The 576,716-nt window shown below is 42.0% G+C and overlaps 2 protein-coding genes across 2 annotated transcripts; one reads left to right on the forward strand and one right to left on the reverse strand.

The window, feature by feature from the left end:
* Window positions 1-69,048: 69,048 nt before the first annotated feature.
* LOC126249030 (monocarboxylate transporter 3-like) lies at window positions 69,049-474,226 on the reverse strand. Its single transcript, XM_049950639.1, has 9 exons — window positions 474,057-474,226; window positions 175,152-175,429; window positions 173,751-173,894; window positions 160,420-160,605; window positions 159,801-160,171; window positions 109,841-110,057; window positions 92,207-92,446; window positions 87,559-87,684; window positions 69,049-69,691 (listed from the first exon to the last, which is right to left on the reverse strand). Exons 1-9 carry the CDS (start codon window positions 474,095-474,097, stop codon window positions 69,531-69,533), a joined length of 1,764 nt encoding a protein of 587 aa, XP_049806596.1. The 5' UTR covers window positions 474,098-474,226; the 3' UTR covers window positions 69,049-69,530.
* Window positions 474,227-566,910: 92,684 nt separating this feature from the next.
* LOC126249506 (uncharacterized) lies at window positions 566,911-570,460 on the forward strand. Its single transcript, XM_049951158.1, has 2 exons — window positions 566,911-566,922; window positions 569,903-570,460. The coding sequence occupies exons 1-2, from the start codon at window positions 566,911-566,913 to the stop codon at window positions 570,458-570,460; spliced, it is 570 nt and encodes a 189-aa protein (XP_049807115.1).
* The last annotated feature ends 6,256 nt before the right edge of the window (window positions 570,461-576,716 follow it).

Below are 576,716 nucleotides of genomic sequence, written 5' to 3' on the forward strand. Positions count from 1 at the left end.
TGTTTCCTTTACTGCTTGCTCAATATACACATTGAATAACATCGGGGAGAGGCTACAACCCTGTCTTACTCCCTTCCCAACCACTGCTTCCCTTTCATGTCCCTCGACTCTTATGACTGCCATCTGGTTTCTGTACAAATTGTAAATAGCCTTTCGCTCCCTGTATTTTACCCCTGCCACCTTTACAATTTGAAAGAGAGTATTCCAGTGAACATTGTCAAAAGCTTTCTCTAAGTCTACAAATGCTAGAAACGTAGGTTTGCCTTTCCTTAATCTTTCTTCTAAGATAAGTCGTAAGGTCATTATTGCCTCACGTGTCCCAGTATTTCTACGGAATCCAAACTGATCTTCCCCGAGGTCGGCTTCTACTAGTTTTTCCATTCGTCTGTAAAGAATTCGTGTTAGTATTTTGCAGCTGTGGCTTATTAAACTGATTGTTCGGTAATTCTCACATCTGTCAACACCTTTTTTCTTTGGGATTGGAATTATGATATTCTTCTTGAAGTCTGAGGGTATTCTCCTGTTTCATACATTTTGCTCACCAGATGGTAGAGTTTTGTCAGGACTGGCTCTCCCAAGGCCGTCAGTAGTTCCAATGGAATGTTGTCTACTCCGGGGGCCTTGTTTCGACTCAGGTCAAACTGTCAAACTCTTAACTCTTCACGCAGTATCGTATCTCCCATTTCATCTTCATCTACATCCTCTTCCATTTCCATAATATTGTCCTCAAGTACATCGCCCTTGTATAGACCCTCTATATACTCCTTCCACCTTTCTGCTTTCCCTTCTTTGCTTAGAACTGGGTTTCCATCTGAGCTCTTGATGTTCATACAAGTGGTTCTCTTATCTCCAAAGGTCTCTTTAATTTTCCTGTAGGCAGTATCTATCTTACCCCTAGTAAGATAAGCCTCTACATCCTTACATTTGTCCTCTAGCCATCCCTGCTTAGCCATTTTGCACTTCCTGTCGATCTCATTTTTGAGACGTTTGTATTCCTTTTTGCCTGCTTCATTTACTGCATTTTTATATTTTCTCCTTTCATCAATTAAATTCAATATTTCTTCTGTTACCCAAGGATTTCTACTAGCCCTCGTCTTTTTACCTACTTGATCCTCTGCTGCCTTCACTACTTCATCCCTCAAAGCTACCCATTCTTCTTCTACTGTATTTCTTTCCCCCATTCCTGTCAATTGTTTCCTCCATTAACGAATAGAAAACACCATCACAAAGACGGAAATGGCAACGCTGCAGATGAGTAACGCTATTGATCTCCATGACAAACACCATATTTATATTTCCATTATGGCCGCAGATCACATACGATCCGAGGCCTCCAAAAATTGAGAAGTGATTGCTCAACTCAGAAAATTCACTGTCGTAACTTTGCGCCACCATCTACGACCTATAAAAACAATCCTTTACGATACTTAAATGGGTACAATTTTTTTTTCTGCACTCGGTGATAATTATATACGTTCTTAAGGGAGCTGATACGCTTACTAATTTTGATTGTAAGCAATTTCTTATGAGGTAACACATGTAGTTATGCTGCGTAAGCTTGCCGATTTTTATTTTCTGTGTCATAGCTGAGAAGTAATGGTGGCGCTGCACAGCGGTTATACAGCGAAGTACTTTGCCGCCAGCCCGGTTAAAGAGATGGCGTGGCTATAGTCTGGGAGACGAGTCTTTGGTATTGACAGCTCGGTACCGTCTTTCCGTTGCCTAGCGACCTCAGGCAGGCAACCAATGACGGCCTGACTTTGAGCGGGGCTAAAATTGTAAACAGCACTGCAAGTGCCATCAGAGAGGCGGCCAAAACCGAAGGGGTTGTGGAAGAATGCATCGAAAATTTAATTATACATCTGGGAGAGAGCAGTGATAGTTCGAGTAGTGCTGAGGAAGACAATGTCAAATCAGATTCTGACAGTGATGTGAGTGGTGTTTTTCCATTACAGTAACTACAACGTATTCAGGAATGTAAGGAGGGAGTTTGCTATCGATCTACAACCAGATCATCATATTGTGAGTACTTTCTTCAGATTATAACTCTTAATACACTGACCAATTATTCTGTAGCTTGTAATAGAACAAATTAATAATGCTAATACTTAACAATGGAAACCAAAACTGCTAATGTTCAACAACTAGCGAAAATAGTTTTCATTTCAGTTGTGAAGTTTAACAAATAACTTTATTATGTTTCAGCATCTTAGATACTTGTACTAAATAGCTCTTATCAGTTTTCGAGTTAATATATTTCAAGCATCAACTTTAAATAAATTCACGCGTACCCATACGATTTGTATTTTGTCTCGCTTTTATTTCTGCTGCTAGAGAATGCGTGTAGCAGACAGGGCGCCGCGTGCTGTGAGCCACGTTCGGCAACAGCGCCGTCTGCCCGCCGGAACTGTCAGTACCAATCACTCGTCTCACGGACTATAGTTAGGTCCAGACTCCAGTGAGTGCCATCTGCCATGCAAACGTCAGACATGCGCCGAATGGTAGATAGGCGAAAGTTCTTCGTTTCAGTATTCACTTTCGTGGGAACGTACGCAACATCTGTGGGCAACAGACTTTGTTATTAACTTTAATTTCATTTATATTTACCACTTGTTATTATCTCCCATTGAATCTATGACTCTGAAATTACGGTACTGTCATTCATCTGCATCCGATTTTAAGGAGTCGCCGCTTCGGCATTAGCAGTGCAGAAATTTTTCGTCTACTTTAATTGTTGTTGGCACGAGCTGTGTGAGCCCTTCTTTCGTACAAAATCTATTTATGTTCTTGTAATACTGTAATAATTGCAGCCAGCATTTCCATGCACAATTAAATCTTGAAATATACATTAACCTGTTACAAGCACTGAATTATCAAAACATGCCTACAAAAAAGAATTGCTGTGAACTTTGAAATAGAGAGACTAGCCAGAAACCACTTCAGAACACATGGTTTCCACCTAAACAAATGTGGAAAGGAGATTATCTGCAATAGACTGACATTCCTGACAATTATGGGAGACAATAAGAAACCAAAAGTCAGAAACCATAAACAGATGCTTATAAGCAATTGGATCAAGACAAACAAGATGGGAAATAAAAAGAGTAATAGTGGCCATCCAATGCAAACTACACTAGACAAATGGGTCACGAAGTCACAGAGACGACACACAAACTCCCTGACCCCTTAAAAAAGGTCAGGAACCTGAAACGATCCATAATGTGATGGTGAACATTATCGAGACAGCCCTCCAAAATGACAATGTGACGCCTCAGCAGTGTGATATGCATGTGGATAGTTTCCAGGACCACCTGGAAAATGAGCCCTCTGCCAAGGACGACCAACAGAGCCAGCACAACTGCTCGGAAGTCAACATATCTGGAATACAGCACAATTTAAACTGAAGGTCAGTGACACAGTAAATATGACTTCGAGCCCCCTGAGTAAACCCCACACTGACCTGAAAATCTATTGTCACAATGACCAATCCTTAAGCAACAAAACTGATGACTTACACATTTTGCTGTCCAGTAAACTCAGTGATATATCAGTAGTATGCCTAGCAGAGCACTGGCTCTGCACTGATGTAGTTGAGTTAATCTCCTTCTTCTTCTTCAGTAGCACTACAGCCCTTGGTGAGCCTTGGCTTCTTCAACAATCTTCCCCCACACTTCTCGGATATTTGCTGCACTTTTCCACCCCCGGACTCCCATATTGGTGATATCCATTATTACCTCGTCAACCCATCTTCTTCTAGGTCTCCCTTTTCGCCTAACTGAATGGATCATACCTTTAATCATTTTCCTTGGAATTCTATCTTCTGCCATTCTATCCAAGTGTCCTAGCCATCGTATTCTCTGTGATTTGACAAATTTTACTATGTCCCTGCCATGTATTAACTCTTGTAATTCGGCATTGTAGCGTTTTCTCCAGCCTTCTTCCTCCATTATTGGCCCATAGATTTTGCGTAGTATTTTCCGCTCAGTGCTTCTTAGTGCATTTTTTATCATGTTCTGTCAATTTCCATACCTCTGAGCCGTGTGTGATAACTGGACGGACTAGGGAATTGTATATTAGCAGTTTAGTTTTTCTTGTAACAAGGCTGTTTTTGAAAAGCTGCATATTTGCAAAGTAAGTTCTGTTTCCTGCTTGTATTCTTTCCCTTATAGCCTTTCCAATACTGTTATCATTTGTTATTAGGGCTCCCAAGCAGTTAAAAGAGGACACTCCATTGAATCATTTCCCATTGATGTTTAGGTTTTTAGGGGTTCTTCTGGCCTCAGATTGTGACATTACCATATATTTTGTTTTGTTTTCATTTACTATGAGGCCAATTTTTAAGGCTTCTGTTTCCATTGCCTGGTATGTTTCTAGGAGTGTAGGCCTATTGGTATTTCTTCCCACTGTAGCAATGTCATCAGCATATGCACATATCTGCCTAGTTTTCATAAATATGGTGCCTCTTTTGTTGATTTTATGTACCACACTATGCAGGTCTATATTGAATAGCACAGTGGAGAGACTACGCCTTGCTTCACACCTTTATTAAAGTCAAAGCTTTCACTTGTTCTGCTAAGGACTTTACTTTTGCTCTTGTCTCTGTCATTGGCATTGTCATTCTGATTAATCTTATTAATTTAGCACATATACCAACTTCTTTCAGTACTCTGTATAGTTCTTGCCGATTTACTCTGTCAAAGGCTTGTTTGCAATCGATGAATAGGAAATGCAGATCTATATCATATTCATAGAACTTTCCATCATTTGTCTTATCACAAATATTTGATCAGTTGCTCCTCTGCCTGGTCGAAAGCCACACTGATATTCCCCTAGTATGCCTTCTGCACACTTCTGTATCCTTTCCTTTAATATACTTGTGAAGATCTTATAAGTTGTATTTAGGAGAGTTACACCTCTATAGTTTTCATATGCTGTTCGGTCCCCTGTCTTATAAATGGGGACTATTATTCCAATTTTCCAATTATCTGGCATAGTTTCTGTTTCCCATGTATCTGATATTAATGTGTGCAGTTCCTTTATTACAGCTTCACCACCAGTTTTTATTAATTCAGCAATTATGCTGTCTTCCCCAGGGGCTCGATTGTTTTTTGACTTGTGCACAGCCTGGGAGACCTCTTGTAGTGTTGGCTTCCTTGCCTCATTGGTTTCATTGTCTACTTCCAGCTCCACTCTTCCCTCCTGTGTGGCTGTCTCTTCATCTTCTTGGCTGGTGCTTAGTTTATCTTTGAAATACTCTGCCCATCTTCCCAGTATCTATTCTTCCTCCCTTACCATTTTCCCATCTTTACTGGAACAGGCCATTGTTTTTGGTTGGAGTCTATTCGTCATTTTGCCTATGGCATGATAGTACTTTCTTATTTCACCCTGTTCCTTTAGTTCTTCTAGTTCTTGAAATTTCTTCTTATTCCACTCTCTTTCCTTTCCCTTGCACAGTCTGTTAGCTCTTCTCCTTAATTCTCTATATTGTTCCACATTATTTCTGGTTTCTCTCTGTAGTAGTTTTGTTCTTGCCCTGTTGTTTTCCTCTATTGCTGACCTGCAATCTTCATCAAACCATTCCTGGGTTTTTCTGTTCCGTCTTATGCCTATTATTTCCTCTGCAGCATCCTTAATGGCTTTTTCAAACCTGTTCCACGTTTCATCTACTCCTACTGTGGTCTCTTCATTGCTCAACTTTCTGCTTAGTGTTACTTGGTATTTTTTTTACTTCATCAGGGATGTTCAGTTTGTCTGCATTCCATTTCATCATCTTCCCCATTCTGTTGCCATTTGTTAGTGACAGTTTCTCTCTCAAGACTGATTTTATCACAAAGTGGTCTGAATCACAGTTTGGTCCTCAGTTAATCTCACTATCAAATTTCATATTGTGTGAACACTACTCCAGATCAGATGATGGACATGGTAGGGTTGCTATCTTCATAAAACAACACATTGAATACAGCCCACTTCCTACCCTAAAGGAAATAGGAACAGAGATGTTCTTTGAATGTGCAGCCATAAAGCTTACAGATCTAAATCTAATTGTAGCTACAATTTACCGTCCCCCCTCCAGTACTATTAATGATTTTGTGTTACAAATGGTCTTGTTTCTATCCAAAATAAGTCAGTGGAAACAGGATGTAATTATATGTGGTGACTTTAATATAGACTTTCTCACCCACAACAGAAACAGGGAGACATTGATTAACATTGCAAAAACTTATAATCTGCATGGCCTTGTAAATGAGTCCACTAGAATAACACCCACATCCAAGACACCTCTAGATCAAATTTTTGCAAATAGGAATAAACTTAACCCAACATTAGAAGTAGGCCTTTACAATGCAGGATTCAGCGACCACCGAGCTGTCATTCTAAAGGTCGATGTTAGCAAAGATACCTCAAACCCAGTCCCACCTAAAACTTTACGAAGGTTTTTCACTCAAGAAAACTTGAACAAGCTAAATGCCCTCCTTAGTAAAGACAAGTGGACAACGATGTACAAAGCCAATGATGTCAACATGAAATTCAACATATTTCTTGACACAATGATCCACCACTTTGAAGAGGCTTTTCCACAAAAACCAGTAAGAATAAATAATAGTAAGGAAAACAAGACTTGTATTACACCAGCTATAAAAATCTCTTACAAACATAAAAGAATACGCCACATGTTATGTAAACAAAGTAGTGACTACCCTCAACTAACAGAATACTATAAAAACTATGCACGTATCATAAGAAGAGACAGGCAAAAAGGATGCAAAATGATGAGTACATTGACAAATCCAGCAATAAAGTAAAAGCAATGTGGAATATTATAAAAAGGGAAAGAGGGGAAAACAAAGCTACAAACAAGAACATAGAAATCAAACTCAACAATGAATCTATATCTAATCCCTTAGTTGTGGTTAACTCTCAACAAATTCTTAGCAAGCATAGCTGGAAAATTAGTCAAAAATAATCCTAACACAAACTACCGACCAGCAAACCAAAAATATCACACATGTGCAGAGTCAATTTTCATTACCAAAGTCACTGAAAATGATGTTTCAAAAGTCCTCAGAGAGTTAAAAAAGGCATATTTAGCTGGAATTAATGTTATCCCCGTAACGGTCATCAAAAATTGTGTACACACAATTACTGAACCATTAACTCATCTCCGTGACTGTTCTTTCCAGGCAGGTACTTTCCCTGAAGCTCTGAAACTTTCTAAAGTAGGCCTAATTCCTGTCTTCAAAAAAGGTAATAATAACGGTATGAATAACTACAGGCCTATCTCAATCCCATACTGCTTTTGTAAAGTTTTTGAAAAAAATATGTACAAAAAACTGATGGATTTCATTGAAAAGAAAGGTTTACTAAGTTTAGCTCAACATGGGTTCAGAAGCAACAAATCAACTGAAACTGCAGAATATGATTGCATAAATATACTATTAGATCTGTTAGATAAAAACAGGCTATAACAGGCATATTTCTGGATCTGTCAAAGGCTTTTGACACTATTGACCACAAAATATTGCTAAAAAAAATAGAACACTATGGTATCGGAGAAATCCAAAACAATTGGATTGCTTCATTCCTAACCAATCAGATGCAGAGAGTCAGCATGAAATACACTAATAGACAAACCAACTCAATAACCGAAATCCTATTGAGTAATAAAACTGTAAAGCAAGGTGTACCACAGGGCTCAGTATTGGGACCTCTACTTTTCCTCCTGTATATGAATGACTTGAGCCTGAATGTAGATGCACACAAAACAATAATATTTGCTGATGATACAACTGTACTCCTCAAAGGGGAGAATACAGAGACTGTGCAAAAACCTGTGAACTTGGAAACTGGACAACTTAGCAACTGGGCTAAAATCAAGAGATTAACTATCAACACCAAAAAGACAGCTTCCATGAATTTTCGCACAACACAAAATGCAAATTCCTTTCAGCCACATGTCACTGTAAATAACCAGCCAATAGGTACTGACACTATTTTCAAATTCCTGGTTCTTTGGGTTGAAGATAACCTAAATGGAATACACAAACAGGAAAGGTAAATGCCAGAATTAGTACTGGCTGTTATGCACTGAGTGTACTGAAATCATGTGCTAGCCTGAAAACACTAACCAAGGTGTACTATGCTTACATACAAGCCCACCTAAAATATGGTGTGATATTTTGGGGAAATTCTCCAACTGCCCTAAGCACATTCAAAATCCAGAAGAGAGCAAACCCAGAGACTCCTGCAAACACATCTTCGGAAAGTTGGAAATCCTTATACTGCCTTGCCTATACATTCTCGAGACTCTAAAATTTTTCAGAAACCACATAGTGCCAACTGCCTCCAGAGTGGTAAAAAATAATGAAATACATAAACACAACACTAGGAAAAACTCAAATCTGCATGTTTTATGTACAAACACCAACTGTGTAAAAAGGAATCTTTCCACATGGACCTCCAACTGTTCAATAATCTTCACACTAGTATTAATTCCATCGAAGACAACATAAAATTTAGCTAAGCTGTGAAGTCATATTAGTTGTGTAGCTGATTTTACTCTGTAAATGAATACCCAATCTTGCTATTTATGTTAAACTGAAAACATTGAGCACTGGAGTGAAGTAAACTTAACCAATATAATACATTAGGATACTGTAAGCTAATATATGTTAACAATGTTAACTGATATTTTTCGACATCTGTAACACACTGTGTATCATCAGATCAAATGGAATAAATAAATAAATAAAAAGTCATGAACCAACAGTAACAATTAACGGAAAAACACACAATATCAGAATTAGGTATTTTATTGTGATGCAGTTTATTTTATTTTAGAGTAATGTACAACTACCAGTTTTTCCGAATTACCCGCCCCCCCCACCCCACCCCTCCACCCTCCTTACCAGCGCCCCATCCAGACTGGGGTAGCCCTGCTTGTAGAACTGCTGAGCTAGCAATCCCTACACCCACATATTTCCTCAACCTAAAATACATACCATTAGAAAGTTAAGCCTCAACAGTGCCGTCAACCAATGAGAATTGAGCTACCATCAACCAACGATACCGTACAGCGTGAATCGACTGTAAATTAATTTTTTGCGTTAACAAAACTTTTATTGTGTGATCGGAGGCATAAAAGTAATATTAGTTACGAAACGGCTGGGAGTTGCAAAAGGTACAATTCGTACCCGTTCGGCAAATAGTGAAACTTTGTTTGCTGCCTCCTTTTATGCCCAAAAAGCCATGATATTCAGAGCTATTTAATGTTTTGTGTTTGCTTGTTGATATTGTAATGTGGAATTGGTTAAATGCCTGGTGAAAATTAACGTCTGCAGCAGTGTAAACATCATGCGTTAGTGAAAAATATATGAGAATTCATATCCTCACAATCGAATATTCGCCATGAGCTTTAATACAGTATTTTGTATATGTAGGCCTAACTTGATGTTGTATGGTGGAAGGTATTAAAACCTTGTGTATAGTGTGTTTGCAGTGTAGGGTGGGTTTTTTCCATAACTCTTGCAAAAACTTTTGAATTTATGCCCTCTGTAAATCTGGTGAATATCTGAAAGGCTGTTGATATAAAAAAAACATTGATTGATACTTTAATTGTGCATCACTAGTGTATATACAACTGGGGATGAAATGTGTGTCATTAATGCTAGGAATTACCGGGTATGTAGATACATAATATCAGTTTATTAGTTACTGCTATAACAATCATGGGGTGAGAAAACACAGAAAAGCACACACAAAAAAAGAAGAAAAGTTCCAAGTATGATTATTTAACAATCATTACTTCAACACCCCTCACCTCAATTTGATACTTCCATTAAGTATCTGCAAATCTCACTAATCCCATCTTTGGACATGGTCTATTGAACTGTGCACTCATATTAGCTTTTGTTGAATATCTGTGTCTCATTCCTCATAGCTGATGTGTTGAAAATTCAGATGTCTTTCGTGAAGCAGCTGATGTATGAGATCGAATTTAATATTCATATGCCTCAACCCTCCAAGTTCCCATTTCTGTAATAGACATGCATGATACAGTGTTCAGTTTTCATAAATATTTTAAATTCTTCAAGAAGATTCGTCAGCCACAGGGTGTCTGTGTAGCTGTTGCTGAAGCAATATGTTATGCTCCTGCATCCTTTTAGTCCAACAAACAGTATTTCGAAATACCTGGACTATGTATGCTGTTGTAGATATTCAATCGTCTTCACTTGCCCAGTGAGAGATGAACACTTGAATTTCCCTTTTTGTGACACAGATGAATGTCACGTGTTCCTTTAATATATGTAATTTTTACTACTTCTTAGTATCAATGATTTTCCAGCAATTCGAATATAATCTACATACAGTAGCAAATAAGTATTATAACCATCAGTGTTTTTAACAGAGAGACAGCTATCAACTTCAGATTTTCGAATCCTGATTTCCTTCATTAAACTGTCAAATTTAAAGTTCTAAGTTCTTGATTCCTGCTTCTGCCCATATAAAACATTGTTGAGTTTGCATACAAGTCCTTCCTTACTCTTTACAACTTGTGGAACTTTTGTATAAGTTTCTTCAGTCAGTTCTTCATGCAGGAATGCTTTTTGTACAGCCATTTGTTCCATAAATAAATCATTTTCATTCACCAGACTAACAAAAGTTCTCACTGTTGTGAGTCAAGTAACCGGAGCATATGTCTCCTCATTGTCTTGTCTTTTTACCTGAACACAACCTTTAATAACTGAAGGTGCCTTATATTTTTCAGTATTTTCAGATGCATCTCTTTCTACTTTGAACACCCACATACTGTTAATGACTCTCTTATTTGCTGGAAGTGGTGCAGTTCCATTAGATGACAGAGTCCAGGTCTTCCTTTATTGTTTTTGTCCATTCTTCTTTATCATGGTGACACTTCACATCTTCAGACTTCTGAGATAAGTTATTCACAAATGCTTCTGCATTCAATGCTAATACCACATAATCATCAAAGTATCTAGGTTTTCTTGTTGTTCTACTGCTTTTCAGCAGTGGCTCCTACTTTCTTCACCTCTTCTGAAGTGAAGGGCTCTGAGTTATCTTCAACAGTTTGTTCAGATTCCTCAGGGTTAGTTTCATTCTGATGGTATTGTCATCTGCTATATTCTGTGTTATGTTGTCCATTTGAAAAGTCTCCTTAAAGATCCAGTCACCACTACTTTGACCCTCAAATAGAAAATTACCTTCTTCAAAAATTACATCATTACAAATGCAATCTTGTATTGTATGGGACACTATAATCTGTAACCATTTGGACAATATCTCATCATTAAATATTCTAATCACCTGGTGCGAAAGTTACAAGCCCCTAGTTCCTTTGGAATGTGCAAGTATGCATCACACCCAGACACACACAGTTCCTTCAAATTTGGCTTCCTTCCATACCATAGCATTGCTGGAATTTCTCCGTGTATAGCTGAGGTTGGAATGCAGGTAATGATAGAAACAATTGGCAGTACCGTTTATGACCAAAATTGCTTTCCAAGTTTGCATCCAATGAAACTTTTCAATGATAATATGATACGTCATTCTGCCACTCCAGTTTGCTGAGGTGTGTGCCTTATGGTTAACTAGAGCTGCACCTCGATTCCTTCAAAGAATTTCATCATTTCATTTGAAATGTTTTCACAACCACTGTCACATCTAAACCTGCTGATCTTCTTCTTAAAATGAGCAGTAGCCATCCCATAGTATACTTTAAAGTAATGAAACACCTCAGGCTTGGCTGAAGAGAGTAATCTGTTGTAAAGTGAGTACAGTCATCAGTGAAAGTCACTATTTATTTATTTCCATCAAAAGAAACAATCGTTATAGGACCAAGCACATTATTACGTATTCATCCAAATGGTTGTCTGGCTCAAACACGAGACTGAATATGTGGTAATTATGTCTGTTTACCATCCGTGAAGGTCAAACATTTGTTTATGGGTTTATAAAACTTTACGATAATGCTCGGTCCATTCCCAATGCTAGATAATTAAGTTTCTTTAGATTTTCAAGGTTCAAGTGCCCTAAGCACATATGCCACAGCTCTACACCTCGGTCAGAAACACAGCGATGCCAAATAGATCTCTTAGTATGTTTGAACAAAAGGGTATACATGCCTGAAACTCTTCTTTGAGCTACAACTTTATTACCCTTTTGAATTGAATACACTGAATTTTCCAAAGCAATGTAGTGTCCAGTCATCTCTAGTTTACACACTGCCAAATTATTTAGAAAACATGACACTGTAAGAACATCTTTTATTTTTATTTCAAATTTATTTCCAGATAAATGCCTTCACTATCAACTACTACAACATTTCTGGCAAACAAAATTGTATCTGTTTTGGCAACCTTTGTTCTATTGGATTTTCCAGTTCTTTTACATGCATCATAGGAACAGATTCATTAATTAAATGTTCTGTTGCCACAAGTTCAGAAACGACTCTACTTTGCTATCTGCAAAACCACCAGTAACAGCTGAGAAAGAAAAATTATTTTCACTTCCACCTATCTCTTGCACATTTTTTGCTACAATTGCAGAATTGTTATTTTTATGCTTTTGGGACAATTTAACTGAGCATTGTGCACTAACATGACCTGGTTTCCCAAATATGCAACAAATATATTTAGACCGAGCTTTGGTTGAATCATACATACCTTGAGACATGGCTGTCACTTGATACTTCCTTTGATGTTTCTGGGAGACAATATATGTAAAAAGTATGACTGTAATCACTGTTTCACTGTCAATACCACCCTGATTCAAATAATGTTTATCTTTGCTTTGTCATGTTATCCTCAACAGAACAACCTGAATCTTCTGAAGTTTGTGGATTACTATTTCTTGTTGATTACACTACAACCATCACATGTGGGTGGAACAATAAGCAAACAATGGAAACTCCAGGTTGTAATATCAACAATATAAGGTAAAGGACAGACTGCTGCTAACCATAAAGATGACATATTGAGTTGCATATAGGCACAACAAAGCCATCTTCTGAAAAGGAAACACACACAAGCAAATACACCACACACACACATGACAGGCACCTTTTACTGGAGAAGGCTTTGACTGAAAGCTGAAAATGTAAACTCTTTTTGTTGTCCTGGTCCACAGTTCAACATGTTATCTTTACAGTGAGTAGCAATCTATCCTTTTCCTTACATTGTTGGTGGAAGAATAAGGACGTGTTGGTGGCTAGTGCGGTTAGAGGTGACACAAACATGATGCTTGCTTTTGGATACTCGAGGTCATTGTATTTTCTATTGGAAGTGAGGGACCACTTCATAGTAGATTCATATGTAGGACAAAAATTGCCGTGGACTCAAACCTGAAGAAGATTCATGTGTGCCAAAAGGTTTATGCAGTTGCAAGATTTCATGCAGTTGTAGGCTGTCAGCACTTTACTGTTATGTTTCATTGATCCTATGTGCCCCAATGGAAAAATCATTTAACATATAGTAGTTTTGACAGTTGAAAAGGAAATATTGCTAATCGTAGGCCACATATTGCACCAAAAGTCAGAAACTGATGACACATTGTTCTACAGTGGCTGAAGATCGTGTCATTTAAACATTGCTTTAGAAGTAAAAATGAACCTCTACAAGATGCAGTAAGCATCATGAGTGCTGTTTTACACTACAAAGGGTGAACTCTACCATGTTTTATGTTTAGTGTGGTCCTACTGTTGTTCTGAAAGTACAAACCATTGCAGCATCATTTCCTGTCCGTGCTGTATGTCTACCTCTTGCAACTTTTTTTGCCTCTACATGTCTGGAATGTTTTTGGAAATGTGTTGTGCATTTTCAGTATCTGATATTAGAACAGTCTCTCCGCTGTTTTTGATTCCTTTTTTTTTTTCTTCATTCCCCTCCTCCTGCCCTTCCTGTGCTTCAGCATTTGAGGTTCCTCTTCTTCTTCTTCTTCTTCTTCTTCCTCCCTGTGCGCTCCTGAAGGCCAACTCACACATCTGAAACAAAACAGATGACTGGGTAATGCATATTTCCCACCCCATGTTGACAGGTGAGGTTTGCACATACCCCTGGTACAGGCCAAGCCCAGGGAGGGGTGATTGCCTAAGTTGTCACCTTCCCAAATTGCAATTTGGTCCCTCTGTCAGGTGTTCAGGAGGTGTGAACTAAGGTGAGTGAGCCCCCCTCTGTGAGAGAGGGCCCCCTAGTTGGACGGAGCGTGCCATCGGACATGCTGGCAATCGTGGGGGATTCATAGCCAATGTCTACTAATGTAAACTGAATAAGGTCTACAATTCAAAGGCTCTCCTGGCTGTGCATGATGGTTCCTTGTGATTTTACATAGTGAAGACAGTCAGTCCATTGCTGTGGTAAATCCATTGATGCAGTTGCTGGCACTGTGCAATCCTGTTCTCGTTTACGCAATGTCGCTTTGCTTTGGGAGACTATTTCTGATTCTCAAGCACAATAACAGCTTGCAGCTTCACTCATCCATGGCTATCCTGTTCATGTCAAGGCTCATCAAACGGTGAATTCTTTCCATGGTGTTACTTACCTTAGGCTGCTCGATGGCCTGACCAAGGCAGAAATACAGACATAACTCTCTGATCAGAGTGTTGTTGCAGTCCATTGGGCGATGAAAAAGGTAGTTGCATCCTAAGTGCCCACACACAGTCTCTCTGTGACTTCTGATAGAGTGGTGCTTCCATCAAAGATCAAAGCAAGTTTGTACATTTCAAACCAGACACTGCTACCAGTGTCATTGTTACAACCACAGTTGCATGTCCTGACGACAACCGGCCAAATGTGTAACCTGTGGTAGGGATACTCATGAGGGCAATTGTCCACCTTCTTCTCCCCACTGTATCAACTGCAATGGTGATCATGCCACCTCCTCCCAAGATTTTCCCATGTATCTCAATGAGTGGTTTGTCCAGGAGATCCAGGTGAAGGAAAAAGTGCCTTTCCCTGTTGTTTGCAAGTTGTTTGCTAGTTGTAAACTCTATGTTCTACCATCCACCACTTACAGTACTGTTCTTGCTGCTTCTTGCTCCATGAAGGACATGGCCATGCAAACATGTGACACAGTATTCAGCACCACGGTTGTAATATCTCCCAGTGTCATGGTAGCATCCTCGTCTAATCCTCCTCCAGCTGTACATATGGTCATCTACTTCACCATCTCGGAGATCCTCTTTGATGGTGTCACCACATGAAACACTCGCCCAGCCGACCTACGTGTCGCGCACTGCCAACATGTTTTTGCCCTGGACTCTGAATACTGACAGAAGGAGAATACCAACATGTCTATAGACCTCATGGAGCTGGATCCTCTAGTCTCTGTGCCATGTAGCAGTGAGCCATTGAAGGCTGGCACTCGGCAGCAGCCAATATGACACCCCTTCATTTTCTCCCCTCCCCTTTCCTTATCATGACTCTCCTCCAATGGAATGTTTGTGGCCTTCAATCCAATGAAGAGGACTTGTGGCTGCTCTTAGAAATGCAGCATCCATGTGTTCTCTGCCTCCAAGAAGCAAAATGGGGTCATCATGATAGCTTTCACATCCCGCATTTCTTTCTTGTCTACTTTGACTTTCCCCTTGATGGCATTCCAACTCATGGGGAGTCATGCTGCTCATCCGGGATAACATTCATAGTCAACCCATCTCCCTGATTAACCTGCTTCAACTTGTTGCAGTCCACATTTTCCTTCCTCACTTCATGTTTTCCCTTTGTGTCTTTTACATCCCTCCATCATTCAGTGTCATCAGGGCAGACTTCTTCCAACTTATTGGGCAACTCCCTCACCCATTTGTGCTGCTCATTGACTTTAATGTGCACCATCTCCTTTGGGGTAGTCCCAAGTGGCCTGATGACTGACCTTCTCAGTCAACTTCACCTCATCTGCCTTAACATAGGAGCATGCATGTTCCTTTCAGACACCACGCCTACCTATTCCCATTTGGACCTCTCAATCTCCACTGCGCAGCTTCCTGTCATCTCAAATGGTCCATTCTCTCTGACATGTACCTGAGCAACCATTTCCTGTGTGCTGTTGGTGTGTTGAATTCTATCCCACCTATGTCCACACCCAAAAGGCAGCTTTCTAAGGCCGACTGAAGGTTTAACTCCTCCCTGGTGACCTTAAATGAAGTGTATTTCCCCAGTAGTGATGGCCCAGTAGAATATCTTACAAATGTTATCCTTACCACCACAGAACATACCATTCCTTGCACTTCCTCTTTATTGCACCATGTCCAGGTCCCTTGTTGGACTTGGGTGTGCCACAATGCTATTCGTTCATGGAGACATCCTCACCATGTTTTTAAGCATCATCCTATGATGTCATACTCCATTCAATACAAACAGTGGTGTGTGCAGTGTCATTGCATTCTTTGGGATAACAAAAAAGGTAGCTGGATTTCATTAACTAGTTCCTTCAACAGTTCCACTCCCTCTTTCATCATGTGGGCCAACCTCCGACAGTTCTCTGGGACCAGGGTCCATTTCCTGATTTCCAGCATGACAGTAGCAGCCAATGTCATTGTGTACCCTACTGCTATCTCAAACACCTGAGGCCACTAATTTGTGGAGATTTCAACCTCCTCACACTAACACCCTGCCTTCCTCCATCGGAAATGAGTGGAGAAGGCTTGAGGAATACCAGTCTCTTCTCAGAATGGTGAGAGCTACAATGCCACCTTTACTGTGCTGGAGCTATATCATGCTCACTTCATCCTGATCCTCCATCTGAGGGTTGGGTAACATTCAGATTCAGATGTTGCAGAACTTTTCTCTTATGGGCGAGCATTTCCTCCTTCACACATACAATCACATCTGGGCAGAGGTCACGTTTCCCAGACGCTGGAGTAAATCCACTGTCATACCCATACATAAGCCCAGTAAAGACAATCACCTTTCTTCTAGTTGTAGCCCCATTTCTCTCACCAGCTGTGTTTGCAAGCTGATGGAACATACAGTTCGTGCCTGGCAGGTATGATGGCTCCAGTCTCACGATATACTGACCACTGCACAGCGTGGATTATGAGTACGCTGTTCTCCAGTTTACTATCTTGCCATGTCCTCCGCCCATGTCATAAATGTTTTTTTGCTGAAATACCTGACTGTGACTGTGTTTCCTGATTTGGAGAAAGCTTATGACTCCTGCTGGAGGACTGGTATCCTCTGTATTCTCCCCCTGTGGAGCCTCTGTGGCCACATGCCCCATTCCCTTCAGGAATTTTTAACAGACTGTATTTTCAAGGTACGTGTGGGTTCTGCCTTGTCAGATGGTTCAGATGGCTCTGAGTACTATGGGACTTAACAGCGGAGGTCATCAGTCCCCTAGAACTTAGAACTACTTAAACCTAACTAACCTAAGGACACCACACACATCCATGCCCGAGGCAGGATTCGAACCTGCGACCGTAGCAGTCGCGCGGTTCCGGACTGATGCGCTTAGAACCGCTCGGCTACCGCGGCCGGATAAAATGTTCAAATGTGTGTGAAATCTTATGGGACTTAACTACTAAGGTCATCAGTCCCTACGCTTACACACTACTTACCCTAAATTATCCTACGGACAAACACACACCCATGCCCGAGGGAGGACTCGAACCTCTGCTGGGACCAGCCGCACAGTCCATGACTGCAGCGCCATTAGACTGCTCGGCTAATCCTGCACGGCTGCCTTGTCAGACACCTTCATCCAGGAAAATGGTGTGCCTCAGGATTCCATCCTGAGCTTTATAATATTTATTATCGCCATTAACCCTATTATGGTTTGTCTCCTGCCAAGCGTCTCCAGACCTCTTTTAGTTGACGATTTTGCCATCTATTGCAGTTATCCACAGGCTTGCCTCCTTGAGCTGCATCTTCAGCAATGTCTCGATCATCTTTACACATGGAGCATCGACAGTGGCTTTCACTTGTCTGCCAACAAAACCATTTGTATAAATTTCTGGTAGCTCAGTTGGTTTCTTCCACTGTCTTTACATCTTGGGAATGTTGCTCTTCCACACATTGAAACTACAAAATTCCTGCAACTCATGCTCCACAGGAAACTTTCTTGGTCCTCCAACATGTCTTATGTGCCTGCCTGCTGTATGAGGTGTCTCAATATGTCCTGTGTGTTCTCAGCTGTACTTCCTGGGGAACGGATCAGACCACCCTCCTCCATTTGTACTGGTTCCTTGTCCATTCAAAACTAGACTATGGGTCTGCACATCTGCCCATCTTATGCTCATTCAATACAGTCCACCATCTTGGCATCCGTTTGGCCACTGGCGCCTTTTACACTAGCCTGGTCAAGAGTCTGTATGCAGAAGCTGCCAAAATATCACTGTCAAACCACTGTGACTTCCTCCTCAGCAGATACACAAGTCATTTGTCTATCATACCAGGCCACCCATCCTATGCCCCCTTCTCTGATGTCTCCTTTGATCCTCAGTGTGAGGCGCATCCCTCCTCTCTGTTACCTCCTGGACTTCACTTTTGGCACTTGGTCCAGTAGCTTAACTTCATGCTACCTGACACTTTCCTAATGGGTGTGAAACCCCTACCATGCTGGCTTTGTGCAGTGTGTTCACCTTGGCCTTCATTCACTTCAGGAGGCTGAAGCCAGAGATAAATTCTGCCGAAATTTTTACAAAGGTACAGACGGTGTTTAGAAAGGATAGATTGCATGCAACCGGTGGTGGAGTGTTCGTCGCTGTTAGTAGTAGTTTATCCTGTAGTGAAGTAGAAGTGGATAGTTCCTGTGAATTATTATGGGTGGAGGTTACACTCAACAACCGAGCTAGGTTAATAATTGGCTCCTTTTACCGACCTCCCGACTCAGCAGCATTAGTGGCAGAACAACTGAGAGAAAATTTGGAATACATTTCACATAAATTTTCTCAGCATGTTATAGTCTTAGGTGGAGATTTCAATTTACCAGATATAGACTGGGACACTCAGATGTTTAGGACGGGTGGTAGGGACAGAGCATCGAGTGACATTATACTGAGTGCACTATCCAAAAATTACCTCGAGCAATTAAACAGAGAACCGACTCATGGAGATAACATCTTGGACCTACTGATAACAAACAGACCCGAACTTTTCGACTCTGTATGTGCAGAACAGGGAATCAGTGATCACAAGGCCGTTGCAGCATCCCTGAATATGGAAGTTAATAGGAATATAAAAAAAGGGAGGAAGGTTTATCTGTTTAGCAAGAGTAATAGAAGGCAGATTTCAGACTACCTAACAGATCAAAACGAAAATTTCTGTTCCGGCACTGACAATGTTGAGTGTTTATCGAAAAAGTTCAAGGCAATCGTAAAATGTGTTTTAGACAGGTACGTGCCGAGTAAAACTGTGATGGACGGGAAAAACCCACCGTGGTACAACAACAAAGTTAGGAAACTACTGCGAAAGCAAAGAGAGCTTCACACCAAGTTTAAACGCAGCCAAAACCTCTCAGACAAACAGAAGCTAAACGATTTCAAAGTTAGCGTAAGGAGGGCTATGCGTGAAGCGTTCAGTGAATTCGAAAGTAAAATTCTATGTACCGACTTGACAGAAAATCCTAGGAAGTTCTGGTCTTACGTTAAATCAGTAAGTGGCTCGAAACAGCATATCCAGACACTCCGGGATGATGATGGCATTGAAACAGAGGATGACACGCGTAAAGCTGAAATACTAAACACCTTTTTCCAAAGCTGTTTCACAGAGGAAGACCGCACTACAGTTCCTTCTCTAAATCCTCGCACAAACGAAAAAATGGCTGACATCGAAATAAGTGTCCAAGGAATAGAAAAGCAACTGGAATCACTCAACAGAGGAAAGTCCACTGGACCTGACGGGATACCAATTCGATTCTACACAGAGTACGCGAAAGAACTTGCCCCCCTTCTAACAGCCGTGTACCGCAAGTCTCTAGAGGAACGGAGGGTTCCAAATGATTGGAAAAGAGCACAGGTAGTCCCAGTCTTCAAGAAGGGTCGTCGAGCAGATGCGCAAAACTATAGACCTATATCTCTGACGTCGATCTGTTGTAGAATTTTAGAACATGTTTTTTGCTCGAGTATCATGTCGTTTTTGGAAACCCAGAATCTACTGTGTAGGAATCAACATGGATTCCGGAAACAGCGATCGTGTGAGACCCAACTCGCTTTATTTGTTCATGAGACCCAGAAAATATTAGATACAGGCTCCCAGGTAGATGCTATTTTTCTTGACTTCAGGAAGGCGTTCGATACAGTTCCGCACTGTCGCCTGATAAACAAAGTAAGAGCCTACGGAATATCAGACCAGCTGTGTGGCTGGATTGAAGAGTTTTTAGCAAACAGAACACAGCATGTTGTTATCAATGGAGAGACGTCTACAGGCATTAAAGTAACCTCTGGCATGCCACAGGGGAGTGTTATGGGACCATTGCTTGTCACAATATATATAAATGACCTAGTAGATAGTGTCGGAAGTTCCATGCGGCTTTTCGCGGATGATGCTGTAGTATACAGAGAAGTTGCAGCATTAGAAAATTGTAGCGAAATGCAGGAAGATCTGCAGCGGATAGGCACTTGGTGCAGGGAGTGGCAACTGTCCCTTAACATAGACAAATGTAATGTATTGTGAATACATAGAAAGAAGGATCCTTTATTGTATGATTATATGATAGTGGAACAAACACTGGTAGCAGTTACTTCTGTAAAATATCTGGGAGTATGCGTGCGGAACGATTTGAAGTGGAATGATCATATAAAATTAATTGTTGGTAAGGCGGGTACCAGGTTGAGATTCATTGGGAGAGTGCTTAGAAAATGTAGTCCATCAACAAAGGAGGTGGCTTACAAAACACTCGTTCGACCTATACTTGAGTATTGCTCATCAGTGTGGGATCCGTACCAGATCGGCTTGACGGAGGAGATAGAGAAGATCCAGAGAAGAGCGGCGCGTTTCGTCACAGGGTTATTTGGTAACCGTGATAGCGTTACGGAGATGTTTAATAAACTCAAGTGGCAGATTCTGCAAAAGAGGCGCTCTGCATCGCGGTGTAGCTTGCTCGCCAGGTTTCGAGAGGGTGCGTTTCTGGATGAGGTATCGAATATATTGCTTCCCCCTACTTATACCTCCCGAGGAGATCACGAATGTAAAATTAGAGAGATTCGAGCGCGCACGGAGGCTTTCAGACAGTCGTTCTTCCCGCGAACCATACGTGACTGGAACAGGAAAGGGAGGTAATGACAGTGGCACGTAAAGTGCCCTCCACCACACACCGTTGGGTGGCTTGCGGAGTATAAATCTAGATGTAGATGAGGACAATATTCCAGCTTCACTCTATCGCCGTAAGCTTCACGACATTCCCATGGAACTTCGCAATAGTACCTTTCTGTATGCTGATGGCTCTCAGACTGACCACAGTGTTGAGTGTGCCTTTGTCACTGGCACCGACATATTTTGGTATCAGCTTCCAGAACACTGTTCAGTATTTACAGCAGAGCTCTTCACCATGTGTAGGGCCATGCAATACATCCCTCCTCTCTCTGTGCCACTCAGAGCCTCTGTGTGCTGTACATTATACATCCTTTAGTTCAAAGGCCCCAGGAAAGCCACCACTTTCTAACTTTTGATGTTTATGTGGGTTCCAGGACATGTTGATCTGATGGGAAACAAGGCTGCTGCCGATGCTGCCAATGCTACTGTCCTCGTACCCCAGCCTGCTAGTTCTTCCAATCCCTCAAATGGTATCTGCGTTGCCGTCTGTCAGCAGGTAATGGCACATTGGCCTCACCACTGGTCCTCCTTTCATGGGAACAAGCTCCAGTAAATTAAACCTCTCCCAGTGGCTTGGACAACCTCATCTCCTGTCATCAAAAAAGGTGATAATAAAGATATGAATAACTACAGGCCTATCTCAATCTCATACTGCTTTTGTAAAGTTTTTGAAAAAATTATGTACAAAAAACTGATGGATTTCATTGAAAAGAAAGGTTTACTAAGTTTAGCTCATCATGGGTTCAGAAGCAACAAATCTACTGAAACTGCAGAATATGATTGCATAAATATGCTATTAGATCTGTTAGATAAAAACAGGCCATAACAGGCATATTTCTGGATCTGTCAAAGGCTTTTGACACTGTTGACCACAAAATATTGCTGAAAAAAAATAGAACACTATGGTATCAGAGGAACTGAAAACAATTAGATTGCTTCATTCCTAACCAATCAGATGCAGAGAGTCAGCATGAAATACACTAATAGACAAACCAACTCAATAACCGAAATCCTATTGAGTAATAAAACTGTAAAGCAAGGTGTACCACAGAGCTCAGTATTGGGACCTCTACTTTTCCTCCTGTATATGAATGACTTGAGCCTGAATGTAGATGCACACAAAACAATATTATTTGCTGATGATACAACTGTACTCCTCAAAGGGGAGAATACAGAGACTGTGCAAAAACCTGTGAACTTGGAAACTGGACAACTTAGCAACTGGGCTAAAATCAAGAGATTAACTATCAACACCAAAAAGACAGCTTCCATGAACTTTCGCACAACACAAAATGCAAATTCCTTTCAGCCACATGTCACTGTAAATAACCAGCCAATAGGTACTGACACTGTTTTCAAATTCCTGGGTCTGTGGGTTCAAGATAACCTAAATGGAATACACGTACAGGAAAGGTAAATGCCAGAATTGGTACTGGCTGTTATGCATTGAGTGTACTGAAATCATGTGCTAGCCTGAAAACATTGACCAGCGCATACTACGCTTACATACAAGCCCACCTAAAATACGGTGTGGTATTCTGGGGAAATTCTCCAACTGTCCAAAGCACATTCAAAATCCAGAAGACAACAATGAGGATTATTACTGGGAGCAAACCCAGAGACTCCTGCAAACCCATCTTCAGAAAGTTGGAAATCTTTACACTGCCTTGCCTATACATTCTCGAGGCTCTAAAATTTTTCAGGAACCACATAGTGCCAACTGCCTCCAGAGTGGTAAAAAAATAATGAAATACATAAACACATCACTAGGAAAAACTCAAATCTGCATGTTTTATGTACAAACACTCAACTGTGTAAAAAGGGAGCATTCCACATGGGCCTCCAACTGTCCAACAATCTTCCCACTAGTATGAAGTCCATCGAAGACAACATAAAATTTCGCAAAGCTGTGAAGTTGTATTTGTTGTGTCACTGTTTTTACTCTATAAATGAATACTTAGAGCAATAATCTTGCTATACGTATTAAATTGAAAACATTGAGCAATTGGAGTGAAGTAAACTTAACCAATCTTTGCAATATAATACATTAGGATACTATATGTTGACAATGTTAACTGATATTTTCCCACATCTGCAACACACTGTGTACCATCAGATCACATGGAATAAATAAATATATAAATAACCCTTAGACTCATGCTTACTGAGATGAAATTATCTTGCGTCGTATGTTTCAAGGAATTCAACAACAAAAACGGTAGGTACAATACAAACAGAATTTAAGTTATGTCTGCTAAGGAAAGAGCAAATATAACAGCTGTACGACTTTCAAGTCCAACTGTGTCTTTGAAAATGAAATTGTCCCTGTTTATACAACTACAACTAATGTAATCGGAAGTCACACAAATCAGGATAAAAAAATTCTATACCCTCAGATGTTCCCAGAGAAAAAGGATGAAAAGTATTCTTTGAGATGTCCCCCCAAGACAGTTATATCTCGAAATTATATACCTCTGCGATGAAAGTTTCGCTTTGAGCGATAATATGGAATATGTACGGAAATTATGTGTTTTGCAGAAAGCCAGATCAGAAGCTTTTTGTGATCGTGATTTGGATGAGAACGATTATCTTAATGTGATACTACGGTACCTCAGTCAAAGTGCAGAAGATAAGTACATTCAACATGTATAAGTGCCGCTTCAGGTGTTCATGATTTCCTCCGAATAGGTTACTTTGTTCCAACCATATAAGGCGTCTTTTTCATTCTGTGAAATTCCTCGGACTTCTTTCTGATGAAATGTCAACTTCGGCAACTGTTGTTGCAGATATAATGCTATGTTTGCCTTGTTTATCATTGCCGTTGTTCTGCTTTGTATCAAAACCACTAGCACTGTAGCACTTTTGTGTGCTACATGTCTACTAAGCAATTCAACTACGCTCCGTATCCTCATGCCGTGCACACCTTTGGATCATACCTCAAGCCCCATCCCCTGTTGCCATTAGCAGTCAATATTGTTGTTGCATCGTACACAATATGTGGGCTGTCAAGTGCCGTAAACAGCACTGGCCCTCTGCCTCAGCGGATTCCTTGTAGGATTGTAGTTTACTAGAGTAGGACTAATTAATATGCTGTTTTGGAAAAATTTGATCGTGTGAACTTAGAGGTATACTTGGACATTGTATCAGGTATTACCTCTTTTAAGGACCAGTGTTCAGCTACACTCCATGTTTATTTACTCATTTCATGAACATTATACCAGCCCATCTCAAGAAAAAATGGTTTCTGAAACGAAACAAGGAGTTTATTATGGTGGGAATGGCTACAGTGGTTTCTACAAAGTGGCCAGAACTGCTTTGCATTTTTCAACATTTTGTCACTCTTGATGAACAGCACAGTGGCGTCACGTGTGCAGGAATTGGATGTGCTAAATCAGTTTCACACTAATGACCAAAGGCTGCACTGTACAGATGCCCCCAAAAGCAAATCAGGTCATCTTATGCCAGCATCAGCATTGTACGAATGGAGTAGATTTTACTGGCTTTTCAAAATGAAGGTAGAAGAAATAAGAGAACAAATATTTCTGGGAGTTGACACCGCCCAGAATCCTTTTCATCTCGAAGATTTTGTTACGTATACTTTAAGGAGATATGTGCCATTTGTGCCTTTGCGGTTTGGAACTGTTACAGATCTCCTGCCCGCAGAAAGTCGGGCAATTCATAGAGATCATGGAGACTCAAGTACGATCTGTTTTCAGGTACTTTAAAATTAATGATTCCCATTCACTGGAAGAAGTTGCAGGAGAATCAAAAGGAAAGAGAAGACAGAAGAAATTTGAAAATAATGATGGGCCAACTGCACAGAAATTCTGGCAAAAAAAGAAGACAACATTTTCTTATTTTAGATTTAATTTTGATGTCACAGCTGTTCAGTGTTCTGTGAATCGCTACAAAGAAATTGAATGCACGGAAAGCAATAACCTTCCAAACCATGTAACAGTAGGGCCTATGTTTAAATGACAGCTTGCCCAAGTATCTAGCCCACTATTAAAAACCATGTAAGCGGATTTTGTTGCTGCTATTTTCCGTGACATGGTTAAACCACAAAAACAACAATTCTTACTAAGTGAGAATTATAAATCTCTCTTTGGTAACAATTGTCTCCCAAATGTTATTGTAGATTATTGTGGAGAAATTATTTTTCAGGGTCATGAGAAGGATTTCTACATTGGCTCAGACATCCGACAGCATCTGGACACGTAAAAATTGTGGAAATAATCTTACATATCAGAAGAATCTCAATGATTTTGAAAGGCTTTTCGTTCCAGTACATTAAATGGAAATCACAGGTGCCTGTTTGCTGTTTTCTTGCCACAGCAAAATGAGAAAAGTCAATGTTCACAAACTGTTGTAGGTGTGGAATTATTTGTCTTTATTCAATAAAATGACCTGCAGGGACTTGAAATTGGTTGAGGTGGAACATTCAAGCCAAAAAGATGCTTGGAGCTGTGGATTGTTTGTCATTACTGATTTGAATAACATTTCTGTAGGAAAGTCACATACCAAAGGGGTATAGCCCATCCATCTGATACGAGATAGTTTTGGCAACCAAAGCTGTTAGAGATGTCTCTAAATGTACTCGGTAGATGTATTAATTGTGGTTTAGAATCTAATATTCACCAAGGTGTGAAATGCTGAAAAAGCAGGCGACTGCTGCGTGACAAATGGTGTGATGGATTATGCAGTCTCAACGATGCAGAAAACTTTAAGTTCATTTGTAAGGTGGGCAATGCCGCACCTCTTTCTGAGTGAAAAATGTGTTTCTCCATCTGTCTGCAAGCAGTGTGATTAAATGGCTACCGGCAAATCCACCACTTACCAAAAACAGTATGGTAATGCACTGGGCTGCGTAGGCCTACCTCTTGAGTGATGTGGAAGCTGCAGCAATTCTGTTACAGTTACTATGTTTTGAACTACTATTTTCAACAGAGTAGATGCATTGTGAATGATATCAGCCACATAAGCATTTCTAATATCCGTGTAATTAAGTGATCGGATGAAATCTAGTAAGTAAAGTATTGAGTACAGAGATCGATATGTTGGAAAGATTTTGAATACTGCCATTGCTTACACTGACTTCTCATAACAAATTTGGTAAACTCATACTCCTCTACACCAAAGCACCGTATTCCTTGAGTTGTGGCCAGTGGCAGGTTTAGTTTCGTTGAGGTCATGGAACAGCAAAAATTGTGGGACACCTCCTTCCCCCCCCCCCCCCCCCCCCACACACACACACACAAAATATCACAAGAATGCATGATAACAATAACACACAAAATATCACAAGAATGCATGATAACAATATTTCTAAGTACATGAAAATTTTATGTTGTATTAAGATTTGATCTCCATTAAAATTTAAATTTGATATCAGTATAATATTTTTTCTTCTCACCATTTGTCCTACTTTGGAGCAGGATCCACCTGTCTGCATGTCTTCCACTCAATAATGTCTTATGGAATAATTTTCTGGGGTAACTTGCCACTGAGAAAGAAAGTACTGATTGCTCAAAAGTGAGCGGTAAAATAATATGTGATGTCCACGCACATATGTCAAGGAACTAGGCATTTTAACTGTGCAGTCACAGTACATACAGTATACTCGCTAATGAAATTTGTCATAAAGAATCCATCTCAATTTAAGAGGAACGGTTAGGTCCACACCTACAACAGTAGATAGAAAAATGACCTTTATTACCCATTATTAAATCTGTATAATTTAAACTCTCTCTGATAGACACTACAAGACAGGCGTTGTACATGGCAATGTGTTGACTGTTACTTTCCTAGAAGAGTCAACCAGCATATTGCTCCCCCCTAGTCTAGACATTTCTCACACAAGATTGTTACTTAAATTTATAGAGATTAGAGCTCATATACAAACTATCAACAGGCTTTCTTCCTGCACACTGAAACAGGAAAGGGGGGAAACGATATACTGAGTACCCTGCACCTCACACTGTAAGATAGCTTCTGGTAAAAAAAGGTAATATAAGTTCCCAGTTGTTCTGCGACTGTTTCTTAAGAGCACATTTTAGTGAGGCTATAGCTGAGATTGAGATACTAACTGTACATATGTTTGTAGTATGGAAAGGAAATAATGCTGGAGAGCAGTTGCAAATGGACCGAAAAGACACCAAAGGGCCTTCCAGATGGTGAAAGAATATCCTTGAAAGATAATAGGAAAGCACATATAACTTTTACATTAGTGCTCATAAGATATTAATTTTATACTTCATGAAAACTGTAGTAATGGGTTTTAGGGGTTAAATAAGAAATATGAACCACATGTTGTTTGTGTGTTTAAAGCGACCAAATAGCAAAGGTCATTAGACTCCTATTCATCCCCCATGATGGAAGCAGTGTACTCATTCTGTCTACATACAGATCAAATTTTGTTTGCAAGTGTGAGAAAGTGTTTTCAGTGTTTGCGTAGGTTCTATCTGAGGCAAAACATTGGAACAAGTACAGTATTTTCCTAGTGGGGTGTGGAAAACCGCCTAAAACTCACATTCAGCCTGGCCAGCACACCGACGCCAAGCTGCTAAAACCTGGTATTCACCTAGTGGGGTGCGGAAAAGCTCCTGAAACCCACATCCAGGCTATCCAGCCCACCAACCCCACATATTTTTCAGTAACTCACTTTCATGGAAAATTAAAGAAATCTATGTCTTCTGCCTTACAAACATTTCCTATACTGTTATTCAGATTTGTATATCCAAGCCTGTCATTATCAGTTGCCCAAAGTAAACATGTTGTTAGCACTATCAGTTGAGCAAGTGAAATGTTTATTCAAGTTGTTGCCTAATTTCAGTGTTAAATATTGAGTCATTAGCTTTGATCAGGACATCTTCCCCCTTTTCTTTTATATTTGTCCTCCTAGAGTGAACTGAATACCATGTATAGCCTATAGCTGCGATAATTAACATTTTTCAGAGGACCTACACCTCATATTTTCTGCTAAATTTAGTTACAGATATCTCACCCTTGGACAGTCAAGCTGGCTTCATGTTTTCTTACTGAAATAAAGGAGGTATGTTCTTTGTATGCTAAAAGTGGGATATTGCAATGACAAGGATTTATTGCCTTATTGACCTCTGAATTTAGCAACCAAGGGCACCAAGTGTATATTTTCCACCATATCCAGCTGCCCATAGCTGAGGTCACCAGGTCCAAATTTTCTGCTGTATTCAGCTACCCATATCTCCTAATCAGACTGTTAGTCTGGCTTCATGTTTTGTTATTGAACAAAACAGGGAGTGTTCTCTGGATGCTGCAAGTGGGGATGTTGTGACCCATGGGGGGAAATGAAGCTATCTGTTCACCAATTCATATTTTCATTCATGAGAATATATGGGATGTTAATAGCAACCTTTTTAATATGATTTCGAAACTCATTGAGGAGAAGTTGGATAAACAAAGTCAGAAGCTTGAAACTTGAGGGAAAAATTAGACCAAAAAATAGATTGTATGGATAAAATTTTAAAGAGGCAGGGTCAAGCACTATAACGTGTCAGAGAAGATTTAGATGATCTCAAAGTTTAGGTACAGAAAACTGCAGAGATAACTGAGGGAATAGAATTGGAGTTAAAAGTGTCTAAAACATATGTAAACACAGAGCTTAAATAAGTTTAATAATGATGATGATGATAATAATAATAATAATAATAATAATAATAATAATAATAATAATAATAATAGTAGCAGTAGTTATTATTATTCAACATCAAATAAAGAAATACAATCCTTAGAAATAATCCAATTTTGGGACATGATACAGATTATTCTTGTGAATATGTCAGTTTATGAGTTAAAAACTAAAGATTTGTTTGTGTTTATGGGGTACGGGTCATACAATGATCATATTAAAAACCTGAACATCTCTTGGTATATAAACCACATATTTATTAAGAACACTGTACACAACGCACCATCACATGTCAAGCACCAGAATAAGACTAAAGGAAAAACCACAATGGGGGCACACATTTGAAATGTCATAGATTTTGGTAGTTCAAAGATAGCTTGTTGTGTCAACACTCAATTCTGGTGGTACATAAGTGCCATAGAGCCGTCCCCCCTCCCTAGTGCAGAACACGGGGATATGTGGTAATGTAGGTTGGCGTGGTGCTTGGTTTGTGGTTGTGGGGAAAGAGGGCCCATGTGCGTACATTGCATTATTGATGAAGTCGCATTGCCACGTCCATGGGTGGAGCGGGCAGCCATACCAGGAGGAGGAGGAGGATATTGGTGTTTAACGTCCTGTCGACAACGAGGTCATTAGAGACGGAGCACAAGCTCGGATTAGGGAAGGATGGGAAAGGAAGTTGGCCGTGCCCTTTCAAAGGAACCATCCTGGCATTTGCCTGGTGTGATCTAGGGAAATCACGGAAAACCTAAATCAGGATGGCCGGACGCGGGATTGAACCGTCGTCCTCCCGAATGCGAGTCCAGTGTGCTAACCACTGCGCCACCTCGCTCGGTACCCATACCAGGAAATTGGGATCAGGCGGCCCAGTGATGTGGGGTTGTGGTGCACCATGAGTGGTACACGAATAGAGAGATGGCCATTGTCCTCAACTGAGTTGGTGATGGATGTCTCCTCTGCATCTGAAGGGATCACAAACACATGGAGGAGCATGGCGTGGGCAATCGAATCATCCAGTTGTGTGGATGGGCACGCAGGCCGAACAGTATGCCATCACATAGATGCAGAGACAGGTCCTTGATGGGAAAGGATGAAATTTTGACATGGAAGATGGCAACACAGGTGTCGTCAGATGGTCTCAGCCACTCAGTGGAATCACTGTGGTTGGGGGAATGTGAAGGGAATCATTCACACGCAACATCACGTGCAACATTCAAGCTGGGTGGAAGACACAATGCACTAGTGTCACACGCAGTATAGGAGCCAGAAAGAAAACTTGGCTCGTTAGGAACACTGGTACCAAGTAGTCATGTGGAAGTGGGTTTGGGGATGGGAGGGGGGGAGTTGTTCTCCAAATTTCTATCTTCGTCAAGCTGACAAGGTGGTTTGATGCATTAGATAGACACTGTTTGTCTTTTCCCGTTTTCCCCTCATTGATAGAGAGAGGATGTGGATTTCTGTTTAGGTCACTAATAATGTGAAATACATTAATTCTTATAGTACAAAGTCAACTTCATTTACTAGTTCCTTATTTCACCTGCTCTATCTGTCTGTCTCACCAGTATCTGTGACTGGACACCGTAACATTGTCTTCAACAAGGATGAGGAAGTAAATAATTTCAAGGCTCGAAGAGCTATCATCTAATAATCCAGTACTATATGTTACAGTTTTTGCATACATAAAAAGTCATAATCCTAACTGTCTGCAGTATGCGTCACTGTGCATAAACTAGTTGAAGCACATGCTCCCAAGTGAACTAGTTACTATTGTACCTTTTGTGTGATACCAGAAAATTTCCATTTAAATTATGGGGAACAGGTCATACAATTGTCATATTAAAAACCTGACCACCACTTTGTATATAAACTCTATATTTATTGAGAACACTGTACACAACACACAATCACATGCCAAGTGCCGGAATAAGACTAAAGAGCAAACTGCAATGGCGGCACACATTTGAAATGTCAAAGATTTTGGTAGTTCAAAGATAGAATGTTGCATTTTCACTCAATTCTGGTGGTTGATGACTGTCAATGTTAGTAAATTTTACATTTTAATGCATTTTACATTAGGTAATGTACAAATAACAATGTTACAAACGTTGTTATCAACATTAGATCAGTTGTGAGTTACTTAAATCTATGTGCTTGAAACACTTACAAAGCACTTTTTATAAAGATAAAGTACTCATCCATTGAATAAAAATGGTTTTAAAATAGGGTTTGGTCTTTTAATTTGTTAACAGAAAGGGCTGTGAAAATCTTTGGTAAGGCATTGGAATGAAGCGCATTTTTTTTCTGTATAAAGCTGTTCTGTGGTTATTTATATGGTATCTGAATTTTTGTCTTGTATCGTGCTGGTGCAGGTCACAGGTGAAATTTGGGTTTATTGTTTTCACAAGCAATATAACTTTCAGTATGTATATGAGGTGTGACAATAAAGTAATGAGACTGATGTGAAAATAATGTTACTTACCATTTTAGTCAAATTTAGTGTTGCCTCCTTCAAAGTAGTTCCCTTCTGATTGCACAGACTTTTTCCAGCGCTTACGCCATTGATGGTAACATTTATGGAACTCATCTTCTATAATATCCTCCAAGACCCTGCCACAGCTTTTTGGACAACTTGTGTTGTTTGAAAATGGTATCCCTTGACCACTGTTTTGACTCTTGGTAATAGAAAAAAGTTGCACGGAGTGATATCTGGTTAATAAGGTGGCTGTGGTGGTACTGAAGTTTGATTTGAGGTTAAAAATTGCTGTATTGGCAGAGCAGTATGGTGTGGCACTTTATAGTGATGCAGAATCATATTATCAGCAATGTTGGCACGGACACAAAGAACTCTTTTACGAAGTCTTTCTAAAATTTCTTTCTAGTAATATTGGTTAACTGTTTGTGCAGGAGGCACCCACTCTTTATGAACAGTTCCCTTGGAATCAAAGAAGCACAAAAGCATGTATTTCAAAAAAATGGTTAAAATGGCTCTGAGCGCTATGGGACTTAACTTCTGAGGTCATCAGTCCCCTAGAACTTAGAACTACTTAAACCTAACTAACCTAAGGACATCACACACATCCATGCCATCTACTGCGGTCTTCATCTTCAACATTCGTTCTGCCTTCACTAAACATTTTATGCCAATGAAAACCTTGAGCTCTTGACATAACCTCCTCTCTAAAAGCCTTCTGGAGCTTACTGTAAATTGTGGTCGTGTTTTCACCCAATTTAACGCAAAAAGAAATGGCATACTATTGTGCAACATTATGCGGTTCCATTTCCGTGATGAGAGACACAAACACATGTTAATTTATTACAGCACAACCCATGACTGATTAGTTGCATCTATGTGCCGCTAGGACTAGTAGCAGCTTATAGACCAAGGTCAAAGATATTGTACCTATGCAAGCATGCAGGGTTGCCACAGCTTGCAAAGAAAATCATTCTCATTACTTTATTGTCGCATCTCCTACACCTACATGGTAAGCACACCTAATTTTGGGAACTGGTTCTGACAAGATTCTCTAGGTTTGGCATCAGAAATAATTCTGATAACTTGTTTCTGTAGTGTTAATAATGTGCTTAGGTTGGCTTGAGTTGTTGCACCCTATATTTCTACAGCATAGTTTAAATTTGATGAGAATAGTTTGTGATAAGCAGTCTTTAGTACACACATATCTCTACAATATTTGGTAATCATGTTTATGGCAAATACATTCTTTGACAGCTTACAGAGTAAGGAATCTGTATGCATATTCCATTTGAGGTTGGCCTGTATTGTGATTCCCAAGAATTGTATCTATTTTTCCTTTTTTACAATGTCATTTCTTATGGATAGTTTCGTGTCAAATTCTGTTTGTTTCTTTGTGTTAAATTCCATTATTGCAGTCTTTCAAGCACTTACATTTAGATGGCTTTCATTGAAATACTTGACTATGGGTTTCCTGTATCTGAAGTCAAGACTGAAGATGCCACTGAAAAAGTAAAATTTGGTTACCAAATAAGTTCTATTGTTTTTAAAGATAAATGGTATCTTTCTTTTGTGTAGGAAAGTTTACTGATGACCGAGAATTTGAATGAAAGTTTAATACTTGGTATGAATTGTATTGTAAAGGCTAAAGGTGTTTTAATTGAAATGAGACGAAATTGTTATTCACTGATCCTAAGAGGGGAATTTCTGGGAGACTGACATTGTGATGATAAATAAGATTAACTGCAATCAATTTGGGCGTGGAGGGGGGGGGGGAGGGTAGAGGAATTTAATGATAGAGGATACTATGAGGAGGATAAAGGATTTTGTAGTGGGGAAACAATTTTTACAGTGAGCTTGTAGTAAAAACGATAGGGGAAGCTGAAGTTTTGAGTACATAGGATAAAATAGGACTAGAAAATTTTTTATGGGAATGTAATGGTATTTTTGGGGAGAGACCAAATGCAGTGAAGGATTATCAAGGTAAACTAAAGCTAAAACCTCATGGCCACTTTTCATTAAGCTGTTTGGTGTGCCTGTCTGTAAGAGAAAAGTAGTTGAAAAAGGAGTTACAGGAAATGCAAAAGTGGAGGGTAGTGGAAAGTGTGGAAATAAGCTGTAACCAATATAATAACCTGTTGGTTATAGTTTCTAAATGAGATGGTGGAATTAGGTTAGTTCTGGACTCTAGACATCTCAAGAAGTACTTTGAGGAAGAGAGGTTGATCACCCACAAAACATAGATGAGTTACTGAATATTTGAAAATGTAAAATACGTGACTAGTCTTTACTTAACTTCTGGTTTTTATCAAATTGAATTAGAATATGTCTGTAGAAATTATTCTGCATTTTTATATGATGGTAAGTGTTTTCTGTATTGTTTTGTTCTATTTGGGTTGGATGTTTCTGTAACTGAACTGGAATTCATTTTGGGGCAGAAAATTTTAACAAGATTGTCTATTTATGTAGATGACGTTCTATAATCCACTAAGACCTGGGAAGAGCATATGAATACCTTAAGGGAAATTGTGGAGAAACTGAGACAGGGAGGTATGCCTTTGAAGTTAGAGAAATGCAAATCTGCTGTGTTTTTGGCCACAGAATAACAGAGGAGGAAATTTTGTCTGATAATAGAAAAAATCCAAAACATTGCAAAATTTCCAAAGCCTTTGTCCAAGAGGAAACTATAATCATTCTTGAGTCTTGTAGTTTTCTATAGAATATATGTCAAGACTCCCACTTTAAGTGCACCTTGCTTAAACAATCCATTGAAAAAGAATACTGTATGGCAGTGGAGTGAGAAGTGTCAAATTGGAATGGATTGAGATTGTTAGATTGCCCTTGATGAAATAAAAGAGCAGCTTAGTAAGAGTGAAATTCTACACATACCACATTTTTCTTTGCCATTCTGTTTAATAACTGATGATAATGATTCAGGCTTGAGCATTTGTTTTTTCCAGGAAAAATTAGTACATGGTGATGCATACTATGATTCAGTTGAATTTTAAATGAGAAATGTATAGAAACATGAGAAGAATTACATCATCACAGGAAAGAAGCTTTTAGCAATAGTTCGGGGGTTCAAAAACTTCAGGAATTATTTACTTGGTCATAAACTTTATTCAGATAATAAAGTCCTGTTATATTCAGGAATGTAAATTGTATTCAAGGGAGCATTAGTAGATGGGCACATTATTTACACTAATCTGATTACTCAATAGAGGACATTAAAGGAAGGGAGAATGCTATTGCTGATGCTTCGTCTAGACTACCTGAGAGAGGTGGGGTTTGATGATGAACATGGAAATGGAAATCAAGAGAGAAATTTCAAAATTATTTATATGAAGGGAGTGAAAGATAAGAAATATATTAGAAGAATTTGTAGTCAATTCAGGAGAAACCAAAATCATGATGTTCATTGGAAATTAGTTAAAAATTACTTGGGAAAGAAAGGTTATGAGAAAATACAGCTATATTATCGAGTTTTCAAATGTATATTATTCTATAGACACAGCCTAGATAGTTCCAGATTGGAACTTTGTTGGCCTGAGCAGAACAATGAGAGACTTAATAAGGAGACACATGAAAGCTTTGGTCACTGCAATTCACTGAAATTCATGCAGAAAATTCAACAAAGTGTTTACTTCCATGATATTGCTATGAGAGTCAGGAAATGTCTTGCCAGCTATGATAGATATCAGAGTGTCAAAGCTAACAACCAAATATGTTGAGATTATTTGCAAAGTGTAATTCCTAACAAACAGGTGGACCTAGTTGGTACTGATCTGTTAGGCCAATCGCCTAAAGCCAAAGGAGGATACTGTTATGTGTTTGTCATGGTAGATTTATTTTCTAAATTCATTAAACTTTATCCTTTTAAGAAAGATAGTAGTACAAAAATTACAACCAAAATTACTCAAGACTATTTTCACACTTTTGGGATTCCCACTACTATTCTTTCTGACAGTGTGAATCAGTTTAAATCAAAAGTTGGAAGGAGTTTGCTGATGATTTATAACATAAAATACATACTTACTTCTGTTTATTCTCAATTTTGGAATCCTACAAAGACATATATGAGGGAGATAGGTCATCTGCTCAGAACTTGCTGTAGCGAAGATCACTCAAAGTGGATAGTTTATACTGGTTGGTTTAAAGATGTACTTAACAGTTAACAACACACCACAACTGGTTTTTCTTCATATGAAATTTTATATGATAAGAAACCTGGCTACCTATCATTGAATTAGTTGAATTTCAACCATTTAAGAGTATTTCTGCATTAGAGAGAGAAGACGTAGTTAGGAAGACCATGGAATAAAGCTATATGAAAAGAAAACAGTAAAACATCAGCAGAGTGAAACCTATACATTTCAAGAGTGGAGACCTTGTGTTAACTAAGAGCTATTCCAAGTCAAAGTTTATAAACAGTGAGATTAAGAAGTTTTCAACATGTACATTGGACCATTTGATATTTTAAAAAGTCCACATCCAAATGGGTATAGACATATCTATCCAAAATCTAGGAAACAACTTTTTGGGCTTGGGAATGTAACACAACTGAAGTTGTACAGACAAACAAACTGAACTGATGACTGATATATACGAGTATTTTTTACTTGAAATTTCATGACATACTATATTTTGCATTCACTCGGAGAAGGCACACACACGTGAGCATCATGCATGTGGCAAATGCAGGACCACACCTATGTGACATTTTCTTCTACAGGAACACAATTCTGATGTCACATATTTTCTAAGACTATCCTTCATCTGTAACTTCCACACCTATGTACACTGAGGCAACGGCCTTGCCGCAGTGGCTACACCGGTTCCCATCAGATCACCGAAGTTAAGTGCTGTTTGGTGTGGCTGGCAATTGGATGGTTGACTGTCCAGGTCGCCATGCTCTGTTGCCATTTTTTGGGGTCCACTCAGCCTCATGATGCCAATTGAGGAGCTACTTGACCGAACAGTAACAGCTGTGGTCAAAGAAAACAATCATAATGACCGGGAGTGCAGTGTGCTGACAACACACCCCTCCTATCTGCATCCTCAGCTGAGGATAATATGGCAGTTGGATGGGCCTGGTGGGCCACTTGTGGTCTGAAGATGGAGTGCTATGTATACTGAGGCAACAAAAGTGATGGGATACCTCCTAATATCATACCAGACCTCCTTTTGCCCAGTGTAGTTCAGAAGTATGATATGTCATGGACTCAACAAGTTGTTGGGAGTCTCCTGTAGAAATATTGAGCTGTGCTGCCTCTACAGCCAGCCATAATAGTGAAAGTATTGCCAGTGCAGGATTTTGTGCTCAAACTGACCTATTGTTTATGTCCCATAAATGTTTGATGGGATTCATGTGAGGTGATCTGGGTGGCTAGATCATTCACTCAAATTGTCCAGAATGTTCTGACATGGTGCATTGTCATCCATGAAAATTGAATTGTTGTCTGGGAACATGAAGTCCATGAATGGCTGCAAATGGTCTCGAAGTAGCTGAACAGAACCATTTCCAGTCAATGATTCGTTCAGTTGGACCAGAAGCCCCAGTCCATTCCATGTAAAGACAGCCCACATCGTTATGGAGCCACCACCAGCTTGAACAGTGCCTTATTGACAACTTGGGCCCATGGCTTCATGGGCTCTGCACCACATTTGAAGTACCATCGGCTCTTACCAACTGAAATTTGGACTCATTTGACTGGTTCACAGTTTTGCAGTCATGCAGGGTCCACCCAAGTTGGTCAATAGCCCAGGAGAAGTGCTGCAGTTGATCTCATGCAGTTAGCAAAGTCACTTGTGTTGGTCATCTGCTGCCATAGTCCATTAATGCCAAATTTTGCCACACTGTCCTAATGGATACTTCCATTGTATACCTCACAGTGATTTTTGTAGTTACTTCATGTAGCGTTGCTTGTTTGTTAGCAATGACAACTCGAAGCAAACATGGCTGCTCTTGGTCATTAAGTGAAGGTTGTTGGTCACACCGTTGTCCATGGTAAGGGTTCATGCCTGAAATTTGGTATTCTCAGTGCTCTCTTGACACTGTTGATCACAGAGTATTGAATTTCCTAACAATTTACAAAATGGAATGTCCCATGTGTCTAACTCCAATGACCATTTTGCATTCAAAGTCTGTTAATTCCCACTCTGTGACCATAATCACATCAGAAACCTTTTCACATGAATCATCGGAGTATAAATGACAGCTCTGTCAATGCACTGCCCTTTTATACCTTACGTACTACTGCCATCTGTACATGTGCATATCACTGTCCCATAACTTTTGTCACCTCAGTGTATGTACACTTTGATGTTTGGATATAAGTATACTTGGTAGAAGATGGAACTTTGATTACGAAAATGTACTTGGTTTTCCCTACACACGTATACTGCTCTTCTAATATTTGTACCAGGAATAAATCTGCCCTTCAGACCTCAATGTTAAACAGTATTGGATCAGCATTGGATCAAGCCCAGAAAAAAAGCTGTCAGACTCATATGTAATGTACCACCTAGAACTCACTGTAGAGAATTATTTATTAAACTTAGTATTATGACCTTGCCATGTATATACATATTTCAATGTCTCTTGTACATTAAAAAGAACTTGTGTTGTTTTGATCTGAATTCTGATGTACATAGTTATAACACATGACACTGTAATGATGTAAGGAAAGACTACTGCTCATATACCATAACTCTGAACAGCTTCAAACACACATCTGTAAAGCTATTTAATAAACTACCAGAGTCAGTTAAGAGTCTGGAGCTGAAAAAATTTAAGATATTTGTAGGAACTTTATTAATTCAAAATTGTTTTTATAGAATGGAAGATTTCTGTGAGCATAATTTCTAACATAGATTAATTATTTGTGTATTTATTGTCATTGTTGTTTGTACACTTATTGACGTTGCTTATACAAGCTTTACATCCCTGTAAATGTTTTGTTTTTGGGCAATAAAAATCAATCAATCAATCAATCAATCAATCATGAATATTCTCATTGTATTTGTCTTGATAAGCCATGTATTTTCAAATCTTTTGAATAACATACTAAGATAATTAATTATTTACATTGAGATTACTTTAAGTTTAATACATATTGGGTGGATTCTGCATGCATACCTTGAGCACACAGCTACTTATGAGTGGAAGATTAATTTAGCTATGTTGAGCATAGTGATACGCTGTGAATATTATTCATTACACTACACTATGGTGCTTTGTTCATGCAAAGGAAGAGATGCTGCTATGTTTGTTGTTCAGATCAGTATTGCATTCAGTTTTGTATTGTCATGTAAGATGCTCAATGAATAGATACATATACAGATGAAGAATGACGATGAGCACTGAATGTACTTTACATTTTATTTCTGAGATTATGAGTTATGGTTTATGCTATTTGCACACAGGAGAGACATTGGCAATAGATTTGTGAACTATGCTGCTGTACTTTGGGATATGTACCATTATATGGAAGACAAGTTAGGATTTAACAGTTGCAGTAATCACTTAGCAAGGCAAAACTGCACCTGATTTCCTAATGATAGTGATGCAAAATTGTTGAAGTCAACACCTGGCCTGGTCTAAACTGTACCAGAATATGTACTGCTTTACATTTCATTTCTCCACATAGGGAGCGTAGGTGTTGTACGACTGCCTACCCATACAATGTGCTGTGATTTATACACAATTAGAGTGAAGGTTATCCTTCTGTTTTACGAAATGCAATATATGTGATAAACATAGATGACACATTGTAGTTATGGTATGTTCATTGGTCATTTCTCCATAAGAGAGTGGGAGACATAAACTGATATAGACATTTTGGCAGACATTTTAGATAAAAGAAATTACTACTGGTATTTTTTTAGATGTGTCTATAGCTTTTGATGTTACTGACCAAACCATACTCCTTAGAACTTTAGCTAACAAAGGTGTGAGAGGAACTACAAACCAGTGGTTAGAATCATATCTGAGACACGGAGTGCAAAAAGTTGAAATGAAATTTGAAAAAAAAAAAATACTAATTTTCATTAGTGTACTGTGCACTCCTCTGAGAAAGTGCTGGTTAGATATGGTGTTCCACAAGGCTCAATACTAGGACCCATACTGTTTCTGTTATATATTGACCACATTATCACAAAGCTTACTTCAGGGCATGCTACACTACTTGCAGATGACACAAGTATTCTGGTAACAGGTGCAGACAAAGCTGACCAAGATCAAAACATTAAACCACTTATGTCATTACTGAACGAATGGTTCAATGAGCACAACCTCATTATAATTATGCCAAAAACAATCTTTAGCCACAGTGTAAATGAATTAGGTCTTGTGTGATACTGTCATGCCATTAGTAAAAATGTAACTGTTGACACACACACACACACACACACACACACACACACACACACACACACACACACACACACACAAACAAGACAGCTACACTCCACATCAAAATGACCACTAGATACTAGATGTGCAGTCAGCTATTGGGAGAACGGCAATCAGACAAAGCGCCTACATTCAATTGCCGCTGGCATTTGGTAACACACACGGTTTGGTGCAATGTTGCACATGTTCACCAAAATGCCAGTAGTACCAGCACATGACCTACTGTACATCAGGTGATGGTGCAGGCGAGTGGGACACAGCCTTGCTGTGGGAGTGTCTCGTGTATCTTGGCCAGCTGCGATCTCCATGGATGCTGCAACATGCAACCAGCTGGCTAATCTGTTTCATCAGTTGATCAACCTTTGCCGTTAATGCATTGTACTCAGCTTGCGCTACTGTGGTGGCTGTACTCATGTACTGTGTGGCTGATAGCATAATAGGCACTGGTGAGAAGGCATCCAGCACCTTGTTGGTCAATTCTGCCATGACGACTAGCAACATGTCCGACTGTGTCACAGTAATCACCTTGATAGATGGAGATAAGTGACTGCTCAAGATGGTACACAGCAGATGACTGGGTATGATAACAGTGTCAATTTTACTTCTAAGATGTCGCAGATAGTATGATGGTCTTCAGTCTTCAATATCTTCTTAATTACTACCTGATGGATGTGCTCTTCTTGTGATGCAGTACATGGCAGATCAGTTCCATCTTCAACTATTCATATACATTCCCTTCAGGTGGTGCAACGATGATATCTTGCACATCTGCTCCATATTGCTGCTCCAATTGGCTCATCACCAATGGAAATTTAGTTGCATCTTTGGTAATGCTTAAAAATAATTTGCCTCTACCTGGGCAAACCATAGTACTGGATTTTGTGGCCAGAATGGTGACACTTGCCTAGCTGATTACTGACACTGACAATGAGTACACCATGCTATTTTAGGACTTTCCAGCATTAAAAAATCTACCGGGTATACCAGAGGATGTCAGGCACAACACTGTGCACTATATTAAGACAACTGAGGGGTGCTAAACTCCTGCCGATCACAACGACTGGCAGAGAAGTCCCCGATACCTCTGCTCCGTGACTTCAACAACACGTTGAGCGCCACTTGCATGTATAGTGTACTATATTGTGCCAAGGCCTACACACAGGTCTGGTGGCTGATGAAGATATACTGAAGACAGCCATTATTAGGCCATTTGGCTTATTTGAAAGTAAATAAAGTAAATTTGTGCATCTGAGACTCCGAAATGCAGCACAAACGTGGCAAAAGTTCGTCGATTCAAGGTTGGCAGGCCGGTCGTTCTGTTTCGCTTACCTCAATGACGTTTTGCTCTTCTCAGCCTCACCAGAAGAACATCGCCTGCATCTCATAGAGATTTTTCATTGACTAAGTGAGTAAAGAGTTGTGCTGAATGTGGTGAAGTGTATCTTCGGACAGTCGCAAGTTGATTTCCTAGGCCACCACATTACTCCTTCAGGCTCGCTACCCTTGCTGAACAAAACAGAGGCTATCCGCCAGCTGCCCTGGCCGGACCCACGTAAGGAGTTAAAACGCTACCTAGGCATGCTGAAATTCTATTGGTGGCATCTACCGCATGCAGCTGAAGTTAGAGAGAGCCACTGACAGCCTTGCTGGTGGACCTGAAGGCTAAAGGCAATTCGACAATTACCTGGATGGACAACATGATCGCAGCTTTTGGGAAAACAAAACAAGTGATAGTGGATGTACATCCTGAGCCGAATGCACCGTTGGCTGTGGTTGTAGATGGAAGCCAGACATCGATAGGCATCGTGCTTCAACCACACATTCATGGGCACGACCGACTTCCTTCCCCGTCCTTCCCTAATCTGATGAGACCGATGACCTTGCTGTATGGTCTCCTTCCCCAAACCAACCAACCACACATTCATGAGGCCTGGCAGCTGCTAGCTTTCTTCTCAAAAAAACCCACAACCTCACAAAAAAAAATGGAATGCGTACGACCACAAACTGCTGGCAATGTATGAGGCTGTCCAAATACTTTCAACCACATGTCGAGGCACACACCTTCACAATATTTACAGGCAACAAGCCACTGACATTCACCTTCCGGCAAAATAATCTGAACTGCTTGCCGAGGCAACACAATCAACTGCTATATGTTGCCCAATTCACCACAGACGTTCAACACATTTCTGGGATTGACAACATCATGGTGCACGGTCTCTCTTGCATCGGCAGTGTCTCTACACTGGACTGCATGGCACTCACAGAAGCATAGAGGTCAGACCAAGAGCTGCAATACCTTTTACATGATGCACAGGCTCCATTACAACTACAGCCTGTATACATTCCTGGCGCTGGTGTGCAACTGTATTGTGATGTGTCCACAGCCAAACCACATCCATACCTGCCTATGAACTTCCGATGGCAAGCGTTCGAATCCCTACACAGTCTGAGCAACCCAGGTACATGATCTACACTCTGTCTGGTTCTAGATTGCTCTGTGTGGTCAGGAGCAAAGAAGGATTGTGGAGAGCGGACGAAGTGTTGTCTCCAGTGCCAATGAAGTAAAGTCGGCAAACACCTACATGCACCAGTAGGTAATTTCCCTGACGTCACAGTGTGATTCACACATTTTCACATTGATATCATCAGACCAGTGCTGCCTTCAAATGGTGAATGCTACCTGCTCACCATCATAGACAGATTCACTCATTGGCTAGAAGCAGTACCAATTTGTCACATTGGATATCACGGTTTGGCTGCCCAATCCATGTTACAACTGACAGAGGCAGACAATTCAAGTCAGAATTGTTCACAAAATGGTCAGTATTTCACAGTGTGAACCACCTCTGGACAACCAGCTACTACCTGGCAAGCAATGGAATGGTGGAACGATAGCAATGCACCCTAAAAGTAGCCCTGATGTGTCATGCGACTGAGTGGACTGAGGGTTTACCAATTGTCCTACTCAGACTCCAAAAACAAATACAGACCCAACCTGGGTGATTCCTCAGCTGATCTAGTATATGGGGAAGCGCTGAGACTACCCTGTGATTTTATAGAAGCAGCTCCAAGATGAGAAGAGGATCCTTCAATGCTTGTTAGGTGTCTCAGAGAGTACATCCAGAAGATATGCAACCCACAGCCATTCAGGCATGGCACTGGCCCACTGTTCATGCATAAGGACCTCAGTTCGTGCTCTCATGTGATGCTACATAGCGACAGCATAAAACTGGCAGCTCTCCAGCAACCCTACATTGGTCCACATCAGGTTGTCAGCAGAGGAGACCGCGCACTGCACAGTCTCCTGAATGGGAAACGTACCACTGTCACTTTTGACAGAGTCAAACCGGCCTATGTTTTCCATGAGCTAGCCCCAGCAAATAGACAACTGCTGCCTCACCCACTGCCTCTTCCAGCGCCAACCCAAGCAACAGAACAACAGAAATGACCCAGTCACCCGCACTAACTATGCCAGCATCTCCCACCTACATATTGTGTGTGTGTGTGTGTGTGTGTGTGTGTGTGTGTGTGTGTGTGTGTGTGTGGGTGACAGATACCGTGCCAGTCTTTGGTCTCCAATTTCTTCTTGAGTTAATACCTGATGGATGTGCTCTTCTTGTAATGCAGATAGGTGGTGGATCAATTCTGTCTTCAACTATCCGTATGCGTTCCCTTCAGGCCCTGCGACCCCTCACACAAATTAGACAGCTACACTGTGTGACAAAATGCCCATCAGCTGACAGGAGAATGGGAATTGGATGAATTGCCTATGTTCAATTGCCACTGGAATTTGGGAACATGCACGGTATTGATGCAGCATTGTGCACATCCCCCAAAATGCTGATGGTATCAGCACACATCCTCGTGTGTGTCAAGTGACAGTGCAGGTGAGCGGAATGGCCAATTTAGCTGCAGTGTAAATGAATTAGGTCCTAAGACCTCTTCCATGCCATTGGTAAAAATGTACTTGTAGACACACACACACACACACACACACACAATATGTTGGCGGTTGCAGGTTGCTACAAACCTACATAAGTTTCAGCCTTTCATCCAAGAAATGGGAAATCTCCAACTTGCTCCTAAAAAAGGAAGAGCTCTCCAGTGCCATTTCCATTACACTTCTTGGTATATGGCTTGAAGAATATCTTAAATGGAACACACATGTCAGTTACATCTCAAATAAGCTGTCAACTGTGTGTTGTATTCTAAGAGTACTCAGCAAATCAGTCACCAAATTAGTTCTCACACAGGTATATTATTCTTACTTTCACTCTATACTACAGAATGCAATAATGTTCTGGAGGGAACTCACCCTGCAGCAGAGATATCTTTAAAGTGCAAAAAAAAGGTGATATGTATAATTTGCAATCTGAGATATAATAAGCCATGTAGGCAACATTTCAAGAAACTTGCTATTTGACACTGCCATCTGCTTACACTTACAGTGTTATGTCATCTGTTACAACCTAACTATTAAACATTGACAGCCCATTAATATTAAATGGCCACATTCATAGCTACAAAAGAAGACAGCATTCTGACCTACATATGTTTCAGTCCAGAACAAGTCTCCTATCTGTTGGGATATGAATGTATAATAACCAATCAGCTGAGATAAATAAATAAAAAACAAATACCAAGAGTTTTCACATGTAAACTAAAAAAAAATTATTTTGGAGTAAAACTGCCGCACAGTAAATGATTTTTTTGAAAAAGTAATAAATGTTAATAAATCTCTTAATAACTGGTCGCTTAGGCCTGATTACAGCTGATGTTTCCTTCCAGTATGAACAAATGAAAGTACAATGTAATGTCTATTATTTTCTTGTAATATTGAACAAACTTTCATGAAACAATTAAAATTGCAACAATATAATTGTAAAAATTACTTGTAAAAATGCAGGCTGACTTGTCCAAAATTATTCATGCAAATTGTACAATGTTATGATTACATGGATTAGTAAAGTAAAATCAATACTGAAGTCAATCTATAGGGAATATGCACTACTGATGATATGCTACATATTGGAAAGAGAGAACTGATATTTTACTTGAAGTGCCCTGCCATAGAAAGGAAGAGCACTTATACTGACATGCTCTCTGTGGAAAGAAAATATGTATTTGGATGCAAATTATCTGCATTGGGAAATACTGATAGCTTATGTATGTGCTTTTAGCAGATGGGGATGTACTTATGATTGATCATCTGAGATTGGAGTACACAGGGGAAATGATAACTGACTATGAAAACTTGTACAGGGAGATCTATAATACTACCACTATGTGTCATGTTTGAAGTGAAAGACTGAAATGTGAGTTGTGCTTGCCTCAAAAGGAAAGTGAGGATAAATGTTAGATTTATCCGCCTCATTTAAACACTACTAAAATGAGTTATGTTAAAGAAAAAGACTGATCTTGTATTATACGAGGAAAAATTTAAAAAGTTTCATTCTATACATAATATTACTGTTTCACATGACCAATCACTTCTAGAGGATGTGTTGTGTGTGTAGTAATTACTGTCATATGTTTGAATGCAGAAGTTATTGTGCTCTGTTAGCTGTTTTGTGGATTGCCTGCAAAAGTTTTGTTCAAACTGTGGTTGTAAAATATTTCTGGAGTGGGGGTGGGGGGGGGGGCGGGGGGGGGAGGGTTATCAAAATGTAACAGCTCGTTTTTCATAGAATTTCAAAGCTAATTTAGGTTGTTTGTTTAACTGTTACAGGGGGATGTAATGGATTTTGGTCCAAAAAATCAATTTTTCAAAAACTTTATTTTCTTGATCTACACAGCTTAATTTATGTTGTGTGTAAATTTTATCATGATAGCAGCTTTAGAAATGCCTTTAAATTGTTGAACTGTCTAACTCTGCACTGGTGGCCAGTCCCACCTTTTCCAACATTTGGGAAACTGTTTGCTTCAGTGGAATTTTTGTCAGTGTGAAGGCCATTTTCTTTTTATACCTTTGGCTGACATCTATATCTGTGGCTGACATCTATATCTTTGCCTGAAAACTTTCTTGCATGTGGTTTATTTACATTTTGAGAATACTAACAAATATTAGTAGGTGGAAGGTTGGATTCATAAACCTTTATGCCAAAGGCAAGATTTATGCATAATGGGTGGTGGAAAAACTGTGTTTAGGAAACAGAAGTTTCATGAAAATTGTTTTACCAACAAAAAAGAGGAAGCAGCTCAAAATGAATGACATAGGGTCTCAGCTTCAGCATCAAAGCTCAGGACAGGAGAATTGTACAGGTGCTTGAAGAATGTTGATATGGATTCCACTGGATTCAGACTTATTGATGTAGAGCTTCTCTGCCAAGCTATAAAGTTTCCATGTTCATGTGTTAGCTGTAAAAATACAGAATGCATGATTGTTGTTGAAGAAAGAAAGAAGAGTGGGAATAGCTTGTGATTCTAAATTAATTTGTAATTCATGTGGCTATAAATTTTCATTTTCCTCCTCCAAAAAGCTGTATTTTTTTTTAAAGCAATTTTAGGTTAGCATATTCTCTGAGATGCCTTGGACAGGGCAGGGAAGAAGGTAATTTATTGTGTGGTTTTCTGAACATGCCTCCATTTTGTGCAAGGTTTGAAAAAATAAATAAAGAAATGTCTGATGCTGTATGCAATACTGCCAAAATTTCTCTGAAGAAAGCAGTGGAGGAATTGTGGAAATAAACCAAAAAGAAACAGATCCTGAGGCAGATATTCATGACAGTGAATCTCCTGAAATGTTACTGACCTGTGTGTGTCTGTAGGCGGGACCTAGATGAAAAGGGGTCACACATCTCCGTATGGAGTTGCATCTGTTATTGGTATTGACTTAGGTACAGTTTAAATGTAGAAATTATGTCTAAATACTGCCACCAGTGTGCAACAAGGAAAATGTAGAACAATGAGGACAGTGAGAAACAGTGACAAGAAAAGTATGCAGTAGCATAATCTAAAAATTGCAGTGCCTCAAATGGTGGCATGGGGGCTGCTGCAGTTATGAGGATGTTCTCCAGATCTGAGGACCAGAATGGTGTTAGATATACTAAATACCTTGGTGATGGCAACTCCTCTTCATTCAAAGGTGTAACAAATAAAAATCCATACAATAGAACAATAGAAAAGTTGGGATGTGTTGGCCACATCCAAAAGAGGCTTGTGGTAGGCTTTGTCGCTTGCTGAAAAAGAAGAAAGGTGAAGTACTTGAGGATGGAAACCCACTAGAAGGAAAAAGCTGGCTTACTCTGAAAGAGACTGATTCTCTTCAGTTATTGTAGGGGAGAGCTATCAGGAAAAACACACATAATTTTGAGGCAATGAGGCATGCTGTGTGGGCTATTTTTTTCCACAAACTATCCACTGACCAAACACTAATGCACAATCTGTGTCCAAAAGATGACCGGTGTAAATTCAACAACAGAAATGTGACGTATTCACACAAACACTCATTACCAGAAACTGTTATGAATGCAATTAAGCCCACATTCAGGTTTCTTGCAAACCCTGATTTACTGAGGAAGTGCCTTCACAGAAAGACACAAAATGCAAATGAGAGCCTCAATAATTTAATTGGGATTTGATGCTCAAAAAGGACATTCTGTGGACTTGAAGTACTCAAAATAGGTGCCTATGATGCAGTTTTATGTTACAATAACGGAAATAATAGCAAAATTGGAGTGCTGAAGAGAGTTGGTATAGATCCTGCTGGGTTTACAACAAAAGCATTTTACACCATTGATGAGAGCAGGATCAAGGAAGCTAACAAATCAGTTTCTTACTTGTATATACAGGCCAGGCAGATTGAAAGAGGAGAGAAGAGAAACTCTGTTAATGATACAATTTGTACCATAAATTAATAATTGTAGTTCAGTGGTCTTATAACCTTCTCAGGACATTACAATAAAATTTTCAGGTTAATTCCATCATTATAATTTGAGTTATGGCTTTTTATAAAAAAGACAATTAAAAAGTTGAAAATTAAATTTTCTCGCAAAATGTTAATCCTGCATACTTTATTATATTTTTCTATTAAAACACAGCTCTTTTGCTTTACACATGCAAAATTTTAGATTTGTACATTAATAAAGATGGCTGTAATGATTTTTTAAATAAATGTTTATTTTTCCATTACATCCCCCCTTAAGTAATTAGGCTGGACCTATATATGTGTACTGAGGTGACAAAAGCCATGGGATACCTCCTAATATCATGTTGGACATCCTTTTGCATAGCACAGCGCAGCAACTTGGTATGGTATTGACTCAGTAAGTCACTGGAAGTCCCCTTCAGAAATATGGAGCCATGCTGCCTCTATAGCCATCCATAATTGCAAAAGATTTGCTGGTGCATGACCTCTTGACTATGTTCCATAAATGTTTGATGGGATTCATATCGGGTGATGTGAGTGCCCAAATCATTTATTCAAATTATCCAGAATATTTTTCAAACCAATCGCAAACAATTGTAGCCCAATGATATGACATATTGTCGTCCCCAAAAATTACATCATTGAATGGCTGCAAATGGTCTCCAACTAGCCAAACAAAGCCATTTCCAGTTAATTATCATCTCAATAAGATGAGAGAGCAACTCAATTCCATCTACACACAGCCTACACCTTTATGGAGCCACCACCAGCTTTCACAGGAGAAGTGCTGCAGACAGTGTCGTGCCATTAGCGAAAGTACACTTGTCGGTCATCTGCTGCCAGAACCCATTAATGCCAGATTTTGCTGCACTGTCATAATGGATACAGTCATCATACAGCCCACACTGATTTGTGCAATTGTTTCACGCGGTGTTGCTTGTCTGTTAGCACTGGCAACTCTACGCAAATGCCACTGCTCTGTTATTAAGTGAAAGCCATTGGTCACTGCATTGTCCATGGTGAGAGGTAAAGAAATGTGGTATACTCAGCACACTCTTCAATTGGTGGATCTCAGAATATCAGTGATAATATAACCATCTCTATATGTGCACTCACTTCTGTGAAATTCCCCCTTTTGAACTCTGCAGTGTGATTTTCAACAACATCATGAAAAAGTATTGGTTAATACTATGTCCATCCATTTGTAGGAACATGTATAGTCAATTTGTTGATTGCAATTTGGACCTTTCACCTACAAACAATTTGACAACAGAAGAAGCAACAAATGTGCTGTACTTTATAATTTTAGAAACCTGTAACAATGCTGTTTGTCATACTGTCAATATTCTATACTGTTGTTTACCATAACAGCACTTAATTATTTCATAATTACTGTAATTCACAATATGAAACTAACTGATAATGCAAAAAGTGTTATTTCGGCTACTGGATTCTGTATTGAAATTCTGTCTACACTAAAAAATAGAGCACTCATATTTCAAGCAGGAAACAAGGGAAGAATACTTGGGCTAGTTCCGTTTCAGTATAATTACTAAAATGTAATCAGCATTGTTTATTTGAATCATTTCACTTATTTTTCCATGAAAATGACAAATATATATTTTCTGTAATTTTGAACAACTTCTATGATTTTAATTAATAAAATTACTGTGTGAAATGATTTTAAAATAGTTTGTAAGAGTATATAAGACCCTTGAGAGATCATGTAGGAGAGTAAGTACAGTGTGAGATTTTGAGATGCACTATGTGATGTGACGTCAAATAAATCTGTGTACACCTGAATCTTCCTTTGACTTTTTACATTACTAGAAAACTGTGGTGTTGTCTGGACCATTGTCATGTAAGAAATTTACAGGAAGAATCAACTGCAGCTGAGCAACAAATAGGAGCTAAGTTTTCACCTACAATTTTTTTAAACAATCCAAGTTATCTGTGATTTTCAAGATTAACATTCATAATGAATTTTATTTTGATTTACTTTTATTTGATAGTTGTTATCACACTGCATTATAGTAAGCTCTTTAACCAACTGGACATACTGACAACAATCTTTTAGTAGAGTTACTCCACATGAGGCTTATTTTCAACAGCCAACCACAATTTCGAAATAAAAGTTTCATTTGTAAATCTAGTACTAGGAGGAAAAAAGACATACACTGTCTTTCACTCAGCCATAGCATGTAACAGGAATGAGTGATGTATTTAACCATAAGCCTCTTTGAACACTTCTAAGGGAAGTAAAAAAGTGTAATGGACAATAAAATTTAAAATTAGCTCCAAAAACAGACAGAAGTTATATCTGCTTGATCTTATACTCCATAGAAGAATTTTTGAATGTGCAGTGAAAATATTCTCTCTCTCTCTCTCTCTCTCTCTCTCTCTCTCATAGAAATAACTAAGAAGTAATTATGTAAACATAAGATGTAGGGGGGAGGAGGGAGGAGGGGTGGGGAAGAAAGGACAGGAAAGGGAAGGAACTATTGATGTGAGTTGCATCAGGACTTTTTGCAGAACTAGCAGTGACGAGTGAAATTGTGTGTCGGACCAGGATTCGAAACCAGGACCTCCTGCTTACTAGACAGTTGCATTAACCACTGCACCATTCTGCCACAGTATTTATTGCAATTGTGTGGACTATCTTGGTACTCTTCTTGGCGAACCCACATTCCCTCCTAGTGCCACCCATTCACAGTCCTCCTCCATGTCTTCCACATTCAGTGCTTTGAGATTTTTGCGGGAGTTCAAATGTAATTGTGCATCTGCACTGAAGATGGTGTATTCATTGTCCATGAAGGCAAATCAGTTGTATGAAAGTGTGGTGTCTGTTCTTTCTGATATATCCGAAAGAACAGACACCATGTACTCTTACAAGAATTAATTGCTAACTGAATTTAGTTATTAGTACGAGCTGTTGTAATATGTTTAATCTTTCTCTGTTTCATTTCCTTTACTGATATTTTCATCTCTCTGTATAACTATAAATCTTGTGTAAAATGTATTTGGTGGGCACTGTCACTCCTTTCTTAGTCAGAAGTTATGTTGCAATTCTTTCCGATGGACTGGTAACTTTCAGGGTTAATAAAATTAATATGCTTTAGTGATTAATCAGTAAAATCTCTGTCGAATGTTCCATTTGGAGTCTCCATAATGAAGGACCATTCTCTTGTTGATTTTGAGATTTGACTCCATTGTCTTCATCAAGAGCAACAAGCAGTTCTGTGGTTAATGGCATTGCAAGGTTTTCTACAGAGTTACCCTATTTACTTTTAAATAATTTATTCCTTAAATACAGTAAGGAAAGTTCTGGCAGAATTAAAATAATTAAGGATAAAGGCCCCCCCCCCCCCCCGATGAACCATGGACCTTGCCGTTGGTGGGGAAACTTGTGTGCCTCAGCAATACAGATGGCCGTACCGTAGGTGCAACCACAATGGAGGGGTATCCGTTGAGAGGCCAGACAAATGTGTGGTTCCTGAAGAGGGGCAGCAGCCTTTTCAGTAGTTGCAGGGGCAACAGTCTGAATGATTGACTGATCTGTCCTTGTAACACTAACCAAAACGAACTTGCTGTGCTGGTACTGCGAACAGCTGAAAGCAAGCAGAAACTACAGCCGTAATTTTTCCAGAGGGCATGCAGCTTTACTGTATGATTAAATGATGATGGCGTCCTCTTCTGTAAAATATTCTGAAGGTAAAATAGTCCCCCATTCGGATCTCCGGGCGGGGACTACTCAAGAGGACGTCGTTATCAGGAGAAAGAAAACTGGCGTTCTATGGTTCGGAGCGTGGAATGTCAGATCCCTTAATCGGGCAGGTAGGTTAGAAAATTTAAAAAGGGAAATGGATAGGTTAAAGTTAGATATCGTGGGAATTAGTGAAGTTCAGTGGCAGGAGGAACAAGACTTTTGGTCAGGTGAATATAGGGCTATAAACACAAAATCAAATTGGGGTAATGCAGGAGTAGGTTTAATAATGAATAAAAAAAATAGGAGATTGTGTAAGCTACTACAAACAGCATAGTGAATGCATTATTGTGACCAAGATAGACATGAAGCCCATGCCTACTACAGTAGTACAAGTTTATATGCCAACTAGCTCTGCAGATGATGAAGAAATTGATGAAATGTGAGATGAGATAAAAGAAATTATTCAGGTAGTGAAGGGAGACGAAAATTTAATAGTCATGGGTGACTGGAATTCGAGAGTAGAAAAAGGGAGAGAAGGAAACATGGTAGGTGAATATGGATTGGGGGTAAGAAATGAAAGAGGAAGCCGTCTGGTAGAATTTTGCACAAAGCTTAACTTAATCATAGCTAACACTTGGTTCAAGAATCGTGAAAGAAGGTTGTATACATGGAAGAATCCTGGAGATAGTAGAAGGTATCAGATAGATTGTATAATGGTAGGACAGAGATTTAGGAACCAGGTTTTAAATTGAAAGACATTTCCAGGGGCAGATGTGGACTCTGACCACAATCTATTGGTTATGAACTGTAGATTAAAACTGAAAAAACTGCAAAAAGGTGGGAATTTAAGGAGATGGGACCTGGGTAAACTGACTAAACCAGAGGTTGTACAGAGTTTCAGGCAGAGCATAAGTGAATAATTGTCAGGAATGGGGGAAAGAAATACAGTAGAAGAAGAATGGGTAGCTTTGAGGGATGAAATAGTGAAGGCAGCAGAGGATCAAGTAGGTAAAACATGAGGGTTAGTAGAAATCCTTGGGTAACAGAATATATATTGAATTTAGTTGATGAAAGGAGAAAATATAAAAATGCAGTAAATGAAGCAGGCAAAAAGGAATACAAACGTCTCAAAAATGAGATCGACAGGAAGTGCAAATTGCCTAAGAAGGGATGGCTAGAAGACAAATGTAAGGATGTAGAGGCTTATCTCACTAGTGGCAAGATAGATACTGCCTACAGGAAAATTAAAGAGACCTTTGGAGAAAAGAGAGCCTCTTGTATGAATATCAAGAGCTCAGATGGAAACCCAGCTCTAAGCAAAGAAGGGAAAGCAGAAAGGTGGAAGGAGTATATAGAGGGTCTATACAAGGGCGATGTACTTGAGGACAATATTATGGAAATGGAAGAGGATGTAGATGAAGATGAAATGGGAGCAAAGATACTGCGTGAAGAGTTTGTCAGAGCACAGAAAGACCTGAGTCGAAACAAGGCCCCGGGAGTAGACAACATTCCATTAGCCTTGGGAGAGCCAGTCCTGACAAAACTCTAACATCTGGTGAGCAAGATGTATGAGACAGGCGAAATACCCTCAGACTTCAAGAAGAATATAATAATTCCAATCCCAAAGAAAGCAGGTGTTGACAGATGTCAAAATTACTGAACTATCAGTTTAATAAGTCATGGATGCAAAATACCAACGCAAATTCTTTACAGACAAATGGAAAAACAGGTAGAAGCTAACCTCGGAGAGGATCAGTTTGGATTCCGTAGAAATGTTGGAACACGTGAGGTAATACTGACTTACAACTTATCTTAGAAGAAAGATTAATGAAAGGCATACCTATGTTTCTAGCATTTGTAGACTTAGAGAAAGCTTTTGACAATGTTGACTGGAATACTCTCTTCCAAATTCTAAAGGTGGCAGGGGTAAAATACAAGGAGCAAAAGGCTATTTACAATTTGTACAAAAACCAGATAGTAGTTATAAGAGTTGAGGGACATGAAAGGGAAGCAGTGGTTGGGAAGGGAGTGAGACAGGGTTGTAGCCTCTTCCCGATGTTATTCAATCTGTATATTGAGCAAGCAGTAAAGGAAACAAAAGAAAAATTTGGAGTAGGTATTAAAATCCATGGAGAAGAAATAAAAACTTTGAGGTTCGCCTATGACATTGTAATTCTGTCAGAGACAGCAAAGGACTTGGAAGAGCAGTTGTTCGGAATGGACAGTGTCTTGAAAGCCTGATATAAGACGAACATCAACAAAAGCAAAACGAGGATAATGGAATGTAGTCGAATTAAGTCGGGTGATGCTGAGGGAATTAGATTAGGAAATGAGATACTTAAAGTAGTAAAGGAGTTTTGCTATTTGAGGAGCAAAATAACTGATGATGGTTGAAGTAGAGAGGATATAAAATGTAGACTGGCAATGGCAAGGAAAGCATTTAAGAAGAAGAGAAATTTGTTAACATCAAGTATAGATTTAAGTGTCAGGAAGTCGTTTCTGAAAGTATTTGTATGGAGTGTAGCCATGTATGGAAGTGAAACATGGATGATAAATAGTTTGGACAAGAAGAGAATAGAAGGTTTCAAAATATGGTGCTACAGAAGAATGCTGAAGATTAGATGGGTAGATCACATAACTAATGAGGAGGTATTGAATAGAATTGGGGAGAAGAGGAGTTTGTGGCACAACTCGACAAGAAGAAGGGATCGGTTGGTAGGACATGTTCTGAGGCATCAGGGGATCACAAATTTAGCATTGGAGGGCACCGTGGAGGGTAAAAATTGTAGAGGGAGACCAAGAGATGAATACACTAAGCAGATTCAGAAGGATGTGTGTTGCAGTAAGTACTGGGAGATGAAGAAGCTTGCACAGGATAGAGTAGCATGGAGAGCTGCATCAAACCAGTGTCAGGACTGAAGACCACAACAACAACAACAAGGATAAAGGAGACAGCTCACCAGATGCCAGAAGTGTTGAGTTGTTGACAGGTACATGAAAAAGAATAAATGCTAGCTTTCAGATGAAATCCTTTGATGATGTAGAATACAAATATATTTCAACTAGCAAGTGTAAATGTATTCTGAATCTTAGGCAAGGAGGCAAATTCTGTATGAAAATCATTTTATGTCTTCTATTCGGGTCATCTGAAACTGATTTTTACAATACGAAATCATGCAGACCCATATTCAAAAAACTGTCAGTTCTTCCTCTTCCTTGCATTTTTATCTACGAAACATCAGTTTTCATCAAACAATATATCGATAGACACCCAGATATCTTATTAAAAAATGAAGATATACATGCACACAATACATGGCAAAAATCTGACCTTCATATGAAACAGGTGAGAACATCATTGTGCCAAAAAGGCACACTACATACTGGGATTAAGATTTTCAATAATCTACCTAAACATATTAAATCAATAGTTAAACTCTGTAGTTTTAAGGCTGAAGTAAAGGCATATTTAATTGATCATTGTTTTTACAGTCTGACAGAATATGTAAAAGCCAAACAACAAAAATAAAGATGCATTATTAATATTCTACTTTGTATGTTGCCTGTAATGTTTGTTGTATTTATGAATCTTTGCTAAATTACTTCAATATCTACTCCATAGGATTGCAATACAAACTGTATTTTATCTTGTAAATACCTAATCATGTCCAATATATTTGTATATATTCTATACATATAGGATTTGAAGGACTAAATAAATAAATATTACCAGACATAGGTACCATTAAGAATTGTAGGTGTTGGAAAGTCAGTGTTAGTATTCCAGTATCCTTTAAAAGACACCAGTAAGTTTTGCAGTTGTCTACATTACACAATGTTCTTTCTGTCCACTCTTAATAAATAAAGAATTGACTTTCTTAGTTACAGGGCCTCAGAAGAAAATTTTATAAACACCAGGAAGTGAAAATATGCTAAACAAGACAGCTGTTTTGTCTTCAAATAAATGCAGAATAAGATAATTTCAAGTATAAATGAGACTGGACCTAAATTATTTATGTGCTGAATTGGAGCTTCTTATCGAACTGCACAATAAGGAATTTTACGCAAAGTATTCTATTTAATATTCAGTATAGAGATTAAAATCTATTTCTGGTACCAGCAGGTTATGATTCTTTGATTTCACTGCATGATATGATGCTTTGTGAGGTTAACATTTAAGTGGTGTGTAATAAATCAGTTTAAGTTTGTTCAGTAATCATCTCAGCTGTGTGAGGTATGGTTGATTTCAGACCCCCACATTATTGTGTTCTGTTATCAGCAAACAATTATTGACCCTCCTTGCGAGGTCATTTATGTAGACTAAGAGCAGTAGTGGATGTGGTAACAAGTTTGTGGGACTTTGTATTTATCCATTTCCATCCTGAGATTAGATTTATGCATGTGATACAATCTGCCAATGTGTCTCTCTACTTTTTGTCATCATTATTTATCTTAAAGCCGGATTGTTACTTTAGTATTGTGTTGATTATGTAAAGTGCTTTTTAACTCCTTTTTTGCTGTTTTCTAACAGGGCATCACAACCAGCAAAATAAAGAGTTAGTCTCTTTCTTTCTAGTTCTCAGACTTTCTTTATTGCTTACTTTGTGTACTGAGAGAAAAACATGAGAGTCTTTGCAGCATCATTGACAGAAAATATATTTCCAACTATGAAGGCAGATTCATAACTCCAGTTGATCTCTTCAGCATTTAAGTGCCTCGCATAGCAGGCAATAAACATGACTGAAAACATTGCTTACATTACCTGATGCAAATGACTAGGTAGAGAGTTCACATTACTCTCCTGAATACGACTGTTTTGAGACTGCATTCCACTTGACATTCTCAAAGGCTATTTAATACAAAGAAGGCTCTTCATAATAGATTTATTCATCTACAAATATACTGTTATCATTTATACAATCAGTATTGCTTATTTTGTACGAGAATGCCTGTGTTATAAGGTTCCCGCAATTTTTTTAAAGGGATTCAAGTAATTAATTAGGAAACACATTTTTGAGGCTCTGTATTCTGCAATCATCACATTAGAAAGTTATTCTTGGTTTTGGGGATGTGTAACATACGTGTCAAATCGATATATTTAAATATATTACATTTATTGTGCTGTGTACATTATTGCAAGCATTTTTTCAAAATGACTTCAATATTTTTAATTGGATATTGCCTCCAACTAGTGTTCTTTAGCCCTTTTGGCTGTCTTTCGAATTCTGTTACTCAGCATCTATCATCTTCCTGAACATCATTACAATTTTGTACAAGTCTGTTAATTGAATTATTTTCCACTTTAGATATGTATACACATTTTGTCTTATTTTCATAATTCTACTCCCATTTACTAAATTTTCCAATGTTCTCCTTGTATAATTTCTAACTTCTTTACAATTTTATTGGTACTTTTCATGTGTCTCAAAAGTTTCTTTTCCTAAATGATTCATTTCTCCTTTTTTCCATGTTAATTTTTTCCCATGTTCTCCTTACTCAAACGAAACTGGTATTTTCTTTATTTAAATTATGTATTTTCAATAGGCCTTAAGGTGTGGAAAACTACTTGGTATACTGTACTGATATGTCCCCCACAACATGTGTTTAGTTCTTGTTTCCTTATCTGTTTGTTCCTCCAGCACCTTTCTTTTCATTTACTAGATTTTCTTTTTTGTTATTTAATTTTTTTGTGGCTTATGTCTTTGATGAAATTTCATGACATATGCTTCTTCTTTCCTGGATATTATGTCACATCATGAGTTCTATTTTCTGCCTCCCTTCACCTTTCTCTGGCCTGTCAAAATCCTTCTCTCTTTTTCTAACTTTTCAGATCTGTTGCTTGCTACTTTCCACCCTATGACATCATGGCACATTTTCCTCAAACTAGATTCCTAGGTGATTAACCAAATCAATCACTGATTTTTCTATCTATTTATTAGTGCTGACATCTGAAAAATGTCTGTTGTATTGCCTCAAATTAAGAATTGCTTTTGCATCCACAGATTTTATAGTATTTCCTAATACATTTTAAAAAAACATGGTTTTGATGCTTTTATTGTTTTTCAGTGAATTTCTTACATTTCTCATGAACGGAAGTTTTATTCTCAATAAATTTTGGCTCCATGAACATACTTTTAAAGAGCCCTTACCTTTCTTATACTTCACGTCCTTTTTGTTCTTTACAGTCAGCTCTTGAACGCATTTTGTTTGTGATTTGAGTTTACCTTGGATCTTGAATGAGTTCAAATTGCTTGTCTTTGATTCCTGAAGATAAAACACACTGATATATACATTAACAGTTGCCATCACCTGGGATTTTATGTGTCTATCTCCTTCTGCTTCACTTGTTGTACTGGATTGACAGGAATGAAATCACATGTCTGTAAGAATTCTTGAAGTCAAGACCTTAATTCATTTTCCATTTCAACATCACATTATCTCGTTTATTCTCTATCTTTGCCCTCACTAAATATTGCATTCTAATCTCCTAAGTTTACAATACTTTTCCTGTATACCATCTTTTGACATAAGGATAGAATCAACTGGTAAGCATATGTCATCCATATGTTTTGTTCCATAATTGTGTAAACCTTGATAAAACAGTATGTCTTAGATTTGATGTAATTTTCAGGTCCTCTGTGATACTTTTGAATCTTGAAACCCTTCGTAGCTTAGAAGAAACTTTTTCCAGTGTACATTCAAGTGTTCCTTTTGTCATGCCATACTTTGCCCTGACATACATAACTATTACACAACAATTTTCCTTGTCTTTCAGTTTTCTCTGGAAGTGAGTAATGAATGTATGCATGGAGAAAAAAAATAAGATTGTAACATTATTTTTTTTGTTTTTATTTTTACTTACAATATGGAAAATGCAAGGTAGAGCAAGATCTGCATATTTCGATATGAAACAGAGCAAAAGTCACCCTATTTGTTGACAGTATGCAGCTTTGATGCACAGGCAATAAATGGTTCATGTAGTCATGGAACCTGAGACACTAAAAGCTAATGGTGAAATTTTTGAAATACACTCCTGGAAATTGAAATAAGAACACCGTGAATTCATTGTCCCAGGAAGGGGAAACTTTATTGACACATTCCTGGGGTCAGATACATCACATGATCACACTGACAGAACCACAGGCACATAGACACAGGCAACAGAGCATGCACAATGTCGGCACTAGTACAGTGTCTATCACCTTTCGCAGCAATGCAGGCTGCTATTCTCCCATGGAGACGATCGTAGAGATGCTGGATGTAGTCCTGTGGAACGGCTTGCCATGCCATTTCCACCTGGCGCCTCAGTTGGACCAGCGTTCGTGCTGGACGTGCAGACCGCGTGAGACGACGCTTCATCCAGTCCCAAACATGCTCAATGGGGGACAGATCCGGAGATCTTGCTGGCCAGGGTAGTTGACTTACACCTTCTAGAGCACGTTGGGTGGCACGGGATACATGCGGACGTGCATTGTCCTGTTGGAACAGCAAGTTCCCTTGCCGGTCTAGGAATGGTAGAACGATGGGTTCGATGACGGTTTGGATGTACCGTGCACTATTCAGTGTCCCCTCGACGATCACCAGTGGTGTACGGCCAGTGTAGGAGATCGCTCCCCACACCATGATGCCGGGTGTTGGCCCTGTGTGCCTCGGTCGTATGCAGTCCTGATTGTGGCGCTCACCTGTACGGCGCCAAACACGCATACGACCATCATTGGCACCAAGGCAGAAGCGACTCTCATCGCTGAAGACGACACGTCTCCATTCGTCCCTCCATTCACGCCTGTCGCGACACCACTGGAGGCGGGCTGCACGATGTTGGGGCGTGAGCGGAAGACGGCCTAACGGTGTGCGGGACCGTAGCCCAGCTTCATGGAGACGGTTGCGAATGGTCCTCGCCGATACCCCAGGAGCAACAGTGTCCCTAATTTGCTGGGAAGTGGCGGTGCGGTCCCCTACGGCACTGCGTAGGATCCTACGGTCTTGGCGTGCATCCGTGCGTCGCTGCGGTCCGGTCCCAGGTCGACGGGCACGTGCACCTTCCGCCGACCACTGGCGACAACATCGATGTACTGTGGAGACCTCACGCCCCACGTGTTGAGCAATTCGGCGGTACATCCACCCGGCCTCCCGCATGCCCACTATACGCCCTCGCTCAAAGTCCGTCAACTGCACATACGGTTCACGTCCACGCTGTCGCGGCATGCTACCAGTGTTAAAGACTGCGATGGAGCTCCGTATGCCACGGCAAACTGGCTGACACTGACGGCGGCGGTGCACAAATGCTGCGCAGCTAGCGCCATTCGACGGCCAACACCGCGGTTCCTGGTGTGTCCGCTGTGCCGTGCGTGTGATCATTGCTTGTACAGCCCTCTCGCAGTGTCCGGAGCAAGTATGGTGGGTCTGACACACCGGTGTCAATGTGTTCTTTTTTCCATTTCCAGGAGTGTAATCACACAAATTAAAAGAATACCAAGAATTTAAATAAGTGACAATGTGTTATAGGCTGATGTGCAATAACTTTTGTCAGTTATTAAAAGAAGAGAATTGTAAAAAATATAAAACAAGTGACTCTGATGAGCTATTTATGAAAAGTAATATTTAATAGAAAGACTTTGTAGATGAAGTAAAGGTATCATTGTACAGAAACAAGAAAATAATGCATCTTAGCTATGTACAGAAAATCATATCATAACATAATGTAGCCATTTAATACTGGAGAATTTTAATAAAAATGTCAATTTCCATTTGAATATTGGTTTAAATACAAGTATTTATCATCACCGTAGTGGTAAGCAAACTGAAATCTAATCTTTTCTTCCCATTTATAGAATATCTAGCTTAGTGCACTAGTATAAAAATAAATGTTTGTTTCAGCACCCATTTATGGTAAGTTTATGTGGTTGTTGATGAATGTACAATGTAAGTATGAGTGTTGCTGAACTGTGAACTTTGCATTGGTGGGGTGGCTTATGTGCCTCAACGATACAGATAGCCATACCATTGGTACAACCACAATGGAGGAGTGCGAGGCCAGACAAACGTATGGTTCCTGAAGAAGGTTGGTAGCCTTTTCTGTAATTGCAGGGGCAACAATCTGGATGGCTGACTGATCTGCCCTCGTAACACCAATCAACATGTCCTTGCTATGCTGGCACTGTACACAACTGAATTAAAGGGAAACTACAACCATAACATATCTTGAAGAGGTGCAGCTCTGTTGCATGGTTAAATGATTGTGGCATCATCTTGGACGAAATATTCAGGAGGTAAAATAGCCCCCCATTTTGATCTCTGTGTGTGGACTACTCAGGAGGATGCTGTCATCAGGAGAAACAAAACTGCATTCTACGGGTCAGAGGATGGAATGCTAGAGCCCTTAATCAGGCAGGTAGTTCAGGAAATTTGAAAAGGGCAAATAGATAGGTTGAAGTGAGATATAGTGGGTATTAGTGAAGTCTGGTGACAAGAGGAAGTGAACTTCTGGTCAAATGAGTACAGGATTATAAATGCAAAATCAAATACAGATAATGCAGGAGCATTTCTAATAATGAATAAGAAAATAGGAATGGAGATAAGCTATTATGAAGAGCATAGTGAAAACAGTATTGTATCCAAGACAGACACAAAGCACACACACACCACAATAATATAATTCAATATGACAACTAGCTCAGCATTAGCTGAAGAAACTGACAAAACTTACGACAAGATAAAAGAAATAATTTAGATAGTTAAGGGTGATGAAAATTTAATTTTGTTGGTTACTGGAGTTCAATAGTAGGAAAAGGTAGAGAACAAAAATAGTAAGTGGATACAGACTGGAGGAAGGGTATGAAAGAGGAAGCTGCCTGGTAGAATATTACATGGAGCATAATTCAGTCATTGCTAACACTTTGTTTAAAACTCATGACAGAATATTGTATACACGGAAGAGTCCTGGAGGCACTAGAAGGTTTCGTATCGATTATATAGTGGTAAGACTGAGATTCTGGAACCAGATTTTAAACTGTAAGATATTTCCAGAGGTGAATGTGGATTCTGACCACAATTTATTGCTTATGAAATGTAGATTAAAACTGAAGAAGTTGCAAAAATGTAGGAAATGAAGGAGATGGGACCTGGATAAATTGAAACAACAAGAGGTTGCTAAGAGTTTCAGAGGGTAAATTAGGCATTAACTGACTAGAAGAGGGGAAAGGGAGACAGTAGAAAATGAATGGGTAGCTTCAAGAGAAAAAATAGGGAAGGCAGCACAGGATCATATAGGTAAAAAGAAAAGGCCTAGTAAAAATTTTTGGATAGCACTGGAGATATTTAACTTAACTGATGGAAGGAGAAAATATTAAAAGGCAGCAAATGAAACTGACAAAAGGAAATAAAAATGTCTAAAAAAGTGAGATTCACAGTAACCACAGAATAGCTAGAGGACAAATATAAGGATGTACAAGCATATATCACTAGGGGGAAAGGTAGATACTGCATACAAGAAAATTAAAAATTAAAGAGGCCTTTGGGGAAAAGAGAAGCAGCTATATGAAATCAAGAGCTTGAATGGATATCCAGTACTAAGCAAAGAATGGAGATGTGAAAGGTGGAGGGAGTATGTAGAGGGGCTATAAAAAAACTTTGTGTTCTGCTTTACAGCAGGTCTTGTCATGGGGGAAGCCTCATCAGAGAGGTCCACTGTCTGAGCGTCTAGGGAGGTGATTCCAGTGGTGGTTTCCCATTGCCTTCCACTGATGATGATGAAATGATAATGAGGACAACACAACACCCAGTCCCTGAGCAAAGAAAATCTCCAATCCAACCGGGCATCGAACCCGGGCCCCTTGGCATGACAGACTGCTGTGCTGACCACTCAGCTATCGGGGCGGACAGAGGGACTGTACAGGTGAAATGAATTTGAAGGCAAAATTATAGTAAGGGAAGATTACATACAGAGGGATAAGATGGGAGATATGATGTTGTGAGAGGGATTTCACAGAGCACTGAAAAACATAAGTCAAAACAAGGCCCACTGAGTAGACAACATTCTGTCAGAACTACTAATAGACTTTGGAGAGTCATCCACAACAAAGCTATTCCATCTTGTGTGCAAAATGTATGAGAAAGGCTAAATACCCTTTGATTTCAAGAAGAATGTAATAATTTCAATTCCAAAGGATGCAGGTACTGACAGATGTGAATATTAGTGAACTGCCAATTTAACAAGTTATGGTTGCAAAATAAAAACATGAATTATTTGTATAAGGATGGAAGAAACTGGTAGAAGCTCGCCTCAGGGAAGAGCAGTATATATTCTGGAGAAATGTAGGGACATGCAAGGCAGTACTGACCCTATGACTTCTCATAGAGGGTCGGCAAAGGAAAGGCAAATCTACATTTATAGCATTTTTAGACTCTGAGAAAGCTTTTGACTATGTCAACTGGTATATTCTCTTTGAAATTCTGAAAATAGCAGTGGTAGAATACAGGGAGTGAAAGACTATTTACAACTCGTGTAGAAAGCAGATGGCAGTTATAAGAGTCAAGGGACATGAAAGGGAAGCAGTGGTTGAGAAGGGAATGAGACAGGTTTGTAGCCTATCCCCAACATTATTAAGTATGTACCTTGAGCAACCAGTGTATCAAATGAAAGAAAAATTTAGAGAAGGAATTAAAGTTCAGGGAGGAGGAATAAAAACTTTGAGGTTTGAGAATGACATTGTAATTCTGTCAGAGACAGATAAGGACTCAGTTCATACATACAATACCAGGAACAAAAATGATCTGCACAAGGACTTAAAAGCACTTACTTTAGTTCAAAAAGGGGTCCACTACTCAGGAACACTCATCTTCAATAATTTGCAAGCAAACATAAAAAATTTAGTTACAAATAAAGATCAGTTTAAAAGGAGTCTGAAAGACTCACTAGTGGCCAACTCCTTTTACTCCATTGAGGAATTTTTTAATAGAAACAAATGATGTATTGTATATGTTCATACTATTAGTATTGTTATTTCAGCTATATATATATATATATATATATATATATATATATATATATATATATATATATATATATATATATATAGTTATATAGTTATAATAGAGGGAAACATTCCACGTAGGAAAAATATATCTAAAAACAAAGATGATGTGACTTACCAAATGAAAGTGCTGGCAGGTCGACAGACACACAAACGAACACAAACATACACACAAAATTCAAGCTTTCGCAACAAACTGTTGCCTCATCAGGAAAGAGGGAAGGAGAGGGAAAGACGAAAGGATGTGGGTTTTAAGGGAGAGGGTAAGGAGTCATTCCAATCCCGGGAGCGGAAAGACTTACCTTAGAGGGAAAAAAGGACAGGTATACACTGGCACACACACACATATCCATCCACACATACAGACACAAGCAGACATATTTAAAGACGAAGAGTTTGGGCAGAGATGTCAGTCATTACAGAAGGAGGAAATAAGACGACAGAAAAGACTTCGAAATGTAACAGTGACAATAACAAACGTCATTGTTGGGTTCAAATTAATGATATGAATATAACAGAGGGAAACATTCCACGTGGAAAAAATATATCTAAAAAGAAAGATGATGAGACTTACCAAACAAAAGCGCTGGCAGGTCGATAGACACACAAACAAACACAAATATACACACAAAATTCAAGCTTTCGCAACAAACTGTTGCCTCATCAGGAAAGAGGGAAGGAGAGGGAAAGACGAAAGGATGTGGGTTTTAAGGGAGAGGGTAAGGAGTCATTCCAATCCCGGGAGCGGAAAGACTTACCTTAGAGGGAAAAAAGGACAGGTATACACTGGCACACACACACATATCCATCCACACATACAGACACAAGCAGACATATTTAAAGACGAAGAGTTTGGGCAGAGATGTCAGTGACATCTCTGCCCAAACTCTTCGTCTTTAAATATGTCTGCTTGTGTCTGTATGTGTGGATGGATATGTGTGTGTGTGCCAGTGTATACCTGTCCTTTTTTCCCTCTAAGGTAAGTCTTTCCGCTCCCGGGATTGGAATGACTCCTTACCCTCTCCCTTAAAACCCACATCCTTTCGTCTTTCCCTCTCCTTCCCTCTTTCCTGATGAGGCAACAGTTTGTTGCGAAAGCTTGAATTTTGTGTGTATATTTGTGTTTGTTTGTGTGTCTATCGACCTGCCAGCGCTTTTGTTTGGTAAGTCTCATCATCTTTCTTTTTATATATATATATATATATATATATATATATATATATATATATATATATATATATATATATATATATTCTACATCCACGAGGATCTCCACAGCACAGATCTATGGAACGAAAAACTAATCTAATCTAAAGAGCATTTGAATGGAGTGGACAGAGTGTTGAAAGGAGGACATAAGATGAACATCAACAAAAGCAAAACAAGGGCAATGGACTGTAGTTAAATTAAATCATGTGATGGTGAGGGATTTAGATTATGATATGACACACCAAAAATAGTAGATGAGTTTTGCTATTTCGTTGGCAAAAATACTGATGATAGCCAAAGGAGAGAGGATATAAAATGTAGACTGGCAATGGCAAGAAAAAAGTTTCTCAAGAGGAGAAATTTGTTAACATGAAATGTGGATTTAAGTGTTAGGAAGCCTTATCTGAAGGTGTTTGTGTGGAGTGCAGCCATGTATGGAAGTGAAATATGGAGGATAAACAGTTTAGGCAAGAAGAGAACAGAATTTTTTGTAATATGGTGCTACAGAAGATTGCTGAAGATGAGATGGGTAGGTTGTATAACTAATGAGGAGGTACTTTATACAATTGGGGAAAAAAGAAATTCGAGTAAAAGAAGGAATTGGTTCATCATTCATTCATTTCCTTCTCTGGTCAGCATTTCCAGAAGACAGCAACTCCAATGGCCATGTTGTTTCCCTCAATCATGTCCTGTGTTGTGCAGGGTTGTTCAATTTGAGGACAAATTAGCAGGTGGGCCGGGTCTTGTGTTGTTCCACGCTCACAGGATGTATCTCCATCAGCTGGAAGAATGCCCTGTTTTCACATGTTGGTCTTGCAGAGAGGAACACCCACCCTAAGATGATTGAGTGATCTCCAAATAGGGTAGGGCAAGTCATTTCCTGGAGCTAGCTCTTCCTTTACAGGGATATCAGGTGGTAGCTTGCTCTTCCACCTGGTGATGTGGTTAGACTCTGGTGTTCCCTCTAGTGGTTGAGTCCTGGCAATGAAGCTCTTTCTCAATTTCAGTCAACGGACTACAGCCTGATGATCATGTAGTGGATGTCAGGGATCATGAGTTTGCTTAGCCCTCTCTACATCAGCAGCGACAGCCCTTCTACTAATGGGGGAGCTATTCCAACAATCGGGTAGATTTTATCGACTGGAGTTGGCTTCATACATCCCGACAAGATTCAGATAGTCTCACTGATTGCAATACCAGCCTGCTTGGTGTGTGTGGATGCACTCCTCACAGGTGAAGCATACTCTGCAGCACACACACACAAAGCAAGAGCCGAAATTCTCAGGACGTGAGCACTTGCTCCCCAGGCGGTGGATGTGAGCTTTCTCAAGATGTTAATCCATGAACTAACTTTCAGCCTGGTGTTATGGCAATGTTTGTTGAAGGACAGAGTTCAGTCAAGGGTAACACCCAGATATACTGGTGTTGAACAATGCTCCAGTTGTTTGCCTTCTCATGTAACATCCAGTTCCCACTGAGCTGCTCTATTCTTCAAACGAAATGTGCACACCTGGTTGATAGGACACTTTCTTAAACACAAAGGGATCATCAATTTAGTACTGGATGGAACTGTTATGGATAAAAGTTTTAGAAGGAGACTGGTGGATGAGTACAGTAAGCAGATTCAGAAGGCTGTAGGTTGCAGTAGTTACTCAAATGAGAAGAGGCTTCCACAGGATAGAGTAGCATGAAGAGCTGCGTCAAACCATTCTTTGAACTGAAGACCACAACAACAATTTCTTTACAGAATCAGTACTGTCCAGTACAGTGTTGCATCACTGAATGATATGTAGCTGTGAGAGGCAGACTGCTAAAAGTAGTTCAAGGTAGTATGTGACCAAATTATATGTATCTGCTTGCCAGAGTGGCCAAGCGGTTCTAGGCGCTACAGTCTGGAACCGTGTGACCGTTACGGTCGCAGGTTTGAATTCTGCCTTGGGCATGGATGTGTGTGATGTCCTTAGGTTAGTTAGGTTGAAGTAGTTCTAAGTTCTAGGGGACTGATGACCACAGCAGTTAAGTCCCATAGTGCTCAGAGCCAATTTTTGATATGTATCTGTGAGAGGCAGACTGCTAAAAGCAGTGGCAGGTAACACTGTTTTTACCTTCTGATGAAGGTATGCCAATTAATTAATTAACTGTTTTAATTAATTTAAAGTTTTTAATTATTTACCACATGAGGTGTGATACATTCCATTTTCCTCTGGATGTAATATTCCCTGACCTATGGAAAATCAATGAAATTCTGCCAGTGTACAAAAATGGAATAAAAACTGACACAAAAAATTACAAGCCAATATCAGTAAAGCCACAACTCTGCAGATTTCCAGATTAAGTAATCTTCATTTCATGAGCACAAAGTCCTGGACCCTTCTCTCCAAAACTCCCAGCTTGTAATCCCTGCACCTTTCTTTATTTAGTTTAGAAGGTTTCTCCTGATGATCTGTCCATGTTCAGTTTTTATTTTACATATCATTTTTGTGCTCTGCTTTGATAACTATTACATTTTCTGCATTGAGCTGACTACTAATGTAATCCAAATGTGCATTAAATACTCATATCACTGACCTCAATTTGCAGTAGGATTTTGGAGCATATACTGTATTCGAACATTATGAATCACCTTGAAGAAAATGACTTATTGATACATAACCAACATGGATTCAGAAAATATCATTCTTATGCAATGCAGCTAGCTCTTTATTCCCATGAAGTAATGAGTGCTGTCGACAAGGGATCTCAGATCAATTCCATATTCCTTGATTTCCAGAAGGCTTTTGATACCATTCTTCAGTGACTATTAATCAAATAGCATGCATATGGAGCATCATCTCAGTTGTGTGACTGGATTCATGATTTCCTCTCAGAGAGGCCACAGTTCGTAGCGATAGAAGATAAATCATCGAGTAGAACAGAAGTGATATCTGGTGTTCCGCAAGGTAGTGTCATAGGCCCTCTGCTGTTCCTGATTTACATAAATGATCTAGGTGATAATCTGAGCAGCCCCCTCAGATTGTTTGCAGATGACGCTGTAATTTACTGTCTAGTAAAGTCATCAGACAATCAGTTCCAATTACAAAATGATCTAGAGAGAATTTCTGTACGCTGCGAAAAGTGGCATTTGCCTAAACAAAGAAATGTGCAAGGTCATACACATGGGTACTAAAAGAAATCCGATAAATTTAGGGTATATGATAAATTGCAGATATCTAAGGGCTGTCACTTTGACTAAATACCTAGGAATTACAATTACAAGGAACTTAAATTGGAAAGACCACATAGATAATATTGTGGGGATGGCGAAACAAAGACTGTGCTTTGTTGGCAGAACACTTAGAAGATGTGACAAACCCTGTAAAGAGACAGCCTACATTACACTTATCTGGCCTCTGCTGGAATATTGCTGCATGGTGTGGGATCCTTACCAGGTAGGATTGACAGAGGACATCGAAAAAGTGCAAAGAAGGGCAACTTGTTTCCTTTTATTGCCCAATATGGGTGAGAGTGTCACTGATATGATACGCGAGTTGGGGTGGCAGTCACTGAAACAAAGGCAGTTTTCTTTGTGGTGAGATCTATTTACGAAATTTAAATCACCAACTTTCTCTTCCGAATGCGAAAATATTTTGTTGACACCCACCTATGTAGGGAGAAATGATCATCATAATAAAATAATAGATATCAGAGCTCGAACGGAAAGATTTAGGTGTGCCTTTTTCCCACGTGCCATTCGATGGTGGAATGGTAGTGAAGTAGTATGAAAATGGTTCGATGAACCCCCTGCCAGGCACTTAAGTGTGAATTGCAGAGTAATCATGTAGATGTAGATGTAAATTTATAGCCGTCCGGGTGGCCAAGCGGTTCTAGCCGCATCAGTCCGGAACAGTGTTGCTGTTACTGTCGCAGGTTTGAATCCTGCCTCGGGCATGGCTGTGTGTGATGTCCTTAGGTTAGTTAGGTTTAAGTAGTTCTAAGCCTAGGGTACTGATGACCTCAGATGTTAAGTCCCATAGTGTTTAGAGCCATTTGAACCATTTTTTGTAAATTTATACATAATCTTTAACTGTTCATAACATTGTATCACTTTGAGTTATGGAATATCCCATGTTTATTACAATGGTTTCTCATTGCCTTATGAATCCTGTGCCAGTGGGTCAGCTCATGGACCATCTACCTTCGGAAGTGACTTATCAGTTCAATAGCAATCCCTTTCCCATTTGATGTGGACATAGGTCATTGGCACTTGGTATCCAGAAATACTCTAATTAACATGAGTGTGTTAATTCACACTCACACACGCCCGCGTGTGCCCCCCCCCCCTCCCCTCCCCACACACACACGAGAGAGAGAGAGAGAGAGAGAGAGTTGCCAGAAGAATTTCTGTGAGTTTTGCAAGGTCAGTGCAAAAATATTAATAAAACTGAGTTTGTAAAAAATGTTTATTACCCAGTTGTGGTGATGTGCAGGTGATAAATTATAGCCAAATACATTTTCTCTAAATATTGACAAAGTAAATGCTGTACAGTTACATTATGTACACAGAGCACCAATAAATACAAAAATTACATAATTAACAACTCATTTCATCTCTGTACAAGCTTTCAATATTAAAAAGAATCCAGCAGTAATATATTATTGTCAAAGTAGTACATTTTATACACAGTTCAATATCTATATGGCACATATGAAACAGTTTCCATTTAGTACGAAGTACTTTGAAACATCAATATTTGTTGTACTTGATATTTCTTCTTAAACTTGAATATTTTACAGTCATACAATGAGTCCACAACAAAACTCAATGAAATTTTCTGTTTTGACAGAAAAGTCTTCTGTATGTATTTACAGTCGCTCACATACAACATCTGAGTATCAAATAATTATTGAGTATCATGCTATATATCATGTCATATAACACAGTTTGTTTTCTCCCCTTTTCTCTTTTGCCTTGATTTTTCCCAAGCATTGACCTTGCCCAGAGGGTAAAGGATGATTGCTGAAGCCAGTATGAGTCCACCAGAGAGGTAAAATGAAGCATCATAGCTGCCTGTTGCTTCCATGAATGCACCTGTAGTGAATAAATTATGCATAACTCTAAATAGATGAGAAATTTCAATTTTCTTATTGTAGATAGGATGTATAACTAATTGCAGTTGTATCAGTGACTTACAATGCACCATACATGTGATCCAGTTTCAACTAATATTTATTTGCTGTGCATAATGAATTCAAGGTCACTTACTCCATTATGTTTGAGAAAAATTATATAAAGGAACTATTAATTGAGGCCATTGTATGCATTATTAGTTTGTGACAAAAATTGGAGAGATAATCTTATATTTGGCACAAAGAAGTGTTTCTACTCATGAGACTGTGTGTCAAATGATAAATAGACACCAAAAAGTCATTAATATTTTCATCGTAATACAATAATTTTAAATCATGGTTAGAATAAAATAGTTTATGTAAAGACAACTGTTTACCACACAGAGAAAGCACTGAGAAGTCACTAGACAGACAAATGATAAATTGATACTTGTAGTTTATCTTTTGAATTGCATTCTTTTCAGTGCATACTACACATTACTCCGCCTCCCCCTTCCCACAGATACAAATGGTTAAACTTACTGGTACTGTAACCTGGAATAAGTAGTTGGAAACTATCAAGTAATTTGAGTGAGCTTTATAGGGACAAGAGGTAGGGAGAGATGAAAGCTTAGGAGGTAATTCACAGAAAATATTTCTGTCAAAAATAGTGACACTTTAAAGCATTGGCCTCCAAATTTATTGATTACTTCATCACAGTAGCTGCAAATACTGTAGCCAGTAATAAACACCCAAACACATATGCATTAGATTTACATGTGCAGACACTGCAGGTCCACTGATAGACATTAGTTTCAAAAATACAACCCATAAGGATATTATGGAATTTGCCATGTGTCTGAAAAGTAATAATTCTGCTAGTTATGGTGGTGTTTATAACAGAATACTAAAATCTTGTGCTGACTTGTTACAATTACTCTTAAGACACCTGTGTAACCAGTGAATGACTCAGGGCCCATCTCCTGAAAGACTTAAATTTGCTGTAGTAACACCTATCTACAGTATTGGAGATAAGCAAACCACCTCTAATCACAGACCTATATCAGTCATTTCACTATTTTCAAAAGGGTTTGACAATGTGGACATTAACAGGATACTGACTCATTTAACTGAGCAAAGCTTGTTAACTGCTTCTCAGTTTAGTTTTTGTGAAGGATTCTTCAGACTGAAACCAACGTGAGAGCAGCACCTTTTTTAGGATAGGTAAGACAGAAAGATGTGAAGTTCTACGAGAGGTCAGGATTGAAACAAATCTTCAGTTTAGGAAAGAAATTAAACAGCACAATTCTAGCACATTGGATCACCAATCACAGCTATCAATAATAAATTTTCACCAATCACCAGAAATTTTATCTCCACCAAGTTGTATCTCAGTCCTAGGTAATTGCATTGATGAATTAAAGTCACCCAACCCAGTTGACATAATCTGCCTCTCTGAACACCGTGTGACCACTGGTATAGGAACTAGGCCTAAGCACAATGAGAAACTCAGACAGGAGAGTACTGCAAATGTTAGAATAAGGAAAGGTTCTCATAAAAGTATAATTAAAAATAATGTAAGTATATTTCATCAAAATATTGGGAGTTTAAAGAATAAAGTAGATGAGCTTCTGGTTTGTTTAGAAGATTTAGAAGCTGAGAATGAAATAAATATACTATGCCTGTCTGAGCATCACATTGTTACTGATATGGATAAGGTAAATGTAAGTGGATATAAGCTCTCTGCACATGTAATGAGAGAAAATATGGAGAAAGGAGGAGTTGCCATATATCTCAAAAGTTATCATTGTGCAAAAAGTATAGAAACAAAAAAGTTTTGTGTAGAGAAACATATAGAAGCATGTGCCTGTGAGCTTAAATTAAATAAAGGCACATTTATAATTGTAACTGTATATAGGTCCCCATCAGGAAATTTTCATCTATTTCTGAAAAATTTGGACTCCTTGTTGTGCTATCTGTCAGACAGGGGGAAGCAAATTATTAATTGTGGGGACTTCAATGTAGATTCTCTGAAAGAGGGTAATAGGAAAAATGACCTTGAAGTATTACTCGGTTCTTTCAATTTGACACCCGTTATTGATTTTCCTACTCGGGTGGTAAAGGATAGCAGCTCACTGATAGATAACTTCTTTATAGACCAAGATAAGTTTAACCAGATAAATGCTCAGCCTGTTGAGAATGGTCTTTCTGATCATGGTGCACAGCTAGTTACAATATATGACATAGCTCCATTCAGCAATACTAAACAGTCCTCCAAAGTAGTACGTTCAGTCAACGATTTAACAATTGCAAATTTCAGGGAAAGCCTACAGCAGTTAGACTGGGATGAGGTGTACCGTGAACCTGATGCCAATTTAAAATATAATTTATTTCATGATATTTTTGTAAATGCATTTGAAAACTGCTTCCCCAAGAAAATAGTTAAATATACTCGTAAGAAACCTTGTAACGAACCATGGCTTACTAAGGGTATAAAAATATCTTGTAACCGGAAAAGGGAAATGTATCTGACAGCAAGAAAGAGTAGTGACCCAGAAACTATCAAAAATTATAAAAACTACTATGTTATATTAAGAAAAGTTATTAAAAAATCCAGGAGTATGTGTATCATGTCTGAAATCAGCAACTCTGATAGTAAAATTACAACAATTTGGAATATTATTAAAAGAGAAACAGGTCAACCAAGAGCAGTGGAAGACAGTATTACCATCAAATTGAATGAAAACTTTATGAACAAAAAGTCAGAAGTTGAAAATATTTTTAATAATCATTTTCTAAATGTTGTGGATATAGTAGGATCCAGGTGTTCATTAGAAGATGCTAGGCTGTTAATGGAAGAGGCCATACCTATGCAATTTGATACAATTGAAATCTCACCCACTTCTCCCTCTGAAATTAGGAAAATAATAAACTTGCTTAAAAGCAAAAACTCACATGGAATTGATGGCATTTCCAGCAAAATACTAAAAGCTTGTTCTCAACAGATAAGTAAGATTCTCAGCCACCTGTGTAATAGCTCTCTGGAATAGGGCATTTTCCCTGATAGACTGAAATATGCTATTGTTATACCTTTGCATAAAAAGGGGGATAGATCTGATGTCAACAATTACCATCCAATCTCCCTTCTAACAGCTTTATCCAAACTTTTTGAGAAAGTAATGTATTCAAGAGTAGCTTCACATATCTGTAAAAATGAAGTACTAACAAAATGTCAGTTTGGTTTCCAGAAAGGTTTTTCAACAGAAAATGCCATATATGCTTTCACCAGTCAAATTTTGAATGATCTGAATAACCGAACACCACCCATTGGGATTTTTTGTGATCTCTCAAAGGCTTTTGATTGTGTAAATCATGAAATTCTGCTAGACAAGCTCAAGTATTGTGGCATGAGTGGGACAGTGCACAAATGGTTTAATTCGTACCTAACTGGAAGAGTGCAGAAAGTAGAAATAAGTAGTTCTCGTAACATGCAAAGATCAGCACATTCCTCAAACTGGGGAACTATCAAGAATGGGGTTCCACAAGGGTCAGTCTTGGGTCCTTTGTTGTTCTTATTATATATTAATGACTTGCCATTCTATATTCATGAAGAGGCAAAGTTAGTTCTCTTTGCTGATGATACAAGTATAGTAATCACACCTGACAAACAAGAATTAACTGATGAAATTGTCAATACTGTCTTTCAGAAAATTACTAAGTGGTTCCTTGTAAACGGACTCTCACTGAATTTTGGTATGACACAGTACATACAGTTCCGTACAGTGAATGGTATGACGCCATTAATAAATATAGACCTTAATCAGAAGCATATAGCTAAGGTAGAATGTTGCAAATTTTTAGGTGTGTCCATTGATGAGAGATTAAATTGGAAGAAACACATTGATGATCTGCTGAAACGTTTGAGTTCAGCTACTTATGCAATAAGGGTCATTGCAAATTTTGGTGATAAACATCTTAGTAAATTAGCTTACTACGCCTATTTTCACTCATTGCTTTCATATGGCATCATATTTTGGGGTAATTCATCACTGAGGAATAAAGTATTTATTGCACAAAAGCGTGTAATCAGAATAATAGCTGGAGTCCACCCAAGATCATCCTGCAGACATTTATTTAAGGATCTAGGGATATTCACAGTAGCTTCTCAGTATATATACTCTCTTATGAAATTTGTTATTAACAACCAAACCCAATTCAAAAGTAATAGCAGTGTGCATAACTACAATACTAGAAGAAAGGATGATCTTCACTATTCAAGATTAAATCTAACTTTGGCACAGAAAGGGGTGAATTATACTGGCACTAAAGTCTTTGGTCACTTACCAAATAGTATCAAAAGTCTGACAGATAACCAACAAGTATTTAAGAAGAAATTAAAAGAATTTCTGAATGACAACTCCTTCTACTCCATAGAGGAATTTTTAGATATAAATTAAGAAAAAAAAACAAAAAAATATTAAAAAAATTAAAAAAATAAAAATAAAAATAAAGAAAAACAAAAAAACACAATAAAATAAAGTTGTTATATTAACTTAAGTATGTTGTTAAATTAACCTAATTATGTCATGTATTGGAAAATTTGACTCGTTCCACATCATTACGAAATATCGTATTCATGATCCATGGAACTAGTATTAATCTAATCTAATCTAATCTCATAAATGAAGTGCTAGCAAAGCTGAACAAAAATAATGGTCCTGTTGGTATTTCTGTGACCTTACCAAAGTCTCTGACATGAAAATAACCTCAGATTTGAGTAATATAACATGCGAACTGCCACAGAGTTTTGGTACTTGGCCCCCTGTTTCTAATCTACATAAATGATCTTCCGATTACTTTAAAAGGCAGTTCACAAACTGTAGCTGTAATGTTTGCTAGCAACACAACTGTGTTAATCAAGGGTCAAAGTGGTCCACAGCTATAAGCTTAAGTCATAACCTCATGAAGACTCTTCTTATGCAGTTTCAAACAAGCAATAATGACTTTTTAGTGCTAGAAGTAGACATTAATGGTCATTAACTGAATAGAGCACAATGTGTACAATTCCATGGATTCAAGTTGGATAATAATTTGAAATGTAGTAGACATTTTGATAAGCAAATCATGATGTTCACTTCACTATTTTATAATTTTAGAGGCATCTCTTAGTGTGTTAATGGAAAGACAAGAGGGCTGGCTTTTTTGTATATTTTCACTTCCCATTACCTTATGGAACTATCTTCTGAAATAATGCACATAGAGTAAATAAAATATTTATTTGGTGAAAGTGAGCAGAAAGAATATTATGTAAAATAGGTAATCATACATCTTGCAGAAGGATCATGGAATCCTTATGCTCAGTTCCTCCTTAATGATTTTTCTTGTTGATGATAAGAATCAGTTTAAACTGAAATGTGATATACACAGTGACAATTAAAGATGCAAAAATAATGTTCATGTACACTTTAACTTCTTGTCCAGGGGTCAGAAAGGGGTTATGCACTCAGGTGGTAAGATATTGCTACCGTCTAACATAAAGCAAGAAATAGAGAATCCCTTCCAATCCAAAAATAAAATTAAAAACACACCTCCTAAACACCTCTTTCTAAAAATTATCAGGATATCTAGATTGAGGAATGAAAATTTCTGTTAGTTACATGGTCAGTACCAGTATTTGTTATAAATCTACTAATTGACTGAAAATAGGACTCAGTACTTACAGATGTAAAAATATTTTGTTTGAAAAACGCACTAGCTTGAATTGTATAAGCAGTATACTCATAGGTGACTGCTAAAACAGCACACACATTGAACTTCAGTGATGTCCTTGTCTCATGTTCATGTATACTTTGTCTTGTTCCCTATCCCTGAAGGCTCTCCTTCTTGATGGGATCCAAAGAATATGATCGATGAATGAATGAATGAATGGATGGATGGATGGATGAATGGATGAATGAATGAATGAATGAATGTAGTAAGGGGACATGAATACAGACTCATATGGTGTTTGTCTAATGGAAGCAGACATAGTTACATGTAGTGTGTATAGATCCAAGGGGAGGTAACTGGATACAGGGGCAGGATAGAGGGAGGTCACTATAGAAACTTCAAAAGAGGCCTATCAACATTATTACTAAAGTGAGGAGCAGAAAGAAGTATGAGGCTCATGGGATTCCTTGAGGAGGGGAGGGGGAGCATTGTAGTTAGGCTGATAATGGAATGAGAAGGCCATGGAGTAGTGAATACTGGGTTCTGACTGCAGGAAGATTAAAGTCAAGAATGAGGTCATCAGAGATGGAGCATTAGCTCAGTTTATGAAAGGATGCAGAAAGAAATCAGCCATATCCCTTACAAAGGAACCATCCTGGCATTTGTCTGGAGTGATTTAAGAATGGATGAATTCAACCACTGTCTTTTGAAATGTGGGTCCATTGTGCTAACAACTGTGCCACCTTGAGTTCAGCATACAGGAGAAATGTTAGTCCAAATTACTTAGCAGAGGAAATATTCTCATATGTGCAATTCATAAAAACTGATTTTTGCACACAGTACCTTGACTAGCTAATTGCGGGCATGATGTTTAGACAAATACAGTCAATTTGGTATCTTATTCACAACCTGTCCCATTTGGATTTTTCCGTACCAACATCATATGCTCTAAATTGCATAGACTGGACGAATCCTTTTTTGTGATTCTTTTGGGCTCAAGTTCTTCTATTCTCTGTTTTCCAGGGTATGTACTCCTCTTCCCACCCCATTTCCCACCCTCTGAGCACGGGGTTGATATTTATCTACTTGTTCCTCATGTTAGACATGTTTACACACTTACACACCTTCCTCTACACTGTTTTCTCAGCAGCCTATAACCCCCTGCCCCAAGCTCGTTCAATATTTCTCCATTAACAACCTACAGCTGCTGATGTCTCTCTGCACCAGGACATGCTTTTGCTGTTCTAATCCTTGCACATCCTTATCCTTCTCCTCTTCTGAATCAACATCATCCAAGACAACTAACAGTAGTTGAACTAAATGCTGGGAAAATGTGGTTGAGCATGTGTATGTCAGTGGGGGTAAAGGTCTGAAGAGGAATAAAATTTTAAAGATGGAATAAAATGATCAGTAGCTTTTTTATGTGCTTATTGACTACTTGACATTTCCCCTCCATAGTAAGTAGTTACCTCTACTCATCCACAGTTAGAATTTTCAACAAATTTAGACTACTACTTAAAAAATAATTGGACAGAAATATCAAAATGTTCCTCTTTCCATCTAAATTGAAACTTGTAGGTGGAAGTAGCAGAGTATGTAAAACTTTATGGACTGAGATGATACTACATAGGCAGGAACTTTGATTAGAAGCCACCATGTTCTGGAAATTTCAAAATATGGAATGCTTCCATCAATAAGAGTCATTACTTAATGGGAATAAAGAGCCAGTTGTGTTTCAGAAAAACAATCTTTTCTGAATCTGTGTTGATTGTGTGTTAATAGAGTGTGTCCTTTGAGGTAATTCATAATGTCTGAACACATCCTACCATATCTTACCACTAATAAATGTCAGTCATACAGGTCTATCATTCAATGGAATACTTAGAGCTCCTTTCTTGCATATTGGAGTGATCTGTGCAAGTATCTAGTCTTTAGGTATGGATCTTTCATCAACCAAGTGGTTTTATATGAGTGCTAAAAATAGAACTACTTCACCATTATACTCCAAAAGGGACCTAATTGGTACACAGCCTGGACTGGAAGACCAACCTCTAAGTGATTTAAGTTTCTTTAATTCACCTAGGCCATTTACTTCCAAATTATTCATGTTGGTAGCTGATCTTGGTTCAAAGTTTGAAATATTTGGTCTATCTTACTTTATGTATTTAATACAGCTACTTTGGTGTTTCATTATGGAAAGTATTAAAAGCATCTCACACTAAAGTGCATGCCAAGTTTTGAGGATCTGTAAGTCTTGTCCATCTTGTATAATTTATATTCTTTCAAATTTGGTGTGCATTTTTTCCTTTCTCTTTTCCCTTCAACAGTGTCCTGACTTGGTTTGTGTACCATGAGGAATCTGTTTCATCTCTTGTTAATTTACTTGCTACAAAACTCGCAGTTTCCATCAACACTATTTCTTTGAATTTAAGGCACATTTTATCAATACTTACAGAGTTATATGGAATGAATAGAGACAGACTTTTAAGAAGATGTCAAGCAAATTTTGTTATTACTATTTAAGGACAGCATTCAGTATACAGTGTTTTATGAAGGTTTATTTAGAATCACCATTGTTTTATCAATAACATTGAGCGTTTTAAAAATCCTAGCCAGTGTTAAATTTCTGAGTCCAAATGCTCTGTATACTGTAGCAAATCTCCAGGGTCATGGAACGTGTCAGTACGTGAAATTACAACATAAAAGTAATAACAGGTAAAAATAAAATGTTTATGAACCCAAAAAAGTCAAGCCATAAGTTAAGTAAACACAATCAATGATACAACAAGAATCAGCTTAATTTTTCAAGGAACTCCTTGACAGAAAGAAGGTGTGACCCATGAGGAAACTCTTCAGTTTTGATTTGAAAGCAGGTGGAGTACTGCTAGGATTTTTGAATTCTAGTGGTAGCTTATTGCAAATGGATGCAGCACTATATTGCACACCTTTCTGCACAAGAGTTAAGGAAGTCTGATCCAGCTGCAGGTTTGATTTCTGCTGAGTATTAACTGAGTTAAAGCTGCTTATTCTTGGGAATACGTTAATACTGTTTTAACAAGAAATGACAGTAAGGAATATAAATATTGAGAGGCCAATGTCAAAATACCCAGACTCGTGAACAGAGGTTGACGAGTGGTTCGTGAACTTACACCACTTATTGCCCAAAACACCCATTTATGAGCCAAACATATACTTTTAGAATGGGAAGAGTTACCCCAAAATATAATACCATATGACATAAGAGAATGAAAATAAGCAAAGTAGAGAGATTTTCATGTCGAATGATCACTCACTTCAGACACCATTCAAAAAGTAAAAATGGCAGCATTAAGTCTTTGATGTGGGCTTTCCACGACAGTTTACTATCAATCTGAACACCTAGAAATTTGAAGTATTCAGTTTTACTAATCATATACCCATTCTGTGAAATTAAAATGTCAGGTTTTGTTGAATTGGGTGGTTTCTAACACCTGAGTCTTACTGTGATTTAGTGTTAGTTTATTTTCTACAAGCCATGAGCTTATGTCATGAACTGCACTATTTGAACCCAAGACAATGTTGCACACAACATCCTTTACTACCAAGTCAGTGTCATCAGCAAACAGAAATATTTTAGAGTTACTCATAATACAAGAGAGGATATCATCATCATCATCACCATGGATAGTTACCAACCTCTGGCCAGGTCTGTATGGAACATAGGCCTCTCCATCGCCTTCTCTCTTGCCACCATCTCTCTGTCTTCACTCCAAGTTTAAACGCAGCCTGAACCTCTCAGACAAACAGAAGCTAAATGATTTCAAAGTTAGCGTAAGGAGGGCTAAGCGTGAAGCGTTCAGTGAATTCGAAAGTAAAATTCTATGTACCGACTTGACAGAAAATCCTAGGAAGTTCTGGTCTTACGTTAAATCAGTAAGTGGCTCGAAACAGCATATCCAGACACTCCGGGATGATGATGGCATTGAAACAGAGGATGACACGCGTAAAGCTGAAATACTAAACACCTTTTTCCAAAGCTGTTTCACAGAGGAAGATCGCACTGCAGTTCCTTCTCTAAATCCTTGCACAAACGAAAAAATGGCTGACATCGAAATAAGTGTCCAAGGAATAGAAAAGCAACTGGAATCACTCAATAGAGGAAAGTCCACTGGACCTGACGGGATACCAATTCGATTCTACACAGAGTATGCGAAAGAACTTGCCCCCCTTCTAACAGCCGTGTACCGCAAGTCTCTAAAGGAACGGAGGGTACCAAATGATTGGAAAAGAGCACAGGTAGTCCCAGTCTTCAAGAAGGGTCGTTGAGCAGATGCGCAAAACTATAGACCTATATCTCTGACGTCGATCTGTTGTAGAATTTTAGAACATGTTTTTTGCTCGAGTATCATGTCGTTTTTGGAAACCCAGAATCTACTGTGTAGGAATCAACATGGATTCCGGAAACAGCGATCGTGTGAGACCCAACTCGCTTTATTTATTCATGAGACCCAGAAAATATTAGATACAGGCTCCCAGGTAGATGCTATTTTTCTTGACTTCAGGAAGGCGTTCGATACAGTTCCGCACTGTCGCCTGATAAACAAAGTAAGAGCCTACGGAATATCAGACCAGCTGTGTGGCTGGATTGAAGAGTTTTTAGCAAACAGAACACAGCATGTTGTTATCAATGGAGAGACGTCTACAGACGTTAAAGTAACCTCTGGCATGCCATAGGGGAGTGTTATGGGACCATTGCTTGTCACAATATATATAAATGACCTAGTAGATAGTGTCGGAAGTTCCATGCGGCTTTTCGTGGATGATGCTGTAGTATACAGAGAAGTTGCAGCATTAGAAAATTGTAGCGAAATGCAGGAAGATCTGCAGCGGATAGGCACTTGGTGCAGGGAGTGGCAACTGTCCCTTAACATAGACAAATGTAATGTATTGCGAATACATAGAAAGAAGGATCCTTTATTGTATGATTATATGATAGCAGAACAAACACTGGTAGCAGTTACTTCTGTAAAATATCTGGGAGTATGCGTGCGGAACGATTTGACGTGGAATGATCATATAAAATTAATTGTTGGTAAGGCGGGTACCAGGTTGAGATTCACTGGGAGAGTGCTTAGAAAATGTAGTCCATCAACAAAGGAGGTGGCTTACAAAACACTCGTTCGACCTATACTTGAGTATTGCTCATCAGTGTGGGATCCGTACCATATCGGTTTGATGGAGGAGATAGAGAAGATCCAAAGAAGAGTGGCGCATTTCGTCACAGGGTTATTTGGTAACTGTGATAGCGTTACGGAGATGTTTAATAAACTCAAGTGGCAGACTCTGCAAGAGAGGCGCTCTGCATCGCGGTGTAGCTTGATCGCTAGGTTTCGAGAGGGTGCGTTTCTGGATGAGGTATCGAATATATTGCTTCCCCCTACTTATACCTCCCGAGGAGATCACGAATGTAAAATTAGAGAGATTCGAGCGCGCACGGAGGCTTTCAGACAGTCGTTCTTCCCGCGAACCATACGCGACTGGAACAGGAAAGGGAGGTAATGACAGTGGCACGTAAAGTGCCCTCCGCCACACACCGTTGGGTGGCTTGCGGAGTATAACTGTAGATGTAGATGTAGATGGCCTAGTCTTCTCCTTTCTTCCGGATGCATTCCTCTACTCCTTTCAGCCATCTGTCTCTCGGTCTTCCTCTTGGTCTCTTTCCTTCCTGTTTCATCTCGTGTATCCTCCTGGGTATCCTCTTGTCCTCCATTCTCTTAACATGTCCATACCATCTCAGCCTTGATTTCTCTGTCTCTTCTGTAATGGTTCCACCTTCATTAACTCTATGATCCTGTCATTTCTTAACCTGTCTATCTTTGTCAATCCAATACTGTTTCTCAAGAATTTCATCCCATTAGCTTCTACTTTCCTTTTCTCTCTTCCTTTCATAACACAGGTTTCTGATGCATATGTCAGGATTGGGACATATTATGACTGGTATATAACCTTTTTACTGATTTGGAGGTACATCCTTGCTCCATATCAGGTTTCTGACACTCTTCCAAAATGCTTCTGCTATTCTCCCCCGCTCGTTTGTTTCTCTGTCTTTTTTCCATCTCCCTGTATCAGGTTTCCTAGTTACTTGAAACTCTCCATTTTCCTCAATTGCTCCTCACCAGTTGTTATTCCAGTTGTTCCTCTCTCCTTCTTTGTTGTTGTGATAATCATCTCAATCTTACTTATACTAAATATCATCCCATATTCTTGTACTGTTTGTTCCCATATGTCCAACTGCTCTTGTACTTCCTCCTTCTTATTCCCCCAAATCATCAGATCATCTTATTCTCTACATCTTGTCCACTTTTGTTCACCATTCCAGCATAATCTGTCATACCATTCTTCCTCTTACTTTTAATCATCCCATATAACACCTTTTTTGAAGCTTCACTATCCTCCTCCATCATTCTGGCCCACTGTTCCATCCACTTTTTTCTTTCCTCCACCAGCAATCTTTTTTGCTTCTTTCTTTCTTGCCTGATACTCTCCCCTTGTCTCCACTGTTCTCTTCTGGAACAATACCCTAAAGGCTCTATTCTTCTTTTGTATTTTATCCTTTGTTTTATCATTCCAGCAGCATGTTTCCTTCCATCTCTTTTTGTTGCTTGTCCTCCCACATATTGGTTCTGCCACACTTATTAATGTTCCCTTGAATCTACCCCATTCCTATTCCACCATTTTTGGTTCATCCTTTGGGATGCTTTCCTTTACCACTTGTAGGTACTGTAGCCTGCTTTCTTCCTCCTTCAACTTCCATACCCTTATAAGTCTTTCCTGGTTTTCTGTCCCTTTATTATCCTTAGTCCCTCTCAGGTTCATTACCAGCAAATGGTGGTTACCATCCAAGGCCTCTGATGGTAATACCTTAATGTCAAGGATGTTCCTATCCATCTCACTATTGTACAGGAAGTAGTCAACTATCGACTTCCTCTTTAAATCTTGACTGTACCAGATACTCTTGTGGCTCTCCTTTTTCTTGAACCAAGAGTTCCCAACCAGCACATCATTCCTTTGAAAGAACTCCAATAGTCTTTCACCTTCCTCATTTCGGCAGCCCCAACCCTCTGGTCCAAGCACACTTTCGCAGCCTTGTCTTTCTCTTCCAACGTGTGTGTTTAAATCCATTACTATCATATTCTTCCTTCCCATCTGCTTCTGCATTTCCTCTTCAAACTCTTGCCTCTCCTCAGAAGTGCAACCCAACTGCAGGGCATAAACTTGTGTTACCTCTATGGTCATCCCCTTGAGTGATATTTTGGTCTGCATCATCCTATCACTTATTCTCTTCACTTCCTCTTTTAATCCCTATCTTACTACCATTCTGTCTTCAATTCTCCTTCCGTCCTCATTTCCACTCCAGTACAGTTAAACAGTTTATATAAATAAGGAACAGGAGTGGCCCCAACACTGATCCTTGGGGCACCCACCACTTGACCATACCCCACTCAGACCCCACATCACAGCCATTCTCAACACTGTGAATAATGACCTTTTGCTGTCTGTTGCTAAAGTAAGAGGTGAACCAATTGTAAGCTACTCCCTGTATTCGATAATGGTCCAACTTCTGGAGCAATATTTTGCAATCAACACAATCAAATGTTTTAGTTAAATCAAAAAAATATGCCTATTGTTCGAAACCTTTTGTTTAATTCTTCCAGTACCTCACAGAGAAAAGATAATATAGCATTTTCAGTTGTTAAATGACTTCTAAAGCCGAACTGTACATTTGACAGCAAATCGTGTGATATAAAATGATCAATTATCCTTACACACACAGCGTTTTCAGAAATAGGTCTAAAACTGTCTACATTATGCCTTTCTCCCTTTTTATAAAGTGGCTTTACTACTGAGTACTTAAATCATTCAGAAAACTGACCATTCCCAAAGGAAAAATTACTAATATGTGTAAATACAGGGCTAACATATGCAGCACAGTACTTTAATATTCTGCTAGGCACTCCATCATATCCATGAGAGTCCTTAGTCTTCAGTGACTTAATTATTGACACTGTCTCCCTCTTGTCTGTATCACAGAAGAGTATTACAGACATCAATCTTGGAAAGGCATTTGCCAAGAGAGCTATATGATTCCCTGTAGAAACTAAATTTTTATTTAATTCACCAGCTATGCTCAGAAAATGATTGTTGAATACTGTACATATATCTGATTTATCAGTAACAGAAATATTTTTACTACGAACTGCCTTTATATCGTCGACCTTGTGCTGCTCACCAGACACTTCCTTCACAACTGACCATATGGTTTTAATTTTATTCTGTGAATTAGCTATTCTATTTGCATACCACATACTTTTTGCCTTCCTAATAACATTTTAAGCACCTTACAGTACTGTTTGTAATGTGCTACTGTAGCTTGATTGTGACTACTTCTAACATTTTGATATAATTCCTGCTTTGTTCTACATGATATTTTTATCCCACCAGTCAGGCACCCGGGGTGCCTTTCACTGCTAGTACCCCATTTAGAATGTTCTGATGGAAAACAACTCTCAAAGAGCATGAGAAATGTGTTAAGGAAATCATTATATTTGTCATCTGTGTTATCGGTACTATAAACATCTTGTCACTCTTGTTCCTTGATGAGGTTTAAAAAACTCTCTATTGTTGTTGGATTAACTTTCCTACATAGTTTGTAATTATATGTGACATTTGTTTGAGTACAAAAGCCTTTTAGTGTTAAAATTTGCACATCATGGTCTGAAAGGCCATTCACCCTTTTACTAACAGAATGCCCATCTAGTAACGAAGAATGAATAAAAATATTGTCTATGGCTCTGCTACTGTTCCCCTGCACCTTAGTTGAAAAAAAATACAGTCTGCATCAGATCATATGAATTTAGGAGATCTACCAACATCTTTTTTCTTGCTCCATCATATATAAAATTTATATTGAAGTCACCACATATAACTAATGTCTGGTACTTCCTACAAAATGAATCGAGAACCCTCTATAGCTTGAGCAGAAATGCTCTGAAGTCAGAGTTAGGGGACCTATGAACAACAATTAGAAGTTAGGTTTCACTAAACGCAACTGCCCTAGCACAACATTCAAATATCTGTTCAGTGCAGTGCCGTGATATGTCTATGGACTCAAATGGAGTACTGTTCTTTACGCACATGACCACTCCCCCACCCCACAAGGAACTCCTTGAAAAACAGCCAGCTAATCTGTATCCTGGTAAAGGAAGCCTCTGAACTGTCAAATTATTTAAGTGGGGCTCCAATATACCAATAATTATAGAGTCAACTTCTATAAGCAGTTCACTAACTTTATCTCTAATACTTCTTATATTCTGTTGAAATATGCTAATTCCTTCTCTTCTTGGAAACATGATGTCCTCTGAAGGTGAGCCCTTAGAGTGACTTCCTTTAAGTAGGTATGATTATCAGGTCTATCAAAAGGTGCAGCTCTAATACCAACTACTACAGGAATTTTCCATGAGTGATCCCACCACCACCCTCTACACTGTCATCTATAAGGTTTGCCAGCCTCCCCTTCCCATAGCTATTGAGGTGCAGGCCATGCCTAGTGAAACCCGATCTACTGATAGACTCTACTGGCAACACTGAAATGTGACTCATACCCTCTGCCATCAGATCCCTCTCCAGCCCCTTGTTAATGTGCTTAACAGCCGCGTTAAGATGAGACCAATCATGACGCAGAAACAGTTGCATGAAATGCACATTAGTGCCACCAATTTGAGTTGCAATCTTTACCAGGTCACCACCTACATCATATTCCCCATCCCTATCAAGACTGTTCCCTGCTCCACCCACTATCACTACCTGATCCTCCTTCGTAAAATTCCTGCATAACTCCCCTATGCTGTCAGTCACCTGAGCCAACCCTGCACTAGGCTTTACAATGCTGGTGACCTGGTACTCACTCCCAAACAGTTCCTGCAACTGCCGGCCCACACCTCTTTATCTTTCTGTAAGACTTTTCAACTGACCTAGGCCTCCTACCTGCTGAGGACTGTTGTATGTTCCCTTCACCTGCAGCTACAAGAGGCTCCTCTCCACTCAGCTCTGACAGTTGGTCAAATCTGTTGCATATACACGAAGTATAACTTTCTGAATATCTCCTCCTCCTAGCTGCCTTCTTGCTAACTGCCAGTTCCCATTCCCAGCACACTTCACCCTCCTCAACCTATCTAGTCCCTCCTTTGTGTGTTGTAACTGCACCTGAAGGGCACAGATCTTACGTTCCTGGTCCTCTGTCAACTTATTTCTACTACAGATTCTGCATTCCCAGGAGAGGATCTTCCTAGAATGCCCACTGGCTTGCCCACTGCATTCCCCCCTGATGAAAATACCTTGAACAAATTCCACACCGTAACCCACTACTCACAAACCTATGACAGAGACCACACTTCTCACCCATGGTAAAACTTTACAGTTACTAAAAATGACTGTACGTCTATGTTACTTAAGTTCAGTTACACTTGTAGAACTATTTATAGAACTAACAATAGCTGTCTTGAAATTCTCTCTCTACTAAGAAAGCAGCTACTTGTATTAATACTACTAAACCACAACTAACACCAATACCAGCAAAACTTCACAAAATTATTAGCTAAAACCAAAAATTCAAGTGGTCGCTTTAACACTCAACAAAGTTAAAACACTCAATGAAAATTTTACTGAAATATTTCACTAGAAACAGTAAGAAACATGAGCTGAAAACTAAAGCATGAAATTTACCAAATGACTTCAACACACAGCGAGCGAATGTTTCCAAAAGTTTATTAAATTGTTATAGTGCCACAAAGAGCATGAAACACCACTGAAAACTATTAAATTTAATAACTGTATAACAGTTCACAAATAACTTTGTCAGTACTTAGCTTTATAAGTGCTACAGTTGCAACTGCATGATGCAAAAAGTAAACACACTAGTTTGTTAATCTACCTATTTAATGTTCAGCATTTTTTGTAGCATTACATTTCAAAATCTTCTGTTCCTTATTGTCTTCAATGTTATCATTCACATTCCACCACTGTACAAAGCTTAACTTCCATTTAATAAATAAATAAAATAAAATAAGTAGTAAAAAAGACTAGACAAACACTTTCAGAAGAGACTTCCTAACATTTAAATTTATATTCAATATAACAGATTTCTCTTTCTCAGAAATCCTTTTCATGCTACTACCAGTCTACAATTTATGTTGTCTCTACTTTACTTTAGTATCTTCAGTTACTTTGCTGCCCAAGTATCAAAATTCACCAACTACTTCTATTGCCCCATTTGTTAATATAATTCTCTCAGTGTCATCTGATTTAATTTGAATACATTCCATTGTCTTTGGTTCTCTTTTGTTCATATTCATCTTATAAATTCTTTTAAAGACACTATCTGTTCTGTTCATCTTATCTTCCAGGTCCTTTGCCATTTCTGGCAGAATTACAATGACATCAGAAAATCAAAGTTTATTTCTTCTGCCTGATTTTTAATTCATTTTCCTATTTTCTCCTTGGTATCCTTTACTGATTATTCAATATGTAGCTTGAATAACATAGGGGATATGCTGCAGCATCATATCTCCCATTGCATCTTCATCTACTTGCTCTTCTCTTTTCACAATGTTACCTTTAATTTCATTTCCTTTGTATAGCCTTTGTATATACCCCTTTCACCTTTCACCTTTCCCTTCTTAGCTTAGTAATGTCTTCTCATTTGAGCTTTTTGCTGTTCATTTCCTCTTTGCTCCAAACGTTTCTGTTACTTTCTTATAGGTGGCCTTTATCATTCCCCTGATCATGTGCGCTTCTATAGTTTTCCATTCTTTCTTTGGCTTTTCCTGTTTTAAAGTTTTTCAGAAATTATTATTATTATTATTATCATCTTTTACAGTCCTGTTTGCATTTATTTTTTGGAGCACACAGACACAGATATAGTTAATATTAATGAATTTCAATTTTGGCATCAGAAAACAGTTTTTTGCTCCAGGCCTTACTCTCCATCATCAAACTATCTATAATTTTACATTTCTAATTTTGTTGGTGGACTTCTTCAGCAGCTTCAAATACAACAAAAGCAGTGCATAACATGATGCAAAAATCAAAAGAAAATCAACATACCAGCAAGAGGCGATCCAATGGCAGCAGCAACACCTTGAAACATCAATGTTAATCCAAAAGCATTTGTCAAGCGTTCAAGTCCTAGTAGATCCACTATAATTAGGGAACGGAGTGAGGCAAAACATGCTGAAATAAAATATTTAAACTAGTTAATACCCTGCTAATACCTTATTGCAACACAGTAGAAGCTTAATAACACTTAAAATAAAAACACTTAAAATAAATTTCGTAAAAAAATTCATAAATTGCTTAATTTATGTATTTTTTCATGTTCTTTTATGAGATATTATTTACTAGTATATAAAATGTATTTATCTTGTTCAAATTTCATGAAAGTGTTTCATAGCTGAATTTAATATGTAGGTAATTTCATTAAATTTGTTGAGTATTGAACAGTTGATTGAAACTTCTCGTAAATTACTTAATTCTAATTAATCATGTATGAGGGACATTCAATAAGAAACACAACACTTTTTTTAAAATAGTAGTTTCTTTTGTTCAGCATTCCAGTACACCATATTATTCCCCACCCTTTTTGGTAAGTCACATTATTTTTCAACATAATCTCCATTCAGTGAGATGGCCCTACACCACATTACTGGAATGGCCTGTACACCCACATGGTACCATCTTACTGGTTGACATCAGAGCATATGACTTGCTGCATCAATAACATCTTCAGCATCCATGTACTGCTTCCCACAAAGTGTACCCTTCATTGGACCAAACAGAAAGACATCTGAATGTGCAAGATCCAGGCTGTAGGGTGGATGAGGGAGAACACTCCAGTGAAGTTTTGTGAGTTCCTCTCAGATGTGCAGACTTATAAGAGGCTTTGCATTGTCGTGGAGAAGGAGAAGTTCATTTGCATCCATTTATAAGCTTGAGTGAGACTGTCCACATGCTCAAACATTGCAGGAGGCACAGCTGTGTGCAGCCAGCCAGCACCCTGGAGATCGGACAAGTCTGTGCAACCATGTTGCAATGGTGATAGATGCCTTACTAAACAACTCACCATGCTTTTGTTTATTGCATGGTATTTGCAGATATTCTGCAAATGTCTATGAATATCTGTCATGCTCTGGTTTTCCACCAAAAGAAACCCCAATAACAGCTCTCTACAGGGAACACACTTCTGTTGCAGATGCAATATTGAAGAAAATTAGAAGGAAGCTCAGCATTGGCTGTAATTTTGATAATTTATTAACAGCAAAATCAATTTTCACTCAGATAATGATCATCTCCAGTGCTGGAAGTTAAACATTTCACATAGCCATCAGTGAATAAGAAACAAAAGACCACAAATACATCTGAGTATAAACCAACTGTTGGCAAGGACATACCTTTAGTGTACAAATTTAAGCTCGTAGCCACTGGTGTCTAGTTATTAGCAGCAACAGAAGCTATGAAATGATCACAATAATTGAAGCTGCTGTTTACATTCACCTATTCAGCAGACCTCGGTGTGACAGGGGCTTGGAACACCCTCTATGTGATGTGTCACATGAAGACTTATTAATTTATTTGGCAAGAGATTACCACAAAATACCAAATGTGCACTTGCAAATCATTAATTGAATATTTCAAATTTAAAATTGTACATTAAAAATGCATAGCAAAAAGGAAGGGGGAAATGCACATCTTGACAACATACACTGGCATGTTATTTTCCAAAAAACAAAAAAAACAAAAAAAACTTAAAAAAAATAAATCAACATGTAAATTATAAGGTGTCAGATTACAGGAGTAGTAGAAAAGAAAAATATGCAAACGTATCTCATAACTGCATCACAATATGTTTATTATGTTAATATTGTTCTCACCTACTAGGTAATACGTGTGAATCAGATGGCTGAACTGGAGTTACCCACACTTTTCACTAGCCAACATATTTTAATGTACAGCATTTTTTTTTGAGCTTCTTTATAGAGATTGGTAATTGGCTTGTACTTTTAGCATCGGTTTTGTAATAACATTTGTCAACTGGTGGTCAGGCTACATAACTCACAGTCATAATAGGCCTTTAACAAAATTAAATGCACACTACACATTAAGTGTTTGGTTATGAAAATTTACATTTTTTCCCAATAAATAAGAAATTTAAATCCTCATCACTTTCAAGTGATTATTTCATGTTGCTGGTTTGTCACTACATTTTAATTGCTTTAGTAAGTAATTGCGGAAAAAAGTGTATAATCTGGTTCTAATTTGTCTACAGTACGATGTATATTTTGGGAATAATTTGTACTGTTAACTTTCCTAAGTTATGACTTTTCTGAATGTATGATGTATATTACTACTTAACCACACCTTGCATTTTAGATTAATTTTTATGGCCTACTTTGGATATGTGGGTATTTTCAAAATCAGCTTTTATGTTATAAGGGGTCCCACTGCTGCTATTAAGACATGTAATAAAATTATCTCCTTCATATGAGTATTCAAAACTGTTTGCTTGACAGTTTCGTGTCTGTTGTATCAACTGTAAATGCGTGTATGATGGGTTCTGACCCAGTGCTTGTGCAAAAGTGTATAGCCAGTGTGCGATGTATTTTTTGGGACAAAGTTTTTATACTCTAAAGAGAACACTGTTTCCTTATACCCAAGTTCTGTTTTGTATCATATAATAAAATATTTTCTATAAATAATAGGTGTGGTATTGGAGGTTTCAACTAGGCTAGCGTATTTTATACACTTGTGTCTCTAGCCAATGTATCACAAATTCTTTGCAATCTGTAACAGTAGTTCTTACTGATGAGTGTACTAAACAGCCTCTGCAGCCACAATGTGCATTTATGTCATTCTGCTTTTCATAATTATGATGATTTTTTGTAATTAAGCCTCAGAAACAGCTATAATGTGTTAACATGTCCAAATGGGAATAATCAGATGTGTGAATCATCACGTCCTTAAATACGATAAAAAATTGTTAGTCTGCACCCTAAAAAAAATTATAAAGAATATTGTGTTTCATGACATTTTGACCTGTTAAATTGTGGCAGATATTGTACAATCACCACTATTTATGTATTTGACTTCTTGGTTTCAACGTAATATTTTACATAAATTAAGAACCTTGCACCTCTGACTTCCCATGCCAGATAGCGGTTACTGTGTTATAACAGATTCTGTTGTATTTGATGTCATGTTGTTTGTATATTTTTCTTTTTTACTAATCCTGTAATCTGACACCTTATAATTTACCTGTTGATTTTTATTCTAGCATGTTTATTTTTTAAGTTGTTTTGAAAATAACACGCCAGTGTATGTTGGCAAGATGTGCATTTCCCCCTTCCTTTTTGCTGTGTGTTTTTAATATACAATTTTAAATTTGAAATATTCAATTAATGATTTGCAAGTGCACATTTGGTATTTTGTGGTAATCTCTTACCAAATAAAGTAATGTTAAGTCTTCATGTGACACATCACATAGAGGGTGTTCCAAGCCCCTGTCACAATGAGGTCTGCTGTATAGGTGAATGTAAACAGTGGCTTCAGTTATTGTGATCATTTCATAGCTTCTGCTACTGCTAATAACTAGACACCAGTGCCTGTGAGCTTTAATTTGTACACTAAAGGTATGTCCTTACCAACAGTTGGTTTATACTCAGGTGTATTTGTGGTCTTTTCTTATTCACTGATCACCATGTGAAATGTTTAACTTCCAGCACTGAAGATGATCATTATGTGATCGAAAATCGATTTTGCTGTTAAAAATCATCAAAATTATGGCCAATGCTGACCTTCCTTCTAATTTTATCATATGGGCGTTGTGCAACAGCACTCTATGGAGTCGCCAATCAATCAATATTGAAGGGTATGTATAGCACCACCACCTATCTGAACCCCATGAAACTATAACAGCTGAAGTGGGAATACTCCACAATGTCACACAACAAAATTTGCATTTTTTCAACTGAAATTGGCCAAGAAAAAAGTGCTTAATTACTTATGGAGCAGCCCTCATATTTATTACAGAATATATTTCCGAAATAAATGTCATCTGGGTCTCAATCTATAACTTTCTTGTGCTGAATGTAACAAGACAAATTTCCACATATTTTAGTGTCTTAATTTGACTTGTGTTGCATTCTTACAGGTGCAAATGTAAAGGAACAAATCTTGAAAGAGGGCTGCAATCACAGAACACTTTCATGACAGAAGAACTGCCTATATCACATTTAAATTTTGACTTGGACAGTTCTCCCTTTGCATTCTGGCACATGTGTGACAAACTGCTAAGTTTCCTTCATATCTCTTTGCTGGCAATTCACTTTACAATATCAAAAGAGGGAAAGGAAATTGTCACATCTGTTTCTTGTTTATTTTCATTGAAAATGTTCAAAAACTGAAAGATACATTTTTCAAGTTTATTACAACTCAAGGTTTCAGTCTTGACAGCAAGTTCTGCTACTGATCCTCCAAGATGAATAAACATTGAGCTTAAACAGATAGATTAGAAAATGGTAAGTAAAAAGTTATCAATTTTAAAATTTCCGTGAAGAGAAGTTGTAGACTTCATAAGTCAATGAATTCAGAAAGAAAAAATACAAAAAAATCATATTTTACCTTAATAAGCAAATTTGTAACTACTTTTTCCCATGGACACCAATAATTTGTCCATGTTCAGAAGGTATTTCATACTGACCTGTTGCTAAACCAAATACAGCAGAATAGAAGAAAAGATATCCATCGGCTGTTGATATTCCACTTAGCAGTGTAGCAATTCCTCCAATTGATAGTGCTACATTGTTTATAAACAGCGGTTTTGAGCCAGGAAAGCTGCCAAGGACTCCACAACCTATCCTTCCAATTGTGTTTGCAATGCCAATTGTGGAAACCAACCACATTGCAAGAGACTGGTCCATACCATTTATTGTCGCCCTGTCTGCCATAAATTTAATGAATTTATATTACTTTCACAAGTATATATCTTAAGTATATTATTGTGTTACAAAAGTGTGCAGTCAGAACAGAATAGCTTATTCATGAGGTATGTAATGCTGGCAGATGCTAAATGGAAGATAAATAATTGTATGAGGCTTTGGGGCAAATTGACTAGTAATTGATGTCTCTTATTAACCAAATCTCTTCTTTTAGTCAAATTGTGCCATAAATGTCTTATTCCCCCCAATTTGATTCAATATCTCTTCACGAGTTAGTTGATCTACCCATTTAATTTTCTGTATCCTTCTATAGCACAGCATTTTGAAAGTTCCTATTCCTTTTAGTGTGTATTGATTATTGTCCATTTTTCACTTCTGCACGTTCCAGATAAATACCTTCAGAAAAATCCTAATTTTAACAACTTTCTTGTTTTCAGAAATGCTTTTCTTGCTTTTACCAGTGTGCATTTTATACCCCCTGCCCCCAAACTTTGACTATCATCAGTTATTTTGCTGTTCAAATAGGGACATTCAACTGCTACTTTTAGTGTCTCATTTCCTAATCTAATTCTCTCAGCGTTACCTGATGTAATTTGACTACACTCCATTACCTTTGTTTCAGTTTTGTTTGTGTTCATCTCATAATTTCTTTTCAAGGCATTATCCATTCTCTTCAAGTGCTCATCCATGACTTTTGCTGTCTCTGACAGAATTATGTCATCAGCAAAGCTCAAAATTTTTATGTCTTCTTCCTGAACATTAATTCTCTTTTCAAATTTATCCTTGATTTCCTTTACTGCACACCCAAAGTTCAAATTGAAAAACTAGAAGGATAGACTACATCATCATTTCTCTCAGTTCTCAACCAGTTTCCCTCTCATGTCTTTGAACTTTCATAAGTGTAACTGCAGTCTGGATTCTATACATGTTGCAAATAACATTTTCCTCACTATATTTTATTTTTGCTAACTTCAAAATTTCATAGTGTGTAGCCCAGCCAACATCTTTCCTATGTTATAAACACAGGTTTGCCTTTCTTCAACCAATCTTTTAACAAGTAACCCCTTGAGTGTGAGGTCACAAGTTCAATCGGTAGTAAGGCTCATTTGAAAGTATTGTGTCAATAATTATGACATGAAAAATATTAGGTGCTAATGACTCATCATGTGCACCATGAAGGTGACAGAAAATGAGTGTCCCATAGGTGCAAAGATGAACCTTCTATTGTTGTGTTGTTGTGGTCTTCAGTCCTGAGACTGGTTTGATGCAGCTCTCCATGCTACTCTATCCTGTGCAAGCTTCTTCATCTCCCAGTACCTACTGCAGCCTACATCCTTCTGAATCTGCTTAGTGTATTCATCTCTTGGCCTCCCTCTGTGATTTTTACCCTCCACGCTGCCCTCCAATACTAAATTGGTGATCCCTTGATGCCTCAGAACATGTCCTACCAACCGATCCCTTCTTCTAGTCTAGTTGTGCCACAAACTTCTCTTCTCCCAAATCCTATTCAATACTTCCTCATTAGTTATGTGATCTACCCATCTAATCTTCAGCATTCTTCTGTAGCACCACATTTTGAAAGCTTCTATTCTCTTCTTGTCTAAACTATTTATCGTCCATGTTTCACTTCCATACATGGCTACACTCCATACAAATACTTTCAGAAACGACTTCCTGACACTTAAATCTATACTCGATGTTAACAAATTTCTCTTCTTCAGAAACACTTTCCTTGCCATTGCCAGTCTACATTTTATATCCTCTCTACTTCAACCATCATCAGTTATTTTGCTCCCCAAATAGCAAAACTCCTTTACTACTTTAAGTGTCTCATTCCCTAATCTAATTCCCTCAGCATCACCCGACTTAATTCGACTACATTCCATTATCCTCGTTTTGTTTTTATTGATGTTCATCTTATACCCTCTTTTCAAGACACTGTCCATTCCATTCAACTGCTCTTCCAAGTCCTTTGCTGTCTCTGACAGCTGACCTTCTATAGGATGTATGTATTACACTTCACAAAATAGACATTGTCGACATTCGTGCACCATGAACACCAAATGAAAAATGGCACACCATAGTCATCACAAAGGTTCACACCATCAAGATCAAAGGTGAACTCCTTGGGAGTTACAAACTGTGCAGAATGTTCAGCTAGGTATCCATTATTAAAGAATTCATATAGAATTATATTGCTGTAACGGGGTGATGAGAACTGATGGTACGTGATGGCATGCAACTGAATGTGAAACAGTATGTCATGGAGCTTATCACGTAACTGGTTATCACTTAAGGCATAACTGCAGATAGTGCTATAATATGTTTTATAAGCACAATAAAAGCAAACATCCAAAGGCTAAATTTATCCAGTGGTTCTAGGTGGTATGAACTGCAATATCACAAACATTTCAGGAGGGACAGGTTGCCATAAATGAGTATGATTTTTATATACAGACCAGGAAGCAATCAAAAGCAAGTTATTTTGGCCAGTCATTGGCTAAAAGCACCACTCATACAACAGTTGTAGTTCTCTTACACCATTTTCCCACTTGAGCTTATTGTGACTTAAGCATTCCCTACTGCTCTTGCAAGATCACGCACTCAAGAAAGAATCATAGGGGGCAGAGCAACTCCAACTTCTTGCAGTAAAATAGATAACTTTTCTGCTAATTTTCCATTGAGGTTAACAGTTGGTATAATTGTATACAACCGCGTTAAGGCACTGACATTATTTGATCTTGATATAACTCTCTTGGCACCTCTACTCTCCTGGGTTCCTTTCATATGCATTTCCTATTCAAATCTGTCTGTTCATAGGATGGTGTTGCTATTGGGAGCCCCTTGTGCCCAGTTATAGCAAATTTCTTTGTGGAAAAATTTTAGAAGCAGGCATTGGAAACTGCAAATAAGAAACTGAATATTTGTTTGTAGTATGTTTTGTGGCAGAATGGCAGGGAGGACATGGGTAGTTTTCACAAACAGCTCAGTGGGATCAATCCAAAGATTCAGTTTACCATGAAGGAGGAGGCAGATGGGAGATGAAATTTTCTTTGTTTGTTGTTGTGGTCTTCAGTCCAGAGACTGGTTTGATGCAGCTCTCCATGCTACTCTATCCTGTGCAAGCCTCTTCATCTCCCAGTACCTACTGCAAGCTACATCCTTCTGAATCTGTTTAGTGTATTCATCTCTTGGTCTCCCTCTATGATTTTTACCCTCCACGCTGCCCTCCAATACTAAATTGGTGATCCCTTGATACCTCAGAGTATGCCCTACCAACCGATCCCTTCTTCTAGTCAAGTTGTGCCACACATTTCTCTTCTCTCCAATTCTGTTCAATACCTAATCATTAGTTATGTGATCTACCCATCTAATCTTCAGCATTCTTCTGTAGCACCACATTTTGAAAGCTTCTATTCTCTTCTTGTCTAAACTATTTATCGTCCACGTTTCACTTCCATACATGGCTACACCCCATACAAATACTTTCAGAAACGACTTCCTGACACTTAAATCTATACTCGATGTTAACAAATTTCTCTTCTTCAGAAACGCTTTCCTTTCCATTGGCAGTCTACATTTTATATCCTCTCTACTTTGACCATCATCAGTTATTTTGCTCCCCAAGTAGCAAAACACTTTTACTACTTTAAGCGTCTCATTTCTTAATCTAATTCCCGTAGCATCACCTGATTTAATTCGACTACATTCCATTATTCTCATTTTGCTTTTATTGATGTTCATCTTATATGCTACTTTCAAGACACTGTCCATTCCATTCAGCTGCTCTTCTAGGTTCTTTGCTGTCTCTGAGAGAATTACAATGTCATCGCTGAACCTCAAAGTTTTAATTTCTTCTCCATGGATTTAAATTCCTACTCCGAATTTTTCTTTTGTTTCCTTTAATGCTTGCTCATTATGCTTATGTGCTACTTTTCTAAAAAGAAAATGGTAGCTTTAGCCACACAGTTGACCATAAATCAATGCACACAGACCACCACCTATACTGGAATTCGAACCATCACCCATAACAAAAGCAAGACATCATAAAAACACAGGCAGACAGATCAAGGAAAATCTGCAAACTAGAGCTGCTTGACACAGAATTAAAACATCTCACAATACATTGCTCAAGAATGGTTATCCATTTGCTGAGATAAAAAGGGCATTAAGACCACTGTGCAGAAATTATAGCAATACTTAAGCACTGGTGAAATCAAAAGTTTTCCTGCTTTTCATTAAGTATGCTACTGACCATGTAGGAAAAATCTTGAAAAAGCGGAACATTGCGGTACTCCAAAAACCCACCCAGAAGATATAAGCTCACCTAAAATTGGCCAAGGGTGCTCACCAACCACTGCAAAAGCAGGAATTTAGAGGATTTCATGCAGTTGTGGGGAGGTGTATGTGGGCACTGCAAAAAGAACATAAAAATGACTATAAGAGTACAAGGACAATTTCAGAAGAGGGGAGACTGACAGAACAGCTTTTGCGGAACATGGTTTGCAGCCAGGAGACCACCACATTCATTTTGATAGGACTCAAGTACTGGCAGCCACAAACAGATACCATGAAAGACTATACAGAGAGGCCATAGAGATAGTAAAACTACCCAGCAATTTCAGTAGGAATGAGAAGGGTGTGAAATTGAATGACATGTAGATTTCAGTGCTTATACCAAGAGTTGACAGCAACAGTGGACAACGGCAGTTGACAACTGGCAGTTGCACTCGGGTATTCAAAACACATGATGCCATGCCACTGCGTGAAAGTACGTGGAAGCAGTATTTTGATGCAGTCATTAATGAGCCAAGGTGTGAATCAGACTTTCAAAGAAGCTACGATCCCCCTTGAAAATGTCCTCCACAGATGGGGATGAAATGTTGGGTTTTAAGGTGAAATCCATTCAACCACAACATAATAGCCCAGAAAATTTTATTAATAGTAGACAATATACGACACCACACATTCCACTAACTCCTCTTGCAGAAATGCTAATATTTCATCTGCCACTTCTTTCTCATTCTGTGAAATTCCTTGGGTTCCTTTCTGATGAAATGTCAACTTCAGATGGTTTGGTGTCATTCAAGCTGTTCAGCCCCTGCCTTCCTTTGGGACTGGAAGTGTTACATTCTTCTTGATGTCTGAGGGTATATTGCCTGTCTCATAAATGTTGCACACAATGTGGAATAATGTAGCCATGGTTGGCTTTCTCAAGGTTCTCAATATTCTAAAGAAATGTCTACTCCAGGGGTCTTGTTTCGACTTACAGATTTAAGAACTCTATCAAATTCTTCTGACAGTATCATACCTTCCATTTCTTCTTCATTGATTTCCTCTCCTATTTTAATAATACTGTCTTCATGTTGGTTTCCTTTCTGTGTATTCCTTCCATCTTTCAGCTTTCAGTTTTCCCTTCCTTGCCTAGAACTGGATTGTCATCTCCTGATATTCACACAGTTGCTTCTCCTTTCTCCAAAGATCACACAAATTCTCTCCTTTTCTTAGTTATGTATGCTTGTACATTCTTGCAATTTTTTATCTAGTTAACCCTGCTTTGTCACACTGCACTTCCACTCTGTCTCATTTCTTACATGTTTCCATTCCCCTTCACTTGCTTCCTTTGATGCAGTTTTATATTTTATCCTTTTTTCAGGTAAATTCAGTATCTCCTGTGTTACCCAAGGTTTTTTTCTAGGCCTTATCTTTTTACAGATTTGATCATCTGCTGCCATCACTATTTCATTTCTCAAAGCTACTCATTCATCTTTCATTGTATTTCTTTCCCCCGTTTTAGTCAAACTTTGCCTAATGCTCTCTCTGAATCTCTCAACCCCCTTTTGTTCCTTCAATTTATTCATGTCTCATCTCCTTAATTTGTAATGTTTTTTGCAATTTCTTCAGTTTTATTCTTCAGTTCACAACTGATGACTTATGGCAGTGTCTTACAGTTTAAAATTTGGTTTTGAAATCTTTGTCTTAGCATTACACAATCAGGGTGAAACCTTCCAGTATCTCCAGGTCTCTTCAACATACAGCCCACAATTCATGGTCTAGTGGTTAACACTGCTATCTCTAGACCCTGGGGTCCTAGGTTTGATTCCCAGGTGAGTCTGAGACGTTCTTCACTCAGGACTGGGTGTCTGTGTTGTCCTCATCATTTCATCTCATCTTCATTTACGTGCAAGTTGCCAAAGTAGTGTAAAATTGAAAGACTTGCACTATGCAGCCAAACTACCTCAGCTAATAACACTATATGATCATTTCATCCCACATATACAGTCATCTTACATTATTCTTAAACCATGTGTTAGTGATGAACAAATTATGCAAATAATGCAAAATTCTACCAGGTGGTTTTATCTTTCATTACTTCACCCAGTTCATGTTCTCCTGCTATTTCTCCTCCTCTTCCTTTATCTGTTGTTGAGTTCCAATCCCCTATCACAGTTTTTATCTCCCTCAACTATTTGAATAATTTGTTTTATCTCATCACATTTTTTTTTTCAATCTGTACCTTATCTACATCTACATCCATACTCTGCAAGCCACCTGACAGTGTGTGGCAGAGGGTACCTTGAGTACCTCTATCGGTTCTCCCTTCTATTCCAGTCTTGTATTTTTTGTGGAAAGAAAGATTGTTGGTATGCCTCTGTGAGGGCTCTAATCTCTCTGATTTTATCCTCATGGTCTCTTCGTGAGATATGCGTAGGAGGGAGCAATAGGCTGCTTGACTGCTCGGTGAAGATATGTTCTCGAAACTTCAACAAAAGCCTGTACTGAGATACTGAGCATCTCTCTTGCAGAGTCTTCCACTGGAGTTTCTCCATCATCTCCGTAACGCTTTTGCAATTACTAAATGATCCTGTAACGAAGTGCGCTGCTCTCCGTTGGATCTTCTCTATCCCTTCTATCAACCCTATCTGGTACGGATCCCACACTGGTGAGCAGTATTCAAGCAGTGGGAGAACAAGTGTACTGTAACCTACTTCCTTTGTTTTCGGACTGCATTTCCTTAGGATTCTTCCAATGAATCTCAGTCTGGCATCTGCTTTACCAACGATTAATTTTATATGGTCATTTCATTTTAAATCACTCCTAATGCCTACTCCCAGATAATTTATGGAATTAATTGCTTCAGTTGCTGACCTGCTATTTGTAGCTAAATGATAATGGATCTTTCTTTCTAGGTATTCGCAGCACATTACACTTGTCTACATTGAGATTCAATTGCCATTCCCTGCACCATGTGTCAATTCGTTGCAGATCCTCCTGCATTTCAGTGCAATTTGCCATTGTTACAAACTCTCGATATACTACAGTATCATCAGCAAAAAGCCTCAGTGAACTTCCGATGTTATCCACAAGGTCATTTATATACACTCCTGGAAATGGAAAAAAGAACACATTGACACCGGTGTGTCAGACCCACCATACTTGCTCCGGACACTGCGAGAGGGCTGTACAAGCAATGATCACACGCACGGCACAGCGGACACACCAGGAACCGCGGTGTTGGCCGTCGAATGGCGCTAGCTGCGCAGCATTTGTGCACTGCCGCCGTCAGTGTCAGCCAGTTTGCCGTGGCATACGGAGCTCCATCGCAGTCTTTAACACTGGTAGCATGCCGCGACAGCGTGGACGTGAACCGTATGTGCAGTTGACGGACTTTGAGCGAGGGCGTATAGTGGGCATGCGGGAGGCCGGGTGGACGTACCGCCGAATTGCTCAACACGTGGGGCGTGAGGTCTCCACAGTACATCGATGTTGTCACCAGTGGTCGGCGGAAGGTGCACGTGCCCGTCGACCGCAGCGACGCATGGCGCATGGATGCACGCCAAGACCGTAGGATCCTACGCAGTGCTGTAGGGGACCGCACCGCCACTTCCCAGCAAATTAGGGACACTGTTGCTCCTGGGGTATCACTGAGGACCATTCGCAACCGTCTCCATGAAGCTGGGCTACGGTCCCGCACACCGTTAGGCCGTCTTCCGCTCACGCCCCAACATCGTGCAGCCCACCTCCAGTGGTGTCGCAACAGGCGTGAATGGAGGGACGAATGGAGACATGTCGTCTTCAGCGATGAGAGTCGCTTCTGCCTTGGTGCCAATGATGGTCGTATGCGTGTTTGGCGCCGTGCAGGTGAGCGCCACAATCAGGACTGCATACGACCGAGGCACACAGGGCCAACACCCGGCATCATGGTGTGGGGAGCGATCTCCTACACTGGCCGTACACCACTGGTGATCGTCGAGGGGACACTGAATAGTGCACGGTACATCCAAACCGTCATCGAACCCATCGTTCTACCATTCCTAGACCGGCAAGGGAACTTGCTGTTCCAACAGGACAATGCACGTCCGCATGTATCCCGTGCCACCCAACGTGCTCTAGAAGGTGTAAGTCAACTACCCTGGCCAGCAAGATCTCCGGATCTGTCCCCCATTGAGCATGTTTGGGACTGGATGAAGCGTCGTCTCACACGGTCTGCACGTCCAGCACGAACGCTGGTCCAACTGAGGTGCCAGGTGGAAATGGCATGGCAAGCCGTTCCACAGGACTACATCCAGCATCTCTACGATCGTCTCCATGGGAGAATAGCAGCCTGCATTGCTGCGAAAGGTGGATATACACTGTACTAGTGCCGACATTGTGCATGCTCTGTTGCCTGTGTCTATGTGCCTGTGGTTCTGTCAGTGTGATCATGTGATGTATCTGACCCCAGGAATGTGTCAATAAAGTTTCCCCTTCCTGGGACAATGATTTCACGGTGTTCTTATTTCAATTTCCAGGAGTGTATATTGTGCATAGCAACGGTCCTACAACACTCCCCTGTGGCACACGTGAAATCACTCTTACTTCGGAAGACTTCTCTCCATTGAGAATGACATGCTGCATTCTGTTGTCTAGGAACTCTTCAATCCAATCACACAATTGGCCTGATAGACCATATGCTCTTACTTTGTTCATTAAACGACTGTGGGGAACTGTATAAAACACCTTGCAGAAGCCAATAAACACGGCATCTACCTGGGAACCCATGCATATGGCCCTCTGAGTCTCCTGGACGAATAGCATCAGCTGGGTTTCACACAATCGTCTTTTTCTAAACCCATGCTGATTCCCTCAGAGTAGATTTCTAGTCTCCAGAAAAGTCATTATACTCGAACATAACACGTGTTCCAAAATTCTACAACTGATCGACATTAGAGATATAGGTCTATAGTTCCGCACATCTGTTTGATGTCCCTTCTTAAAAATGGGGATGACCTGTGCCCTTTTCCAATCTTTTGGAATGTTACGCTCTTCTAGAGACCTACAGCTGCAAGAAGGGGGGCAAGTTCCTTCACGTACTCTGTGTAAAATCAAATTGGTATCCCATCAGGTCCATTAGCCTTTACTCTTTTGAGTGATTTTAATTGTTTTTCTATCCCTCTGTCATCTATTTGGATATCTACCATTTTGTCATCTGTGCAACAACCTAGAAAAGGAACTATAGTGCAGTCTTCCTCTCTGATACAGCTTTGGAAAAAGACATTTAGTATTTCGGCCTTTAGTCTGTCATCCTCTGTTTCAGTACCATTTTGGTCACAGAGCATCTGGACATTTTGTTTTGATCCACCTACCACTTTGACATAAGACCAAAATTTCTTAGGATCTTCTGCCAAGTCAGTACATAGAACTTTACTTTCGAATTCATTGAACACCTCTAGCATAGCCCTCCTCACACTACATTTCACTTTGTGTAATTTTTGTTTGTCTGCAAGGATTTGGCTATGTTTATGTTTGCTGTGAAGTTCCCTTTGCTTCTGTAGCAGTTTTCTAACTTGGTTGTTGTACCACGGTGGCTCTTTTCCATCTCTTACAATCTTGCTTGGCACATACTCATGTAATGCATATTGTATGATGGTTTTGAACTTTGTCCACTGATCCTCATCACTATCTGTACTTGAGATAAAACTTTTGTGTTGAACTGTCAAGTACTCTGAAATCTGCTTTTTGTCACTTTTGCTAAACAGAAAAATCTTCCTCCCTTTTTTAATATTTCTATTTATGGCTGAAATCATCGATGCTGTAAATGCTTTATGATCGCTGATTCTCTGATCTGTGTTAACTGTTTCAAATATTTCGAGTCTGTTTGTCACCAGAAGGTCTAATATATTATCACCACGAGTCAGTTGTCTGTTTAACTGCTCAAGGTAGTTTTCAGATAATGCACTTATAAATATTTCACTGTATTCTTTGTCCCTGCCACCCGTTGTAAACGTTTGAGTCTCCCAGTCTATATCTGGTAAATTAAAATCTCCACCCAGAACTATAACATCGTCGGGAAATCTACTCGAAATATTTTCCAAATTCTCCTTCAGGTGTTCTGCCACAACAGCTGCTGAGCCAGGGGGCCTATAGAGACATCCAGTTACCATGTCTGAGTCTGCTTTAACCGTGATCTTCACCCAAATTATTTCACATATCGGGTCTCCGTCAATTTCCTTCGATACTATTGCACATTTTATCGCTATAAACATGCCTCCCCCTTCACTGTCCAGCCTTTCCCTGTGGTATACATTCCAATCTGAGTTTAGAATTTCATTACTGTTTACATCTGGTTTAAGCCAACTTTCCGTCCCTAGTACTATGTGGGCATTGTGACCGTTTATTAATGAGAGCAGTTCTGGGACCTTTCTATAGACGCTCCTGCAGTTTACTATTACCACACTAATGTAGTCATTCCATGATGCATTATCTGCTGAGCTAGTTGGCCTGTTATCTTGTACTACTGTGGTCAGTGTTGGCTTTGTGTCTACCCTGGCTATTCTAATGTGATAACTATGCGTTCATAGTATCTTACCTGCACTCTTATTTTCTTATTCATGATTGGACCTACTTCTATGTTACCCCTATTCAATTTCTTATATATAAACCTGTACTTACCTGACCAGAAATCCTTTTCTTCCTGCCATTACACTTCTGTAATTCCCACTACATCTAACTTCAACTTATCCATTTTCCTTTTTAAACTCTCTAACCTACCTATCCAATTAAGGGTTCTAAAGTCCATGCTCTACCCTTTAGAATGTTACTTCAATTTTTTCTGGCGGTGCCATCCTCCTGAGTATTGTCTGCGCAGAGATCTAAATGGGGTGCTATTTTACTTCTGGATCTGAAAGGGATGCCATCATCATTAAGCCATACAGTAGAGTGCATGTCCTTTGGAGAACTAATGACTGTAGTTTCCTGTTACTTTCAGCTGTTTGCAGTACCAGCACAGCAAAGCCATATTGGCTAGTGTTAACAAGGACAGTTTAGTCAGTCATATAGACTGTTGCTCCTGCAACAACTGACAAGCCTGCTGCCTTCTTGAGAAACCACAAATTAGTTTGACCTCTCAACAGATACTCCTCCATTGTGATTGCACATACCATACAGTTGTCTGAAATGCTGAGGCTCACAAGCCACCCAATCTTGGCAAAGTCTATGGTTCACGGGCAGAATAATTTATTATTAGAATTTTACTTAAAACTGTTCACATAAATTTTCAGAATGAATCCATAATTTCACTGCCAAAATTTAACTAAATCAATAACTTAACATACAAAGGATAACTTATTTCCAGACATTATACCCAAACCATCAATGTAAAGACACAATGTTTCTGTCTATTTATTTATTTTTTAATTCATTTATTCATTTCTTTATTGTTTTCAATGCTTTCCTACCATCCACTGCTCCGTATACATAGTGAGTGACACTCAGCCTTCACCTAATTAATTATCCATATTCTAACCTAATGCATACTACTGCTTAAAACTCAGCCATATGGCACTATTAAAAGTATAATTGTGAACATTAGAAACCATTGTATCTGATAATAGTACTAATAAATATTATCCATAAGCATTTTAGGAAAATTTACAATAGAGATAAAATGGAAGGGTCATTTCATTACCACACACACACACACACACACACACACACACACACACACACACACACACACACACAAACACACAGCAACAATATAGCACACTATTACTACATGAAATATTAACTGACAGCAAGAAAATATTAACAGCAGGTAGACTCAAATGCAGAAAATTTCTTTTCCAGGGCAATTTTTTTCCATTTGTCTCTCAGCCAACGTCACTGAACAATTCACAGCTCCCATTCTAAATTATATTAGCATTCTCCTTCAGTCTTGCTACAATCGGCACCTCTGAAATTTGGAATATTTCAGAGAAACTGGTTTTTCCATAACTTCATGCAGGTACATTAATGGATTTAATTTATTTACTGTGGAGCTGAGGATGGAAAGAAAGAGGAGAAGTTGGTCAGTCAATAAAGTATACTCATATGACTCAACTGAAAGAGCTCTGCCATCAAAAGGTACTAATCTCAGTTAAAACCTACATCAAGTTATAATATTAACTTGTCATCAATGTCCAAAAGAGTGAAAAGATATAATATTTCCATCCAAAAGTTTATATTTTTCAAAGATTTAATATAAACCTACAGGTTATTCATAAGCAACATTCAAATTAGCTATGGTGGCATTTAAGACAGATATGAATAACCATGAATAAGTCATGCAATATCTACAGAATTATAAAATTATTTCTGAGCAATAAGAAAATTAATTTTAGGAAAGGAAAAAATGGAAGAGTATGGTTTAAAGTCTCACTGATAGTGAGGTTATTCAATATCAATCAAACAGAGTGAACATGACACTGGCCACAGTACAGGAGTTGAACAAAAATATGGAATCACTGCAATAAATTCATCCTTGAACATAAATTCATATGCTAGACAGGCCTGCAGGTTGTGCTTCTGTATTTTACTATGAATGGCATCTGCGCAACGTCCACATACAGGGAAAGGAGAAAAACATGTATGAAAGTGTGTGTTGAGTGTTGATGATGGGCAGTTGTTGAAGAGGATTGTGTCAAAAAATAAGGGGGCAATTGCTACAAAATTCACTGCAGAACTGAATGTCACTTGTGAACCCTGTCATCACCAAAATAACATAAAGTGAATTCCATAAGAAAGGAATTATAGGGTGAGCCAGAATTCTGAAACCACTCATCAGTGATGCAAATGCCCATATCAGGAAAACATAGTGCTGAAGCCATAAAATCTGGACTATGTGTCCCCTCTGGAAGAATGTAATTTGATGACTCTTGTTTTTCACTGTTTCCCATTTCTGTCTGAGATTACATCTCAAGAGTGGAACACAGTGGGGGTCTGGTGGTGATTCGGACAGCTATATCGAGGTATTCCATGGAGCCCATGGTTACTTTGCGAGGTCACATTACTGTCAAGGATTGTATGACCATTTTAGCTGATGAGATCCATCCTATGGTACATTGTTTGTTCCCTAATGGTGATGCTGTGTTCCAAGAGAACAGAAATCATGGTCATACACCTCATATTGTCCAGAACCATTTTGTGAGCAGGAAGATTAATTGTTGCAACTCCTCTGGCCACTGGTCACCAGATCTCAATATTATTGAGCTTTTGTGGTCTACTTTGGAGAGAAGGGTGTACAATTGCTATCCACCTCCATCATCATTACCTAAACTTGCCACTATTTTGCTGGATGAACTGATGTTACTAAGTGTGCTTCTTTTGATCAACAAATAACAACAGACATGGGAAGATTCCTAAACATTTGTCATATCTACCAACATGCAGAAGAGCTACTCAGTTGCTAGTGGAGCATCAGTTATTCTTGTAGTACTACCTATTCTTTGTGGTTTTGCACTGTTATTCCATCTTTGCATGAGGCATCATACCAAGGTGGTATAACAAGCCACAGTAAAGGAACCATTTAGGTGTTTTTGCACAAGACGCTATATGTGGATTATGCTGACACTATGAAAGGCATTCTTGAAAGGCTAAATTACTACATAGTCATAACTGTGAAGTTATTGACCCATTGGGAAACCAGAAGCAACAATGTAATGGTTGCCGAATGGTCATGCCTTGTGCCTCAGTCCTGTTGTGGCTTGAGGAAAGGAGCACTATCATTTCAGAAACAACAGCAGGCCAGGCATGCCTCTATACAGCCATTTTTAACAAACTTCATGAGTCTTCACCAGTCTACAAGTTGAAATAGTTCAACAATCTGTTGCCGACAGACTCTGTCTACAACAGGCTTGCTGTCCTCACTAAGCCTGAATGTTATTGATTTGGAGCCTTCCAATAGGTGGCAAACCTGCTGGTTGACTTCTGGCTGCCTGCTCTGGTGATCTGCCTTGTGGCCAGCTCTTCCAGCTGCCCAAACATTGATGCCTGTGCAGGTAAACGCTGTCACTGATATCTGATCTGTGTGGCCAGATGCTGTCGCTGTCTGCCATTGCCTGTGGAGGCACATGTAACTACTGTCCACACTGGGTTCCACAGTTTGATTTTGCGTACCCAAGTGTGCCTGCACAGAGTTGCAAATTTGCACCAGTCACCAGGGCAGCCTAGCTGCATGTGCCTCCACCCTCCTACGGATCCTAATCTAGCTCAACCACTGGACCATTGATCACACTACATTGCCAAGCTATCCTCCACTGCCCAGGGGGACATCACACAAGGTCGTAACAAAAGGCCATTGCTGAGCTAAAAACACTTCAGTGACCAAGTACAACCTGCGTGAGGGCAATGGCTGCAGTGTAGTACTTCCACGACTGTTGTATTTTGGCAGGGAATAAAAAGAATATTTAATATTGCTGCTTTTATGATGGGATATCAGACAACAATCTGGTATCTACCCACCACACTATTGTAACCACACCTAGGATGGTGAACTACAAGCCTTCCTGACCACTAGCAACTCAGCTCCACTACCCGTAGTTGAGGTCATCCACCTCAGCCTCTACAGTGTTTTTCCTTTCCTGGTAACATGTACTGTTAAATCAAATATAGCACTATACTCTCCTCTGTTGACTGGCCACATAAAGGCCCTGTTTAAAAATTATGTTTTTGAGAAAGAACAGAAATTTTCCATCAATCCTGGGTGTTGTGTGAAACACATGATGAGTAGTGCTTGTTCAGGCAGAATCAGTTCATCCACTGCATAAATCAAATAACAAATAACTACTAAAGCACAAGAGAAGATGTATCTGAAAACACTAAGGAGGGACATCCAGTATATAATTCCGAAAAGTTTACTGTAACATAAAAGCAAAATTTTATGAAATAGCCAATATTACAGGATAAACTTCAAATAAATCCCAGAATGACAGTGAAAAGAATGCTTATTAACAACTGTAGGTACATTAACATATACAGGGTAATTTTTTCCACTACATACAAACTCTAGGGATTGATTGATGAGAGAATACGGAACAAAGAAGGTCTAATGAACTTAGGTCTGCAAATGCATTGTTTCCATTCTAGAGACCATTTATTCAATCATACGTTGTCACAGAGACTGCAGTCTAATACACACTGTACCATGAAGCCACAGTTACAGTACGTGTTGAAAATGGTTTCCATGTGCCTCAATGCATGCATGTGCATGTCATAGCATGTTCTGTCTTGCACATTCACACAGCCATGCAGCATCTGAACAGCGTCAAAGGCAGCATAAATATCCTTCTGCAATGTCTCCACTTCTGGAATAGGCTCTGCATACACAATAGCCCCGTAACCAGAAATGGCACAGGTTGAGATCCGGTAAATTAGCAGACCATGCAACTGGAACCCCTCATCTGATCCATCAACCAGAGAATACATGACTGACATGTGTTCGGATGTTAACAGGAAAGTGGGCTGGAGCACCATCATGTAGCAGCCACATAATCCTATGAATCATCAATGGCATTTCTTCCAGCAGGGGAGGCAAAGTCACCTGCATGAAATGTTGATAGTTCTTGTTAGGTGATGTGGAAGGAAGACTGGTCCCAAAATATGGTCAGCAATTATCCCAGCCCACACATTCTGGCTGCACCGATGTTGATGATTTGCTGTCACCATACCATGGGGGTTCTGCATACTATGACTGTTATAAAAGTTGGTGGTCTCATGTGGGTAGGTTGGATGACACAAATCCCACAATCGTGGTTGCCTGGTGAAGAAACAAATTGCAAAACTGCTCCTGATTTGGATAGTCTGTCCCTAGTAAGCCCTGCACACACTGTAAGTGAAAATGGTAACAACAGTAGTCATGGGGAATGTTCCACATAGTCATCTGGCTTACACTGTACTGGTGGGCCATCTGCCTGGTACTGACATGGCAGTTGCCTTCCATAGTGTTAATCACATTTTCCTCCAAGTCTGGTGTCCAAACATTTTGGGTATGTCCTTCACAATTTCCTGCTTCCTGAAATGACCATGCCTCAGACAAATGGCAAAACAGTGTTGCAAACACTGAATGCTGTGGCTGTTGTTGGTGGGGACAAGTCTCCTGATACAACCTTGCTGCCTGCCGCCTGTTGCCATTTGCCTTTCCACATGTAAACTCCATGTCAGCAAGCTATCAATTCGAATACAGAACCATTGTGTACAATGCTGTATTACATCCACTACAAAGTGAGTTAGCAATAGAAGTGAATTGGACACTATATTATCAATTACTATGGCAGGAGAGGGTGTTGGGGCATGACATATGAGGAACAGTACCACCCTCTAGGAGGAAACCATGCATACTGTAAATGTGGCTGCATAGTACAGTGCATGTTAGACAGCAGTCTTCATAACAAAGTATGATTGAATAAATTGTCTCCGGCATGGAAACCATGCATTTCTGGACATAAGTTCATTAGACTTTTTTGTTCCATATCCTCTCATCGATCAATCCCTAGAGGTTGTACACAGTGGAAAAAATCACCCCGTATAATACATATGACACAGGCCATTGGCTGATTTTATCCATTCATTGAATGCCATTAAATATCTCATGTGATGGTAAGTCCTTGACATAAAAATGTTCATTGTATGTGAGTGAATATTGCACTATGTTGAGAATTTGAGTTGGAGACAGAAGGCGAGCTAGGGTAGCCTAACCTACATCTACATCTACAACTTGATAGTGTAGAAATACAGGCTTGAGACTGGGTTCTTGAAAAACTGCTTGGTTTTCCTTTTTTATATATAATTATGTATAACATTGTGACTAAAAATTAGGAAAATGATATCCAAAAGGAAAGTGAATGGGAAAAAGAGTAGAGCCAGATAATAACAGCAGTTAATGGGATGTAATGATGATATAAAAGTGGAGGTAACTGTTTCTTATTTGCCATACCTGGAGACAATTTCAGAATTACATTACAGAATGAAAATCAATCTATGTAAGCTCCACTTGAAAATTAATGAAAACGACCTACCCACACATGATTATTTATACATCAGTCCTGGTTAATTAAAAATTTAAAAAATTGAATGCAAGTATATTTAGAGAAAAGTTTTACCTGTAATGTATATGAAGGGCACATAAAAACCCATCATTGTAAGGAAACCAGACACTGAAAGCAACATAAATGATGGGCTCTGAAGCAATGAAAGATCCAGCATAGAACCTAATGCTCTCTGCACAGCCTCTGGGCAAAGTTGACATTCTCTCTCTTCTTCAATATCTTGCTTTGTCGGTAAATGGCTTACAGATACATGATAATCTATAGAATGGGCCTGAAATAAAATAAAGCAAGTATGAGAAAACTGTAGCCATTGCTTTAAAACAGCAAAGGTTAAACTGTATTCCTAATTATAGTTTCTGTTGAAAGAGAGGTTATAACTAAAAAGAAATTTTTGTAAATATTGTTAACAGTTCAGATAATACACTGGCTGCAATATAATAACCAGAATCTAATCACAGAAGTAAATCAGAAGTATAAACTGAATCCACAGTGAAAAGACTGTATTAACTATCTTTTAATTGTGAAATACAGTAATTAATGCTTAAATAAGTATAAAAATCTGAACAATACCATACTGTAGTTTTGTTATAGTTTTAACAAAGTAACTGAAAAATGTAGAATAGTCCTTCCAAGGCAATCTGAGGGATCCTAGGTTTTTTGTCTACCAAAGAAGAAGGAATTTACAGAACATTGATTTGCTTTCCTTTTGATTATTGTTCAATACTGTGTATGGTCATTCCTTCAGAAATTTGATGAGAAACATTTTTATGAAGTTCCAGATTTTCTATTTTGAGTAATAATTATACTGTAATCATAAATGTGTCACTGCCAAACAAATACATGAACTAACAGAACTAAATAATTCATAATTTCCCTGTTCAGTCTGCTGTTTCAGTGTTGGCTTCCTACATTCTCTTAGCTTTCTTTATTCACATTTATTTCAGTGTGTAGTCATAAATTATGACTTCTGCAAATGTCACAAGATTAATACATAACATATGCATCTTACAATTCCTTCAGTGAATACAGACATTAATTTACAAGAAATCTTAATTTGGTTTTAAATGTCACCCCAGTATGTCCTCTTATGGCTTCTAGCAATTTGTTGTAACACATTGAGCCACCGATATATGAACTGTTATCTGTTAGTTTTAATTTTGTTATTTCTTCTTCTTTCGAATAACCCATTTGGAGGTTACGATGAATCAACTCTGGCAACTCTTCATTGTAATACATTTCCATAGTTTCCTAGTTTCCTTCATCCTTTTAGAGTGTTGTTCCCTTTATTCTTGGGTCCACTTTTATCTAGTTGTTTTTCTTTCTCTCCTGAAATTCTGCCTTTTGAACTGCCTTTCTGAAATGTGTTCTGTTTTCTATTGTGTCTATAATTTTTGTTCTTTATGTGTAACAACTATGCTTATTTCTTGTATTGTGTCAACCTGATTCATTTATATACATACAAAGAGTATACAGTTAAATATTTATTTTGTTTAATAACACAATAGCAAGTCTCCCTGTATCACAGATAGTGTATCAGCCTAATAGCTCTTTTGTAGCATCAGCACTCTGTTCAAAGTTAACATGGTGGTATCACATTCAAGTCCAAACAAAAGAATTTACAGTCTCCATTGTCAGTATACAAAATTTCACAAATATTTCCTATATATTTGTGGTATGAGTTATCTGCTTTGAATGTCAGTAGCCCTGATTTTGTAGTACTGAATTTTAGGCCTTGGTTACCAAAATATGTAGTCATTTCTAATGTCTCCTGTGTTGAAAAAGGAGTTATCTTCTTCTCATCATCATCACAAAACAGTAGAGGAGTGCTATCAGCATAAACCATTAAATGGGAATTAGAAGGTTTTACGCTGTTATTTATGTATATGAGAAATAGAAATGGTCTCAGTATTGACCCCTGTGGCACACTCACCACTGACCTCTGCTGCATGCCCAGCATTATTGTTACAGTCATAGACTGAATGCTGAGGTTTCTTACTTCATTTTGGCAGTTTATATTTGTGCATTACTTATGGTTTTTAGGTACAAACTTGGGAGTTAAAAACCTCTGTGTATGATACTGCATACTCCCAGTTTTTGTAAGAACAATGCAAGGCTGGTCAGATCTAATGTCTTTGTGAAATCCAAAAATATGCTGACAACATTATTTTCTTCATTTAGATAGCTACAGACTTTGTGAAAAAAGTCTGTGACAGTTGTTGTGGTGTTGTAATCTTCTTGAAATCCATTTTGGGTTTCTCTTGGGAGAATTTTTTTTAAGTGAAAAAGGAAATAAGCTGCACCAGCATCACTGTATCAAAAAGATCAATAAATATGGGAATCAGTGATACTGGTCTGTAGTTTGATGCTTCCTCCTTTGTTCCGTTTCATATGTGTTGGTCTCACTGTGTTTCTTTTCAGTGCACTGTGAAACACACTTTCTTTGATGCTACAGTTGATGAGATATGTAACTGATGGAACTAAAATGTTTCAACATTTTTGTTAAATTACTGTGCTGGGAAGACCATTCCAACCACTTGAGTGATTGTTTTTTTGGTCATAGAATTGTTATGATCTCTTGTTCTCTTACTTACTCTCATTCAAAACCATTGTCCATTGTGTAGCAGTGTATTGAGTTGCTAAGCAGATTTGTGTCCCGACTTATAGTGCCAGCTGTAGAGAGGAAATGCTTGTTAAGAAGTTTACAGACTTTTTTGGTTTTATATCTATTGACCTTCATGTCTACTATTTATTGCTTCCATTTTGTGTTAGTATGTGTTTTACATTATTCCTTAATGAGGTTCCATGTGACACCACTTGCTTTTGCTAAGCATACTACTAACTGACTGTGGACTTGTTTCCTATGATTTTGGAGTTCTGGTCTGAAACTTTGTTTGGCACTGGTATATTCTTTTTTGAAAATGTACAGCCCAGATGACTTTTACAGTACTTAGAGGTCATGGATATTCAGCCTGAGCTTGACTAATCTTGCTGGTAGTTTTAACCTGATTCTTCTCCAACTGACTAGAAGTCAAGTACCGGTATGTTCTTATTGATTCGACAGCACGTCAGAATGCCTCAACAGAATTGAATAGAATTCATCTCATTTATTAGTCAATCACTGCCCCAGTTCTCTTTAACTGGTCTATTTTTTAATGTGATTGAGTAAGCAGTAGTTAGACTTTGTTTCTGCTGAATTATTGTTGCAATTTCTGGAGGAAGAACAGTGCAAGGTTGATCAGTTCAGATGCCTTTGTGGAATCCAAAAATATTCTAACAGTATTATCTTCTTCATCTTGATGGCTACAGACTTGAAATCTTTTTGAAATCCATTTTGGGTTTCTGTTAGGATTTCCCCCCCCCCCCCCCCCTCAAGTGAAAGAGGAACTATGGTGCTCCAGCATCACAGACTCAAAAACAGAATAAGTGTTGGAATCAGTGATATTGGTCCATAGTTTGATGCTTCCTCCTTTGTTCCTAATTTGCTAGCTATAATGACTAGAGTAGTGGAATTCCAGGTTACTTAACTCATTACTATCTTTATCATATTTCCTAATTACTGTGTAGTCTATCCTACTGGAGGTTAACAATGTTATTCTGGTGTCTGAAGTTACTATGTTTCCCAGATTATATGAATTCAACATATCAGATAATATTAAATTACTAATAGTACATGAATATGCATCAACATTTAAATCACCCAGTACTGTGTGGTCATTGGGTCCAACTCAGCCTACTCTCCTATTGAGCCTGTTAACAGATTTATCCAACTCTTCATTTTGTGGGTAATAGATATCCACCAATTTGTGCTTCTCATGTTGTTCCTGACACTTTCATAATGTATCACAATGCTAGCTAATTCAAGTACCATTACTCTGCAGTGTTGTTCAAGAAACAGAGCTTTCACACAAGACTCAACTATGTGTCAGCTGTTGTGTGTTTACAAAACTGTCATAAACATAAATGCTTCATAATAGTGCATTTATTATGCAACTTATGAATACATTTGAAATGACAATTGTAAAGAGAGTTGCAGTTATTTTTCTTGCATAGAGACAATCCAAAAACTAGTCTCTGCTTTGGTTTTTCATTGTTTGCTCCTATAAATTATTTCAGTAAGAACATCTATATCTACACTGACACAGTATTTTCAGTAATTTTCTACAGATTAAATAAAATTGTGTGAAAATAAAGGCACAATGATAATTCATGTATATGCTTTTAACTTACTTCCAAAAACTTATCATTTTATATAATAAAACATGTGCTGACTACAAATACAATCATTTTAAACAGATTTGTAAACATTTCAAGAATGCTATTTTCACCAAGTTCAGTTGCTGACTGAACAAAAAAATAAATTGACCCCTTTCCATTCTTGTACATCTGCTCTATGATCATTTAAATAAATTACTGCAGTGAGCTTAGAAAACTTTCTTATCAAAGAAAGAGTGTTAAGAGAAAACAGCATGTTTTTAGATAAAGTTACTCAACTTCATCCTCCATATGAGGTTTAACACATACAAGATTACTGAAATTACATTGGTAAAGACTTGTTTGTTCCTGCATATATCATGTGCATTTGATACAGTTTCCCATGAGCAGCTGTTTAATAAATTGAAAAATAACGGTATCAGAGCAACAGCTGAAAGTCTCCTACAGTCATTCTTAAAGGGCAGATAACAGGTTACATAAACTGAACACAGAAAGGCTACCATTATTAAGAAATAATGTGTGGTTTGTCCAAGAGTCATTTCTGGGACTCTCATTGTTCATACTATTTGTTAATGATCTACCTGCAGGGCATAGTAGCAAGATAATAGCTATGCAGATGACACACAACAGGTGATAGCTGGGGACAAAATGAAAATGATCTGGTGCTGAATTATTCTAGTGCCTTAAATGAGTTGACGAAATATTTCAAAAGTAATCACTTAAGCACAAATCTCAGCAAAACAACTTTCAACTAAACCACCAGCTTGATGGAGTTTTATAGGATAGTGTCTCTGATGATGGTACAGACACAATTGCCTCCCTTGATTTGGGAACATCACATTGATTGTTTGTGCCAAAATCTGAGAAAATTGATTTATTCAACAAGAACATTGTCACAGATTCTGAATTATGATCAGTTCTCATATTAGGGCATTCTTGTGTGATCATTACTTCTACTCAGTAGCAGAATTTTTCGAACATCTGAGATACAACAGACTTGAAACAAGACAGTGCAGTTACTGCAACTGGTGCAAGCTCTTTTGCATGTAAAGCTAAAATTTATGTAGCTACTGAAAAAATACTGTATTTTTACTGTTGTGTTGTGTTTGTTCTGTGTCCCACAAGTTAGAAAGACTTTCTGGACGAATAAATAAATGAAATAGTGTATCCCTATTTCCTAATATATGGAAAAATATATTGAGTGGTGTGTCACTCAAGCACTGAAATCGATTATTCGTCCTTCAGAATTCTCAGTTGTAAAATGTCATGTAAAAGTATGTTCAAAAATAAGAAATTACTTAATGTGACTTCTGAAATTTTCCCGGCGTATTTCTTCTTCTAATAATTTCCGGGTATGCAGCCGGATCCCGTCGACATTCTGCCACGATATTCCGGCTGCATACCCGGAAATTATTAGAAGAAGAAATTACTTACACTGCCATCAGTATAACTTCCTAAAATTGTGTAAACTATTGTACTGCCCTCGCTTCTGTGGACTGAAACACTATACGACATTAAAATATATAATGGAATATGGCTTTTATAATTGCCTTAGCAAGCTGACAAAATACATGGTCAAGTATGCACATGAGGTAGAGGAGGAAGGAATTAGAACAAGCTTTAGTAGAACTTCAAGAACATGCTGTTCACTTTTGTAGACCTTTATCTAAATAAAGTAAAATAAATATTAGCTCTACAAGGTACACAAGTAACATTACATTCAGCATGAGGAAACACTGAACACAGATTCCATCAGGATTCATGCTGAAATCATTTCTTTCTTGAGTTACATAAATTATAAGAATGAAGTAAGAACACCAGTACCAGCATATAGTACAAGAAATGTCATAAAGGAACTTCATTCGACAGAGTTAGTCACAACTGAAACTATTACAAAACAGATGTGCAAGGGATGCAAAATCAAAACTGTCCCAGTGCATATCATAAATATGCCTGACACACAAGCAACTGAAATGAAAATGAATGAAACTCTTTGTATAAAAATCATTAGCACTAGATTATAAAACCAAGTTCTATGGAATATGTATAACGTATAACAAACAGGTGTTTCAAAAACTGAGCTCTTTCAATTGTGATGTAAGACTACAGGTCTACAAGCCATGTTTCAACTTGCTGTTGTCCCACACAAAATTTTTCTTGGAAAATAAAATAATAATAAAACAACAGAATAGTAACAGCACTTGTGGAAGAAAGGGTATTGTGGAGATATAGCTGAGCCATAGCCTGCTGATTATTTCCAAAATGAATTTTTCACTCTCCAGCAGAGTGTGCACTGATATCAAACTTCTTGGCAGATTAAAACTGTGAGCCGAACTGGGACTCTCACCCACGACCTTCGCCTTTCACAGGAAACTGCTTTACTGACTGTGCTACCTAAGCACAATTCATGACCCACCCTCACAGCATTACTTCCACCAGTACCTCATCTCCAATATTCCAAACTTCACTGAAGTTCTCCTGTGTAACTTTCAGCCCTTGATAGAGCACTTGGCTACAAAAAGCAAAGGCCCTGCATTCAAGTCCCAGAGTGACACATAGTTTTAACCTGCCAGGAAGTTTCATATCAGAGCATACTTCGCTGCAGAGTGAAAAATTCATTCTGGTGAATAGCAGTTGTCTACCTTAGTAATCAGCTCATGCAAATCAGAATGCTACATTTTTGTGTATTTGGATATGAACTGTTGCACAGCAAGACAGGTTTTTACATTTTTTTCTGTGTCTTATTTCATGCATAAATGTGGGAAATTGAAAATAATGATAGTACAACACCCTCTCACTCTTGGCCAGAATTAAAAAGTTGAAAAGAAGTGGAGACTACCTATGCCCATCACCACCACTTTCCTCCAACATTTTTTATTTCATTTTAAAAATTAAAAACTTAATGTTGAAGAGACTGGTGCTAGATAGTCTCTTTCCCTCCCAGTCTGTAATTCTTGCTCAGAGGTGTAGTGCTTTACTATCAACATTGTCAATTATTTCTTGCATTTTTACATCTGAACCTCCATCTAGTTTGGCTCCCAGTAATCAGTCATATCCTGACAAAAAAGACGGTGCTACTCTTTTAAAGTTCACATTTACATTCAAATGTTTCATAGCTTGAATACCAGGTAAATTTCACTCAAAGATGTCACAACAGAAAACTCTGAGGTAACTGGACAAGAAAATTCTGTGATTTAGTTCAAAACATCCCTTTATTTTACTCTGAATGCCTTATACTATAAGTAGAAACTTTCATACATGAGCATACTTGTGTCCAGGGCTAAATATCAAACATGATTCTTTTCACATAACTACCTTGCTAATATTTTGATTTAGTAATATGCCATACAACTTCTTGTTAAATATACATAGATATATGTGAACTGGAAGATGAAAATTCTACTTCTGATGATGTTAGCCACTTACTTGCCGTCTTCCAAAGTATTCCAGTAAGCAAAGCAGAAGAAAGAGACTTTTTTCATTAAAATTTGTTGCAGATATAATTTAAAGTTAATTATTACTTACAAAATCAAGCTTTATTGTGTAGCTTCATGCATGAAAGTAAAGTGAAATAATGATCAAGTCACATAAAGAAACATGAACTGTACAGTATTTACATTTAGAATAAAGAATTTTGTGGTTTGGCCAATAGAAACAGACAAACAATATATTAAGCTTAGCTTTTGGGACTGCTGATTCATTCTTCAGAAGGAGAAGAAGTTGGTGATGGTAGGGAGAAAAGATGGATGAATACTCAGGATAAAGTAGCTCTTTATTCTCAGAAAATAATGAATGCTATGGGCAGGGGATCTCTATTTGGTTCCACATTTATCGATTTCCTAAAGGATTGTGATACTGTTCCACACAAGTGACTTCTAATGAAATTGCATGCCTATGGTGTATCATCCCACTTGTGTGACTGAATTCATGATTTCCTGCTGGAAAGGTCATGGTTCATAGTAACTGATAGAAAGACATCTAGTGAAACAGAAGTGACATCTAGCATCCCCCCAAGGAAGTGTTACAGACCCTCCGATGGTCCTAGTCTAATGATTTAGGAGATAAGCTGAGCAGCCCTTTTAGATTGTTTCCAGATGATGCTGTCATTTACCAGATAGTAAAGGCATCAGAACCAATTGCAAAATGAATTAGACAAGATATCTGTAGGTGCAAAAAGTGACAAGTGACCCTAAATAGTGAAAACTGTGAGGTCATCCACATGAGTACTAAAAGGAATCCATTAAACTTCATTTACTTGATAAATCACATAAATGTAAGGGCTGAAAATCTATCTAAATACCTAGAAATTACAATTATGAATAACATAAATTGGAATGATCACACAGAGTAATGTTGAGGGGAAGAAAAAGCAAAGAGTGCATTTTATTGGCAGAACACTTAAAAGACACAACAGGACTACTAAAGAGACTGGCCACACAACGCTCCTCTGTCCTCTGCTAGAATTGCTGTGTGATATGGGATCCTTATCAGATAGGACTGCCAGAGGACATCAAAAAAGTTTTAAGTAGGGCAGCTCATTTTCTATTGCTGCAAAATAGTGGAGATAGTGACCTGAGTATGATATCAAGTTTGGGTGGAAATCATTAAAATAAAGGCATTTTTCATTTCAGTGAAATCATTTCATGAAATTCAATTTCCAACATCCTCCTCTGAATCCAAAAATATTTTGTTGATTGCCACATACATACTCAGAAATTATCATTGTAATAAAATAAGAGAAATCAGAACTCCCACAGAAAGATTTAAGAGTTTGTTTTTTCCACATGCTGTTTGAGAGTGGCATAGTAATAAAATAGAGTGAAAGTGGTCCAGCGAATCCTCTGCTAGGCACTTAAGTGTGAATTGCAGAGTGTAAATTTAGGGAAGAGGAAGTTCATGGAGGAATGAAGATGAGCATGAAGGAAATGCTAGCCATTAACAAAATAATAAACACAAAATTATATTTGAACACACTTGGCATGACATTCACACACAAAATGTTACCAGTTATTATTATTATTCTAATATTATAACAGTTTCCATATTAATGCAGTTTTGAAAGTTTCAAGCATGCTGGCTAATTAACATGCTATAGACCCATTAAGCAGTGGCACCATAACAACTTGCAGAACCAGGTTTACATTCCAAAAAGATGCCAACGAATGAAGAAAATAAAATAATCATTTAGCACACAAAAGGCAACAGGTTCTGAAGGATGAAATTTTCATAGTAATGTTGATAATATGTGTGAAACATGTGTAAACATATGAGTTAATAAGCATACAAAGGAGAAGATTTTTTTGTCATAAATGTTCTAAGATTTTGTTGAAATTCACAAATGGAGAGAGAAAAGATAAAATGGAAGAAATATCAGTTTTGTGGCTAACATATAGTTTCCTTTGATACTGTATAATTAACAGCTCCTCCAAGAGATTTGCTAGTAAATGCCACATGTGTCATAAAAAGCACTTACAAGTTATTTTTTTATGATACTTTTGTCACCAGTATTTGGTTTGCTGTGAGGTGGACCAAGCATAATTAATTAGTTCTGAGTGATGAATCAAACCATTTTCTAATTTTATCTGATGAACTGAATTCCTGTTTTAACCTGAGACTCAATTCTAAAATATCGCATCTGTACATAGCATTTTATTTTAGTTACTGTCTAGTATAATAACATTATCCATTTTCCATGAAGTATAGTCTGCATAAAAACTAATTATTAAATATCAGTTATGAAAGTGACTTACGTACATACCAGAAATGTACACTAAAGTGCAAAAGAAACTAGTATAGGCACGCATTTTTAAATACAGAGATATGTAAAGAGGTAAAATATGGCACTGTAGTCGGCAACCCTATATAAGACAACAAGTGTCTGGCGCAGTTGTTAGATCATTTATTTCTGCTACAATGGCAGGTTATCAAGATTTAAGTGAGTGAACATGGTGTTACAGTCGGCGCATGAGCAATGGGATACAGCATCTCTGAGGTAACGATGAAATGGGGAATTTCCCATATGATCATTTCACAAGTGTACCGTGAATATCAGAAATCTGGTAAAACATCAGATCTCTGACATCCCTGTGGCTGGAAAGAGATCTTGCAAGAACGGGACCAACAATGGCTGAAGAGAATCATGCAATGTGACAGAAGTGCAACAACCCTTCCGCAAACTGCTGCAGATTTCAATGCTGGACCATCAATAAGTGTCAGCATGCAAACCATTCAATGAAACATCATCGATATGGGCTTTCAGAGCCCTTGATGACTGCTCAACAGATGCTTCTTGCCTAGGCCCATCAACACCAACATTGGACTGTTGATGACTGGAAAAATGTTGCCTGGTAGGACGAGTCTCATTTCTAGTTGTATCAACGGATGTGTACAGTTATGGAGACAACCTCATCAGTCCATGGACCTTGCATGACAGCTGGGGACTTTTCAAGCTGGTGGAGCCTCTGTAATGGTGTGGGGCATGTACAGTAGGAGTGATATGGGACCCCTGATACGTCTAGATATGACTCTTAGAGGTGACACATATGTAAGCATCTTGTCTGATCACCTGCATCTCTTCATGTTCATTCTACATTCCAATGGACTTGGGCAATACTAGCAGGACAATGTGACACCCCACACATCCAGAATTGCTACAGAGTTGCTCCACGGACACTCTTCTGAGTTTAAACACTTCTGCTGGCCACCAAGCTTCTCAGACGTGAACATTATTGAGCATATGTGGGATGCCTTGCAACAAGCTGTTGAGAAGAGATCTCCACTCCCTCACACTCTTACACATTTGTGGACAGGTCTGCAGGGTTCATGGTGTCAGTTCCCTCCAGCACTACTTCAGACATTACTCAAGTCTATGCCACATTGTGTTGCTGCACTTCTGTGTGCTCATGGGGGCCCAACGCGATATAAGGCAGGTGTACCATTTTCTTTGGCTCTTCAGTGTATTACACACTTAAGGAAAAAATTCTTAGGGGGCCTAATTACTGTCACATTTAGAATCCCTTCTAACATTATAAATTAGTCAACAAGTTGGTAGAAGGCCTTTGGAGAATCATTAAAGATTGCTCAAATTGTGAATTAAAAGAAATATTTTTCAGGCTGAAGACCTGCAGCGATTTTTAGATTTACATCTATACTGGCTACCAAGCACTTAAGTGTGAACTGCAGATTAATCATCTAGATGTACACTCCATAAACCTATGTGTTATGAATGGCAGCAATATTTCTGCAGTACCTTTCTTTCTTTTTATTTAATTGAGAATGGCATATACTGCTGCTATTCATAAAAAAAATGTACCAAAGCGCCTAATTTGCTCTTGCCATAAAATCTAAGTCTGCTGAGTTCTAACATGAAATTAAACTACCCAACTGTAAAGTAAATATGTATGCACTGAATTTAATTACTTTTTTATTTAGTGTTGACAAGATAAACAAAGAAAAAAGGGATGGAAACATTACTTAAATCACTGAATGAAGGAAGTTGTGGAGAAGTTTCATAATCATGGAATATACCAATTAAGCTGAAGATATTTTGAGTACATAATACAACAAAAATTCTAGAAGTGAATGGTTAAATGGTAGGTGTAAATAAATGCATCAAATTGATTACTACAAGAGTGGACCCTTCATTTAGGGTCTTTCATTAGAGACTGTGATGTCATTGGGATAAGCAGTGATTTCTTAGGCAATACTGATCACTGATTGGCTGTCTCCTTAGTTGGGCACTCAAGATCAGAGAACCACAGCCAGGAACAAATGTAGAGAAGCATAATGTCAACTCAGACCAACAGTATACAAACAAAACTAAAGGTTTTATGCTGTATATAACTTCCAAAAAAATTATTTCAGGATGCAGATGCGTATCTATCACATCTGGATTCAAACATGGATCACCACTTTTTGGCAGTATGCTACCAATTATACCGTACAACCCCACCTCACAGACCAATTCAGAGTTTCAAATTGATATAGGTTTCTCCTTTCATCACATGTAAACAATGAAACATATATTTTGTTAACGTAAGAGTAGTAACTGTCAGCAGTAAACCTGATATTACCGATAAAAAAAGTGTCCTCCATGCCAGAGCCCACATTGTCCCTGGCCTTGGAGTCCACATCCACACCTGGGCAGCCGGCTCACACACCTTCAGTTATCTGGCCTCCAGTCATTGACCTTTTTCTGAATGTAGAGGGTCCTCTACTATACCCTGGCAGAAGCAGAAGACCACATCCAGTGACGAGGCGTCCTGGAATACTATTCATGAAGCCTGCTGCTTCCTGAGGCAGAGGAATCTTGATTTCACATTCAAGCATGCTGGTAAAAAGATGCTGTTTGCTTTTCATCGCAGCTGCAGCTGCAAGTCAAGTCCCAACAGATGGCACTGTTTCAACCACCTGTTGACATGCCCAGGGAATCTCTTCCCACATACCTGGTCAACTCTGAGAGCCACAAATGAGAAGAGGTATGTCAGTCATGCCAGTGCTGGGGCAGATGATGCACCACAATCTGGACTATGTTTTGTTGCAGGCACGCACCCTGTTCGCAGCGCTGTCATGCCTCGTGCAGAACCTATGCTTGCAGGTGGCATGCTGCCTGCCAGACACCAGGAGAATTCTTTGTGGGGCTGTGGTGTACATAATATTTGATGTGAAAGTCCTGCAAAGGTTAATGTTACATCTGAAATCAGAGACTAAGGAACAAATGTTGTATTTTTATGTCTTCGTTTTAAGCTGTTTGTTCCATCTTGTTCATGGCATCTGGCTTAAGCTCACAGGCATTGTTTGGTGTCTGGTACTGATGCTAATATAATGGTTTAATTTTGCTACAAAAGTATGTGAGTATTATTGCACCTAATTACCTGCACAGAATTTTTCACACCTGAGACTTGCAACAAGCATATTTAATTATCAATGTGTTGGTAATGCACAGTACTAACCTAAAAATGGACCATGTAACTGGACAAAGGTTTCTAGGACCTTTTGCCCAACCAAATATTGTTTTTAGTGGATTACAAGGTGTGATAAATGATACGGAGCAGATTATTTGCAGATTATTTTGCACATCTGGGTTAGTGCCATTACTATATATGAGCCAAGAATGACCCACAGCAGCGGGGCCAAGAGGCACCTTGTGAAATGATCAGCAGTAGAAGTGAAATGAATGCATTTGGAGGAACATGGCGTGGGCATTGGATGTAAAAAAAGAGCCATATTCCAGGATTCCTCATGATCGGCTGTGTGCGGTGGACTGCCTCCTGCCAGATATCAGTTAGGGTTCCCGCCATAGTCGGCAGACTGCTCGTTGGAGTTCGTTCCATTCGTATGTAGGAGCAGGTGCTTGAAAGTGAATTACACATTACTTGCACTGAAACACTGATTGTGACCTCCAGTAAGCAATACGGTTCACCATAAGACAGCTGTTCTGATTCATATTTTGGGTTCCCTTCTACAACTCTGGGTAGCTAATGACACACCTATTAGGCTATATGGTACAACCAATTGTACAGTCTATTTAGGCCTGAACACCCCATTTACATGAACATTCACTGTGGCATATGTCAATGAACCACTGTTGGGCACTGATTTTCTATGTTACTCCCATCAGTGCCCCAATTTAACAGATGGAATATTTAGCCACAGCAATAAGAGGTGATTCCATATGTGGTATTACTGGCAGGTCATCTGTTCCTACACCTCAGAAATAAACAGATTCCTACGCCTCATCAACAATAGAGCTTCAGGTCTTGTATTGATTGCTAGAGAAACAGTTGGTTATGGCGGAACAGATGTACACAGACAACAAGATTGAACATTCAAATTTAGTAAATGAAAACTTGTTTTTATGCTAAACTTTGAGGAACAAACACAGTGAGCTAGCTAAGGTTAAGTACCAGCTGTCACAGCTAACAATTAGCTGGAGTGCCAACACTAAATGGCCTCCATCTCCAAACTCTCCACTTAACGTGATTCTACAAGATATGAAGAAACTAAAGAGTATGACAACAAACTTAGTGGCTCTTCCAGGGAAGATAGATAATTTATTTACCTAGAGGAGAAACTAACTGAGATCTTGTTGGAATTGGATTCTGTGGACAAAGGGGTTACTGAGGATGTAAAACAGTTATGTAAAGATGTGGTTCAACACATTCACAAATCTATTGGAATCGTTAGTAACTGTCCCTACTCAGCACAACCAAGGACTTCGAGAGATAACTATGTAGCAATTACATGGCAGTGACAGTGAAATTAGAGAATCACCTTTACCTCCCTGTGTGAAAAGCACTTTGCCCCATGTTTCCCATTTTCCTATGCAACATGTCACCAGGTGCAATACTGTCCACAGAATAAAAACTTCACCAAGACCCCTCATCTTTCGTAAAGCCCAACATCTAGCGCCAGCATATTTATGTGTCACTACAGCAGCTATTGAAGGACCATTAAATTCTGGTACTGTGCAACCACCAGACAGTGCATGAACTTCCCCCATCCACTGGGTGCCTATCAGATAGCACATACAGAATGTGCAGTGAACCTGGCACTGAACGTCGAACAGTGCCCGACAGATATCTGATCCCTCGTACTCAACAGTTTCCCCACTTTTTGGTTGGTGTTTCCATATTCAGTGTTGTTGAATGTGAAAAGGCATACCTACATATTCCAATAACACAAGACAACATCCGCAAAACAGCAATCATTACTCCTTCCAGACTGTATGAATTCCTGTACATGTCATTTGCGTTAAAAATGCTGCCGAAACTTGTCACTGTTTCATCGATAGAACCCTCAGTCGCCTCCTGTTCTGCTTCAAATAATTAGACAATATAGTAAATTTTTTCTCTTTGCCAGAACAGCATGAAGAGCGCTTGTGCCAGATCTTCTATGGACTGGAGAAATTAGGAATATCAGTATACAAAGACAAATGCCAGTTACACAAGTAGGCAATTACATTCTTGGGCCACTAGGTGATGCGAGATGGAGTCAGACCAAGTCAAGAACATACCGAACTCATCAGACAGATACTCAGCCAACAATGTTCATCTACATCTACATACATTCTTTGCTAGCCACCATACGGTGCATGGCAGAGGGTACCACATACCACTGCTAGTCATAACCTCCCTCATTCCATTGGCAAATACGGCGAGGGTAAAACGATTGTCTAAAGCAGCCATAACAGACCAGATTTCTGTTATCTTGTCTTCACATTTCTAATGCGGGGTGTGTGTTGGTTGCAGTAGGATCAGTCTGCAGTCAGTCGTAAAAGCAAGTCCTCTAAACTTTCTTAACTGTGTTTCACAAAAAGAATATCCTCTTCCTTCCAGGGATCCCCTTTGCCTTTGAGTCCATGGAGCATTTTTGTAATAACTGTTTGTTGATCATACCTACCGGTAAGAAATTTAGCAGCATGTCTCTGAATTGCTTCGATATCTTTCTTTAATCGAATCTGGTGGACATCATACTACAGTTTACTTTCGTAATACTTGCGCAAAATGTTTGTTAGCGGCAGTAGAATCGATGTGCAGTCGGCCTCAAATGCTGGTTCGCTAAATTATTGCGACATTGCCTCAGGAAAAGTGTGTTGTTTTCTCTCGTGGGATTCCCTTTTGAGTTCACGAAGCATATCCTTAATACTTGCATGCTGATCGAACCAACCGGTAACAAATATAGCAGCACGGCTCTGAAATCAGAGACTAAGGAAAAAGTGTCTTTTAACAGCATTGTTTTAATTTGTTTATTCAGTTCATTGATGGTATCTGCCTTACGTCCATGTGTGTTTTGCATTGTCTGACATTTGTGCCAATAAAGTAATTTTATTACAAAAGCAGGTCTTAATCTCTGTGCCCCTCTCCTGTTTCATCGTTATCCCATTCCGAAGATAACCACTATGTTTATACTCACAGACAATACCATATTTATCCTGTTTTATTGCAGTTCATTGTATATTTTTCATGAATTCTCTGTGTAGAGTCCACCGATTTCACTGATTTTATTTTGAAAAAAATGTGTACCTATCACAGTTATTGGAAAAATGACAGCCGCAAGCAAAATAATCAGCCTGCTGTCTATTCAGGTTAAAAAACGTGTTGCAACACGTGGGAGCACTGAGCATAAAATTCTCAAAGCTAGTCAGCACATTTTCTTTAACAGTGTCTTTCACGAAATCTCATTCCTAAATATGTGTTAACTTATATGAAAATAAAAAAAAAGCACTCTTTCCGCCATTATGAGGAAATGTGTGTCTTAATTAATGATGAGATACGTGAACTATGTAGCAAAAAGAAAGTATCTTTTACATTTAGAAATTAGTAAATTGGCTATTACTTACCACACAATTTTGACATTTTAAAATCAATTGATTAATTGTCGAACAGGAAATGATCATTCAGCAACACCCCAAAAAACTTTCATTTCTCAAATGTGCTTAAATAACGTGTTGTTGTAAAAAGAATCCTATTAATAATATCCCTTCTTTTTCATTCTATGTCATCCTGACACAATATTTCGGCGGACCAGCTGGCCGCCATCTTCAGGTGAGTTAATGCTAGTGCACTGCCTCGCCGGAACTGAATTCCAGCCACAACGACGGAAACGTTTATACATCATGAACAGAGCACCGCGCGTGCGTGAGATGATGGGCAGCACCTCCGGGGTATACGGAACAACAAATATGTCGTGCTCTTCAGTTTGGCCCGTCACGCGAGCCAATAGAGGATACTTTTGAATCTGTTGCTTATTTACCCTTTGCGGGAAGTATATCATCCAAAATTTCAAGAATTTTAAGAAAACATAATATTAAAAGTGTTTTTACGCCGGTGGCCAAGACTGGAGACCTTCTTGGCTCAGTTAAAGATAATTTGGGCTTGAGGAGGCCCGGGGTTTATGAAATTCCGTGTCACTGTGGAAAGAAGTGTATTGGTCAAACTATTCGAACTATTCAGGACCGGTGCGTGGAACATCATCGGCACACTCGGTTGTTCCAGCATGAGAAGTCGGCAGTGGCGGAACATTGCCTTAACGAAGGGCCGTCCACAGTGGCTGAGCGGTTCTAGGCGCTTCAGTCCGGAACCACGCGGCTGCTACGGTCGCAGGTTCGTATCCTGCCTCGCGCATGGATGTGTGTGATGTCTTTAGGTCAGTTAGGTTTACGTAGTTCTACGTCTAGGGGACTGATGACCTCCGATGTTAAGTCCCATAGTGCTGAGAGCCATTTGAACCATTTTGAATCTTAACGAAGGACACAGGATGATGTATGACAAGACGCAATTGATCTCTCCTGCTTCTCGCTATTGGGAATGTATTCTTAAAGAATCCATTGAAATTAGATTATCCAGTAATATTATTAACAGGGATAAAGGTTCTCCTCTATGTAAGATATGGAACCCGATTTTGTCCGACACTAAACAACAACGGTCTTCTTTTCGATCATTGGATTCTTCCAACTAGTGCTGTTGCGATTTATCGATTCTGCCGTCTTCTCCCACCGGCGCGTTGTGTGTCTACTTGCCACCAGGAGGCACTGCCCATCATCTCACGCACGCGCAGTGCTCTGTTTATGGTGTATAAAGGCTTCCGTCGTTGAGGCTGGAATTTTCATCTAGAGGGTTGGATCCCCTCCTTCGAAAGCGTCAGATTGCAAAGCCTGGGCTACTCTCAGGGTGGAATCTCCGACTTCGAAGATTGTGTTTGTCTGTCTGTCTGTCTGCCCGCCGCTTGCTGCTGTCGCTGTTCATCCGTCAGCCTGCCTGCTCGCTGTCCATCGCCGTCGTCGTAACCGCTGCCGCCGCCGCCGCCGCTGTTGCTGCCGCCGCCTGCTGTTCGTCCGTCTGTTCGCCACCGACCATCGCCGCCGCCGCCGCCGCCGCCGCCGCCGCCGCCGCCGCCGCCTGTTGCTGCACGTCCGTCTGTTCGTCCCCGTTCGTCTGCAATGAGTACTCCCACCTCCACCGTCATCTACACCTCCCCCTCCCCCTCTCCCACAGTCACTTTCTGGAGTGCCGCCCCTGGCCTCCCTCCTTACACCTCCCCTTCCCTTCCCCCACTTACCCATCCCCCTATCTCCTCCCCTGCTGTATACCCACACCTCTACACCCTTCCTCCAGCCTCCACACCCTCAACAGCTCCCACTACTACCCCCGCCCTCACGTACGCCTCTGTTGCCGCCTCTGCTGCCGCCCCTCAGGTGGTTGGCTTCCCCTCTCTCATCGACCCCGTTGCTTCGTCATCTGCATCTCCCGCACGCATCACGTCGCGCCGAGCCACCATCGCCACCACTGAACCAGCTGCTTCTCCCGGTGCCTCCACTACGCCACAGGGATCTGCCACCCGCCACCTCCCTCTCCTCCCCGTCCCTCTCCCCTCCTCCCAGCCTCCAGTCTCCAAAAAACCCCAAAAGCGCGTCCTTACCGACTCTGCTCCCGCCACTTCCCACAAAAAATCAACACCACCTCCCCCTCCCCCTGCCGTCACCATGGACACCACCCCTCCTCCTGCCACCCATACCTTGGGCCCCACCCTCCACACCTTTGTCCTGTCAACTCCCGATTCTAAGTTCCTCGACGCTCGTACCCTCACCAAGGAAATACGAAAGTACTTACCTGGTGCTCCCATCTCCCAACTCATTCCCCGCAGGGACTCAGTCCTTACCAAGTCCCTGTCCCCATCCTTTCACACAGACCTCCTGCGAAAACTCCCACGAGTTATGTTTGGCCCCCACACCTCTCTGACACCCTTCCTTTCCGCTTCCACTCCTCGTCAGCCCCAACCTCCCCGTCGCCCCTCCCCCCACCTACACCGCTGTGATCACCAAGCTCATCCCGGTGATCACAGAGGATGAAGTGTTGGTAGAACTGAACTCCCACCTGGACTTGGAAATCCGCTCTGCCTGCCGTATCCACAATGCCTCTGGTCCCACCTACCTCATGCGGGTATTCTCTGAGTCCGCCCCATCCATACACCATCTCCTCACCCAGGGTGCTCTGATATACCACCGTCGCCACCCTGTTGAATCCTCCAAATCCCCTCCCCAATCCTACCGTTGCCAGAGGTGCTTGATGTACAATGACCACCTGACTCCCCACTGCAAAAACCCCCCCCACCTGTCCCCATTGCAAGGCCTCCCACTTTCTAAAGAACTGCCCCAACCTCGCTGCTCCTCCTTCCTGTAATACCTGCAATGGCCCCCATCCCACATACTCCCACAAGTGTAAAGCTAAACGCCCTCCAGCGACCCCTGAACTTACAGTCCCAATTCGTCCCGTCGATCCCCCTGTCCATCCCAACAATTCCCTCCGTCCACCCCCCACGGCCGAGGACATCATCCGGTTCATTACCGTTGTACTCCAAAACATTCACCCTTTTCAGCACCCGCACACCTTCCAACAAATCTCCCTTGCTGCTTGCTCTGTTTTCCACCTGAACACCTTCGCCACTTACTCCCACAACCAAGCCCACTTCACCTTCACCCGCCTCGACACCTTAGTTTAAGTCTCTTCCCTTCCCTCTCTTCCCCCCCTCCTTCCCGTCATGGCATGGCACGAGTCTCGCATCCTCTTCCAGAACATTCGCTCCTTCCGCTCCAACAAATACCTCCTCATGCACACCCTCTCCCACCACCAGGTCGACACCTTCCTCTTGAACGAAACCTTTCTCCAGCCCCACCATTCTATCCACACCTCCCCCTATATCCTCCACCGCACTGACGCTCCTGGTCCCCGTGCGCAGGGTGGAGTCGCGATTGGCCACCTTTAGCATATCCCCGTCCGACCACAACCTCTCCTCAATGACCCCACTGAACACCTTATCCTTAGTGTCTTCTTCCCCTCCCTCACCATTACCTGTGCTACCATCTATGTCCGCTCCACTGCTCCTCTTCCTTATGACTTCATCTCACACATTGACCACACCTTCTCCACCTATGTGATTGCCGCCGACCTCAACATCCATAGCCGCACTCATTTTGCCCTTCGGTGGTGGCATCAGTTCCTCTCCACAATCCAAGGTGACCTTGTTCCCCTTCCCCAGCACACCCGACCCGAAAGTGACACCACCCCCGATGTTGTCATTGCCTCCGCCAACCTCCTTGGGTGTATCGCTGTCGCCGTCCTTGACCCCACAGGTAGCGATCACCTCCCTGTCCTTCTCGCCATAACGTCTGCTCACCGCCCCCCTCCGGCTCCGCACCCTGCACCCCCTCCCAAGGTCGTCCATGACTATCGCCGTGCCAACTGGGATGCCTACCGGGACTCCATCTCCACCCAGGTCGAAAGCCACCCCTTACCTATCGCCATCCTGACGACATCTTCCACGCCTCGTCCTTCCTTCAGAAGGTAATTACTGACGCCGTGGAGGCCCATGTTCCTACGAAAACCATCCACCCACACCGTCCCACTCTCCCTCCGTGGGCTGTTCTCCTCCTCTGTGAATCCCGCCGCCTCTATCGCTCCTTCCTGAGCACTCGTGACAGGGATACACTCCAACGCCACCGGCAAATACAGCGACATGTACAGAATCTTATTACAGCAACGAAACGCCGAGACTGGCGCCAGACCTGCACACGTCTCAACGCCACCCTCCCTATCAACTCCTCCAAGTACTGGTCCGCCTTCCATCGTCTTACTGGTTCCCTTTCCGCTTCCCACTACCCCCTTCTCCATAACGATCGCCCTCTTCCTGACAACCTCAGTAAGGCCAACCACTTCGCTTCCCACCTTTCCGAGGTCTTCTCCATCCCCGATGATCACCACTTTGATTATTCTCTTTTCCCCACCGTCATGGAACGTGCCAATACCTCGGTCACTCCACTTGCTCCTAGTCTCCACTACTTGGGGCAGTTGCCCCCCTCCGACGTAAACACTCCCATCACAGCACAAGACATTAAACTTATCCTCCAGTCCAAACGCAACACGGCCCCTGGTCACGACTGTGTCACCTACCGTCACCTCTGAGAAAGCCCCTATTCCTTCCTGACTGTCCTCGCCCATCTCTATAATGTCGTCCTCTCTACTGGCTTCTACCCTGACCTGTGGAAGACCTCCTGCGTCCTCTTATTCCACAAACCCAACAAACCCCCTTCTGCCGCCTCTTCCTATCATCCCATCTGCCTCACCTCCGTCTTCAGTAAGGTCTTTGAATCCATCCTCTCCCACCGTATCCATCAGCACCTTGGTCAACACCACCTCCTCCCCCTTACCCACTGTGGCTTCCAACCCTCCTTCTCTGCTGAAGACCAACTCCTCAACCTTGTTCACCTACTGTCCCTCCAGCTCAACTCCCGTCGCTCCTCCATTTTTGTTTCCCTTACCTCCAAAATGCCTATGACCGTGTATGGCATCCCGGTCTCCTCTTTAAACTCCAAACCTACGCCCTGCCTATCAATTTTGTCCGTCTGGTCGCTTCCTTCCTCTCGCACCGTCCTTCCTATGTGACCCTCCACAACACCAACTCCTGTATCTTTTATCCCACGGCTGGCGTCCCGCAGGGTTCTGTCCTCTCCCCTCTCCTTTATCTCTTGTATACAGCTGATATGCCCAAGCCACCCCCACCAGTCCACCTTCTCCAGTATGCTGATGACACCGCCTTCCTGGCTCTCTATCCTACCCTTCAATGGTCTCAACGTACCCTCCAAACCCACCTTAACCAGTTCACCACTTGGTGTAACCAGTGGTTCCTCCGTCTCAACCCCTCCAAAACCCAGGCAATCATCATAGGCCGCACCACTCGCTCCTTTCGCCTCCATGATTTCTACCTCATCCTTTATGGTCGTCCTATCCAGCACACCCCCACCCTGAAATACCTTGGCCTCACCCTCGACCGACACCTCACCTGGACCCCTCATCTCCAGACCATCCAGCAGAAAGCCCATTCCCGCCTCTGCCTTCTGAAACTCCTGTCTGGCTGGACATGGGGATTGCATCCTTCTACCATCCTCCACGCCTACAAATCACTCATCCGTCCTATCCTCTGTTATGCCAGCATTGCCTGGATGTCCGCCCCCACCCGCTTTTACAAGGCCCTCGAAATCCTTGAACGCCATGCACTCCGCCTTGCCTTCTGTATCCGCCTTCCTTCCCCCACACGGCTCCTGTATGAACTGATCCCCTTCCCCACCTCCTCCTGTTCCTCCAACATCTCCGCATCCTTTACATTGTCCGCAGGTTTGATCCCCCCCCACCCTCTGGTTTCCTCCTTCCTCTCAACCCCCCGCCCGTTGCCGCGCCTCTATCGCTATATCCCTCCCTCTCTCCACCTCCACACCCTCCATCTCCTTCATCAGGGCAATTTCCAACGCCTCCCCCTCCCAGATGATGAACTTCGCCTTGACATCTACCCTTCCTTCCAACTATAACCTGGCCTTGTTCCCCCCCACTCCCCAGGGCCCCCTTTATCCTCTTCCCTCCTTCTCCCAGAGCGGATTTTCCTCCTCCCCCCCTCCCCTGAGACCCTGCACCCCATACTTGCCTCTTTCCTTCCCACATCCCTCCCTACCTGGCCGTCTTCAGCGCACCCCCCGCTCATCCCCCCCATCTCTTCCCCTACCTCCCTTCTTCAGGTCTCCCTCATCTCCTAGCGCCTGGCAGATCCTCTGTATTGATCATCATCAGTGTGCCACATCAGTGTTGTGTTTAGTGCTGTTTCTCCTGTGCGTCAAGAGGTGTGATTTTAATTGTGTACTGCCTTGAGGTTCACCGTCAGTGTTACGTTATGTGCTATGCCATCCGTCAATACCTTTATGCTCCAGTCATACTGTGCCTTGTGTTCTTTTAATCGTCGCAGTGTGTGGCTTTTTGTGTGTGCTACTTTTAAACACTTTTTTATCTCCATTTTACAGTCACTCCGTTTTTTGTCTATTGCCTTCCATGATGTTCCCCCTTTGTTATGTCTATGTTCACCTTATTCTCTCCTTTGCTGTTTTTAAATGTCTTCTCTTGTTTTTGTTCTATGTCTTTCGGCTGAAGAGCAGCGCATATGCTGCTGCCAGCGCGCCCCGATGGGGAATTGAAATACAATAAAGATAAAAAAAAATGGCTGGAATTCAGTTCCGGGGAGGCAGTGCACTAGCATTAAGTCACCTGAAGATGGCGGCCAGCTGGTCCGCCGAAATATTGTGTCAGGACGACGACATGATCCGGCTGCAAACCCGTGAAGAATATCAGAAGTTATTACGCCGGGAAAGTCTACGAAATCAACACTAATATATTTTTTGATACAGTGGAACTTAAGATTTTAAATAAAGGTCTTCAGTACAACATTGAAACTCCCCTTGACCAGACTATTGCTACTAAACTACAATCTGGTTCACAAAAAGTTGACGACTGTACTGGTGCTTTCAGAAGCAGACAAAATCGGCACTAACTGAAAGATATTGATTTGCCTTCGAGTGCTGACAACTTTAAGCTGTCACTAGATGCGCAGTTTCACTACGCACATTTGAAAGGGTAATGGTGCCAGCACTGTATGAAGCAGCTGGTTCTGCCTCCGCTCACTGCTCCTCTCTCCTCGGCAGGTCCACATCTCCTGCCCTTACAGACAACTACTGAGTTAATCGCCAACTTACCGTGGATAAGCTTTTTTTCAGTTGTTGATGTGAAACCTGCCATTAATACTACCAGGCTCAACAGATGTGAATTTTTTTTATGTAAATAGACTGAAGCGGCGAGTGAAAATTTGTAGCAAGGCCAGGAATTGAACCCGAGTCTCCTGGAGGTTCGATTTCCAGTCTTTGTACACACTTTGACTCGCCGCTTCAATCTACATACGTAAAAATCATATCTGTATGAGACCAGTGACGACTCTGAAATTGTGTCATTTCATTTTTTTAAGATGTGAGAAAGCTGAGATATGTTGCAAAGTTAGTGAGCGCGTTACGAAATAAATTAATAACAGTAATCATAGAAGGAAAATTAATTCTCTCAGTACAGTTGAGGGCATTGATAAGATTCTCAAAGAAGAAAACAGTCTAATTGTTAAAGCAGATAAAGGAAATTCTTGTGTCATCTCACACAAAGATGATTGTGTTAACAAACGATAAAATTAGTTTTTCATAACTGTCATACCTTAAGCAAGCACACCTTAGAAACTACATTACAAAGCTTGAAGAAGCTGTGGATTCCTGCAAATCTCTTTTTCGCACCCAACGGCCATGGTAGAGCGTTAAGTATGAATCGCAGGATACCAACATTGTGATAGAAAATAAAGATACGTAAATACTGTTTGCCCATTCATCCAATCGTATAATGGTACTGGTAGACCTTAGTATTTATTGTCCAAGAAGTTACTGTTTGTTCTCGTATGTCTGGATAAAATCTTCTCGGTTTTCAAGCAGAGAGCGGCAGATTCAAACGTGGCGCCTACCCCTCACGCCACTTGATGTCTCTGGGTCTCGCGGCGGGCCGTAGCTGCTACGAGCTGCCCCAACTCACCTTCCGCGCAAGCATCGTTTCGGTTTTTTATGAATGGTGACAGAGACTGCAGTCGTGCCAATGTAAGCGGAAAACCGTGCCAGCCCCGGCAGTCAGGATTTTACTCCCGACGACGATGTTGGAGATAACGATCGAGAACTCGAGAATTTTATTTGAATTAACATATTGTATCAATCGCACATTTTAGCTTGCCCCTATGAGGTGAATGCAATGAGTGAAAGCTTATGATCTGTTGGCTGCTGAGCCAAGCCACGTCTCTTCCTCCCTAAGCAGTCAGCTTATAGCTCATTAAACAAACGTACATGTAATGGACTACTGCGTCGTAAAAGTTGATGGCGAGTCATTATAAGAACCAGGTACAGCCTTTTCCCTCATTCTTGTAAATAATAATAAGAATCACTGTGCACAACATCGCACATGGATCGACAGTATGCTCACAAATGGTTACTTATTGCTACGGCGCTACGTAGGCAAGTTTAGGAACGAGTGTAAACTTCCCAGAGCGGCACGAGGGCAGCCGACTTGCACCGATCAGACAGGGGCCAAGTTAAAGTGTGTACATATGTAGCATCTTTCTCTATGAAAATAGGGAAAAGTTTGTTAACCCTTTAAAAAAATAGCATCTTTCCTCCTAGCCGGATACTTGCATAGCTTGATATTACTAGTCTTGACACTAACATTCCAACGATTCGTGTCATTGAAGCCAATCTCACTAACAAGTAAGCACATGAAATTTATTTCAGACGAAATTAAAGAAATTATAACACTCTTGCGAATTGTTACGAATTATTCTCTTAATGCGAATTTCATGATACCAGCTGCAATGTGTTACTCACTTATGACATGAAAATTTGTGTCACGATTGGGTAACACATCTGTACCCAGTGCTGCTGATATTATGAAGTTAGCACTCAGTGATTAAGTTGGAATAATATTTCATACACATGTCGATCGTCAGGTCATACAAAAGTATCATAAGCCGAGCCAGGGCATACGAAGACAAAAAGGGTCTCGATTCCTTGTGGCAGTGTCATTCTCCCTGAGCGGGAATCAAGTAATGTTACGAGCTTAAAAGGAGATGTTCATGGTTCAAATGGCTCTGAGCACTATGGGACTCAACTGCTGAGGTCATTAGTACCCTAGAACTTAGAACTAGTTAAACCTAACTAACCTAAGGACATCACAAACATCCATGCCCGAGGCAGGGTTCGAACCTGCGACCGTAGCGGTCTTGCGGTTCCAGACTGCAGCGCCTTTAACCGCACGGCCACTTCGGCCGGCTGAGATGTTCATGATTACTATATAAGGAAATGGACAGTGAAATATGGAGGTTTGGTTTCCGCCAGTGAGCGTGCACCGATAGCCGAATTGATAAGGCGACCGCCCGCGATAAGGGGAAAGGTGGGGTTCGATTCCCGGTACGGCACAAATTTTCATATGTCGCAGTTGGGTAACACATCTATACCTATTGAACTGATGTCATGAAATTAGCAGTCAGCTAATAATTTGGAGTAATATTTCATACAGCTACTGAGCTTCAAATCATATGTACAATGCTAAGTCAATTATTATCCTCAATTTAGTTATATTTTTGTTTAGTTTGATAGTACTGTCGTTTTACGTCGGTGACGTATGCTTTGTTTATTTGTTGTTATATCTTTGCAATTTTCAAACTGCTAGATTAGTTTCGTTGTCACTGCCTTGCTGTTAATCATGGCTGCTCCGCTGTCTATTTGCACGAAAGAAGAGCAACGTTCAGTGATCCGCTTTTTGTGGTCGGAAGGCGTATCAGGGGCCGAAATTCATCAAAGACTTTCGGTATAGTACGGGAACAGTGTCCTGCCACAACGGAGTGTCTACGAATGAACTGAAAAATTCCGAAATGGTCGCACGAGGGTACGCACGATGAGGGAGCCGGACGACCGTTTACCGCCACAAATGAAGAAACCATTGAGCGTTCACGTGAAATGATTCTCTTAGGCAGACGATTAACTATTGACGAAGTGGCACATCGTCTGCAAATTAGTCACAGTTCTGCCTACGAAATCATCCACAAAAGACTTGGGTTTCATAAAGTTCGTGCAAGATGGGTCCCAAAACAACTCACACAGTTGCATAAATAAACGCGTCCGTTCCGATAGCTGAGTGGTCAGCGTGACGGATTGCCGTCCTACGGGCCCGGGTTCGATTCCCGGCTGGGTCGGGGATAGTCTCCGCTCAGGGACTGGGTGTTGTGTTGTCTCCATCATCATTTCATCCCCATCCGGCGCGCAGGTCGCCCAATGTGGCTATTACTCGGCTGCGCTACGCGGAAAATGGTAGTCTTTACACTGTCCTAAGTGTTTCAAAAGCGTAAAATACAAACAGCAATAGAAACCTAGCCCCAGAAAGAATACCCTGAAACTGGAATTCGGGAAGGACAACGAGCGGCCAACTGCTCTCAGAATAAGACATGGCTAACTACCTCCATGAAACTAACAAGCGCCGGTCGTTGTGGCCGAGTAGCCGGCACGGTAGCTCAGCGTGTTCGGTCAGAGGGTAACGTGCCATCTGTAATAAAAAAAAAAACTGAGTTAATCGATCATCAACGAACTTAAACGGATGTCTTACGATGTCCGCCTCGAGCAGACGTAACGAACGACAGCGAACAAAATGAGATTAAAAAAAAAAAAAATCGGTTCTAGGCGCTTCAGTCTGGAACCGCGCGACCGCTACGGTGGCAGGTTCGAATCCTGCCTCGGGCATGGATGTGTGTGATGTCCTTAGGATAGTCAGGTTTAACTAGTTCGAAGTTCTAGGGGACTGATGACCTCAGATGTTAAGTTCCATAGTGCTCAGAGCCATTTGAACCATTTTTTTGAAACTAACAAGAGATCAAGTAGGCAGTGCACAACTTATCACTAACGAGTCAATCTAGTATTTAAAAACTGGTTCTAACGTAGTGTGCGAGTGCGTAAACCGTTTGTAGTGCTCACTTTGAGTTAAGAAACTAAGTTTATCGTTAGTCCAGCCGAAGGCAACCTGAAAAATGTGCGTGTCTTTAACATCCAAACGAAGTAATAAAACTCAAATTGCAGCCTTATGGAAACGTTCTTGCAGTCCGGAACGAGGCCTGGGCAGATTTTTATCCGTTCCCCGTCCCAGATGGAACAAGATCTATCAAAATGGAAGTTAAAGACCCCTAGTCCGTCTGTACTGAGTATCTGGGGCTATTAAGCACGCATTGCGTGCATGGGGCAACTACCAGCATGCTTCAAATGTAATCAAAAAGATCACGTTAAACTGTCCCAGACGAAAATTCCATCTTGAACTCAACTTAACTAAACGTAAACCTATCACAAGCTGCGACATCGTCGCGAAAAAACACAGTGACCTGTATATGTAATAAGTTTCTTTTAATTTACTTCTATGGTCACAATCTTTTTTGTTTAACAGATTACCTGTTTCGGTCTTTAATGACCATCATCAGATCTGTTTCATAAAAACAAAGCCATGTGATGTGATTTATATGTATTTGACGGTGCTGGTGCTGATTCCGCATTTAACATTTGACGAAGCCACAATGGCTGTTTTTAAGAAACAGATCTGATGATGGTCATTAAAGACCGAAACCGGTAATCTGTTAAACAAAAAAAGATTGTGACCAAAGACGTAAATTAAAGGAAACTAAACGTAAACCTTTATTTTCTGACCTCGTAGCAGCAATAAGTAGTGAAATGGTTGCAATCAGAACGACATCAGCTGAAAGTAATTCAGTTGTTGTTAATTACCCCGAGACTGTAAACAATAAGCCTGAACATGGTAGTGATGTTCCAAATGAAACTGTATCTCAGCCTTTAGGCTCACGTGGAAACAGACAGACCGATTTAGGAACGGTTAATACTGACCCATTATCTGACATTCAGGCCCATGCCGTTAGTCTAGCTAAAGATGATAGCATGGGTGATACGTTAGCAATGTCGAGGCAACATATGGTAAAAAATCAAACCCACCAAGAGACACTGCAATCGCGGTCGGACAGTTTACAACACCAACACAGAAGTGTCAACGATGATGGTCGTTCATCGTGATGCGATGGGCAGTGTTCCGGAGCCAAGTCTTTAAACTAAATAGATAGGTGTGCCGACTTATAAAAAATACTGGGGAGGGGGGAGGGTCATACTGGGGGTTTGCCCCGGGAACTTTTTTAAATTTTAGAAACGAAATGATCGTATGGCATTTATTGACCTGGATATCCCCTTCGGGATTCGGCCGCCGTATTGCATGTCTTTTTAATTGACGCCACATCGGGGACTTGCGTGTCAATGATGATGAAGGACACACAACACCCAGTCCCCTGCCGGGAATCGAACGCGGGCTCCCTCGCGTGTTAGGCGGTATCGCTACCGCTGCGCTACGTAGGCGGACTAAATTTTAGATGAAAAATAGTGAGTTTTAAAGAATTTTAAGCATTTTAGAGTCATATGATCAACATTAGAACCCCGAAAACTGGACTCTCGATGACTCGACACTCCGGGAAACTCGACAAGCCTGACACATGTTTTGGCTTTGAAAAAAGAAACAAAACATAAACACGCACGCTATTTTCGGAAAAAGCTAATTTAATTTACAGTAATAATTATGCTTATAGACTATTACAGAGCAGTGAATACATAGCTCTGAAAAGACTGAAATTATATTTAAATAAATCCTAAACTATCATTAAAAAAATAAAACATAAAATATTGCTGTCGCACAGTAATAGCACTTTGATTAATAAGTGAAAGAGCTAATTTAAGCTTACTTTGAATAAGGCTCAGGGTTCATTAAATAAAAACAATATTTCAAAGTTAATGCTTTAATACAGTTTACCGAGCGAGGTGGCGCAGTGGCTAGCACACTGGACTCGCATTCGGGAGGACGACGGTTCAATCCCGCGTCCGGCCATCCTGATTTAGGTTTTCCGTGATTTCCCTAAATAGCTCCAGGCAAATGCCGGGATGGTTCCTTTGAAAGGACACGGCCGACTTCCTTCTCCGTCCTTCCCTAATCCAATGAGACCGATGACCTCGCTGTCTGGTCTCCTTCCCCAAACAACCCAACCCAACTAATACAGTTAATAAAGTTAATATAGTATGCCTAACACTTTCAGTCAAAAAGTATGTAAATAGCGGGTTTTAATTGGGTCTTACACCCTAAAAATATTTAAGTATTTGAAAATAATTAATACAGTACTATAGTAATACAGTACTAAACTAGTACTAATATTTCGAAACTGAAAATTTAACATTATGTATGCAATTCTCTGTTTTATAAAGATTTTTAATATTGCTCCAGGCGGTACAGTCTGGAACCGAGCGATCGCTACGGTCGCATGTTCGAATCCTGCCTCGGGCATGGATGTGTGCGATGTCCTTAGGTTAGTTAGGTTTAATTAGTTCTAAGTTCTAGGCGACTGATGACCTCAGAAGTTAAGTCGCATAGTGCTCAGAGCCATTTGAACCATTTGAACCAATATTGCTCCAAATATCATTATTGGGGGTAGAGTGTCTTTAGAAAGGTGCAAATGCCGACCGTCTGACTGGATTACTGAATATGAAGTCGTTGATGACTGGTTGGATAGCCAACTCATCCAAAACATCTCGGTGGGCATGAAAAGCAGCCAAGTTGTTCAATCGCTTCTGTACCATTGTTGATCGGAGACATAACTTCAGACATCTAAGGGCGCTAAATGACCGTTCTGCTGTTGCTGTCGTGATTGGAACTACTTGGAGAAGCTTAATGCACTTCACTGCTTCACAGAAAATTTCTCTAACTGCAGGCTCTTGTGTAATGTACTTTGTTACAGAACGCATGTTTTTTAAGACCAGTTGCTTTTTATTAGCGATATCGGCTAACATATTCAAGTTTAAGCGCAGTCTCTCAATATCTAGGACATTTTCGAAAAACTCAGTCGATTTTTCCAAATTTGTTTCACCTCTGTTTACTAAAAAAAAATGGTTCAAATGGCTCTGAGCACTATGGGACTTAACATCTGTGGTCATCAGTCCCCTAGAACTTAGAACTACTTAAACCTAACTAACCTAAGAACATCACACACATCCATGCCCGAGGCAGGATTCGAACCTGCGACCGTAGCGGTCACGCGGTTCCAGACTGAAGCGCCTAGAACCGCAGGGCCACACCGACCGGCTCGTTTACTAAAAGAAAGCAATCTTGTTCAACTGCAATGACCTGTGTGAGGCCAGTTGAAGCAAACCGCTCAGTAATGCAAGATTGCACCGTTTCACAAACTTCACTGTAAACAGCTTTGTAGTATTCCTTTGGGGTTTTTAAGTGTGCAGTGAGCTGACTTGGTTTTTTGCATACTTCTTTGGTATATTTCGATTCCGAGGAAGCGTAAGATCATCAACTTGTGAAGGTTTTTCTTTTAAACACAATTCCCAAAAGTGTCCAAAACTATCACGCCTTCCATTCAATATACAAATAAAGCCCTCATATTTTTTCCAGATCAGCAACACATAGATGAGGACATTGAATTTTTTCATTGCCTTCTCTACTGGGTTCACTGCATGGCAATAAAGACGTTAAAATAAAGAACTCTTGAATTGTAACATTAACTCAAGGTAGCCTGCACATTTGTAACCTGCCTCTGTTTTGTCCTCTGCAGAAAATGTTTCAAAAAAACTCTAGAAGTTCTTCAAAGTTTTTCAATATTCTCAAGATACTAGAAGCTTGCATAGTCCATGGAGTTGAGCAAAGGGGTCGTAGACCAGCTTGGTCCTTGATGCTCTCACTGCGTATGCTTCTGAAAAGTCCCATTCTTTTGTTGAATTTCCTTACGGTGTTTATTAAGTCCTTGGCTGAAGCCATAATATCCCTCATAGACGTAATATGGCGGAGACTGTCTACAACTGCCAAGTCTAAACTGTGAGCAGTGCAGTGCATAGAACGTGTTTTTGGTTGTACATCCAAAACTAACTTTTTTAGTCCTTTGAACTTACCTCTCATATTCGAGACGCCATCATAGCACTGTCCTCTTAAGTTATCCATTGAAAAATCAAGACGAGCAAAAACGTCTTTTAAAATACTAAACAGAGATTGTGATTCAGTGTTGAGGGATTAAGGAATCATCAACAGTATGAATACAAAATGACACTTGTTCATGACTCAAAGAATTACTTATTTCCTGAACCATAATAGAAAAATGTCTCAACACAGACTTCCCTTGTAGGTCAATGATCTCGTTTTGAATATCGTGGGACATCCACCTAAACCTCGAAAGCCCTAACCAATCTTTAAACTCAGGTATGTTATTCTTTCTAAGTTCCAACAATTGAAAAAAAATTGAGTTTACATCTTCGTGCCCTCTAATTGCTAGTCTTTGTCGGCATAGAAATTACACGGTAGTAAAAATTGTCTCAAGAGCAAAACGGCCTTTCTTCATATCACTATCTAACTGCTCATTCAATTGGGAGGCCACACTTCGGTTAGTGATAGAATTTAGTTTCAGAACACCTTCTTTATGCATAAACGTACTTTCATGAAGACAGATTTTTTCCAAAGCCCTTTTCCAGTTAGAAAACCCTACGGAAGTAAATGCATCTTCTTTTTTTGAAGAAATTTGTAATAGATTTTTAGCATCTGCCTCTTTGCAGGTTTTGCAGTAACATTTTTCGGTAGATGCTTCATATTCTAGCCATGTATATTTGATCAACCAAGTCTTCTGAAATGATGTTCCCCTACCGGGTTGTCCAGATTTCGACTGTGAACAGTTCTCGCCTGAAGACGACGAAGTAATTGACGACACAATAATTGTTGGAGGTTGAGTTACAGTATCCTCAACTTCCAAGCGCGCCTTTTTTGTAACAGATTTATCCATTGCAAACTTAATTCACAATACATTAAGAGACTAAAGTAAACGAATAAAATATAGTCATATAAAATAGTCCACTAGACACTAAAGTCGGAACACTAAACACGTCTGCAGCATGCACTGAATGAAACTATCCACACTGAATGACTGCGACAGCCGCGGCGTTGTAACGTCTGGAAGCGCCAAGGCGACGCGAGGCGGAGGGTTCCAGGTGCTTCTGTTCCAGTCCTTTGATGTCACCGCGGCCGCAGCGCTGGCCCGTCGGCGCCAGACTTCATCCGAAGGTTCGCGCACTGAGACAAATTCTAAGTGTGCCCGCAGCACCGTAACACTATCATGATTTACGCCACTCGTTTTCAGTTAACCTGCATACTACCGTATTAATTATTTGTTTTAACTCATTACTGAATGTATTTTAAAAGGTAACTATCGTCAAACAAGGAAAATAAAAAATTTCAACATAATTTTGGGATTTTACACAATATAATATAACTAATAATTTTCTTAATTATTGGGGGGGTCTCCATACACCCCCCCCCCCCCGTCCGTCCCATAACGAATTTTTGAGGATAGATGATATATCCAGCGGAAGCATCAGGGGATTCACCATCAGAAACAATAAATTTCTGCTATTAGTAACGAAGGAGGGCGAATCGATGTAAACAAAAAGTCCGCAAAAATTTCAGTTAGTGACCCGGGGGAAAGCGAGATTGAATCTATAAAAATGTCAGACTCAGAAGCGATCCCCCATTCTGGACGTTAATAACTGTCTGCAGACAATCGTAAGGGAGGAAACAAAGGGTGGGATTGTGGGATAAACTAGAGCCAAGCGGAAATGTGGAAAAGAGAGGCAAATCCTAGCCTCTGTTTCAGTCCAAACCAATTACAATACCAGGAACAACAAATATAAACACCGGATACATTAATTCAGATCCACAAAAGACATTTATGACCTCTCAGAATTATAAAAAGTGTACTTCAAATATCAACAGAATATCACATAATTTCCAGCTGAAGCATTGCTGCAGGAAGTCGAAACCAACAGTCTAGATGAAACTGCAGAATGAAACGCAATTTTCAACAGATCCGAAAGTGCGCGTGCTTCGATATTAACAAAAGAAGGCATTCAAGTAGCAGAAACTGGGAAGCTATTAAGCAGTAGAGGAATATCAGCACAAATAGAAGACACCATCTTTCTAATTGTGTATGCTCCGTCTACAAGCAGTCGTAGAGAGGCGAGGGCCGACTTTTTCAAACAGGATATTATGTTTGTTTTACCAGCGACCTGGAGTAGAGCAGAATTTTGTGGTGATTTTAATTCTTTTACTAGCAAAGAAGACCTAAAGTCAAATTTAAACAGATGCCTAGAACTCGAATACATGGTTAGAAATTGAAATATGATTGAAACGTGGGAGGTAACAAAAGCAGACTCAGTAATTCACACCTAAGTCACTATTCATTCGGCGAGCAGAACAGAACGGATTTACGTCGCACAAGTCTTAGTATATAACGTCACTACGTCAGAAATCTAGCATGTAAATTTTTCCGATCATTGTGCGTATATTACCAGAATCAATTTACGGAAGCAAACAACTTCCTTTGAAAAATGGCACTGAAAATTAAATGCTACGTTACTCAGAGACGAGGAATTAAGAATTGTGGTGCTAGAAAATACAGATACAGCACAATGACATTAAGAGTTTTTCGTATCTGGTTGTCTACCTTTGTTACATAGTTTGAGAAAAGCGTATTTATGCCATCAGCTGTACAACTGTATGTTTATTCTCTACCCGTTTCGATTATTACGATCATCTTCCTGTGGAGATGATTGTAATAATCGAAACTGGTAGAGAATAAATATACAACTGTGCAGCTGATGGCACAAATATGCTTTTTTCCAAACAGTAACCATACCTCTTTAAGAAGGTGGGATCGGATTAATAGATGTTGACGCGAAATGCAAAGCATTTTATTACACACCGCCCTTAAAATATCAAAACTCAGCCCTACCAGTGTGATAAGTATATTTCTAAAAGAGGTCTGCCAGAAACCCAAGCAACACCCGTCACTATTGGCAAACTACATTGAAAGCTCAACTTTCTGAGCACCGCCACAGCCAAGATCAGCTACGTAACCCAGTAAGAAGAAATGTGCAACGCACAGAAATACTACGAACATACACTCCAGTCCCATTAATGTTATCACCGCCTATGTTGACGTCAATGTTCAATAATCACTTACAGATGGCAGGTAGCAACACTAGCAGTGAAGCGTATGTAAAGCATGGTGGCGGGACTCGGAAAACAATGCAGTCGGTGCCATAATGTGGAAACGAATCTGTATGTTTGATATCCAAACGGGGACGAACATTGGCTTTTTGGCCAAGGGTAGAAGCATTTACGAAACGGCTAAGCTTGTAAACTGTTCGCGTGTCGCCGTTGCTCACATATATCGTGCGTGACAAAATGGCGCGGCTACGGAGATTTGTACGGACGAATAAACAGGCAACTGTCGAGAAACTGACCGCCCAGATGAACCGAGCGGCCACCAGCAGTGTCTCCTCACTGACCATTTAGCGACCTCCGCAGCAGGCGCCCGGTCCATGCACCCATGCTGACTACTGTTTATCGGAGACGACGGCTGAAATTTGTACGCCTATACCGCAACTGGAGGTCTACCGAGTGCAAACAGGTGGCCTTTCCAGATGAATCACTTTTATTATCCAACTGCGTGAAATGTCTGAAAGAAAACACCTTGCAACAATGTCTTAAGGGTCCCGGCCAGAGGAGAGAGTGTTACGGGCTAGGAAATGTTTTCCTTGTATTACTTGAGTGAACTTGTCATTCTGGAAGGCACAATGCACCAACACAAGGAGAGCATGTCCATCCCTGTTGGAAGTTTGTTTTTCCTCGCACTATAGCATCTACCAGCAGGACAATGCAACGTGTCACATATCTCTCAGTGTACGTGCGTGGGTCGAAGAGCACAAGGATGAGTATACCGTACTCCCCTGGCCACCAACCTCTCCGGATTTAAACCCAATCGAGGGTTTGTGGGAGCACCTCGATCGGGCTGTTTGCGCCACGGATCTTCAGGCGAGCAACCTAGCGCTGGAGTCAGCACTGGAGTCGGCATAGTTCCACATCCCTGTCAGTACCTTCCAGAACCTCTCTGAATATCCTTCTGCACGTCTCGCAGCAGTCCGCGCTGCAAAATATGGTTATTCAGGCTTTTCACGGGTAGTTACATTAATGTGACTGGACAGTGTATTAAGAAATGTTCAAGTCCTAACGGAATAGAAACCAAATACCCTCATGTCAATTGATCTGAGGTGTGGGAGAACGTTTACAACAAACAGCTTATGCCAGAGTTAGGACGGAATGGTACAATGTCGTCAACGAAACAATCCAGTGCGCATAATGTTATACTCTATCCATCTTGCGTTTTCATCAAATTGTGGCAAGTGTAATGAACAGGATACACTTATACACCAGTTCACATGTCATGACACAAGCGGAATCTGGGAATTAACTGAACAAAAACTTGCATGATTACTGCGAACGACACCGGAATATGTAAAGCAAGATACAAGAAATTGTCATCAGGTCAAAAGCGATACCCCGATCAGAAAAACAGTATGGTAATCTGGCTGTCGGGTCAATTCCTACAATACCTGATAACAACAGAAACACCGAGTTTAACGGAATTTTATTTTAAACTGACAACATTGCACCATTAACTGCAGAGGAAACGCCATTATCAAAACAATTTTGCAAACTACGCAAGAGCATTGTAACTCTAATGTGTCATGTTACGACCAGTGTATAAATTGCTGAATCCTCTCTTTTTACTTTGTAATTAAGATAAATACTTTTAGTCATTGTGTTACTTCTATTTTAAGAACACCTTACGATCTCGAAGTAGGATAAATGTAGTAAAAAGAAAATATGCTACAACGAGAGAGAAAAAATTTATTTTATTTATTTTTCTAATTTTCCTGAAAACGAAACAACAACCTCAGTTTGTATAGACGACAATCGATTGGATTTAAACAAAATATCAAATTATTTGCATTTATAAAGAAGGATACATTCAGTTTTTAGAAGGAAGAAAACGTAAAGAATTTAAGAATAAGAAGAAGTTACTTTATATTTCAAGGAGGAAGAAATATACAACCATCAAAAGGGAATTTACTGTTCTATTACTTTTCTTTTTCAGATCCACAGAACCAAAAATATTCATAATTTAATTCACAATTAAGAAGAAACTTAATTTAAGTAAACAATACAAAAAGAAGAAGTTGCCACATCAAATGAAATAGATAACCCTTGATTACTAAACCCTCATAAAATTTACGATTACAATTAGTAGCAATTCGCGGTTCCCGCCAATCTGGTATTGTCAGTATAGGTTTTAAAACAGGACATCTTGTACTTATTTTGTATGTGAGATACCTTGTAATTAACTAGTGCATAAACTCTAAATTATGGCTTCCTTTGAATAAAATATGAAGTAGTAAAATTTACGATGGTTTAGTAACAATGTAACATTTTCCCCTCCTTTACTGTTCTAGCGCTAACTGCTTGCATTTTCCAGGAAAACTGTTATGTTTTCACAAACAATATAAAAGACACAGAAGCCAGGTGGAGGAGGTAACTAAAGGTAAGCGAATGCAAGGGTTATAGATAGAGCGAAGAAGGAAAAAAAGGGCTGGTGAACTCTCCAGTCTGAATGTGGTTTTTAGGTGGTTTTCCAAATCCAACTAGCGGGTTGATAGAGGTTGATTCTTACAAAGAAGAAGACAGCAACCAGCCACTATTAATACTGCTATTTATTTAGGTAAATAGCGCCGTTACCGGTTTCGGACTGGTAAGTTCATCATCAGACGGTTGTTTACATGATTTTCAAGATACACTTTACATTATCGTCCGTGAACAGCCGTCTTATGACGAACTTACCAATCCGAAACCGGTAACGGCGCTATTTACCTAAATAAATAGCAGTACTAATAGTGGCTGGTTGCTGTCTTCTTCTTTGTAAGAATTAACCTACATTAATTGTACACAGCCACGGTCTCACCATGTCAGTTTTAGACAAAATAGCATAGCAACGGGTTGATATCTACCGTCTGCTTCAGATATACTCTACTCAAATATTATGAAACGTCCTCACACTTCAACATGATAATTTTCTTTAGATGCTGACACATGGGGGTATACAGATTGCCAGCCGATGTGGCCGATAGGTTCTAGGCGCTTCAGTCCGGAACCGCGCTGTTGCTACGGTCGCAGGTTCGAATCCTGCCTCGGGCATGGATGTGTGTGATTTCCTAATGTTAGTTAGGTTTAAGTAGTTCTAAGTCTAGGGGACTGATGACCTCAGATGTTAAGTCCCATAGTGCTTAGAGCCATTTGAACCTTTTTGTATACAGATTCTGTCCAAAGGAGAGTAGTGGCGTTAGGAAGGGCATCCGGTCACCAACTGTCGCTAACATTGACAAAACCCGCTTAACAATGCCGACCACATAGAGAAAAGGGAAAAGGCAACGAATAAGGTGAAGACAGGGAGGGCATTTACAGCCCCCTATCGTGAAAACTCGCTCAACAAAGACGGTGAAAGTTAATGCAAGTTCACTTTCGCAGAGCGTCCCGAAGCCGAAAAACACACACTTCCTCCGCCATCTGTGCTTAATATGGAAATTTTGCATGTTGTCGACAATGCCTGCAAAATAAACCTCTTGGAAGAGTTTGCAACGTAGGGGAGAGTTGCCTATGTTGAACCAGCTGCTAATTTAAATCACAACTGTAGAATTCGTACATCTTGTACTGTCCAACATTTAGTGAGGCCAGGGTGAATTACGTGCTTTTTGGTGCCATATTTTCAGCTATGAGATCTGTGTGTTGAGTAAAAGATCTCTTAAAGACAGTGTTGATTTTCTTCTGGTTTTCATCTAATATTTTGTATACGTGGCGAAAAGAAATACTGTTATAAAGTGAGCGGCAACATTATTTTTGGATGGATATCCGTGAAATAACCGTAGTTTTCATGCATTCATGAATCCGTACCCATTGTGGTTCGTTTGTGGGAAATTCACAAATTCACCAGTACAATTTAAGAAACTTGCTCCTATAGGTTTGAAAAAAAGTGTTAAGCGTTATTAGTACAACAGAACATTTCGAAATGATGTGGTGAATTTTCAAATGCGTTTATTATCCAAAGTTTAATTCAATAATTATTTTGTATTACGACATGGCAGCAAAAATGTGTTGTGGAAAGTGGGGCACAGATGATTAGCATAAGCTGTAACAGTGTATCTAAATGGATATCATGAATAAAATGAATGTGAACGTGTATGCAATGTACATAAGCAAAAAACCAAGAGACATGCTGAAAATGAAAACACGCAAACGGGGATATGAAAATTTATGGCAGCATTAAGGAATTGGAAAAGCACATTCATACATTTGAAGAGATGATGTTCGGTTTAAGCATGTCGATCTGAAGAGATTATGTCCACTTTCAGTATGTCGTATGCAAGAACATTTGCGTTCGACATTGAAGGCCTAGCCAAGGAGCCTGTGAGCTGGAGCACCCACGGAAAAAAAAGCTAACCGAAGCAAAGGAGAAGAAATCTGGATCAACAGCTCCACCAGTGAATAGAAAGTGTTTTGGCGACTCTACAGGGAGACCGCAAAAGAAACTCATTTGTAAAAGGGTGAATATGGATTTCCAGCATGTTACGTTGATAACAGGACAGCAACTTGTGTTAACATGTTCAATGTAGAAAACAGCCAAACAACAGCTGTAGGTCTGTCCTTCCATTTGTCAATGAAAATCTTCACTTAGACACAAAGCAGTCAAACACTCCGTCTTCAGGCCACAGGTGGCCCATCGGGACCAACCGACCGCCGAGTCATCCTCAGCTGAGGATGTGGATAGGAGGGGTGTGTGTTCAGCACACCACTCTCCTGGTCGTTAGGATGGTTTTCTTTGACTGGGGCCGCTACTATTCCGTCGAGTAGCTCCACAATTGGCATAACGAGGCTGAGTGCACCTCGAAAAATGGCAACAGCGCATGGCGGCCCGGATGGTCACCCATCCAAGTGCCGGCCACGCCTGACAGCGCTTAACTTCGGTGATCTGACGGCAAGGCCGTTGCCATACTTAGACACAAGGATATACAATATTAACATGGTTTGCGTGCTACCAAAGAATACACCACTTTTTCTGTTTGGATGATTTGAGACTGAGTTCTGATACCTGAATCCCATCATCAGTTGAAGAAAAAGAACTGAATTTCGCAACTTTCACTGTTTTCTGCATCAAACGCGAGAAAGGTATTGTCAGTTGTGCGGGAAAGATCGAATAGAAGAAATGTTGAGGAGCATGAAAGGCTGTTTAGGCTACAATGAATGAAATCTCAAAAGGAGTACAATTTAGTCAGCTCCCCCTCTATATTTTCATGTCTTATACAGTCATGAAAATTAGCCCATTTTAATATAGATACTAGTTTTAGCAACGGATAATGCGGAACTGTGTGGCACACTTTCCATGTTCCACACATCAAAAAAGTTTTGCATCACCCCAGTTCCCAGAACTCTGGAAGACAGACATTGACTGTGGCTATTGTATCACAGACACAGTCCCTTTGACTGTTCAGAGATGTCACTAAACCCGCACAAAGATGTAAAAAAACCATGCATGAGCAGCGCCTATTAGATGGAGGGGGTCCGACAACCGACCAGTTCCAGTCATTCCACCAGGAAGGAGGTACACGGCTCGTGTTGCCTGTAGTTCAACCGTGCCTAGAAGGTCATTACCGCAGTACGATCGCGTCCACACTGTTACCTTGTACCAGAAACGGTTATCAACAAGGGAAGTGTCCAAACGTCTAGGAGTGAACCAAATCGATGATGTTCAGACATGGAAGAGATACAGAGAGACAGGAACTGTCGATGACATGCTTCGCTCAGGCAGCCCAAGGACTACTACTGCACTGGATGACAGTTACCTACGGATTATGGCTCGGAGGAACCCTGACAACAACGACACCATGTTGAATAATTCTTTTCGTGCAGCCACGAAACTCAAACTGTGCGCAATAGGGTGCACGATGCGCAACTTCACTCCCGACGTCCATGGCGAGGTACATCTTTGTAACCATGACACCATGCAGCGCGGTACATATGGGCCCAACAACATGCCGAATGGACCGCTCAGGATTGGCATCACGTTCTCTTCGCCGATGAGTAGCGCATATGTCTTCAACCAGACAATGGAGACGTGTTTGGAGGCAACTCTGTCAAGCTGAACGCCTTAGACACACTGTCCAGTGAGTGCAGCAATATGGAGGTTCCCTACTGTTTTGGGGTGGCATTATGTGGGGCCGACGTACGCGGTTGGTGGTCATGGAAGGCGCCGTAACGGCTGTACGATACCTGAATGCCATCCTCAGACCGATAGTGCAACCATATCGGCAGCATATTGGAGAGGCATTCGTCTTCATGGACGACAATTCGTGCCCCCATCGTGCACATCTTGTGAATGACTTCCTTCAGGATAACAACATTGCTCGACTAGGGTGGCCAGCATATTCTCCAGATATGAACCCTATCGAACATGCCTGGGATAAATTGAAAAGGGCTGTTTATGGACGACGTGACCCACCAACCACTCTAAGGGATCTACGATGAATCGCCGTTGAGGAGTGGGACAATCTGGACTGAAAGTGCCTTGATGAACTTGTGGATAGTATGCCACGACGAATACAGGCATGCATCAATGCAAGAGGACGTTCTACTGGGTATTAGAGGTACTGGTGCGTACAGCAATCTGGCCCACAACCTCTGAAGGTCTCGCTGTGTGGAGGTACAACATGCAATGTGTGGTTTTCATGAGCAATAAAAAGGGCGGAAATATGATGTTTATGTTGATCTCTATTGCAGTTTTCTGTACAGGTTCCGAAACTTTCCGAATCGAGGTGATGCAAAACTTTTTTTGATGTGTGTACATAAAAACTGGCCTGTGTCCCCATTTGTAAGTGGTTCCTTCCGAGTATACCTTAATTGCTTCAATTCAATATGCACTAGTGCCTTTTACTGTATTAACGTATTTTACTCATACTCTACTTTGGCGTCAATTTATAGCCTTGCTCTAGAATATACACGTTAGTTGTAACGCCTTACCAGCTTACATGTATTTTTAAGTTAGGTTTTAATTATCGCTTTTATAAGCCACAGACACGTTCTCCATGTACGAAAACAACTCCTAAACCTGCACTGCGGTCCCTCATACACCTGCAAACTCGCTTCCAGCTGCCAGCCCCGTCTCCAGGATGCTGGGAAGTGCAATGAACTGCCGCCACACCTGCGGCCATTGGACCACCACCAACTTTTAATAATTAAAATTCTGTACCAGCCTTTTGTTAGCCCCCTTCGCTTAAAATTTATATTGACACTTGGTTTAGCGGTTTTGTATAACATACAACTTCCTTTTTACATGCATTAGCCATACTTTTTATATGCAAAATAATGTTCCTTGTTGATAACGCACCTACTTGTCTCTCTATATAAATGAGATTCACTGTAGGTCGGTGGTTACACTTATCGCAAAAACTATGTAAGGTAAACTTGCATAATTCTGTAACTTGTTTAATTTAGTGATGGTCCTTCGTTTGACCAATATGGAGCTATGCGAGCTGCGAACGTGATTCCTTTTCTCCGTCATAGATGGCAGGAACTGTACTTTCTTATAGTGTAGTTATGATTAAGATAACAGTGCCTCTTCCGTGACGTTTAGGAACTTTTAACAAGGAGAGGTCCCAAGCGGTTGCATCGACTTTTTGAAACCAAATATACGGTGATGTAGGTAAAGATCCCAGGTATAACACCCTGCAGCCATTCACTCTGGTGGGTTTTCGTTTGCGAGTAATCGACGAAAAAAATTTCTGAATTTTGCGCGATTGAAAAAAATATGTCACATACACTCGTTTCGTGATGTAATGGATAGGGTAAGGGTGTCACATGTAAGAGATTGTGGGTTCAAGTCTCATTTGGTACATTAAATATACCTATTTTTAAATATTTATCTAAATGATGTCGATCATTATTTTTCTGATAATAGGTTTAAATGTAATTTTTTATTTCTTTTCTTCTGTCGCATCATTTTAATCACCATATGAACTACTTCATTTTTCATTATTTCTTTATATCACTCCTTTTCCACTTGGAATTCTTATGAATGTGAATTTAATTAGACTTATCTATTTTAATAATCAGCTACTGGAAAATTCAGAAGACGAAATAATATATTTACTCGTATATCGACTGTGCAGTGGCGTGAAAAATGTTTTTTTCGTCACAAGACGTGCAGTTTTTTTTCACAGTAATAGTCATAGAAACATTTAAAACGTAAATTCCTATTGCACTATGGAAAAAATAATGAAGATTTAAACAAAAGTAGGGTTTATAAGTGAAATGAAATTCAAGCAAAATGAGGAATAGATTTATGACTGCAATAACCTGGACGAGAAAATAGGATTATCAAAATAAAAGAAGTTACATCGAAATTAATACATAAAATTAATTAAAAACACATGAACGAAGATTTCAAGGGGAGAACGAATGCTAGGAAGAAAAATAAGAGCAAACGATGTTCTGATTAAAATGATGTGACAAAGTATGGAAATAAAAAATTGCGTTTCAGTCAATTAATTGCATAAAAGTGACGATCAAAGACAGTTCTATACACATTTAAAAATAAAAAAAGTAATGCACTTCACAAGAATTGAACCTGTAACCCCATGCATGTATAGCACTTATCCTATCCGTTATACCACAAGGCTATGTGACACACATTTTTTTAAAGCAATTGAGCGTCATGAAAAAATCCGAAATTTTTTTGCGTCAGTTACTTGCAAATGAGGGTCCACCAGGATGAATGGCTGCAGTGTGTGATGCCTGGGATCTTAACCTACGTAACCGTATAGATGCTTTCGAAAAGTCAATACCACTGTTAGGGATCTATCCTTGTAAGGATGGTGTACGCGTCATTGTCAGAAACTCCTCTTGAGAAAACTCGTCTGCAATTGTCGAAGCTTTTCAAGTTGCAGTTGGTAGAATTTTCAACTTGTGCAGCAATGTTGGAACCTCCTCTTGAGAAATCTCGTCTGCAATTGTTGAAGCTTTTTAAGTTGAAGTTGGTCGAATTTTCAACTTTTGCAGCATTATAGGCAGGGTTGCCAGGTTTCAGTGAGGGAAAGTAGGAACACATTTATCGACAGTGACATTTTTTAAAATAATTCCAATTACTGCGCATTTTCTTCATAATACACTGAACACAATGAAGAGGAGTACTTTTCGTTGAGCGTGCAATTCTCAACTTTTTTCATTAGACAGTATTGTCTTATAAAAAAATCACTGCAACTTTCATCATAATTGAAATAAGTGTACAGTTCATTTTTTATTAGATCAACTGAACATCTGTTTCGCTCATCCCTGTTTAATGTTCATAATGGAGAATACTCTCTCCGTGAATGCATTTGAGGAAAGTATACTCAAGGCAAATGTAACTAAAGCTAAAACACTACACAATTTTGATGAGCCAATCATTTCTATACCGTAGACCCTCTTTGTGGTATTGTCATAGTAGCTAACTTTGCTTTTAAATGCTCATTCCTTTTCCCCCAAAACAAATCAGAAACTGTAGCGACTTCATAATACATAATATCTACACTAAGGAAATCAACAACACAAAGTGAGTAGGCTCATTTCAAAATATTTTGAAATTCAGTTTTTTTTAATGATATACAGTCCATTAAGGACAAAACGTTACTCTCATCAGAATCAAACCATTTGTTAAATATTTCAGACAATATATATATATATATATATATATATATATATATATATTCCTGGAAATTGAAATAAGAACACCGTGAATTCATTGTCCCAGGAAGGGGAAACTTTATTGACACATTCCTGGGGTCAGATACATCACATGATCACACTGACAGAACCACAGGCACATAGACACAGGCAACAGAGCATGCACAATGTCGGCACTAGTACAGTGTACATCCACCTTTCGCAGCAATGCAGGCTGCTATTCTCCCATGGAGACGATCGTAGAGATGCTGGATGTAGTCCTGTGGAACGGCTTGCCATGCCATTTCCACCTGGCGCCTCAGTTGGACCAGCGTTCGTGGTGGACGTGCAGACCGCGTGAGACGACGCTTCATCCAGTCCCAAACATGCTCAATGGGGGACAGATCCGGAGATCTTGCTGGCCAGGGTAGTTGACTTACACCTTCTAGAGCACGTTGGGTGGCACGGGATACATGCGGACGTGCATTGTCCTGTTGGAACAGCAAGTTCCCTTGCCGCTATAGCAATGGTAGAACGATGGGTTCGATGACGGTTTGGATGTACCGTGCACTATTCAGTGTCCCCTCGACGATCACCAGTGGTGTACGGCCAGTGTAGGAGATCGCTCCCCACACCATGATGCCGGGTGTTGGCCCTGTGTGCCTCGGTCGTATGCAGTCCTGATTGTGGCGCTCACCTGCACGGCGCCAAACACGCATACGACCATCATTGTCACCAAGGCAGAAGCGACTCTCATCGCTGAAGACGACACGTCTCCATTCGTCCCTCCATTCACGCCTGTCGCGACACCACTGGAGGCGGGCTGCACGATGTTGGGGCGTGAGCGGGTGACGGCCTAACGGTGTGCGGGACCGTAGCCCAGCTTCATGGAGACGGTTGCGAATGGTCCTCGCTGATACCTCAGGAGCAACAGTGTCCCTAATTTGCTGGGAAGTGGCGGTGCGGTCCCCTACGGCACTGCGTAGGATCCTACGGTCTTGGCGTGCATCCGTGCGTCGCTGCGGTCCGGTCCCAGGTCGACGGGCACGTGCACCTTCCGCCGACCACTGGCGACAACATCGATGTACTGTGGAGACCTCACGCCCCACGTGTTGAGCAATTCGGCGGTACGTCCACCCGGCCTCCCGCATGCCCACTATACGCCCTCGCTCAAAGTCCGTCAACTGCACATACGGTTCACGTCCACGCTGTCGCGGCATGCTACCAGTGTTAAAGACTGCGATGGAGCTCCGTATGCCACGGCAAACTGGCTGACACTGACGGCGGCGGTGTACAAATGCTGCGCATCTAGCGCCATTCGACGGCCAACACCGCGGTTCCTGGTGTGTCCGCTGTGCCGTGCGTGTGATCATTGCTTGTACAGCCCTCTCGCAGTGTCCGGAGCAAGTATGGTGGGTCTGACACACCGGTGTCAATATGTTCTTTTTTCCATTTCCAGGAGTGTATATATGTCTGTATTCTTACAGTTATGTTTGTTTTTCACCTGGGATCAGGGCCTCCAATTTATCTAGCAACTATTGCACCTTACAACCAAAAAACAGACTATTTATCCTATGTTCTAACTCCATTTTTATTTTCTCCATCATACGGTACACTTCAGAAATCGTCAGTTCATTTTTTTCTAGGTTGAGTACATCTATATGGTATGGAGAAAGTTCAGTTTAACACTGTGTACACGAAATTTTGTATTAAATTTGTGCATTTTCCATCAGTTATTTAAATTAGAAACATCATTCCTTTCCACATTTCCGCGCTTTCAACATGGATAACTCCATTCACCCTAAAGCCGCCTGTTTGAGTTTGGTTTAACAATGCCATCTATTGGCAAAAAAAGAAAATACACATTAGAATGTAGTTCCGTGTATAATATACCACATGGTGACAAAATCTGAAAGTAGATCAGTGTCTTGTCCGTAGTTACCAGTAAGCTGGGTTCCGTACTTAGAGGGGATTGTTTCCATTTTAGATGCCTGGCGGATCTAGAGGCAACTACAGGACAAAATTTATTTATTTATTTATTTAATGTTCCGTGGGACCAAATTAAGGAGAAATCTCCATGGTCATGGAACGAGTCAATACATGAAATTATAACATGATAGTAGAAACAGATAAAATGAAACATAAAAAACATATTCAGGCGACAAGTCGTAAGTTTAAATAAAGAAAATCAACAAAGTAACACTGGAATTTGCTTAATTTTTTAGCTCTTCCAGGAACTCCTCGACAGAATAAAAGGAGTGAGCCATGAGGAAACTCTTCAGTTTAGACTTAAAAGACTTTGGGCTACTGCTAAGATTTTTGAGTTGTTGTGGTAGCTTATTGAAAATGGATGCAGCAGAATACTGCACTCCTTTCTGCAAAAGAGTCAAGGAAGTGCATTCCACATACAGATTTGATTTCTGCCTAGTATTAACTGAGTGAAAGCTGCTAACTCTTGGGAATAGGCTAATATTGCTAACAACAAACGACATTAAAGAAAATATATACTGTGAGGGCAATGTCAGAATATTCCCCCATGGACATGAAAAATGCTATTTCTTGTGTTTTGGAGAAAGGATAGTCTGCATACAAGCCATCTTAAACTTACACGGCACTTCAAGATCGACTGAAGGTTACACCTTCTGTAGCAGAAATGCCACAAACAAAAAGGGAAGGTCATTTATTCTTTTGGTGGAACAAGATACTAAACTAGCTAGTTACACCATAAGAATGCAAGAGCTTGGCTGTGGGTTAACTGCCACAGAGTTGCGAATTGTCATCCCAAATGTCAACCCTAAATGCTGATAAGCAGAGTTCTTTCAACTCAGGCAAGGGTATTACAGGATGGGATCGGTAGGTTGGCTACAAGGGAAGATACTAGCTTGTAATGCGGCAAACTAAAAACATGTCTATGAGTAGGGCTATTGCGTCCACAAGAGAAAATATGAATGGTTTTAACAACAATATTGAGCAAGGACTAGAGGAGACAGGATTACGAAACAACCCAGAAAGAATCTGAAATCTCGATGAAACTGGGTTCAGTTTTGTTCCAAAAGCCTCAAAAACGGTGAGTCCTTGAGGTGCAAGCAGGGTAATGCAACAGACAACTGCTGAAAGAAGCGAGACGACAACAATTCTTCTCACTATAAATGCTGCTGGAGAAAGTGAACAAAATCTGGTTATTTTTAAGAGGATGCGTTTTGCAGCTGATATCAGAAAATTCTCAACCTAAATGCATCATAACTGTCTCCAAAAACGGGTGGAGTACTTCTGAGACCTTCATGAAGTTCCTTCATCATTTCCCGGCACTTGTTCCTTCCGCGAGACCCATGTTGTTGTTTATGGATTCTCACCATAGTCATCCGTGTGCTGAAGTACTTCAATTCAACGAGGAAAATGGAATTTGTTTTGTTACTTTCCCCAGTCACACTACTCACTTGTTGTAACTCTTCGACGTTGGAATATTTGGACCACTGAAGGGATCATGGAGGTCAAAAGTTCAACGTCACCTCAAGTCGAAGGGCTTTAAACCAATGCGACAGGACCTTTTTTCTTTCCTCAAGGAAGTTCTAAACGAAACATTATTTCCCTTGAAGATCACCTTCGCTTTCGCCAAGGCAGGTATTCATCCTTTGAACAGAAAGGCAATTCCAGACATTGCTTTCAAACTAAGGGAGGTCCATGATGTAGCAGAAAGAGAACTTCCAGCCAATGCAGGACTTCCCCCAACAGTGTCTGCTCCAGCTCCAGTCGCCAATTCTGAAATTCCTGCAAGAAATTCAGCTACAAGTCCAGACGTAAACGCAAGAATTCTTACTCTATTTCACCCTTTCTGTCGCGTGAGGGAAAGAAGAATTGATGCACATACAACACGGCTGTTCTACAAGGAGAACTCCAGAGCTGCTCTTACTACTTGGCACCAGCTACAGAGGGTCTCCCAAAGGAGACGAATGGAAAAAAGTGACTACACACAGGCGTCCGCTTCAGGGGCCAAACCAAAGCCCCAGAAGAGGAGACCAACGACTCGTTTGCGCGTTTCTTGCTCTGGACATTTTAAGGACGACGTTCGGGGAGAACACTGGATAAAATGCCTACAGTGTGACCAGTGGTTTCATTTCAAATGCCAGAACTTGGCAAATATGAATGGGACCCCAAATGCTTAGGGTGTACCGCAGAGAGTGACTCAAATATCCATCCCTACTGTTTTCTGGTGCATCACGAAATTATACGAGTGGCATCACGAAACTATCCGAGTTCACACCGCATTCTAGGGAAAAAATATATTTTTATTCTCATCTTACTAGTTCTAAAATAATAATATGTTTGAAACTCTTTATTTATTTCACGCCTTCCGTAGCCTTGATACTGTACCTTACTTCTTTGGTATCGTAAAAGTCATTAGACCTTATTATCACGAAATTAGCCGAGCTTGCCTTACATTTTGGATATGTCATGATATTATGTTCCATTAACGAGGGTATGCTGTTTTTACGACTCTTAACTATGCACATCATAATTTTAAATAAATATTTTAATAATTTTAAATTTACCGTAGTAATATGTTTCGGACTTCTTAATTGTCCAATCCTAATTTTACGTCTGTTTATCCATGGTGTAAGCCAATACTGAAAGAGTTTTCGATAACATTCATCTTGTACCTTACCTAAATTTATATCCATGTTCCAATTATTTTTATTATTCTAAATTATATAGACTTTCGAAAATGACAGATTAATTTGCCAAAACCGATCAAGTGGAATAAAATATTTGAATTGTGCATCTGACAATTGATTTTATTTTGGGAAAAATTCTTACTATACCCATTTCTTCGAAGTTTTTAGTCTCATAACATTGTGAAAGAGCATCCTCATAGCTTTGAAGTATGGGAGGCATCTCAGATATCGTATTGGTACTGCACATGTTGTACAAAGGCATGTTCCAGGTTAGAATCCCAACCTGGCATATAATTTTAACTTATGACCTTCAGTCAATGCGGTACAGAAGCTGCACAAACCCAAACAATTAATTTTCAGCCTTACAAATAAAGTCAAATGTTGCGTGCATTGCTGGTGGAGCTGCGTAAATGAGAAATATTTCCTTCATTCCCATCCACTGAATACCATTCCAGTAAAAAAATTTTGAAAGTTTTGTCTTATGTCTATGATCTGTATTCATTCATGTAGATTGTAATGTTGTTGTTGTTGTTGTCTTGTATATCAAGTCAAATAGAAAAAATAATGTAAAACTCAGTGAAAATACGTGTCCTTCCCCTTACCAATAACGTCTAAGTGGCTACCAAGACTAATGTTATCATCTGGCTAATGAATCTTCCATCAACATCATTCTTATCACCTACCTCTTGATTGATCACATTGGTCCTAGCATTGATTAAAATCTATCCAACAGATACGAGAATCTGATATATTACGTGACTTAATTACTTCGTTAATTTGTTGAAACAGTTGTGGACTTTGAGTTTAGTACACAGTTTACACAAGAAACATAAGGCAACTGAATGATACTGATCACATTACGATTGATTTTGCGTGCAATTAGCCAATAATTGTATATATAGCTGTATAAATTAGTTAACGGCAATATTAAAAATGTACTGATGCTCGTAAACTCAATTTGCTACATTCTTTCCTCACCTGAGATGTGTATTGAGAGAGACGTGCCAAACTTCCACCAAAAAAGGCATCTTCTTTGTAAAGTGGTCGAAATGCTGTAGGAGTATGACTGCTACGAGCACTGCTTTCTGATGTTGTACGAACACGGTGAGGTTTTTCATCATCATGTGCTACTGAACTTGGTCGCTTGTGGGCTAAAGACCCAACAGACGCTCGCATGTTATTGTTACCTCCTATGCTGTTTGCCGATGTTGTCATGTCTCTAACCATCTTCATGCGAAGCAGAAGTGGTAGTTCTGCTGGTTCTTTTGTTGCTTCTGGCTCCACCTTTACTCTCACGGGTTTCAACGGTCTAAAAAGTGCTCCAAATATTGCACAGTTTAGCACAAGACCTGTTACAAGAGATAATACAATTTATTTATCTGTAGATATAGTAAGAAGCAGAGAAAACTGTTTGAATTTTAGTCACATATTTTATTGCAAATTTTAATAATTTGGCCTCCATATTTATCACACATAATATCATTGCCACTCTACATAAATTAAATCCTAGGAAATTTTCTACTCTAACTCTTACAGTCCTTTCTGTGAGTTAATTGAAATACAGTGTTTTATTAATATATAAATAAAACCTCCTCACCCGCTTGTATAAGAAAGGTTCCTCTCCACCCAAACGTATTTATCAGGGTCGACGATAATGGTGCGATCAGCATTGTTCCAATACCAGATCCACACACAGCTATTCCAGTAGCTAACGCTCGCCACCTTTCAAAATAAAAGCCAACAGCTATCACTGCAGGAACATATACGAGTCCAAATCCAACACCTGTAACAGCAATAGTTGGGTTATTGAAAAGTGTAAACCACCTGTGAATACCAAAGAGTTACAATCCTAAATAAAGAACGATATCCTTAAACTGTAAAACTAGTCACAATTAAACTAGGAATAAGTATGCTCTTCATATTCAAATAATAATTCACACTTTAAAACAAACAAAAAAGATTTGGTATGCAGAAGTGTATATAATAGCAACCTTCTAGTGAAAGAAACAATATTTATGTTATAAATTAATAATCAGAAAAAATGTTATGATCACTGATACAGAATTAATTAATCAATTTCGTACTATTCAATATAAAATCCAGTGGAAATGCATAAATCAGACTTTCAAAATGATGGAGCACAGCAATCAGTCGTCCTAAGCAAATTTAGATTTCTGCTTTGGCCTAGCCATTATCAATGCTAAAAAGTACGAGAAACACATAGTCTATGCACTTCTTATATTTTTAAGCACTGATAATGGCTAGGTACTAGCCGAAATCTGGATTTGCATTAATAAAACCTGAAAGGGAAGGACAACTGATTGCCGTACTCCATCATTTTGAAAGTCATATCACAGTCGTTGAGGGCATTCCACTTTCCTAATGGAAGGTAACTTGCATAAATCATATTAAATTACGTACAGAAAACACAGAAATTGTCACCCAATGATCTTGCCTGAGAAAGCACGGTTTCACTATTCTGGCCACTCTGATGACCTACCCTGTATTTGATATAATCCATTATGGATATTTTCTGGAAATCATACTAAACCTAGAAGCGATGTCATTGAACTAGTGAAATTATATTCAACATCCTCTCTAGTGTATGTATACTGAACCAATAAACATCCTTGAAAATGTATAAGGAGCTTCTGATTGTTTCTTTCCACCACTATCATAAGTATTACAAGTATATTTAAAAGAAGAAAAACATTTGAAACAACAGGGCTAGTCAGCATTATCACCACATTTATGTATACAAAATATATCGCTGATAGAGCATACTGTACAATGCAGCTAGAAATTGTCGAAAAACTGTTATTCTCATGCGGTGACATGAGTCAGTTCTTAATAAATGAAAAGAAAGGTGATGGTTTGGAGACAATGTGACAGAGTTTTTGTGTTAAACTTCTTGCTAACATTTACAAAGGATCCTTTGTGAGGTAATGTAATTGTCTATTAGCACAATATAGACTTAATTTCTTGAAATCTGTTCAGAAGGTAGAGATTGGGAAATAAACGGATGATGGTATCTACAAAACGTATACCACGATCATCATCGTCAACAGTAGGAGTACTGCACAGTTGCTGTATTGGTCACTAAATAAGGAGCCACTAGCTGGTTAACCAATGACTTTATTTGGCGCATTCCGCGTAAAACCCATCACCAGATGAACTTCTTGGCGATCAAGTATATGACGACAGTATGTAACAAACAAGGCAGCTGCTTTTCGACATCACTGTTAACTTTTACTATTTTGTTTTGCGTTTGTTCTTGCACAATATATTAGTCTTGGGATAGATGACTTTCAGGCAAACTTTCATACTTGTCTATTAAGTTACTCCATTTTTCGTTGAAATTCATCTCCACTAGGTACAATCAGTAAAATGTCATAAAGGTGGTTCATATATGTTCTGTTACCCGCACTCCTACTTTGTTTCCCTAGCATAAGGCCTGAAAACTCACTCTAGAACTGCTGAGAATAGTTTTATGGTATGGAATCCCTTTCCTGCTTTTTCCTTCAATTCAGAATTCAATCACCCTCACGGTGTCTATGGGAGTTCTATGATTGACATACGTATTTTTAAACGTGTGCTTGTCTCAGTGGCCCAGTGGTACGAATGGAAAGTTTTTGGGTTCGATACCTGGGCAGTCTTAAAGTTGTTACCTGCCACTTATCATTTTTCGCCTTTGGCAATGTTCGTAAGTGTGAAAAATACCGAGGTGCACTGCTTTAAACTTTAGGCCCCTGGCAGGATAAGTCAGCTCAGAGGTAGGAGGAGAGCCACTGTCTACAGTGTTATGAGTTTCATGACAAAAGACAGCAATTTGGCTTCTAGTGGTATTCGTGCTTCCCACTGGGACCTCGGCTTTCGGAGCAAGCAGGAAAACCACATGTAGGGCGTTTCCCACAAATAGATTGTTAACAAAACGTTTTTAATTGTACGAATTTTAAAGTGTTCGTAACTTAGAACAGTTTTCTTTCCAAGTGTATTCCATCAAGATGAGCAAGTAAGTGAAAAAAAAGAAAAAAAAAAAAAGGTTCTACAACGGATAGTTTGTGAAATGATATGTATGGCCACTGTGCTGCATCATTGCCGCTGACACAGCCACAGGTGAGCGATTCTGCCTTCCAAGCGGAATCTGCTAAACAAGCTGACACAACGTATTATCTCCACAATTTGATTACAAAATAAGGATGTAAAGGACGATTGCCATTACGAACTGTTTGAGGAAGATTTAATATGACCATACCGTGATCGTCTGATGTCGCATCCGTCTCGATGACCGTCAGGTACTGTGTTGAACGTAATGCTATGGGACGCATCATAAAAACAGGTAGATCAGTGGGACTTTCTACATCATGCATAGAATGCAAAAGAGTCTTTTGTACATTTACATTTTTCTGCCGTAAAATGTGTAAGAGAAGAGACGTTTTTAACGTTGCGGGAGGCTTTTTCCCGTAACGCGTTAGCCTCGATGCAAACCATGCATATTTTATCATGTCAATGAATGCATATATCTTATTTTTGGGCAGACAACTCGCTTGTAACTTGCAATCACTTCACGGAATTTTTCATTTGCCGGAAGAAAGGTGCGTGTTACGGTTGATGTAAATACAACGGCATACATTCTGGTGCTGTGGTGATCTTACTTTGTTAAATAACTACTTTACCAAATAAAATATTTACTTTATTAAATAAACTATACATCTTTATGAAGTCTACTTGGAAAGAAGAACGTTTCGAGCGCTTTTAAACTTAACCAATCCTATTCATTTTGTAAACCGACCGTTGCCTACAGTTTTGCAAACACGTTACCTACATGGTCTCCTATGGGTACTTAGTTTCCACTCTTGGAAAGCCGAGACATCAGTCTGAGACATGACCACTGCAGCTTTCCGGTGAATTCTCTAACAAGCACAGGTCCCAGGGACGCTCGGCTGAATGCTCCACACATCGTATTGCCACGTGTATGACCTGCATTCTGCGGCCATTCTCCTGGAAGGCAGTGCATGCTTGATATGGTGTCACATCAAGCGTGAGTCATCTGATTAGTCAACATGTTTCCATTGTTCCCCGATTTGAACGCGACGTTCCCATGCTCTCTGCAGCCGTAACTGACGACGCTATTGCGTCAACAATGGCACATGTACGAGTGCTCAGCTGCGAGGACCAATTACATATCTTAGTATGAGAACGTAATGGAATAAGGAATAAAAATACACTTAGGAGCAACTGAATTACGGACAGCTACTGCACCGATCCTCCGGCATGGGGCGGTGCCGAAACAAGGTGATTCTGCTCCCTTAGCAGAACTGCCCAAGCTGCCACAACTATCCTCACCCCTGCCTTGTAAAATTACCTTTCTGCAAGTTTTTTCTACACAGATTTAGGAAATTTTGGTATTTTGTAAGCAGGTTTAATAAGAATGAATAATTATTGAAAAATATTACTTAAACGAACTGGATTGATTAAAGATATTGCATACAACAAATAATATATGTCATTATAGTAAATAAATTACAAATTATATTAACTCTGCAATTGCGTGGATGCAAAACTAAGTCTATGCCTTATTGTTTATGGCAGATACTGTACATTTGTTTTAGTATAATGTATGATAAAGAACAGAATTTATATGCTCTTTATAAATTCTTAATACTGCATAAGTTATTAATTAGAAATAAAAGTAATAGGTCTACAACTGCGGAATGAGAAAATATACCTTTTCAGGAATTGTGTGTTTCTTAAAATTTTATTTGCCATTTCCTTATTTTGAGCGAAATAAACTCATCAATTATGTCATTGAAGTCATGTTTACCAGCTGTGTCGTAGTCTATCGACTAGATAGCCAAGTTAGACAATTTGCTTTCAGCTGTACTCGAACTTATGTAGTCTTTTGTCACTCTTAATTTTGTGAAACAGCGTTCACAAGATGTCGCAGTTACTGGTATTGGCGGTATTATCCTCAAAGTTATTTCGATGTTTGGATAAACATCTCTTAATCCGTACTCTGGAAAAACTTCAAAATTTCGAAATGGGAGGCCATGTCAATGACCTTCATTAGCCCACTCATCTGGAACTTGAAAACAGTTATTTAATTAACCAGCCCCAAAATGTATCAATAACTTTGCTATAATTGACACCAAAATTGCTGTACTTTTTTCAGTCAGTCCCCAGGGCTGGCAATTCCTTCACCAGATCGTCCATCCAGCGCTACCTTGGTCGTCCTACGGAGCGTCGTTAGGGAATTATAATCAGATCAAACTGTGTGCTTTTCGCTCACTTATTATTCCTCCTCAGTGCAGATGAAGTGTGCCTCGCATTCATCCATATATCCAGCCAACCTCTTCACCCCTGTCAACTTTGTAACAGTAAAACTGCTTTATTTCTGTTCCCCTTTTTCACGTGGTTGCTCAATAATTTTCTCCAAATTAGATAACAAGATCGATGCTAAATCAGGGGTAGCACTCTTACCCTGCTTCCCCCTGAGTCGCATCTCGCTACAGTTCTCAGTAACCAGAACTTGGAGAAAATCAGAAGGCTTCGGTTAAATAGAATAATTGAGTGAGCACCCGCTCGCCGACCATTGAAACCCCAAAATAACGTAGCAAAGTAGCACGAACCCCGTTGCTGAACGTAGCGAGCTGTGTAGTGTATAGGTGGTAGCCGTAGGCCTATATGTTATTTGTTTTTTTATACGTTATATGTTTATTTATTAGCCGTTAAGCATGTTTACCATGCAACTGGCTTCGTCAAAATACATTTTACATATTCATGAAAGTATAGATGTTACTAATTTGTACATTATACATTATGCATATATGTATCCATATCTTGTCCACTGAACTACTGATCTGTTTGTGATTGTGTTTCCAAGTGACTGCTATGTTAGTGTGACAGTTGTTTGACTCTAGCCCCAGAAATAGCTTGGAAATATGTAAAATAAATAGTTCATATCATGACGTGTTCAATAATATTGTTATAGGTGCTCAATTTGTAATGTGTTTCGTCAACCTTCATCTGTAAAACGATAACAAGACGTGCAAAAGACGGGTAAACATCTGACATCACATAGATCGACAAATCGATGTTGTTGTTGTTGTTGTTGTTGTGGTCTTCAGTCCTGAGACTGGTTTGATGCAGCTCTCCATGCTACCCTATCCTGTGCAAGCTTCTTCATCTCCCAGTACTTACTGCAACCTACATCCTACTGAATCTGCTTAGTGGATTCTCTCTTGGTCCCCCTCTACGATTTTTATCCTCCACGCTACCCTCCAATGCTAAATTTGTGATCCCTTGCTGCCTCAGAGCATGTCCTACCAACCGATCCCTTCTTCTAGTCAAGTTGTGCCACAAACTCCTCTTCTCCACAATTCTATTCAATACCTCCTTATTAATTATGTGATCTACCCATCTAATCTTCAGCATTCTTCTGTAGCACCACATTTCGAAAGCTTCTATTCTCTTCTTGTCCAAACTATTTATCGTTCATGTTTCACTTCCATACATGGCTACACTCCAGACAAATACTTTCAGAAACGACTTCCTGACACTTAAATCTATACTCGATGTTTACAAATTTCTCTTCTTCAGAAATGCTTTCCTTGCCATTGCCAGTCTACATTTTATATCTTCTCTACTTCGATCATTATCAGTTATTTTACTCCCCAAATAGCAAAACCCCTTTACTACTTTAAGTGGCTCATTTCCTAATCTAATTCCCTCAGCATCACCCGACTTAATTCAACTACATTCCATTATCCTAGTTTTAATTTTGTTGATGTTCATCTTATATCCTCCTTTCAAAACACTGTCCATTCTGTTCAACTGCTCTTCCAAGTCCTTTGCTGTCTCTGACAGAATTACAATGTCATCGGCGAACCTCAAAGTTTTTATTTCTTCTCCCTGGATTTTAATACCTACTCCAAATTTTTCTGTTGTTTCCTTTACTGCTTGCTCGATATACAGATTGAATAACATCGGGGAGAGGCTACAACCCTGTCTCACTCCATTCCCAACCACTGCTTCCCTTTCATGCCCCTCGACTCTTATAATTGCCAACTGGTTTCTGTACAAATTGTAAATAGCCTTTCGCTCCCTGTATTTTACCCCTGCCACCTTTAGAATTTGAAAGAGAGTATTCCATTCAACATTGTCAAAAGCTTTCTCTAAGTCTACAAATGCTAGAAACGTAGGTTTGCCTTTCCTTAATCTTGCTCCTAAGATAAGTTGTAAGGTCAGTATTGCCTCACGTGTTCCAATATTTCTACGAAATCCAAACTGATCTTCCCCGAGGTCGGCTTCTACCTGTTTTTCCATTCGTCTGTAAAGAATTCGTGTTAGTATTTTGCAGCTGTGACTTATTAAACTGATAGTTCGGTAATTTTCACATCTGTCAACACCTGCTTTCTTTGGGATTGGAATTACTATATTCTTCTTGAAGTGTGAGGGTATTTCGCCTGTCTCATACATCTTGCTCACCAGATGGTAGAGTTTTGTCAGGACGGGCTCTCCCAAGGCCGTCAGTAGTTCTAATGGAATGTTGTCTACTCCCGGGGCCTTGTTTCGACTCAGGTCTTTCAGTGCTCTGTCAAACTCTTCACGCAGTATCGTATCTCCCATTTCATCTTCATCTACATCCTCTTCCATTTCCACAATATTGTCCTCAGGTACATCACCCTTGTATAGATCCTCTATATACTCATTCGACCTTTCTGCTTTCCCTTCTTTGCTTAGAACTGGGTTTCCATCTGAGCTCTTGATATTCATACAAGTTGTTCTCTTTTCTCCAAAGGTCTCTTTAATTTTCCTGTGGGCAGTATCTATCTTACCCCTAGTGAGATATGCATCTACATCCTTACATTTGTCCTCTAGCCATCCCCGCTTAGCCATTTTGCACTTCCTGTCGATATCATTTTTGAGACGTTTGTATTCCTTTTTGCCTGCTTCATTTACTGCATTTTTATATTTTCTCCTTTCATCAATTAAATTCAATATCTCTTCTTTTACCCACGGATTTCTACTAGCCTTCGTCTTTTTACCTACTTGATCCTCTGCTCCTTTCACTACTTCATCCCTCAGAGTTACCCATTCTTCTTCTACTGTACTTCTTTCCCCCATTCCTGTCAATTGTTCACTTATGTTCTCCCAGAAACTCTGTACAACCTCTGGTTTAGTCAATTTATCCAGGTCCCATTTCCTTAAATTCCCAACTTTTTGCAGCTTCTTCAGTTTTAATCTACAGTTCATAACCAACAGATTGTGGTCAGAGTCCACATCTGCCCCTGGAAATGTCTTACAATTTAAAACCTGGTTCCTAAGTCTCTGTCTTACCATTATATAATCTATCCGATACCTTCTAGTATCTCCAGGCTTCTTCCATGTATACAACCTTCTTTCATGATTCTTGAACCAAGTGTTAGCTATGATTAAGTTATGCTCTGTTGAAAATTCTACCAGACGGCTTCCTCTTTCATTTCTTACCCCCAATCCATATTCACCTACTATGTTTCCTTCGCTCCCTTTTCCTACTCTCGAATTCCAGTTACCCATGACTATTAAATTTTCGTCTCCCTTCACTACTTGAGTAATTTCTTTTATCTCATCGTACATTTCATCACTTACTTCATCATCTGCAGAGCTAGTTGGCATATAAACTTGTACTACTGTAGTAGGCATGGGCTTCGTGTGTATCTTGGTCACAATAATGCGTTCACTATGCTGTTTGTAGTAGCTTACCCGATCTCCTATTTTTTTTATTCATTATTAAAGCTACTCCTGCATTACCCCTATTTGATTTTGTATTTATAACCCTGTATTCATCTGACCAAAAGTCTTGATCCTCCTGCCACCGAACTTCACTAATTCCCACTATATCTAACTTTAACCTATCCATTTCCCTTTTTAAATTTTCTAACCTATCTGCCCGATTAAGCGATCTGACATTCCATGCTCCGATCAGTAGAACGCCAGTTTTCTTTCTCCTGATAACGACGTCCTCTTGATTAGTCCCCGCCCGGAGATCCGAATGGGGGACTATTTTACCTCCGGAATATTTTATCCAAGAGGACGCCATCATCATTTAACCATACAGTAAAGCTGCATGTCTTCGGGAAAAATCACGGCTGTAGTTTCCCCTTGCTTTCAGCCGTTCGCAGTACCAGCACAGCAAGGCCGTTTTGATTAGTGTTACAAGTCCAGATCAGTCAATCATCCAGACTGATGCCCCTTCAACTGCTGAAAAGGCTGCTGCCCCTCTTCAGGAACCACACGTTTGGCTGGCCTCTCAACAGATACCCCTCCGTTGTGGTTGCACCTACGGCACGGCCATCTGTATCGCTGAGGCACGCAAGCCTCCTCACCAACGGCAAGGTCCTTGGTTCATGGGGGGAGGGACAGATGGATAGTCAAATCGAAATCAGCTGTATTTTGACCGCCATCTTGGCCACTGCACTACAGAACTGTTTGTGATCGTGTTTCCAAGTTACTGCTATGTTAGTGACAATTTGTGAACAATGACCAGGAGAGGCACGGAAATGGAGGCACCCCAGCGCATCACTACGAGACTGGTACACCAGAAGAAAAAAGTGTGACCGTTACAAAACGTTTTCGTGCAAACATCAGTCCAGCATCCAAAGTGACATCACCCCTTACTAAGTTTTTTCTTCTTCCACAGGATGGCCACAGAATTCACGAAAAGACTATGTAACATCTGTATGGCCTTATTTTAAAGTTTTTTTTGTAATGCCATTTAGCCTGAAGATGAGGTTCACCTCGAAACATGTCGCTAAATAAGTAAGTAATACAATAGTTGACGGTCGAAAAATAATCAAAATGGCTTCAAATTCATGAAAGAAGATATTATTATAGTCGTATATGTTGTAGTATTATATACAGATTCTGGGAGTTTCTTGTTAACGTAATACAATTATATTTTGCATTATTTGAAGTTCTTTACATATAAGAGTGCTCTCTCTCAGGAATGAGTTTCTCCGATTTTATGACATACGTATGATTTAAAAATGGATTATGAAGTTGCTATGGGAATAGCTTGGTTGTATGTTAGCGGAATCAGCAAATGTGGATACGATATCTCATTTGTGGTCTCATATTGATCTGTAGCGTACCCCGAAGACTATGTTAAGCTGAAAGGTGATAGTTTGGCTGTGAGTGGGTAAAGTAGTATGGAAGACCTCAGTTAATTCGTTTATATTTTTAATGATGGAAAATAATAAATATGTGCAAAATATTGCGATAGAGTGTGTAATTAAAGTGTAATAGCATAGAGATAATTTTTATTACTATTTGATCATGTATTTACCATATTTCATTCAGTCAGTTGTCAGATACTAAAATATGTTTGCCTAAACAACTACATCGTGATCATAATTATGCATTTTCCAAAAAAAGTATCCATAATCGGCTCTGAGCTCCACGAAATCGGAGATAATGACAGTACATTCATCAATTTTCTGATTAAACTTATAACCTAGACAACAGTGTGTACTACAAACAGCCTGTCATTGGACTGATAATTAATGGTTACATTCATTGGCTTCAGACTATTACCTTCAAGTCAAATCTGTAACTGTATTACAGACCGGCCTATGACCACACTCGAGATTAATTACACTCGAACCTTGTTTCTTAACAAATTTCAGTTACACGTAGCCGAAGCTCCATGCAGCACAATATTGAATATTGATAGGTCAAACTTTTTACGGGGGTTGAATGAAAAGTAATGCCTCCACCTTCGTTAATTGCGTTTGGATGCAGAAATAATCCTTAGAATGTGATCATTAATTACCAATATTCACTTTTCCACATAATCACCAGCCAATTGGATACATTTCTGCCAACGATGAACGAGTTTTCTTGAAGCCGTCACGGAAGAAATCGACACTCTGTTTCCGCACCCACAGTCTCACGGTTCTCTTAACGTCTTCATCAGAAGCATAATGATGTCCCCGCAGATCATCTTTCATTATTGGGAACAGATGGAAGTCAGACGGTGCGAAATCTGGGCTGTATGGAGGATGCCGTACGGTTGTGAGATTCAGTCTGTGAAGTTCTGGTGTGGTGGCACGTGAAGTGTGTTATCTGGCATTGTCATGCTGCAGGAAAACATTTCCCTTTTCCTTCAGGACACTTGTTAGCAGCCGTTTCAAAGGTCACATCGTTGTGATGTAGCGATCTGAATTTATTGTTGTTCCACGATCAAGGGAATCAACATGGATAACACCATCTGGGTCCCAGAACACTGTGGCCACGATTTTTCCAGCTGAGGGCTGCGTCTTGAATTTCTTTTTCTGGGACGAGTCTTTGTGTCGATATTCCATACGTTTCGTCTCCAGGTCGTAATGGTGAATCCACGTTTCGTCTTCTGTCACAACTAAATGGAGAAACGCATCACCTTCATTCTCGTAACGCGAGAGGAGTTCCGGGCAAATTTCAAGTCTGTGCGCCTTTATTTCAAGATTCAGCATTCGGGTTACCCATCGTGCACAGATCTTCCGATGGCCAAGCAAACCAATAATGTGACCCATACGTTCTTGTGAAATGTCGATTGTGCTTGCATTTTCTCTCTGAGTGATACGACGATCGTCCTGAATCAATCTGTCAACATTTGGCTTGTGAAACTCGGTGGTTGCTGTCACAGGTCGTCAAACTCTTTGTTTGTCAGGCAGATCAGATGTTCCCGCCTCAACATCTTTAAACTTACTCGCCCAAGGACGCACAGTACTCACATCAACACAATCACCAAAAAATGCTTTCATTCTCTGATGAGTCTCCTTTGGGGTGACACCTTCTGCTGTCAAGAATTCAATGACTGGACGTTGCTTAAATTTCATTGTCCGACCGTCTGCGCAGGGTATCATACCTTACACTGTAACACACAACCGTTCAATGCTAAGGCTTCCCGCCAACTGGAGCTGTAGGGAAGAGGCTACGGAACAAGCCAGTACCTGCCATATACCAACGCTGCCAACTGTTGAAGAGTTACGAAGGTGGAGGCATTACTTTTCAGTCAACCCTCGTACAAAGCTTTCTCCAACAGGTGAGTGATATCACTTGCGTCAACAGACAAGTTATGGACGAATGTCATCAGATGGCGTTAGTTACAGACATGAACGTAGCCCAAACAGCGTCACATATGGATGCACATCCTCGCAACGGCGATACACAACTGTTGGCGGGGCCTATGTCGTCACTTAGGCAGTATGGCCCTCGTCTGGGACAATGTCAGACACTGTACATGCGACAGTGGAATGGACGAACAGGCACGTGCACCACATGAACACAACTGATGGCTGTCATATAGTGGGTGCCCTAGGTGCGACAGACCTAATGCCTGAGGTTTTTGTAAGCATCAGTATTATCACATGCCAACGTAATAGGGAGGAGAGATTAGGGCTTTAATTCCCGCAGACGATGAGGTCGTCAGAGATGGAGAAAACGCTCAGATTGCAGTAGGAAGGGGAAAGAAATGGGCTGTACCCTTTCAAAGGAACCATTACGGCATTTGCCTTAAACGGTTTTGGGGAATCCCGAAACAGCTAAAAGTGTATGGCTGAATGGGGATTTGAACCGTATCAAGGGTGTACTGTGAGGGACTCGGTTCGGGGACAATAACTGCCAACAGAGTCAACCGAGATGCCGGTGGCAGGTGTGGTCGTCGACTATCTCGGGCAGTAACAGCAGATAGACGGTCACAGTACAGCAAATCGCTCATTAGTTGACTACTAGACAATCATAGGGTACAGCAGTCACCAGCCCACATGTGCTCCTCTGCTCACAACACAAACCAGGACACAAATGCAGGAACAGAGACACTATATTCTAGGTCACCTGGATGATGTGTCGCGTTGCACTCCGATGTCACCGAAGGAATACGTCAATAGCCATACGCTATGCACTCCAGGGCAGTGGTTAAGTGTGTGCTAGAACTATTCTTGAAATGATGTATCTACATCCTGTCGGCCGGCCGGTGTGGCCGTGCGGTTCTAAGCGCGTCAGTTTGGAACCGCGTGACCGCTACGGTCGCAGGTTCGAATCCTGCCTCGGGCATGGATGTGTGTGATGTCCTTAGGTTAGTTAGGTTTAAGTAGTTCTAAGTTCTAGGGGACTGATGACCTCAGTAGTTAAGTCCCATAGTGCTCAGAGCCATTTGAACCATTTCTACATCCTGTCGAATCAAATGCAATGCCTGCTGGTGTACTGCAACTGCAGCAAGACGATGCACAGCCTCACTGTTCTCAAAATGTCCCATAATTGTTTGGGAAACACTGCAGTGACATGAAGGCGACTTCGTGGCTCCCCAGGTCAGATTAGTGTGAGATGTGTGCAGCACCGTTAGGACGTGTGGAGTGCATGCTATAGGCTACGTGATCGATCTTTCCATTTCTGTTACATTTTGTTCTGTACCTAAGGAACTCCACAAATTGCCATAAAGGAAGGCTTTCTAAACCAAATATCACAGCGGCCATACCAATGGTACTTAAAGTTGCAAAATAAACATAGGCAGTACACGACGCATTGTCTGGAAAATTTTGTTTCTCGCTACTGGAACAATTAAAAAAAAAAGTGTATTGAAACACAAACACAAAACAACGTTTGGCAGAACGCCGAAAACAGGCACTTTCTGTCTTCGTCTTTTTCACCTACCATTTAGAGTATAATTCCATTCTGATTCATTTTCTGTTTCCTACTGCCACAAAAAAGTTCAAAAAATCGCACTTAATAATTAGCTATGTAAATGGTATGGTTAAAAAAATAAGCATCATCTTAGAAGCGTTTATATCAGTAAAATCTGCTTAAGTAACATGCTACAGTACTAGTACTGCTTAAGCTATTATGAGTAGCGATTTTAAAATTCATACATTAACTAACTTTAATTCATTATTTCGGGGACATCGATCTTACCTCCGAGAAATCCGTATCCTATACACAGGTAAATAACACTATTTGCGAAATAACACAAAGCGAATGAAATACATCCCAGAACACTTCCTAGTATTGCAACTACTCGGAAACCATATCGGTTGGCAAGAGCGGACACAAAAGGACCTGTAACAGAAATAATCAAATATGTACAACACTCAATTTTAATAAATGAAATCTGAAATAAAAAATTATTAGTTTTCTTACAAATGCTATGCATCGAGCTCAACAAAAGTTAGAAATAAAAGCAATTTGTTGATAAAATAAATTTAACGTGCATAAGAAAGTACTTGGTCTATTGTTTATGATCGTTCCATTTAAACTTCAGTCATAAAACACGCCTTACATTCTGTACGTCTCTTAAAATAATAGAGAGTGTGAGACGAAATGTTCCATTACTGATCAAAGGAAGTTCAAAGTTTACAAATCAACACTTAATTATATACGACACCATGGCTATGTTTGCAAGGTTTTGGGGATTAATTGCATTTATTTCACATTGTTATGCACATCATAGTTGAAACCTGCAGTATTTAACGTAGATGAAAAATAAAAGCGTTTAATTGGGGTTGTTACAAAATTAATTTAAAGACGATTTTTGAATCTCTCATAGAAAGTAGAAAAGGGAAGGGGATTAGTATTCAACGTCCTGTCGAACCGAAGTCATTAGAGATGGACCTTAGCACTGACTGGGGAAAGGCACGGACGTGTTCTCTTCAGTGGAACCATCCCGGCATTCACCTTCATAGATTTAGGGCAATCTAAATAAGGATGGCTGTACTGGACTTTGGATCCAGTTACTCCTAAATGCGAACTGAGGGCAATGAAGGAGAGAAAGCAGTCATTAAAGGCTCGAGCTCGGACTGAGGAAGGACGGTTAAGGAAATCGGCAGTGTTCTTTTTGTGGAAGCAATTAGGCATTGACCATAAGGGATTCAGAGAAACCACGGAAAACATAGAACTGATTGGCTGGACGGGGATTTATGTCGGTCTCCTCCAGAAATGCTAGTCGAATCCACCGCGCTGGCCACATTTTTCATTGTGTCCGGTTACGGCTGACTTGTTGTTTCTCCCGGGGCAACCAAAATCGGAGAACTAACGTAACAGACAAAGGTCGTGGAGATTACATTTTTAGGTAGCTTGAAAGAGTTAAAATACCAGAGTATTTAAGACAGACTCAGGATCGGTGTAGCGATCTACGTTCAGCCATCCGTGGTTTCCCTAAAACAATTCGAGTGAGTGACTGGAAGTTCTCTTCAAATGAGTCTACGGCCGCATTCCTGTCCCATCTGTTTACATTCGAGCCAGAACTCCGACATCGACGGGAAATAGAACCGCGGTCTTTCCCGCTAAGACGTGGAGCAGTTTAGGCGCCTGACTCACCCGCCATGAGGTAGAAACCGGACAGCAGAGAGCCGACGATGGCGACGCGCGGCTTGGACTCGCCGAGGTCCCGCGAGATGTCGGCGAGGAACATGCCGAACGACGAGATGATGCCGTCGACGATGAGGTTGCAGCAGAAGCCGGCGAGCATGACGACCCAGCCCCAGCCGCCGTCGGGCGGCACCACGGCGTACGCCGCCTCCGCCTCGTCGTCAGCGTCCTCCACTTGCTGCGCCGCCTTCTCGTCCTTCAGCAGCGGCTTCTCGTTGTTCACCGTCCTGCACACCCAAAACCCTTGCTCTGCCATCTGCTAACTGAACTCATTTTTCGAAGACAACTTTACAGCAGATCCTTAATCGCTAATAGTTTGTGGGAAACATTCTTTCGAAACTACGCAATTTCTTTATACATTTGGTCATCAGTTGTTTCGAGGTTGAGGCTTCATTACGAAGCGCTAATGCTCGTTGAAGCCAGCCTCTTTTGTCGTCGTACTGCTTGACATCCTCACGAAAAACGTTTCTTTAGCACTAAAATCCGAATGAAGCTACATTTTTGAAAGCGAGTTCTCAATTTTATCGTAAGAATGTAAATACTTACTGTATGTACTCATGGGTTATATATATATATATATATATATATATATATATATATATATATATATATATATATATACTCCTGGAAATTGAAATAAGAACACCGTGAATTCATTGTCCCAGGAAGGGGAAACTTTATTGACACATTCCTGGGGTCAGATACATCACATGATCACACTGACAGAACCACAGGCACATAGACACAGGCAACAGAGCATGCACAATGTCGGCACTAGTACAGTGTATATCCACCTTTCGCAGCAATGCAGGCTGCTATTCTCCCATGGAGACGATCGTAGAGATACTGGATGTAGTCCTGTGGAACGGCTTGCCATGCCATTTCCACCTGGCGCCTCAGTTGGACCAGCGTTCGTGCTGGACGTGCAGACCGCGTGAGACGACGCTTCATCCAGTCCCAAACATGCTCAATGGGGGACAGATCCGGAGATCTTGCTGGCCAGGGTAGTTGACTTACACCTTCTAGAGCACGTTGGGTGGCACGGGATACATGCGGACGTGCATTGTCCTGTTGGAACAGCAAGTTCCCTTGCCGCTATAGCAATGGTAGAACGATGGGTTCGATGACGGTTTGGATGTACCGTGCACTATTCAGTGTCCCCTCGACGATCACCAGTGGTGTACGGCCAGTGTAGGAGATCGCTCCCCACACCATGATGCCGGGTGTTGGCCCTGTGTGCCTCGGTCGTATGCAGTCCTGATTGTGGCGCTCACCTGCACGGCGCCAAACACGCATACGACCATCATTGTCACCAATGCAGAAGCGACTCTCATCGCTGAAGACGACACGTCTCCATTCGTCCCTCCATTCACGCCTGTCGCCACACCACTGGAGGCGGGCTGCACGATGTTGGGGCGTGAGCGGAAGACGGCCTAACGGTGTGCGGGACCGTAGCCCAGCTTCATGGAGACGGTTGCGAATGGTCCTCGCCGATACCCCAGGAGCAACAGTGTCCCTAATTTGCTGGGAAGTGGCGGTGCGGTCCCCTACGGCACTGCGTAGGATCCTACGGTCTTGGCGTGCATCCGTGCGTCGCTGCGGTCCGGTCCCAGGTCGACGGGCACGTGCACCTTCCGCCGACCACTGGCGACAACATCGATGTACTGTGGAGACCTCACGCCCCACGTGTTGAGCAATTCGGCGGTACGTCCACCCGGCCTCCCGCATGCCCACTATACGCCCTCGCTCAAAGTCCGTCAACTGCACATACGGTTCACGTCCACGCTGTCGCGGCATGCTACCAGTGTTAAAGACTGCGATGGAGCTCCGTATGCCACGGCAAACTGGCTGACACTGACGGCGGCGGTGCACAAATGCTGCGCAGCTAGCGCCATTCGACGGCCAACACCGCGGTTCCTGGTGTGTCCGCTGTGCCGTGCGTGTGATCATTGCTTGTACAGCCCTCTCGCAGTGTCCGGAGCAAGTATGGTGGGTCTGACACACCGGTGTCAATGTGTTCTTTTTTCCATTTCCAGGAGTATATATATATATATATATATATATATATATATATATATATATATATATATATATTTACGTATAATAGATTTTCTGTAGTAAATTTTCTATTCATATTTTATCTCTGGTCAGAGAATGCTCAACAATTACGTTGACATACACACAATTTAGACTCGTTACCAAGTCTGTAATCCGACTCTGAGTCTGTCATGACACTACAAGAAACTCTGACATTAGAGCGTGTATTCTGTAACTGATGGTTAATTATTAAAATAAAGTTACAGCGTTCTTCGAATAAGTTACGGAAATGAATGATTAGCTACGCAGCTCACTATTAGCCCGTAAACGCAATTGGCGATGACCAAAAAATAAAAGAAAAAAGCGCGTTTTGGTCGCAGGGACGTTTCTCTGTACCTTGTCTTCGTTTGACGGAGCAGAAATGTTTTCTCGTGATGGAGGTGGAATAAAGAAGAATACAACTGTTTTGTTTGCGTTGGACAAACTTCTTATGTTTTTCGTCTGAAATGTGAACTATAGCACTGACTTTTTTCCAAGCACCATTTTTCTTCTTATGAAGCACATTTGCAACTGCAAACACTGCGTCACTTAATTTTCACCTTTCACCCCGCAAGTCTCACAAAAAACAGCTTCAGTAGAGGGCATCTGAGACTGACAATCGGTCATCTACGCCCTGTCAGTGCTATTTTATAACAGCAAGATCGCACACTCAACTTCCGTACTAATCCACCACTAGTCTAACACTCCTGCATGCTTCAGTATGAGGGAAGGAGTCGTCGTGTCGGAAACAACTGCAGCGCCACCGTTCTCAGACTGCTGTAGACCCGCACTCGCTTTCTGACATAGTGACGTTACGTGGATAACCAACGCCAACGCAGAATCAAAACAAGTCAATGCATTGGCACCACTCAACTTCGCCAAAACCGGTAAAACTGCTTACTTTAATCGAAAATAGATGACCACTGTTTTCTCGGAAGTAAATAACATTCTTTTGTTTGGTTTCACAGAACGTGGGTCAACAAGTACAGCTGACGTCTGCTGTGAAAAGCACACAAACTAAAATTTGCTTTTCAAAATCGACGGCGGGAGAAGCTGTCATCCTCCACGCTCCGCTGCCTGTATAAAAAATACTAAGTATAAGGTTCAGAATTTTCGTTGGGAGCTGCGTTGTCAGCGCGGCGGATTGCCAAGCGAAGGGGCCTGGGTTCGATTTCCGGCCGAGTCGGAAATTTCTCCGGTGTTATCCGTACGTTCGTGTCGTCATAATTGCAATTCCACAGCTGAGCAGGCTGAATGGGTGCCAACCGAAAGCCAATAAACTGAAAAAAAAAATACTTTTCGAGCAGAAGCACTGTGACAAATATACATGAAAAGGCCGCGTTTTGGGGGAGGTGGGGGGAGGTTTGGTGCTCGGCTCCTATTTGAGAGAGAAAAATGGGGTGAAAAGTTTTTGGTTTAGCCTGGACCCGCGACCATTTGTATAGCCATTCGAACATTTGCCTTACTGCAGATATGCTACAGTACATTAAGAAAGGTTTGAATGACGAACCGGACCTGATGTCCAGGCAAATTGTGCGGATCAATTAATTCTACATCTACATCTAGATGATTACTCTGAAACTCACACCTAAGTGCCCGGCAGAGGGTTCATCGAACCACAATCACACAATCTCTCTACCATTCCACTCCCGAACAGCGCGCGGGAAAAACGAACACGTAAACCTCTCCGTTCGAGCTCTGATTTCTCTTATTTTATTTTGATGATCATTTTTCCTATGTAGGTTGGGCTCAACAAAATATTTTCGCATTCGGAAGAGAAAGTTGGTGACTGAAATTTCGTAAATAGATCCCGCCGCGACGAAAAACGTCTTTGCTTTAATGACTTCCATCCCAACTCGCGTATCATATCTGCCACACTCTCTCCCCTATTACGTGATAATACAGAACGAGCTGCCCTTTTTTGCACCCTTTCGATGTCCTCCGTCAATCCCACCTGGTAAGGATCCCACACCGCGCAGCAATGTTCTAACAGAGGACGAACGAGTGTAGTGTAAGCTGTCTCTTTAGTGGACTTGTAGCATCTTCTAAGTGTCCTGCCAATGAAACGCAACCTTTGGCTCGCCTTCCCCACAATATTATCTATGTGGTCTTTCCAACTGAAGTTGTTCGTAATTTTAACACCCAGGTACTTAGTTGAATTGACAGCCTTGAGAATTGTACTATTTATCGAGTAATCGAATTCCAACAGATTTCTTTTGGAACTCATGTGCATCACCTCACACTTTTCGTTATTTAGCGTCAACTGCCACCTGCCACACCATACAGCAATCTTTTCTAAATCGCTTTGCAACTGATACTGGTCTTCGGATGACCTTACTAGACGGTAAATTACAGCATCATCTGCGAACAACCTAAGAGAACTGCTCAGATTGTCACTCAGGTCATTTATATAGATCAGGAACAGCAGAGGTCCCAGGACGCTTCCCTGGGGAACACCTGATATCACTTCAGTTTTACTCGATGATTTGCCGTCTATTACTACGAACTGCGACCTTCCTGACTGGAAATCAAGAATCCAGTCGCACAACTGAGACGATACCCCATAGGCCCGCAGCTTGATTAGAAGTCGCTTGTGAGGAACGGTGTCAAACGCTTTCCGGAAATCTAGAAATACGGAATCAACTTGAGATCCCCTGTCGATAGCGGCCATTACTTCATGCGAACAAAGAGCTAGCTGCGTTGCACAAGAACGATGTTTTCTGAAACCATGCTGATTACGTATCAATAGATCGTTCCCTTCGAGGTGATTCATAATGTTTGAATACATTATATGCTCCAAAACCCTACTGCAAACCGACGTCAATGATATAGGTCTGTAGTTCGATGGATTACTCCTACTACCCTTCTTAAACACTGGTGCGACCTGCGCAATTTTCCAATTTGTAGGTGCAGATCTATCGGTGAGCGAGCGGTTGTATATGATTGCTAAGTAGGGAGCTATTGTATCAGCGTAATCTGAAAGGAACCTAATCGGTATACAATCTGGACCTGAAGACTTGCCCGTATCAAGCGATTTGAGTTGCTTCGCAACCCCTAAGGTATCCACTTCTAAGAAACTCATGCTAGCAGCTGTTCGTGTTTCAAATTCTGGAATATTCCATTCGTCTTCCCTGGTGAAGGAATTTCGGAAAACTGCGTTCAATAACTCCGCTTTAGCGGCACAGTCGTCGGTAACAGTACCATCGGCACTGCGCAGCGAAGGTAATTGACTGCGTCTTGCCGCTTGTGTACTTTACATACGACCAGAATTTCTTCGGATTTTCTACCAAATGTCGAGACAATGTTTCGTTGTGGAACCTATTAAAGGCATCTCGCATTGAAGTCCGTGCCAAATTTCGCGCGTCTGTAAATTTTAGCCAATCTTCGGGATTTCGCGTTCTTCTGAACTTCGCATGCTTTTTCCGTTGCCTCTGCAACAGCGTTCGGACCTGTTTTGTGTACCATGGGGGATCAGTTCCATCTCTTACCAATTAATGAGGTATGAATCTCTCAATTGCTGTTGCTACCATATCTTTGAATTTGAGCCACATCTCGTCTACATTTGCATAGTTAGTTCGGAAGGAATGGAGATTGTCTCTTAGGAAGGCTTCTAGTGACACTTTATCCGCTTTTTTTAAATAAAATTATTTTGCGTTTGTTTCTGGTGGATTTGGGAGAAACGGTATTGAGCCTAGCTACAACGACCTTGGGATCACTAATCCCTGTATCAGTCATGATGCTCTCTATTAGCTCTGGATTGTTTGTGGCTAAGAGGTCAAGTGTGTTTTCGCAACCATTTACAATTCGCGTGGGTTCGTGGACTAACTGCTCGAAATAATTTTCGGAGAAAGCATTTAGGACAATCTCGGAAGATGTTTTCTGCCTACCACCGGTTTTGAACAAGTATTTTTGCCAACATATCGAGGGAAGGTTGAAGTCTCCACCAACTATAACCGTATGAGTGGGGTATTTATTTGTTACGAGAACTGTTCAGCAACTATATCATCGTAGTCTGGGGGTCGGTAGAAGGAGCCAATTATTAACTTAGTTCGGCTGTTAAGTATAACCTCCACCCATACCAATTCGCACGGAGTATCTACTTCGACTTCACTACAAGACAAACCACTACTGACAGACACAAACACTCCACCACCAATTCTGCCTAATCTATCTTTCCTGAACACCGTCTGAGACTTCGTAAAAATTTCTGCAGAACTTATTTCAGGATTTAGCCAGCTTTCTGTACCTATAACGATTTCGGCTTCTGTGCTTTCTATTAGCGCTTGAAGCTCAGGGACTTTCCCAGCACAACTACAACAATTTACAACTACAATTCCGACTGTTCCTTGATCCAAGCACGTCCTGTATTTGCCATGCACCCTTTGAGATTGCAGCCCATCCCGTACTTTCCCGAGACCTTCTAACCTAAAAAACCGCCCAGTCCACGCCACACAGCCTCCGCTACCCTGTAGCCGCCAGCTGAGTGTAGTGAACTCCTGACCTATTCAGCGGAACCCGAAACCCCACCACCCTATGGCGCAAGTCAAGGAATCTGCAGCCAACACGGTCGCAAAACCGTCTGAGCCTCTGATTCAGACCCTCCACCCGGCTCTGCACCAAAGGTCCGCAGTCGGTTCTGTTAACGATGCTGCAGATGGTGAGCTCTGCCTTCATCTCGTAAGCAAGACCGGCAGCCTTCACCAAATCAGATAGCCGCTGGAATCCAGAGAGAATTTCCTCAGATCCAAAGCGACACACGTCATTAGTGCCGACATGTGCCACCACCTGCAGCTGGCTGCACCCTGTGCTCTTCATGGCATCCGGAAGGACCCTCTCCACATCAGGAATGACTCCACCCGGAATGCACACGGAGTGCACACTGGATTTCTTCCCCTCCTTAGCCGCCATATCCCTAAGGGGCCCCATTACGCACCTAACATTGGAGCTCCCAACTACTTTGCAAAAGATTTTAACTGGACTGAAATTAATGCACAGTTAATGGCACCACTTGTATGTGTACCGCTCGGATTTTACGTCACCGTTTAATAACTCCAGACTGGAGCGAGACTGATGGTTCAAGTTTAGTCCACCGGTGTATGAGACGTTGGTCTAAGATAATCTTTAACCATTTAAAAATATCTTGCTTCGTTTGGATTCTACCTACAAAAAACACGTTTTTCTGAGAGGTTTTGATGCGCGCCACTTCTATACTTTAAACTTGTACGAACCGATTCAAACTCTGCACAAAGGTAGATAAATAGAAAAACTCGAAACTTTTTTTTATCTAGTAGCCTTTATTCGTTGTCGAGATACGACAGTTTAAAGTCGAGCTAAATGCAGCACGTAAAATTCGTTCTTCCGTGAATTCAGGGCGCGGAAAGTCACTCAAATGACGTCACCTGACTGAGGGTCGCTGTGCAGCATACTGGTGAGAGGCGTATCAGCAAACGACGATAACCCCAACATCTTCCTTAATGGTGCCGCGGGAGTAGTCTGCCATTTGCAAGTAATAACGTTTATAAGTCCACAGTGCCCTTTTCCGTGCTTCGTGGGTCCAATGGCGGTGCTCCGAGGCCATAATTTCTCTCTACTCTGGGGCATGATACACGTAGCTTCTGGCTCCATAGTGAAGAGGTAGCATAGCTGCTCATCATTTGTTGTTGACTTGCTCTGAACTGACAGTGATCTACAGCACTTTTGCGCATCTGTCGACAGTTACAATCCGTGGTGGTCCATGGCGACTTAACCCGTTGCCAATCGGCAGCGGCGATTTTCTCTGAATCGAGGCACTCGTGATACACCCCTGACACCTGAGGAGCCCACGGCCTGTACGATCTCCCATTGACGTAGCATGTCTTATCCATCCTACAGCCGGCAGTTACGCCGATGGCCAGTAGATCTTAGACGACATCTCTGTCGCTGAGCACCCTCAGCTAAAAGCGTAAGATCAGCGACGCTACCCACAGAATGAAATGAGTAAGTCGAAGCTGGTCCTTCCTTTCTCCTCCTCCTGTCTACCACCACTGCCGGCTGCATTTTAACTTGGTTGCGTTACTTGCATTTGGAATACGTATAGATGTATTCAGAGTTATTTGCATTTGCAGGGAGAGAAAAGGAGGGTAAACCGATTTAACACACACGATTTAAAAGAAATAGTTCGGGACGACCAGAGACGACAGAGGTCTGAAACGCGTTGTATGAAATAGCAAGGTACGAGGTGCAACGTTGCTGTCGACTACCCAGCTGGCAGGATTCTTGAATGAGTAGCTAGAAAGTTCCGCTTTATGAAACGTCTCTGGGTACTTCTGGCGTAGCCTTTAATATAAGCGACAACAAAACTCGTCTCCTCAGACCTCGAACATCAGACGGAATAATGTAATGCACTGTGTGAGGCACTGGATACGAAGTTGGTACCTGCTAAATATAAAGCCCTATATCGTGGTACGCCTACATCACTTTATGTAAACGCCGAAATGGTTCTATTAATAAGGCCTCGACTAGTTTGCTTCCCTATTCTGGTACGTCTGGTCGTCTGCAATTACTTCATCGTCGACGTGACGTTAAACTTTAATTGTTAGAAACCATTCAAAAGCCAAGATCACATCAAAAATTTCTTAAATTTAAGACGGCCGGTTTCAACCATCATTGCTATCATCTTCAGGTCTTTAACATTTTTTTTTATGTTGTAAAACATGTTCATTTTACGCTGAAAGTCACGCACTGGTTGTCATGTGGATAAAACTCAGCACATTATAAACGTTTGTCATTGCTGCTGAGTTTTATCCACTTGACATCTTGTGCGTGAGGTTCAGCGCAAAATGAACATGGTTTACAACAAAAAGATATTAAAGACCTGAAGATGACAGCAATGACTGCTGAAACCGGTCGTCGTAAGTAAAGAAACTTTTTATACGATCTTGGCTTTTGAATGATTTTTAACAATTAAAACAGATCGCCCTTCAGTATTCTGAAAATGATAAAATTCAGTTGAACTTTAACTTAACTCCATTTTTTCAGTGGTATAAACAAAAGTCACACAACAGAAAATATAAAAGTATGCTCCTGCTTAATATAACAACATTAAACAGGGAATTCCTATAGCGAGTTTGTGATACTGGCTTTGTAGGTACACTGTACGAAATCTGTTACCAAACATCAATAATAATAATCAGAGGCGTCAGTGATACACTGTTTTTTGTGAAATTCGTCAATAGAACCCGTACTAAGCTGTAAATTTTACGAGTAGGAAAGAGAGAAGGTACCGGGTGTATTCGAATAAAATGAGGACATTTGCTCATATTTAAATGTTGGCTGCTCAGAAAAAAATTGCACGAAGTAAGCGACATCTACTAGTGTTTATGAAGCCACAGAAGTAACTGTTCCAATTCAGCAATCGTTTAGGTGTGAGTTAGAAAATTATTGCATCGGCCGTATCTGAAATGCGTGCTCTAATTTGATTTTTGTGCACAGAAGGATCTATGGCTGCTCAAATTTATGAGAAGGTGTTCCTTGTTTTTGTATCTACAATAATGGGCGATAAAACGATTAGATAATGCCCTTGAGATTTTAAAAGCGGCCAAACAAAAGTGTATGAAAGGAAGTGGAGTGGCAGGCACATTATCCAGACCGATGAAATCGTGGACCAAAAATTGTAGTCTGACCGACGATTAACGATTGCTACTCTCGCTGATGAATTTCCTCATTCTGGATGCACCACTTTTTCTACAATTGTCATGGAAACACTCTGCATACTTTTGTTCACATACAAAAACCTGTACCTTAAGCAAGATAATTCACAACAATACTACCGAGTTGTGTCAGAATCGTTTGAAGAACCTTCCACGGACACAAGAGTTCTTGTATGATTTCACACGTTTACTGTCTTAGCTCTGAGACGTCAACAAGCGAGCATTGCGCTCCGTGAGTGGGGAGCGGCAGTTGCTTCCTTAATGCTTTCATCGCGAGGAATCGTGAAACGAGACGTTACCAGGCAAAAGGGAGTGCTACGCGGTATTAGAGTGCTTTCTAATCCAGTTATCCATGAGTATGGGAGGGGGGTTATCGCAGCGTCCACAACTGTGTCCCAAAAAGCTTTGATTTTAATGAATCTGTATTAAGTATGAAATGTACCCACCAGACTCTTATAATTTCAGTTTAGAGGCGCCATCTTCTATCCAAGTTTCAGTGTGAGTACAGCAATTCAGTGGCAGGTGTTTTTTGAAATCGCACTAAACTTTGTCATTGAGAATATAAACAAAAGTGCTGTGTGTACCCACTGCAAGCTACAAATTCTTTAAGTAGCAGTCATACAAAAGGAACATTCTTGCAGTCATGAGAGGTGGGCTGGTTTAAGGAGGGTAGGACGTCAAACGGGCCGACTTGGAGCAGGAGAGGCATCACAGGACATTTTAATTTCCAGTGTCTATACTTTCACAAATAAATTCATAAGACGTTGTCAGCATCACCAGGTTCAAAAATGGTTCAAATGGCTCTGAGCACTATGGGACTTAACATCTGAGGTCATCAGTCCCCTAGAACTTAGAACTACTTAAACCTAACTAACCTAAGTACATCACACACATCCATGCCCGAGGCAGGATTCGAACCTGCGACCGTAGCGGTCACGCGGTTCCAAACTGACGCGCTTAGAACCGCACGGCCACACCGGCCGGCCAGCATCACCAGGAAGGATTCAGGATTCACACTCATTTCAGTGGAAGTTCGAAAACGTAACAAAATATTATTTTTACATGTGAAATTTCACATTTTTTCACTTACTTATAGCTGCCTTTGTTGCTATGGGTACACTTTTCTTCATAAGTTAGAGAGATGCTTCGATGAATTTTGCACAGCATACATACCATACTTACAGGTGTATGAAACTCTACAATTTCTTTAATTTATGAAAAAACGAATGAGCTGTTATATTTTAAACTTCATGTTTAGAAGAAACACAAATTTTACAGTTAATTACCTCAATTTTTACCACAGTTTTTAATAGATGTGGAAAATTCTAGAGTTTCATACACCTTTAAGTATGGTTTGTATGCTGTGCAAAATTCATCGAAGAATCTCTCTTACATATGAAGAAAAGTGTACCTATAGCAACAAATACTGCCATTAGTAAGTGAAAAAAATTATGAAATTTCACATGTAAAGAAAATTATTTCGTTATGTTTTCGAACTTCCACTGCTATGAGTGTGAATTCTGATTCCTTCCTGGTCATACTGACAAAGTTTTATGAATTTATTTGTAAAAGCATAAACAGTGGAAATTAAAATGTGCTCCAAGTCGGCCCGTTTGACGTCCTACCTCCCTTAATCGAGCAGTGTTGGAAAATTCTGTGGTGTGAAAATTCAAACTACATTTCAAAATTTATGAATAGTAAGAGAACTTGGCGATGTACTACAATCTTTCAAAACGAGTGTAGAAAAATTCTTCCGCGTGAATGCTGAAAATCAAAGACTAGCCAAAAATGTGCTCAAACTCATCCGCCGATTCGCCGATCTGGCGTAGTCACTCGGGGATCAGCCGTAGCAGCAGCTCTGCAAATGGAACATGAGCATCTGTCTGCTGTCTACGTCGAGCTGGCTGCATTGTGTAATTGCGCAGGTGTAGGCCTTGCGCGATGTTGGAACTGCTGAACGTGACAACGAATACCTTGTATATCTGGAAGTCTGAGATTGGGCCTCAGCGTCGCTCGACGAACTCCGGTCTGGTTTTCATGTATCTTGAGACATCTCATTGTACAACCGCAACACAACTAGATGACTTCATGACGAATTACTCGCACGCTGGCCCTTAGCATGACTCTCCTAAGCCGTCGCACAACGTCAGCACAGGTTGGAATGGTGACACGCTTGCCGACAACATACTACCAGTCGCCACGTCACTGGGAATCCTGAGTGAAGTGCGACTGCTCACAGCGCTAACACACGACTTTTGGAAAACACCTTCACCTCATAGCATTCAACATGTGTGCAGGGCAATTCTTCAAGCTGTCTGTGACGGAACATGACAGAATATCGTTAGACGCATGTACTAGTTCATTCTGGGACGGTGTTTCTAAGCGACACAACCCACTGTACACAGCAGAAAGTCCATGTACATTTTACATCGTTAAATGAAATTGTAAGCAATTATGTCATTTAATAAATAAACGATATAAAACTACCGCTAGAGGTAACTAAGAACGAGCCGAAGCCCTGAAGGGGAAGATGTTCCTTAGACAACGTTGTTCGTTAAGTGTAATGTGGAATGAGTTTCTGAGGGCACGCTATTTTCGGATACCTGCAACATAAGGATCCTTTTTTTCTAAAATATGGAGATTAATTTGACTGGATGTTTACTACATGATAGGCTCCATTGGTCCTGTGGGGCTGCGAAGGAGAATTTTTCTAGGAGGAATTATTTCGTGTCAGTTATGTAAGTTCTCTGTAACATACTTTGAAAGTACGTCTTGTCAGCCCACGAGCTTAACGCCACTTCATTTCGCAAACGCCTGAGGCAGTGAACTGCGAGTGTGACAAGTCACAGACGCCCTCTTCTTGCATCCCTAATTTTATTCCATTCAATTTGTACGTGTTCTCCCTTGTGTAAATACCTTTGAAGAACAATTTTTTTTCATGTTTAAGCAGATGACACCAAAATTCTTTTGGCAAAATAATAAAAACACTGCTTACGATGATAAGAATAGTACTCAATTTTTCGTCGTCCACTACAACTAGACAGCGTGTCCCAGGTGGAATAGTCAGTATCAAGGGATATGGCAGGAACGATCATTCGAAGGAAAAATATATCGTAAACATGGGTTCGAAAACGCATACCTTAAGGGCTATGAACACATCTTCACCTTCGATATTGTGAGACAAATCTCTTCTAGTGTAAGCACTTTGCCTTCTATATTAGGGAGGAAGCAGTATAGACCAAAGCAAGAAAAAATTGTGTTCTAAAAATTAACTCTAAAATGTATACCTTAATAGCTATTAGCTCTATTAGGTGATGCGCTTATAGTAGCGAAGATGAACAAGTGTTCGTAGCTCTTAACGTATGCATTTTAGAACAGGTGCTTACTTGACAGCTGTGCTTCGAATTATCGTTCCTATTATATCCTAGAATATTGACCATTCCTTCTGGGACACTGTGTATACAGGGTGAGTCACTAACTATTGCCACCTAGAATAAATCCGAAAGTATGATACCAGCTGTAAAGTTTGTGGGACGAAAGTTGCATGGGACAGCGGGGGCCATAATATGACGTTGATTTTTTGTTGCTAGGTGGGGTCGCTTCGGAGATATGGTCAACTTTGTTTTTTTAAATGGGATGCTGCAGTTTGGTACTTATTTTCTGATAGCGGCTATCGAGACGAATCCAGTGATGTGTAACAGTGAGGTCTTAGAAGGTCAACGAATGTCACAAAGGTGGCATGAGCGTCCATTTACAGAAGGTGTTCGATTGACCATTGGTGTCAATGCAGTGCTACAATCTTCTTATCATGGATTGAGTGGTATTCCTTATCACATCGGCACTTATCGAAGCACATGCTCTGTCAATTCTCTCTCGCATATCTTCAGGTATAGTTGGAACGCCTTTATAAACATTGTCTTTTACGAATCTCCACAAGAAAAAGTCCAGAGGCGTCAAGTTTGGCGAACGAGCCGGCCATGGCACATCTCCTCCGCGTCAAATCCAACGATTTGGGAATTGTCTCAGCAGATCATCTCTGGCCATCGGTGAAAAATGTGCCGGACACCCATCGTGTTGATACCAAATTCTGTTCCTTGTTCCTAAAGGCATTTCTTCCAATAACAGACGTAATGTTTCTTGCAGGAATGTGGTGTACTTCCTACCATTAAAATTTCCTTCGATGAAATAGGGGCATGTAATTCTGTGCTCCAGAATCCCACACCATACATTCACCGACCACGGTTTTTGGTGTGCAAATTGCCTCTGCCAATATGGATTTTCAATTGCCCAATAATGCATGTTATGCAAATTCACATTTCCATGGTTCATGAATATAGCATCGTCAGTAAAAAATCAAATCAATAAATGTCATCCCTCTGAATCTGAAGTCGCCTTGGCTCATGCCAGATTCCCTTGCGATTTGACGTGAACTAACACAAGGATCTCGACCCACAGTGGTAAGAGTACCAACTTCCGTTTCCTCGTTAGTAACTTTCCTATGCCGGATATGTTTCCGATGCGTTAAAGATACAGTTGTTCTCAGTTTATCATACGCATATTTAAATGTACGACGTGTAGGGTGAGTACGTCGAGGATATCTTTCAGTGCATAAGTCTCTAGCTCTCACTGAGTTTCGTTGGCATTCTCCGTAAAGAAGAAGCATACGACTTGTTCTTCGAAGAAATACATCATTCACATTCGCTTGATTCGACGATACTAGTCTTACCGTTGTATTGCGAAACAGTCGTATGGAGTTTACATGTCAATGGCACATTAGAGGGATACGCAGTATTCGGTGAATATTTACTATTTGCACCATATATGAGAGAGAATTGTTAGAGCATGTGCTTCGATAAGTGTCGATGTGATAACGAATACCACTCAATCCATGATAAGAAGATTTCAGCACTGCATTGACACCAATGGTCATCACTTCGCAAACCTTCTGTAAATGGACGTTCATGCCACCTTCGTGACCTTCGTTGACCTCCGAAGACCCTACTGTTACACATCATTGGATTCGTCTCGACAGGCGCTATCAGAAAATAAATACCAAACTATAGTATCCCATTTAAAAATACAAAATTGACCTTCATATCTCTGACGCGACCCCACCTAAAAAAAAAAAAAAAAAAAAAAAACTCGTTATCCCATGCAACATTTGTCCCACGAACTTTTCAGCTACTATCGTACATTCCGAGTTATTCTAGGTGGCAATAGTTAGTGACTCGCCCTGTAGGATGCTGAATGATTCTAAATACTTTCATATCATTGTCCATAATACTCCTTTATGTATTATATAAATAGAGTATAAAAGTAAATTCAGTCGAAGTTAGTCCCAATCTTTCGAACTGGGAGAAAATGGAAAATTATGGCGTCACGACAACGGCGAATTCGCCACAGGCGGATCAGGAAGGAAACTGGGTGACTCATTTCCAAAAGAGCCGTCAGTTATTCGCCTTGGTCGATTTACGGAAATTACGAGGAACCAAAATCTTGATGGCCGCACGTGGATTTGAATTCAGGTCTTCCAGAATACAATTGCAGTGCCTTAACCACTCGGCACGTCGAATTCATTATGAGGCGAATGGACTGAGATGGCTGTCACCACGTACTAGCACTGAGTAAGGATGACGGGTAACCAATATGCCGCTCTAAAGAGCTTTCCTGCATCTTTCTGTTTACAGGCGTTTAATCTTAATGAAAGGAATGCGTAACCAGAAGCCTTAGGGACCGTCCGAGTTTTTGTCGTTAATTATGCCAACGAGCGTCGCTCCGGCTGCTTCTCTTCCTAGAGTGGCTCTGTAATTACATAGCCGGTGCTCGCAGCTCGTCCCCGCCGTTTCAACAAACACATCGTGCAAACACTGTGGCACGTGTCGGCTCGACTCAACACCTGCTATCTGATATATTGCCTTTCGCCTTGACAGTTGTTCGACTATACCGGCTGATGTTTCCGAATAAAGGCATACACGCGAAATAGAAGCTGCGTTGTTGCACTAGGGAAAGTCCCAACAACATATGAAAACTTAAAAGCGATTTGTTGATGGATGATCTATATCTAATGTATCACTTTGGATGAACTGTTTTACTGGAGTTTCATTAGCTATATCTTATCTGTTTCGAAGTTAGGGTCATTTAGACCTCACTGTCTACTAGTACCTAACGATTTAATGTGAAACGTCCCCTTAGAAAAATTTATGAATGACTGTGCTGACAAACCTCTTACATATTTGCTTTTCAAACAGCTGAGCAAAACTGAACGTACTCAGACATTTCTCTCTTTACTTATTCTGATCAACACTAAACTGACACACAATATTTTTAGCGCAACGCAATCTGACATTCAATAATCCCTACAAAAGAATGGCCCTGACTAACAATAACCTATACCTTTCATGAATCACTTACCTTACAAAAATCTTCGTTACTCGAACTACTGCAATACAGCGAGCGCCAATACTGCCAGCTAAATAAAAGATTCTAACTACTGAAGTCACTAACTACTGATAGGCATAGTTACATAGTTAGCAAATGAAAGATTTTGATAGAGAACAAACAATGTATTTACCTTAATAATGTTCAAAAGTCATTATATATATATATATATATATATATATATATATATATATATATATATATATATATATATATATCAGTTCATGACATCCAGTCTTACAAATTTACTGTCTCTGATGGACACCCGTCCAGATCATCCACTCTCAAAACTCCGCCATCTCACTCCCCACATCCACCACTGCTGGCGGCTCACCTCCAACTGCGCAACGCTACGCGCTGTTCACATCCAACTGCCCAACACTACAATAGCAAATTCCAACAATGCTAACCAGCCACAGACTGCACTCAGCACAGCCAGTGATTTTCATACAGAGCGCTACGTGGCGTTACCAATATAAAAACCTAAACAGCCTACTTACAAATGATGATAGTCTTTACTGAGGCTTACAACGTAGTCAGCTTGTTATGAAAGATGTCCAGGGGGTGCGCAAAAATGTGGGAGCACTGAAAACATAACACATTACCACACTTAACACGGAGTAGGAATACCGTTGGCATTCAAAACTGCTTACAGACGTCTCAGAATGGATAGATATAGGACAAGTATGGCTTTCAGGAAAATTAAAGAGACCTTTGGAGAGAAGAGAACCACTTGTATGAATATCAAGAGCTCAGATGGCAACCCAGTTCTAAGCAAAGAAGGGAAGGCAGAAAGGTGGAAGGAGTATATAGAGGGTTTATACAAGGGCGATGTACTTGAGGACAATATTATGGAAATGGAAGAGGATGTAGATGAAGACGAAATGGGAGATAAGATACTGCGTAAAGAGTTTGACAGAGCACTGAAAGACCTGAGTCGAAACAAGGCCCCGGGAGTAGACAACATTCCATTAGAACTACTGATGGCCTCGGGAGAGACAGTCCTGACAAAACTCTACCATCTGGTGAGCACGATGTATGAGACAGGCGAAATACCCTCAGACTTCAAGAAGAATATAATAATTCCAATCCCAAAGAAAGCAGGTGTTGACAGATGTGAAAATTACCGAACTATCAGTTTAATAAGTCACAGCTGCAAAATACTAACGCGAATTCTTTACAGACGAATGGAAAAACTGGTAGAAGCCGACCTCGGGGAAGATCAGTTTGGATTCCGTAGAAATGTTGGAACACGTGATGCAATACTGACCTTACGACTTATCTTAGAAGAAAGATTAAGAAAAGGCAAACCTACGTTTCTAGCATTTGTAGACTTAGAGAATGCTTTTGACAATGTTAACTGGAATACTCTCTTTCAAATTCTGAAGGTGGCAGGGGTAAAATACAAGGAGCGAAAGGCTATTTACAATTTGTACAGAAACCAGACGGCAGTTATAAGAGTCGAGGGGCATGAAAGGGAAGCAGTGGTTGGGAAAGGAGTGAGACAGGGTTGTAGCCTCTCCCCGATGTTATTCAATCTGTATATTGAGCAAGCAGTAAAGGAAACAAAAGAAAAATTCGGAGTAGGTATTAAAATTCATGGACAAGAAGTAAAAACTTTGAGGTTCGCCGATGACATTGTAATTCTGTCAGAGACAGCAAAGGACTTGGAAGAGCAGTTGAACGGAATGGACAGTGTCTTGAAAGGAGGATATAAGATGAAAACATCAACAAAAGCAAAACGAGGATAATGGAATGTAGTCAAATTAAGTCGGGTGATGCTGAGGGAATTAGATTAGGAAATGAGACAATTAAAGTAGTAAAGGAGTATTGCTATTTAGGAAGTAAAATAACCGATGATGGTCGAAGTAGAGAGGATATAAAATGTAGACTGGCAATGGCAAGGAAAGCGTTTCTCAAGAAGAGAAATTTGTTAACATCGAGTATAGATTTAAGTGTCAGGAAGTTGTTTCTGAAAGTATTTGTATGGAGTGTAGCCATGTATGGAAGTGAAACATGGACGATAACTAGTTTGGACAAGAAGAGAATAGAAGCTTTCGAAATGTGGTGCTACAGAAGAATGCTGAAGATAAGGTGGGTAGATCACGTAACTACTGAGGAGGTACTGAATAGGATTGGGGAGAAGAGAAGTTTGTGGCACAACTTGACTGGAAGAAGGGATCGGTTGGTAGGACATGTTTTGAGGCATCAAGGGATCACAAATTTAGCATTGGAGGGCAGCGTGGAGGGTAAAAATCGTAGAGGGAGACCAAGAGATGAATACACTAAGCAGATTCAGAAGGATGTAGGTTGCAGTAGGTACTGGGAGATGAAGAAGCTTGCACAGGATACAGTAGCATGGAGAGCTGCATCAAACCAGTCTCAGGACTGAAGACCACAACAACAATGGCTTTCAGGGGAATCTTGTAGCATTCCTTCTGCAAGACAATGGAAAGTTCAGAAAACGGCTATACATCTACATCTACATCCATACTCCGAAAGCCACCTGACAGTGTGTGGCGGAGTGTACTTTGAGTACCTCTATCGGTTCTCCCTTCTAATCCAGTCTCGTATTGTTCGTGGAAAGAAAGATTGTCGGTATACCTCTGTGTGGCCTCTAATCTCTCTGATTTTATCCTCATGGTCTCTTCGCGAGATATACGTAGAAGGGAGCAATATACTGCTTGACTCTTCGGTGAAGGTATGTTCTCGAAACTTCAAAAAAGCCTGTACCGAGCTACTGAGCGTCTCTCTTGCAGTCTTCCACTGGAGTTTGTCTATCATCTCCGTAACGCTTTCGCGATTACTAAATGATCCTGTAACGAAGCGCGCTGCTCTCCGTTGGATCTTCTCTCTCTCTTCTATCAACCCTATATGATACGGATCCCACACTGGTGAGCAATATTCAAGCAGTGGGCGAACAAGTGTACTTAAGCTACTTCCTTTTTTTCGGATTGCATTTCCTTAGGATTCTTCCAATGAATCTCAGTCTGGCATCTGCTTTACCGACGATCAACTTTATATGATCATTCCATTTCAAATCACTCCTAATGCGTACTCCCAGATAATTTATGGAATTAACTGCTTCCAGTTGCTGACCTGCTATATTGTAGCTAAATGATAAGGGATGTTTCTTTCTATGTATTCGCAGCACATTACACTTGACTACGTTGATAGTCAATTGCCATTCCCAGCACCATGCGTCAATTCGTTGCAGATCCTCCTGCATTTCAGTACAGTTTTGCATTGTTACAACCTGTCGATATACTACAGCAACATCCCCAAAAAGCCTCAGTGAACTTCCTATGTTATCCACAAGGTCATTTGTGTATATTGTGAATAGCATCGGTCCTACGACACTCCCCTGCGACACACCTGAAATCACTCTTACTTCGGAAGACTTCTCTCCATTGAGAATGACATGCTGCGTTCTGTTATCTAGGAACTCTTCAATCCAATCATACAATTGGTCTGACAGTCCATAACCGGTCGGAGTGACCGAGCGGATCTAGGCGCTTCAGTCTGGAACGGCGAGACCGCTACGGTCGCAGGTTCAAATCCTGCCTCGGGCATGGGTGTGTGTGCTGTCCTTAGGTTAGTTAGGTTTAAGTAGTTCTAAGTTCTAGGGGACTGGTGACCTCAGAGGTTAAGTCTCATAGTGCTCAGAGCCATTTGAACCATTTGATAGTCCATATGCTCTTACTTTGTTCATTAAACGACAATGGGGAATTGTATCGAACGCCTTGCGGAAGTCAAGAAACACGTCATCTACCTGGGAACCCTTGTCTATGACCCTCTGAGTCTCGTGGACGAATAGCGTGAGCTGGGTTTCACACGATCGTCTTTTTCGAAACCCATGCTGATTGCTACAGAGTAGATTTCTAATCTCCAGAAAAGTCATTATACTCGAACGATAGAGGTGGATAGCGATCACGCACCCTTCTCTCCATACCGCAAGGGCCCAATAATATTGAGATCTGGTGACTGTTGTGGCCAGAGGAGGTACGACAATTCATCCTCGTACTCAGAAATATACCCTGGACGATGTGAGCTGTGTGACCAGGGACCCTGTCTTCTTGAAAGAGAGCATCATTTTAGGGTAACAAACACTGTACCGTGGGATGGACATGGTCAGCCAAAATGGTCACATAATCTTTGACAGTAACGCAACCTTGCAGAGTAACCATGGCGTTCATGGAATACCACGATATGGCTGCCCAGGTCACCACTGAACCCCCAAACTGATCACTCTTGGAGTGAAACTCCACCGTAACGTGAAAACAGCGAACAACAATAGTCATATGACCGAATAACTTTCTCCCATTGCGCCACAGTCAAGGTTTAAGGGCTTCGTATCACGTTGTTCTGTTATGGATATTTGCGTCGCTTATGGGCGGTTTTGGAACTCCTGCTTGCCCTACAGTTCTCTGCATCTGGAACTCTCTTTGTGATGTTTTGATGCTGACAGTGTTCGCGAGTGCAAGGCTGTCAATTCAACTAAGTACCTGGGTGTTAAAATTACGAACAACTTCAGTTGGAAAGACCACATAGCCAAAGGTTGCGTTTCATTGGCAGGACACTTAGAAGATGCAACAAGTCCACTAAAGAGACAGTTTACACTACACTCGTTCGTCCTCTGTTAGAATATTGCTGCGCGGTGTGGGATCCTTACCGATTGACGGAGGACATCGAAAGGGTGCAAAAAAGGGCAGCTCGTTCTGTATTATCACGTAATAGGGGAGAGAGTGTGGCAGATATGATACGCGAGTTGGGATGGAAGTCATTAAAGCAAAGACGTTTTTCGTCGCGGCGAGATCTATTTACGAAATTTCAGTCACCAACTTTCTCTTCCGAATGCGAAAATATTTTGTTGAGCCCAACCTACATAGGTAGGAATGATCATCAAAATAAAATAAGAGAAATCAGAGTTCGAACAGAAAGGTGTAGGTGTTCGTTTTTCCCGCGCGCTGTTCGGGAGTGGAATGGTAGAGAGATGGTGTGATTGTGGTTCGATGAACCCTCTGCCAAGCACTTAAATGTGAATTGCAGAGTAGTCATGTAGATGTAGATGTAGATTGAGTTCTGCAGCGACTTTTGCAGCTATCGTTCTCTTATTTTTCGCCACAACCCTCTTCAATGACCGTCTGTCACGATCATTTAACACAACCTGCAGGCTTGGCTAGCATCTGCGTTGATATTCGAGGGTGCATTTCTCGGATCTGGGCCCGGAGGCGTGTCAAGGGCTTGCCTGCCAGCAGGGGCGTAGGACTACTTCACAGCTTGACTCAGTACAGGTATATTTTTAAAATTATGAATGAAGTTTGGCAGGTGCCGCTGAAGTGTTGTCGAGCTGGGGCGGGGGGTCTTAGAAGAATCCTTTCCCATTTTATTCACGCATGTATAAATTTCGCAACCCCTCTCCCCCGCGAGATCAAGCAACAGGGGAGTGTGGAACAGGAGGGCTGAAAATGCATAAGCACCCTGTGCTGCTTCGATCACGTTCAAATTTCGTCGAATGGTATTGAATGGTCCCTAGTAATTCTGACCTGAACACGAGAGCAAAACTTGCGGTCGCACCCCATTGCAAAGAGGTCTTTTTCGACCGCGAAATGTGTGGGAATCAATCCCTCAAGGGAAGGGGTGGTTTCACTGACGTCCTTTATGCCAACCCCTGAGACTTTTTCGTATCGATTCTGAGCGGCAGACTGAAAAACTTTCCTCGTTTACCCATGACAAAACAGCCACATTTCAACGCTGGACGTTGCTTTTCTGACCTCCACCATCGCAGATGCGTAAAGGCGTCAAAAGAATGGTTGGAATGTGGATACAAGGGGTTTCTCGACCTTCCCATCGTGTGACACGTTCGTGGAGGCGTTGGGCAGAATTGTGGTGAAATTTGGGGCCAATGTGACATTACTAACCCATCTTACACAACACATGGACGTCTGAGGTGTAGCGTATTTTTGCATGTGTCGACACATTGCTGTTTCAAGTGTCGTCGAGCTCGATGGTGACGTCACATCGTATAGTGCTTTTGCACCGTTACAGAGGAAGTTTGAAGGCACCTTTCAGCCGAATTTCAAGCTTATGCGTCCCAATGGGAAACAATTACGGGGTTTCTAACGAGTGATCCTTTAATTATGTTGCACAGTGTAGAAAACTGCAACCAGTAACTTTTTGAAATAATTGTTTATTCTATAAATCGGTTTCCGAACCTTTTGAGGCTCACCTTCAGGTGGTGCACAAGAGAAGTTTACATAACTATATAGTAGCGTAATTATGAGTGCTGGTTCTGTGGCAGGAAGACGGAACATGTTTTAATCTATCGCCTTTAGAATTGTTCATATGGCGATTTGGATCCAAAAATGAATTCTATGCTTACTGTGACGGTACGGGCACCTTTGTTATTATTATCCATGTGTCAGCTTCGATTGTGATCGACAGTTGGTAACACATCACACACTTTTTTGACAAAGTGACAAATACTACGGAAATATGCTTCAACAATAATAAATTAAAGCTGTTAAACAAATGCCTTAAACACAATACTACCCCTACACTAAATAAAAGCAATATTGACGATCTAATAGTGAGTACAAAGATATTATGCACAACTGCTAAATTAAAGCATAATGAACCAAATGCTATAGCCCATAAGACCAACAACATAATTGTGAGCAATACAGACCAGAAAAAAGTGCAATAGGTTGAATAATGAATATAGGACATCACGTGACATAAACAAACTTTCAAGCGAAAATGTCCACATTATCAGAACAGACCAGGACAACACAGATGTTTGTCTTACATGACTCAAATGATATTAAAAAAAAAAACTTATGAATTTTCAGATATAATAACATACAGGAAATAGAATATGACCCGTCTTCCAAGTCCCGAAACAAAATTAACAAGCTACTTAAAAACTGCAGTTTCCTCTTGACACCAATCGAAAAAAGCGTTGTATAGTGATGAACCCATCAGCACCAAAATCAAGGTCACGACCTAAGATCCACAAAATATATTTTTCCATACATCCCACTGTTAATTCCATCAATAGTCCAAGCTATAAAATCACCAGGAAACTTAACGACATTATCCACAAGGCATATGTGTTTGTAAATAAGTTTTCCGTTCAAAAAGATACGAGCTCACCAACAGCATAAAACACATCCGCATCCCAGCCACAGCTAGATTTATATTTCTTGACAAAGTCACCTTATCTACGAGCATACCCGTCAAACAGTTAGTATAATAAAAATAACATATTCAAACATGAAGCAATGGTTACAACTGACATCTACAAACTCTTAGAGATTCTGGAGTTTATATTAACACACAACTACTTCCTATTCAACAACAATTCTTACATTTAGGAAGACAGATTGGCATAGGGTAGTAATCTTGCTGGCTTGTTAGCAGACATATATACACTCCTGGAAATTGAAATAAGAACACCGTGAATTCATTGTCCCAGGAAGGGGAAACTTATTTGACACATTCCTGGGGTCAGATACATCACATGATCACACTGACAGAACCACAGGCACATAGACACAGGCAACAGAGCATGCACAATGTCGGCACTAGTACAGTGTATATCCACCTTTCGCAGCAATGCAGGCTGCTATTCTCCCATGGAGACGATCGTAGAGATGCTGGATGTAGTCCTGTGGAACGGCTTGCCATGCCATTTCCACCTGGCGCCTCAGTTGGACCAGCGTTCGTGCTGGACGTGCAGACCGCGTGAGACGACGCTTCATCCAGTCCCAAACATGCTCAATGGGGGACAGATCCGGAGATCTTGCTGGCCAGGGTAGTTGACTTACACCTTCTAGAGCACGTTGGGTGGCACGGGATACATGCGGACGTGCATTGTCCTGTTGGAACAGCAAGTTCCCTTGCCGGTCTAGGAATGGTAGAACGATGGGTTCGATGACGGTTTGGATGTACCGTGCACTATTCAGTGTCCCCTCGACGATCACCAGTGGTGTACGGCCAGTGTAGGAGATCGCTCCCCACACCATGATGCCGGGTGTTGGCCCTGTGTGCCTCGGTCGTATGCAGTCCTGATTGTGGCGCTCACCTGCACGGCGCCAAACACGCATACGACCATCATTGGCACCAAGGCAGAAGCGACTCTCATCGCTGAAGACGACACGTCTCCATTCGTCCCTCCATTGACGCCTGTCGCCACACCACTGGAGGCGGGCTGCACGATGTTGGGGCGTGAGCGGAAGACGGCCTAACGGTGTGCGGGACCGTAGCCCAGCTTCATGGAGACGGTTGCGAATGGTCCTCGCCGATACCCCAGGAGCAACAGTGTCCCTAATTTGCTGGGAAGTGGCGGTGCGGTCCCCTACGGCACTGCGTAGGATCCTACGGTCTTGGCGTGCATCCGTGCGTCGCTGCGGTCCGGTCCCGGGTCGACGGGCACGTGCACCTTCCGCCGACCACTGGCGACAACATCGATGTACTGTGGAGACCTCACGCCCCACGTGTTGAGCAATTCGGCGGTACGTCCACGCGGCCTCCCGCATGCCCACTATACGCCCTCGCTCAAAGTCCGTCAACTGCACATACGGTTCACGTCCACGCTGTCGCGGCATGCTACCAGTGTTAAAGACTGCGATGGAGCTCCGTATGCCACGGCAAACTGGCTGACACTGACGGCGGCGGTGCACAAATGCTGCGCAGCTAGCGCCATTCGACGGCCAACACCGCGGTTCCTGGTGTGTCCGCTGTGCCGTGCGTGTGATCATTGCTTGTACAGCCCTCTCGCAGTGTCCGGAGCAAGTATGGTGGGTCTGACACACCGGTGTCAATGTGTTCTTTTTTCCATTTCCAGGAGTGTATTAACAATCCTGAAAACAACTTTTTTAGATCTCAAACACAACTGAAAGATAAGCTCCTTTACTACAAACACCATGTTGATGACACTTATGTTATATGGAATAACAAAACAAAAAAATAGAAAATCTAGCCGAAGAACATAATAAATTATACCAAAAAAGCAGTTCACTGTAGGGCATTAACTAATTCGATTTAAAAACCTCAAATAGAAATCAAAAGCTCAACTTTCACATTTTCAGGAAGCCAACAACTTACAATGTTACCATTTATAAATCTTCTTGCCATCCAGACCAACATAAAAAAGCAGACTTCGCAACAATGGTTAAGTGCATGCTTAATATTCCAGTGGATACAAGTGACATATATATACGAGTACAAACAAAAATTATAAAATCATTGCCCCCAACAATGGATACAGTCCAACAATAATAGATAAACTAATCTATACAACAAATTTAAACAAAACAATTGCTGAACAACCACCCAGAAACAGAAAGCCTACTTTTGCAAGCCTACCTTTCCTAGAGAAAATCTAGCCGAAGAACATAATAAATTATACCAAAAAGCAGTTCACTGTAGGGCATTAACTAATTCGATTTAAAAACCTCAAATAGAAATCAAAAGCTCAACTTTCACATTTTCAGGAAGCCAAAAACTAGGCGATTCAGACTGGAACCGCGCGACCGCTACGGTCGCAGGTTCGAATCCTGCCTCGGGCATGGATGTGTGTGATGTCGTTAGGTTAGTTAGGTTTAAATAGTTCTAAGTTCTAGGGGACTGATGACCTCAGAAGTTAAGTCCCATAGTGCTCAGAGCCATTTGAACCATTTGAACCTAGAGAAGACAATGAGATATAAATAAGCTTCTTCACCAACAACAAAATACAGGATAAATCGATCCATAGTGCCAAAACCACTGTGCGTGAGTATCAAGAGCCAGGTGTGTACAAAATCATTTGGAACTCATCTCCAAGCTTCGACATTGGACAAACTAGTTGAAGTTTCACAATAAAATTTAAAGAGCACAGTGATGCACTCCGTCTTCACAACGTGAAAAAAATCCAGATTCCCACACATATTGCCAAACACAGTCATCCTGCAAACAGCACAGAACAGAACCTCCAGTTACTTCTTCTTGCCAACAAAAGCATGTAACTAGAACTTCCTGATGAAATTGAAATCTTCATCAACACAAATACAGCAGCTGACTACGTAATCATTGACAAGACGGAATTGAGAAACAAAAATTTTTCCTTCAGAATTTTGAAGACATTAGCTGAAAACAGTTAGTCAGTCAACCAACATCCCCCCCCCCCCTCCCAAACCCTCCAATGCCCGCTCCATCCCTCTCTTTATATCCTTACTACATTGATGTCAGTATCAATAAACTACCATGGAACAAACCCTTCGTTATATGTCTAAATATCCAAGCATTCTACTGTTAAAATAAATTAATACTCAAAAACATATTACCTTTTAGCTACAGGAAACGGAATGTGCTTTTACTAATATTCCACATCACGTTAATGGAAGAACAGCAATAAGACAGCAGTTTACATGAAGTTTTGTTCCTGTTGTGTTTAAATATAAAGTTCATGTACATATAAACAGATACAATTCTCTGAAAATGTTATAACTTAATTTTATTTTTGGGCTTTCATGTTAACGCTAGTTTTGGTTTAAGTATTGCCCATACGTTGAATGTATTATTTGCAAACAAAAACAAGTAATGCCTCTGAGTGAAGTATGTTATATCTTCGTGTGAAGATCTTAATACAACTGCCAGTTGTACAGCATCCTTTGAAAAGTGAGTCATGTGTCAGCAGCTCTCAACCACCATGGAAACTGATAGATGAATGGTAATACCAAAGGCGCTCATACTGTCGCAGCACGTACAGAATTCATTTTTGGATCCACATCTCCAAATAAACAATACTCACAGAGATAAATTAAAGCGTGTTCCACCCTCTTGCCACAGAGTCAACTCCCAGCATTACGCTATGAAACAATCATGTAACCTCCCGTTCACCTCCTGAAAATGAGCCTGAAAAGGTTCGAAAACCGTATTATGCAATAAATAAGTATTTCAAAAAGTGACTGTTTATATTGAATAAACAGTCACGGGTTCTTAAATATGCATAATGGATAAGCATTAACAAAAGCACTGTGGGTTCAAGGACCACCTAGATGAAAAGAGAGCGACATACATGAAATGTATTGGGTGTTGCTAATATGGACAACCATCTGCTGTATAATAGACTGACCACGGTGAAAATCTGTGTCGTACCGGGATACGAACCCTGGTTTCCCGCTTACCGCAAGCGGTTGCCTTTTCAGTAGGCTGTCAGCACGTTTCATGGCCAGACCCAAACTTCCATATGTCGTCAACCAGCACTCGTACATCCATTAAGTATTTTCCCGTGCCAGAGAGACATTTTAACTGAAAGTCGCTTGTCCGGAGTAGATGTGTAAATACGATTCTGCAGTAGCCTGTGTTGTTCAGACTGAGTAAAGGAATCACCAGCATTCGTGTCCGGAGGAACAATGCATCGTTCTTCTTAAGAACACAGGTACTGTAATATCGCTTTTATCCACCTTTACCAGGCAGTGACTTTCAATTAACGTTATTAACATGTCCTCCCATGTATTGGAATTGCATAACGTGAGTACGAGGACAGGATGTAACGCAGGAACAACGACATATGGAAGTTTGGGAGTGGCCGTGAAACGGGCTGGGATAGCCCAATGGTGCCGGCACGGTAGCTCAGCGTGTTCGGTAAGAGGGCTGCTTGCCCTCTGTAATAAAAAAAACTGAGTAAAGGAATCAACGATGAACTTGAACGGATGTTATCTGACGTCCGCCCCGACCAAACGCAACGAACAGTACCGAACAAAATGGAAATAAACAAGGAAAAAAAGGTAAGGCGATCGCTCACGATAAGCGGGAAATCCGGGTTCGAGTCCTAGTATGGCATAGATTTTAGTTGTTGTCAATCCATTATACAGCTCATGGTTGTCCATATTCGCAACTGTGAATGCATTTCTTGTGCGAGGGTTGGAACAAAAATAGTGGCACTATTTATTAACAACCGATACACAAGAGTTACATGTGTGCACCTGTTACTGTCCTTCAGAGTAGTCACCAGCGTTTTGTAGACCCCGTGCCAGCGATGTGGAAGGCGTAGTATACCGTTAGCAAATCCTTTTCTGTTGATGGTGCGAATGGAGCGGTCTACTGCCTGTAGAATCTCTGGAACAGTTCTGAAGCGAATGCCACGAAATGGTTTCTTCATCTTCGGAATCAAAGTCACAAGGACTTAACTCCGGGGAGTATGGTGGATGGTACAGTACTTCCCAGTCCCATTGACCGAACAGAGTAGCCACAGCTTGCGCTGCATGCACCCGCGCGTTGTCGTGCAAAATGGCTCAAATGGCCCAAATGGCTCTGAGCACTATGGGACTCAACTGCTGTGGTCATAAGTCCCCTAGAACTTAGAACTACTTAAACCTAACTAACCTAAGGACATCACACACATCCACGCCCGAGGCAGGATTCGAACCTGCGACCGCCGGCCGAAGTGGCCGTGCGGTTAAAGGCGCTGCAGTCTGGAACCGCAAGACCGCTACGGTCGCAGGTTCGAATCCTGCCTCGGGCATGGATGTTTGTGATGTCCTTAGGTTAGTTAGGTTTAACTAGTTCTAAGTTCTAGGGGACTAATGACCTCAGCAGTTGAGTCCCATAGTGCTCAGAGCCATTTGAACCATTTTGAACCTGCGACCGTAGCAGTCGCACGGTTCCGGACTGCGCGCCTAGAACCGCAATACCACCGCGGCCGGCGCGTGCAAAATGATGGGTGGGTTGCACAGCCGCTTCTTTCGCAAAGCTGGTCGCAGGCGATGTTCCAAAAACGAACAGTAATACTGTGCATTGACGGCCTGCCGTGGAGGAACGTAATGCATTAGGATAACACCATCACAGTCGTACACGAGAATCGCCATCAACAGAACAGGATCTGCTAACGGTATACAACGCCTTCTACATCGCTGGCAACGTGTTCTACACAACGCTGGTGACTACTTTAAAAAACAGTAACAGGTGCAAACATGTAATTCTTTTGTATCGGTTGTGAAAAAATCGTTGCCACTATTTAAGCTCCAACCCTCGTATTTTATAACGGTTGTAGTCGCCGCAGTGCCTGTTCCTTAGGACATGCATGCATGACCGTAGAAACATTGTATTGTACCTCTGAACAACACAGGAACTGTAACATCGCAACTATAAAGAATAGAGAACCATAATTTGCGACTGATTGCAAAACGATCCTACTGCCGCAAACATACACTTCGCGTAAGAACCGCGAAGACACGGTAAGAGAAATCAGGGCTCGTACGGAAGCGTATAGACAATCGTTTTCCCTTCGCATCAGTTGCGAATGGAACAGGAAAGGGAATGACTAATAGTGGTACAGGGACCATCCGCCATGCGCCTTATGGTGACTTGCGGAGTATTCATGTAAGCCGGCCGGAGTGGCCGTGCGGTTCTAGGCGCTACAGTCTGGAACCGAGCGACCACTACGTCGCAGGTTCGAATCCTGCCTCGGGCATGGATGTGTGTGATGTCCTTAGGTTAGTTAGGTTTAATTAGTTCTAAGTTTTAGGTGACTGATGACCTCAGAAGTTAAGTCGCATAGTGCTCAGAGCCATTTGAACCATTTATTCATGTAAATGTAGACACGACTTCCAAAAAGTCGCTGGAAATAGTGAAATCCTTTATATATCTGGGAGTATGTACACTGATCTATCTAAAATGGAACGATCACAGAAAATCAAATGTAGGAAAGACAGAATTATTGAGAGAATCCTCCGAAAGTGTAGCTCACCCACGAAGGACGTAGCTTACAAAACCCACGTTCGATCGGTACCTGAATACTGCTCATTAGTCTGGAGTCGTTACCGGACAGGACTGATAGGGAGAACAGAGAAGATCCAAAGAAGAACAGCGCTTTTTATCACAGGTTCGTGTAGCGTCACGTAGCTGCTCATCCATTTCCAGTGGCAGACAATATAAGAGAGGTATATACGATATTTCAGTGTCTGTGTTGTTCCTTCGGAGGCCGGCCGAAGTGGCCGTGCGGTTAAAGGCGCTGCAGTCTGGAACCGCAAGACCGCTACGGTCGCAGGTTCGAATCCTGCCTCGGGCATGGATGTTTGTGATGTCCTTAGGTTAGTTAGGTTTAAGTAGTTCTAAGTTCTAGGGGACTAATGACCTCAGCAGTTGAGTCCCATAGTGCTCAGAGCCATTTGAACCATTTTTTTTGTTCCTTCGGATATGCATGCATGTCAGAAAGAACATGGCATCGCACGTCTGAACAACACAGACACTGCAATTTTGTATTTATGCGCCGAAGCCGGGCAAGCGACTTTCAATTAAAATGTCTTCCCCGTACGAGAATATACATAATGGATGTACGAGTGCCAGTTGTAGACACATGATTAATGACATATGGAAGTTTCGCTTTGGCCGTGAAGCATGCACGGACAGTTTAATAGTAAGGCGACCGCACGCGATAAGAGGGAAATCCGGGTTCGAGTCCCGGTCCGGCATAGACTTTCATTGTCGTCATTCCATTATGCAGCTGAGGGTTGTCCATTTTTGCTGCTGCGAATACATTTCACGAACTACAGTAGATAAGTGTGCATCACGGTGTGATTATTATTAAAATTCCGGGAGCGTACGTTCCTAGAAATATCTTGTTTCCTACTACATATGTATCACGAAAGGCCAATTAGGGTATCAGAGAAAACCACTCTAACTTGGAGGTTCACCAATAATAGTTGTTCCTGCGCATCATTCGCGACTCGGAAAGGAAAGGGCATAAATGAAATCGGTGTTCATACCCTTCACTACACACTACATGAATGGAAATGCAGCTGTAGGTATGCAAACAGTCTTGTTGCTTTTTATTGTGGCAGTATATACTTGAGATACAATTTCCTCTACAGTATTACACGCATCAAAAAAAGTTTTGCACCACCCCAGTTCCCAGAACTCCTGAAGACAGACGTTGACCGTGGATATTTTACCGCAGACGCAGTTCCTTTGACTGTTCAGAGATGTCACTAAAAACGCCCAAAGATGTAAACAACCATGCATGAGCAGCGCCTATTAGACGGAGGGGGGTCCGACAGCCGATCAAAACCAGTTATTCCACCAGGAAGGAAGTACACGGCTCGTGTTGTCTGTAGTTCAATCTTGCCTAGAAGGTCAATATCGCGGTTCGATCACGTCCGCATTGTTACTTTGTGCCAGGAATGGCTCTCAACCAGGGAAGTGTCCAGCCGTCTCGGAATGAACCAAAGCGATGAACCAAAGCTGACATGGAGGAGATACAGAGAGGCAGGAACTGTCGATGACATGCCTCGCTTAGGTCGCCCGAGGGCTACTACTGCACTGGATGACGGCTACCTACGGATTATGGCTTGGAGGAACCCTGACAGCAACGCCACCATGATAAATAATGCTTTTCGTGCAGCCACAGGGCGTCGTATTTCGACTCAAACTGTGCTCATGATGCGCAACTTCATCCCGACGTCCACGGCGAGGTCCATCTTTGCAACCGCGACACCATGCAGCACGGTACAGATGGGCCCAACAACATGCCGAATGGACCGCTTAGGACTGTCTTCACGTTCTCTTCACCAATGAGTGTCGCATATGCCTTCAACCAGACAATCGTCGGAGTCGTGTTTGGTGGCAACCCTGTCAGGCTGAACGTCTTAGACACACTGCCCAGCGAGTGCAGCAAGCTGGAGGTTCTCTGCTGTTTTGGGGTGATACTATGAGGGACCGACGTACGCTGCTGGTGGTCATGGAAGGCGCCATAACGGCTGTACGATACGTGAATGCCTTCAAATGGTTCAAGTGGCTCTGAGCACTATGGGACTTAACTGCTGTGGTCATCAGTCCCCTAGAACTTAGAACTACTTAAACCTAACTAACCTAAGGACATCACACACATCCATGCCCGAGGCAGGATTCGAACCTGCGACCGTAGCAGTCACGCGGTTCCAGACTGTAGCGCCCAGAACCGCCTCGGCCAATCTGGCCGGCGTGAATGCCATCCTCCGACCGATAGTGCAACCATGTCGGCAGCATAATGGCGAGGCGTTCGTCTTCATGTACGACAATTCGCGCCCCCATCGTGAATATCTTGTGAATGACTTCCTTCAGATAACGACATCGCTCGACTAGAGTGGCCAGCATGTTCTCCAGACATGAACCCTATCGAACATGCCTGGGATAGATTGAAAAGGGCTGTTTATGGACATGACCCACCAACCACTCTGAGGGGTCTACGCCGAATCGCCGTTGAGGAGTGGAACAATCTGGACCAACAGTGGCTTGATGACCTTGTGGATAGTATGCCACGGCGAATACAGGCATGCATCAGTGCAAGGGGACGTGCTACTGCGTATTAGAGTTACCGGTGTGTACAGCAGTCTGGACCACAACCTCTGAAGGTCTCGCTGTGTGGTGGTACAACATGCAATGTGTGGTTTTCATGAACAATAAAAAGGGCGGAAATGATGTTTACGTTTATCTCTAGTCCAATTTTCTGTACAGGTTCCGGAACTCTGGGAACCTAAGTGTTCAAATGTGTGTGAAATCTTATGGGACTTAACTGCTGACATCATCAGTCCCTAACTTACACACTACTTAACCTAAATTATCCTAAGGACAAACAGATACACCCATGCTCGAGGGAGGACTCGAACCTCCGCCCGGACCAGCCGCACAGTCCATGAGTGCAGCGCCCTGACCGCTCGGCTAATCCCGCGCGGCGAACCGAAGTGATGCAAACCTTTTTTGATATGTGTATTTCGGCGACCTACCGATAAAGGGCTAGAGCTGACGTCGTGTAGCTTTTTCCACGTCGGTAGTAAGGAATGTTTAACCACAGCCCATGACACAACCTGCAGTTCCCATCCGCCATGGCCATGGTCTTCCGGGTCGGATTTGTTGTAGACTGGGCCGTTTGTCACTGCGGATGCGTCAGCAACAGACTACACGACGAGTTCTTGCTATGCTGTTCAGTCCCAAGACTGATTTTATTAATCGAACATCGGAAGTGCATACGAATAGGCACATATTTAAAATGCTAGATAAAATGGCTTTGGGTATAAACTGATTATTTCCCTGCATATCCGATTTTCCGAAAGTCACTCCCGCTTAGACTGTTTGGAAGGTGTGATGATCGTACTTACATAGGTCAGGACATGGAAATTCATTTGTATAAGTTTTAGGCAGGCTTAGTTATTTGTTTCGCTTGTAGAATTTTCTCGCTTATTCAGTTACCACTTATCCAAGCTCAATATAGTACCTTTATTACACCAGGTGACTAAATCTTTGGTCAATGAGGTAATACTTCCGATTTCTGGAGATTTTAAAAAAAGAAAGCGAACTGACAATCGTCGCAAACGTACTCAGATACCAGAGAGAAGGTAACCCGTAGAGCGACTTAAATATGACAGCTCACTGCAACTGCTGACGAAAGTCCGGACAAGCAGCATGGAATACTGTTTGTAATGGGACGCAGGTGAGAGACGGCGCAATGCAAAGCAAGGCAGGCGCCTGTTGCGCCATCGCCAGCTGGCGGCTGCGGCTGCGGCTGCGGCACGGGGGCGAAAACAACGCCGACACGTAGGACGCGACGCTCCGCCTCCTGACTTTTGTACAACGCCATGACCAGCACAACCTGACAGCGTCAGCAGCTGCCTTCAACGTCCCGTCGTCGACGACGAGGTTATTAGAGACGGAGCACACGCTCGAAACTGGAGTAAGATGAGAAAGCAAATCGGCGACGCCCTTTTCAAAACCACTTTAAGCGATTTAGAGAAACCCCAAAAATCTAAATCGTGATGGCCAGACGGGGATTTGAACGCTTCTCCTACCGAACACGAGTCTGCTATGTGACACACGCTCGATCAGCGTCAGAAACAGGAGTGTTCACTGGTGATTATTTTTTAAGATATAACTTGACAGTTTATCTTCATTTGCTGTTAAGCGATGTTAAAACTGAGTTCTTCTTCTTTTATTTATTGGCTTGGCATACCAACTGAAACAACGTATACCTTCTCTCTTTTATTTTTTCTGTCTTTTCATTAATTTTTCATTCTTTTCCGATGTTGTTCTATTATTTCTTGTCCGCAGCTCGTGGTCGTGCGGTAGCATTCTCGCTTCCCACGCCCGGGTTCCCTGGTTCGATTCCCGGCGGGGTCAGGGATTTTCTCTGCCTCGTGATGACTGGGTGTTGTGTGCTGTCCTTAGGTTAGTTAGGTTTAAGTAGTTCTAAGTTCCAGGGGACTGATGACCATAGATGTTAAGTCCCATAGTGCTCAGAGCCATTTGTACCATTTTCTATTATTTCTTTTGTCCATATTGCGCCTTTCTTTTTCTTAGTTTCCTCTTGGAAGCCCATGAAACTATGCATTTTTGCTCTCCAATTTTCTCTTTATCCTCTTTCTTACTCGGTAATTTCTTTTCTCTCAGGACTGATTTAACTTCTTTCATTCATATCATTGAAATTTTCTGGTTTCTGTTTAAAAAAATTAGATATCTTTTGTTACTCTTATCCATCTATCCTTTTTATGTGTCCATAAAATACAACTGTGTCTAATATCCGTTCTATTCGTTCATAAATTTCTTGATTACTTCTTATTTTCCATTTCCCGTTGTCATATATTTTGGTCCCATGATTTTCCTGATTATTTTCCTTTCCTTCATTTCTGCTTCATCTAATTGGCTCTGAGCACTATGGGACTTAACTTCTATGGTCATCAGTCCCCTAGAACTTAGAACTACTTAAACCTAACTAACCTAAGGACATCACACACATCGATGCCCGAGGCAGGATTCGAACCTGCGACCGCAGCGGTCGCGCGGTTCCAGACTATAGCGCCTTTAACCGCTTGGCCACCCCGGCCGGCTCATCTAATTGTCTAGCTGTACTTAACGAAAGGCATTCTGAAGCATGAAAGCATTTTGGTCTTATGACTTTGTTGTAGTGTCGGAGTATTGCATTTATGGAACACTTTCTTGTTATATAGGTTTTTTATTAATTGAAAAGCCACTTCTATCATCCTTGCCCTAGCTAAGTTAGTTTCTTTGTCCAAAGCATCAGGTTGTATTATTTCACATAGACACTTAAATTTTGAAGCGTTTTTTAGTCTCCCTCAATCAGTGTCCATGTATTTCGGTGCCTCCTTCGAAACTGTGACAAACTCTGTTCTTTCTTTTAATGATATACATAGGCGTACTTTTGAAGCTGTCTCTTGTAGGAAATTTATCTGAATTGTTGCATCTTCTTTTTTATTTATAATATGTAGTAAAGCTGGTGCAGTGTTAATCTGATGGACGTACTAGAACAGAAGACGGTCGGTCGAAGGGTTTCGCGACGGCAACTCTTTTGAGATGCGTGCGGCCGAACAGTTCATGTGCTACGAAAAAAAGTAATTTTTAATAATAAAGGTCAAGATTTAAGTGTTTAAACAGAAACATTATTGAAATATGATATGATGAAGAAACTGAAGTCCGCAGACAATCCGAAGTGAAAATGTACAGGACCATTCCGTGACGATGTTACAAAGTTTCAGGAGATTAGTGTTTAACGTCCAGTCAACAATTAGATATCTTTGAGACGGAGCACAAGCTCGGATTAGGGAAGGATGGAAAAAGAAAGCGGCGAAAGAAGTATCACGGTATTTGCCTTAAACCATTTAGGGAAATCACGGAAAACCTAAATCAGGATGGCCGGGGGCGGTGGAGAAAGGTAACTGTATCAGTTTGAGATAAGAGCTCGTTCGAAAAAGACCGGGTCGACATTTAAAAGCGAAATTCTTTTTGATACCTCTGACGATGGACATCTACTGCAAATTCTTTTGGGAGGAGCTAGCTGGTATTGACCAAAAGGAGAAAAAATGTCCAGTAAACATGGGCTCTAATGCGCATACCTTAAGAGCGATGACCACTTGTACATTTCTGCTACTGCGAGACACATCTCTTCTAATGAAGAAGTGCTAATAACCCTTAAAGTATGCATTTTAGAGTCCATGCTCAGCAGACAATTTTTTTTTATTGTTTTCGTCCATAGTATCTCCTCCCAAAATATCGAAAGCAAACAGTTTGCAGTAGAAGGGGCACACTGTCAGAGGTATCAGAATGATTTTCCTTTCTAACTTTCGATTCAGTCGTTTCCGAACGACGGGCCCTTACCTCAAAATGATACATATAGCCTTCTCCACCCTCCATGAAAGTTTGTAACATCGTTACGGTTTCACCCTGTATGTGAATGCAGCGAACGCGCTTGCTGAGAACATCCGACGTGAGTGAGCTGCATAGAGAATGTTTTGATAGCAAAACAGTAGTCCACGATGGCTGCATCGCAATTACTCTTCGATCAGCAGCCGCAACACGGAGTGAACTCGTGCACTGTTTGAGATTGTACGCTCGTATTCGTGAGGAAAGAAATTAAAATTCCCTCCAGGTCATTCTGATTTTCGTTTCTCACGGCTTGTGTAAATAATGAGTGAAGGCATGACCTCTTAGGAAAGTTCTTATTCTGGTGATATAACGAAAGAAAAACCATCCGGACCGCTAACTATGTTTATTATTTTGATTTCCTTTTTCGATGTGAAGATGATCTGAGTGCCAGATCGAAAACCAATAATGAAAATAACGAAACGTAGCAAGTGATCCATACATTACTCCATACTTGATGCCAGGGTGCTGAGACCCGGCTCAGTCTCAGCGTTTCCTCCGTTTCTATTTTACTCGTCGTAAATAACACATTAAACTTCAATGGCTCTGAGCACTATGGGACTTAACTTCTGAGGTCATCAGTCCCCTAGAACTTAGAGCTACTTAAACCTAACTAACCTAAGGACATCACACACATCCATTCCCGATGCAGGATTCGAACCTGCGACCGTAGCGGTCTCGCGGTTCCAGACTGTAGCGCCTAGAACCGCTCGGCCACACCGGCCGGCAATAAACTTCAACCGTAAGTCTATTTAATATGGCGCTCCAAGTTTTTACAATTTCTTTTTTTTTTTATTTAATGCTCTTAACATTCGTTAACAGCCGTTTGTTATCCATCTTCTTAATACAGCCTTCCGTTTGATGGTTTTCTCTTTTGTAATTTTTCACAAGTCACTAAATGATGTCAGTTCGTAATGGTGCCTGCCACATTTGGGCGTTGAATGCTCAAAAAATGGTTTAAAATGGCTCTGAGCACTATGGGACTCAACTTCTGAGGTCATTAGTCCCCTAGAGCTTAGAACTAGTTAAACCTAACTAACCTAAGGACATCACACACATCCATGCCCGAGGCAGGATTCGAACCTGCGACCGTAGCGGTCTCGCGATTCCAGACTGAAGCGCCTAGAACCCCGCGGCCACTTCGGCCGGTTTGAATGCTCACAGTTCCTTGCAAGGGCTCAGAAAGGCAATCAGTCAAGACCTGGAATTAGGGGCACTGTTGTGACTGCTTAGTTCCCTGGCCGTGATAGACTATATTTTGTATTATGTGACAGATCTTTTCTCTTCTCGTTCTCACCCTACATTGTAAGACACGTCACATGACAGCACCGAACATTTTCACTTACTTGTTTTTTATACAGTAGTATGACAGTGTTATACGTCTAGTTTGTTCTACTTATGGTCAAAATTCAAAAGAACTGTATAATACACCTTAGGCCGCTGCGTGTCCAGAAAGGTTATGAGGAATGGGAAGCATCCGCCGTGATCGAAGAACGCCGTTAGAAAGTTGCTGCGAACGCAGAGAAAACTTCATCACAGATTTAAGCGAAGTCAAAGTTAAATGAATCCAAGTGAGCTTCGGTAGAGCATTGTTCAATGGTTCGAAGGTAAAATTTTGTCAACCGCTCTGACAAACTCTAGGAATTCATAAGCGGGAATCGCATCTATTCAACGACCCAGTGAAGACACTGACACCGAAACTGAAGATGACAGTCATTAGGCCGGAATACTGAATTCAGCCTTTCGAAATTGTTTCATTGGGAAATATCATAGTACGGTACCTCTTTTCAATCATCACACGAGCACCTAAATGGCAGATACTACGATAAATGATCGCGGTAAAGAAATTCAATTAAAATCGCTCATACTGAAAAGGCCTCTGCACCGGATAAGCTAGAGACTCTACATAGATTATGTGAAAGAACTTACTCCCCTGCTGGTAGCAGTTTGTCGCAGATCGCTGCAGCAACAAAAGCTGTCAAGCAACTGGAAGAAAGCGCAGGTCATTCCCGTATTAAAGAAGGGTTGTCGGACAGATGAATGTAATTATAGACCTATATCGCTGACGTCAATCTGTAACAGAGTTCTGGCACGAGTTGTACGTTTACGTATTGTGAAATCTTTGGAGAATGAAACTCTTCTCTATTAATCGACGCGAATTCTGCAGAGACCTTGCGAAACTCAGCTCTCTCTGTTCGTCCATGAGATCCAGAGTACCGTAGGTAACAGTGCCCGGGTTAATACCGTGTTTCTTCACTTTCGAAAAATTCTACTTACAGATGATAGGATCAGATTTGTGACTGGATTCATGACTTCCTAACTGATAGAACCGAATACGTCGTTCATAATGGGGCGAAATCGTCAGAGGTAAAAGTAAATTCAGGAGCGAGACCGATGTATTGTTAGAGGGCCGTTAGTGTTTACAATACACAGAAATATCTAGTGGATAATTCGGAAGCTCCTTGACGCTGGTTGCGAATGATGCTGTTGTCTACACGCAGGCTGTAACGCCAGAAAGCTGTATCGAAATGTAGGAACACCTGCAGAGGGTCGATGATTGCTGGATCGGCAATTGACACTGAATGTTAACAAATATAGCTTATTATAAATTAACAGCAATAGCACCCCTCGGTCGCAAAAAAGGAGTCTTTTCACCCAGGTTTCGGCACTGCTAGGAGTGCCTTCATAGAAAGAAAACTCCCAGGTTTACGTATGGCACACTTACAAAATTACGGGAAAGAAAAAACATTATGTGTGAGTACTAGCTGGTAGTATAAATTTTTTAAGTGTAAGTACTAGCTAGTAATACAAATTTTTTTCTTTTCCGTAATTTTGTAATTATGTTATAGGCCAGTTTGAGAGTTTTATTTCTGATGAAGGCACCCATAGCAGTGTCGAAACCTGGGTCAAAAGACTCCTTTTTATCGCCCGAGGGCTGCTATTGCTGTAAATTTTACTTTGTAAACGGTCGCTGACCAAGCAGCCATATTAAAAACTAATAACATAGCGTATTGTGCATATATAGGTAAATATCACTGATCACTGGAAAGAGTAGCAACCATAAAATACCTAGATCTAACCGTATGGGGCGACCTAAAGCGGAATGGCCGCATAGCAACCTGTAGGACAACCAAATACGAGGGTGAAATTTTATGGGGGTGGGGGAAGGGAAGTAATTCATCGACGAAAGAAGTGGCTTATGAAACATATACACACATCAAAAAAAGTTTTGCATCTCCCCAGTTCCCAGAACTCCTGAAGATAGACGTTGACTGTGGATACGTTATCACAGACACAGTCCCTTTGACTGTTCAGAGTTGTCACTAAATCCGCCTAAAGATGTAAACAACCATGCATGAGCAGCGCCTATTAGACGGAGGCGGTCCAACAGCCGATCAGATTCAGTGATTCCACCAGGAATGAGGTACACGGCTCGTGTTGTCTGTAGTTCAACCATACCTAGACGGGCAATACCGCGGTTCGATCGAGTCCGCATTGTCACTTTGTGCCAGGAAAGGCTCTCTAAATCTACATCTACATATATACTCCGCTAGCCACCAAGCGATGTGTGGCGGAGGGCACTATTCACGCCAAAGTCATATTTCCTCCCCTCTGTTCCACTCGCGGATAGCGCGAGGGAAAAACGACTGTCTGAACGCCTCAGTACGAGCTCTAATTTTCCTTATCTTTGAATGGTCATCATTGGGTGATTTGAAAGTTAGTGGTAATAATATATGCTCTACATCCTCGGCGAAGATCGGATTTTGGAATTTAGTGAGCAGCCCCTTCCGGTTAGCGCGTCGTCTGTCTGCAAGTGTGTCCCACTTCAAACTTTCTATGAGATCTGTAACAGTCTCGCGATAGCTAAATGTACCAGTCACGAATCTTGCCGCTCTTCATTCGACCTTCTCAATCTCTTGAATCAGACCTAACTGGTAAGGGTCCCATACAGACAAACAATACTCTAAGACGGGATGAACTAAGGTATTGTAAGCAATTTCCTTTGTTGAAGGACTGCATTGCTTCAGGATTCTACCAATAAACCGCAATCTAGAGTTCGCCTTACCCTTTACTTGTGTAATCTGATCGTTCCATTTGAGATCATTTCGAATAGTCACATCTAGATACTTGACGGATGTTACCGCTTCCAAAGACTGGGCATTTATTTTGTACTCGTACATTAATGGGTATTTTCGCTTTGTTATACGCAGTAGGTTACATTTACTAATATTGAGAGATAACTGCCAGTCATTACACCACGTATTTACTTTCTGCAAATCTTCATTGATTTGCTCACAACTCTACTGCACATCTAGTACAGCAGAGGCTGCCCCAGACACCCCATCCTCACGGCGCATCAAGGTGGCACTCTGGAGCCGTTGACTGTGGCCAACAAAGCTTCCAGCTGCGTTTGGACTGTGGCCAACTCCTCCTGCATCTGCATGCAACAGACAGTCCCTATCCATCTAGCTAATATGTGATTTGCTATAAGAAAAGTAAGTAAAACTACTACCACGCAAGTTTAACAGCTACACTGTAGTTGGCAGAAAGGACACTCAATAATGAAAAACAATATAAATGTATGGTAGAGCCGGCCGGAGTGGCCGTGCGGAGCCGAGCGACCGCTACGGTCGCAGGTTCGAATCGTGCCTCGGGCATGGACGTGTGTGATGTTCTTAGGTTAGTTAGGTTTAATTAGTTCAAAGTTTTAGGCGACTGATGACCTCAGTAGTTAAGTCGCATAGTGCTCAGAGCCATTTGAACCATTTTGTATGGTAGAAGCTAGATCTGGTGCTTATTTTCCTGCTTGGGGCTATCTAGTAAATACTAAAGAAAAAAAAAAAACAGTGACCTACAGTAAACTGCTAGGGGCTATCTTATGAATATTATTATAGAATTAACCAGTAACCTAATATTGAGAGATAACATCCACTGATTATCCCTCGTCTATATATAATGTAAACAAACGTTTACGTACACGCGAAAATGGCCTAATAAAACTGCTACCTTCAATGTTTCGAGCCTAAATGACACTAATGAACGTAAAAACTGAGTATTGTACACTGACAGATGTAGGTACAAAACAAAACCTTTACCTAACAATAAGAGTCTAGAATGCAAAGCACAAATACGAACTCTACTATATAGGACTCGATGGGCTTACAGTACACGATGACCAAAGCCCACAACAAGCTAAGGAATTCAAGCAGACGGCGAGATGAGTTTTACCTTTCTGCTAACTAAACCGTATGTAAGAAGGGCACAGATTCACTCACATATTGTAGTATAATACTAATTTACCACTTATTTTACGTTTGCTTAACTGTTAACGCTCGCAGGTTGCGCTAGTCAAACGAATACACTATCAGTATCACTTTTCCTAATAAAACGTATAAAAACTGCTACCTTCAATGTATCGAGTCTAAATGACACTAATAAACGTGAATACTGAGTAATGTACACTAACTTAATTTATAATCCCGCGTATTTAACTTCAGTTAAAAATGTAAACAAACGTTTGCGAACACGCGAGACTGTCCTCAACAGAAAAAATAATGGTTCAAATGGCTCTGAGCACTCTGGGACTTAACATCAGAGGTCGTTAGTCCCCTAGCACTTAGAACTGCTTAAACCTAACTAACCTAAGGACATCACACACATTCATGCCCGAGGCAGGATTCGAACCTGCGACCGTAGCGGTCACGCGGTTCCAGACTGTAGTGCCTAGAACCGCTCGGCCACCCCGGCCGGCCTAACAAGAAACTTCGCTTTTCCTATTCAGACACAAATCAAAACTGAAACCCTCAATTTAACAAGTCTATCTGACATTAATGCACGTAAATACTATAGAATATGCAGCAAGCAGAATTAATTACTAGTTATGAAACTTCCTGGTAGATTGAAACTTCGTGCCCGACCGAGACTCGAACTCGGGACCTTTGCCTTTTGCGGGCAAGTGCTCTACCATCTGAGCTACCGAAGCACGACTCACAGCTTTACTTCTGCCAGTATCTCGTCTCCTACCTTCCAAACTTTACAGAAGCTATCCCGCGAAACTTGCAGAACTAGCACTCCTGAAAGAAAGGATATTGCGGAGACATGGCTTAGCCACAGCCTGGGGGATGTTTCCAGAATGAGAATTACTAGTTAAATTACTTATCTCGTAACACAGCAAGCAAATAGCGCTCGTGGCCGGCGTCAGGGCTGCCAACTTACCAGGCGTCTCGGAGTGAACCAAAGCGATGTTATTCGGACATGGAGGAAATATAGAGAGACAGGAACTGTCGCTGACATGCCTCACTCAGGCACCCCAAGGGATACTACTGCAGTGGATAACCGCTACCTACGGATTATGGCTAGGAGAAACCCTGACAGCAACGCCACCATGTTGAATAATGCTTTTCGTGCAGCCACAGGACATCGTGTTACAACTCAAACTGTGCGTAATAGGCTGCATGATGCGCACTTCACTCCCGACGTCCATGGCGAGGTCCATCTTTGCAACCAGGACACCCTGCAGCGCGGCACAGATGGACCCAACAACATGCCGAATGGACCGCTCAAGATTGGCATCACGTTCTCTTCACCAGTGAGTGTCGCATATGCATTCAACCAAACAATCGACGGATACGTGTTTGGAGGGAACCCGGTTAGGCTGAACGCTTTAGACACACTGTCCAGCGAATGCAGCAAGGTGGAGATTCCCTAATGTTTTGGGGTGGCATTATGTGGGGCCGACATACGCTGCTGGAGGTCATGAAAGGCGCCGCAACGGCTGTACGATACGTGAATGCCATCCTCCGACCATAGTGCAACAATATCAGCAGCATATTGGCAAGGAATTCGTCTTCAAGGACAACAATTCGCGCCCCCATCGTGCACATCTTGTGAATGACTTCCATCATCGCTCGACTAGGGTTGTCAGCATGTTATCCAGACATGAACCCATCGAGCATGCCTGGGATAGATTGAAAAGGGCTGTTTATGGACGACGTGACCCACCAACCACTCTGAGAAATCTACGCTGAATCGCCGTTGAGGAGTGGGATAATCTGGACCAACAGTGCCTTGATGAACTTGTGGATAGTATACAGTCTTGCATCAATGCAAGAGGATGTGCTACTGGGTATTAGAGGTACCGGTGTGTACAGCAATCTGGACCACCACCTCTGAAGGTCTCGATATTTGGTGGTATAACATGCAATGTGTGGTTTTCATGAGCAATAAAAAGGGCGGAAATGATGTTCATGCTGATCTCTATTTCAATTTTCTGTACAGGTTCCGGAACTCTCGGAACCGAGGTGATGCAAAACTTTTTTTGATATGTGTATTTGACCGAGTCTCTAGTGTTGCACCTCAGTCTGAGACCCTGTCGGACTAAAAGAAGAGAGAGAAAGAGAAAGTATCCAACGAAGAGTGGCGAGTTTATCACCGTATAGTTTATCAGGCGCTAGAGCGTTCGGAGGTGCTCAACAAACCCCAGTGCCAGACACGTCTAGAGAGGAGTCGTGTATCTCGGAGAACTGTACTGTTATAACTCAGAAAGCGTCAGGTAACGTCCACATACGTCTCGCAAAATGGCCGCGAGAAGAAAATCTGTAAATTTAGGACTGATACGGAGGCTTATCGATCGTTGTTCTTTTCACGCGCCATTCGCGAATGCGGAAGAGGGATCACAAATGCTCCCTGCAATTTACCATAACGTGGCTTACAGTGTACAGATGTGAATTTACCCGTCTCGGGTAGCTGGACAACCACCTCATTACCTTGAATACCATCAGGGGATGGTCTCCACTGAAAGCTTACTTCTTTTTCTTCTTCTAAATATAAGTGTACACTAGATATAATTTTAACGACAGCTAATAATAATAATGGCGTGTGACGAGGGCCTCCCGTCGGGTAGACCACCCGCCTAGTGCAAGTCTTTCGATGTGACACCAATTCGGCGACTTGCGCGTCGATGGGGATGAAATGATGATGATTAGGACAACAAAACACCCAGTCCCTGAGCGGAGAAAATCTCCGACCCAGCCGGGAATCGAACCCGGGCCCTTAGGATTGACAGTCTGTCGCGCTGACCACTTTTTTTTTCGTTATTGATCGTTGTGTTTGGTCGTTGCGGACGTCGCAACACATCCTGTTCAAGTTCGGTGGTTGATCCTTCCACTCAGTTTTTTATTACAAAGGCCAACCGGCTCTCTGACCGAACACGCTGAGCTACCGTGCCTTCATTTTTTTTTAAAAAAACTCATTTTATTCGCTTTTGATCGTTGCATCTGCTATGGGCGGACGTCGTAAAACATGCGTTTAAGTTCGTTGTTGATCGATTAACTCAGTTTTTTTTATTACAGAGGGCTGCTAACCCTCTGACCGAATACGCTGAGCTACCATACCGGCAACCACTGAGCTACCGGGGGCGGACAACGAGAGCTGATCTTAATGAATATCGGTATGAAGATCTTGCTTGAACGGTTGATGATGAGTCACTCAGTATCACTATTTCCTGAAACACGTTGTCCGAATCCAAAATTATTGCAATGCAACATTCATGTCCTAAACTTTAGCATCAAAGTTTATGTAGCACTTATTTGAGATTGTGGTAGTTTTCCTATTACAGAATTATATGCATGAACATAGAGCCGATCTTTTGATGAGAACCGTGTGGCAATTGTATCTATAGAAGACCTCGTGGTGATGCTTGTCGATGATAAAAATGGTGAATAGTAACATTCACTACAGTCACTTGTAATGCATTTATAGCAATCAGTATAATCGAAATAAAACCCAGACTTGTTCGACAACATGACAAATTCCGAATCGACACACAAATATCTGTAGTTTCTCGCCAATTTATGACTTTTTGATGCTGTTGCAATTATTATTAACCAAAGTGTACCTTCGCACGTGTAGTATTTGGGTGGTGGGAGAAGTTCCGGTGCCATGTCGTTGACCGCGAGATCAAACGTTATCTCCTCCCGTCGGCCTACTTGTGCGTAGGATCTTGCCACCTTCAATGGCGTCGATGAACACTTGGCAACTAATCTCGGCCTATTTCCAGACAACTGTAGTGTTTGTACCGAAGGAAGGGGAATTTAAAGAAGCAATATCTAGCGTTGTTTTAGAAGAAGAAACCCAGCGTAAAGTTGTAGTGCCCACCAGCCGAGTGCAGTAGCTAGATTTAGCACTAAAACAATCAATTAACTGCACATGTGTCCCTTGAACTGCTGCAAAGCCGAAACTTAAATGAATATTTCGCCCTTTTTGAGAGACGAATGTGTTCTTTTATGTACGTTGGAATGAGCATCGGTCTTTACCTTTCGCAAAGGCAGCTCTTAGCAGGGGACTAAGTATCACACTCCACTATTTATGATACTTGAAACACCGTGAAGGAAATGAAATACATCTAGTCCACGTGTGACCTACGATTACACAAAAAACCGATTGTATGTAAAACGCGATGAAAGTTCGTCCTATGTTCAGCAATGAATGTTGGCAGCAATATGAGAAACCTACGTTGTGTACCTTGACATATTGTTGAGAATCGACACGCAACTGCATGTCTAAAGGAAAGGTGTGTTCGGCTTAGCGTGAGGCCCATCCTACGCAAAGCAGTGCGTGCATGTAGTGGGCCAGACAACAGCACACTTGTAACAAGGCTGCGACACTTCAAACGAAATACTGACGTCTCATTTTGCGGTCCATCGCTGTGTTCAGGACTGTTCTCTTTTTCTTCGGTCCACGTTTAACCCACGTGCAACTGAGAGTTGAAATTGTACAATAAAGGAAATTGCATTTACAGAGACAGACCTCTCATTCTCCCTGAAGCCATAAACTTGACCGCAATTATCGTCACGGACAACGACAAACAGCGGCCAACACGCTTCTGCAGCCGTTTGTCCAGGATGTACCAGAAATAGTCTTACAAACTCTGGAGTTGGATTACTCACACTGAAAAAGTAAAATAAGTTCATACAAACATATTTCCGAAATGTTTAAGCTGACAATGTACGAACATTTAGGAAATTACGTCAGTTATAAACTGATTAGACATGTTTAAATTGTCCCTCGCTTACTTCTACAAAGAACCACACCGTTTGAAACACTCTCGATCAATGTGGAATGGTTTCACAGGCTTTCATGAGGAAGGGAGCCATATCATTAACCATGACACCATTTGCCCTAAGGGAATTAGGGGTACACGGCAAGCCTAAATCTGGATGGCCAGACGAGGATTTGAACTGCAAGCTACCCGGATACGTGTTCAGTGTCTTACAACTGCGCTCTGTTCCTTTTTCTGTGAGGAATCCGCTCCTGAAGTTTGTTAAACTATTTCTGTTGTATCTTGTGTCAATGAGAATCACCTGAAACTACCACCACAGATATTTCCCTAATGAGAAGAAAAACTTTTGCGCTGTTTTCACAGAATAGAGTTCCATACAGTGAATGACAAAATTAGCCTATGTAATATTTACAAAAATCGTTTACTAACAAAGCCCGCATATTTATTTTACTACGAAACTGATAATATAAGTGGCTTGGTTCACAATAAAGCTTGTCGTAGAGTTCTAGTAAACATAGTACTTGATATCTCGTCATTATAATCTTCGAACGTTCTCTGCCTCATTAGAACAAATACTAATATGGTATCTGTCGCTACCCTACGTTCGCCCCATGTTCCAAATATTGGTTGTTAGCAGCAGTACTAGCCTACAGCACTCAAGAATCCCCACATATTACGTGAAATTTTCAGTTAAACATCGTGGAAACAAATTAAGAGTGGAAATGTGAAAGGTTCTAAGTGCCAAATCTCACATTTATCAGGAGAAACCCAGCGTAAACAATATATCTCTATTTGTAACTATCTTATTTTTATCCAAAAATTTAAGGAAGTACTGTAACACAACAGAATTATGCTACTCACCTCTCATCACTGCAAACAATAGTGAGACAAATTAAATAATACATAATTTATTATGAACGATCTAAGCGCCATACCAGGAAACTGACTGCATCTAAGTGTCAATAACAAAGTTTTGGTTTCGGGTGCCATTAATACCAGCGCTTTGTTTTATTTGTGATAATACAAGTACAGTTTTAGCTAGTAGGATTGAAGAAAACAAAAATCATATCTCGTTTACCTGTATTTTAAATTTTTTTACAGGAGAATAACAAAATTAAATTAGAGAAAAAATCTCTCATTATTGACACCTGTTTCTTAAACCACCCCATGCCTGAGATCAGATGTCGCAAAGTTTACAGTGGGAGCTAACATCCCAAAGATGTTCGGGCTCACATGTGGTTCCTCTTCGCCGTAATCTCTTGACTCAAACTCGTGTAGCGGTTTAACCGCACATGTCGCATTACACGCCCTAAATTAGACACTTATGACCCTATGGTTAAATTGTCTGGCTGATGACAAGTTTGCGAAATACAAAGCTAATATAACATATGATAACAGTAATAATAATATCGGGAACTAAATTAACGACCCATAAATGATGCAGGCCACACAGTTGCGATTTTGTTAGAATAAAGTTTATTCAGAAAGAAAACTAATAGCGAAAGTGATCGTATTTAGAATTACTATTACAATCGAGTGCATATCCATTTGACAACAGTTTCACCATTCACAATCTCATCGCGAAACACAATACTCCACCTCGATATTCCAGGCGCGGCTGCTCACCGCTCAGAGACTAAGTCCCGCGATACCACACAGCGCGAAATTTTCTAGGTCGTTTCACTTCCTAGCTCCCTAAAGGCCGACTGTCCGCTTTCGCGTCTCAATCCGAGCTGTGCCCTTTGGTGTCTCCTGCCAAACTGCCCTCTGTCCGTCTCCGACCGCGTTTCCCGCGCGCCGAACGTATTCGCTCAACTGACTAGCGCAGTTCCCTTTCCTGATGCCGTCCATCTGATTGGCTACAGCTTATTCTACATTACTTTACATTTTAACATGTTTAAATAATAAAAGCTTGACCACTTTCGCGTTCTAAATAAACAATAATATCCATTACATAATAAACGTTAAATTCTTTTACAGAGAACCAATACAATTTCCTTCTTAACTTTGAATGTCACGACCAGAGGCATTGCACCAATATGCTTTCTGATAAATAAATAAAGAACAAAAGTAACTACTATGCACTAAACTTTAGAAAAAATGTTCTATTACCTAATGATTCAATACAGTGTCATGCTGTCATCGTTCAAGGTGTTTTGTGTGGAGGAAATGATGATCTGATGCTTAACTGAAAATGATGATAATTTAAATTTACTATATCTTTTAAACAAATAAAGTTACAGATGTGATACTTACAACGTTTGTCATTTTAATGATGCACTTCTATATGAAATGTTGATCGTTAAAATCGACCAAAGCGTTCAGATTTTAGCATTCAGGTCTTTATTACAAAACTTGTTAATTTCACTTTAACTGTAAATCCTAAACTATTATAGATATGATCAATATTCAAGTTTTATTGGGATCACCATGAAATTTTATGGAGAATGGCAGATTAAAATTACTGTGGTTTGATTCCCTGCATTACTAAAGAATTAAATAGTTTCCATAAATGTTTAGCCGGCCGCGGTGGTCTCGCGGTTCTAGGCGCGCAGTCCGGAACCGTGAGACTGCTACGGTCGCAGGTTCGAATCCTGCCTCGGGCATGGATGTGTGTGATGTCCTTAGGTTAGTTAGGTTTAAGTAGTTCTAAGTTCTAGGGGACTAATGACCACAGCAGTTGAGTCCCATAGTGCTCAGAGCCATTTGAACCAACCATAAATGTTTACCTTTATGGCCGATCTTAGGTTCGCCATATTTAACACTGCTACGTCTCCTTGGCCACAAAGGGCTTCTACTGCGTTTCCCTATGACGTAGGTTCTCGTTTGTCTCACTCACACACTACAGCGCTTAGGCCTCAATAGACAATAGACGCCTGTGAATTTCCCCATCTCGGGTTGAATCTGCGCCCTTTGTGGCATGCGGTCCTGGACGACAGGGTTCTGTTCACAATTCCTGTAGGCTGACTCTTTCGGCCATATATTTCAATTGGCACGCCACACTCGTTAACTCACAGCTGTATAACTCTTTGTGGCAGCAGCGTTAACGGGTCTTTGTGTTTTGCAACTAATGAACATTGCTGGTCTTTCAGATGAAGTACGACACGATATACACCAGGCATGGACTTATGGTCTTTTCTCTTTTGAATACATTGACATTTCTCGATTTTTCTGTTTCAGAATAGGAATTTTTAATGGCTTTTTAAGATGAAAGAGTGTGACACACTTTGATCATATTGCATTTGGAGATGTTACTCGCCTGCATTGACAACAATATTTTATCAGCATCTTTGAAATCAAAGAAGTCGTTGCATGCATTACTTTTACGTGGAATGGGTTCATAGCTTTAGGTGACTCAACAGCTTCTGTAAACCTTGCGGAACAAAGGCCTTTCTTGCCTTTCTTCGTTTCTATATAATTGGAAAATCCTGTCGCAGGTCAAAGAGCTGTACCCATTCACCAAAATGATTTGTGTGTTATCTCCTCAAACCATCACAGGCCAGATGGAGGAGACCTTGACCCATGGCACTTGGAACCGCAGAGGAAAGCACTGCTTGGCAGAAAGATCACACGCCACCCAGTAACGAGTGTTTGAAAAATTTTCTCCATTATTTGACACTTGATAAGTCTAGAGACATATGACAGAGTACTGAGAACATAATGACACTGAAAACCTTTTTTAAGAAAAAATGGCACACTGAAGTTTGACATTTCAACTCTGCAATTGTTCAAGACAAGCTGTAGAATGTTTTGTGCTATGAGCTATTCAGCTATCGTATGGTGCACCTCATTTATAAATGAATTGTCGGTAAGCTAACACACTTGGCTTTCGCTCATCTTTATAAGAGAACCGTTCTGAAAAACATTTCTTTGGGACAATCGGCCACTGTTCTGCGATGCATTTTTACATCTCAGTTTTGCAAGCGCATTCGACCGTTTAGCTGTAAGTAGGCACAGATACAGCACTACTGATGGTTCGACTTTAATGCTGACATCTTGTTGAATTTTTGTACTACAACTCTTCAAGGTTCTTCAATGTGATTCATATCATCTCTACTGACGACATCGTAAAAATAAATATTGTTTTGTTTACGAATTGCACGCACGATGCTGACAACCATTTTTGAAGTTACTATACAATTTAATATTGTGAAATTCTACGTGTGCTTCCATTCTGTGAAAATATTAGATTAATTGAACATCCCATTTCGGAAATATTCGCAACGGTACTTTTGTTTGTTCATCTTCTATAGGACTAACACTGTCGTTCAGAATTCGCCATCCAATCCACGGACACGTTCTGTAGCTTTAATTAGTTGGATGCTTTCTGAGCGGAGTGATTTGTACGTTTCACACTGTTTCCATACTTCCTTCATAAGATTGCGGTGTTTCCAATCAGTAGCGTAAGGACTGTTGAGAACCGGAAATGAGACCACCGATAGCCCACCGACTTATAGTAAATAAACGATCAAAGAAATTTTGGGCATGGGGTAGAATGTGGCTACGTGGAGTACAATTAGTGTGAAAAGAGACGCGGAGCATGTGTTACATGGCATACAGAATCAGGTTGTTACCAATAACGCACGAGCCACGAGCATGGCAAGGCTACAAATACAGTTAGTTGATCACTGTTCACTGTCTTTGACTGGATATTGTCTTAATAGCCAGTGATAAGGAATTAATGTCAGTTTCATCAGTGTCTATTAGAGGAATGTGATGTTAAGTAATCTCCTTGGTTGCCAAAAGACTATATTATTTCCGTGGTTGCTTAAACTAGTTAGAGTGCCTACTGTGGATAAAAATGCGCAAACATCAACTGCCACGAATAACTGAGAAATGAGTCTGCGAGCAAACAGTGTTAATGGCGCAGATTTCTCATTCTTGGTTGACCTTGTGGGATTACGCAGACTGTTGGCATGTTCCTGGATCCTACACACAACACTTCGACAGCCACCAGAAGGGGACGGGATCGTGCGATAGAATAGTTCAAATGGCTCTGAGCACTATGGGACTTAACATCTGAGGTCATCAGTCCCTTAGAACTTAGAACTACTTAAACCTAACTAACCTAAGGACATCACACTCATCCATGCCCGAGGCAGGATTCGAATCTGCGACCGTAGCGGTTCCAGACTGAAGCGCCTAGCACCACTCGGCCACAGTGGTCGGCCCTATAGGAAAGTAACGTTGCTGGACGATGGTAAGGATACATTGAATGACTTAGTACTTCCACTTTGTATACTGAATTACCATTCTCGTTAAACACAGATAAATAAAGGGTGTACATAAAGTCCAGGACACTTTCAATTATTTATTGCACAAGAACCAAACATTGTGCAGATATCATACATATGTCGTTTTGAAGAGAAGCCCTGAAAGTTTTTTTTCATGTATACTGCCACAGCGTAGTTTAGTAATTTGCCGATAGTCAGCGCTTGTCGCAAACATGGCGAGTTCAGGTGTCGAGCGAGCTTTCTGTGTGTTGGAGTTCGACAAAAACAAGTGTGCTACAGCTGTTCAGCGGATGTTTAGAGCCAAGTAGGGTAAGAAGCCACCAACAAGGAAGGACATTTACCACTGGCACAGCAAATTCGTCACGACGGGTTGCTTGTACCCGGCAAAGAGAAGCGGACGTCCCAGTGTAAGTGACGTGAATGCGGAACGCGTACGATAGACATTCATAAGGAGTCCAAGAAAATCAGTGCGTCGTGCATCCCGTGAACTCGAAATGGCTCCAGTGACAGTGTGGAAAGTCCTGCGACAGAAACTGTCTATGAAACCATTCAAATTGGAGCTAGTGCAGGAGCTCAATGAAGACGGGTTGGGCAAGAATTCTATTACCTTATTGACGGCTGCCGGGTCATTCATGATTCGCATATCGAATGTTTGTAAAAAAAAAAAAAAAAAAAAAAAAAAACTTTCAGAGTTTCTCTTCAAAATGCAATATGTATGAGATCTGTACAATGTTTAGTTCTTGTGCAATAAATAATTGAAAATGTTCCCGGACTTTATGTACACCCTGCACAGGACATAGCTCATAAACAAGGGAAATAACTCGAAAGTATCAGACTATACATAAATAACTGGATTGAAAGGAAACGGGATGGGAAAGAGATAGGAAGGAAGTAATGACTTCCAGCCGCACACGGGACTACACATGTCGGTATAGACATTAAGGAAGTCCAGGGAACTTAATTTAAAACCCCTGCAAGCCGGTTCAGTAAATTTACACAATTGGTGTTCGACGCACTCTGCGAAAAAAAATCTTCTGCCTCCAGCTTCTATTTTACGTAGGGTTTATGAAAATGAGAAACAGGAGACCTGCCTATAGCAGTCTTTCCCTCGATCTGTAGGCAAATGGAATGACTAATATTAGTACAAAGTACCCTCCTCCATACACTGTACAATGGCTTGCGGATTATACAGCATCAGATGCAAAGTATCTAGAGGCCTATTAGTAGACACTGATATGGGATGTGTCCACCCTACTCCTACATGACGTCTTTAACTCTGCTGAGAACACTTTCGAAGTCTGAATGTCTGTGGAGGATTGCCAGTCCATTCTTCCTCAACAAGCGAAACAAAATATGGTAGTGATGGTGGACGCTGGGGTCTCAAGCGAAGTCGACATTCGGTTCAGTCTGGGACTGTGGGTAGATCAGTCCATTTCAGGAACGTTATTGTCCACAAACGACTGCCTCACAGATGCTGCTTTATGGCAGGGTGCATTGTCATGCTGATACAATCATCGTCTCCGAAATGTTCCTCTATTTTACGCATTACATAATGCTGTACAATATGTTAATATCCTTCAGGATTTAGAGTTTTCTTAAGCACAACAGGAGGCTCACATCCTAACCACAGAAGATACCCCGATATCTTAACATCGCATCTTCCGCACTTCACGTCTGGAACTACACATGATGACAGGTGACGTTCTCCAGGCATTCGACAACTCCAAACCCTTCCACTGGATTGCCACAGAGTACAGCGTGTTTCATCACTCTAAATCACTCGTTTCCAGTCATCTGCGTTTCAGTAGCAATGCTCTTTGCTTCACCTCAAGCGTCGCTTAGCACTGACCACATAATGACCTAGTAGATAGTGTCGGAAGTTCCATGCGGCTTTTCGCGGATGATGCTGTAGTATACAGAGAAGTTGCAGCATTAGAAAATTGTAGCGAAATGCAGGAAGATCTGCAGCGGATAGGCACTTGGTGCAGGGAGTGGCAACTGTCCCTTAACATAGACAAATGTAATGTATTGCGAATACATAGAAAGAAGGATCCTTTATTGTATGATTATATGATAGCGGAACAAACATTGGTAGCAGTTACTTCTGTAAAATATCTGGGAGTATGCGTGCGGAACGATTTGAAGTGGAATGATCATATAAAATTAATTGTTGGTAAGGCGGGTACCAGGTTGAGATTCATTGGGAGAGTGCTTAGAAAATGTAGTCCATCAACAAAGGAGGTGGCTTACAAAACACTCGTTCGACCTATACTTGAGTATTGCTATCAGTGTGGGATCCGTACCAGATCGGCTTGACGGAGGAGATAGAGAAGATCCAGAGAAGAGCGGCGCGCTTCGTCACAGGGTTATTTGGTAACCGTGATAGCGTTACGGAGATGTTTAATAAACTCAAGTGGCAGACTCTGCAAGAGAGGCGCTCTGCATCGCGGTGTAGCTTGCTCGCCAGGTTTCGAGAGGGTGCGTTTCTGGATGAGGTATCGAATATATTGCTTCCCCCTACTTATACCTCCCGAGGAGATCACGAATGTAAAATTAGAGAAATTAGAGCGCGCACGGAGGCTTTCAGACAGTCGTTCTTCCCGCGAACCATACGCGACTGGAACAGGAAAGGGAGGTAATGACAGTGGCACGTAAAGTGCCCTCCGCCACACACCGTTGGGTGGCTTGCGGAGTATAAATGTAGATGTAGATGTAGATGAAATTTGTGACTTATGAGGTGCTGATTGACCATTGTATCCCAGCTTTTTTTAAACTCACTACGCACCGTCATTGTGCTAACTGAACTGATTGTAGCACTTTGGAACTCACGAGTGATTCCATCCGCTGATTTCGTGCGACTGTTTACAGCCACCTTCCGCAATGATCGACGGTCCCTGAGGTCTGCCTGGTCTAGGTTTAGCTGTAGTTATTCTTTCGCCTTCCCGCTTCATAGTAGTATCACCAACGGTCGTCTTGGGCAGCTTTAGAAGGGTTGAGATGTTCCAAATGGATTTATTACTCAGGTGACATCACTTTCGAGGTCACTGTGCTCTCCTGGCGGGCGCATCCTCCCGTTACTGCTTCTCTTCTGACAGAACAATATCCCCGCCGCCTTTCATATTGGCGGATCGGCCTCTCGTGACATCTAGTGAGCGACACTGTATTACATAGGGGCGTGCGGATACTCTTCTTCAGTTAGTGTACATGTATATGTAGAGCTCCCACTGTCTACCCCATGTCAGTACCCACTATCATCTCAACATCATCGATACAATCGCTCTTAACGTTTTCGGTTTCCTAAGGTAGGCTAACGACTTTTACAAATCGAAGCCAAGCACTACCTCTTGTATTGTGACGTTAGCGAAAGCGTTTCGTGGCTTACATTTTTGATTATGTATTTCTTACAAACTGTCGATGACTGTGATGCTATCAGAACCCATTATTATGACTTTTCATACTCGCATTGCCATAAACAGTCTTACATGTCGTCACTGGATTTGAAGAAACAATAGCATATTCGCAAGCGGTAGCGTCACTATCACTGCTCTTTGACGCTTGTCTGAAACCACAAGCCACAAGTCTTACAGAGTACTTCGCACGGACAGCTATACAAGTGTACGACGAAGCGGCTGGAAAGATAAGAAGGCGTCCTCCAAGCTGCGGCCTTTGGTGTGAGTAGCAGTCACGTCGAGGCGGCCGAATGACCGACATTATCTCGGAGGGAACTTTGTGCCAGTATCACAGACCCGCGACGGCTCGTGTCGATAGCAGCACAAGTAGTGCTGAACGCGATGGCGAGCACGGCGCCGTAAGCGGCGATACACGCTGATTCATCTTTCGTCTTCTGCGCCAAATAAATACTTCCTTTACGCCCGGGTTCCCGGGTTCGATTCCCGGCGGGGTCAGGGATTTTCTCTGCCTCGTGATGGCTGGGTGTTGTGTGCTGTCCTTAGGTTAGTTAGGTTTAAGTAGTTCTAAGTTCTAGGGGACTTATGACCACAGCAGTTGAGTCCCATAGTGCTCAGAGCCATTTTTTAAATACTTCCTTTTTCCTTTTTGACCATCTGCTTTGCAACCGAGTTCATAAATCTTGGCTCTGTTAGCTTTTTTGGTCTTTGTGGTAAACCCTTTGCCCCCCGCCCCCCCCCCCCCCAGGCTTTAATGAGATCTGCCGGCCGGTGTGGTCGAGCGGTTCTAGGCGCTTCAGTCTGGAACCGTGCGACCGCTACGGTCGCAGGTTCGAATCCTGCGTCGGGCATGGATGTGTGTGATTTCCTTAGGTGAGTTAGGTTTAAGTAGTTCTAAGTTCTAGGGACTGATGACCTCATCTGTTAAGTCCCATAGTGCTCAGAGCCATTTGAACCATTTTTAATGAGATCTCCCTTGTAACCGAGTAGCAGGTATGCCTGCCTTCGACAAGGATATTGTAGGTTCTGTCCCTGGTACTGCCACTCACTGAGCACTATAAAAGGATCGAATCCGCTTCGCTCACGATGAGTGAGGAAGTAGTTGAGACGCAACAAGCAGATCCGGTTTTGATAGCCGATATTAACGGCCACGAGAGTGGTTTGCTCGTTGACGCATTATACAGAGGATGAAGAGAGACTAGGGTTTAACGTCAAGTCGACGGCGGGTTCATTGAAGATAGTAAGTGGAGTTGTATGGCATGAATAGCTGGGAGACCCCGAAGGGCATGTTTAGCCGAGTAATTGGAAAGGTTTTACCCTATCCTTCGCGACCGCAGGTGCCTTCCGTCGCGAACTATGAGCTGTGTGTGTAAGTGTAACTGTTAAATGTAGGTGAGGGTGACTGAAAGGTTGTGTGTGTGTGTGTGTGTGTGTGTGTGTTTGTGTAGTGTATAGTGTAGTGTCGTATTCGTGTCAGAGATGATGAGAGAAGGAAGAAGCTGAAACCTGATGGCGGCTCACAGTTTGCGCGTCACGAATAGCAGCAAAGGCGCCGCCGAGCTTAATTTCCCCGTCCGACGGACGGATCACGGCCAACAGTGTCACATGCCCTCGCTTCATGAAACGCTGCGGAGAGATTTGGAATTTTATAATGGAAATTTCCGTAAACACTGGTGATCCAGAACTTTACGCCACCATCACTCCTCCACTTGCCGGCCACGTACTGGCAGTAAAAATTTCTTCCACCACCAGGATTCGAAACGGCTTACCCTAAGGGACGGGTGCGGGCAAAGTGGGCAGGGGTCACACCCCGAGGCCTGGCCACCGTGTCCCGTTCCCACCCTCCAGGAACCAGTGAAAACGCAGGGAACGTGGAGTAGAGGTATTATTAACATGAATGGTTTATTTATATATTTATTTTCCTTTTGTTTAATTAACATTAATACCACCGAGAATAGCAGGAAACATGTGTCGCGAGGAGGAGGGCGCATCAAGACGTAAGACTCAATGAGACTATCGAAGCATAGGTTTTCGGAGTAGGACATTCCTATGACCAGAGAATATATCGATTCTAAGGGCGGAAGAGGCGGCGATCAACTCTTCATGGCAGGATCACCCAAGCTCCGGGGTGGGTTAAGGAAAACACTGCAAGGGAAATTGGAGAAAAATTGTCTGTATTTGGGATTGCAGACAACTGTATAATGGCGTTCATGAAGTGCATGCGTTAGTAATCTCGGCCACGGGGGCGGGTTTTATTGGGGATCAAGTACAGGCTCGAATTAGAGCAAGAAAATCAGCTGTCTCGTACAAATGAACCATCCTGTGATTCAGCTTAAGCGATTTAGGGAAATCACGGGAAACCGAAATCTGGATGTTAGGGAGAGAATTTGAACCGCCGCCCTCACGAATATGGTTTTAGTGTCTATCACAGCGCCACCTCGTTCCGTCTTCCATTACACATTTTCTACTTATTTCCTTTCATCATTTCACAACAACACAGCTAGTCTTCTTATTATTATAAAATTCAAAATCTAATTGATTTTTATAGGTAAGATCCTAATTTATATGTCAGGATTTACATTCCTCGCTTTTACTTAGCTTAGCATCTCAGTAAGTCTATACTGTATACACCTGTGCTATGTTATTGTAGGGCAGACGAAGGAGGAATCACTTAAAAGATGTTGTGGCGTAACAAGCTAGTCACGCCACACTGAGGAGGAAGCCGAAAGGCACGCGTACACACACGCCGACTGGCGTCAAGTCTGGAACAGGATAAGTTATGACTGCTATAAAGAAAATACGTAGCTTTGGAATATACTTAACTTTTAATGCTTCCTTTGGTACATCTCTCTTGACTATACAAATGAGACTCGTAAGATACATGCACTGATACAATTGGCGCCTTGCTAAGTCGTAGCCATTAACTTAGCTGAAGGCTATTCTAACTGTCTCTCGGCAAATGAGAGCAAAGGCTTCGTCAGTATAGTCGCTAGCAACGTCGTCGTACAACTGGGGCGAGTTCTCGTACGTCTCTCGAGACCTGCCGTGTGGTGGCGCTCGGTCTGCGATCACACAGTGGCGACACGCGGGTCCGACATGTACTAATGGACCGCGGCCGATTTAATCTACCACCTAGCAAGTGTGGTGTCTGGCAGTGACACCACAAAAGACATCGAAACATGTTCTAAGCTATGGTGAAATCAGATGAAGCAATTCTGTAAGAAGTAACTGGACAGAGAGATCACCATAAAAGAACAACGAAAATTCGTTGCTCTTAAGACGCATGCAAAGACATAATCACACATTTCCAAACAAATGTTGGTGACACTCGTGGAAAGAATGGAAAGAAAGGACCCACAGATAAATCCATGGGGAGGCTGATGCACCAGTTATGAAGGAAATAAAATGAAATTGAATGTGCGTATGATATTACTGGCTGGAAGACACCATTTTGCATTTTCGGGCCGGCCGGGGTGGCCGAGCGGTTCTGGGCGCTTCAGTCTGGAACCGCGCGACCGCTACGGTCGCAGGTTCGAATCCTGCCTCGGGCATGGATGTGTGTGATGTCCTTAGGTTAGTTAGGTTTAAGTAGTTCTAAGTTCTAGGTGACTGATGACCTCAGATGTTAAGTCCCATAGTGTTCAGAGCCATTTTTGCATTTTCGGCCGCCTGGTGTAAGTTCAAAAATGGTTCAAATGGCTCTGAGCACTATGGGACTTAACATCTCAGATCACCAGTCCCCTAGAACTTAGAACTACTTAAACCTAACTAACCTAACGATATCACACACAGCCATGCCCGAGGCCGGATTCGAACCTGCGGCCGTAGCGGTCGCACGGTTCCAGACTGAAGCGCCAAGAACCGCTCGGCCACCAGCTTCCGGCCTGGTGTAAGTATTTCCTCTTGACGCCCCATCGGCGACTTTCAAAAATGGTTCAAATGGCTCTGAGCACTATGGGACTTGTGATTTCCCTAAATCACTCCAGGCAAATGCCGGGATGGTTCCTCTGAAAGGGCACGGCCGACTTCCTTCCCCATCCTTCCCTAATCCGATGAGACCGATGACCACGCTGTCTGGTCTCCTTCCCCAAACCAACCAACCAACCAACCACTATGGGACTTAACTACTGAGGTCATCAGTCCCCTAGAACTTAGAACTACTTAAACCTAACTAACCTAAGGACATCACACACATCCATGCCCGAGGCAGGATTCGAACCTGCGACCGTAGCGGTCACGCGGTTCCAAACTGAAGCGCTTAGAACCGCACGGCCACACCGGCCGGCTGGCGACTTTCACGTCAATGATGATAATGAAATGATGATTAGGACAACACACTTACCCAGCCCCGAGCGCAGAAAATCGCTGACTTGGCCCGAAACGAGCACAATGCCAAGAAATCGAAATTCAGCAACGCTAGCCACAAGACCACACGCTGCTGACTGTGAAAATGAAGATAAAAGACGGTAATGGTGGCAGCTAAAAGTATAAGTCGCCAGTAACTGATGACGATGGAAAAAATGGAAATGAGCGTTTGGCGTCATTGGCCGGGAAGCCCCTTCCGGGGCAAGTCCGGCCGCCTTTGTGCAGGTCTTATTACATCCGACGCCACATTGGGCGACCTACGAGCCGGATGGGGATGAAAATGATGATGAAGACAGCACAACACCCAGTCCTTGAGCAGAGAAAACCCCCACCCAGCCGGGAATCGAACGTGGGCCCGTAGGACGACAATCCGTCACGCTGACCACTCAGCTATCAGGGTGGACGCTCAGGAACTGTAGCTGAAAATCTGATTAGTCTAATCGCAAAACGGTGCAACTTCTGTGAACGAAGATGCGAAGTAGTAGAGCTGACTGTAGCAGAAAACCTATCTTGCAGGAAGCTGTTTGTGGTTTATAAACGTAAAAAGCGATAGCAGTGCAGTCAGGGAGGTAATAAAAACAGTGAGTGGAAACAAGTAACCTTATCACGCGCGTGCGTCCTGTAACAGATAGTGGGAACAAAGAAGAGGAGTACACTGTGTTTAAAGTTCGCACCATTCTCTTATTCGCCTTCCTGGTCGCTTGTCCTGGGGCTCAGGGCAGTATCGCACTAGTTTGACACCGGTTACCGCATAATATAGTTCCGCGGAATTCTTTCATATTTGAGCAGGCAGTGCAATGTTAACTATGACCCTTACGGTAGTGGGCTAGCTTGACAGACCCGGCAGCTTTGGTGTAGTACACGGCCTAATCTAAATCCATTTTACACGAGCGATTTTATTGTTTCAGTGTACTATTTGTGGCAAATGTACTGCAGCGCTCCTGGCGTATTATTCATGTATTGAGACTAGCTTGTCGTGTGTGTTCATTTGTGTTTACACATGACGGTCCTAAGATTTCGCGCCGTGACTGCTGTGCAGTTTGGCAGCAACGTTTTTAGCGATGGACGATTCACAACGGACGTCAACAGAATCTCACTGAACGGAGACAGAACAACATATCATCATATAGCTAATACCTCTTCAAAAGTGAGGTTATGAGGGACCGACCTTGTGTCTTATAAAAAGTCGAAATATAATATCAATATTAAAGAATTAGCAGTAATCGTAGAGTTTATTGATGACACTACAAAATTCACAACTGATGTTCCTGACAAACATGACTGGTAAATTTTCCAAACAATTGAGTCCTGAAAGAATAGGAAAAGCATCGACCAAACATTTCAGAACATCAACATTTATTTGGCCGAGAAAATATGTAAAGTCATACACATCAACCAATATTTATGAGACAGAACTTGGCGCCTTTTTCTTATCTTTTGTGTCTTATTTTCTTTCTAAATGGCAAATAATGTCAGAAACTGTATTTATTTCCTTTAGTAGAGCTGAATTTTTCACTGTTGAAACAATTTTAATTAAAAAAACTTTTTTCTATTTATATTGTTAATTATGCACATTGTAGGCTTTTTCTTTATGTCAGTGTTGTAAAATATAATTGAACTTTTCTTCCAGATATTTGGGTGCTGTTGTGGTAGAGCTCTCGTAGAACAAATATCAAGTCCTTATGAAACCTTCTAAATGTGTCAGTAACACAAAACAAACAATAAAATAAAGATTAAGAAGACACAAAGCATGAAATCCAACTCTGTAATACTGGTGAGTGCAGTGAGAAATGGGTAACGTCCGATGTTAGTGCACGACGGCACCCTTCCCCGTTTCTGTGCAAGCGCAATCTTTAGCTTACTCAGGATTCTAGAACTCTACAGTCGACACTATCAGTCGTTCATTGACGTCATCCACGCACTCGCGACGTGGTTGCGGCAGTTTTACACGGCGGCCTGTGATACGCAGTCACCACAAGCAGTCGAAGTGGCAACTACACTCCTGGAAATTGAAATAAGAACACCGTGAATTCATTGTCCCAGGAAGGGGAAACTTTATTGACACATTCCTGGGGTCAGATACATCACATGATCACACTGACAGAACCACAGGCACATAGACACAGGCAACAGAGCATGCACAATGTCGGCACTAGTACAGTGTATATCCACCTTTCGCAGCAATGCAGGCTGCTATTCTCCCATGGAGACGATCGTAGAGATGCTGGATGTAGTCCTGTGGAACGGCTTGCCATGCCATTTCCACCTGGCGCCTCAGTTGGACCAGCGTTCGTGCTGGACGTGCAGACCGCGTGAGACGACGCTTCATCCAGTCCCAAACATGCTCAATGGGGGACAGATCCGGAGATCTTACTGGCCAGGGTAGTTGACTTACACCTTCTAGAGCACGTTGGGTGGCACGGGATACATGCGGACGTGCATTGTCCTGTTGGAACAGCAAGTTCCCTTGCCGGTCTAGGAATGGTAGAACGATGGGTTCGATGACGGTTTGGATGTACCGTGCACTATTCAGTGTCCCCTCGACGATCACCAGTGGTGTACGGCCAGTGTAGGAGATCGCTCCCCACACCATGATGCCGGGTGTTGGCCCTGTGTGCCTCGGTCGTATGCAGTCCTGATTGTGGCGCTCACCTGCACGGCGCCAAACACGCATACGACCATCATTGGCACCAAGGCAGAAGCGACTCTCATCGCTGAAGACGACACGTCTCCATTCGTCCCTCCATTCACGCCTGTCGCGACACCACTGGAGGCGGGCTGCACGATGTTGGGGCGTGAGCGGAAGACGGCCTAACGGTGTGCGGGACCGTAGCCCAGCTTCATGGAGACGGTTGCGAATGGTCCTCGCCGATACCCCAGGAGCAACAGTGTCCGTAATTTGCTGGGAAGTGGCGGTGCGGTCCCCTACGGCACTGCGTAGGATCCTACGGTCTTGGCGTGCATCCGTGCGTCGCTGCGGTCCGGTCCCAGGTCGACGGGCACGTGCACCTTCCGCCGACCACTGGCGACAACATCGATGTACTGTGGAGACCTCAAGCCCCACGTGTTGAGCAATTCGGCGGTACGTCCACCCGGCCTCCCGCATGCCCACTATACGCCCTCGCTCAAAGTCCGTCAACTGCACATACGGTTCACGTCCACGCTGTCGCGGCATGCTACCAGTGTTAAAGACTGCGATGGAGCTCCGTATGCCACGGCAAACTGGCTGACACTGACGGCGGCGGTGCACAAATGCTGCGCAGCTAGCGCCATTCGACGGCCAACACCGCGGTTCCTGGTGTGTCCGCTGTGCCGTGCGTGTGATCATTGCTTGTACAGCCCTCTCGCAGTGTCCGAAGCAAGTATGGTGGGTCTGACACACCGGTGTCAATGTGTTCTTTTTTCCATTTCCAGGAGTGTATTTATTTACAGCTCGTACAAAATAGATACCTGTTTCAAAGTTTTACTGGCCTTCAAAATAGTCACCAGCATTGTGTATAACCCGTTGCCAGCGATGTGGAAGTCTCGTAAAATACTCTTAGCAGTGCCAGTTGTGTTGACAGTTCGAGCGGCGCGGTCTAATTCCCGACGAATTTGTAGCAGTTCTGAAGCGAATGCCGTGAAGTGTTTCCTTCAGTTTAGAAATCGAGTTGAACTCACGAGGGCTTAAGTCAGGGGAGTGCAGTAGGTGGTATAGCACTTAGCAGCCCCATCAGTCAAACAGATCATGTCTTTAGGCTGGTCGTAGGTTGTGTTCCAAAAATAAACAGTATAGAGACAGAAGTGATGACACTTTCTGCAGGACCTGACCATCATTTTGCAGGACAATGCTCAAGCACTTACAGTGCAAACTGTTACTGATTTGTTTGACTGATGGGGCTGCTAAGTGCTAACCACCTACTGCACTCCCTTGACTTAAGACATCCTGAGTTCAACTTGATTTCTAAACTGAAGGAAACACTCCACGGCATTCGCTTCAGAACTGCTACAAATTCGTCGGCCAATAGACCGCGTCGCTCGAACTGTCAACACAACTGGCATTGCTAAGAGTATCCTACGACTTCCACATCGCTGGTAACTGGCTATACACAATGCTGGTGACTACTTTGAAGGTCAGTAAAGCTTTGAAACACGTATCTATTTTGTACGAGCTGTAAATAAATAGTTGCTATTATTAAAGTTCCAACTCTCGGATACAAGAAAGCCCCTTGAGTAAAGTCGGCTTTTTTACATGGCTTTTACGCGGCGTTCTGCTCTGGTTTGAGAGAATGAAGAATTGATTTTCAGATTCCACTCCAGACGTATGGATGTGAAGCAATTTGTGTGACGATGAGTATGAAAGGTAAACGGATGCTTATATAGACCGCATGCCTCAGGAGGTTGTAGTGGCAGATCATTTTAGAGAAAACGTAGAGAAGGTTGTGCCTAAACGTTTTAGGGGGAGTTTTCAACTTAGCAGTTATAGGCTGCGTGACTGAAATGATTAGTGCGGGTAGTAGGGTCAGAGAATCGTGTGGAACTGGTGTAAGTGCCTCCTCCGAAATGTACCTTGAGCAGTTAAGCAGAGAACTAATTCAACAGGTTTACATCTTGTTAGATTTCCTGGTTACGAACAGGCCCGAACTTTTCGATTCAGTGTAGAGTAGAGAATCATGATTGTAAGGTCGTTATAATATAATTGACTACGGATGTCAGTGGGAATGTGAAGGTAGGTAGAATGATATTTCTGCGGAGTAAGTGCGGGAAGAAACAGCTTTCAGAATACCTTATCAGCTAACATCAAACATTCATCTCTGAAGCTGAAAATGAGGAGTATAAATTGTCGGAAATGAAGAATATTATACACATCTTAGACAGGCAAGCACCGAGAAAAATTGTGAGGGATTGGAAAGGCTTTTCGTGCTTCGACAGCCACGTTAGATAGTTGTTCCGGAAGTAAAGAGAGTTTCACTGCAGATTTAAAAGTAGCCAAAATCTCATAGACAATCAAAAACTGAACGAATCCAACAAGTTCTGTCTGCCGATTTAACAGCAAACCCTAAAAAGTTTTGTTTTATGTCAAATCAGCAAACGAATCAAAGCAATCTGTCCAGACGCTCAGTAACTATCGAAACGATGGATGACAGGGTGAAAACCGAGTTACTAAATTTCTTTTTTGTGAAATTGTTTCATCGAGGAAGATCATCGCGCGGATGTCAAAATGATAGATATCAAAGAAAGTGTCCGCGGGACTGAAACGCAGCTGTATCACTCAATGGAAGAAAGGTGAATAGATCCGATGCGACACATACACTAGTCTACATACAGTATGCAAAAGAACTTGTCGCCCCTGTAGTAGCAGTTAACCCTAAGTCGGTGTAGGAGCGAAACATTCCTAGTGATTCCTATTGATTGGAAGAAAACACAGCTCATTCCCGTTTTCATGAACGGTACCGAGCGAGGTGGCGCAGTGGATAGCTCAATGGACTCGCGTTCGAGAGGACGACGGTTCAAACCCACGTCCGGCCATCCTGATTTAGGTTTTCATCCTGAGGAACAACGGTTTTAATGTATTTTAGCTCTGATAAGTGTTTTACTAAAACTGTAGACTTATTTGAGGTATGAGTTATCTCACTCTTTGTACCCTATCTGCTAGGTATGATGGTAGCCATTCATTGGTTACCCCTCTTATTCCTAAAGCTTCTATCTTATTTAGTTGAATCTTATGATCAACAGAACAGCCTTGGACAGATCTAAAAATATGCCTGTGAAATACTCATCTTTATCAAGAGCATCAAGTACCACTTTTGTTAATTCTACTATATCCGATTCTGTACTTCTATCACTTCGTAAACCAAAGTGTAATTCACTTAAAAAGGTTGTATTTATTCAAGTAACTCATTAATTTGTCTTTCATAATTGATTCTATAATTTCTGAGAATAGTGCACGTAGACCTTTCTGTTTGTTACAATGTTTCCAGCTCTGCGCTCTCATTTTAGAAATATGAATACATATTTGGAAAGAAGAAGACAAAATGTGGACGTCACAAATTTATTATTCGTGAAAGATGCACACAGAAAGAAGTTGTGATTCTTATTTTAAGACATTCTTGTTCTGTCAGCAGTAGATAGACTTTAATTGGACCCAAAAACTGGGAATACATTAGTGCATAATCAGACCTCATGGAGGTGAAGTCACAAAACTGAGAATAATACAACACGGTGCTGAGACCGCCTGATACGGGACCTGAAGGAAGTATGGACTCTTAGCCAAAGTCCAGCAGCAGCAAACAGACAGTCCCGATAGTCAGAGTCTATAGCCGACGTCCAAGCATACGAAGGGAGTTGAGGGGGCACCTGGCAGAAACAGCGCATCAGCAACGCGGCCTTGTTGTGGTGACCACATTACTCCGTTCACAACTGCAGTCCGTATCTATTCCATTGGATATTACAATTTGTTTAATCTAAGTTGTTAATTTAAATAATTCGGTAATAAATATTAAAATTCTTTTCAGTTATGCACTACAAGACTGTTTCTCTGCCGCATTGGTATAATTTTTTTATGAAGGTGTATTGCCGTAACAGTGGCACAGCTGCATTTAATATTATATCTGTGTATGTTCCAGTATAGCTCTGGAATACCTGGAGCAATTACTTTGTACCAGGAGACAGTTACCATGAGAGCGGACATCTAGAACTCATTTGTTTATGGGGCTGGGTGTGACAAAATGGTGATGTATAAAGCTCCCGATTGTAATCATGTTACTAGCTATCTGAAAAAAATTACTGTTGGGGCATTAGTGGCGGCGTGAGGGTATGATGGGAATAATATGTAAAAATAATAGAAAACGAATCGTATTAGAGTCGAATCCATTGTTTTTGGGCTCGCTAGTAGTATTTATGGAAGTCCCGATGAGATTTAAACCCTAGTGGTGGGTGTAGGGATTGCAGTAAGAAAGTGTGACACTTAAAGCATAATTCCAGAACGCCTGGAGAAAGTCCAGCTCAACGTGATACACATATGTCTTCTTGTTGTTGTGGCCATCTGTCCGAAGATTGGTTCCATGCAACTCTCCACACTAATCTATCCTGTGAAATTCTTTTCAGCCGCGATTAACTATTACATTTACTTGAACCTGCTTGTTGTATTCATCCCTTGGTGTCACTCTACAATTCTCCCCCCCCCCCTTCCCCACTTTCCTGAAATACCAAACTGACAATACCCTGATGCCTCAGAACGCGCCCTATCAACTGATCCCTTCTTTTAATCAAGTTATGCCATAAGTTTCTTTTCTCCCCAATTTGTTTTAGAATCTCCTTATTAGTTAGGTCATCTACCATCTACTTCTTGGCATTCTTTCATAGCACTGTATTTCAAAAGCTTCCATACTCTTGTTGTCAGAAATGTTTACTGTCCATGTTTCACTTTCACACGTAGCTACACAAGAAAAAAAAATCTTCAGAAAATTCTTCCTAACGCTTAAATTTATATTCAACGAACCGAGTACCTGGCGTTGCCTGGGTGTTATTTGTTCCAATGTTGTATTAGTCTATTTCCTCCTTCCCCCACTCTGTCTACCTCCTGCCCCTCTCTCTGTGCATCTCCTCTGCTGTCCCCTATCTCTGTCCATCTCCTCCATCCCCTCTCTCTGACCATCTGCTCCACCCCCTCTCTCTGTCCATCTGCTCACCTCCCTGTATCCATTTGCTTCTTTCCCCTCTGTCTATCTCGTCCTTCACCCTCTGCCTATTTCCTCCTCCACCTCTGTCCATTTGCTCCTACCAATCTAACTCCATCTCCTTCTCTGCTCTCTCTTTGTCCATCAGCTCCTGCCCCTCTCACTGTTTATCTCATCCTTCCTCCTCTGTCTGTCCATCATCACTTCTTTCTTTTCTCTGTCCATCTCCTCCTCTCTCCTCTCCCCTCTCTCTGCATACCTCCTCTTCCCTCTCTGTGTACATTTCCTCCCCTCCCCCCTACTCTCTGCAGATCACTTCCTCCACTTGCCTCTGCCCATCTCCACTTCTTTCCTGTCCCTGTCCATCTCATCCTATCCTCTCTCTCTGTCCATTTCCCCTCCCCCTCTCTCTGTCCACTTCTTCCTCCACCCTATCTGTAACCATCTCCTCCTTCCACCTCTCTGACTCTCCATCTCCTCCTCCCCCTTTCTCTCTCCATGTTATCACCACCACCCCAAATTTGGGCGAGCGGTTCCCCCATTGAATTTCTTTCCCGATCGTAACTAATACGTGTACTAAATTTGACTGAAATCGTGCCAGGAGTTTAGGATGAACTTTTCATCCGTGTCTTTGCCCACATTCACAAGTGTCAAATATACACTGACAGAAAAAAATTGCAACACCTAACAAAAATTGGAAAAATGAAATTTCGGGAATACATTTGTCTAGGTAACATATTTAAGTGATTAAGACTTCAAGATCACAGGTTAATGTAAGCGTGAGAAAAGCCATTGCAAATGTGAAATGCTGGCACATTAATGATCGGTGTAACCGTCAGTATGTTGAATAAAAGCATGCAAACGTGCGTGCGTCGTGTTGTGCAGGTGCCGAACGTCCGTTTGTGGAATGGGGTTACATGCATGTTGTACTTGGTCAGTCGATGCAGAGATGGTTAATGCTGCTTGTGGATGACGCGGGAGTTGTCGTCCGATGATGTCCCATCTGTGGTCTAAAGGAGACAGATCTGGTGATCCAGCAGGCCAAGGCGACATGTCAACACACTGCAGAACATGTTGGTTTACAACAGCGGCATGAGGGTGAGCGTTATCCTGTCGGAAAACACCCCCTGGAATACTGTCTATGAATGGCAGCACAACAGGTCGAATCACCAGACTGGAAGACAAATTTGCACTCAGGGTGCGCGGGATAATCATGAGAGTGCTCCTGCTGTCATACGAAATTGTGGCCCCAAAACCGTAACTCCAGGTGCTTAAGTCCAGTGTGTCTTGCACGCAGGGAGGTCGGCTGCAGGCCCTCAGCTATCCTCCTTCTAACCAACACACAGCTATCACTGGCATCGAGGCAGTTCCAGCTTTCATCAGAACACACAGCAGACCTCCGCCCTGTCCTAAAATGAGCTCACGCTTCACACCATTGAAGTCGCAAATGGTTTTGTTTTGGCGTCAGTGGAGTGCACGCTACAGGGCATGTGGCTCGGCGCTGTCCTTGAAGCAAATAATTTGTAACAGTTCGTTGTGTGACTGTGGTACCAACTGCTCCTCAGATTGCTGATGCAGATGCAGCAAGATGCGCCGGAGCCATACACCGAACACGATGCCACGTGGCCGTCCGGAGCTCGGTGTTCTTGCGACCGTACATTCTGGTGGCAGAAGTCATGTACAGTGGCTACATTCCTGCCAAGTCCTTCTGCGATACTACAGAAGGAGCTTCCAGCTTTCGTAGCCCTATTACACAAGCCAATTCAAACTCAGTGACGTGTTTATAATGGCGTTTTTGTCGTCTTAAAGCCATTCTTGACTAACATCAACTCATCACGTGCAATCTCAATGGCAACTAACGCTGACGGCCGTTGCAGTGTTTGTTTATAGTAAACCCGACTTGCACCCTCATAGTGGGGCTACTAGAGTCACTCTAATGTCACTGGCGTGAAATTGGAATATACGTTATCTTTCAGATGTAGGAAAACGCCTACAAACTTTCGTGTATGTCGTACCACTCCTTCGTGTTTCCTTCAGTGTGTTTCACATATATTTACAATATTTCACACGCATTTGTAGACATATTTCCCTGTATCTCTAGCAAATTTCACCCTGCAGTTTCATTTTCACATAGTTCAATGTTTATGACATCGTATCTCCAGAACTATGTGCCATACAGTGATACAGGTTTGCAGGTACTTCCGGTGGTGTATGTGTCTACTATCTGCAAAATGTGTTGAGAATAGAGTTAGTAGTAAAGAAGTAATAAATTAAAGCGTCATGATGTTGCAGCAGTTTTTCACATATCTCAGTATTTGACGTTATCTCTCCTGAACTACGAGTCGCACAATGATAAAGTTTTGTAGGTACATTCTTTGGTGTATATGAATAGTGTCTGCAATATATGTCACAAATGTAGTTGGTACTAAAGAAGTAATAAATTAAGCGTCATACTTCATGCAGCAATTTTACTGCCTGAAGAACGAAAATGTTGTAAGCGATAAACGTTTTGTCTTTCATCATTTCTTTTCGTGTCTGCTATATAGATAGGAGTAAATAAACAAACGGGCAAAGCCAGGTGATCAGCTGGTCTACAGTAAAATAGTTCTGTTAGCATGTCAAGTTTAATTCAAACAAAATGAGAAGAAATAGATATGTAACCTCATGTACACCATCTGAAGATGGACCGGAAAAGGTTCGAAAACTGGTTGATGGAATAAATAACTATTTCAAAATAATAGATGGCTCCAGTTTTACGTATTTATATTAAATAAAGATTCACGTGTTTATTGCTTCTGAACTAACCAATTACACCTACTCATTACTTTTCGGAATATTTCTAACGATTTTTCACCACTTTGTGTTATATTAAATGTTTAAAAAAGGTCGCGCTACCGAATACAATTTCTTGATGGAGTTTCAAATATTGTTACAATTTTTCGAGAGTTTTGTGTATAAGTTTTAAAACTCCTTATCGTCTAATATTTTTATGCACGTCAATTGTTATAAGTGTTTCAATATAAAATGTCATTATAATCTAAAATTTGTAATAACCATAACTTATAGCGCCACTTTGGCGTCAGTTTGTGTACACACAATGCTTTCTATGAAACATCTACTTTCGTTCTCAGTACACAATGTTAATAAGTAATGTTTCATTCACAAAAATATCTCTAATGAATTCTATTTTCTCGGAGCGAGTTGGTGAAGTGGTAAAATACTGAACCCCTATTCAAGAGAACAGAGCTTCGATTTCCGTGTAAACATTCACATTTAGGTTTTCCTTAAATCGTTTAAACCGAAGGCAGGACTATTCCTTTGGAAAAGACATGGGCAACTTCATTTCCAAATCCGAGCTTGTGCTCCGTCTCTAACTGACGTAAAATCTTAATCTCCCTCTGTTTTCTATCTGAATTTTCAATTTAGTAGCTATATAGCATCCACTTAATTTTAACATGCAACTTTAAGACACTAAGTGACAGTGTACTATTCAAAAAAGATATGAACACACAAACATGAAAGGAGGGGTCCTTGTAATCTAACATCAGAGACGGAATACAAAATCGGAATTGATAAGAATGGTCTAGAAAATCGGCTGTGCACTTGTTTAAATATTTCTCTCGACATTCGCTTCAAGTAATTCAGGGAAATCATCGGAAACATAAATTTAGATGGTTGGTCGTCGATGTAAACGCCTTTCCTTCCAAATATGAAGACAGTATCCTAATCACTGCCTCACTTTAATCACTAGACCAAAAATCAAGTTCAGCCAGGAACTCACTCGACATAACCAATAATGATGAAGCAACTAGCGAAGAACCATACGAGTCACAATGGAAGACATTAAATATGGATCATCAAAAGGAAATAGAAATGCATATAATAATTCAAAATAAAATTTGAAAAATAAATTATAACCCATATATCTAAACGGCATTGGCAGTCATAAAAATTCAATATAAAGAGAAATTCTTGGAAGAATAAAGAATAAATTAATACGGATTCCGTAACTAAAGTAACAAAAATTGCTAAAATCAGCTCTCTACAAAGTTGAAATTGGTAAATTTGTAATTCTATATGGATGCGATATATGTCATATTATACTGAAATAGTAGATGCACTATTAATATTCGTTGCTTGAGAACCAACCTGCTAGCTTTCGAAATCAAGAGCTGTAGATGAAGGTGGGAAACGAATGGCGAATGCAGGCGTGGCCGAAACAGGTACCGTATTCAACTCTGGTAAGATCACACTAGAAATTTCATACAGAGACACTTTTTCTGAGAATCTGTTAGAGAGAACAGAGAATTAAGCATCCAGTTTTGGAGGTAATTATTTTTTAGTCTAATGGTGCAATACCGTTCGTTCATAAAAAATGGTTCAAATGGCTCTGAGCACTATGGGACTTAACTTCTGAGGTCATCAGTCCCCTAGAACTTAGAACTACTTAAACCTAACTAACCTAAGGACATCACACACATCAATGCCCGAGGCAGGATTCGAACCTGCGACCGTAGCGGTCGCGCGGTTCCAGACTGTAGCGCCTAGAACCGCTCGGCCACCCCGGCCGGCTCGTTCGTTCAAACCTTCGTCAAACTGTGTTAAGTAAGTAATGCTCTAGTAATATCCTTTTGTTGCAAAAGTGACGCAAACTGTCAGCTACCTTCCATAATTATGGCACATTGTGTAATGTAAAAACATGGGCGGCTGCTGGAAAGTTGCAGCAGCTGTCTGCCTCTCGAATACACGCCGCCCGCTGATAGGGCCTGTTGACACTCGACTTTATCTGCTGGGCCAAAATGTTGACATCCGTGGCTTGTATTTGTGCAGCCGACACGGCGACACACTGTTTCTCTTCTTTCTGTAAATGTGATGCAAAATCTGTTCGTGTTAAATTCGTCAGTTAACGCGCAAGGACGACACGTTTCATCAAAACCTCGAATCTGATCAATTTAAGGTGACAAAAAACCACAGAATAGAGAGAAATGTGGCGTCGTTACCTAGTAGAAGCTGCAAGAAAGACAGACGCGGACTTGCAAATATTACTAAAATTTGGTCCCTCGACGAAAATCCATTCGTGACTATAGCTGCACTTCAACGATTGAACTGAAGTTTGTACAGGACGAGTTTCACAATTAACTGCGACAGTTAATCTTGTGGAATGTGTATTGGTCTCTTGTACACCATGCTGATCATATCTCTACATAGAGAGAAATCCATAGAGAGAATCCATAGAGAGAAATCCACGAAGAAATACGAGATAAATTTCTCCAAGTAACGTATTGGGTAGAAAATAATGCCTTAACAGATGAATATTTTCAAGAAACTCGAGCAGATAAAATGACGTATCTGACGGATTTTTGCCAAATAAAAAAGGATCTGTTGACTTATATTCATTAAAATGAAAGAAGTGGGGATGACATGTTTTCTATACAATGGCACGGAACAGTATCACGATTTAATTCTATGCTTTCGGGAGGGGAAGCCACGATGTCTCCCCCACTCTTATCTGTTCTTCTGGTAGTACTGTTCCCGAAGGCAGACCATCTGACTATTTGTTATGAAAAAATGGGAGGAATGAAAAAGTGTCATTGAATGTGTGGGTCGGTCCTAGAGCAGGAGGAATTTGAGGCAATGTGCAAAAGTACCTGTAATTAAATTTCGTAATTCCGGATGGGTGCAACATTGTATGAAATAATAACGAACGTTAACACCAAAGGTGAATGGTTAAATGAAATAAAATGAAGCCTTTATAATTTATACCAAATTTTTCAATTCACAGGCATAGCAGAACCTTGATTTGTATGTAAAGAGCAAATGCAGATTTGGAAACGTGTCCAAAAACGTTTTTCATGACGATAAGCTCAAGCGAAACCTAAATGAATGTTGGAGAGGTCGTCTCCGTTTATTAGACATGGAACTAAGTGCAAATAATAATAATTTCAGGTGATTGTTGGAACACAGTTATAATTACTAAACTACTGCACTTCCTGAACTTTATCCTGTGCTAGATTTGGAATATTGCGAAAGGAGAACTCGCCTAAAATATCAGCAAAAAGGTGTAAAATAATTTATTTTCATTCGAAACCAGCAAAAAGGAGTAAAACTCTTATTTTAGTGGCAGAATAACTTTTATTTATACTTCATATCTTAGTATTAAAAAAGTTTTTCCTTGCTTCCTGATTTACAGATGAGACGTAATGGAGGAGGAGCCAAGCCAAGAAGCAATCTACAGCGAGGGAAACAGTGAATGTATAATGGAATAAAGGAAGCATTTTAAAATATAAGGATTAGTTAACGCAGAAGATCACTGACTCCGAGCTCGAAACACCGTCTGACTCCAATTTTTACTTCTCATAACATATTAACTAAACTGCAAGTCGGAACTACAGGAAAAATTCCGCGGATATCATTTCATTTAAAGCCAGAATTTATATATTTCAGACCCACTGATACCGTTAATTTTATGTTAGCTAGTTGAAATCTGTTGTGGCATATCACTATGGCTGGCAATGCCATGGTCCTCCTTCAAATCAGTTCTGCCAGTGGTGCTACTGCTACATACTCCGTGCGAAAATTTGTGTTTGAAGTATTCGGCAGTAATAGGAGGGAATTATCAGTAACAAAGGCCTCACGGCGCATTCCAATGGTCTAAACGATTAAGGCGACTGATTGCGGAAAGGTGCAGATCTGCGCTTGCATCCCAGTCGGTATATTCACAGCAAATATCAGCTTACCTCCTCTGTCAAACATGAAGCTTCGTATAAAAGCGTTCCTCACAGGCAACGTTGTCGCTATATTCTTATAGGATGGTGTGACATAGTTTCATGTGAAGACGATAGTTTTGTGGATAGCTGGTGCCTCTGCTATATACGAGGGTATCGATGGCACATTAGTGATACGAGGTGCATGGAATCTCATTATTTTTCTTCAGAGGTGAATACTTAGCTGTTTCACTCGTCTACTATAAATACAGCTTCTAGAAACACAAAATACCATTATAAAATGTATTTACGAAAGATGTTTAAGTTAGTATTATGTTGCAACATTCCCTGCGTGAAGGAGTGATTTAGGCGAAGATAGAGTGCCAATTTTGAAGCTGTATGTTTCGACTCTGGATTAATATAAGTAATAATAATATACAATTTGTTTTAAAGACGGAAATCATAAGTTAGGATCAAACAACGAAGATGGTTGTGAAATATTAGCTAATATTTTTGACATACAATTAAAGTGTTCCGTCCGAAAGCGAAATTACCGTTTGTGGAGTGCCAGAATATCCTCAGGAATATTTCCCACTAACAGAGCTAGTAATTCATGAAGCTATCAAAGCACTCAAAAGCAACAAAGTAAAGAGTGAAGATTCAATTACAGCTGATTTATTGAAATGGTTCAAGCATGGATTGTAAAAGACCCCCTTTTTTCACTTTTCTTTTTTTTTTGAGAACATCTGGATAACAGAACCGATCCCAGACCAATGAAAAATAGTAACCACTACATAAACAAGTGGATGAACAAAATGTCAGTAATTATAGAAAAGTATTACTTCTGCCAGTGGCATAATAAATATTGTCAAAAATTATCATGGCTCGGAGGAACCCTGACAGCAACGCCACCATGTTGAATAATGCTTTTCGTGCAGCCACAGGACATCGTGTTACAACTCAAACTGTGCGCAATAGGCTGCATGATGCGCAACTTCACTCCCGACGTCCATGGCAAGATCCATCTTTGCAACCACGACACCCTGCAGCGCGGCACAGATGGGCCCAACAACATGCCGAATGGATCGCTCAGGATTGGCATCAGGTTCTCTTCACCAATGGGTGTCACATATGCCTTCAACTAGACAATCGTCGGAGTCGTGTTTGGAGGCAACCCGGTCAGGCTGAACGCCTTAGACACACTGTCCAGGGAGTGCAGCAACGTGGAAGTTCCCTGCTGTTTTTTGGTGGCATTATGTGGGGCCGACGTACGCCGCTCGTGGTCATCGAAGACGTCGTAACGGTTGTACGATACGTAAATGCCATCCTCCGATCGACAGTGCAAGCATATCGGCAGTATATTGGAGAGGCATTCGTCTTCATGTACGACAATTTGCGCCCCCATCTTGCACATCTTGTGAATGACTTCCTTCAGGATAACGACATCGCTCGACTACATTGGCCACCATGTTCTCCAGACATGAACCCTATCGAGCATGCCTGGGATAGATTGAAAAGGGCTGTTTATGGACGACGTGACCCACCAGCCACTCTGAGGGTTCTACGCCGAATCGCCGTTGAGGTGTGGGACAATCTGGACCAACAGTGGCTTGATGAACTTGTGGGAAGTATGCCACGACGAATACAGGCATGCATCAATGAAAGAGGTGGTGCTACTGGGTATTAGATGTACCGATGTGTACAGAAATCTGAACCACAACCTCTAAACGTCTCGTTTATTGTGGTAAATACGCAATGTGTGGTTTTCATGAGCAATAAAAAGGGCTGAAAAGGTGTTTATGTTGATCTGTATTCCAATTTTCTGTACAGGTTCCAGAACTCTCGGAACCGAGGTGATGTAAAACTTTTTTTGGTGTGTATGCTATTCATGACATTCTCAACGAAATGCTTCGTGCCCACCAAAATAGCCACAGATTGCGATATCTTTCACACTTAAAAAGTTCACAAAATCATTACTGTTATCAATAAGATGACGCTTTCTTTCTAAGGAGCTAAATCAACAGAAGAGTTCAGCATATAAATAGGTATTCATCATTTTCTCAACATTATGCTTCCTACCATCCAACGTGACGACCTACTGCAACACTTTATCACAACAGAGATCTAAAATGAATATCTCCGACACCATTAGCGTTATCGTATCCTTTTTACGAGAAAAATTAATACTTTTAGGGGAAAAATCCAAATCATCGAAACGAATACACTCATCATCTTCTGGGAATATGTACCACAGTTCAGAGGTTACCGTCTCTTCATCGGTGACATCTCCTAAGTGCCAAATATCGGCGGGTCAACAACAGAAGCCTTCAAACAAAGACGGTGACTTCGCGTAAGTATTCGGTCCAAGAATTTTCTCTTAAAACCAACTAAATAACGCAATAATTTCTTAAACACAATGTAGAATCTCTTATGTCACGACATAAACAATTCATGTATTGACCTAGTCTGCTCATACGCTGTACGTCGGCAATAAAGATAACGTTCAAAGTCGTGTGACTCATTAAGTCGTTATCGTTAATCACTCAAATTACTGAAAGTTCATGAAAGTGACCTCTTCAAGAGGTTCAAACCTGTTACTTTGACTGGGGAGGTAAAAAAGCATAAATCTCAAGAATTATTTAAGTAAACCACGAAGACTGCGTCATTATATATTTTTTTATATTTTACTGCATAAATAACAACACACTCAAATCCTAGCACATGTGATCTGCTAAACGTGCATTAACTGTGTGAGAAATTGAAAATGATCCTCCTGAAGTTATTAAAAATATAGCGATAGTTCCAACAAACGGAAATCCGTCGAATGAAAAGAGAGATAACAGCTAATGCTGAACTGCTACCTTTAGATCATCTGCTGCTAAGTCTGAGCCAAATGCGCCGCTCCTCATAGAAAAATAATTTTATATTTACTGTCTGTTATAACAAACAAAGATTGCTTCCAATAAATTGCTCTATTTCAACTGGTCTAAATCTCAGCTGCGTCTTACACATTGCTTATTTCAGTTTAATTAAACGTTTTTTGCGGTAATTGATTCAGAACTTGCGTGAAGTAGTCGTGTGCTAGCTGTTCTCTTCATGGGCCTAAGAAATGATTGAATAAATTAACCATAATCTGCCTGACTCCACGTTGCCGCACGATTCGGAGGTAAGTCGCTTCGAATCGTGGTGGCTAATGATATTCTCACTGTCAGTACTGGGCCGACAAGGGGAGAACAAGTGTTGGCGTAAGGTTTCTAATCACTAGATTTCACGCCAGTGTTCTGGATTAAATTCCAAATGTCTCAGCTGGGTCTCATGAAGTGAGGGCATGTGACACTGTTGAAGGTGATCGGATAGCGACGTTGAGCTCGACGGCCACCTTTGGTGCTATTCGAGAGGAGTAAGCTACGTGTCGGTACCGTGTTTCAACCTTCACCCTTCTCTCATCATCATCATCATCATCATCATAAAACACAGACATGACAAACGCATCCTTTCCACTCAAGTACATTCCACAAGTAACACATCCGCAATAAAAGGGGCCAATGTGCGTGGAGGAAGAACATCCTTTCCTCTGGACGTCTTAACGCACCCCGTGAGACTTCCCAGGTACCAACCCCATACGACGTTTACATTTGCTTTAAATTAAGCAAACGTAATTTTTTGTTCAACTCCGTGTGAATTTCTAAGGGACCAAACTGCTGAGGTCATCGGTCCCTAGACTTACACACTACTTAAACTAACTTATGCTAAGGACAACACACACACCCGTGCCCGAGGGAGGACTCGAACCGAACCTCCGGCGGGAGTGGCCGCGCAATCCGTGACATGGCGCCTCAAACCACGCGGCCACTCCGCGCGGCTAATTTTTTGGTTTCCCACCACTAAGCGAGTGAAACACATTGCAAGAACAACGTTTTATGGTCTTAGTGGAAGTGGGATATCCATGTCATCCGACACAAAGCACTGATTCAAGTAAAAGTAAGATAACAGCTGAAAACGAAACCACTGCTACCAATCGAAAAATGGACTAAGAGACTGACAGATTTTTCGCTAACACCCTAACCAGCAAAGAAATCAAATGACATATGCCTGCAGCATAATGATTATTGTACTTAAAACGTGCCTATAATATTTACCAACTACTGCTTGCAAAGTGATAGTTCGAAGAACTCACGCTCCTACAAGCATAGAGTACGAAGCTGAGGATATACAGGTATGATTTCTACGCCGATGGTTTTGAGTGTCAAGCGTGTTAGTCAAAGCCGAATTGCTTACTCGGGCGGCAGTTCAAGGGGATGAGAGTGATAGAATCTGCCAGGTTTGAATCGAGCACCTTGCAGCCCGAGAAACGATAAGAGAAAGTGATATTTTCGATATCCCTGTCCCCTGTATGTATTTGTCCGCAGCTCGTGGTCGTGCGGTAGCGCTCTCGCTTCCCACGCCCGGGTTCCCGGGTTCGATTCCCGGCGGGGTCAGGGATTTTCTCTGCCTCGTGATGACTGGGTGTTGTGTGCTGTCCTTAGGTTAGTTAGGTTTAAGTAGTTCTAAGTTCTAGGGGATTGATGACCATAGATGTTAAGTCCCATAGTGCTCAGAGCCATTTTGTATGTATTTTTTAGTAGGAAAAGGAGAAGGGGTGCATGAAAAAAATGTACTCTACCTTTGAGACTCAATATCTTTGGAACAAAACGAAATGAGGTTACACGTCTTGCACAGTAGCGTAATGTAACATCTTGTCATCCAATGTTGGCCGATGGCATTCAGATTATAACTGAACGCTCAGTCGAGTACTGGCAGCTGGAATCAGCACAGATCGTGCTCTCGTAGATTTTTGCTTATACACAGGGACAGTGGCGTCGGCTCCGGGTTATCCGGAATACAGTAAATTATTCGATATGTTGTTGGCTGAATTCCAAACGTATTCAGCCTAATGAATCCCATGAATAGAGTAAACTGAGTTTCACACGATCAGTGATTGTGGTGACCACATTGATTCCTCCATAGCAGTTGTCTCATGTTCAGAACAGTAATCATACTCGAGAGAAGTAACAAAATGGCACCAGTGAGATAAGTCTATAATTGTGCGTATCGTTCTTGAAAATCCTCTGTAGCTTTTTCCAGTCACGGGGCGAAGTTCATTGTCCCACTATAGAATGTAAAGATCCTGTGGCCTTTCCTCTGTCGACGGATTCGAGCTTTTTTTCAACTCAGCACATATGTATTTCTATATCTGTCATTTACACCTTTGTATGATTGTCAAACGCAGGAACAACGTTGTGATCTTCTTCGGTGGAGCAGTTTTAGAAAACAGAAGTCGTTATATCGGCCTTTATTTCATCATCTTCCATTTTAGTGCTATCACGGTCATCGCCCATTTAGAAGGACGACTTTGTTCCATGGACTTAGATGACGTAGAGTTTTATGACCAATGACAGTAAAAGTAATGGTATGGGAGAGTCCCGTGTTCTTACAACCTTCGATTAAAAAAAGGGGCAGCTTTCAAAACGAATAAGATCTCTTACCCACCCGTTAACCACATTTGGGGAAAACAGTAAGATGGGTGACTATATAAGGGCATCTGCAACCGTTTGTGCTTTCTCGAGATGTAATTGAAAGAGAGAATCCAGATACTCTTTTTAATATGAAATTCTTTCTATAACAATATAAATTTCTGACGGGCAATCACAAAACACAACTCATTCTACTGGAGAACTTCATGATGAATATGATTCACAACACATTCTTTTTCAGTCTTATCCCGACGACATAGGAAGTCTGTGCGCCAAAGCGCTGTCTCGGAAACTGTTAATTGTACTACCAAGTTAATAAAAATTTGTTTTTAGTCTGAGCAGAATGTCCTTAGGCGAACACGCTCAGTATTCGAAACTTTTAGACAGTCTACACTACTCGATCTTTCGATACGAGAGAGCAGTTTTCCTCCTAATGATCAGACATTCGCTAAAAGAAATATATCAGGCAGTTGTAATTCTTATGAGGAACGATGTGTGACCTCTTGTGGGTCACTAGATTAGGAACTGAGGCGTAACGTTATGAAAGAGTGGGAATTTTCCACATAGGCGTTCAGCACTTCGACCAGTGCAGTACTTTAGACAAATTGATTTTCAGCTACTGAGTGAATTGTGTTTGCTTTTATTGCATAAACACATCCCTCACCAAGTTCTGGCTATGTTCCAGTAAAAAAGAAATGTAACTGATTGTCTGTGGTGAACAGCGTAAATTCGGATTTGCTTCGAAGAGAACCTGGACAGATCTGAAAAACTGCATTCTAGATATCAGGTCTTCGCTTTTGTAATTAACGCCAACAGATGTGATCCATCAGTGTATGTGTGTCTGTGAGATAGTGTTTGTCTGCAGATACAGAACGATTCCTAATATGCAGGACTTATTGCAACACAGATCAAAACGAACAGAAACGTCTCCACCGGTGCAAATGTCATTTGATTCAGTACATATTACAATTAATGTCTACTTGTGAACAAGATTTTGAGACTTACTTTCTCAATTCGATGCAGAGTTAGGATTTATTATTACGAAAACAGGCGTTGTCTGACTTCTTTCGACACATTTTAACTACGCACGACTGGTCATTACACACTAGGCACAACCTGAGTTGTCGACTAGGTAGTATGTGTGCCGTAGTATTCTAATTTCTACTCTTAACTGGATCAGTTGGCGGTGCGGTACGCACCAGCTGTGGAAAGAGAAATTATTAAAACTAAACAACGGCACATTTACGGTTAATACAAGTGTTCGAAGCACTTGTATAGCTAGCTAAGAACTTGAGGACAGTAGACGTCTTGTTTGATTCAACAAAAACAATAAAATTAACAATAAAAAACACTCAACATCCCTTCAAATTACCATAAAAATTATAACAATTAAAAAGCCAAGAATGATGAGGTGTTTCCAAAAGCCGCAAAGCTGTAGGAAAGTTCTTTATTTGCAATAACTGGTTTCACGTCAGTATAGACGCACCTTCAGGTTTATAATAGTTACATTTTCATAATGTAGTTGGACAATCACGGAGCCTCAGCATTCGGGAAGTTCTCCACGTTAAGAGTCAAACCACGCTGGTCGATTTTCATAATCAAATTGAGTACAGCCAAAAGAAGCTCGTCAAAATGTGTAAAGCATGACTGCTGTATGAAAACATCCTGAATGCTGGGGCTCCGTAATTGTCCATCTACACTACGCAAATAAAATCATTATAAACTGAAGATACGTCTATACTGAAATTAAACCGGTAGTTTCGAACGAAACACCTTCATACAGCTATGCGGCTTTTGGAAACGCAGCATCATTCTTGACTTTTTCATTGTTATAATTTTTATAATAATTTGAATGGTTATTAAATGTTTTTATTGTTAATTCACAACGTCTCTGAGCTGTGGTTTCCCTCCCAGAAAGTGTTTGAATTAATAAAAACACTTGATTGTGTGAATAATTGCGGAATAACCAATGGTTAATTTCATGTCAAACTAGAAGGAACCATAAAGTTGTTAGGATAGGGCTGGCAGCTTGCGAACTGTGCTTAAGCTCCTCAGGATATTAACTCTGTGGTCATGTCTACATACTCCCTCACAGGATTTTTAATTAATACTACGAACTCATTGGAAAGGAACTACAGTATTCCATCAGTGAACACTGTAAAAAATTACGTCTTGTACCTGGATAAGGCTTCTTTAACCACCGTACGGGACATTGTGCCCGGTTCTGCAGATTCCTTCAGTAACGAAAGATCTAGACGCAAGAATAAAATGCAATGCTATAAGCTCTATTAAAGGACAGACAACAAACTACATACTGGCAGAAAGAAAAACAGCAAGGAAAACATCTGGCAATATATGACAGCACAGCACCACAATTTAACGAAAACCAAAAAATACAAGGCATAGTTCGCTAACTTCTGAAAATTTATAATTACGTAATAAACAAGAGACTAACAGAAAACGACTAGAAGAGACTAACAGAAAACGACAAGAAGAAAGGAAAATTTCAGTTAAAGTTTATTGTAACAAGTTTCAACAGTTTTCCACAGAATCAAAAAAATATTATTTATTGTCATTTTGTTTTATGGAAAATGACAGTTAACCTGGAATGCCAGGCTACCATTAATTGTTTTTTATTTTGGACAGTTTATTGCTAACGCATATTCACTCAAAGCTGATAACCATGTATAAGCACTCCGCTCCTTCATCCTCAAATGGTAACATGTGAGTTGCTGAATTCACATGTGGTCGACCTTAGAACTACTTAAACCTAACTAACCTAAGGACATCACACGCATCCATGTCCGAGGCAGGATTCGAACCTGCGACCGTAGCTGTCGCGCGGTTCCAGACTGAAGCGCCTAGAACCGCTCGGCCACAACGGCCGGCGCACAGTAAGGTATTAGACTAATGAGACTAAAGCTCTATGAGATATCTGTCAACCTCAGCGCCACAGCCGAAAGGAAACGATACAAACAGATGCTACAAAGGAACCTCGTTTACAGACCGCTATTTGGAAAAAAAGTAAAAAGACTGCTCCAACCATTTTCCATACTTAAGACTGAAGTGTGCGTGTCTTACAATGTGCACAAAAATTCTTAAGTTGATGTTGTTTTCTGTTACTGTGAAGTGTTTGTGCAGTGTTAAATTTGTTCGCTAAAAAATCACAAAAAAGAAAAAGCGACAAAACGCGTTCATGGAAGTCGAGAGTTAGTGAGATCGAATCCTTGTCGGGTCAGGGAAATTTTTAGTTTGCCGTTAATCTACTTTCACCTCGCAGGGATGTGAGGTGTCGCCAGGAATTACACATGGCTCATTACACGTTGAACTGCTCAAATAATATTTTTTTTAAGATACGGCCGAAAAGCTTGCACTAAAAGCAGCAGCAGGTGATGTCTCACAAATCATAAACGAAGACGTGAAAAATTCCTTCAGAAACAACAATTTTAACCATGCCAGATTGCACGGGTAATTAAGAAGGACAATCTTCTTCTAGAGGCAAGCACTTAAACCGCGATATTACTAATGCCTCTCAAGATACCAATGTTATAATAAGCGTATTATATACACTCGAAACTGGATTCCTCAGTGATGAAGAATTCAGTTTGATTTATCAGAAGCACAATAACTAAGCGTCAGTATGCAGTTATTCCACTGGTTCTCACACATGCATAACATCTCATTAAAGCCGGCCGAGGTGGCCGAGCGGTTCTGGGCGCTACAGTCTGGAACCGCGCGACCGCTACGGTCGCAGGTTCGAATCCTGCCTCGGGCATTGATGTGTGTGATGTCCTTAGGTTAGTTAGGTTTAAGTAGTTCTAAGTTCTAGGGGACTGATGACCTCAGAAGTTAAGTCCCATAGTGGTCAGAGCCATTTGAACCATTTGAACCATCTCATTAAATTAGGAAAAAACCCTAAGGACAGAGAAGTCGTGATTTCTCACAAATCCCTTGATTTGTGAGCTCTTCTTCGGATGTATCTGAGGAATTTCAGAGTGAACCACGTCAATATGCAAACACGTCTTTTTTATTGCATGCATACAGAACATATAGAGGTGTTAGTTTTTCTCACACGGGTCCTTCTCGAGGTGCACCCTAACAGTGTCTCTGTCAGTAATCAAGTGGTGCAGGTCCGTCCCTATATTTGTATCGGAACTGCTTCACTTGTCCAGATGTAAGACACTTTTAGTATAAGGTGAAACTTTCAAAGAATGATTAATAGCGTTCATCGTCTACCAAATTACAATGTGAAATTTGGATGTGCCCAAACACAACCATGTAACTGTGTTTTGCTACAAGACGAATGCCATTACTCATATTTTATGGCCGGCCGCGGTGGCCTCGCTGTTAAGGCGCTCAGTCCGGAACCGCGCGACTGCTACGGTCGCAGGTTCGAATCCTGCCTCGGGCATGGATGTGTGTGATGTCCTTAGGTTAGTTAGGTTTAAGTAGTTCTAAGTTCTAGGGGACTAATGACCACAGAAGTTAAGTCCCATAGTGCTCAGAGCCATTTGAACCATATTTTATGCAAACACGGGCACAGTCACTGGTCTGTTGCAAGTACTGCCTGCTAGCGGCTTTCGTGAAATAAACTTCTCAACATGTTTCAGAAGAAGAAATCACATTATCATCTGTGCACGATACCTGAATAATGAAACCGAGCAAATGCGGCAGTGGTTGAGACGAAGAACTCGCAGGACGGATGTTCAAATGCAGATTTAGGTTTTCCATTATTTCCCTAAAATACGCAAGGCAAATTTTGAGATGATTCCTTTGAAAAAGATAAGGCCTATTCCCTGCTTGTGATCTGTCTCTAACGATCTCGTCAACGACTAGACGTAAGCTCGTAATATTACTTTTTCCATTCATCAACACTTTGATCCGATTCTTCCACACTTCATTATTTACCTATGGTTCTAAAGAAGACGCGGGTTTAACATTCAATCGAGTACGAGGTCATTAGAGACGGAGCACAAGCTGATTTTTGAAGGATGTGGGAGGAAATCCACCCTATCCTTTCTAATGACCTTAATCGATTTAGTAAAATCACGGACTACCTAAATCTGGATGGCCGGAAGGGCATTTGAACCATCATCTTCCAAATTACCCGTTGGTTGTCTTGCCGCTGCCTTAGTGCTTCGCTCGGAACCTACGGTCCTGGAATTATAGAATCACTGTACTTTAATATTGTGTTGAAAGCATAACACGATTAACGGAGACTAGCCTAACAAGAGAATCTCAAGGTTCCTTCGTACACTATTAGAGTAGTGGTTGAATTGGTCGCGTGGAAAAGTGAGTGTAGTAGCTATCCATCCAAAGAGCTAGTCCTGTTACGTTTGTCTTGTTTCTGTCGCGCTGTGAGATTAGGGCGGCACAGCTGCATTACGTCCGCCTGGCGACCAGCGCAGCCGGGAAGACCACAGTGTTCGCTTTAATTATAGAACGCCGTCTAGACGTTAATTGTCGTCAGAGGCGATGAAGCCATGCACTGGTTCCCATTGAGCTTCCGAGATGCCCTCCAAGTGGCCACTGCGGCTTTACCACTTAGCCTATACTGCTATAAAACGCTCGTTAATTGGCCAAGCACCTAATAGGTACGAGACAAGTCTTTTCTTTGAATGTGTTGGTTCAGAATTACCAGAAATGAAAGCACGTCTAAAAACAAACAAACAAAAATATTGACAAGGGAAAAATTTTAGCACAATCATCATACACTACAGAAGATACTCAGCAGAATGCTTCACAGTTCCTACTTCTGGCTTCTAGGGGTTGTAGAGGGGACTCAGTAGATACTGTTTTGAAGGGAAACCCACGTCTAGAAATATACAGTCTGGATGTAAAATAACTTTGAAGATCAGATCACTTTCAAATCTCACCCTTCACGGTACAAACACAGAAGAGACGATGAGATCTGACCTGCGTGCTATACGGGAACCTATGTCGTGGGCAGTGTTCCAAATTCTCGTCGTCGGGTCTCTTCTACGTGACGAAGGACGTCCTCTTCAAAATCGAGAGTGCGGCGCGCCCGTTGAGCACAACAATCAACCCTCCTAGTAGTGAGCGTATCAATTTCATGCAGCTGTTGAAACGAAAGTGGCATGTGAAATCAAATATTATAATAAATCATAATTACAACAGGGACTGTCGACGGTGTCGTCTTCTCAGTTTGTGTATGAATCGTGAAGGGGGATTTGAAAGTGATCCGATCTTCAAACTTGTTTTGCGTAAAAACGATACATTTCCGGTCACGGGTTCCCTGTCAAAAAATTTATCTACGGTCTCCTCTCTACAACTCCTACAAGCCTGTAACGATAATTGTCAAACAGTCGTTATAGTCTAGACTGAGGTGACAAATGTCTTGGGATACCTCCTAATATCGTGTCGGATCTGCTTTTGCCCGGCGTAGCACAGCAAGTCGACATGGCATGGACTCCACAAGTCGTTCGGAATCTCCTACAGAAATACTGAGCCACGCTGCCTCTATGGCCGTCCATAATTGCGAAAGTGTTGCCGATGCAGGACTTTGTGCATGAACTCTCCTTTCGATTATGTGCCATAAACTTTAGATGGGATTCATGTCGGGCGATCTGGATGGCCAAATCATTCTCTCGTTTGGTCCAGAATGTTCTCAAAACCAGTCGCGAACAACTGTGGCCCGGTAAAAGACGCAGTGTCAACCATAAAAAGTTCATCTTTGTTTGGGAACATGAAGTCCATGAATGGCTGCAAATGGTCTCCAAGCAGCCGAACATAACCATTTCCAGTCAATGATCGATTCAGTTGGACCAGAACAGCCAAAGCATTCCATGTAAACACAGCCCATGCCATTATGGAGCCACCATCAGCTTTCACAGTACCACGGCTTGGTGAGGTCTCCGCTACACTCGAACCCTACCACCAGGTCTTACCAACTGAAATCGAGACTGATCTGAAGAAGCCACAGTTTTCCAGTCGTCTAGGGTCCAACCGATACAGTCACGAACCCAGCGGAGGCGCTGCACCTGTCAAGGGCGTAGCCTATAAAACCCTAAGTACACCGATTTTTGAATATTTTCATCAACCTGAGACAGTAACAAAAAGACCGTACGAACTCCCAGCCCCAGATTTGTTTCATATTGACAGGATGTGTGGGGCACGACAAGGACGTCGACATATGTAAACAGGAAGACACAGCTCTCAACCGTATTCCAGAATATCGAGTTTGAAAATTTTAGGTGTGATTCCCTACTTTGTATGGTCAATGGTACTAAAACGATTACGTAGCCGCGCCAGTAAGCGATAAGCCGTCGGCACACGGACCGTGCATACGAACGTTGAGCGTTTAAGCTTCCCGAGTTTCCGCCGCCGTTGCTTGGAAAAAGCATGTTGGGGAATCTTTCCGAACGTGCAAAGCAATATCTAGCGCGACGGATATTCTGAACGCGTGCGTCTGAACGTTGAGTAATGAGATGGAAGAACACCACCTACGTCACATGCACGCCATCTGTTTTCAGTACAGACTCGCCAGACGTCATATTTGTTTTGCGTTGAAGCCTGTATGTACACATGCCGTTTCTAAGCATCAGCAAATTGAGATCTCCCCAAAATCCGTTGTTAATTGTATGATTTGTTGTAGTAAAATGACAAGAAACGTCATATTGATGGTTACAGAATTATTGTAACTTGCGTATTACAAAAGTATGCTGTTTCAAGGCAATGACGCACTGAGGATCAATAATAAATGCTGTGTTCTTAGTGCAATTTATCATAGTTAAATGTCAGTTAATAACATACCAACGATTAATGCTTTCAGGAGATGGTAAGATGCAATGTATGGTTATACAACACTTATAGTCGATATAACGCAGCCGGCCGGGTGGCCGAGCGGTTCTAGGCGCTACAGTCTGGAACCGCGCGACCTCTACGGTCGCAGGTTCGAATCCTGCCTCGGGCATGGATGTGTGTGATGTCCTTATGTTAGTTAGGTTTAAGTAGTTCTAAGTTCTAGGGGACTGATAACCTTAGAAGTTAAGTCCCATAGTGCTCAGAGCCATTTTTGATATAACGCAATGAGAAGATTTGCAGCACTGCAATATATTGGTTGATATGTTACAGCTTCGCGTCTGCCTGGAGCCACCAATTTTCTTATAGCCTTCACGTTTTCTATAGGCTCTCGTATTTTCTTATTAAATTAGTAAAGGTATATTCTGTAATAATCTATGTTATGTAAATACAAATGCGTTGTTTCCGCGGAGTCAATTTGTTTGAGTGGCTGAATATACAGACAGCTTGCACAACTTGCAGTAACATATTTTGTACTTTCTTGTTTTAACGTTTAGTATTTCACGTTTTAACGATTGTGCTGCTGAATAAGAACAGTGATCAAGTAAGAATGACCTCAGAATTTTACTCGAAAATGAGAATGATGAAATGGACAAGGGAGCACGTTTTAATAAAGCTAACATAGGAATTTTTCACATATCCATCTCGTAAACAGTGTGCTGTGGGAGTCAGATATAGCCGACAACTTCGACCGGAGCGCGCTACGATCGCGTGTACCACGTTGAGAACACGTACCGTTTGCACATGTCGCATCGTTTCTGAGTCCAGAAGCACGTTGAGCTCGGCACGCTCAACGTTCATGTTCGAAAGCACATTCTGTGTGCCGACGACTTTAGTTTCATAAGCGCGAGGTTTGTGGATCGAATCTCACTTACGGTACTCTTTTTCCATTCCCGCGTAATTCTAACGAAAGACATGGGTAATAAGCCACGAAACTGTGTGATGACTGAGGACCGTTTGTGAATGTCTGTTTTGCAATAGACACATTGAAAAAAATTCGGCGTTCATTACATGTGCTGTTTTCATTCGTGAAGCGATCCATAGGTTACAAATTATACTTGTCAAGAATGAAGATACAGTAACATAGATAAGATGATGAAAATAATAAACGAATATTTTCATAATTTGAACTGTCATAATAAATCTGTTGTTAGGATTATGTGGGAAGGAAGAAGATTAGATTCAGTGACCCCACGATTAAGACACTAAGCGCTTACACGCTCGGCTGAGGACCCCGTGAATACTAGCAACTACTTAAAGTATATAAGCAGACTTAAAATTTTCAAACTATATTTTCTCGGAAACGATTGAGAGTTATGTCTTCCTGTTCACATATGGTGCAGTCCTAGTTGTCCGCCTCGGTAGCTGTGCGGTCAGAGCAACGGATTGTTAAGGGAAGGGGCCTGGGTTTGATTCCCGACTGGGTCAGAGATTTTCCCCGCTTAGAAAGTGGGTGTTGTGTTGTCCTTACGTTCGCATCGACATAATTGACATCCCACTTTTGAGATAGTTGCATTGGCACGTCCCGAAAACCAATAAATTGAAAACAAAGAAAGTCCCGGTCTTGCCCTGCACACGCTGCCAATATGACTCAAATCGGCGAGGGAAAGTTCGTACGGTCCTAATGCAACTAGCATACGCACAGGAAAAGCTGATGATTCGAAGGAGAGCAGCACGTTCCGTAAGCTGTACGTATAACAAGCTCTTCCATCTCGAATGGCAAACGATGCAATAACGGCAGCTTGCATCACGGAGAGATTTGCTATTAAAATTATGAGAGTGCAAGTTCCAGTAATATCAGGCAAGCCGGCCGTTGTGGCGGAGCGGTTCTAGGCGCTTCAGTCCGGAACCGCGATGCTGCTACTGTCGCAGGTTCGAATCCTGCCTCGGGCAAGGATGTGTGATGTCTTTAGGTTAGTTAGGTTTAAGTCGTTCTAAGTCTAGGGAACTGATGACCTCAGATATTAAGTTCCACAGTGCTTAGAGCCATTTGAACCATTTGATCAGGCAACATATAACGTCCTCCCACATATATATCGCAAAATTATTGTGACAATAAAGATCAGAGATTTTCGAGTTCATACTCTCGCTTAGGTCCGCAGCTCGTGGTTTCGCGGTAGCGTTCTCGCTTGCCGAGCACGGGGTCCCGGGTTCAATTCCCGACGGGGTCAGGGATTTTCTCCTGCCTCGAGATGACTGGGTGTTGTTGTGTCGTCTTCATCATCACCATTCATCGCCATTACGGTCGGAGCAAGGCCACGGCAAACTACCTCCACTAGGACCTTACCTAGTACGGCGGTGCGGGTCTCTCGCATCGTTCCCCTACGCTCTGTCAAGAAGCATGCGACTTCATTTCCATTCCACTCTCGCTTAGTGTCAGTTGTTCTTCGCGCGTCGTTCACAAATGGGAGATGCAAGGGATAAATGATAACGGTACCCGTTACCACACACTGTGCAGTGGCTTACGGGTTATAGACTAGGAACAAACAAAATAATATCTCTTTAAGGAGTAAACCATCGAAAGTGGTTGGTACGAATAAGAAAATACAAAAATCCTAGGTAACAGAGGTTCCTTGTTCATTATAAAATGCGTTTAAGCAAAACCTAATTATACATAAGTTCAAGACATTTTTTCGAAACTAATTCGTAGAAACTGCAGAAAACAGAAACTAGACTATAGGGTTTCGCATATTTTTACGGATAATCTCAAACACCGCGAGTTGTGTTCTGTTAGTAACTGAAAAGTAGGATGCCAATAGCCGGCCGGTGTAGCCGTGCGGTTAACGGCGCTTCAGTCTGGAACCGCGTGACCGCTACGGTCGCAGGTTCGAATCCTGCCTTGGCCATGGATGTGTGTGATGTCCTTAGGTTAGTTAGGTTTAATTAGTTCTAAGTTCTAGGCGACTGATGACCTCAGAAGTTAAGTAGCATAGTGCTCAGAGCCATTTGGACCATTTTTAAGATGCAAATAAACAAATAAACGCTACGTTAATCTTACCCACTTTTTGAACTGAACCTCTTGTGTAAATAGTACATAGCAGAAAACAGCAAACAGAGATAAATGAAATGAAATTGAGGTTCAGCATTCGTAATTCAACTAACGTACACACAGAAATTGTAAGAAAGATCAGATGAGTCTCAGGGCTTACGTCACAGTTTCACTTCAAAGAAACATTCCAGATGTCAAACGTACGGGTAATTCTTCCACCTGGTATTGCAGGCCCGGCGCATGTGAAACAAAAGCGTTTGTATTATAAGACCATAAAGCATCCTTCCGTGATATCTGAGATTTGCGTTAATAACATTGTAAAGCATCTTCTTGTGATACATGATATTTAACTCAGAAAAGAAATTTCGGGGTGTCTCGGTAGAGCCCAGGCAACAAACCCAGGATCATCGCTCTCAACATCTCACGAATACCAGTCAGACCCTCGTCGAAATATACAGGATATTCCGGGAGGAACGGTCAGGATTCAGGGATAGGACAGGAACGATCATTCAAAGCAAAAAAGTCTAGTAAACATGGGCTCTAAATGCATACTTTAAGAGCTGCGAGCACTTCATCTTCGACACTGTGAAAAAATCTATTCTGCTGCAAGCTATTTCCTTTTCATATTTCGAGAGGTGGTAGTACGGCACAAAAAGAAAAAAAAAGTGACTATTAAACATAGGCTCTAACGTGCAAACCTTAAGAGCCCTGAGCACTTGTTCATCTTCACTACTGTGTATTTTAATGCCAATGTTTACTAGAATATATTTTTCTTGTTTTGGTCCGTACTACCTCTTCCCAAAGTATGAAAAGCAAACAGCTTGTAGTAGAAGACATTTGTTTCACAGTATCGAAGACGAAGAAGTTCAAAATGGTTCAAATGGCTCTGAGCACTATGGGACTCAACTGCTGAGGTCATAAGTCCCCTAGAACTTAGAACTACTTAAACCGAACTAACCTAAGGACAACACACACATCGATGCCCGAGGCAGGATTCGAACCTGCGACCGTAGCGGTCGCGCGGTTCCAGACTGTAGCGCCAGAACCGCTCGGCCACCAGCGGCCGGCGACGAAGAAGTGCTCATTGTTCTTAAGGTATGCCTTTTAGAGCCCATGTTTATTAGATGATTTTGCTTCGAATGATCGTTCCTGTCATGTCCCCGAATACTGCCTATTCCTCCTGGAATACTCTATATATGGAAAATATTAACCGTCTGCCTATTTGACCATCTTTCAAATATCGTTTTGGTTGAGGTAAACTGAAATTCCAAACTCTTAGTTAACAGATTTCTTGTATTCAAATGTGACTGATTAACTCTTTAGGAGACATCTATGAGTTTAGAAATATTTCGACTAATGTGTGTTGGTCCTACCCCTTACGGTTTTCTTTTTATCATGAACTGAGGCAAGGAAACTTTCCTGGATGAGTTAAACGACCAGCCTGGTCGTGTAGCAACTGGGCTACTTCATCTTCCTACCAGTGTGACCTTGAGCAATTCGTGCTCCGAACGTATATTACCGAATAACATAACTTTCATTAATGATAAATTATATCTTTGCCTGTCCGCAAAAACATGATGACAAGGACACGCTGCTCATTGTTATATTTTTTCCCAAGTCCAGGCTGCATTTATCGAGAGTTTGAAGGCATGCGGAGCGATAAATCATTTGAAGTGTTTTTCCGCTGACAGAAACAGGTGATCAGACACGTACCACCGTTAAATCACGGACGGTCTTGGACTATGCTGTCAGAGATAAACTCCGGGTTGCAGATGTTGCTATGCGGTAACCTACATTATGAAGAAATTAGAACATCTCTGCGTCTCTTGGTTCACTTCGAAGACGGACGCAAGATACGTAGCCAAAATAGCAGTCAAAGAACTGAAATTTCCGATTACCCTAAACTTTAAGGTTTTTGTTTCTGGGTTGATTCGTTTCCTCTTTCCCGTAAGCAGAAACTTACCCGAATACACTTTCGAAGATGAGTCACGATATTAGTCTCGATGATATTGAAAAAGTTAGTGATTCATTTAATTAACAATTTTTTGGAGCAGGAAACAGTCTCAGAGGTACTCAGCGGGTTAAGTTAGTAATTTTTTATAAAATATTTGGAACTGTTTGGGAATGCAGGATTTTTCGGTGAATTTCGATGATGAAGTCTTTTCGGGAGAGTCTACCCACCGAGTGCCAGTGACAGAGTCTGAGGGAAATCTTTCGCAAGAACTATTAGGACACAGAAAGAACTCGCTCTCCAGCGAGCAAGGAGAAGAAAGAAGACATTCCAGAAGAAGACGTAAGGCGTCTGGCGTTTATCTACATGCTGGGCGGCCTACGGCAAAGATTTCCAGGAAGAACAATATTAAAACCATTTTCGGCTCATCGACTAAACTGAAAAATATGCTTGGCTCAGTGAAAGACGAACTTGGACTATGGACACCTGGCGTCCACAGCATCAGTTGCGCATGTGGTAAGCAATGTATCTGCCAGACGCAACAGTGTATTTCACAGCGCCTCTCAGAACATGCGAGAAGCGTTCACCTTGACCAAACGGACAAATATGCAGTAGCATAGCACAGCCTCAACGAAGGTCATATGGTTGATTTTGAACAGACAGAGGTGTTGAGCCAGACGAATGGGTTCTGTGAGTCGATCATCAAAGACGCAGTGGATATACGGGTCTATGATCATCTTGTCAACAGGGCTATCGGTTTCCAACTGAGCTCTGCATGACATGTAGCACTAGCAAGAATACGTCAAGAACGCTAAGATGTGGAAGCGGCGAACGCAACAGGTGTAACAGAAAGGTAGCACGAGGACGCCGACGCCAGCACCCACCAACACGCCAGGATTTCCCACCCACCCACCACCGTCCGCGATTCTGCTCCACCACCATCCGCGACACCCCTTCTGGAGGCACGCTATTGGTCCAGCCGTTGCAGACGAGGCTGCGGTTCAGCGTCTATAAAGATACAACCTGGACATGAACCAGCTGCCGCAGAGTCAGGCTCTGGCTCTGGGCCAGGACCTGGAAGCCGGCTGCGGAACCAAAGACAAGGTTTCCGCCGCCGCGGTCCAGACCTCCACGTCCACCAGTTCAATAGGGCCAGCAATGCAGCCAGATACCCTAACGGTGCCAACGATGGCTGTAACTGGCAATCCCCTGGCAGCAGCCCCCTTTTCCACTCCGGATATTGCTTCAAACACACCTAACGCTGTAATACACAGAACACCAACGGCAACATACGTAGTCAGTACTTGCGATCCCATCCCTCTTCCCCTTCTCCTAAGTCCACTCCTGCTTGCCAGTGCCACTAACAATCTCCCAAACTACATAGCATCCCTGAATAAAGGCAAGCAGACGACCTGTCAGTCGATCGAAACCCTTCCCAAACCCACCACCTCGACCCAACCCTCCACCATATCCAAATATCTAAACTCTCCTCCCTCCCCCCCCCCCCCCCCACACACACACAGACAAGTCAACTTCATCCAAACAGCGGCGTGCAAAGAAGGACTGCAAGGATAAGAACTCCTCCAAGAGCAAGAAAATGTCCACCACACCTACACCAACCACTCCCACACTCTCTGAGGAGACCGTGTCCCCGACAGCACCTGTTGTCGCCCTGGGAGGGAATCAGGAAACCATCGCCCTGGAAGGGAACTGGACAACTGGGCAGGACTCGGATGGTTTCGTGTTGACGAGGGAAACATTTCGCCAGCCGAATCTTCCGGCGACCTGGGCAGTAGAACCCGCACCGAACAGGTTTCAGGCAGTGGCTGATGAACCAGAGGCAACACAAAAAACACAACAGAAACACAAACGCAGAAAACGTCGCCCACCATCTCCCTCCGATTGTTGCGGAGTTTCCTCGAAATTACGAGGAATTCTTCGAACTGTTGAAAACGGAAGTCGGTGGAGACAGTTTTAAGGCAAAACCTGCTGGAGATGACAAAATAAAAGTTACCCTACACACATTGGAAGACTACAACACAGACAAAACAATTTTCACCAACAAAACCATACCCCACTACACGTTCCCTACAACAAAAGCACGAAACAAAAATATTGTCATCAGAGACCTCAGAAGATGACTGTCCCCTCAGGCTATTAAAACAGACCTGACTGTTCAGGGATTCGTCGTCAAGGGTGTTCAACGCAAAGCAAATGGTCTTTATTCCAGGACACACTGCCAGATATCCCCCAAAACAAAAGGGAGATAAAAGTGGTTCTGGCTCTGCCTGTCACCGCCAAGCTACTGTGCCACATAAACAAGACGGTGCATTACTTTATGTGTCAGGAACTGAACCATATCACTGCACACTGCACCATGGCAGTAAGATGCAGGAAGTGCGCCGAGGCCCATGACACGAGGTCCTGTACACTTAAACCCATGGACCCACAAATAAGGTGCGTGCTGTGTGGCAAAAACCACACAGTGGGTTACCGAGGTTGTGAGGTCCATAAAAGACACACACAGCAGACAAAAGACGCAAAGAAAGCCCTCCACACACAAGAACAAAACACCACCACCACCTCCAGACACACAAAGAAATCAAACACATCAACACATGCAGACAAGACTTGGGTTAAACCAAGACCCGACACACCAAGGGCAACATATGCCCAAGTGGTTTCACCACAAACAAGCCATGAAAGCGTAGTCCTGTCACCACAACATCAACCAAAAACACAAAAACATCACCAGGTAAGACAAAACAACAACGACCAGGTCCCCAACAGAGAAAGCTCTAGGGAACCTGTAACACAAACTACAATGGAGAGTGCAAACATCTCTGCAGCTGTTCCCCAACCCCCCCCCCCCCCCCGATCAGCTGTTAGGCATGTTGGCCCAGACCATGAGCCTCGTCATGGAAATGATGAAGGAGTTAGGGAGGTCCAGAAGCAAAACACGCAGATCCTCGTTGCCCTTCAGGCAGCAGTCCAGCAGTCACTCCCCTCTGTGACTTCACCAGTAGCAGCAAAACCCCATCACGGATAGACGACCAAATATCCAAGACCTGAAAATGTGCGTCTTTAACGCAGACGGCATTGTTAATCAAGTGGTCGAATTCAGAGAATTCATGAAGGAATTCTCAGTCGACATATGCATGGTTGCGAAAACCCACCTCAAGCTGGGAATCAAAGTGACATTTCCCAATTACAATAGTTACCATGTAGACAGGCCAACCCAAGGCGGAGGAGTGGCCATATATATATGAAAAGAGGGATCCCCCACCACCAAGTATACATACTAGCTACCAATAAAATCGAAGCAGTGGCTATAGAAGTAACCACTGCCACCGGACCCCTAACAGTAGCTGCAATCTACCGACCCCCAATTGACGAGATCGATGAGGTAGATATAGAGCTTTAGGCCAAACTGAGGGCAAACTCCTAATCGGAGGCGACTTCAATGCCAAGCACCCAAAGCACCCAGACTGGAACTCTAGTATAACCTCCAGAGCAGGCGCCAAACTGCAACAGCTAGCGCGCAACCACCATTTGAAATATGGGGTCCAGTCGAGCCCTCAGACTTTACTAAAAATGGAGGCAGGCCCGACGTATTAGACGTAGCTCTGACTAGGAGGATCACAGGGTTTGTGGCTGCGAGGACGGTCAACAGAATGTCCTCCCACCAAAAACCCTGTCATCCTCGAGGTCGATGTGGGAGAATGGGTAGCACTCCCGCGGTACCAGTCATCCCACAAACGCACAGACTGGGAGCGATACCGAGAAACTGCCACCTCGGATATCGCTCGCGCTCCGCCCCCTACTGCCGAAACTGTAGAACAAGCGCTACAAGACCTAACAGGCACCATTCTTCAGGCAGCAGAAGAGGCCACCCCTCCACAAAAGGACGGGCCGCCCCCGCAAATACAGCTCCCGGAACATTTGCTAGCTCAAATACGACAGAAGAGCAGAGTGACAAAAGAGTGGAAGATCACCATAAATCAGGCCACCAGGAGGCTGCTCCATTGTCTACAGAGAGAGCTGAAGGTAGCGCTCAATGAGTACAGAAACCAGCAATGGCAAAACCGCCTCACAGTTCCCAAAGTAGGAGGTCACACACTATGGCAAGCTTCACTGTAGGTTCCCTCAAACGCCTCCATTTTACTGCATTTATTTATTTCCGTTTATCTTATTGATATTGCTTAAGTTCCTTATGTATTCTGTAGTTACATTGATAACTGTCTCTTCTTTTAATTGGTTTGTGTATCACTTTCCATGTTTCATACCTCCTGATGTAGCCTTGTCTAGTACTAATTTTATTTTATTTTATTAGTTTTGTTTATTAATAGAAACTGTTATGTAGGCATGTTATTCCTATTTTGTGTTAAAGGTTTTCCTGTCTACTCCATTGTTATTTATGTACTGTTCAAATTTTACTTTTTCATTGCATTACCACCACACTGTCGAAGATTACTATATGTTTCTACTTCAGTCTAGACGTTTTACTGCTCTTCCAATGTAACGTCTTTGGTGATAATACTCAGTAAATGTCTGAAGATGGCCTGGTAAGCCTAAAACCAGTTAACAATAAAAGTAATATTGTAGAACAAAAGCAAACTGGCGCTTTTCGTTTACTAGCAACAAAACAATTCACAAAAAGACGCGCTAGGATGCCGCCATTACACGCCGAGCGGGGTCTGGCCTACAGCCATGCTAAAAGCCAACACCGTCGCCGACTTCTTCGAGAAGCAGTTTCAAGCGACAGAACCCCAGGATGAGGAACATGAAGAGGTAGTCCGTCGTCAACTGGCTGTCTTCCTCAATGCTGAGGAGGACTCAGAAGATGAACCCCTACTTTTCGCCCCCGAAGACGTGGCAAAAGTAATTAGGTCTCTCCCCACAAAAAAGGCGCCAGGACACGACAGTGTCACCAGTCAGTTAGTTAAAAACCTCGCACCCTCGACGATCACACACCTCGCGAACGTCTTCAACGAGGTTACTCGTTCCCACGAGTTCCCAGCGTGCTAGAAACACGCGGAAGGGATCACGATACACAAACCAGGGAAAGATCCTCTATTCCCGCAGCACTCCAGGCCGATTAGCCTCTTGCTAACTCTCACCAAGATCTATGAGCATCTCCTACTAATACCCATACAGGAACATACTACCAGAGAGCAACTTATGCCGGATTTCCAATTCGGATTCCGGAAGAATCACTCTGTCCCACAACAGATCATGTGAGTGGTTGAAGCAGCCACAGAGGGCTTCAACCACAGAGGCTACGCTGGGATAGTGCTACTAGACGTAGCCAAAGCCTTCGACTCAGTATGGCATAGACGGCTACTCTACAAGTTGTACGCACAGGGATTCCCCGGGAGCAAAGTTAAGCAGATCGAAAGCTATCTCACGGATAGAACTTTGTCTGTCAAAGTAGAAACCGCCACCTCCACCAAAAGGCGTATTCGTGCTGGGGCCCGTTTTGTACAGTCTGTACACTGCGGACATACCAACGGCCCGACTGGTGCACACCGCACAATATGCAAATGACATAGCCTTCTACACACGTAATGCGAACAAGGACCTGGTCATCTGTAGGCTACAAAGAGTTTTAGATGACACAGAAACTTGGGTCTGTCGCTGGCGCATCACCATAAACTGTGAAAAGACGCAGGCTATGCTGATCACCCGAAGGCTCGGAAGGCGCGGGCGGACCTCGTCAGCGCCCCCCCCCCCCCTCCACCATCACCTAAACGGAACCCACCTCCACTGGCGCAGAACCGCTAAGTATCTTGGTGTAACCTTGGACTCTCGTCACCCCACAAAGAAGTAGTCCACAGGAAGGTCTGTGCCAGAATGTCCATCCTTTACCCAGTCCTCAACACTACCAGCTCCCTTCCCTGCTTTGTAGGAGTGAATGTTTATCAGGCCCTTATACGGCCAGTAATGGAGTATGCATGCCCTGTCTGAGGATGCATGGCGAAGCAGCACCTGGACAAGCTCCAGAGGCTGCAGAACCACGCCCTCAGGAGAGCGTTGCATCTACCCCTGGCATTCCCAACCGAAGATCTGCACGCCGCAGCTGAAATCCCACTCCTGAAAGAGCGTTTCCAAGATCTGGCAAGGGCCATCTACGAAAGCTCTTCCAGATCAGGAAACGACCTCATCCACTCCCCAGGTCGGTATGACATGTCCCGCGACAAGCACAAACGCCCAATGACGATCTTTGACGATTAAGTCGAAGAGAAAGTCCCTATATGCAATCTCTAATCCTCCTCCCTCCCCCATAATATCATTCATCACGCCAACCTCAGGCAAGTACCAGACACACAGAACATTCATCACATTACACAAACACCCAAAAATCATAGAAATAATCACACACACAAGTAAACAAGTGGAGTATAAGCCGAAAGGCTAAAAACTCCCCTATACACTTCCCCAAAGAGGGTAAAGTATTAGATGAGAGTGAGGCCCATGAATCTGACACTTCGCCTGAAGATGACAAGTAGGAAACTTGCCGAAACGTTGCTGCAGAACGACACCTTGTCTCTGTTGATAGCCTGAGAAGACATTATTTGGAACTGATTTCTAGCAAATTCTATTGACTGTTTCTTATCCCAGTGATTACAAAATATGGGAAGTAATTTTATCGTCGTCTGTGCCTCTCATTAACATAATCAACCGTGATTTCCTCAGAAAATAGTATTAAGATATCCTTTACTTGGAGAGCCGTGCAACCAGAGCCACAAGGTTTCTCGTAGTATTATATGGCGGAAAGAGCAACAGTTCAATTCAAATGGTTCAAATGGCTCTGAGCACTATGGGACTTAACTTCTGAGGTCATCAGTCCCCTAGAACTTAGAACTACTTAAACCTAACTAACCTAAGGACATCACACACATCCATGCCCGAGGCAGGATTCGAACCTGCGACCGTAGCGGTCGCGCGGTTCCAGATTGTAGCGCCTAGAACCGCTAGGCCAATCCGGCCGGCTGCAGTTCAGTTCTAAATGTAAGAGCAAACTGTTTAAATATTTTTTTTTCTACGGGACTATGCATTCTTTAATAAAAGACACTGAGCCACAGAAATTAAATATCTATATTCCAATTAACATAATTTTGCCTGTGCATCTACTGACCCTTGTGGGGATTTGGTAAATTCATAAGATCGAATACTGCCTCAATAAAAAGCAAACTTACGGTAACTTTAAATGCCAGATTAGCACCAAGAAACAGTTTTAGTATTACCTTATAAGTAGTTTTTTTCCTTCTCTGGAGGGGATTGAAGATTAAACAAAAAGAGTCATAATTTTAATCTCATACGGACATGAAGATAATGGCAGAATAGTAGCGGGGCAAGTCTCGTTCCTGTGAGGATAATTATTATAATACTGATTCATCATCTTGATTTCTTTTCTTGCCTCGCTCCTGCTGAAGAAGCCACTTCTCTTTAACCGAGACCACTGCTACGCACTGAGTAAGCTATCTGTCCTAATATCGTACTGAAGACGGGAAAAATAAAGAAGAGAAACAGAATTGTAATAGAGGACGAAGTAAAGAGGAAGAAAAGAGGCACAATGGAGGACGTAAGGAGGAAGAAAAGACAACTAAAAGGGGAAAGAAAAAATCAATAAAAAAGGAGAAAAGAAGAAGAGAACGATAGAAGAAGAAATAAATAAGGAAGAGGTGAAGGAAGGAAAAGATCTGAATAAAGGGAGAAAATGGGAAGAAGAGAAGGAGCAAAAAAAGCCCAAAGAAAAAAAATAGAGCAAGAATTAAAGAATAAAGTAAGGAGAAACGAGGAAGAAAAGAGGATGACAAGGGGGAAAAAGTTGAGAAAAGAGAAAAACGGACACCAGTATTGATTTTATTTCCTTTATGAGATGAATACATCTAGTCGTCTCTCAGGAGGGTTCCATTGTTTTCATAGCAGGGGCTGCTGCAACGGCCTGGGAAATTTCTGCCCATGAGCAACCACGTATAACACACAAAATAATCATGTAAAAATCTTGTCTCCGTCAAATAAGAATTTCAGACGAGAAGAATTCGTCCGTCGACGTAACTCTAGATCTAGGTTTCGTGAGTTGTTTTCTGCACTCCAAGTTCTATTCCACTTACACGTCAAGGCTACCTCCCACTATTCATTTGCTAGTGTAATTCATTTTTAACCACACTGCTCATCACAGGTTATCTAAGCTTACCTTAAAAGGGAATAATTGTAGATATGGACGCTGATACTTCATACAAAGGCCATAGACAGCGCGAGAATAGATAAAGTGTAGCCGATGAGTGCCCTGAAAACATCCTTTCGCAAACTGATAAGCTTGTCGTTTGTGCAAAGAGGCTGCGCGAATTGCCGCTGATAAAGCACCGTAATCTGCTGCTGCTGTTCGCTGTGGTTGCCTCTGACACCACAGCAGAAAGGATTTACGATTATATCCCAGACATGGTCTCCGAGTAGCGTCGCTGGCGAATCAAGAGACTTGCTGCCAGCCTGTATGTGGGTTTTAATATGTGGAAATGCCCATACGCGTGTATGTGAATATATAACATAAATCTATAATGTACAAGAGAGATGTGACTGCGATTTGTGAAAATTGTAAAACCATGTGACTGAAATTAAGTACACGACTGAGCACAAAGTTATTAGGATTACGGAACTGTCCATCGTCTCTGAGTTTGAGAATTCAGTATTTTGCAATCAAAGCCTCTAAATCTCGTGGCATGGTGCCAAGGAGACCCTGAATATATTGCTGGGACATCTCCATCCATGTGGTTTGTATGGGAGCCCAAAAAACGTGATCTGTCGTTGCGATACGAACAAGTGCCCACCAACAATACCCCAGACATGTCTGATGAGAGAACGTGTAAGACACGAAAGCTATGCTGATCGTAGGCCTTGTAACAGCCTTCCACTTACTTCTCCTGCTGGAACATATTGTGTACAATTACACGAAGGAGGGCAGCATTGCAACGCATACAATACCTGTGATGTATAGGTGGCTGAACCAATTGCCTCAACTCGTAGCAGTTGACTGGCATTTTATATCCAATGGCTCTCCAAACCCTCACACTTGATGTTTGTCTGGTACACCGCTACCAAGCTGCGGCATCATCTAACACGTCTCTGTAGAACAGTTTAAAGCGAAACTTCCAACAGACCAGCGTGTACATTGGCATCTAAGGCGTTTGTCGTTTGGTGGCTGATAGAATGGCTCACGTCCACACCGAACCTTCGACATCGTCCGCCTCGGTAGCTGCGAGGTCAGCGCGTTGGTTTGCTAAGTCAAGGGCCCGGTTTCGATTCCCGGCAAGGACGGAAGTTTCTCCACTCGGGCACTGGGTGTTGTGTTATCCTTGCGTTCGTATCGTCGTAACTGACATTCCAATATTGAACATGGCTGAATGGTTAGGGCTCGGTAGCCAATGAAGTGGGAAAAAAAACCGTCGATGTAAACAGGCCTACACTCATGGTGGCACACTAACGTCAGCGTTGTGCCAACACTGTGAACCAAACTGAACATTATGGTAGTCACACAGTGCTGTGGCCACACTGTGCGAACCACTACCCGCTGCAGACAGTCCTCTTCTATCAAAATGGCTCTGAGCACTATGGGACTTAACATCTGAGGTCATCAGTCCCCTAGAACTTAGAACTACTTAAACCTAACTAACCTAAAGACATCACACACATCCATGTCCGAGGCAGGATTCGAACTTGCGACCGTAGCGGTCGCGCGGTTCCAGACTGAAGCGCCTAGAACCGCTCGGCCACACAATCCGGCCCTCTTCTATCCATTGGTTCTCTGTCGCAGCGGTATGCATTTGACTCAACGTACACAGGGTGGTTAGAACAGTCTGAAAAGCTTGTAAGGGTGTTGCAGAACAGACTGTGGTGAGAAATAACTGTTCGGAACAAATTCGTTTCCGGGTTAATTAGCATTGAAGTTAGCCAATCAGGCCGTTGCACTCAAATTCAAGCGTCCCGCCAGAGACTGTGTAGTCAAACGTTTCTTTCGTTTGGTTTCCTAAAAGTGAACAAGAGAGCGATATGAAAATCGGTGCGGCCGGAGTGGCCGAGCGGTTCTAGGCGCTACAGACTGGAACTGCGTGACCGCTACGGTCGCAGGTTCGAATCCTGCCTCAGGCATGGATGTGTGTGATATCCTTAGGTTAGTTAGGTTTAAGTAGTTCTAAGTTCTAGGGGACTGACGACCTCAGAAGTTAAGTCCCATAGTGCTCAGAGCCATTTGAACCATTTGAAAATCGGTCATGGGACGGTAGTAAGGGTCGAACCCGAACCAAAGGCCGCGCAGTGTGATGCGCTATCATCTGCTCTGTGAGAATTGACACTAACTGTATCCGGCGGGCTGCATGAATTTGGGCCCGCAGCGGTCTGACTGACTAACTTCAATACTAATTACCGCTAAAACGGCCCAACGTATCAAATTTTTTCTTAACAATTATTTCTCAGCACAACCTACCCTGCAACACGCTTACAAGCTTTTCAGACTATTTCTGACTACCCTGTATATATGATTTAATGGATAACGTGGGAATCTTCGCGGGGCTGTTCGTGGGTGATGCTGTTGTCTACAGGAAAGGTGGTGGAAGATCTGCAGAAGATCGACGATTAGTGCGGGGGGCCTCCCATTACCACGGAATGTAAATAAATATAGCGTAATGCGCATAAATAAGAGAAGAGGTCGGTTATTGTTCTGTTGCACTATTGGGGGTAAATTGCTAGAAATAGTAACAGCATTAAAATATCTGGTAGTAAACGTACGGAGCGCTCTAAGATCTAATGGTGGTCTAAAACTAGTTGTAGGGAATACAGATGTGAAGTTGAGATTGGTTGGAAGATAAGAAATATAATGCATCACCACAGAAGTGGCTTACAGAATACTCTCATGACCGATGTTTGAATATTGCTCGTTAGTCTGGGAAGTGTGTATTATAAAAGAGATGCAGAAAAATCTCCAAAGAAGAGCGAGGCCTTCCGTCACGGTTCGCTTAGTAACCGAATGTTGTGGAGATGCAAAACCTGAAAAACGGTGGTGCACAACCAGAAACATCCCCACCACACAACGTCATGTTACTTGCAGCGTGTATGTGGATATACGAGCGAAATATTGTGGTTTGACAAACTTATTTCCGGGGGGCTACTTCTGGAGCTCAGTAGTATGCTGATATTGCTGCAGTTTACGCTGGTAAGACATATCGGTACTTGCTTTCGCATTGCCACTCCGTCAAAAGATTTTTTTCTGACTAATATACTCGCATCACCGACTTCAAAAGTCTCTCCAGAAAGAGCACTGTTAGAGCTATTCCATCTCTTCGGAATCTTGATCACTTATAGGCGATACGCTATTCGACAGACATATCGCGTTCAGATTCATTCTCACTATTGTTTCCAAGTGAGTCCATCTTACGAAACGTTGGTGTCGTGTATCTGAGTCCAGTGTAGTATCGGTCTGATACGAAACGTACAGGAGTCTTGTTACTCTCCATTTCCATTCAGAATATGTCATACTGAATATTCAACAACTGTTATTTACTGCCACTGTACACCAGTCAACATGTAACCTTGTCTTCCTTCGTTTATGGGAAGAGTATTTGTAAATATAATGTTATTACAAACTTCTGAGACGTTTTGCCACAGTTTATTTTATAAAGTTAGATTGTCGGGACCGAGTGAAAAGGATTGGAGGAAGGTACCCATTCTCGTTCATATTTCCTTTGGTTTCAAAATCACTACTGGTGTGTCCTTCGTTCATTCATTCGCAGCTAAGTTAACTCTCTGCCGCTACTTTCTGGACGTCATTGATTATTTTCCCTTCATTCTTGTATTCTGCTTACAAAGACTTTCTCAGTTTACGAGTATCAATCCAATGTGAAACACAGTACTGCGAACTTTTTGTGGAACGACAGATGTTGCGACGAAAATTTGTGTTCGTACGCACAGAAGAATAACGGTAACATTTTTACACGGAAGCACATACAGAAAGTAAATAAGAACGAGATTCGTGCTAGACAACAGAAGTTCCCTTAAATAATGTTTATCAATCACAGATCTCAATGCCGCTCGTAAGTTATCTGTTTTAGTGACACTGATCGACCGCAACATTATGACCACCGACCTACTATCGATATAAACTCATCCAGGAGATAGTAGCGTCAGCTGGCGACGAATGACTGCTAGTCAGACACAAGCACGGTACATATATTATCAACGACCGTGTTGTCCGTGTAGAATGGGGAAGGAGCGCGGTCTATTTGAGTTTGACCAAGGGTAGGTCGTAACAGCCTGGAGGCTCGGCACGAGCATTTCGGAAGCTGCACGACTTCTCGGGTGTTCGAGGAGTACTCTTTTGAGTGTCTTCAACACGTGGCGAAACCAAAATGAAACCAAGTCCAGACGTCTAGGGGTTGGGCGGCCACTACTCATTATAGATGTCGGACGTCGTAGGCTGGGCAGGCTCGTAAAACAGGACAGGCGGCGAACTGTGGGGGAACTAACAAAAGATTTTAATGCTGGGCAGAGTACAACTGTTTCTGAATACACAGTGTACCGAACACTCCTAACGACGGGCCTGCGCAGCCCACGAGCCATGCATGTGCCAATGTTAACACCACGACATCTTCATCTACGACTGAATTGGCACGTAACCATCGGCACAGGACGTTGGCGCAGTGGCAGAACGTTGCATGATCTGATAAATCCCGATACCTTCTTCATCAACCAATGGGAGGGCGAGAATCTGTCGTCTTCCGGGGGAATAGCCCCTTGGCATATGTACTGCGCGACGGATACAAGCTGGCCGCGGCTGCATTATGCTCTGGGTAATATCCACGTGGGCATCCATGTGTCCAGTGGTGCTCGTACAAGGCACCATGACGGCCAAGGAGTATCGCACACTGGTTGCAGACCACGTACACCCCTTCATGACGATCATGTTTCCCGACAGCAGTGGCATTTTTCAACAGGATAATGCGCCATGTTATAAGGTCAGGGGTGTGATGGAGTGGTTCGAGGATCACAGTGGCAAGTTACAGTTGATGTGCTGCCCCCCCCCCCCCCCCCAACTCACTAGATCTGATCCCAATCGAACGCCTCTAGGATGTGATGGGATGTGGCGTCAGAGCTCATCGCCTCCCCTCTCCGGAATTTACGGAAATTAGGAGATATGTATGTGTAGATATCGTACCAACTTCCTCCAGCTACCTACCAGGGCCTAACTGCTTCCATTCCACGACCCGTCGCCGCTGTTATCCGTGCCAACGGTGTACATACCGGCTCATTATGTTCTGGCTGATCAGTGTATATTATGTTTCATGTCATAAGGGTGTTTCAAAAATACAAAGGTCAGTCTAACAGAAACGCACGATGCACTGCACTGCAGGCATCTTTGTTTCCATAACCCGAGCGCGCCATCGTAAAACTCTTGAGGCTGGTCATTTATCACTTTTTAAGGCATGTAATGAGTTCATTGTCATCTTGAAACTGTTTTCCAAGTACATAAGTTTTCAACCAAACAAAGAAATAGACGTTAGCAGGGGACAAGTCCGAAATGTCCATCCCAGGCGGTCAGTCTTCTGAAGAGTCAAGTGTACAGTATGCAGGCTTTCGTTATCGTGATGGCCCCAGCAGTGTAACTCTGGACACACTGTTCGTCTAAAACGCTAAAGCCTCTAAAGATATATCTTCTAGAGCAGATCCAGTTATTTTGCAGGAGTTCATCAACGACTGATACGTTTTCGTCTTTTATGACCGTTGAAGATTTACCTGAAAGTAGCTGCTGCCGGAAGCTGCCGAAGACACCCAAGCCATTTAAACGTATTATTTGAATTCTTTGTGTTGTCTCCGTGGGCTGAAAGAGGTTACTGTGAATCGATGTTGCTGAGTCATCTGCGGATATGTAGAGGAATCCGACCACTGCACGTGTCACGTTGACCAGCCATGGTAGCTTACCTGAAACAACAGAGGAATAAAATAGGTGGTGAAGGACAATTGCTTGTGTCTACAATTTTTCTTTGTCCAATTATTTACTATTTCCTAGCTGTCGTTGGAGTGTGTTACTTTTCGGCTGAACAGATTGGCTTTGACTACTATAACCAGTTCTCAGCTGAAGATGGATTTTTAAGACGAAGGCTTGGAAAGATGGTCGCAACTAAGCCCTCTTGTGCGAATGCCGTGACCAGCTACAGGTGCACGTTGTGTGGACATCCTTGCAAACCATGTGCATACCTTTCCGTCAACACAATAAGCTGACGGAGATGCCCTTTCGATAGGACAATGCGGCATATAACCGCTCTTTGGTCGCATGCAGGTGGCTTGATGAACACTCCAGTGAATTCACGACCATTACTTGGTACCCTTTATGAGATGCTGTCGACTCGCGTGTACCCCCAATGAAACCACCGCCAGCTACCAAAGAACAGTTGTGGGTACCTCTGAAATATGCGTGGACCAATATCACTCGATCACCTCGTGTTGTGAGTGCTCGCAAAGGAAAGACACGCTACCTACATCACAATCAGAGCTTCCTATAGCTTTTAATCCCTCAGTCTAATTGTACCGTTATGTCAACCGTAATGTATTAGATCTTGTAATCTCAAAAGTATGTTAGCCACAGAGTCGTAAGTAGCATAGTCTTATAGCAGTATTTGTATCTTACATACAGTAGATAGCACGGACGTGCATAGATACTAAAGACAAGAATCTTGCCAATATTATGGCTAAACTATGTCAAGACACAATTTTCTTTCTGAGTCGGTTACTTAACCAGCGGCGCATAAACATAGCGGAAGTATTTTCTGTTTCTCGAAGTTTTATACTGTTCTTTTAATTTATAAATTCTTCAAATTAATGTACAACATCACTTACCTTAAACTATTTTTGCTGTGGAGTATTTTAATTTGTGTAGGATATTCTTTGTTTCCTTCAAATATCACTCTTTACTTTTTATTTCTTTAGTATTTCTCCTTTATTTTTTGTCAGACAGTTTCAAATTGCTGTAAATACTTCTTACTTTTGCAACAATATGATATATGTTCCAAACAAACGTAGTAGAACTTGACAATCCGCTATTGTAACGAAGACGACGGATCACAACATTATGCGGCAAATAATGTTTTTACTTTTTTCACATTTTATCTGGCTTGTTTCTCTTCAAGATATCAATTAGCGTTGCTAAGGTACCTTCAGTCAATGAAGAAGAAGGGCAGCTTCCTAGAAGTCTAGCAGTCCGTGCTGCGATAACACGGCGATTGACGTTTAAAACAATCACTTTTACATAAAGGACAATTTTACCTAATGAAATCGCAATGTTGTTTTTTTTTTTTTTTTTCAGTGAAAACCCTCAGCACAGGATTCCTGAATGAGCGCTCCATATGTGCCGGTAGAGTCCACGCTCTCGCTCTATTGAACTATACTGTGTAACAAAATAAAAAGTGACTGTTCTCTCACGTAATGAATAGTGTTTACTTAGAAGTTTCCAAGCGAAATAACTCACTGCACTCATTTATATGAACTAGAAGAAGAATCATTCGTTTCACTACAAATTTTCACTCGCTCTTTTCATTGTAATATTTTTTGTGTGGGAAACAGTTTCAACATTGAATTAATTTAAGTATCAACAATTGAAAACAAAATGTTTCCGATCTATAGATGTTTCGAGACGTATACTGAATAAAGAGAAATTTTTGATGTGGTGTCATTCTAATTTTCTGTGCATTTGCTAAAATATTACTGCTACACATCGTTTGTGCACGTTGTGTGAATATTTAGCTCACGCTCTACAGCTGAAGGTCGTTCCCGAGACAACATGTAGTTAAGATTATATGCAACTCATTATGCAACAATTATAAAGTCACTCAGTGTTACGGGCTCATTCCTCTTTTGAAAGTCAGAGACAGAGCTAATAAATATTTTTGACCGATAACCATTCTTTCCACGCGCCATTCGCGATTGGAACAGGGAATATGTGGAGGTATGCTCCTGCACCCATAGTAAGGAAGCTTGTGAAGTATAAATGTAGGTATTTTGGAAATTAGAATGCACGAAGAAGATGCAATGAAAAGAGGAAGAAACAACCATCACAAAAGCCTAACTTCAGTATAAGAACGTAATATAATAAAGGACTGTAGTAAAAGAGTGTAGTTCCATTATGTAGAAAATTAAATTGTCAATCACGTAAAATAACTATTCAGTTTACATTTACAAACTTCATCAGATTATATCTTCACTATAGAGAAGTTCATCGGTAGAACATTCTACCAGAACCACTCAATAGTACAGCCCTCAAATTTACCTGAGACCTTCATCAACGTCGTTCTGCTCGTGAGCGGAACAGTGCACAAGACGAAAGAGACTGTTTTTGTGATTCATATTCGTCGGTAGTGCAGTGAACTTTTACGAGGGGACTTCAAAAACTAACTAATTGCTACGGCAGGCCAAGTAACTTTTATCGATTACTGCACTATACTTAAAGAACGCAGACACATGACACTATTATTCAGTATAGTCACCAAATCTCTGTCAACAACGGTCGGAACGTTCTAGCACTTGTTCACTTCGTAGAGGATACAAATCCGCTTCTTGGTCATGGAGCCGTTCCAGAACTGCTGTGTTGTGAACATCCTCATCCCTGGAAAATTGCCCCCCCCCCCCCTCCCCCCATAAGTTCTGCTTCGGTTGCCTGAACATTGTCCTCTGTGGCCGACGTCAATGACCTTCCCTTTCGACCATCATTGTGCGGCATTGGCCAAATTCCAGAATGAGATTTTCACTCTGCAGCGGAGTGTGCGCTGATATGAAACTTCCTGGCAGATTAAAACTGTGTGCCAGACCGAGACTCGAGCTCGGGACCTTTGCCTTTCGTGGGCAAGTGCTCTACCGACTGAGCTACCCAAGCACGATTCACGCCCCGTCCTCAGCGCACACTCCGCTACAGAGTGAAAATCTCATTCTGGAAACATCCCCCAGGCTGGGGCTAAGCCATGTCTCTGCAATATCCTTTCTTTCAGGAGTGCTAGTTCTGCAAGTTTCGCAGGAGAGCTTCTGTTAAGTTTGGAAGGTAGGAAACGAGATACTGGCAGAAGTAAAGCTGTGAGGAGGGGGCGTGAGTCGTATTTGGGTAGCTCAATCGGTAGAGCACTTGCCCGCGAAAGGCAAAGGTCCCGAGTTCGAGTCTCGGTCCGGCACACAGTTTTAATCTGCCAGGAAGTTTCATTGGTCAAATTGTTGGCACCATTTCATTACTGCTGCACACGACACTGCATTTGTTCCAGAATGTCGCGATGGATCTATGCGCAATTTACAAGTTTTGCCTACAATAATCGTGCTGTTACATGTACTTCAACTTAGAGATACCTTTCCAGTTGCCGCGCCATTTCACTCCCACACTGTAATGCACTCAGCAGGAAACCCAGAACATTTACTCTCTTCCGAAATTTGCCACTCTTGTTGCGCAATGGTCGTAGAGTAGGACGACATGTCTAACTTACTTTCTGAAGTCGCTACGCATAATATGCGTGAGTAAATAATAAATGCAATAATTTTACTCCTACTTGATGTTCTAGAACTACTTGAGTATAGGTGGCTGCTGATAGAATATACCAGTTAGCTACCGACCCGTTTATCAAATACATGGCTGCTGTGACCAGATGGCACTGTCTGTGGGAATATCTTTAAATTTTATCAGTGATTTAGCAAACGAGTTTCTGCAAATGTGCTGAATAACGTAGTGTAATAGACAGGTTATCTATTTAATGAATGTCTTTAGGGTTATTTCCAATTTCAGTAACAGGACTGTGATATTATTATAGTAATAAAATACGGCTTGTTCTTTTGATTACGCGTTGCTGTACACAGAGCAAGTGTTCGCTATCATTTGCACCTCTGCATTTATATATAATCATGCTGTAATATTTCTGCCTGTTCGGAATAAATAAAAATATAAGTTCTTCAGTATTTAAGCACTCTTACTCATTACGCTGTCACATCAAATAAAAATAACTAGTCATTTGTAACTTAATGTAATTGAATTTGCAATCAAAACGAAGGTATTCACTTTATCCGCTTCTTCGCCTCTAGCATTTCAAGCCATCAGTTATCTCCAGACACGTTGATAATGTAATTACTAAGTCGTGGTCATCTAGAAACTGCCACACTGAGCACCCCGTTGCTAGCCGCACAGGTAAATTAGAACTCCGTGAGCCCTTCAACACCCGTATTCTTTTCTAAAAGTAGAAAACTCAGATCTTCTGATCTCAGTTCTCGGATCAAGCACGCGGTTCACAAACACAGAGAACATTATAATCATCATGAGAAGTTCATGTTGCTTCCGAAGGAGTGACACCACTATTCGCCTTTAGCTCTTGCAATAGGCATGGTTCTGTGGCTAAGTGGGTTATAGCAGGCAATCCAAAAATTCGGGTGACAATACTCATTATACCCTAAGATTCTGTTTTCTGCTACTCGTCGTTCCCTTCGCCTCTGGCGATGACTTATACACGTGGAAACTGCCAAATTTTGCGTGTTTCGGAGTTTATGTGAATCACTAGGTTCTCCCTAGTATCTCTCCCGGGGTAAGTCAAGGTCGGAGTAAGAACAAAGTATTCCACCTCCACTAGCACAGTGCCCAGTAAAGTATCTGCATCTTCTCCATCAATGTTCAGCAAACCACTGGGAGAGGGTACTTCCCACTGTAGCGCACGCTTGGGTTACATTCCGTTCGAAACGTGTAGGCCTAAGCTGTGCGGGATGAATGATGCCGGCCGAAGTGGCCGTGCGGTTAAAGGCGCTGCAGTCTGGAACCGCAAGACCGCTACGGTCGCAGGTTCGAATCCTGCCTCGGGCATGGTTGTTTGTGATGTCCTTAGGTTAGTTAGGTTTAACTAGTTCTAAGTTCTAGGGGACTAATAACCACAGCAGTTGAGTCCCATAGTACTCAGAGCCATTTTTGGATGAATGATTCCTTAAATGCCTCTGTGAACTTTGTAATTAATCTAAACTTGTCTTCGCGGTCCCTACAGGAACCCTGTGTGAGGAGTTAGGTGTTTAAACTAACCTTCGGGTTGAGATTACCACAGTGCAAGGAGACAAAACCTCGCCGCACGTTCCGAACAAGGTGGCGCAGTTTTAAGACACAGGACGCGTATTCGCTAGGACAGTTGTTCAAATCTCCATCCGGTCATCTACATTAAAGCTGTGAGGACGGGGCGTGAATCGTGCTTGGGTAGCTCAGATGGTAGAGCACTTGCCTGCGAAAGGCAAAGGTCCCGAGTTCGAGTCTCGGTCCGGCACACAGTTTTAATCTGCCAGGAAGTTTCATATCAGCGCACACTCCACTGCAGAGTGAAAATCTCATTCTGGAAATATCCCACAGGCTGTGGCTAAGCCATGTCTCTGCAATATCCTTTCTTTCAGGAGTGCTAGTTCTGCAAGGTTCGCAGGAGAGCTTCTGTAAAGTTTGGAAGGTAGGAGACGAGGAACTGGCAGAAATAAAGCTGTGAGGACGGGGCGTGAGTCGTGCTTGGGTAGCTCAGATGGTAGAGTACTTGCCCGCGAAAGGCAAAGGTGCCGACTTCGAGTCTCGGTCCGGCACACAATCTGCCAGGAAGTTTCATATCAGCGCACACTCCGCTGCGGAGTGAAAATCTCATTCTGGCATCTACATTAAAGTTTCCTGTGATTCTTCTAAATCGCTTAAGGCAGTTACCAAGATGGTTCCTCTGTAATGACTTGGCCGATTTCCTGCCCCAATCCGATCTTGAGTTCCCTCTCTAATGAAGGGTAGTTACATTCAAATCACCTTGATCATACGTGCTACGTATTCATCTAGCCAAGTGCATACAGCACAAAAACGAATAAATCGTTTGCAGTTATGATGAGTCCGAAGGACGTGTTGATTAGAGCCTTCCCAGTTACTTATGAAGGTTCTTTATAGAAATGATCATAGTGATCCAAGGCCCCTTTCATTTACTTTGTGAACCTACCAGAGCTACTGCTATCCTTATGATTCGGACTACAGGACGTAAAACAAGTACTTGGTACTCCAGAGCCAATCGGACATGTGGATATTGTCAGCGTTGGCTTTCCCAGGGCACTGTGCCTCGGGTTGTCGCGCCAGCGCTCTTTCTTCCAGCTTCAGCAGCTTTCACCGCTCACAAGTTGACCGGTTATTGACCTCTAGCGCACAGCCTCACATCGTCCATGTGTGCGCCCTCCACCAAAGTTGTCTCTGTTAATAACAGACTGCGTAACACTGTGTTCAGCATCAGCTTACGTACTGCAAAGCTTTCCTTTTTTGTGAAGACCAGATGCTCTTATCTTCAGATGGTAAATTAGTTCATCCATACTTCACACAGCTACATGTTGCCTGTGTCTGTGTGGACGGTGGGGTGAGGGGGAGGGGGGAAGGTATTAAAACAGTTGTCGAGAGGAGAGATGTGTTCTGAATGCTTACACCTTATTACCATCACAACAGAATACAGCAGTTTCACAAGAATGAAACAAGGTTATGTGCGAGACATCGGTGCTTATAATCGACCTACGACTATTGCCAGCAATCTATGGAAGTATCATAAGCCGAAAAGTGATTTCGCTTGCAATACTACAGAAGATCAACATTATGGCTGCGAATGCACAACTTTTTGCATAAACATGGGAGAGAACTAGGTTGGAACGGCTCTGCTTGAATGTGGTTCATCAGGAACAGACACATCCAGGAACTGAATTAGCCATGGTAGCGAATCTTACCGTATTGAACCGTAAAATAAGAGCTCTGGTTCGGCTGTGATCTTCTAGCAGTTGTGATAGAAATGCTACCCCGAACGTAGATATCTTTGGAGAAATAACGGTCTCTTGCAACTAAGAATCTGTAGCTTTTTATCTATCCAAACTTATTACGCCTGCCCACACGATGCTTCTTCAACTGCTTGTGCAATGTTCAGAAAGGGGAGTTTTACATTATACTTGTTATTGTTACGTTTGTAATGTTCATAAGCATTAAACACGTTAGGCTCACTAACCTAGTAAGAGTTTTAAAAGAACCATAATTTTGAGTGAGCGTTTGCTGGTTTTTACTTTATGGGTTAACGAATGTTATTTACAGCAGCAATCTTTTCTATGGAATAATGTTACTACACTCCACTGTATACATCAAATAGGTTGTAACAAATGTTTGCGGGATCCGTGCTGTAACGTCTCAGCAACTTTTTGTGCAATAGTGTGGTGAAGGGCCTCTACGTAAGGAATCATAACTAAGATAATAAAATGACGAAATTAAAGTAAGTAGTCCTGGACAGAGAACTTGCTTCTCTTTCAGGAGCTGTTAAGACCAATATTCGAAGAGAAACATTTGTTGAGAGTTGATAATTTTTATATTGGCTGTAGCCACAGTCATGGTAAATTTTTTGAATGATGCTGCCGCCATTTGACTGAATAATTTTTATTTTATTGTTATGTGATGCAGGCTTAGGCCTTAGGCCATTTTCAAGTACAAAATCTTATTTGTATGCCAAAAGACATCAGACTAGTATGAAATACAAGCCTTTGTGAAAAAACCATATCTGGTCATATGGGTCACACCTGTCATTAGTAAAAGTGAGAATATCTCTAAAATGCCTAAATCTATTGAACACTTTCATTTATGGACCCTACAGCACAACTTTTAAATTAAACTGCAAACCAACAAATTGGTTGGAAGTTTCGTATGACAACTGCACATCACCGACATCTTGGGTCTTCATGTGTTTCTCTCATGCAACAATACCGGGGTGCCACTTTTCAAAATAGCAGTGCTCGTCCACTCGTGGCACGTGTTTCTATGAACTGGCCGCGTGATGCTGAGATACTGCCCTGGCCACATCCCCAGATCCTTCCCCATAGAGTTTGTGTGGGGTCAGCTCGGACGTCAATTCTGTCCCAGTGCCCGCATCCCGGATATCGAGGACCAGTTACAACAGTTGTTGGTCATCTTGCCTCAGGAGAGGATAAAAGGGCTCTTTGACACCCTTCCCAACCGAATCAGTGCTTGCATCCATGCCAGAGGGGTAAGTGCGCTAATACTGCTAAATTATTTGTAAATTTGACTCTATTTTGTAATCACCGAAATAACATCGCATACCCTCTCAACTCTTGAAGTTTCATTTCATTTCCTCCACTGCTTGACTTTGTCAGGCAGTGTAGATAAAGCAAGTGACCAATCATTGTATTAATTAGTTCTAAGTTCTAGGCGACTGATGACCTCAGAAGTTAAGTCGCATAGTGCTCAGAGCCATTTGAACCATTTGAACCAATCATTGTACAGTCTGCTTCATTCTGACTGCAGTACATCTTTCATTTTATCTCACTGCAAGCCGAACGCCCTGGTTAATTCTCGATTCACTTCAATAGTGTACATAAGTTCCACATACTCTTCTGAAATGTCAAATTTCTACATGCCAATGAACTATGAAACTGCAAAGGAGATTAATTCGTGGCTGTATGAAATGTTTGTGAGTTTTTGATCTATATCAAATGCTTAACAAGTAGAGAGCAAAAAGAATGCTGGATATCCTTGAAACAGAGAACAATTAAGACATCATCCTTGGTGGAGAAAAAATGGGAATACAAGAATGCAGATTAACTAGAAAGAAAGAAGAGGAGGAGAACTAATAAATAGAAAGAAGATGTACGCCCATCATTATGCATATTTAACGGCAAAAACTGTATCTATATTGTTTCCTATTAAGGTCTTTGATGATTTGTGTAACGCTCGAGGGGTAACTAAACAAATCAGTGCTGAATCGTAAGTTCTTCTAAAACTCTCCCATGCGTGTGACTTGATACGGGTTCCAAATGAACAAACAACACTCATATTGTGTCAAACATTTCTAGAAGTCAACAAACCTGAGCTCTGCTGTCTTTAACTTCATCGATCCCCTGAAAAAAATAAAATAAAAAAGCACGCTAGGTGCTACGTCCTTTCTGGTTCTGATCTTTAAAGACATTCAATCAATCAATTATGGATCGGTTCAAAGAACTTGGTCGTTCTCACAAATAATAAGCATTGTCGGAGACCACGTTCACGACGAGTGTTACAAAAATACTTCATAAAGAGCCGAAGATAGAATACCAACTTTTATTTCCGGTTTTTTCCCACCTTCCCTCCCTCCCCCCTCGTAATTATAACAGACTATGGTTGAAAATAGTAATCACATTGCAGACAGACCGGAGAACGAAACAACTGCAGAGCCCACCCTTGTTCTAGTTCTTCTGGTTTGATCTAGGTACTCTGTAGAAGCAAAGAAGAAGAATTAGGATTCAGCATCACTTCGATTGCGAGGTCATTAATAACGGAGCACAGGCACAGATAGCAAAGGAAATGGGCTGCAAGGAACCACCTCGCTATTCACTTTAAACGATCATGGAAAAACTAACTCTGGATGGCTGGAAAGAGATTTGAAGCCCGGCTCTCTCGAATGTAAACACTGCCCCATTCCGCTCGAATTTTCCGTACAGTCTCAATATACCTCAGGACTTTTAGCATTAAAAAGTTGGAATAAACTTCTTCTCATATTTTGTTGGACATCACAATCTAATTGCTGTTATCATGCAATTATTTCTTCGTATCTTCGGGCGTTAACTGTACTTTCTTCTCGTACACTGGCAAGCATTTTTATCAATGTGGCAACAGTGTACCTATATCATTATAAAGTGGAATGTTGGAATTCGCACTGGACTCGCATTCGGGAGGCAACGGTTCAATCCCGCATCCGCCCATCCTGATTTAGGTTTTCCGTGATTTCCCTAAATCGCTTCAGGTAAATGCTGGAATGGTTCCTTTGAAAGGGCACGGCCGACTTCCCTTCCCGTCCTTCCCGAATCCGATGAGACCGATGACCTCGCTGTTTGGTCTCCTCCCCCAAACAACCCAACCCCAACTTCAAACTCTATTTAGCAGCAGCAGCAGCAGCAGTTGGAATTCTTTGTAAAGAAATGATTGAACTGTCAATTCAGAGTGTCTAGTATCACAGGAATCACTATGACTGGTTCCTAACAGTGGTCAAATAAAACATTATTTTCGTTACGACTGAACATAAAAAACAATGTACCCTTAAAAACACGATTGGCAATGTATAACTTGCAGCATTGTTTTGTACTTAGTCTCATCACTCTGACTTAGGAACTTTGAAGCCATTTCAAGCCACATTATATATGCGTGATGATACTTCCTTCGTAAGCATCGCATCCGGCCAATTCGCAGTTGGAGGAATCCAACATCCAGTGAAACAGAAATTTGAGCGTACAGCCTTGGTTTGGAATGACGCGCAGGTTTACAGTATTACAGGTGGCGAAGCAATATTGCATCAGCTCGGAGAGTCGCTTACTGTTTGGTTTTGCTAAAGATAAGGTGGCAACGCTTCTAAATCTATAGCCTCTGGTTTTAAGGGCCGTGTCATTTCTATTTAGCTTACGCTTCATGCAAGCTTGTGTGTAAAAAGTAATTTTAATGAGCCAGTGGTCGAGCTTCCCAATGTGCAATTAAGAATTCGTTCTTGATACCGGAAATATTAAGGTAAAATTTTAAATATTAAAAATTTTGACTATAATTTCGTCTCTTAAATATTAATAGGGTCAAGGATGAATGTAAAGTCTACGAATGCCAACAGATGAAAGATGGATGCACACCCGGATATCTACCGTTGTTGAAACCATGTACGCGATGAAACTAACAGAAATACTTAAAATTAGTGCCTAAATTTATAGAATGTGATATGACCATTCATTCTTGTTTGTTGCGTCATAATACGTTGCGGTCTTCTAATAAGGCACGTGCGTATAGAGTTTCAAATAGAGTCGATTCATTGTGTCCTTTTGCAGATAGTGTATCAGTTAAAAGTACATAAAATACTTATATTTCAGGGACTCCGCAATCAGTTACGCTTGTTTTTTAATATAACTAATTATTTCTGAGACTAGTTCTGAGATCATTTAACTCATGATTACTCATTAGCTGGAATTATTTAACATAAAATAACAAGATTGCCGCAATATTCAGGCGAAAATTGAATTTACAGTTGATTTAGTGTCGGGCTGACTGTTCAGTACATTCTTGGTCTCCGATAGTATAGCATAATCTACTTAAAATAGACGCTAAAACTAAGATTCTTTCGCATTACGCTAAAGTTCTTCAGCAGCTAAACTTAGATGTGTTACAAATTCCACTTCGAGACCCGAAGGTGCGAAGCATCATGAATTAAAAAGCAACAGAGCTTCCACGTCAGTGACTAAACCGTCAATAATATTCATTTATATTACATTAGGATGATTTTTTGTATTTAATTGTTTGATACAAGAAAGTGCACAAATAATTGGGAAATGGAACGAATACCACGATAATGTAAATGTTTTCTTTACAAATTATGTTGGCTGTAAAAGATGATGTAGTGGATTATGTATGAACATCCGCATATATGTGAATGATCTAAAGTTGCATATGCAGTTTTTGACAATGTTACGGCAAGAGAAACTGCGCTAGTGGTACCGATTTCCTTCTAAGAAATAGTGTCATAGGTATTCAAGATAGTTAAAGCATCTACGCATAAACAGCATTTTGAAAGGATAGCAAAGTACTTGTTATAAACCATCAGTTCAAGTCTTACAGCAGCCAGCTTATTCAACTGTACCGCCACAGACGAATGTGCATCCTTCTATTCACTTACTGAGGCAATACATGAATAATTCAGCAGCAGGTAGTCGTGAAAATGTATGCTGATCTAGGATCACTTATTTGAGAACGTCAGTTTGATGGTGTAGTGCTTCCGACAAACAAAATTTCACTTATCAGTCAATTGTGCTGTGGTGGTATTCAGTTTGCTTCAAGTCCTGAAGATCTACGAAAACGTACTTTTTGGAATCATAAAAATACCACGAAAATTGACACTTGACTGGAATTTGTTTGTCTCCAGTCCAGGTTGGGTGACTAGCCAGGCTGTGATTCGAGATCCTATCGCAAGACTTATAGCCGCGTTAGTTGTGACCTTTTTTCCAAACGATGGAGCACCTCCAGGCCCACACCGAAGTGGTCACCATCTCAATAGATCTACTGTCACCTCTGTTTTATTAGTTGCAAATCGAGGAATTCCCAAAGCCTGTTACCTGGCTTTACGCTTTCTGCCGTTCTCGCAAATTGTAGTAATGTAGTATTAAAAGTGGCTTCCTGGGTTTTTTCGATTGTTCAAACACAAAGACTGTAATATATAACATTGGAATTAGACAAATTACATCAACTGGTCATAAGTTAGTTTTGAAATTAGTTTTATGTTTTTGCTTGAACGATTGTATATTCCTCCCTACAGCGCTCCCAAATCTCTAATGATAGTGTTCAAACAGTAAAATCGACCCATTTTGTCGTGTGTCATCGCTATGCCACAAGTTTTTTGTCCTTATTTAATTTTGTTAATACTCTTGTTATAAAGAGAGCGAAGTACGCTACATGTGGTGGCAGACTAGAAGCGCAAGCTACACTCGCGTAATCACTCACCTATCAATGATTATACCCACTATAATTCACCAACAAAGAAATACCAGAAGACGCGGGAAAGCGATAGCAGTCAGTTGGCTTTGCTACGTGCAATCTACCATTATGTCACTCTGGTGAATGCGAAAGGCGCAGGAAAATAAAGTGAATTTTAAAGTTTGATAGTGACCAGTTGCTGAAATTTCTCTCATCAGTCTTCCAAAAATTCTTCGTCACCTCAGAAATTCTTCGGCCTCTGATGACTGATAGGTAGCCTGCACGTTGAATTCATAACATAAAGTTCAAGAAAAACGTTTAGTCTACTCAATCGTAAAAAGGGAAAGCTGGATTCTAATCTCTTTTGACGTCCAGTAAATACTTGTAATAAGTCGCTACATAAGGACTCACATGTTCCAAAAGCAGAATATCCTTTGAGAATGAATATACTTGAGAGAGGAAAGACTGACGTTAAAACTGTGTTTGAACCTGTAGCCCTCCTTGTCAAGGGAGGAATCACGAAATTATTTCCTAAATGAGATATGAAACTAAGTACCTGGAACGGAGGCACTCTAAGTATAAACTCTTCTTTCCATTTGGCCGGCCGATGTGGCCGAGCGGTTCTAGGCGCTACAGTCTGGAACCGCGCGACCGCTACGGTCGCAGGTTCGAATCCTGCCTCGGGCATGGATGTGTGTGATGTCCTTAGGTTAGTTAGGTTTAAGTAGTTCTAAGTTCTAGGGGACTGATGACCTCCGAAGTTAAGTCCCGTAGTGCTCAGAGCCATTTTTTTTTCTTCTTTCCATTTATTCTACTCTCCCATACCTGTTTCGTTAATCCGGATCAATTACACTATCCGTCGCTATATTCTCTTCTGGGTCAAGCTACTCATTACGAAGACAGGATGACACTGTAAGGTTTATTGAAATGCACGATTATGTTAGCATTACTGATGCGTAATCAGTTATCAGTGTTCTTACAGGAAAATGTTTTGCCTAAACTCTATGGAGATCACACTGAAAAATAATTTAGATGTAATTGTTAATATTTTATTTCAGATCGTATCCGTGAACCTGATTATGGATCTGACATCGTATTCTTGCTGACGAGCAACTTAGGTTACAACGGTTGCAGCCTTGCAGAAATAATTAAGCTAGTAGTCTTCATAACTCATTTAAGGAAATATAATTCTATAAAGCCGGCAGTGGTGGCCGAGCGGTTCTAGGCGCTACAGTCTGGAACCGCGCGACCGCTGCGGTCGCAGGTTCGAATCCTGCCTCGGGCATGGATGTGTGTGATGTCCTTAGGTTAGTTAGGTTTAGGTAGTTCTAAGTTCTAGGGGACTGATGACCTCAGAAGTTAAGTCCCATAGTGCTCAGAGCCATTTGAACCATTTTTTTTTAATTCTATAACGATTACTTTAAGTTTAATCTATTGTCTTCGACGATTACATTTCTGTTTTCATCCAGGCCATAAACAGCCCTAGATGCAATAAATGAAAAACACTAGTTTGCTTTTATTATACAGTATTACTTTTATTATGTTAACGTTTTCGGCTTACAATGTCTTCTTCACATATTTACCGACTATTGTCGCCAAAGAAGTTACAAAGTTCGTATGTCGCCCTAGCGAAAATATTATACGAGCTCTCACTTCACTATAGCTCACATTTCACAATCCTGTCTCCTGACCCAGATCTTTCATGTGTTCACTTCATTTGAGTTCTCGCGTGTATTGAACAAACCAGTCACAAAATGACTGACTCATGTTCGCTCGATTTGCTCCGAGACAACTTCTCTCTCTCTCTCTCTCTCTCTCTCTCTCTATCTATCTATCTCTTTCTGTATCTCTCTAATTCACTTTCAACAGGTGCGCCACATGTTATTTCCATTTACACAACAGGAGAGATAAAAATACTGTGCAAGTACCTTCACGCCACAGACAATGTGGATACATAAGTCTGAAGTACGTTCAAAGAGCAATGAGATCAAGAGGAGACACTTCATTAGCTGTGTGAGATAACCAAGCAGCATCCGACAGTTCTTAACGAACGGGCGTCCCTGGACAATCAAACAGGTTTACATGTCTCGTCAGCAGCCAATTTCAAATATGTAAATGTGGGAGAAGGTTCAATGCAGGCTCTTTGGTTGATGCAATGATGCAAATAATGTGTGCTTTTATTGCGAATCTTGTCTGCAGTGAACTCGATACAGTTCGCTAGTGAACCAAACACGAGCTTGTGGTTCATTGGGGTAACTGTGTGATTACATTGCCGACGTCAACGACGCATGCACACACACAAATATCTTCTCGTAACAGAGTGATGTGGCGCAGTGGACACGCATTCAGCCGGCCGGTGTGGCCGAGCGGTTCTAGGCGCTTTAGCCTGGAACCGCAGGTCGCAGGTTCGAATCCTGCCTCGGGTATGGATGAGTGTGATGTCCTTAGGTTAGTTAGGTTTAAGTAGTTCTAAGTTCTAGGGGACTGATGACCTCAGATGTTAAGTCCCACAGTGCTCTGAGCCATTTGAACCATTTTTTTTTTTTTTTGAACACGCATTCAGAAGGACTCTTGTTCAAATCCAACTATCCATACAATAGCGAAACTGTTCCTTTATTTAAAAAGAACAAGGGCAGTTTGCTTCCTAGATTCGTAGCTGTGCTCCCCTACAATGATCTCGCCACCGACAGGAAGTTAAATGCCAATCTTCCGTACATCCTTATCGCCACCAAAAACCTATATTTCTATGGTGTAAATTTGTTAACATCGAGTATAGATTTAAGTGTCAGGAAGTCGTTTCTGAAAGTATTTGTATGGGGTGTAGCCATGTATGGAAGTGAAACATGGACGATAAATAGTTTAGACAAGAAGAGAATAGGAGCTTTCGAAATTTGGTGCTACAGAAGAATGCTGAAGATTAGATGGGTAGATCACATAACTAATGAGGAGGTATTGAATAGGATTGGGGAGAAGAGAAGTTTGTGGCACAACTTGACTAGGAGAAGGAATCGGATGGTAGGACATGTTCTGAGGCATCAAGGGATCACCAATTTAGCATTGGAGGGCAGCGTGGAGGGTAAAAATCGTAGAGGGAGACCAAGCGATGAATACACCAAGCAGATTCAGAAGGATGTAGGTTGCAGTAGGTACTGGGAGATGAAGAAGCTTGCACAGGATAGAGTAGCATGGAGAGCTGCATCAAACCAGTCTCAGGACTGAAGACCACAACAACAACAACAAGAAGATTAACAACTCAGCGATGTAATTCCTTTAATTTTGGCAGAGCAAATGGTACGTTGACATCCGATAAAACTATGTGCGGAACTGGAACTCTAACCAGGCCTTACTTTTCTACAAAACGTACTCCTTGAATAGACCCATTCGAGCGCGTTATAAACAGTGAGTAGTTAAATATGTACGTTAGACACAATTCCATTCCACGGTGCTATCTACTGCACGATTTGTTCGCTTTCCAAAGAGCAACGGCGCGGCGACTGATAGGAATCACTGTTTCAATGTAAGACGAATGGCCTCGGTCAGTACCGACAGCTCTTACGGCACAGCCGACCTAGCCAACCATAATTAGACGACAGTGGGTTCAGAGCGTCTCCCTACTCATAAACAAAAATAGACGTAACACTCGGAGTTCAAGATCAGAGAAATGCTGTACGTGTTTAAACTTGAAATGGTTTAAATTTGATGATATGGTCAATGAAGCTACTCTTTGCTACATAATCCGTAGCAGTTACTGCATAAATTCACCAGGATTAATATTACTAAATTTCATGGTTGCTACTTAGGCTGGCTATGCTTTACGAGTGTAGGAAGCAGTTCGCTTTTTAGACTGAACAAGCGGCTGTAGCAGTGTATTCCGCTGTTTTTGAGTGTCGCAGCATTTTATAACATTTAGTATAATTTTGCGAAATTGACTCTAAATCACTGCTCTTTTTCACGAACAGGAGTGGAAGGAGTTGATGGTATCAAACTCGATGAAGACGCATCAAATTCGTCACTCATTTTCAAAATAAAACAAATTGCAATTCGCATCACCAATCACAACTCAGCACAGTGAAGTTAGCCAGAAAGCAATATGTCTAGCCGGCCGTGGTAGCCGAGCGGTTCTAGGCGCTTCAGTCCGTAACCACGCGACTGCTACGGTCGCAGGTTCGAATCCTGCCTCGGGCATGGACGTGTGTGATGTCCTTAGGTTAGTTAGGTTTAAATAGTTCTAAGTCTAGGGGACTGATGACCTCAGATGTTAAGTCCCATAGTGCTTAGAGCCATTTGAACCACTAAGCAATTTGTCTACAACAATATCGGCATACTAGGGCACATGTTTGGAAGCTAAATTTTATAGCAACCGGAAACAAGTAAATATCGTTCCCAAATCGCACAGTCTTTCGACTTTTACAGAAACAACGACTCCTATCCATCACCGCGTCTTAGCTCTTAGAAAGTGAGCGAGTAGTGTCTGTTTAGTCGGCTACATCATTGTTGCACTTGTACGAAAAAACTCTCTTTAGTTTTCCCGAAAGAGTAGACACACCTTTCACAACCATTATATTCATAAATACAAATCCCCCTCTACGCTTTGGCTTTTCCTTTAGCTTCCCGTTATCATCTGCCTAACTCTCTCCGTCTGGCCGCAAGGCTTGATCACAGTTTCGTTCGCCAAACGTATCCCTTTCCACAAAGTCGCCTAGCCTACTCCCTCTGAGCACAAGAACAAGAACTGACGTCTTACTGCAGTCAGTAGCTCTGTCATCAGACAGTAACGTATCAATCTTAGCAAAATAGTATAGAAGACACTAATTACACAGATATGAACAGCAATATGACTGAAAAATGTTCCATGTTACGCAGGGACCGTTAACTTACTAGGTGTACAGACTTGCGTTTAAAAGAGTGAGTGCAACAACGTGTGTGATTAATATAGGTATTTTTTCTTGGCCCACAGCACAAAGAATGGACCATCTATAAATATACAAGTAAGAAATGTGGTGTCTTATTACACGAATTGCGCGGCTCCCCCCGTCGGAGGTTCGAGTCCTCCCTCGGGCATGGGAGTGTTTGTCGTCGTTAGTTTAAGTTAGATTGAATAGTGTGTAAGCTTACGGACCGATGACCTCAGCAGTTTGGTTCCATAAGACCTTACCACAAATTTCCAAATATTACACGAATTGCACACCTAAAAAAGACATTCATGAGATGACGCAGAGTCACGAAAAAAACTATGGCTAGAAATACCTGGTCAGTGGAGGAGCCAGGTGTCCTCTATTGATTTGTCTAAATGTTGTGATGCGGTCATGTGGCGGCAGAGTTCGATTAGATACTTCGCTAATCTTTTCCTTCCGCAGAAAACATGAGACTAATCAAGGAAGAGACCACAGTTCATACACTAATGATCCGCGACATCAAAAGGTCACAGGTTGTTGTATTCTCAATACCTAACATTTAGCCAAAGTATTTCGATTTCAGTGACCATCAGCGTCCTACGAGAAAGATGCTTTATGTCGTCTGCAATAAATCTTTCATTTTCTGTCAAAGTCTTGCCGACTGCTAATACGGTAGTTCGAATGCACTCTCGGGTTTTTGACATACACTGAGAAGACAAAAGTCGTGGTATAGCGATAGCCACACATACAGATGGCAGTAGTTTCGCGTAAAGAAGGTGTAAAAAGGCAGTGTACGGGCGGAACTGTCATTTGTTCTCAGGTGCTTCGTGTGAAAATGTTTCCGGCATGATTATGGCCGCACGACGGAAATTAATAGACTTTGAACGCGGAATGGTAGTTGGAGCTGGATGCATGGGACATTACATTCGGAAATCGTTAAGAAATTCAACATTCCGAGATCCACAGTGTCAAGAGTGTTCCGAGAATACCATATTTCAGGCATCACCTTTCACCCTGGAGAACACAGTGGCCGACGGCACTCACTTAACGGCAGAGAGCAGCGGCATTTACGTTGAGCTGTCAGTGCTAACAGACAAGCAACACTGCCTGAAATAAACGCAGAAATTAATGTGTGACGTACGACGAACGGATCCATTACGATAGTGAGGCGAAATTTGGCGTTAGTGGGGTGTGGCGGCAGACGACCGGAGCGAGCACCTTAGCTAATAGCAGATCTTCGGCGGCGTCTCCCTGGGCTCGTGACCATATCGGTTGGACCCTAGAGGACTGGAAAACTGTGGCCTGCTCAAATGAGTCCCGATTTCAGTTGGTAAGAGCTGATGGTAGGGTTCGAGTGTAGCGTAGACCCCACAAAGTCGTGGACCCAAATCGTCAACAAGACACTGTGCAAGCTGGCGGTGGCTGCCTGATGGTATGGCCTGTTTTCATGGAAGGAGCTGGTTCCTCTAGATGTTCGACTACTTGGAGACCATTTTCAGCCACTCGTAGACGTCATAATCCCAAACAACAACGGGATGTTTAGGGATAATTATACGCCATGTCACAATGCCACAATTGTTCGTGATTGATTTGAAGAACATTAAGGACAGTTCGAACGAATAGTTTGGCCATCCAGGTCGCCCGACATGAATACTATCGAACATTTATGGGACAGTACCAAGAGGTCAGTTCGTGCACAGAATCCTGTAGCGGTAACACTTTCGCTATTATGTACGGCTATAGAGGCATAATAGGTCAGTATTTCTGCATGGACTTCCGATTAGTTGAGTCCATGCCACTTCGAGTTCCTGCACTATGCCGGGCAAAAGGAGGTCTGACACCATATTAGGAGGTATCCCATGACTTGGGTCACCTCAGTATAAAGGTGCAGTCAATTTCCTCGTATTCTTCCATAGACTTACGACGTAGGCGAGGTCTGAGATATTAGGCAGCCATTCGAGAAGAGTGAATGTTGGAGGGTAGCGTGCGGTATACAGATATCTCCCTTTTGGTACAGTTGCCACAGTCATAGCGCCAAAGCACTTTCCATTAAAAAAGTACGTGGGACAGCTTCAGGCCTGCATTCTACTCTGTGAAACAATCATACTCCACAGGAAAACATCCTCCTCCAAATTGCTACATGTACTCGCTCACTCCAAGTTTACCCACTAATATGTTTACGTTGAAATTGACATTTTACTGTCGAAATACACAAAGGGACCATTTTTCGCTGAGGGGAAAACAGATTTTTAGGGAAATACTACGTACTGCCATTTACAGTTGACATTTGTCTGCTGGCCAGTGTGGCCAAGCGGTTCTAGGCGCTTCAGTCTGGAACCGCGCAACCGCTACGGTCGGAAATTCGAATACTGCCTCGGGCATGGGTGTGTGTGATGTCCTTAGGTTAGTTAGGGTTAAGTAGTTCTAAGTTCTAGGGGACTGATGACCTCAGTTGTTAAGTCCCATTGTGCTCAGAGCCATTTGAACCACTTTTTTGACATTTGTCTTGGCAAACGCTAGTTGCTACAGTTGATATTCTCGAACCTAACGGCCGGCCAGAGTGGCCGATCGGTTCTAGGCGCTAAAGTCTGGAACCGCGCGACCTCTACAGTCGCAGGTTCGAATCCTGCCTCGGGCATGGGTGTGTGTGATGTCCGTAGGTTAGTTAGGTTTAAGTAGTTCTAAGTTCTAGGGGACTGATGACCTCAGCAGTTAAGTCCCATAGTGCTCAGAGCCACTTGAACCTTTTTTTTTCTTTTTTTTCGTACCTGACGGCTACACGTTTGCTGTGTACTCCAGCCTTCGAACCCGGCATCGAGTCGCCGGAGAGTGGCGGTAGTATATTTCAATTGCACCGATCCTAAACACACATTTTCCCGCTCTGTTATTGCCAGTTGCTTATCCTGAGCCGGTGTCGTAGTACACCAGACTCCAGTTTCCTCATTTCTGTTGTAATACGAAGTTTCTGACGCAGTTCTATCCAGCATCTCACGTGTCCTCAGGTACACCATGGCGTGTCCAGATCTCCGACGTGATGAAATTCTCTTCCTCCACAATCCCAACGATACAATTATACAGTCCACAATGGGACCGGACTGAACTTGAGGCAGTGCTGGTATTTGGCAATGAATTGTGCACCATCACTAACAACGCCCTTAAAGACATACACTAAGTTGACAAAAGTCGTGGTATACATCCTAATATCGTATCGGATTTCCTTTTGCCCGGAATAATGCAACAACTCAACTAGGTATGGACTCAAAAAAGTCGTTGCAAGTCCGCTGCGGAAATATTGAGCCCAAAATGGAATATCCCATGCGTCTAGCTGCAACTACCATTCCGTGTTCAAAGTCTGTTAATTCCTGGCATGCAGCCATAAACCATTTCACATGAATCACCTGAGTGCAAATGACAGCTCTTTCAGTTAACTGCTATACTAGCGCCATATGTATATGAGCATGTCGCTATCCTACGACTTTGGTCACCTCAGTGTAACTCACCACCAGAATGCGGCAGAGCGTACGCAGTTGATCTACAATGTTGACAGAACTGTTTTCACGCAGTATTATAGATCTGCTAATGTTATCGCTTCCGATTGTCCGAAATATAAGTCTAAAATAGATATACTGCATTTTATTACTGTTAGTATTGCACAGTACTTCAACTTTACAAGTGATTTTCTCCCAGCAAGTGTTCCTACTGCTAACTCTATTGTTTAGCCACAATGTGTACCAGTGTACAGTTGTAAGTTTTCCACAAAATCTATGCTATACAGGAAGGTATACCAGACACAGGATCATCTGATATTTGATTAAAAGTGTGAACTGTTTCTCCTTGCGTTAATTTAACAACACTTGAGAATAAAGAACAGAGTGGCCGCAGTTAAGGGGACGAAAGAAAAATGTGACGTAGCTGACGAGGCGTTTTATAATATTATCACTATTTAGAGGAAGAAAGGAACTATACAAAATTGAGGTATTATCTGAACGAAACTGAGACAGATAAATCAATATGAAGTATCAATCACTGTTTAGTTACGATTACAATATCCGCAACAAGTCACCTGTTTTGTTGTTGTTGTACTTAAATACAGTAACTAGTTCTAATGGATAACCACACATTTTCAAATGGATGCAGTTTTACAGTGGTGTGTCCCGCAACTTGGGTTATTAGCTGTACCAGTGGTGTTATTTTGGGTAATCATGCAGACAGGCGATGGTAATGCAAGTATTAAGTCCTTTTCGCCAAGAAAAACTTCACAAATATGGAGAAAAAAAATGGTTCAAATGGCTCTGAGAACTATGAGACTGAACTGCTGAGATCATCTGTCCCCTATAAATTAGAACTACTTAAACCTAACTAACCTAAGGGCATCACACACATCCATGCCCGAGACAGGATTCGAACCTGCGACAGTAGCGGTCGCGGGGTTCCAGACTGTAGCGCCTAGAACCGCTCGGCCACTCCGGCCGGCTATCGAGAAAAAACACACTGAAATACATTTTCTCTGCGATACATTAAGCTGACACGTGTATAAGTGCAGCACTAAAAATGAATTTGGAACTCACAGATTGCAGTCCAAATTCATAATGAATATACGAGCACGTGCTGAAAAGTAATGCCTTCGAATTTTTTATGCTGTTCTCAACATCGGTTGAGGAACTGCATGTCATGCATATTACTCGGGCGACTTTAGTTTGATAGTGATGAAGCGGAGCTGAGGCTGGAATAGCCGACCACAATATTATTGCACCTGGGAGAGAGGGCGCTTCGGTTGACTCCTGTTTTTCCCCGTGCGCTTCAAGCCGATCAAGATGTTCTCTACAGTTCTAACGACCAGACAGCTTGCTCTTCAAGCTATTCGGACTTCTACCGTGTATACGACAATCGAAAAAATTGGTGTGGATTTTGTTTACTGTAATGTCACCGCGGGAAGCGAAGTGCAATAGCATTGTATTAGGGTAGTAGCTCCGTCAACAAAGTCAAACATTCTACAGTGACGGTATCAACAAACTGGTCTCTTGTTGGAAGAAATGTGTTCGTCGCCAGGGTGACTATGTTGACAAATAAATAGGTTGAAATGAATAATAAAGATGTAGAATGTTAATAAAGTTTGTTTTATTACAAAGTTTTAAGAGTTTTCGCGTAAAAAAATTCGGAAGCATTCCTTTTCAGCACGATCTAGAAGTTAATGCATTGCTTAATACTCCGTTTCTGAATTAGTTATCTGATAACTACTTCTCTCCAGCGTTTTTACCTCACTCTCAGTCCAATTTGACATCACATATCCAGAAATTCTTGGAATATATTTCTGTATTCTCCACAATACAGAAGACAATTGCTTTCATTTGACTCCGCAACGGATTGCACGCCATTTTGAAACATCCTCATAAATTAAAAATTTATGTGTGGCCGAGACTTGACCCAAGAACTTGCCTTTCCACGGACAAACCTTTTACCCACTGAGCTATCCAGGCACGAGACTCAGCTTCACTTCAGCCAGGATCTCTCGCCTACTTTCCAAACTTCGCAGAAGTTCTAATGTGTACCTTGTTTGACTAACACTTCTGGGAGAAAGGATATCGCAGAGGAATTGCTTAGCTACAGTCTAGGGTTTGTTTGCGTAATTAATCTTTCACTATGTTGCTGAATGTATGTAGGGTTTGGAACTGCGAGGCCGAGTTCCGAATTTATGACCTGGTCAAGAACAAAATTTTAACTAGTCAATAAGGTTTCACAGTTCCCTTATCTCTAAAAACTTTACAAAATCTTAATTATTTAGATGTCGACGGGGCGTTAAATTCCTCTCCTCTATCCCAACCCCTTCAACTTCCAGGTAAAATTGGACAACTATAAAAATTTATAAGATCAAAATGGGTTTTCCAGTACTGTAATTACGACCAGTTTATAAAGGCGCGTCAATTGCCTCGTTTGTGTACCTCGGAGTTCGGCTGTAACGGACTTTTTGGTTCGTTATAATGAAATCACTTATCATTATTTGCGCAGCTGTGAACACTTTGAAGCAGGTTTATTTGTCTCAAAGAATAACTGATAACAGGCAATCAGGCAACATGATATCAGCTAAGAATGTGTTCACACTCTTGAAAAATGAATTGAATTATTCAAACGTGAAATAGCTTCAGTTTTGACGATACGGTAGTCTTCTGGTGTTTTCACCTAACCGAAATCAGACTGCATCTCAGTCTATCCTCTACCCAAGAATATTTTCTAATTAACTTTAATGTCCTTTTACCGTCTTCTTCCTGATAATAAATCGAAAGTTAATGACATTTACAAGATCTACAATAATTCTTTTACGATTATACATACGCAGATTGCTGTCGGGGAACTTTTCTTACTCAGTTGACTACAGAATTTGGAGATAATTTCTTAAGCGAAATTAAATGGTGTTCGCTGAAATCGAAGACTTGAAATTAAGTTTATTTTCACAGTATGAAATATGAAATCTATGGGCGAAAATAGACAGACTCACAGCTTCTAAAACTGTTCATGAATAATATTTGTTTCATACTGTTTCACTTTCCCGCCTGATATTGAATCATAAATCGGACAAAAATCTCGATGTGTATCTCATTACTTTATCCTGAACGTGGCCAAATAGTTACGGGTGAAAATAGATTCAGAGCTTCTAAAACTGTTTGTGTCTGGAGTCTGGTTCATATTGTCTCACAGTTAATGTACTAGAGAATACATTCTGTAAACTGATACAGAATCACAAATGGAACAAAAATACGAATATGTGTAAGAAGCATACCGTATTACTTTATACTAGGCGGGGTCAAATTTGTATGTCACTAGGTCACAACAATTTATGGTCTCAAATTGGGCGTGCTGCGTAATCGTGCTGCTCAACAATGCTGTAGTTTCCCCGGTAACGTGCAACAAAATATTTACAAATTATTTAAACTAGTAACTTGCTGCATTTCCGATGTTAAAAGTATCCTAAATTAACAAAAGCATCAAATTCTGTCAGAATACCGTAAGGACAGTCCAAGTTACTGTTAAAGTAGGCCAACGTCTGCTTAGCGAATTTAATAAAATGCATCATTTTAAAAATATCAAGTCGTCGTTACGTAACGAAATGTTGTTCACTCTGAACTTGCTTAAAGTAAAAATTACCGAAAGCATTGTGACGCAATGATACTTCCCGACATACACGCAACTAACCGCTGCACGATTTTTGTGCGAGCCTTTCTTTAGAGACTTACACTGCTGAAACGAGATGAAATGATTGGATGGCATTGATGACCGAGAGTCCCCGCCTGGGAAAGATCGGGTGCCGACGCAACATGATGAAATGATGATGAAGACAACACAACACCCAGTCCCCGAGCGGATAAGATCTCCGGCCCAGCCGAGAATCGAGTTTTTGCTGATCTCATTATGTTCGTTACTATTCGTTGCATTTGTTCGGGGCGGACGTCCCATGGCACCTGTTCAAGTTCATCTTTGATCGGTTCACTCAGTTTTATATATATATATATATATATATATATATATATATATATATATATATATATATATATATATATATATATATATACACTCCTGGAAATGGAAAAAAGAACACATTGACACCGGTGTGTCAGACCCACCATACTTGCTCCGGACACTGCGAGAGGGCTGTACAAGCAATGATCACACGCACGGCACAGCGGACACACCAGGAACCGCGGTGTTGGCCGTCGAATGGCGCTAGCTGCGCAGCATTTGTGCACCGCCGCCGTCAGTGTCAGCCAGTTTGCCGTGGCATACGGAGCTCCATCGCAGTCTTTAACACTGGTAGCATGCCGCGACAGCGTGGACGTGAACCGTATGTGCAGTTGACGGACTTTGAGCGAGGGCGTATAGTGGGCATGCGGGAGGCCGGGTGGACGTACCGCCGAATTGCTCAACACGTGGGGCGTGAGGTCTCCACAGTACATCGATGTTGTCGCCAGTGGTCGGCGGAAGGTGCACGTGCCCGTCGACCTGGGACCGGACCGCAGCGACGCACGGATGCACGCCAAGACCGTAGGATCCTACGCAGTGCCGTAGGGGACCGCACCGCCACTTCCCAGCAAATTAGGGACACTGTTGCTCCTGGGGTATCGGCGAGGACCATTCGCAACCGTCTCCATGAAGCTGGGCTACGGTCCCGCACACCGTTAGGCCGTCTTCCGCTCACGCCCCAACATCGTGCAGCCCGCCTCCAGTGGTGTCGCGACAGGCGTGAATGGAGGGACGAATGGAGACGTGTCGTCTTCAGCGATGAGAGTCGCTTCCGCCTTGGTGCCAATGATGGTCGTATGTGTGTTTGGCGCCGTGCAGGTGAGCGCAACAATCAGGACTGCATACGACCGAGGCACACAGGGCCAACACCCGGCATCATGGTGTGGGGAGCGATCTCCTACACTGGCCGTACACCACTGGTGATCGTCGAGGGGACACTGAATAGTGCACGGTACATCCAAACCGTCATCGAACCCATCGTTCTACCATTCCTAGACCGGCAAGGGAACTTGCTGTTCCAACAGGACAATGCACGTCCGCATGTATCCCGTGCCACCCAACGTGCTCTAGATGGTGTAAGTCAACTACTCTGGCCAGCAAGATCTCCGGATCTGTCCCCCATTGAGCATGTTTGGGACTGGATGAAGCGTCGTCTCACGCGGTCTGCACGTCCAGCACGAACGCTGGTCCAACTGAGGCGCCAGGTGGAAATGGCATGGCAAGCCGTTCCACAGGACTACATCCAGCATCTCTACGATCGTCTCCATGGGAGAATAGCAGCCTGCATTGCTGCGAAAGGTGGATATACACTGTACTAGTGCCGACATTGTGCATGCTCTGTTGCCTGTGTCTATGTGCCTGTGGTTCTGTCAGTGTGATCATGTGATGTATCTGACCCCAGGAATGTGTCAATAAAGTTTCCCCTTCCTGGGACAATGAATTCACGGTGTTCTTATTTCAATTTCCAGGAGTGTATATATTACAGTGGGCAGGTAACCCTCTGACCGAACAACCACTCAGCTAATGGGGCGGGAACTTACACACCTTACTTGCCGCAATGCATTTCTGTATCATCTGCCCATTTTGAGCCTTTCCAGTTCTGAGACTCTAAATAATTTCACACGCCCAGGTGTTTTGATGCACTGATCTGTCGTAATCACGGACCACGGAGCCGGCCGGGGTGGCCGTGCGGTTCTGGCGCTGCAGTCCGGAACCGCGGGACTGCTACGGTCGCAGGTTCGAATCCTGCCTCGGGCATGGGTGTGTGTGATGTCCTTAGGTTAGTTAGGTTTAAGTAGTTCTAAGTTCTAGGGGACTTATGACCTAAGATGTTGAGTCCCATAGTGCTCAGAGCCATTTGAACCATTTGAACGGACCACGGAACACTGTTAGGAAAACTGTGAATATTACTTGTATCGGGAGGTTTGGGCTCATTTCCTTTCATATCGACAGCTAAGTGAAATTTTGTCGTTTGAAGGCTCTTCGTAGATCCATACAATTTTGTACGAACGGTTTTGAATGATGCATAGCTATGTTTCTGCTGTAGTCTTGGAGCAAAGAAGAATATTGTTATAAACCAATTAACCATTTGTTACGCTATCACCATCATTTAGTTCCAGGTGAATAAATCTTATCATATGCGTAAGTGACTTCATTGGCGTAATTTGCCACTGCTACTACATTGTTACGTGACTGTAGAGCGATCACCCTGCGCTGTAGGTGGAAACACGTGTGGCAGCTATCGTCTTTCTTCAAGTACTTCCTGTGTCTGCACATGTGCTGCACGTAACACACCCGTCGGCAGCACGAGAAACTTCATTCCTCATAGCAAAATGCCTCATTCTGCCGATTACTTATACTACAGTGTACAGAGGCACTGAAGGCTTCAAAAGGATTTGACAATTGGAAGGTTACGATATTCTTTCAAAATAATTAAAAAGACCAAAAAACCCATATCTTTAATTTCCGGCTGGAATCATTTCACTCCTGATATGAGTCACAGATAAAGGTAATCATATGGATTAATCCTTTTTAAACTTTTGTGAAGCTTTAGATTCAGTGGCAAACCAATCCGTAGTAGACAAAGTCCTTTCGCACATGACATGTGGCCAGGTTTCCAGTGTTCCCTAAAGAAGTATGTCAGCATAAATACTGCTTTCTAAATCTTATGGGGCTCTCATTCGAGTGGCTGCGTTGAAAGTCTCTGCATTTCAGTGAGTGTAACTCTCATCATCTTCTGGCGAAGTGTCGAGGTCGCGGTATATCCCATATACATACCTGAGCGACGACCGTCTCTCCCCACCTCCCCATCCCCTCCCCAGGCGTGGGTTTCGGCGACTTGTGATGATGGACGGAGGGGGAGGGGGGGGGCGCCGATCACCATTCGACTCTGGGTGCATTCAGGCTTGCCCAGACTCGCGAAGCGTCAACGTTCATTGTACTGATATCTCAGCTTAAATTACCCTTCCTCCCTGGAAGTTATCCCACTACGTATTCTATAAGTAACTGCCATTTGGTGACTCATCATTTAGCTAGAAGTTGTGAAAACAATGTATAAGTACAGACGAAACGACGAAACCCTTGCGGTTTCAAAAATCCGAGTTCCTTGAAGGAAAAAACTCTTCTGATCTTCCAGTCATGGTCATACACTAGTGAAGGAAACCGACGCCGCTTTTCACTACGTCTCTCTATCATTATTTCTACATCTACATCTACATCCATACTCCGCAAGCCACCTCACGGTGTGTGGCGGAGGGTACCTTGAGTACCTCTATCGGTTCTCCCTTCTATTCCAGTCTCGTATTGTTCGTGGAAAGAAGGATTGTCGGTATGCTTCTGTGTGGGCTCTAATCTCTCTGATTTTACCCCCATGGTCTCTCCGCGAGATATACGTAGGAGGGAGCAATATACTACTTGACTCCTCGGTGAAGGTATGTTCTCGAAACTTCAACAAAAGCCCGTACCGAGCTACTGAGCGTCTCTCCTGCAGAGTCTTCCACTGGAGTTTATCTATCATCTCCGTAACGCTTTCGCGATTACTAAATGATCCTGTAACGAAGCGCGCTGCTCCCCGTTGGATCTTCTCTATCTCTTCTATCAACCCTATCTGGTACGGATCCCACTCTGCTGAGCAGTATTCAAGCAGTGGGCGAACAAGCGTACTGTAACCTACTTCCTTTGTTTTCGGATTGCATTTCCTTAGGATTCTTCCAATGAATCTCAGTCTGGCATCTGCTTAACCGACGATCAACTTTATATGATCATTCCATTTTAAATCACTCCTAATGCGTACTCCCAGATAATTTATGGAATTAACTGCTTCCAGTTGCTGACCTGCTATATTGTAGCTAAATGATAATGGATGTTTCTTTCTATGTATTCGCAGCACATTACACTTGTCTACATTGAGATTCAATTGCCACTTCCTGCGCCATGCGTCAATTCGTTGCAGATCCTCCTGCATTTCAGTACAATTTTCCATTGTTACAACCTCTCGATATACCACATCATCATCCGCAAAAAGCGTCAGTGAACTTCCGATGTCATCCACAAGGTCATTTATGTATATTGTGAATAGCAACGGTCCTTCGACACTCCCCTGCGGCACACCTGAAATCACTCTTACTTCGGAAGACTTCTCTCCATTGAGAATGACATGCTGCGTTCTGTTATCTAGGAACTCTTCAATCCAATCACAAAATCGGTCTGATAGTCCATATGCTCTTACTTTGTTCATTAAACGACTGCGGGGAACAGTATCGAACGCCTTGCGGAAGTCAAGAAACACGGCATCTACCTGGGAACCCGTGTCTATGGCCCTCTGAGTCTCGTGGACCAAAAGCGCGAGCTGGGTTTCACACGATCGTCTTTTTCGAAACCCATGCTGATTCCTACAGAGTAGTTTTCTAGTCTCCAGAACATAATACGTGTTCCAAAATTCCACAACCGATAGACGTTAGAGATATAGGTCTATAGTTCTGCACATCTGTTCGACGTCCCTTCTTGAAAACGGGGATGACCCGTGCCCTTTTCCAAGCCTTTGGAACGCTATGCTCTTCTAGAGACCTACGGTACACCGCTGCAAGAAGGGGGGCAAGTTCCTTCACGGACTCTGTGTAAAATCGAACTGGTATCCCATCAGGTCCAGCGGCCTTTCCTCTTTTGAGCGATTTTAATTGTTTCTCTATCCCTCTGTCGTCTATTTCGATATCTACCATTTTGTCATCTGTGCGACAATCTAGAGAAGAAACTACAGTGCAGCCTTCCTCTGTGAAACAGCTTTGGAAAAAGACATTTAGTATTTCGGCCTTTAGTCTGTCATCCTCTGTTTCAGTACCATTTTGGTCACAGTGTCTGGAGATTTTGTTTTGATCCACCTACCGCTTTGACATAAGACCAAAATTTCTTAGGATTTTCTGCCAAGTCAGTACATAGAACTTTACTTTCGAATTCATTGAACGCCTCTCGCATAGCCCTCCTCACACTACATTTCGCTTCGCGTAATTTTTGTTTGTCTGCAAGGCTTCGGCTATTTTTATGTTTGCTGTGAAGTTCCCTTTGCTTCCGCAGCAGTTTTCTAGCTCGGTTGTTGTACCACGGTGGCTCTTTTCCATCTCTTACGATCTTGTTTGGCACATACTCATCTAACACATATTGTACGATGGTTTTTAACTTTGTCCACTGATCCTCAACACAAAAATCAATAAGGAAATCATTTCAACATTTGACTCCGCAGTCACTTTTATAATGTATTACTGGGCAAAATAAAGCTGTGATAACACTCTGGACTCGCATTCGGAATGTAGCGACGATCGTTTGGTGTACTTCTCTGTCCACCATCGAGTTAAACAATGATCCTCACTGTGATTCTTCAGTTTCTCCCGGCGTATTTCTTGCTCGAACAGTCCACGGGTGTACTGCCGGTCCATGGTGTGCAACGGGCACAATATTTCGGCGATGAGATATGGCGCCATCGTCGGGTGCGCTGAGGAACTGAGTTCCTGAGGGCGGGCGGCCGTCTTAAATCCCCTGCCCCTGCGAGGCGTTCTCTTCGCGGTCGCTGAGACGCTTGCGTCGGCGTCTCTGGTGGCGTCGGCGTAATTGCCTCGTCAGCGACCGCGGAGAGAACGCCTCGCAGGGGGAGGGAATTTAAGACGGCCTCCCGCCCTCAGGAACGCAGTTCGTCAGCGCACCTGACACTATGGACCGGCAGTACACCCGTGGACTATTCGAGCAATGACCTTCATTCTTTCTGTACAGTTTACTCCAATCTATATCAATCGCACAACTTTCACTTACTTAATTCCAGTTACATAACATGATTCGGCATACTGTCAATAGCTTATACACTACATAAAGCGAGAAAAATAAAACGAGAAAAAATAACCAGTACCGTTACAATGTAACGCAAGCGCGTCATACCAGTCTGACAACACTGTTCAATACATATTCTCCGGTCAAAACTACCATCCGTGTAAGAAACGAGAAGTAACTGTCTGCTTTTTCAGCCGACAGTAACAACTTAAATAAATCGTCCGTTAGGCAGCGATTGTCTATTGGCTACACGTCCACTTCATGTATATATATCTTATTTTGTTGTGTTAAACCTAAAACATTAGGACAGCCCACTTATAAAATGTAAGAAACAGCGTAGTTCTAAAAACTTTAAACAACGACACGTATACATTTCCACACTCTGTAAGAACACAAGCGGGAGTAGCGCAGTGCTTAAGATACTCGACTGTCATTTGTGAGAACGACGGTTCGAATCTGTGTCTGACCATCCAGATTCAGATATCTCGTGGTTGCTTATGTCGCATTGGGAAAATGCCAGGATGGCTCCTTTGAGAAGGACATGTTCGATTTGCAGGTTGATTATAATTAAACTTTCGGTACATGCGAGGGCCCCCGTGACAAACGAGTAATCGTAGGACAAGAAACTTTGTGGAAACATTTGCAGCTACAAGAGGAAAAGAAATAACGAATAAATCCTTGAAGGACACACATTTTAATTTCCACATGAGAGTGTAACATTCGTTAATTGCGTACCATGTTTAAGTTCCAAGTTACAAAAGTTGCACAGTATGACGACCACCTGCATCCAAGACAACCTGGGACCGCAGCAGAGATACCATTTCAAAATTATTTGCAGCACATTTCGCACATTGAGTCCAGCATTCTCAGCTACGGCAATAGTAACTTCTTCAACAATTCGTGGCACAACTGGTCGTTGGCACCTCCCAGGAGCAATTCCCAAACCACCAGTTAATTCAGAGTTCCAAATATGTTCCTGAATCCGTGCACGGAAAAAGACCTCTGTATTCTTTTAATGCCTCGATTCTCGCGAAGAGTAGCAGCACTATTGTTGCTGTTTTGATAAAACAGGTTTGTGACTACAGTCATCTTCGGTTGATTGGTAGAATTTTGGGAAGATGTGGTTCATCTGTAAAAGAGACCGATTATAAAACACTAATACGACCTATTCTTGAGTACTGCTCGAGCGTTTGGGATCCCTATCAGGTCGGATTGAGGGAGGACAAAGAAGCAATTCAGAGGCGGGCTGCTAGATTTGCTACTGGTAGGTTTGATCATCAAGCGAGTGTTATGGAAATGCTTCAGGAACTCGGGTGGGAGTCTCTGGAGGAAAGGAGGCGTTCATTTCATGAATCTCTACTGAGGAAATTTAGAGAACCAGCATTTGAGGCTGACTGCAGTACAATTTTACTGCCGCCAACTTATATTTCGCGGAAAGACCACAAAGATAAGATAAGAGAGATTAGCGCTCGTACAGTGGCATATAGGCAGTCATTTTTCCCTCGTTCTGTTAGGGAGTGGAACAGGGAGAGAAGATGCTAGTTGTGGTACGAGGTACCCTCCGCCACGCACCGTACGGTGGATTGGGGAGTATGTATGTAATGCAGATGTAGATTGTCCAGACGCATATTGACTGTCTGCAGTTGTAATCCACACTGCTACTTGTGTTTCAACCCTACGTCGCCGTAACAGTACCGGCTCCTAACGGCAAATCGTGACACTAACACTACTAATAACACTAATCCTGGCTCAAGTAGTGAAAGTTTAATTATAACCAATCCGAGCTTATGTTCCGTCTCTAATGATCTCGTCGTTGACGGGACGCCAAACCACAATATTTCTTCCTTTTTATTCGTGCTGATATGGGGGCAACAATTATACTATATGATGATAAATAAAAGATTCAAAAACATAAAATTTACATACGATTTTCTTATAATATTTTCAGCATTACACGAAAAAGTGGACCCTTCGTAGCAGATAGACGAAGCGGGCCGAGCTGGCCTTCCAGGGAGAGGGCGTGTCGCGAGGCACTTTTCTTTTTCGCTGCCTTTCACTGGGTGTGACTGCGTATGTTGCCTAACTGCCGCAGCAACGTCAGCTTTCGTAGTGGCGGAAGGGCCGGCATAGCATTCTGGTTTCCGCGCTGCCCGGCGAACGCATAATGAGAGGCATGGCTGCGGCCAAAACCGATCATACAGACTGGCCTCGTTACCAAGTGGCACACTAGCCAGTCGTCTCCACGGCGAGAGGCGCAGCCGACTGTGCAACACCTCTCATTCGCGGTGTCCAAGAAGATGAATACTTTGCGCACGTATCTGTCCGCCAGGTTACCACGAAAGTAAACATTTAGAGCAACTAGTACTCAGTAGTGCAACGACCAGGGGCGTTCCTTAAATAATGTTAAAAACACCTACGGCGCCCGAAAACATGCAATTCCAAAACTCTCCCCAAGATCTGAAAACAAACCACTGGCTTTCGAGCCGAAACTAAATTCCTTTCTCCCGGCCAACTCCTATTCCCTGCAGCGATAATGTGGGTCCACCTACTCCAATTTTTATGAGTATTTGTTTTTGTTGAATACGGGGCAATGTCGGAAATTGCATTCGTACGACTGCGACTAAAATGAGGCTGCTCGCGTTACTAATGAACTCGTGGTTTTTTTGAAAACACGACTGGTTTTGATCTCGAACTGTGTCCTCTATGGCAGACATACACATAGTGGCAGTGGACGGCCAGGTTACGATGTATATATTCTTGTGTTCCACAGGAAGCTCCTGTACTCTTATTTGAGGCAGAACACAAGGGTGGGGAACGGAATCAGCCGTTACTTTTTCGAAAATCCATCGAGACATTCGCTTCAAGTGATTTAGGTAAGCAATAGAAAAAGTAAATCTGAACTGCTTGACATATGTCTTGGTTCAAATGGTTCAAATGGCTCTGAGCACTATGGGACTCAACTTCTGAGGTCATCAGTCCCCTAGAACTTAGAACTACCTAAACCTAACTAACCTAAGCACATCACACACATCCATGCCAGGATTCGAACCTGCGACCGTTGCGGTCTCGCGGTTCCAGACTGTTGCGCCTAGAACCGCACGGCCACTCCGGCCGGCTGACATATGTCTGAATGCCGCCACTCCCAAATACTTAGTAAACGAGCCAATAGTTTTGGTACTACGTCTCGACAGTTACAGGGACTTGTTCATCGATCTGGCAACCCAACACGTTCTACAGATGTCTGCGACTTCAAATACATGCATCTATTAAAAGGGAATATGTAATGCCTTGAGAAAACATATCTACTATTTTATTTTAGTAAGTATATACCGTGCCATCCATGGTGATTATAATGACCAGAGTAATTACTTAATTTATAACAGAATGGCATGTATCCGCTTGAGAAGGCATCGTCGAATTCGTAAAGGAAGTTAGGATGTGATGTTTCCCGGGAAATGGTGTCATTAGAGATGGACCATAAGTAAGAGAAGAACGAAGAAATGAATGAACTGTGAGTAGAGGGCATATGCAGTTACTGGCCAAGCCTGTACTGTTGCCAAATTTCCTCTGATCTGTCCCCCCCCCCTCCCCCCAAGACATCATGCAGCATTGTGAGATTCCCCTTTCCACTCCCCCGACCCCCAATCCTATTCCTGGTGTCGCAATCCTAGATTGTGGAACTAGCACACTTGTGTTAATTTAGAATGGAGGAAGATTAAATAGACATTCACAATACCGTGGATACATACAACGAATTTTGCTACAATTTGATGAAATTTTTCTATTTATTTTATAAATAAATTTTGATGTTTTTCCTTTGTAATTGCAATGATATTGTTATGAGTGCGTTTCTACAGTCTTATATAGAAGCCTCTCCGATCTGTCACCAATCTGCATTTGTATGGTCATGAAATGAAAGGTCAATAATAAAGAAAGAATGTCTAAGGGATAGATATTCTGGTAGAGCTTCTTGCACTTTTATCCAACAGCTGAGCATCTTCACTTCCCTCACTGTCCAACTCTTGATATGACAACTGAAATGTTAGCACATGGAGGAGATATCAAACAAAGCCAAACACGATGCAAAATCTTGTCATCACGTGAAATTCCTGGAATGTAAACAGTTTACAACAGCACATGTAACAATGGGGTTATTTCACACACATACGTACATACACAAGCTTCGATATTTATGGACACCATTTGCTGTCTCCACCACCTTATTTAAAGAACTGAAGCATCAAGATTGGGATGTAACAGCCTCAACTTTATTTGAACAGCTGAAGTGACAGCTAGCGTGGAGACTGTCCACAATTTGGAACTGTGTGCCCTATTTCAAGTAATGTAGTGCTTTCACTTAAAACAATTCATAACACACTTTTAGGAATGCTGTCCGTCTATGCAGCTAAATGAAAGGATACTCTTGTTGTGCCATATGTGTTTTGCTTCTTTTTCTTTGTGAAGCATCTTCAATGACCTGTAAAACTTGGTTATTTTGTGTCTATAATAATTGAATCACATGATAATTACTGATATGTTACTATAATACAGTATATTAAAGCTAGCAGTAACAATAATACGTGCTCTTCACCCATGGACATCACGTACGACCTCTTCAAGTAGCTAGGCACTTCGACTGCGAGGTCACAATACATATATTCGCTACTGAAATTCGTCACAAGGGAATGATGACAATGAAAATTTACGCAGCTAGCGGTTGTCCATATTCGGAACTGCGAATACATTTCATGTACTACATAACGGCTGTAGTCGCCTAAGCGCATTTGATTCGTAATCAGAATAACACAGGCACTTCAGTATCGTACTTTATTTAAGTGTTCCAATACATCCCCCCGTAACGACGCTGAACAAGGAGGCGGTGGTAAGCTGGCCTTTGACTAGTTATAAGGAACAGATTTGCTACAAACATGTGTTTTCACTATTGGCGTAGTAATAGTCTTGCACCGTTGTTAGCAGCTGATAGTGACAAACTGATACCACCATCTACGGCTAACATTGACCCTTCGAAGGTTATCTTTGAGTATCAATACTGAAATCGTTAACTTTCATTGGCTGGAAATGATACACAGATAATTTCGTCCTGGAATTGAAGCTGTGTAAATTATCGTATCATATGGGCTTAAGCTGGGATGTATCTACAATTTGTCAAAAATATTGAATCTTTTTGCCGCTAGATTGTTCCATAGCACGTTAGAAATATTGCCTCCAATTTTCAGAGTTTAATTCGCACTACAGATGATGTAAAAGTCATCTCGTTTCGACCAATGCGCAGTGCTACATCCCCTTTTCTAGACGACTGTGTCCTTATTTGAGGTGTTTTATATTTGTTGCAATCACAGAAGACATGGAGTATAGAAGGCTATGAGCAGATTTATAATGCCATTAATTACTATTTATTAAAAAACTGCACACATGCTAGAACACAAAACCCGAATATAAGATTCAATAACCTCGTAAACGTAGGCTTCCGCGGCCATTGTCACAGTCAAAAAAAAATTCTTCTGGGTTTGCGGCAGCATTGTCAACTATAAAATTCCGTCGTTTCGGCGACTATTGCAAGACGCTTTCCTCAGGGTGTACTGCTAACTGTTAGCAGTACACCCTGAGGAAGGCGTCTTGCAATAGTCGCCGGAACGTTGGAATTTTATAGTTGACAATGAGGCCTCAAACCCAGAAGAATTTTATTGGCGTCAGTAACCCCATTTAAAAATAGAGGTCCAAACACAACATTTTGCTTATCTGCTATTGTTAAAATTTCCTCATATGATGCTTGCCTAGTGGAAGAATCAAGCCGCTTATGAGACTATTATTTGATGCAGGTTGCGTCACTGAAAGTATAGGGTGTCCCAAAAAGAATGACCCGATTTTAAATAGAGTTATTTATTAGGAAGAAGGGCTTAACACCAACAGATTAGATACTGAATTATTCATAAAAGACAGAAGTTAATAAAAATCCATCATAAATGAGCAATATGTCCTCCATTGGCTGCACGGACGACATCTAGGCGATAGCCGAATTCTGTCACTGAAGCTACAGCAGCTGATATTCTGATTTTTAGTTCATCAGTGTCACGAGGTAAGGGAGGAACGTAAACACATTGTTTAACATAGCCCCACAAGAAGAAATCATATGGTGTTAAGTCAGGGGACCTAGGAGGTCAAGAGTGTAAAGCCTGGTCTCGCGGTCCTGTACGCCCTATCCAACATTGAGGCACGTTGCATTGACGAAACTGCGCTCGTAGCGACATCTAGCGGATTTTTTTCTGAAACTCTAGACTACGCCGACTACATCTAGCACTGTTTAAGTTACCTAGTGACATTTGTCGCAATATTATTACAAGTTAAAATCGGGTCATTCTTTTTGGGACACCCTGTATATTGAAGGAGATTAATGATATGCGAATTATTAGTTCTGAAATGTCAGTGAAGCATATTATCAAAAGGGCACGCCGGAAGGAGCAAGCAAGAAGAATGAGTCACATGAAGACCAAAAAGCCAAATGTATGTCTATAGCCAACATTAACTTACTTGTTTCTGGCATAAACAGTAATAAAATATTTTTCCTGCATTTCCCACATCTTTCATTTTTCTACCATATTTTAAAAGTGATAAGTGAGAAAATGTTCCTCATGTGATAGTATGTGTTCCAAAAGTATCCATAAAAATCTGATCAAGTTATCTGACAAAAAGTTGAAACACATAAATTACGCTATAGTCAATAATATAATGCCAATATGTGCGAAACTTGTTTCTACTACCTTTCGAACTGTAAAAATTACATTAGCTTAAATGTACCTGTGCATTTTCTCAAACGTCGCCCCCTGAATAGCTAATATCCATTATAGTATCAGTTATTAGAATTTTGAAGTTTATGATTACTGGTATCAGCAAAATATTCGAAAAGATTAGACAAGTAAAACATGGTTTCTTAAGACGTACATGTTTTATCGCTTTACATCTGCTAAATGACAGAGAGGAGACCTGGAACAGACAAGATTTGGAGGACTCCCACTGCCGGGCTCACATTTTTTATACTTCCTGCATTCTACAAGACAAAATCTAAATGGCAGTGCTGTCATACCTTAATGAGGTCAATAAACATTTCCTTTAAATATAAAAAGAAAAGATGTCTGGACTATTTGAAATATCTAGAAGTATTTAGATGGTAACAAAATAAATTATATTACCCAATATATATTTTACGTTGAATATAAAACGAAATTAAACCAATATTATTTCATTTATCATAAGGAATGTAATGAAGAAGTAGCGTAATGTGTAAAACGCATTTTCTACATCTACAGCTACAGGTACATGACTACTCTGCAAATTTCCACTTAAGTGCCTCCCAGAGGGTTCTTTGAACCACCTTCTCTACCGTTCGACTCTCTAACAGCTCATGGGAAAAATGAACACTTAAATCCTCCTGTACGAGCTCTGATTTCTCTTATTTTATTATGACGATCATTTTTCCCTATGTAGGTTGGAGGCAGCAAAATCTTTTTCACATGCAGAGGAGAAAGTTGGTGATCGAAATTTCGTAAAGAGACCTCGCCGCATCGAAAAATGCTTTTGTTTTAATGATTGCCATCCCAACTCGCTTATCATGTCTGTGAAAGTGTCTCCCATATTTCACGATAATACTTTCTCGACGTCCACAGTCAATCCTATCTGATAAGGATCCCATACAGCACAATAGTTCTCTAGCAGAGGACGAACAAGCATAATGTAGACAGTCTCTTTAGTAAACTTGTTGCATCATCGATGTGTTCTACAAATAAAATGTAGTGTTTTGTTTGCCTTCCCCACAACATTATCTATGTGCTCGTCCGAACTTAAATTGTTCCTAATTGTAATTCCTACGTATTTAGTCGGATTGACGACCTATAGATTTGTGTGGTTTATGTTGTAATCGAAATCTGACGCATTGCTTTTTGTACTTATGTGCATGACTTCACACTTTTCATTACTGAGAGACAATTGCCGCTTTTAGCAACATTCAGAAATCGTGTCTACGTCATTTTGCAATAGGTTTGATCTTCCGATGACGTTATCAGACGGTAAATGACTGCATCATTTGGACATCATCTAAGAGGCCAAATCAGATTATCTCCTAAATCGTTTATGTAGATTAGAAACAAGCAGAGGGTCTATAACACTTCCTTGAGGAACGCCATATATCACACCTGTTGTACTCGATGATTTTCCGGTGATTACTACACACTGTAACCTTTCGGAGAGGAAATAACGTATTCAGTCGCACAACTGAAACGATACTCCATAGGCACGCAATCTCATTAGAAATCTCTTGTGAGGAACAGTGTGAAAAACCATCTCAAAATCTAGAAATATAGAAACAATTTCAGATACCCCGTCGATAGCACTCGCTAGTGCCTGCGAATAAAGCGACAGTTATGTTTCAGGAGAATGATATTTTCCGAAACCGTGTTGACTGCGTGTCAACAAACCGTTACCTTAAATGTAATTCATAATGTTCGAACTTAGTATATGTTCCAAAACCTACTGCGATTAGACGTTAGCGTTATGTGTCTGTAATTCAGCGGATTACGCCTACTTCCTTTCTTGTGCGTCGGTGTGACCAGAGAAACTTTCCAATCTTTTGGTATGGATCTTTCGTCGAGCGAGTGGTTGTATATTATTGCTAGGAATGGGGCTATTGCATCAGCATACTCCGAAAGGAATCTTATTGGTATGCTATCTGGACCAGAAAACTTGCCTTTATTAAGTACTTTAAGCTCCTTCGCTACTCTCAGGATATCTACTTTTAAGTTACTCTTGTTGGCAGTTGTTCTCCATTCGAATTGTGAAATATTTACTTCATTTTCTTTGCTGAAGGAATTTCTGAAATAACTCCGCTTTAGTGGCGCTGTCATCGGTAATATTATCACGTGTATCACACAGTGAAGGTATTGGTTGCCTTGCCGCTGGTGTACTTTACATACGACCTGAATCTCTTTGGATATTCTGTCAGATTTCGAGACAGAGTTTCATTGTGGAAGCTATTAGAAGCATATCACATTGAAGTCCGCTCTAAGTTTCGAGCTTCAGTAAAACTTCGCCTATCTTTGATATTTTGTGTTCTTTCAAATTTGTTATCTTTTATTAATTTATCTGGTACAAATTTCGCAATGGCATCAGATATAATTTCTTTTAATTTAAGCCTCATTTCGTCTAGACTTACATAGTTAGTTCGGAGAGAGAGGAGGCTGACCTTCGGAAGGCGTCTAAACAGTTTTTATCTGCTTTTTTAAACAGATAAATTTTGCGTTTACTTTTGATGGATTTAGATGTTGCAGCGGTGATTGGTCTCACTAGAACGATCTTGGGGTGACTAATCCCTGTGTCAGTCGTTATGTCCCCTATTTGCTCAGGATTAAGGATGTTTTTGCAGCCATTTACACTGTTGGATTAATTGCTCAAAATAATTTTTGGAGAAAGCATTTAGTACAATTTATGACGATATTTTGTACCTGCCCCGGGCTTTGAATACATATTTTCGCCAACGAATCGAGGGTAGATTGAAGTAACCACCAACTATAATTGTATGAATGGGATGCTTATTTGTGATAAGACTCAAGTTTTCTTTCAACTGTTCAGCAACTGTGTCATCTGAGTAGGGGGATCGGTAGAAGGAACAAGTATTAATTTATGTCGGATTTCAAGTAAAACCTCTACCCATACTAACTAACACGAACTGTCTACTTCGATTTCGCTGGAAAATAAACTACTTCTAATAATAGCCACGAAGACGCCGCTACTAGCTATATTTAATCTATCTTTTCTAAGTACTGTTAGGCCATTACAAAAATTTCGGGTGAACGTATCGCCGGCTTTAACTAGCTTTCGTTACCTATAACACTTTAAGCGTCAGTGATTTCTGTTAGCACTTGGAGCTTTGGTCCTTCCCAACGCAGCTACGACAGTTTACAGCTACAATATTGATTGTTGCTATGTCTACCCTCTTCCTATACTCGTCCTGCACCATTTGAAACTGAAGTCCTTCTGCACTTTCCAGAGACACTCTAACCTTAAAAAAAAGACCTCCCAATCCATTCCAAAAAGTCTCCACTAACCGCGTAGCCGCCTCCTGCGTGTAGTGGACACCAGACCTATTAAACGGTACCCGAAACCCAACCACCCTATGACACAAGTCGAGAAATCTGCAACCTACACGGTCGCAGAACCGTCGAGTCTCTGATTCAGATCCTCAACTCGGTTTTGTACCAAAGGTGTGCAGCCGGTCGTGTCGACGATACTACAGATGGTGAATTCCGCCTTTATCCTGCAAGCAAGACTGGCAGTCTTTACTACTTCAGCTAGCCGCCGAAAACCTGAGAGAATCTCATCTGATCCAAAGCAACACACATCACCGACATGACCCCCCACCTGAAGTTGGCTGCACCCTGTGCTCTTCATGGTGTCCAGAAGCACTCTTTCCACATCTGGAATGACTCCTTCTGGTATGCACATATAGTTCACACTGGATTCCTTACCCTCCTTGGCAGTCATGTCCCTAAGGGGTCCCTTTACGCGCCGGACACGGGATGTCCCAACTACCCGTAACCCCACCCTCCGAGAGACTTCCTCTGGAACTGGGCGAGCGACTGCATCTGTATCAGGCCTGGAACCTGTTTATCAGATGAACCGGGGAAGTCCTTCAATCGGGTCCCCAGAAAGTGTTTTGCTGCTACCCACACCTTGAAACAACCTCCCTCTCGTCCACGGTTGAGGGGTTGTCTTTATTGCGGGCAGTCCCCGCGGCGGTCAAAGTAGTGGACCAATCGGGGGACATGAGGGACGTGCTGACCGCACCTTGCAGCCCTACGTCCAGCCCCCACAGCGATGCCCATTGGCAACAGCCTCAAGCTGCGCGACCAAGGCCAGCACTGCCTGGAACTGTGAGCGAAGGGTCACCAATTCAGCTCGCACTTGAATACAGCATTCACAGTCCCTATGCAATCTAAAGTCGCAGGAACTATAGAATTAGCTGTGATTAAAACGCGGAGCTCACAAACGAAACTGTGTGCTCTGAAGTGCTCCTGCCTAAACGGGAGCTACTGACGAACAAACGAGTTCTACAGTTGTAACTGTCTACTCACACGAACATAAACGCCTGACGCTAAACAAAGGGCGGAAATACACTATCCAGTAGTTAAAAAGCTAAACTGTGGCTACTATAAACACAGATAGGAAAGAAATTCAAAATATTAGACTGAAATGAACAGACCAAATAACAATATAAGTCGCTTCTTGTTGTTAGAAGCTCGTTACAACTCACAAACCGAACTTTGTGCTCTGAACGCTGTTGACTGGACGAGAGCTGCTGACAATATTATTTTCCAATTTTGAAGCTATCTTTCATGAAGTATATCCTATTTCCATGTATCTAAAAACGTTATCTCGTGAGTAATTAGAAATGGAACCAGACGTGCCTGTGTCCTTTTGGCAAAGTCAAATAACAAAATTACACCTTTACTTACTGACATCATTATTTGCTTTGCTGAGAAGGATTATGCGAAACTCTTAATCAAGATGTCAATATTAATCATTACCTCGAAAAAATCAGACTGCGACTGTGAAACGTGGTGACGGTGTTGGTCCTTCTCTACTTATTCTACTTTCAGTACGACATATGTTTCCTAAAGATGGACTTGGCGGAGAATTTGATTTCAGAAGTCTGCTTCTTGGCTGTTCAGGACACTTTCACCTCGATTATTAGTTCGTCGTCATCCGGGAAAAACTTGCCACTCAATGATTTGTTTATCTGGGGAAACATAAAAAAGTGACTGGGTGCCATTTGAGGAGAATACATGGGACGAAGCAAAATCTGATAGCCCAAAGACTGAGCATGCATGTATGACAATGTTCCGTGCAGCATGAGTTCGGGCGTAGTTATGACGAAACATTCCTTGGGCAGTTTCCTGCGTAATTTTGTCTTCACAGCCACTTGTAATCGAGTGAGGAGATTTCGGTAGTATCCTTCTTTCACGGTTTGCACGTACGAATTTCCTCTGTTAGCACTACGCAACAGCGATGCCAAGAAATACTCGGCGTCATTTTATTTTATTACTGTCGGGGCTTTGCCTTATAAGTAGGTGGTGGATTCACATGTTTACATTGTTTGCTTTGCTACTTTTTTTACGAGTCATAGTGAAGCAACCATGGTGATTAGAGCCCGCATCTCGTGGTAGTGCGGTAGCGTTCTCGCTTCCCACGCCCGGGTTCCCGGGTTCGATTCCCGGCGGGGTCAGGGATTTTCTCTGCCTCGTGATGGCTGGGTGTTGTGTGCTGTCCTTAGGTTAGTTAGGTTTAAGTAGTTCTAAGTTCTAGGGGACTTATGACCACAGCAGTTGAGTCCCATAGTGCTCAGAGCCATTTGAACCATGGTGATTAGAACATCTGCAACATTTACGCTGCTGCCTCGGTTCGGCGGGCTTTTTGAATGGGTGTTAGAAGTCGCGGTGTCGACCATTCCCATGTACAAAATGTCGAAAACTCATCCGTGAGTGATTTTTATTTTTCGCACAATCGCCTGCATTGTAATAGGCCGGTGTTCGAGCACCATGAATTGCACATCTCTTGCAATGATCTGTTCCTAATAAAGAGATGGTATGCCACATCGTTCTTCGTCATCCACACTTGTTTGATGACGCTAGTAATGTCTGCGCCACCTAACCACTGTGTCATATGATACTGAATTGTTTTCATACACTTCCACCAACTTAGCATCTATTGTTGTTGTGCTGTTCAACTTTAAATGTAGAAAACGAATCACCTCACGGTACTGCATTTTGTCAACAGGCTTCACTATTTTGTTTTGGATCCTCTAGTAGCGTGGTAGCTACTGTGGCAAGGGGTTTTTCGTGTGTGCCAGGACTATACAAATTTACCCGATAACATATAAAAATAATTATATAAATTTATTTTGTTGGAGGTATCAAATAAAAGATGATGACTGCTTCTTATAAATCCAATCGTCCAAGCGGGGATTACACGCTAAATACGATGGTTCATCGAAAAGACAGAGAGAGTACAAGGAAGGAAGGAAGGCTAGAATTAAGTGTCTTGTCAGTGTCGCGGTTATTGGCGATGAGCTACTGGGTTAGTTTGACAAGAATCGAAGAATGAATCTTCTGTATTTACAGAATGACCACAACAATCGGATGAAGAAATCTTAGGAAACAATAGAACACTTAAACCATGAAAATCAAGCGGAGGCGAGAACTTCATCCTTCTGTGTCTTCATCTGTGAGCAGCTTCATATGGTGGGCTTTTCCACAACATGTACTGAATTCTCTAAGGGGCATACACGCATAATACAAAACGTTCAGTGCTTTAAAATCACTATTTTACCAACGCCATCATTCCACTCCATATCACCGCATATTTTTACTCCCAGCTATTTCAATTACAAGACTAACTCCAATTGTAGTTGATTAGTTGTGTTGTTAAAGACTGCGACAATTTTGCGAAGTGCATTAAATTCTTCATTTGTGCAGCCTTATTGTCCGTAGTTGCTTTACAGTTTCTGAGGGTATTTTTGCTTTGCCGTTACAACTACAATAAAAAGCGTGTTTTTCTAAGCAGACGCGTTTCGCTTTATTGAAGTAAATCGTCATCAGTGGTCTTTAGTTAAAGATATTTACAATTTGATTTGTTTTTTAGAACGAAAAATATTTCGCTTTCAAATTGTTGGTGTTTGCTTATGGTGATTTCTGCTTGGTTTTTCGCCTACATTAGAAATTCCGTCTGCTAGCACATTTTTGGTTACTTTCTTCGCTAGGCACTGATAACATTGGTCTAATTTTACGCTAAATTTCATAACTATGAATTTTTACGTTTAACATAGGACAGTTTTGTACGCCATTGTTCACTGCTTATTTGTGTACTTCTAAATGTGTTTCGTGTTTTGTAGTGTTACTAACATTGCCACTAGTTTTTCTTTGATCTGCATCTTTTTCTCTCTCTGTAGTCATATGGGTGTTATTCTGCTTAATTATGTTACAGTGTGTTTATAAACTGTGTAGGGGAAATTCAGGAGGAGTAATGGCGTTTAAAATTTTGTGTGGTGTGTGTGGAGGGACGGGAGGGGGGGGGGGAGGAGCAAAGCTGAGTGCACATTATGTGCATGGTGGTGTGATGGAGAGTGAGGAAAAAGGTGAGGGCAACACCTCTCAGTTTCTACCAATAGATCCCAATTCTACTCGTCCATGAATTAAATCTGGCAGTATGACAAAATATCTCATTAAATAAGACGTTTTTTAGGTAACTGCGCGGCATTGCCAGAGTCATTAATGTACACCACCAATAATACAGACACTAACACGTTTTATTGGGTGACTGACAAAACGATTTCTGTGTCTATGGGTGACTCTCCATCCAGGATATCTTAGTGTATTCTGCCTGTCAAAAGCTCATCATCTAGTCGAATATATGGTTGTTGTTGTTGTTGTCGTCTTCAGCCCTGAGACTGGTTTGATGCAGCTCTCCATGCTACTCTATCCTGTGCAAGCTTCTTCATCTCCCAGTACCTACTGCAACCTACATCCTTCTGAATCTGCTTAGTGTATTAATCTCTTGGTCTCCCTCTACGATTTTCACCCTCCACGCTGCCCTCCAGTACTAAATTGGTGATCCCTTGATGCCTCAGAACATGTCCTACCAACCGATCCCTTCTTCTAGTCAAGTTGTGCCACAAACTCCTCTTCTCCCCAATCCTATTCAATACCTCCTCATTAGTTATGTGATCTACCCACCTAATCTTCAGCATTCTTCTGGAGCACCACATTTCGAAAGCTTCTATTCTCTTCTTGTCTAAACGATTTATCGTCCATGTTTCACTTCCATACATGGCTACACTCCATACAAATACTTTCAGAAACGACTTCCTGACACTTAAATCAATACTCGATGTTAACAAATTTCTCTTCTTCAGAAACGCTTTCCTTGCCATTGCCAGTCTAAATTTTATATCCTCTCTACTTCGACCATCATCAGTTATTTTGCTCCCCAAATAGCAAAACTCCTTCACTACTTTAAGTGTCTCATTTCCTAATCTAATTCCCTCAGCATCACCCAACTTAATTCGACTACATACCATTATCCTCGTTTTGCTTTTGTTGATGTTCATCTTATACCCTCCTTTCAAGACACTGTCCATTCCGTTGAATATCTGGTTATATGTGGAAAAAAACGTAGCAAACGGTGGTGCAGTATTGAATGAGAAGATATTCCAAAGGCTGGAAGAAACGAATCTAACTCGTGCTGTTCATTATGACATGACGGTTAGGATACGAATTGTGAACTGAATCGCAGCGTACTTAGTTCGTATATCGTATCATCGACGAGCAGCTTTGCACGCCGTGAAGCAGACGTCCTATCCGCCGAGCCAAAGCTAACAAAGTAAAGAGTAGCGTGTTGGTTGCAGTTGAGGTTGCGTACACGCGGCTTCCGATAAGCTCCTTCCGGCCGCGGAAGAAGTGGAGCGTCGCACCCGCGTTTCGCTGCGACTACAAGCGCCTGCCAGGACAGTCTTCTTGTCTGTATTAATCTAGTTTGATTCAAGAAACTGAATCAGTCATCTCGTGAGACATACAACTCTAGGTGTCTAACCGAATGGAGGAGAAACAAAACATAACACAGTAAACGGTATAGTGGTGAAAACTGTAAACTTGTTTCCGAAAAATGGTTACCTGTAAGCGCTGAAAGAGACACTTCGTTCGTTCAGGTGTTCTTTGTCTAAAATTCACCTTCTTCTTTTAATGCAGGGTACAACAGTAAGCTATGAGCAGGTTACAAGTTCGTGTGCGTGTATATTTATGACAACTTCTAATTTCGGTCCAACTTCTTTTGTCATAAGAGTAATTGCTGACTTCACAGACATAGATATCCAAATATTTTACTTATTTTCATTCGGTTGATGTCCTACGAAATAGTATTTTGGGGTAACTCTTCGCTTAAGAAAGGTATTCATTGTGGAAAAGAAAATAGCTAGAATTTAAATGTGAGTTGACATACACACATCTCGTAGACATCAGTTTAATCAGTTTGCTAGTAACAGAAAAATTTAAAAAAATATGGTAATAGAATAAATCATTATAGTTTAATCAGTTTGCTAGTAACAGAAAAATTTAAAAAATATGGTAATAGAATAAATCATTATCTTCGCTGCCGTCTAGCGCATCTAACTTTGGGGCAGATAAAATCGAAAAGCAAAGTTATAAAACCCTTTTATGAAAATGTGTCTGCCAGACAGCAGTAGTGTTTTTAAATGCTGATTAAACTTACTTTTTATTAACTTCTACGCCAAACAGAAATTCGTGATAGATACAGTTAACTACCGACTTATAAATGGCCAGCAAATCTTATGTGAAACGAATGTGTCCATCTTAGGACACATACCACTTCATAACGAGTTCTGTGAACATCATCTACGGAACACACAACTACTATTGCCTGATGTCTTCGTTGTTTTAGTTCTTTATACAACTTCTTCGCATCAGTACTTTAAAGAGTTTCAGATTTAGTCTTTCATATGAATATTGAAATTGAGTTAACGATCGTGTAGTTGAAAGCGGTTGGTTTTCGGCCTGTCGCCTGAAATGGAAATATTTTATACCTTGTAGCTACAAACAGGCTTGACCTTATCGTAAGAGTCAATATAAAAAGAGGGATTAGTGATCATGACGTCATCACAGCGTCGATGGTTGCTAGACTTGATAAATCTATCAAGTAGGCTAGGAGAGTTTTTTATGCTAGAAAAAACAAAAGCAGTTGTCAGCATCATATTTAGACAAACAATGGTCATTATTTAGTTCCTACATGATGACCGTCGAGAAATTATGGGCAAAGTTTTAACTGATTTTAAACAACGCTTTGGAGAAATATGAGTCGAATATGTGGATTAAGGACGAAAATGACAAACCGTATTTTAATAATCGAATTCGGAAGCGCTGAGGAAACAGATTGTTGCACTCGCGGTTCAAAAATGAACGCGCAAATGTCGACATGCAAAAGTTTATAAAATTTCTGCGTCTATATAAAGTTCGATGCGCGAGACATACAACCTCTGGTCCAAAGTAAGGTCACTATGTGAGTCGAAACCTTCTGTTCCGTCACTCGTTGACACCGAGCGAGGTGGCCCGGTGGTTAGCTCACTGGACTCCCATTTAGTAGGACGATGATTCGAATTCGCCTCCGGTTATCCTGATGAAACTTTACCGAGATTTTACTAATTCACTCCAAGCAAATCCCGGGATATTTTCTTTGAAAGGGCACCATCGATTTCCTTCCTCATCATTGAAACAATCCGAGCTTGTGCTCCGTCTCTAATGACCTCGAAGCCAACGAGATGTTAAATCCTAAACTTCCTTCCACCTTTCCTTCCTTCCAGTATGGCGTGGCAACACATGACAGCAAAAGGAAAGCTGTGGTTTCAAATTTCGTGTTGGAAGGATAGTACAGATATATCACAGTTTGACCGTCGGATTCCGTAATGGACGGTATAGAAATAAACGTCGCTGGCGTTGGGAAACAGCTGAAAGACTTGAAAACAAATAAATCACCAGGTCCGGATGGAACCCCACTTCGGTTTTACAGAGAGTGCTCTTCGGCACTGGTCCCTTACTTATCATGCCATGCATTTATCGCGAATCTTTCGTCCGACGCAAAGTTCCAAGCCACTGAAAAAAAGCGCTGATGGCTCATGTACATAACAAGAGTAAAATAAGGGACCATCAAAATAAAGTACCAATATCTTTAACATCGGTTTGCTGTAGAATTCTTAAACATACTCAAAGTTCCAAAATAATAATTTCCGTGGTGCAGAAAAGCATCTACCTACAAATCAACACGGATATAGAAATTACCACTTGTGAGAAACTCAGATAGGCCGTTTCTCGCACGATATACTACGAACCATGTATGAAAGTCAACAAGCAGGTTCGATATTCCTACATCTTCGGTAAGCGTTTGACAAAGAGCCTCATTGCAGACTGTTAACGAAGCTCCGAAGTTCTCACATACGTGAATGGCTCGAAGTTTCTATGTAACAGAACCCAGTACGTTACCCTGGACAGCGAGTGGTCCATCAGAAACAAGAGTATCGTCAGGAATGCACCAGGGAACTGTGAGAGGACGGTTCTTGTTCTCTATACACGATGAACCAGGAGGATCGGTCAGTATACAGGAATATCACAGGAACGATCATTCGAACCAAAAAATTATTTTAAATACGGACTGTAAAAAGCGTAGCTTAATAGCTAAGAGCATTCCTTCATCTTCGATGTTGTGAAACAAATCTCTTCTACTGCAAGCTCCTTACTTTTCATATTTAGGGAGGAAGTAGTATGGATCAAAATAAGAAAAAGTCATCTATTAAAATTTTTCTCTAAAATGCATATCTTAAGAGCTGTCAGCACTTGTTCAGTGGAAAAGATGTGTCTCTCAGTAGCGAAGATGAACATGTACTCGCAATTCTTCAGGTATGCACTTTAGAGCTAGTGTTTACTAGACTTTTTTTCTTATTTTGGTCCATACTTTCAAAATATGGAAAACAAAGAGCTTGCAGCAAAATGTTCAAATGTGTGTGAATTCCTAAGCGACCAAACTGCTGAGGTCATCGGTCCCTAGTCTTACACTAGTCTTACACACTACTTTAACTAACTTATGCTAAGAACAACACACACACCCATGCCCGAGAGAGGACTCGAACCTCCGGCGGGAGTATATCACTACTTGCTCGATCCCGCAGCTGTTGCCAAATTAAATAAGTCTTAAATAGCCCAAACAGAAGGTCATAACTTGAACGGTATCGTGATACCAGTGTTCTCCAAAATAGACAATTTTTTACAATAGCAACAGCTTACCGTACATCGATGTTGCTGAACCATCTCCAGATTTATAAAGGAATTAGTTAGATCTCTGGATGTTTGCTTAGCACAATGTCGGGTTGATCATGGCGACTTACCTGAAACAACAGAAAACAGGAATTAGAAATATTTGTTGTGTTAACGAACAAATAAGTGTGCAAAATTTTACTTCTCTAGTGCTTATTGTAATGGATTGGATGTTACCGATTGATCAACATTCGTATTTAGTTAATAGTGGCTGTTTTCAAAATCATTAACTGGGCTCTCGATAAAGATAAACATTTTACTACTCGTGGAGTCAGTTACGTTTACAAGCAATGTATGATCCGTGTTGAGAAACGATTCCTGTTTCCAGATGTTGTATGCTGTACTTTTACGACGGCGATGTGTGCATTCGGGGGCACACGGTTATTTGCTATATAGCAGTGAGCTCACAATTTCGCATACGTGAATGCTGACAGTTCAGTTTCATGGATGTAATACATAACACTTATCAAGAGGAATCATTCCTCGAAATGCATAGTGCATTGCACGGGAAATAAAAAAAATGTGAGTGACAACAGTAAAAAATGTAATTCTCACGTCCTGGTGTTTCAAATAAAAGACCATTTGTGCAAGTCGGCGCACACTATTGTCTTATCGTCATATTTATTTGTAAACGCCTATCGTATCGACATGTCAGATCTCCGTAAAGCATTGGACTGAAGTAATTTAACAAGGAACGACTCACTTTCCAGAACGTTTTAAGCAAAGAAAAAAAAAGCATGACATGTTAGTAATAGAAGAGGTAGCGGAAGAAAATTTGTAAATTTCCTTAAGAGACTGAAAAAAACAGCTGTTTTACACAACATGAAAACCCGTAAAAAAATCACGTTCTCGCAGTTATGTAGATCAGATTCAAAAGTTCCTGACGTGTATTTCAATCACAACCATACTGTTTGCTCATTTCGTTGATTAAGTCAAGAAATTATTCGATTTATTGTTATGGAGATACGTTAATTTTATACAGGGTGATTTTTCCCACCGTGTAAAAATTCTAGGGGTTGACAGATGAGAGTTTACGGAACAAAACGTCTAATGAACTTATGTCCGGAAATGCGTGGTTTCTATGCTAGAGACCATTTATTCAATCACACAGTGTTACAGAGACTGCGGTCTAATACGCGCTGTACTATGCAGCCACAGCTACAGTTAAGTGTTGAAAATGGCTTTCACGTGCCTCAGCACATGCGTGTACACGCCGTAGCATGTTCTGTCTCAGGCGTTCATATCGGCCAGGCTGCATCCGAGCAGTGTCAAAGGCAGCATGAATACGCTGCTCCGGTGTCTCCACATCTGGAATGGGCTCTGCATACACGATACTTTTGAGATGGTCCCGTAACCACAAATTGCACAGGTTGAGACACGGTGAACGAGCAGGGCATGCAACTGGACCTCCACGTCCGATCTCATCGGCCAGGGAAGACACGATTGTGATACATCCGGACGTTAACGGCGAAGTGGGCTGGAACACCATCATGTAGCAGCCACGTAACCGTTCGAATCGTCAATAGCACCTCTTCGAGCAGGGGAGGCAAAGTCACCCGCAAGAAACGCCGACTGTTCCGGCTTGTTAGGCGACGTGGAAGGATTACTGGTCCAAAAATACTGTAGCCAATTATCCCGACCCACACATTCCGGCTGCACCTATGCTGATGATACGCTGTCACCATACCGTGGAGTTTCTGCATACTATCCCACAGATGACTGTTATGAAAGTTGAAGATACCACTCGGCGTAAAGATGGCGTCATCTGTGAGTAGGATGGATGACACAGATCCCGGAATCGTGGTTGTCTGGTGAAGAAACCAATGACAAAACTGCTTCCGATGTGGAAAGTAAGTCGTTAGTAAGCCCTGCACATGCCGTAAGTGATAAGGGTAGTAACAATTGTCACGGAGAATGTTCAACGCGGTCGTCTGGCTTACCCTGTACTGTTGAGCCAATTGTCTGGTACTGACACGGCGGTCGCCTTACACAGTGTTAATCACATTGTCCTCCAACTCTGGTGTCCGAACATTTCTGGTACGTCCTTCATGATTTCCTGCTTCCTGAAACGACCCTGTCTCAGACAAACGGCGAAACAGTGTTGCAAGCTATTTTATCGGATCGCTAGGCAACAATTCAAGCAAATCATATTAATGGAGTTTATTACAGTAAATTAAATTGACAATACTTAACTTCGCGTACTCACAAAGATGGGTTTGAAGCAAATGGCAACATGCAAATAATCAATGTCCTTCGGTATGTACAATTTCGCGTACTACTGGCTGACATCGTCTCACAACCCTCTCTGCTCTTCCGTCCTTCATCGTCGAGCCGGTGCTTGTCGTTACGCCGGAACAGTTTTAATGACCGCCACCTCAATTGTCGCACAATATCCATGACACTCTCTACCCTAATTTGCGATAATACGGAACGAGCTGCCATTCTTTGAAGTTTTTCTGTGTCCTACGTCATTCCTTTCGGTAAGGAACCCATAACGTGGAGCAATATTCCAGTAGTGTGGGCAGTCTCTTTGGTAGATATGTCGTATTTTCTAAGTGTTCTGCAAATGAAACGCAGTATTAGTTTCGCCTTCGCAGCAACATTTTCTATGTGATGGTTCCATTCTAAGTAATTGTATATCCTAGGTAGGGCCTACTTACTTGAATCAAGTACCTTTAAATTTGTGTGATTTATTGTGAAGCCAAAAATTAACTGATCCCTTTTATTACTCGTGTGGAAGAAGTCACACTTTTTATTGTTTAGGGAGAACTACCACTTTTCGCACCATACAGACATCCTGTCTGAATCATTCTGCAAATATTTTTGATCCTCTTACAACTTTACTAGACGCTAGATGAGAGCATTAAGTGAAAACAATCTAAGAGTGCTGCTAAGATTGTTTCCCAAATCGTTTATGTGGATTAAGGAACAGCAGTGGGCTTCATACATTTCCTTGCGAGACGCTTATTACCACTTCTGCTTCACTAGATGACTTTTTCTTCAGTTTCATCATTTTGTTGACAGGGAACCAGCAACATTTTTAAATTCCTTAAAGTGTTTATTAATGATTCTGTCAACAGTTGCAATATTTATATTAGGCGACTAGTTTCAAACGTTACATGTTCATTTTCGAACCTGGCCTACTGAGGGTGCACTGACTTTGCCTGATCTTACTAATAAACATCAAAGTGGTAACACAGGCCTTATAAATGTTTGCAGGATAAATTCCACAATCCACAAATGAGTCTTACCAAATCAAAATCAAACTTGGTAAAAGGCATTGTGGACTGTGACATTCATTCGCCAAACATTTGTGAAGCATGTATTGCCACTTTGATGTTTATTAGTAAGATCAGGCACTGTCAGTGCAGCCCCAGTAGACCAGGCCTAAAAATGAACCTGTAAGGTTCGAAACTAACCGCCTAATATAAATCCTGCAATTATTGACAGAATCGTTAATAAATGCTTTAAGATGACTCTTTGTCAGCTGCTACGAACTGTGACCTTTCTGACACGAAATCACGAATCCAGTTGCACAACTGCGACGGTCCTCCACAGACACGCAAATTGATTAGAAGCCTCTTGTGAGGAACGGTGTCAAAGCCCGCCTGGATATCTAGAAATATGAAATCAATTTGAGAGCCCTTGTCGCTAGCACACATTACTTTCCCCAAGAACGATATTTTCTGAATCCGTGGTGCCAATAGATCGTTTTCTTCGAGGTAATTCATAATGTTCGAACGCACCATGTGTTCCAGAATCCTACTGCAAAATAATATTAGTGATATAGGTCTGTATTTCAACGAATTAGTTCTGTTTCTGTGACGTGTGAAACTTTCCAGTACTTTTTGCGTCTTCTGTGTTGTCTGCAGTGCTAGTGTCGGCCCCAATTTTTCATATCACTTTCTTAGACAGCAAGAGGAAAGTACACATGTTTGAACTCAGAATGGTGCCCTCTCCTACAAGCGCGTCAATTAAGCGACCCAGCGGTGCGTCAATATGTCAGCCTAATCCCGAGCTAAGGATTCCGGCCGCTTATCATAACCCCAATTAGCGTCATTGAGCTTTCTGACGGCGCTTAACTGCCTGGGCCAATATTTGAGAGGACTCATATTTACTTTCTCATCTGGTCACTCACTCACTCATTCCTACCTGTTCTAAATTATTCGCTGCCAATGTCACGGTTCTTTTGCACAAATTCTGCAGTAGTTTCCGCAAGATAAATTCTGGACTTGGATATACTACGTATCAGTTCAGATGGAATGATTCAAACTAATCCTTAATCAATCTAATATATAATTCTCAAGTCATCTTCACATGTTCCACCTTTATTAATTATACTTCCTAGATATTTATTTCTTTCACAATTATCAACTGTTACATTGTCTGTTATTTCAAGATCTACCGATTGCGTCTCGTTTTTAAGTATTCTGTGTCTTCGACGTTCAACTTCAGTCCCCATTTACTACACTTTTCTATTAATTTTCTCGCCATATTGGAGATATCTTATTCCTCAGTTGCAACTACCACCTGGTCATCTGTGAATAGGGGGACACGCACAGTGGCCTTCTAACTGAATTCGCATTCTACTGAATTTATTTTTCCGGTTCTGCAAGGCGATTTGTTAATATATTTTGAATAGCATAGAAGATAGGCAACAGCCTTGTTTCGAATCTTTATTTATTTTAAACGATTTAGAATGGTAGACCCTACCCTTATTCTTCCGCGAACATCGTTATATATGTTATGTATATTGTTTATATATAGCGGTTCATTGCCATGTACACTGTAGAATCACATTAACGTGACTACCTGTCAAAAGCCTGAATAAAAACCTTTTGACAGCGCTGACCGCATCCAGAAGTGCAGGCAGAGAGTCAGTACCGACAGAGATGTGAAACCATGCCGTGGCGAAGTGCGGCAAGTTTCTCTGTTAAGGACCCATGGCGTGAACGGCCCGATCGATGTGGTCCCATAGATTCTCGATTGGGTCTAAATTCGGGGTTAGTTTGATGGCCAGGGAAGTATGATAAACTCATCCTGCTGCTCTTCGAACCACTCACGTACACTACGAGCCGTGTGATGCGTTACATTGTGCTGTTGATAGCCGGCCGCGGTGGTCTAGCGGTTCTGGCGCTGCAGTCCGGAACCGCGGGACTGCTACGGTCGCAGGTTCGAATCCTGCCTCGGGCATGGGTGTGTGTGTGATGTCCTTAGGTTAGTTAGGTTTAAGTAGTTGTAAGTTCTAGGGGACTTATGACCTAAGATGTTGAGTCCCATAGTGCTCAGAGCCATTTGAACCATTTTTGCTGTTGATATCCGCCCCGATAGCTGAATGTTGCCGGCACTGTAGCTCACCGTGTTCGCTCAGAGCGTTAGCTACCCTCTGTAATAACAAACTGTGTGAACGGATTAACCGAGAACCTGAACGGGTGTCATCGGACGTCCACCCCGAACAAATTCAACGAACAATATAGAACAAAATGAGATAAAAAAGTGGTCAGCGCGACGGACTGTCATGCGTGGGTGCGTGAAATAGGCTTCAGCAGCGGAGACCCAGACGCAGCAACGTTCGCTGAACAATCGTTGAGGAGACACTGTTGGTAGCCTCTTGGTTTATGTAGGCAGTCAGTTTCTCAACAGTTGCACGTTTATTAGTCTCCGCAGCCGTCGTTCACCCCTGTTATGTACGGCCCGTGGTGCGCCACAGTTACCTTTGCGCCAGTTTTGGTAGTGCCATTTTGCCATGCGCGGTGTATTTCGACCACAGCGGCACGCGAACAGTTTACAAACCTATCCTTTTCGGAAATTCTTCCACCCTTGACCTGAGAACCAATGATCATGTCCTTTTGGACGTCAGATGGATCTCCCCGATTCTGCATTACGACAGTGACTACACGATTTTCCGCGTCCCCCTGACACGCTCTATATATCCTCCACTGCTAGTGCTCGCCGAGGACGACCTAGATTAAGCTACATTCAACAAGTAATAAATGACATCGGGTGCCAGACCTATGCAGATATGAAGAAGAAAGTTGACAAAAGAACGGAATGGCGTGCTGCTGCCAACCAACCTGTGGGTTGATAACCGAAGAAGAAGAAGAAGCTAGTGCTGCACATTGACGTTAAACAAAGGCCGTGATCAGATGAATGTGTCTGGGTCGTGCAGCTCCAGTACTTGAAAGAGCTTCGTTAGTACGACGTTTTATATGCTTTTCCGAGATCAACGAACACTAAATGTGTTTCCAAACTCAGATCTTCTTCTGTCAACTTGGACAGGAAGAATATATTATCAGTTTACGGTCTGGCTGCTCTAAATTCACTCTGTTCTTCGATATGTGCAATTTCTGGTTCGATTCTGTTTCTCAGAGTCCGACTAGCCAACCTTCCTATCGAGTTGGTTACACTGATGCCTCTGTAAATATTACTGTCATGTCTATTTCCTTTTTTTTAAATTGAACTTATTACAGAAATATTAAAATCCTCTGGTAGCCCTACACCAGTCATCATCAGTTTCTTAAAGAATCATGCCAATATTTCCCATAAAATACTCCGTCCATCCTTCACTAACTGGATAGGAGTGTCTCCTGGTGCAGCGGATTTATTGTGCCTCATCCATTTGACAGTCTTTTCTACTTTATTCTGCGTTAGTGGTTCAACATTCAAATAATCTACATCTTTGAGGCTGATGTACTAGCTGTTTTTACTCATTTCTGTTCTCGCTAAATAGTTTTTTAATAATCCTCCCACTGCTACACACTAATTATTGGGACATTAGCTTTTTCTACTATGTCTCCTCTAAGACGTTTTACTGTTTTCCAGGCATCTCTTACTTTGGTACCCCCATATACCTATTGATCTCCTCACACTTTTTGTCTCAAATCGCCTGTTTTGATTTTGAAATTTCTTTTTTAACCTCTCTGTTGCATCTTGCATAGCACTTCCTATCCTTGCTGTCATGTGTATTTAACCACTTATAATATATGCTTATACGGATATGGTGTCTGTTTTTTCGGACATGTCAGAAAGAACAGACACCATTGATGACCTGCAGCCGTCTAGAAGGAAGTTAGAATTATATATTAACACCTTCAGCTGCTGACGGACGTTGATACATATCAACGGGGACAGGTGAAAATGGTTTCCCCGACCAGGACTCGAACCCAGGATCTCCTGCTTACATGGCAGACGCTCCATTCATCTGAGCAACAGAGGGCACAGAGGAGAGTGCGACTGCAGGGACTATCTTGCGCACACCTCCCGCAAGACCCACATTCTCACCTTATATGTCCACACACCACATACGTAGTGTCTCTATCCAACACACTCATTACTCGTGGAAGACATTCTTACCAAGTCGGACGTGTCCGAAAGAACAGACACCATATCCATATAAGCATATAGTTCTGGCAATAACTGCCATGACCTTCCTCTTCTGTGCGGATGCACACATATTACCCGAACTCTTACGGGACTTGGTAAGAATGTCTTCCACGAGTAATGAATGTGTTGTGTAGGGACACTACGAATGTAGTGTGTGGACATATAATGTGAGAATGTGGGTCTCGCGGGAGGCGTGTGCGAGATAGTCCCTCCAGTCGTACTATCCTCTGTGTCCTCGCGTGCTCAGATGTATAGAGCTTATGCCATGTAAGCAGCAGATCCCGGATTCGAGTCCCGGTCGGAGCACACATTTTCACCTACCCCCGTTGATATATATCAACGCCCGTCAGCAGCTGAAGGTATTGATATACTCCTTTCTTCTCTTTCAATACTTCTTCAGTACGTTTTGTCAACCATCCCTGATTCATCTTCTTAGAATTATCCCTTATTCCTAACGCCTTTCATGCTGCTCTATAAACGCCCTCTTTCATCTCGTCATCCAATGTTGCTGCTATGGATTCACTGATCTCCCTATTAGTATTTTATTTGGCGGCCAACTCCTTTTTGCACAGGAATTTCACAGAACCTTGATGTAAACTTTCCAGATTACAGTATTATGGATCTTAAATTCCTTGCAAGTTGTACCCAGGTATACTTATCTATTTATTTATGCTAAAAGTAGCTGGTTTGTGTTGTTAACGAATGAGCTTCACAAAACTCAATCAAAATTTTCATAGCTGTTAAATATTCACAATCCGAAATTTTCAGGGCCATCTTTATGGTTTCAGGAATCTGTATGGGGCCAGGAGAAATTATTTTATACTGTTCAGTCCAATTAAAAACGTGGCACATAAAAAATTAAATTTTTAAAAATAACTATATTCTGCTTTTTAGTCTTGTGTGAGGGAAATTTTTCAATGGATTTTTAACATACTGATCATATAATAAGAGAGATAAGAGACATGTGTTAAATTTCACCTGTGGTGTCACCGCTAGACACCACACTTGCTAGGTGGTAACTTAAATCGGCCGCGGTCCTGTAGTACATGTCGGACCCGCGTGTCGCCACTGTGTATTCGCAAACGTAGCGCCACCACAGGGCAGGTCACAAGACACGGACTTGACCTCGCCCCAGTTGTACGGACGACATAGCTTGCGACTAGACCTACCAAGTATTCCTCTCAATTGCCGAGAGACAGATTAAATAGCCTTCAGCTAGTCCATCGCTACTACCTAGCAAGGCGCCATGTGTATCATTGCTAATTGCTTACTACTATGCAAGAGATGTATTTCAACAAGAACAAGACTACATTAAAGTTAAGTATATTAAAATCTCTCTTCTTTTCTTTATAGTTTTCATCCAGTCTCCTGTTTCAGAATTTACGCCCGTCTGCGTTAGTTTCGCGTGCACCTAGCCACTCATTGTGTCGAGACCTTAGGGAATCGACACAACAATATTTTGGCGCCGAGGAGTGGATGCCGCGCCCACGTTGCAGTCTTTGTGTTATACTTGCTCTAATTTGCTTGTGTCATGGCTTCGCCGCATTCTCCAGATGTACTGTCCGAATTTTTTCGCTTGCAGAATCAGCAGACGCAGGCGTTATTGGAAGCCCTTGGACAGCTCGTCCAGGGTCAACGTGCGCTGCAAACCGATGCGGCGGCAGCCGCTTCATCGCTACCGCAGCCACACAACGCTGTCGCACCGCCATTTAGGCCCTTTGAGGCCACAACCGAAAGCTGGACTGAGTGGGCCGATCAGTTCAACTTCCACCTCACTGCTTATGGAATTCAAGGTAAAGAGCGGCAGCCGTTTTTGCTTTCTTGTGTCGGTGTGTCTACCTACCGGGTGATAGTGAAATTGTTTCCCCGACGCGACGTAGCAACTCTGACCTACGAGGAAATTTTGTCGGCTTTAGATGCCTATTTCAAAGAAACAGTTAATGTAGTTGCCAAACGGTATACGTTTTTTCGTACCAAACGTACCGCCGGTCAGACTAACAGGGAGTGGGTAGCAACTTTGCAAGGCCTTACTAGAGACTGCGCGTTTGCCTGTGAATGTGGCCTCCCATATTCAGATACTATGGTGCGTGATGCAATTGCACAGAACGTTTCTGATGTTCGCATAAGGGAACAGATTTTGAAGCTAGTTAATCCCTCCCTGCAACAAGTGATAGACATATTGGACAGGCAAGACACACTTGACTTTGCTCAGGAATCATTTGAAACTTCGCCAGCAGTGTGTCACATTAATCGGCCCGCCGGGCCCGCTGCACGGGACGCTAAGCGGCCCTCGCGCCCGACTTCGCTGCGGCCGCCTGGCTTGCAACCACGTGCGCCGCGTAAGCAAGCAAATGCAGTGAAATCTTGCCCGCGGTGTGCAACTAGCCATTCGCGTGAAAATTGCCCGTCACGCCGAGCTATTTGCTTTTACTGCCACAAGAAAGGACATGTACAAAGTGTTTGCCAGAAAAAGCTTAGATCAGCCACTCGCAAAAATTCCAGGCCCTTTGCTTCGCGCCGGAATCGAACCCAGGACAATCAGGCTCGTGGACCTTCGCCCATGGACATTCATGTAGTTCATGCCCACCCGTCCAGTGACACTTTAGCTAACAGTGACTGTGTTCGTCCCACCCAAAGTGTGCGTCGACGTCGCCGGAAATCCCGTAAAGTTGCAAGTGCTTCTGGACCTGTATCAGTTCAAATTGCACGAGACAGTCGCTCTTGTCGTCAACAAGACAATAAACTTTTTGTGGACTTAGACTTTGCAGGAAAAGTGATACCATTCCAGCTCGATACCGGAGCTGCAGTTTCATTGCTCAATCACGACACGTACAAACACCTGGGCGCCCCGCCGTTGCGTGCCGCAAATGTTACGTTAACTAGTTACTCAGGACAGCATATACCTGTGTTAGGACAGTGCAGCCTTCTTGCCGCATACAAGGGACAGACAAAACTTGTGTCATTTTATGTTCTTCGTTCCTCTAGTGCAGTGAACTTGTTTGGTTTAGATTTGTTTCAATTGTTTAATATGTCTATTGTAAATCAGGTCCTATCAGTGAATCAGACTGTGCCTTCCGCCAGTGTTTCTAGTCTTTGTGAAGAATTTGCAGACATTTTTGCACCGGGCCTTGGTTGCGCTCAGAACTATGAAGCGCATTTGGAACTGAAAGACAACGCGCAACCGAAATTTTTCAGAGCGCGCAATGTTCCCCACGCATTGCGTGATGAGGTCGCACGAACATTGGCCGAGTTAGAATCTCAAGGTGTAATTGAACGTGTGCAGGCTTCTCTCTGGGCCTCACCCTTAGTAATTTTGCCAAAACCTTCCGGAAAATTGAGACTTTGTGTGGACTTCAAGGCAACTGTGAATCCGCAACTTGTGACTGCTACTTTTCCTTTGCCCCGCCCGGAAGATCTTTTTGACAAACTGTGCCCGGGAAACTATTTTTCCAAATTGGACCTAGCAGATGCGTACTTGCAGATACCTGTGGACGAAGACTCCCAGCGCGTCTTGGTGGTAAACACGCATCTTGGCTTGTATCGCTTCAAAAGACTGCCATTCGGGTGTGCATCCGCCCCTGCTTTATTTCAGCAATATTTACAAACTATTTGTGCGTCGGTCCCTACAGCTGCGAACTATCTGGACGATATTGTAATCTCAGGAAAGACAGAAGCAGAACATTTGCAAAATCTCCGAACATTATTTCAGGTATTGCGTCAGAATGGTCTTCGCTTGAGGAAGGACAAATGTGTGTTTTTTGCTCGTGACTTACCGTACCTGGGCCATGTCCTTAACGCCCAAGGTATACATCCGAGTCCAGAGCACCTTCGTGCCATTCAGGACTTGCCGTCACCGCAGAACTTAAAACAGCTACAGAGTGTGCTGGGTAAGGTAAATTATTATCATAGGTTTGTGCGCAATGCTTCTTCCATTTCAGCTCCGCTTCATCGCTTACGCCGTAAAGGTGTTCCGTTCGTCTGGACGACGGAATGCGAACGCGCCTTTCGCCAGTTGAAATCGGCGTTACTTTCAAATACTTGCCTTACGCCATTCGATCCCCGAAAACCCCTTTTGTTGATGGTAGATGCCTCGGATTTCGGGATCGGTGCTGTGCTTGCGCACAAGGATGGCTCGCATGATCGCCCTATTGCCTTTGCGTCCAAATTGCTCTCCTCTGCGCAAAGACATTATTCACAAATAGAGAAGGAAGCTTTGGCTCTTGTGTTTGGTGTAACAAAGTTTCACGATTTCTTGTATGGTCGTCACTTTACCATCATCACGGACCACAAACCGTTGACGTCACTTTTTCATCCGACCAAGCCTGTACCTCCACGTACAGCGCAGAAATTCATTCGCTGGTCACTTTTTCTCTCGCAGTACCGCTACGATATCTTGTATCGGTCCACTGCTAAGCACGGCAACGCTGATGCGTTGTCCCGTTTGCCTGTTGCTGAGGATAAGGCATTCGATTCTTCCGAACTTGCTTGCATGTTCATTGATTCGGAAGCCGATGACGTGGTCGCATCGTTTCCGATTGATTTTCGTCGTGTAGCTACAGCCACAGCTGCTGACCCTGTCCTTGCTCCCGTTTTGCGTTTTGTTGCTACGCAATGGCCCTTGTCAAAGTCACGGATCGAGGATCCTTTGGTTCGCCGTTTTTTTGCTCACAAGGAGAGACTTTTTGTACGACGTGGTGTTTTGTTGTTGCGTTCCGATAATGATCAATCCCGAGTCGTGGTCCCACGTTCGTTACAGTCCTCTGTCTTAAAGCTTCTTCACCAAGGACATTGGGGTATAGTGCGTACGAAACAACTTGCTCGTCAGCACTGTACTTGGTTCGGAATCGATGCTGCGATTACGAATATGTGCTCCTCTTGCGTGGCGTGTGCCGAACAACAATCCGCACCGCCGAGGAAATTCTTTGCATGGCCGAAAGCCACTTCCCCTTGGCAACGCTTGCACATCGATTTTGCTGGTCCATTCTGGAATGCTCGATGGTTGGTTGTGGTCGATGCTTTCAGTAATTTTCCTTTTGTTGTCCGGATGTCTTCCACGACGTCTTCTGCCACAATCCAAGCCTTGTCTGCTATCTTTTGCATTGAGGGTCTTCCGCAGACTATTGTTTCCGACAATGGCCCGCAATTCCTGTCCGCAGAATTTCAGTCGTTCTGCAAGGCCAATGGTATTCAACATCTGACATCCGCGCCGTTTTCGCCTCAGTCAAACGGTGCCGCTGAACGATTGGTCCGGACTTTCAAGTCACAGATGTTGAAGTTGAAAGAGTCGCATTCTCGGGAGGACGCTTTGTTGCTCTTTTTGTCTTCATATCGCTCTCAGCCTCGCGATGGTCGCTCGCCGGCTGAGTTGCTCCACGGTCGTCCTCATCGCAACCTGATGTCTTTGCTGCATCCGCCACATCCGGTTCCTGTGCAGCGGCAGTCTCCTGCTTTGCTCCTGGCGACGTTGTCTATTATCGCAACTATCGCGGTTCACGGCGTTGGCTCGCAGGGCGCATTCTTCGCTGCCTCGGCCGCGCGATGTATTTGGTTTTGGGGGCCTCTGGTGAGGTGCGTCGGCATCTCAATCAGCTGCGCCTCTGTCGTCGCCTGGGTTCTGCCGCTCCCCGTCTGCTTTCAGCGACGGAGCCGTCCGGTCAGCGCCTTGGGGACCCATCTACTGGCTCGCCTCATCCCCAGGTGTTACCGACGATGCCTTCCATTTTGCCTCATGGCGTCGCGCCGCCGCAGCCGCCGCCGGCGCCGCCAGCAGCGGACGCTTCGCTGCAGCCGCCTCGCGCCTCCCTGGGTCACGCGCCGCCGCTTGCTTCCCGTGACCAGCCGTCCTCCGCCATGGACCTCTTGCCCGCTCCGGACCAGATGTCGTCTTCGCCCGTCGGGTGCTCCGACCACATGGAGGTCGACCCTTCTGTCTCATTACGTGCGCATACACCTCATGTTGACGTGCACCCTGGACTAGGTTTGCAGGCGTTTCCTGGCTCCCCTCGGACCGAATGGCCGGGTGCGGGTGGCACAGCCTCGCCTGTTGTTAGGCTCCCCACCTCATCGCATACGTCAACATGGGGTCCTCCCCACGGCGGGCGGAAGCCTTATCTCACGACCGTTCGCCGATTTGCGGGGGAGGAATGTGGTGTCACCGCTAGACACCACACTTGCTAGGTGGTAACTTAAATCGGCCGCGGTCCTGTAGTACATGTCGGACCCGCGTGTCGCCACTGTGTATTCGCAAACGTAGCGCCACCACAGGGCAGGTCACAAGACACGGACTTGACCTCGCCCCAGTTGTACGGACGACATAGCTTGCGACTAGACCTACCAAGTATTCCTCTCAATTGCCGAGAGACAGATTAAATAGCCTTCAGCTAGTCCATCGCTACTACCTAGCAAGGCGCCATGTGTATCATTGCTAATTGCTTACTACTATGCAAGAGATGTATTTCAACAAGAACAAGACTACATTAAAGTTAAGTATATTAAAATCTCTCTTCTTTTCTTTATAGTTTTCATCCAGTCTCCTGTTTCAGAATTTACGCCCGTCTGCGTTAGTTTCGCGTGCACCTAGCCACTCATTGTGTCGAGACCTTAGGGAATCGACACAACATCACCTAATGATATCTGAAATGGCGTAGCATTATACCTACCCACTAACAATATATCAAGATGGCTAATTGTTATTTCTCTAAAAAATAAAGTAAACAAGCAAGCAATATTAATTTTTGTATGATTTTTTTCTAAGATTATTATTTCAACTAGCTTTATACCTGCACCCCCCCATGAACCATGGACCTTGCCGTTGGTGGGGGGGCTTGCGTGCCTCAGCGATACAGATGGCCGTACCGTAGGTGCAACCACAACGGAGGGGTATCTGTTGAGAGGCCAGACAAACATGTGGTTCCTGAAGAGGGGCAGCAGCCTTTTCAGTAGTTTCAGGGGCAACAGTATGGATGATTGACGAATCTGGCCTTGTAACATTAACCAAAACGGCCTTGCTGTGCTGGTACTGCGAACGGCTGAAAGCAAGGGGAAACTACAGCCGTAAATTTTCCCGAGGACATGCAGCTTTACTGTATGATTAAATGATGATGGCGTCCTCTTGGGTAAAATATTCCGGAGGTAAAATAGTCCCCCATTCGGATCTCCGGGCGGGGACTACTCAAGAGGACGTCGTTATCAGGAGAAAGAAAACTGGCGTTCTACGGATCGGAGCGTGGAATGTCAGATCCCTTAATCGGGCAGGTACGTTAGAAAATTTAAAAAGGGAAATGGATAGGTGCCGGCCGATGTGGCCGTGCGGTTAAAGGCGCTGCAGTCTGGAACCGCAAGACCGCTACGGTCGCAGGTTCGAATCCTGCCTCTGGCATGGATGTTTGTGATGTCCTTAGGTTAGTTAGGTTTAACTAGTTCTAAGTTCTAGGGGACTAATGACCTCAGCAGTTGAGTCCCATAGTGCTCAGAGCCATTTGAACCAAATGGATAGGTTAAAGTTAGATATAGTGGGAATTAGTGAAGTTCGATGGCAGGAGGAACAAGACTTTTGGTCAGGTGAATACAGGGTTATAAATACAAAATCAAATAGGGGTAATGCAGGAGTAGGTTTAATAATGAATAAAAAAATAGGAGTGCGGGTTAGCTACTACAAACAGCATAGTAAACGCATTATTGTGGCCAAGATAGATACGAAGCCCACACCTACTACAGTAGTACAAGTTTATATGCAAACTAGCTCTGCAGATGATGAAGAAATTGATGAAATGTATGACGAGATAAAAGAAATTATTCAGGTAGTGAAGGGAGACGAAAATTTAATAGTCATGGGTGACTGGAATTCGTCAGTAGGAAAAGGGAGAGAAGGAAACATAGTAGGTGAATATGGATTGGGGGGAAGAAATGAAAGAGGAAGCCGCCTCGTAGAATTTTGCACAGAGCATAACTTAATCATAGCTAACACGTGGTTCAAGAATCATAAAAGAAGGTTGTATACCTGGAAGAATCCTGGAGATACTAAAAGGTATCAGATAGATTATATAATGGTAAGACAGAGATTTAGGAACCAGGTTTTAAATTGTAAGACATTTCCAGGGGCAGATGTGGATTCTGACCACAATCTATTGGTTATGAACTGCAGATTGAAACTGAAGAAACTGCAAAAAGGTGGGAATTTAAGGAGATGGGACCTGGATAAACTGAAAAAACCAGAGGTTGTACAGAGTTTCAGGGAGAGCATAAGGGAACAATTGACAGGAATGGGGGAAAGAAATACAGTAGAAGAAGAATGGGTAGCTCTGAGGGATGAAGTAGTGAAGGCAGCAGAGGATCAAGTAGGTAAAAAGACGAGGGCTAGTAGAAATCCTTGGGTAACAGAAGAAGTATTGAATTTAATTGATGAAAGGAGAAAATATAAAAATGCAGTAAATGAAGCTGGCAAAAAGGAATACAAACGTCTCAAAAATGAGATCGACAGGAAGTGTAAAATGGCTAAGCAGGGGTGGCTAGAGGACAAATGTAAGGATGTAGAGTCTTGTCTCACTAGGGGTAAGATAGATACTGCCTACAGGAAAATTAAAGAGACCTTTGGAGAGAAGAGAACCACTTGTATGAATTTCAAGAGCTCAGGTGGCAACCCAGTTCTAAGCAAAGAAGCGAAGGCAGAAAGGTGGAAGGAGTATATAGAGGGTTTATACAAGGGCGATGTACTTGAGGACAAAATTATGGAAATGGAAGAGGATGTAGATGAAGATGAAATGGGAGATAAGATACTGCGTGAAGAGTTTGACAGAGCACTGAAAGACCTGAGTCGAAACAAGGCTCCGGGAGTAGACAACATTCCATTAGAACTACTGATGGCCTTGGGAGAGCCAGTCCTGACAAAACTCTACCATCTGGTGAGCAAGATGTATGAAACAGGCGAAATACCCACAGACTTCAAGAATAATATAATAATTCCAATCCCAAGGAAAGCGGGTGTTGACAGATGTGAAAATTACCGAACTATCAGTTTAATAAGTCACAGCTGCAAAATACTAACACGAATTCTTTACAGACGAATGGAAAAACTGGTAGAAGCGAACCTCGGGGAAGATCAGTTTGGATTCCGTAGAAATGTTGGAACACGTGAGGCAATACTAACCTTACGACGTATCTTAGAAGAAATATTAAGAAAAGGCAAACCTACGTTTCTAGCATTTGTAGACATGGAGAAAGCTTTTGACAATGTTAACTGGAAGACTCTCTTTCAAATTCTGAAGGTGGCAGGGGTAAAATACAGGGAGCGAAAGGCTATTTACGATTTGTACAGAAACCAGATGGCAGTTATAAGAGTCGAGGGGCATGAAAGGGAAGCAGTGGTTGGGAAAGGAGTGAGACAGGGTTGTAGCCTCTCCCCGATGTTATTCAATCTGTATATTGAGCAAGCAGTAAAGGAAACAAAAGAAAAATTCGGAGTAGGTATTAAAATTCATGGAGAAGAAGTAAAAACTTTGAGGTTCGCCGATGACATTGTAATTCTGTCGGAGACAGCAAAGGGCTTGGAAGAGCAGTTGAACGGAATGGACAGTGTCTTGAAAAGAGGATGTAAGATGAACATCAACAAAAGCAAAACGAGGATAATGGAATGTAGTCAAATTAAATCGGGTGATGCTGAGGGGATTAGATTAGGAAATGAGACACTTAAAGTAGTAAAGGAGTTTTGCTATTTAGGGTGTAAAATAACGGATGATGGTCGAAGCAGAGAGGATATAAAATGTAGACTGGCAATGGCAAGGAAAGCGTTTCTGAAGAAGAGAAATTTGTTAACATCGAGTATAGATTTAAGCGTCAGTAAGTCGTTTCTGAAAGTATTTGTATGGAGTGTAACCATGTATGGAAGTGAAACATGGACGATAACCAGTTTGGAAAAGAAGAGAATAGAAGCTTTCGAAATCTGGTGCTACAGTAGAATGCTGAAGATAAGGTGGGTAGATCACGTAACTAATGAGGAGGCATTGAATAGGACTGGGGAGAAGAGAAGTTTGTGGCACAACTTGACTAGAAGAAGGGATCGGTTGGTAGGACATGTTTTGAGGCATCAAGGGATCACAAATTTAGCATTGGAGGGCAGCGTGGAGGGTAAAAATCGTAGAGGGAGACCAAGAGATTAATACACTAAGCAGATTCAGAAGGATGTAGGTTGCAGTAGGTACTGGGAGATGAAGAAGCTTGCACAGGATAGAGTAGCATGGAGAGCTGCATGAAACCAGTCTCAGGACTGAAGACCACAACAACACAACAATTATACCTGCAGTTTCACCCTGGTATGCATATGTCACATATATTGCACACATGCCCTCCTTCCCCCTTCCTCTGTCGATTTTCTCCTCCATTCTCTCTGTGTCCATCTCTACCTCCTCCACTCTCTCTGGCCATCTCTCCCTCCTGCCTTCTCTGCCGATCCCCTCGTCTCCCTCTCTCTGTACATCTCCTCCTCCAACATTTCTCTTTTCGTCTTTTCCTACCCCCTCTCACTGTCTGTCTCCTCATCCCCCATCCTCTGTCCATTTCTTCCTCCCCCTCTCTGTCAATCCATCTCCTCATCCCAACTCCTTCTCTGTCCATCGCCCCTCCATCCCCTATCTGTCTGTCTCCTCCTTCCCAGAGCCTCCATCTCATCTGCCCCATCCCCCCCCCTCGCCCTGTCTATCCCCTCCTCCGCCCTCTCTCTGATCAGCCATGCCTGTTCACACGTATACGGCCTGAAACACATTCCGTTGCCAACAACGCATCACAACAGACGTGAAGTGCAGCTTAGATGTCAGGTGCTACCAATCTTTTTCACCCCTACCCCCACATCTACCGAAAATACCGATAAGTAAATGAGTTCTGAGCTATGTTTAAAATTTCAAGTCTCTAGCTCATTGGGAAGTTAGTTTACAATCGATTTCCAAGATTTACCGAAGAGACAGACAACTAAGCAAAATAAGAACATGGTAAAATACATTTCACATGAAATTAAACTTCAAACATGGTACCAAGAACATAATTCGTTTCCTCGTTGTAGTGGAATTTCTGAGGATTCAAAAAGAACTGAAAGTTGTCGATTATTTAGTAGATACCCATTTCTGTGATAAATTAGATAATTATATTTGCCGAGTGTGATGCAGGATAGCGAACGATTTTTATTAAGGGCAGACAAACACAACACACAGAAATTAATTTCATACGCATTTTTACCACTTACACCAGTAACACATGCCGTTCGTAGCTGCGAAATGACACCTGCTGTACGAAAACAACTGCCTCGCCAGTGGAGTCTACTATCTTGGCTATGGTAAAATAACAGTAACGACTTCTTCCGTTTAAAATTGCAGCTGCCACAAACCTAACTGCTAACATCGGGCTGGCATATGCTGTAATATTTTGTTAGAATCTTGGGCAGCTCTTTGTACCTTGTTTCGTGTACCTTTGTATTGATGGAGGTTAGGTTAGTGCCTCCTACTAGAATAACGCCTGTTCCGAAACGTTTCTCTTAAGACTATTTGAGCTGTCCAGCGATTGTACCATTCTGCACGAAAGATGAAATACAAATCTGAGAATTTTTTTGGGAGTAATACTCTGTTTTAGATAATCGGTCATGAACTGACAACCGTTAAACCCCACCGTGGGCACTTCAGAGACGAATATGTATGATTTTTCAAAATAGCGCCATCAGCGATGATGCGAAAGCAATTTATGGAACATCTTGACTAAAAGAAGGGATAAATTGATTGGATGCATCCTGGGGCATCGAGGAGTAGTTAAATTGGTAGTAAGTACTTAAATTGGTAGTAAAGGGAAATATGGAGAGAAAAATTGTAGAGAGACTTAAGCCCAAGTAAATGGCTCTGAACACTACGGGACTTAACAGCTCAGGTCATCAGTCCCCTAGAACTTTGAACGACTTAAACCTAACTAACCCAAGGACATCACACACATCCATGCCCGAAGTATGATTCGAACCTGCGACCGTAGCGGTCGCGCGGTTTCAGACTGAAGCGCCTAGAACCGCTCGGCCACTCTGGCCGGCCAAGCCAGAGAAAAGTCAGCAAGTTCAACTGTATCTAGGTTTAGCTGAACAGAAATGAAAATTGTTGTACAGCGTAGACTAACGTAGGTAATCAAATCAGTCTTCGGACTGAAAGCCGAAACAACAATAACAATAACAAAAGTCCAGAATGAGATTTTCACTCTGCAGCGGAGTGTGCGCTGATATGAAACTTCCTGGCAGATTAAAACTGTGTGCCGGACCGAGACTCGAACTCGGGACCTTTGCCTTTCGCGGGCAAGTGCTCTACCAACTGAGCTACCCAAGCACGACTCACGCCCCGTCCTCATAGCTTTACTTCTGCAAGTACCTCGTCTCCTACCTTCCAAACCTTACAGAAACTCTCTTGCGAAACTTGCAGATCTAGCACTCCTGAAAGAAAGGATATTGCGGAGACATGGCTTAGCCACAGCCTGGGGGATGTTTCCAAGATGAGATTTTCACTCTGCAGCGGAGTGTGCGCTGATATGAAACTTCCTGGCAGATTAAAACTGTGTGCCGGACCGAGACTCGAACTCGGGACCTTTGCCTTTCGCGGGCAAGTGGTAGAGCACTTTCCCGCGAAAGGCAAAGGTCCCGAGTTCGAGTCTCGGTCCGGCACACAGTTTTAATCTGCCAGGAAGTTTCAACAACAAAAGTGTCTCAAAATCTCAGTTTGGGAACCTCTATCGTATACGCAATTTTGACTCTACAGGTATGGGATAATAATGACAGTAGTGTTAATGGTCATACTAGACATGTTTGATTATGAGAACGAGTGTTACCAACGCTGCAAAATGTGAACTGGCAGTCATCTGAAGAACGACGTCACGCGTCTCGCGAATCGTACAGATAAATTCAATGGAACGATCTTCAATCTGGACTCTACAAAAGTTCCTCAGTCCTCTATAGACCACTCCCTCAGACACTTAAAAAATAAAGTTACGCTAATAACAGCTGACACGCAGACTCACAAGCTATCATTTTTTTCGTGCTCCCTCCGTTGACGGAACGGGAAGACATGCGAAGGCGCGGTACAGTAGGAAGTAGCCTGTGGACCTGCTTGTGCCGCCGCCGCCGAGGAATGTGACAAAGTGTTCCCGCGGCGAGTCTATCGGTCAATGAAGGGAAACCGCGAGGCGGGGTAGGGGTAGGGCCGGCTGGAGCTAGGGCTAGGGCAGGGGGATGTGCCCCCCGCATTCCTGCCCCCCTCCCCCGCCTCCCCGCCCCATTCAGCCGGCGCGGCGCCACGGCTGAGCACGCAACCTGCCGCTTCGTGGTCCGTGGTCGCCCGCACTCAATTAGCCAGGACCAACGGTCAGGCTGCTGCTGTTTGCAAAGCATTAGTCGCAGTCCTCATTAAGGACGCCGCTGTACGCCGAGGGATGAATCGGGGAAACCGTTAAATATGGTAAGCAAAGAATACAAGCACTAGCAATCGCTATGGTGGGTAGCTAGCTCCCTGTCTGGATTTCGTGATAAGTGGATACAAAAGTACTGGTAAAGATTCGCTTTTGTAAGATACATGTTTTCTTCTTTTGGAAACTTAATTTACAAACTGCGTCTTCTCTCATACAATAGAGTTTTTTAATTACATATTAAACAAATCAAAGCAAAGGAATCTCTTTGAGGTATCATCTGACTTCATTGGCATGTCTACATGATGGTAAGGTGCATCTGCAGGAGGTTATTGTGAATGTAATGGAGGTGTTCTTGTGTTATTTGAAGAAATACAGAAACCGTTTACTTTTTATCTCACTTCATTTAGGCAGAATCTTGTTTTCACCCATCTCCAAAAAATTGTTCAAATGGCTCTGAGCACTATGGGACTTAACATCTATGGTCATCAGTCCCCTAGAACTTAGAACTACTTAAACCTAACTAACCTAAGGACATCACACAACACCCAGTCATCACGAGGCAGAGAAAATCCCTGACCCCGCCGGGAATCGAACCCGGGAACTCGGGCGTGGGAAGCGAGAATGCTACCGCACGACCACGAGCTGCGGACCACCCATCTCCAATTAGCGTCAGACACTTATGTCGTCACCATTATTAAGTTTATTTTGAGTGTATTTTGATCGCTGCAGCTGGCTGTGATTCTGTATTCTGTAATGCCTGTATACGCATCAGAGACATACTTCTGGACTCACTGGTGTGCCGATAAAGATATAAGTGAAGTTGGGTGAAAACCTGAAACGTGCCTTGGCATATATAAAGTTACATAAAAATGGCAGCTTGCTGTGTGTCTTCTAGAAATTTAATCCACAGCACAGAGCTCAACCAACAGTGTCATGGATAACAAAGTCCCGGTGCGCGATATCAAATTTCTATTGTAGCTTTTGAGCAACCAACGCAATACGTACATGAACATTGAGTTGTTCTGGAAAGTAGGAGGGAGGCAGAACTGAAGCCGTGACCGCGGATTTCTTTTATCGTTCCTAGACATTTCAGTCGGTAAGAACAATGCAAGAAGCAAGTGAACATCTACAGCTATTCTCCGTTAATCACATCCACTCACGGTTGGAGTGTGGGAAGTATGACTTTTTCCCTCCTAAGGGGTACTTCAGTGCTAAATTAATGTGCATCGTTAAATAAAAGAATCTAATTTTTGTAGTTAGTTGTTTATCACGGTTAAACATATAAAGGACTACTGGAAATGTTGATTACTCGAATCTATGTCCTTCGCTATGTGGGAGATACGGAATGCACTAGAATCAGTCGTATCCATGTTGAAATAGGGTTTCCGAGAGAACTGATTTGGAAACGTAGTGGCCACTCTAACTGGAAACACTTACTGCATGTTTAAGTTTCTGTGCTGCGGTAAATACGATTGAAAGGTTGTTATAATATGAGAGGTGGCAGGTTTGTCTCCGATATTGGCCACGGTAAACACCTTTCCCGATTATGTGTATGAAGGTGGTTCTCTGAATTCCAAAGTTTATACTGTTGTCAAGAATTCAGTCTGCAAGAGAGAGAGAGAGAGAGAGAGAGAGAGAGAGACAGAGAGAGAGAGAGAGAGAGAGAGAGAGACAGACAGAGATAGAGGGAGAAATAGAGAGCGAGAGAGAGAGATAGAGAGAGGGTGGATGGGGTGGGGGTGGGGGACGGGTGGGGGAGAGAGAGAGAGAGAGAGAGAGAAAGAGAGAGAGAGATGGAGACTTGGTTGTAGAGCATGGTTGGAAGCAGACGAGTGTACTGATGTGGAGACCTAATTTCGGAAAGCTGTTACTGTAATCTGGAAGATGTTAAAAAGGTCATCTGCAGCGTGCGCTGGTTTTACAGATAGGGTAATGTCGCATTAGGAACATTTTCAGCTTTTATTTGTAAATTTTCGGAACTCGCACTGCTTGGCTATTACGGTGCTGTTGTTTCATTATCTCGTAAATGCATGAAGTCGAGAAAGGAACATATCGCTCTTTACCCCTTTTCATTTTGAATACTGAATTGAAATTTACTTTAACGAATTAATTTTCGTGAAAGTTTTGTCGAAGAGCTAACTTGGGAAACTTACTGCTTATTTCCAAACTATAACATTTGCTAGTAACAATGTCCAATGATGTAGGTATGTTTGTTCACGTTATCTAATTTGGTTAACGAATATAAAAGTGCAGTTACTTTATAGATTATTCGACATTAAGACTCCACATCCCACTTGCTATCAGGAAAATTTAAAATAAAAGTATTTCGAATTAACATTGCAGTTCGCAAGATCTCTTCCGTAGCACATGGCATGATTAACTAGATAACATCAATCAGCGTGATTTATTACAGGTAGGCAGCTGCAAGACAAAGCAGCTTGTCCATTTGCGCACAGATAAGTTAAAGTCAGTATTACGGCCCCTTTGTCCATTCAAGTTACATGTATATTATATATGTGAATGGCCTCCCTTCTTATCTGAAAGAAGAAACTAAACTGTTACAAGCATCATTATTAATCCAGTAAAAGAAACTCCAACAGAAAATAATACATATAATGTCTTTGGAAAAGTTATTAATTGGTTTTCTGAGAATAGGCTTGCTCTGAACTTTTAAAAAGAAAAGAAAAAAACAGAGTACATCCAATCCTCTGCTGCAACGAGTACAGTTCCTTCAATAAATATCACATCAACGGAAGTCAATAGCCAGGGTAGAGCACACTTAGTTTCTGAGTGTACATATAGATGAGAATCATAATTGGAAAATTCATATTTTGGATCTTCTAAAGCGACTAGGTTCAGCAACTTTTGCAATCAGAATAATTGCAAATTTTGAGGACATAAAAATAATAAGCTAACATTATTTGCATACTTTCACTTTCTGATGTCATACGAAATAATATTTTGGGTTAACTCAGCACTCAGACAAAACGTACTCACTGCTCAAAAGAAAGTGGTTATAATAATGTATGGGGCTCATAGTTTGCAAATCTTGTAGGCCTCTGTTTAAAAGGTTAGCAGTTCTTGCAACAGCTTCACAGTACATTTACTCAGTAATGAAATTTGTTCTCAACAACATGGACCATTTTAAAACAATAGTGACATTCATGATTATAGAACCAGAAGAAAGAAAGACTTACACTGTCCTCTACATAACCTATCTTTGACACAGAAAGGGGTAAAATATGCTGCTGTAAGACTTTTCGATAAATTACCAGATGAAATAAAATGTCTGACAGACGGCAGTAATAGTTTTAAAAATAAATTGAAATTACATCTCCTTGACAACCCTTCTGTACCACAGACGAATTCTTGAATAGGAATAAATAAATCTATAGGTATAATCTCTGAATTTTGGGCCATTTAACGGAATGGGGTAGATAATAACAATGTTAAGCTTAAAAAAAAACCTTGATTCATGTGTGCATTTCTTATGCACTTGACACGTTCCACATCATAACGGTTATTTGTAAATGTCATTCGTTAGAGACCAAAATATTGATATAACATGTGATAAGTCAGACGCGTTTTGTTCATGAGGACTGCATAGTGTGTGTGTAATAATGCAGTTAGGTACTTAAAACATATAACTTTCATTTGCAGTACTAGTAATGGTTGCATACGGCCGCTAGTGAGTAGAAAGCTTTATTACGCACACAGTCAGATTGAAGTCTAAAAGTTTCATTGAGATAAAAGAGTTAAAATTCTCTTTGGAAAATTCATACATATTGATAGAAAGCATAAAACTTAGGCCGGCCGAAGTGGCCGTGCGGTTAAAGGCGCTGCAGTCTGGAACCGCAAGACCGTTACGGTCGCAGGTTCGAATCCTGCCTCGGGCATGGATGTTTGTGATGTCCTTAGGTTAGTTAGGTTTAACTAGTTCTAAGTTCTAGGGGACTAATAACCTCAGCAGTTGAGTCCCATAGTGCTCAGAGCCAACCAACCAACCATAAAACTTACGCTGAATATTAGTCTCTTTAGAAAACTTACTGAAAAGTTGCTCCTGAATAAAAGCACGGAAACTTTCACGATGATCAAAAGAATACACCATGTGATCAAATGTATTCGGACACCCCCAAAAACATGCGTTTCTCATATTAGTTGCATTGTGCTGCCACCTACTGCCAGGTACGGCATATCAGCGTCCTAATTAATTATTAGACATCGTGAGAGAGCAGAATGGGGCTCTCCGCGGAACTCACGGACTTCGAACGTGGTCAGATGATTGGGTGTCACCTGTGTCATACGTCTGTACGCGACGTTTCCACACTCCTAAACATCCCTAGGTCCACGTGAAGGGACACGTACAGCACAAAAGCCTACACGACGACCTCGTCTGTTGACTGACAGAGACCGCTGTAATGTGTAATAGGCAGACACCTATCCAGTCCATCACACAGGAGTTCCAAGCTGCATCTGAATCCACTGCAAGTACTATTACAGTTAAGCGGGAAGCGAGACAACTTGGATTTCATGGTCGAGCGGCTGCTCATAAGCCACACATCGCGCCGGTAAATGCCAAACGACGTCTCTCTTGGTGTAAGGAGCGTAAACATTGGATGATTGAACAGTGGAAAAACGTTGTGTGGAGTGACGAATCACGGCACACAATGTGACGATCTGATGGCAGGGTGTGGGTATGGCGAATGCCCGGTGAACGTTATCTGCCAGCGTGTGTAGTGTCAACAGTAAAATTCGGAGACGGTGGTGTTATGGTGTGGTCGTGGTTTTCACGGTTTTGCGTTGCGCTATCACACCATAGGCCTACACTTATGTTTTAAGCACCTTCTTGCTTCCCACTGTTGATCAGCAATTTGGAAATGGCGATAGCATCTTTCAACACGATCGAGCACCTGTTCAGAATGGACGGCCTGTGGCGGAGTAGCTACACGACAATAACATCCCAGTAATGGACTGGCCTGCACAGAGTCCTGACCTGAATTCTATAGAACATCTTTGGGATGTTTTGGAACGCCCACTTCGTGCCAGGCCTCACCAACCGACATCGATACCTCTCCACAGTCCAGCACTCCGTGAGGAATGGGCTGTCATTTCCCAAGAAACCTTCCAGCACCTGGTTGAACGTATGCCTGTCATCAAGGCTAATGGTGGGCTAACAGCATATTGAATTCCAGCATTACCGATGGAGGGCGCCACGAACTTGTAAGTCATTTTCAGTGAGGTGTCCGGATACATTTGATCACATAGTGTTCGAGATCCTCTTGTTAAAATATACTTTTTAAAACCAGTAGCTGTCAGTCACGTAAATTATGTTGTTTGCATTATTTCATAGCGACCTCTGGGATCTTACCTTAAGACACTACATCTACATCTACATAGATACTCTGAAAGCCACCACACGGTAGGTGGCTGAGGTTATCCTGTACCATTACTGTACTAGTCATTTCCTTTCCTGTTCCACTTAAAAAAAAGGGATGGAAAAACGACTATCTATATGCCTCTGTATGAGCCCTAATTTCTCGTATCTTATCTTTGTGGTCTTTGCGTGCAATGTATGTTGGCGGCAACAGAATGATGTGGCTATCAGTTTCAGATGCCGATTCTCTAAATTTTCTCAATACTGTTTCTCGAAAAGAACGTCGCCTTGTCACCATGGATTTCCATTTGAGTTCCCGAAGCATCTCCGTAACACTGACATGTTGTTCGAACCTACTGGTAACAAATTTAGCATGAAGTAAACCTCTCCAGTAATATTATATCAATCAGTTCGAGATTGGTATGTGGTGACAGGAAGGGTATCCGACCATCCCTTAAATTAACCACACCAAGTCCGTTAACAGTCATGCCGACCCTGAGCAGATGTGGGACAAAGGCAAAAGAAATAGATTTCGAGATTACGCATGCGTGGAGCTGAATAAATGGTATTTATATTACGCCATACGCATTTCGTCAAAACTGATTAAAATGGATCTTCAGTAATCTGAAAAAGAAACACATTTACATGGAATATTTTCCACTTACATGTTATTATATGAGAAGCACGGCACGTAAGTGTCAATTTCAAGCCACCTAAGATGCTTTTTACTGAGTTGCACAGAGACTTAACCTCCAAACTATTAATGTAATATTACTAGCAACTGAAGCTCGACAGATCAAAAATATTAAATATGTTAACTTCAGTAACTAAGCAGTGCAGTCCTATTAATATAACATTGCTAATGGTAAGGGATAGATCTGAGTGCTACCAGCGCAAATAACGTTGTTCAGTTTCTGTCGATTGTGGTCGTTATATATTATTACATTTATTACTTCCTCAGTACATTCATAGGAAAAGAAGCGTGGTTACGAGTGTGTTGTTCTATCCATGATCTATGTTTTACAACAATCCTAAACACATCTAGCAATGTCCGACAGCAAAGCAGCTGGTAGTTAGTGGACAGTGTTAAATGTGTTGTGTGCCTGGCTATAATTTATAACAGGAAGAAACATATATAAATATACTACCGACACTATTGTACAATTCAGGTTAACCATAATTGGTTTGTTTACTACGCACGGTGCCGGAATACGAGCCCCCAGGATTCTAAATTAATCGTTGTTAAGAAAGGTAAACAAGGTAAATTTCGTGACTGGTATCTGCTAAAAATGCGACCATAAAAAAAAAGAAAAAATTGCGACAAACCACAAATCAGATGTGGTACTTTTCATAAATATAAGTGTTATATGCTCTTATAATCCGCACCTCATCTAAAGATAATCAATATCACAATGATAGAACCCATAAAACAAACTGCATTTTTTCCCGATTCTCATCACGCAGGTACGGAGGGCTGTGGCGCACGTTGACCGTCACGGCAAGTCGCAGAGCGCGGGGGTGCCTGGAACTGGAAGGTGGCAGGAATGCAGCCGGAAGGCAAGCAGCCAGTCGGCAGTCGGCAGCAGGTAACAAGTGGCCGCCATTCACACCGGCGGCGCCTCAATGGCGCTCGTACACACGCTCGCGTCCGCAACTCCACTCACATTGATCGCAGCTCACGGCCTCGATTCTACGATAGGCAGACTAGTGAGAAACGAGAAATGAACACATTCAAACCACAGAAACACTGACATACGGCGTGTAGGTACATACCGATACTTCGCAAGCTCCCCTTCAGTGCGTTCTACATGATACGTCGAACCCGTACCAGTCACAAATTTCCGCTTCCATTCGCGTATGGAACGAGGGAAAAGTTACTCTCTGCAACGCCCTGTTCTCTCTTTCTTATTCTCATGATATCTAAAAGAGATGCACGATGCAAGCAGCTGAACTATTGTACAGTCTACTGCCATTACAATTGTCTGAATTTTTTACGAGAACAACGTTGCCTTTCTTTCAAAGACGTCCATTTACGTTCCTTGAGTATCTCCATTACACTTTCAAATAGACATTACTGACGTCTTAAGATCCTGCCAGCTCGTCCACGAAAACCACAATGTATGCTCTAGTGCCTATTTGCACAATATTACAGACACTGGTGCAGTAGGGCCTTCTCTGGTACTGGTGTCACTTACGTCTTTTATATGGATCTGATAATTTGAATCTATCTGCATTTATTAATCGCTCTTCCTGATTGATTCCGTGGCTGTGGGTTATGTTGTTTTAAGAAATACAGCAGCCAGCCAATTTTTAATGTATTTTTACTTATGCCATTCGCGTTTCGGGCTTTCGCCCATCTTCTGTTGGCGTAATACATATTCAATCTTCAATTAGGATATCGTTGAAAACATCGACTGCGATTGGATGCTGCAGCTGCTCTGAGTTATTTGGACATTCCATGTTAGTTATCACACAATGTTTACTGTTTATTACAGCAACAACAGGAAACTCAGCTTCGCATAAATAGAATGTTACATTTGAAATTAATAGTGGCTGAGCTTTACCACCGAGCAGCGGATGTTCATCTTTTACAAATGCCAAAATTCGTGAAGTTCTATGTTGGCAAAATGTGTTTTCAAAATGCTCTCCCAAGACGACTGAACAAGAGCATCTGAGGGTGAATATTCAGACAGAGCTTCGGGTCTTAATGGGTCTTCAATCTATGTGAATTTATCGATATTACCTACTTGAAAGTATTTTCCCAAAGTGATCTTCAAAAACAGATTTTATATTTTTTTAAAAATCAACTTCATTGGAAACTTCCAACGGGTACTAGGCAAAACAATCGTCGATACCATTTACATATTTTTTCTTTTTTGCAGTTATGACTTTTTCTAAAAGCTAAAATTTTCTCTATTAACTTTAAGATGAGCACGTTGAAGACAAAATTTTCTACTAACTTTTTTTTTTTTTGCTCTTGCATGAGGTGTCAGATGTTGGAATATCTTCGCGGAGCTTAGGTTGGGAACCTTTGCAGCACACCAATAGGAAGCACTAAATTCTTACTATCAACAAACAACTAGAATTCCATGCGAACAATCCTCGTCCTACCTAATAAAAATTTCATGAATACAGAGAACATTAGCAATTCTGTTACGCTTCCTTGAGCTAAATGAGGTGTTATTTTCGTTTCTATTCACCATCCGTCGTCCAGAATAACGAACTGGGTTCTATCAGCTACAAACCGTTCTAGACAACCACATATTCTTGAATATTCTCGGTTATCTACTCAATAGGGAGGTGCAGTGAAGAAAGCCTTTCGGATACCTAGGAAGACGGAATCTATTTTTTCGCCTATCTATACTATCTGTGCAATATCGTATGCGAATAAAAGCGAAGTGTGTTCCACACGAGCATTTTCTTTTTCCAGAAACCCGTACTACTCCTTTGAAGGGAGATCAACTTATTCCAGAAGTGTCATACTGCTCGAACATCAAATATCATTTAAGACGCCAAGAAACAGGAATGACTGAGTGAAGTGCTATGGGCTGAGCAGAAGCCATCTACTTAACTCAGAAGAGTAAAGGAACAAACAATTGCGGTTGACTTACTGGAGAACAATCTATTGTTTCGAAAATCGAACTGCGTTATTAAATATTATTCACACGTCAGTAAGGCGTCGCCGGACACAATACGTACAGTTAACTGTATTACAGCCATCTAGCGATGTGGATGAGGCACTGATAAGACACTAGATTCGTATTTGGGAAGACAGAGGTTCAGATCCCCGTCAAAAGCAATCTATATTTGGATTTTCTAAATCGCTTACGGTTAACGCCAAGATGGTTGCTTTGAAAAGGACACGACTGATTTCCTTCGCCAATCCCAATGACAGCAGTTCTCTGTCTCTAATGACCTGGTCGTCGACGGAAGTTTATACCCTGCTTTTCCTTCCTTACTTTTTCCGAATTTCAACCAGGTTTCATGGAGGATCTCCAGTAGTTTAGATGGTCCTTCCGAAGAACTGACGAAGTTTTGGTCTTCCAAGAAAGGAGCACACGTAAAGCGTCACAGTTCCTGACGAGAGCGCTATATTGATCTAGCATAGATCGTCGTAAAAGCCATGTTGAGTGCTCGCCGACCACAGCACCAATTCATAGTGTCAGGGCTCTTTTATTGGAAATTGGGCTGCGGGTAACGGTGCTCTATCTCTCTTCACAACAGTGCAGCCTTCCGTTAGGAAATCGTAAGAAGCAAGCCCAACTAGAGGGGTGGATGGTGCGTAGTTGCGATTAATGATGAGAACAAACGACTGTCGGAGTGTACCAGGCAGTGACATATCAGACCAACTCCTGATTAGAGTCATTACGACATTATTCACATAAGTATTGTTACCTAAGGTTTCAATACCTAAGAAATCTGTATCGATACCAAGTACTCGGTAACTCTACAGCATCGCAACAAGTCTCACAGTGTACGGCACGGAAGTATGGGATGGAGTATGAGAAAATAACGCAATGTCAAACCAGTATACTGGAAAAATAATTGTTGGAGTAAGAACTTCATAACATGCACAGTTTACAATGAACATAGTAGTTTTCAGCAGCATATTCTAGTAATGTTAATTATGTACACGCTGTCTTCAAAAAGTGGTTTCAGTGTTCAAATGTACGTGAACCAAATGCCGGTAAAGGGGAGCGTTTATAACTTAATAGAACTGTACTTTTCATGACTCTTTTCGTGTAGTGAATTATTAATGAACTGGAAATCTAGGAAATCCGTTTCTATGGGCAGCAGCTATACGTCCTCCCTTCTTCACTTGGGGCCACACGGCAGCTCAACTCAAGAGCCCCAGCATTCCGCAATTCTCCCAAGCTGACGATTCGGAACGAAGGCTGGACTGGACAGAAGTCAAGTCGGTTTTGATAAGAAGTTTTAATGGAGTGATAACAACTCCCCAGAAACTATGCCTCTCGATTTTTTCCGAATTTTCAAATGAAGAGTGGGAACGGACAAATAGGGAATCAAATTTACCAGAATGAGGTCTACTTTGGCAAAAGAATATTTAATTACATGAAAGTAATCAGAATAATTAAGAATGTTAGAATTTTAAAGAGTATTACAGGATATTTGTCTAGTGGCTTATGTAAAACGTGCAGTCTCAGTTGCTGTACAAGGTTTCGAGCATAATTCAAAGGTGCGTCCAATGCTTCTTATTTTACAAAAATACATATTTTTTAATTGCTCGGCGTTTGTTTCTTAAGTCTGTATTCATGTTGGTTCATAGAAACATAGCATAATATCCACGTGTGCTCTAAACGAGGATTTTTTCTTGAAAGAAAGCTTGTTATAATGCTTTGTAGCAATCGCACGTATATGAAGCGTAAAATTTGTTGCGAATAAATTTCACATATTTTTATTTGTGATTGGAATACTTGTCTTTTACTGTTTACATTCGCATCTGATGTTACACTCAGGCTGATCCGTGCGGAATAGATTGATTTCCATAGTTCGCTTTGTGTTCAATACCTTGCGATACCGTCAGTTTCGATACTTTTATTCCGATTTTATAGAGTATAGGTACCATTTTAAGTATTACTGTCGATATCAAATTTCCCGATAGCAAGTCGCTACTCATGTCATCAAGGAGTGGAAACACATAGCACGCAATGACTACACACTTCTGATGTTTGTTGAGGTCACACTGAGCACGCAGAAAATGGACCCGCCCATTCTGTTTTCATTCCCACAGCGTCAGCAAGATGGGCTTTTCTAGCGGTACAATGCCAGAACGCACATATCTCGCATTCTCCATGGAACGAAGGATGGCTGCGAGGCCGGCCGGAGTGGCCGTGCGGTTCTAGGCGCTACAGTCTGGAACCGCGAGACCGCTACGGTCGCAGGTTCGAATCCTGCCTCGGGCATGGATGTGTGTGATGTCCTTAGGTTAGTTAGGTTTAAGTAGTTGTAAGTTCTAGGGGACTGATCACCTCAGAAGTTGAGTCCCATAGTGCTCAGAGCCATTTGAACCAACCATGGCTGCGAGTTAACATCTCGTGGACGACGAGTTCGTTAGAGATGATGCATAAGCTCAGTTTAGGGAAAGAAACCAGCGGCGTCTTTTTCGATGGGACCACCCCGGTATTTACCTAAAGGGGTTTATATGAGGATGGTACGACGGGGATTGGAACCGCTGTCCTCCAATGTGTTAGCACTGTCAGCCAGCTAACTGGGTGCTATAACCAAGATGCTCGTAGCTCCGTTGGCAACACGGTTCCCATTGAGAATAAATGAAGCATTATGAGGCTAAATCTCATCCGGTCTACATTATCGGTAACATCTAATACTATTCCCGACGCTCGGTGGAATTTAAGTGAAACAATATCTCCCAGATAGCATCGAATACCCTCTTATAGTCTGTGTACAGGATTGCGATACAATTAGACAGAGTTCCACGAGATACTGAAATTGTATGTAGGATTGTTACTCTACGAAATTGATCACATCCAACGACCAGCTTATACGAGAAGCCTATTATGGCAAACCCAGTAATTAATATTGAATACTGCACTACACTTCAAACTGACACAGGTACATGCCACTGTTTTTCCACATAATTAACACGTCTCTGTAAACAAATGGCTTAACTATGAGTCGTTCAATTTCTCAACGATAGAAACCCGCTTCTTGGTCACAAAGCCGTTCGAGGACCGCCGTGTGAACGTCTTTATCGTTGGAAAATATCCCACGTGTTATTTCAGCTTATCGAAAAGAAGGAAATCACATGATGCAAGATCTGGGCTGTATGATGGAGCAGAATCACCAAAGCTCCGCGGTATTGGTGAAAGTATTAGCACCATTTCGCCACGGCTAAACGCGACCTTGTATTTGGTCCATATGTCGCTAGAAATTCACGGTGAATCTGTGTGCAATTTAGACATTTTTCCTCCTAAGAATCTTACTGTCTCGCACACTTCAGCGTTGGAATGTGGTGCTACTGTTACCCTTTCCGCAACAGAAATGCGTCTACAGGAAACACGCATACGGGCATCTTGCGAAACTCAGCTCGTTCTGTTCCTCCATCAAATACAGAGCGCTGTAGACAACTGCACTGAGGTAAATGTAGTGTTCATTGACTTCAGGAAGGTATTTGATACCGTCCCACAATGCCATTTAGTGCAAAAAAAATTCGAGCTTACCGAGTATCGGACCAGATTTGAGGCTGAATTCAAGACTTCCTTGCAGATAGAACTAAACACGTCGCTCGTAACGGAACAAAATCGACAGATGTAAAGGTAATTTCCGGATCACCGCAAGGAAGTGTGACAGGACCGATACAGTTTAAAGTGTACATAAATGACCTAGTAGAAACCGTCGGAAGCTCTTTAAGACTGTTGGCAGCTTATGCGCTTGTCTATAAGAAAGTAACAACGCAAGAAGATAGTATAGATATGCAGAATGACTGCAGAGAACTGATGAATAGTGCAAGGCTCTGGCAGTTGACCCTAAACGTAAATAAATGTAACATATTGTTCATGTATAGGAAATGAAATCCACTACTATACAACTACACTATTGATGATAAATTGCGGGAAACAGTATCTACCGTAAAATATCTGGGAATAACTAACCAGAGCGATCTTAAGTGGGATGACCACATAAAACAAATACTATGAAAAGCAGGTGCCAGACTGAGATTCAAGGAAGAATCTTGGGAAATGTTACCCATCCACGAGTTAAGTGACTTACAAGACGTTTGTTTGACTAATTCTTGGATACTATTCGTCAGTCTGGGACTCTTTCCTGGTAAGACCAATAGAAAATATAGAGAACATCCGACGAAGAGCGGCACATTTCGTCACCGGTTCGTTTAGTCGGCGCAAGAACGTTGTAGAGGTGATCAAGAAACTCCAGTGCCAGATGTTGCAAGAGAGCTGTTGTGCATCACAGAGGTTTCGAGGGAGCACTTTCATTTTACTTCCTCCCCCATACAGCTCACGAAATTACCACGACGAGAAAATTCGACAAAATAAAGCTAATACAGTGGCTTATCGACAATCATTCTTCCTACGCCCCATTCACGAATGGAACAAGGAAGAGGGGATCAGTTAGTACCAGAAGTACCCTCCGCTACACGCCGTTAGGCGGCTTGTGGAGTATGATGTAGATGCACTCTCTTCTGACAATGCGTCACTGTTGTTGCGTTTTGATCTTAGTGTGTAATTTACTTTCTTAAATCCTTGCGTATAATATGTGGATAAAGCTTGATTAACGTTTGGCACTTTCTTCTGGTCGTTCATTTTTCATTTTCCATTGGTATATGAAAAATAATTACAGGTAGCTAATGGAGGAAATAAACAGAATAATAAATGAGAGACCAACAAGTTAATGAGAAGCGACAGGAAGGTGAATGATTGAAAACGAGAAGGACGGGTGTCTGATTAAGTGGATAAGAAACCATCTGATGGACGACACAATACTGAAATACTTTCCTGAACTCCTTGTGATAAGAAATGTTCTCGACAACGATCTGATAGAAGAAGGGTAGACGCAGGCATTGGAAAACAGGAAGTACATAAATGGATGTGTGGCTATAATAACACTATTTTTTTTGATCGCAGTATTTTGATTGAATTTATTACATTTTACGTGTTTCGACGTTTTTGAAGTATCTACAATAAAACAGGTGTGAATGAGAAACATGTGATAACATCAAAAATAGTAAATACAACATGACAAGCGAATGTAACTTAACACCTGTCCAAAACTATGACGCGATGTTTTATGAATAACAAACTGCCAGTAGAGATAAACAGTATCTCGTCACCTTAATGTAATGACATGTAAGTGCAAACTGATTATACCGCACTCTCCAAAGCCCTATGAAGAGAAGACCTCCAGATGGTACTTCAGGCATCGCGGTTGTTGTTGTTGTTGTGGTCTTCAGTCCTGAGACTGGTTTGATGCAGCTCTCCATGCTATTCTATCCTGTGCAAGCTTCTTCATCTCCCAGTACCTACTGCAACCTACATCCTTCTGAATCTGCTTAGTGTATTCATCTCTTGGTCTCCCTCTACGATTTTTACCCTCCACGCTACCCTCCAATGCTAAATTTGTGATCCCTTGATGCCTCAAAACATGTCCTACCAACCGATCCCTTCTTCTAGTCAAGTTGTGCCACAAACTCCTCTTCTCCCCAATCCTATTCAATACCTCCTCATTAGTTACGTGATCTACCCACCTTATCTTCAGCATTCTTCTGTAGCACCACATTTCGAAAGCTTCTATTCTCTTCTTGTCCAAACTACTTATCGTCCATGTTTCACTTCCATACATGGCTACACTCCATACAAATACTTTCAGAAACGACTTCCTGACACTTAAATCTATACTCGATGTTAACAAATTTCTCTTCTTCAGAAACGATTTCCTTGCCATTGCCAGTCTACATTTTATATCCTCTCTACTTCGACTATCATCAGTTATTTTACTCCCTAAATAGCAAAACTCCTTTACTACTTTAAGTGTCTCATTTCCTAATCTAATCCCCTCAGCATCACCCGATTTAATTTGACTACATTCCATTATCCTCGTTTTGCTTTTGTTGATGTTCATCTTATATGACACATCATATTTTGAGATTAAAAAAGTAATTTCCATTTTGTGAATATCATACAGTATTGACTAACCAATGCTTTTGTATCAGCGTTTTCATAGTATAAATCAAAACACTTTCTTAATGCTAACTGTAAGAAGTTTGGTTCATATATTCCAACCTAGATGGCGCTGGTGTATAACAATGTCTACACTATTAGCGAGTAGAATTATCACTCACCTTTGTAGTAATCGGACACTTAGCCAATCACAGTTTGGATTTCAAAACGGCCACTTTACTGAGTCAACTATTTATGAATTTGCGAAGCACATAATACAATCTTTAAAGAATAAAATGCCACCAGCTGGGATCTTCTGCGACTTATCAAAGACATTTGGTTGATACAATCATAATCTAAAAAAAAAAAGTTATTACAGAATGCATAGTTCAGAAAGGTTTTTATTTAAGAAAGAGGATGCAGATAGCTACCCTAGGCTGTTAGAATAATAGAAAGAAGGATGCCACATCATCTGCATGGGAAGAAATTACATTAAGCGTCCCACGGAGTTCGATAATTGGCCCACTACTGTTTTTTCATTTGTTTAATGATCTACCATTTTATTTTAAGGAAGAGGCATAATTAATCGTGTTTTCTTATGATACAGGCACTTGTGTGAAACAAAGTAAAGAAGCATCAACGTAGAAAATACAAACTGGTTTTGCACGAATGGTCTAACCCCCATCTTTGAAAAAAGAAAAAAAAGGGAAAGATGAGCGCTTCCAGTTCTGTACTGTCACCACCTCCTAAACTCATATACCGACAAGAATTAGTAAACACGGTAAACATTTCTTAGTTGATAGATGTGCATAAAATACGAAACCTTAAAGAGGAAAACTATGTAGTAGATCTACTAAACCGTTTAGAGTTTTGGGGATACAGAAGTAAGCAAGTTAACATATTTTGCATGATTTCATACACTTACGTCGTATGAGTTAATATTCTGGGGTATCTCCTGACTTACATAAAAAGTTCACGAACATGCATCCTGCAGGCATATATTTAAGCAGCTGGGAATATTAATCACAGTCTCACACAACATTTATTCAGTTTTGAAATTTGTTATCAATAACCCACTAAAAGGGAAAATGGTCTGCATTAACCTATAATGAATCTAATTTTGGTAAAGAAGAGGTGAAATATGCAGCGGTAAACCTCATTGACAGTCAACCCAAGGAAATAAAATGTCTGACAGGTAGCACAAGCATTTTCAAATGTAAAGATATTTCTCGTTAACAACACTTTCTATGTCACAAATGAATTATTAAATAGTGATGATTAGACATGTTTACAGAAAAAATCTGTAAATGGTCAGCATATAGATACATAAATATTTTTTCATCTTTCTTGAGATGGTTATATGCGATCTATGTTTGTTCTGCTGACACGTTCACATCATGACATGGAACCAGTAACTAACTAAGTACTAAATGTGTTATCTAGGAGCCCTGTTGTGGTTTTCAACCTAAGGACTGCTTTCATGCAGCTTTCCACACCACTGTTCCCTGTGTAAGTCTCTTTATCTCTGCATAGCTTTTGCAGCCTACATCCATTTGAAAATGCTTGCTGCATTTGAACCTCGATCTTCCACTAGAATTTTTACTCCTCACATTTCCTTGCGTTAACAAACTAACGAGTCCAAGATGCCTCAAGATGTGTTCTATCAACTGGTCCCTTCTTTTATTCAAGTTGTGCTACAAATATCTTTTTTCCCCAATTAACGATCTCTTCATTAGTTATTCTATCTGCTCATTTAATTTTCAACATTCTTCTGCATTACTAAATTTCTACCGCTTCTATTCATGTCTTGTCTAAATAACTTATCGTCCAACTTTCACTTACGTAGAAGGCTACACACCAGACAAATGACTTCAGAGACCGACTTCCAAGCACTTCAGTTTATGTTAAATGTTAACAAATTTCTCTTTTTCAGAAACATTTTCCTTGCGCTTGCCATTCTACATTTTGTATCCTCTCCAGTAAAGCCATCGTCAGTTATTTTGCTACCCATATGAGAAAACTCATCGACTACTTTTAGTTTTTTCTAGTCAAATTCTGTCATCACCGCCAGACTACATTCCATTACCCTCGTTTTAATTTTGTTGAAATTCATCAAACAACCTCTTTTTAAGGCATAACCCATCCGTCCAACCACACTTCCAAATCCTTTGCAATCCCAGATAGACTTAAAATGTCATTGGCAAACTGCGAAGTTTTTATTTCTTCTCTCTGAACCTTAATATCTTTCCTAAATTTTACGTTTGTTTCCTTCACTGCTTGCTCGGTGTACTGTTTAACATCGAGGAGAGGCCAACAACCTGTCTCACTGCTTTTTCAACTACTGCTTCCCTTTCATGCCATTCGCTCCCTAGAAGATCCATAAAATATAAACACGAAGTTCTCAGAGATTAACGAAATATGTTGTGACTCACCATCTGCATATAAAGACGCGAAAGCTCAACTACAACAGCCATAATATACAGGACGATATGTTAGAACATAGTGAAGCAATTTTGCGAACTCGGAACATATTTATTTTTACAGACGATTTTATATTTTACAGACGATATGAGCATTTTTATTTTGGGGGTGGAGAGGTGAGGTTGGGACGAGGTGCGAAAGATGGACTGAAAAACACTCACGATAGATAACGTTGTTTGGATAAATTCCGTAAGCTGTTCTTTGGTTCAAATGGCTCTGAGCACTATGGGACTCAACTGCTGAGGTCATTAGTCCCCTAGAACTTAGAACTAGTTAAACCTAACTAACCTAAGGACATCACAAACATCCATGCCCGAGGCAGGATTCGAACCTGCGACCGTAGCGGTCTTGCGGTTCCAGACTGCAGCGCCTGTAAACGCACGGCCACTTCGGCCGGCAAGCTGTTCTTTGTCTTGGGCAATTGATGAGTGTATTTTAATATTTGGGATTGCTATACACTGACTGGTAAGATTCTGAAATGGTTCAAATGGCTCTAAGCACTATGGGACTTAACATCTGAGGTCATCAGTCCCCTAGACTTAGAACTACTTAAAACTAACTAACCTAAGGACGTCACACACATCCATGCCCGAGGCAGGATTCGAACCTGCGACCGTAGCAGCAGCGGGGTGCCGGACTGAAGCGCCTAGAACCGCTCGTCCACAGCGGCCGGCGGTAAGATTCTGAAAGAATATCAGTTTAATATACCATTCTTTAACTGTAAATTAAAAGGCTATTCCCACTCTTATTCAGTGAGTTCCACATTGCTGAATAATTACGATGACGATCTTGAGACCGAAATTTGCTGGTAGATTAAAACTGTGTGTCGGACCGCGCACACTCCGTTGCAGACTTAAAACCCGTTCTGGAAATAGTCCCTCAGACTGTGCTAAGCCGTGTCACCGCAATTTCTGTTCTTCCAGGAGTGCTAGCCTCCCAAGATATGCAGGAGAAATTCTGTAAAGATTGGAAGGTAGGCGTTGAGGTAATGGCGGAAGTAAAGCTGTGAGGGCGGTCGCGAGTTGCTTGGATAGGTCAGTCGGAAACCTGCTTGCCCGAAAAAGGCAAGGTCAGCTCACACTTCGTCGCAGAGTGAAAATTCTTTCTTGAATCTTCAGACCGATTATGGCGCATCACATGCGGCCATCGTGAATCATATTCGTCAACATTTACATCAACATATATACTCCGCAAGCCACCATACGGTACACGTGGAGCGTACCTTATGCCACTACAAGTCATTTTATTTCATGTTCCATTCGCATCTGGAGCAAAAGAAAAACGATGATCTATATGCCTCCGTGCGAGCCCAAATTACTCGTATCTCGTCTTCGTGCTACTTACGCGAAATTTGCTTTGTCCACAGCAGAATCGTTCTACTGTTATCCGTAAATGCTGGTTCTCTAAATTTAATTAATAATGTTTCACGGAAAGAACGCAGTCTTCTCTCTGCAGATTCCTATTTGAGTGCGCGAAGCATTTCTGTAATACTCGCGTATTCATCGAAGCTACCAGTAACAAATCTAACAGCACGCTTCTGAACTGCTTGGACTTCTCCCTTTAATCCGAAACTGCAAACATTCGAGCAGTACTCAAGAATGTATCCCAATAGTATTCTATACACAGTCTCCTTTATAGACGAGCTACACTTTCATAGAAATCTTCTAATAAACCAGAGTCGACCATTCACCTTCCCTACTAACGGGGTGGCGACAGGAAGGGCATCTGGCTACCACTTGAGTTATGAGTTAACCATGTCAAATTCGGTAATAACCATGCCGACCTTGCTCCTACGTGGGAAAAAGGCCCAAGAAGAAGAAGAACGCTTTCAGCTACTTCTAAACGCCAGTAATGCCTGTTTCTATGTCCTCTATACACGCAACTGTCAAGCGACGGTAGTCTGGATGATTCTCCTGTGTGAATGACTTTTTGAGCGCGAAATGGTTGCCGTGCCAGGCTGGTCGACGAGTGACTGAACAAACGCCTTTGAACCGCTAAGTAATTTTACATCGGACCGCAATTCCCTAAGGCCGCATTAGGTTAGGCGAGGGTCTTGTCTTATTCTCTGCCTTCCCCCCTCCCCTCCCCCTCCGTCCCCACACACGCCCCTAGATACCTACAAAATACGTAAGACAGCACTATTCACGGGCAAAGTCATATGTTTGAGCAGTTGGTTCGTAGATACAGCAGTTGAAACGAACTGTAACGTAAGCTAGATACACACGTTATATGTTAATATGCGAAGGTAACCTCTGCCCAGTGTAGCGATAAAATTGTCGTCATCATGTAACAATTCAGCTTAAGAATGTGTGACCAATAGTACATCGGTTCTCAATACACTTTTTTCGGGAGAAGTTTGTCCCCCGTGTCTGGGCTCTCCCATATCCTCGGCTGGGCCACAGCTGTGTTCGTCTCTTATCAGCACGCTTGTCATACATGCGGAGCAATATAATCTCTCATTACGAAACATTCTGTTTCGCAAAGCAGAAAATTCCTCATTTACGACATTTAGTAGGCTTCTAAGAGAACGTTTACCTATTTTTATTTTTGTTTAACATAATGGGAAACTCGGAAAATGTTGTACAGTAGCTATTTCAGGAACCTCTAGGAACCTCTTCAGCATTCGCCTAAGAGGTTTACAGGAAACAGCAGTATCGACGGACTAGGATTTGAAACGGCCTCTCGAAAGCTTCTGTCCGGTCATTCAAGAAAGGATCAATAAAAATTAAAAAAATTACTTTTACTCAATCTCTGTTTACATGGCGCCCATACTCACATGGTGTCTTACGAAGTAAGCCATTTTCAACTTGTTCGAAGTTGCTGAAAACTGAGTGCCAGTCCTGGAAGCTGTAGTGAAAAATGTCTTCTGGTAATGTCTTTGAAATTATCTCTGCATTCTTTATAAAACACAATGATTACTCAAAATATTTGCGACGAAGCTCTAAATTCTGGAGTGATAAAATATGGATTAATACTACTTTACTCGGTAAAGAAGAAAATCACCATTGTCTTCCCAGAAAATGTACTCTCCTGCTTTCTTTGTTGATAACTAACAGTTTTTTTAAGGATCACTTTTCGCTTTTGCCACCGCGGTCGTAATAATTAAGTAAACTTTCATCACTAGTGCATAAAGAATTGAGATAGATGTTGCCTGTTGCACTATGTGTCGTCAGAGCTGCTGTTAACTACCCATTTGCATGTTGTTCTGATTATGGGTTAGAATTTCGCGTACAGTGACAACTCATGCACAAAGGTTATGCTTCTAGTGTAACAGATCGAAACTCACGTATCTCATAACTAATAATTACGATGTACGATATTTAGTATATTATTCGACACAGTGTACCCCTTTTATGTGATCTTATTCCCTTCGTAGTCATTACTCTTTATCTAATACGATTTGGGGTAATTAAAGGACATGTAAATCAAAAGGTAGTTATGCTGTCTCATTTACAGAATTACGACAGTTTAGAATTTCATGTAGGTACGTTTCTATTTTGTTGAAACAATAATTTATATCCACGAAGATGATGGTTCAGTCGTGTGATACAGTTCTGTGAAACCAATGAACCTAAAGTTTTATAAATCACAGATGTCGAGACTAAATATTGAAACAGTAAACAGTTCAGTAGTAATAATCTTTAACTTGTTTGATAAAATAGTTGGGCGTACCATAATGTAAATTTGATATTGAAGCCTCTAAAACGATAATAATAAAAATAATTAAGCACTTTAGCACCTATTTGTATATTGTAATATTAGTTGTTGAAGGGACTCATAATGTGATATGCCACAGTCAAAGATTCTTTATTTTACGAAACAGTTTGCTTAAAACATCTCTTTATAGTCTGGTGACCTCGATGTACCACATGTATAATTGATTGCATTAATATTTTTTCGCTGTAATTAACATATAATACCTATGACTGTTTCCACTGACATAATACTACTGAAGCGACCGCAGCTGCAACAGCATCAGTTTCAGTCAAAATTTTGCTCCGTACGTGACAGTTATGTATCAACATTTGTTAATGAAATTTATGAAGTTACAAATAAATCACGAATGTCGAGAAAGAATAATGGTTGTGGTAATTTCATTTGTTCATTCGCAAGAATGCACCACAACTCCAAGAGATTCCTCCCTGCACTTTCTGCAGGGAACGAACAGAATGTGTTAAATATACTGTCAATCATGGAAAACTCCAACTGGGAACGTTAAGTACAAATTTTTCAACGAAATATTTCCTGCTCTACAAGACTTCATCCAATTGCTTGCAATTAGGTGCATTCAGTGTTGAATATAATGCAAAATACAAAATCTGAATAGCGTTCTATTTTAGAGTAGGATAACGTTTCAAGCTACAATCGTGGGGAATCTCCAAATTCTTACCAGGATATTTACGGAAGGCACGCGGGCCATCCCATTTTCAAATCAAGTCCAGTTGTATTTTAACTGCTTGAGTTAGTTCGTTTATTAATGCCATCTTCTTTATATCTACTGACACATTCCTTTAGCTATCATTGCGGATTTCCCCCGAAAGATGCAAACTATTGAAATCCCATGTTGCTAATTGCACCATGCACTTTCGATAAGATGCCATCATAATTTACTGAGCACTGCCACCACAGTGTCGGATGTAAGTTCGTATTATTTTACTTGTGAACAGAATAACGAATGGTTTATTGCTGCATTATAGAACCATCTCCTAGCGAGAAAAAAATAATTTATAGTTTAAGGGCAAAAGGCAAAGCGATTTGCTGCGTGGTTAAGACTAGAATGTTCACGACACTGAAACTGCACTTTACTCAGATTTTGTAGGAGTTGCAGACTGAGGGAACAGATCTTACAATTCTTTTTTCTAACATCCACCTGAAATGTCCAGACAGAAGTACAACTGACCACACAAAGGACGCATAGTTTCGTTCAAGATGGTATATGCACGACACTAATCAGTCAGCAAAATAAGTAGTAGCTTTGGTTCACATATGCGAATGTCTTTCTCACAGTTTTCAAGAGGTTGAGGACATGTTGTTGTTGTGGTCTTCAGTCCTGAGACTGGTTTGATGCAGCTCTCCATGCTACTCTATCCTGTGCAAGCTTCTTCATCTCCCAGTGCCTACTGCAACCTACATCCTTCTGAATCTGCTTAGTGTATGCATCTCTTGGTCTCCCCCTACGATTTTTACCCTCCATGCTGCCCTCCAATACTAAATTGGTGATCCCTTGATGCCTCAGAACATGTCCTACCAACCGATCCCTTCTTATGGTCAAGTTGTGCCACAAACTCCTCTTCTCCCCAATCCTATTCAATACCTCCTCATTAGTTATGTGATCTACCCATCTAATCTTCAGCATTCTTCTGTAGCACCACATTTCGAAAGCTTCTATTCCTTCTTGTCCAAACTATTTATCGTCCATGTTTCACTTCCGTACATGGCTACACTCCATACAAATACTTTCAGAAAAGACTTCCTGACACTTAAATCTATACTCGATGTTAACAAATTTCTCTTCTTCAGAAACGCTTTCCTTGCCATTTCCAGTCTACATTTTATATCCTCTCTACTTCGACCATCATCAGTTATTTTGCTCCCCAAATAGCAAAACTCCTTTACTACTTTAAGTGTCTCATTTCCTAATCTAATACCCTCAACATCACCCGACTTAATTCGACTACATTCCATTATCCTCGTTTTGCTTTTGTTGATGTTCATCTTATATCCTCCCTTCAAGACACCATCCATTCCGTTCAACTGCTCTTCCAAGTCCTTTGCTGTCTCTGACAGAATTACAATGTCATCGGCGAACCTCAAAGTTTTTATTTCTTCTCCATGGATTTTAATACTTACTCCGAATTTTTCTTTTGTTTACTTTACTGCTTGCTCAATATACAGATTGAATAACATCGGGGAGAGGCTACAACCATGTCTTGCTCCCTTCCCAACCACTGCTTCCCTTTCATGTCCCTCGACTCTTATAACTGCCATCTGGTTTCTGTACAAATTGTAAATAGCCTTTCGCTCCCTGTATTTTACCCCTGCCACCTTTAGAATTTGAAAGAGAGTATTCCAGTCAACATTGTCAAAAGCTTTCTCTAAGTCCACAAATGCTAGAAACGTAGGTTTGCCTTTCCTTAATCTTTCTTCTAAGATAAGTCGTAAGGTCAGTATTGCCTCACGTGTTCCAGTATTTCTACGGAATCCAAACTGATCTTCCCCGAGGTCGGCTTCTACTAGTTTTTCCATTCGTCTGTAAAGAATTCGTGTTAGTATTTTGAAGCTGTGGCTTATTAAACTGATTGTTCGGTAATTCTCACATCTGTCAGCACCTGCTTTCTTTGGGATTGGAATTATTATATTATTCTTGAAGTCTGAGGGAATTTCGCCTGTCTCATGCATCTTGCTCACCAGATGGTAGAGTTTTGTCAGGACTGGCCTTCCCAAGGCCGTCAGTAGTTCCAATGGAATGTTGTCTACTCCGGGGGCCTTGTTTCGACTCAGGTCTTTCAGTGCTCTGTCAAACTCTTCACGCAGTATCTTATCTCCCATTTCATCTTCATCTACATCCTCTTCCATTTCCACAATATTGTCCTCAGGGACATCACCCTTGTATAGATCCTCTATATACTCATTCGACCTTTCTGTTTTCCCTTCTTTGCTTAGAACTGGGTTTCCATCTGAGCTCTTGATATTCATACAAGTGGTTCTCTTTTCTCCAAAGGTCTCTTTAATTTTCCTGTGGGCAGTATCTATCTTACCCCTAGTGAGATATGCATTTACATCCTTACATTTGTCCTCTAGCCATCCCTGCTTAGCCATTTAACACTTCCTGTCGATATCATTTTTGAGACGTTTGTATTCCTTTTTGCCTGCTTCATTTACTGCATTTTTGTATTTTCTCCTTTCATCAATTAAATTCAATATTTCTTCTGTTACCCAAGGATTTCTACTAGCCCTCGTCTTTTTACCTACTTGATCCTCTGCTGCCTTCACTACTTCATCCCTCAAAGCTACCCATTCTTCTTCTACTGTATTTCTTTCCCCCATTCCTGTCAATTGTTCCCTTATGCTCTCCCTGAAACTCTGTACAACGTCTGGTTCTTTCAGTTTATCCAGGTCCCATCTCCTTAAATTCCCACCTTTTTGCAGTTTCTTCAGTTTTAATCTACTGGTCATAACCAATAGATTGTGGTCAGAGTCCACATCTGCCCCTGGAAATGTCTTATAATTTAAAACCTGGTTACTAAATCTCTGTCTTACCATTATATAATCTATCTGATACCTTTTAGTATCTCCAGGGTTCTTCCATGTATACAACCTTCTATGATGATTCTTAAACCAAGTGTTAGCTATGATTAAGTTGTGCTCTGTGCAAAATTCTACCAGGCGGCTTCCTCTTTCATTTCTTAGCCCCAATCCATATTCACCTACTACGTTTCCTTCTCTCCCTTTTCCTACACTCGAATTCCAGTCATCCATGACTATTAAATTTTCGTCTCCCTTCACTATCTGAATAATTTCTTTTATTTCACATACATTTCTTCAATTTCTTCGTCATCTGCTGAGCTAGTTGGCATATAAACTTGTACTACTGTAGTAGGTGTGGGCTTCGTATCTATCTTGGCCACAATAATGCGTTCACTAAGCTGTTTGTAGTAGCTTAACCGCGTTCCTATTTTCCTATTCATTATTAAACCTACTCCTGCATTACCCCTATTTGACTTTGTGTTTATAACCCTGTAGTCACCTGACCAGAACTCCTGTTCCTCCTGCCACCGAACTTCATAATTCCTACTATATCTAACTTTAAACTATCCATTTCCCTTTTCAAATTTTCTAACCTACCTGCCCGATTAAGGGACCTGACATTCCACGCTCCGATCCGTAGAACGCCAGTTTTCTTTCTCCTGATAACGACATCCTCTTGAGTAGTCCCCGCCCGGAGATCCGAATGGGGGACTATTTTACCTCCGGAATATTTTACCCAAGAGGACGCCATGATCATTTAATCATACAGTAAAGCTGCATGCCCTCGGGGAAAATTACGGCCGTAGTTTCCCCTTGCTTTCAGCCGTTCGCAGTACCAGCACAGCAAGGCCGTTTTGGTTATTGTTACAAGGCCAGATCAGTCAATCATCCAGACTGTTGCCCTTGCAACTACAGAAAAGGCTGCTGCCCCTCTTCAGGAACCACACGTTTGTCTGGCCTCTCAACAGATACCCCTCCGTTGTGGTTGTACCTACGGTACGGCTATCTGTATCGCTGAGGCACGCAAGCCTCCCCACCAACGGCAAGGTCCATGGTTCATGGAGGGGGGGGGGGGGGGGGGGTTGAGGACATGGCGCACTAAAATGGTTTACAGCTGCTATTCCTGAATTTGTTAGCCAAGTTGCTCGACTACTAGAAATAAAAAATGAAATTCAAGTAATTTGTGTGTCAGTACACGGTTTTTCTTTTGCGACTTCGCTAAGATTTATTAACGTGTCCGATGTGTGACCTTAATATGAGTTTGCGTCCCCATAGGTGCGTATAAAAACTGCTGCTACACCTCCATCACGAGCTTTATGCTATAGTGGTTACAAGTACGGGACTTTATTTAATGAACACACGGAGTGGAGGGAGGCAGTACCCTTTTATCAGCACTGGCTTCTGACACGAGGGCAAGAGTAGCGGGGTCAGAGTGACCCTTAAACCCCTAGGGATACATATCTAATCTCCTAGCGCACATTTGGGCAGCGAGCTGTGTTGATTACCGAACTGTCTATAGGAATTTCAGGGCGCAAAACATTCCTTGCCTCGCGTGGTCATGGAACCGAACTCAATGCTCTTACAGTCATTCACTACCCTGCTGGCCAAAAATGAAAGTGAATTTGCGAGCTTTAGTGTTTTAGTACATGATGAAGGCTTATGAGATGAACGTCAGCGGAGAGCGACGTCCTGCTTTTCTTCTTTCCGATCTTTATTACATAGTTAAATTCATGTCCATAGATCATTTGTACGATTAACCGTAATTTCGTAAGACGGATTCTTTTAGATTCACATTATATATTAATATGTAAATAGGACTACATGTTACCCACTCACGACGTATTTTTTTTGTAATACAAGTATTAATTAGTGATTCCTATCCAACACCTTTTACACATGACAAAAATTGAGCTTACTCTGTAGAATTGGAGTTTTCAATGAGAAACTTTTTTATGTTTGTTTTTAAATTTAACTTTGCTGTCTGTCAGACATTTTAGTAAGAGATCCAAAATTTTGGTAACAGCATTGAGCACCTCTGTTTGTGCTAAAGACAACTTTAATGTGGAAAAACGAATGTAACAATTTCTTCTGGTACTGTAACTCTGTACATCATTGTTCCTTTGCCAACGTAGTGGGTTATTTACATCAAACTTCACGAGGAAATGAATGTACAATGAAACAGGAGGTAAACTACCTACCTGCTTAAACAGATATCTACAAGATGATCGTTGATGAGAACCACATATTATTATTAGGGTACATTTTTCAGTAATGTACATCATGGTTCCTTTTGCAAAGTAGTGGGTTACTTATATCAAACTTCACGAGGAAATGAATGTAGTATAAATAAGGAGGTAACTACCTACCTTCTTAAACAGATGTCTACTAGATGATCATTGGTGAGCGCCACGTATTATTCTTAGAGTACATTTTTGAGCAATGTAGATTTTCTTTCTCAGAGATGAATCACCCCAGTATATTATTCTGTATGACATTATTGAACGGAAATAAGCAAAATACGTTAACATATTCATTTTCCTTTCGTTTATATTTTCTGCTACGTTAAAAAATGATTATTCAACAAATCTGTTATCTGTGACAGATCATTTATAGCCCGTCCATTTAAATCGATACCGATTTTATCCCGTTCTGGGGCCTTTTGCCCGTCTCTCGATTCACTACATTCCATACCCGGTACACTAGAGGCTCTTCTTAGAATTCCTGGTTTCTGATATAATGTACACGTTCCTTGGTTTTTAATAACATTTCTTACTAGTTTTCAGTAGTTTTTTATTTTGTAACTACTGCAAGATCTTTACTTGTTCTTGCCAACATTTACATTTGCCGCTCCCTTTTCATTTTACAAGATACTTTAATCCCTCTAGTGACCCACGGCTTTTCACATGGCTGTTTAATGTCCTTTCTGATTAGTTTATGAGGCAAGCAAGCTATTTTAAAATGATATGAATTTATCATAGAATAGATTAGAGACGATTGCCAGAACGAGAACATATATCAATCAATACTATCCACAAAATTTAGCTCTCAGCTTAAATTTAAACTGAAAAATTGTCTTACTTTTAAAATGACCATAGATAAATAATTTTTTGCTACCGTTCAAATAAATGAAACTCACTTCAGTTTTTTCTTGATATTGAACCAAGAAATAACAAGCAAGTTAGGCTGCTGACGGTATTTATTACTAGTTATCTTTTCTACATTCAGTCCGATGTCACCTAGTGCTGATCGCTAGGGCTATTGCAAATTCATTTGTTCTACACTTATGTTTTCAGTGTTAGCATACTCGAAAATCTAGTTCCACACACATGCGAATACAACTGATAGTTTTAAGACTTTTTCCGATAGAAATAAATAATCGCCGCCCGGGATTAGCCGAGTGGTCTAGGGCGCTGCACTCATGGACTTTGCGGCTGGTCCCGGCGGAGTTCGAGTCCTCCGTCGGGCATGGGTGTGTGTGTTTGTCCTTAGGATAATTTCGGTTATGTAGTGTGTAAGCTTCGGGACTGATGACCTTAGCAGTTTAAGTCCCATGAGATTTCACACACAAATGAATAATCGTCATCAACATTCGCCATAATGTTACAACTTATAATTTGACCAAATCTGTTTTCTGGATGTCGCTGTCGCGAAATCTAATAAGAAAAGAATTGTCTTACAACCAGGTCATTTACTTGTCTATATTCCAAATCAGGAAAATAGTTGACAGTAGGTGTTATTAACGATGACAAGTACTGACTATTATGACTGGATGGAATGTAAACGTAATAACAGAGCAGTGAAACTTGCCTGCCGTGCTTTTGGTAAAGTAAACAGAGTTTTGAAGTTCAAGCTTTTGATGAGTGTGAAAAGGGAAGCTTAAAATGACTGTGTTTTATTTTTTACTTAAAGCAGTTAGAAATTGATTTTGAAAGCGAAAACATTTAAAAACAGGGGGCAAGCAATGGAGGAATACACTATGGAAATTATTAAGGAGGATCTGGAAAATAAAGGAAATGGATCAGGAAACAGTATTGAGTAGACGACGAAACTATGCAAATGAAATGGCAGTAGGCGGGAAATCTAGCCTGACGAATGGATAGCGGAAGACCGAAGAATAATTTCCTGGATTCCAAGAAACAGCAGACAACCTAATAGATGGTGACTAGATGGCAGGATGTGTATCGTCAATGACCACAATGCACGGATAAGTCTATGGAATGTGATGTCAAGTGGTTTGTGAAAATTTCACTATGTGAGACTCCACACAATGTATCACCCATACCATAAATTTTCGTTAGTATATTACTAAGACTGAACATTCCCGTAATCGTTTTGTGATTGCTCTTTTTTCTCCTTTGATAGAGTATTTAGTGCAGACATAAATCTGAGGCTACTTGAGAAGTAATAGCAAGTGTAGACGGTCATCAATTGACTACAGTTGAAATAAAAATAGCTGCCCATTAAAGATTTTATCTTTAACTACATAAAAATCTGAAAATTTTTGCGAACTTCCGACGTCACCAACTTGTGAAAATTAACAAGATTTTCGCGAAACCTCGCTCTTTATTTCAGTTAGGAGCAATCACTATATCATATCGCTAGACGTTTCAGTAATACAGTGCACAATAATTACCATACATCCAAACTTAATCTTACAAATATAAGTGGCGCTGTTATTTTCTTTCACCATTAGGTCAGTCAGTTTGTGTTGATCTCTCTCTGGACCGAATATTGGACAGCAAGAAATAATAAAAAAGAGTGCAGAGGAATGAAGCCAATGTGACAACTGAAGTTATATGGCACTCTTTCCGGGAACAAGAGGTCATCTATTAGTGTTGGCTCAATCTATTTTCGTCTGTTCCCTGAGGCGCGTTCCAGGCGCCCTTCTTGCAGCAACGTGGTGAGAGCGGGGCCAGCCCGTCCTCCAGCATTTAGAGTCGAGACAACGAGCGGCCGGATGTGTTTCGCTAATGAGTTGAACCGACCCCAATGAGCAGTTCCAGGGTGCGCAGTCCGCTTCTCTTGTTACGTTCCTCGAGATTCCCACGAGCCACTACATAACGTCTCCTAAATATTTGTGTGCGACATGATCCGGAAGAGCCACACCGTATTTCCATTCATTAAGTGATGAGACAGAAGCACCTTCGTAAATATTCAGTCCTAAAATATTGACAATTGCATACGTCATAGCAGCAGCGTGTGTTTACTGGTTAGCTTCTTCACACAGCACTGCATCTGAATCGTCACAATTTTATACATCACGGACCAACATAAACCTTGGTTAGAGACGACCATCCCCCTCCCCACCCCCATAATCCATTCCGTCCTCACACACTCAGCTCTCTATCTGCTCTTCTACACCCTCCCTCTTAACCGACCCCTTTGTTCCTCCCCTAAGGCCACTAGTGTTTTTCTGTACCGTTTGCTGTGTGTTTCTCCTTTGCGAATAAAGCTTCCTGCTCTGTATAGCAGGCAATCCTCTCCTTCTCTCCTTGTCTCTCCTCACAGACACCTCGTTCACGCCACACAGTATCCTTCACCCATCCTAATGAAGGGACCTGACGCTCAAGACTTTGTTGTTGTTCTGTCCTTTGCGTGGGTGTTTCTATCTTCCCCTGCAATGTCTCCACCACACCACTGGGCCACCTCCGTCGGCCCTTCATGTGTGTTAAAGACTACGTTGATACGAATGTACATACACGAAATAAAAGTGAATACAAAGTGAATACAGGGGAACGTGGCGACCATATGTAACTTTTGACGCGTAACCGCGCGACTGCTACGGTCGCAGGTTCGAATCCTGCCTCGGGCATGGATGTGTGTGATGTCCTTAGGTTAGTTAGGTTTAAGTAGTTCTAAGTTCTAGGGGACTGATGACCACAGCTGTTAAGTCCCATAGTGCTCAGAGCCATTTTTTTTTTTTTTGACGCGTAAATATTTGAGTAAGGTCACAGTGGCAAATGTAATGAACAAATGAGGATTAAGCTTTCGTAGTGTTATGGAAGAGTATCCTTCAGTCTCATGAAACGCAGATCTAAAGACATTTAAACTTATGGACCATTCAACATCTGATAACCTCTGTTGGGTAGTTTACGCGGAGATACGATTATTGTTTCCAAAAGGGGAAGTCTGTGCAGAAGACTGCATTACCGTAATTTACTGAGCGTTTTGTTGGTAAATTCCAGAAGGACTCGCGGGCGAGGGAAAGCAACAACCGGGTAAAATTTTTCTGATCTCATTTGAGAAGAAATCTCATTTACAAAGAAGTTGGCTCACTGTATCAGACTGCACAAATTGTTGCCAGTAAAATGTTTCACATAGCTCTGTTCATTGATAGTGTCGCTAACTAATCATTCACATATTGCAGACCAAGTCTCGCTGATGAGACTGTGAAGGCACAGAACAATTCTCGGAAGAAGGAAGATTCCCCTCTACACAGTTGCAGCATTGTGCTCATATTCCTACAGACATCAAAAACGCATCACTAACTTTCACACAACTTACCCAGTGATAGTCGTAAGAGAGATGCTGTCTGTCTGGCACAGATTTATTATCAACACATTTTGTAAATGGTGAAATAGACGTTAGATGGGAAAAAATTTTTTCTTAATGTCTAAAGCTATATGGTGCCTAACTGTATGAAGTTCTCACAGTTGCCCGTATTCTCCCATATACGAGAATCGCATCTAGATGTATTTGTTTCTGAAATACATAGGGAAATCGGCAAGAAATACAAGAAATTTGATGCTTCCAAAGCGCTGTGTGGTGGAGAACAATTTCGCTTTAAACGAAAGTACTAAATAGCTATACGATATGGCTACTAAAACCAACTGGTGTCTCCTGTGAGCTTTAGGTATGTCAAGGCAGTCTGCCTGCTTTCCTTCTTGACACGAAATTGTCACAAGTATACTGGTTGATAATATAGTCGCTGAAAAATATTCTCTCTCTTTCCGAGAGAGAGAGAAAATGTTTATTCAAGTCAACCAACGAGATACTCTGCAAATTATCTCTGAGGAGGATAGGTTCAAATGGTTAAAATGGGTCTGAGCACTATGGGACTTAACTTCTGAGGTCATCAGTCCCCTAGAACTTAGAACTACTTAAACCTAACTAACCGAAGGATATCACACACATCCATGCCCGAGGCAGGATTCGAACCTGCGACCGTAGCAGTAGCGTGGTTCCGGACTGAAGCGCCTAGAACCGCTCGGCCACTGAGGAGGATAGGAAAAAATAAGTTTCAAAACTCTTATAGGGTATATAACTTAGCAATGACTGTAGTTGATATACTACGTGTGAAGACAGTCTCTTCTTGGGTTAAGACGTAATATGGTCCTCTTAACTAATTCTCTTCAGTCACATTTTCGTTATATTTAATGAGACCATGCAAGGACATTGGTTTCCATCTCGAAAGATCAACAGTCCCTACTTGGAAAGTTACCGCATAGGATGTTTGTAATCGTCTTCATCTTTCGTATCACAGAAACATCTACGACCTTTGAAGCATGCTTGCACTGAAAGTTGATTGTTCTAGCAGAGTAGCCCTTGTTTCTTACAGTTTCTTGGTATCTGCACGTTGACGTTCACATGTGAGTTACCCGTTCTTCAGGCGTAAACAACTTAGTTATTCTAATTGGTCCTATAATACTCCAGTAAGGTTCACAGATTATTCGACTCTCAAGTTGCAAGATAATTGTTTTGTTTACAAACAGTCTGGTGTCAGAGGCCTCCCTTTAGTATGCAATGTCTTGTTAATGTCCTACATCTGGAAATTCCCGAAGCACCAATGCACTAATCTTCCTGGGACTTTCATTTGTTGAGCTGGTTTTGCAACTGCCGAAAATGTCCAATCGAATTGTAAAGCAACTAAAACGTACACGGCACCTGATCCAAGGCACCGTGATGGACAATCATTAGCAACTTTATGAATGTTACAGTGGAGTGAAACGACCGTGCTTCTGGGCCTCTGTTTCTGATAGTATCCGTCGTAGCTATTTTTGTCGCTGAACTAATAGCTACGCTACTGTTGCGTGTAGTTTTAAGTTGCTCGTCGGTGAGGTATCTGTTACTACCCTACTCTTACTGTTACATGGATTCTACTGTATCATTACTGACTAAATGTTGCCAAACTGCAATTAAAATAAAAGTAAATATAGACCACGTGCTTTCGCGTCTGGAGACAGATTTCCACCAGTTTCGAATCGCTAACATTATACGTAGCTGAATGTCAGATATTTATGAAATGAACCCAAAAAGAACGTAGTACCACTGCAGTTCAATGCATGTACACCAGAGCCGAAGGATGAGTCAAATACAACTACTTCGAGGAAGAAATGAAAAGGTGTCTCACGGCCCTGTTGATGAAATGCCCTTAAATGGTTGTTTTCTGGCGTAAGTAGACCAGTTCTAGGCTGTATTCTCGTTTTCACCTCAGCGTAATGTAGTCACGGGCTCTTATCCACAGTGCTAGCACACACCTAAGTTACGTTAAAGGACAAGCCTACCGGATCAATACTGAGATGGGAGATGAGGCTAGGTGAGAAACATTGCTCAAAAGATTTTCCAGTAAAGCGTAACTGTTTCACCGCTGATTTGCTGCATTATTCAACAGCATGAGGCAAGGGAAACAGATGTGCACGTCCGCAGTATTCGAACAGAAACCTCCGAGTCAGATATACGAATATGTAGGCTATATCAGTTGTTCAGAGACAAAACAGTTGAACTGGACAAGGACGGAGCGTGTAATTGGCTCTGGTCGTGTCGAAGCAGTCATCCCGGCGTTCACCTGAAGCGATGTACGTGAATAGGGAAAAACTGACGTCAAAATGTCGGAACAAAGATTTGAAGCCATTTCCTCCTTTATGTTGTTCTTCAGAGTTTGGTGTGCGTAAATTTACCCACAGTTTGGTGAAAAGAGGAAGATCGCATTCTTGTTTTCATATTACACAGACCTTTTTAGTTAAATATGATTCCAATCAATCAATGGCAAGGAAAGCGTTTCTGAAGAAGAGAAATTTGTTACCATCGAGTATAGATTTAAGTGTCAGGAAGTCATTTCTGAAAGTATTTGTATGGAGTGTAGCCATGTATGGAAGTGAAACATGGACGGTAAATAGTTTGGACAAGAAGAGAATAGAAGCTTTCGAAATGTGGTGCTACAGAAGAATGCTGAAGATTAGATGGGTAGATCACATAACTAATGAGGAAGTATTGAATAGGATTGGGGAGAAGAGACGTTTGTGGCACAACTTGACCATAAGAAGGGATCGGTTGGTAGGACATGTTCTGAGACATCAAGGGATCACCAATTTAGTACTGGAGGGCAGCGTGGAGGGTAAAAATCGTAGGGGGAGACCAAGAGATGAATACACTAAGCAGATTCAGAAGGATGTAGGTTGCAGTAGGTACTGGGAGATGAAGAAGCTTGCACAGGATAGAGTAGCATGGAGAGCTGCATCAAACCAGTCTCAGGACTGAAGACCACAACAACAACATGATTCCAATCGATTTATTATTTTATTTCGCCCAAAATTTAAGCCAATGGATTCGCAAATCTGCTCTCGGGCATTCAGATTAAGATTTTCTTGATTTCCCAAAATCGACTGTGGCGGATACCAGGATGGTTCCTTTTTCTGGGCTCGGCTTTATTTGTTTCCCTATCTTCGTTCTACCACAGCTTGTGATCCATCCCTGATGATATCGTCGTCGATCGGACGTAAAAACCTAGCACTGCATTTCCTTACAGTCCGCTTTGTCATTAATATTCCTGATGCTGAGTATTAAAATGGTTCAAATGGCTCTGAGCACTATGCGACTTAACTTCTGAGGTCATCAGTCGCCCAGAACTTAGAACTAATTAAACGTAACTAACCTAAGGACATCACACACATCCATGCCCGAGGCAGGATTCGAACCTGCGACCGTAGCGGTCACGCGGTTCCAGACTGAAGCGCCTAGAACCGCACGGCCACAACGGCCGGCTTGCTGAGTATTACACTTTATTCTTAAGATAAATGATACCGTTATGACGCGTACGTCGGTACCGACATCTGGAAGACGTTTCCTTTTTACTTCCCCCGCTTTTCAGGCACGCCGGGAGGCCACTACTGCATGGAGGCAAAAACGCCAACTTCCGACCTCTCACAAATATGCGCCTGAATCTCCTTCACGCGACAGTCACTCACCGAGTTCTCACTCACGTTGCAGCTCCTGATGAAGATGCCTGGACAGAACTTTGACATTTTCATTATGCGCTTCACAAAGAACACTTCGCATGGAACTGGCTACCGCATCTATGAGAAATGTGTTAGAGCGTACGAGATATTTTGAATAATTTCTGGAGAGTATGGAAAGTAGCATGCTACAGACAACGACGTTTAAATTTTCCTGAGTTCTCAACATTTTTCGATCTACTCCTTAGAACAAGCAAAAGCACAGCTGGAAAGATTAGGAACACTGAGAATGACCGCTGATACCCAGTTCATGGCGGGTTGGAAACGCTAGCTGAATATGAGCACCGTGACCGTGTTAACTTTTAATTATGCCACTTGTTACTGTTGCAGTGCAGAATGAAATTAAAAAAAAATTACTTCGAATGTTTGAAGCAATACAGCTTGTGTTTTGTCCTGCTATTGCAGCTTTAGCTTGTTACCAAATTATGCGATGACTGTTGGACGACATGCTTTCACAGACGAAATTTAAAAAGCTCTAAAATTAGACGGCATATGTCCAGACGAGTAGTCATCATACGACTTGCAACCGAATCGGCAGAAGACAGTTCTACACTCTCAGCTGACGACTATCGTGCAACAGCCGAAAAAATTAACGACACAAATATTACCAGTGAAATGTCGCTAGCAACAAAGAAAGAGTAAGTCACGATTATTTTCTTTTAATAAGTTGGTATCCTCTTCATTAGTAATTAACAATACAGGAGCGTAACTGGTTCCTATCTGAATCTCCCGTTCTCAGACGAAGACGATGGTACTGGCGCTTTGCCCATGGCTGCAGTTTGCTTGTCGCGTAGTCACCCCAGGAAGAAGCGTTTCAAGACACACTTATACACTACCTTATTCAGGTTTAAGGAATCCGACATCAAAGTCTGGTAATTTCTGTTAGCTAATAAATATCGATAGTAGTCATTCTCATACCGGTCACCAATTTCTTCATATAACTGAGCGACGTGGAGCAGTTGTTACAATACTGAATCCCATTCGGGAGGACAGTGGTAGAAAGCCCCGTCCAGTCACCAAAATTTAGGTTTCTGTGATTTTTCTAAATTGCTCACAGATGATTCAGGGATGGTTTTCTGAAAAGGATAAGGCTGTTTCTTTGTTCCAATCCGAGCTTATGTTCCATCTCTAACGACCTGGTCGTCGTCGGCCATTAAACCCTTACCTTCTATTATGCTACGTTTTCCGTTCAAGTGATTATCGTCTCTATTGTTGTTCGACAAACAAGTCCCATACCTCGCTTTACGTCTATATCGATTATACACTGAAATGAGATCACACGTCACAGAACTGCTTGGGATGGAGCACATTAGTGATTAAGTACAGTGTTTGCAAGGAAAAATACTTTTTATATACAATTAAACAAGGAAAAGGGTCTCGATATATAAATTGGTGCCGAATTTAATCGTCAAAAGCCGATTAGATACGAAGACAAGAAAAGTTATTTGCAATTCAGAAAATCAAGAATACGACGACGAACTATTTGGCAACTGTCCATATGTAAAACGAATTCTTTATTCTGACAGAGTCTGTTTGTAGTTTCAATTCAGTGATTTGAAGAAAATTTCCATTATCTTTACAAGGAATAAACTTAATTTTATTTCTGGGAAGTAGGCTGGAGCCTATACTAGAAATATTGATTTAAGGCTTCAAAACAACTCTGGTAGAAAACTGAGAACGCTTTGTATACGGAAAAGCAACGTTCAAGCATAAACTTGTTAATTATATCTGATCTTGCAGTTTTTTTTCTTTATTGTAATTTTAATCACCTCATACAAGGCGGGCTGGCAGCAGCTTAATACGCTGCTCTTCAGCCTTATGGGGTACAATAATATGATATAGGTGACACAGACAATACAAAAAAATGGCGGGCAAAGAAAGTAGTTACAAAAAACAAAAAACAAGAAGCCGTTCACGTTGGACGATAAAAACACTAACACTTGTTGACACGGCGCACAAAACACGGAGAACGGCGACGGCACATGTGAACAGTTGAGTTGTAACTGCACGAAACACAAAACGAAGCACACACACTAGACACTGATGGCGATGATCTCCGGCGCGCGAATGTTCACTATGCGTGTGCGAGTCCGGGGACCTGCCAAGAGAGGAGGAGGAGGAAGGGGAGTGGGAGAGGGAGAGGGGAGAGCAGAGATGCCACGGGCAGGGGAGAAAGGGGGGAGGGAGGAAGGGGGAGGGGAAGCCCGGGGGGAAGAGGGGTGGAGGGAGGGGACGGGGGAAAAGGAAAGAGAAGGGAAGGGAAGAGAAGGGAGGGAGGGAGGGTGCCTAAAGGAAAGGACACCGGAAGTGGGGGGTGGGGCAGGGTCAAAGTTGATAGGAGGGGTAGATGGAGGGGAGGAGGACATCATCAGGGAGGGGGAGCTGGCGGAAGCCACCTTGGGAGAGGGTAAGGAGGGTGGAGAGATGGAGACCAGGTGGGACGTGGGCATACAGGCGCGGCAGCGGGCGGGGGTGGGAGAGGATTGGGGAGACGAGCGGGTGAGGAGGATCGAGTTTGCGGGAGGTGTACAGGATCCGTATCCTTTCAAGGAAAAGGAGGAGGTGGGGGAAGGGGATGAGATCGTACAGGATCCGCGTAGGGGAGGGGAGACGGATGCGATAGGCGAGGCGGAGAGCATGGCGTTCAAGGATTTGGAGGGATTTATAAAAGGAAGGGGGGGGGGGCGGAGATCCAAGCCGGATGGGCATAACAAAGGATAGGGCGGATGAGGGATTTGTAAGTGTGGAGGATGGTGGAGGGGTCCAGACCCCACGTGCGGCCGGAGAGGAGCTTGAGGAGACTGAGTCGGGAGCGTGCCTTGGCTTGGATTGTCCGGAGGTGGGGAGTCCAGGAGAGGCGACGGTCGAGGGTGACGCCAAGGTACTTAAGGGTGGGAGTGAGGGCGATAGGACGGCCATAGATGGTGATGTAGAAATCAAGGAGGCGGAAGGAAGGGGTGGTTTTGCCTACAATGATCGCCTGGGTTTTGGGCAGTTTTTCCGTTAAATTTCATATCATCTGGAAACCTAACATTAGTAATTTTGAGTACTATGACACATGACACGTACTAAGTGCATGTATAGGGTGTCTAGCGAAGTAGTTTCTGATTTCAAAACAAAATATCTCGAAAACTAAAATCAATAGACGAGTGCAACAAAAGGTATGTTTGTTATGAAAGCTGTGAGAATTTTATACAGAAGTTTGGAAATAGTTCGAAAGCTGCTAACAGATGGCGCTGTACGCTGGGTAGCTCGTACAATATCAGCGTGCGTAATTAAACTAGTCCTTTGCAAGCAGTCTTTGCAATCACATCACAATCTTTTCGAAATCTCCACCACTCGCAGTACGGAACTGGCGCATACGAACAATGAAATCTGCCATCACATCCTGCAGTGTCTTAATAGAAATAGATTCAGGAGCCGCATACATAGCCGGTTCAATATCGACCACCGCAGTAGGATGGTTCCAGAAGACAGTGTCTTTCAATGTGCTCGGCAAAAAGAAGTCACAAGGAGTCAGATCGGGCGAATATGGAGATCAATCCGCCCCTGCGCCAGTACAATTGCAATAATCCGACGCAATGACTATTCCAAAAGTATTTACCAAGAAAGCGAAACACCAGGTCCCTACGATGTTGTCTGACAACATATTCTATGAACCACTCGGTCCCTGGTCGATCATCTAGCGCTAGTTGTGTGGCGACGAATTGCAACCTAACCTTCACTAGTGATAGTTTCTCACATGAAAAAAGGGCCAATAATACCTCTGCTGCAAAACGGAGCCCGAAAAGTAGCTGTGGGAGAATACAGTGGTCTCGCTTCACACAAATGGAAAACTTCGGAACTCCAAAGTCGCCAGTTTTGTATATTCATGATTCCATTCACGTGGAAGAGTGCTTCATCTATGATCTAGATGCAGCCAACATCAAATCCTTCTTTATCAAGCACTGTGAGACTCTGGTTCGCAAATTCAGCGCTCTCTCCCACGACTCGTATAGGTTTTGCCTGGTGGCTTAGGATTTTGAATGGAAAGATGTGTAGGCTATATCGCAGTATTGTCTGCGTGCTGAAACGTTTCAAGACAGTCAGCCTCTGCTTCAGTTTGCTTGGATTTTGCTGAATCATTCCAGAAAACCTGACAACATTTTCAGAAGTAGGTACAGTTTGTCTGGATCCAACTTTCTACGCTAGATCGTCAACCACGCTGCCTGTCCGTTGGAATTTGGAGAAGAGCCTGCGAATGGTTTTCGCATCGGGTCCTTTGTAACATTAAACTGCACCGTAGGACTGTGTTGTAGCCTATGGTATTTCAGTACCAGAAAATCACATTGTTCAATGGAATATATAATTTTAACCGCTTCTTTCGCTACACTAACCTCACGTCTCAAAGGTAGATGTGATCATTCAGAGCTGCGGTGCACTATTTGTAGGAACTACGTACTGCGATTACATCGCGATCTGTTAAAAGGTTTTCGAACTATTTCAAAACCTCTGTATAGAATTATAAAATTTTTGCGGCTTTTACGATAAACATACCTTCTGTTGCACTCGTCTGTAGATCTTAGTTTTTGAGATCTTTAATTTTGAAATCAGGGACTCCTTCGCTAATCACGCTCCTTCGGCGGTCGGGCTGCTCCTCTGGTTTCATAAGTTGTAATCTTCTAATCTTACAACGGTGTCAACATACCTTCCTCGTTGTCTCCTGTCTCCAGTCTCCTTCGAGAAATAAAACTTCAGACATCGAAGAACACTACGTGAAAATACGCGTCCTCTACGAGGAACTCAACTTCACAGGAAGTTACTTCAGTAAGTGTTTGTTTTTTATTTTATTTATTTATTTTTTTAAAGGGTTGACTCACAGATGACTCAAACTTACTGTCTGCAAATTTTCCCAGCTCACCTCAGGCAAATGACAGCAGCGTCATATCAAGAATGCCATGACTGATTTTGTCCGTGAAATTCTTGATATTAGAACTTGACAATAGATTCAGTAGAGACAAGTATTCCACAGAACTATCGTCTTACGTTACCAATCCTTATTTTGAAGTGTCAAAGTTTTAAAAAAGAAGCGTCTTTGCTTTGCTTAGTATCATGTCATACATTCGTACGCTACCATATGTCGGGTTAAGTTCTCATGGCGAACTAACGGTTTTCGTGTCCAAAAGCATATAATAAGAATTATTTTTTGTGTGAATTCAAGAACATCCTACAGAAGCACGGAAAGAGAATTAAATGCTATCGCTTCTCAGTATATTTCTTGCTTAATTAAGTTTATCGTAAATAGCGTATCCTTTTTTTCCGTCAACAGTTCAGTTCTTAGAATTAATACGAAGAAAAAATCTACATTAAAATTTAATAGCACTTACTTTGGCCCGAAAAGAAATTCATTATTCAGCGGCAAACAATTTCAATAAGTTTCGAGCTACAATGGAGACTTCATCTTCTAACAAAGTATATTTTAAGAGAAACCTAAGGGATTTACTTGTACCCATTTCCATCTACTGTGAATTTCTTAGCAGAACTAATTTATTTATTCATTCATTTATTAATTACTAACAATATAAAACTTTATGTGTTCCATCTACTATTCGAAATCTTTAGATCTTCCGAGCTTGATGTGATCAGTCTATTAAACGTAACTGTTTTCAATTGACGACGGTTTGCTACAATAGTCTACAAATTATATTATGCATTTTTGTATAGAATATTTACATGTTTATAGCAATTTTCGTATTAATTTGCAATATGAAATAACGTTTAACTGAAGATCACTTCACTCAGAGTCTGTGGAATGAACCTTAAATCCAAACAAATAAACTCTTCTATAAAATTTACATTTTGTTTTCACGGTGTGTGCCATATTCAAACAGATCTCCTCATTATGTATCTGAATGTATCCAACCCATTCTACTGACTTCTCTGTTAGCTACATGTTTAACAATAAAACAAAAGACCTAAGATGCTGCTACATTGATGAAGGGAGTGTAAAGTGTAAAATGTAGAAAATCGCTAATAAAGGAGAGGCTTTATTACGCTGCTGTGCAAAATTTAAGGACCAAATAGATAAAGTAGCATAACATATTAACTACTAGGTGGAAATGAATGAAAGTCTGGGAGCAAGGTCTCCCAGTCGTGCACAGAATATTGCACGTCACATGGGGCGAGGTCAGCGCGACTATAGCGCCAAATGGAGCTGGCCCCAACACGGGACAATTGAAGGAACGGGAAAAGACATTGTGTGTCCACCTACGAGAAGTTACAGTGCACTGTGCTGGTGTTCTTCATAACAGCATGGGCCGGAGACAACTTTTGGATGACTTCACACGTAAGGACGAAGAGTGACGAGAATAGCCCAGAAATTTGAATGCTGTGTTAAGGAGAGACGTGGGCGTCCACGATCAACTACAGCAGCAGATGACCGATACATTGTGCAAAGGTTGCGAACGCTAGGTGTTTTCTTTGATTTAACGAAGGCTTTTGACTGTGTTGACCACAAAATATTACTGCAGAAGTTGGACCATTATGGAGTAAGGGTAGTAGCTTACAATTGGTTCGCCTCTTACTTTAAGAACAGAAAGCAGAAGGTAATTCTCCGCAATATTGAGAGTGGTAGTGATGTTCAGTCCCAATGGGGCACTGTTAGGTGGGGCGTTCCCCAAGGGTCGGTGCTGGGGCCACTGCTGTTTCTTATTTATATAAATGATATGCCTTCTAGTATTACAGGTGATTCAAAAATATTTCTGTTTGCTGATGACACCAGCTTGGTAGTGAAGGATCTTGTGTGTAATATTGAAACATTATCAAACAATGTAGTTCATGAAATAAGTTCGTGGCTTGTGGAAAATAATTTGATGCTAAATCACAGTAAGACTCAGTTTTTACAGTTTCTAACTCACAATTCAACAAGAACTGATATTTTGATCAGACAGAATGGGCATATTATAAGCGAGACGGAACAGTTCAAGTCCCTAGGCGTTCGGATAGATAGTAAGTTGTTGTGGAAAGCCCATGTTCAGGATCTTGTTCAGAAACTAAATGCTGCTTTATTTACCATTAGAACAGTATCTGAAATAAGTGACAGTTCAACACGAAAAGTAGTCTACTTCGCATATTTTCATACGCTTATGTCATATGGTATTATTTTTTGGGGTAATTCTTCTGATTCAAAAAGGGTATTTTTGGCTCAAAAACGGGCTGTTCGAGCTATATGTGGTGCAAGTTCGAGAACGTCTTGTCGACCCCTATTCAATAGTCTGGGAATCCTGACATTGCCCTCACAGTATATAGTTTCTTTAATGTCGTTTGTTATTAGCAATATTAGCTTATTCCCAAGAGTTAGCAGCTTTCACTCAGTTAATACTAGGCAGAAATAAAAACTGCATGTGGAATGCACTTCCTTGACTCTTGTGCAGAAAGGAGTACACTATTCTGCTGCATCCATTTTATTTAAGCTACCACAAGAACTCAAAAATCTTAGGAGTAGCTCAAAAGCTTTTAAGTCTAAACTGAAGAGGTTCCTCATGGCTCACTCCTTCTATTCTGTCGAGGAGCTTCTGGAAGAGCTGAAAAATTAAGCAAATTCCAGTGTTACATTGTTGATTTTCTTTATTTAAACTTACGAATTGTCACCTGAATACGTTTCTAGTATTTCATTTTATCTATTTCTACTATCGTGTTATAATTTCATGTATTGGCTCGTTCCATGACCATGGAGACTTCTCCTTAATTTGGTCCCACGCAACAATAAATAAATAAATAAATAATAAATAAACAGGCAAGAAGGGTCCCACGTCAAACACCAGGTGCAACTGCAACAACCACATTTAAGAGGACTAAATGGCACACATCTCGCGCTCCACACTGGCATGGCGACTGCATGGGGGCAGTCTTTTTGCCCGGAGACCTGCACATTGACGGCACCGTTTGCGAAGACGCCAAGGGCATATGGATTGGACTCACGAAGAGGGAGAGGGGGCGGGGGGTCACATGCTCTTCTCGGATGAGGATTCAGTCTGAGTAGTTATACTAGATGTACTCTCATACGGGAAGAGTTGGAAACACGTAATGCATTGTCGAACGTGATCGTTTTGGTGGTCCGGGTTTTATGGTGTCGGGAGACATAACGTTGCATGAGGGTTCTGGCCTCCATATCTTTGAAGGTAGTACCCTCACTGGCGAAAGTACTTGACACAGTAATGAATGACCATCCAGCAATTGTCAACCGCGCTGGTGGAGGAATTGAACGACCTCCCACAACAACTCCTCACCAACATTGTATTCAGCTTGGGAGCACATTACAGAACATGCAGTGACGTCCGTAGTAGTCACACACCCTCTTAAGAGCCATGCCCCGCTTTGTGTAATGTCCGAGGGACCAATATATGACGGCGATTCCAGTGTAATTATTGTCTTTGAATAAAAGTGTCTGTTCGTCTCGTTGGGTATTTCTTTCAGATACCTTCTGTACTATAATGTAACAGTTCTTTCTATGTGTGGTCCAAGTCATATCGAGCTATGTTACTTGTCAGTGACGCATCATAAAAAAGTTACTTTCGTCCCTATGTTTTACACATCAATGTAGCTTTCTGCTGTTTCTGAAAAACTTCCTGCTCTTCCCGTGTTTCCCTCTCGAGCTGACTCATATCATGATTGATAAGAGATAAACCTGCGAGACTTCTGGCGAAGGCAGATGCGATTCTGGTATTTCGGGACGGATGATAATGCGTTTGTTAAATTACGGTACTTCCTGTTTAGACGATAGCAGTTTTATCGCACTGGTCCCACGATTCTTGGAAACGCTTGAAGTCTGCCACAGCAGGGTTCCTCCGAAACCCATCAAGCGTATCTCGAAAATTCCACATTCACTACGCGACTACGATCCACTATATCAGCAAAATTGTTGTTAATTTTTTTCTTGCAGGTGGAGTATTCGCTGCGTTGGTCATTTGATAATGAATATGTCGCATTAGCATCCCACATTTCTAGGTTGCGCTTAAAGTGCTTTACGTAATGTCTCGCTGTCACGCTCAATCTGACTGGCAAAGATGTCGAAAACTGAACGACTCACGTGCAGCAAAAGATGATGCATCTGCGCACACCAATCCTAAGTGGAAATCACTGCAATCTATTCTCGAATTTCGAAAAAGTACAGTCCTATGATTGCTTATGATGAAATTATACGTCATACAGTCATTCTGCAGTTGTATAAGGGACATTTACCAATTGCATTAATATTTCTTTTTCTTCTGGCCACCTGAGAAGACCTCTTACTTACAGCGCCACTTTATTGATAACAAATAATATAACGCAATCAAAGAAACAGTTGACAACTTACCGATTTCACACAACCTCGGATGCACCTCAGTGGTAGCTTTATGTTACGGGTGGATTACCAAGATAAACAAAAACATGTATAAGAGTCTGTAAACCTTGTAATTATTCTTCGATAATAATGACGTTATTGAAATCTTCTAAGCAAGTCATGGTTTTATTGCAGTTCTTACATGGTGTGTAGCTTGTGTGGAAGAATGCACTGAGAAATCTAACGTTCTCATGGGCAACATGAGTGTAGCTACTTGCTTAGAAACTGAACGCCGTGCGTTCCGTAAGACTAATCTCGATACTGTGTAGGAATAAAGCGATCAGGTGGTCCAATTTCTACAGTACGCGTGTTTATAAAATGTTCTGAGAATACGTGACTTCAAGTCTACTGTTGTTCCGCGGAAGGTATAGTACATGGTGTATTCCAACTATCTCTGTTCCAATCGCGTATGATACGTAGGGGAAAAGAATGTCGAGATCCCGCTGTATAATCTGTAATTTCTCTAATTCTACCATTCCAGTCAATGCGTGAGAAGTATGTTGTTTGTGTACTGGTTTCGGAACCTCAGGCTGCATTTCTTAGAAACCAGTCCCATTACTAAACGAACCCTTGATGAAGCACGTAGCTCCCCCTCTTTCAATCTTCTCTTTCTCTTCGTCCAAAGATATCGGATCTTTTCATCTAGTTAAGCATGTTACATTACATTTATTTCTACCGAGGAGTAGCTGTGAGTTTTTGTATGTAGTGCTGATCATCTGAAAGTCTCTCTGAATTTCGTACTATTCTCCAAAAAAATTGGAATTCCCGCAACGTAAGTTCCGATGTATGGCTTTCTCTGTGAAAGATATCTGTGGCGAAAGCATAGTGCTGCGTTTGTCTTTCCACTGCTCTGTAAGTGACAAAAGGAAACGGGATCTGTAATATATAGTTTATGTTCCGTGTGCTGCAAAATAATACCTCAACACGACTGCTATGATGCACCTTTACGTAACCTATTGTGAGATTTCCATTTACTGCTACAGGTATATAGCTCTTTTTTTTTTTTCAGCACTGTGCCGTGTAATGAAGAAACAAGTCCATGTCTCGACAGGCGGACCCACCAGTGTTAAAGGGGGCGGGAGTATTATATTTTCAGCAGAGAAGCTGTAATAGCAAAATGGGTCGGCCATAGAGTTCAATGACTTTGAACGTTGACTATAACTGGCACGATGTTGCAGTGTTTCCCAACCAATTCGCTGAAGCGTAGCCTTCGGCCGATTGGCAGTGTATGGGCGGGCTTATCGTGCAATAGAATGACCGTCCTACAGCATTCTGATAGCACGAGGGCAAGCGGTAAAGCTAGCAGTGGAAACATCCCGCATCTTCCCCACCAAAGAAATCGAAAGCTGTTCACCCAAGTTCCGGTAATGTCACGATGTCCCACTTCGACTGCAGGGGCCCCTTGCTCGTCGAGTTCCTCGAGCGTGGAACTTCAACCAATTCGCAGCGCTATGAAGGTACTTTGCAGAAACTGCGACGCGCCATTAAGTGCAAACGCCGAGTAAAATTGTCGGACAGAATCATCTAGTTGTACGATAGACTTGCCCCCCACACTACCAATCGGACGGAGGCTACACTTCACCGAATTTCCCGGATCTTTCGCTGTGTGATTTTCACATCTTTGGCGACCTGAAGAAAGACATGCGTGGGCATAGGGTTCCGACGGATGAGGAAGTGCAAGAGTGGATGCGGTTGTGGATCCGTCAGCGGCCGACCGCGTTCTACGAAAAATGAATTGATCGTCTCGTCTCCCAGTCGGATAAATGTCTTAACGTGTGAAACTATTCCATGGTACCGTTGTGATGGGTGTTCGGTTTTCGTTTGACTGCCCTTCATAGCGATTGGATGTCACTTGAGTAATAAATCCATTACAGAGATTTCAAGTCTACAGTTGGTGATGTGTTTGTGAAGTAGATACGCGAAGGAATAACTACAGCTAAACGAAGACCAGGCTGATCTAAAGTATTGACGGACAAGTACAGTCGAGGGTGGCCTATAAAATCGCATGAAATCAGTAGAAGGAATCACTCGTGAGTTCAAAGTGCTACCTTCTGTCGGGCTAGCACAGAGAATGTGCATAGGGAGTTAAAAAAGAAAGAGGTATAATGCTCTAGCAGCTCCTTCTAAATCACACATTTCTCTAGTCTTGCATTCGGGAGGACGAAGGTTCAAACCCGCGTCCGGCCATCCAGATTTGGGTTTACCGTGATTTCCCTAAATCGCTCCAGGCAAATGCCAGGATGGTTCCTTAGAAATGGCACGGCCGATTTCCTTCCCCATCCTTGACACAGTCCGAGCTTGTACTCCATCTTTAATGACTTCGATGTCGACGGGACGTTCAACTCAATGTTCCTTCCTTCCTAGTTCTGTAGTCAGTATTAAGCGACGTCTGAGATGGAGTTAAGAGCGATGCCACTGGAAACGAGTGATTTAGAACGACGAATCACGCTATATCCTGTGGCAATTCGGTGGAAGTGTACGTGTTTGGCAAATGCCTGATGGAGATTACCTGTCATTATGTTTAGTGCCAGTAGTGAAGTACCGTGGGTGCGGGGTGTTCTTTTGTGTCCCAATATTGATCTTAAGAATATGGTAAATGCTGAAGGAAATGAACACGTTTTACAACACTGTGTACTGCGTACAGTGGAGGAACAGTTTGTAGACGATGATTGCTTATACCCATTCAAGGATGCCTTCATAATTGTCAAAGAGAAGCATTTTTAATTTACATTTGCAATGACAATACACCTTGACATCGCCGCCCGGCTAGCCGCGCGGTGTAACGCGCTGCTTCCCGAGCGGAAAGGCGTGCCGGTCCCTGGTACGACTCCGCCCGGCGGATTAATGTCGCGGTCCCGTGTGCCGGCCAGCCTGTGGATGATTTTTAAGGCGGTTTTCCATCTACCTCGACGAATGCAGGTTGGTTCTCGTTATTCCGCCTTAGTTACACTATATTGGCGATTGCTGTGCAAACACTGTCTCCACGTATGCGTGCACCATCATTACTCTACCACGCAAACATTTGGGGTTACATTTGTCTGGCATGAGACCTTCCTGGGGGGTAAGGATCCACTGGGGGCCGAAACCGCACAATAACCCGCACAAATGAATTACAAGATATCATGGTAAAGTCTCTTTTAATAACACAAAGTATCCCAAAGTGTCACGGATTAGCAGGATAATACGCACTTCCAGCTTAAAAGCAGTCTATGTCTACGTTCAGTCCACATTCCTACGGAAGTAACGTTACGAGAAGGACTACCGTGAAAGTATGCATATGCAGCAATAGGGGTAGATACTTAACGAAATCCAGTGAATAAATCATCCAATGCCACAATTACATCAATACAGTTGACAGAAACGGAAGAGAAGTACATAAATATTGACCGGCTATGCATCGATGCAGCTCCACAACGCTGTCGCTGTCTCACGGAGCCAATGGCACGAGGCACAATCAGGGTAGGATTGCTAGGTGTAAAAAACAGAAAAGCCGGACTTGACGTTAAATTTAGCTGGACATTTTCCATTAAAAGCTGGAATAAAAAGAGGAAACCCCGCTATCAAGCCCTGTAGATCACGCGATTGTCGATCGATCACAGTGTCATCCTCAGGCATTCATCATCATAGGCAGTATGGAGGAGCGTGGGGTCAGCAGACGACATTCCCGACCACTGCCGGCGTTTAGACGTGAGAGCAGCTACCTGTCAATCCTGCAGCTCCTCATTTGGCTTATTGCACTCTGGTCCGGTCCTCCCACCAGGGAAAAATCCCAGGCAGTACCGGGAATAGAACCCGCATCTGTCGCGTAGACCACTCGACTACGGAGGCGGACTAAAAACTGGCCACTCGTTTAAAACAGAAAAAGAGCCAACTGAGTATTGTCAATCGTCTATAAATAATCATTTACAGTAAGTTTTTTTGGAAGATCAAGTTTAAAAGTGCTTAAAGTAAAACAAAAACAATCACTAAATAGCCCTATACTTCGGTAGTCATAGTCGTTAAGTAGTCGGTCTTCTTAATTGTTGAGTCTTCTTCCTAAGATAATCTTATGTCAAAAGAAACTAAAAGTTCTTCATTAAACAAAATAAACGATAAGGTCTTCCGCTCAATAATAAAACAAATGCTGTCACGTGCGAGGGCAAGCACGACACGCTTTCCTAGCGAAGACGCAACGCAAACTTAGGTTCGCTCTTGTGTGTCTCAACACGGGTAGGAGCGACGCGTGAGCGTGGTGGGACGGGGTGAGTGGTCATCAGCTGATAGGCTCATTCTAGCCTGCCTGCTCGTAGGCTGGTTGTGACTGCTTGTCAGGCTCGTCAGGCCAACGAATAAAAAATACAGGACACAGACGTAACAATAGCGTTAGTTGGTCATTTATATACAGCATGGTATACCTCATTACATCTTCTTGGCCGGCCAGAGTGGCCAAGCGGTTCTAGGCGCTACAGTCAGGAACCGCGCGACCACTACGGTCGCAGGTTCGAATCCTGCCTCGGGCATGGATGTGTGTGATGTCTTTAGGTTGGTTAGGTTTAAGTAGTTCTAAGTTCTAGGGGACTGATGACCTCAGAAGTTAAGTCCCATAGTGCTCAGAGCCATTTGACCCATTTTTACATCTTCTTGTACTTATTCCTCGCTTTTACATAATTAACGCGAAACGGGCTTTAGTTGTGTTTTCTCTACTTCATCGCTAAAACAAAAAAAAACAACAAAAGCCGGACAGGTCGAACTTGTAAACATTTGGTCGAACACTATCGCAAAATGACGGATATGTCTGGCTAAAGCTGGACAACTAGAACCTTAAGCGAAGGAGATTCCTACACTTTATTATATAAGTATCCGTAATACAAATGTTTAGGACTGCATGTAGCTGTAATCATTCCAGACACAACGTTCTGTGGTTTCCCGTTGGGGAAGAATATTAAGACGCGCTACAGTGAACCTAAATTTAGGACAGTTCAGTAAAAAAGAGTGACTCTATTTTAATTTGACGTCTGTTGATTTTTTCCTTGTGTTGAACATGGTTTTGGTTTTCGCGGTTGACTAGTTGACGAAAAATTTCAAGTAACGTAGACTTGCGTTACAAAGAAAAACCTGTACTCATATTTCAAATCAAATGACTGGACGAGTACTGGCCTTGATTCCCATGCAAGACCATCTCGACCTTCGTCTGGCTGGAGGTAACACAAGTCGGTGTGGCTGGCAGCCAACTGCCACACACGCGAGTAGCTTGTATCTGCCAGCTGCGCTCACCGTTACTGTAAAAAGCCGTCTCATTATTCAGGATGAAGCACAAAATCCGAGCAGTGTACTACAGATGGAAATTCGTGTTCGGTAGCCCATCGTTAATACCATTTGGGCCATGAAGCCCACATTTGAACATTTTATCATTTACTTTAACGTTCCATCGTACGTTATTGTGTAAAAATTTACCCCAGGTCCCAAAAGTAGTGTTACTGATGTTGTTTTCACTCCGAAGAGTGGTTTCATACGCTCGACACGTCTGTTTAACTTGTGCAGCTTACGACTAATGGATCCAACGCTCCACGCTCCGACCCGTGGAAAGCCACACTTTTATTTTTTTTCTCATGACAACATCCCACTGCCCGCAGATCCGTATGGAGAGAGTATTTGCCTCCGGAATATTTTACGCAGGATGATGCCATCTCCTTTAAACCATAGTTCGTAGTGTCCTCGGCGAATACAATGGCTGTATTTTCCCGTTGCTTTCAGCCGTCTGGAGTACCAACGTAACGAGGCCATGATGGCTAATGTTACAAGGCCTTATTAGTCAATAATCCAGAGTGTTGTCCTTGTAACTACCGAAAAGGTGACTTACCCTCTTTAGGATCCGTATGTTACTCTGGCCTCTTCGATGTGGTAGCATCTACGTTGAGGCTATCTGTACCACTAGCCAACACGGAGGCAAGGTCCATGGTTTGATGGGGTAATAAACTTTCATACAAATCATTTGGAGCTCTTTTTGTACATTATTCAATGAAAAAAAGTTAATAGAATATTTACTGATGTTGCAGCTTCCCGATCAGTCAAGTACTTCACATAAACGTTAGGTGCTCTCAGAGTACCTCAGTTCAAGCAATCTTTTCCCGTTGACTGGAGAGGGACAAGCGAGATGCAGGTGTTCGTAGACAGCTCTCTTTCTAGGGAAAGTTGGTAGGGTACCTTTGCTTAAGTGCTATTCACCCGTGAAGAATTTACTACTCCACTGTACGATGTGGAAAAGCCACATTCGTACCTTAGCTCCTACCTTTATTTCAAGAAATAGAGCTCGTCGTTTTAGATGACCTCCAGAAGGTGAAATGACGCAGGCTTGCCGGAAAATAAAATTATTATTTGACAAACGACATTCTTGAGAACAACACCTTTAAGTTGCATTCAGATTATTTCTTATTCGACCGGTGTTCGTGACTAGCCTGTCATCGGTAATCTGTCAGAACATGTAACAAACAAAATTAGACTTAAAAAAGGAAATTACTACAATTTACAACAGAACTAATCACATCCATGCAGGCCTCATGTATACTGCCTAGACAAGCGTTAATTTTGCCAGGGGGAAACTGGAATAATGTACCTTGACAGGAAGTTCAATAAAATTCAAAAAATGGCTCTGAGAACTATGGGACATAACATGTGAGGTCATCAGTCCCCTAGAACTTAGAATTACTTAAACCTAACTAACCTAAGGACTTCACACACATCCATGCCCGGGGCAGGATTCGAACCTGCGACCATAGCGCTCGCGCGGTTCCAGACTGAAGCGCCTAGAACCGCTCAGCCACACCGGCCGGCTTTAATAGATTTGTTACAGTAGTTAATCGCCTGGTACTAGTAGTAAGAAATGAAGTAACCTTGAAAAATACAACCATGTAAAGACATAGTATATTTTTAAAGTCAACTAACCAATAGTTCGTGCTAGCTGCAGCAGAAGACCAACTGCAGTGATTCGAGCGTTCTGTCGATCCACAGTAAGTTTTGCTAGCAGCACAGTTCTCGGCGAACATGTGGCTAAGGCTTGCCATCGGCATACGACACAAACACTTGAGGTCTCCCAGAACCAGTGGACGGCGGAGGCAAAATGTTTCACAATCCTGTATATAACATCGCTATTACTAAACCCCGTTATAATCATAGCTATACAGAGAAGTGTATAGCGCTATTATACGTATGCGAGGAAACCAACAAACGGCGGAGGTAGAGTATCACAGTACCGAGTACAACAAAATTTTACTTAAGTGCACAATGTGTCTGACAACTGTACGAAGTTGGAATCGCAGCTGCATAATACTATAGGGTTGTTAATAATTAAAGTACGCTTCTTTCATTATTCGACTGAGTGGTTTACCGGTAAAGTGCCAGACTAGTGATCGAAATATGCGAGATACGAGCCCTGGTCAGTCAGATTACAATCTTTACCTCTGCAATGCTTTTTGATGCGAAAAACGTCGAGTTGCGCCGTGGTATGGAATCCACATGAAACTGCAGGTCCCCCTGTAGCTGGCCGAGTAAGTCAGTCCAAAGATCGTAGAAAAGCAACGGCATACCATCTCCAATAGGCCCATGCCTAGAAGTGTACCGTGGTGTTGAAACCAGTCGTCAAATTATTGTGCAGCTTTACTATTATTTTTACACATGCAGTTATCTCACTTAATATCCAGCATATGTATACCCTTGTAACTTTTGAATTGCAATGATTCAGGTAAAGTCATGAATACAATGCAATAAATGATAAATGGACTGTATTAATACCTAAACGTAGGGAATCGTTGTGACCCAGTGGCCTCTTATTACGTGTGTCAGGCAGTTCTCAATGTTTTTAGTTTTAATGACATTATATGTTCTTCCAGCTTCGCACTGACTAAACTAACGCCGACAGCTGCTGGGCGGAATAAATGGTGCCAGTTTGACTTGATTAGTACCAGAGTAAAGTCGCCGGTACACGGAAGAAGCAGCTAACATTGACGTGAACGCAGATGCGATATCCCAAGGCACGAGATACAGCGCCGCACGAGCTGGTTGACGTGATATTGCGCTCTCAGTGCACTCCAGCGACGGTTGGATTTATTTGGCTCGCGAATCATACAGTTTGTTCACAAAAATGGACGCACGTAGAATTCCTACGTTAGCTCTGTTAATATAACGGCCGGCCGCGGTGGCCGTGCGGTTCTAGGCGCTCCAGTCCAGAATCACGCGACTGCTACGGTCGCAGGCTCGAATCCTGCCTCGGGCATGGATGTGTGTGATGTCCTTAGGTTAGTTAGGTTTAAGTAGTTCTAAGTTCTGGGGGACTGATGACCTCAGATGTTAAGTCCCATAGTGCTCAGAGCCATTTGAACCTTTGTTAATATAACATTTCCTTTCCTGACTGTATATTAGTTATGTTCTCTCTGTGTTGTGCATAAATAAAAACTGTAATATCCGTGAACGTGTAATGAAGCAAAAATGGAAGGTACATTTCCATTCATGAAAGGCATCAGCTTATAAAAAGTCCACCGAATCAAATACACTCGCTCCTGACAGAGAGCGCACTTATATTTACATAGAATCAAATACCACAGAAATTATTTCTTTTAATTTCGTATCAAACTCCCACAACCCTCTAGAAAACGCGAAGGTGAAAAAAATTTGGTTATATCGGGATGCGAACCCTCTTCCGATTATTGTGCGGGTTCTCAACCAACTACGCTACTGACGACCCTCATTTCCCTTCTTGCAGTTTCCGAATTGTCTTTGACATTTAATTATATAATAGATCATAGTAAGAACGAAATGGCTCATGAATTTTAAGTGGGTCGTTGTTTTAAAACGGCTTACTCTCATTACATGCGAGCTATGACGCGAAAATAAACTAAATACGAAAATTCTTTAACCACGAATATGACGTTTCCCGTCATTTTATTATAACAATTCGTACCAGTAACGATTCGTTCTCGAGACGTTCAGCGTGCTGGTGCTTAGAAACAGGATATATTCTTTAACATCTTGCTTTCTGCTTGTGACGTAGGTTGGTTGGTTGGTTTAAAGAGGGGCTACGAGGTCATCGGACCCTGTGACGTAGAGAGCGTTCTTGTCTCCTACTGGTTCCCGTTTACGTGACATGTTGCCGAAATATCGCAGTACTTACTTTGTGTTTCACGTTACGAAATGGCTTCTGAACTAGAAATAGCGGGAAGTAACGCCACAAAACTCGTACAGCGCCACGTAAACATTAGCTAACTCGATCCGTGTGGCGACAGCTTAAGGTTCAAATGGTTCAAATGGCTCTGAGCACTACGCGACTTAACTTCTGAAGTCATCAGTCGCCTAGAACTTAGAACTAACACATCCATGCCCGAGGCAGGATCCGAACCTGCACAGTAGCGCTCGCTCGGCTCCAGACTGTAGAGCCGAGAACCGCACGGCCACTCCGGCCGGCGACAACTTAAGGTATACGCAGCTTACACGACCCGCTTATCAAGTACACGGAAGCTGCGGAGCGCCATGCATCCGGAATGTTGAAATAATTCGAAGTCTCCATGCGTCCCAAAACATTTCCCTAACTAGAATCTAAACTATACGGTACAGACCTAAATGGAGTGCAAACAGTGTGGAAGTCTACGTTCATCGCCCATAGCAATTAACAACAGCTATTGCGGTAGTCAGTGAAAATTGGAATCGTTAATTCACCTGGAACCCAAAATATTCCATAAATAATGCTAGGAATCCCTCGAAAATATTCTTCGTAGGCGTCAATATCTTTATTTGAAGTTAGCCGTTCTGAATTAGGCTCCGTGGTGCTCGTAAATACTCGAAGCGGATACCAAAGAGCAGCCACGGCCTTCTCCTTTCGCTCACACTTGCCGAGTTCGATCTAGTGCTTGATTTATAATGGCTTCAACATTAATGAAACGTTCAACTGTAATCTTTCCTCCTTTCTTTACAAGGAATAACCAATAGATACGCTCCACTATATTGTCTGGATACTGAACACTTGTTTCCCTCAAGTCAATGGACACGAACGGTGCTATATTCGTAGAACTCCGTATCTGAGAGCGGCTTTCACACTCCTTAGTAAACCTTGTCAGCTGATATGTCCTATAGATTTGATTTGGATACCACAAAATATGAAGTTTCTCTCTTTACTCTGTTTGACATCTTCATTTTAGCCAGAAACCTTCGCCCTGATGCAGCTTTGAAATAGCCCGGGCGGCCAAATGCAAATTATTGGAGACATCAGTGGATTTATTTTACACGGAACGATCGTTTGTAGCTATAGCCCACGGAGATTGATGAAGTATATACTCATGAGCAGCTGAGTTAGATACCTCCTGACTTGTACTGCTGGATACGCCGAAAATTATGAGCGCTCATCTCACTGGCTGATCTGCTAGAACGTGGTGGCAGTGCATTGTCTTGTTCAAAGAACAAATCACCATCGCGGTGCTGCAGTCTAATGAATAGATTAACATGATCGGACATTAGGTTCCTGTTCTACCATAACGAACGGGTCGTGGCTTGTTATTTTGGTTTTGGGTTCCTTTGTCACGTTATGGTTTCAGTATCTTCGACTGTGTCTGTGCATAAACAATCATACACTGTGCAAAAATATTTCAGACCTGACTTTCTTGTACTTTCATTTATTGATCTCAAACCTACATCCTGGGTGGTAACTGTCATTGATAGGAATTATAATTATTTGTACGATTCCGATGCTAGAGTGGTTTTGAAGTGAAACATCCTAGACGACAATTTTAATAGTGTGTGTGTTTCGTACACATATATATCCATATCTACAACTGAAGCCACCTTACTGTGTGTGGCGGGGGATACTTATGGTAAAACTAACATTTACCCCGACTCCTGTTTCATTCCCAAATGAGGCACGGGATGAATGGCTGCCCTTAAACCTTCATATGGTCTCCAATTTTTCTGGTTTTCTCGTCGTGGTCATTTCCCGAGATGTGGGTGGGAGGAAGTAATATGTTGCCTAATTCTACTTCGAACGTATACTAGGAATTTCTTATGCCCCTTTTGTGGCATCTACCACTGGAGTTATGTTTACTTACGTTCAGTGTGAGCTGCATTTCGCAATAGTCTTTCTACAGCCAACAACAAATGACGGTTTAGCGAACACATGAGTAGCCAATCGTTGTATCGTTTGCCAGTGAGACACAGTGGCAGATGCATTGGGGTAGCTATTATAAAACCGAGAACTCTTAAAAGAAGGACTTCAGTCACACATATTAAAGTAACTCACGGGGGTTGTTGGAAGCTAGTTTCCCATGTGTCTGTGGGATATCACAGTAACTGTTTAGAGCTCTTTGTTATGACTTGATTAATCGTCTGCAAGGCGGACAGTCGAGTTATTAAATTTTTCGTTATGTCGACATTCCCGACAATTACTAAAAATATAAATTTTTGTTTCTTTCTTGACACACGTATTTTATAACACAATTATAACCGGTTTCGATCACAATGGCCACATACTACATAAATGTTAACCTTATTTTGAGGCCATAGAGCAATTAACAATATTTTTACTATGTCTGCTTGTGAGCTAAGTAAAGGGCTATTGAAATACACGTGGATCACACCTAGAAGCGGCATTTCGTAGACACATGTCCATGCGTTGCCAAAGTGAACGTAAAACCAAAAATTAGCGATTATATAGGTGAACCAATTGTACCCTTCTTCCTATACTCTTTGCACTAGATGCACGCCTCCTCTATAAGACCATTTTTAATTTTGAAAACTGTAAAATATGACAAATATGTCATTCACATTTCTATCCGCTATTTGTAAAATATAAAAAAAGAACACATGTCGTTAAATCAGCTGCCCCTACCGCTTTCGTTTTATTCAACCCGCTATGTTATAGCTGGCCTACAAAAACCACGCGCGAGATTTTGGTATTCTCTCGCTCGCTACGCCCCAACTATTAGTCCTACAAAAAATGAAAAGGATGTTTTTGTAGGAAATTGAATGTACAACATTGCAGTGCCTGTTTTGCTAAGAAGAACGACGCAATGTTCCTTCGGCCACTGAGGCAACTACAGTCATGAAATACACGCAATGTATTCACAGCTGCGGATATGAACAACCATCAGCTGTATAAGGGAATGAAGAGAATGAAAATCTGTGGTGGAGTGGGACTCGTATCCGATTTCCCGCCTTACGCGAGCGGTCGCATTAACGGCATCGCGATCCACGGCCAGACACAAACTTCCAAATGTCGTCGTTCCTGTAATTTGGTTCAAGGGAGGACATTTTAATTTAAAATCGCTGCCCCGTATCGGCGGATGAATACGATATTGCAGTCAGTTCATGTGTTGTTTAGAAGAACGACGCAATATTCCTTCGAAGATGCATTCATGTTACCGCTGAGATGATTCCCATAGCGAGCCCGTCACCTTGTCTGTAGCATTTATTGTAAATCAGAATATAGGTATATGGCATACGTTGGAAAAAAAAAGTTAGACATTCTAGAAGGACTGGAGATTTACAAGAGCTTTGTTCTTGTAAATCTCCAGTTCTTCTAAAATTTCTAAACTTATATACACTACTGGACATTAAAATTGCTACACCACGAAGATGATGTGCTACAGACGCGAAATTTAACCGACAGGATGAAGATGCTGTAATATGAAAATGATTAGCTCTTCAGAGAATTCACACAAGGTTGGCGCCGGTGGTGACACCTACAACGTGCTGACATGAGGGAAAAAAATGGCTCTGAGCACTATGGGACTTAACATCTGAGGTCATCAGTCCCCTAGAACCTAGAACTACTTAAACCTAACTAACCTAAGGACATCACACACATCCATGCCCGAGGGAGGATTCGAACCTGCGACCGTAGCGGTCGCGCGGTTCCAGACTAAAGCGCCTAGAACCGCTTTTTTTTTATTCACCAAAAACAGTAACAAAAATGGCTACAATGAAATGACATAAATAAGGTGATCGGCTACACCGGCCGGCTGCATAAGGAAAGTTTCCAACCGATTTCTCATACACAAACAGCAGTTGACCGACGTTGCCTGGTGAAACGTTGTTGTGATGCCTCGTGTAAGGAGGAGAAATGCGTACCATCACGTTTCCGACTTTGATAAAGGTCAGATTGTAGTCTATCGCGATTGCGACATTACTGCTCGCGTTGGTCGAGATCCAATGACTGTTAGCAGAATATGGAATCTGTGGGTTCAGGAGGGTAATACGGAACGCCGTGCTGGATCCAACGGCCTCGTATCACTAGCAGTCGTCATGACAGGCATCTTATCCACATGGCTGTAACGGATCGTGCAGCCACGTCTCGATCCCTGAGTCAACAGATGGGGACGTTTGCCCGACAACAACCATCTGCACGAACAGTTCGACGACGTTTGCAGCAGCATGAACTATCAGCTCGGAGACCGTGGCTGCGGTTACCCTTGACGCTGCATCACAGACAGGAACGCCTGCGATGGTGTACTCAACGACGAACCTGGGTAAAACGTTATTTTTTCGGATGAATTCAGGTTCTGTTTACAGCATCATGATGGTCGCATCCGTGTTTGGCGACATCGCGGTGAACGCACAATGGAAGCGTATATTCGTCATCGCCATACTGGCGTATCACCCGGCGTGATGGTATGGGGTGCAATTGGTTACACGTCTCGGTCATCTCTTGTTCGCAGTGGACGTTACATTTCAGATGTGTTACGACCCGTGGCTCTACCCTTCATTCGATCACTGCGAAACCCTACATTTCAGCAGGATAGTGCACGACCGCATGTTGCAGGTCCTGTACGGGCCTTTCTGGATACAGAAAATGTTCGACTGCTGCCCTGGCCAGCACATTCTCCAGATCTCTCACCAATTGAGAACGTCTGGTAAATGGTGGCCGAGCAAATGGCTCGTCACAATACGCCAGTCACTACTCTTGATGAACTGTGGTATCGTGGTGAAGCTACATAGGCAGCTGTACCTGTACACGCCATCCAAGCTCTGTTTGACTCAATGCCCAGGTGTATCAAGGCCGTTATTACGGCCAGTGGTGGTTGTTCTGGGTAGTGATTTCTCAGGATCGATGCAACCAAATTGTGTGAAAATGTAATCACATGTGAGTTCTAGTATAATATATTTGTCCAATGAATACCCGTTTATCATCTGCATTTCCTCTTGGTGTAGCAATTTTAATGGCCAGTAGTGTATTACGAAACTGAAGGAACCAGACAAACGCCTTAATGAGAAAAATGATTTAGCGACAGATGCATATTTTAATATTTACGACGATCTATTCAGTTGTGGGGATCGCCGTGTCCTACATCAAAGCTTCAGTTATTGATGGGACCGCCCTGCGACCGAAAGCTGCACAGTGGCGTCCGGGCTGGCCGGCACTTGCTAGCATCTCACCAGCAAATGCAAATACACGTTGAAGCTGGAAGAAGGGTACCAGCGAGCTATAGCAGAATACCGCCATTGTCGTTCAGTCCGTCTCGTCCCTTCTCAGTTTATGGACATTAGCGTAACCATCTAGCATCCAGAAGTGCAGCACTATCAGCCGTAGCAGATTGCTCCTTTTCTTTATTGTAAAGACCTTAATTTATTCTTAAATATGGTTTTATTGATTTAAACTTGTGTTCTGTTTTTATATTTTATGAATAACTGATTGAAATATTACTGATATATGTGTTAATTTCACAGTTTACAAAAGTAAAGATTGTCTTAGTGAGAACGAGCGCATCTAGCGCAAAGAGTAGGAAAAGAAACGGATGCTTAGTTGAACCTATATAACTCCCTGATTTTCGGTTTTACATTCAGTTTCACAGAACATGGACATGAGTTCACGAAATGTCTCGCTTTTAGGTATGATGCACATGTATTTCGATAGTACTTCACTCACAAGCAGATCTAGTAAAAAGTTATTACTTGCCCAATGGTTTTAATATAATTTTTACATTTACGTAGCATCTGGAGATAGCCATTGTAGCCGAAATCAGTTATGGTTGTGTCATAAAAAAGTGATTGTGTAAAGAAATAAACGAAACTTTATTATAATTCAATTACAGTCTCCTTAAACGAAATGTCGTTTCTTCCATTTACTAAAAAGGAACAGGAAATAATTACATGAAGCGTTGAATGCAATTTCCCGAAACCTGGTAAATAATCCCACTGTACAAATGAATCGTCCCAAAGAGACCAAAGTTTTTATTGCCTATCTTCCTGAAAGCTAGAATTTTTCATCCAAATAATATAAAAAGTAAGCACAATATGCTATTCCATGCAGAAGTAAAACGTAACAGAAGCCCCGTTAACTCCCGTAAAATTCCTGCACGATGCGTACAGAGCCGGTAAAGGAAGGAAAATGTGTTTAATCCTGCTAATAACCATACGGTACCATAGCAGTCCAAAACGTCTCTGTATATTTATCCTGGTCTGAGATCAGTTCTGTCTGCGCCATGGATTCCAAGAAACACTTTTTTGCCGGGAAAGTAAAGAACAAAGCATCGTACCAATATTTTACTCTTCGAAGCTTGTGATGGCGGGTAGGCAAAACAAAAACATAGTTTCAGTATGTTTTCTAACCGTTTCCTTCATCTGGTCACCACTTGTATCTCGAGAGATGAGCAAAGTACTAAGATTTCGTCTTCTCGAAAAGTGTCTTTTTACAGCCCATGCTCATGTCAGACACTTATTATTACCGAAATAAAAGAGCTCGGTTGCAACAGACGCTTGCGACATCGCTAACCTTATCGTTGCAACATTTTCGGTTTTCATTTCCTTTCGTCATGGAGGAGATGAATCCGATACAGAAACGTATGTGTTAAAGGGGCCCTCACACGTTCAGGAATATTGTCAAGCCATCAATATACTGACCGTCTGAGGGTTCGTATTGACGATTGTCAATACTAAAAATATTGACGAGCAGTTTGATGGCCCTCAAAATATTTGCAATATTGTCAATACATACTAAACGTGAGATGTCAATTATTGACGGTTTGACAATATCTGCCACTCATATGTTGACAGAGCTTTATGAACCAGCGCACTGTTTATGTTTCTAATTCGCCTTCGAGCGTATCCTATCTCATTTTTCGAAGTAGACTTTTAACACAAAACAGTTTTAATAGGTCTAAGCAAGGGTAAACATTGTATATATTATTTTAGGATGGTAAACGGAGGATTCTCTATGATACTGCTAACTTTATTAATTTGGAAAGATAATATAGGTTCGTGAATTACATAGCAGTTTCGAAAAATCTTTAGACCTCGAAAAATACGTCACATACCTGCAATGATTAGTACGAGGTCTGCGAAATACATGTTAATTTCACCAAATTATCAAAAGTCGTAAAATATGTTTTACGTTAATTGCCTGAACATATCCTTGCCAGGCAGTTACAATTGCTTCACAGATTTCCATAGAATTTTATTGTGTTTGCTAATATTACAGAACTTCGGATGACCTACTGCGGCCAAAAATCTCAAAGCTACGGTAGTCCTAATCTTTAGTCGACTGTGATTGCTTCTCTAATTAACGCATTTTACTAGTTTATTTTAGCTCGCATCGACACTGATACTTTGCCGTACGCTGCAGGACCCACAGGAAAATAATGTATGAAAACTTTGTAGTCCGTGGTTGTGATTTCTGTCTGTAAATTAACGTGTGATCAGTCGCCCCCCCCCCCTCCCCACCTTTTTTTCCCAACCACTCTCGGAATATAACTGCAGCACACGCTTTCTTTTGGATGTTCGACATCTTAACTCTCTGAAACCGCGTTGGTAACTGTCAATTTTTGTCAATGTTATTGATGGTGTCAGGTTGCCTCGATATACTGAAGGTCTGACAAACTAGTGTTGTCAGTAAATACTGAACGTGTGCTGGCCCTTTAAGAGAACTTCTAAGTGTGTTATTTTAGCGGAATTTCTGTGAAATTCGGGAAGAGTGTCCTTTTGGCAAATATTTTGCCGAGTGATAGCTGAATAAAGCTGGCAGAAAGTCAGGCATTTGTAAAGCTGCCACCCCAGTGCCTGGCGCCCCATTGTGGGGACACAAAGACTATGCAAAGCTGACCTACCCTGTTCCCTTCTTGGGTGAACTCAGCGCCCAGTGACCGACTGAGCGGCACAAACATACTTTCGAAGACACAGCACAGGAACACGCACACGCTTCCATACAGATAGGACGCAAACGTAATTATTTCGTCTGATACATGAAACATTTTCTAATCTTTGACTGGAGTTTCTGACAGCAAAATGATTAAGCCGGTACAGGAAAGTAGAAGATGATAAACTAAATACAGAATCCATCATACATACTACTTGGCACCAAATACTGCTGTCTACACTGTGTATGTTCTGCCGCTTCGTATGTTAATACTTTCTTCTTTCTTCAATGGACCACATGCAGTAACATCCTCATGACTTTGCGTTCTTTTTTCATGTTCGATATTTAGAATGTTTCTGCATTTTTCACTGTATCCTTTTCTACCTTCATCAGTTCATAGCGTGATGCGCTTCCTGACCTTTTCCTGGAAACCACGAACTTTCTAATCTTGTTGGCCTGTCTAGAATTTCTGCGTTCGTGACGTTAATTTTTGCTAAGTCCTTTTTCACTTCCGTGAACCAACTGATACGCGTTTTGGGGATTTTTGTCGAAATGGTCAAATATTTTTTTAGTCAATCTTTCCGGATTCTTTAGAACCAAGTGACCATAAAACTATATTTTCTTCTTCCTGAGAGAATCATACAGTTTTACAATTTGGGTGCAGATTTCTTCATTACTTCCCTCATCCATGTACTCTCTACTTTTCTTGGACCGAGTATTTTTTGTAGTACCTTCCTTTAAACTGTCTCCAGCTCTTCAATTTCTCCATTGTTTGCGAGATCTAAACACTCCGCTGCATAAAGACACCCCCGTTTCATGCGTATTGTAATGTTGGGTTTTTGTTTTCACTGAGTGATTTTTTAACGTAAATGTCCTTCGTTTTTTAATTATTCATTTCCATTTTCTGGGCTCAATTTTTGTTTTCTTCTGTCCTAGACCGCGTAAGTATATTATTTCCCCTAAGTACGTACATTTATTCAGTCTGTTGATTCTACCATATCTTGTGATTAGGAATTTAAGCATTTTTAATGTTCGTTATTAATCTTGTCTTCTCGAAAGAAATTTGTAATACAGCGTTGACCGCCGTCTTTTTCAACAAGTTGACTTCCTCAGTTCGTATATCGATCTCTTCGGAAGAAAAATCGTTTGCGAAGGATAGACACTTGATTTTGACGTTCGAGTTTTTTGTCCCAATCTGATTTCTTGGACTCCTTTTTCTTGAAGTCTACGAGTAGATTCCCTTATTAATTTTTACAAAATTCAGTTGAGGAGCATTGGGAAGAGGCTATCATCTTGCCTTGTATCAACTTTGATTTCAAATCGTTCCGAAATTTCCTCACAGAATTTTATTTTGGTTTTTGTTTCTGTCAATATTTATTTAATTATTGACAAAGGTGGTGCAAAGTGCTTCTAGTGTATTGAAGAGTATTTCTCTGTCTACGGAGTCAAAGGTTACGACAAGACAATAGTTTCTTATGATCGGTTTCGAATTGATAATCTATTCTACCAGGACCGGCCCTTTCTAAACTCCCCATCATATTCGCCGAGCTGATGGTCTGATTGATCTTCCACACGATGTTTAAGGGCCTTGGATAAAATTTTGAACGTATTGTCCACTAAAGAGATTTCTATAAGTCGTTAACATCTGTCGTATTTCCTTTTTCTGTGTGTAAAGGATGTGTGAGAGCGCTTTTCCATTCCTGAATTTTCATGTTTCCCAAATTTCCTCAAAACCTTTTTGTAGTTTTCAGTCATGTGAGTTCTAGCGTTTTCCACATACCTGCGAAAGTTGAATTTTATCCAGCAGCCTTGTTATTTTTGAGTTCTTTAGTTAGATTCTGAAAGTAATTTTTATGTGTGAGCTTTTGAAGTTTTAAAATAATTTTCAGGTTCTACTTTGTCAAAAGATATTGTTTGTTTCTCACAACTGAGGAGTTTCTTAAAGTACTCCGACAGTATTTCACAGTTTTCTTTATCATTAATGGTTAGTTAGCGTTTTCTCTTTTAATAAATAGACTTGGTAGTTGATACTTTGTTTATTTAGTTTCCAAACATTTATAAAAATTTCTTATGTTGTTTTTCTAGAAGTCCCTTTCAATGTCATGCAGAAGAGTCTTCTGAAAATATCTGTTACCGGGTCTCAAATTTTTTGCCATTCGCTTTCTTTGGTTTGCGAATTTCAGATAACGAACTTCTTTCTTTGTTGAATACTATCTTTTATTCGCTCTCAATCCTCCTTATAACACGTATTTTCATACAAAAGATTTATACATCTCATATAAAATAGCGGTCACAGAAAATTGTAATCGCCTTGTACAGGTCTACGAATGGAAAAGCTGCGGCTATACATCCACAAAATTTGTATGTTAACTGACTCCGAACACGAAAACCTACACTAGCTCTTATTTTCTTTGAGACCCTGATATAGTTTAAATTTAATGAATAGGAAAATTAAGTGAAGGTATAACGAGAAGGAATATTTGTTCTTTTCCCTTTTTTTATGCAACGTATACATCGAAAAACCTGCGTATAAATACATTAGATTACATTTCGCTCACGTTAAACAAAAAACTGGTCCTTATATCACAGATGCGAAACTTGTTAAAAAATTGAAAACAAGACCTAGCAGAAATACAGTCGTACCTTGTCCGTTCTATTGTTCAAGCTAAGAGGCACGAAAGAAGCCATAAACAAGAAGCTAATTTTTATTATATAAACATATACTGAACTAGCGAAAGGTCATACTTGTTAATCAAGTAAATTGCTACAAGAGGGATCATTTAATTAGAGTACATTTCTATTGGCGCTCAACAAACCTGTCGAAGGTCTGGTCATGGACTGAAGTTCGTCTGAATGTCAGAATGGGGATCATCGACTTCTGCCATTGTTTCACGGTTTCCTGTCTCAGGGGTGCCTAACACTTACTGAGTCCGAATACTACGTAATTTCCAGCCTCAGTATTGCTACTCCAATTCTCAGACACGTTTTACCGCCTCTTTCATTTTTCGTTTTATTCCTGATCTTTTTTCTTCGCTATGTAATTTTTATTTGTTTTTATAGCTCTAATACCCTGTCGGAAATGGGAAGTGTTACACCTTGACAGGACGTTAGCAAACTATCAGTACTCCAGTATTTCTATACCAATGGTACCCGTGGGATATGTTGATTAAAATTTCATTCTTATGTGAACTTATTTTCGGCAGAGATAAAAGCCATTCCTGCACATCAAGAATGCTGTGAATACATATGATTATTGGGTATGTCTAAAGTTCTAGGACTTTTAAGGGGGACATTGCAACACAGCATGCCGAGATGATGGACAAGTGCAGCTTAACACAATATTTTGAAGCGTCATACCAATATACTGCACGAACAGTTAGCTATAGTGCAGCGACTGTAAAACGGGTGATGATGAGATGGATTCAGGACAACAGTGTGGCAAGAAGAGAGGACACAAGTCCTTCCAGAAGGAATACATACGAAAAGATCGTAGGAGGGTTAGATTGGCTCTGAAGATTAGGTAGTACAGGCTGAGTGTCACTACGAACCGTCGGGAACAGATTTTTTAAATCTTTTTTGAGATCTTGGATTGCTATGCATCATTTACGGCTGACACTACACCACAGAAACTTCCGTGGTGTAGAGCCAGAGTGAGCAGGTACAATGAGTCGCGTTCTGAGACGTTCAGAAATTAGTTTCGCTCCTGTTTGTGGCAGTCAGATCGACACCAACAAGTCCGTAGACGACGTGGTCAAAGATCGCAGGAAGGAGCGATTCTGCGACCTACACCTATCCAGCTCCTGGAATCACCGTTTGGGAGCTATTGGACATGACAACAGGACTGACTTGATAGTTGTTGAAAGGAAGCCGAACATCTGCCAGTATATGACAAGAGTGGTAAGCCCCCTTGTCACACCATTAATGACCAGAGCACCTAATGGCGTTTTCCATCAGGATAATGTACTACACTTCATACCACAAATGTGTTGTGGGATGTGCTGATACTTGACCGGCTTGCCGTTCCCTGATTTGTCACCGATAGAGGCATGCCTGGTATGCGATGAGAAGATGTATAGTTTCACACCAGCCGGAAATCTTCATGCGCTGACAAAACATTGGTTTCAGGAGTGGCGCCGGCCGCTGTGGCCCAGAGGTTGTAGGCGCTTCAGTCCGGAACTGCGCTGCTCCTACGGTCTAAAGTCTACGGGACTGATGACCTCAGATGTTATGTCCCATAGTGCTTGGAGCCATTTGAACCTTTTTTTTTTTTTCAGGCGTGGCAAGAAATTCCCTAGGATGACATTTGGAAGCTGTTTGCTTCCATGCCACAAGGAATGCAAAAGCATATTCCCTACCCTGGAGATCATACTTGAAGCTTATGTTGATAATGGACATCAGTTTCGAATGGAATGAAAGTTGAATCATTTAATACCCGATATGTGAAGGCCATCTCCAAAAAGTTTGATAAATATTGGATTGGTGCTTCACAGTGTAACAGTTCCCATTTCCGTCAGTTTAATATAAGTACGACAGTTATAATATAAACTGTTTATACACGCTCATGTAGTGTTTTGAGTACGTTGTGTAATGTAAAAGACACAGCTAAAGCTTCATCGGGATAATGAAACATTCAGAACTGAAAGAGGATTCAAATGGTTCAAATGGCTCTGAGCACTATGGGACTCAACTGCTGAGGTCATAAGTCCCCTAGAACTTAGAACTACTTAAACCTAACTAACCTAAGGACAACACACACATCCATGCCCGAGGCAGGATGCGAACCTGCGACCGTAGCGGTCGCGCGGTTCCAGACTGTAGCGCCAGAACCGCTCGGCCACCAGCGGCCGGCACTGAAAGAGGAGTCTCGGAAGATTACGTATTACCAAAACTATTCCCATTAGTATCAGGGGAAGTTTTCAGATCACTAAATTTAAAAGAAAGAAGAAGGAATTCATGTGTAGGAATCTACCTGAACCACCTGATGGCATTATACTGTTTCCTTCTAGTATAGGTAAACTGCAAGAACGAATGAGTGAACTTACGTTTTAAAGTAGGCGCAAAATCTATTATAAGACTAAAATGGTGTATAACCTATAAATCCATAAGAAAATAGTACAAATTAACAACTAAGCCATAGGTAGAGTCCATGAATTTGTGTATTTAGCGCAGATGTAGACAATGACTGGGCGGGCAGCAAAAGAAATAAATAGAAAATGTGTTTTGTGTTTTGGTAGCGAAGCAAGGACTATTAATGCGAAAATCATTCGAAACCGAAGGCTGCTAAGGAAACATTGGCGAGATGCGGGTCTGGAAATGCTAAGAGAGAAAAGAAAGAGAAAAAAGGAATCACGGAAGAAACTGGAGTTGAAGAGGTGACTGAATTGAAATGAATCCAATAGATTATGAAAGACCGAGACGACGATCTAGTGAAAGGTAGAAAACGTGCACCAACAACACGGTTGAGGACTGTAATGCGTGCAAAAATCAATGTTTCTGATGACGGTTATCTTTAAGCATCACATAAAAATATCTGTATCTTTTCTGTAAACTGTAAGTTTGGTGTCTGGTTGAATGTAACAGAGAGCCTCAAACTTCAAGCCAGACGGGGTAAACAAGTGAAGAAACAAACAACACTTTTAACACCACGTCCTTTATTGTAACAAAGGCTATAAGGCTATGGACTCTTATTCAGAAGGTGTGAGTTTTAATTACGTTTGCGGGCACACTAATTTAGGCCTCGTGACTAACAGGATGGTACGTTGAGAAATCTGCTGTGTGTTCCGTAGCCCATCTTGTTCCACATAAGCCCATTCCCTAATGACGTCCACGAGAAGTAAGCTATGCATTTCCTCTCCTTCGTCTCAATTCACCGTAGAAATCGATAGAAGGAAAGAAAGATTATGGTTACCGTCCCGTCGACGACAAGGCCAATGGAAATGGAGAACAAGCTCGTATTGAGGACGGATGGAAAAAGAAATCGACAATGCCCTTTCCAGTGATTCATTCTGGCATTCTGCTTAAGCGATTTAGGGAAATCGAGATGGTCTGACGAAGATTTGAACCGCACACCTCCCGAACACTAGCGCGATCTGTTCCCACTGCGCCGGCCGCGGTGGTCTCGCGGTTCTAGGCGCGCAGTCCGGAACCGTGCGACTGCTACGGTCGCAGGTTCGAATCCTGCCTCGGGCATGGATGTGTGTGATGTCCTTAGGTTAGTTAGGTTTAATTAGTTCTAAGTTCTAGGGGACTTATGACCACAGCAGTTGAGTCCCATAGTGCTCAGAGCCATTTGAACCATTTGTTCCCACTGCGATGTCACCTGGTGCAACAGACAACTCTGGGTTGCTCTGTACCATCACTGAAACGAACAAAACGTTGGAAGTTTGCATGTTGCTATTGTCGTAACACATTTCAGCGAAAAACAACTGATACTGGATGCCAAAGCTCTCCACATAATAACGGAAACTCTTTAAGAAAGCTTAAGTGGATCCCATGTTTGACTGCTGGGAGAAAAGAGGGAGTGGCCCAGTCAAAACGATTACCTATGCCGTTTCCTACCGCTGAGTCTGTGTATTCGTTCAGTGTACATAACTGTCTTTACTTATAAAAGCAATGTTAGATTTAAGTTGCGTTGTAAAAGTAATCTAAGACGAGAGAAGAGAGTTAAACATAGTGTCAGGCAATAACTTAAACTACATCTGTAAGCGACTTCTAATCAAGCTGCGGGCCTATGGGGTATCGTCTCAGTTGGGCGACTGGATTCGTGATTTCCTGTCAGGAAGGTCGCAGTTCGTAGTAATAGACGGAAAATCATCGAGTAAAACTGAAGTGATATCAGGTGTTCCCCAGGGAAGCGTCCTGGGACCTCTGCTGTTCCTGATCTATATAAATGACCTGGGTGACAATCTGAGCAGTTCTCTTAGGTTGTTCGCAGATGATGCTGTAATTTACCGTCTAGTAAGGTCATCCGAAGACCAGTATCAGTTGCAAAGCGATTTAGAAAAGATTGCTGTGTGGTGTGGCAGGTGGCAGTTGACGCTAAATAACGAAAAGTGTGAGGTGATCCATATGAGTTCCAAAAGAAATCCGTTGGAATTCGACTACTCGATAAATAGTACAATTCTCAAGGCTGTCAATTCAACTAAGTACCTGGGTGTTAAAATTACGAACAGCTTCAGTTGGAAAGACCACATAGATAATATTGTGGGGAAGGCGAGCCAAAGGTTGCGTTTCATAGGCAGGACACTTAGAAGATGCAACAAGTCCACTAAAGAGACAGCTTACACTACACTCGTTCGTTCTCTGTTAGAATATTGCTGCGCGGTGTGGGATCCTTACCAGGTGGGATTGACGGAGGACATCGAAAGGGTGCAAAAAAGGGCAGCTCGTTTTGTATTATCACGTAATAGGGGAGAGAGTGTGGCAGATATGATACGCGAGTTGGGATGGAAGATCTGTTTACGAAATTTCAGTCACCAACTTTATCTTCCGAATGCGAAAATATTTTGTTGAGCCCAACCTACATAGGTAGGAATGATCATCAAAATAAAATAAGAGAAATCAGAGCTCGAACAGAAAGGTTTAGGTGTTCGTTTTTCCGGCGCGCTGTTCGGGAGTGGAATGGTAGACTGATAGTATGATTGTGGTTCGATGGGCCCTCTGCCAAGCACTTAAATGTGAATTGCAGAGTAATCATGTAGATGTAGATGTAGATGTAAACCGTAAACCACCATACGTTATGCAGAGGAGGGTACTACCGTCACCATTATCGTTTCCTCCTTTCTTATGCCTTTCGTGCATAGAGCGCGCGAAGAACGACTGTCCAAAAACTTCTCTATGTGTACGAATGTCTCTGATTCGCCTGCCATGGTCATTTCGTGGAGTAAATACGGGATCATTCGATATATTTCTTCATATTATCTAGAACGTACGACTTCGTAATTTTAGCGATAACTCCGTCCGTAATGTATTGCGCATATCTTGCAGCGCATGCCATCGGAATTAAACGAGTGTCTCTGTGATGCTTTTTCCGTTTTCCACTGGTTTGGATGACTTCGTAGATCCAGTGGTTTACGGCGAAATGCTGCCAGAAAGAGAGCAATTTCTTTCACACAATCCATATAAGATAGTACAAGCAATACATCAGATATAGTCGCGTATTCTTCGCTGTCCGATTTTAGTTTGAGTTCTGTTCGTCAATAACCCAGCTCTATATCTGTAGTTTTGGTATGGTTATGCGACTGAAAGGAGCAACAGTGGAATGACCTTCCCCTGTGAAATAATTTCTGAAAATGAAATTAAGTATTTCTGGTACTTCTGGGTCAGCGAACGTGGTAGCGCAGTAATAAGAAACTGGGGACGGCGCTCCAAGTCCCCGTCTGCCAACATAGATTTAGACTCCTTAAATCGCTTAAGAAACATACCGGGAATGGTTCCTTTGAAGGGACACGGCAGAGTTACTACCCCATCCCTTCCAAATCCGAGCCTGTGCTGCATTTCTAGTGACCACGTCGTCAACGAACCGTTAAACCGTTTTCACCCTTTCTCTTCTGTGTCTGTTTTGGTTTTAGTCTCTTCTGTGTCATCCGCCGTTTTGTGCCAATACCACTCAGTGAGTGACTGAGACATAAAATGTACGAAGCCCACAGGGACGACCAACGACAGGCGGACGAATCACCATCAAGACAATAATATATTGCGTCCCTCCTCCATGTGATGCTAAAGAGGGTTCAGGGAAATAAAGGAGGTCTTTGGCAGACAAGCTGAACGCCGACCGGACTCCTTTTCTTTCCATCCAAATTCCAGCGAAGAAAATTTGATCTATTTGAGGACTCGTCATTAACAACCTTCTCGTCTGAACGTCACTATGGTTGCGCGACTTACGAACAGCGATGTTACGGAGTGGTGAAACATGGACTAGCTATACTTTGGGTGCATCCTATAAAGCGAATAGTTCACAATATTTGCTGCTCAGCGAGGCGTATAGAGAGACTGACTATATTGATGCAACTTTTCACAATATCTGTCGACTGGGCAGCTTTAGAGTAAAAGAAAAACTTTCAATAATTCGACGAAAGAGTGACATATAACATGATTCGACATTACCTCGTACACATCATAGGCGACAAATACATCGGCAGAAATTGATCAATTTTCGTATTTCTTGTTAGAAACGAACTGCAGTAAATTCTTTCGATGACTGTTCTTCTTAAATAAACGTTTTTAGATTCGAGTCTCATCGTTGACACGGGCAAGCAAGTGATTTTTCATCACGGAACGTCCTTTCGTGCTTCGAACTGAAGATCGAGAATAAACACCTAGGGATCTTGGCAACTGCGACGTAAACAACACGCCGCTCGTGCAGACTGAGTCACCGTGTTTTCGTTTCCCGGTGGAATAGGGGACTGATATTTTAACTGTCACTACTTTCATGACGTCATATCTTGTCCGTACGCCACTACAATCCACAGTTACCTAACGCGTTCAGTCTTGGTTAGTGGACGAACAAATGTTTAGTCTTACAAATTTCCCTTCCATAATTGATGTGTCTGCAGCCATTTTCTGTTGCCTGAAAACGCAATGATACCGTAAGGTGTCTTGCGGAGTATAGATGCAGATATTGTTCCCTCTAATATACATCTCACGTAATGGCCACGGCAGCGAACTTACGGAAATTCGGGCATATGCAAAAGTGATACCAATATACTTACTATACATCATTCGTCAATAGAATAGGAAAAGGGGGGGGGAGGGTGATTCTGGCGCGATCTGCATCTCCGACTCACGCTTTATGATAGATTGCGCAGCACAAGTGTAGATTAGTTCACTCAATGAATATCTGCGTTGCATGCCTTTACTGAACTGACTACGACAGTGAACTCAACCGACCACCTGTATGTATACCTAAAACTAAACTAAACCAAACTTAACTCCGTCCGAAGAGGCCGTGGAGGCCCAACGGTACCGACCGGCCGCCTGTCATCCTTAGCCTACAGGCGCCACGGGATGCGGATAAGGAGAGGCATGTGGTCACCACATCGTATTCCGGGCCATATGACAGTTCACGAGACCGATATCTAAGACATTGTCTGTAATTTTAATTTTAAATGAATCTCATATAATCTCATATAATGATGACTTATGTTAATGGGTACACAGTCACATGAAAGGCCAGGTAAACCACAAAATAATAGTTTCCAATCATCTGAATGTTGATTTATCGACAGCGGTACTTTACTTTTAATGCTAGTGTTTTTAACTGGGTTACTGCAGCATTTCTCAGCGCACTTGTTGAACAGAGCTGTGCTGACAACAATGTTTGTCATAAAATGTATAAGAAAATGTGTGAAGGAGTAGGGACGTAAATTTCTCTCAGCTAGCTACAAGCGGCGCGACGGTTCACCGTCCTACAGATCGCAGTTCTCATGTGGCAACAACCAGTTGCTCTATAGAGGGAGCAGTGAAGCAAGCTTCAGCTCAGTGAACTGCGATAGGGCCCCAAGAGCAGAGATAAAAGTGAGCTCCGCGGGGGGCCGGGCCTTGCGGCATAGCTTCTGGCCACACAAGGACGTCGAGAGATGGCGCTTGTCCTTCAGCTACACGGACGTGTAAATTCTCGCCATGTGAATACACGCCAAAAGTCCTCTGTTCTAGATGCCGCATAACGATCTTTCGTTATTAACAATGTTTGCCTTCCCGCGATATTGTAACTGATATTTGTTTTTACCAGAATATGTTTCGCCGAAGTGGGCATTTTTTTGTCTCTCCTTGGATTACAACATGTATTTCTTGTGACCTGTGCGATAAATAACATCACAAAGTCTAATCCAAGAAGAAATTTAATAAGTGATGTCTACATATGTCAAGGGACACTGTTACTCATTATTATCGCCAAACACGGAAACCAAGCTTAAAATTCAATATGCCTTTGCCAGAATACAATATATATTTATTTTTCGTTTCCGTTTCGTAGGGAACTATTTGAGGGTGAACATATTGCTCTTTGCAGCCTTGTGGTTTTTGCGCTTTAAATCGGTTCTGTTTGTTTCAGTTTATTATAAAACAATTCTAAATTACAGAAGAAAAATAAAGAATAGAGTGAAGCAAGTGATATGTTTACTACGACAGCGCTGGATTAAAAAGATGTATTAGGCGCACAGTATAACTGGTCGGGGAAGGTAAAACGTGAGCACGTGAGCGCCGCCCAGCACATTGGTTGCTGCGGAGGGAACAAGCCCCGCCCCCGCCTCCTTCTCGCAGGTAGGCACCACAGTGAAATCAAAATTACATTCGCGATGCCTATCACAATGGTCATTACTACGGCGCACTGCATTGTTTCAAAAAATGGGTTCAAATGGCTCTGAGCACTATGGGACTTAAAATCTGAGGTCATCAGTCCCCTAGAACTTAGAACTACTTAAACGTAACTGACCTAAGGACATCACACACATTCATGCCCGAGGCAGGATTCGAACCTGAGACCGTAGCTGTCGCGCGGTTCCAGACTGAAGCGCCTAGAACCGCTCGGCCACAACGGCCGGCTGCATTGTTTCCTAGCTAACTTTGGCACCAGGCGCAAACTATCCGTACTAGCCCGAATTCATCCAAGTTTCACCGATTCCTCACACATCAGAAGTGCCTAGATATTAAGCGTATATGAAACAAAGTTACACGAATATAGAATAAAACAAAGAAAGTAACATATAAAAGCTAAGGGATATAATTAATGACATGGTAAAATGTAGTTACAGAGTTAGCTTACATTATGGGATGAAGGTGTGTTTTGATAAGTTGTGTGTGTGTTTCGTAAATAGTACAGACAGGTTGATCGATGGTGTTTGGATTAGGGTTCCTGTGGCATGATAAGTATTGCACTTTCCCATGCTGAACTTGTATTTACATCTCTGTGATTCAATAATTTGAATCATATGTGCATGTTTTCTGTTTGTCCGGATGAGATACAGACTTCTGAACTTTTGTTGCAGGATTCGCACCTTGTTATCTATTTTGGAAATGTGTCTGCTCGAGGTTTCGTGTGGCTTCTTAATTTTGGTCCTGTCGTGAGTGTCTGGTGTTATTTGTTCCTGAAGTTATTTAATCTGGGTTTGTGTTCTGGTGTCTTGTTTAAGGACAGAATTGAGACGTTACTTCATCGCCGCTGTCATGGACGCCAGTGTTTTGCACGCAATGTATTACGTACGCATATGCAGGTGTGGCGGTGCGCTGTTGCTTCGTGTTGTGTTAGTGGCATCAGTGGCTTTTCTTCATCGGGAGTATAGACTGATGAGACTTAACATTATAGCCACTTGTTTAATAATGTATTAGTACACATTCAGAACGCAATACAACTGTGATTTTGAGTGATACAGATTCTGCAAGTTTCCTGATGTACGTGGCACCAGATGTCTACCTGTAATTGCCATAAATTACGGACCGGTGGTTTGTGGCACGGAGCCCGATAGCGTCCCAGATGCTTTCCATCGGGCTTCTGTCAGGAGTATATAGTCGTCAAGACATCAACGTGAGCTCACTATCAATGTCCTCAAACCACTGTAGCACATGATCGTTTTGTGACGCCGACAGTTGCCGTGCTGGAAGATGCCATCGCCGTCAGGGAAGACATCAAGCGTGAAGGGATGCAGGCGGTCCGCGATAATGCTCACGTAGTTCACAGCTGTCACTGTTAAAACCATAGGTCCCAGAGAAGCCCCGGTGAATGTCGCCCACACTACAATACTGCCACCATCGGCCTTTGTCCGTGGCACAGTGCATGTTTCCAGCAGAAGTTCGTCGTTTCCCGAAACGACCATCGACCTAATGTAATAAGAAACATCATTTTTTCTGGTCAGGTGATATGCTTCTAATGATCTACGACCTAATCTCGATGATCACGTGCGCACTGCAATCGCAGTTGATGATCTCGTTGGGACAACATGGGAGCCCGTACGGGACGTCTGCTGCGGAGTCCCGTGTTCATTAATATGATCTGTAATATATGCTCCGAAACACTTTCGCCTGCACCAGCATTGTATTCTGCTTTCAGAATTGGCACATATTTCTGCCTATTCTACTTTAGAAAGATGGCAAGCCACCGACCTCCACATCTGTAATATGGCGTATGCAATGGGTTTGTGTATAAATAACTTTTATGCTGCCAGTCACGGTTTTGTTTTACTCGTATTTTACACGACGCCTTTCGGGAAATGGTTTCCATTTTCAAGTGTGTTTCTCTTTGTACTATGCCATTTTTACATAATGTTTTCCATGTATGACGTTTGATTTGTTTTGTTGACTTTACTGAAATACATAAAAAGGCGCAATTTATATTGTCGATTTATATATGTAGTTAGTGGCGACATTTGGAAGAACTTGTACTTACAGTTCGGTCCAATTGTGCAGAGTCTCATAAATGTTAAACATTACACACAACTTTTAGTGCACAGAACACAACGAGAATAAATTACATAAACAAACAGTTTCAAATATGTTTTTAGATGTAGCTGACAGAGATAATGTTACTGGTCATCCACAGAGTATGATGTTCTTCTGTACAGAAGGCATTTATCTTAACAATATGGATTATAATTTGCTTACGTATGGGCTCACCTTGGTGCTTATTTCTAGGAGTTACTATTTTTGTTCAAGCAATTGTCAAGGCATCTGGAAGAAGTGGAGATATATTCACATTACAGAAAATATGAAGACAAAATGTTAAACGAAAAGCTAGAAAGTGAATCAGTGTATTTCTTCAGATGCTTCGACAGTATACTTAAATAAAAATAGTAACACACAGAAATAAGCACCAATGTAAAATTGTTGTCAGAAAATTATAATCCATGTTGTTAACAAAATACCTTCTGCACAAATACGTATCATACTCTGTGGAAAGAGAAAACACACTTGAAAATGGGAACCATTTCCCGAAACACGTCATGTAACATACGAATATAAGAAAACTGCTACTGGTTGCAGAAAAGTTATTTGTAAACAAACCAACTGTTTTCACAGTCGCAGGCTTTCAAAAAACTATTTATAAGGGACAAAATCAGAAAAGGTGTAGGCATCCGACATCTTGTCGCGTATTCTTGATCTCACAGTTCTTCGGCCACTTTCTGTAGATGGTCATGGCAATAACACACGAACAGTCGACCATCTTAGCAGTCTGCGAGATGCGGGCCATAAGAATCTGCCCTTTTCGGAAGTCGAGAGTGTCAGTGCATTTCCACATTTGCAGCGCCTGTCGTCGCTAGAATGATTACCCATTCGCCTCCTCTTCGCTTACTTTTTTGTTTTTGTTTTACCACTTCATGTGGCCGTAACGCCACCAGGCTGTAGTTGGTGGGCAGTGATCATAATATTTAGGTCCATCAGAGTATGCGTGTCGTGTTCTGTGCGATCCTCTATGCGGGGACAATGTATTTGTGTGTGGTGTGTCTCCGTTCTGGTTCTGTCTTTCTTACAACGTGTTCTTTGTCTCCTCAATTTGGAATAGATGCCGTTCGAATCTCGTTATGATTTTAGCCACTGGCGTTTGTAATATTCCGACGCTAGCGGTTTGATAAACATCGTCTCTGCTTGTACGCGGATGTAGACACACGAAGCTGTCAAGGAGGTGGCATTCTTCTGCACATGTTTTTTCAGCATATTATGTTTTCCATCTGCCGTTCAGTGGGACATTTTCATACTCGAAAATCTGGGGTATGTATGAATTGTATGTGTGTATAGCTGTCCTAGTTGATCACCCGTGGAGACGACTCTGCAGTTGTCTTACGTTTTGCAACATTCGGGCATTATTGAGGATGTGATATAGATGGATGCGCCTTTTAAAATATTTGTCTTGGTGCACCAGAGGGTACATATCTGTACCTTGCAGCATTAGGAGAGTACCCCGGAATTTTAACAGTATGTCTCTTTCTTCCTCTTTCTTCCTGTAGGTTCTATTTGGTGAGGTTTCTATGCCGGGACTGTATGGATTTTGCCCGGGATGGGACAAATTCGCCACATGGCCATTCAGTTTTACAGCTTTCGCAAGTATCTCTCTGCTTATTGTCGCAATATGGGTCTTCTTAAATATGTACGCTAATAAGCATTCCAACTGCAAATAACTATACTTTGCTTATTGTGGGCTGGGGTTTGTCGTCTATGTATGGCGGATATAGTAGCTCGAAAACCATCCACCAGCCCACTCATGATGGAAATATATTAGATCTAACTGCAACTAATAGAATTGACATCTCTGATGATGCCAACGTAAAAATCGGCATTATAGTCCACGAGGCGGTTGTACCAACATTGATTACCAGGGTTTTAAGAGCAACTAAACCAAACAGAAATGTTCACAAAGTCAGCAAACTAGATGACGATTCCTCAGTAAAGAACCTGAAATATTCAGATGTGGGCAGTAGCATGTAGAGGGGCAGTATCTGGAGTTGAAAAGAATAATTGACCCTACATGGATGCATGAGTGCCTAGTAGAATAAACGATGGAAGAGCTGGGAAAGTGCGCTCTGTGTGCAGAGGAAATCGTTTGTGAAATAGTCGTGCGACCAAACCTAGAGTACTGTTCTGGAGGACCCAACCACATTCGGGCAGCGGATGTCGGACGAATGCAGAGATGGGAAAAACGAATGGAAACACATTTATTGGGTCCACGGGAGAGCACCACGGAGATATTAGAGAACCTGAACTGCAGACGCTTGAAAATAGACGCCAGCTACCCTGCTAAAGCGTACTTGCGAAGTTTCGACAGCCAGCTTTAAATGCGAAATCTACGAATCTACTGCAGCCCCATTCATCTCTCTTCCGCCGTTACCGTGCAGAGAATATTAGGCCCATTACAGCACGCACAGAGGCATTTAAGCAACCTTTCATCCCACGTACCTGGTACCATTGGAAGCATTCTCTGCGATAGCGTATTGATATGGATGGTGATGAACCCAACTTGTAAATTGTCTAAGAAGTACCTCTTAACTATCGCTTCACAACGGAATGAAACTCTCTTCAACTTCGTCAGCTTCAGGAATGTTCAGTTATCTCGACATAGCTGAGCAGCCGTCAAGTTTACGATTTACTTGCGACATTTTTGTAGCTTGACGTTATTGATTTCTTTACAATAATGACAAAACTGCGAATGTGACAGATTGTACAAGTGTCGTCAGTAACTTACAAGCGTGCAGTGTTCGCTGAAGTTCAGAAATTCCACAAGGAAACTTAGTAATCACACTTATCTGTCTGATTCGCAAGTCCACCCGAAAAGCTTAGTCTGAGCTTTGTTTACTGTGTGCGGAGAAGATTATCAAGCTTGACCTACGTCTGCATTATCTTCGCAGCCGGTAACTGGATGCTGTCTGTATCCTTCTAGCTGTGAAGAAGCGTCTACTAAAGATAAGCCAGTTACAGAGGTCTCTAATGCTATGATCTTATCATATAGTGGGTTATGCCACATTAGAGTTAATGTCCGATTATTTTGTTTGCTTCCTTGTGGTTCTTCAGAGCTGAGCCACTAATTCACCGAGTTAGCTAACTTGGCTTTTATTGTCATTTTCCTTTTTCTGAGTTGCTGTTTACAGTACTATTTACGTTTAACTGTCCGCGATGAGTATCAACACTCCAATGTCATAAGTCAGAAATGGAGCTTCTATGAATTTCAGCTATGTGAATTGCAAATTTAAGTTATTCTTGATCGTCAGCTTACTCTCTGTCGGCGCTGTTCTATTGTTACACTTGCTCATATCCAACCAACTATCCAGAAGGAAATCGACGTTGCTGTTACGTAAGTCCATCAAAGATCGCTTTAGGGATCATTTTACATACGAGGGAAGTATTTTATTCTTGTACCACCAACCCCGAAACATTTACTGTTTTTTCTCTTACTGCCACTAGTACGTGCTTCTATAAGAATGAGACTTACAGAATAGTTCGTCGCGGTGGTTTTAATGAAATGTCTCGAAACTTGTTTTTACTCAAAGTGTTTCGTGAAACAATGGGTTCTATACCTTAGAAAAAGATATGAAATGGGAGTATCACTTAAACTCAATATTAACAAGGTGAACGGTAGACTTAATTTTGTTTAAAGGTATTTGGGAAAATTCTATCATTTGTAAAGTAAATCTCTTACAAGACGCTAGTTCTATCAATTCTATAATATAGTTCCGATGTTGGTGTCCTCGTCAAGTAGGTATGACAACAGACATAAAACAAATACAGAGATGCGCTGTTAGTATCGTAGGTGGCCAGTATAGCCCAAATGAAAGTGTAACAGAAACGATTGTGGAGCTGAAATGGGAATACTTGGCAAAAAGGAGACGTTCTCGCGAAACAATAGCCAATATGAAAGTTATTGATTTTTGATAACATTTTTGGAATACAGCGATCTAAATTCAGTTATAATGAAAAAAAAATGTTTTAATGGCAAGACAGAAGATAATTTATTAGTGGTGATCGGCTTCAATCTATACATATCATCTTCAGATCACAACAGATCTCCTTTAGCGAACCGCGGGCGAGCTGAGCCCATCCGAACCGTATTGCAAAAGGCACATACGTCAACTAGAAGTGTAACAGAAACGTTCGGGGAGCTTTAATGGGAATCCTCGGTAAAAGGCGACGTAGATCTTTCGAGATCCTGCTGGGTAAATTTAAGAAGCTGTTTTCGAAGAAGACTATGCAACTATTATGCTGCTACAAACGAGTATCTCGTATGGTGATCATAAGAATAAGATAAGAAAGATTAGGGCGCGTACAGAGAGATGTAGACAGCCCCTTTCCTGCGCTCAATACGGGAACTGAGGAGAAATGAAAATCTATAATACCGCTTCGACGTACCCTCCGCCATGTACTATACAGGTGGCTGCTGAGTATATATGTAGATGTAAATGTAGAACCGTCGACTGAAACAAGTCTCACAGGTATAAATGTACATCATGGAATACCAATACCACAAATCACGAAGATTGATGGAACTGATGAACTAAATCAGTTATTACAATAGCAACGATTTAATAAAAATTTGAAACAGCTCCACGAGTTTCATGCATTCAAAATATCGACATCCTGTTTCAAAGAACAAAGCTCTTTACTTTCTTTGGCCTTTTATTATCTCCTCCTGAACTTCGCCGAGAGAAAGCTGCAAAGTTGACACCAAAGTTCAAATTACATTGCCATCTTCAGTCTCAAACAAACTGTTTAACAAAAAATAGTTCCAAGATATCAAGTCCCTGGACGTCTCAAATAGCAACAAGAAGGCGGCCGAGAACTGGCTATGTCAGGGTTGAATCCATTAGACTGTGCAGTCGAGATCGTTCACAATATCGAATACGAAGGGGGGTTGAAATAATCAACGGAACTCTACAAAAATCGACAAACTTGAGTCTATTATTTGCAGTATTAACAGAGCCCACACTGTACGGAATGTACAGTTCGTAACGCGGAGCATTGTTTGCATAGTGAGCCGATATCTGAAGGATCTGTACCGAGCCGGCCGCGGTGGTCTCGCGGTTCTAGGCGCGCAGTCCGGAACCGTGCGACTGCTACGGTCGCGGGTTCGAATCCTGCCTCGGGCATGGATGTGTGTGATGTCTTTAGGTTAGTTAGGTTTAAGTAGGTCTAAGTTCTAGGGGACTGATGACCACAGCAGTTGAGTCCCATAGTGCTCAGAGCCATTTGAACCATTTTTTTTTATCTGTACCGTTCCGTTCAGATAATGATATCCACTCAGTTATTATAGTCAAATGTCAGTGTAATTTCAGAATATTTTTTTCAGATGATGTCAAAATCAAAGTAAAAAACGCTCTCTTTGATGACAACACATCTAAAAATATAGACAATATTAGCTTTGCTGCAACAGTTAATGTCCGATGAAAGATGGAAGTGAATGTAGCAGTGTGCTCGCTGCTCAAGGATTCGGCGCGGGTCCAGGCTGTATGTTGAATGGTACGTAACGGCACGCTGCGTACACTTGAAATGCTGGGCGAGCGAGATCGGACACTGAATGACCCTGAGCAGTCGTGGGCTCCCAAATTCCTCTGTCAATGGAGCAAGTTAATGCTTAACCACAGCTGCAGCTGACTCTTTTCTGAAGGCTATCCAGAATCAATTCGAACTGTTACGTTTTTCATGATCATGCAGTAGAATAGATGGTAGAAGACGCTTATATACATGACGTTTACTCGTAGGGCATCATCTAGCCTTAACAGTCAAACTGGTACGGAAATATAGCTCGCCTTCTTTGACTGATTTCACGTTCATGTCACAATAACAGACGTGAATATTGATTCTTCTCTGGTGACACAGGTTTCCGCAAATGTTCTGCAGTATAATACCTAAGAATACGTGTTAGGGACGTGTTAGACAAATGGCCCTCCAAGTTGACATTGAGTTACGTTGTCGATAGAGGATGGTACAGTGGCCAGTAGCTACACGTGGTCCCCTGGCCTGATTGTAGAGTGTCTCCATTCCTTAATAGTGTGTGAAGTATGAGTTCGTTACAGCTTGAGACCTTACAGCATAAATTAAGTAGTCCGGGCAACGTTCTTACCTAACGTGTAATAGTTGTAGAATATATTTAAGAGGCGGATACGAAGTCATACTGTTGGAGGACGGCAGTAATAAACCACGTATACTAATTATAAGTCGTGTGTCTCGAGTCACACCCTGAAGCCTCTTGCACAGCTTCCACACAAATTCCGTTGGTTATTTAAGCATATAGTAGCTCAATGTGCCTCACTAGGTTGGGTGTACAGCGCTTTAGCTCTTCACGCTGTAAAGAACCACTAGGTATGTTTGTTAACTCATATCACCTGGGATTTTGACTCGAAAGACTTTTTGCCATGTCAACATCTGGCTCACGCCCTATGCTGATGTGAAATGACGTTCGGCCGTACCTGTTATATAGGCAGACTGCAGAACGTACTTTTGTCAAGTATTCTGGCTAATTTATGTTTTACATGCCTATGGCCAATCCACTCCTCATCGAAAAACTTTGAGCAACGATAGGCCACACACTGGAAATCAGGTTTTGTTGAGGAACATATTCTTCGTAACGGCCGGCCATGGTGGACGAGCGGTTCTAGGCGCCTCAGTCCGGAGCCGCACGGCTGCTACGGTCGCAGGTTCGAATCCTGCCTCGGGCATGGATGTGTGTGATGTCCTTAGGTTAGTTCAGTTTAAGTAGTTCTAAGTTCTAGGGGACTGATGACCTCAGATGTTAAGTCCCATAGTGCTCAGAGCCACCATCTTCCTAACGTATCGTTAATGAATGAATCCCATGAGACATCTGCGGCGTCCTGGTATTTAATAACACTTATACCCAAATGACATATCGTTATTGTAGGCATTTCTGGTAACAAAACGATCCTCAGTGCATGTCTGACACCTTAAGCTACTATTGCCCAACTCTGTCGAGCACTGCTGTATATCATTTGATGTACTGAAACATATGATTGATTTGGGTAGTCTGCTCAGCTCTGGTGACAGATGGAAGCCGGTATACTATAAACACCACAGCCAGAAAGGTAAAAGAAATATCCGGATAATTGCGAACAGGACTTTGGCACCGACGGTTTCGATGGGTCATTCACCACGGGAATCGAGGATTTCGACGAGTTTTGCCTGTTATTGAGACTGGTACTGGCAAGAGGTCAAAATATGAGACATAAATGACCGTATCTTTTGATTATGTTGACTTAGAAGCTTAAACTACATATATCACTAAGGGACCGTAGATCTTAGTATGTGAGTTAACTTCAACTTAATACGTCTACCTGTTCCTGAGAAAAAGGATTCTTAACAGCCGGACCGACAGACAGACAGACAGACGAAACAACAAAGTGGTGATCCTATAAGGATTCAGTTTTTATAGATTGGGGCCGGAACCCTAGAAATCAAGAGGTGCTGAATCATGTGAATCCGTTAGTCATGCAATAGGTCTTCCGCGATCTTGCCGATGGTCCCCAAAGTAGTCAGCTAGTTGGGCCCGCACGTTTGCACCGAAATGTCCCGCGGCTCTATGACGCTGTTGTTGAGATCTACCAGTAATCCAATATGGGATCTCATAGTCCCAGTATTTATCTGTGTATACCAACATATCTACCCATCTATATGGGTAGATCACATAACTAATGAGGAGGTATTGAATAGAATTGGGCAGAAGAGGAGCTTGTGGCACAACTTGACTAGAAGAAGGGATCGGTTGGTAGGACATGTTCTGAGACATCGAGGGATCACCAATTTAGTATTGGAGGGCAGCGTGGAGGGTAAAAATCGTAGAGGGCGACCAAGAGATGAATACACTAAGCATATTCAGAAGGATGTAGGCTGCAGTAGGTAGTTGGAGATGAAGAAGCTTGCACAGGATAGAGTAGCATGGAGAGCTGCATCAAACCAGTCTCAGGACTGAAGACCACAACAACAACCAACATATATCTGTCAATGAAATAACTGGTAAGTACAGAGCTGGTCTCAGATGTAAATAACACTTGCCTGTGGAAGGCACTATCATTAACATTTAGGTGAAGAAACTACAGCAGGAATTTCGTGTGACCTTAGTGAGTGCATCTTCTTAGGGCGGTGCAAATGTAGTCTCTAACCGTGCAATATTCTCCAAACTCTTACGTAACCTGTATCAGTCTAGTTCAAGGGGCACTATTGAACTTCTATATTATGGCGTCTCAAAATCTGGCGTTTCTCATGACATCTTCTACCGCCATCATCATCGGGCAGCGTAGGTGACGATTAAGAGCAGCAAAGACAATTTGTAAATGTGCTTGTTAGAAAATCCGTGACGTAGGTATGAGGACCGGCTCCCATATTGTACAATTCTCCACCGTAAAACGTAATCAAGCCACTCAGCTCAAAAATTCCATATATTCTGTTTTATTCTGAACCTCATATGCAAGCAACAACTTGCAAGCCACACAGAACGCGTAGAACAATGAGTTAGCAACCATGTGTTGTACATCACCACCGATGTGCCTCTTGTGCACTCGAAGTCAGAAACGACTGATTGCAAATGACATCAAATAGTGAAAATTTATCTGGGAGGTCATGAGGCAACCTAATATAAAAACTAAGTCCACCGCCCGTTATATTCGTTGTTTGTCAGATTTTCACACTTGATTTGTTGATCCTTTTATTTTTAGAAAGTGACGTGACCACTTTTTTATATTGTTATTTTTTAATGAAGGCATATAAATTGGCCGACCACTGTGGCCGAGCAGTTCTAGGGGCTTCAGTCCGGAACCGCGCTGCTGCTACGGTCGCAGGTTCGAATCCTGCCTCGCGCGTGGATGTGTGTGATGTCCTTAGGTTAGTTAGGTTTAAGTAGTTCTAAGTCTAGGGGACTGATTACCTCTGATGTTAAGTTCCATAGTGCTTAGGGCCATTTGAACCATTTGAACATATAAATTCTTAGCTATTCTCCAAAAGAGACCCTCGTCATTACTTAAAAAGTCAAATTGCTGATTGGTATGTGCGCATTAGGGTGCTGAAACAGTATCAAGTAAGAATTACAGCAGTTGTGGTTTGGATCAGGTCGTTGTTAGCAAACAGTTACTGAAGTACGTATACTGCAGTTCACCAGCAGCATACTAGTATTAGTATTATTGAATTTTCCGTCTTAGTTTCGGGTTGCAGTACTAGTCAATTCAAAACGACTCGGAGGCCGACTTGAAGATTCAAACCTAACTCATACTGCCCCAGATCCTATAGAAATATTTCAATGAAACTTGTACGACTAGCATTCATGGAAGAGATGGTGGATATGGTGCCTGCGGGTTCTTTCCGGACTGGTTCCGGTAGCTAACTGAAATTGACAATATTGGGAAATTTCACTACTGCGTACACTCCGCTATCGAATGGAAATTTAACTATGGTTACTGTTATTATTTCTATCTGCCTCCGTAGCTGAATGACCATCTCGCTTGACTGCCGTGTGGGGAAGCTGGGTTCGGTTCCTGGTGCTGCTGGGGTGGGAGGATTCTGGATTCGATTCCTGGTACTACTGGGTTCGGAATTGGAACGGTGTCCACTCATCCTCGTGATGCCATTTGAGGAACTACTGGACTGGGGAGTAGCGCCTCCATGGTCTAGAAAGCCAATAACAGCTGAAAGGGCCGTGTGCTGTTCCCTTTGACCCTCCATACCGCTTTCGAATGACGTCATAGGCAGACAATGACACAGCGGCCGGCGGCATCGCGCGGTCCTCTGACCCTGGTCACCAAGTATAATTTTAGTTTTTATTATTATTGGCACCTTATTATCACAGAAAATAGGATCAGTTTACTTTATTTCATACTAATTTATCATGTGTTACATGGTGATTCGGCGGCTTGTAATTACTCGTAGTTTTCTGGAGGTTTCATTTGGAAGTGCGGCGACTGCGTTCGACTGCCTCTAAACTACGTTCGCACCTCGAGTGCTGGCTTTCAGCATCTCATTAGAAGCTGCTGTGTACACATGACACACGAGAAAAATAAATAAATGCGCTTACTTCCCAAGCACAGCCACTACAGTAAAATGCCTTAGCTAAATAAACGCGTGACTACTATTTTATTTATTCGCTATTGCGAACTCGCATACGCCAGGGCAATATGTGGTTGCTGTGCAATTTAGTTACACGGAGATCCGCTCTAGATAGGCCTACGAGTAAAATGTCCGTATCTGTAACACAACGGTATACTGGAAAATACATGAATGAGAAACAAATTACAGAGGCTTTCTACCTCTTCTCTCGGAAAGCTATCGTCATAATCATAATGATCATCATCAGCAGCAGCTACAGTTTCCCGGGTGCTGGTGGCGAGCCTGTTCCAACCATTGCTATTCTCGTACAGGTCTTCCTCATGGTCCCTATCCCAAGGGAAATCACTTTTGGCCACGTCTTTAAATATGTCGATTCATGTTCTCCTTAGCCGTCCAACATAAATTGAGGTGAAAAAAAAGTCATGGGATAGCGATGCACATATAAAGATGGCGATAGTATCACGTACACAAGGTACAATGCGTTGGCGGAGCTGTCATTTGTACTCAGGTGATTCACGGGCAAAGATTTCCGAAATGATTATGGCCTCACGACGGGACTGAAGCAGACTTTGAACACGGACTGGTAGTTGGAGCTAGACGCATGGGACATTCCATTTCGGAAATCGTTAGGGAATTCAATATTCCAAGATCTACAGTGTCAAGAGTATGGCGAGAATACCACATTTCAAGCATTTCTTTTCACCATTGACAACGCAGAAGCCGACGATCTTCACTTAACGACCGAGAGCAGCGGCGTTTGCGTAGAGTTGTTACTGCTAACAAACAAGCAACACTGCGTGAAATAACAGCAGAAATCAATATGGGAAGTATGACGAGCGTATCTGTTAGGACAGTGCGAGGAAATCTGGCGTTAATGAGCTATGGCAGCAGACGACGGACTCGAGCGCTTTTGCTAACAGCACGGTATCGGCTGCAACGCCTCTCCTGGGCTCGTAACCATGACGGTTGGAACCTAGACGACTCAAAAACCTTGTCCTGGTCAAATGAATCCCGATTTCAGTTGTTGAAAACTGATGATATGGTTCGAGTGTGGCGCAGACCCAACGAAGCCATGTACCCGAGTTCCCAACAAGGCTGAACCGAACGTTGACTGGAAACGACGGAAGTTTTATAGATGACAATGCGCCATGTCACCGGGCCACAATTGTTCCCGACTGGTTTGAAGAACATTCTGGACAATTCGAGCGAATTATTTGGCATCCAGATCGCCCGACATGAAACCCATCTAACATTTATGGGACATAATCGAGAGGTCAGTTCGTGTTCAAAATCCTGCAGGAGCAACGTTTTCGCAATTATGGACGGCAATGGATTCTGCAGTGGACTTCCAACGACTAGTTGAGTCAATGCCACGTCGAGTTGCTGCACTACGATGGGCGAAAGGAGGTCCGACACGATATTAGGAGGTATCCCATGATTTTTGTCACGTTAGTGTATAATTTCACATTTATATTCATTTCAGGGAATTCCTTTGTCCTGGTTCCTTCCAACTGTTTCATAAGACATTAACATGATACTCTTGGAAGTTTGCCAGTACACTGTTTTACATCTGCATTCATTTTATTCCTGTCATTCCTTGTCTTATCCTTTTTCGATCGTCTAAACATAAATGTAACGAACTTCATTTTAACAGCTTGGATTTGGTTATTCTCTCTCTCTGTTAGAACACAAATATTCAGTGTGTATGACAAAATGAAAATAATAGAAGGCACTGCAGGTGATTTATTTTGCCTCGTGTGGTATCTGGTTGCCCCAAAGGAGGCACCATTCTCGACTGTAAAACTGGGTAACTTCATATGTAAGGCTTAGAACTTCACTTAGATATAAGTTTTTACAATCTATGACACTGCCCAAGTTTGGGTAATGTTGCACATTTTCCAGGGGTTTCCCATTCATCTTTAACTGGAGCTGTCCTCCTTACCTGCATATCTTCATGGCCACAGTCTTTGCTTAACTGACTGAGACCAAACTTCTCAAAGTGATTGTTCCATATATTGAGTTTTTTGTACTTCATTTGTATTTCTCACATCATAAAATCATCGCGATCAACATTGCTTTTGAGAAGCTATTATAGTAAGTAGGGGGAGGGGAGGAACTTCGTCACATAACGCTGATACTGATAGTACTTAATGAGCAACATGAAATAGCTGCACGCATAGATATTCAGTTTCTCAAAAAAGAAGGCTTTTTTTTACACATACATGGTCATTATTGGAAACTGTAAAAAGAATAAAGGCATTTTTCCTTTCTTATTTATCAGCTACTTACATTCGCCCTACTAATTTTGGGCTGGCAGCGGTCTAACTGCTTCACTTCATGCACTGTAAAAGGCAATTCATGTACATACAGAAACTTATAGGTGGTGAAAGAGTGATGTTGAGACGCGTGACATTATGATGATGTTCGTGGTTCTGTAATTTATGTGGATGATAGTGGTGAGAGCTCTTGTTAAGTGTCCGGCTGGGAGAATGTGGGACATGTGTATCAAAAAGGGATTATCATTCTAGTAAGGCAAGAGGAAAATGGGTTAGTGCCTTAATGTGTGGAGGGACGAGTGACGTATGTTACTGTTAGTAAAATTGGAGATTTCAGGGATAACCTCACGACCTGGCAGGTTAATTAGAGTTAAATTACTTTGAGAAAAGACGCAAGGATGTAGAACATGGAGTGTTTGGAGAGAAAGAGAGAGAGAGAGGGAGAGAGAGAGAGAGAAAAGGTTGGATATTCTGGTTTAAGCGTTACACCAGGCCAATGTTTTCAAAGGTGGTGATGCAGTGGGGGTGTTTGGATTCTAGTTTATGGGATGTTTGGGACAGGTGAAGGTGTTCCAGATGTTTGGGGAGATGTAGAAACTTTGTTAGTTCGTATAATATACAGGTGCGAACCGTCAGTCGAATAGTTTCTCCTATCAGACTAGGACAACTGAATCTGAAACGAAAATTCACAGGGATTAACGAAGGAAAGAGTATGATTCACTGGTACGTGAAGCTGAACTTTCGACATCAGGACTGTTTAGTAAAATAGTGTCTAAGAAGAATTCGGACTGTTCTTTAATTGTACATCTATCAAGCGTCCGGGAACAGTAACTAAGCAACTTCAGTATCCCGCAAGACATCGAAATGGAGGCGCAAGTGTAGACAGGTGAGCGGGTGCCACCGGGTGTCGTGGGGAGACTCTCTGGACAGCTGGTGTCGCCGATGTTGCGTTTCCGCTTTAGCGAGGCTCGTCACTTGGTCCACTACGACTACAGCTACAAATTTCTTGTTTGAGAATAAGAAAGAAGAGTAAGATAGAATCGTTGGCTAGGAGACCCCGAGGGATAGATTCAGCCGCCTGACCGGGAAAGGTTTGCTTCCTCAGCACGCAATGGTCCCTTTCCTCACGATGTGTAAGACTTGTGTCTTAAGGGGACTGTTAAGTGTAGACGACTGTAATGGGTGTGTGTACAGCTTGGTGTCACGTTTGTGTTGTGTGATGATGAGAGGAGGGAGAGGTGTGTGCACATAACCTATTGCTCTCGAGTAGAACCGAATGGAGCGTGAGGCTTTAACGTCCTTATCTGACTGATGGACCGCCATCAACACTGTCACACGCCGTCACTGGATTAGAGAGGTTTGGAATTCAATCTGTGATACTGGGACCAAGTCTGCTAATCAGGAACTTTAGGCTACCACCTTCCCTCTCCTCGCCAGCGAAATACTGGCAGTGAGATTTCTTTCATCGCCAGGACTTGAACTGCCTACCTACGTGTCGATCGCCATCGCACAGGCGTGCGATGGCGACCTCGACTACGGAGGCGCGCCGTTTGGCAGTGTTTACGAATAGCTAATCAACCATCGTTGGCAATGGACACGGACCACCTTTATTTTCCTCAGCGGCACGACAGTGTGTTAGTAAACAGAGATTGTCATAATGGTAAATTAACGTGCGTCGATATAAATACCATAATAGCAGTTCAGAAAGTTTACTAAACTGAAAAAGCAAGCACATATAAATTAGATTTGCATTTTTACACTGCCGAAAATAGGAGACGCGCAGTATGAGACGAGGACCATTTAATGAAAGTGGAACTACGCAATGGGAACAAGCACGTGACGAGATCGGCGGCGCTACCCCTCCGGCACAAATTACACGGCAGACTGTTAACCTCAGGAGAACCTGTCTGCGAGGCCTTTTAATGGCCAGAGCCAACAGTCTCGCCACGCGCGTAACGGGCCGCGGCCTTGTGCGGGCACCGGCGCGCCCGTCAAGCGGACCAGGACGCCAAACCTGACCGCGGTCCACCTCCCTCCAGGAAACGTATCTCTAAATAGCCCAGAGGCAACTCCTGATCTCACGGCTCCAGCTAAGGTGCCATCTGGGTTTTCCTCTAAGATGTCACTTTCGGTATTCTATTTTATATACTGGGTGATCAATAAGTCAGTATAAATTTGAAAACTGAATAAATCACGGAATAATGTAGATAGAGAGGTACAAATTGCCACACATGCTTGGAATGACATGGGGTTTTATTAGAGCCAAGAAAAAAAAACAAAGTTCACAAAATATCCGACAGATGCGCGTCGTTTGGTGATGATCGTGTGCTCAAATGGTTCAAATGGCTCTGAGCACTATGGGACTCAACATCTGTGGTCATAAGTCCCCTAGAACTTAGAACTACCTAAACCTAACTAACCTAAGGACATCACACACATCCATGCCCGAGGCAGGATTCGAACCTGCGACCGTAGCAGTCGCGCGGTTCTTGACTGAGCGCCTAGAACCGCTAGACCACCGCGGCCGGCGATCGTGTGCTCAGCCGCCACTTTCGTCATGCTTGGCCTCCCAGGTCCCCAGACCTCAGTCCGTGCTATTATTGGCTTTGGGGTTACCTGAAGTCGCAAGTGTATTGTGATCGACCGACATCTCTAGGGATGCTGAAAGACAACATCCGACGCCAATGCCTCACCATAACTCCGGACATGCTTTACAGTGCTGTTCACAACATTATTCCTCGACCTCAGCTATGGTTGAGGAATGATGGTGGACATATTGTGCATTTCCTGTAAAGAACATCATCTTTGCTTTGTCTTACTTTGTTACGCTAATTATTGCTATTCTGATCAGATGAAGTGCCACCTGTCGGATATTTTGTGAACTTTTGTGTTTTTTTGGTTCTAATGAAACCCCATGTCATTCCAAGCATGTGTGTCAATTTGTACCTCTCTATCTACATTATTCCGTGATTTATTCAGTTTTCAAATTTATACTGACTTTTTGATCACCCTGTACGTATCCTACTAGTAGCATCAAGAAATCTGACGAGCTTTGTCCGACGGACGGATCACCATCGGAGGAACTCAATGTCCGTACTCCACGACACACTGTGGGCAGATTTGGAATTTCACAGAGAACACTGGAACATAGTCCAGCGATCAGGAAACTCTCACTACCACCGCTCCGCAACCGGACCACGCTGAGCAACACCATAAAGTTTTACATCGGTAACTTCGGCAAGTTGTTCTTCATAGATGAAACCTTTCCTTGTGTAACAGACACTCGTGTCGGAATTACGGCAACGGCATACCACCTCTAACAGGACCGTGACTATTAAAATCACTCTGATGTTAAAATCAGAGCCATTGATTAATGATTTTTTTTAGATTACAAATCTGGACGAGTTGTTTTTGAATTATTGCAGTTCTTTGCAGAAATAAGCAGAAAATGAAGAAACAAAAGATTATCAGTCGGTCTGCATGAAATACGGGAGAGAGGTGACTGGATAGGCTCGAATATCGAGTTGAGTACTTATATCAAAAATCGAAAAAAGCAAAAAAAGGTAGAGTTAAGGTCTCCGTCAACCTGAAAGTAGTTGGTTGGTTGGTTGTTTGGGGAAGGAGACCAGACAGCGAGGTCATCGGTCTCATCGGATTAGGGAAGGACGGGGAAGGAAGTCGGCCGTGCCCTTTCAAAGGAACCATCCCGGCATTTGCCTGGAGCGATTTAGGGAAATCACGGAAAACCTAAATCAGAATGGCCGGACGCGGGATTGAACCGTCGTCCTCCCGAATGCGAGTCCAGTGTCTAACCACTAACCTGAAAGTAATTTGAGGTTGAACGCTGATGTGGCTGGAGAAGATTCGGTGAGAAAACTAACCGTTGCCTTCTTAAAGAACTGCCCCGGAATCCGAATGAAGCGCTCAGGGAAATAACGGAAAATCCAAATTGCAACTGATTGATAGGTATTTGAAGAAGCTTCTTCCGAATGCTAAGAAAGGAACGAGGATCAGAGAAGATTTCCGTGTCCAAACAGATGACGGACAAGCTCAGTTTGATTAGGAAGGTGTAACAGGAAACCTGTCTGAAGGAACCACGCGACTGTTCGTTAGAACTGAAATGAGGAAACCCCAGAAAGCCCAAATGAGAATGGATAGACACGGACTTGAACCACCTTCTTCCGAGTACGAGACCGCCGTCCTCGTATATTCAGAATGAGGTAGTCGTACAAATTAGTTGTGGGCATAGGTAAGATTTCTCAACATCAGTGTCTCTAAAGCACATTTAGCGGGAACGTAATGGTTGTAGTGCTGTCGGCAAATATCGAAAGTGGCGAGTCGCTTTCCAGGCTTCCAAGGCCTGCAGCATTCCCCACGCCTGGCACGTGGCCACGCGGCCAAAACCGCTGCCTGCGCGACATGGGACGGCTGTAACCGCATTCCAGTGCAGTCACTAACTTTCATCTCCTATGGGAAAAATTGTACCACAGTCACTCGCTTCATGATTGAGTTGTGGTACTACATCTTTCTCTGACTCACGGGATTCTAACGGATGGTGCCCGCAATTTCGACCTGTGCGTAGCGTGCTGACACGTGGGACAGGGAAGTCAGCCAGACGCTGGTCGTATACGCGCTTCGGAATTGATGACCATGGGTCTCGTACACTGACCAGCCAGTGCGGGTTTTCCACATTTGTATAGGAAACCATGGCTGTCTCCGTGGTCTCCTGGGTAACGCTGCAACGGAGGTCTCGGATTCGACGCAGAGTACGTAAAATTCATCTGCGAGGGAATAGTCTCGTAAGTTGGAATCAGGAGCTTCTTAAGTAAGTATATAGGTAGCGGAATTCAGGCTAAAACCGCCAATGTGGTGTCAAATCGAAGGGCTTGCACCGGGCTAGAAGTCACACGATATATATTTATTGATTGTAGGAATGCATCGGACTGGATCCTAAAACCGTCAGCTCACAAACACAATACAATCAATTAAAATAAGGACGTACATAGAGTAGGCTTACACGATTCTTATGTATACGGCATATCCGACTTTCCACTCTTAGGGCAGCGGGCCGGTGTTGCCGAGCGGTTATAGGCGCTTCAGTCTGGAACCGCGCGACCGCTACGGTCGCAGGTTCGAATCCTGCCTCGGGCATGGATGTATGTGATGTCCTTAGGTTAGTTAGGTTTAAGTAGTTCTAAGTTCTAGGGGACTGATGACCTCAGAAGTTAAGTCCCATAATGCTCAGAGCCATTTGAACCATTTTGAACTCTTAGGGCGACTTAGACGTGAACTTTACGGAAATGTTGACTTTCCGCGTGTTATGACGCAGCCATCGGCCAACAAACATCTATGAGCTGCTGAAAACGGCTTATCGATTGAAACACGTTTAGCCATTAAGGAATTCGCCTGAGTATTCGGCTGCGATAAACTTTATGGCGAAACGTAATGTGATTGCTGCTGCTCTCTCCTTTATATGAACTAACAGCGATATGACAGCACCCAGTCATAGAACAAAAATAAAAGTAACTGTCAAAGTAGTGATGTGAGATTGCCGATCTTAAACGAACGCTGTAACAGGAGAGAGAAAATCCCCCACCAAACATATAAGAGCGACGTACAAATTCGAGTCACTTCACAGCAACTGTAAACTAACACCTGTTACTCGTCATTAATATGTGATGTGACCACCCTTCACCTTTCTGACAGTGCCCCTGCCCACTACACTCATTACTCGCGGCAGACAATCTTACAGAGTCCCGTGAGAGTTCGGGCAATGCGTGTGCATCCGCACAGAAGGAAAAGGTCAATGGCCGATTAGCCTTAACTATATGGAGATGGTATCTGTTCTTTCGGACATGTCCATATAGTGAAGGCTACCCAGCTGGTAGAAAGTCGGTTGATTGTATGTTCCTGTCAAATCGTTGTTAGTACCAGCTCATCATCAGTATTGGTGCATGAGTGGCATGTAAATTGCTATGGGATATCAGTGTAAAAATTTGATTCTTGCAATGTTCATAGCTGCTTGCGTGAAATATAATACGTCTTTATTCAGGATTCTGTCAGTTCATAACTTTACGATATGGGTTACACTCCTCCGTGAAACGAAGTCATATGTAACAATTGGGACACTCGTTTATCTGTGTACTCCATGTCTCGATTTGTCAGAGACATAAACGCTACGTAGACAAAACTATGGTTTACGAATGAATCTAAACATGTCCTTTACTTTACCCACCAAGCAGCCTACTGTACTCATACACAATGCTGTACAAGTGCTTATATTCTTCCGCATTTAGCGTTTTGTTACGTGCAATGAGGGGACCTTACCAGCCTACGTACTCGTTCCATTTCCTGTCTCTATACAGCGCTAGTTCCTCGATATTTTATAACATGATTTCACTCTAATCGTGATTCAAAAATCGTTCAGTATTACAAAGACTCTTGCTGAAATAAGTACCTTCGAATGGCTGGCGACTGGATCAAAGAAATCTTGACAAGCATTATGTAGAGTGGATGGACAGTCAGCCTTATACAGCGAATAAATTTCACATGTGCCCAGGAAGAATGATACACCCGCTGCCGATAATGAAACACGTTGATCACTTAGTGAATACTGATCATTACAGTCCTTGACTTTTTAAAGCTATCAGTCTTTAACATGGGATAAAAAATCTAACAGGACCTCTTACCTTGTCCATGGGATACAATACGTATGTAGGTATGTACGTTCTTGATTTATTTCACAGATACCACATTGTTTTCAACGAGAGGAAAAAGTAGCCTGCGAAATTTAAGGTTATTCTGTTTGTTATAATAACTGTCTCGTTTTCTTTAGACATATCGGAGGACATTAGCTCTTCTTCTGAGCAGAATGTAAAGCCCATTAGTGGTGTAGGTTCAAAATGGTTCAAATGGCTCTGAGCACTATGGGACTCAACTGCTGAGGTCATAAGTCCCCTAGAACATAGAACTACTTAAACCTAACTAACCTAAGGACAACACACACATCCATGCCCGTTGCAGGATTCGAACCTGCGACCATAGCGGTCGCGCGGTTCCAGACTGTAGCGCCTAGAAACGCTCGGCCACCAGCGGCCGGCAGTGGTGTAGAGAGATACAGGAAATCTTTTGCGAGCATTTTCAGAGTTCGGTAGCCTGACATTGTATCCTGAAGAGATTTAGCATAAAAGTAATCGGGGTTCGTTACTGAGTCCAGCCGTCTGAAAACTTTTTGCCATGGGTCCCGAACAAAGCATACAGCATTTCACGATTTATTAGCGTACAAGATTAAAGAAAAGTTTCGGCACGTTTTGCTAGATCGCATGTTTTATTACTTGACTTCGTCAGATAAACATCATTTTTCGTTTGTGCTTCATGTCTGGATTACGAAAAAAAGTTTTAAACATTAAAAACGGAGATTCCTAGTGGCTGTCTGCCTTTTCAATTCTGACTTAACAACATTTTTATGGTTGTATATTCCTTCTGATGAGACTTTGAGCAATTACAATAACTGGTTTGAGATCTGTGTGAAGTACCTGTCACGTGCATCTAGATCAACACTGCGTGCTTTACTGTTTGTGCTACAAAGTACAGTTGCACGATATGTAAGCTGCACATACGCCTTCATCTTTGGAATACCCACAGTTGCGTTAGTCACAGTAACTGATAATGAACCTCACCAATGCTCACTGTGAGTGAAGTAAATAACGCAACACATAGTAGTGTCTGCAACACAGACTAACAGCGACATACCTATAATGACAATTCTTATTCGAAACGCCTGATTTCCTTTTTTTATACAGGTTTTTTTAGCTGTATTGAACTTCCGGAGAAGGTATAACTTCATGAGGGCTTGCCATTTTCCTTCAGTCCCAGAACTCTTATGTCTCCTACTTCACTAACTGTGCCACCCTTAGAATAAAACTGAATGTCTGAGCAAACAGAATTATGTATAATGGATATATCGCGTACTATTGCAATTGAGAGTCAGCTTATTACCTGTGAGTTATGAACTGAATCTTTCCAGAACATTACTTGCTATGAAATTCAGTTCCTTCTCTGACTCTAGAACAGCCACACTTGTATTCCATGGAAACGAAACAACTTCGCGTAAACTGACATAGTCATTGAAGTACACTAAGCGAAGAAGCGATCCTGGTGTGGGACCTTGAAGGTCACCCGATCCAGCAACACCAGACCCGGATGCTCGCTCGTTTCCTGTTATGCCAATGTGTTTACGAGATCCGAGGGGAAACAGCTGTTTTCAATGAAAGTCACTCAGTTCAGAAGTGAAAGACCGCGGGTGCATTTAAGAGCCACGGAATTGACAATAGCACTCGCACTGCTCAGATTCTGACAGCGGTAACAGCACCTCCCACTAGGAATCTGGACAGCTGACTTCCGTACTGTAGGGTTGGTTGGTTGGATTAAAAGAGGGGGAAAGGGACCAAACTACGAGGTCATTAAGTGTAGTATAGGATTATATCCTGCGTGTTACGCCACTTATTTGCTAAGCATAGACTCGTTAGTATGTTATCGAATGTGCTACTTTACAATGAAGGATTAAGATTGTCTGAGTTGGTTAAAATATAGCGTGAGGGGCACGATAAACTATTTCCATCAGGACCAACACTTCCGTGACACCCAGAACGCCCCAGCGATGAGTCTCGATGACACGAAATCACTATATGGAAACATATAATGGATGGGCGGAAAACAAGTTATCGTTTTTGAGTTTCCCAAATCATTCCATTAGTGTGTCGACCTGTTTCCAGAAAATCTCACAGTACTGTAGTTGAAACCACTTCTTAGCAGGCACCTACCTCTAACGAGGATGTGTGCATAAAAAAGTATCCATTCCGATATAGTCAACGAGAATTCAATTGGTGATACTCTCCGTGATACTTCCGTTATAAAGTACTGTACATATATTTGCTTTGGAAATAATTACGGAGATCCCAGACGCGATGCAAATCAGTTTTACCACAAATTAAGCTTCCTTCAATACGAGTGGTGAGCTGTGGTTCAGCAGTAACGATATTTGCCTACTCTGTTACTTTTTTTGGTAATACCTTGGACGGACAGAGTTGTGTGCCATATAAGGCCGGTAGCCAGAAGTTGCGAACTTCTGTCAGATTACAAATGCTTGCTCTTCAAACAGTCTTACATCACCATTACTTTTGCCTTCCGTGAAGTTTCTGAGATTAAAACATAAAATCTTAGCTTCTTCTGCACAGAGGCTGTATCAGAGAAAAGTTAAACATCATAAAAGCCGAAAAGAGAAAAGGCGTCGCCAGGTCATCGATTCCCTTTACGATAAGGTGAAGAGGGTTCTTCTTTAAGCATATTCCTACCCTACGTGAATTTGAAGGGGACACACATCACACTTGAAGAAGGAAAAATATTTTCCAGGGTTAGTGTTCATGGTGGAAAAAAGGAATGCCTCTTCCTGACTTTCTTTTGTGTTTCATCGCACAACTCTAGAAATTACTAGTCGCGAATCTTCCATCCCCTTATTAATTTATATAGCATTGTGCCACATTAGACTGTTGTTAAATGACTTGTTCCTAAGTTACAGTAAAAAAAGAAAGAAGACAAAAATTATGGAATTTCTTCAAAAACGAAAAGATAACTGCTTTTACACTTCCGTCACTCTCGATTACAAACACTGTAAGTTGTTAAAATTTCCCCAACACACTTGTTTCGTAGAATTGCGGCCAAAAAAAGTGTAGTGATTCAGTTAGCTTCTAGGTCGTCGTAGACGGCTGCGTCGCCTTGGCTATTCATCGCTGCAGACATTCACACGGCCGCCGCCAAAGCTCACAGTGGCCCTTATAAATATTTAAAGATAGCTTAGAAGCGTCATGAGCGTGAACGCTATTTGATGCTTATCAATGTGTTGAAGAGAAAGAAAAACTGCTGAATGTCTCATCCTCTGTCAGTGACCAGGGTGATTACGTTCCCGGTCAGTATTCGACTTCTTGTAGTGATATTTAACGTGTCTTTCAGCAGTTTAGCCTGACATATGTCACTCAGCCCGCCTAGCAACAATGAATAGCCGATCAATAAATGTGATATATTCAACAAGTATTGAGTTCCTAATGACCGAGCCTGATATCGTTCCACTTGTCTCGGGGATCGTTACCTATCACATTGCTGGAAGATATGTAGGTTAACTGACCAGATTCTCGGAAGAAAATAAATGCAGTGCCGAGCCGATAGGCAGCGGTAAACCCTTTGATCTGAAATCTACTTTTTCCCCGCGGCCGTGACTACGTCATTCGTCCAGCCACTCTCACAGTCTTCTCCATTTCGAGCTATTTTCTCGATTCTCTCTCTCCCTATCTTTGCATATCGATTCCTCTCACAAAAAGAATGTGAAACCCTCCTGGAAACGTATGTAGAGAAATTGTTCGTTTTTAAGTTAATATCGAATGAGCATTGCACAATAACACAGTATCAGTTCACAATAGAAGGTTCATAAAAACTGGTCACAAAGCCATAAGTTCAAGGAACACATAGAAAATTACCAAAAATACCATAATCTAAATTCTTCAATCCTAACAAATTAGACATTAGAAGTCAATGTCTTGGAACGCCAGTCACAAGCTAAACGCCCATGGCACATGAAACCTGCGAGCGTATACCATGAACGAGCCAGCTACTGCAAGGCCCTAAATGAGGATGACACTGGATACGCAGTGACGTTGTAGCTGGCAGAGAAAGACGCAAATTTGGAGGCAAATACGCATGAGTGACGTGCAAGGCCAGAGTACCACGCCCGCCCACGCCGTTATCGGTGGGATGCTTCCCCTCGCACGCCAAGCAAGTTTATGTGAGCGGAGAGGCTTGTCCTGAACAGAAATGTAAATAGGCGGAGCAAGCTGATAATGAGCGTGAGGTAAAAGGATAATTTGAAATAAAATGTTAAAAGATGAGAAAAAAAATGGAATTTCGTCGCGTGAATCCCTAAACGATGACAACAGAGATTTACAAACTTTTAACTCATAGAGAAATACGGTGTGGTAATACCAGTAATTAAAGTGCAGAGGTCGAGTGTGGGCTGTAATTATCATATGTCAGCGAAACTTGGTAGATATACTAATGCTTTAAAGCGGAAGCGATATACGCTGAAAAAAAAGTTCAATTTTGGCCACGAGGTACAGATCTGGCGCTATGAATGTAAGTAAGACGCATAGAAATCCTTCCATGTGTAATGGATTCATAACGGGACGTGGGTATAAAACATAAAACATGTGAGAAATGTTTGTTTTATTATTAACCGCCGCTTACACAACTTACGAGCACCGGAGACATCGAAGAGATGCTGCATTCGTAAAACTATGTGCTCAACAGTCGCTCGCAGCAGTTCTGGTGAAATCTGAGCGAAGTGTTCCTGTACAGTGGCCTTCACATCAGGTAGAGATGAAATGTATCTCTGGTAAACCTGGTAAACGCATCCATTTAGGTATACCCGGAGCTAAAAGTCCCATCGACTTAAGATCAGGTGATGCTGGAGGCCACGCATCTGGAAAACCTCTAGACATAACACGTTCGTGGAAGGTTACATTAAGCAGATCTTTCATTGGGCGAGCTACATGAGGTGTTGCCTCATCTTGCATGAAAATAGCTGTTCCCACACATTTACGCTCTTCCAAAGCAGGAATCACATGCTATACTAGGAGGTCTCGATAACGTGCAGACGTCATGGTACACCAGACAGGCCCTCTGGGTGTATTCTCTTCAAAGACGAACGGACCGAGGAAAGCGGTGCTTGTGAATCCACAAAACACACTCACATACAACGAGTACAGTGGCTCTTCGTGCACAACATGCGATTTAGTAGTATCGCAAATCCGGTAGTTCTACGTATTCACTGCACGCTGTAGTATAAAATGTGCCTCGTCTCTGCATAGAATATTGCCCGGCCACATGTCACTAACTTCGATCCATGCCAGAAACTGAAGAGCATCTTCATAACGTTCCTGCAGATCGTGAGATTTCAGTTGATGTAAAGTCTTGATTTTGTACGGAACTAGCGTAATAGAGACCGCACAACTTTCCGTTCAGTTGATCATGGGATGGGCAATTCTCGTGACACAGCACGAACACCACCATTACCCAGGGCATGTTCCGCATGGTCAGTTACAGCAACAGAAACTTCGTCCACAACTTTCACTGGGATGGGACGTCTTCCTCTTCCAAATGCCACACGAAGCTCATCTGTGTTTTCGATTTTCATTATCATTATGTTTAAAACATTTAATTACATCGAGCCTCTCCTCAGACCTATCAATTGGCAATAATCTGTCAATGCATCACGGCAATTATTGCCGTTCACATAAAACAGTTACACTAGCAGCGTACGATCTCACTTCTCGACCGCCATACTCTTCGGTCACGTTATGGCTTATCAAATGACAGCATGGATGTCACGCCGTCATACAAACTGTGTACAACGCCAGATTGGCGCCTAGTGGCCAGAATCTGAACTAATTTGCTTGACAGCGTAAATCGGTTCCGCATTAACCATTGCCATATCTACCAAATTTCGCTACCATACTATAATTACGACCAACACTGGACCTCCGTGACGAGTTGCACTTTAATTACAACCACACAGCATACAGTCGCATGCCAACGCTATCTGGGAGATCACACAGGGTTATTCGGTCGCCTGATTGGAAAGAGTTAATTTTTTCATCTTTGCTTAGGTAAATGTCTGTGCTATTTCGATAGTGCACGTTTTTTGCGTTCAAATCTGCCATGAGTGGGTGAAGCGTGTAGTACTGTGTTTGTGGTGACAGTACAGAAGGGAAAAGGTGAAATTCGTTTCTGCTATATAAGCTATCCCATTCGAAAACAGCAAACATATAAAGTTGCTACTCGTTCCATCCGTCCAAGAACATTGCTGTAGTGTGTGGGACTCATATTAAACAGGACATGGAACTTATGGAGCCGGCCGCGGTGGTCTCGCGGTTCTAGGCGCGCAGTCCGGAACCGTGCGACTGCTACGGTCGCAGGTTCGAATCCTGCCTCGGGCATGGATGTGTGTGATGTCCTTAGGTTAGTTAGGTTTAAGTAGTTCTAAGTTCTAGGGGACTGATAACCACAGCAGTTGAGTCCCATAGTGCTCAGAGCCATTTGAACCATTTTTTTTAACTAATGGAAAGAAGGGTAGCGCGAATTGTCATAGGTTTGTTTGACTGATGAAAGAGCGTGACGGATTTGTTGAAAAACCTGAAGTAGCAGACATCTCAAGATAGTCTGTTATCTCGTAATGAATTAGAAAAGAACGACCCGTCGACGAAGAGATCACTGGAGACGGAGCACAACCTTAAACTGAGGAAGGAAATCAGCCGATTCCTGTCTAAAGGAAACAACCTGACATTTGCAGTAAGCGATTTAGGAAAACTACGGATTTTAAGCACCGCAATCGCGAGTAATTATCGCGTGAAAGCTACTTACAAAGTTTATTGAGAAATCTGGGAATGTGCTATAGCCTTATTCGCAGCGCTTCGGTATGTGCCTGTAAGACAAAATGATGGACTGGACTCGCATTCGGGAGGACGACGGTTCAATCCCGCGTCATCCTGATTTAGGTTTTCCGTGATTTCCCTAAATCGCTCCAGGCAAATGCCGGGATGGTTCCTTTCAAAAGGGCACGGCCGACTTCCTTCCCCATCCTTCCCTAATCCGATGAGACCGATGACATCGCTGTCTGGTCTCCTTCCCCAAAACAAACAAACAACAAAATGATGCTAATTGCTACTGGCACATAAGCAACCAGAAGTAATTCTTCCGACTCCCATATGCAAATGAAATGGGAGGATATTGTAGCTTGTGTTATAATGGAAAGTAGTCTCTAGCAGGCACACCACAATGGTTTGCCGACTATAGACATACGCGCAGAAAGCAGCAGTGGGGACGTCGAGCTTAATGTCTCTATTCGACGGCACCATCAAGTTTCGTATTCCGAAATTTCAAACAGACTGCAAATTTTATCATTCAACACATGGCGTAAGGACACAGTTTTAGCATCAGAAACTATACACAATAATCTCCCTTGTGCCTCTTCCCCTTCCCTCCTTTGCCGGCCGAAGTGGCCGTGCGGTTAAAGGCGCTGCAGTCTGGAACCGCAAGACCGCTACGGTCGCAGGTTCGAATCCTGCCTCGGGCATGGATGTTTGTGATGTCCTTAGGTTAGTTAGGTTTAACTAGTTCTAAGTTCTAGGGGACTAATGACCTCAGCAGTTGAGTCCCATAGTGCTCAGAGCCAGCCAGCCTTCCCTCCTTTGGGTAAAATTCTGGTGATGAAAATTTCGCCCACTGCCACCATTCATTCGAACAGGTGTCCTCTGGTTGACCGCCACGCACTAACGAGTCTTACCAACGTCGCCTACAGACCTTTATTCCATGATGTATAACATTATTTAGGTGACTGTTGTAACAGTTTGACGTAGTATTTAAAAATATGGTATAAAGTTTTTTCCTCGAAACAATTATTTTTGGTTGTGTTTTTGATGGGACTGGTATTCCACCTTAAGTCAGTTTATCGTAAACGTGTCGACTGCATGCGACTTTCCTTCCCAAATTTGTTCCCTTTCATTTTCCTATATAGCCTTACTAAATAAGGAGTATTTATTCCACATTTTCGTGACTATGTTGTTGATATGAGAAATTTAAATAACGTCAAAATTGCTGAATCGACCCTGATATACCTGTAGAAGCGCCATTGTGCGAGATAATGACTTCCTTGTACTGTATGTTACAGATTTAATAATTGTGGGCAAGCGCCACAGATTGTTATCATACCGTTATCTGAGCAGATCAGTTACGTTCAGAGTGTTCACAGTCTGGTGTGATACGCTCAACTGATGTTAGTGGTAGGTGCAGGTAGTTTTCTACCTGGCCGTACTGTTAGCTCTCTGTATGTGTAAATGCTTTTGCTCTTGTATCTGAGATACGGTGATGGAGACATTAAGGAAAGCGTTATTAATTATTTAGCCCTCCATATCAAATGGTCACTGACTTCTTAATTGATTTTATGATACACATGATCATATTAATGATGACTTCAACTGATATGCCTGGAATGTGGTCAATAATTATTACATCGACGCAAGACAACTGGTACATAAAAATGTAATATATATACACACGATTAACAGGTTTGAACTGAATAACGATGGCTAATACAAGATACCAGAACTATTTGGCCAAAGCATCTCCTTGGATCTCACAGTAACTAACACAAACCATCACTTTTACCAATAAATAGCAAATGCGTGGTCTTTTTCAACATCCAGTTTTGACAGGAAGAAAAAGACATAAAGAATGGTCATTCTGCAGTTTACATTTTTATTATTACAATAGTAACAAAATTTATTATAATTATCTGATACCTTCTTTTTCCAGTTATGCGCCACACATGTTAGCACTATAAAGAGGTTTCATCTTCTCCAGCTGAAATTTAATTAATGTGTGGGCTTTTTGTGACGGTGTTGGAAGGGATAATAAACGGTATAAAACAATGAATGCGTGTCTGTCAGGTTACAAAATGATAAAAACAAATATTAGTCACTAGTAATTAACTGGTGTCAATTACTAAACTAGTTTCAATTAGAGAAAGATGTCATTAAATTCAACGAATATTGTTATTTATACAAGATTATGTAGGTTTCCACGTTTTGTCTTTTTTGCCATTATTTAATTTAGCGATTTTCAATATCGTGATGTACCTTGTATTCATCAGTACAAATTTAGTAATACAGAAATCGTATGTATGCGTCCTATATGCCATCGTAGAAATACTGATATGAACGCGTAGTTTTTCTTCGGAAGTTTGTCTGATATTTCCTACATTATTTACCGCAGATCTAAAAGATTAACGATTGAATTGTGGCGACAGAACCTCATTATTCGCTGTCGATATTCTGGGTTTGAGAATTCGCTTGTGATGGCAAAGTGGCTGAAACATGAAACAGAATGATGTCGAAAGCGAGGGGGACGCTTGTGTGTGGGCATCAGAAGAGAAGCAGGGTGCTTCTAAATGTGACCAGCGAGGCTTCGGACGAATGTTTTCCCCATTATTTATGGGACGTGGTGTAGGCGCCGCCGAGTCCCCCTGACAGTTCTCCAGCCGCGAGGGAAGACGGTTCTGCATCCAAACTTTTGGTGTTAAATTATCACTTTGAGCGTCGAGGACGTCTTCATTCGAGTTTAATTCAAGCACTGACGAATTTATAGTCAGGCTGCCTATCTTTACCGAGTATCGTGTCATAAATGCCTATCTACAGAACTGCAGCCAGAAGCTAGATATACGGCTTCATATTTACTGCTCTATCTGTTTTCAAACGATCGATTTTGACGATTTCCACAAAAATATCTCCAACCAGGATGTATTTGTAAGTTGTAAATAAACTTATACTGGACACAATTATTAATATAAACAAACAGGGTGACAGGAGATGAATCCATATCAGTGCTGGATGTATGATGAAATTACTGTATGTAGTCCTGTTTTGCATAGAGTGCAGGAAGTGTTAAGAACGACTCATAACATTATCATAATTATCAGCCATGTCTTGATAGAGGCCTCCTCCAAACTCTATGACCTAGCTGCACACATCCTTGTTGATCTTACGTGTGTCTAGTGTCATCTACCAACCTTCCATTAAATAGCAGCATGGGTCTTTTCTTATTTCATCGGATCCAGCATAGAATTTCCATCTGCTATAACGTTCAAGCAGTTACATGCCAGGTCCAGCCACTTTCCATTTTAGTTGCAGTCACAATTAGGTTCCCCATTCCAGTTTGTCCCCTGACGCATTTGTTTGTTTTTCGGTTTTCCTAGTAATTCCCGCCATGTATCGTTCCATTGCTCGGAGATCAATTCTATTTTTAAAAGTTTTTCGGATTAAAAACGTATGTCTCGTTGCCGTAAATTAAAACCGGAAATGTACGCTGGTTGTAAACTTTCCCTTTGAGACAAATCTGAAGACTAGTTTTAAAACTGCTTAGTTTCTTCATTTTGAGTCTTTTGTATTTCTCTTGCTCTCCATCCAGTTGTCTTAAACGCCGCTAAACGCTAAACGTATCAACTAATTTATGAATATTTGTTATTAATTTGCACTATTTTCTTTCTGTTGAGTTTATTTTATTTTATTTTTAGGCCTACTTTCAAAATTGCTCGAGTAAGTTCTTCCATTTGTTATTGAAGTTAATCAATTATACCTTTCTTCAAAGTAAATCCGAAAGTTAATATATAAGGGATAGTGAAACGAAAACAAGACAAATCGGGAAAAGATAAGTAAATTATTTACCATTTCAAAACTAAGCACCGTAACTATTCTTACATTTATTGCACTGTAAGACAAGATACGTGAGGGCCCACATTTTGGCAAGTTTATTTTGACTACGCGGGGAAGTTTTATTAGAAAGCCGTTACACATCCTGATTTCTCTCCATGCGATTTCCATATTTTTGGAGCCCTCAAGAAAGACATTCGTGGCCGCCACTTTACTTGGGACGAAGAGGTGCAAGCCTGGGTAAAAAGATGGTTTCATAGACAACCGCAGACATTTTGCCATGAAGGTATTGACCGTCTAGTTCGCAGTGGGATAAATATACTAACAGTTATGGCAATTGCCGATTACTTTTGAAATAATAAACAGTTTACTTACTTTTTTCAGTTTGTCTTGTTTCCATTTGACTGTCCATTATCTGTCGTTGAAAAAGAACAGTGTCATTTCTAAAGGCGAATGAGCTCCATCAGTTGCTTGCATTGATTGAATTGGTATTTTTTGCTGTCGTTCTCGGATCCCCTCCCAACCTCGAATGATAAAATCCTACACTGAAAATATAAGAGGTTCAAATCCCCATTCTGACTTTCTGATAGAGTCCCCTTGCTACACTCCCTTTCCTTCGCCAAGAGGTTCAAGTGTACTTTTTTTGCTGTAGTGATCAAAATTGCTCGTTATGGTTTCAGCACAGGCTAATCATCTGTTGATAAGCGCTGAGTGCGGTAAACATTTCTCATTTCTGCCAATAAGAGCACTTTGTGACATCTGCTCACTTTTTAAATAGAATGGTTTCGACGGATAACGAAAAACTGTGATTTGATCAAATACGGATCCGTAACAATTAGTTATAACTTGCTGTCACGCCTACATTTAACGTCCCAAAGATGCCTACGATTTTAATAATAATAACAATAGAAAATAGAAAATGTTTTAATATCATCCCAGTGATAATTAGTTTGCATCAGCGTTTAATAAACCGCCTTAGCATAACTTCCAAGATATACGACTTTTGAAAAGCATTCGGACGAAACTTCGAGAAGAAGATGTTTGGTGCAATTCATTTAAGATCTAAAGGGTGTTTTATAATTCAGGTTGTATACTTGTAAAGGTTGTAGAGGGGTAGATCAAGTTTTACATAGTAACCAATGTCCGGAAACGTCATTCAACGACACTGCAGAGCGCCAAAATTATAGGCGCCGACTCCTGTAAATGTATGTATATATAGGCTGATTCCGTGACGATGTTACAAACTTTCTAGGGGGGGTGAAGAAGGATTAATGTATCAACTTGAGGTAAGGATCATTTTACTGGAAGGGGGGGATTCGAAAATCATAGGCGAAAATCGTTCTGATACATCTGACATTCGAATATATGTACTAGTCCTGTTGTTGCTAAGACTGTAGAGTAAACAACTATCAAAAGTAGTAGTATGGACTAAAACAAGGAACATATGTCCAGTGAACATGGGCTCTAAAATACATACTTGAGGAACTATGAGCACTTATTCATCTTCGCTACTGTGAAACAAGGTGTGCGTTGTAGTTCCCATGTTTACTAGACTTTTTTTTTCTTGTTTTGGTCCATACTACCACCTCTGAAAGTTGCCTACCCTACAGTGTTAGTAACAACAGTACCAGTACATGTAATCCATTGTCAAATATCTCAGAACGGTTTTCGTTTATAACATTCGACTCGTTCGTTTTCCGCTACAGGAGTCCTTACCTCAAATTGGTACAATTATCCTTTTCCATCATCCTAGAAAGTTTGTAACATCATCACGGAATCAACCTGTATACAGGGTGTTACAAAAAGGTACGGCCAAACTTTCAGGAAACATTCCTCACGCACAAATAAAGAGAAGATGTTATGTGGACATGTGTCCGGAAACGCTTAATTTCCATGTTAGAGCTCATTTTAGTTTCTTCCACCTACGCTCAATGGAGCACGTTATCATGATTTCATACGGGATTCTCTACCTGTGCTGCTAGAACATGTGCCTATACAAGTACGACACAACATGTGGTTCATGCACGATGGAGCTCCTGCACATTTCAGTCGAAGTGTTCGTATGCTTCTCAACAACAGATTCGGTGACCGATGGATTGGTAGAGGCGGACCAATTCCATGGCCTCCACGCTCTCCTGATCTCAACCCTCTTGACTTTCATTTATGGGGGCATTTGAAAGCTCTTGTCTACGCAACCCGGGTACCAAATGTAGAGACTCTTCGCGCTCGTATTGTGGACGGCTGTGATACAATACGCCATTCTCCAGGCTGCATCAGCGCATCAGGGATTCCATGCGACGGACGGTGGATGTATGTATCCTCGCTAACGGAGGACATTTTGAACATTTCTTGTAACAAAGTGTTTGAAGTCACGCTGGTACGTTCTGTTGCTGTGTGTTTCCATTCCATGATTAATGTGATTTGAAGAGAAGTAATAAAATTAGCTCTAACATGGAAAGTAAGCGTTTCCGGACACATGTCCACATAACATATTTTCTTTCTTTGTGTGTGAGGAATGTTTCCTGAAAGTTTGGCCGTACCTTTTTGTAACACCCTGTATACATAAATTTACAGGCGCCGGTCTCTATAACTTTGACTTTCTGTAGTGCCATTGGATGATGTTTCCGGACGTGGGTTGATCTATTAAGTCCTCTCTCCAACCTCTAGAAGTGTGTAAAATGAATTGTGAAACACCTTCTACAGGAGGAGAGGAGGAGATTTGTGTTTAACGTCCCGTCGACAACGAGGTCATTAGAGACGGAGCGCCAGCTCGGGTGGGGGAAGGATGGGGAAGGAAATCGGCCGTGCCCTTTCAAAGGAACCATCCCGGCATTTGCCTGAAGCGATTTAGGGAAATCACGGAAAACCTAAATCAGGATGGCCGGAGACGGGATTGAACCGTCGTCCTCCCGAATTCTACAACAGCAACAAATTCGAACAACTTTGACAAAGGCAAAGTTCAAACAATATCAAATGTTAGTGGTCACCAAATCAGTGTTTGACTTAGCATACTGACTGTGCTAACGTATAAATTAGGGGAACGCTGTTTCTTTGTCATTTCCACCTATATTCAGGAAAGCAGATTTTCGATTAATTTTTTCTGGTGGAGGATCTTTCCTTTTGTGTCTTATTCAGCTATCTACGGCCTGCCGTTTCTGCCTGTGCACTCACGAAACTTGCTGGATTTGTTGTTGACTGGAGGTAGATTCAGCCCGAGAATGGACGCCTTCTCTTGGCTGGAATGTTCCCTGCAGCCGACCAGACCACAGTTCCAGCCACATTGGCTGGACCTCTTGTAAGGAACTGAAAAGCATCATGTGTTACGGGTAACTTGTATTTCATAGAATGCCTTATCATTTCCGAGACAGTTTTCATGCTACTTCATTCTCCGAAAGTTAGCTGAGAAATTTGGAAATTTATATCTGTAACAATATAAACGCTACTATTTAAATTTGTTTGGCGTTCGTGACCTCCATGACAAACACCCCTGCACCTAACTGGATCCGCGCGTGAAAATAACGATCACATATTTCACAAACTTAGATTTTTCTCATTTTAATGGTAAACTGCAGTGAGGTATTTATCAGCAAGTTCTGAAACAAAGTAACATCTTCTCGTACAGAGTATAACTAAAGGGAAGGAGATCTGGTTACCCATTGCTGACATCCTCCAGTCTCTGCCCGAAACCATGTTGATACCTGAGTGCTATCGCTATATACAATTCTTGGCATTCGCCCCTAGGCAAAGTGATTACAGAATTTGTGTGCCCAACCACACGACCGAAGATGAGGTCGAAAAAGACGAATGATACGGTGTTGTGCGTGTAAGCGACACCTGTGCAAACTTTAATCTGCCTGATGCCGTTGTCCTGCCTCCGTCGGCGAGCTGTGCCAGCATGAAACCACTGCTGAGCTTGGAAGCTCACTACACCGCATAAAACGATCAAACTGTGGCTTTCACGTTGCGAGCAACAGCTCACCGGAGGAATATCAAACTGGACTAGGATTTCCATCGATTCGTTCTTGCAATTTTCGATAATTATTAGCTTCGAGACGACGCTGCCAGTGGGCTGATAAGCCGAGGTTTCATCAGTATAACAAGTTTTATGCTCAGAAAAAACTGAACACGTTGGACATGTTGCTAGAAATGTTCTGTTTAACTGATCTTCCGACTCTGACAGAATTACAATGACATCAACAAACCTCAAAGGTTTCATTTCTTCCTCTACAGCTTTAATTCCCTTTCCAATTTTATCCTCGGTTTCCATTACTGCTTGTTATAGGAACAGGTTGAGTAACATCGGAATAAGCTACAGATCTGTCTCATTCTGTTCTAAATTATTGCCTTCCTTTAACGTCCTTCGACTCTTATAACTGCAATCTAGTTTCTGTACAAGTCGTAAAGAACATTTCTCGTCTTCTATTGTATCCGCGAAAACTTTCGAATTTGAAAGGGTACATTCCAGTGAACATTGTTGGAAGCTTTTGCTAAATCCTCAAGTACTATAACTTTGGGTTTTCCGACCTTCAGTCGGGCTGCTAACGTAAGTCTTTAAGCCAGTATTGATTTGCGTGTTCCTAAAGTTCTCTCGAACCCAAACTGATCTCCTGCAAATTCGGCTTCCATCAGTCTGCAGCTCGTGGTCTTATGGTTAGTGTTGCTGGCTCTCGATTACTGGGCTCCGGGTTCGATTCCAGGCTGTGTTTAGGAATTTTCTTCGCTTGGGACTGAGCCTGTGTGTTGTCTTTATTATCATTTCATTATCATCGATGTGCAAGTGGCTGAAGTGGCGTCAAATAAAAAGACTTACACCAGGAAGTCTAACATCCCAGATGAGACTCCCAGCCACTAATGCCATAGGCACATTTCAGTAGCACCATTCTTCTGTAGACAACTCGTGTCAGTTTTTAGCAACTATAAGGACTTACTAAAATTGCAATTCGATAATATTTCTTTCCGGTTGGTCTGCAGCTTGCATGAGGTCGAAGAACGACGTATTTTATTTTAAGTTTTTTTTCAGCCAAAAAAGACGTCAAAAATAAATTTACAAGGTCATGCAAATAAATAACCTGGTCATATCATAACAAAAAGTTAACCGACCTTTACGCTCCAAGATGCCATATGGACCACGTCATATCAACTAAGTCTTAAGCGTAAAGTTCCGTATGCAGGCACAGACTAACATAGACGTAAGGAACAGTATTATATCTATTATACCATCTTCATAGGTACACCTCAATACTACAAAATGTCGAAAATAGCTCGCCCTGTAACTTGTATCACTACGAGTAGATAAATAAATACTACAGCAAAAAACTTGTACTTAAAATATGTCGTTCTTCGGTAATATTCACACCTGTCAACACCTGCTCCTTTAGTATTGGGATTATTACATTCTTCTTCGAAGTATGACTATATTTCGCCTGGGAGAACCGGAGCATACCATTCATTTTAAGGTTTTCTATGTTTTCGCCAGATAGTTTATGGTGAATGCCAGAACGGTCGCTTTCGAAAGGCTTCAGCATATTTCCTGCCTCATCCTTGTCTGTTCCGAGGTTGTGCTTCGCCTCTAATGACCTCATCGACGACGAAACATCGAACACAAGTATACCTTTTCTACGATGGACTGAAAGAAAAAGGCCGCGTGGCACATTGACAGATATGTGAGGTCCCGAAGCGCTGGCGCGTGCTATTAGGTACTGAGTGACTGTTCAGATTTACACAAGCAAGAACGGAAATAGAAGAGCGAGACAAACAGGGGCAGGGCAGAGCCGCCCGCCCAGCTTTCTACACACATCAAATTTAATGAGCTTCTCGAACCGCGGCGCAGCGTTTCCCCCGTAGAGATCCAGTTAGGTAGCGCCGCTGAGGCGTTTTATGTAACGCACACGCCAGATCGCTTTCGTTCGCCGCATTTGGATACCCAGTTGCGGCGACTGGCGTGTGGAAGTCTCGTGATCGACCTCCTGTTACGTTAATACGATTTTTTCAGTTGGTACGTAATGCTATGGCATGGACTTAATGCACTCCCCGTCTTACGTACTCCGAGGTATGACTCAGCCGATTTTAATAGAAATTTTCATGTTTTTCATATGGAATTGCGGCTGAACATAAGAATGGCACCGTATCAAGTAATCGGCATTCCAGCTCTTCTTTCAACGTATCTTGCTTTCTTTCCAAGTCGGCCGGAGTGGCCGAGCGATTCTAGGCGCTACAGTCTGGAACTGCGCGACCGCCACGGTCGCAGGTTCGAATCCTGCCTCGGGCATGGATGTGTGTGATGTCCTTAGGTTAGTTAGGTTTTTTAGTAGTTATAAGTTCTAGGGGACTGATGACCTCAGACGTTACGTCCCATAGTGCGCAGAGCCATTTGAACCATTTTTTCTCTTTCCAAAATGCGCCTCTCACTGTGCTGTTAAACATTCACTGTCTCTAAAGTTGCTAGTAATACGTGTTTCAGCCCTTACCTCGATATTGAGAAAGACGACGAAATGATTAAGGCAATCGGCTAGCATTCAGGTTCAAAAATGGCTCTCAGCGCTATGGGACTTAACTTCTGAGGTCATCAGTCCCCTAGAACTTAGAACTATTTAAACCTCACTAACCTAAGGACATCATACACGTCCATGCCCGAGGCAGGATTTGAACCTGCGACCGTATCCGTCGCGCGGTTCCGGCCTGAAGCGCCTAGAACCGCTCGGCCACCGCGGCCGGCTAGCATTCAAGAAGAGCGAGGTTCAACGCTGGGTCCTGGCATGCAGACTCAGGTTATTCGTGGTTTTCTTAAATCGAATAGGATTAACGGATGGTTCCTTTCAAAAAGAGGTGGACAATTCTCCTTCCCAACCTAGTCCTATGACCCCGCTGCCGACGGGGTCTTCAACTCGACTTCTTTTTTCTTTTTCTTTCCTACTGCCGTTCCGACTATTAGTCATTTATCTTCCCTGTTCCTACAACGTGTGAGCGAGAACTTACTTCAGGATGTGTTAGTACAGCAACAAATATGCGAATCTCCGACACTAGTAGCGCTTCCATTTGCTGAAACAAACATTATCAATGTAATCGTGGTCGTAGAAATAAGGCTGGCAGCTGCACGCTGAGGACTTTTCTCTTCAAATTATAAAATTTTACTACTCCATTCAGAGTCTATTATTTAATGGTTCGCTCAGCATTTTATTTCATCATATCTAACACCAGTGATAATCGTTTCATCATCAAGGCGTCTTCCCACCCAAAAGAAAAGGAGCAACTCTTAACCTCTAGCCTGTCCTTCTAATTAGTTGATCGTACGCCAACTAGGGGCAATTAATCGACAGAATATCCTCTGGCAGCTTCATCTGCTGCATCATATAATATGAGGAACCTGCCTCTTAGCCTTTATGTGACCCTTGCACTCTTTTACCTTTCTCTTACCAAATCAGAATGAGCGTGTAGCTAGCTCCATGTGAATACAAATATAAATGATACCTCTAAAACATTAAGTAGGGATTTCCCTAAAACCACGAATGTTCGTGAACTCAGTGAGACGCTATATATTTGCATCTAATTTGTGACTCAGAGGAAATCACTTCTCGAGTTCCTGAGTTTGTGGGCAATTTTCACACCGTAGACCACAATGAACTGATAAATAGATTAAAACATTGTGGAATTAAAGGTAAGGCAATCAATTGGTTTCCGTCTGATCTGAGCAGTTGGAAGCGGTCCACACTTCTTTTCATATATATGCTTAAGTATTATTGTTGCAGATACTGGCCAGGAAATCGTGTTATAGAGGGAAGCAACACTTCATTCACAGTAACTGAGTGGCCCTTGCAACAAAAGAGAGTGCGTCCAGTTTATTACATAAAATGTTATTCACACTGACTTTGAGCTTTCCTAAAATGGCGGCACCATTAGTGAAGCACAAGACATAAAACGTCTGGGAATGCGGATAGGCAGAATGTCGTCGTGGACAGTACCTATTTACTGCATCCAACAGAAGCTGAATGCAGCAACATTTGCGATTACAATATTGCGCACAGCCAGTTCCGGTGACAGACTGAAATATGTTTACTTAGCATGCTTTCATTCCTTGAAGTTATGTGGGAAAATATTTTTGGGATACTCAGCACATGCAGAAAGAACAATTTTTTTTTCCGACGAATACCTACTCTACAGAGGCTACCTCCCATTGTATTACATGTTAGAGTTTCTTCCCATTCAATTCTCGTATAGAGCGATGGAGGCATGAATGCTTGAATGCCTGTGTGCATGCTGTAATTAGTGTAATCTTGTCTTCGGCGTTCAAACGGGAGCGATATGCACGGGGCTGTAGTGTATTTCTAGTTTCCTCGCGTAATATTATTGCTTGAAACATTCTTAGGTTTTCGAGGGATAGTTGACGTATATCTTCAAACATCTGCCATTTCAAGTTTCTTAGCGCATCCGCGACGCTCTCCCGTGGGTCAAACAAATATGTGACCGTTCTTGCTGTCCTTATATGTATACGTACAGTTTCGCCTACTAATCCTACTGGGTGTTGCTGACACACACTTAAACAATATTCTGTTTTGTAAGCAGTCTCCTCTGTAGAATGATGGCATTTTATCGATATTCTGCCAATGAACCAATGTATGCCACCTGTTTTGCCTAAGATTCAGACTAAAAATTAATAGCAATTAATACACAACGCGAACAGGAACAGCCGCAATATACTTCCCACGGGGAACGGCTGAAGTTGCTGTACATCTACGAATGACTCTCTGTCCAAGATGACATGCTGCGTCCTCCCTTCCAAGAAATCTTCATTCCTGTCACAAATTTCCTTTATTACTGCATGTGATCGCACTTTCGTTAATAAGAGTCGGTGTAAAACTGCGTAAAATGATTTTGCAAATAAAAAATTACTTCGTCTACTTCACTGTCTTGATCCGTGCCTTTCAGAATATCATGTGAGAAAGAGCGAGTTTGGTGTCGCGTGACCGATGTTGACGGAATCCATGGTGGGTGGCACGGAGAAGTCATTATGTTCCAGATACTTCATTACGATCGGGCTCAGAATATGTGCTAAGATTCTAAAAAGATGAATGTCAGTTATATTGGATCACTTTTCCTGCTCTTCTTGTGGACTGGTGTGACCCAAAGCTTTCTTCCAGCTACTGGGAAATTTTTTGTTCGAGAGATCTACGGAGTATTATGATTAAGAAAGGAGGTAATTCAGACGAAAAGGAAAAGTCTAAATCGTTTTCATATACAGCCTATCCCCTTTTGGATACCAACCGGTCCATCGTGGACTTAAATCGAGGAGGAATTTCCTGAATAAAACAGAATATCTCATTAATAAACGGTAAAAAACAGAGTAGAAATATGAAAAGAAAGAAAGTCCACCTCCGGGATTGGTATATACCAAACAAAGAACTTTACCGAGGGCATACAGAGGTGTGGAACATATGCAGACTGCGTTCCAGAGTTGCAAGAACCAGAAGCAACGTGAATAAATGGGGATTATCAGACGAACCGATCTGTGGTGTTTTCGACAAGAGCACACTACAAACCACCTCAGGGAATACGCCCAAGCACATGCACTATATGCAATATTTTGATGCTTCTGATACGATTAAATAAATATAGCTGAGAAGTTAATACAGACTCTGACAGAGATTCCGTCAAGCCCAGGGGGTCTTATTCAATTTTAATGACTTTATTCAGAGCCATTGACACTGATATCTGCATTACTAATTTTACGTGGTGCGAAACTTAAACTGAGGCAGTATGCCTTGACTTTTCTTTGTAACGGAACATTTGAAAACGAAGCTGAGTAATTCTGCTTTTGGTTTGCTACTTTTAATTTTGGCTCTCCAGACTCTTTAACTTTGCTGCCAGAGACAGTTTTTGTTTATGAGTCGAATTTCTTCGGATTTCTTGAGAGCTCTTTCGGTACGGGTCTGCTACGGTTGTCGCTGACGGTTTCACCCAGTGCTCTTTTGAGAACCAAACGCGTTTCATTTAGCATTTCCCTGTTTATAACCCTATGATTTGTTTTATACCTATTGCGTACTGGCTGTTTCTTTCAAAGTTTCTTTACGGCGACTGTATACTATGGAGAGTCCTTTCTCTATCATGAACTGTTCTACTATGTACATATCTATCAAGAGCTTGGTAATCTATTCTTCTAAACACATTAAGCTCCTACTTACTTACGAAAGGTAGGCTATCCTGAACCAGTTTCTATCAATGTATCGGAGAAACGAATAGCCCTGCGTGGCACCTGACATGACCTGATTTTTAGGCTGTTTTCCACAGCAGTGCATATCACAGATTACGTGAATAACCTGTCATTGTCATTTCAAGCTACGAAGTTCACTGACTCTTATTCTATCTCATATCGTGAATTACTTTGACAATAGTCATAGCAAACTACCACAGAATGGATGTGTGCCTATATCTACATTATAACGGAAAATCCGACGTCCGCAAGCTAGAGGCCACTACTGCTACACCGTGGCAAACTGCCTACAGCACGAGGCAATACTAAATATGTAGAAAGATTATCAACAGCTCCAGATCAACAACACGTTACCAAAATTCTCTGACTGACACGATGGAGAGAAACAAGGCTCAGTGACTATCTCAGAGTATTTGCTGAAAAGACGCCAGTTGTAAGGCAGAAGGAACACGTAGTCCTTAACGACCTGGCTTTGAGCACACTATCTTTCTTTTTTCGAGGAAAGGAAATAAACTGGTAGAAAGATCACAACTGACGCGAACGGAATCGTGATAATGTTTATCACATTCTGCCATTACTAAAGTAGTTAGTATTAATAGCAAATCGACCACGAAAGCTTTTGGCGGCTGTAAGGAGCTTCAGAAAGCCTCGGAATTCAACGAGGATTATCTCTGGTATCATCAGTCTTGTTATAGAATGTTAGCTATGTCCTTATCCAACGCAGACAGAGTTGGCCGTATTCTTCCATACGATTTTAGTCTGGTCCGTTATTCTCACGACAGATAAAGCTCCAGAACGAGAAAGTGAGAGACATACAGAACTCTCTGTGGCGATATGAAACTTTTATTTCCATTTCTATCCTCTTCTATGCAGAAAAAAGCCGTGAGATATACCACATTAATGACAGCTCCTGCTGCCTTACAGATGGCAGCGACGTCATTCGTTTCTTATTGGATTACCATTATCATATCGTTGAAGGATTTACTCAGTGATTTCGGCTAAAGGCTTTAAATTCAACTAAATGCCTAGGAATTACAATTACAAACAACTTAAATTGGAAAGAACACATAGAAAATGTTGTGGGGCAGGCAAACCAAAGACTGCGTTTTATTTCTAGAAAACGTAGCAGGCGCAAGAGACTGCTTACACTACGCTTGTCCGTCCTCTTTTGTAGTGCTGTGCAGTGTGGGATGCTCGACAGATAGGATTAACGGAGTACATCAAGGAGGACAGCGCGTTTTGCATCATGGAGAAATAGGGGAGAGAGTTTCACGGACATGCTACAGGATTTGGGATGGGAATCATTAAAACAAAGGCGTTATTCGTTGCGGCGGGATGTTCTTATGAAATTTCAATCGTCAGCTTTCTCCTCCGAATGCGAAAATACTTTGTCGACGCCGACTTACATAGGGAGAAACTATTATCATAATAAAATATGGGAAATCAGAACTCACACGGGAAGATATAAGTTTTTTTTGTGCGCTGTTCGAAGGTGGAATAATACAGAATTAGTGTGAAGGTGGTTCGATGAACCCTCTGCCAGGCACTTAATAGTGATTTGCAGAGTAGCCGTGTAGACGTAGATGTAGATGTAATGTATAGATGTTGATGGTCACAGAGATAGATGTGGAACGTGAAGTCAGTTCTCTGTTAGTGACACAATGTTACAGAAAACACACAACTAGGCATAATAATATAATACGTGGTTACAAAAAGCCAGACTGAAAGTAACATTGAAATGAAGTAATTATTGTATGAAGAAAATATTATTTAAAAACTTCATTTTATAGTAAGTCATTAACAATGAGTGACGGGAGAGGAAGGTGTCTGCAATGGTCTAAGAGTAGTAGTAACCATTACCAGAATTCATCTAGAATTATTTCGGAAAACCTCCGAAAACTCAAGAGGGGGATCAGGCAAACAATCCTTGTATCTTCTTTGTAGAACAACTCCCATTCTTCCCAGCGTATTTTAGTAACTCAGAATTCTAACAACTCAATGAGACCATTATGTAACATTTATAGATTTGTGTCACGTTAGCACAACTGAGTGAACCTAAAGTGTTCCTGTAGCAAACATACGGGATACCTCAAGAGGAAAGCCTTCTGCTTGGATCTGGAAACCTCAGTTTACCTCAGCTACTGTATAAGAAATCGGAACCTGTATCTTGCAAACTCCTCCTTACTTTTTTGTACGATAGTTAAGGATGTGTTTGCAGCATAGAGATCATTTCTCTATCTTGTGCTCATTGAATGGATGCGACTATTCTTTGTGAACAAGTTTGTGCTGTCAACAATAAATCTCACTCGCGACTACACTGGTGTCCAAAATTAAAGCAACAAACCGCTGTTTCTCTGTCCTGTGTCTAATTCACGATATAATCAAACAGACTGTCAACCAGATGTCCGTACGATCGTAGTTTGCATGGAAGATGGCATTCCGGTCAACGGAAAACCATGCCAACGATGACGTCAGGACATCTATGAACCGAGGTAGTGTTTGCCGCGTAGTCCCACGGCCACAATCTCTGTGTACAGTGTCACAGACGATGCAGTATGGCACAGAGAAGATGCCTACCAGACTCTCTGCGGTGGAGGGCCATAGAAAGAAAGGAAGTAGGACAGTCACAAACTGATGTGGCCCGATCGCTTAATGTGAATCGTTCTGTTGTTTCTCGGATGTAGCGGCAGTTTATAAAGACCGAATCTGTAACCTGAAGACCAGGGCAGGGCCGACCACGTTTGACTTCAGAAGAGAGGACCGTTATTTGGCGGTAGGGGCAAGACAGTACCGCCTTAGTACTCCACGGCAATTGACATGTGAACTCGCAGCGTCCACTGTACAAGTTGTACCGAGGTAAGCGGTGTGCAGAAGGCTTTGGCAAAGTGGCCTTTACTGTCAGAGACCTGCTGTTTGTCTGTCTCTGATGCGTCTTCACAGAAGGGAACGTCTAGAGTGGAATCGTCAACATGCCACCTAGACGGTCTAACAGTGGGACAATGTTGTTTTCACAGATGATCCCCGATTTAGTTTGCAGAGTGATGCTCGATGGATTCGTATCTGGAGGGAATGTGGAACACGATTTCGGGACTCAAACATTGTGGAAAGAGACCGACATCGAGGAGGATCCCTAATGGTGTAGGCAGGTATTATGCTTACCACTCGAACCCCCACTTCATGAAACTGCACGGGTGAATAAGCAAGGTTTAACTGGCGTCAGGTATCGTGACGAGATCTTGGGACCTCATGTGCGGTTGTTGCGAGGTGCTGTGGGGACAGGCTTCGTACTGATGAACGATAATGCTCGACCTCATAGAGCACGGGTGGTTGATGTTTTCTTGGAAACGGAAGACATTGCACGGATGGCGTGGCCTCCTCGCGCTCCCGATTTGAATCCCATAGAGCATGTCTGGGATGCACTAGAGAGACGGCTTGTGTCACATCAGCATCCACCAACCACTCTCCAAGACTGCGACCAACTTTGCAGGTTCAAGCGGCTCTGAGCACTATGGGTCTTTTAACAGCTGAGGTCATCAGTTCCCTAGAACTTAGAACTACTTAAACCTAACTAACCTAAGGACATCACACACATCCATGCCCGAGGCAGGATTCGAACCTGCGACCGTAGCGGTCGCGCGGTTCCAGACTGAAGCGCCTAGAACCGCTCGGCCACACCGGCCGGCAACTTTACAGGAAGAATGGGCGTTATTACCTCAATATGAGACTGATGACATCATTCACAGCATGCCCCGTCGTTGTCGGACCTGTATTGTTGCCAGAGGTGGTCACACCCCATACTGAGCACATTAACCAGTTGTATGTGTAAATCCGTTAAGTTTAAAAAAACAAAGAACATTTTTTTCTACCGTTATGCATGTTGCAGTTGTTTACGTACTGAATTCTTGACATTGTTTCTACTTTGCTATTACCTTTTTGTACTGTTTTGTGGCAAAATAAAAGCAACCTTGCAAAATTTCCGTCTGTTGCTTTAATTTTGGGCACCAGTGTACATGCATGCATGTAGATGTAGAACATCCATCTGGTGGAAGTGATTTGTGGGAACCTAACATTGCATTCCTTGAGAGGTAAAAAGGCAGAGTAATTCCGAAGATATTAATTTCTGTCATTTAGATGTGACTATAAGGAGAAGGGAAGGGCTATTAAGGTTTAACGTATTGTCGACGACGAGTCAATAGATATAGAGCACGAGCTCGAATTGGGGAAGGAATTCCGCCATGCCCTTTGGTAGGTAGCATCTCGACATTCGCCTTTCATGATTTAGGTGGATCACAGATGGCCTTAATCTAGATGGCCGGACGGAGATTTGAACCACTATCCTCCCGTGCACGAGTCCAGATCCTTACCACTGCACCATCTCCCTCGGTATGAGGAGAAGCAAAAGAGTCAACTCGTCTGGCATTTAAGAGAGCTGATGCACAGTGATTCTCTTTATCGATTGTTTTGTTAATCCATTTTTGATCGGAATTCATTTTTTCACCGATTACAAACGTATGATTTAGAACGTAAATTTTATTACTCGTGTTCGCAAATAGCACATGTAGATTAGTTTATCGGGACAGTCTCAGCATTTTTAGGGAAATGTCACCTGGTCGGCGTGCGTTTACAGTGTGCTGGAAATGGTTCACTCTGAACGACTCTCAGGAACGCAAACTGTTCAACTAAACGCTCAGCTGATCAGACCTCCTGAGGCTGTTGCCTTCGAGTCCCGCAGGACAGAAATGATTCAGCTACCCACTGGAGAATCATACAGCAGTTAATTTCCGAGAGAATAATTGGAAGATTCGCGTAGAGCTACAAGTGTCCAAGTGTTGCAGTTCGGAAGAAAGAGTTGTTGCTTGCGGGGGCAGTGGCGGGAACGCCCTGGCCGTCGGCACAACACAAGGCTGGCTGTGGAGCCATTTACAGGAGAAAGGACCCCTGAATTGACCTGCGCCGCTACCTGGCCTGCTGGTTAACCTCGGCGCGGGAGCACGATAATACCGGTAGTCACCTGCGAGTGCTGTGCGGAAGGTCACGAGCTCCTCGCCTCACAGGTGCCACAATATTTCGGTCCACAAAATCCAGTGAAAGATGCTAATGGTGGCCGAAGCACTGAAACGGAAAGCGTGTCAATTGTCATCAGTTGCGTTTACCACACTGTCGTTCGATGTTCTGTTGCTAAGACAAGAAGCTCAGAATAACCAGAACTGCTAGTAAACTTGTTCAGAAAACTGTCAAAATCACTTATCTCCCCTTATCCAGGCGTGCTTGTGAGCGGAGGAAGCAATACGGTGTAGCGGTTACATCCGCTGCTTGCGTTCCACAGACTCCAACTTCGACTGGCGTGGTATGTGCGTTTCGTATTCAATAAATTTCTTTGACAGCTCTCCAAACGGACACAGTAGATGTTTGTGAACAAAAGTCGCGGCTGCCTGACTGGCCGAATATTTCTGAGGATATCATTCTGTTGCTTTCTTAATCATACAGTATCAGGCAGGCATCTTACAATTTTAATAGTAACCGTGTCTCGCGGAAAATGAGCTACTGCTCTGACAAGTGTCGTTTATCTTCCTGTTTTTTTGCGAAATGGCGTCAGCCATATGGCACAATGTTGCCGACGCTATCACTTCCTCTTCCAAACCCATGTAAGTCCTAGCGGAGCTGTAGCCAATTGGGTGGAGCAGATATCACGACTTTTACTTGTGACCTGAGAAGGAGCCAAATGTCTGCCTACAGTTCTGTTTGACAGGACTTCCAGGAAAAGTGCTCGTATTCGAAGTGTTACGGAAGCTATCATAATTGTTTTAACAAACAAAAAATGTTCAAATGGGACTGAGCACTATGGGACTTAACATCTCAGGTCATCAGTCCCCTAGAACTTAGAACTACCTAAACCTAACTAACCTAAGGACATCACACACAACCATGCCCGAGGCAGGACTCGAACCTGCGACCGTAGCGGTCGCGCGGTTCCAGACTGAAGCGCCTTGAACCGCTCGGCCACACTGGCCGGCAATTGTTTTAACACAACCAAGGTATGAATAAGCGTGTATGACTTAACAAACTGTGACGACATAATTTTAATCGGTTCTTAATTTCTATGTTTTGGGTACAGTTTGCTATTTATAATCACCTAACAGGTGTAATCAAGACGAAAGTTATAGACTGGTGACAATGATTCCCTCTGTTGGCAGTATTAGAGGCCGCGCACGAAAACATGTGGAAGACACATGAGGCATGGCATGTGCGTTCAAGCAAGGAAACTGTCGGAGTAAACAGGTGAGAAAAGGGTGTTTGCGTGTAATTCTTTACAGTGTCTAAGTCCAAAATCTGAGTTCGTTTTCTTAGGCTTATGGAAATATAGTAAACTATTTCGAGAAGCCTCTGCCGGCCGCGGTGGTCTCGCGGTTCTAGGCGCGCAGTCCGGAACCGTGCGACTGCTACGGTCGCAGGTTCGAATCCTGCCTCGGGCATGGATGTGTGTGATGCCCTTAGGTTAGTTAGGTTTAAGTAGTTCTAAGTTCTAGGGGACTAATGACCACAGCAGTTGAGTCCCATAGTGCTCAGAGCCATTTGAACCATTTTTGAGAAGCCTCTACACAGAAAAGTATTCCAAAAAATTCACGCTTTATGTGAAAAGTGTCGAGGAAAACATTATCGAATACAGCAAGAATGAACAGATACTTCGCTCGATAAGCGTTCTATTTTGTTTTTTTTTAACATGCCTCAAAATAAGGTGCCTATAATTTTATCAGTCCGCTAATGATTTGCCTCTATTTTCATTGTAGTGATGGAATTCTCTTTTCGGGTAGAAAAGAAAATCTAGATAAACTCGTAAATTCACAACTAACAGAAACAGCGGCAGTTCCACTTTCTATTCATCATTATTGAAGACAAAAGTAATCCCTTACATCAAGAAATTTTCGAAACTCAGAAGAAATATATTCTTATTATTCTTGACGAATGAGTTAGTAGGTACAATGCTGTGGCGGAAACAAAACATTAACACTGTCTTCATGTGTCGTTTGATCCCATGAAAGGCGTTCGGTATCGGTTATGTACCGTCAGAAGTGGTCACAGTTATTCGTCGACAAATTCGTGTGACTGGAATAGACAGCTGCGTGTGTCTCTGCAGACTTAAATGCGGTCCTTTCCCAGACGAATGGTAGAGTCTACAAAATGAGATTTTTCCTCCAAATTCACAGACTGAATTGAACATACACTAACATATAATCATAATTGCTTATGTTGTCAGTTCTACATTATCGTACACCCGGATTTTCAGTTTCGTGTTCACGGGGAAAATGAGCGGAAAGAGAATAGACGCCAGAAGTAACAAAATAGAATGGTTGTCCCGGCTGTCTCTACACTCACAGAATAATAATCGGCAGTTGTCTGTGAGTCAGAGATTAGGAGCCGAATGTCAGACGGGCCATTAGCATACGTATGTGTGTGGCGCTGGGGGGCGGCGCACCGCAGCCCCCACGGCCCACGTGCTGCCGCCGCCTGCCGCCCGCCGCCTACCGCCGGCTTTCCCGCCGAAACACAGGCGAGCACGTGGCAGTGGCAGGCTTTCACGTACCTGTGGGCAGCGGCCGCTGCGTCCGCGTCGTTACTCGCCATGGCGTGGGGCGTGGGGGCGCAGCTGGTCAGGTGGGGATCGTCCGCCGACAAACGCACATTGACACTCGGGCTACGCACTGTCGCCGCGTGTGTAGCGCGCTCGATATGAATATGCAACTGCGCGCCGCACCCGCAGACGGCCACTTTTAAAGGACGTGCGCCGAGCGCCAGGTGGAGGGGCGCGCCGCGGGCCAATCGCGGCCCGCCTCTGCGCCGCTCGGGCGCGCAATATTTGCTCGAGCTGTCCCTGCCGCACTATCGCCTCCACTATCGGCTGTGTCTTCACTGTGTCACACTGACACTACGCACCTCAGATGGTAACTAACGCCGCTAAACAAGTCCGTAACCGTCTTAGAGGTGCGAGGAGCACCGTATTGTAAAACGCTCTCACTATTGCACAGTGACAGAATACAATTTTACGAAAATGGACAGTGGCAGCAGTAACCTGCTGCGAGATCGGATTACTCTTATATTTTTCGGAGTGGTTACAAATTAGTGGAAGATTTCGCTACAGTTTCACGAACACTGAATATAAATACTTGGTGGTATCACATGGAAGTCAGAAGTCAGACCTGATATGATACGAGCCCTATGTGTAATACGACTGACGTCCAGGCAGTAGTTCCGTTCCCGCCAAGTCACCTTCAATGACTGCGGTAACGCGCATTCTTAATTTGGAAATGGAGGAATATACCTTTCAATCTTGATGAAACCCTGCGAGAAGACCAGTATCAGTTGCAAAGCGATTTAGAAAAGATTGCTATATGGTGTGGCAGGTGGCAGTTGACGCTAAATAACGAAAAGAGGAAGGGGATCCACACGAGTTCCAAAAGAAATCCGTTGGAATTCGACTACTCGATAAATAGTACAATTCTCAAGGCTGTCAATTCAACTAAGTACCTGGGTGTTAAAATTACGAACAGCTTCAGTTGGAAAGACCACATAGATAATATTGTGGGGAAGTCGAGCCAAAGGTTGCGTTTCATAGGCAGGACACTTAGAAGATGCAACAAGTCCACTAAAGAGACAGCTTACACTACACTCGTTCGTCCTCTGTTAGAATATTGCTGTGCGGTGTGGGATCCTTACCAGGTGGGATTGACGGAGGACATCGAAAGGGTGCAAAAAAGGTCAGCTCGTTTTGTATCATCACGTAATAGGGGAGAGAGTGTGGCAGATATGATATGCGAGTTGGGATGGAAGTCATTAAAGCAAAGACGTTTTTCATCGCTGCGAGATCTATTTACGAAATTTCAGTCACCAACTTTCTCTTCCGAATGCGAAAATATTTTGTTGAGCCCAACCTACGTAGGTAGGAATGATCCTCAAAATAAAATAAGAGAAATCAGAGCTCGAACAGAAAGGTTTAGGTGTTCGTTTTTCCCGCGCGCTGTTCGGGAGTGGAATGGTAGAGAGTATCATTGTGGTTCGATGAACCCTCTGCCAAGCACTTAAATGTGAATTGCAGAGTAATCATGTAGATGTAGATGTAGAAGGTATCGTACTCTGTGGGATGGGCGAGTGGGATGGCCGTTTGCAGGTATGGCCCTCAATCTGTATATACAGTGAAAACCGTTTTCGTGCTTCTCAATGCTCGCGTTCAAGCGAGAAGCCTTTGTGGTATCTCATCACAGGGTCTTGCAACTTAATAGTTTATTTTACAATACTACAATTTCAGGAGCACTGGACATCAATACATTACCTTACCTCATCTCAAAGTCGGAATTTAGAGCTTCGACTTTGAGATTAGCTGGAACACATCAAGCAGAGAGAAACATGAACTTTTTAAAAAAAATTCTTTGGATGGCAATGTGGGTGACTTGCTCCTGCTGCATCACTCTGTGGTTAAAACAGCCAAATGTGAGAGAAGACAAAAGAAACGAAGGGAGATTAAGATTTAACGTCCCGTCGACAAGATGTTCATGAGAAACGTAGTTAACGCTCGGTGTGGTGGAAGGAAATTGGCTGTGTGCTTTCGGAGGAACTATTCCGGTATTTGCTTATGTGATTTAGAAAAATCATGGAAAACATAAATTGTGTGGGTGGGATTTGAACTTCTGTCCTCGTAAAACGAATCCAATGACTTCACATTGCGTCACCTCGTTCAGTGAGGGAATTGCAGCTTCCAACATTAATTGTAAGAAAGCTATCTGAGAATCTACTGCAGCGTACTTCGTACAGTTTAAAGCTGTCACACTGTGATCATCTTAGGACCATTTCTGTACTGCAGGGTGGTTTGCCGAAAGGAGCCATTATGACTCACAAGGCGACTTTCGCTCATCTTGAAAACTCAAAAGCCGTAATAACAAGGTATGAGGTTTCTACAAACTGTTAGAAGCTGACAGTAAGAGCAACCGGGTGAGCCGTAAAGTGTATGGGGTCCGAAGTATGTCAATGTCTTCAACGCAACTAAAAAATCTACTATGCTGAGTGAATCTGGGACTCCGAAATCCGCGTGTATACCGCATGCCGAAATCTAGTGTAAGCGGTATGCCCGACTGAGGCTGACGTCTCGCCTGCTAGTATGAAATGAAATACAAAGATACAAGCTATGTGGTGCAGAGGCCGATTTTCTGGAAGAGTGTACGAATAATAAAGGAGGCAGACGAGATAACAGTGACGGATACTTTAGTTAACAGGAGCAGAGGTTCAGCTTAAAGTAAGGTGCTCAATTTCCTTAAATCACGTTAAAAAAGATATCAACGCTCTCTCTCTCTCTATCTGTGCGCTCGCGCGTGTCTGTCTGTCTGTGTGTGCGTGTGTTTGTGTGTGTGTGCGTCGCTCTCCCTCTCTACGTGTAAAAAACTGCCTTTTTTGACGTTTTTATATGAATGGTATTGACATAGGAAATTTTCCTTACTTATTATTTTTTACAGTTTGACATAGAAGTTTGGTAGGTCTTCAGTTTTACAACTGGGTGGAGTCCAAAGAGCGAGCGACGATATCTTTGCTCGATTCTTGGTGAAGCCAAGGAGTTGTATGAATATCGTACTAAGAAAATGACACGCCTACAAACCCAGAAACCGAAATTCACTTGTATTTTTGTGCCTTTTTGAACTACGCGTCTTTATTCACTTTTCACTCTTGAGAGAATTATCACAGGAATGATCGTGGAATAGGAAATGTTCGTTCATTGTTGATTCCGAATCACAGAGGAGGAAGAGGAGTAGCCTACGTTTTCTAATACTGACTTAAGAATATTCAGAAGGAAGGAGGAATGAGGTTTAATGTGCCATTTCCGACAGTGCCATTAGAAACGCAGTCATAATTTGGAAAATGGGAAAGGAAATTAGTGTGTCGTTTTCGAAGGAATCATCCCGACGTTTGTATTAATCGCTTTAGGAGAACCTTTCCAAATAGAAATATGAGTGGCCGAACATGGATTTGATCTCCATTGCTTCATAGTTACGTGGTAGGAGGCTACGCTACTCATCAATCGATCGTCTGTACACATACGGAATTCTAACAACCGTATCAGCTGCTATTTTTGTGCGGAGTGCAGTGCTCATTGCGAACTCGGTCCCATTTTCAGGAGCTTTGCAACCTATGTCTGCTATAAAAGCATCTTCCTGTGTGTGTTCCTCTGTGACGTTCTTCATATTTATAACGTAATCAGAAAAACCGCGGATTTGTTTTCGTGTCCCGACATTTGCTTTATAATGTGCAAGATATGAGAATTTACTCTTTCACCGCTTATGTTTGGTGGTGCTCATATAAGAAAATGGTAACTCTTATACCACATTAAATAAACAGAGAAATATATGAAAAGAAAGGACGCAAACACACAGAATGAATTTTCACTCTGACACAATGGAACCCACCAGGTATGCAGGGGAACTCTTGCGAATTTTAGAGGATGGGAGATGAAGTAGTGACCAAAGGAAAGAAGGTCGTGAGTCGTGCTCGGATAGTTTAGTTGGAAGAGTATTTGCCCGCGAAAGACGAAGATCCCAGGTACGAGTCCGGTCAAGAACACAGTTTTAATCTGCCGGAAGTTTGAAATACACTAGGCTCTGGCTAAGCTATGTAACCTTTCGTCCAGAAGTGCCAGTCCCACAAGATACGTAGAAGACTTCTGTGAAGTTTGGAAGGTAGAAGACGACGTACTGGCAGAAGTAATGCTGTGAAGGCGGGTCCTAAGTCATGCATGGATAGCTCAGTCTGTAGAGCAATAGTCTGAGAAAGGCAACTGGCCCACGTTCAAGTCCCAGTCTGGCACACAACTTTAATCTGCCAGGACGTTTCAGAATACAAATACATTGAACTGTGTTCAACTTTGTTTTGTTGAACATACAACGTGTAAGTTCACTGAGGGAGTAAATGTCAATTCAGAACCTCTTTCAGTATTTTACCAGACAAAATACACGCAGCGACAGAATGCCAGTTCACGTCAGTACAAATGTCTCACGGATGCCACATAACCAAAACGTGTGATTCTACTCGTATGACATTAGAGCGTGAGAATACGGCACAAATGCGCACTGTAAGTGAAATTCTGAGAGCACTTCTGAACTTCTGATTCCATTATGTAATTCAGTGCACAGTGTAATGCTCTTGTTGGGGATCTTAACTAAATGTGAAACGCAGATAAATTACCACACCCGAACCGTTTTCAAAATTTTTCCCCCATCTCACTAGGCCTCACACAGCCATCATCATACATATAAGATTTAACACATTGTAGAGCAATGTACCCATAAAATTTAATAATTTTACCTCAACATCAACATAAAAGTACAGTAAAATCACATTAAAAACTGACCTGCTCTAAAAAGTAATGTAAAATGCGAGATATTCCGAAGCATTTCAGGCATAGAAGTTCGGTTACATACGTTAGCGAACAGCAGCCAGTGATGACCATTAGCTGTTGCAGATTATAACCCTGTACCACTTCGGGTTAAAGTAAAAAAAAAAAAAAAAAAAAAAGTCGTTGACATGCTCTTCTTCACTGTAGTCGCACAATGGAAATACGAATAAACCAGACCAACATGATGTAAACGTTTTGTGTACCAACTGTCGTTAAAGGTTAGACGTCTTATAGTGTCCTTGAGTGTTCTAGAGCATCGGTGTTTTGCGAGACAAATGTTAGTAATCAGCACCTGGTTCACTTTTGCATAATTTCTGTCCTGTACATGGAGGGCTCTTGCTATTTTGTGATCCCCAACTCTCTGATATTAATTTGATCAAATTTTAAAGGTTTGTAAGTGGTGCTTTTTCCATCCCATGGTAAGTTATTGATTCCTAGTTATGATCCATAACATCACATGCATGATGACATATACTATTTGATGGCTGGATCGTCCGCTGTGTAGATGTCTTAGTAGTTCCAGCGCTGATCTGGAATCAGAAGAGATAACAAACTGATACTCGGCGTATTGAAGGGCTCGTTGTATAGCCAAAAGCTCAGCTGTCATAATCGTTAGCTCCTTAAGTAGCTTGAATTTGATCCCAATATGGAGGCTGCTATTACAGTAATCTTTGTGCGTGGACCAGAAATCATGTCTGCGACAACAAAAGGAGAAAGGCATTTGTAGATTCAGGTTCTGGACCTGTAGCATAACCCTGTTACAATAGAGATGTCTTGTAATATCTAGTCTTGTGCGAACTGAGGCCATTTTAGTAAAAATTTTAATGTTGGGCATCTGTGACATAGATGTAGAGAAGCTAATTTGCTAAAAGAGCATTAGCCACTGTAGGCTTCATTACCCCAGAATTAGGGATGGTAAGGGAGCTAATGGATATCCTCCATCGTTGTCAGATTTCCCCCTGACCTACATTTACAGGGTTTTCCTATCTCTCCCCTTCCCACACCTCAATCCAAGAGGGATGACTCTAGCACAGTCCAGAGTAATCACTGCTCCTCCCCCACACATCTGTGCCACAATCCAAGATGGCAAAAGTGGCATACTTCTGTAAGTTAAAACAGTGGGAAATTAAACAGGCAAGAGCGAACAATTTTTTAAAAATCCAAGGTAACACACTAGTGCGAAGTTAAATTCATGGGAAATTTAAAAATGTAAGAAACCACTTGTCCTAAGTTAAAAGGCGTTGGCGCCAGAACGTTATGGCACTACGTTTAAAATTCATCACAATAACATGTAAACAACTGCTGCAGAACCACCATCCCGAATACCACCGATGTCACCATCACTGCCATTACGCATGTGTGCAACATTATCAGGACTAGGAAGAGTGTTTTTTTTATTTAAAATAGTAGAGATGTTTTCTTCAGTATTTACACGATTATGATGAAGCAGGAGTAGCAGTAAGGAAGTTACATTATGACAATAAAGCAGGGACGTTTTCATTTAAACAATTTCATGTTTTATTATCAACAATTACGCTATCGTGATTTGGCCTCACCATCCACACTGCATTGCATCAAGCGTTCAAATTCCACTCCATCACACCAGCAGGAAACTGAGGGCCTGCCGGCAAGATCCCAAATCACACTTCAGGTGGTCCACTCCATTACACACTGCGAAGGCCCACCTGCCTGACTGCACTGGTATCTTCAGCAATCTATGATCTATTTATGATCCTACACCTAAAGTCACTCAATCTCAATGCACCTTCACCTGTCTCAGCATGCAGCTGCACTATTTATTCAGAAATAAATTTTGCCCCAAAGTGCTGCGGATTGCGAAGTTCCAACATATATTCTTTAAAAACGAATGTGATGAGAGTGTGAAGTACATAAAAATGTATGGTTGCTATAGCTCAAACAGTAAGGTAACTGATTTTTGAGCAGAAAAAGTAAATTTAAAGGTAATTGGTTCTTACTCAGAAAAATAGGTTATACAAAATACATTATCCACTACTATACTCCAACTGACTGAGCTATAACGACTACACATTTTGCCTTCTCTGATAAGGAAGTAGAAGAGACGTAATACATTAAATTCATATACTTTATTTCATCTGAAAGTCCCATCTTACAGATTCTACAGTTCAGTTTAATAAGTGGAGGACCATCAACCTGTCATTGTGCATTCAGATTATGCTTATAACAGTCTTGATACTTAGAAATAAACACATCAGTCTGAAACATCAGGTAATCTGTGAAAGCTTCTTGAAACAGATTTTTCGTAATAATGCAGATGTTCACGAATGCATCATTTTTCAGTGAGTATTGCAGCGTATGGCTACTTTCCATCAGTGTTTACAGTAAATCCTAACAGTTTTTGTATTTCCCATGTGTGTCCAGATTTTTATTGAAAGTAATTTGTAAGCCTAGTGCACAAATTATTTCGTGAATTATTATTTCTTTTCTTGACTTCCATTTCCAGTTTTCTTTTTTTGTACGCTTCATACAGTAATTGCACTTAAAGGAGTCATTTCTTTAATAGAAAATGGTTAATGTCAGTTCCATACATTGTTTCTTCGTCCTTAAGATGTGGGGAATAACATTATTTGTGGGAAACCAATCCTAATTTGGCATCTTCACCTAGCTTTAATATGACAATTCTGTATAACACTTATGTCAGATTTTGTCTTAAGGATTTCTGCATAGCTTACAGGCAAATAATTAAAATTATGGGCAGAGAGAACATAGTTTGTATTCTTTTCTTAGTCTCAGTAGTCTGGGAGGTATACTTGTCAACTTACATATATTTTCACGATATCAGTGGACACACTGATTGTTAAATATAGTTATTCTATTGGTTTTCAACTCTACAGATGACGTTTCTATTGTTAGGTGCACAATATCCAATCCAAAACCTTTAGATACAATGTAAAATTCCTTTTTAAAGCACTCCCTAACGGGAATGGGGATTTATAAACAGATTTCTTTGCAAAACAGTAAATGCTCTTTAATTTATCATTTTTTAATATTCCAGTGTATAGCTGGTTTCTATTGGAATTTACAGTGAATGCTGATATTTATTGTGCTCCCCGGTTGTATCTAGATTTTTCTTTAAGGTCATTTGTGAGCTTACCTACACATCTGCAATATCTTGATCTTCTTGCTATGCCGACTTATCACCTTCTTATGTGGCAGTTGTTTCCGTGAAATATTAAAATCTTGGTTTTTCTGACTTCAGTTTCCAGTTTTCTTTTTCACGAATGTTACATTAACTGCACTTAAATCAATAATTGCTTTAATATGAAATGTTTTACATCTAATGGATGCGATTGTTCTTTTATCCTTAAAATGTGTGTAAAAACATTCTTCATGTGAAAAAATCCCAATTCAGCATTTTCGATAGCTTTAATATAACATTTCTGTATAATACTTGCGTTGGGGTCTGTGTTGCCGATTTCCACATAGTTTATAGGCGAATAATTAAAATTGTGGACAGGCAGAATACAGTTTATAGCCTTTCCTTGACTTAATTTTCTGGGAGGTCTACTTGAGAACTTAAGTGTATTTTTATGATACCAGTGGACTCACAGGCATAACAATTTTAAACACAACACACCAACTCTTCTCCTCCACATTATTCTTAAAACGTTACGTCTAACCTGTGTTGTCTGCTGGTTGATGCTGCAGTCTTTTGTGTCTAATCGGTGATAGTATAATTGTTTATAATAAAAAGCCAAATTGTGTTGTCTGCTGGTTGATGCTGCAGTCTTTTGTGTCTAATCGGTGATAGTATAATTGTTTATAATAAAAAGCCAAATTATTTAAATACAAACGTCCACGCTTCAGTGTTGTAATGTAACATCCCTATGCCTACACTTGTTTCAGTTTAATTGTTTAATAGCTAAATAAAACATCCCTAATTGTTTAAGTAAATAAAACAATCCTTCTAGTCCTGATAATGTTACACACACGTCTGACAGTGGTTGTGGCGGTGCTGGTCGGGGTAGTGTTAATTATTTGCGGTAGGCCAACTGTGCTGCAATCGTTTAGACATTAAATGTATCAAAGCTTGTGATGAATTTCAAACATAGTGCCAGGACCTTCCAGCTGCAATGCCATTTTAATTGAAGACAAGTGGGCTCTTGCATTTTTGAATTTCCCAACCTTTTGACTTAGTATATGTAGGCTGCCTTGGATTTTTTTTTAATTTCCTGCCTTGTTAACTTCAGCCAAGTGCCCTTTTGCATTCTGAACATTCCGCAATTTTTACTTAGCCCAGGTGAACTATTTCCTATGTCTTAGATTGTAATGTCAGAGATTTGAGGGTTGGAGTGAGGATGACTGTGGACAGTTCGAGAGCCAGCCGTCTTGAACTGGGTGGTGGGGTTGGGGAATGGGTGGGGAAAACCCAGTGAAAGTAGGTGAGGGTAAATCTGCCAGCAATAAAGGCTGTCTTTGAAATCCCTAGATCCCTCCCAGATGTAGTGACATCTTAGACATCTTAGACGTTTGCATGGAGCTGACCCAAATCAAAGACAAGTGTAATCAATCCATGGACGAACTGAGGCACAATATAGTCTTAGTCCACTGTCCATATTCTCACCGAGTGGGGCAGGGCAGTGATTAGCACACTGGCTTCGCATTCGGGAGAACAAGGGCTCAAACGTGCGAGTGCCATCCTGATTTATATTTTCCGTGATTTCCTAAATCGCTTAAGGCAAATGCTGGGATGGTTCCTTCGAAAGGACACGGCCACTTTCCTTCTCCATCTCTCCCCAACAGGAGCTTGTGCTCCGTCTCTAATGACCTCGTTGTCGACGGGACGTTAAATACTAATCTTGTCCACCTCCTTCACCATATTCGCTCCCCTGTTGGCACCCTTGTTAGCGCGCCGTATATTGGAAGACTTCAAGTAGTCCACGAGTGCTTCTGTAATAAGTGTCTTCCACTAAACTCTGTAGGCGATGCTGAGTCCAAAATAATGACCACTGTTTTGAATTATAGCTCATAAGACTCAGCTTAATCCATCTTCTGCAGGCCGCCATAAAAGTTACCTCCTCGTTAAATAAATTTACCAGTTCTCGATGTACTATAAACACTTAAATCCCGTGACAAATTGTCGTATACGTATAATGTAAATATAGTGAAAATCAGGAGAGATAAGAAAGATCCCTGGGATAGCGTTATATTTCTCGCCCTCGGTCACTCATAGCCATTTCCAACTTTTGCTGCCCGTGATCTATGAGAAATTAAGTGAATAAGTTTTGCTCACGGAGCTAATGGGAATATTCTGTTTCCATATTTTAAAAGCCAGTGGTAACATTATAATACACAATGTTTTTTCAGTAAAGACAGCAATGACGTAGTCATTGCGGTTGAAACTCATCAAAATGTAGGTTACAAATTTTATTTGTTTTTCTTTTGTGTCATATCATCTCTGAAAACAAAAAGTCGTTTTTGTGAATAGATTATGGTGCTAATATCACCACTCGAGCACATGTTTCATCATACTTTTCAACATTTTTTGTACACAGCTCAAGAGCGTTATTGATCTGTTCAAGATTCCTTCATTAGGTTATTTATAATGTTTTCCTGTTCGCACTATTCGTGATGTCTTCCATTCGGAGATGTCAGTTCTTTTGTTCCAAATACACTCTAAGAAAAAAAGAAAAAGACAACGCACCCAATGCCGGGATGGTTCCTTTAAAAGGGCACGGCCGACTTGCTTCCCCATCCTAATCCGATGGAACTGATGACCTCTCTGTTTCGTCCCCTCCCCCAAATCAACCAACCAACCACGAAGGAGTTATCTGAATAGGATGTAAATCGGTAGATGTGATGTGCGTGTACAGACAAACAAACGATTACAATTTCAGAAAAATTGGATTAGTTATTAAAGAGAATACGTTGGTCCACCTCTGGCCCTTTTGCAAGCGCTTATTCGGCTTGGGATTGATAGATAGAGTTTTTGGGTGTTCTATTGAGGGTTATCGTGTCAACTTTTGTCCAACTTGCACGTTATATCGTCAAAATCCTGAGGTGGTTGTAGGGTCCTGCTCATGATGCTCCAAACATTCTCAATTGGTAAGAGATCCGGTGGCCTTGGTCTGGAATGACATTTCTTTTCACAGCAGGACCCCTTTGGATGTCAACCGCTGCACCCTTACAGTACAACGGTACGTCGACGATAATCTACGTCCTGTTTTGTTGCCCTTCATGACAAACCATCCTGGGGTTATATTTCAGCAAAGATAACGGCCGCCCACACACGGCGAGAATTTCTACTGCTTGTCCTCGTGCTTGCCAAACCCTACCTTCGCCAGCAAGGTAGCCAGATCCCTCCCCAACTGAGATCCACCAACCATCTCGGGATTTTGGCGATCTAAAGCGCCAGTTGGGCATAATTTGGCACGATATTGCTCGGGAGAACATCCAGCAACTCTATCAGTCAATACCAAGCTGAATCACTGCTCGCATAAGGGCCGGAGGTCGACCAGCACGTTACTGACTTGCTCAATTTGTGAAGCTCTTTCTCATGAATAAATCATCGAATTTTTCTGAAATTATAATCATTTGTTTTTCTGTGCATGTACATCACATCTACGGATTTCCGTCCCATTCTGATAATTCCTTCGTGGTACGTCTTTTTTTTTTTTTTTTTTTTTTTTTTTTTTTTTTTTTTTTTTTAAAGAGTGTGTGCAGAGATAGCTTCTCCTTTTCTGCGTTTTGAAGATAGCATGCAGCAGTGTATGTTGTCATTCTCTGTAGTACTACCTGTCCCGAACAGCAGGACGCTGTTGAGTTCTGAAACAGGATGTCACTCTTTCAGGAAATGATCTCCTTCTTTACATTTCTCATCAACTAGATGTACAACTGAGACTGGTGCCAGCCGTATCAGAAAGTCATCGACTAATTTGTTCAGAACCAGTGTTGTACTACTTTTGTTTCAGGCTCAATGTCTAAACTCAGTTCGTAGCCAAATGGCTGGGCTGAGTAACTCTTTGTTGAGGTTGTTACACAAGTTTATCCATGCGGATTTCTTCTTATTTCTGAATAGTGGTTTCGCTTTCGCCGCATGCGTGCGCGCTTTTGTGTGTGTGTGTGTGTGTGTGTGTGTGTGTGTGTGTGTGTGTGTGTGTGTAAAACAACTTTGATTTATTACCGTATTTTTAAAATTTTCCTTCCTTTATTCTTTTTGTCATTATTTTTTGATTGGTATTTTTTATGATAAGTGTGTGTTAGTGAAAATATTGTGCTTCTGTTGTTCCTTTTTTCATTTGTCATGTTTTCAATTGTATTTATGCCCTTTGAATGAAATACTCTCCTGGAGAGTGACCATTGCCTTACTTTTGTAACATCGATGTGTCTATTTTTATCCAAGTTGACTAGCGATTTTCTTTTATTAGGTGATCTGCTCGCGTGGAGTTTTAAAAGGCCTCATATGTTCTCTGCACCTGAGATACTTTCTTGCTGTCATCCGAAAATACATTGCCCGACAAAAACGTGAATTGCGCAGGAGATGTGATTAGATGTCAAGGTGATTTTGTACACGTACACAAAAAAATGGTTCAAATGGCTCTGAGCACTATGGGACTAAACATCTATGGTCATCAGTCCCCTAGAACTTAGAACTACTTCAACCTAACTAACCGAAGGACATCACACAACACCCAGTCATCACGAGGCAGAGAAAATCCCTGACCCCGCCGGGAATCGAACCCGGGAATCCCTGCGCGGGAAGCGAGAACGCTACCGCACGACCACGAGCTTCGGACTACACGTACGCACCATCGGCTGGTATGTACATAATTCGAGTTGCAATTCTCTGTGACAGATAGAATGGGCAACTGAAGGCATTAATGTGGTTCGTATTCAGTATTGTTACCACGCCTCGTAGGATATATGAGTGGTGTTAACGCCATCAGATATTGAGTGATCACTGTGAAGGACATGGAGATGCGCATTCTATTATGATACAGCGTTATCATCAGCTGTCAGACTTTGAAAAGAAGATTCATTGTGGTCTCCATTTGGCCGGCAGGTCGAATCGTGAAATATCCAGATTTGTAGGGAATTTCGGAAATGACAGTGGCCCAATGTGGGAATGCATGGGAACGTGAGGGCAGGCGCCCACGTTAAGGTTCCAGTCGACCACGTGTGACCACCATAAAGAAGGGCTGCCGTACTGTACACAAAACACATCGTAACCCCTTTACATCTGCGCCTGCCACCCTAGAACAACCAATCAACTTCTTGCAATAGTGTGTCTTTCCACAATATTGATTGGGGACTAGCCGCAGCCAGAGTATGGAATTACCATCCCACGCATTTACTGCCATCAACACCATTGAAAAAACGATTGAGTGTGGACTGGTATCGTGACCGGGTAGTACAAACTGTCGATGAATGCCGTTGTACGTGTTTAGCGGTGTATCGCGGTTCTGCACTCTGCAGTACGTCAGATGACCACCGTTGGCAAGTATGGCAGTGACCTGGGGAGAGGTCCCATTCTTCTAATGTTTTGGACAGCCACAGCGATGTTACTGCTAGCGTCAAAGTGTGGGTGCCATCGATTATGACTTCAGGTGACGGCTAGTAATCATCGAGGAAGTCGTAATGTCACAACGTTACGTCATGGGCATTCTGCGTCCTCGCGTGTTGCCTCCCATGTGGCAGTATTGTATTCAACTTGTAATTCTCTTCCACACACGGCACGTGTATTTGTGAACTGTCACAATGATGAAACTTCCTGGCAGAGTAAAACTGTGTGCCGGACCGAGACTCCAACTCGGGACCTTTGCCTTTCGTGGGCAAGTGCTCTACCATCTGAGCTACCCAAGCACGACTCACGACCCGTCTTCACAGCTTTAATTCCGCCAGTGCCTCGTCTCCTGTTGCGCCAGCTCAGTGTCCGTGTCACAATCCCGGATATAAAGGACCAGGTACGATAGTTGTGGGACAGCTTGCCTCAGGAGGGAATACAACGGCTTTGTGAAACTCTTTTCCACCGAATCAGTGAATGCATCCAGGCCAGAGAGGTTGCTACGTCACACTTTAAGTGAGCTCATAGGGAAGATACTGAAATTTTCAGACTGTGAAGAAACAAGAACATACTACACGAATTTTATTGCTTATACTGAGAAAGCTGTAACGACATATATTCCAAGAAAGAAACCCTTTACGTAGATTAGAAAAATTTTTCGTTTTTCGACTGAATCTTCATTCTATAGCTTATCAACTAAGTTTTTCCTATACATGATAGGCATCATTTGTGGCCTATAATACGAGGATGACTATTTATTTAATTATACATATTTTGTTTGGCGATCTGTAGTGTTTCCTGGCAGCAAATTTAAATTATCTAACTATTTATACGTATATGGTTGTGTTTGATCACTTACAAACTGATACAAATCATCAAAGTAGTCTCCACGCAAAATCGCTTTCAATTTTTACAATTCATTCTATTTACAACGGAAGGCCTCCAATGGGAAGTCCAATCTCATACGCACAAGCAAGTATCTTAATGAATTTAATTGAAAACATAATTATTTTAAAACAATGGAAACAATAAAATATCAAATCTGATAATGATTTTTATCTTGGAACTCTTCCATTTGGTCCGTGTTTGCATAGAAAAACAGTAATATCAGAAATTGAGTCCGCCTTGATGCAAAACACCTTGTAATTCGTTTATTTCTTTATTATCCCAAACTAGTTTCGGCGACAAATATCACCATCATCAGTGTTTTTTTTAATCTAAAACATACCGAAAATAACATGGTTACACAAACACAGTAAAACATTATTCCATTTTTACTATTCGTCTTTTGAAATATAGTTTTCTATGTATACTTTCATGCTATCTTATTTATTGTATGTTACAGCATGTTTTAAGCAATTATTGGCGCTGTTTGCGACATATTTTATGTGCTCTTTTTTCTGTTGCCGTTTTTTACTTAGGGAACATCATGTCATCTGCAACCATGTTAGTGGCTGTTAGTAAACAAAATACTAAAACGTGAACTTCGTATGTCAGCAATATATCAATATATACTTGGGGTTGTGGTAGTGTTGTGGAAACCAGTTATTTGGTGTGTGCTGAGCTGTTACTTAGCTATTCGTGTACTCACGTTCGTTGGATGGTATGTGGCTGCTTTTATACACAGAAAAAAGCTTTCGCGCTTTGTTTCTGATCCAGAATATTACACCGTCTTGCTGTTCGCGTGTGTCGCGAGAGGTGTATCGCAAGTGGCGAGAAAGGCTATGAAAAACTGAAGCGCGAATTACTTCTCTGTGTGTGATGGGGAAGTGGTTCTTTTGCGTGTGTGTGCTTTCTGTTCTGTGTCCTTGGACAGTTCTCTCGAGTCTGATACTTGCACAGATCTATATACGATATCATATGCTTCATATACAAACTACAAAACCATAGAAACGGTTTAAAAAGTCAGTTGAGTAACTTCGACGACAACAATCAATTCAAACTGCATAATCAATTTACTACCTCTCCTCAAATTCATAAAATTCAACAACAGACACAGCGTGAATATTTTCAGAGTAGAAACGGCTACAGACGTGTTAAGATACAAGACATCAAGTACGCATGTTTCTCGAAAACTGACAGCCGTCAGGCATGTATTATACAAACTATGCAGAACACCTCTAACCAAAATTAACTGTCAATCAGACCTTAACATCATCATCGACATAGCCCAAAACAATGGATAAAACAGCAAGACAGTTCAGAATCTACACAACACCATCAAAATGAAAATACAATTCGAAGACAGCAAAAATAAAAATAAAAATGAAAAATGCAGACATGTTCCTGCTGTTGTTGTTGTTGTTGTTGTTGTTGTTGTCTTCAGTCCTGAGACTGGTTTGATGCAGCTCTCCATGCTACTCTATCCTGTGCAAGCTTCTTCATCTCCCAGTACTTACTGCAACCTACATCCATCTGAATCTGCTTAGTGTATTCATCTCTTGGTCTCCCTCTACGATTTTTACCCTCCACGCTGCCCTCCAATACTAAATTGGTGATCCCTTGATGCCTCAGAACATGTCCTACCAATCGATCCCTTCTTCCTGTCAAGTTGTACCACAAACTCCTCTTCTCCCCAATTCTGTTCAATACCTCCTCATTAGTTATGTGATCTACCCATCTAATCTTCAGCATTCTTCTGTAGCACGACATTTCAAAAGCTTATATTCTCTTCTTGTCCAAACTATTTATCGTCCATGTTTCACTTCCATACATGGCTACACTCCATACAAATACTTCCAGAAACGACTTCCTGACACTTAAATCCATACTCGATGTTAACAAATTTCTCTTCTTCAGAAACGCTTTCCTTGCCATTGCCAGTGTACATTTTATATCTTCTCTGCTTCGACCATTATCAGTTATTTTGCTCCCCTAATAGCAAAACTTCTTTACTACTTTAAGTATCTCATTTCCTAATCTAATTCTCTCACCATCACCCGACTTAATTCGACTACATTCCATTATCCTCGTTTTCCTTTTGTTGATGTTCATCTATATCCTCCTTTCAAGACACTGTCCATTCCGTTCACCTGCTCTTCCAGGTCCTTTGCTGTCTCTGACAGAATTACAATGTCATCGGCGAACCTCAACGTTTTTATTTCTTCTCCATGGATTTTAATACCTACTCCGAATTTTTCTTTTGTTTCCTTCACTGCTTGCTCAATATACAGATTGAATAGCATCGGGGACAGGCTACAACCCTGTCTCACTCCCTTCCCAATCACTGCTTCCCTTTCATGCCCCTCAACTCTTATAACTTCCATCTGATTTCTGTACAAATTGTAAATAGCCTTTCGCTCCCTGTTTTTTATTTACCCCAGCCACGTTCAGAATTTGAAAGAGAGTATTCCAGTCAACATTGTCAAAAGCTTTCTCTAAGTCTACAAATGCTAGAAACGTAGGTTTGCCTTTCCTTAATCTAGGTTCTAAGATAAGTCGTAGGGTCAGTATTGCCTCGCGTGTTCCAATATTCCTACGGAATCCAAACTGATCTTCCCCGAGGTCGGCTTCTACCAGTTTTTCCATTCGTCTGTAAAGAATTCGCGTTAGTATTTTGCATCCGTGACTTATTATCTGATTGTTCGGTAATTTTCACATCTGTCAGCACCTGCTTTCTTTGGGATTGGAATTATTATATTATTCTTGAAGTCTGAGGGAATTTCGCCTGTCTCATGCATCTTGCTCACCAGATGGTAGAGTTTTGTCGTGACTGGCTCTCCCAAGGCAGTCAGTAGTTCCAATGGAATGTTGTCTACTCCCGGGGCCTTGTTTCGACTCAGGTCTTTCAGTGCTCTATCGAACGCTTCACGCAGTATCGTATCTCCCATTTCATCTTCATCTACATCCTCTTCCATTTCCATAATATTGTCCTCATGTACATCGCCCTTGTATAGACCCTCTATATACTCCTTCTGCTTTCCCTTCTTTGCTTAGAACTGGGTTTCCATCTGAGTTCTTGATATTCATACAAGTGGTTCTCTTTTCTCCAAAGGTCTCTTTAATTTTCTTGTAGGCAGTATCTATCTTACCCCTAGTGAGATAAGCCTCTACATCCTTACATTTGTCCTCTAGCCATGCCTGCTTAGCCATTTTGCACTTCCTGTCGATCTCATTTTTGAGACGTTTGTATTCCTTTTTGCCTGCTTCATTTACTGCATATTTATATTTTCTCCTTTCATCAGTTAAATTCAATATTTCTTCTGTTACCCAACGATTTCTACTAGCCCTCGTCTTTTTACCTACTTGGTCCTCTGCTGCCTTCTCTACTTCATCTCTCAAAGCTACCCATTCTTCTTCTACTGTATTTCTTTCCCCCATTCCTGTCAATTGTTCCCTTATGCTCTCCCTGAAACTCTGTACAACCTCTGGTTTAGTCCGTTTATCCAGGTCCCATCTCCTTAAATTCCCACCTTTTTGCGGTTTCTTCAGTTTTAATCTACAGTTCATAACCAATAGATTGTGGTCAGAGTCCACATCTGCCCCTGGAAACGTCTTACAATTTAAAACCTGGTTCCTAAATCTCTGTCTTACCATTATATAATCTATCAGAAACCTGTCAGTATCTCCAGGCTTCTTCCATGTATACAACCTTCTTTTATGATTCTTGAACCAAGTGTTAGCTATGATTAAGTTGTGCTCTGTGCAAAATTCTACCAGGCGGCTTCCTCTTTCATTTCTTCCATATTCACCTACTACGTTTCCTTCTCTCCCTTTTCCTACACTCGAATTCCAGTCACCCATGACTATTAAATTTTCGTCTCCCTTCACTATCTGAATAATTTCTTTTATTTCATCATACATTTCTTCAATTTCTTCGTCATCTGCTGAGCTAGTTGTCATATAAACTTGTACTACTGTAGTAGGTGTGTGCTTCGTGTCTATCTTGGCCACAGTAAGGCGTTCACTATGCTGTTTGTAGTAGCTTACCCGCACTCCTATTTTTTATTCATTATTAAACCGACTCCTGCATTACCCCTATTTGATTTTGTATTTATAACCCTGTATTCGCCTGACCAAAAGTGTTGTTCTTCCTGCCACCGAACTTCACTAATTCCTACTATATCTAACTTTAACCTATCTATTACCCTTTTTAAATTTTCTAACCTACCTGCTCGATTAAGGGGTCTGACATTCCACGCTTCGATCCGTAGAACGCCAGTTTTCTTTCTCCTGATAACGACGTCCTCGGGAGTAGTTCCCGCCCGGAGATCCGAATGGGGGACTATTTTACCTCCGGAATATTTCACCCAAGAGGAAGCCATCATCATTTAACCATACAGCAAAGTTGCATGCTCTCAGGAAAAATTACGGCTGTAGTTTCCCCTTGCTTTCAGCCGTTCGCAGTACCAGCACAGCAAGGCCGTTTTGGTTAGTATTACAAGGCCAGATCAGCCAATCATCCAGACTGTTGCCCCTGCAAATACTGAAAAGGCTGCTGCCCCTCTTCAGGAACCACATGTTTGTCTGGCCTCTCAACAGATACCCCTCCGTTGTGGTTGCACCTACGGTACGGCCATCTGTATCGCTGAGGCACGCAAACCTCCCCACCAACGGCAAGGTCCATGGTTGTTGGGGGGACCTCCCACGTAAAGTCTAATATTAAGCTAAGTAACGCCAAAAAAATATGTGCAGCGCTCACTCGTTCGACTGGAACATTTTTCCTCGTCGGGGAATCGGCATTTAAAACGTTAGGTTATCTTTGTCGAGAATTTCTGCTATTATTTTGCCGACGCTATTTTCTCGGTGTGAGCCCAAGCAGGATGACGAATATTAAAATCACCTAATATTATCTAATGTGAATCCTTCATACAACTCTCTCATGAATGGGTACTGAGAATGTTACACAGCAGTTGTTAAACGTGTGATATTTTCACCACATGTTTCAGAACTGCGTTATCCCATTTTTGTGTAAAATAGTGTCCATTGTCTAAAGTTTAATTTACAATGTTAAAAAACATGTTTATTGCACAACATAAATGAAGAGGGCTAAGTTTAACAGGTTCTCAGCCAGTGTCAGGATCTCACAAACTTTAGCATTATAGCCATTTAATCTGTAATATTGTGTAGTTTAACTATTTATTGTGCTTAGTATTGTCCATAGAGTAAAGTGTAATTTCAACTTTGAGAAACAAGTTTAATGCACAACACTACACACAAGTGGATTGTATCTTAGCTTATAATGCTTGATTACCTAAAAACTAGTGTCCCTTTCAGACGCTAGTCAGTTGTTTCCTGAAGATGGCCCAATAAGCCGAAAACTAGTTTGAAATAATTAAAAATCATTAGAACGAAAACAGTGTACTTGTTATCCAACGTCACAACCATAAAATGATTCTATCGTCCTGTAATCTGATTTGTTTGCTTGTTTTATAGCACTTGATAATGGTAAAACGTAGTCCTGAAACATGTTGTAGTGAAAATATCACACTTTTGACGACTGATGGGTAACATTCTCAGCACCTGATATTATATTCGTGTGCGATGCTCAATTAACCAACAGTCACAGATATTGGTCTCAGACTTTGTCGGCCCACAGAGTCCAAACCGTGAACTTACAAACATCTGTTCCTGCTTTCAAAAAAGAATATTTACCGTCTGGCTTAACTGTCTAAGGCAGACGTGGGCAACCTGCGGTGACCCATTGGCCTGATTCAATTACTCGTGGGCTGCCTCGTCACAAGACCTACGGGTCCTAACACACAATGGTTTATCAATAAAGAAATTTGTAGATGTTCCTCCAACACCACGAACTTGAGACATAGTGACCATGAACGTCCGATAATCGAGAATATGTTTCTGTTACTGACAATCCAGTCGGTCAATGTTGGTTGACTGTTGCAATATTTCGTATTGACACTACTACTAAGTCTATTGCAACGTCTTTGGAGCAGATACCTCCTCGTGATGTTCTCGGTTATCGGACGTTCATGGTCACTATGTCTCAAGTTCGTGGTGTTGGAGAAACATCTACAAATTTCTTTATTGATAAACCATTGTGTGTTAGGACCCGTAGGTCTTGTAAACTTTCTCATGATGATAATATTTGTGTCTTTATTCGTTGTAGAGGTGTTGATATGAAATGCAAAATAGTTGGCGATATGACTATATAGTAGTATGTAATAAAGTTTCTAATAATGTGGTGGTATATCCTCTTAGCACATGAAGTTAAAACAATAGCATCTGCGATGGTAATGTTTATGGGGAGACGCACCGATATGAATAGCACCCCTTTCCCGACACGCTTCACGAACAAATTGTGCCTCGAAAAATGCGTTTTTGTGGGTCCATTCATTTTATGTTCATCCCATCTCCAAGTGTTTACATTTATCTCCGCGTCGTAAACATTGTATCTTTACTTACGACGTTTTACAATAACTGCCCTAAAAACTTCTGTAGCAAAATTCTGTAGCACCCTTAGCAAAGAAACAATGTTAACGCACGTAAATTAACGTAAAGATCTAAAGATGTGTTGCTAGGCGTCTTTAAACGTCTTTATGGAAAAATAAACGCCTATAAAAGCAACTGCTTGCAGCAAATTCGTTATAAATTATTATCAGTTTCAACAGGTGTGCAGTTCTGATAGTCCATAATGGACAAGAATTGTTTACTAATAAGAGAAAGAATAGAAAAAAATACGGCGTTGAGCTAGACAATGCCAGTAGACAAAAAATTAGGAGTAATTTTGTGAAACCAACCGCGGGCCAGAACTGGCGTGCGGGCCGCCGGTTGCCCACTCGTGCTCTAAAGAGTCTCAGGAATCCGTAGGCGTAGTCCATGCACCAACATTTCACTGGTGGCTAGTGGTTTTTATAACTAACTATAATACCAAACACAACTTCAAGAAGGTTTTAAAGCAGTCAGTATTCCAGACAGGGATTTCCACTTGACAAATATAATTTTCTCCGGCCTGTTCAATATAATAAGCACTGCCGATTTTTGTATTGTGAGAAAAGCCATCGTCAGTCACACGATATTACTGCCTCCAACCGTCCAAGGATGAAACATTGGTGAACACAATGAAATTAGTCACACACGGCGCTTAAAAAGAGTATCACTTTTTCGAAACCACGTAATCGTCTCCCATTGCCACGTATACGTTTGACATTTGAAGCAAAGGTGAATACAGGGTTCCTTTATAAAGACACAAAAGCGGGCGTCCTGAGACGCCACCCTCGGGATCGGTGACGTTTCAAACAATAAGGAGTCGGCACATGCGAAAAAAAAAGCCTACAGCTGAGAAGTTCAAGTAAGGTGTCAGGTTGGTTAATGATGTGGCGTTGGTACCAAATTTCACCACTGTCGTCCGCAGCTCGTGGTCGTGCGGTAGCGTTCTCGCTTTCCACCCCCGGGTTCCCGGGTTCGATTCCCGGCGGGGTCAGGGATTTTCTCTGCCTCGTGATGACTGGGTGTTGTGTGATGTCCTTAGGTTAGTTAGGTTTTTTTAGCGCCTGCGGGCAGGCAATTCCACCTAAAGGGTGTCGAAGGGGTTCCCTGCCCTCAGGCGCTAAAGCAGCCATGAGGTATCACTCAATTGAACGGGTGTCGAAGTATCTGACAGGTACATTTTTATCATGCTCAACGAATGTGCGTGGATGGCGTCGAGGATGTTGCAGAAAAGGAGGATTTTACAGGGAGGCTTTGCTATTTAATCCACACGCACATCGATGTTGCACCCTCACCCCCTCTCCGAGATCACACCACAAGAGGACAGCAACAGGAAGGTTGCTGAAAAAGCATAAATACTTACTGATACTTCGATGACATTCACATTCCTCGGATAGTTTTGAACGGTCGCTAGTAGTTCCACCTTGTACATCAGAAAAAAAATTGTGGTTTGCACAACACTCCAAAGGGTCAGATCACATTCAATGGAGACGCAGCCCCACAATTCCTTAGAGTAGGGTTGAATCGTCGGAGGGGGTATCAGCAGTGTCGAATGTTGACAATAACGTTGTCCTGTTGCTAGTCGCACTGCAGACTGTTGTTTTCTCTCTCGAAATGCGTGAGAATCAAGGACCCAGCGCAAGGGGTGGTTCCACTGAAGCTCTTTATGTCATGTAATGAGGGCTTTTCGTGTCGATTCTGAAATGTTTTCCTCGGCTACTCGTAAGAAAGCCGTTCGATTTCAATTCGGTGTCTCGATTCTAACCTCCATCGCGGAAGTATATAAAGGAGGGGTAAAATGTGGGTAACAGGGAGTCTGAAGGCCTTCCCATCTGCCCATCGGGCAGAAACGTGGTGAAATTCGGTGCCAATGTGACATCATTACCCCACCTAACACTTCACATGAATTTCTGAGCTGTGTGCTTTTTCTCGCACGTGTCGTTACCTTGAGGTCTGAAGCGCTGCCGAGCCCAAGGGTGACGTCGCAGGGCGCCGCTCTTGTGCCCTAATACAGTGGAGCCTTGGGGCAAAGTTCAGACTTAGTCCGGGCAATGGGAGACAATTATTGAGATTGGAAAAAGTGATACTTTTTGCGGATGATGATCTGGTATATCGAGAGGTTGTAACAATGGAAAATTGTACTGAAATGCAGGAGGATCTGCAACGAATTGACGCATGGTGCAGGGAGTGGCAATTGTATCTCAATGTAGACAAGTGTAATGTGCTGCGAATACATAGAAAGAAAGATCCCTTATCATTTAGCTACAATATAGCAGGTCAGCAACTGGAAACAGTTAATTCCATAAATTATCTGGGAGTACGCATTAGGAGTGATTTAAAATTGAATGATCATATAAAGTTGATCGTCGGTAAAGCAGATGCCAGACTGAGATTCATTGGAAGAATCCTAAGGAAATGCAATCCGAAAACAAAGGAAGTAGGTTACAGTACGCTTGTTCGCCCACTGCTTGAATACTGCTCAGCAGTGTGGGATCCGTACCAGATAGTGTTGATAGAAGAGATAGAGAAGATCCAACGGAGAGCAGCGCGCTTCGTCACAGGATCATTTAGTAATCGCGAAAGCGTTACGGAGATGATAGATAAACTCCAGTGGAAGACTCTGCAGGAGAGACGCTCAGTAGCTCGGTACGGGCTTTTGTTAAAGTTTCGAGAACATACCTTCACCGAAGAGTCAAGCAGTGTATAGCTTCCTCCTACGTATATCTCGCGAAGAGACCATGAGGATAAAATCAGAGAGATTAGAGCCCACACAGAAGCATACCGACAGTCCTTTCCACGAACAATACGAGACTGGAATAGAAGGGAGAACCGATAGAGGTACTCAAGGTACCCTCCGCCATACTCCGTCAGGTGGCTTGCGGAGTATGGATGTAGATGTAGATGTAGAAACATAGAAGGGAAAGTATTCCACTGTTGTTTCCTCACTGCCTGACTGAGCGGTAGTAATTAACTAAGACTAACAGTTATTAAGTTCTGTAAATAACGACCAATACAAGTACCTACTGTAGTACTAGTGAACAAGTTGACTTAGTAGTAGAAGATGAGGCAACGAACACGCAATATGGAATTTGAGCGCTGTGCGTTTGGTTTGTTCTTCAGCCTTTAACATTGTTTAGTATCTTGGTTGGTTATAAATGTAACCACGGTAAATTACTATATCTCTTCCCCTCCGAAGACTCTTGAGAATGTAATACATTACTTTACATTCCAGAGTAACCATGTAATGCAGATGTAGAAGCTCGTGTTACACGAAAGCTGTTTGTTACACAACAGGATATTCGAAATATCTACTCGGTCCCCACTACAAGCCCTCAAATTCTGTAGCTGGAAAATAATAAAACCTGATATAAATTATTTGTAACTGCACTATCTCTCTAGAGCTGTGCTCGAAGACACTCTTGGACAAAACGAGGCGGCTCACTGAAGTAACTGCGTGATATGTAAAATCTGCAAATGTACAACGCTTCACGGCTAGGGCCTGAACCTCATTATAACCAAAGGTAATGTAATATGAGTAAAATGTTTGGTTACAACAACAACTATCAGTCGCAACAGTGAAATTTCGATGGTGATTTAATGTGGAGCAATCACATAAATATAATTGTGAGGAAGGCAAATGACAGACTAGGCTTCATTGGAAGTAACTTACGGTAAGGAAGTATCATATATCCACGAAGAAGATCACTGATGAACTGCGCGTCTGTCTGATTTTTAAACATTGTTCGTTAAGTTTTGGACTCTTATTAAGTTAAAAGAAAAGGAGAAATAGAGATAGAAGAGCTGCGAGATTGCCACTGTATTGTATCATAGAAATGCCACACAATGTCCGCAGGAAGCCGTTACAGGAATAATGATGCGCATCACGAAAACGTTTAGTCTTAAATTTTTTGTAAGGATTTCCCAAAACGAGTCAAGGAACACATGACTTCCCCCACAAACGTATCGCGTAACAGCAATTATCTTATAAGCAGAGGAATTAGGATTTATACGGAGACGCAGAGACCAGTATTCCTACCCACTATCCACGAACGGAACTTCAATAGGGGAAATGAAGTGTTCGGCACACTGCATTGTAACTTAAAGAGTATGGAAATATCGACACGCCACAAGGAAGCCATGAGATGAAAAATATAGTACCACGAAAGTAAAGAAAGACAAAACAGGTATTAAATTCGCTCGCGCCTGAGAGCCGTTTCATGAAAATTGAAGTACACCTGCCTATTCGAAAAATAGAGTACTTCCTTCGTTTACAGACATCACAGCTCTAATTTGTGGTGAATTACTGACAGGCACTTACAGAAACTGCTTCCTAATTTTCTTTTGCCGCTTTCCTCCTCTTAAGAATATGCTTAACTTTTACACATTTGCGTATTGACTTGTTAGTGCTAATATCTGTCGTGAGACGATGATTTTATAGTTGGGTATGAATGCGACACTGGGACATTACTGCATATGATTAGAAAGTAGAGGAACTTTAAATTAACTGAAAGGGCGTACGGTTAACACACCACAGCACCCTCCGCCATGTAGTGCACAGTGGCTTGCAGAGTTTAACTGTACATGTAGAAAGTCTACTAACATGTGAAAACTATGTGATGTCTTTCGCTGACAGTGTTATTGAACACTGAGAAGTCGATGTGGTGTGATTTGTGTTTTAGGCGCTAAACGACGATGGCATTAACGCTCTTGCATGAAGTAAATAGCGACGAGGGCAGTGAATACCTATAAAAATTAAAAAAAAATTAAAACGATGCTGTATAAACAAACAAGATTTTAAAATAGAATACTGACATGGAAGGCTTCATAAAAGACAGTCCATATAAAGCAGATAAAACAGCTGAATCAGTAGATTAGGTCAAGTATAAACCACCAGTACAGATACATTTATAAGGAGTGATCAAAAATTTTCCGTTTGAGGACATTGCTGCAGCGTATATGCAACGTATATGTGACTCCTAAGCGGATATACAAACATCAACAAAAGTTTTTCATCACTCCGGTTCCCAGAACTGCTGAAGACAGACGTTTATTGTGGATATTGTATCACAAACACAGTCCCTTTGACTGTTCAGAGATGTCACTAATCCCGCCCAAAGATGTAGACGGAGGGGGTCCGACAGCCCATCACTTCCAGTCATTCTACCAGGAAGGAGGTACACGGCTCGTGTTGTCTGTAGTTCAACCATGCCTAGACGGTCAATACCGGCCGGCCGCGGTGGTCTCGCGGTTCTAGGCGCGCAGTCCGGAACCGTGCGACTGCTACGGTCGCAGGTTCGAATCCTGCCTCGGGCATGGATGTGTGTGATGTCCTTAGGTTAGTTAGGTTTAAGTAGTTCTAAGTTCTAGGGGACTGATAACCACAGCAGTTGAGTCCTATAGTGCTCAGAGCCATTTGAACCATTTGGTCAATACCGCGGTTCAATCGCGTCCGCATTGTTACTTTGTGCCAGGAAGGGCTCACAACAAGGGAAGTGTTCAAGCGTCTCGGAGAGAACCAAAGTGATGTTGTTCGGACATGGAGGAGACACAGAGAGACAGGAACTGTCGATGCCATACCTCGCTCAGGCCGCCCCAGGGCTACTACTGCAGTGGATGACAGTTACCTATGGATTATGGCTCGGAGGAACCATGACAGCAACGCCACCATGTCGAATAATGTTTTTCGTGCAGCCACAGGACGTAGTGTTACGACTCAAACTGTACGCAATAGGCTGCGTGATAGACAACTTCACTCCCGATGTTCATGGCGGGGTTCATCTTTGCAACCACGACACTATGCAGCGCGGTACAGATGGGCCCAACAACATGCCGAATGGACCGCTCAGGATTGGCATCACGTTCTCTTCACCGATGAGTGTCGCATATGCCTTCAACCAGACAATCGTAGGAGACGTCTTTGGAGGCAACCCGGTCAGGCTGAACGCCTTAGACACACTGTTCAGCGAGTGCAGCAAGGTGGAGGTTCCCGGCTGTTTTGGGGTGGTATTATGTGGGGCCGACGTACGTCGTTGGTGGTCATGGAAAGCGCCGTAACGGCTGTACGATACGTAAATGCCATCCTCCGACCGATAGCGCAACCATATTGGCAAGGCATTCGTCTTCATTCGCACCTTCCAGAATGAGATTTTCACTCTGCAGCGGAGTGTGCGCTGATATGAAACTTCCTGGCAGATTAAAACTGTGTGCCGGACCGAGACTCGAACTCGGGACCTTTGCCTTTCGCGGGCAAGTGCTCTACCAACTGAGCTACCGAAGCACGACTTACCCCCCGTCCTCACAGCTTTACGTCTGCCCGTAATTCGTCTCCTACCTTCCAAACTTTACAGAAGCTCTACTGCGAAGGTAGGACACGAGGTACTGGCAGACGTAAAGCTGTGAGGACGGGGCGTGAGTCGTGCTTGGGTAGCTCAGTTGGTAGAGCACTTGCCCGCTAAAGGCAAAGGTCCCGAGTTCGAGTCTCGGTCCGGCACACAGTTTTAATCTGCCAGGAAGTTTCTTAATTCGCACATTATTCAACATGGTGGCTTCGCTGTCATGGTTCCTCCTGTAGTGGACTGTTAAGGCAGCCAGTCCACAGTGACGGGTAGCCGAAAGGGCACACGTACACACACGCCGACTGGCGCGAAGTCTGGAACAGGATTCGTAATGAATGTGTTAAAGAAAAGAACGTAGCTACTAGAACACTTAACTTTTATATCGTCCTTTGGTATACAGCATTCTTGATGATACATGCAATGGTACAAATGGCGCCTTGCTAGGTCGTAGCCATTAACTTAGCTGAAGGCTATTCTAACTGTCTCTCGGCAAATGAGAGAAAGGCTTCGTCAGTGTAGTCGCTAGCAACGTCGTCGTACAACTGGGGCGAGTGCCAGTACGTCTCTCGAGACCTGCCGTGTGGTGGCGCTCGGTCTGCGATCACTACCAGTGGCGACACGCGGGTCCGACATGTACTAATGGACCGCGGCCGATTTAAGCTACCACCTAGCAAGTGTGGTGTCTGGCGGTGACACCACACCTCCGAGCCATAATCCATAGGTAGCGGTCATCCACTGCAGTAGTAGCCATTGGGCGGCCTGAGCGAGGCATGTCATCGACAGTTTCTGTCTTTCTGTATCTCCTCAATGTCCGAACAACATGTCGTGAATAATTTCCTTCAGGATAACGACACCGCTCGACAGAGTGGCCAGCATGTTCTCCAGGCTAGAAACCTATCGAAAATGCGTGGGATAGTTTGAAAAGTGCTGTTTATGGACGACGTCACCCACGAACCGCTCTGAGGAAGTTACACCGAATCGCCGCTGGGGAGTGAGACAATCTGGACCAACAGTGCCTTGATGAACTTGTGGATAGTATGCCACGACGAATACAGGCATGCATCAATGCAAGAGGACATTCTACTGGATATTAGAGGTACTGGTGTGTACAGCAATCTGGACCACCACCTCTGAAGGTCTCGCTCTATGGTGGGACAACAAGCCCTTTTGGGCGGAAATGATGTTTATGTTGATGTCTATTCCAATTTTCTGTTTAGGTTCCGGAACTCTCGGAACCGAGGCGACCCAAAACTTTTTTGATGTGCGTATAAGCACCGTCATGTAGCCCAGGGATTAGTGTGCCATTCGTGTCTTTCCGACGTGAGTGCGGTAAATGCGGAAACGTTAACTATGGCGACAGTATTACCAAGTGCGTCCAAACAGGACCAATGCAATGTTATTCTTTCCTTGGCTGCCGAAGGAGAAACACCAGCTGAAATGAATCGGAGAATGAGGAGCGTGTAGGGATAGCACGTTCCGTCCCAAGAAGTTCTAGACAAACCATCTGCTGGGAAGGTGATGCTCACTCTGTTCTTTGGTTAGTGGGGTCCATTGCCTATTGATTTCAAGGAACCTGGTGTCTCCATCACCGGGTAATGGTAGTGCGCAACACTGAGGAAATTGCGGTGTGCAGTCAAGGCGTCCGAAAAAACTGTAACAAATGGTGCTGCTGCGTCATGATTAAGTACGTCCGAATATCACAAATGTTGTAACGCAGAAGTTACGCAAACGGAAGTGGGAGACTCTCGAACACCCATCCTTTAGTCCTGACCTCTCTCCATACAATTATCACACCTTCGGACCCTTAAAAAAGGCTTTGAAGGGTTGACGATTCCTGTCGGACCCTGATGTTCAGCAGTCTGTTACGGACTTCTTCATGCAGCAGGACACATGTTTTACCAAACTGGTATCTTCAACCCGGTGCGTCGGTGGTACATTGCCTCAGTGCTCACGACGACTTTGCCTGATTGTCATACGGATTTTTGGCTGTACGAAAACTTTTTGATCTACCCTTATAAAACGGGCCAGATTAATGTGGCTGGGTGACTACTTAGAAATAATGGGTGAACAAGTCACTCCGCGACACACTAAAATCGAACACCTTAAAATTTCGGTTGGAGTTGTGACACCATAAAAAACCTTAAAACATGAACCACAATCGCCTCAGTATCACATTCTACAGTTTTTTCTCTATATTTCACTGACAATGGTCATTAAGTTTCAGCAATTTATTTCAAAGGAAGCTATGTGGCATAAATGTATATAAGCTTGTACAGTAACATTTGTGACTTGTCAATGATTGTAAACTATGTGGCTGATTTATTATGAAGTTCATTATTCGTTCTCTGAGGTTCTGAAAGTTAATTTTTCGCTAAACGCTGTTTAATTGCAGTTCATGTTCTTCCACTGTATTTGGAGGAAAGAAGAAATGTGAAATAAAGATTGTCTAAATTGAATGCAAGTGCAGATAGTTTTGATTGAAAAATTTATCTTATTATTTTTGGTGCCGCACTTTCATAGCTGGAATAGCACCTAAGATTAATGATTAATCGAACGTTCTAGCAACCGACTCCAATTGCCGCCATTGGTGGCAAGAACATTGCTACATTTCCATCTTATTAACATCCGCGTGGTGAAGAACGAATTGTTATATCAAGTTTATTAGACGTAAAATCCGCCTTGTAGGAATTTTGGTGCACCTGACGCGAAAAAAGGGTGTAATATAAATTTTTCTCTGAGAAAAGAAGTAATTAATAAGAAAATTACTGCGCGGTGACCAGATAATATGGCATCTCCGCCATATATAGTGTGGCAGTGTGCGGCGTGAAAGATACAAAAATAGATTATGGATTGGAGAAAAATGGGTGACAGAGCACATTGAAATAAGGGCTAAGGTAAAACAATAAGAATTTGTTACATACTCTTCAACATATTTGTGTTACGTATGTAGAAAGTATGGAGCCTGCGGTGTTAGGGAGTGTAAATTTTACTAAACCCTAATTGTTATCGCTCAATACAGACTATTCCCACGGCATAGCGGTCAATAATACTGAGGCGGAGCCACAGTGTGCATTAGAAATCAGTGCTCCAATGCAAATTAAAGTAGCGACAATGCTGAATATGATGAAGCAGACGCTGGCAACGCGAGTATATCCAACAACGACGTAAGATTTCAAGCAGACTTGCAAGTTATGAGCATTAAGCAATTGTTTTCTAGCTTCAACCAAACTTAGACCTGAAGTTTTCTAGCATTAATCAAGATTCGGTCCTGAAGTTTACATATCATAAGAGTGACATTGGTCATAAAATATAGCCGATGACAGACGAACATAAATAAAATTGCTATTTCTTGGAGTGACAAGATAGAGCATGATGTAGGAAAGCTGTCTCCCCCATACCTTGGCTTCATAGTAACGACTCTCATAACGGCGCATCCATAAGCAACATTTTATTAAGAAGAGGAGAAAATAAGATTAACACCACTCATAAGAAGGAAACTGGCGACGATTATGGTTCGCCAGCTCACAGAAAAAAATTCTTATCAGACTCATCCTACACTTGCATCTATACAAACACACATATGCAGTCGACTAAATAATTATAATCAAATGAATATAGATGACCATCTCTGTCCGACCGCTTCGTGGAAGATGCTTAATGAGTAAAGAAAACAAGGAGCATTAAGATCAACAAAGCCAATTTCAAATCTAACCCGACAGACCGCCTGTCTCTCCGAGTTTGCTTGTACAACCACATTGTAGAAAACTGTCCTTTTCACTCCCACCTGTAATGTCAGTTTTATTACTTAACAGTGCTTTTCCACTTTATTCAGTCCATGCCGAAATCATAGTCATTCCGTTTATTCACCTTTCAATTGCCGTTGCTACCATATTCGTTTCATTCTCATTGCTAGACAACTGTCACTGTAAAATAGACCTGAGAATGACGCCTTTCTGGTCAAGAGTATTTTGAAAAAACCTTAGAGCAGGCCGGAACGGTCTGTTTCTATCTGCAATAGATCTTTTCACTCGAGAAGCCACATACAATGGCAACACAAGGCAACATGAGAACTTTTAACATTGCAGCGCGTCAGCAATCGTGAATAATTTAATGATTATAAAGAATACGCCTCGATTGCAAATAGAAACAGGATGTTGACCTAGGTTTCGGCGAAGAAGGCGTAGTTATCCGTTCCGAAACCTAGGACAACATCCGGTTTCTATTTGCAATCGAAGCGGATTCTTTATAATCACTAATCAACATTTCGGTATCTCAGTTCACACCGTATAATTCGTTATCACACCTTCCATTCCATTCAGACGAGTTATCGCTTAACAAGTCAAATCGTGCAACGTATATATTTTCAGACATCTTACATCTTCAGTCTAAATCCATGTAAGTTAAATTCTCGTTAAATCGAATATGTAACAAAGTTCAATTGCGAGCCAACGCGCTGCTGCAGGACATCTTTAAAACAATTTATTAAAATTCTTAGAGCCAATTTTCAAACCCAATATGCAGCTCTTAATCATCTCTCTACTACTAGTACTTTACATGCAGTAACAACATGGAAACCGTTTCGTAAGTGCTGCTACTACATATACAAGACTCATGACATAATCCTTCTCACCTAGATCACAGCACAAGACTCAGTATCTGCGTTTCATTAGGTAATTAATGTTCTGAAACCCACGATCGATTAATTGAAGTAGCGTAAAGATCACGTCTGCTAGACGAAGTTCCTAAAAGAAAGCGCCACCTGACTGGTGAAAGCCAAATTGTTTGGCAAAGTTTTGATTACCTTATTTACTATGATCCATTACCTGCATTCAATAACACACATCAAATATCACTAACACTACAGTCCTGATTTCGCTTTCCAAAGTGCTTGTTCTACAATGATATGTCGCTTGGAGCTCCATTTCTGCTGTGTCATTTCAACCTATTTCTACTGAGTTACATCCAACCCACACAGAATATATAGTCTCATGAATCAAAGCAGCAAAAGCTATGTCTCTTAACAGTGATATCTCAAGCACTAAAATCGTTCACCATGCATCAATGAATCCTTAAACTAAACATCGTTTCCAGGAGCAGTCTTCATGGCCTCCAGGATACCGAAATTGTCAACTTACTCCTTCCTTTTAGTACGGAAGAAACCAAACACCTTTTAGACTCCATGCCCTTTAGCATCGTTAAAAGAAAACAATCTCCTTGCTTTGCCTCTTATCCAATAGTAAATTCTCATCCTTAACATTCTTCACGCAGTGCTTTTTTACGGTGTAGATCTCGTACCGAGCTGACCATTACTTATCAACACCTTTCTATTCTGTGAGACAACAGTAGAGCTAAGATATGAGTAGCATCATTCTATAGCCTAACAGAAATTAGCACTCTGTTGACATCTCAAATAAAAAAGACACCTGAAATAAGGCCACTCACAAAGTGCTACACTTACAACCAGTAGGAACCTATCAACACAACTCGACAGTCTTCGGCTTATAATCATCATATGGTGAGCAAATGAATTGTAGCTCTGACCTACCATAAGCATTCACACCTTGATCATGCTTACTTCTGCCTCTGCAATACCTGAAGTAAGATACAGCTTCACCTTCCCATACTTGTAATGCTTTCGTCTCCAGCCTATTACCAAATTTCACTTTCATGACAAACACGTTAAGTCACACCCAGTTGTCACCATAACTTACATCCTTTTGTCTCATAATATTACACATACACTAGCCCACTAGATAGTAAAAGAATTGAAAACCCCCACCCACCACCCACTTACACTCACACACAAAAATCATAAAAAGGGCAGTAAAAGAAAAAGGTCTGTAGATCAGGAAAAGGAAGGAAACTCGCAGCCAGCTCGAGAATCCCATATTCGTTAAGTATGTATCTGCTGTAGAGTGGCATATTCTATAGGAATTCTAGATAATATCTCTCTGTAAATAAGAATTCACTTCTATTATGTCTTAGACATAGTTCTTTCCCTGTTCTGTGGTGTGTCAACCTATAGGCACTGTCATGTGGTTTACTTTCCATCTCAAACAGATCCTGTTAAATCATCCGTAATTTCCTAATTTCAGCATTTATTCTATTGGAGTCCTCTTTTTTATTTATAAAAACTATGTCTCCCACATCAAAGCTTGAGTTTTTCAGCATGTTTTCGTTTCCTGCCACTAGCTTTCCTTTCCAACGTTTCCTTAGCGAACCTTGTTTCCCCAACGTCAGTTCCGTAATTATTAAAAATTCTGCTTCTTCCATAACAAAATTATCTGATTTTTCATTTAACATGAATTCACATGGGGCAAATTCTCTGACTTTGTGACACAAGTTGTTAACAGTTGCCGGCCGCGGTGGTCTAGCGGTTCTAGGCGCGCAGTCCGGAACCGCGCGACTGCTACGGTCGCAGGTTCGAATCCTGACTCGGGCATGGATGTGTGTGATGTCCTTAGGTTAGTTAGGTTTAAGTAATTCTAAGTTCTAGGGGACTGATGACCACAGATGTTAAGTCCCATAGTGCTCAGAACCATTTGAACCATTTTTTTTTTGTTAACAGTTATCTCAGAGACACGAGTATGACTGGCCCAAGTTGAATGCTTTTTGGAACAATGGTTATGGCACAAAATGTTTAAGTTCTTCATTGTTCTTCCACTAATGTTTCTCAGCAGAAAGTAAACAGAAATCTGAACAGGCTTTGTTTTACCTCTAACTTAGCGCTTCTGAAATATCACAGGAACAAATTGTGATCGGTTGCAGGTCATCAATGCTGCTGGACTCTCTATGTAAGTAGGCTGTTTGTGTTTTCTTATTGGCAACGTTACGTAGCACTCTGTATGAAAATCACTGGCTGTGCTGTGTGCAGTCTGTGGCTAGTTTGCATTGTTGTCTGCCATTGTAGTGTTGGGCAGCGGCAGCTGGATGTTAACAGCGCGTAGCGTTGCGCAGTTGGAGGTGAGCCGCCAGCAGTGGTGGATGTGGGGAGAGAGATGGCGGAGTTTTGAAATTTGTAAGACTGGATGTCAATTATGACTATTAACGTAAATACATTGTTGGTTCTCTATCAAAATCCTTCATTTGCTAACTACGCCTATCAGTAGTTAGTGCCTTCAGTAGTTTGAATCTTTAATTTAGCTGGCAGTAGTGGCGCTCGCTGTATTGCAGTAGTTCGAGTAACGAAGATTTTTGTGAGGTAAGTGATTTGTGAAACGTATAGGTTAATGTTAGTCAGGGCCATTCTTTTGTAGAGATTTTTGAAAGTCAGATTGCGTTGCGCTAAAAAATATTGTGTGTCAGTTTAAGCACAGTCCTGTATAATTTTTCTAAGGGGACGTTTCATATATGTAAGTAGGCTGTTTATGTTTTCTTATTGGCAACGTTACGTAGCGCTCTGTATGAAAATCACTGGCTGTGCTGTGTGCAGTCTGTGGCTAGTTTGCATTGTTGTCTGCCATTGTAGTGTTGGGCAGCGGCAGCTGGATGTTAACAGCGCGTAGCGTTGCGCAGTTGGAGGTGAGCCGCCAGCAGTGGTGGATGTGGGGAGAGAGATGGCGGAGTTTTGAAATTTGTAAGACTGGATGTCAATTATGACTATTGAGGTAAATACATTGTTTGTTCTCTATCAAAATCTTTCATTTGCTAACTACGCCTATCAGTAGTTAGTGCCTTCAGTAGTTTGAATCTTTAATTTAGCTGGCAGTAGTGGCGCTCGCTGTATTGCAGTAGTTCGAGTAACGAAGATTTTTGTGAGGTAAGTGATTTGTGAAACGTATAGGTTAATGTTAGTCAGGGCCATTCTTTTGAAGGGATTTTTGAAAGTCAGATTGCGTTGCGCTAAAAAATATTGTGTTCTGCCATTCCCGATTCCTGAGGCGACCTGTTGTCGACCGATCGATCGATAATGCTTCCCTGTTCACTAATTGTTTCACTGTCTACACCATTGTTTGCAGCCCGCTCCATTTCCCTATGTACAATTACCAAATTACTACTTTGAACATTAGTTAATTCATTACTCGGTGGCGCTAACATACTGCTTTCGTCTTCACTGTCATTTCTCAGTTTACTTTGGAGCCTAGTATTACGTTTTTCACACGCCATTATTGTCACAATATTTCACACAATAACTCAGAAAAACACAATTTGAAGAGCAAAAATAAGAGAACACATTAACATAGCACTGAAAATAATATCTAGTTAATTGCAAGCGCAGCTGCGAAATACACTCCTGGAAATGGAAAAAAGAACACATTGACACCGGTGTGTCAGACCCACCATACTTGCTCCGGACACTGCGAGAGGGCTGTACAAGCAATGATCACACGCACGGCACAGCGGACACACCAGGGACCGCGGTGTTGGCCGTCGAATGGCGCTAGCTGCGCAGCATTTGTGCACCGCCGCCGTCAGTGTCAGCCAGTTTGCCGTGGCATACGGAGCTCCATCGCAGTCTTTAACACTGGTAGCATGCCGCGACAGCGTGGACGTGAACCGTATGTGCAGTTGACGGACTTTGAGCGAGGGCGTATAGTGGGCATGCGGGAGGCCGGGTGGACGTACCGCCGAATTGCTCAACACGTGGGGCGTGAGGTCTCCACAGTACATCGATGTTGTCGCCAGTGGTCGGCGGAAGGTGCACGTGCCCATCGACCTGGGACCGGACCGCAGCGGCGCACGGATGCACGCCAAGACCGTAGGATCCTACGCAGTGCCGTAGGGGACCGCACCGCCACTTCCCAGCAAATTAGGGACACTGTTGCTCCTGGGGTATCGGCGAGGACCATTCGCAACCGTCTCCATGAAGCTGGGCTACGGTCCCGCACACCGTTAGGCCGTCTTCCGCTCACGCCCCAACATCGTGCAGCCCGCCTCCAGTGGTGTGGCGACAGGCGTGAATGGAGGGACGAATGGAGACGTGTCGTCTTCAGCGATGAGAGTCGCTTCTGCCTTGGTGCCAATGATGGTCGTATGCGTGTTTGGCGACGTGCAGGTGAGCGCCACAATCAGGACTGCATACGACCGAGGCACACAGGGCCAACACCCGGCATCATGGTGTGGGGAGCGATCTCCTACACTGGCCGTACACCACTGGTGATCGTCGAGGGGACACTGAATAGTGCACGGTACATCCAAACCGTCATCGAACCCATCGTTCTACCATTCCTAGACCGGCAAGGGAACTTGCTGTTCCAACAGGACAATGCACGTCCGCATGTATCCCGTGCCACCCAACGTGCTCTACAAGGTGTAAGTCAACTACCCTGGCCAGCAAGATCTCCGGATCTGTCCCCCATTGAGCATGTTTGGGACTGGATGAAGCGTCGTCTCACGCGGTCTGCACGTCCAGCACGAACGCTGGTCCAACTGAGGCGCCAGGTGGAAATGGCATGGCAAGCCGTTCCACAGGACTACATCCAGCATCTCTACGATCGTCTCCATGGGAGAATAGCAGCCTGCATTGCTGCGAAAGGTGGATATACACTGTACTAGTGCCGACATTGTGCATGCTCTGTTGCCTGTGTCTATGTGCCTGTGGTTCTGTCAGTGTGATCATGTGATGTATCTGACCCCAGGAATGTGTCAATAAAGTTTCCCCTTCCTGGAACAATGAATTCACGGTGTTCTTATTTCAATTTCCAGGAGTGCACTTGGTGCAAATCTACATGCATGCCACAACTGTTTTACTGTACAAGAATGAAAAACTACACTGCAAAGGAAATTCTCTCTACAATTACGCGCTAGCAATAAACAAAACCTATGTGTTTAGCTAATAAGAGTTATGTTGTAGAATTTTTCAAATACTATGTTATTTACTTTGTAAAGATGTTTAGACATTATTTATTCTGATTTGTTTTAATGCTCATGTGTGAAGTTGATGTTTCAAAAGTTATTCTGATATTTTATGTATTTACTTATTTCATAATTCCTGTAACACTGATGTATATGTTTATTTCTATTCTTTTGTAAAGCCTGTACTACAAATGTTCTCTGTATTGTTATGTTCTTTAATGATGTATTTTGTACCTTTGTAATTGTATTCTTATGTTATAAAATTGTAATTGACACCTGGTCATCAAATTAAGTAACTTGTAAGTTCCATTTCACTGCACACGTTTCTGTTGGTCATAGTATATGGACAATATGTGAGAAGTAGGGACTGTTAGTGTTTGCACGTGTGTTAATAATTCAGCAAGGGACTGGATAACAGCATTGCTGGTTCTAAGGACAATTAAAAAACTTTGTGAGTGCACAAGTGGTGGTTTATGGACTTGCTATATTGTCCGCAAGACTCTTCGATGGTGATTGTGCACCTGCACAGTTGCAACAGATGGCTGCTGGCCGTCTCTACAAGGACTGCAGTGGGTCTGCGCCTCTGGTGGCCCACCAATACCGTAATCTCTACCAGGACTACATTGGGTCTGCTCTGTGATGACCTACCTACCAATACTCTTCAAAATTTCGACTGACTCTGCTGTGGGTTTGCTCTGTTGTGGACCAATACCTGTCTGCATGTCAAGAGTCAGCACTGTCTTTCCGTTGGAAGGACAACACTACTTCTTCAAGATTGCATGGAAATCCACTACTTCCGTGTGCATTTTCTTTCACTGCTCAGACTTTGAGAAAAACACTGCAATGTTACTGTGATGAATGATCAGGACTGTCTTTATGGACTGTGCGAAAATTTTAGCTTTTGACCAACATTGTATCAAGAAGTGTGTGCATTTGATATCTTTCTTACTGTAATTATGAAAATTTTTTTCAAATCTGTATTGGCCAGTGCCCAAAACAATTTGTAAAATTTTTTGTGGGGAGCATGGGGGCTATGTAAGTAGGCTGTTTATGTTTTCTTATTGGCAACGTTACGTAGCGCTCTGTATGAAAATCACTGGCTGCGCTGTGTGCAGTCTGTGGCTATTTTGCATTGTTGTCTGCCATTGTAGTGCTGGGCAGCGGCAGCTGGATGTTAACAGCGCGTAGCGTTGCGCAGTTGGTGAGCCGCCAGCAGTGGTGGATGTGGGGAGAGAGATGGCGGAGTTTTGAAATTTGTAAGACTGGATGTCAATTATGACTATTAAGGTAAATACATTGTTTGTTCTCTATCAAAATCTTTCATTTGCTAACTACGCCTATCAGTAGTTAGTGCCTTCAGTAGTTTGAATCTTTAATTTAGCTGGCAGTAGTGGCGCTCGCTGTATTGCAGTAGTTCGAGTAACGAAGATTTTTGTGAGGTAAGTGATTTGTGAAACGTATAGGTTAATGTTAGTCAGGGCCATTCTTTTGTAGGGATTTTTGAAAGTCAGATTGCGTTGCGCTAAAAAATATTGTGTGTCAGTTTAAGCACAGTCATGTATAATTTTTCAAAGGGGACGTTTCATCTAGAGTTTGAATATGACTAAGTATAGACTGCTGGCATTATTTTAAGCAATACTTCAAGATAAATTTAGCTTCAAACTTCTTAACCGTTTGAAATGCCTCTGTAGCAACTAACTCCCTACCTCCATGTAAAAGTCTCGTCCCTCTGTTGACTCTTGATAAACGATATCTTATCTGCTTCATTCCAATAACTAGGCAAAGCATCTCTAAAATTTACAGGATGAAGTGATCCCAGTGAAACAACTTGCAGAAGTTTTGACGCCTTAGTAAAACACTTTCCACAGCCACGCTCTTACAGGTATATGATCCAGAAGCCAATACACTGACACGTTGCTCTCTGTTTCTGCCCCTTACTATACTTGGCTTCTAAACGTTCATGGTCTGCTGTACATCTAGCCAGCAGCTGAATTAACTGGACTTACAGAGATGATTTAGCTTCTGTGCACTGCTCCTTTAATTTATGCTTGGTACTACAATCATCGCCAACCTTTCTCATGTGTTCAGTACAATGAACTTCCATTATTTGAGTCGCGCGGGGTAGCCGCGCTGTCTAGGGTGCCTTGCCAAGGTTCAATCGGCTCCCACGTCGGGGTTTCGAGTCCTCTCTCGGGAATGGGTGTGTGTGTTGTCCTTAGCGTAAGTTAGTTTAAGTTAGATTAAGTATTGTGTAAGCCTAGGGACCGATGACCTTAGCAGTTTGGTCCCATAGGGACTTACCACAAATTTCCAAATTTTTCCATTATTTGAACCCTAACGTTACAATCGTATAATTAAACAGGTTTTCGTAGCGATGTTGGTGTTCTTTAGGTGGTTGGTGCAGAAATGCAGCAGGCACTCTAATTTCTCTGATTATTAGGAAAGGTAAGTTTAAGAAATTAATGCAGATAGTTGTTTGGTTTCTTACGTAATCCATGCGCTGACTATGCTGCGGGCTGAGACTGGCTAGCTGTAGTGTGCCTGCGTCAAAGTCACCACCACCTCCACCAGAATAAACAAATAATGGGAATACTTGCAGTATCTCATGAACAGAATTGTTATTTAAATGAAGTTAAAGTTGTGTAATGTAATATTCTATGGCATACAATGTATCGAAAAAAATTTTATTTCTACAAGTAATCGGACTGTGAAGGCAATAACGTCTGTCGATCGTGATACCACCACAGAAGTCATTGGGGATGGTAAACGTACAAAGGCTGGCCACCTTTAGGCGTTGCGCCACTTTCTACAGTGAATTAGTAGTTTTTATCTTTTATTTGATTAATAATGAGACTTAAGTTTCAGTAATTTATTTCCGACGAAACCACCTGATACAAATGTTATGTTTTACGCTTGTGTAGTGACGCCTTGACTCATTAATTATTGCAAACTCTGTGGTTGATTTATTGTGAAATTCAGCATTCAGTCTCTAATTTTCTGGAAGTTAATTTTTCGCTGAAAGCTATTGAATTGTGCTCCATGTACTTCCATTGTATCTGGGTAAAAAGGGAAATATGAAATATAGATTGTCTAAATGGAATGTGAGTGCAGTTAGCTTCGACTAAGAAAAGTACCTGAAGTGTGAACTCGTTTTATATTTGGTGCTGCACATTCACGGCTGGAAAGGCAACTTAGATTTACGATTACTCGACCATTCTGCCAACCGATTACAAATGCATACATTGGCGGTAAGCATTATTGTTACATTTCCGTAGTCAATATGCTGAGCGAATTCTGGCGAAAAGTACATTATTGCCAGATTTCCAACTACGTCATCGACGAAATCATGCATTGTTACCAGATTCTCCTACTAGGCCAATTTCCCTACATCCAAAATTTGCTGGGAAATTCAAAAATAGCTCATTTGTGCTATAGTTGTTTCCCCCACCTCCTATGCCATCATTGTGGAAGTACAGCTGTTGTCCTAAGTATAAATTGGCAGGGAATTCAAACCCAAGACGGCACATTGTCATACTGAAACTCAAGATGACTGACCAGTGATACTGACCCGGCCTGCACTGTTGCCTGGTATTTCCCTTGACATCACTCACCTGACAAAGAGGATGTTTGTTTCCCAAGCCTGCCTGTTAGGCAAGAGATGCCAGCCTAAGCTAGTGATTCTGGAAGGAACGCCGTTGTCACTCCTCTTCCTCTTCTGGATAAAGCATGTTTGTTTCCCCTGCAGGTCCAAGACTGTCTGTTAGACAAAGGATACAAGTCTGAGCTTGTGGATATGTAAACATATTTTTCATCCTATAAGTAGTAACCACGGTGCTGACCTGCTTTTAGTGACATGATTAACCACTTAACATATTTTCCCGAAGCTATTATTCGCTCAGACCTGCAGGGATATTTTTATAATAGTCAGATCATTTACAGAATTCAGGATGGCCCCTGAGGTCACATACACATACTGCTTGTAATTTAATGTCTAATTTCCTTGAGACTGGATATGCCAACTTGCACTATGCTGGAAAAGAATAGGTCTTTATTTTTAAACAAACACCACACTGCATCTGCCATCTATGAGCCTCCGTGCCACTCCACACCACCCACCCATGTGTTAGAACTCGCTAGGCCATTCGTGGCTACAGTAGCAGACCATGTCCAGAGGCACTGTGAGGCAACACTGGACTGCTGCCTCCACGGCTCCTGGCCACGCTAGGCCAGGCAGCAGCTTCTCCAACGCTGCTGGTACAGGTGCAGAGCTAGCACTATTTCCAATTCTCTGTCTGGTGTTTAGGTGTAAATGTTCGTATTTCAACAAAATTTTGATGAAGTGTAAATGGATCCGTCCTTATAGAAACAGTGTGTGCCACACAGATGCCTCTGCCTATTGTAAAAATTGATCGTTTTTTTAGATGTGTGTGTCTGCCAGCAGTAAAAAAAAAGTGAACTGTAAATGCGCGCTTTCTTACAGAAAAGGCAAGTGGAATGCAGAATTAATTGCATGTTGGAAACAGTTATATGTATTTATATATCAGGGTTGACTGGAAGAAAACAAATGTCTAGAGTTTAACAAATTATATCTATTTTTTCATCAAAATAGAATTCGGATATTTTTTTCTTACCAAAAAGAAGTATCCCATATGTTGGACTACATTTTCACACAATATAAATAAGTTTATACACAGGAAAAACGATATGCCTCACACGTTGAATTTTTACCCAGTAAATTTGTTCAAATGGCTCTAAGCACTATAGGACTTAACATCGGAGGCCATCAGTCCCCTAGACTTAGAACTACTTAAACCTAAGGACATCACACATATCCATGCCCGAGGCAGGATTCGAACCTGCGACCGTAGCAGCAGCCTGGTTCCGGACTAGAACCGCTCGGTCACAGCGGCCAGCTAGTAAATTTGTTACCAACACAAAAGAAACAAGATGCATAAACTGTATTTATACAATATTTACAAAAAATACTTACAATAAATGTCGCACAAGTTACGTTATACTTCCAACACATTGGCATTATTTACAGTACAGTTTACGAATAGTTGTTGCACTTCTACGTTTTTCTTCCAACAGGTTACAATAGACATAGCACAGTTCAGAAGCGGCTGATGGAATTATACGTTCTATCCATCTTAACCACACTTGACATGGAATATTTATTTACACTTCCCCCATGAGACATAAGAATAAAACAAACGTGATCACTTTTGATATGACCAGCAGCAGTGAATGTTAACCTAAAGTACAGACAAGATACACATAATGTTCAAAACAGTATTAACTGAACACATGGTATGCACTCACACAGGGTGTGCTAAAAACAATATAGCTCACATGCAGTATGCAGAATACAAACTCATTCAAATACACAGCATGCAGTCACACAGATATATACACCTATACTACACTGTGACAAGTGGGTCATACGTTTCCCATTCACACAGACACACACACACACACACACACACACACACACACACACACGCTATAGCCCAAGTAAATAGAGTGTGTATGGTAGGGTTCTGATTTACAAAAAATGCTTTAAGTTATGTTATACTCCCAATACGTTGGCATTATTTACAGTACAGTTTACAAACAATTGTAGCACTTCTACTTTCCTCTTCTAACAGGTTAGAATAGACATAGCACAGTTCACAAGCAGCTGATGGACTTATACATTCTGTTCACCTTAACCACACTTTAGATGGAATATTTATTTACATTTCCCCTGTGAAGCATAACAATAAAACAAATGTGATCACTTATCACCAGCAGCAGTGAATCTTAGCCTAAAGTACAGAGAAGACGCACATAATGTTCAAAACAGTATTAACTACACACATGGTGTGCTAAAAACAATATAGCTCACTTGGAGCATGCAGAATAGAAACTCATTCACGTACACAGTATGCAATCACACAGATATATACACCTATACACATACACTGTGATAAGTGGGTCGTACTCTTCCCATTCACACATTTTCACCACACACACTTACACACACACACTATAGCCCAAGTAAAGAGTGTGTGTATGGTAGGGTTTTGATCCCATCAGCACATGTGACCTGCCTGATGTCATGCCACAACAAGCCAATTCTCTGTTGTGACACAGTGTGCACCTCATGACATCATGGTTAAATACTTAACTGCGGCACTATACTCAGATTGGGAGATGGAGAAACACCACTGCGCAAGAACTTCAAGTAGTCTTCAACCTTGGGAGCCATTAATGCCACACACTACTCACACTTAGCCCAACTAAGAGTTGCATCTATGCCATTTTCGAGCAGATACCTACAAACTCCTCAGTTGGTGACCCATTCGAGCAGATACCTACAAACTCCACAACTGGTAAACCATTCGTCTTTGTTGCTAACTGGCTTTATGCCATAAGGATTATCACTCTTGAGTGAAGACGGTCCTTTCAGATATTGTGCATCGAAAGACGCAGCGACCAGCGGATTCCAACGGCACCAAAGTTGTTACGGATTTAGACACTGGCAACCCAATGTCGCCGCAGCTTTTAGCAGTAGTCAAAAGCCTGTTGACCATGGCCATTGCAGCTACCAGCTGTTTACAGACTGCAGGGGTCAGTTCTCCTTGTGTCCATTCAAAACGAGCACAGCTCTTACCCATATCGTACTGTGTAAAAAATTTAATAATACATGAAGAAATACAAACAAAGCAGTCAGGAGTAACTGAGAAAATACAAAAGGACTCCCGCAAAAGAGAAAATTATCCGTTTGTGACACTATTGAGGTTGGAATGTGTGCAAACTATAAACGAGGTGAAAAAACAAACACTAAAACCTGGTCTGCAGAGTTGTCACTATAGACTAAAATCGCAAGATCTGCAAGCTCTTGAAACAGAAATAAATTTCTTTTCTGAAAATAAACGTATCAACAATAACTTTTTTCTAGAAACTTTGCTTAGAGTACTAAAGCCGTTATACACACAGTGATACAAACAAGAAAACAAGAACAAGATCTGGTGTCTTTTAGAGTGCGCTGAAGGCGATACTGTTAATCAAAGTCACAAAATGAAAAGCGGAAGATGCTGTGTAATCGCTAACTCACTGAACACAAGTGGACAGCACATACAAGAAACCAAACTGATCGTTAGCGGAGTATCTAGAAGGAATCCAACGACAGGTAACATGAAACTCGTTTAGCTTATAAAGTTATTAGTTTTCATCATTTTCAAGTATCTTCAGCACAAAGTTCCTCTGCGAAAAGTGTGTGACGAGGCCTCACCTCATTAGAGTCCATAGAACCATAGAGCACATAGACCTTCAGTATTCTGCTCCCTCCACGTCCACTGTCTGAACAGGAAATTACAGTACATGTGTTGTTCTCTTCTTCGCTTACTGTTATTTTTGATACACAGCAGCGATGTTCAACTAACTTGTTTCTATTTGCAGATAACACTATTTTCTTTTTTGTAAGTCACAGAACGTTGCTTCCTACAATGAGCTCAGTGTATGTTCTTTCAGACACGGAACTCCCGTAAAAGTGAGATTTTATGATTGTAAGATAATCGAATGATAACAAGTGAGAGTTTATGATTGTGTAGTGATAAAAAAAACAGTCAGTGTGATACTATGAAATGCAAATTGACTTAATAATAATCGCTAAAGTCAAACTCTTCGTAACACTGAAGTTAGCTAGATTGATGTTCTTAGTCCAACAATGAACGACCAGAACGGCTTGTGATAACACATCGTGAATTTCGTACATGTCGTCCTTCACGTGTCGCGGGATTCTGACTCTGTCAGCCTTGTACATATGCTCCCTTATGGGATGGTTGATTAATACAGTTGCGTCATTCAAATCCAAATCAAATTCGGCCAATGAATACTAAATAGAGAAACAGCTTCAATTCTGATCACATTTTCTTAATAATTCTACAGAAATACTGAACACTATTCTGACGGCTTTCAGCAGTAATGAAACCCCAAGTCTTTACTTATCATATGAAAGACTTTCTCGTGGCACTCTCCCCCACAGATGTTAAGAGCCCTTCGCTATATTGCGTTAATTATTTGTACGATCAGCACAAAGCTTTTATCATTTCGTTTTCTTTTTTATTCAGTGTCCTGTGAATTACAATATCTAATCAAAAGTATCCGGACACCCATATGTAATGTGGAATTGACCGCTAGATGTTACGAACTGTGAATCCGGCAGTGTAAAAGGCGGCGAGGAGTGTTCTTCCGTCGTCAGTAGGGAAGCAGCCACAGCAGAATGTTTCGTTCAGGAGGGTCCAGTGTATTGAACGTGGACTAGTCATCGGATTTCACCTGAGTAATAAACACACTGCACAACACAGTTAAAGGATGGCTTTTCGAAACCACATAACTGTCCCCAATGCGACGCAGAAGTTTTAAATGTGGCTCAAAGGTGCCTACAACCTTCCTCTGTAACGGTGCAAAAGCGTGGTGTCCTACGTCGTTGATGTCAGGCTTCGAACAATAAGCACATGCGAGAAAAGCCCACAGCCCATAAGTTCATGTGAGGTGTGGGGTCGGTTTGGCAACAAATTTCGTTACAATCCTGCCCAACACCACTGCAGACGTGTCCGTCTAAGACACCTCCCCCCCTCCCCCAGCTCGGCAACACCCTCGTTGCCATCCACGCACCTTTGTTGGACACTTTAAAAATGTCCCTGTACAGAGACAGAGGGACAGCTATTAACTGATTCCTAGGCGCTGGTGCGACAGGTAACCGCTTCCAACACATCAGCTGAGTGGCGCTACGAACCGAATTAACGCCTGCTGGCGGCAGGCAAACTCTAAGGGGTGTAGTAAAAGATACCTGTCACGGTGGCGCTTAGGGACAGGTGAATAGCTGTCTCTGTACGGGGATAATTTGAAAGTGCTCAACGAAGTTGTGCGGGTGGCACTGAGGGTATTGCCGAAGTGGTGAGTTTTAGAGGGACCCTTTGCTGTTTTACTCACTTATGTGTCAATGCTGCATCTCTCCCCGCCCGCCCCCCTCCCCGATCACCACCATGATCACGCTACAAAAGGGTGCAAAACATGAGGGCTAAAAAAGTATAAACACTCTTTGCAGCTTCGGATCATATTCACATTTCTCCTTCACCGTCCCTAGTGGTTCCACCAAGCATTCTAGTGCAAAAATTGCGGTTGTGCTACAACCCAACGGTGTGGCGGTGCATGTCCACGACTTCCTTAGAGAAGAATTGAACCGTCTTGGAGGTATCAGCAGTGTCAAAGGTTGTCAAGAACTTCATCCTGTAGCTCATCGCACTCCGAACAGTCGTTTGTGAACTCGGAACGTTTGAGAACCAATGCCCCAAGGGAAGTGTGGTGTCAATGGTACTTTTTATGCAACACCCTGCGGCCTTTTCGTGTCGATTCTGAGCATCGGTTATCTGAAATGCTTTCCCTGACCACCCATAAAAAAAATCCGTGTGATTTTAACATTGGGCGGTTCTTTTCTGACCTCAGTCTCAGAGAAGACGTCTGGAGAAGGAGAGAAACGTGGGTAAGAGGGGATGTGACGACCATCCCATCGTGTGAGACGCCCACGGTGACGCAGTGCAGAACTGTGGTAAAATTTGGTGCTAATATGACATCATTATCCCAATCTACCCCTCACATGAACTTGTGAACTTTGGCCTTTTTGCAACATGTATCGACGCCCTGTTGTTGGAATCGTTCTGAGTCGGAGGGTGACGTTGCAGTGGGCCACGGTTTTGTAACATTACGGAGGAAGGCTTTAGGCAACTTTGAGCCAAATTTCAATTTTCTGCGGTACAGTGGGAGATAATTAGGAGTTTTCGAAAAAGTGGCGCTTTAATTGTGTTGCTCAGTGTACATCAGGGACGTTTTCACCTCTCTACTGCTGCCCAAGCAGACTTTTGGTGGTGCGATTGTGAAGTGGAGACGCGAAGGGACAATCACAACTAAATCAAGACCTGCCAGACCGTCGGGCATTGCGAAGGGCTAATCGACACTTAAGGTGGCGTAAGGAACGACGTCACTGGACAGTGGATGATCGGAAATGAGTGTTTTTAGTGATGAATCGCGTTATATCTTGTGGGAGTCCCATGGAAGGGTGTGATTTTGGTGAATCCCTGGGCAACCTTATCTGCCATCATGTTTAGTGTCAACAGTAAAGTATGGAGGAGTTGATGTTACGATATGGAGGTGTTTTTCGTGGTTAAGATCCTATCCCCTTGTTTGTATTACGAAAAAAGTAAACACGGAAGAATAGGAATATATTTTACAGCATTGTTTAATGTGTACAGTAGAGGAACATTTCGGAGAGAATGAAAGTTTGTGTCAGCATGACAATGCACCCCATCATAAAATAGGATCTGTGAGGCAATGTTTCATGGGTGACAAAATTCATGAAATGGCCTGGCCTGCCTAAAGTCCCGACCTGAATCCAGTGGAACACTTTGGGATGAGTTAGGACGTCTACGTCGATCCAGACCTCAGCGTCCAATATGACTATCTGCTTTGGTTTCGGCTTTTGTAGAAATATGGGCTGCCATTCCTCCACAAAATTACAGACACCTCATTGAAAGGGTCTGCAGCAGATTTCAACCCGTCATGGAGGTGAAAGCTGAACAATCCCATATTATATTAATATCGACTATTATGTGTATGCCTCAGGATAGAGTAGCATGGAGAGCTGCATCAAACCAGTCTCTGGACTGAAGACCACAATAACATGTGTATGTCTACTTTTGATCAGATAGTAAACTAGTTTATAGTTGCCGTGATGTGACTCACTTTCTTCATCGCTGTTATTCGTTAGGTTTCTGCGTTTCTCTTCTGTGACAGCGTTCGTTAAGCATAGGCAGTCGGACATCACATATTGACAATTCCTTTCATTTTTGTTCTGTGGGTGTGTGTGTGTGAACAAAAAAATTGCTAAAATGAAATGGGTGCCGACCTGAACACAATGAAAAACCTTTGGGATCAGTGAGAACGTCGCCTTCGCTCCAGACCCCAGTGTCCATCACTATCTCGGCTCCTGAATGATAATGGCCTGCCGATCATCCAGCTGCGCCGCAACTGTCTCACTTGGCATGAGTGAATAAATTAAAGATGCCACCACGGTTAACGCAAAAGCATCATGCAAGAAGGTCAGAGCAGGACCAGCAAGGCGAAGTTACATCCGGATCATCCTGTTGATGGAACAAGCACTGTCATCTCAGGGTCGGGCAGTTGCCACATAGACCAGCCCAGCAGAGAGATAAGAGTCATAATACAGTCGATGCAACAGAAAAGCAGAGCTGCTGTGGTGCTGGTGACCTAAATTCCACATGACTGACCTGCAACTCTATTGCGGCTTGCGTGACGGAAATTGATGCCTTGAAAAAACAACGACGAGCCAAGTCCGTATAAATTCTCCCCATTTCTAGACTGATGCTTCGAGTGGGGTCTCGAGTCGATATGAGTTAATAAGCTGCCACCACGAGATCTGGCCGCTGCGTGCCGTTGGCCTATCATTCGCGCTAGGTCTGACGCAGGTGACTCAGAGCCCTCCAACCGGTGGGCCACCAGTGGGCCTACTTCCACTCGCTGCCAGCCTCTTGCCATGGCGGTCTGCTCAGCCGCCGTCACCTGTGTGGAAAAACTCTGCCGCTGCCCGCCTACACTTGTGACGGCAGGCACTGTTGCTGAGATCCGTCTTCTCCACACTGGATCCATGGGCGATTCTGTATCCTCCAGCGTGCCCTGCTTCGAGTTGGGCGGCTGCGTCCAATCCGTGCAGCCGCTGCCCCAGGCCGCCACATGCCTTGCTGAGTCTTTGGCACCATCATTTCACTCTCCAAACGACGCCGCAAATGCCAGTGACAAAAGGCTGCTTCATGACCGCAGCACATCCCCGCCGGCTGTGTACAGGTTACGCCTTGGGGGCGTTGGCAACTTCGACCACCGTCATGATTAACGTAGTTGTTGTACAATAAAATAAATGTTTAACGATGTTGTTTTCGAAGCAGTACTTCTTTCAACAAACACAGCTACGTGGTCCAGGCCTCGTGTACTACTGGCTTTGTGACCACTGATAGCCTGTTACACCACCCTCCGTGAATGTCATCCTCTTCCGACCTCTACAATCCAAAGAGTTACATACGTCACTAAAAACGTCCACAGCAGAGTTCAAGCCACAAAAAGGCGAAAGATGGACGCACCTCATTTTAATGTCCACTAATAGTTTTCCAGATACTTTTGACCAGACAGTGTATATAGGTAGTGACATGAATGAACGTGTATTTTTCGCTTATGAGAATGAAAAAAAATTTAAAATTCAGTGACGATAAACTGAAGTACAAAGAACTCCATTATATTAGGCGAAACTCTCTTATGTCCTGACGATGGTGGCGACTCATCGTGCTCAAGAACGACACGATTAACTCTTCGAGAGTCACGTTATGTATGGAAGCCTAAGACCAGCCAATTACTAACCAAAGGATTTTAGACAGCGTAGCGAGTTCAGATGGCCCTCACGACTGTGTACTCTTTTGCAAAGCACTCTGATTAGAAGAGATTGAGTACTGGTAGTGTGTTATTGAACTAACAGGCAACCGACATATTGGAGACTTAATGAAAGGTCAACATGATTTGAAAATCGGCTCCTATGCTTGGCGAAGACAGACGTACCTGTTTTAATTTTGGTGCAAGTGTATATCCTTAACAAGAGGAAATGGCTAGAAGTATCATTAAAAAAATAAAATACTATCTACCGAACGGACAGAAAATCCTAAGACATTTTCGCCTTATGTTAAATCAGTGAACGGATCGAAGCCATCTGTCTAGACACTCTGTGGCGTCGATGGAATAGAAACAGAGGATTACACAGAGGCGGTCGAAATGCTAAAAGTCTTTCTCCAAAACTGTTTCACTGAGTAAGACCGTACTGTGGGTCCTTCTTTAAATCATCCCACAAAAATGACAAAGATAGGAATCGAAATAAGTGACCGTCGGATACAAAAGTAACAGAAATCGTTCCACAGAGGAAAGATTACTGTATGTGACGGGATACCAAAATGATATTACGTATAGTATGAGAAGGAATTAGATTCTCTTCTAGCAGCAGTGTACCGTCGGTCCGTGGTTTAGCAATTCTGTTCCAATAATTGGAAGTAAGTGCACGTCATTTCCGTTCTCAAGAAGTGTTGTCAAAGGGACGCATGAAACCATATGACTAGATCTCTGACGTGAGTCTGTTCTAGAATTTTGGGACGTGTTTTATACGCCATATATTCTTGATGCTATGTCCACTGACAGCCCGAGCTAACCGGATTAGTGACTCAAGCTACATTGAACTTGAAGTGAACGAGCTCAAGACAATATTCCGTGTGAATGGATTCAACAACAGAGACACAACAAGCTATGAGGAACACCGAAGACAAGACAGACGGAGGTACAGAAGAAAGGCAAGGTTCTGCGTCGCGAAGAAATCAGACCCGTATTTCAAAGCGGGTGCAAGATCGGAGATCTGTTAAAGCCCACTAAGGATCCCGTGGATGATCACACTACACGCGTCTAGGAACTTCGATGTGAAGGCGGTGAAGTCTATATTGGTGAAACCGGTGGAGCTATTCGCACTCGAGTGTCGGTCGGAGCATGAATGTTACGTACAACACGAATGTTACAGAAAGCTACAATTGAACGCCATCAGGAATGTAGCCGTTCTATAAATTTTCTGGAACCTCCCGTGTTTGCTCGACAGTCGTGGATGCCGCGGCGAAACGTAAAAGAGACTGTTGAAATAATCAAACGCCCTAATGGCATGAACGAGGAGATGCATTAAGTTACTGCCTGAACGTGTGTTCGCCAGACAGCTGCACCACCCAAGTCTAGCAGCATAAACAGCGGCCAGGAGAGAACAGCCTCGCGGCCTTATTTCTTTGCTGCAGGAAATCACTACCCCATGGCTACTAGCTGCCGATTTGATATTGCCTACCATTCATCAACGAGAGTTGTCTACCAATCACGTACTAAAGTGACACAGGGAATAATAACCTGGCGATATGCGATTTCCTACCAATGACCTACTACTTTGCCTTCCAATCAGCCACGAGAGTAGCGCAGACAACAGTCTACAGTACAGCCAACCCCTGTCCGCAGCTCGTGGTCTAGGGCTAGTGTTGCTGCCTCTAGGTCACAGGGCCCCGGGTTCGATTCCCGGCCGGGCTGGGGATTTTCTCTGCCCGGGGACCGGATGTTTGTGTTGTCCTCATCATTTCATCATCATCATCATTTGTCAGTATGACTAGATTGAACCGTCAAAAGAAAATGGACTGTGTAAAAATTGGGACTTTGTATAGGCGCTGACGACCGCGCAGTTGAGCGCTCCATAAATCAACCATCATCATCACAGCCATCCCCTCCGTAGCAACCTCTCTTCAAACAATTATTCAACGATATCCCATATATGTGATGTTAGTAGCCACCATATAACCGCAATGGACAGCATATAGGAGAAGAAATTCACCAGTATCCGGAAGTTAACAACCCTGGAAAGGACCGCTGCAAGTCGCTCGAAACGTTGGCAACACCCAAAATTATTTTATTCGAAATGACACTACCCGTAAAAGCCTAAGGACTTAATACTTCATTACGATTATCGGAGACTCGGAGGTACACAGCGTGCGAAATTTAGTACACAGAGCCGGCCGCGGTGGTCTAGCGGTTCTAGGCGCTCAGTCCGGAACCGCGCGACTGCTACGGTCGCAGGTTCGAATCCTGCCTCGGGCATGGATGTGTGTGATGTCCTTAGGTTAGTTAGGTTTAAGTAGTTCTAAGTTCTAGGGGACTGATGACCACAGATGTTAAGTCCTATAGTGCTCAGAGCCATTTGAACCATTTAATACACAGAGATGCCACCTCTAATAGCAAGAAGGTCCTAACCGGCTGGGCATCGAGTCGAATTGCGTTTAGATGACAAATGCAGATACGTTATTCTGCCCTACTTGAAATCTACGTCATAGATCATTCGTTGTAGTGGCTGACAAATGGAGATGTGCCAGTTACTTGGCAACCTGTGACCAGATGCTTTAACACATTATATCTCGAAAAGATTCTGACCATGGCAACAGGGAAGTCCTCTGAACCGAGACAGATTAGGCAGCATGGGCAACATATGGTCTTTCATTAACTTGGTGAAGGGTAACGTCACAGAAAGCTCTGAGACTGGGTGCATTCATCGGCCGTAAAACGCCATAAATATAATGCCTGCTGTCTAAATTACCAGATATGCGAACGAGAGGAGACTGCGCTAAGTACACAATTGCATTTCGTACCACCACCATAGTTGCTAGGCCTGTATCACGATGACAAATGCTATTTGGCAACGACAGCTCTCTTCGGAGACTGCACACGTGGACATTTCCATTCTGATGCTGTACACAGAACTGATACCCATTTGCAAAGACGACGTGATGTCACTCATGGTTCTAGTCTTGTCGGTGAGCAGACCACTGTCGGCGCCCCTCCCACTGCTGCCGTGTCAAAAGAAGCTGCAAGACTGGGCGCTGTGGTGCTCCACGCATCTTCACATTGTCCATGTGGATACTTGCCTTGCTGTGATTCTGCATGTAAGCCGGTTTTCTCGCTCAAGGTATGCGACGGGGCTGCCCACACCTGCATGACCGAGTGAACAATATGGTTGTCCTCTCAGACGCTAGTCATATAGAAACACTGAGAGCCTGAATGGCGCTGAGAATGGCTCTCCTAAACCCATAGATTCCATATTCGCATAATACGCTGCTGGAAAAAATTACTACATCAGGGAAGACGACGTCGATTTTGATCCGATGGCAGCATATGCCACCAGGAGGATGGTACAATGATGAGCCAAATCATTGTGACCATCTCCTTACTAGCTTGTTTGTCCATCTTTGGAACGAAGTAAATCACAGATTCTGCGTATCAGGGATCCGACAGTTTGTTAGTAGGTTTGTGGAAGTATGTGGCAGTAGATGTACCGGTATATGCACAGGTCATGTAATTCGCGTAAATAACGGGCCGCTCATTTGCGTACGCGATGATGGCGCCCGATAGCAACCCAAATGGGTTCCAGAGGATTTGCATCAGGCGAGTTTGGTCGCCGAGACATCAGCGTGGGTTCACTGTAATGCTCCTCAAACCACTGTAGTACAGTTCCAGCTCCGAGACATGGACAATTATACTGCCGAAAGATGACATCGCCATAGAGGAAGAACAGCGTGTCTTCGATTACTACCACAGGTCCTATGTAAGCGCAGGAGAATGCTTCCCATAGCAGAATACTACTCCCACCAGCCTGTGTTCACCTCGATGACGGCATTTGTGGAGACGACAGGGATCTAGTGCAGAAAAAATGTGATTCATCGAAAGAGCCGACACGTTTCCACTGATCGACGGTCGAATCCCGGTGGTCCTGTGCCCACTGCAGTTGTAATTGGCGACGTCTTTGTGTCAAGATGTGAACATGTAGGGGTGGTCTGCTGGGAAGCTCCATCTTCAACAATGTGCGATGAACAGTGTGCTCCAAAAGACTTGTGCGTGCACCAGCATCGTGCTCTTTCGGCAGAGGTGTCACAGATCACCACCTATCCTATTTTACAGAGCAGACAAGTCTCCAAACCCAACGTTCTGTGAAGAGTCATGCAGTCCAACCATTTAGCGCCTAGTGGTAGTTTCAATGACCTTCTATCTCTTTCCGTAGATACGAAACTAGAACGTGAACATTCGACAAGCCTCGAGATACTCGCTGACAGGCTGTGTGTTACAATAATTTGTTCTCTGTCAAAGTCAGTTATCTCAATGGCTTTCCCCATTTGCAGTCCATATCTTTGCTAGGGTGACCCCTCATCCGTGTCTGCTCGGATTTTTTACTGCGTTACATGTCCGCTCCCGTTAGCTGAGTGGTCAGCGCGGCGGAAGGCCACGCCAAGGGGCCCGGGTTCGATTCCCGACTGGAGCAGGAGATTTTCTCCGCTGAGGGACTGGGTGTTGTGTTGTCCTCATCATCATTTCATCATCATCATTTCATCATCATTTCATCGCCCAATGTGGCGTCGAAAGCAATAAGTACTTGTCTTCTGGTAAACCTTCCGCGATGTAAGGTCGTGGTCCATGAAACTCTTCAGCTCCTAACGTTTCGCCCAGAGCTGCGCTGGACATCTTCAGAGGGGTGTTTCTCCTCCGGTGAGTCGACGAAAACATTTCAGACACACCACCGTTCAGAATCGACACGAAGATGCCTCAGACGGTGGCATAAACGCGCGTTGATTCGCGGCCGAAAACGACAGTTCGCAGTGCCATAAGCAACAGGACGACGTTCTTGACAACTTTCGACACTTCTGCTACCCCGTGGTCGTTTCCGTCCTACTCTGGTGACGTCGTTGGGGTGCAACCCCACTGAACGTGATCTGACCCCATTGGAGTGTAGTTTGCGTTAGGCAACCCCTTCGCCACCTCTTAGCTGGTGTTTGCCTGCCTTCAGGCTCAAGATCTACCGCAAGGCAGTATGTGTGTCGAAGTTTCTGACAGGTACGTATGTAAGGTGCTCAACTAAGGTGCATGGGTGGCACCGAAGGTGTTGCCAAACTGGTGGGGGTGGGAGGGGGGTGGACTTTTAGAGAGACCCGTCAACGTTTTATTCACGCGCATCTTAGTGTTGCAACCCCTACTCCTCCGCCCACCCCCATTCCCCATGATCGCGGCACAGGAGGGAGCGAAAGAAGGATGAAAATGTATAAAAACTTATTTTTGCTTATAATGACCTCAACCCACAGGAAAAATAATTATCAAAATCTGAACTGTGAAGTCATCCAAAATTCTAGTTGGAAAACCACACTCTTTGTTATACTTCTCAATTGGTCACGATCCCACTTTGTTTATGAACCGAAAACTCTAAAATTCACGAGAAACTGCTCTGAAATTTCGTGAATCACACACAATACTGTTAATAATTGCATGAACACTGGGGGGGGGGGGGGGAGGTTCGCCATACATCTACCCACTTTTGAGTATAACCAGTGTCTCTTAATACTACGACTCGTAGCAATACAATATCAAAAACTCGTATTACTGGGTAAACAGTCCCTACGTGATTTGACAGCTGACATTTATAATTCACGCTCACGTCAGGAAATGCACCAATACGGGAAAAGCAGTTTTTACGTTATTGGTCAGAACGCAAGCAATTATGGCGGTCGCCGTAATTTTCGCGCGACGCCATATTTCGCGACAAAATACTCTTATTAGTCACTGTCATATATCTAGTCTCATAACAATACATAAAACTACATAAAATAACTACAATAATTTTGACATGCAAGGAGAATTAGTTCTAATGAGAGGAAGAAGTTTATATTTACTGGTGTTTCAACAATGACTTTTAATTCACTGATTGTAATTTTATTTTCGTTAGCAGAAAGCAAACATAAACTAAACAAAGAATTTATTTGAATAGAGTCTGTAATTCTTATACTTTTACTAGAGAAAGAAAGTTTCTAGGTCATGGGATAGCGTTCAGCGAAATCTCATAACTTTTGTTCCATACGAAGCGCTGCGTTGGGCAGCATGATGTCGGCGGGTTACGATGATGAGAGCGGGATACAGGCAGTTCCACTGGTTAATCTTCTCCTTCGAAATGCAAATAAAGTTCCGGCACAGCTGTATCATTAACCCCGTGGTGATTAACAAACCACAAGACGCTAGTATACGACTGTTGTTGACATGTCCTCTCTTTCAAAGTACATTACGTAGACATCGCTCGTTTTTACACTTTATGAACTGTCCGTGACGCTATCGTCCATAATTACACAGTTCCTCACTTTCATATAGTCTTAGCCACATTTACACAGTTCATAGAATTGTTCTTGAGAGTGAAGCACACCGTAAACAATGTCCACTCTATTCTCGCATTTCAAACTTCGACAACGTCACTGAAAGTCATTTATATTGCACTGTTAATTAAAGTCTTCACCTTCACGGCTTGATAGAATGTGATAGACAACAGTTCCACCACCCAAAACCAATACCAGCAAAGTTGATTCGCATAAAAGCACTGTTCGTGTCGGTCACAACAAAGTATTGTTAGCGGCAGTTTCACAGTCCGGTTTATTTGCTCTTAAAGTTCGCTGGCGATGGCATTACATACTGCAGTGGTAAAGAGAATTAACAATCTGATAGGTCGGTATCACTGTCCATACAATTACGTATGCTTTTTCATAAAACGCAGTACTATTTTTCCGCGCACGCTTCACAGACACATCATCCACCATCCCCTCTACTACACAACAACCTTTCGACTATCGATATCACTATCGCTGTCCCTGTCTATAGATGTTATATCGTTATCGTAAATTACATAAATCTTTATAAATGTTATTGACTGCATTTTTCACAATTAATCATATTCGAAAAGAGAAATTTACAAACTTTACCACAGGTACAAAGCAAGAAACATATTTATCCATTGGCAAACGAAATAATCACAATTACATCTTTACATTTAAAAACCACAGCAGAATGTTACATAATCACAATTAGAAATGCCCACATGAACTAAAGAAAAAGAATATAAATCTAAAGAAAATCAAGAAAAAAAATTATATGCATAATTAGCAATGCCTTCACACGCTTCAGATCACGTCCAGATTTCATCCTTAGAGTAGGGCTGAAACGCTAGGGGTTTTCAACAGTGTCGAACGTTGTCGCGAACGTCGTCCTGTTGCTCATCGCACTGCGAACTGTCGTTTGCTACTGTGAAATAAGTGGGAATAAATGCCCCAAGGGAAGTGTTGGTTTCATTGACGCCCTTTATGCCACCCCTTCAGGAATTTTCGTGTCGATTCCCATAAGAAAACCGATTGATTTCAACGCTGGGTGTCGCGGTTCTGACCTCCATCGCAGAGGCGTCAAAATAAGGGGTCAATTGTGGGCAAGATGAGGCGGTGTGTGACGACCTTTCCATCGTGGTGGCGGTGGGCAGAATTTTGGTGAAATTTGGTGTCAATGTGACATCATTCTAAACTGTGGCCTTTTTTATTTTTTATTTTCATTCATTTATTTATTTTACATGTATCGACACTTTACTGTTTGAAACGTCGCCGAACCCGAGGGTGACGTCGCAGGTACCACACTTCTGCCGAGGGAGGTTGCAGGCATCTTCCAGCCAAATTTCAAACTAGTGCGTCTGAATGGGAGACAATTACGACGTTCCTACAGTTCTTCGGAAAACATGCTGTATACGTATTTTGATATATGTTAAGTTAACAAAGTGTGTTACATCCTGAGAAAAGGACGTTTATTCTGTCTGCATTTCGAACTGCTGGTGTTGCCCTGTAACAATGTCCGTATTATCCAGGGTCAGTTGCCACTCCCTGCACCAAGTGCCTATCCGCTGCAGATCTTCCTGCATTTCACTACAATTTTCTAATGCTGCAACTTCTCTGTATACTACAGCATCATCGGCGAAAAGCCGCATGGAACTTCCGACACTATCTACTAGGTCATTTATATATATTGTGAAAAGCAATGATCCCATAACACTCCCCTGCGGCACGCCAGAGGTTACTCTCCACCGATAACAACATGCTGTGTTCTGTTTGCTAAAAACTCTTCAATCCAGCCACACAGCTGCTCTAATATTCCGTAGGCTCTTACTTTGTTTATCAGGCGACAGTGCGGAACTGTATCGAACGCCTTCCCGGAAGTCAAGGAAAATAGCATCTACCTGGGAGCCTGTATCTAATATTTTCTGGGTCTCATGAACAAATAAAGCGAGTTGGGTCTCACACGATCGCTGTTTCCGGAATCCATGTTGATTCCTACAGAGTAGATTCTAGGTTTCCAAAAACGACATGATACTCGAGCAAAAAACATGTTCTAAAATTCTACAACAGATCGACGTCAGAGATATAGGTCTATAGTTTTGCGCATCTGCTCGACGACCCTTCTTGAAGACTGGGACTACCTGTGCTCTTTTCCAATCATTTGGAACCTTCCGTTCCTCTAGAGACTTGCGGTACACGGCTGTTAAAAGGGGGGCAAGTTCTTTCGCGTACGTTCACAAAAGGAACAATTCGTGACTTCCAAACCGCGAAAGCTTCCATTTCGCTAACAGACAAACAGACCTTCCAAAAATGCAAAAGTGTCACACTGGAAAAGCAAAGAGGTTGCTCAAAGAGCTCATTTTGAACAACATAAGCTGAGTACAGCAGAGGTACGTACAATATTGACCGAGCGAGGTTGCGCAGTGGTTAGCACACTGGACTCGCATTCGGGAGGACGACGGTTCAATCCCGTCTCCAGCCATCCTGATTTAGGTTTTCCGTGATTTCCCTAAATCGTTTCAGGCAAATGCCGGGATGGTTCCTTTGAAAGGGCACGGCCGATTTCCTCCCCAATCCTTCCCTAACCCGAGCTTGCGCTCCGTCTCTAAATGGTTCAAATGGCTCTGAGCACTATGCGACTCAACTTCTGAGGTCATCAGTCGCCTAGAACTTAGAACTAATTAAACCTAACTAACCTAAGAACATCACACACATCCATGCCCGAGGCAGGATTCGAACCTGCGACCGTAGCGGTCGCTCGGTTCCAGACTGCAGCGCCTAGAACCGCACGGCTACTCCGGCCGGCGCTCCGTCTCTAATGACCTCGTTGTCGACGGGACGTTAAACACTAACCACCACCACCACCGTACAATATTGCGAAGATAATTGTCACGCTCTGTTAAGTGCATAATATAGTGAGTAAAAATTAAATCGCTGAATAAACAGGAAACTTTCAGTCTTTAGATCTAAAATTGGTCAAAATTTAATCTGTAGTTTGGGAAATGTGGCGTAATTTTACAGATTATTATACGTTATTTAGAAATAGTAGGCGAAAGTCTCGAGTGCTTCGTGATACATCAGAATGCACTTGCAGTTTATTTTCATTGTTACGTCAAAGATAACGTCGGTGAAGAGATTACGTCAAGAGTGTGACGTAGTGGACCTTGATGTGGAGATCTGCGAGGAGCTAGTCTTACTGTTTTGTTAGAGCAAACATACGAGCAGACCCTAAGACCTCGCAACGGCAGAAACAGTGTGCAAAGGGATATCAAAAGGCTTACGACAAAAGACCGAAGACTACCGAGTGTATGCACATTGTAATTCCTATTCCCAGCAACGTAACCACGTTAAGTCGCAATAAATACTGTTCCAACAGAACGGAGATTGTAACTCATCTACGAGATATAGTGAAGATTTCCTGTTGCGCTGATAAGTCATGTAGCCATATGAACGTGTGCTGCAGCAAATCATTCGCTTGTCGGAGTCTAAATAGAAAAGTACTATAGCTTACAAAGTAAACGTGCTCTTTCTTCGCACATGTTATGCCCAAAGCGAAGTAGTCTATTGAAGTTAGAAGCACTTATACGGTCCTAGAAAAGTACTTGGTGTCCGTACAGGATTTAATTACTCTGCAGTATCTCAGTTAGCGTACTATGAGTACAAAATCTTCAGAACTCAAAACCATATTTGTTGCATAAAATCTCTTACCCGAGTTCATATAGCCACCTGCAGTTACTATCACCTCTATTTATTAAAAAAGACAACTTGCTTTCCGCATTCAAACCTGAGACGTTCATCATCAGGCGTCAGTACAAATTTTATACAGTGCATGAGCACTGTGTAAAAAATTACTGTTGGGAGTAGATGTTGCTTCACACTGTCTTTCGTTTCAAGTTGGATCACAATATAGTATTTGTCTTTCAGAGACAGGATCATATTATAACGTTTCCTCCTTTAGTGACTCAGTGATACACACAAACTGGATTCTAAGAGAGAAAATACTTGACAGAATATTGACGTCTATGTCTCTGTTAGACGGTACACAATGACAGAGAAAGGAAGTAGACGAATTCGTTTATAATTAACTCACAGGAATTGCTGCATTGTTTCCTATATGAGCACAAAAAGACTAATATTTAATCACTTCTATACACATCAAAAGAAGGTTTGCATCACCTCGGTTCCGAGAGTTCCGGAACCTAAATAGAAATTTGAAATAAAAGAAAACTGTGTGATTTCAAAGTTGGGTGTCGCGGTTCTGACCTCCATCGCAGAGTCGTTAAAAGAAGGGACAAATGTGGGCAAGAGGGGGTGTAGCAACACGTCCCATCGTACAACACGCCACGAGGGCGTTGGGCAGAATTGAGGTGAAATTTGGTGCCAATGTGACATCATTAACCCAAGTTACAGCTCACATGAAGTTCTGAGCTGTGGTTCCTTTATATTTTGTTTTTATTTATTTTTCTTGCATGTATCGACACATTGCTGTCTGAAGCGCCGCCATGCCTGAGAATGACACCGCAGGGCGCTATGCATTTGCACCATGACAGAGGAAGATTATAGTAATCTTTGAGCCAAATTTCAATCTTACGCATCGGAATTGGGGACAGTTATGGGATTTCGAAAAAGTGATCCTGTAATTTTGTTAAGCTGTGTAGAAACCCTGACTTCTCCAGTTATTTCAATAATTTATTGAAATAAGGCCTATTTCCTTGTAAATGTTGTACGCAATTCCTTGCTACTCAATCAGTGGGTAATTCTTGGTGTGTTCAGCTTCTTTGATATGCAGTTCAGTGATCTCCCTGACTTCACTAAACTTCATCTCTTTTTTGAATTTCTTTAGTGCATTTAGCCCTCTCTGGTTTTATTTTTTCATCCTCGACATCTGAAATTAGACATAATACCTAACTTAAGTGTAAGAACTTTTTCTGAAGTTTAGAGCCAGGGGAAATATCGTACCGCTGTCCATATTGCCTCATATTCGTCTGTCGATATTGCCCCACTCAGACATCACGACAGAAACCAGACTGTAATGACTTTGCTAATGCTCGAAAAGTTACAAAACGTATGCTAAAAGATGCACAACAAAACTTTCTGTCTAACTACATTAGCCGGCCGGTGTGGCCGTGCGGTTCTAGGCGCTTCAGTCTGGAGCCGCGTGACCGCTACGGTCGCAGGTTCGAATCCTGCCTTTGGCATGGATGTGTGTGATGTCAAAAAAATGGTTCAAATGGCCCTGAGCACTATGGGACTTAACTTCTGAGGTCACCAGTCCCCTAGAACTTAGAACTACTTAAACCTAACTAACCTAAGGACATCACACACATCCATGCCCGAGGCAGGATTCGAACCTGCGACCGTAGCGGTCGCGCGGTTCCACACTGTAGCGCCTAGAACCGCTCGGCCATACCGGCCGGCCTGTGTGTGATGTCCTTAGGTTAGTTAGGTTTAAGTAGTTCTAAGTTCTAGGGGACTGATGACCACAGATGTTAAGTCCCATAGTGCTCAGAGCCATATGAACCATTTGAATCTACCTACATTATAGTTATTTTAGTTAAAAAAACTATTGAAACGTTCATCACGGTTTAAGTATAAACGAAAATTAGCATCAAAATTCAATAAAAATTAAGTTTCAGCGCCACAGTAGGATTGTTGTTCACAATAACACGCCGCCTCTGTATTATACTTCAGGCATCATCCTCTATGCTGCAGCACTACCTCCCACTGACTACTCGCGTCAGATGAGAAAACGATGGTGGCGGTATTGCCTGGTATGTCGGTTTTCACAGGGTCTCCTCTGTTGCTGTAACCTGTTGATTCTAATCATGGTCGATGAATATCCTTATACACCAGAGACCAATCCCTGAATTAATTTTTGAACTGCAAAACATTAGAAATATGTGTTCTCTCTTATCTCTTACACAAAATTATGTTTCAGATGCAGAAAGGTAGGCCAAAAACTGTGGTTACGACGATCGGTGCTCACTAAATGTACTGTGGAGTGATCTGGAAACTTAGTTAGTTACTATATGGGCATGGTATTCATACATTATGTGATAATTCTCAATGGTTCATTTTATCTTTCATGCTGAGAAGCAATGAGTGCATGCTTGAGCGGACATCCTTATGAGCACTGCAGGGTGCAATAGGCAGAAAGAAACAATTATTTAATTCTTGGTCAGTTTATTGGTGAATAATTTATTACTGCTCAATTTTCAGATGGTAGCTGTGCAAAATCCAGTTTTAGATGCGCTTAAATTATGTAAGCGCATGTGTGTGTAAGTATTTTGTTCCACTATTAATGGTCAGATAGCGTTTCAAACTTCATTCTGGAGCTTGAAGGTGAAGACGTACCTAGGTCTGAGCTGATAATACAGAGTTTCCCGATACCGCTTACTCATTCGAAGTATTTTATGGGATTATAGTGTTGTGCAGCTACACGGTTTTTAATGAAATTAATAAGTCGTCAGAAAGTCGCCGTGGAGTGTTGCAATAACATCCGTGGGACGGTAGCCGCATTGTGGCGAGATGTGGATCAGAATAACGTGTACGCCAAAAGACTGTGAGAAGCGCTAGTGGTACTCAGTGAAAACAACAGCACACAGCAGTAAAGACCGTAGTAGGGCAAGACTGTTGTTATGAGATGCGTGGCTTTGTGCCAGATTTGATATAAGAAATGTTCACCAGCGGCGTATACATAGGCCTGAATTTTGAGGCAGGGGCGCTCCTTCTTCAGAGTTCACCAGCATCATAAAGACGCCAAGGCCACGCCAGACGACGCGACGACTGAGCATAATCTGTAGCATCCATGGGTTGGTGTCCGTGTTGGGCCAGTTGCTGCCAGCAGTGAGTTGATTGCGGGATCAGTGTCCACGGTGTCACAGATCTGCCGCCCGCGCCAGCACTGACTTCCTTGCGGCCTTCCTTGCTGCCTGAGTACCAGCCGCCGTCCTCCTGCAGGGCAGTGGACAGCAGTCACCACGCGCGGCCCCGGTGAGCGCATTCGGGGCCGAGCTGCCACTAAAGGCCGTTCTCCGATAGAACGCCATAGCAGCACAACACGCAGCACTGCTGACGCCACGGCCGTTGCCTATTGAGGCTGCCAGTAATCGTCTGGCCTGTCGTCAGCATCATGGGTTGCCTACGTGAGCATCACTTTCCAGGCGGAAGCAGCCGGCCACGACGCAGCACCGACCGCGGTCAGTGGTGTGAGGGGTGTTTGCCTCGCTGATCTGACGACGCTATGAGTAATTGAAGTTGAAGTCACCTTTATCTTTTGCTCAACAATGTTCCCACTGGGCCTCCTGGCCCATTGTCACCACCAGACATCCTACCAACTGCAACCACACTCAACACTAGTCTGAAACTGAGCGATGTTTACATTATGCTGAAAAAATTTTATGCATATTATTTACCTTTTTCTAATTCACAAGAACGTTTTTGCTGCTAAAAATTCAAAAACGTGAAACTACTGGAAAATTAGGCATACTGATAATTTCTCACGCTATACAAACAAAGTGAATAAAACATAATGTTGAAAGTTAACATAAATTATGTTGCGTAATGACCCATGAAATTCTATATTTATTGAACACATAACAGTTTACATTAATTATGTCTTTGCAAACAGTTGTAATTCATTGATAATGTATACTGTCTTTGGTTATGAGACTGCGCTGAAAAGCATGCGTATTAGCAATGCTAGATAAAGATACTTAAGCTGTTTTTATCTTAACTTCATACAGTAGCATTGCTTGTTTAGCTTTATGTAGAGTAGTAGCGGTAGTTTAAGTCGGTCTGATACATTCACTCATTGCTACAATATGTTGTACAAAAAATTTATATCTTTAAATTTTCGAACTGATCTTATGATTCTGGTTGTGTGAAAAATCCAAGTCTGTTTATTCAACATCGTAATGTTACATTTGTTTTGTCTGGAATATAATATGGAAGATTGTGAAAATGCTACATTATTTGACAGTGTGAGGTGAAGGAAATAAATTTCTGGAAGCATGTGTTTCAACAAGCATTTATTCATCAAATTAACAACAGAGTCATACTACCTAGACTAATGACCGTAAATTCAATGAGCGCCTTTTTTTTACGAGAACCAAACAACCAGATGAGTACCAATAATGTATTTTACTTGAGCAGTCCTTCTACTCTTGGACATTTGTTGCACAAATACTAGCGTTTTATAAGCTAAAGCGGGGCATGTAATTCATGAACAAATTTTCTCGATATTAATTATTGAAATTAATAGCAGTTTTGTATTATTGAGTAGAGGGGTTTTTCTAGGTTCATAACACTGGTCAACACTCATTTTCTTGCCAAGGATATTTAAGTGGCTTTAGGATGGGTTAGTGGTGCTGAGGATGAATATAGCAACCATTTATGCAGTTTGGCTCTAGTTTTTGAGATAATGCATGATTTATTCAAAAAATTAGAAAAAATTGCTAATACTGAACTCGAGCGCTACAAACTACAATGAAAAAGAAAATAATCTTCATAAATAGCTTCTATGAAAACCTGATAGGCATTTGTCCACGTATAAAACATAATTGAAAAGTTTCTCTATAAGTATATCATTTTCCGTCCATAACGAACCGCTTCCTGCACGCTTTCCTTTTATAGGTCTCTTCAGAACAGTCACGTTGCAGATTCCAGCAATAATCTGCCATCATATGCCTGTCCCATCTTCCTTTATATCTTTCCTCTATTCCTTTCATATCTTGATGGAACCGCTCTCCTTGTTCCTCACTGAAATCACCTAGATTACGAGGAAATCGATCCAAGTGGCTGTGAAGGAAGTGCAATTTTATGCTCATGTTACCTCCTAAGTTTTGAAAGTTAGTGAGCATGTTTTTGACCAGTTCCTCGTAATTGGGAGCTTTATGATTGCCCAAAAAACATTTTACAACAGCGACAAAACTGTTCCAGGCCGATGCTTCAGTGACAGTCATGACACTTGTAAAATTGGTATCGTTGATGAGCCTGCGAATTTGAGGACCATCAAATATTCCTGCCTTAAGTTTTTCACTACTGAGTCCAGGGAACGTATTGCAGATGTATGTGAAGCAATTACCATTTCTGTCTAAAGCTTTGGTGAATTGCTTCATTAGTCCTAACTTAATAAGTAATGGTGGAAGAACAATCTTGTCCCTACTAACCAGAGGTTCATTAATGATGTTTGCTTCACCAACAGCCATATGTTCCCTTGGAGGCCATGTTTTCTGCTTCCAATGTTCGTGCTTTGCCCTACTATCCCACATGCAGATAAAACATGGGTGCTTTGTGTATCCACTTTGTTGTCCAAGCAAGAAGTTCACCATTTTCAAATCAACACAAATCAACCACTGGTGCTGCATATACTGAATTTTCTGCAGAACCATCTTCATGTTAGCATATGCTTCACAAAGTTTTGTTGAGTGGGCAATTGGAATAGATGCGTAACGATTGCCATTGTGTAGGAGAACACATTTTAAACTTCTAGTGGAACTGTCTATGAAGAGACGCCAGTCCTCTGGTCTATATTCCGGCAGCCCCAATTCAAGTAAAAGTCCAGGTATATTGCTGCAATACACTATAACCTCTTCTTGGTTGAAGTATGGAAGAAGGTTTTCTTCTCTCGTCCGGTAAGCTGTTACTTTAACACTTGGATGAAGACAGTTCTTTTCCTTAAGCCTGGATGCTAAGAGTTCTGATGCTTGCTTTGAAAGATTGAGTTCTCGTATCAAGTCACTGAGCTCCTTCTGGTCGAACTGCTGGGGTTGTGTCTCACGTCCTTCGTATTCCGAACCACTACTTGTACATTCCTCGCCGTGCACATCGTCATCTGATGATGTTAGCGTGGGTAATGTTGTGAAGGTTGGTACAGGAACATCGTTGCTGTGCACCACCGGTCTTCTTGCTGACTCCAAATCGGGATATTCCCACTTTCGTTTTTTGAACCTATTAAAACCTTTCACATTAACAATGCAAAAATAGCAATCATCTGTATGGTTCTTCTGCTCTCGCCATACCATAGGCACTCCGAAGTTTAAGCTTTTCCTTTTTCGTTTTGTCCACTGCCGTAAGCACTCCACACAGCATTTACAAACTTTATGGGGTGCCCACGCCTTGTCTTGATCTCCAAGTTTAATTCCGAAATATGCCAGATACGCTTCCTTCACAAAAGGAGTGATATTCTTCCTGTTCTTTTGAAGAACGTATTCACCACAAATGTAGCAGAACTCATCTGGATGGTTCACGCAAAGACGGCGTGAAGAACTCATGTTTTCCTAAAACAAAATTGCACAAATACTACATATTATGCAGAACTTTCTTGTATTTGCATGTCAATCACATACAACAAACATCATTAATTGTTTTGTGTGAAATGAATACTCACCTCTTATTTGCTACATCACGATGAAAAGGTTCTATCTCCTTGAAGCTGCACTGCACATGTGTGTGACTTTCGACCATCGCCATTTTTCATGTTTACACTGAACGCTACCTATCGGCTGTTGCGGGGATTACCTCGGCCAACAAATGAATGTCGAGTACCACCGAATTCAAATCTGCACAACCCTCAATATCTTCAACACACGCACCGCACAATAGGACTGAACACATGCTGACAGTGTGATGTTTGCATGATGTAATCCTCAACCACACAGATGCACTCCCTGAGCACAATTGTTTAATAAAGATAGTACAATATCACTAATTAAAAAACAGGTAGCAAATACATTACACCATATATGGACCCTGCAGTCGATATTATCCACATGAAACTCTCATTTCCACAAATAACCTATATCTCAAAAACCAGAGCCAATTTGGAAAAAGTACAAATATACTCGGAATGAGTATCATAACAATATCCCATTTTCGTTCAAACTTCCCTGGCAACGAAAAAAAAAATTTATTTTGTAGAGCTGTGTAATTAATGCATAGCTGAAAACTTCAGAGCATTTCTACTAACTACTCATCGGAGCAGTTCATTCTTACCACATTACACGGCTTGTAAGATGTATTTTTATCCATGTTGGATGGAATTGAGTAGGAGATACATTCACACAATCAAGTATAATACATATATGAATGTAACGATTCCTGTGTGCCGAACTGATCAGCTTCTTTTCTCTCTATCACGTTATTCATGTACCATTTAGACTCCGTATTTGCTGTACTCGTGACATCCATATTACTTCGAGTGCTTTCTCCTGTAGTATCCTATTTGGGGCTAATGGTCGCACGATCGTGGTATAGAGTAACCTCTGGGGGACCTGCTGCACCTCAGTTGTATGAGGCTTTCTTGCTCGAGCGAGTACAGCTGTGTCTGGATGGACGCTTACTTTCCTAACTGCTCGTGGAACTTCAATGAAGCCTAAATCACTTTCTTTTACTCCTAGCGGTTCGGGTGATCCGTTGGACAGTATTAACACCCAAAACCCCAAAGAGACCCCCGTGTAGCTAGTCCAGCCGAGGTATCTGCGAGTGTTAGAGAAGGCACTAATACCAATGGACCACATCCTGTATATATAACAAATAAGACAGTAATAGATGGTAATGATCCCCCATAGTAAACAAAACAGGTCAGAACAGTATTGCAGAAGCAACGAAAAAACATGCTAAATTTCAAAGAACGCAAAATCTCCAAGATTGACGAAGTTTTACAGAAACTCGAAGTTTAGCGCGAACTTCAATGTGAGATGTTTTTAATAGTTTCAACAACGAAACTCTGTCTCGAAATCTGACAGAAAGCCCAAAGAGAATCCGATCGTATACAGGGTGTTACAAAAAGGTACGGCCAAACTTTCAGGAAACATTCCTCACACACAAAGAAAGAAAGTATGTTATGTGGACATGCGTCCGGAAACGCTTACTTTCCATGTTAGAGCTCATTTTATTACTTCTATTCAAATCACATTAATCATGGAATGGAAACACACAGCAACAGAACGTACCAGCGTGACTTCAAACACTTTGTTACAGGAAATGTTCAAAATATCCTCCGTTAGCGAGGATACATGCATCCACCCTCCGTCGCATGGAATCCCTGATGCGCTGATGCAGCCTGGAGAATGGCGTATTGTATCACAGCCGTCCACAATACGAGCACGAAGAGTCTCTACATTTGGTACCGGGTTTGCGTAGACAAGAGCTTTCAAATGCCGCCACAAATGAAAGTCAAGAGGGTTGAGGTCAGGAGAGCGTGGAGGCCATGGAATTGGTCCGCCTCTACCAATCCATCGAATCTGTTGTTGAGAAGCGTACGAACACTTCGACTGAAATGTGCAGGAGCTCCATCGTGCATGAACCACATGTTGTGTCGTACTTGTAAAGGCACATGTTCTAGCAGCACAGGTAGAGTATCCCGTATGAAATCATGATAACGTGCTCCATTGAGCGTAGATGGAAGAACGAAACTAAAATGAGCTCTAACATGGAAATTAAGCGTTTCCGGACAAATGTCCACATAACATATTTTCTTTCTTTGTGTGTGAGGAATGTTTCCTGAAAGTTTGGCCGTACCTTTTTGTAACACCCTGTATAAGGTACATCAGTGGCAAGACACAATTAATAACTTCGCTGTGCGATAACGATGGTGATGTTGTTGATGACAGTAGCACTGAAGCATAGTTATTAAACACGGTTTCCGAAATTCCCTCAAAATAGAAGACATAGTAAGTACTTCAAAACTGTAATCAATAACAACTGCCAATATGAGTAACTTAGAAGCAGATATCCGCGGTGTAGCGAAGCAGCATAAAACACTTAAGAAAAGCAAGGCATCTGGTCCAGATTGTATACTAGTCAGGTTCCTTTTAGAGTATTCTGATACAATAGCTCCATATTTAGCAATCATATACAATAGCTCGTGCGTAGAAAGATCCGTACGCAAAGACTTGAAAGTTGCACAAATCAATCCAATACTCAAGAAAGAAAATAGGAGTATTCCGCTGAATTACAGCCCCATGTTACTGACGTCGATTTGCAGCAGTAATCTGGGACATATGCTGTGCTCGAACATTGTGAATCACCTTGAAGAAAAGGGTTTATTGACAAACTGTCAACACGGATTCAGAAAATATCGTTCTTGTGAAACACTCCTAAACTCCTGCAGAACAGGTCATGATGGCCCAGCGGTATTGACCGGCCGCCGTGTCATCTTCAGCTCATAGGCATCACTGGATGCGGATATGGAGGGGCATGTGGTCAGCACGCCATCTCCCTGCCGTATGTCAGGTTCCGAGATCGGAGCCGCTACTTCTCAAACAAGTAGCTCCTCAGTTTGCCTCACAAGGGATGAGTGCACCCCGCCTGCCAGGGGGCAAGGCTGACCGGATGGTCACCCATCCAAGTGCTAGCCCAGCCCGACAGCGCGTAACATCGGTGATCTGACGGGAACCGGTGTTACCACTGCGGCAAGGCCATTGGCTTCTTGTGAAACACATCTAGCTCTTTATCCTCATGAAATAATGAGTGCTGTCGACAGAAGCGTCAAATTGATTCCATAATTTTAGATTTCGAGAAGGCTTTTGACACCGTTCCTCACTAGCGATTTCTAATTAAGTTGCGTGCCTATGGATTATCGTCTCAGTTGTGTGATTGGATTCGCGATTTCCTGTCAGAAAGGTCACAGGTCGTAATAACTGACAGAAAGTCATCGAGTAAAACAGAAATAATATCCGGCGTTCCTCAAAGAAGTACTATGGACACTCTGATGCTACTGATCTACACAGACGATTTATTAGACAACCTGAGCAGTCTTCTTAGACAGTTTGCAGACGATGATGTCATTAACTGTCATAGTCATCAGATGATCAAAGCGAATATCTACATGATTTAGACAAAGTATCTATATTGGGCAAAAAGTGGCAATTGACTCTACATCATGAAAAGTGTGAAGTCATCCACATGAGCGCTAAAAAGGATCCGCCAAGTTTCAGTTGCCCAATAAGTCACACAAATCTAAAGATTGTAAACTCAACTAAATACTTTGGGATTACAATTACGAATAATTGAAATTGGAACGATCACACAGATAACGTTATAGGGAAAGCAAACCAAAGACCGCTATTTATTGGCAGAACACTTAGAAATTGTAACGGTCTACTAAAGAGACTGCTCACACTTCGCTTGCCCGCCATCTTCTGGAGTAATGCTGTGCGGTGTGGGATCCGCATCAGACGGGATTGACTGAGGATATCGAAAACGTTCTAAGATGGACGGGTCGATTTGTATTATCTGGAGAATGTGTGACGGATATGATACACGAATTTGGACGGCAGTCATTAAAAATGTCTTTCACTGCGACAGGACATTCTCATGAAACTTCAATCACCAATTTTCTCCTCAGAGTGAGAAAATATTTTGTTGGTGTCCACCTACGTAGGGGGAAATGACCATCACAATAAAATAAGACAAATCAGAGCTCGCAAGTACTGATCTAACTGTTCGTTTTCCCTGCTCGGTGTTCGAGAGAGGATGGTAGAGAAGCAGCTTAAAGGTGGTTCGATAAACCATCTGCCAGGCACTTAACTGTAAACTGCAGAGTAATCATGTAGATGTAGATGCATATGTAGATAATATATTTATTGTTGGTAAACATGTAGAAGCTTTCTTTGAAAAATTGTCGCCATTATACGTCCACAAAGTTCTAGAGGGGCTCGCAGGACAAATTAAACCTATCGAGAGGCTGCGCAATGGTACACTTCTGTTCAAATGGCTCTGATCACTATGGGACTTAACGTCTGAGGTCATCAGTCCCCTAGACGTAGAACTACTTAAACCTAACTAACCTAAGGACATCACACACATCCATGCCCAAGGCAGGATTCGAACCTGCCACCATAGCAGCTGCGCGGTTCCGAACTGAAGCGCCTAGAACCGCTCGGCCACAGGGACGACGGTACACTTCTGTGAACAAGTTGCTGCGTACTAAACTACTTGGAGAATAAGCTATCAACAGTGAGGTGCACACTGTACTAAGTTTTTGTAAAGAAACTGTGACGTGCCTGGACGTTATTGATGTAGATGTCGAACAACTCCAACAGGAATAGGAGGGTGGACGTGCGAGGTGCCGGGGCTAATAGTGTATTTAACACTAAATTCTTCGAGAATCTTCATATATAAATGATGCTCTAAGCCCCCCCCCCCCCTATTCTAACTCCGACTTTTACTGTTGCACATGGATTAAAAAGAAACGCGAACTGACTGTAATCGACCCTGCAAATGGGGAAGAAAAGAGTTTGGCACCTGCAATATTTTAATTTGATAGACATTAATTAAATAAAGGAAAGTTTCAGTAACGTAGTGAGAAATGAAAGGGTTGCTCTACCGATTAACAGAATGAAAGTTCTGTCCAAAATAACAATTTGATTTATTATGACTAAACTCAAAATCATAAACAAAACACGTGAAACATTTACAACAAATCAAAATGGATCAAATTGGATACTCAAATAAATGCTGTGAAGGTGAAGTTGTCCATAAACTAGATTGTGACATTTATGACGAAGTGGTATGTGGAACCAATCCCTTGCATCTCAAATCTTAAGAGAAAACACACAACCAACCCAACATTAATGGCTGCTACAGTAGTTAGAACTCAGACAATGAACACCCAAGACAGAACGAAGTTAGAAAAAGACGAACAGGCGCACTCTGCTGAGCTCTGATTATCACAGTGCAAATTCCATAATCTGCCAGTGCTGCGGACATACATTACCAAGCTGTCTTCTTAACTGCAAGGACACGATCTGGCGTACTGGAAGCGATGGCTGGTTGCTTCGACGTCCCGTCGTGGTGATGATAATGTCGCGAGTATAGCCCGAAACAAATTGTCCTGGTCTGGTTGTTCCAGGCTAAAGACTTCCTATCAATACAAATGCGCCTCTGAGGGAGACGAAGAAGGCTCGCCACACAATCACTGACGGTACAGTGATTGATTTTAACAAGCGAAGTCACACAGTAACTTCTATACAGTCAACTTTAGCCAAAACTGCCGAAGACAGACAACATAGGCCGCTTGAACGCAGAACGCTCAATTGCCAACTGTACTCGGAATGTTACGTTGAAGTCGAAACTTCAGCAACTTCGTTTAAGAGTTACAATCAAATAAAAATATATTAGACAGCCAACGGAAGGCAGGGTGTCCACAGCAGCGAGAGCTCAGTCTTGTAACCTACTCCGACTGAAAGCCGAGAGCCGACTACCACAAGAGCACCCGTACAAACCGAACACAGAACATTCCCGCCCCCACGACAGTGGCCGTGGTCAAACGTTCCAATCAGCTGTAACGTTGTTGCTTTAATTTGCTATGAAAGCGGTGCTGCTAGACAATAAAAGCAGGTTAAAGCTGTGAGCTGTCTGGGGAAGTTAGCCTTGCATTACTGAGCAACTGTTTCACCAGGCATCCAGTCTAGCTTACCGAATTCCCAACCAGACTAAAATTAATTATAATCTTTTAATAGTCATACGACAACCGGTGTTATATATAAAGAAATAAATCAGTTTATATTTGGAAATTTATTTTAACATTGATCATTGAAATTTCAGCATATTAAACGTGAGTCATAACTAAGCTGGTGCCTTATTTAGGACTGTGAAAATGTGAGTTTGTAATCTTACGGAACACATCAAATAGGGAGCCAAGATTGGGAGACTACATACAACACTGCATTCATAAAATAACACACAAAGAACGCTGAAACATATGCAAGAGGAAATTAACCACAACCAACCGATTCAATTTTCACCCAAAGAAGCTACGTTCGTAGTGCAATCCCGTCCGTCATGTAATTACCACACACTGGTATACTAAATTCATACTAACTCTCTGTGAAATCTTCCCGAAAAGAATAGCTGAGGGCTATGTTGATGCTTTCACCACATGCTTCACGTGGTCAACTTGGTTTACACAAAGAGTGTAACTCCACAATAATTTTGATAATTAAAATAAATTACATCGAAACGCAATTTACCAAAGAAAAACCTTGAACTGGTTACTGTCGACTTACTATTAACCTGATAGGTCAAACAGTTATATAAGCACGTGGTTCTGGTCTCGCAAAGTACACCCCACGTGGGTTGAACATAAAGAAAAGTTGCTATATTGAAAAATATTGTCAAGACGAGACGTTATAATCACACAAGCATTCGCATTTAAGATTGATGATCTTAGTTAGAGTTACTGATCAACACGTGGTTCCACTTTACTCACAAAGTAGCGACAAAGTAACTACCGGAAGATATTCTGTACTTCACACGCGAATTACACTGTGTTGCAATTTAAGATAACATTAGATATTTTAGAGATAAACATGAAATAAAGGTGATTAAATTTTCAGTTAGGCTGAACTTAAGAACCGGCGGAAGATTCCACTCTAATGCCGAAGCACTACCATTCCACCAATGGAGATTCTTGGCGCCAATTTCTGCGCCGATTTTGCTACGTCACGGAGCTATGTCCTGAGCAAGCCAATCACAGTTACGATTTGGCAGAAAACGCGGGAATTTGCACGCCAAGACTGCCTGGGGACACAAGTCATTCCCACGCCTCGCTGGTAGCCAGAAAGTGTTTTCGCTAAGTTTCTGCGAAGTAACGGAATCTCTAGCCCAGCAGCTCCTTGAGGCCACTGCGGGAGTGTCTCCGCCGCTCTACTGACAATGTCGGCGTCTAGAAAGCATTCACTTGACTCCCTCACACCCGTCGGCTTAACCCTTTGAAGATCAGCAGTGCACGCCTGTCACCGGACCACCCGGGTGACGAGAGACGCTGCGTGGGAAGTCCGCGTGTGAAGGAATAGCAACTTTTCACCGCATGCAATTAGAGAGGAAAATCGAATTACTCAGAGTAAGATAGAAATATGAGAGGGGGCTTCTGCCACCTCTCAGACGTATCCCTGAAGAACAAAATTTCATGAAAAGGATTGACGGTGAGCTTCAGAAGTCAGTGTCTTTTATCGTGACAACCAATCTACCGAAGTTGTCTGAGTATATATCGCCAGGCCTTCTGCGACTTAAAGTTAGGCCTTATGACCGTAATAAAATGTGTCAACACTTCAGTCACACTACCATGGGTCGTGAATGTCATATTACATGTGGAAGACGTGGCTGCGCTGCTTACGGGCGAGGTATTCAGTGTACTGAACACATACATGTGTGTGAATTGCTCCCAAGCCCGTCCACCTTGAAGCAAGGAGTGTCCTGTCTTCGCAGAAGATGCGGAGAAGGGGTTTAAGGCCACACAGCCACCATTATGACGGCGTTTACCTAAGCATTGAAGCAGCCTGTACAGAAAACTAACGCTGGCACTTTGACAGCTGAGTGGAGCACATTCATCAGCTTGCACCTGTAAATGCAATTGAAGACTTGCTATTCCAGCAACCAAGCCTTCCTACCACTGAAATGTTGGTGGTTGTCGGACCTAATGTCGGAAAGGATAGTAGACTCTCACAACAGAGAGTGCAAGGGATCCAACAATACGTTTCTGTTAAGACGACAGCTACGCTCAGGGTAGACGAATGTGTATCTGTCCTTAAGAGACTCATTTTAATTTTCTGGTGCCTCTGAGCTTCGTGTCATTCTCCAGAGAAATAACGACATTATCGGAGAGATGGCTGGAGGAGAAATGGATATTTTCTTTCTCACAAGCAATCTACAGTACAGGCGGCAAGAAATAACCGGTTGTCAAGTGTTCACAGTTAGCGAAACAACTCGTTGTCAATATCACGGAGTTATTTCAACATTTGCCAATACAGTGTGCCATTTGTCAGCCAATGTACGTACGTCGTACTCACTACTTCCCCCTGGCCTTGTAAGGTGACACAAGTTTAAGTGAATTGTAAGCTTGACAGGCGTTGCAAAAAGTAGGGTGCCCTTCAAAGTAATGACTGTTGAACCTTATGACTACAAAATGCGACACAGATCACAACTACTTTGCTTTACTGCGATAAGATTATTGAAAAAAATGACAAACAGTGGTTACATGAATGTAACAAGGCCTTGGCATATCTGTTTTTGTTTTAAACGGCCAGTGTCGGTTGGTCACAGCTAGTGTGCTCCCTGCCGCCGTTGGATAAGCAGCAGCCGGCAGCAAGTCGTACTCTGAACTCACTTATTTGTTCATAGTTTAATTCTTAATTTCTTTGTGTGTGTTTGGTTACTTGCATAGTTTAAGTCACACATTTCGGGCGTATTACAGAATTTTAGAGTTGTAGCATCGCGTGTTAGTACCCGTATGGTGTAAATTGGCGTAGTCATCAGTCATCTGTTTGTTCTGAACGGCTTGTGAGATAAAAGAGAGGAAAAAAATTGTTAGCGATGGATAGGGACTGCGCCTGTTGTGTACGGATTCAGGGGGAGCTGGCCACCGTTCGTAAACAGCTGGAAGCTGTGTTGGCTGTGGTCGACAGGCTCCAGGCTGTTGCCCTGAGCCGCGGTGACATTGGGACACCCGAGGCGAGCGTTTTGGCGCCTCTGGAAGCTGTAGTATCGCCTGGTATCTCTGATGCCTCTGCGCCCTCGGACGTCCCTGCCGGTCGACACTTACCTGACGGTGATTGGCGAACCGTGGCGGGGTCGTGAATCCCTGAGCGGAAGGCGAAAGTTGGTGCTGGCCGCAAGGCTGTACCCTTACGCCTCCGTAACAGGTTTGAGATACTGCCCACTGCTGAAAGAACTTTTGAGCCAGCAAGGGCGGCCTCGCCTGTTACGGCAATGGCCGATCTTCCCGAGAGGTCCGGACAAGCGCAGAGGGTGGGATTACTTGTCATTGGGAGCTCCAATGTTAGGCGGGTCATGGAGCTCCTTAGGGATATGGCAGCTTAGGACGAAAGAAAGCCAATGTGCACTCCGTGTGCATACCGAGGGGAGTCATCCAAGCTGTGGAAAGGGTCCTTCCGGATGCCATGAATGGTACAAGTTGTAGCCAACCGCAGGTGGTGGCTCATATCGGCACTAATGATGTGTGTCGCTATGGATTGGAAGAGATCCTCTCCGGTTTCCGACGGCTATCTGAGGTGGTGAAGACTGCCAGTCATGCTAGCGAGATGAAGGCAGAGCTCACCATCTGCAACATCGTCGACAGGACCGATTGCGGACCTTTGGTACAGAGCCGAGTGGAGGGTCTGAATCAGAGGCTGAGACGGTTCTGCGACCGTGTAGGCTGCAGATTCCTCGACTTGCGCCATAGGGTGGTGGGGTTTCGGGTTCCGCTACATAGGTCAGGTGTCCACTACACACAGGAGGCGGCTACACGGGTAGCAGGGGCTGTGTGGCGTGGACTGGGCGGTTTTTTAGGTTAGACAGTCTTAGAAAAAATGAAAAAGGGCTCCAGTCTCTAAGGGTACAGGGAAAATAAACGAGAAGAATAGACCAAGCAACAGTCGGTATTGCAGTTGTAAATTGTCGATCTGTTTTGGAAAAGTACCAGAGCTTCAAGCGCTGATAGAAAGCACTGAAGCTGTAATGGTTATAAGAACAGAAAGCTGGCTAAAGCCAGAGATAAATTCTGCCGAAATTCTTACAGAGGCGCAGTCCGTGTTCAGAAAGGATAGATTAAATAAAGTAGGTGGTGCTGTGTTTGTGTCTGTTGGTAGTAGTTTATCTTTTAGTGAAGTTGAAATAGATAGTTCCTGCGAATTACTATGGGTAGAGATTATACTAAACAGCCGTACCAAAATAATAATTGGCTCATTCTACCGACCCCCCAACTCAGATGATATAATAGCTGAACACTTCAAAGAAATCTTGAATCTCATTATAAATAACTGCCCCACTCATACAGCAATAATTGGTGGTTACTTCAATCTACCCTCGATTTGTTGGCGAAAATACAAGCTCAAAGCCGGTGGTAGACAGAAAACATCTCCCGAAATTGTACTAAATGCTTTCTCTGAAGATTACTTTGAACAATTAGTTCGTGAGCCCACACGAATTGTAAATTGTTGCGAAAACACACTTGAACTCTTAGCCACAAATAATCCTGATCTAATGGAGAGCGTCATGACGGATACAGGGATTAGTGAACACCAGATCATTGTAGTGACTCAAAACCATATCAACTAAAACCACTAAAAATAAACGCAAAATATATCTATTTAAAAAAGCAGATAAAAATTCGCTTGATGCCTTCCTAAGAGAGAGTGTCCAGTCCTTCCAAGCTAATTCTGTAAGTGTAGACCAGATATGGCTCAAATTCAAAGATACAGTATCGACAGCAATAGATAGATTCATACCGCATAAGTTAATAAGAGACGGGACTGATCCACCATGGTACACAAAACACGTCAGAACACTGTTGCAGAAGCAACGAAAAAAGCATGCCAAATTCAGAAGAAAGCAAAATCCCCAAGACTGGCTAAGTTTCACGGAAGTTCGAAATTTAGTGCGGACGTCAATGCGAGATGCTTTCAATAGTTTCCACAATGAAATATTGTCTCAAAATATGGTAGAAAACCCAAAGAGATTCTGGTCGTATGTAAAGTACACCAGTGGCAAAAAACAGTCAATACAGTCACTGCGCGATAGCGATGGAAATTTTACCGATGATGGTGCCACTAAAGCGGACTTACTAAATACAGTTTTACGTAATTCCTTCACGAAAGAAGACGAAGTAAATATTCCAGAATTCGAAACCAGAACAGCTGTTAGCATGAGTGACATAAAAGTAAATATCTTAGGTTTTGCGAAACAACTCAAATCACTTAAGAAAGGCAAGTCTTCCGGTCCAGATGGCGTACCAATCAAGTTCCTTTCAGGGTGTGCAGATACAATAGCGCCTTTCTTAGCAATCATATACAACCGCTCACTTGACGAAAGGTCTGTTACTAAAGACTGGAAAGTAGCACAGGTCTCACCAATATTCAAGAAAGGAAATAGGAGTAACCCATTGAATTATAGACCTATATCAGTGACCTCAATTTGCAGTAGGATTTTGGAGCATATACTGCATTCGAACATTATGAATCACCTTGAAGAAAATGACTTACTGATACATAACCAACACTGATTTAGAAAATATCGTTCTTGTGCCACACAGCTAGCTCTTTATTCCCATGAAGTAATGAGTGCTGTCGACATGGGATCTCAGATTGATTCCACATTCCTAGATTTCCAGAAGGCTTTTGATATCATTCCTCACAAGAGACTATTAATCAAATTACGTGCATATGGAGTATCGTCTCAGTTGTGTGACTGGATTCGTGATTTCCTCTCAGAGAGGTCACAGTTCGTAGTGATAGATGGTAAATCATCGAGTAGAACAGAAGTGATATCTGGCGTTCCGCAAGGTAGTGTCATAGGCCATCTGCAGTTCCTGATTTATGTAAATGATCTAGGTGATAATCTGAGCAGCCCCTTTAGATTGTTTGCAGATGACGCTGTAATTTCCCGTCTAGTAAAATCATAAGGCGATCAATTCCAATTAAAAAATGATCTAGAGAGAATTTCTGTATGGTGCGAAAAGTGGCAATTAACACTAAACGAAGAAAAGTGCCAGGTCATCTACATTGGTACTAAAAGAAATCCGATAAATTTTGGGTATACGATAAATCGCACAAATCTAAGGACTGTCAATTCGACTAAATACCTAGGAATTACAATTACGAGCAACTTAAATTGGAAAGACCACATAGATAATATTGTGTGGAAGGCGAAACAAAGACTGCGCTTTATTGGCAGAACACTTAGAAGATGCGACAAACCCACTAAAGAGACAGCCTACATTGCACTTGTCGGACCTTTGCTGGAATATTGCTGCGCGGTATGGGATCCTTACCAGGTAGGATTGACGGAGGACATCGAAAAAGTGCAAACAAGGGCAGCTCGTTCCGTGTTATCGCGCAATAGGGGTGTGAGTGTCACTGATATGATACGCGAGTTGAGGTGGCAGTCACTGAAACAAAGGTGGTTTTCTTTGCGGTGAGATCTATTTACGAAATTTAAATCACCAACTTTCTCTTCCGAATGCGTAAATATTTTGTTGACACTCACCTACGTAGGGAGAAATGATCATCATAATAAAATAAGAGAAATCAGAGCTCGAACGGAAAGATTTAGGTGTCCCTTTTTCCCACGCTCCATTCGAGAGTGGAGTGGTAGATAAGTAGTATGAAAATGGTTCTTTGGAACCTCTTCCAGGCACTTAAGAGTGAATTGCAGAGTATCCATGTAGATGTAGATGTAGATGTAACATAGGGTCAAGAGGAAAGATACTAATTATCGCACAAGTGAATTAATTGCAACTGCAAAGTGCCCAGTGACTGAAACTTCCTGGCAGATTAAAACTGTGTGCCCGACCAAGACTCGAACTCGGGACCTTTGCCTTTCGCGGGCAAGCGCTCTACCATCTGAGCTACCGAAGCACGACTCACGCCCGGTACTCACAGCTTTACTTCTGCCAGTATCTCGTCTCCTACCTTCCAAACTTTACAGAAGCTCTCCTGCGAACCTTGCAGAACTAGCACTCCTGAAAGAAAGGATATAGCGGAGACATGGCTTAGCCACATCCTGGGGGATGTTTCCAGAATGAGATTTTCACTCCTTTAACGTATCCCCCCTTCTGTGGGATACGTTAAAGGAGAATGTGTACCGTGATGTGCCTACAACCCCAGAGGATATGAAACAACGTATTGTGGCAGCCTGCGGACATTACACCAGATGTACTGCGGCGTGTACGACATTCATTACGCCAGAGGTTGCAATTGTGTGCAGCAAATGATGGCCATCACATTGAACATCTATTGGCCTGACATGTCGGGACACACTCTATTCCACTCCGTAATTGAAAACGGATACCACCCCTCATGGTAATGTACATGTGCGTCAGTGAAAAAGACCAATAAAAAGGTGTTAACATGTGGACGTAATGTGCTGTTCAAGTCTCTTCTGTACCTAAGGTCCATCACCGTTCCCTTTGGATCCCTACGTAATTCGGTGCTCTCCGATACACACGATCGAACAGCGGAGGAGTGGTACTCAAGCGTCAACTTTAGATTACAATATCTCCAGATGTAATTAACATTTTACAATGCAACAAACGGCACTGATTACGCATTTTTTTATATGTTCACTTGTGCTAACAAAACTAACGGGGTTCCACTTAAAAAAACGTAGGTTAGTGTTAAAAAACATACTTCCGTGCATTTTTTTATGGCTTGTATTAACCAATTACACTAGCCCCTCTCCTCACGTTCGGTCTGTGGAATCGATTCGTCAGTATTTGATGTGGTTTACGAAATATATCCGGCGGTAATGTTAGGTGACTCACCATATATATATATATATATATATATATATATATATATATATATATATATATATATATGTGTGTGTGTGTGTGAGAGAGAGAGAGAGAGATATGGAAAGAAGGGTGAGGAGGGAATCAAGAAAACAGAAGTATTTTTTGTATATTACTATTTTTATTTCTTTTATTTTTTTAGTCTGTTTGACTGTCATGTTTTCTGTGAGGAGCCGCCTTTGTATAGTTCATTGAGTGTTCCAAACAGTGTTTTGTCGCGCAGTGTTGTATTTTCATTCAGGACTCTCTTTCCTTGCATTATTGCTTTTTGTTTGTGGTAATTCTCCTCTATTGCGAGTTTTTGATAGAGACTGTTGCTTTCTCTGAGAATCTTAAGATCAGTTTCCATGTTTTTTGGGTAGTGGTACTTGTTTTAGATGGTCTGCAAAAGTGGCGTGTGTACTATCACGTCTTAGGGCTCTGAAGTGTTCGGAGTACCTCGTTTTGAAATTTCTGCATGTTTGGCGTATGTAGACCGACTAGCAAGGACTACAGGTTAACTGATATATTCCAGCTTTGGAGAATTTGTCTACAGAGCTTTTCTTGGAGCTTAGATTCTTCTGTACTGTGTTATTTGTGCGGAATGATTTTTGTGGACCTTCTTTCCTCAGTATGTTTCCCACGCTGTGGACGTTTTTGTTACTGTATGTCAGTATGTTCCATGCTGTGCTCTTTGTAGGGTGTTCCTGGTACCCTGTGTTTCTCTGGAGTTTGTGTTCTTGGTTCTCTGTTGTGGTGGTGATTTGTTGATGGTTTGTCCTCTTGTAATTTCTTTTTTAATTTTTATGTTCAGTTTGTTTATCGTTTGTGTGTTGTACCCATTCTCTCTGGCAATTTGGTGTGTTGTATTTAGTTCCTGTGTGTAGCTGAGTTTGTCCAGTGGACTTCTGTTGTGCCTTTGTGGCATGTGTCTGAAACTTGAGAGTTTGTGTGCTTGGGGGTGGTTGCAGTTGATGTGAATGGTTTTGCTTGTGGCTGTAGGTTTCCTGAAAATTCCAAAATTATGTTTGTTGTTGATTCTGTGTATGGTAATGTCTAATAAATTAAGTTTCGTTTCTTCTGTCTCAATGGTGAATTTAATTTTTGGGTGAACTGTATTTATGTCACTGTGTAATGGTTTTATTCGGCTATCTGTGTCATCAATCAAACAAATGATGTCATCCACATATCGGTACCGCTATATAATCTTGTACTGTTTTAGATGTATGATTTCACTGAATAATTTTTTTTCAGTGTGGTTTAGAAATATGTTTGCAAGTAGACCACTGATGAGTGAGCCCATTGGTAGGCCATCTTTCTGCAGATAGAACTCTTTCTTGAAAGTGAAGTAGTTCTGTTCTGTTATATTCTTTAGGGTGGCTTCTATTTCATCTATGTGTGAACTTGTTAAGTCCCCTTGATGCTGAAGCTGGTTTTTAACAATGCTGATTGTCTCTGCTGCTGGCACATTTGTGTACGTGGATGTGATGTCAAAAGATGCCAGGGTTGCTGTTGATGGTATGTTTGTATCGTTTATTTTTTGTATCAGTTCACTGGTACTTTTTAGGTTTCTGTTGTTTGTGAAAGTGTGTAATTTCTGTAATAATGTATGTAAGTGTTTAGCTAGGTGGTAACATAATGCATTTTTGAAATTTATTGCGGGCCTGACTGGACAGTTATTTTTATGTATCTTCAGTAAAATATTGAGGCTGGGTGTTTTGGGACTCTTTTGTGTCATGTATTTGGCTCGAGTTTCCGTGACGGTGACTTTGAGGGCTTTTAAGAGTTTCGTACGTTCCTTTGGTACCTCATGGTAGGATCACTGATTAACTTGAAGACTGAGTTCGAGTCTCGGTCCGGCACACAGTTTTAAACTGCCAGGAAGTTTCATTGATTAACTTGATGACGTTGGTTCTATAGATTCTTCTGTTTTCTTGATGTACTCTGCTTCATTCATCAGTACACGTGTATTCCCCTTGTCTGCTCTGATGCTGATAACACTGTGTTTTTGGGGTTTTTTGTTTAGTTTTATAGATATATTTTGCTCTGTTGTTTTTGTTTTTGAGATGCTTTGGGTCTTTTTCTCCTTGATTATGTGTTTTATCTCTACTGCTACAAGTTCCTGTGTCAAGTTGGCATTGAAATTTGGGTTCTCCAACTTTTCTTCTTGCTTTGTTATGTATTCTGTTTCTGTGATTTGGTTTTCTACGATTTTGTGTGACAGGTTTGTGTTTATGTTAAGTTTTGGCTCCTTTTCAAGTAGTTCTCGTTCTTGTTTTATTAACTCTGTGTCAGTTAAATTGACAAGTCTGTTATGGAACTGACTTTGGGTCCCTACGCTGTCGTCTTTATCTGTTGTTGTGGCAGATCTAATGTAAAACGACTTTAGCTCCCTACACCCCGTCTCGCGGTTGTGGCTCGATCTCACCGTAGTGTTGTAGGTGGAGGCGGAAGTAGCTGCAAAATCAGTCACAGACGGAACTAACGACTCTCGCCAGTGGCAACGTGCAGACCAGCCTGAATATTCTCTATATCCCTCGATACATCAGTTCTGGTACGGCACTCGCCGTCAACCAAGTCAAAGATGGAGGCTCAAATGAAGTTGGCGAAGAAGTCCAAGATGAAGCCCAAGATGAACTGATTTCTGCTCGAATTTTTACTACAGGGGAACCTCACATTGCTGCTTTTTGTGTTCCTTTCTGAATTCAGACTGGCTGGGTCCCGGATCTTCTGAGCGCCGACCAGTGAAAATACTCCTCAGAATAGTACACAGTAAAAACCCGCTTCACTCGATCTCTATCTCAGTCTGTGACGAAAGAGGTGATCATCAGCGCCACAGCCGAATTTTTCTGTCTAATCTGTAGTTCAAGTCAATCCTGCGATTCTAATGTCATGAAAGCATTTGTTTTTTGCGGAGTCAACATGTCCAACAGTGTCTTAAGTGTTCAAAGGCCCAAAACTGTAGGTCCCCTTCCTTTTTCGACATGTTTACGTGTGGCGTGCGGTGGCGTCCGGTACCATCCGGAGATAAACTCTGCTTTAAACTTTTTTAAGCAATAGCGCTTTCTGTTAAAACATTTCTCTGTCTCCAGGTTATAAAATGTTGGCGGTGGGACCTTGCGCCATAGGATGACCTATCTGTGTGGCCACGAAGCTGGAGGCTCCGCAGGGCGGCGTCACAAAGAACTGCCTGGTCGTGGAATATTGACCCTTCTCTCTCGCTCAGCAGGTCTTCTGTGAAATGGCTCTAAGGGTGGCGACCGATTCTTACTCTCCCTACATTGTCCAGAATGCTTTCAGCGTTCTCTCACGTCTATGATGCACGAAGATCCGAATCAAGAGTAAGTGAATTGTAAGGCTATCTGTCAGTTATCAACCATCTCTAGTACTGCTGTTAAGCTTATTCCTCGGTGTCAATTAAATACTCCGATCAAAAGGGTCTTTGATTATGAATTTGCATACGTTGTGTGACTGTTTGCGAAAAAACGGTCGTGTAACGTCACCTTTTCCAGCTCGTTTTCAAATTTGTACTGTTGCAGTTGTGCTCAAAACTTGTTACAGTACAACTGCATCAAAGAAATTTTGGTCCTACGTGACACTGGGATTACGTTCTCAATCGAGACACAGTCGAGGATATGGGTAGTGCCGAGGTAACATATTTCATTTTTTATTACTTCATTCCTACGTAACCTCTCAAACCATCCCTCATTCATCAATCAACCTTGGTGATGAATTGAACTTGTACTTTATATTATTGTGCCTGCTTATACTCATTCGTGCTTCTTCAAAATTTGCTTTCAATTGTGTCCTCGGAGTCTCTAGCGGGGGTATGTCTCAATAAAATCTTCTCGGTTTTCAAGCCGTGTCGATTCGAATAAAATTCTCAAGCTTTTGATGGCTCTCTCTCCCATCGTAGTCAGAAGTAAAACCACTGACTGCCAGGGCTGGGACGTTGTAAACACAACGATGTAAACTCTCAAACATTTGACGAAAGTCAAGAAAATGGAAACAGGCCGAAACGACGTAATAGCTAGTCTGGTTCAAATGGTTCAAATGGCTCTGAGCACTATGGGACTCAACTGCTGAGGTCATTAGTCCCCTAGAACTTAGAACTAGTTAAACCTAACTAACCTAAAGACATCACAAACATCCATGCCCGAGGCAGGATTCGAACCTGCGACCGTAGCGGTCTTGCGGTTCCAGACTGCAGCGCCTTTAACCGCACGGCCACTTCGGCCGGCCAGCTAGTCTGGATGTTGTGTCACTTTTTACGAGGGTGTCAGTACAGGACATACTGAATCTTTTGACCAAACTGTGTCCTCCTAGAATCGTCAAGTTGTTCCGCCATGTTCTAACGACAACCTACTTCTTGTACCGCGACGAATATTATGAAACGACGGATGGCACAGCGATGGGATCTCCACTGTCTCCAGCACTCGCGAATTTCTCCATGGAGCACTTTGAGGAGCAGGCTCTGAACTCCTTGGAGTTGCGTTCTTTTTGCTTCCTAAGGTACATTGACTACACTTACCTGATACGGCCTCACGGTGCAAATGCACTGCAGCAGTTCATCGATCACATGAGCGGTGTTCATCCCAACATGAAATCTGCCGTAGTGATGGAGAAGGATGGCAAGCTACCGTTCTTGGATGTTTTAGTTGAGTGGAGGGTAGGGGACTGGCTTGGTCATTCAGTTTCAGTGGTCCCACGGAGGGTCGGAGCTATCGTGAGCTCTCCAACTCACCTTCCGCGTACACGTCCTTTCGACCCTCTCCGACTGGTGCCAGAGGCTGCAATCGTGGCTATATAAGCAGAAAACCGTGCCAGCCTCAGCAAACTACTTATATGCTGAACTTGGGTATTACACTCCTCCACTATTTTCCACACCTACAAAGTCTGCTGTGCAAATGTTGCATGGATATCCGCCCCACGAGATTTCTATAAGGTCCTCCGTCTCACTTTCCGCATCCGTTTACCTTCTCCCAAATTCCCACCCCTTCTCACCCACATCGAACACCTCCACATCTCTAATACTATCCGCAAACTAGATTCCAATAACCTCTTTGTCTCCTCTCTGCTCATCAACCTTGGTATCCTGCCGCACTTGTACAAACACATCCCTTCTTCCCTACACCTACATACTCTCCATATCCTCTCTCGACGCAACTTAAATCAACTCTCTCCCAGACAATGAGATACGTCCTGATATTTATCTCATCCCACCTATCCAACTCCACATCACGGCTCCTCTCTTCTTTTTCCTCTCCATCCTCCCGTAACGCTTTCTTCTTCTACCACTACCCTCTCCCAAACCATTACTCCCCCCCTCCCCCACCTACTCTCCTTCCCACCGTCTCTGTTTCCACAATCCATTTCATTTCCTGCGTCATCTCCGTGGGTTCCCCACTTAACAGATCCCTATCTCTTTACCCACACTCCTAAACCTCTGTGGAAAATATTTTCTCCTCCAACACTACTTCTCACCCAGTGCAGGTCCTTCAAATGTTAAGTGAAAGTGCATTACTCCGTCCCTTTTTTCAGAGAAGAATATCACCTCATTACAATTGTGTTGTTTTTTAATTGTATATATTTTTCGTCCTTTCAATGGTGCGTTATTAATCTTTTTAATTTAAAAAGTTTACAGTCCTCATACTTTTTTCTGTCATCTTTGTTTTGTCTGTATGCATGCCCTTGGCTGAAGAACGGTGTATTGTACCGTTGACCGCCCCCCCCCCCCTCCCGCCAATACGGGCAGAAGGGGATGAAATAACGATGGAAAAACAGCCCCATCAGTCAGTGGTCCTACTCCTGATAACGATGGCGGTCATAGCTGTCGAAGGCTCGAGAATTTTATTTGAAGGGACGCGGCTTGAAAGCCAATAAGGTTTTATTCTTGCATTGCAATTGATTGTCAGTCAGTCCACGTTCACACCAAAGGACATCATGTCCTCTACTCATTCACACACTGATGGTTTCAAACACACACTCTCCCATTCTATCTTTTTAGGGAATGATTAGTTTTTATTCACAGTCTAAATAATTTGATATTTACTTCATCCATACTTTATCAAAATATATAATATCTAATACCATCAAAAAACTTTTACTACATGGCATAAGAAAATCTCAGCTCATCACAAGATAAAATAAACATACAAAATATACAGGTGTTCAAGCATAAATCACCATACAACAAATCACAGTATTAAACAGGCGTATAAGATAATATTGGTGCACAGTAAAATCTTTATATAATAGCAAATTCATGAAAAGTAATGTTTGTTCAAGCATAAAATCATATCATAGCTCTATATGCAAAACACACTTGTGTCACTTGGTGTGCTTTCACACAGCAACAGTTTATAAGTTCATTAGTGTGACACTAGAGAGGCATATTGTTCTTTCAGCATGAAATATGATCTCACATGGTCTGGATAACATTCAGTAAATAATCAACAGATTATCTGAAATGTCTGTTGGCGCTGCAAACTATCCGTCTGTGAGTGATACTGCCATCACCATCTCGTTTGTGTGGTGGCGTAGCGACAAGACTCTCTGCAGCGACAACAGCAGGTCGGCAAAGCCCGGCGACTCATGTGGGACTGGCTGTCGGCGTTCCGAGCCTTCTTGTCCATTGTAGTCGGCGTAAATGGGCTCTCACACGTTCAATAATATTGTCAAACTGTCAATATATTTACAATCTGAGGGCGCGTATTGACGTACTGTCAATCCAAGAAGTACTGATGAGCACTATTGATGGACCTCAAAATATTCTCAGCATTGTCAATACGTACTGAACGTGTGAGGTCAAATATTGAATGTTTAACAATATTCTCTATTCAGATGTTGTCAGAGCTTCACAAACCAGCCACACGGAGTTAGTGTGCACTGTTTATTTTTCGAATTCAAATGGTTCAAATGGCTCTGAGCACTATGGGACTTAACTTCTGAGGTCATCAGTCCCCTGGAACTTAGAACTACTTAAACCTAACCTAACCTAAGGACATCACACACATCCATGCCCGAGGCAGGATTCGAACCTGCGACTGTAGTGGTCACGCGGTTCCAGACTGTAGCTCCTAGAACCGCTCGGCCACCCTGGCCGGCTTTTTGAATTCGCTGTTGTGTGTAACATACCTTGCAACACCGAAAATGCAGGTTGCGTGGCGCCTGCTACCGATATATAATTTTTTTCTGAATTGTATGTATATATTTGTGATTTAAATGCTTTCTTTTAATAAGTAAGGACATTGCTTCACTGTATGTGTAAATTTAGGTAGAAGTCTGTTGACGTTTCATTTTATTTATATGTGTCTTATTGTGAAACATATAATCTCTGGGAAAAAGCCAAAGGAATTGTTATTTGCATCGACTAGCTACGATAATAACTGTGCTTGTGCGTTGTAAAATCTTCGGTTAGGGAGTTGTTGCTCGGAGCGCGCGGAGAGAGAGGAGATGGATTCCAGCGCTTGTAGTGTGCGGAGGCGTGGTGTTAACGCTCTCACAGTAGGGCAGGCTCATCCAAGAATTTCGCCCGCGTCCCGCGGGCGCCAGGTAGTGTAGCTGAGCGCCCAGTCCGTGACCGTGTGTCGCTAGTGTGGGCATAGCACAGAGAGAGAGAGAGAGAGAGAGAGAGAGAGAGAGAGAGAGCTGCGGAGCGAGTGAGATCGCACACCACTGCTCTGCGCTGGACTGTCCCGCAGTCAGATCCAACGCAAACAAAATAACAGAGGAAAGCGCACCTCTGTAAAAGAGGCCGATGAGCGGTAAAACAAGCAAACGATTTACCGTTTAGGTAACAACTAGTGTTCGTGTGGCAGAATTACTACGTTAGCCGGCCGATTTGGCCGAGCGGTTCTAGGCGCTACAGTCCGGAACCGCGGTACCGCTACGGTCGCAGGTTCGAATCCTGCCTCGGGCATGGATGTGTGTGATGTCCTTAGGTTAGTTAGGCTTAAGTAGTTCTAAGTTCTAGGGGACTGAGGACCTCAGAAGTTAAGTCCCACAGTGCTCAGAGCCATTTGAACCATTTTTTGAACTACTACGTAAAGCTTTAGACAACAATATCCAAAACAAGAATCGAAGAACTTCTTAGTTGTTTTCTGACCCACAGGTTCATTCTATTAGTACTGCACAGGCACACTCGTCATATGTACAATAGGCGTCTTCTGAAAAATATATCAGTTTCTTAAATGAACTAGAGTCATAAATATTCTATTTTAGAAATAATTTTATGTAAGGAATATAGAGTCTCATTCTTACTGTTAGCAGTTACAAGTAAATATTTTTTGTTATACTTCGGGCTACATCTTTTTGTATCCCTTTTCAGAGTTTAGAAATCGGATCCTAGTTTGTAATAATTTTAAATGACCAAGTTTGAAAACTTATTAAAAAATAGAATTAAGGTTATAAAGCTCTTTAATTCTTAGAGTCAACATTGTTAAAGAAGACAATTAACATTTTTATTTTTCGAGGAAACGGTTTTGTCTACGTTTGGTACAATATTCCCTGAGACTGATAACCTCAAAGAATTAGTCAAATTTTTATCGCCAAGTAATGAACGGTTCTTCGTTTAGCAAGCTTTAAAAAAGAGAAAAAGCGCTCACAGATATACGTGGAACCAATCATTGAGAGAACTTCGGCCGCGTGCAAAAGAGGATACTTCTCTCGTGGAAGACAGCTGTAAAAGTCATCCAAAGTTTTACACATGAGAAAGCGGTCCTTCAGGCGGATATCGCACTGCAGGTCAATCAGCTCTAGTTGACGCACTTATGAGACGTCCTATGCCGAAGGGAAAACGGGCGAACAAATATATCTAAGGTCGATTGAAGCTCACTTATCTCAAAAAATCTGTTTTCAAACCGTTCTTGTAATTCGCAAATGATTTCGACACAATCTGTAAAATCCGCATCTTCTTTAACGCTGTCTAGTGCAGGAAAGTGTCCACAATTCTTCTTGCGCAATTGTTTTTCCCACAAAATAAGTTTTTTTTTAATGCTTGAATCGTCTGCACTAAATCAACAACACAATGATTTTCGCATTGGAGTGAAATGTTCAAAGTGTTTAAATGACCAGTAAGGTCACTCAAAAAAGCCAATTTCGCCACCCACTTAGGATCATGAAGTAATTCTTCTGGACGTCCTTTCATTTCGAAAAAGGTATTTATTTCGCCTCTCAAGGAGAAAAACCGATGAAGCACCTTTCCTCTGCTCAGCCATCTTACTTCGGCGTGGTAGGGGATGTCCGGCTGTTCCGCTTCGATATCAGCCAGAATTTTTTTTAGTTGGTGATGTGTGAGTCCATGTAAGCGAAGATAATTAACCGTTCGAAGAACTGTGTCCATAACATTTTTTGATGTTGACAATCTTCGCACAAAGTGCCTCCTGGTGTATCAGACAATGGACTGCAGCGAGTAACGACCACCCAACTATTGTAACCCAGGAATCCAGTGCGTATCCCTCGTAGCGCAGGGGCTCCATCCGTTGTTACACTGGTCAGGCGTTCCCATTTTTAAGCCCATTGACTCTAACACGTTTTCCACGGCTAGAAAAATATCCAAGCCCGTGGTTGTGTCTTTTAATGGTATAAGATCGAGAAATTCTTCGGTGACACGCAGATTGTCGTCGACACCTCGAATGAATATGACGAGCTGAGATATGTCCGCAACGTCCGCGGACTCGTCAAGAGCGATAGAAAGTGAAATGAAGTTTGCCGCTCTCTCCATTAATTGCGGCTCCATATGTGAGACCAAATCGACTCTGTGAGCACGAAGCGCGCGTACAGCGGCATGGCGAGGCTCGGCGGGCGGTCCGCACGGCCAGCTAAGCGACACGGCTCGCCCACTGCGACAACATGCGAATTCGCCCGGGGCGCTGGCCGCGGCCGATCGTGGGCGCTAGCGCCCCAGGGGCACAGTTTAGACGAGCCTGCAGTAGAGAGTACCATTTTTGGCGGCATCATGTACGCGCGCCGGCCAGATGTCTAATAGCAGGAGTATGAAGAGTGGACGGACGGGAGATACTGTATTAATTACGATTTCTGTAATTAGCGGTGGCTCCACAGGATGCTACCGTCTTCAACAACGTCAGCAGTTGCAGCAACACAGTTTCGTCGTTGGCTCCGAGTTTCGTCGTATGCACAACACTGAAGTAAGACTGTTCATTGGCAGCACAACTGAATGTGATATGATTGATAAAATTTATTTAAATAATAATCAGTTAAACTCATGGCGATTGTGTCCTCATTGCCCCCAGACATTATTACCAAGCAGGATCCTTGTTCCTTCTTTTTCCCTTATATGCTAACTGAGTGTCATAAGAAACAAATTGAATAGTTACAGCCAGTTCAATAATGAATAATTTCACTTTTAAGAATTTTAGCCTCTGTATACTTTCAATTAACTGTTGTACAACAGAGGTTTCAGTATATGACTAAAGTATATCTATTTCATTTTTCAAGTTTGAGAATCAATCACTGGAAAAAATCCAAATCTAAAGAAATGCACAAATTAAGAGTACGGAAGTTTTATTTATTTTACATATAGCTTGGAGCACATGGCTGTTTGGTTTGGTAGATATTCTAATGTTTAATTCTGTTCAAGTCAGTAAAAAAGGCTCAGTTGTTCAGACAATAATATGAAATCCAATTTGCAAAATAAGTAACAGCAAAGTATAAAGTGCTTGCTTTTTTTCTAAATTTCTTTGATGACGTTATGTTGAGGTCACTGAAAGTCATTGTTCATGTTACGAAGTTCGATACTAACATACATTTTAATTACATATTCTCAAATCATTACTCGATTGCCTTTTTCAAAATTTAATGCCGAACGTAACGTAAGAGTGACTTCTCAGTTTTCTTCGTCATTACATAGTCACTTAAAATTAGTGTCAAAAAACCTTGACAACCTTCAGTTGCCACGTCAGTGTTTAATAATACATGTTTTTCTTCCCCATCATCTTGTACTGGATTTTGGATGTAAATTGCCCTAGTGGGCTGGCGACCGTTAAATATTTCCTTTTCATTCGTTAGTGTAACTTTTGGATTCATGATCAATAGTACCCGTTTTCTGTCCAGTGTTTTTCGTGAGTGAATGCACAAAATAACTTTCATTTTCCAAATTATAGCCCTATTCGGCTTACTTACTTTCTATTTTTAGTAGACTTTCGATGAGAAGGGTCGTTGTACACTTTCCTCCTACTTATCGGTATCACTTCTTCGGGAAAGATAGCCTTATCTAATTAGAAAAAATCCATTAGGCATACACGCGATCCACAGTTGTATTTTATATCGCAAGCAGGATAGGCCGATTAGTAAGAGGGAGGTTACATGTGGTGATGCAGGTGACAGGACAATACCAGTTTTGTATTGTTCTGGGCACGAATTTGCATTGTGCAGTTTTGTAGCGAATAATAACTTGTTGCTACATCAAAGTCGCTCACATACAATAACAGTAAGTGGCAGAAATAAGCCACACATTTAAGTTTCACAGTAATCAGCAAACTGAGCAACATGAATAAATTAGGCGAAACGAGTAATTTGATTGTACCAAATGCGGAACAATCGGTCGAACAATGCACGACCCAGGAAGCGGGACCCATTGTTCAGAGTTCGACAGCTACCATCTCAGACGCTGCTGCTGAAAATCGAACAATGGCAGAAAAGCAATTCCAGGCACTTGCAAATGCTACGGAATACGAGGAATCTATTAAGACAGAACCGGTGTTGCAAACTGTGATTTCCGTAAATATGAAAGATTTGTTCAGTTTGTTAATCAGTATAATGGATGCCCAATCAGCAAAAATGGATGACCAGAATGAAGTAATTAAAACTATTAACGGTGATATTGGAATTGTTAACAGAAAGGTAGATAAAATTGGAGCAGAAGTAGTAGCAGAGAGTACCGAAATCGGTAATCTGAAGCGTGACACGGAGGAAGCCCAAACAAAGATAGGAGGCATAAATAGTCGTTTCGAAACTGAAGTAGGGAGGATCGAACAGAAACTGGTAGAGACTGTTGGTCCCACAACAGAGAGTAAGGTAGCTAAAAAAGTGAAAGTAGCTCGAGAAGAGGATGTAGGGAAAATAACGAGTTTACAGACTTTAGTATCTGACGTAGGTACTAAAGTAAACAGACAATCGGTTGTGTGTAATGAAAAGAAGAAGGAGGAGGAAAAGTTATCAGTTACCACTTGCCAAGTAGTTAGAATGATAAGTGAGATAGAGAAACGATTAGGGGGAAATCAGCACTCTGTGTCATACCAAGCACATAGCGCTGAATTGTTAGCAAAGGAGGAGCGTTTCGATCCCCTCGAAAAGCAGGGTGGACTGCACGCTACCGACTTCATTAAAAATTGTGAAAGGGTATTGCCGGAATCATGGATAGACAAGAGAAAAGTAACTGCAGTAATCGACGTGTTAGCTGGCGAGGCTAACCGATGGGGCTTAAACCTCGATATAACAAACATGACGTTTCAAGAGTTCAGAAATGCGTTCTTGAAAGAGTATTGTTCAGAGCAGAAACAAGAGTGTGTATGGCGCGATTTCGTAGTGTCGATGCCCTACGATGTAAACATGCGCGGCTCCATGAAAGAACTTTGTGAAAACTGGATCCGCAAATTGGAATATTTTCGTGATCGGAAAACAGAATCGGAGATTGTCTGGGAGCTGTGGCAGAAGCTTCCAGATGACTCCAAGAGAACGATTGCTGCGTTTTTAGAGAAAGTAGACGACGAAGACAATTGGTGGAATAACCGCGAAAATGTTAAAAGCTGTGAGAATGGTAACAATTACCATCATAGTCACAACTAAAACAATAACTATGGCGATAATGGTAGCAACCGCCATGCCGCGCGGGGTTAGCCGAGCGGTCTATGGCGTTGCAGTCATGGACTGTGCGGCTGATCCCGGCGGAGGTTCGAGTCCTCCCTCGGGCATGGGTGTGTGTGTTTGTCCTTAGGATAATTTTGGTTAAGTAGTGTGTAAGCTTACGGACTGATGACCTTAGCATTTCAGTCCCATAAGATTTCACACACATTTGAACATTTTTTAGCAACCGCCATGGTAATAACAATCCACAGCACTATAACAATAATGGTCATAGTAACAATAACCATAACTGTAGAAATAATAGGGGCCAGTATCAAGTAAATATAGTACGTGGTCCTTGGAGCAATGATAGTAGACAGAAGCGGAATGATACATCACGGCAGTCTGGTAGCAACAGGTCTGTCGGAATTAATCAGGGAAACAACTAGCCGGGCCAGTTAGGGGCCCACCGGGCGTGGGGAGACTTTGGCGGCCCAAACGAAAATCTAGACAATACCGCTATGATAAATCCGAAAGGATGACTCAGTGATGGCAGAATGTGCGAACAGTAAAGAGAGCGACGCACCTAGAGTAATGATAACTGAGCTGGAAACGGCAGTCGACGCTGCTCGTAAAAGTAGTAATGATATTAGTGTATCGGTAGGGGAGAACGAAGCGGCCGCTGTTAAATCAACAACGGTTACGCAAGTTTCAGTTGAGTATGAGTCGCCAGCGGAACTAATAGAGCCGATTTCGAATAAAGTTTCCGTTATCGAGCAGGGAAATGCGGAACGCGAGAAGGTGTGGTTAGGTCAGTTCGGTCGGATGTACGGCGAACTGAAAAGTTATAGAGGATTGTATGGGAGGTGTGCTAATAGGGAGAGCGGACAGAAATTGATGTTTCTCAGCCCGCAAGAAATTAGCATTTTTGAAACGGAAAGCTCTGTACTTGAACGGCAGGCCTGTCCAAATGAAGTTTTTGAAATAGCCAACCCCAGGGTCGCTAGTCCTATTGAAAACGGAGGCGGATGTTGCGAGAAGGGGCGAGATGAATTTGGCAATAATGACCAGGTATAACTAATTGAAACCCACGTAGATAACAATATCTGCGAGGTCAAACCTGACGTTATACAGTCAGACGAGAGTGATGAGGGTTGCGTGAGCTCGGGAGATGAGATAGGAGCGAAAACAGAGCACTTCTCTCCAAAAATCTCGGAAGATGACTGCCATCTTTCCGAAGAATACCTACCTGACGTTACAGTTAGTGAACTATTGGTTAAGCAAAGTTCATTAATCGATGAAATTGATAGTAAGGTTACGGTGTTGAGACCAAAACAAGTTCATCTACCGCAAGATAGACAAATAGAGATCAAAAACGTTCAAACACAAAGAATTAGAAAACCTCCGGATAAACCGCTGTCGGCATCGGAACCGGACGGATTTTTCTGGGCCTTCCTGGAGATAGATGAGGATTTGTTGTGGGAAGACCAAACCACTGATAATGAAAGGTGTAGACAGATTGTAGTGCCCGTTAATATGTACGGCCTACAAATGCAACTTTTAATTGATACAGGGGCAGAGCTAAGTACTATGTCGGGAAAAACTTTTGAATTACTGAAAGATAAACCAGAAGCAGTAGTAATGCGAGTAATGGAAGTCAAAATAATCGGTGCTACCGGAAGGAATAGTAAATCGATAACAAACCAAATATTTGTATGTTTTGAGATTCAAGGACAACCATTCGAACAGAAATTTGTCGTCGCGTCCCGGCCAACAATGCCATACGACCATTTCTTTTTTTTTTTGTGCGCCGATATTATTGTGGGTTTAGATTGGTTGTTAAAATATCGCGCACTTATTAACTGCAATAATAAGACAATGAAGTGCATTTCCAAAGGCAAGACCGAAGTAAATGTGAGTTGTGATGAAACGAGTGACGACGTGACTATTGAATACGAGGTGTGGCTAGAAAAAAACCGGACTAGTACTGGTGAAACAATAAAACGAATGCAATAAGGCTGAAAGTCGCGTGGCCTGCCACGTGACTCTCGCTCCGCCTACTGCTCGAGTTTCATCTGCCTCCTGCACTCAGTCTGCCCGTGGCGTCTGTTTTAAGTAGTTGACGTTTTGTCTGTGCGTCGGAAAATGTTGAGTGTACAGAAAGAACAGCGTGTTAACATCAAATTTTGTTTCAAACTAGGCAAATCTGCACGTGAAACGTTTGTAATGTTACAACAAGTGTACGGCGATGATTGTTTATCGCGAACACAAGTGTTTGAGTGGTTTAAACGATTTAAAGATGGCCGCGAAGACACCAGTGATGACACTCGCACTGGCAGACCATTGTCAGCAAAAACTGATGCAAACATTGAAAAAATCGGTAAACTTGTTCGACAAGATCGCCGTTTAACAATCAGAGCAGTGTCTGAGTTAACAGGAGCTGACAAGGAAACTTGTCGAACTAGTTTACCGATTTTTTCAATGTTTGCATCAGTTTTTGCTGACAATGGTCTGCCAGTGCGAGTGTCATCACTGGTGTCTTCGCGGCCATCTTTAAATCGTTTAAACCACTCAAACACTTGTGTTCGCGATAAACAATCATCGCCGTACACTTGTTGTAACATTACAAACGTTTCACTTGCAGATTTTCCTAGTTTGAAACAAAATTTGATGTTAACACGCTGTTCTTTCTGTACATTCAACATTTTCCGACGCACAGAGAAAACGTCAACTACTTAAAACAGACGCCACGGGCAGACTGAGTGCAGGAGGCAGATGAAACTCGAGCAGTAGGCGGAGCGAGAGTCACGTGGCAGGCCACAAGTGTGGCCAAGGTTTCAAGATTTTGTGATGTGTCTGAATTCTCATTGTAGACTGCAACTTTTAGTGTATTGCAGAGTGGCTGGCTCATCCCTTTTACTCCAGCGCTCAGCCAGCTGCAGCTGCCTCCTGTCTTCTTTCAATTCTACACACTGCTTTTCCCTCTTTACTGTGTGTTAGATCTGACTGAGTGACTTCTATTGGCCCAGAGGCCAGAGGGCGAGGTGCGAGGGGGCGAGGGGCGAGGGGCCGAGGAGTCGAGGGGGCGAAGGGCCGAGGGGGGCCGAGGGGGGCCGAGGGCGACCGAGGGGGAACGAGGGGGTGCGAGGGGCCGAGGAGGGGCCGAGGAGGCGAGGGGGCGAGGGGCGAGGGGCGAGGAGGCGAGGGGTCGTGGGGGCGAGGGGTCGAGGGGGCGAGGAGGTGAGGGGGGGAGGAGCCTAGGGGGCGAGGGGCCGAGGGGGGCCAGGGGGGCCGAGGGCGGCCGAGGGGGGCCGAGGGGGTGCAAGGGGGCCGAGGAGGGTCCAGGGGGCGAGGGGGCGAGGAGGCAAGGAGGTGAGGGGCCGAGGAGGGCCGTGGGGGCCCAGGGGGCAGAGGGGGCTGAGGGGGGCCGAGGGGGCGCGATGGGAGCCGAGGGGGGGACGAGGGGGCGAGGGGGCATGGAGGCGAGGGTGCAAGAGGGCGAGGAGGCAAGGGGGCAAGGGGGCGAGGAGGCGAGGGAGCGAGGAGGCGAGGGGGGCGAGGAGGTGTGGGGGGTCGAGGGGGGCTGATGGGGGCCGAGGGGGCCGAAGGGGGTCGAGGGGATGCCAGGGGCGAGAGGGCGAGGGGTGAGGGGGCTAGGAGGTGAGGGGGCCCGGGGAGACTGAGGGGTGCTTAGGGGGGCTGAGGGGCGACGAGGGGGATGAGGGGGCGAGGGGGGACAAGGGGGGCAGGGGACGCCAGGGGGCGAGGGAGGCGAGGGAGGGCAGGGTGCGCAATGGGACTGTGGGCAGCCGAGGGGGGCCAGGGGCGAGGGGGCGAGGAGGCGAGGGGGCGAGGTGGCGAGGGGGGCCGAGGGGGGCCGAGGGCGGGCCAGGTGGTGAGGGGGCGAGGAGGTGAGGGGCGACGGTGCAAGGAGACGAGGGGGCGAGGCGGTGTGGGGGCCGAGAGGGCTGGGGTGGGCTGAGGGGGGCTGAGGGGGGCGAGGGGGCCAAGGGGGGCGAGGGGGGCGAGGGGCCGATGGTGACCGAGGGGGGCCGAGGGGGGCGATGGAGCGAGGAGGCGAGGGGGCGAGGGGGCGAGGAGGCGAGGAGGCGAGGGGCGAGGGGCCGAGGGGGCAGAGGTGGGCTGAGGTGGGCCGAGGGGGCGCAACAGGGGCCGAGGGGGCAGAGGGGACCGAGGGGGCCAAGGGGGCGCGACGGGGGCCGAGGGGGGCTGAGGGGAGGCGTGGGGGCGAGGGTGCGAAGAGGCGAGGGGGCGAGGGGGCGAGGATGTGAGGGGTCGAGGGGGTGAGGAGGCGAGGGGGCGAGGAGGCGAGGGGGGAGGAGGTGAGGGGGCGAGGAGGTGTGGGGGCCGAGGGGGGCTGAAGGGGGCCGGGGGGCCGAGGGGGGCCGAGGGGAGGCGAGGGGCGCCAGGGGGGTGGGGGGTACGAGGGTGGCCGAGTGGGCCGAGGGGGGCCAGGGGGCAAGGCGGCCATGAGGCGAGGGGGGCCAAGGGGGCTGTGGGGCTGAGGGGGCCCGAGGGGGGGCGAGAGGGGCTGGGGGGGGCAGGTGGCGCCGGGGGGGCGAGGGGGCCGAGGGGGTCTGTGGGGGGCGAGGGGGCGCGATGGGGCCGAGGGGCGCCGAGGGGGGTAGGGGGGCGATGGAGTGAGGAGGCGATGGGGTGAGGGGGCGAGGAGGTGTGGGGGGCCGAGGGGGGCTGAGGGGGGATTTGGGGGTCGAGGGGGACCGAAGGGGGGCGAGGGGGGCGAGGGGATGCCAGGTGGGTGAGGGGTGGCGAGGGGTCCGAGGGGGCCCGAGGGGTCCGAGGGGGGCCGAGGGGGGCGAGGGGGGCGAGGGGGCGATGGGGCGATGGGGCGATGGGGCCATGGGATGTACGAGTTGTGTTATATGCTTGTTGAGAATTTCAAATTCTAAACTAAACTAGCTCTAAGCTAAATGAAAAATAGAGGAGTAGATTTTCTTACCTGTATTATGATGAACTGTAATAAAATAGTTGGAATTTAGTAACAGGGAGAACAGGAGGGAAGCTGTATGGGTATTCTATAACTGCAGCTAGCTTACCTTTGGCCATGTCTCATGTGGAATTTTTATTTCAGCAAAGAACACATTAAGTTTAATGTATGTTTCCTGCAAGCACTGAAGTCGTCCCTTGTCAGGAGTTTTTATTCCTTTACATGTGTCGAACATGTTAATATTCTATTGCACAGTTATTATGTTCATCATATACATAATTACTAATATTATCATATGGCATTACAGAACATACACATATACATGCAAAGTCAATTTACAGATTAATACTTAAAATTTGACTACCAGGTGTCAGTATTCGGTTTCACTTTGTGCACATCTCTCAGACCTCCTTCTAAAGCATGGAGTGGACAGTTCGCCGCAACATGTCTTATGGTTTATTCCTTCGTACCACATTCACACGTAGCACTTTCACAATAGCCCCACTCCTTCAAGATTCTCCCGTTCTAGTGCGGTTGAGCCTCGATGATTCGCGACGGGGAAGATTGAATTCTGCATCCTTCGTTGGTGGGTTTTGAGTTAGGTAGGTGTTCTCGTGTAGATATTCATTCCAGCGTTCTTTCTAAATGGCTTCAAAAAAATCTGTAATCCGAAGGCCGATCCAACGTGTTTTGTGTGATATCTGGTGTGTAGCTGATGTATTCTGCATAGCGCTGCTTAGAATGGAGTTCTTATGCAATTCAGTGTTCTTAAAAATTCGCCCCCAGGCAGCTTTCCTTCTTAGATCCGGAGGAGCAATATTTGATAAAACAGGCAACCAGTAAATGAGAGTGAATCTGACAGTGCCAGTAGTGGTTTTCGTGGCCTGATTTTGATATACACTGTCTTAGGTGTTTTGCGCTGTTTCTCCATGCAGGGGTACTGTATTCATCAGCTGACTACACAAATGATATTTCAGCATTGCGTAGAGTATTTGCAGTTGCCTCCTAATCGTTTCCGGCTATTTTATGGAGCAGATTTACTCTTGAACCAAGATTCTTTGATTAGTTCGTGCGGTGCTGTTTAAATTATTGTAGCCGATCGAGGGTGACACCTAGATTTAACAAAAAATTCCAGTAACCATTTTCTCTCTATATGACTGTTTTCATACCAGAGGCTCTGAAATGTGTAACCTAATGGGACATCTGTGTCAAAACATTTTCACCTTAATAGCTAACAAGAAAGTAACATAGTCATAAAATAAAATGACGTGTTACCAGATGCCGTGAGGAGCCAATACACAGATCTGCTGTTAATAGCAAAGGCTAGAAACTATTAAGGGGAAGCTCCGCCCACCGTTCCCCACGTGAACCACAGTAAAAGCTATTAAAAGTCACAAATAGCATGTGTTTAAGTAGAAAAACAGAATACAGTACATGCTAAGATAAAACAAAATTACTTAAAATCCACAAATGCGTATTGTCGAAGTGTCTATCACAGATGTCCCATTTAGCCAAGCAAATATTACGCTGACCAGACTTCAATGGTCGCTATGGAGACGCAAATCCGCTTCTACTTCGATTGAAGTAGTTCCTTCTTCCGTTGGTGTGCCATGTAGCGATCTTTTCGCCGTAACACTCATCGTTATTCAGCGTCTAGTCACAACCATATAATTGCATACGTAGATTGTCTCCTTATTAAAATTAACATGAACAATTTAAAAATACGAGTATTCTGCAATAAAATATAATAATGGTTCTAACGAAATGTTACCGTCTTCCACCTAGTTCAAACAAGTATTAGGTTGCGTTTAGGTCGTCATGGTTGACTGGCACAAACCATCCATGTCTGTTAATCAGCAAATTTTTTATGTAGGACCCAAACAGTTACCAGAGGGGACGCAAAAATGCTTTCATAGTTGTCATAGTACGAACTTCTCTCATTTGTAGCTTTAGCATTTACACTCCACAAAAAGCACAAAATGCAAATGCAGAAGAGTAGTATGTCAAAACTGCAAAAATTTTGCAAAAAATTAATAGAAATATTTTTCATTTATGTCACTCTGCTCATTTACCAAATTTTGAGGCCATCTCTTGTGGTGGCTATATATTTCTATTTCTCCTAATGGACCTGAAACAAACTTAACGGTGCATTATGCAATATTTTTATACTGTCGTTCAATGTCCCTGTTGAATGTTCTCTGTTTAGAAGATGCTGACCAAATATATGTTTGCTACATGCTATGCCTGTAGTGTATTCTTTGAACTTGATAAATAAATTGCGGGCTGTGTGTCCTATATAGTGTTCATCACAGTAGTTACATTTAATGTTGTAAATACCAGGCTGATAGAATATATTCTGACAGTTGTCTACAATGCATTTCAGTTACATCTGTAGAGAGTTCCTGGTGAGATAACTTATATTAATATTTTTATTATGAAATAGCAGATTTATCTTGTCCAAAATATGGTCCATATAAATCATTCTGACGAAACTGGTGATTCTATTGTTGACATATTTACCAGTCACCGTTTTACCTTCTTTGCAACAGTATCCACTTCTCCAGTACTATAGTGATGAGCTCTCGCAGTTTTTTGCAATATCAATATCTCTGTCAATTTTAGTAGGATTCAAAGGTAACTTCAACATTTTATGTCGTAAAGAATGCCGTATTATATCTATAGAGATGACAGAAAAACACCCAACGTTTCTCCATCAGCGTCAGTAGTTACTATAAAAGGTTACTCGAAATCTAGGTAATTCAGTGTGATAGGATTTACTAATCTCTCTCTCAGTTCCTCAAATGCTGCTTGTTGCTGATCTCCCCATTTATATGGCACTTTGGTTTTCAGCGAGTTATATGACTGATTCGCAGTTTACTTAACTTTGGAATAAACTGACAGTAGAAGAGAGCAAGCCCTAAATACACTTTAAATTCCTTCATCGATTCCGGAACAGGAAAGTTCTTCACTTGTTCCACATCACACTCGTCTGGCTATGCACTTTTATCCATTACTTTTTGTCCTAAAAATATTATCTCCTTTATCAGTAATTTGACTTATCCTTCATCTAACCATGATTTCTGAGGCCTACAATAGATAAATTATTATAAATTTGAATTTTATTTAACAGAAACAAAATAATTGACCCACAGAAGATGACACAATGGTGTTAAAACACGTCTGGGTATATATAAAAATAAATTGTGTTTGTATAAGGCTGATTTTCGAAACAATCCAATTTTTAAATGTCAAGTACGGGAAACCATCAAGAGGAGCTTCAAACCTTAGTAAAATGAGTTTTCTCATTATGTTCCTTTAATGAACTTCCGTAGCAAATTCTGTCATGAAAATCCAGTAATCACTTGGTCTCCTTCAATCCTGCCAGCGGAACATTCGTTGGATAACGAAATTACGGAAATGCATATTCCCATCTATTGTACTATAAATTTTTTCCTTATTTTGTTACCTGAAGATATGACATTTCGATGTCTTTATATATTGTAATTGTTTTACAATTTATATATATATATATATATATATATATATATATATATATATACACGCATTTCCACGAATCTACTACGGTGTCGTAGCAGGCGGAGAGGTGATACTCCGACGTGGCGCGTCCCAGGTGGCGGATAGGGGGGTCCTCACCGGCTTGCCGGCGGACTTGAGCGAAATAAAATAGCTCTCGCGGACCAAACACACAACATCAAGAAATCCATTAGTGTCTGTTCTGGTATCCAGCGACTAGTGGTTTGCGTCTGTTTACCTAGTTGGTGCGGCAGTGAAATATGGCTTGATCTCAACAATCAAGTCTGCAATTACCGTGATCTTGTTAAAGGTCACCACAACCAACTTCAACTTGAAGTAATCATGATGGAACAAATGGAAAGAAATCCGCTACCCCAGGCCCCAGTCAACGGACTGGACTTTCCTGGTCATCGGATTCTGGGGGACCAGGAACATCATGAGGAGAAGAGTCGGAGCTTCTCAAAACCTCTTCGCAAGCACTACCTTGGCACTCTCAATGCAAACACTCTGTTCAAACTTGGAAAACTAAAACAACTGACAGACATGCTAGATAAATTTCACATCAAAATTCTTGCCATTCAAGAGACGCGCTTCGTAGATGAAAACCATTTCGACACAGAACATTACAGGATTTACAAAGGTAAACCTGCGGTCAGAAGAGGAACACCATTATTGTTTGGTACAGGGTTTGCAGTACACAAATCAGTCATGGATAACATCATAGACTTCAATTCAATATCAGAACGTATCTCGACACTGTCCTTCAAATCAGGTAATAAAGCATACACAATTATCAACGCACATGCACCTACAAATGACCATAACAGAAAGAAGCCACAAGAAATTGAAGACTTCTGGGAAGACATGGAGGAAGTAACTAACAACGTACCAGAAAGACATGTGAAAATTTTAATGGGTGATTTCAATGCGCAGCTTGGTAAGGAGAGAAAATTCAGAGAAATAACAGGCCCATACTCAGCACATATTCGCACGAACAGAAATGGGGAACACCTCATAAAATATTGTCAAAACTTTAACCTCAAAATCATGTCAACACAATTTCAAAAACCAAGACGAAAACTTACAACATGGAAAGCACCCAACACAGTGTGGGGAGAATTTCAGATTGATCATGTGGCCATATCCAAGAAAAATTCGCGGGAAATTCTAAATGTCAGAACACGTAAAGGAGTCTTCGAGTCTGATCATTATTTGCTACAAGTTAAGATTAGGCCAATCCCAAGACTGAAACAGACAGCGCAAAACAAAATAGTCAAACCTGATCCGGAATACTTGAAGATAAACAGGGATAAAATCGTTGAAGAAATTAATAGGCATTC

This window comes from Schistocerca nitens, chromosome 3 (genome assembly GCF_023898315.1).
Source record: "Schistocerca nitens isolate TAMUIC-IGC-003100 chromosome 3, iqSchNite1.1, whole genome shotgun sequence".
NCBI lineage: Eukaryota > Metazoa > Arthropoda > Insecta > Orthoptera > Acrididae > Schistocerca > Schistocerca nitens.

Excerpts from the sequence above, each read along its gene's own strand:
- LOC126249030 (XM_049950639.1), bottom strand. The coding sequence starts at position 474,097 with ATGGCGAGTAACGACGCGGACGCAGCGGCCGCTGCCCACAG. Across the intron at positions 110,058-159,800 it reads TCTCTCAATACACATCTCAG|GCCCATTCTATAGATTATCA; the intron begins GTGAGGAAAGAA and ends ATTTTATTTCAG. Across the intron at positions 92,447-109,840 it reads GCCCTTCATATACATTACAG|ACAGGGCGACAATAAATGGT; the intron begins GTAAAACTTTTC and ends AATTTATGGCAG.